This window comes from Rhododendron vialii, chromosome 8a (genome assembly GCF_030253575.1).
Source record: "Rhododendron vialii isolate Sample 1 chromosome 8a, ASM3025357v1".
Classification (NCBI taxonomy): domain Eukaryota; kingdom Viridiplantae; phylum Streptophyta; class Magnoliopsida; order Ericales; family Ericaceae; genus Rhododendron; species Rhododendron vialii.
In genome coordinates this window covers 4,437,142-4,881,359 of record NC_080564.1, presented here as the reverse complement: position 1 = coordinate 4,881,359, position 444,218 = coordinate 4,437,142, and the positions used below count along the sequence as shown (strand labels likewise).

At 38.7% G+C, this 444,218-nt stretch overlaps 52 protein-coding genes, 2 long non-coding RNA genes, 1 other non-coding gene and 3 pseudogenes across 106 annotated transcripts; 25 read left to right on the top strand and 33 right to left on the bottom strand.

Moving 5' to 3' along the window:
- Positions 1-3,413: 3,413 nt before the first annotated feature.
- LOC131298815 (uncharacterized) lies at positions 3,414-6,329 on the bottom strand. The gene is made up of 2 exons (XM_058324282.1): positions 5,889-6,329; positions 3,414-4,950 (listed from the first exon to the last, which is right to left on the bottom strand). The coding sequence occupies exons 1-2, from the start codon at positions 5,952-5,954 to the stop codon at positions 3,853-3,855; spliced, it is 1,164 nt and encodes a 387-aa protein (XP_058180265.1). The 5' UTR covers positions 5,955-6,329; the 3' UTR covers positions 3,414-3,852.
- Positions 6,330-20,723: 14,394 nt separating this feature from the next.
- On the top strand, positions 20,724-27,176 carry LOC131298814 (SAGA-associated factor 29 homolog A-like). Its single transcript, XM_058324281.1, has 9 exons — positions 20,724-21,024; positions 22,816-22,909; positions 23,198-23,274; positions 23,937-24,046; positions 24,234-24,316; positions 25,802-25,855; positions 26,358-26,508; positions 26,687-26,700; positions 26,930-27,176. The coding sequence occupies exons 1-9, from the start codon at positions 20,862-20,864 to the stop codon at positions 27,033-27,035; spliced, it is 852 nt and encodes a 283-aa protein (XP_058180264.1). The 5' UTR covers positions 20,724-20,861; the 3' UTR covers positions 27,036-27,176.
- Positions 27,177-31,398: 4,222 nt separating this feature from the next.
- Positions 31,399-33,377, bottom strand: LOC131298813 (uncharacterized). Of its 2 annotated transcripts, none has more exons than XM_058324279.1 (5): positions 33,229-33,377; positions 32,375-32,430; positions 31,939-32,260; positions 31,762-31,859; positions 31,399-31,664 (listed from the first exon to the last, which is right to left on the bottom strand). In XM_058324279.1, the coding sequence occupies exons 3-5, from the start codon at positions 31,955-31,957 to the stop codon at positions 31,413-31,415; spliced, it is 369 nt and encodes a 122-aa protein (XP_058180262.1). In that variant the 5' UTR covers positions 31,958-32,260; positions 32,375-32,430; positions 33,229-33,377; the 3' UTR covers positions 31,399-31,412. The 2 variants fall into 2 exon arrangements, with proteins under 2 accessions (XP_058180262.1, XP_058180263.1); XM_058324280.1 differs by having other exon boundaries at positions 31,939-32,145.
- A 633-nt stretch (positions 33,378-34,010) lies between these two features.
- Positions 34,011-37,759, top strand: LOC131298812 (uncharacterized). Its single transcript, XM_058324278.1, has 5 exons — positions 34,011-34,370; positions 35,518-35,615; positions 35,832-36,173; positions 37,377-37,425; positions 37,539-37,759. Exons 1-5 carry the CDS (start codon positions 34,114-34,116, stop codon positions 37,618-37,620), a joined length of 828 nt encoding a protein of 275 aa, XP_058180261.1. The 5' UTR covers positions 34,011-34,113; the 3' UTR covers positions 37,621-37,759.
- A 2,052-nt stretch (positions 37,760-39,811) lies between these two features.
- LOC131298810 (E3 ubiquitin-protein ligase RGLG2-like) lies at positions 39,812-46,975 on the top strand. 3 transcript variants are annotated; one of them, XR_009190533.1, is made up of 11 exons: positions 39,812-39,959; positions 43,364-43,537; positions 44,201-44,285; positions 44,363-44,503; positions 44,591-44,704; positions 44,797-44,894; positions 45,353-45,432; positions 45,538-45,643; positions 45,742-45,869; positions 45,956-46,139; positions 46,607-46,975. XR_009190533.1 is itself a non-coding variant. In XM_058324276.1 (11 exons), the coding sequence occupies exons 2-10, from the start codon at positions 43,418-43,420 to the stop codon at positions 46,071-46,073; spliced, it is 990 nt and encodes a 329-aa protein (XP_058180259.1). In that variant the 5' UTR covers positions 39,812-39,959; positions 43,364-43,417; the 3' UTR covers positions 46,074-46,098; positions 46,607-46,975. The 3 variants fall into 3 exon arrangements, 2 of the variants coding, with proteins under 2 accessions (XP_058180259.1, XP_058180260.1); XM_058324276.1 differs by having other exon boundaries at positions 45,956-46,098; XM_058324277.1 differs by having other exon boundaries at positions 39,870-39,959; positions 43,367-43,537; positions 45,956-46,098.
- A 2,256-nt stretch (positions 46,976-49,231) lies between these two features.
- Positions 49,232-50,178, top strand: LOC131336019 (uncharacterized). Its single transcript, XM_058371624.1, has one exon. It carries the CDS (start codon positions 49,357-49,359, stop codon positions 49,741-49,743), a length of 387 nt encoding a protein of 128 aa, XP_058227607.1. The 5' UTR covers positions 49,232-49,356; the 3' UTR covers positions 49,744-50,178.
- Positions 50,179-53,856: 3,678 nt separating this feature from the next.
- On the top strand, positions 53,857-64,803 carry LOC131336016 (protein SIEVE ELEMENT OCCLUSION B-like). Of its 2 annotated transcripts, XR_009202726.1 has the most exons (8): positions 53,857-54,355; positions 54,451-54,558; positions 54,875-55,323; positions 55,642-55,751; positions 55,853-55,995; positions 56,228-56,722; positions 57,034-57,761; positions 64,655-64,803. XR_009202726.1 is itself a non-coding variant. In XM_058371622.1 (7 exons), the coding sequence occupies exons 1-7, from the start codon at positions 54,137-54,139 to the stop codon at positions 57,679-57,681; spliced, it is 2,172 nt and encodes a 723-aa protein (XP_058227605.1). In that variant the 5' UTR covers positions 53,857-54,136; the 3' UTR covers positions 57,682-57,895. The 2 variants fall into 2 exon arrangements, 1 of the variants encoding a protein (XP_058227605.1); XM_058371622.1 differs by lacking the exon at positions 64,655-64,803 and having other exon boundaries at positions 57,034-57,895.
- LOC131336017 (protein SIEVE ELEMENT OCCLUSION B-like) lies at positions 60,794-64,803 on the top strand. The gene is made up of 7 exons (XM_058371623.1): positions 60,794-61,199; positions 61,357-61,464; positions 61,761-62,209; positions 62,500-62,609; positions 62,708-62,850; positions 62,955-63,449; positions 63,922-64,803. Exons 1-7 carry the CDS (start codon positions 60,981-60,983, stop codon positions 64,564-64,566), a joined length of 2,169 nt encoding a protein of 722 aa, XP_058227606.1. The 5' UTR covers positions 60,794-60,980; the 3' UTR covers positions 64,567-64,803.
- A 628-nt stretch (positions 64,804-65,431) lies between these two features.
- TRNAT-UGU (transfer RNA threonine (anticodon UGU)) lies at positions 65,432-65,503 on the top strand. Its single transcript has one exon. It is a non-coding gene; the product is annotated as a tRNA-Thr (tRNA).
- A 444-nt stretch (positions 65,504-65,947) lies between these two features.
- Positions 65,948-66,775, top strand: LOC131298128 (uncharacterized). The gene has a single exon (XM_058323435.1). The coding sequence runs from the start codon at positions 66,103-66,105 to the stop codon at positions 66,472-66,474; it is 372 nt and encodes a 123-aa protein (XP_058179418.1). The 5' UTR covers positions 65,948-66,102; the 3' UTR covers positions 66,475-66,775.
- A 4,981-nt stretch (positions 66,776-71,756) lies between these two features.
- Positions 71,757-75,968, bottom strand: LOC131298101 (mitochondrial inner membrane protease ATP23-like). Its single transcript, XM_058323399.1, has 5 exons — positions 75,774-75,968; positions 75,461-75,582; positions 73,627-73,764; positions 73,440-73,523; positions 71,757-72,198 (listed from the first exon to the last, which is right to left on the bottom strand). Exons 1-5 carry the CDS (start codon positions 75,883-75,885, stop codon positions 72,064-72,066), a joined length of 591 nt encoding a protein of 196 aa, XP_058179382.1. The 5' UTR covers positions 75,886-75,968; the 3' UTR covers positions 71,757-72,063.
- Positions 75,969-80,624: 4,656 nt separating this feature from the next.
- On the bottom strand, positions 80,625-83,293 carry LOC131336246 (pectate lyase-like). The gene is made up of 5 exons (XM_058372029.1): positions 83,095-83,293; positions 82,560-82,839; positions 81,805-82,265; positions 81,491-81,629; positions 80,625-81,151 (listed from the first exon to the last, which is right to left on the bottom strand). Exons 1-5 carry the CDS (start codon positions 83,202-83,204, stop codon positions 80,930-80,932), a joined length of 1,212 nt encoding a protein of 403 aa, XP_058228012.1. The 5' UTR covers positions 83,205-83,293; the 3' UTR covers positions 80,625-80,929.
- Positions 83,294-88,051: 4,758 nt separating this feature from the next.
- On the bottom strand, positions 88,052-89,154 carry LOC131298956 (BAG family molecular chaperone regulator 1-like). Its single transcript, XM_058324463.1, has 2 exons — positions 88,835-89,154; positions 88,052-88,497 (listed from the first exon to the last, which is right to left on the bottom strand). The coding sequence occupies exons 1-2, from the start codon at positions 89,073-89,075 to the stop codon at positions 88,265-88,267; spliced, it is 474 nt and encodes a 157-aa protein (XP_058180446.1). The 5' UTR covers positions 89,076-89,154; the 3' UTR covers positions 88,052-88,264.
- A 3,750-nt stretch (positions 89,155-92,904) lies between these two features.
- Positions 92,905-96,223, bottom strand: LOC131336443 (very-long-chain 3-oxoacyl-CoA reductase 1-like). The gene is made up of 3 exons (XM_058372293.1): positions 95,289-96,223; positions 93,880-93,949; positions 92,905-93,363 (listed from the first exon to the last, which is right to left on the bottom strand). Exons 1-3 carry the CDS (start codon positions 95,924-95,926, stop codon positions 93,109-93,111), a joined length of 963 nt encoding a protein of 320 aa, XP_058228276.1. The 5' UTR covers positions 95,927-96,223; the 3' UTR covers positions 92,905-93,108.
- Positions 96,224-98,429: 2,206 nt separating this feature from the next.
- Positions 98,430-102,197, top strand: LOC131297998 (zinc finger CCCH domain-containing protein 67-like). Of its 2 annotated transcripts, none has more exons than XM_058323248.1 (6): positions 98,430-98,891; positions 98,996-99,043; positions 99,496-99,612; positions 99,969-100,316; positions 101,287-101,523; positions 101,771-102,197. In XM_058323248.1, exons 1-6 carry the CDS (start codon positions 98,589-98,591, stop codon positions 101,888-101,890), a joined length of 1,173 nt encoding a protein of 390 aa, XP_058179231.1. In that variant the 5' UTR covers positions 98,430-98,588; the 3' UTR covers positions 101,891-102,197. The 2 variants fall into 2 exon arrangements, with proteins under 2 accessions (XP_058179231.1, XP_058179230.1); XM_058323247.1 differs by having other exon boundaries at positions 98,431-98,876; positions 98,969-99,043.
- Positions 102,198-102,319: 122 nt separating this feature from the next.
- Positions 102,320-104,336, bottom strand: LOC131298000 (protein NOI4-like). Its single transcript, XM_058323249.1, has 3 exons — positions 104,206-104,336; positions 102,787-102,987; positions 102,320-102,680 (listed from the first exon to the last, which is right to left on the bottom strand). The coding sequence occupies exons 1-3, from the start codon at positions 104,212-104,214 to the stop codon at positions 102,654-102,656; spliced, it is 237 nt and encodes a 78-aa protein (XP_058179232.1). The 5' UTR covers positions 104,215-104,336; the 3' UTR covers positions 102,320-102,653.
- An 8,652-nt stretch (positions 104,337-112,988) lies between these two features.
- On the top strand, positions 112,989-116,416 carry LOC131299014 (succinate dehydrogenase [ubiquinone] iron-sulfur subunit 2, mitochondrial). The gene is made up of 2 exons (XM_058324540.1): positions 112,989-113,738; positions 115,987-116,416. Exons 1-2 carry the CDS (start codon positions 113,092-113,094, stop codon positions 116,162-116,164), a joined length of 825 nt encoding a protein of 274 aa, XP_058180523.1. The 5' UTR covers positions 112,989-113,091; the 3' UTR covers positions 116,165-116,416.
- Positions 116,417-117,178: 762 nt separating this feature from the next.
- On the bottom strand, positions 117,179-121,103 carry LOC131299013 (uncharacterized). Its single transcript, XM_058324539.1, has 4 exons — positions 120,526-121,103; positions 118,738-118,912; positions 117,596-117,873; positions 117,179-117,507 (listed from the first exon to the last, which is right to left on the bottom strand). The coding sequence occupies exons 1-4, from the start codon at positions 120,970-120,972 to the stop codon at positions 117,400-117,402; spliced, it is 1,008 nt and encodes a 335-aa protein (XP_058180522.1). The 5' UTR covers positions 120,973-121,103; the 3' UTR covers positions 117,179-117,399.
- Positions 121,104-122,426: 1,323 nt separating this feature from the next.
- On the top strand, positions 122,427-129,830 carry LOC131299009 (protein FAR1-RELATED SEQUENCE 5-like). 3 transcript variants are annotated; one of them, XR_009190589.1, is made up of 7 exons: positions 122,427-122,567; positions 123,915-126,446; positions 127,264-127,369; positions 127,598-127,698; positions 127,973-128,116; positions 128,646-128,803; positions 129,438-129,830. XR_009190589.1 is itself a non-coding variant. In XM_058324535.1 (2 exons), the coding sequence occupies exon 2, from the start codon at positions 123,919-123,921 to the stop codon at positions 126,382-126,384; it is 2,466 nt and encodes an 821-aa protein (XP_058180518.1). In that variant the 5' UTR covers positions 122,427-122,567; positions 123,915-123,918; the 3' UTR covers positions 126,385-126,761. The 3 variants fall into 3 exon arrangements, 1 of the variants encoding a protein (XP_058180518.1); XR_009190590.1 differs by lacking the exon at positions 127,264-127,369; XM_058324535.1 differs by lacking the exons at positions 127,264-127,369; positions 127,598-127,698; positions 127,973-128,116; positions 128,646-128,803; positions 129,438-129,830 and having other exon boundaries at positions 123,915-126,761.
- Positions 127,101-131,010, bottom strand: LOC131299010 (protein WVD2-like 7). The gene is made up of 8 exons (XM_058324536.1): positions 130,711-131,010; positions 129,316-129,969; positions 129,089-129,147; positions 128,913-128,987; positions 128,564-128,666; positions 128,396-128,458; positions 128,064-128,180; positions 127,101-127,723 (listed from the first exon to the last, which is right to left on the bottom strand). The coding sequence occupies exons 1-8, from the start codon at positions 130,777-130,779 to the stop codon at positions 127,550-127,552; spliced, it is 1,314 nt and encodes a 437-aa protein (XP_058180519.1). The 5' UTR covers positions 130,780-131,010; the 3' UTR covers positions 127,101-127,549.
- An 808-nt stretch (positions 131,011-131,818) lies between these two features.
- LOC131299012 (uncharacterized) lies at positions 131,819-134,955 on the bottom strand. Of its 2 annotated transcripts, none has more exons than XM_058324537.1 (4): positions 134,807-134,955; positions 132,680-132,787; positions 132,405-132,469; positions 131,819-132,280 (listed from the first exon to the last, which is right to left on the bottom strand). In XM_058324537.1, the coding sequence occupies exons 1-4, from the start codon at positions 134,894-134,896 to the stop codon at positions 132,133-132,135; spliced, it is 411 nt and encodes a 136-aa protein (XP_058180520.1). In that variant the 5' UTR covers positions 134,897-134,955; the 3' UTR covers positions 131,819-132,132. The 2 variants fall into 2 exon arrangements, with proteins under 2 accessions (XP_058180520.1, XP_058180521.1); XM_058324538.1 differs by having other exon boundaries at positions 132,410-132,469.
- Positions 134,956-139,870: 4,915 nt separating this feature from the next.
- On the bottom strand, positions 139,871-144,435 carry LOC131336134 (serine/threonine protein phosphatase 2A 57 kDa regulatory subunit B' theta isoform-like). 2 transcript variants are annotated; one of them, XM_058371845.1, is made up of 4 exons: positions 144,280-144,435; positions 144,052-144,168; positions 142,260-143,746; positions 139,871-140,708 (listed from the first exon to the last, which is right to left on the bottom strand). In XM_058371845.1, the coding sequence occupies exons 3-4, from the start codon at positions 143,479-143,481 to the stop codon at positions 140,701-140,703; spliced, it is 1,230 nt and encodes a 409-aa protein (XP_058227828.1). In that variant the 5' UTR covers positions 143,482-143,746; positions 144,052-144,168; positions 144,280-144,435; the 3' UTR covers positions 139,871-140,700. The 2 variants fall into 2 exon arrangements, with proteins under 2 accessions (XP_058227828.1, XP_058227827.1); XM_058371844.1 differs by having other exon boundaries at positions 142,264-143,746.
- A 3,011-nt stretch (positions 144,436-147,446) lies between these two features.
- Positions 147,447-156,520, bottom strand: LOC131336476 (AUGMIN subunit 6-like). 2 transcript variants are annotated; one of them, XM_058372336.1, is made up of 13 exons: positions 156,197-156,518; positions 156,001-156,057; positions 155,762-155,856; positions 154,448-154,598; positions 153,504-153,629; positions 153,244-153,400; positions 152,338-152,398; positions 151,943-152,249; positions 151,276-151,401; positions 149,679-149,834; positions 149,325-149,574; positions 148,564-149,034; positions 147,447-148,026 (listed from the first exon to the last, which is right to left on the bottom strand). In XM_058372336.1, the coding sequence occupies exons 1-13, from the start codon at positions 156,416-156,418 to the stop codon at positions 147,986-147,988; spliced, it is 2,220 nt and encodes a 739-aa protein (XP_058228319.1). In that variant the 5' UTR covers positions 156,419-156,518; the 3' UTR covers positions 147,447-147,985. The 2 variants fall into 2 exon arrangements, with proteins under 2 accessions (XP_058228319.1, XP_058228318.1); XM_058372335.1 differs by lacking the exon at positions 147,447-148,026 and having other exon boundaries at positions 148,130-149,034; positions 156,197-156,520.
- A 1,455-nt stretch (positions 156,521-157,975) lies between these two features.
- On the top strand, positions 157,976-162,906 carry LOC131336463 (plant UBX domain-containing protein 1-like). Of its 3 annotated transcripts, none has more exons than XM_058372322.1 (8): positions 157,976-158,124; positions 160,269-160,365; positions 160,472-160,540; positions 160,708-160,775; positions 160,903-161,032; positions 161,122-161,226; positions 162,320-162,532; positions 162,651-162,906. In XM_058372322.1, the coding sequence occupies exons 1-7, from the start codon at positions 158,044-158,046 to the stop codon at positions 162,514-162,516; spliced, it is 747 nt and encodes a 248-aa protein (XP_058228305.1). In that variant the 5' UTR covers positions 157,976-158,043; the 3' UTR covers positions 162,517-162,532; positions 162,651-162,906. The 3 variants fall into 3 exon arrangements, with proteins under 3 accessions (XP_058228305.1, XP_058228304.1, XP_058228303.1); XM_058372321.1 differs by having other exon boundaries at positions 157,984-158,124; positions 162,616-162,906; XM_058372320.1 differs by having other exon boundaries at positions 157,984-158,124; positions 162,320-162,906.
- Positions 162,907-166,662: 3,756 nt separating this feature from the next.
- On the top strand, positions 166,663-170,402 carry LOC131336132 (F-box protein SKIP14-like). 2 transcript variants are annotated; one of them, XM_058371836.1, is made up of 3 exons: positions 166,663-167,131; positions 167,731-168,630; positions 168,943-170,402. In XM_058371836.1, the coding sequence occupies exons 2-3, from the start codon at positions 167,746-167,748 to the stop codon at positions 169,492-169,494; spliced, it is 1,437 nt and encodes a 478-aa protein (XP_058227819.1). In that variant the 5' UTR covers positions 166,663-167,131; positions 167,731-167,745; the 3' UTR covers positions 169,495-170,402. The 2 variants fall into 2 exon arrangements, with proteins under 2 accessions (XP_058227819.1, XP_058227821.1); XM_058371838.1 differs by having other exon boundaries at positions 166,664-167,131; positions 167,534-168,630.
- Positions 170,403-172,177: 1,775 nt separating this feature from the next.
- On the top strand, positions 172,178-175,755 carry LOC131336130 (trihelix transcription factor GT-4-like). Of its 2 annotated transcripts, XM_058371833.1 has the most exons (5): positions 172,178-172,921; positions 173,900-173,938; positions 174,550-174,681; positions 175,007-175,234; positions 175,329-175,755. In XM_058371833.1, the coding sequence occupies exons 1-5, from the start codon at positions 172,363-172,365 to the stop codon at positions 175,541-175,543; spliced, it is 1,173 nt and encodes a 390-aa protein (XP_058227816.1). In that variant the 5' UTR covers positions 172,178-172,362; the 3' UTR covers positions 175,544-175,755. The 2 variants fall into 2 exon arrangements, with proteins under 2 accessions (XP_058227816.1, XP_058227817.1); XM_058371834.1 differs by lacking the exon at positions 174,550-174,681.
- Positions 175,756-176,566: 811 nt separating this feature from the next.
- On the bottom strand, positions 176,567-180,503 carry LOC131336131 (prohibitin-3, mitochondrial-like). The gene is made up of 2 exons (XM_058371835.1): positions 179,575-180,503; positions 176,567-176,749 (listed from the first exon to the last, which is right to left on the bottom strand). Exon 1 carries the CDS (start codon positions 180,413-180,415, stop codon positions 179,579-179,581), a length of 837 nt encoding a protein of 278 aa, XP_058227818.1. The 5' UTR covers positions 180,416-180,503; the 3' UTR covers positions 176,567-176,749; positions 179,575-179,578.
- Positions 180,504-190,999: 10,496 nt separating this feature from the next.
- Positions 191,000-195,787, top strand: LOC131336129 (lysine histidine transporter 1-like). Its single transcript, XM_058371832.1, has 8 exons — positions 191,000-191,265; positions 193,629-193,786; positions 193,974-194,357; positions 194,581-194,974; positions 195,065-195,170; positions 195,268-195,359; positions 195,487-195,555; positions 195,649-195,787. Exons 1-8 carry the CDS (start codon positions 191,221-191,223, stop codon positions 195,745-195,747), a joined length of 1,347 nt encoding a protein of 448 aa, XP_058227815.1. The 5' UTR covers positions 191,000-191,220; the 3' UTR covers positions 195,748-195,787.
- Positions 195,788-198,127: 2,340 nt separating this feature from the next.
- Positions 198,128-203,925, bottom strand: LOC131336128 (transcription factor GTE8). 2 transcript variants are annotated; one of them, XM_058371830.1, is made up of 11 exons: positions 203,554-203,925; positions 201,648-202,937; positions 201,489-201,537; positions 201,222-201,362; positions 200,881-200,936; positions 200,661-200,700; positions 199,596-199,673; positions 199,403-199,518; positions 199,219-199,285; positions 198,957-199,087; positions 198,128-198,515 (listed from the first exon to the last, which is right to left on the bottom strand). In XM_058371830.1, the coding sequence occupies exons 2-11, from the start codon at positions 202,875-202,877 to the stop codon at positions 198,231-198,233; spliced, it is 2,193 nt and encodes a 730-aa protein (XP_058227813.1). In that variant the 5' UTR covers positions 202,878-202,937; positions 203,554-203,925; the 3' UTR covers positions 198,128-198,230. The 2 variants fall into 2 exon arrangements, with proteins under 2 accessions (XP_058227813.1, XP_058227814.1); XM_058371831.1 differs by having other exon boundaries at positions 203,686-203,925.
- Positions 203,926-207,425: 3,500 nt separating this feature from the next.
- On the top strand, positions 207,426-212,399 carry LOC131336127 (thymidylate kinase-like). Of its 5 annotated transcripts, XM_058371826.1 has the most exons (8): positions 207,521-207,544; positions 207,946-207,984; positions 208,548-208,641; positions 208,946-209,275; positions 210,532-210,643; positions 210,733-210,792; positions 211,471-211,575; positions 212,003-212,399. In XM_058371826.1, exons 3-8 carry the CDS (start codon positions 208,583-208,585, stop codon positions 212,117-212,119), a joined length of 783 nt encoding a protein of 260 aa, XP_058227809.1. In that variant the 5' UTR covers positions 207,521-207,544; positions 207,946-207,984; positions 208,548-208,582; the 3' UTR covers positions 212,120-212,399. The 5 variants fall into 5 exon arrangements, with proteins under 5 accessions (XP_058227808.1, XP_058227812.1, XP_058227809.1 ...); XM_058371825.1 differs by lacking the exon at positions 207,946-207,984 and having other exon boundaries at positions 207,426-207,544; XM_058371827.1 differs by lacking the exon at positions 207,946-207,984 and having other exon boundaries at positions 207,542-207,604.
- An 8,843-nt stretch (positions 212,400-221,242) lies between these two features.
- LOC131336342 (uncharacterized) lies at positions 221,243-222,028 on the bottom strand. The gene has a single exon (XM_058372130.1). The coding sequence runs from the start codon at positions 222,026-222,028 to the stop codon at positions 221,243-221,245; it is 786 nt and encodes a 261-aa protein (XP_058228113.1).
- Positions 222,029-231,122: 9,094 nt separating this feature from the next.
- Positions 231,123-238,348, bottom strand: LOC131336126 (cytochrome c1-2, heme protein, mitochondrial). Of its 2 annotated transcripts, XM_058371822.1 has the most exons (9): positions 238,258-238,338; positions 236,396-236,475; positions 236,186-236,253; positions 233,923-234,131; positions 233,190-233,469; positions 233,033-233,104; positions 232,059-232,175; positions 231,869-231,934; positions 231,123-231,559 (listed from the first exon to the last, which is right to left on the bottom strand). In XM_058371822.1, the coding sequence occupies exons 3-9, from the start codon at positions 236,240-236,242 to the stop codon at positions 231,443-231,445; spliced, it is 918 nt and encodes a 305-aa protein (XP_058227805.1). In that variant the 5' UTR covers positions 236,243-236,253; positions 236,396-236,475; positions 238,258-238,338; the 3' UTR covers positions 231,123-231,442. The 2 variants fall into 2 exon arrangements, with proteins under 2 accessions (XP_058227805.1, XP_058227806.1); XM_058371823.1 differs by lacking the exon at positions 236,396-236,475 and having other exon boundaries at positions 238,258-238,348.
- Positions 238,349-239,335: 987 nt separating this feature from the next.
- On the bottom strand, positions 239,336-246,514 carry LOC131336125 (T-complex protein 1 subunit epsilon-like). 2 transcript variants are annotated; one of them, XM_058371820.1, is made up of 10 exons: positions 246,321-246,514; positions 245,937-246,168; positions 245,016-245,334; positions 244,032-244,380; positions 243,525-243,657; positions 243,371-243,423; positions 241,557-241,659; positions 240,290-240,456; positions 240,099-240,212; positions 239,336-239,813 (listed from the first exon to the last, which is right to left on the bottom strand). In XM_058371820.1, exons 2-10 carry the CDS (start codon positions 246,133-246,135, stop codon positions 239,643-239,645), a joined length of 1,608 nt encoding a protein of 535 aa, XP_058227803.1. In that variant the 5' UTR covers positions 246,136-246,168; positions 246,321-246,514; the 3' UTR covers positions 239,336-239,642. The 2 variants fall into 2 exon arrangements, with proteins under 2 accessions (XP_058227803.1, XP_058227804.1); XM_058371821.1 differs by having other exon boundaries at positions 245,937-246,146; positions 246,321-246,466.
- A 709-nt stretch (positions 246,515-247,223) lies between these two features.
- On the top strand, positions 247,224-256,726 carry LOC131336112 (protein TPLATE). Its single transcript, XM_058371786.1, has 7 exons — positions 247,224-248,651; positions 249,933-250,529; positions 251,482-251,843; positions 252,871-253,174; positions 253,896-254,018; positions 254,674-255,120; positions 255,944-256,726. The coding sequence occupies exons 1-7, from the start codon at positions 247,527-247,529 to the stop codon at positions 256,463-256,465; spliced, it is 3,480 nt and encodes a 1,159-aa protein (XP_058227769.1). The 5' UTR covers positions 247,224-247,526; the 3' UTR covers positions 256,466-256,726.
- A 522-nt stretch (positions 256,727-257,248) lies between these two features.
- On the bottom strand, positions 257,249-261,475 carry LOC131336124 (uncharacterized). Of its 2 annotated transcripts, none has more exons than XM_058371818.1 (5): positions 261,292-261,475; positions 259,386-259,457; positions 258,971-259,137; positions 258,429-258,540; positions 257,249-257,802 (listed from the first exon to the last, which is right to left on the bottom strand). In XM_058371818.1, the coding sequence occupies exons 1-5, from the start codon at positions 261,328-261,330 to the stop codon at positions 257,575-257,577; spliced, it is 618 nt and encodes a 205-aa protein (XP_058227801.1). In that variant the 5' UTR covers positions 261,331-261,475; the 3' UTR covers positions 257,249-257,574. The 2 variants fall into 2 exon arrangements, with proteins under 2 accessions (XP_058227801.1, XP_058227800.1); XM_058371817.1 differs by lacking the exon at positions 261,292-261,475 and adding an exon at positions 260,995-261,066.
- A 1,208-nt stretch (positions 261,476-262,683) lies between these two features.
- LOC131336114 (sister chromatid cohesion 1 protein 2) lies at positions 262,684-268,903 on the bottom strand. 6 transcript variants are annotated; one of them, XM_058371791.1, is made up of 12 exons: positions 268,547-268,903; positions 266,871-267,135; positions 266,735-266,772; positions 266,610-266,653; positions 266,089-266,150; positions 265,576-265,997; positions 265,200-265,311; positions 263,720-264,161; positions 263,552-263,588; positions 263,362-263,383; positions 263,119-263,251; positions 262,684-263,025 (listed from the first exon to the last, which is right to left on the bottom strand). In XM_058371791.1, the coding sequence occupies exons 1-12, from the start codon at positions 268,668-268,670 to the stop codon at positions 262,924-262,926; spliced, it is 1,803 nt and encodes a 600-aa protein (XP_058227774.1). In that variant the 5' UTR covers positions 268,671-268,903; the 3' UTR covers positions 262,684-262,923. The 6 variants fall into 6 exon arrangements, with proteins under 6 accessions (XP_058227774.1, XP_058227777.1, XP_058227772.1 ...); XM_058371794.1 differs by having other exon boundaries at positions 265,576-265,979; positions 268,547-268,893; XM_058371789.1 differs by having other exon boundaries at positions 263,119-263,266; positions 268,547-268,860.
- Positions 268,904-272,153: 3,250 nt separating this feature from the next.
- Positions 272,154-275,956, bottom strand: LOC131336119 (transcription termination factor MTERF5, chloroplastic-like). Of its 4 annotated transcripts, none has more exons than XM_058371808.1 (4): positions 275,655-275,956; positions 274,631-274,680; positions 274,371-274,481; positions 272,154-273,651 (listed from the first exon to the last, which is right to left on the bottom strand). In XM_058371808.1, exons 1-4 carry the CDS (start codon positions 275,729-275,731, stop codon positions 272,537-272,539), a joined length of 1,353 nt encoding a protein of 450 aa, XP_058227791.1. In that variant the 5' UTR covers positions 275,732-275,956; the 3' UTR covers positions 272,154-272,536. The 4 variants fall into 4 exon arrangements, with proteins under 4 accessions (XP_058227791.1, XP_058227790.1, XP_058227792.1 ...); XM_058371807.1 differs by having other exon boundaries at positions 274,266-274,472; XM_058371809.1 differs by having other exon boundaries at positions 274,371-274,472.
- Positions 275,957-277,051: 1,095 nt separating this feature from the next.
- Positions 277,052-282,120, bottom strand: LOC131336118 (transcription termination factor MTERF5, chloroplastic-like). 4 transcript variants are annotated; one of them, XM_058371802.1, is made up of 4 exons: positions 281,851-282,120; positions 279,396-279,445; positions 279,024-279,245; positions 277,052-278,644 (listed from the first exon to the last, which is right to left on the bottom strand). In XM_058371802.1, exons 1-4 carry the CDS (start codon positions 281,925-281,927, stop codon positions 277,527-277,529), a joined length of 1,467 nt encoding a protein of 488 aa, XP_058227785.1. In that variant the 5' UTR covers positions 281,928-282,120; the 3' UTR covers positions 277,052-277,526. The 4 variants fall into 4 exon arrangements, with proteins under 4 accessions (XP_058227785.1, XP_058227786.1, XP_058227787.1 ...); XM_058371803.1 differs by having other exon boundaries at positions 279,030-279,245; positions 281,851-282,063; XM_058371804.1 differs by having other exon boundaries at positions 277,052-278,646; positions 279,035-279,245; positions 281,851-282,063.
- LOC131336117 (transcription termination factor MTERF5, chloroplastic-like) lies at positions 277,052-288,144 on the bottom strand. Of its 5 annotated transcripts, none has more exons than XR_009202748.1 (5): positions 287,797-288,142; positions 285,817-285,866; positions 285,463-285,684; positions 283,716-285,063; positions 277,052-277,285 (listed from the first exon to the last, which is right to left on the bottom strand). XR_009202748.1 is itself a non-coding variant. In XM_058371800.1 (5 exons), the coding sequence occupies exons 1-5, from the start codon at positions 287,889-287,891 to the stop codon at positions 284,083-284,085; spliced, it is 1,236 nt and encodes a 411-aa protein (XP_058227783.1). In that variant the 5' UTR covers positions 287,892-288,142; the 3' UTR covers positions 283,967-284,082. The 5 variants fall into 5 exon arrangements, 4 of the variants coding, with proteins under 4 accessions (XP_058227782.1, XP_058227780.1, XP_058227781.1 ...); XM_058371800.1 differs by lacking the exon at positions 277,052-277,285 and having other exon boundaries at positions 283,967-284,093; positions 284,206-285,063; XM_058371799.1 differs by lacking the exon at positions 277,052-277,285 and having other exon boundaries at positions 283,523-285,063; positions 285,463-285,666; positions 287,797-288,144.
- Positions 288,145-289,210: 1,066 nt separating this feature from the next.
- LOC131336122 (transcription termination factor MTERF5, chloroplastic-like) lies at positions 289,211-293,852 on the bottom strand. Its single transcript, XM_058371815.1, has 4 exons — positions 293,731-293,852; positions 291,491-291,540; positions 291,123-291,344; positions 289,211-290,732 (listed from the first exon to the last, which is right to left on the bottom strand). The coding sequence occupies exons 1-4, from the start codon at positions 293,799-293,801 to the stop codon at positions 289,786-289,788; spliced, it is 1,290 nt and encodes a 429-aa protein (XP_058227798.1). The 5' UTR covers positions 293,802-293,852; the 3' UTR covers positions 289,211-289,785.
- A 1,908-nt stretch (positions 293,853-295,760) lies between these two features.
- LOC131336120 (transcription termination factor MTERF5, chloroplastic-like) lies at positions 295,761-300,971 on the bottom strand. Of its 4 annotated transcripts, none has more exons than XM_058371812.1 (4): positions 300,695-300,971; positions 298,070-298,119; positions 297,707-297,859; positions 295,761-297,324 (listed from the first exon to the last, which is right to left on the bottom strand). In XM_058371812.1, the coding sequence occupies exons 1-4, from the start codon at positions 300,766-300,768 to the stop codon at positions 296,222-296,224; spliced, it is 1,380 nt and encodes a 459-aa protein (XP_058227795.1). In that variant the 5' UTR covers positions 300,769-300,971; the 3' UTR covers positions 295,761-296,221. The 4 variants fall into 4 exon arrangements, with proteins under 4 accessions (XP_058227795.1, XP_058227793.1, XP_058227796.1 ...); XM_058371810.1 differs by having other exon boundaries at positions 297,707-297,922; positions 300,695-300,970; XM_058371813.1 differs by having other exon boundaries at positions 297,707-297,922; positions 298,032-298,119; positions 300,695-300,794.
- A 1,394-nt stretch (positions 300,972-302,365) lies between these two features.
- LOC131336115 (transcription termination factor MTERF5, chloroplastic-like) lies at positions 302,366-306,204 on the bottom strand. Of its 2 annotated transcripts, none has more exons than XM_058371796.1 (4): positions 305,862-306,204; positions 304,449-304,498; positions 304,143-304,358; positions 302,366-303,748 (listed from the first exon to the last, which is right to left on the bottom strand). In XM_058371796.1, the coding sequence occupies exons 1-4, from the start codon at positions 305,921-305,923 to the stop codon at positions 302,640-302,642; spliced, it is 1,437 nt and encodes a 478-aa protein (XP_058227779.1). In that variant the 5' UTR covers positions 305,924-306,204; the 3' UTR covers positions 302,366-302,639. The 2 variants fall into 2 exon arrangements, with proteins under 2 accessions (XP_058227779.1, XP_058227778.1); XM_058371795.1 differs by having other exon boundaries at positions 304,449-304,515; positions 305,862-306,198.
- Positions 306,205-307,607: 1,403 nt separating this feature from the next.
- Positions 307,608-312,990, bottom strand: LOC131336121 (transcription termination factor MTERF5, chloroplastic-like; annotated as a pseudogene).
- A 1,205-nt stretch (positions 312,991-314,195) lies between these two features.
- On the top strand, positions 314,196-317,781 carry LOC131336123 (uncharacterized). The gene is made up of 8 exons (XM_058371816.1): positions 314,196-314,510; positions 315,377-315,517; positions 315,605-315,720; positions 316,078-316,169; positions 316,330-316,351; positions 316,439-316,507; positions 317,196-317,264; positions 317,352-317,781. Exons 1-8 carry the CDS (start codon positions 314,303-314,305, stop codon positions 317,430-317,432), a joined length of 798 nt encoding a protein of 265 aa, XP_058227799.1. The 5' UTR covers positions 314,196-314,302; the 3' UTR covers positions 317,433-317,781.
- A 2,546-nt stretch (positions 317,782-320,327) lies between these two features.
- LOC131336113 (uncharacterized) lies at positions 320,328-327,802 on the top strand. The gene is made up of 9 exons (XM_058371788.1): positions 320,328-320,509; positions 321,477-322,278; positions 323,086-323,900; positions 324,321-324,600; positions 324,832-325,056; positions 325,859-326,032; positions 326,340-326,549; positions 326,653-326,766; positions 327,315-327,802. The coding sequence occupies exons 2-9, from the start codon at positions 321,559-321,561 to the stop codon at positions 327,621-327,623; spliced, it is 2,847 nt and encodes a 948-aa protein (XP_058227771.1). The 5' UTR covers positions 320,328-320,509; positions 321,477-321,558; the 3' UTR covers positions 327,624-327,802.
- A 2,653-nt stretch (positions 327,803-330,455) lies between these two features.
- Positions 330,456-331,413, top strand: LOC131336111 (putative calcium-binding protein CML19). Its single transcript, XM_058371785.1, has one exon. The coding sequence runs from the start codon at positions 330,797-330,799 to the stop codon at positions 331,229-331,231; it is 435 nt and encodes a 144-aa protein (XP_058227768.1). The 5' UTR covers positions 330,456-330,796; the 3' UTR covers positions 331,232-331,413.
- A 3,384-nt stretch (positions 331,414-334,797) lies between these two features.
- On the bottom strand, positions 334,798-338,074 carry LOC131336339 (protein LYK2-like; annotated as a pseudogene).
- LOC131336338 (putative calcium-binding protein CML23) lies at positions 337,882-343,994 on the top strand. Its single transcript, XM_058372127.1, has 2 exons — positions 337,882-337,891; positions 343,606-343,994. The coding sequence occupies exons 1-2, from the start codon at positions 337,882-337,884 to the stop codon at positions 343,992-343,994; spliced, it is 399 nt and encodes a 132-aa protein (XP_058228110.1).
- Positions 343,995-349,535: 5,541 nt separating this feature from the next.
- Positions 349,536-350,744, bottom strand: LOC131336110 (protein LYK2-like). The gene has a single exon (XM_058371784.1). The coding sequence runs from the start codon at positions 350,742-350,744 to the stop codon at positions 349,536-349,538; it is 1,209 nt and encodes a 402-aa protein (XP_058227767.1).
- Positions 350,745-360,170: 9,426 nt separating this feature from the next.
- Positions 360,171-364,612, top strand: LOC131336109 (uncharacterized protein At3g27210-like). Its single transcript, XM_058371783.1, has 3 exons — positions 360,171-360,561; positions 363,488-363,568; positions 363,954-364,612. The coding sequence occupies exons 1-3, from the start codon at positions 360,360-360,362 to the stop codon at positions 364,385-364,387; spliced, it is 717 nt and encodes a 238-aa protein (XP_058227766.1). The 5' UTR covers positions 360,171-360,359; the 3' UTR covers positions 364,388-364,612.
- Positions 364,613-367,224: 2,612 nt separating this feature from the next.
- On the top strand, positions 367,225-372,295 carry LOC131336108 (triacylglycerol lipase 2). 2 transcript variants are annotated; one of them, XM_058371781.1, is made up of 9 exons: positions 367,225-367,544; positions 368,000-368,113; positions 368,972-369,112; positions 369,487-369,597; positions 369,815-369,958; positions 370,331-370,371; positions 370,498-370,577; positions 370,932-371,027; positions 371,730-372,295. In XM_058371781.1, exons 1-9 carry the CDS (start codon positions 367,341-367,343, stop codon positions 372,050-372,052), a joined length of 1,254 nt encoding a protein of 417 aa, XP_058227764.1. In that variant the 5' UTR covers positions 367,225-367,340; the 3' UTR covers positions 372,053-372,295. The 2 variants fall into 2 exon arrangements, with proteins under 2 accessions (XP_058227764.1, XP_058227765.1); XM_058371782.1 differs by lacking the exons at positions 367,225-367,544; positions 368,000-368,113 and adding an exon at positions 368,651-368,885.
- Positions 372,296-374,353: 2,058 nt separating this feature from the next.
- Positions 374,354-381,991, top strand: LOC131336107 (uridine/cytidine kinase UKL1, chloroplastic). 3 transcript variants are annotated; one of them, XM_058371776.1, is made up of 14 exons: positions 374,354-374,655; positions 375,307-375,398; positions 376,791-376,860; positions 377,046-377,164; positions 377,928-378,024; positions 378,642-378,721; positions 378,868-379,062; positions 379,603-379,686; positions 379,794-379,854; positions 380,528-380,588; positions 380,997-381,090; positions 381,239-381,311; positions 381,493-381,575; positions 381,670-381,991. In XM_058371776.1, the coding sequence occupies exons 1-14, from the start codon at positions 374,502-374,504 to the stop codon at positions 381,814-381,816; spliced, it is 1,410 nt and encodes a 469-aa protein (XP_058227759.1). In that variant the 5' UTR covers positions 374,354-374,501; the 3' UTR covers positions 381,817-381,991. The 3 variants fall into 3 exon arrangements, with proteins under 3 accessions (XP_058227759.1, XP_058227760.1, XP_058227763.1); XM_058371777.1 differs by lacking the exon at positions 376,791-376,860 and having other exon boundaries at positions 374,372-374,655; positions 377,111-377,164; XM_058371780.1 differs by lacking the exons at positions 374,354-374,655; positions 375,307-375,398 and adding an exon at positions 376,620-376,652.
- Positions 381,992-383,048: 1,057 nt separating this feature from the next.
- On the bottom strand, positions 383,049-400,605 carry LOC131336105 (uncharacterized). 7 transcript variants are annotated; one of them, XM_058371769.1, is made up of 28 exons: positions 400,472-400,605; positions 399,536-400,373; positions 397,123-397,184; positions 395,975-396,074; positions 394,949-395,064; positions 393,987-394,080; positions 393,805-393,884; positions 393,043-393,185; positions 392,019-392,134; positions 391,833-391,924; positions 391,281-391,404; positions 391,126-391,186; positions 390,390-390,538; positions 390,118-390,188; positions 389,835-390,008; positions 389,408-389,509; positions 389,237-389,326; positions 388,962-389,037; positions 388,591-388,684; positions 388,420-388,489; positions 388,127-388,306; positions 386,674-386,796; positions 386,503-386,586; positions 386,230-386,411; positions 384,306-384,444; positions 384,076-384,135; positions 383,542-383,646; positions 383,049-383,466 (listed from the first exon to the last, which is right to left on the bottom strand). In XM_058371769.1, the coding sequence occupies exons 1-28, from the start codon at positions 400,541-400,543 to the stop codon at positions 383,353-383,355; spliced, it is 3,711 nt and encodes a 1,236-aa protein (XP_058227752.1). In that variant the 5' UTR covers positions 400,544-400,605; the 3' UTR covers positions 383,049-383,352. The 7 variants fall into 7 exon arrangements, with proteins under 7 accessions (XP_058227752.1, XP_058227753.1, XP_058227754.1 ...); XM_058371770.1 differs by having other exon boundaries at positions 393,043-393,182; XM_058371771.1 differs by lacking the exons at positions 397,123-397,184; positions 399,536-400,373; positions 400,472-400,605 and adding an exon at positions 396,222-396,385.
- A 1,584-nt stretch (positions 400,606-402,189) lies between these two features.
- Positions 402,190-405,463, bottom strand: LOC131336104 (small ribosomal subunit protein bS21c-like). Its single transcript, XM_058371768.1, has 2 exons — positions 404,869-405,463; positions 402,190-402,458 (listed from the first exon to the last, which is right to left on the bottom strand). Exons 1-2 carry the CDS (start codon positions 405,255-405,257, stop codon positions 402,362-402,364), a joined length of 486 nt encoding a protein of 161 aa, XP_058227751.1. The 5' UTR covers positions 405,258-405,463; the 3' UTR covers positions 402,190-402,361.
- A 1,069-nt stretch (positions 405,464-406,532) lies between these two features.
- Positions 406,533-417,903, bottom strand: LOC131336524 (sulfite oxidase). 2 transcript variants are annotated; one of them, XM_058372400.1, is made up of 12 exons: positions 417,657-417,903; positions 414,480-414,595; positions 414,292-414,354; positions 414,162-414,198; positions 413,932-414,013; positions 412,779-412,897; positions 412,583-412,678; positions 409,482-409,592; positions 409,298-409,399; positions 408,232-408,279; positions 407,799-408,017; positions 406,533-406,875 (listed from the first exon to the last, which is right to left on the bottom strand). In XM_058372400.1, exons 1-12 carry the CDS (start codon positions 417,729-417,731, stop codon positions 406,759-406,761), a joined length of 1,185 nt encoding a protein of 394 aa, XP_058228383.1. In that variant the 5' UTR covers positions 417,732-417,903; the 3' UTR covers positions 406,533-406,758. The 2 variants fall into 2 exon arrangements, with proteins under 2 accessions (XP_058228383.1, XP_058228384.1); XM_058372401.1 differs by lacking the exon at positions 417,657-417,903 and adding an exon at positions 414,733-414,945.
- Positions 415,327-415,970, top strand: LOC131336525 (uncharacterized). Its single transcript, XR_009202858.1, has 3 exons — positions 415,327-415,636; positions 415,745-415,770; positions 415,820-415,970. It is a non-coding gene; the product is annotated as an uncharacterized LOC131336525 (long non-coding RNA).
- A 12,291-nt stretch (positions 417,904-430,194) lies between the features above and the next one.
- LOC131336335 (protein ADP-ribosyltransferase PARP3-like) lies at positions 430,195-434,815 on the bottom strand (annotated as a pseudogene).
- Positions 434,816-436,077: 1,262 nt separating this feature from the next.
- Positions 436,078-436,836, bottom strand: LOC131298052 (uncharacterized). Its single transcript, XR_009190446.1, has 2 exons — positions 436,384-436,836; positions 436,078-436,217 (listed from the first exon to the last, which is right to left on the bottom strand). It is a non-coding gene; the product is annotated as an uncharacterized LOC131298052 (long non-coding RNA).
- Positions 436,837-444,218: the final 7,382 nt, after the last annotated feature.

The following is a 444,218-nucleotide window of genomic DNA, read 5'->3' as shown; positions in this document are numbered from 1 at the left end:
TAGCGAGAAGGCGGGGAATTTATGGTTAACCAGTAGGGAAATTTCCAGATTTTTTCCATATCAATTCTCAACCGAAGCCGGCCCGTTCCTTTTCAACCTATTTTAATAAATCCGAGCTCTAAAATCTTATGGGCCAACCAAAAAAATCAGTAGAAACAAATCTCATCTGGGACAGGACATAGAAGATGTTGGGTAGGTAGCGAGACCCATAAAATAAGTACTACATTATTATTTCTGCCACTCTTGTAGCATATGGAAAGATAAACCCATTGACTTATTTAGTGGAGAACATGGAAGATAAAGTTTAAATCCCTTTTGGAGGTATCAACTTGTCCATGCCAAAAGAGTGGTAGTTTGGGGAACCGGGAATTCTGCTAGGCACGCTTGTTGTGTACTCTGCAGGGTAGATTTGAACCGTCCGTTTCGGTAATCAATGATTTTGTAATCTTTTATCGGTAATAATTAACTAATCGGTAAAAATAACAAACATATCTGAACTACTGATTATCGAGATGGACGGTCCGAATCTGCCTGCAGGGTGCACTACCGGGGAGTGCACCACAAGACGGGATTGGTCTTTTTTTTTTTGGGTTTGACCGTTCGAGGGACATTTTTAGTATCTTGTGGAGGTGAAATTTGGTGAAGAAGTATATGCATCATTTGGCATGCAGGTCTGGTTCCTAGAAATTTAAGGTACAAGTCCAAGTCAATTTTAGAGGCTAGTCGATCAAGTGACGTTTGGTTTCAACGCCCGCTATCGCTCTACGTACGGTTGTCTTGTATCTTTTGAGATCTTGAGTTCGAATTTATGAAACGTGTTTAAATTCAAATTTATATGAACGCATTTGACTTCGAGTTTATATCTTTTCTGCCTCTTGTCCTGAACGTTTTTGGGGGAACCTCAAGTCGGGCGTGACAAAAACGAGGGTCAATCCTATCAACAATCCCTTCCCCTTCACACCATCAAAAGATTGTGCATACGACATGAGATGGTGTGACGCGTAGTTTTGTGTATTGGCCACATTATCAATTACTATGACCTTTTGTATTAGTTGATATGTTATGAGATCTTACACATCTAATATCAATGCTACTGATGATACATATTCCACCATCGAAATTATACGTGATCATATCTCAACCGAAACTTATTTTTGGCAAAATAAGCCATACGACCTTAGTGTTTTCTATAGTCCTATCATTAGCATCCATAGAGAAAGAAATGTATCCCATTGCGTGGTGGAATCTATTTCGGTATTTTCCTCGCGATATCAGAAGTAGTATTTATTTAATGCATACTCCTAATAGTCAATTTATTTAGGATGATGGTTCCCCAATTGATGACATGGATTGGACCTTATTTTTTAAACCTCGGATTTGACAAAGAGAAAAGGGAAAGAAAAGAAAACAGTAAAACATGAATTCCGAAGAAAAATGCATCTATTTGGACATGACCTTAGTGTTTTTTTTACTTCTTAATGCATACCATTTAGGTTCTTTTTACTTCTAATAAAATATTATTAGCAAACACAAATTTGAAACTTTTTAATCCATGTCGTCATCATGTGAAGTATGCTTATTTAACTCGCGGTCCGGCACACAGATTATTTATTTAATGCATACTGCTTTATTGTTTTGTTCCGGTCTACGCCAAAATCTTATTGAGGAGGACCATGACCAAAACGTATTTGACTCTGTGGTTCGCACGCATATTATTTAATACTTGTCCCTCTATGCCGAAATCTTATCAAGGAGGAGCAAGACTAGAACCTCCTTTCGAGATGTTGTGAGGAAAATACTAGTAATAGACTCTACAACGCAATGTGATAAATAAGTAGTTCGTGGCTTTGAAGGAGGCTCTGTTCTTGCTCCTTCTTGATAGGCTGGCATAGATTGGGACAAGCATTAAATAATATTCATTCAAACCGCAGAGTCAAATACGTTATGATCTTGTTCCTCCGTAAATTTTTGGCGTAAATGGGGACAAAATGAATAGTTAACGATAGAGCGACCCAGAGAGAGAGAGAGAGAAAGAGAGAGGGATCAAAAAGGATGATCCGACGTAACGTGGTGCCAAACTACTACCAGTGGGTAAAAATATAAGTGGAACCACTTTTGGTGGCCACTGGGATTCGTGGTCCATGTGTGGGATACAAACATCACACGAGAATCAAAATAACCTGATGCTCTTCTGTCTTAAGAATAAGAATAATACAGCTATATAATCAGGTGACCAGAAATTGTTGGCTCAATACCTAATTGCAACAATTGAGCTTGAGCATATTCCTTTTAAGAGCTCAAGTTCTTCCGTGGGAATATAAGGCAACCCTCCCCATAGTATAGGAAAATTGATGCCAACTGAAGATTCCACGACAGAGAGAGAGAGAGAGTGTTAAAGGGAAGCGGGGGAGCTGCTGTGTCCCATTTGTGGGTCCACCCTGGTCTCGCTCCGATGATCGGAAGCGTTCACTTTGTAGAGCTCATCGAGTAGAACACCCTGCTGTAGCTCCTTATCTCTGTTTTCGGATGTAATTCTTTGTAACTGCCGGATGGTTTTTAATGAATGCAATTTGTTGCTTCGTTAGAGAGAGTAACTAGCCCCAACATTTAGTCCGGTTGGTTGGTGGATTTGCTCTCCACACAAGTGACCACGGTTCGTTTCTAGGGGTCAGGTTGCAAAAAAATAATTTCTCTTGATTTTTCTAGTTCCAGCGTGGATGGGTTGCCTTTGACCTAGCCGGGGAGAAGATTAGTTGAGGTGTGCGTAAACTGACATATACAAACAAAAAATTGAAAAAGGAGAGACAGTAGCCTTACCTCTCTGGCAACCTCTTAAGAATAATAAGAGCCCATAAATTATTTACCTAAACAGTAGAATGCCCACCAGAAAACAACAAATCAGCAACAAGCAATAGTTCAAAACAGGTTATCAGACCAGCCATTGACCAAAAAGTAAACCGAAACAACTTGTGGCTCTGGGGAATCTCTGTCATAAAAAATGGGATGTGGGGTTACTTTTAGCAAAGCCTCAAACGTGTTGCACAAAAGGCATGGTCTCTCATCATTATTCTAAGACAAAGAAATCAACCAAAAAAATATCCCTCCATCAGAAAGATGACTTGCTTTCTCAGAAAATCAGCAGGAGTGGACTCATATGTGAGGTTGGAATTTGTAAAGACAGATCATGGCTCAGATGTGTGGTTATAAAACAACTACCATCCATTTACAGAAAAGTTCCGAATTCTCTCAGGGGAAGAGAAACTGAGAAAATGGTAAGTTACAAGTAAAACTGAAGGGATTTGTAAATAGGGTTTCAGCACATCACATACAGTACAGTAGCCCTCATTCAGCATTCTGATACACATCGACGGCATATCTTGCAAATCGGCACTATGTGTTATGAAATCACGCGATTTTGAAAAAGAACGAATCAAATTGATAAGAAGTCTCTGCATCAATTAGATGCTACAAATAAGATAGTTAAACGGCAACACAGAGTTGAGTTGTTAGTATATACGAATAAATTAGCAGTGTCAAACAGAAACAAGAAACAAACATAGTTCCTCCAAAACAATGGAAATCATGCCACAGAGATGCTCTCCCAAACAAGTCATTCCTTTCCTCAACCACAACCTCAATCCAGGATCCAACATAAGACTAGAAAGACAAGAAAAAGAAATCTTGATCTCAGATCAACCAAGCCTTTCCAGCACGTAAAGAATGACCTAGATTTTGTAGGGGATGCGGTATGCTTGTATTAGTTCCAACCGTCCAATGGAAAGTCCACGGTGCAACAGAAAATTTGCACCTCAGAGCCTTTACATGAGCGCCCCTCCAGAGTTTCCAAGAAACTCAGCCACTTTCTCTTTTGCAGTTTCCGGGCAAAAGGTACTTGTACTTGTCAGGATTTTCCAACAAAAATGCCGGAAGATGAACGGCTGAAAATGAATGAGGTAAAGTTCCCAAATTCCCTATAATCTCCTGAAACGTGTACTCCTCAGGCAGCATGTCATAGAGATCGCCACCTTTGCAAATTATGTGCTGGATCCTTTTGGGGTTCAAGAAGTGAGAGAACCTCACGCGATCGTAATGGCTATAAGCTTTCATCTTGAATATGAAGTCACTGATTCGGCGGAAGCAAAAGCTACAGTGCCACCCAGAATCTGACAAGAGGTAGTCACTCTGACGATAATGCGCATACCTAGTTTTCCCAATCTGATACCGATGAACTGAGGCTCTCCAGCTCCTATGAGCCCAAACAAACTCAAATGAGTACAAGTAGTTCCTCAAATGAAGGTGGAGTTTTTCAGGGATCTCATCACACCATCTCAACAGATCAATCGTGTGCCCACTGGGAATCTCATCAACATCGGACATAATCAATAGATCATCATCCTCAATACCCGCAATTGTGAGAAGGTTATCCAGGGCAACTCTTTGATAAGCTTCTTCGTAAAATGGGTTTCCGCCTCTTCTATATTTTCCCCCAATAGTCCCATAAGTCAGCCGAGGCTTGATGAACCTGAATTGATCACGGTTGGAAGCAAAAAAGTGAGGCTTGGGCAATCCGGTGAATGTTGAGTTTGATTCAAGGAGAACAAACTGTGTGATGTAAGGATACAGTTCTTTCCATCGGATTGTAAGCATGTCCACTTCGTTATTGAAAAGAACTGCATCGAAGACTCGCCTGGGATATTCACGAATTCCCCAACCATGAAGTTTGCAGAGGTTCTCCATTGAAACATTGGGATGGTAATAATGTGGTACATGAATGAATGGCTTTGGCGGAGATTGCCACAGCGGCCGCAGAAAGCTGGTAATTTTCTGACCATGCATAAAGATGCCAAATATGCCCATTGGCACAACCACAAGAAGAAACAAAAAGGTTTTCAAATCCACCCCTCGCAGCATGCAACGAATCCTCGACATAGTCGTTGCCACACGAGTTGCCTGTTGCAAATCAAAACAATTCTTTCCTAAGATACCCAGATTGAGTAAACAAATCCATAATCAAAATGCATAAAATTTCTTCAGATGCTCCAGATCATCACTTGCAAACAAAGTACTTATACAAATTCAGGAATTAAATCCAGAACTTTACTCAAATCTCCTTAACCAAAATCCATTAGTGTATCTAGTTTGATGATCAAGCCTCTCATACCATACTAAAGTTGTGAAGAATCTGAAGGAAACTTGAAGATTTGAGCAATTTGACAAACAAACAATAAATCTACATGAATCTAATACCAGAAATCCACTACTCATATTCTCATAAGTAATCCAAGTATGAAAATGGAACTCATCAAGGGCATGTCACCAGATTGTAAAAGGAGATAAATGCCCTCAAAAAAAGGAGCCAACGACCGAAAAAGGGCCGCACTACTCACAATAGAAGGAATCCACAAAATCAACAAACGAATCTAGACACAGATACACAACCCCAAAAACCCTCAGGGGAAAACGCCCAAAGAAAAGCGAAATTAACATGGAAGAAAGATTTCGATTTCATAGCTAGAACAATCGATCTAAAATTTTTTTTTTTAAATAACTCAGGTGTCCCGGCCAGCGTACAGAAAGAACAAATAGAGGATTAGAGGAGTTCAGAAAAGGAAAAAACTCGAAACACAACCAAAAAAAAAAAAAACAGCGAGAAAAACTAAGAAACAAAAACCATCAATCTGCAGAAGGTTTAATCCAAAAAAACTGCCTACATTATTAACCGATGATTTCGGGGTAACCCATTTCAGATTGAAAACGAAATCGAACACACTCATCTCCTATATCTCAATCCCAAACTCAAATTTCCATTAAAAAAATTAAACAAATAACAACAAAAATTACAGTAGACCCACGAATCATAACAAAATCAAAAACCAAAACCAAAGTACCTGGCCACAAACATCTTCACAGAAATCATCAGTCTTCTTGGAACTGGAATACCCATCAGGCGTCATGAGGACCCAATAATGCCGAATTAATCCCTCTCTCTCTCTCTCTAACCCTGTTTCTCTCACTCTACAAAACCCGCGTATCCCTCGGGGCCTTTTTCCGTTCGTATCTACGGACTCAGATTTGCTCAATCGACAACGAATAACAGCAAATAGATGCCCAAAAGGCAGCGATCTTTATATGGGGCTATATGTTTGTCTATGTTTTCCGTCGATACAGCTCTGATAACTTCAATTATAGCCGTTTGTGGTCTCTCTCTCCTCTCTCTCCCTGCCCAACAGGAATTCCCAGATATAAAGGAGGAATGGTAAATGCCTAAAAGTTCAAGTCGGACTAAAACCCTTCAGATTTGCAATTTATATACGCAATGATTTAAAACCAGCAAACAAATTAAATACAGTACCAGATATTAAGTTCAAGACCCGTTCAAGCCAAAAAAAAAAGTTCAAGGCGGGTTAATTACACTTTAACCTTTTTTGGTGTGCCTAATTTGTTACTTTGGCCACTAGAAATAAATTTTTTCATTTACACCCCTCACGGTTATATCCCAAGTCCCAACCAGTGCTCCCCCCTCACAAACTTTAAGTTTACTATAAAAAAAAAATTTGTGCAGTTTTTTTTAATCAAATAATAAAGTATGTTCAAACATAATTTGTGACTTTTCTTTATAAAATTAGTTCTTTATAATGGTGCGATAAATGATTTTTTATTTGAAAAATGTTCAATTTCTGCAATGGACTAAAATTTTGAGTTGGATGGACGGTCCCACACCCTTGGACGCAACGAGTAATTGGGTTTTGCATAAAATTTCAATACCACATTTTCAATAAGAATAGTAATAATTTGAGTACCAAAGTTAGAAAGCGACACACTTTAAAAGGGAACAAAATTGTCCTTTCAAGACTTTTAGAATTTAACTATGATTCACGCGTACAACATCGGCTTTCACCATCAACCATGAGTTATTAGATTAGATGTACAAATGAAGGAAGATTGTAGGGTACCGAAATGAGAACTTTTTAAACTATTGGGACACCGCGTAGCTGTACTTTTATTAATGCCAATTGCCAGCATAATTTACAATTAGCTCCTAAAAAGAGGTACCAAAGTGACCGTTTCTTTAGGCACTACCCCACGCGAAACCTCGGCTTGCATTTTATCACAATTTTAACATTGAATTTACCAGCATTAGCCTTGTTTTCTTCCTTGCTAAGAAAATGAATTGAGGGGTATTACAGAGATTTCAACTTAGTTGGTCACGCGCCCTTTGACCTGGACAAGACAGCCGTTATGCCTATGTTTATTCTATTCCTTTGATAATTTTTTTTTAGGGAACCTGAACCCATTGGCGGAGCCAGGATTTTGGTTCTGGTGGACTGACTTAATAGGCATATTTATTTTTTCTCGGAATGTATACTTATTACTATATCATAAATTTCTTATTTTTCACTACATTACATTTGTAGATTGACATGATTCTAGCCTAATATAGTTAAAATATACCAATCACTTTATTTTTGTTTTTTTTTAGACAACTTATACAGTCATGTGTTTATTTTTTATTTATGAAAGAAATTAAAAAATAAGAACGTAAAATAACCAATTTTTTTATCAAATCAAATCAAGATTATTGACATTATAATAAGTAGCTATACACGAATAATTATTTTGGGAGTATCGAACTATAAGATTTATTAGTCTTTCAAAAGTGGAACACCACATTGATCGTTGATTCGAGTAAACCATTTTAAATGCCCGTTGAGAATAACTTTTACTTTGTATAAAGTTGATTGCCTGGATATTAAACTAAACCGTCAATAAATATTTGTCTCTAAAAATATTGATGGTCTATATATTGATTATTCATTTTTTTTCAAAATATATTTCTTTTGATTTGGGTGATTATAAATATCCAATTACTTAAAACTTTTACAAGAATAATCTTTTTAACACCTTTCAACTAATCAATGTTGAACCCGTGATGGACCCACATTTAGTGATCTCTTAGATCATCTCTAACTCATGCTTTATTTGAGACGTCATTATAACATTTTACAATCAAAAAGTAGATTTAGAGGATTTAACTATTCGTACAAAATACCAATGACAATTACTAATTTACTACTACTCCTATATTTCAATTATTTATCTCTCATTCAAACTTTCTTTCTTTTTTCTTTTTTTTACTTCTACTCCAATCATTTCTACTTTCCTTAAATTCAATACGCTTTTTATCTGGAAGATCTTTTGTTTTTGACTTCCACACTCTAAATTCAGAGTGTCAAACAATGTCAAGAGCTCAGTTAAAAAAAAAAAGGATCTCTTCAAGAGTTTCATCCAAGATACTCCGTAAAAGATACAGAAATGAAAACAAAAAAATATAGGGCGCACGGGATTAACTCACGCCCGTACCCTATCTCTCAAAACCGCTCAAGACTCGACTTTGTAGGTCCCAACCCCACTCCAAACCACCTATTGGAACCGTTTGTTAGACGCCGCAGATAAATAACATTCTCGTCACAAATTGATTTGAGTTATTGCTACAATTTGAAGCCGTTATTTTTTACTTTTGTGAGAGAATTTCGTACTGTTTTTCATAATAATAATCTTGGACTGCAAATTTGGGTGATATCTAGTGACGAAGACACTTGGGAAAAAACCTACCATCAAGTCAGATATTTTTTCCCAGATATTATTTTTTTTCCATAAACGAGACAATTGGTCTGCTTTTTTAATACTGTGTTACTACATATAATTAAAGATTAATAAATCTATTTTGTGATTAGCAAATCATTAATATTTGACAAGTTCTTCTTCTTCTTCCTCCAGTCTCCTTTGTTTTTATCATCACACGACCGTCCTCTATTTCTCTTACGCGTATTTTACTTGACACATTGACTTGGAACGAGCACTGGATTTTGATTACGTACCAAATAATGGCCGGAATACACATCATTAATTAATGGGAAGCTTAGGTCAGCCAGATTGATTAGGGCTTTTAGTCCAAATTCATTAAACGTGTAATATGTAAGCTGCGTAAACAAATAAACACTCCATTAGTTACGATGATTTGATGACGACTTGGGTGCTTGTTGTGTCGATCTGGCTTTAAATAGGGATTCATCCCGAGTCAAAAATTAGAACCGAATGATTCGGTTTGAAGAGGTCTATGGATACGTAGAACGTACCTACAAAAGATTAAGTCAATAAGACATGATCAATAACCACGCGATCGAATCAAATTCACTTATTTTATTCAATTAGATTTTGATCTCTAAGTTATCAATGTCTAGTTAATCTATAATTGGGAATAATATCTACTCGTCTCACAAAATGAGCGTTGTAGATTAATTTTTAAGGTGTGGGAAACAACCCATTTTAAAGGGCACAACATTGTTTAGCCTCTGTTTGTAAGATAGGGCGAGCTAGACACCCTTAGTTACACAGCGCATGTGCAAGTGCGAGAACAAGAGCGTGAAAGCGACGTCTTTCGAAAACATCCTAGAGTACTTAAATTCATGAGAGCGAAATTCGAGAGTGCATGCGTATATACGTAGAATTAATTAGAATTGAGAGGACGAATTCAGTGTCGTATTAAAAAGATCATCTGACTACGAACATAACAATAGACATAAGACACTCATCAAATCAAAGAAGTTATTATTATCTGATATGATTCATATCCATTGCATGTCACTCAAACTTTGAGATTCCAAGAACTAGTACTCAAATCATCAAAATCATCTTTAATACTACTATTCAAAGAACTACTATACTAATACACAATCCATCAAAATCATCTTCTTTAACTACTAGGCAAAACTAAGGGTGGCACTGTCAATTAGTTAATTTTGGAGGATATATATGGATATCCTCATCTTCAATGCCTTACATTTTCTATGTATAGTCCAAGTGGCATGCATGGTTTGATGCACTTACCAATCAATTTTATAAACAGTGGCCGTACCTTTGATAGCTAACCACATGTCCACATGTGCTGGCCAGGAATATCCATCCTCTTTGACATTATTTGCCTCAATGAAAGGGTAGTTTTGTTTATTTTTGTGTGGAAGATTTGTTCATTTAATTTCATGAGTGGTGGGGATTCCGAACCAATGAGGTGATTGAACTTGTTTTTGGGTCGTGTTGACTGTTGAGTCCATAAAAGCCACTTGTTTTAGAATAGATAGAGAAAATCTTGTTTACAGAACGGTTGTAAACAAATGTTTACGGAGTTCAATTTTGACCGTCCAAAAATGCTTTGGACGATCCGGATTGAAAATAATCTCTTAACGGTAATAGTTTATACCGTTATGATCGAGCCGTCTAATGTCGAAACGGACGGCTGAGATCACTCAGCTCCGTATAGAGCTACTTTGCATATATATATGTGTGTGTGTTGGAAAAGGGACATTGAAATGTTTTCTAAATAAAACTTTAGAAAATAAGTCTTGAACACTGTCACCTAATTAAGTTTTGTAAATTTTTTTGAAAACTGATTCTGAAAACGTGTCTTAAACCAACTAAGATACCGAGTCCCGAAGCCATTTGTAAGGCATTAGAAAGCATAAAATTTGAGTCCTTTTGTAACCCTCTTTTTCTTTTTCTTTTTTCCAACTCTTGGTTGGTCTTTTCTTCTTCTTTTTGGATTGTTGGCTAGCATATGATCGGATTGATTTTTCCTTTTAATGATGCTTGCCCTATCATTCTTGATGTACCTATTATTGAGTTTTTAATAAATTTTCTTTGCCTAAAAAAAAAAGAGAGATACGAGTCCCGACTTGCTATTCCACGTAATAGGTTTACGTGTGGTGCCTGTTTGGGCACTTCTTTTTCAACTTTTCAGCTTCTCATTTTTACCTTTTGACTGTTTGGCTGCATGGGTTGAGAATGAGTTTTGGCAAAATGATTTCTTCCATTTTGAAGATGCCGTGCAAAAGCCAAAAAGAGGGAGGGAGGTCCTTTTTTGCTTCTCTTTTTTGAACTATTTTTCTTAAAGTCAATTTTGCCCTCCACATATTTTGGTAATATCCAAATTAGCCACAAGTTTACGTTATCCTCTTCTCCTAAATCTGTTCTCTCACCACCCATATCTGTTGAGAGAGAGAGAGAGAGAAGAGAACCAAACAAGAAGGAGAAGCCGATCAAAAAGCTTGTCGGAAATCCAACTGGTACCATCTCTAATTATCAAATTAAAAAAGTGTTCAATTAATCGTTCCTAATTATAAAAAAATATTAAAAAACCGTTCATATTATCTTAATTATCAACTGGTGCCATTGCTAATTATCTTATCGGTATTCCTTCATAATTATCAAAAAAAAGAAGAAGTAAAAAACCGTTCAATTAACCAAGAATAATACAAATTAGAAATATAAATTTAACAAAATTGATTGAACCATCATTTATACACATTATATCCCATAATAAAAATAATCAAGGGCAATATAGTAAAACACCAACTCATAACTCATTTTCATCACACATAAACACTACTCCTGTTGTAAAATGCATTCTGCACATATCATCCAAACACTCTATAAAATTCAAAAACTCATTTTGCACATAATTCAAAAAGCCAAAAAACCAAAAAATGAAAAATGGAATGCAAAAAAATACGCTCCCAAACACCCCTAAAAAGAATTGGTGACCTTTGGTTGAATGCACCAAGCTTACAACAGATCTTCCCATTTTAAATTTAATTTACCTAAAAATTCCCACTTTATTATAAATTACTACTACTTAAACATGATCTATTTTTATGCAGTGAGATCACAAATATTTGATCCATTGGTGCAAATGGCGTCTCATTGTTCGACCACGTGTCGTCTTTGGCTTGCACAAAAACTCTCCACGTGTCACGTTTCGAATGAATAGAAAGCCAGATGGTTAATGCGTGGGCTAGTGGAAGAGATTCTGCATCAAATAGCACCGAAGGAACGAACCTTCACAGGCAGCTTCCTAGAAAGTGAGATGGGAACATGAATTGAAATCTCACTACGAATATTCTCTATCAAATAGTGATAGTACTGCAATGCATGTTAAAAAGGTTAAGAGCAAGAAAGACGTTACATGGACGGTTTTGGCATAAAAAGGTTAAGGGCAAGAAAGGCATTAAATGAACGGTTTTGGTATTCGAATCGCACGGATCTTTTTAGAGCGCAAAGAAGACGTGAGAGTCGTCGATCGCATGAAAAATTTGATATTTGGGGGCGTAACGGGAGATTCAGGTGGAGAAATTTTACGAGAAACATTATATGTAGTTTGGTACCTTGCCAACTACAGTTTGAGTTTTCTTTGGGGTACGTTGTTTCATCTATTTTCTTTCCTCTTGTAATATTCTGTTATTATTAATGAAATATTACTTTCTTTTTTGTTAAAAAGAATGAGAGATAATGTTGCGTAAATAGGATTCGTATGTATATAGGCCCCATTTATTATTCAGTGCTCTTATTGTGTTTCAAGACTTTTTTTTCATCACAGTAATGGTGTGGGAGCTAGAAACATTTTTATGGCGTCCATGCCAATTTGTGAGGGGAATGTTGATGAAAAAGCACCGCGTGAAGTGCTCTAGGAGCACTTAATAATTTTTTTCATTCTCCGATATATCTTGGGAAATTTATCTATCCGTATCATATCATCCAATGACTCGTACAGGCTCATTTGAGCTAATTTTTTATCGATTTTTGTGCATCATCTTTTTGGTTATTTTCTCTTAATTTTTTTTTATAAGATTTGGGTATAATCTTTACCTTACATCGTTTGTTTCGAGAAACGGAAAAATATATAAATATGCCCCAAGTTAAGTTAAAAGAAGTCCTTTAAAGATGATCAAAAATACTAAAAGATTGTCTTTCCTACTCCAGTAAATTAAGATAAAACAACAAAAAGACAGCGTCAAAAAGATATACTCCTTTTTTAAGTGTCTACTAAAAGTATAATTTTGATGAAACTCAATTATTTTTATAAGACAATAATTTTTAAAAACATAAAATATAATATCCCTTTGAGAGATATAAATTATTAAAAATAACACGCACCATGACTGTAATCGATACCGTGCTTAAAAATAAAGGGAAGGAGAGAATAGAAAAAAATTAACCCAAAGGGGCCCATAGTTTCGTCATCCATAGTACTGTACCAGTATAATCTACTGTGTTCAACGTGAATATTCTTCTTACTCTTACCTTTTATGGTAAAAAGTTTTTTTTTTTACTGTAATGAATAATATTGAACAAAACTAAAGCACATAAATTGTATTCAAAAGAGGAATTCTACCCGGGTTGACCACAAAAATTGACCATGTTCATTTTGAAATTTTAGATAATAAATGAAGAGAGTGAGATAAATAAATGAGAATAATAATTGAAAGAAAATATTTTAAGGACCGTGCACAGTTTAAGAATCCCAAAACGAACATAAAAGATATTTGCAGTTTCAAAAAAAAACCAAAAAACTAGTAGTAAGATATTTCGAAACGAGCATTGACAATTTGACATGCTTTCAAGATCTTTTTAGTTTTTTAAAAAAAGTGGATTTTGACAATTCTTTAAAAGGAAAATATCAAAACAATGCCTCTCAAAATCTGCTTTAAGCAATTTTTAAAGCTGCATTTCGTACTCAAAAGTACAGCAAAAATTGTGACAAAGCCACAGTGCACATTCTGGGGCGATAGAATCTATGAAATTAAACTAGTATATGAGATTATTCTACCTCCGCCAGACCAATAAAAGCATGACAACTCAGCCTTCTCTCCACAATCCACACACGTGCTGTTAAGTGCAAAATACTGTATTACCGTATTTGGAATTCAACGAAGCAGAAATTTGATTACGAGAGCTGTATAGACAAAATTTAACTATGACCCATTAGAATAAAATGATCAAAAAACAAAATTTTCGTATTGGTTCAAACGGATTGAAAATTGGATTAATTACTTTTTTTAGACGGTTTATATATTAAAAAATATGATGAAGAAAATAAGTGTTCCAATTTTCAATCCATTTAAACCAGTGCAAAAATTTTATTTTTTTATCATTTTGTCATAAAGAGTCATAGTTAAATTTGTTTCCAGAGCTCTCATAATTATCTTCTCTTTATTTGGGATCCTATAGAGCAGAAACTTGATTATAAGAATTATAACCCTTTAGAATAAAATGATTAAAAAAATAAGATCTTTGCACCGGTTCAAACGGATTAAAAATTGGAGCACTTAATTTTTCAACCATATTTTTTTAATATTTAAACAGTCTAAAAAAATTAAGTGCTCCAATTTTCAATCCGTTTGAACGGATGCGAAGATCTTATTTTTCTGATCATTTTATTCTAAAAAATCATAATTAAATTTTGTCTCTAGAACTCACATAATCAAATTTCTACTTCATAGGATCCCAAATAATCATTTTGCACGGAGCACGCTGAGTTTTCATTGGCTCGGGGGAGATTTCATTCTACATGGAGGGTCCGTGTAGAATTAATACTCAAAGTATATTCCTTAAAGGGTAGATACTTCAAAAATTGATACAGACACTCCAAAATCAGTATAATTTCAAAGTCACTTTTCTTTATTTTTTGGAGTGCTTCCATCAATTTTTGGAGTGCCAATATCATTTTTCAAAATGGATATCACAAATATCAAAAAATCAAGTGCGAGCTCTTAACGAGTTGAGCTGAGTCAATTATTAAACGAATCTCTTAATCAAGCCAAGCCACCCTTAACGAGCCGAACTCCACTTGGCTTGTTTACTAAACAAGCCGAAAACTCGAAGCTTGAGCTCTGAGCCGAGCGTTAAGGAACCGAGTCAAACCGAGCTCGCAAGTTGCTTGGTTCGTTTAGACCCCTACCTAGAATCCCAAAATTTATTCATAAGAATTTTTGGCTAGACCTCACAACAGTTTTAGTATAAAACTCCCATAATCTGCCCCTAAACTTCATTTAGAAAAGGCACTTTAATAGTAGTTAATAGCAATAGAAGATCATGTCAATAAAAACACAAATAGGATAAAATCACATGACGTCATCTTTCTTGATTTTTGATCATCACAAGGAGAAATGGATGTGTCAATGACATGATATTTTCCTCAAACTCTTATCTTCCTTCTATCCATCCAAAAAACAAGGGTAAACGACCCTTGTTTTGTTGCACCTGTTTTGAAAAATGACATTCTGATGAGTCAACATCTATTTCTATGTTAATCCAAAAGATATAGAGATAGTGTTGGAAATTATCCCACGTCGGTTAATTATCTCCTCTAAAACTAGTATATGAGTCTGGGCGACCTCTCTACTCATTGCCAATTGATTTTGAGTTGGATGCTTTAACATGGTATCAGAACTAGATTTTTCAGAGGCTTCTCCCATTTGTTTGTGCTATAATTGCACTTTGTTTCGTTGTGATCCGTGTATTTTGGATCATTTGTTGACCTCTCCACGAGTGAGTCGAGAGTCGCACGTGAGGGGGAGTGTTGGAAATTATCCCACATCGGTTAATTATCTCCTCCAAAATTAGTATATGAGTCTACGCGGCCTCTTTATTCATTGTCAATTGGTTTTGAGATGCTTTAACAGATAGTCACACACAATTGCTGCAAATATTTAATAAGTATGAGTGAGAGAAATTTATCAGCTAAATAACGTAGACCCACATATATCGTACGGCTCCAAACAAAATTATGTCCGAAAGTTCTGTTCCCGAACTTAGTGGAAAAAAAGAAAGCAGTTAAAAAGTTGTTTCTTCTTTTACTTTGCTTTTCGAAAATCAGAAAGCAAAAAGTGTTGCCCCAATTTTTCTGAAAGAAGATAGACGCCCAGAAGACGTTGTCCGGAGGTTTGGAGCTTTTGGACTTTGTGTCCCCAACTCATGTCTTGTACTAGTACCTAAACAAAAAGAGGCTAAAAGCAAATAGTAGCAATGTAAAGATACGTGTACGTATTTGTGAGAAGACGAAATTGACATGGTCGGACATTGAACCACATGAGATGAGGTCATCCAATGATTTCGTGACGATTCTTTGGAGGTATCTGACCTAAACAATTTGTCAATATGTGGAGTAACGGGCATTTACACTATTATGTTATTAAACAAGATTGAGTGACGTAGACAAGCGACGGAGGAATTGAATCACATTATGTAAAACAAAAATGTCGTTTTCGAAACCAAGCGATTAGCATCTGGCAACTACATGTGCACTTTGGACAATTCGAGCTCATAAAATTCCAAGAAAATATATCTGGCAACAGATGCCATCCTAGCTAGAAAACTCAAAATCTCATATAATAATGTACACAAACGAATGAGCTATATATTCACTTCTAAATCTACAATTATAATCCATCTACAAGGCAGTTATCAAGGTCCCACAACAAGCTGAAACCGGCCAGCCATTACCTATTTGTTACTAGAGCAATGATATGGACACAAGTGTTCGGGTCGTGCATGCGGATTGCCCACGATACATGTAACTAGAGACTAATCCGATATTACTTGGATATGGAATGAGAGATCGCTTAATAACATGAGGAATAGCCTACTCGGATTAAGAAAAATCCAGTGCAGTGCTTGATAAACTTTCGATGCCCGCCTGATGTGCTTCTAGCTGGAAGCAGCCATTCCAATCCCATTAAAGGATATTTAACCCTTGGGGCGGATCCTCCTCTCTCTACTGGGATTGACTGGCAACGAAGGAGTCCCATTCCTTTGGCAAAGGCCCTAACTACAGCTCTGAGTAACTCCTTGTCTCATTGATCCAAGTCATCAAGGAAAGACAGTGACGATCGGTACGGAAGGGAGGCATACTAGCAGGGGATTCGTATGTTGAGCAGTTATTCTGCAGTGTACAGGGGTTAAAGAGCCGTTATGTAGCATTTGAGAAGAAGAAAGCAGACATGCACACGAAAAGACTTATAATAGAGGTGTCCATCTCGCGTTTTTCTGTACGAAAAGTGGTCATACAATGGGTTTAGGAAAGATCTGCTCCATGAGTCCAACCCAGGGAAGCTCCTCAAGACTGGTCTAGGTATTCTCTATCAGGACAAAGAAGGTCATCTCCAAGGATGGAACAAACAACTCCAACTACTCCGGAACTCGCTTTTGACCTTCCTGTGATTGAAGACATTGGCCTAAAGTCAAGCCAAGGAGGAAGCCAAATAAGCTCACCTACCGACAAGCGTGAGAGGAAAGACGAAGAAAAAAACAAGAAGAGGGGCGGTGCCCAGGTCTTAGCAAATGTGCCATCTACGAGGTATTAGAAAGAAATAAGAAAGATTTCGAATGCTACCTCTCCGGTCTTCGCTCATTGCCAATTGAATTTAAGTTGGATATAAAGTTTTCACATGGTATCAGAGCGGATCCATTCCACTCATTGCCAATTGAATTTAAGTTGGATATAAAGTTTTTACATGGTATCAGAGCGGACCCATTCCACTCATTGCCAATTGAATTTAAGTTGGATATAAAGTTTTCACATAGTATCAGAGCGGACCCATTCCATCCGAAATTGAAATCTGATAGAGCCAACATTCCAAACATCCGATTAATGCATGTGCTGTCACATATAACGGCCCTATCTGGGACAAAACAAAACTGAGCTTAACTAATCAAAAGCATTTGTTTAATGTCCAATAACGTTATTATTAATCCTTAAAAGCATGACTTAAAACCCATAATATCAGGCGTGAATCGTGATGTTAAATTCTACAATCTATAATAATTTCTAAATAAAGTAGTAATTAGACAAAAGCTAATGTGATGGGGATGTCCAGCCTGTCCCAGTGGAATCTGCAAAAAATCAAAGAGAAGACACAATCCAATTAACATGGTTCTGGACAAACATACTCGAGTCTAAGGACAAGAGTGACACAGTATAAAGTCCATAGACATGCTCCCTTGGGTCAAAGATGCTCTAGTGAGAAGATTGCTTGCCTGATTCCTCGCAAAATAGAACCTATCACGGTCTCGTTTGATGATCTGAAATGTTTTGTTTATCGGACGCAAATATAGGTCACACATTGGGAAAAGGTACGTCGAATCATATTTGACATAAGAGAAATGAAGAGTCATGCTCTAACCCTTTCCATTTCTATTACTGCAAATATGCGTTTTGATAGATATTATTAATGTTCGATCAATTTGATTTTTAATATGGATAATAAACACATAGAACTCACACAATGAATAATTCAGATTGTCAAACAAGACCTTGGTTCGTGTTAAAACACGGTGATTACACTTTGGTGACATGTTACAGAGATGTTAGGACGTTAAATGCAATTTCTAAAATTTGATCCCGCGTCAAATTCCCATGGGCGTTGAATTCATAAATACTTGCGTAGTGTAGTGACCATTGATTTGGGATTTTTATAAAGGATCTTAGCCAAGACATGTCAAGTCGATTGCTCGCCTACTATTCTCATAGTACGTATCAAGAACTTCATATGTTTACGGTTTACCTTTACCAGATAAGAGGATGTTTACGGTTTACCTTTACCAGAAAAGGGGAAAGGGAGTAAGAGTCAAACGCCCCTTCATGAGCAAACCGCTAGTAACCCTAATCATTCGGGCAACTGTACTGCTCGTATTTCTCTCGTGATGAGTACCATATTAGAAATTTAGAATAACTAGTTGCACTTACACTAGCTTCCCATACAACCAGACACTCTGAAAGAAGTTGGATGCTTAAAATTAGATTCTTAGACTTTCATCCAAGATTTTTGTGCCTTTCCAACCATAACAATAATATCAAGGATATATATATATATATATATATATATATATATATATATATATATATAGAGAGAGAGAGAGAGAGAGAGAGAGAGAGAGAGAGAGAGAGAGAGAGAGAGAGAGAGAGAGAGAGAGATTCTTGCGCTTGTAAACGAATCCATCGTCATTTGAAAAAGCTCGGACTCGTCTTCCTCCATATCTGCTTTGCCAGGAGGAAAACCATTTCTAAATGAGATACGAACCACATCCTTCTATCAGGATCAGGGGCGGACCTAAGAAGGAGAGGTGGCACATGCCACACCATTTTAAAAATTCCAAAAAATAATAATAATTAAGTATATGAAAAATATTCCACAAACGCAGCTTTGGTTGAGTTGTAAGGGCATCAACATCAGAGTAGGCATATCCATAAGTTTAGGTAAAGTAGAGAAGTAGAGCCAAAAAAGTGCAGTGCAGCAGATTAGCAAAACGCAGAGGTAAAATGCATTTTTTGAAATGGTTCGGTAGAAATAACTAAGCACTGTTCATTATGTACCGTTTACTTTATTATTGTTTTATACAACTAACACGTTCTCTCTCCTCCCTTCTGTCCTTGTTTGTATTTTATAATACTATAAATGTCATATTTTATCATATTTTAATAGATGGAGAGTATTATATACAGGCATTGGTGTGGTGTTTTAGTCAAAAGAAGGCAGCAAAAATACATTTCTCTACTGTTCACCTGCCATTTTGAAGAACTATTGATGTACTTGCTCTAAAGAGCTTTTGCAAGTGAGACTTTGCCAGGGTTCAAATCCCCAAGGCAACCTATGATTTTTTGTCCCCCGTCTCCCCTCCCAAAGTAAATTTTTTTTTTCTAATTGGAAAGGAATGTGAGCCATTTGGATATTAAATTCTAACGGTGGCCCATCCAAACACATAAGTTTTTTTATAGACTAAAGTGGTTCGACTAAGTATTTACAGATATGCAAAAATAAAAAACTAATACTCCTTTGTAAAAATGCTGTAAAAATTGCAATTTAAAGAAGGAAAAGTCTTCAATACACACCCATTTAAGGTGTGTACCATATGCATCTATTGTGTGGTTTATATTGTGCCACCTCATAAAAAATTACTTGTAGGACCGGTCATTCATAACATTTTATTTTGTATCGTAACTTTTATACTAAAAATTCGTAACTTTTCAACAATATGATTCGTAAATTTTTAGCAATAGATTCGTAATATTTTGGGATTCATAACATTTTGATGTATTTTAATAAGGGTGCATATGATACACACCCAAATAAGGGGTGTGTATTATAGCACTTCCCTTTAAAGAATCGTCGGTTTGGATTATGGAAACTAACATCCTGATGTCTTGTATTTGCTTACCATAAGAGAGTCGAAGCAAGCCTTTATTTCTTTTTTAGAAAAAAGCCCATGACAAAACTTAATTATACACATTACACTTAATTTTTTCTTCATATTTTCTTAATAGCTTGTAACTAAATTTTCATTAAATCGCGATAATAAATGTTACTTATTTGTTTTAAAGAGCTAAAATTCTTTCCACATGTGGCACCATCTGTTTGGGCCCACCATACAAATTTTGCTATAATCTGAATCGTTCATCTTATAGAATTCTCGGAATAGTATATCCACTCAATAAATGAGCTTAATCGGATATCATTGGAATATTAAAAATCAAATTTTGATTTATGAAATGGATAATCATGGACAATTTAACTTCAAAATCTATGATCATCCATTCCGTAAACCAAAATTCAAGTTTTGATATACCGATCGATATTCAATCAAACTGATTTTTTTTCTTAGAAATACTTACGACTCTGCGGTCTTTACAAATTGAGTGGTTCAAATTATAACAAAAAAAAAAAATCTTATGGAGCCCACAGACGGTGGTGGTGGATAGAATTTACTCTCTACTTTAAAAGCTTTTCTTTTTGTGTAAAAAAAATCTTGTGCAAAAAAAATCTCCGAAACCCTCTGTATAACAAAGACTTTTACCTAATTGCACACCCAAAGGTCGCTCAGGTTCTCTCTCTCTCTCTCTCTCTCTCTCTCTCTCTCTCTCTCATTCATTCATTCATTCATTCATTCCTCTGCTCCTCTCCTGCGTCTCCAAAACAACGATCAAGCACTTGCATTACTCTCGCCGGCATAACCCTACCCAGATAAAACTCCGAATGATTTACACAACGCAAGGCGTCGGCGTGACCCCCGGTGAAATGATGCCGTCGCCCGACATTGCCAGAATGCTGGACAACTCGAAGGAGCTCGATCGTTTAAGGAGAGTCCAAGAGGAGGTCCTCCTCGAGATCAATAACATGCACGACAGGATACGGTCCTGTGAGTCTCTACGGTATCATAGATTTAAATTTCAACCGTCTTCAGTTTATGTTAATGTTATACCATGAAGCATGGTACTTCTAAAACCCGGTATCCGCATTGTTCAAGTATTTATACTTTTGCTTGATACTTTTACATGCGTACCGGGTACTTGAAACGCATACCGAAATTTTATTAGTATTGTTTTTTCAGATATATACCTAATACCCAACTTGTATCCAGTGGCGGATGCACGTTCTGTGTTGTTTAGCAAGGCCTGAATCACGTGTATTTTCATATTGATAATAAAAAATTTATTTTATAAGTATATATTACTAATCCTGAAGTCCAAAGAAGGGACGATATTATGTATATGTGTGCAACCACCGTTTAATTTTATACATGCAACCAAAGCATGATTGATAATTTTATACATGCAACCTAAAACATGACTGATAACTTGAATTTCTGGATTCTTACCCCACATATAGAAGTTTTAAGAATTTTTTTTTTCACTCAAAGGACTTGTAGGGGCTAATCTCATAGAATTTTTTCTAATTAACCTAAAAATTAGTATAATACGCGAGAGTATTTGAAGTTGTGCAAGGGCCGGGTCCCCCTTGGGACCGCCCCTGCTCTTACCTCATATAGAAGAGTAGACTAGTAGTAGTATTTTGATTTTGTATAGTGATGAAGCTAATTTGATAAGAAGCTTAACATGACTCTGATTTGTACCATAAGTTTGGCGGTAACGGTTAAACTATGGTTTTTTATGTTGTGTTCTTAACCACCTAACTATGTTACTATATTTTTTTTTGGTAATTTTATGTGGAATTATGCCAAGTAAGAAAGTCCTCTAACCTGTAATAAAATCTCCATACATACCATACCGTACTTTATTTAGGTTTTGTCATCTTGAAGCACCCGTGTCATACTATTACATATACTCATACCCGTACACGTGCTTCAGAAACATAGACGACCTTATCGATGTTTGCTTAAATTGAAATTATGGTGTGGTTTTCATGCTTACAGTGGAATTCGTTCACGAGGATCATATATATAATTGTATATCTTAACCATGTGCTATGAATTTTGACTAGTTTTTAGTTGGAGTTGACTGAGGCGAGGAATATACGTATTTGATGGATGGTCTCAGAAAGTCGGCTTATTTGTTTACTTTTTGGATAAATATTAATTCAGTGAATAAGAAATGCAGTTAGTTTCGTGCTCCTTGGCTGCATGCCATTGAAAAACATGGTGGTTAGACAATCTCCAATCCTTACTACTCAAATAAGACTAAAAGTTTGAGTAAAAGCTTGATTTGATATGAAACACTCCAGTGGATACCCAAATGCAAGCATAAAGTTAGTAGTTCATTAATGGCATAGTTGTTAATGCGAAGGATACAATTGAGTCGCCATTGTTTCTTGTAAAAATTTGAGTAGAACCCACTTTGGTAATTGGTTTGAGTCAACAAATTGAGAGAATTTATGGCATTTTTTACTCAGATGTTGGGGGTTGCGCCAGAGATGCTTAGGCTTTTACATTGTGGGTTTAAGAAGCTTTGTTGTTCTATTAGGATATTACCTCACTAGCTTTAGCCTCTAGAGTTAGTCGTTCAACTCAACTGCTCACAGGAAGTATTTTGTCCTCCCCATAACTTTTGGGTGGCGACATGGATCCATTTGATTTAAGTGACAATACTCTGTCATTTTGTTGGTGAACAGTTGTTATTTTACAATTCTTGTATGTTACTGCTTAAGTTACAGCTGGTTTATTCTCTCTATGATTCTTTGCATGTTTATGCAGCTCCTGAGGTGCTCCAGAGGTACGGTGATATCTTCTTGACACGGCTTAAGATGTTGTATACACAAGCCAAAGAACTTTCAGAAAGCGAAGTGAAGTATGTCTTTAGTAGATCACTTTCTACCTGTTCTTCAATTTTCAACTTTTCTTCTCCTACCTTCTTAATTTGATGTTACAATAAACATGATTTAAAGCTGGGGTCTAACTTCTAAGGCTTATCTTGCAGTTAAAATGGTTTCTAAGTTTCTAATGCATGTCTTCTCATTAATTCTGCTGGGTCAATGGCACCTTTTGTCCAGGTTCCATTCATTGGACGACCCGAGCTATTTATTGTATGTTTGTTTATGCTCACCACGCTGGATTTGTTTTTTGTTTTTTTCTGCAGTATTTCAACCCAGTTATTAGGGCAACTGGATGCTTTCATGCCTCCTGGAGCTCCATGGCATCAAAGAAGAAGAATAGGTCTGTGAAAACTTAGCCACTGAATTCTTTCTTATGAAAATCTGGATCTCAGGTGTCATTTTAAACTTCTATATTTAGTAATTATGGGATGGATGAACATTTCAGTGTCCTTCGCTCGTGGAAAGATGGTTAAAACTTGTAAATTGTTAATATGGTGGGAGGTAGATAACTGTGATGGCTGATCAATCATCAGTTGTTTAGTGAATGGTTAATATGGTGGGAGTTAGATAACTATGATGGTTGATCAATCATCAGTTGTTCAAACCATCACAACACTGCTATTCAATCGCCAATGTATCTCGTAAGCTGCTAGTAGCCGTAGAATATGTTTATTGAGTTGAATGAATGAGATTGATAACTATGCATAAACATGGATTGTTTTGACATATGGTTGTGTTACTAATGGCTTGCTGTGATAGATACTAAGCAGGCCACATTACATGACCAAGTAAAATCTGACACTGAATGAAAGATGACTGATCTTCAACTCCTTGTACTCCTAGGCGGTACCAACGAGTGGATGAATGGACTTGAGTGAACGAATAGACTTTTTATGCCTTAATTCCCTGCTTTTTTCATTTGTGAACATTCCATACGTCATGTTCATGCTGCTCTTTTTACTCTTTTTGAAAGTGCTAAATTGGGTATTTATGCACATGCAGAACCTAATGAACCGAAAAGGAAACAATTGAAGGCTGATTCTGATATCTCAACGCATTCTCCATCAGTGCAAAAGCACCTGGATACTCTTTCTAGTCTGACTGGTGAACAAGTACTAATCTAGCTTTGAAGTTATGCTTCTTTACATTTGTTGTGCTATATCCTTCATCCAGTGTATTTTCTTGCTCGGTTTGAAGATACAACTCTTTATTCACCGCCAAGTCAGTATCGGGCTGTCTCAGTGTAACTGTTTTTCCTGGATGCTGCATTGTGTTTCTAACATCTGCTGTATTTTTCAGGTAGCAGCTAGGGTGACAAATGGTTCTGAGAAAGAAGAGTGGTTCGTTGTTAAAGTTCTTCATTTTGGTAGAGAAACTAGAGAGTAAGTCTAGTTCCACCCAACATTTTTGTGAAAGGCTCCTTGTCTTTTTTCTTCTTAGTTCTTTTGTTGTTGGTTTTTTTTATTTTTTGACCAAGGAATAAGGGCAACTGAAGCTTGATTCGATAACGTGTGGAAGTGAAATCTATTTATAGACATTTCTAATTCCACAGTTTGGTTGAGACAATTGAGCGAAAAATGGCTACTGCTTCTTGCTAAGTATCGGAGTGAAAACCAGTAGATTGATTCTTCTTTTGTGGTGACTGGTTTAATTTGTCTGTATTAGCCCTGGCTTCTCCCGAAAATGCTTCTAATCACATTTGTAACACATTTATGCCATTCCTGGGGACCACTTTAGTATCTCTTTGCTGAAGCAGCATTATTACTATTAGTCGTTCTAGAATAGCTGGAGTGGAAGTAAAGGGATCTCCTTAAGACAGGTTGGGAAGGATACTTTTCGACTTATAGATGAGAGATCCTTTCAGTTTCATGCTGAGCAACATCTCCGAGTAAAGATGCCCACAGCACGTAAACTGTAGACCATCCACATGAGATGTGGACTACTTTACCATATCCTTATAAGATTTTGGGTAAATGATATTTGAAAACAAACATTTGACGCGTACAAACACATTTTGTATGCTAGTTGGCTATAGGAGGTGAGATATCCTGTTGTAAGTATCTGGATATCCACTTCCATGTGGCATCCCCAATGGCACCACCCATCTCCTTGCAAGCTCCACCTTGGTTACTTACCGTCCCTTAGACAATGCCCCAAGTGAGTGAGCCACCTTGGCTTCTCGCTATCCCTTGGAAGACCTTCCCGGTAAACATCATACTAAATGCTTGACATTCATGATACAACTTCTCTGATCTCATACCAAATTCAGCAAGTCCTATGATACAGACCAAGATGCCTGATTGTAGGACATGTGGAGGAGGCAGATACCTCCAATTTGTCGAACTGACAAGGAGAGAGAGGTTTCAGTGCCACTGCTGCCATATATCTCTATGGATGGTTTGAGCTCTCTCTTCCACCCTGGGCATGTGTCAGTGCTCAGGTTGGGGTAGGTCTTGGGTTCTGTTGGAGTTTGTCCGAAATCGGTTAATTATCTCCTCCAAAACTTCCAAAACTAGTACTATATATGAATCTGGGCGGCCTCTCCACTCGTTGCCAATTGGTCTTGAGTTGGATGCTTTAATAGGTTCAAGTCTGTTTGTGTTCATATTTGTTTTTCATTCGCATTATGTTCCCTTTGAGCGTTGATGATTCATCACCATATGCAATTTGGCCAGCAAAGGATGCTTGATATGCATTGTTGGGCCCATTTTCTGACAATTAAGCAATTGGGAGTCTGGGACTACTGGTGCTGTAACAGGAACTATATAATATAATTAATTCCATCTTTATTGTATGTGGATTCTATTCAGTCCAATCGGATCTCTACGTTATCTCAATATGTGTAATGTTTCTCATAACTATTGTAGAGTTGAAGTGCTTGATGAGGAGCCTGGTGATGATGAAGAGGGTGGCAGCCAGAGGTAACCTTTGTGATTTTAATAGGTTCTAATAAAGAAGTGTTTTGAAACCTAGAATTATGTACGTATTGCACTTATATCATGCACTTGAAAGCAAGGATTATTTTATAAGCTTTGCTTTGAGATAAATATAGAAAATATCCTATTCTTGTATTGTTTGGGCATATATTCACTGTTGTTTCTTTTTTTAACGAACCCAATATTGGAAAGAGAGATTTTTACCTGTTGTGTTTTTTCTGCTGGTTGCTCTTTTCCATGTTTACGAGAAGCAGTTCAGTGCGTGTTTGCTCTCTTTTCATTTGAGAAGTTGTATACGTAATCCCATTCTCGAAAAGAATCCTTCAGCATATTCTTACATGATTCTACTGCGATTTCTTTAATTTTGGAAGTGATTTTTGAGAATCAGCAGTTTATCTCGATTATTTCGGTTTCTGTGTTAACCGGATCAAATGTTGGCTACTACTAGGTCTTACCGATGAAATATTTACCATGCTGATAATTTCAGGAAGTACAAGCTGCCTATATCAGAGATAATACCTTTCCCAAAACGGAATGATATCCCTGGTGTTCAAGATTTCCGTCCTGGGGAAAAGGTTTTAGCATTGTATCCAGATACAACTGCATTATATAAAGCAACTGTAGTCCAACCTCGAAAGGTAAAGAGTTCGCCGATCTGTGTTGTTCTTTATTTGACTATACCGCTTCTTAACTTTAACAAGCCGTTTGGATTGGTGGCACATGTACCTGAACCTGGTGGTGAATGACCGAAACTGTATGTCTACTTCTTGCATCGTGTATGCTGTGGTGTTATCAACTATTTTCGTGAATTTTCAGAGGAAGACTGATGAGTAAGCAACTTTTCTCTCTGTTCTATTGGGATTTCTGCACATACGAATATTATGTCATTTTTTAACATTTGGCTTGAAAAAACTTTTGTCAACATATTTTCCATGTGCTTTCCAAATGCCTGTTCAGTTACTGGTACTACGGAGTTCAGTTACTCCCAGTGATTTCATCTTCTTGATAAAATCTTGTGGGGTTTTCATGCCTCTTGAAATGGTTATCGCGATGTGACAGTTATGTCTTGGTATTCGACGACGATGAGGATGAAGATGGATCTTTGCCTCAAAGGGTTGTACCCTTTCACAGGGTGGTTGGTCTTCCCGAAGGACGTGGTCAATAGTTTTTCCATTTCCCCTAGGTATGTGTATAGGTAAATATATGCGCAGTTCATATGTGAAGTGTTGTATCTGTTTGGATTTAGATTATGGAGGGATTTGTGGGAGAACAAGAAAAGAAAGTTTTTTGAAGCTATTTTCTGTTCCCTCAGTTCTTTTAGGAGTAATATTTATCCCTTGTTTTATTCTGTCACTGGAAACAAGTTTTCTAAATTTTTGTTTTCTGGTGTTAAAGTTCATTTGCTAGGATTTTGCATTTTGCAGCATTCGAAAAAATGAGTATTTAGAAGTTTAATGGGAAGGAAAACCGAAATGTGTTTAGATCATGGATTGCACTATTGCAAGATTTAATGTTGTCAAAAAATTTATAAACATGTATCATTTCAAAAGAAATTAGGTTGATCCAATTAAAGTAGAAACATGATTCTATATCTATTTTTTGATTGATCGTCAAAACAATAACTATCTTTAGTTCGTTACTAAAACTCCCTTTGTCCCATTTCAAATGTTCCCTACGGGAATTCGTACATTTTCAAGCTCCCAAAAATATTTCTATATATATTTTTTAATTTTTTACACCAAATTAAATTACTCGATAGTACCAAGTAATAGCTGTTCAAAAAAAGTACTCTAATACCAAGTAATATGCGTTCCATGCAGGGTCCATCTCAAATTCAAAAATATAATCTTGAACTGTTCATTTTGTTTGACTTTACGACTAGGCAAAAACAGAGTAAAATCAATTGAACATTGGTATAGCCAGTAGTTACATGAATTTTTACCTCTTTTTTTTTTGGCAAAAAGGAAAGAAGATTTTATTAATCTGATTGGCAAAGCCTATACAATAGATAGAGAAATACCCCATGAGGGTAAATCAGAGGTTCACACGGTGGAATCCTCCTAGAGGATCCAGATCCGGTGGAAACCACAACAGAAAGGGCTCTTTGCACTTTCTGCTAACGTAATCAAACCTCACACAACTGAAAGAGATTCATGAGATTCAATTCAATGCAATCCTGAACAACTACTTCGACATCCGTAGGGGGAGCATTAGCAGAGTTGACATTCTGAACTATGGCCATGGCGTCCGATTCTATCATTACCGTATATGCCTTAAGCGCCATTGCTAACTTTAGACCCTCGCGAATGGCCATTGCTTCAGGTGAGATAATGCCGTGAGCAAATCCGGTTGCTAGCCCCAAAACGCTTCCCTTGTAATCTCGTGCTGCTACTCCAAGACCTGCAGCCTTCTTGGCTCTTGCCTTTCGATTGGTAGCCAGTAGTTTACATGATTGAGACACATTAATCTTGAAGTTTATTTATAATCCCCTTCAAGACAAACTCCACGAGTTTAACAAACCACTATGATTTTTTTTTGTTTTTTTTTGTTTTGTTTTTGACAGCAAATCATTGTGAAATTTCCAATAACTTTTTTGGGACCTGAAATGGGCTCTATATAAAGCACAACGGGCCTTCCGAGTCCAAAAAAATACAATTATACAACCAGAATCACGCCGCTAGGTAGAGGTGTAACCGAGCCGAGTTTTTTAGTGTTCGAGCTCGGATCGTTTGTTACCATGCCGAACCTTTAACGAGTTGAACGGTCAGAGCCTGGTTTATTTACTAAACTAGTGTAATGCACGTGCTTTGCACGTTTTCGCGTGCTCATTTGTTAATTTGTTGTTTAGAAGTTTTGTTTGGTTGTTGTAGTGTATTAAGATGTGAACTTAGAGGATAGTATTTGTATGCTGTGTCAAAATTGTATTGCAAAGCATAAATGCGAAGTGCTTACCCGGGGACCCTGCCGAGCGGCACCCCTGCCGAGCGGGTGCCGAGCGGCCAATCCGGCCGTTCATCTCGGAATCAACGGCCCGAATCGAAACATCTTTTTCCTTTTCTTTTTCTTTTTTTTTAAATCCGTTCGGTACCTTTACATCCGGGCCATCCAAAACACTTTTGGACGGCCGAGATGCGCTCGGCACCGCTGCCAAGCACCTCTGCTTGGCAGCATCTCCCAATCCTTATAGCTGTGAACTTAGAACATAATATTGGCAGTTTTGTATGTGTCCTAAATTTGCAGTAGTTTGTTGGCATGCTGTGATGATTCCATAGGTGATATTGGTTCGGAAGTGCATATTGAAGTTGTCAACTACCTTTTTTTTAACCTGTGGAAGCAGGAGTAGTTTTGGAAGCACAAGTGGAAAAGTGCACAGGAGTAGTTTTGGTTGCATGCCAGGGGAAAATATTTCATACCTTTCTTAATACAACTACTCCAACTCCAACGAAGACACGGCCAATACTGCCAAGGGTTAATATGCTCTAACCCATTTTACTCCAATACAACCATTCCAATATAGCCCAAATCAGTAACTGCAACATACAAAAAATCTCGAAGCTCCAAAAGAACGAATTCTATCAGTATGGCAAGGCATCTGCTGGGAAACAATCTCCTTTGGTCGCAAATCAAGCGTACCATGTGCACCTGAAATAGAAATAGTGCCCAAAACGTCATCCTCCAGATTACATCTAAAGGTTCTCACAAAGTCCTGCATAATACTTTATACATTAATAGAAACATAGCAAAATAACAATGACAATACCATAATACACTAAACCACATAATCCAAACCTCATTTATCTACTTAACACTGCTATAAACATGGCTAAAACCTACCAAATAGCTTCTTTCCACCCAAAATGTAGTTAAAATAACTATTCTCAACCCCAATATTTAATATACTTCCTCTCCCATAAAAGAACAACAAGCTATTGATCTTTGAAACACCGAACAACCAACTCACTTTAGTCTGAAAAGCATTTCTTCGATCACTTTGTTTCATTCAATTTTTTCCTCCAGGTGGGAAAGGAGAGTGGCCTAGACATATTGATAGAAGCATCAAAACCATAAAAATCCCCATTACAAAATGCAGCTCATTTTCTGACAAACTGAAACTCATCCATGGACTGCTTTTGAATTTGGTTCGACAAATTTCTCTGGTTGGGCTTATTAATTCAATCAAGTTCATACAATTTGGCACTCTGTTATTTCATTTCTCAATTCCATCCAAAGCCATGCCAGGATTTGCAAAAACAAAGAGATTCATAGGCAGTGTCCAAGTGCCAGTATTTCCAGAAACAAACAGATTCATAAGCACTGTCAAAGAATATATGAGGAAATCAACCAATATTTGTGCATACTTTAACGGAAATGTATGCTCGTAAGCAGAAATCTACCAAGATACTCCACACAGCAAGCTATATTAGAATACTTTTTATACCACCAAAGACAGGAGACCATGGCTTTATTACTTACTGTAAAGTACAAACAAAGTTATGGTTAATATACAGCAATCCCCAAACAAAACACACATAGAGAAGTTATGGATGACCGAGTATTGTTTGAGAAAATACATTTCCAGAGTACTGTATGTTTTCGTTTCTCTCTCTCTCTCTCTCTCTCTCTATATATATATATAGAGAGAGAGAGAGAGAGAGAGAGAGAGAGAGAGAGAGAGAGAGAACACAGTCGCACAAAAGATTCAGCCTGCACATGTGATTGGAAACTTACAAGGTTCAATCTTCAATCCCAGGGGGAAAAAGCCCCTCCTTGCATAGCTTTTGCCGACTTGCCTCATCCAGTAATTTTGAAATCCTTTCTGTATTTTCTTGAATTCCTTTAATTCTTCCTAAAGAGGCACTTAAGTTTCAGAATTCAAAATGTAAAGGCTGCACTCAAACGATACTAATGAGAAAAAATCCATCACTTCCGGAAAATGTACAGGCAAATGCAAGAGAATGGAGAACTTCAAATGGTAATAAACCACAATATTCAAAAGGAAAAATGACCTTGCAACTGAAGGTTTAATTATGCTAGATCATAACTGTTGTCTATAAAAAAAAGTAAAGGTCAGCTAGATATCTAGACATTTGGATAAATGCGGCAATCATCAAAAGGTAGATGAACCAAAGCAAGTCAAAACGACAAATACTTTTCTTGGTTTTCCAAATATCAAACAGAATCCCAACTACGTAATGGTCAAAAATGGATTTTTCAGCTTCCAGTAACTGGGAAATATACTTATACCAATACAAAAGCACATCCAACTTAACTAACATAAGGTAAACACAACAGGACACAACTTCATTACTATTTACAAAGTCAGTGTTCTTGGCACACTTTACAATCGCAGATGTCAATACAAAAATGGCTTTTTCAAAAAGATGTGAGCCATTGTCATTGTAAGAAACTCTACAAAATGAAGATAAACCAAAGCACAAGCTCATCTTTCCTACATAATTATTCCTAGAATTCCACTGAACTGGCCTGCTGAAATCTAAATACAAGTCACTGGACACATCAGGGGGGGTGGTCGAAATTAACATTAGTACCACCAATAGATACGCTCGCAATCATTCACACTGAAAACCATGGTATGCAATTGGAGGTTGATATCGGGACTCAGCACCAACATGTCAAAGCTCTCAAGTTTGTGTTCGCCAACAAATAATTTCCAACCATAGACAACAAAGTGCCTAGCCACATACCGCACAAACCAACTTCTTCCTCTCGACACCAATCTAAAATATTCATAGCCATGAGTTTGGCAAAATAGCTGGAATCGCGGAGGCAGTTCCTAGAAGTAAAAGCAAAAGATTCTTTTAATGGAGGCATACATCCAAAAATATATTTTTTTATAGAGTTTCAGAGTTGATCACATAATTAAGCCTAACCAGCATCTCTAGATCAGAAGGCGACAGTAGTAGATTGCACCGCAATGCATGCCTAGAAGCCCTAAAACTGCTTGGTGGACAAGCAGTTAAAGCCGTAGCTGTAGGTAGGCACACAAAGTATTAGCAACTATTTTGAATTACTCACAATAACAAATGTAATAGTAACTGCATACTTACAAGCATTAGCATTAGACATGGCCAACTCTGCATCCCATCCTATCGGAGCGTTTGTTTAATGAATTGGTAGAGTAGTAGACCAATCATAGCTAATCTCACACCCTTCTTCATCAAACACAAATAGGTCGAATTGCAGGTGTCCAACTAACCCAGACATAAGGATATAATTCCTTCCAAGATTGTGGGTAAGAGCAACATGATCCCAACCTACAGTCAATTCATCATTCTTCAGTTTCACATGGAAGTACCGAGCACCACTATGGATTATCAGTACAGCATCTGGTGCTGCAAAGATATACGGAACAAACTCTTCCGGTATAGTCTACATTTAAAGAAACAATTCGGACCAACCTTAAACGTGCATGCAAAAATCATTAATAACTAACTCTTACACGACATTTGAAATCTTGTACTGAAATGGTATTTAAAATCTTACCACTGTCATATTCTCTCTGATTTGGACAACTTCCACAAACCAACAGCAGTGATGATCTACAAAAGAATGAGTTTGAACAAATTTTAGTTGTTTATTATCAATACTTACAGACAGAACTGTAATATGGAAAATGTTTTCAATCTAAGTTTTTAATTAGCAATACCGCGAGGGGGGGCGGGGGGGGGGGGGGGGGGGGGGGGGGGGTAGGAAGAATAGGTAAAGCATTGGACGAACGGTAAAAAGGCTGAATGAACCTTGGCCTTGCATTGACAATCGAACTCAACCAATCTTCAAAGTCCTTAGCTTTTTCCCACTCAAACTGTTCACCAAGCTCAAACAAAACTGAATATTTCTTTATGAAAGGCACATCAGCGATGTATCGTAACTTATGTGTGCTTCGTGACGCTGACTCTCCAACCCGTACAACTGTATCATTTGAACTCCTTAGGTAGTACACTGCTCCAAATTCATTTCCAAACCTAATGCGTCGCACCCGTAAAACTTCGACAAAGTGCGGGCAAGTAGATGCCAAAGCATCTTGGAAGCTTAAAACCATACTAAGCCCACGAAACCTTCATGGGCAATTCCAAGAATTACATCAAATCAAAGATGGCTAATATATTGATAGTATGATAGCAAATCAGAATCGAAACTGGAAATTATTAACCAATAAACTTAGGGTAGAACTGCGTCTGAGCTTTTTTTTTAGTTGAACACATAACTGGGAGTTATAGCATTCCTATTCCATTGGCTTTCATACATAAAATCTGTAAAAAAAGATGGTCTCGAAAACTATTTTCCCTAAATCATGGAATCGAATCGAAATCGAAACTGGATACAAATCAATACTTTACCTCTTCTCACACCTCCTCTCTGATTGTAGCACGAACGGAATGCGTTGAAGCACTAACTGATCTCCCATCTCCTTTAAAGATGTCGACCGCCGAAGCAACAGTGCCGTCATGATGAGTTAGGGAAACTATTTGGACTCAACAGGTACAGAAATTCAATTACGGAACCGAAGTACAACAAAGCCTGCCTCTCGTTCAAAGACGACGTCAAGTGTAACAAGTACAAGAATTCGGCGCCGATCCAAAAAACGGAGAAAGTACAAGAATTCGGCGAAATCAACAAATACAGTACCAATTTCATGCTTGAAAACCGGACGACCGACGACGTCTCTGTCGCTTCTCTCACGATCGAACGGAAAAAGTACAACAATTCGGCGAAATCAGCAAATATAGTACCAATATCATGCGTGAAAACCGGACGACCGACGACGTCTCTGTCGCTTCTCTCACGATCGAGCGTTAACACGTGCACAACCAAACTCTCACGATCAGGCGTTAACACAAACGGAAAGGAAAACCTCAGAGGGCATTAAGGTAAATTCACACAATGCCTTGGCTTACCCACCTAGGATCTTTTATTACAAGTGTATTGATAAGCCAAACTTTAGAGTATTGAGCTGGGCTCGTTTATTACAGCCTAACATTTCAAGTTCAAGTCCGACTCAATTGCTAAACGAGTCTAGTCCAACCGAGCCTTAAGGTTCGTGAGCAGCTCGGTTCCTTTCCAGTCCTTCGAGAACCCCGGGCACAAAGACGGCTAATAAGACAATCCACTCAACCATTCTTATGGGCTATGTCGCTAGCCCACCAGGCCCAATCCACTTCTCCCCAATTCCCCGTGTTTCCTCCAATTCCAGCTCGCGGCAGAGGTTGCCCTACTGAGAAAAAATGGCGAAGGAAGGAGGAGAAGAAGCAGCAGCAGCAGCAGATGACAGTGGAAAGGAAGGGAAAAACCTGCTGGGGAAACCCAAGTTCAAGAAGATGGAGAATGGACGGTTCAGGTGCGTGGAGACGGGGCACGAGGTCCCCGCCCACGCCAAGGACTCGTACGCTCAGAGCAAGCACTGCCGCCTCGGCCTCATCGACGCCGCCTTGGCCCGTAGCAAACCTCCTCTCAACATGTTTCACCAAGACCCTCAATCCCGGTCAGTCCCTTCAAATTATGCACGTATATGTATTTATTAGTGAGAAATTGGCCAAACATATATACATGTGTGTGTGTATCTATGCACTTTCACGCCTTTATGTATCTATGTACTAGTCTACACTTCTACTGTCATGCTCAAGGTGCACGGTGTATTATTCCCGTTAATTTGGGTTTTCAGGGTTTCTTAAGTTCAGTGTGCACTGCAAACTAGGGTGGGCATCGTGTAGTGTTGTGCCATGTTTGAGTCATGTTTTTTCAGGTTACTTGTCATTTCGGATTAGTGTCAAAACATATCAACTTAAATGTGTTATATATCTTGATACTCGACCTGCTTAAATTTTTTCGTGTTTTTTTTTAATTGCATCGTGTTTGGGTTGACACTATTAACTTCTTTAGATGAAAATCTTTGAAAGGTGCACGTACATATATACACGTAGCAATGGGATATACAAATAAAGTGTTTAACTCATCTTTGCCGTGCAACAAACATAGGCACATAGCAATGGGAAATTATCCATATGTATCGTGCCATGTTGTGTTGTATCATTTCAAGTTGATGGGTCAACACAAAAATTAAATAGTTATCCGTTTCCTTCTCGAGTTACTCAAGTCCAATCCGTATCCGTCCCGTTTAGTCGTGCGTGTCATATTCGTGTGTCATATTCATGTTCCTGTCAACAAGTAGTCAATCCAAATCCTCTAACTTCGTGCTGGTTCGAGTCGTTTTAACGGACCATGTCTGAAATTCCCAGTTTCTGAAAACAAACCGTTTGTTATAGAAAAATTGAATTTTCCCTGTAAAATTTTGAAGAAGCCTACTATTTGGGGAGTTCATGCTTGCTTTAAATCATTTAAGACACATGCTAGGTTGATATTTGGAGGTTCTGGGTTGTTTTTGGCCCCAGAAACTCTGATCCAGCATGACATTTTTCAATATTGGGAGGAAATTTATTCTTCAGCGGGGAAACCTCGAAGAGTAAGAAAATCTAGAATGGTATTTAGGTTAAACGGAAGCTTATCTATTGTGGGGTGGAGGACGGTTCTTTAGTTTCTATAAAGGCATTCTAATCTCGTTGTTTGTTCCTGATTTGATCTTTTCGTTTTCGATTAGCTACTGATTTAACCCTTTCTTTGTGGCCTTGTAGCTCAAAGTTGATTTGTAAGCTAACAGGACTCACTGTCAATAAGTCTGAGGAGCATATATGGAAACATATGAACGGAAAGCGTTTCCTCAACATGTTAGGTTAGTGTCCTTTTTTAATTTTTCTCTCTTTGTACTCTTTTTTTTTTTCTTCACATTTTCACCCATTCCAACCTTGGAATGTATGACCTGTGAAAATCTGCAATTTTGTGCATTTGAACCGTGCCCTTTGGCCCCTTTCAAGATTCAAAAAGAGGATAAATTGGGTGCCCCTTATATAGTAATTGGAGTAGCTTTTTTATGTAAACATGTAAGCAGAGAAAATGGAAGCTGAAGAGCAAACACCAAATGAAATCGTTGCAGAGCAGGTTGAGCAGCCACCAGATGAAAAATCAAACAAGAAAGCAGATTTTTTGAAGAAAAAGAACAAGAAAAAGAAAAAGGAAACTAAGCAGGAGGTGGATGTCAATAAAGTTATCTCTGAAGTAAGGAATCCTTCTGACAAGGACAGTGATTCTGAAGAAGCTGACTTCTGGATGCCTGAAGCCGGGGATCGGTGGGACTTTGATGATGGAGGAGATCGATGGGGTTCTGATTCTGAGTCAGAGCCAGAAACTGAAGATGCTAATGGAGCAGAAACTGAAGATGCTAATGGAGCAGGTGAGTTTCCATGTTCAGGACTTCCTATTTTAGTTTTTTCACGATCTCATTTATTTGGTTTATGATCAATTACATGTTTATAGTGTTGAGATATAATTGACTTGAGAAGTTTATTATTGCTGTGAGATATGAATTTTCGCTCCATGTCCTTGTCTTGTACCAAGATATCGGTATGAAAACAAGCAATGTATTGCTTATATGCTTGTTATCATATTATGAACATAAAACCTTCCGAGGATGGCAAGATCATCTATTGGTCACAGAAGTGGTATAGCTCACCTTAATGGAGCGAATTGCCTCTGAAATATTTATGGAGACCACAATAACTTGGCAATTTTCCTCTGTTGCATCATTCATGATCCATTTTATCTGCAAAAAGTAATATCTGCCTAAAATGACTTGGAACTCTCTTCTCTCATCGTGAAATAGTTTAACAAGCTAGTTTATCCGGAACTTTTCAAAATTAGTGCTTGAGTGGCTAAGAAGTTTATCTCTTGATAAGACCACCAATATTATTCCACATGCATCAGTTTGAGGCTATGCGCTGTATTTTATTAGCTTTGGCAGCTTGATCATTGTTGAAGAGCTTTAGTGCCTAGAATTGGTCCAGTTAGAAAGACGGACATGAAAGTTGTCAACATTTTTTTTATTATCATGTTTTCCTATAGCGCCAGTTCAGGATGCTGTCAAGGGAAAGAGTATTGCCATAATGTAGTTCTAAGCTGCCTCAAAGCATCTCTAATGGTTTGCCACTTTTGGCTTTAGATTTGGCTTTGGCATATCCCATTGAGTGGCAAATGCCTAGCTAAAATATGGCTTGGCACATCACTTACAATGGTGGCGATCAAGAGTTGTGAGCAATATTGATCTGACGGCTATAGTGGTAGTTGTGCCCAAAAAAAAATTTGATCGGCATAGTTGTGCCAAAATTGGCTTGACGCCACTGGTATAACATTGCCAGAGATTGCAAAACTGTCATTGTAGTTGGCCCAAAAACTGACTGGGGCTTTGATAATTTGGTGGAAACCATTGGAGATTCTCATGGAAGCAGTAATTGCATTCTCTGAGTCTAACTGTCTCAATTATTTTATCCTGGAACTGGCATTTAGACTCTTCTTGTTTGATCTTTAATTGAAAGTTTCTTAACGTGGTTCTTTGTAAAAATTGGATCTCTAATTCATCAATGATATTCTCTCACACCAGATGATGCAATAGAAGAGGGCGAACACAGTACAAGGGAGCTCTCTAAACGGTACTTTGATTTCCTTCAATATTTCACGTCGTGTCATATTTGTAATCTCTTTCCCCTTGGTAATCATCCCCTTCTGTTGTTGCAACTGTTTAAATGGTTTGTTTACTTTGCAGGACGAAACGAATGTCCATAGAAATTGGACCTAGTGACTATGCCTCGAGGAAGAAGAAAAAGAAGACCCAACCCACATCATAGAGATTGCAAAATTTGTTGTTTCTTTTTCATTTTGCTGTTTTAAGTGTAATAGATTACATGATATGTATGATTACATGCTTGCAATTGGTGCTTAAAACATTTCGGTTATCGAACAATTCAACAATCAGTTTAAGGATCAGCTACAGATTTTGTTTCTCACTTGGTGGAGCATATATGCTTTGCTTTGACATGGGCAAGAAATGGACACTGATAAGAGCTACAAGGCAGCATTGGGGATTTGGCAACAAGACACTGAGAGTAGCCTTTAAACACAGTCTATCTACTTTTGAGATGCACTTGTTCACTCAATTTTGAATTTTGCTTGGATGCAAAGCCCAGTGAATTTTCATTTCCGGCTTTAATCGAGGTGTCAACTGGTTGTAAGACTTCAAACCAATCACTTTAGGTTCTCCGGCTACTATCGTCGTGCAACGACTTTTTTAGTTAGCTTAATCTATTTTTTCGTAACTTTTTTAGTTGTTAAATGGTGTTTTTCACCAACTATTGCAAATATCAAGTTATCATTTCTCTATTTTTTTCACTGATCTTATAATATTATAATTTGTATTAATTTGAAGTTTAATTTAAGATTTAGGAGAGAGATGATTAGAGATAATATCGGGGGAGAAAGGACAGGAGTGAATTTTAAAATGTTAGGAGAGAGAAAGACTAGTAATGAATTTTTTGAAAATATTGGACCAAAAGCTAACCTCCTAAAATAACTAAGATTAATTCCTAAGGCTGTGTTTGGATAAGGATTTGTGGATGAGAAGAAATGTAGGGAATTTCCTTGAAATTGCATGCGTGTTTTCCCCGAACAATTGTGCGTCCTGATCAAAACAGCCCTTCATGAGCCAGAAATGAACTTTTTTCACTTTTTTGGTTTTGTACTTATTTGAATTTTTTTTAGCGTTTGTTTGTTTTGCGTCAAATTTTTTTGACTTTTTGATTCATCGGAAAAGTAAATTTTTTTTTACTTTTACTCAAATATTTTGAACAAAGTCTACTTTTAGGTAAACTTTTTTTCACTTTTTTTTTTTTTACCTTTTTTACTTAAAAGTAGTTATTGTTCAAATATTTGGGTAAAAGTAAATTTTTTTTACTTTTCTGATTCGTCTCAAAAAGTCAAAAAAATTGGAGCAAAACGAACAAACATGAATTTTTTGGGAAAATGACGGTTCAGGACGTGTTTTGATAATTAATACCCACCAAGGACAAACTAAGAACATTTGTTAATACAGAAAATGTCCTTGACGGGTATTAATTATCAAAATACGTCCTTGGCCGTTATTTTTCCAAAATTGAAATAAGGACAAAACTGCAACTTTTAGAAAAAGTTTAGCAGAACAAAAGGCGACAAATTAAACTCAAACCCATTAATTAACCCAAATCCATCCACTAAAATACAAACCCAACCCCGTTCATTTATTAATTGGGTTTAAATAGGTTCAATCCATCTAGCCTATTTTTTAATTGGATTTAAGTGGGTCTTACTCACGCAATTTAAATGACCCAATAAACCATTAAGGGGGTGTTTGGGAGGCATGGTTTTACATTTTTCAATTTCCATTTTTGGATTTTGGGTGTTTGGGAGGAAGAGGGAAAATGGATTTTGGATAAAATGGATTTTGCAATTTTTTGTTTCTACAACAAAACAGAAAATCTGGAAATAGGAGCTTTTTGGATTTCCATTTTCACATTTTTGAATTCAGCCATGCCAAAAAGACAAGGCTACCCTCTCTCTTTTTGGATAATTCCCATTTTTGCCATGGTTTTGGAAAAGTAACAACAAACAATAATTGAAATAATAAAAATATAATTAAAAATAAAAACGGGGGACACCAGTTCATGAATCATGACCGGGGGTAAAATTTTGGAATTAAATTTTAAATAAATTGAGCCCAAACATTATTTATATACATTATACACCATTATTAATAACCGGGGGCAATATAGTAAAAAATCAATTCATAATTCATTTTCATTCCATATCTTCCAAACACTACTCCTACTGCAAAATGCATTCTGCACATATCATCCAAACACTCTACTAAATACAAAATACATTCTGATCATAATTCCAAAAGCCAAAAAGACAAAAAGTGAAAAATGAAAAGCCAAAAAGTTGACTCCCAAACACCCCCTAACTTTAGCCCAAAAAGAAAGACCCTTATCCTCTGTTTGGATTACTTCATCAAGACCCTATAAATGGTATAAGTTCAGCACCGCTCAAGCATCTTTGTTTTTTGTTGGGTCTTAAAGATACCGGGCGACGCTATCAGTCGACCTTATCAGTCGATCTCTCTCGCCGAGTGAATTGGTGTCGTTCGTCTCTTCAGGTCTCCCTCTCTCTCTCTCTCTCATCTGTGTTGCGTGGCTTTGTTTGATTATTGTTTATTAAATAATTCAACGTTGATCAATCGTGGCTTTGTTTAATTATTGTTGATTAAATAATTCAAGGTTCTGATCATATAAAAATCAGTCGTTCATAAATTAATAATAATCTCCTCCGTAGTTTGCTCGCATCCATAATTCTTGTTAATTCTTGATCACGTGCATGATCACCTAAAAGCAATTTCATTGCTTGAACCCAATTAACATGCCAACAAGGGCAGTTAACTGTTTTTTTCATCATAAAGTTTTTTTTAAGTGGTCTTAGACTCTTAATCAACTGAAAGGACAACACTTTAGTATCAAATTAATGGGACTTAACCAAGCAAATTAATTAGTGATAATTTTTTTATGCCAACCGGCAGGAGAATTACATTCCAAGAGTTACAATAACGGAATCGGGTGCCTGTAGCGAGCTGCTATATATCGCTGGAGCTTCCAACGCCCCAAAACCCCATCTTTTTGGGCCAAATTAGGCACAACGCTCAGCCCTAGCTCCTCCCCTCCTACGTTACCAATCGTTGTGTCAGGTTCACTTTTGGTCCCACACAATTGATCCGAGCCGGTTAATAATTTTATAATAATAATTCGAGTGATCTTGTAAAAAATGAGCTATACATTTGTTATGTTGGTATCTTTATTTTTTGTCGGTAAAGTTTTTTGCACATGCAGAAAAAGGCAAAAGAAGGTTCTCTGCCGCCCGTAGGGATAATATGGTAATTTTAGTGTACATGGGTATTTTAGTCATTTAGGTACAAGGGTAATATGGTCATTTCAGTGTACATGGGTAGTTTAATCATTTCAAATTTTAATGTATAATTAATTGGGTTAATGGGCGGGTCGGGTTTAATTTTAAATAAATGGATCGGGTTGGGTATGTGTTTACACCCATTTTTGGCCAAAAATCAGGAAATGGATTTATGGGTTAAAAGGTAGCCTCGAGGGTCGAGGCCCTAGCCTTGAAAGACCTTACGACCAGTTGCCCACGAATTAGGGCCGGTTCTTAAGAAATGATGGGCCTTCCATATAGGCCTAAATCAGTCAAAGGCCTAAGGCTTGAATCAGTCCACCAGGCCTGAGTATTTCATCCAGGCCTAACCCAAATTCCTAGAAGTAACAAAGGCCTAAGAAATGGGCCCAAATCAAAGCCTTCGTTTTCTCACCAGGCTTGGGCTCAGAAGGCTTACATTGGGCAAAGGCCCATGATTTACCAATAAGTTCAGGCCCAATTGATGAAAGGCCCACTGCTTTAAGAGCATCGTTAAAGCCTTTAATGAGCAATGAGGGGGCCTTAAGCTGCTCACAAGTAGCTCAAAGGCCTTAAACTGCTCACAAGTAGCTCAAAGGCCTTAAACTGCTCATAAGCAGCTCACAAGGAGCTCAAAGGCCTTAACCTGCTCACAAGCAGCTCACAAGTAGCTCAAAGGCCTTAAGCTGCTCACAAGCAGCTCACAAGGAGCTCGAAGGCCTTAAGCTGCTCACAAGCAGCTCAAAGGCCTTAAGCTGCTCACAAGCAGCTCAAAGGCCTAGCATATTCCTGATAGGCAGGTCTGGGTAAGCTGCTCACAAGCAGCTCAAGGTCTGAACTGGTGGGACTCCATTCTTCAGCATGAAGTAAGGCCAGAGACAGGTGGCGCACATGCAGCCCTTGGAGCTGTTGGTGAATGATTCATGTAGACCTAAGCAAGCTGCTAGCAGCTCATCCAGGTCTAGTTAATCCTTTGTTTCTGGATCCTTCTTCCGTGAAAGATGAACCTTAGAGGATTTAGAGGGCCCACAAGGGATGCAAGGACCAATAAAATGGTGGGAAAGCCTGAAGAAGCCTTGGTCTTTAGCATTGGTGGGCCCAAAAGACGTCCAATCAATGAACAGCTCAAAGGCCTGGATGCTGAAGTCCCTTTTACTCTTTTACAAAGTTTTATGCAGAAAAGAAGGGCTTTTCAGGCCTTTACCATTTCCTTGGAGTAAAGGGCACGTTTTTATCAAAGAATAGCCTCTCATTGGAGCATTTTGAAGCAGCTCAAAAGGGACACTTGGCAGCCATGCATGAAGGCCTGTGGAAGCAGCTTGAACAGCTCAAGACCTGGAACATCTGCCTATAAATACCAGAGTTGAAGGCCTTGGCAAAGGTCCACGACCATCAAGCCCCCGGCTTATGCAAATTTATGTTTTAATTATCTTTTATCTTTCGGTCCACGACCTCAAAAGCCCACAGCTTATGCACCTATATTCCCATTTCTTTCAAGCATTTCATGTATTCACTTCAAAGTAGTCTAAGTTTTACCACATTTCTTGTACCCAAGCTTCATTGAATCGATTAATGGAGTTCGTTTGATCCTTTTTACTGCATTGTCTTTCTTTCCTTCGTTCTAACAACGAGTGGGAAATACTTTAAGTCCTTAGCCCGACAAGGCAACCAACGAACCTCCTCACGGTCTCTACCCTTAGGCCGTGCACTTTCGTCCAGTTAGAAGTCAGATTAAGGCTTCCAGGCCTTGATACGAATTTGGGCAGCAATCCTGCCCTGGCACGCCCGCATCAGGCCTAGAACTGCACTACTCGCTGTTCCTAGGCCAATTGTTACTTTTTCGGAAGAAACAGTATGGGTCATTGACCTCATAACTAATGGGTTCTAAATGGGTCAATGACCCATTAGAGAGCCAATCCACTTACAATTTACCAAATTTGGCCTAAACCTGCTTATTTGACACCCCTACCTATAGGCAGTTAAGTAACATTTTTTTTTTTTTTTTGTGCTTTCTAATATCATTACATCCCGACAATAATGGTGAAATGAAAACTCACATGTATATCGGCCGGTTCCTATTACCCTTTCGGGCCCGTTTCCGATTCGCAGACCGGTTCATGGATGATAAGGCCGATACTTGACCGTTACAGATGATTTAGGAATATGTGTAATTCTTTTCGTCAAAAAATATGTTTTAGGAATTCGCGACCACTACAACTGTTTCCCGGTCCAATTCCTTGGATACACTCAATACCGTTACACAGCATCTACACCAGTTAGGTGTCCCCATACCGTTATTTAAAACCTTGTTGGGCGTGTAATTTGAATACTCTCCCTTGAATTTGACAACTTCGTTGTATCATGTGCATCTATAGGAATATAGGCCATGATATACCTAGAAAAGGTGGCCAATTGGAGTGTTTTAGAAAGTTTTGTTGGGATTCTTTTTTGAGTGATCTTCACACTTGAATTTAAGATCTTTATTGTGTCATGCTAATTCTTTTGAAAAAATATATACTGATATACCTAGAAAAGTTGGGTCTTTCTAAGAACTAGGTGATTGATTTTGGTTGTGTGGTTGAATTGGTGTGTGCTATTGTAAAGAAGAGAAGTTGGTTTGGTGGAACTTGTGGAATCTGTGATATTGTATTGAGTTGGATGGGAGGCCGAAATTCGAGGGACGGGAGTTTGCCGGAGTCTTCTTCAGCGCGAAATGAACAACGGACTCTTGGTGGGAAGTATTCGTGCATTGCTGATAACTACAATTCCTTAGAGGAGGTAAGAACGCATGCGATAGCTATGGATTGTGATACTTTTACGCTGAATCTTCACGTTTTTGGGTTGCATCTGAATGTGTGCATTCGTTATTGGTCACTTCTTTTATACTGCACTTGGGAAACACCCGTTGGTATGTAGTTATCATATTTTTGGGGCGTATCCAATATGGAAAGTTTCAAATTCATCTACTTCACGAAAAGCCTCTAAAGCATCAAATGCGTTTATATTTTGTCTCATAATGGAAAAAAAAATCGGTCTTCTTAAGTGATTATGGAGTCTAACTGAGGTTTTACATTGTTAAGTTTCATCGGCTGTTCTTGTATTTGTTCACAGAAACGGTGATTTATATTTGTTCATTTTCCTACCACAATTCTTCAATGTTGTCCGGCAATAATTGTTCACCATGATAGTGAGTCAGTGACATGAGAATTTCCTGCAAAATGCCATGTTTTTGTTGTACTGGTTAGGTGTTATTGACAGTCGAAAATGAGCTGCTGAGCTGCATATCATGCCATTCCAAACACGGGCTACCCAAATCAATGGCTTGATGCTATTTGTTTCTTTCTATTGCCTGAATACTGTAAATTTCGTACGCTTAAATTTTGAGGGCGCTGTCTGTTCGTCTGCATTACCTAATTTATGAGATATGCTCTTTCATTGCAGGTGACTGAGGCTCTTGTACATGCAGGCCTTGAATCTTCCAATCTCATTGTTGGTATAGACTTCACCAAAAGTAATGAGTGGACAGGTGGAACCTTAAACCTATTCTGAATATTTAGGTATTTTATCTTCTGTGAAATATGCTGATATTGGATTGGTAAATAGGCGCAAGGTCATGCGACGGGAGAAGCTTACATCACATTGGAAATGGTCTAAATCCATACGAACAAGCCATATCTATTCTCGGGAAAACCTTAGCTGCTTTCGATGAGGATAACTTGATTCCTTGCTTTGGGTTTGGCGATGGTACTTTCTTTGAGCTGAAAACTGTACCTTTTGGAATCAGTTTACTTGTGTACTGGCAAATTCATAATTTAGGTTTCCAACTTTTAGCATCGACGCATGATCAAGACGTATTCAGTTTTCATCCAGACGAGAGACCTTCTAATGGATTTGAAGAAGTGTTGCATGAGTACAGGGAAATAGTTCCTCATCTAACTTTAGCAGGTCTGGATTCTACACAACTGATGCTATCCTTTTCCTTCTCGGAATAATTGAATTCTTTCTCGTAGCTTGAGCTTCTCCGTCAATTGTCACAGGGCCAACATCATTTGCCCCAGTTATTGACATGGCCATGACAATTGTTGAGCGGACTGGCGGCCAGTACCATATTTTACTAATAATTGCAGATGGACAGGTAATTTTGCTTGGTTAATCAATCCTTCAAGTTCGAGTAAGATGTTGGAGGGTGGAAATCTTGTTGAACATGTCCAAGCTGATATCAAAGTTATGGATGTTGACCTAATTCTGCCATTGTGTTTTAATGATGACGAGTCATTCATATGGCCAGGATTACTTTTTTCAAGTTCTCAAACGACGTGATATTATCATGGATCTGTTTTAATATCTCTCAAATTGTATTGTACCATGTCGTGTAGCGTAGGATTTTGTTAATCTCGGTAAACTACACTAAGGGTTCTTACTTCTCTTACAATTCCTGTAACCTTCGCGGGGTTGTGATTCAACTTAACTAGAATAACCTCTTATGCCAAAATGGTTTGGCCGGTCTTGTGATGGCTACATGAATCCTAGATTCCTAATATGTTCATGCATTTTTGTGTGACACGTACATAACCCATTTGTTTGGTGTCGTAGGTAACTAGAAGCGGTTCTAGTCGACATGGTCATTTGAGTCCGCAGGAACATAAAACTGTTGAAGCTATTGTAAAAGCAAGGTGATATGGTGTAACTTCCCACTGTACCATTCTTTTTTTCTATTGCTTTTTTCATAATAGGGTCTTGAACTGTTTTATTCTAAATTTCACCGCATATTTATACAGCAAGATGCCCCTGTCCATTATAGTAGTTGGGGTTGGAGATGGACCCTGGGACATGATGAAGGAATTTGACGATAATATTCCCGCCCGAGCCTTTGATAATTTCCAAGTAAGGGAGATATCTTCTGATTTGCCAGAACTTGCATACTCCGTATTATTATTGGCAGTACTTAACATGGGAGAACTATATGAACTTTTGCTCTGCAGTTTGTCAATTTCACAGACATTATGTCAAAAAATGTGGCTCAGTCCCGAAAAGAGACAGAATTCGCTCTTGCAGCTTTGATGGAAATCCCTTCTCAATATAAAGCAACAATAGAGCTCAATATATTGGGGTAATTGATGGTTCGCTCAAAATATTTAGGTTTCATTGCAGCAGATTCGCTGGTGATCTCATCATATTCTCTTTGCTTTGGCACAGTGGCCGGAAGGGGAATGTTTATGAGAGGGTTCCTCTCCCACCCCCTGTGAATGATGCTGCGTCTTTTACCAGCGCAAAATCTTCAAGCTCAACTAGTTTCCAGAAGAGCTCGGCTTAGTTCTATGACCACAGCAGCCCTGTTGGTAAAGCTCCAGCTGCATCAAGTTCCACTTTTGATAACTAAGTGCTTATGACAATTTTGATCCCATCATGACTGTTTAAAATTGCATTTGACCCCTAACGTGTTCCTAATTGGTTGTCGGAGTGTTTCCAATGTGTCCTACTAAAACAATATAAGAAAAAATTCAGACAGCAGAACCTGTCTGAACGTGAATGTATCCCGTACGTGTCGGATATAGATACACGAGACTCTTGACTGGTCAGGCTGTTTTTGCGTCCTCAAGATCCTATCACTAAAGCATGATGCGTGCTCTGCCTTCAAATGGAATTCATGCTGAATATCCTTTTGCAATCATTCAACCCGGGCCTTGAACCAAGTCCAATGGTACCCAGATTAATCAGGATATGGTGCTTTTCTTCAGCGATTCATTACCATACCGTCTATGTGCATTAACTCCGCTATATCCTTGTTCTCGTTGTTCCAGTAAACAAACGGTGCTTATTAATATCTTTTCCCCGTATTTTTGACAGCTTTGTCCCATTTGCACCAGTAATTCGAAGGCCATGGCCTGCGGTTGTGAGCGTAAGCAAGTAAATTGATATCTTCGACTCTTTCGACAAATAGTGACGATGCAAGAGTTCTTCTCTTCTCTTGGACAGACATGTTTCGATTGCGGACAAGTCCTTCAATTTTGCCCAATTTGCTGTACTCCAATCCAAACAAAAATAAAGCTCTACCAAGCATAGCCTTGCCTTTGGGATTTTTGTTGGCTAATTGCCTGAAAATTATATCAAGGTGGTTGGATTTATGAGATCTGTTTGTATGGTGCCTTTCTTGGATATGAATTCTTGGACCTACAAAATGAATAAAATACATGAGTAATGACCTCCAATAATTTCATGTGTGTGTTCTACAGAATCTACACAATACACTCACTGCTGCTTTACTTACAAATTCAGATCTGTCTGTTTTAGCAGTAGATAATTGTGTTATGCTTTAAGTCATTACGCACGTTACGTATTATGATGTGGAATGGATTCCCAGCCATCGGTAGTAGTTGCCAAATTGAACAGGGTCGGCGGTGGAGCTCACACAAATGTGTGTTGAAAAAGTCTCATGGAATACCATGTGGCGGTGCTCTTGGAGCAAGTAGGAGTTATAAATTTTCACTGAACAGACTTAAGTCATAGGCCGTGTGGGCCCAGAAACAGACCTGCACATAATCAAATCCCAACTAATATAAACGATGCTACCCGCGCATATAAATAGGTACATATTTTATACAGATTTTTTGTGGGGCCCACATCGGGTTCCACACAAATAATCCGAGTCGTTTATTAAATGTTAAATATTTTTTCAAGGGCTTCCGCAAAAAATCAGCTCAATTTGATACCTATAGATGCTCGATCTAATTATCCAATTTTTCATTTTGATTTTCAGATAATGAATAGTTAGATGATTAGATCAAGCATCTATTGATATTGGATTGAGGTGATTTTTTTTGTGGGCGCCCTTGAAAATTTAATGAACGACTCGAATTGTTTATGTGGGATCCGAGGTGAACCACACAAAAAATCTGTGTAGAATATGTACCCTATTTATATGTGTGCTAAGATTTTTCGTTCCATAAAATCATCACTTTGTTGGGTGTGGAATATAGGTTTTTAGGTTCTATCATCCACTGGTATTTGTCACTCACTTATTTCTGCACTAATTATTTTGACACAAAATTAGGTCAACATTGATTTGTGGGGCATAAGATTATAGTAAGAAGGTCCGCCACCCCCCCGTTCCAGTTTCTTGTCTTGTCTTGGTCTTTAAGATTTGGGCCCCCCCTCGGACATCCTTTTTTGTCAACGCAATAATGGGCTTTGTTGCTATCCTCTAGCAATGCACCACTGTTTCAAGGAAGTGACAATTCACTGCTCCGCCGCTGACTCTCTTCCAACACACATTTTCTTACGGGCTCCATTATGAAATGTGCGTCTCTCCATGGTGTGGTGGGAAAGGTTCTGGAGCCTCAAGTGGTGGTATTTCTTCCGCAACAATTACTAATTGTTCGTTTAGACGGTTGAGTGCTGATTTAGGGTTCTCCAGCTTAATCATCGAAGTTAACTAACTATCCTCATAGCTGTGTTTATGGATGATGACAGCACTTATGTCGTCGAGTCGAGTCTCAACCGATGTGTAGCTTGCTGTTAAAAGGGTACAAGTAACTGCATTTTCGGGCATTCCAGCATCTGTTATTCCTGGTCTTTCCTTGTGAACCAAAATCGTCACGGGGGAAAACAAAATCTTGGTATCTTATTTTGTTGCCAAGACCATTCTGATATCTCATCCCCTCGTGCAAGCCTTTCCAATGTGTTTTTTTCACTTTGGGGTGCATATCTCAGTTGCTTTTGCCAGTACTAACCCTCCGTCTACAGTTTAGTATGCAAGGGATAAATATGGCAGAAAATCTTTTACCACGATTCCAACTTATGCAAGGCCAACCCAAAACTGGAAATGGCCAACGACTTGTTTTTGCCTGATATGCACACAATACTCTCCAATCCCTATTCCATGAGATTGAGAGATGGGTGAGTTATGCATAATAACATGTCATTAGGCTAGGCTAACAACAGGTTGTTAAGCTCTCGTAGGCTGAGCCGCTGAGATCTAAAAAAGAAACCCGTCTGAAGACAGACAAGCTTCTGATGAGCTAGTTGGCGAGGGAGAACAACTTACCAAGGCGATGATCAATAACTGATCTGAAAGAATGATCTCAGCCACCACACATAACCTAAATGATTAAGCAAATATGTTTGGTCAACAATTGATAAGTTTGCAATCACTGGTCCCATGTTTGAATTTCACGGAAGCAAAGCATTTCAAACTTTGAGACTGCTTTGCTTGATTGTTAATCTTGCGTGCAAACTGATTCGGACATTCAGTTATCAAAACGTTTACATTGTTTATTTAGACCGTAAGAAAGAAACAAATCCAACCAAGCGGCTGAGTTTGAGAGTCGTGACAATATCCACCACAACAAACACCTTTTACTGCCAGCAATCACCAGCCCCCTTCATCATTGCATTCAATGCACCCAACAGCTTCTGCTGACCTAACGTCCCACCCCCATTTACAGCATATATCCATATCGAAAAAGTTAGATTACTAGTACTAGCAATAATGCTTACATATATACCCTCATGAAAGAGGGCAAGACAACCCCATCTTCTTCCTCCACTCGTTCTTTCTCTTTTCTGGGTCCTCTGAAATCGCCATCTCTTCCCCTCCCATGGCCTCCACATCCAGATTCTCCTACCAGAGGCTTATTCATGAAGGTGGGTTTGTTGTTGATGATGATGATGATCAGATTAGAGAGAGAGTGATTGGGAAGGCAAAAAGTTGGTCCAGAGTCAGAAGCAAGGTGTGCATAAGGAGGAGACTCAGGGTTAGGATTCCTGGCTTGAAGAGATTCTTCAGGAGGAAAGCTAGGGTTATTTCGGTAAATTGGGCTAAGGTTTTGCAGAGATTGAAGGAAAGCCAGGCCCATTTCGGGGATTTATTTGCTGGGAATTATCTGTTTATGCAGGTCACCCCTACCCCATTCAAATATCACGACAAATCTTTGAAGGGTACTCATGATTTCCATAGGTACTCTATTCCAAGGATTTCTCAGTAAAGTCCTGGTTCAAACTTATGAGTTTTTCTTGATTGTGTTCTTGGCTGTGTTAAGATCCTGAATTTCAATAAACTTATGAAAGGAAAAGAACAAAAGATAAGATCATAGAGTGGAGAAGTTCTTCGATTTTCTTGTTGACTTCTTTTCTCTGCATAAATCGATAATTCTATTATCCAAACATGGCCTCAGGTTGAGAATAAGCTGGTATTTATATGTAATTCATGCAATTGTATTTGATGGTTTAAGTGTGTATGTGTAGGGAGCTATGAAACAATCTAGTGGTTTGTTGTAAGCCATCAAAGAAACTTGCTCCTCTGTAATCCTTGTACTATGTGAGATTGTGGCGGTTGTCTTTAATTACCATAGGAAATTTCAAATTTGTAAATGACATCAAGTGCTTTCTAATTGATAAATCCATGGGTGAGTTGGGAGTCATACTTTTTTCTTATATATTTTTTTTATGGATAAATTTTCGTAGTCGTCTCTCTAGTTTTACGATTGTCTCAATTTCGTCCCTCCAGTTTCAATAGCAACCAAATAAATTCTGCAGTTTGTTTTATGTTCCAAATTGGTAAAATTATTAACACCGTTAATGAAACTAATGAAAAAATTGGTTTTAGTTTCAGGGCTCTCTTATAGTGCTCATTGAAAGGCCTTAGAACAAAAAATCTATTATAACTATTGAAGATAAAATTATCAGAAAAATAAGATCTTGATACCGGTTCAAACATATTGAAAATTGAAACACTTAATTTTTTAACTATATTTTTTAATATATAAACAGTGTAAAAATCTATTATGGCAATTTAAGATAAAATAATTAAAAAAATAAGATTTTTGCACCGGTTCAAACGGATTGAAAATTGGAAGGAGGATGATTTTAAGATAAAACGCAAGCGTTTGCCAGTTTTTATGGAAGGATGATGATTTTCGCGCTGCAATTTTCTCTAGAGGCGCTCCTCTCTTTATCTCCATTAGGGCAAAGTTACTAAATTACCCTCCTCTCCAAGCACGGCTAGCCCCAAAACGGCATCATTCCGGACTGTTTATATATTAAAAAATATGATTAAAAAAATAAGTGCTCGAATTATCAATCCGATTGAACTGATGTGAATATCTTATTTTTTTGATCATTTTATCGTAGATGGCCGTAATGAATTTTTGGCTCAAAGGCCTTTCAGGACTCTTTTAGGTGCTTATTGAAAAGCCTTAGAGCTAAAAATTCATTACGATCATTTAAGATAAAATGATCAGAAAAATAAGATCTTAGCACCGGTACAAACGGATTGAAAATTGGAATACTTATTTTTTACACCGTTTATATATTAAAAAATATATTTAAAAAATTAAGTGTTCAAATTTTCAATCTATTTAAACTAGTGCCAAGATCTTATTTTTCTGATCATTTTATATTAAATGGTCATAATGAATTTTTGGCTCTAAGGCCTTTCAATGGGCTCCCTAAGAGAGCCCGAAAATTGAAACTAATTTTTCCGTTAGTTTCATTAACGGTGTTAACGATTTTATCAATTTGGAACATAAAACAAACTACAGGGTTTATTTGGTTGCAATTGAAATTTGAGGGACGAAATTGAGATAATCGTAAAACTAGAGGGACGATTACAAAAATTTGCCCTTTTTTTAATAACCGGATGTCTAGATCAGTTTACGTGCATCTTGACTAATTCCGGGGCTCCAAAAAGTAAGGACCGAACATAACCCCCGTTGGCTCCAAAGTTTAAAATGTTTAGGCTCACCTGTAGCCTCATGGAAGAATGCTAATTATTTTCTCTGAACCACTTGGCGGAACCCCCATAAGTTGGGAGTCATCTACAATGCATTGGCATTGAAAACTAAAGTAGTTGAAGTTAATTTTTCTCAACTGACATGGACTGGGCCGGCAACAAAAGTCTAAAAGGCATCAACATGAGCCGAACAAGTGGAGGATTGTAAATCAACTTCGATTTGAAAATTTAATGCCTTATTTGGATGAGTTTTTGAAAAAAAAAATTATGAGAGTAATAGAGATAATAAATGGAGGGAGATAGAGAGAAAAATGATTGAAAGTAAGGAAAATCTTTTGAAAAAAGCTTTTCAAAAAGTAAAACAAACAAGGCATAACTTATTTTTAAAAAATCCAACGCCAAACAAGCTAGGTTTACGCGAACTATTACAAGTAGCTTGAATTGTTTGAACATGAAACTTGGTTTGAAAATTTAACGGGTTTTAAAAAACGTTTAAACTTGGTCTCCGTTCCGCTTAACTTTTAACATTTTTTGTTCTTATTTAAAAAACGTTTAAACGGGTTTTAAAAAACGTTTTTTAGTTTTGCGCTAAACTTTTGTGGATTATTAATTCGTCTCGACGAGACAAATCAATAATTCATAAAATTTGACGCAAAACTAACAAATACGGAAAAAATTAGAAAAAGTCCTAAAAGTCAAATAAGTTCTTAGTTGAACGAGTACTAGTTTGTTTAGGTCACAAATTGATCACAGACGAGCATTTAACGAGACAAAAACACATGTTTGATTACACGCATGAGGGTGAATAGTCATAGGATGCACGATTCAAGAATGTTATCATGAAGACTGATGTTAAACAAATATGTTCCACACATATATGGGACATAATTTTAGCGAATTCGACCCAAATCTACATGCACATAAAGGGAAATCAAGCAAAGAATGCACGACACAGGCACTTACGGGGTTCCCAAATTAGAATTTGGGTACATATATGGCTCACGATAATTTTCAATATATATCAAATGAAGGGAGCACAGATTACATCGGCTGCTGTGCATACAGTGTATATATGTTCTTGGATTCTACATTTTAGGCTTCACAAAACAACAATAAAATTCACGGCTTTCCCTCAGTTTCGTATTGAGAAATTGCCTAACTAGACTCTTAGCAAACAAAGATTTAAAAGCAAAGGGACCAAATTAAATCTTTCCTTTTAATTTCTTTCTCTAAATATATTTGTTATAGAACCCCATAAAGAGAAGGAAAAAGTTTGGACACTGTTATGTACATTTCAGAGAATGGTGTAAATGTCTTATATATAAGGCATATATTCAGGAAAGCATATATAGAAATGACTAAGGAAGGAAAGCATAGAATCTTCACGTTCCTCAAGTTTTTTGTTGCTCACATTCCACGGTACAGACATGGAATCATTTAATTTGTTTTAGTGAAGTCTGTCTTTTGGGAGAGCATCTTTATGTACCAGCACTTGATGCTTGAGGTGAATGGATCAATGTCTACAGAACCGGACTAGAGCTAAAGCTCGAAGTGTAACCGTTTTATACCTTGAAAATTTATAAATTTTGGGGGCCTCTGCACTTTGATACCCCTTTATAATAGTGGTTCAGTGAAAAAGAGCCTCATTTTTAATCTTCGCTTTATGTCCCGGAAAAATCTGGGGCGCCTCTGGAATGTCTACACCCTAGCTTGCAGTAGTAGTGTAGTTCATGCATATTGATTATCCATTACAAAAACTGTTTTCGACGATAAAAAGAACATTTTCTGTTGAAACATACGGAGAGAAGTGTCAAAGTAGGCGCTAGGTAGGATCAAGATCAAGACCTAATTAACCTCAAGAGGTTTGTGGCTAAATAGGCACGAGAAATCAATAAGTACTTGTACTCCGTAGCATGTTCGAATTACACGGAGGCAAAACATTTCAAACATTAATGGGGCCGGAAACTGGAAGGTTTATCCAGTCATTAAGGTTCCGTTCCGGAAAGGTGGATAAGTACTTATTTTTTAAGAAGGTAATTTCACGCTCAAAATTTATGTGCTTACGCAAATAATTTTCTTATCAATATGGATCTTATTTGATAGATCTCATTGAGATCTTTAATACGGTGCAAAAAAAATTGAAAAATTATTTTTCATTTACATTATTTTTGAGTTTGAAAATATGAAATAAGTACTTATTTTTTAAGAAAGTATTCTGAAACGGGACCTAACTTTAAGACTCCAGAACTAATCAACGTAAGCGCAAGCTAGCCTGCGCATCCAATTATGAGAGAGAGAGAGAGAGAGAGAGAGAGGAGCAAGGACCTATTGCAGGCTTTGTATTCACTCTGCACAAGATTCTTGGACACCCACATTGAAAAGCAAATATGTGGGGACAGACTGTCGATCCTGATCACTAAAAAAAGCCTAGGCTTCAAACAAACGTTGAGGGGAATTTAATTTCATTGGAAGCAAGGAATGTAAATCCATCCCATTCTTGGTTCCATTTCCCATGCTATAAATAGAGCATACCAGATTACAACAAGAAGCACAAAGCCCTCCCACATACTCTCTCTCTCTCTCTCTCTCTCTCTCTCTCTCTCTCTCTCTAAAAACATTATAGCTACAATTCCCTCTCTCTGCTAAAAATGGCTGGCAAACTGATACTACCGGGGAGCAACCCTTCCACGCAGCAACTTATCAAGGGTGACCGGAGCATGTTCATGACGTCCGACGACAACGTGATGCTGAAGCAGATCCAGGCCACCCACAATCCCGATGGCCGCGACATTGACGTAAAACCCATTCTCAACATCGTCGAGGATATCCTCAGTCGTGCCACTATGACCGTCGATAGCATTCTCCCGGTATGTGTAATCCTTCATTAATTAATCCTCCGTGCGAATACTGTCTTCGTAGTTGGTGAATGCTTATTGCTGATTCAATGGTGATCTTATTGCAGGGCGTCATCCACGGACATGCACAGAGCGTGGAGGACAAAGCTCAGCAAACCAGCGCCGTTGCCATGCTTGACGCGCTATCGTATATAATCGATCGAATTTCCTGCGAGGTCAACATCAGATTGACTAATGCAATTATATACACACATTATTTCTGTTAAGCACCAAGAATTAATACACTGCATGCACAAAAATATATATATAAAAAAAACAAAAAAAAACAGAACCCATGGATCCGGTTTATTGAAGGCGTGGTTCAATTCCAACTTGGCACGCCGTATCCAAATCTGGATCACACATCAGTTTTTCTATGCACTTTGCATTACACTTTTCTGTGCACCTAGCTTTTATTTATAAAACACATGCGAGCACCATTTTCGATTATCGAAAGTATGTGATTTTTACCTTGGAAAGATGAAATTTCAGATAGCATACAAGAGTTTCGGTGGTGAAGACGGACACCAAACAACAGTCTCTCTGCTAAACATGCTGTCAAACTACTCATGGGATGCTAAGCTGGTGCTGACCCTAGCAGCCTTTGCACTACACTACGGCGAGTTCTGGCTCCTGGCACAAATCTACTCGTCAAACCAGCTCGCCAAAGCGATGGCGATCCTCAAGCAACTACCGATCATCATGGAGCATTCGGGCCCATTGAAACCCAAGTTTGACGCCCTTAACAATCTCATCAGGGTCATGTTGGATTTGACCAGGTGCATCGTCGCTTTCAAGGAGCTGCCTTCTGCTTATTTTACTCATGATGTGCCGGCATTGGCTGCAGCTGCGAATACCATTCCAACTGCCGTTTATTGGGCCATGAGAGGAGTCGTGGCTTGCGCGGCTCAGATCAGTAGCCTCACTAGCATTGGCCATGAGTATGTTGTCTTTCATACTATCTTATTCAATTATCAGATCTTTCTACAAGTTGGATTAGAATTCTAGAATCAAGAATTCAGAAGACCAATGCTAAGCACCACAAAACAAGCACATTGAAAGCTCGAATGGACTTATATGCTTCAGTCTTAGACTAGTCATTGTAAAATAGAAAATCCATCTAGATGTACATGATTTTAATTGCAGAAATACTACTGTTACATCGATCATTTTGTTGAAACGACACGATGGACAAAAATCTTGAAAATTTCATAGTTCCCTTGTTGGACTTACTATAAACGTACATGTTATCATTTCAGGTATGGGACATCCACCATGGAGGCATGGGAACTATCTACCTTGGCTCACAAAATAAACAACATTTATGAGCATCTCTCGAAGCAATTGAACATTTGCAACCAACTCTTAGGTATTTATGCCCCCTAATTAACCAGTACTTCAAATGAATGAACGTTGTAGCTTAAGATATGGACAATCACAGTGACTAAAAATCTTGCGTTTTTCGTGCAGAGGAGAGGAGGAATAACGAATCTTACGATGCGCTGCGGAATATCTTTGAAATGATCCATATCGATAACATGAAAGTTCTCAAGGCCCTGATTTATGCCAGGGATGATCAGCCACCACTCTTTGATGGCTCTACCAAGAGAAGGGTTTGAACATTGAACATGAGTTCTTTAATTACTGTATACAATGTCAAGAAAGAATACAATGTTGTTAAGTAGACCATTATTCAGGAAAAAAATTCCCCCCAAAATTTTACGGGTTTTAATTGCTTCGAGTAATATTAAGCACTCTTTTTTTATAATGCATGAAGGGTGTCTCGGGCCATATTGAACACACTTTTTTCGCTAACTTCTTTGTCTCTGTGGATTGAAAAAACAGGTTAATCTCGAAGTTCTGAGGAGGAAGAATGTGCTACTCCTAATATCAAGCCTAGACATCTCCCCAGACGAGCTATCGATTCTGGAACAAATCTACAACGAGTCCCGACAACACGCGACAAGGCTGGACAACCTCTACGAGGTGGTTTGGATCCCGATTGTGGACCGCAGGGTGCAGCAGTGGACAGACCCGATGCAGAAACAGTTTGAGAGCCTGCAATCCACCATGCCGTGGTACTCGGTGCACCACCCTTCTCTGATCGATCGGGCGGTGATCAGATTCGTGAAGGAGAGGTGGCATTTCCGCAACAAGCCTATCCTCGTGGTGCTGGACCCGCAGGGGAGGGTGGTGAGCCCCAATGCCATACACATGATGTGGATCTGGGGGAGCAATGCTTTCCCCTTCACTAGCTTGAGAGAGGAGAATTTGTGGAAGGAGGAGACTTGGAAGCTTGAGTTGCTTGTGAATGGGATTGACCAAACAGTTCTGAATTGGGTAAGTAATCTTCCCCACTACATATGGGTTACTATTGTCACATTAAATACATGCATAAACCTTTAAGCAACAACATGATCTCACAAAAGTACACTTTTGTGCGATCTTACGGTGGAATATATATTTTTGTGCAATCCTATGGTTGAAATTATACGAAAACGTACAGAGGTCAAAATCTTCTGTACTTGTAACTATATATTTTACCGTACAATTTCATGAAAATAGGGGTACACACACTTTTGGAGATACTTTTAGGCATAGGTGACCTGAGGTGTCTGACATAACATACATGGAATTTTTCATTTTATCAGATAAGGGATGAGAAATACATTTTCGTGTACGGAGGGGATGACATCGAGTGGATCCGAAGATTCACCACAACAGCACGATCCGTGGCGCAATCTGCTCGTATCCCTCTAGAGATGGTCTACGTGGGAAAGAGCAGCAAGAAAGAACAAGTCCGGAAAATCGTCGCCACCATCACAAACGAGAAGCTCAGCCACACATGGCAAGACCTCATGATATGGTTCTTCTGGACTCGACTGGAGAGCATGCTGTTTTCCAAGATCCAGCTCGGGAGGCTCGACGACCAGGACCCCATGATGCAGGAAATCAAGAAATTGCTCAGCTACGACAAGAGCGGAGGCTGGGCCGTGCTGAGCCGAGGGGCGGAAGTTGTGGTGAACGGACACGGGACCAAGGTGATGCCAACCCTGCTGGAGTACGACTTGTGGAAGGAACACGTGGCCACTAAAGGGTTTGACCGATCGTTCAAGGATCATCATGACATGCTTCATGGGACTGAGCACCCGTGTTGCCGGTTTGAGTTTCTGAGCACGGCCGGTACCGGGAGGATACCGGAGGGCATGAAGTGCCCGGAGTGCCTCCGCGCTATGGAGAAGTACATCACTTTTTGCTGCTGCCACGATGAAAATCCCAGTACTGCAGCATTCTACTGAAGGTTCAAGCTAGGTGCTTGATATATATGGTACTCAATAATGGAGTGTGTTTTATTTTTTGTTTTCCTCTATGGAATAAGGTTTGATGTTTAGGTCACCATTGTGGACTTTGATGAGCAAGGTTGGCCGGCCCTAGTAGCTCTTATTCTTCCTGATAAAAATAAGAGCCATTTTCATGTGGTTTTACGAAATAAATAAATGATATTTCTGCAAATGTTTCAAGTTTATAATTGGTCTGTCGTTTTCGTATCAAAAATATAATTTATAAAATAAAAAATTAACAATTATCTCGAAGAATAGCAGTTAAGCCCGAAATCGTCCGCGGGGAGTAAAAAGCTAAGTTGCGATACTCTCAATTTATTTCTAATTTAATTCTGGAAAATAGATGGAAGTTGAGTTTGATTAAACTAAAAATTAAACTACGAAAGCAGATAAAGGCTTTGAAAACTAATCAGAAAAAATGGACTGGGGTTTCAATTCAACCTCTCCTTGCAATATAAATGTGGCGAAGTCTAGGGTTTCATTTAACTTGTAACCATACCACCAACAGGGTAGCAATTTCTATAGATAATCTCCAAAAATATTATCACTGGATTTAACCAACAACATGACCCATCTCATGTCGTATAGTCTATCTCAAAGCCTATCCCGAAATAATAAAAACGATTGTATGACGGTGCTTGATATCCGAAATACAAATACAATAGATAAATCGGAAAAATATTAACTTTCACAAATACTATGAATCATTCAAAGTCATAAAATTAATTGTTGAATAAAACCCCTTAAAATCTAAACAATCATACTACTTGGAGAAGCGACGTTGCCCTAGCCGAAGTGTTTAGCCGAACATGGAGCTTTTGCCTTCTGCCGCTGCCACGACTGGTGATAGATGGGAGTAATACAATTGAAATGACATGTAGGCCCCGTTTGATAACAGTAGTAGATGGGTGAGATTCGTAAGGAGATGAGATTATGATTGAGATTGATAATGATAAGGGATTGGTAATGAAAAAGGATTAGTAATAAGTATGTTTGTTTGAGATGTGATTGGATGATGCGATTATTAATATTATGTTTGTTTGAGATGGGATTAGATGATGAGATTGAATTAATAGAAGGAATTGGTAATGAGAAGGGATTGATAATGAGAATAGGTTGGGATTTGACTATTAATACCATCTCCCTCGGGTATTCTTAATACCCCATTTTGGGGGATTCGTAATCCCATCGGCTTAGCAATCCCCTCAACTTTGTGAAACCAAACAAAGTATTAGGAAACCCATTACCTTCATAATCCAATCCCATCCTTCCAAACTTTTATCAAACGGGGCCGTGGTGACTTACTGGTTAATTTCCACTTAGTGCATCAAATAAGTAAACAAAAAATAATGAAAATAAGTCAATGATGTTGATAAACAAAAGAGATGTGGAGATTGTCTTATTCACGGAAGAGCGCGATTTGAGTCGTCTGTTCTGGCTTTCGACGGTTTGAATTTAAATAAAAAAATTTTGGACTGTCCAAAGCCAGAACGGACACACACGATTCACTTTCGTAAATCCTTGAGTTCTGTTAAAAAGATTTTTCCAGAGAAAACGAGTTTTCAAAGCAACTAAATTCAGTTTTCACATATTATGAGTATAAATTAAGAGATAAACTTATTTGCGGCTGTGCCGCTAATAAGTCGTTTGCAGCAGTCCAAAAACGCCGTCGTTCTGATCATGGGAAAGTTGGGAAAGGGATGGTTCCGCAATAACATATTAAAAAATATAGTTAAAAAGTTAAGTGCTCTAATTTTTAATTCTTTTGAATCAATGTGAAGATCTTCTTTTTCTAATCATTTTATCCTTACGGGTCATAATTAATTTTTGACTCTACAGCTTTCATATGAGAGCCCTAAGCTCTAGAACTAAATAAATAGCAGATACTTTAGGATTCTCATATAAGAGTCCTAAAGTCAAAAATTAATTATGACCTTTTAGTATAAAATGTTCAAAAAAATGAGATCTTCGCAACGATTCAAATGGATTCAAAATTGGAACGCTTAATTTTTTAGACAGTTTATACATTAAAAAATATGGTTAAAAAATCAAGTGTTCCAATTTTGAATCTGTTTGAACCATTGTGAAGGTCGTATTTTTTTAGCATTTTATCCTAAAGGGTCATAATTAATTTTTAACCTCTCATACGAGAACTCTAAAGTATCTGCTATGCATTAAGTTCTAGAGCTTAGGGCTCTCATATGAAAGTCATAGAGTTAAAAATTAATTATGACTCTTTAGAATAAAATGATAAAAATAGATCTTTGCATTGGTTCAAACGAATTGAAAATTAAATCACTTAATTTTTTAATATATATAAATGTTGCAAAGAATCGACCCTTTACAATTTTTCCATGATCTGAACGACGGCGCTTTTGGACTGCTGCAAACGGTTTATTAACGGCACGGCCGTAAATAACTTTATCTCATAAATTAATAGTAAGCAACGTTCTGATGCAAATGAGGCCCCTATAGCTCAGTGGTAGAGCGCCTTTACATGCATGATGCTTGATTTGAATGGATCAATGTCTACAGAACCGGGTTAGAGTTAAAGTTTGAATTGCGACCGTTTAATACGCCGGAAATTTCCAAAGTTTGAGGGCTCCTCCACTTTGATACCCCTTTATATATAGTTGCAGTTCAGTAAAGAAGAATCTCATTTTTAATCTTTGCTTCATATCCCAGAAAAATCTGGACCGCCCCTGAAATATCTACACCCTTGCAGTAGTGTAGTTCATGCATATTGGTTATCCATCGCAGAAATCAATAAGTGTTTGTACTCTATAGCATGTTTGAATTCCAACATTTCAAACCTTGAAGCTATTGGAAGGTTTGTTCGGTCATTAACTTTAAAACTCTATAATTTGTCGATGTGGAGCATGTAAAATGGCACGTGCATCCGGTTATATATATAAATAAAAAAAAAAAAAAAAAAAAAGGAGAAAAGAGCAAGGACCTATTGCAGGCTTTGAATTCACTCTGCACAAGATTCTTGGACATCCACATTGAAAAGCAAATATGTGGGGACAGACTGCATGTCCTCGATCCTCAAAAAAGCCTAGGCTTCAAACAAACGTTGAGGGGAATTTAATTTCATTGGAAGCAAGGAATGTAAATCCATCCCATTCTTGGTTCCATTTCCCATGCTATAAATAGAGCATACCAGATTACAAGAAGAAGCACAAAGCCCTTCCACATTCTCTCTCTCTCTCTCTCTCTAAAAACATTATAGCTACAATTCCCTCTCTCTGCTGAAAATGGCTGGCAAACTGATACTACCGGGGAGCAACCCTTCCACGCAGCAACTTATCAAGAGTGACCGGAGCATGTTCATGGCGTCCGACGACAACGTGATGCTGAAGCAGATTCAGGCCACCCACAATCCCGATGGCCGCGACATTGACGTCAAACCCATTCTCAACCTCGTCGAGGATATCCTCAGTCGCTCCTCTCTGACCGTCGATAGCGTTCTCCCGGTATGTGTAATCCTTCAATTAATCCTCCTCTTTCATGAACAAATGCATGCAACATCCTTTCCTCGTACTAGTTTCTTTTTTTCTCATCAAAAAGCGCGAATACTGTATTCGTAGTGGATGAATGCTTATTGCTGATTCAATGGTGATCTTATTGCAGGGCGTCATCCACGGACAAACACAGACCGTGGAGGACAAAGCTCAACAAGCCAGCGCCATTAACCTGCTTGACGCGCTATCGTATATAATCGATCGAATTTCCTGCGAGGTCACACAACATATTGACTAATGCAATTATACACACACATTATTTCTGTTAAGCACCAAGAATTAATATACTACATGCACAAAAATACAAAAAATCTGAACCAATGGATCCTGTACATTGAAGGTGTGGCTCAATTCCCACTTGACCATATCCAAATCTGGACCACACATTAGTTTTTCTGTGCACTTTGCATTACACTTTTCTGTGTACCTATCTTTCATTCGTAAAACACATACGAGCACCATGTTTGATTATCCAAAGTATGTGAATTTTACCTTGGAAAGATGAATTTTCAGATAGCATACAAGTGTTTGGGTGGTGAAGACGGACACCATACAACAGTCTCTCTGCTAAACATGTTGTCAAACTACTCATGGGATGCTAAGCTGGTGCTGACCCTGGCAGCCTTTGCACTTCACTACGGCGAGTTCTGGCTCCTAGCACAAATCTACTCGTCAAACCAGCTTGCCAAATCGATGGCGATCCTCAAGCAACTACCGATCATTATAGAGCATTCGGGCCCATTGAAACCCAAGTTTGATGCCCTTAACAATCTCATCAGGGCCATGTTGGATTTGACCAGGTGCATCGTCGCGTTCAAGGAGCTTCCTCCTGCTTATGTTGCTCCTGATGTGCCTGCATTGGCTGCAGCTGCGAATACTATTCCAACTGCTGTTTATTGGACCATGAGAGGAGTCGTGGCTTGCGCGACTCAGATCAGTAGCCTCACTGGCATGGGCCATGAGTATGTCGTCTTTCATGTGTCTTATACTATCTCATTCCATTATCAGATCTTTCTATATATATGTTGGATTAGAATTTTGGAAATCAAGAATCCAGAAGACCAATGCTAAGCACACAAAACAAGTACATTGAAAGCTTGAGTCTTAGACAAGTCGTCGTAAAATAGAAAATCCATCTAGATGTACATGATTTTAATTGAAGAAATACTATTGTTACATCGATCATTTTATTGAAACACGATAGTTCCCTAGCTTGTTGGACTTACTATAACCGTACATGTTACCATTTCAGGTATGGGACATCCACCATGGAGGCATGGGAACTATCTACCTTGGCTCACAAAATCAACAACATACATGAGCATCTCATGAAGCAATTGAACATTTGCAACCAACTCATAGGTATACATGCCCTCTAATTAACCAGTTCAAATGAATGAACGTTGTAGCTAAAGACATGGACAATCAAAGTGACTAATATTCTTGCGTTTTTCGTGCAGAGGAGAAGAAGAATAATGAATCTTACGAGGCACTGTTGCATAACTTCGAAATAATCCATATTGATAACATGAAAGTTCTCAAGGCCCTGATTTATCCCAGGGATGATCTACTACCACTCTTTGATGGTTCTTCCAAGAAAAGGGTTTGAACATTGAACATGAACTCATTTTTGGTAATGCAGGGTGTCTCGGGCTATATTGAACATACTTTTTTCACCAACTTCTTTGTCTCTGTGGCAAAAAACAGGTTAATCTTGACATTCTGAGGAGGAAGAATGTGTTGCTCCTAATATCAAGCCTAAACATCTCCCCAGACGAGCTGTCGATTCTGGAACAAATCTACAACGAGTCCCGACAACACGCGACAAGGCTGGACAACCTGTACGAGGTGGTTTGGATCCCGATTGTGGACCGCTCAGTGCAACCATGGACAGACCAACGCCAAAAGCAGTTTGAGAGCCTGCAATCCACCATGCCATGGTACACGGTGCACCACCCTACTCTGATTGATCGGGCGGTGATCAGGTTCGTGAAGGAAAGGTGGCATTTTCGCAACAAGCCTATCCTTGTGGTGCTGGACCCGCAGGGGAGGGTGGTGAGCCCCAATGCCATACACATGATGTGGATCTGGGGGAGCAATGCTTTCCCTTTTACTAGCTTGAGAGAGGAGATTTTGTGGAAGGAGGAGACTTGGAAGCTTGAGTTGCTTGTGAATGGTATTGACCAAACAGTTCTGAATTGGGTAAGAAAATTTTCCCCACAACTATGGGTTGCTATTGTCACATTAAATATTACATGCTTAAACATAGTCTTGCACCAAAACTATAGGCTATCCATAGGAGTATGTAACTTCTTTAGTTAGATCATGAATGATTTCCTAAAGTAACTTCTTTAGCTCGATCATGCTCCCATTGGACTTGCTCTAACATAGAGGTCAAAATCTTCTTTACATAGATCTCTGTTCACATACAATTTCAGCAGCATGATTTCACAACAGTACACTTTCATGCAATCTTGCTGTGGGAATATACTTTTGTGCAATCTTGTGGCTAAAATTACACGAAATCGCACAGAGGTCAAAATCTTTTGTACATACCCATAACTATGTTACAGTACAATTTCACGAAAACAGAGATATACTCACTTTTGGAGGTACTTTTAGGTACTGGCGACTTGAGGTGTCTAACATAACATGGAATTTTTCATTTTATCAGATAAGGGATGAGAAATACATTTTCGTGTACGGAGGGGATGACATCGAGTGGATCCGAAGATTCACCGCAACAGCACGATCCGTCGCGCAATCTGCTCGTATCTCTCTAGAGATGGTCTACGTGGGAAAGAGCAGCAAGAAAGAACAAGTCCGGAAAATCGTCGCCACCATCACAAACGAGAAGCTCAGCCACACATGGCAAGACCTCATGATATGGTTCTTCTGGACTCGACTGGAGAGCATGCTGTTTTCCAAGATCCAGCTCGGGAGGATCGACGACCAGGACCCCATGATGCAGGAAATCAAGAAACTGCTCAGCTACGACAAGAGCGGAGGCTGGGCCGTGCTGAGCCGAGGGACGGCAGTGGTGGTGAACGGACACGGGACCAAGGTGATGCCAACCTTGCTGGAGTACGACTTGTGGAAGGAACACGTAGCCACTAAAGGGTTTGACCGATCGTTCAAGGATCATCACGACATGCTTCATGGGACTGAGCACCCGTGCTGCCGGTTTGAGTTTCTGAGCACGGCTGGTACCGGGAGGATTCCGGAGAGCATGAAGTGCCCGGAGTGCCTCATTGCTATGGAGAAGTACGTCTCTTTTAGCTGCTGCCACGATGAAAACGACATTGCAGCATTGTACTGAAGGCTTCAAGGTGCATGCTTGATATATATCTAATAATAATGGGGTGTGTGTTTGTTTGTTTGTTGTTTAATTTCCTTTATGGAATAAGGAAGGTTTGATGTCAAATAATGTGACGTTTAGGTCACAATTGTGGACTTTGACGAGGTTGGTCCTCTTATATATATGCTTGTATAAATAAGAGCCATTTTCACGTGGTTTTATATATGAAATAAACTGCAAATGTTTTGAGTGCTTTAATTTGATGGAGTTTATTGTCTGGTTATCTGCCTATCTCTCCTTTTGTTAGCTAGCTCAACTTTCAAGTAGAAGCCGAGAAATTTCTCTTTACTATAATTATTAATTAATGTGGAAAATGCCTTACCTACCACATTTCTTTCACGCACACACGCACTCTCTCTCTCGATCGATCGATCGATAGGTCATAGATACATAGAATTGATTTAGTGTGTATCGTATAACTGGTTAATTTAATTCCACTTCATGTATCAAGTAATTAAGTAACATAAAGTAACCAAAAAAATGTTGGAGGCAATTAAACATCACTCTTGTAATTTTCTTCCCTTTACTTTGGCAACTCAATACGATGCAAACACTCCCACCGGGAAAAACACATCAAATAAAAAAACATTTAAAGGTAGCAACATCCAAACAAGATTAAAGTTACCTTGACAATTGAGTCCAAATTTCTTCCAAGTTCTTAAATTAAAATGATTTTTGTGTCGGATTTTATAATGGTTTTGTCAAATTGGAGGAGGTTAATTGATGAAGAAATGAGATAGGGCTTCCACCAAGTCAAGTTTTTGAATTCAGTTTGATATTAGAGAATAATATAATAATTTTGTAAGCTGCATTAGGATGTACAAGAGCCCCTATAGCTCAGTGGTAGAGCGCCAGTCTTGTAAACTGGAGGTCTGTAGTTCGATCCTGCATGGGGGCAATTGTTTGTTCTCATATTTATATGAATTTTTCATTTTTCACAAACTATTCACACAAATAATTGGAGAATAGATCATTCACAGATTTTTTCAGGGCCTTATTTTGGGTCCCGAAAAAATGATTCAAACCGTTTAATTCTTTTAAATTATCGTTTTTAGGGATTTCTCATCTCAATGGAATATCGATCAGGATCTTTCCAAAATTCATAAGGTGAATTAGTCAATTTCGTCTTACGAATTTTGAAAAAACTCCTACCAATATCCATTGAGATAATTTTTTAAAAGGTTCTCAAAGAAAATATTTAAAAAAAAATGAACGGTTAGAATTATCTTTGCAAGATTCGAAATGAACCTGACAAGAATCTGCAGATGATCAGGGCCAATTTCCCCTGTCTCACAAGACTTTTTCTTTTTTTTCCCCGTCAAGTCCCTCACCAAAATGATCCCTAATTTTTGGTTAATTACAAAAAAGGGTCCAACCAAAATCTCAAACGAAGAACACAAACACACCCAATGCCAGCAATGGACAGGCTCTCCAAAACAAAACCCTAAAATCCTGAATCTCAAATTCCCTTCTCTAACTCCTTAAGATCTCTCCTCAATGGCTTCTCTTCTCCAAAACCTAATCAAAAAGCAATCTTCCAAACTTATCACCGCTACTCTGGTTAAACCACCTCTACCAAATCTCATACCACCCCTCTTAACACATCTTCATCACGATCCCACCATTACCAATTTTACCCCTTTCAAAACAGGGGATTCGATTCCTCCTGATGCGACCCCGATCTTTCCAAGTTTTCCATTTGGGTTATGTTTAAACCCCATTTATTCAACTGGCTTCGTGCCATCCGACGCCGACGGCGTCGTTTCCGACGAGGGTCTGTGGGCAGATAGTGTAAAGAAGAAGAGGAAGAAGAAGATGAACAAGCACAAGTTGAAGAAGCTGAGGAAGCGTCTCAGGAAGCGCACTTAGGGCTTGGTTTGGTAAGAATTTGTCTCTTGGGATTAGGGTTTATGGTTTTCTGTTTAGTGACTAAACAATGTAGTGATTTACAGATATGGTATCAGTGTTTGGCCAAAGAGATTGGGAAGGGCTTTAATGGGTCAATTTTGCCTGTTATTCAAGAATAATTGCAACATTTGTTGTTCATTTTGCTGACGAAAAATGGTGAATTTGTTAAGTTGTTGGCAGGCAGCATTAACTTCTTGTAAGTTTGGGTTCTGATTTACACAACTGTTGGGATCACCTTGATTTACTTGGAACTTATTACCAATTTACCAGTGCCTTTTATAGGTCTTTCAACAATCAACATGTTCTATTTGCGAAATGCATGTTCACTCGTCTGTCTTCCATAAATAAGTGCCTGTTTTGGTAAATATTTTGAGATGCATGTAATTTTAAAAAGAAGCTAGACATAGTACGCGACCCAGCATCCATGTTTGACATTTTAATTGTTGCTGATATTATGTTCGGGCAAAAAGAGATTTTTACCTCCTACTTTGATGCTCGTGGCGCTACCTTTGGGCATTTGGCCAACCTTAGCATCATGTTAAATCACTTTATAGTGGAAATGAAGTACAGAGAGAGAGAGAGAGAGAGAGAGCTAGATTTACGTCTATCGATTTATGGATCAATTTGAATCTGTTCTATATCACCTTTGGCTAAGTGGCTTTTTTTCACAAACAAGGGTGTTGGTTTCCATAGTCAATAGCATGTAGAGAGATGACACAAATGTTGATGTCATGAAGAGGGCCATTGATAGAGTTTCCATGCGCATGAAAACTGGCTTAGAATTTCGAAGGCATGGACTCAGGAGGATTGTACTGTATCTTGATTAAGGCTGCTCCTTTTTATTTGGGTCTCTGGGCCTGCCCTCTCCGATGCCTTTTGGCTTTGATTTGGGGTTATGGTCCCGCAGCAAAATGCCCCTTTAATTCCTCGGTTCTTGGAGGTATAGGGGTTCTCTATTTTAGTGATATTTTCTGAGAGTAGCCACTTTGTGCATATATTGCCAAAGGTTAGGTCTGTCTCCCATCCCTCCGCCCATACCCCCAATGATTGGAAACAGTTGGGTTCTGTCATTGTTTTTGTTGTTGGCCTTGGTCCTCACCTCGCCAATAATTTTCTGGATTTTGGAACCATCATTTGAGTGAAATAATTGATATTTGCTTGTTTATAAACTTCCAGGGGTGAGCTCCTATAATATTCCGACCTTCTGTGTGTGATCTTATATACTTTGTTACTAGATCCCTTGGAATGAAAAGTGCAAAACTAGAGACTCTCCCGTCCTCTTTCCAACCCCAGATCAAAGTGAGACCTACAGTACGCGAATGAATCAATAGCTCACTTGTTTGACATGTTACATGGACTCTTCTAAGCTCAGAAATTATCCATGTCAGACACTCGATACTTGGAAAAGGGTATTGGATCCACCTCTGACATGTTTAGTTGGACATTCACCCTAGCAAATATAGTTTGTATTTCAAATCCATGATCTATGCGTAGAACTCAAATATAATGCGTGCAATAGCCTTAACACACCTCATAAACACCATTCAATCTAGATACAGGAAGAAATTTGCTAAGAAACCTGAATATTCATACATGTTCCCGTGTCTTTGATACGGAATTAAATGAATCTGACTTGGACACCTCATCTAGATGTGTTACATGGACTCATACTGGTTAGTGACCAAGTCAGATTCATCTAATTCCATATCAAAGACACAGGAACAGCCGAACAGCTGCGAATATTCAGGTTTCTTGGCAAATTTCTTCTTGTATCTTGGGTAGGATTTAGGGAATGATATTGTCTAGTTCTGGAATTTCAGTATCATTAATTAGTTGTACATCCCAAGGCAACACAGTTCTGAGTTGATTGACAAATTGGTTGATACGTGCCTGCCAATTTGTTTCGTTAAGTAGGTAAAAGGACGAAAGTATAGAAATCAAATGTTGCTGCTGGGTCAACTTCTTAAGGCAGTTGGTGTCGAACTGTCATCTTTTCTGTTTCGTTCTTCGTTGATTTTTGATGCCTTGGCTGGAATCAGTTTTGTCATGGGAATCATCTGATGATTGCGGAAGATTTGAGAAATGACAACCCCACCCCCCCGAACCCACCACCAAAGGCTTAGCTTGTTTTCTCATATAAACCATTGTTGTTGCGGTCTGCAAATGTGTGCTTTTGTTCTTTCATCTTTCGTAGTTCATCATACTGTCTCAGGAGCCTGCCGGACTCATAGCTAGGCTTGTTTCAAAAAAATCACCTTTGCTAGTAAACAAGATTTTCTAGGTTTCTCTGGTTCGCTGATATTTCTCGTAATAAGGAGTTCATTTGTTTCACTGCCTACATAGATGAATATTACGGTGACTTCTACAGAATCCATTATTCCCGTATGGAACTAATTATTTGGTTGATCAGCAATGACAGTTTACAGATTTGAGAGATTGACTTGTGATCATGGATGCCAACCATAATCCCGACTGTGTTGAGGATATACTGTTTCTGGTCTAGTTTCTTTTACATTTCAATTGGTATTAACGAGCAAGACTTGTCGAGGATAGCATAGCGAGCCGACAGGATGACAGAAGAGATGCAATAGAGAAACGCTACATACACAGCTTTTGGTGCATAGATTCGGAATCTATGTCCGGAACCGTCTGATGCACGTGAGTTCCGGACACATCAAATGGTTGGGTGCTTAACTAATTTTATCTAAATCAGTAGAGTATTCACCATCACTAACCAGCCGCTAACTCACTAACCGTCTAACAAGTACATTGCATAATTTTCTTATTTTTCCACTAAAGAAAACAATTAAAAAAAAAAAAAAACAGCCAGACATCAAGGATAAGTATAAATTTTTCGGTGCCGGGTGGGTATATCTCACGTGGTACTCACTTGGCACATCCGGGTCATTCAAATATTCAATACACTTTTAGATAGCTCGGACTGAAACCCTGCCTCTCCTCTCGCCCCAATACTTTTTCTCTCTAAATTCGAGCCGTCTAAAAAATGCAATGAACGGCTCAGATGCGCCAAGCGGACACCACGTGGTACACACCTGTCACTGAAAATTTTTCCAAGGAGAAGAGTGTATGAACGCAATTATCCAGCGTCCTAAGATACGGGCAAAAGCATAACAAAATCCCAAAGTTAAAGGAAGATTGGAATCTCTCTCTGAGTACTCCTTTTAGAACATGGAAGCAAGCTAATACACTTAACAGTATACTGTTTGTGCATGCGGATCTCACTTTTTTACCAGGGGGAGCGGGTACTGAATATGAGAATCATATTTTGAAAAATGATGCGTACATGATATATACGATCTGAATTTCCGATTGACCGAAAAAAGAAGATATATACTATCATTTATGTCTCTCTCTTGAGGCTCTTAAAGGGGGACAAAATCAAGTTGTCATACTCCTCTTTCGGCTATTACTTCAAGGGATAACATTGATTATGCATCATGAGAGAGAGAGAGAGAGAGAGAGAGAGAGAGAGAGAGAGAGAGAGAGAGAGAGAGAGAGAGAGAGAGCCAACATAACAGATAGCTGTTCGATGATGAATTCTTTTGGGCGGATGTGGTACATGTTATAAGACGAACAGTACGTTACGAGTCCGATTTGGGTTACACACTTAGTAGGTCAGCATTCGAGTTCACTTAAAATAGTGAACCCCTAATAATTGATATAATAACCAATCACGGCGGTGAGTAATGCTCGCCCGCTTTTGAAGCAGACTCAACAAAATCGCTTTCACTTGGCATCCCTGTATGAGCTCTCCCAGTAGCATGATATCAAGGGACAGATCAACACTCATGGTTGTACATCATTGTGGACATGCCTTCGCCTCCGAGGGTGAGAGTAATCCTCCGTCAACCACCAACCAGCAGCCGCCTCTTTCCTGTGCACAGTTCTCCCCCTTACCTGATGTTGGTCCCCTGATTCCATTCTCCCTGCATATTACATAACAATGCATGAATATTGTTTTATTATAGAGTTTGGTTCACTGGAATCCAGCATCAAATGATCATCGATCAGACTGTTCATTCCGACCTTGTATCTGTTGAGAAAAACAACAAGAAGAGAATGTACACTACAAATGGAATCGTCGTTCACCAATACAGACGAATGACCATTCTACTAGGAGGCCAAGAGATGACCATTCGAAGAGTATTCTAGCGAACCACACCATGCATAATGACAGGATCAATATCTAGCAAAAGAACTGAACAAACATGGCTGCTGATTTGTACCTGAGTTGTAATGGTACTGGTGTCCCTCAGCAATAACATTTTTCTTCCCAACAAGCAAAGTGAGACAAATAACAACCTTAATAACCTCAACTATCTTCATATTGTCCCCCATGTATAACTTTAACTCCACCCCCAATCCTGTCTTATATGGGTGTAATCTTGCATTATACTATGTAGTTTCTGTCTTCCTTTTTCTGGTTCATCAATATGGGCCTGATGTAGGTGGGGACATGGCACATATATACAAATATAGATACATGGCATGCTGGAACTTCTTTTTGTTCTTTCTACTAATCCAAATCCTTTGGTTTCGAAAATCAATAAAGCAAATGGCAATAGAACATGCTCCCCATAACATCATCTCTTGTGCACAATTTTCACAAGTACTTAATAAAGAATAGCCCCTATAAAGCAACCTACTAACTTTGTTCCTACCTTTGTTCTTGTTCATATGCATGCAATTCCATAACGAAAAGTCCTTGTACACAGATTTACATGCACCTGTCCAGACACAGATGTGTCCAGAATCATTCAATGCATGTGGGCTTGCAAAATAATAGGCGATTTATTTCACGTGCTTCGAACGGTTCAAAACAAATCTGTGCACATAAATCTGTGTAATGTGTATGTAGCATTGCTCATTCAATAAAGGTTTCACTTGTACTTTTTTCTTTATCCCAATTTCATTCCATTGGCCACAAATATTGCAACAATCATGATACTGAAGCCTGAAGGAGTAAGGTTTTATGTGAGGTCTAATAGTAAAACTCTGTATATGGTGTGATGTAAGGTCTAATCCTTTTTTTTTTGTTTTCTAATCCTTCTACGCTAAACAAACTATGCAAGCTAGTTAATGCAATTTCAACGAGATGAAAAAAATCAACTTCCTATTGTCATGTTAAAACTCGGACTTGAACAAATACGCTGCCCTAACAATTCCAGCATCCCATCATTACAATCATCGATCGTCATACCGTTTGGTCCAACAGAAGCAAATTATTCATCAAAAAATGAGGAATTCATTAAGTGTAAGCTCAATAAATTGATTTGTATACACTTTGTATAGCACTTGAACAGAATTGTTCAGCTATTCACCTTAACTTACTGCAAAAATGAAGGGAAACTCTAAATGAAACAACCCCATTATTTGTTTCCCAAAAAATATTCCTCAAATAATAGAAATGGGCGGAAAATTTACTATCTCGCTAACCGCCAGGATTAGTCATGGATCAGATCATAAGGACCGATTAGAAAGCTAGCTGGTAGGCCAATCGGCATTGACAGATACAGTAAGTCCCCTGTTTCAAGGAGCTCTGTCGAACGGCTTTGTATCGTTGTAGCAAACATCCCAAACAGCTTCCATAGCGTCCTTAGCAGCAGCTTCGGAGCAGTATGGGTTAGCAATCACTGATTTCATGACTCTTCTTCTTACACAGTCCTACAAATGGCAGGTTAAAGCACATCAGTTATTGAAACGAGTTAGACACGAAGGTAACTTCATTTATACAAGTCACCTAGGAAGAATAGGCAAAGTTTTAACATATAAAGTGCTAGGAAACATGCTGTGTGTCCCACATTTACGACCTGGCTGTAATAAAGACATTAGATTGTCTAATAGTATTAGCTCTAATTCTGAAAAGTAGAACAAGAAAGACCAAGTTTAGGGTCCTATGATACAAGTAACTGCTAGCCCTTGTGCACAGAGTACACACATTCACAGGTTTACTAACTACCAGAAAAGAAAAAAGAAAAAACTGTTTCTTGTCAAGTAACTAGTCAGCTAATGATGTCCACTACAGATTATCGGAATCATTCAAATATGCAAGGAGAATTTACTTTTCTCCTTCTCCCTCATCAGAAGATTTACTTTTTCCCGATCATGGTGTTCTTTGGCATTTCACTAAACAGAAAAGGGTAGTAACCCCTTCATGTCCCAAATTTTCATAAAAATCCACCCAATTACAAGTCATTACACATCATGCCAAACATGAGCGAACAAGTTATACCCATGAACTTGCAGGTGCAAAAGGAGCCACATGCAAGAACTAAGTAGGATTCTTCACTGTAACTTGATACGCTATAAACAAAACATTGCTTCTAAATCACCCTTGGGTGAATTATAGAAAAGTGGTTTCCCTCCCTGAAGAATGTAACAGAAGATTAAACTTAAAACACCTTATTGTTTATCTTTCCAGGAAATAAAGTCTCTAGGTCCTCTACACGTACTGCAACCATCTGACAAACATCTAAAGTGCAAAAATAAACTCAGAAGTAGTCTAAGTAGATGAGCACACAATGTTTCTCCAAATACAAATCCCAGGCAGTGAAAAAGAAAACTTAAGCACCAAACTAAAAGCAACATTAACCAGATGCTTTTTAGTTTCACTGGTTTCCATGCTGTATACCACTGTTCGATACTACACAGTCAAGTCTGATTATAAGGACAACGAAGTACCCAGCTAGATACCATGCTGCTTGGCTTCTGGTTATAAGGTCAATGAAATGAAACACTTCTAACTAGTTCTAACGGTAAGTCCATGCTGTATTATTGTCCAACAAAGTCTTCATATCAGAGAGATTAGCATACCTCATAAATTCACGATGGACCAGAATTTTCTTCTGCCAATGAATTAGTGTCATAATTAGCAAATAAGTACTTAAAAAAGAGAGTGAACTCACTTGTTCATGACCTCGTATCTTCATAAAACCACGGAGCAATTCTCGCTTGTAGTGGCAATCACCACTTAAATGACCAGCCCGAATCTGTTTCACGTTGAATTGAGAATTGTGAAAATGATTGTATGACTTGAGAAACTCAACCGACAAAATAAATAATGATACAGTAAGCTGGCATAATGGTGCTAACCTCGCTACAAGCATGATGAGCACAATTAGCCCAGTCCAAGTTTGAGGCACGACAATCATCATACGCATGAATGAGCTCGTGGATAACTACTTGGTTGACCTCATCTTGGACGTTCATGTGATTACTACACACCATTATCTGGACACATAGTGAAAGAATACACATTCAGAAGTTTGCCATCTGGCAAGAAGAAGAAGAAGAAGAAGAAGAAAATTCGAGATCCATGGATGGGTTCCATGAAGGAAGAGACAGATGAAAACAACATAATAAGCAAAAATGAAATACAAATTAAAATCATTACGAATTTACAATCAAGTTTGCATCGATAAAACATAACCTTGTCCGCTATGTTGACTCCAGATTCAGTCTACAAGGCAGAGACACTAAAATTTTCCAACTTTTTAAGCAGAACATAGTATTATCTGGAAAAAAATCTATTCCAGTTTTTTTCCTTGAACCTGTGAGTGTTAGTGGATATGCAAAAATAGTTTCAAAGTTCTACTCCAATATCCTTTTAACTTTTTAAGAAAGTACCACTGGAAGACTCAATTGCAAAAATATCTACACAGATTGAGTCGGATTGCCAACCCCTGGTCAATATGCTCCGACCAAAGTCTGTCTTGAAGAATTGGACCATTCAAGCTATTCTGGATGATATTTTTTCTTTTTCAGCTAATTCAAACTTTGTTTTTAGTTGGTGTAATCGTCAGGCCAATAGTTGTGCTAATTGGATTGCCTATAACAGTAGACTAGGTGTTGGTATTCCCCTTGCCCCTTGTAATCTCCCTGATGAGCTCTGCTCCTTGATTCGTTCAGATCTTTAATTGAAGATTAGCCTTGAAAAAAAAAAAAGTGATAAAACGAGGCAGATTCATTGAACAAATGAATTTTTATGATGCATTAACTTGACATTCAATAAGTGCTGGACGGCAAATCAGAAAACACTGAATAAGAAACCAGTCTCACTCTCACAAACTGAGATTGATTTTCAGCGACAATTTAAACTACAGATTAACACTCTGTTTGGATTTACACGTGGAAGTGAGGGAAGAGAGAAAATAAAGGGAAAAATTTAACAGTGTTTAGTACTCTATTTTGCAGTGTTCTAAATGGCGGCCGCTGAGGCCGCCTAGGCGCTTGGAGGTGCCCTGCCGCCACGCCAATACCCCTTGGCATTTGATTTGGCACCTAGGGAGGTTTGGCGGTGTTTGGCGGCCGCCTAGGCGGCCTTGGAGGCCATTGCGGTCTCGGAGGCCTTGGCGGTCTTAGCGGTCTTGGCGGCCTTGGCATCGGCGTCGGCATCTTTGGAGGCCTTTGGCGGCCTAAATTGTATAGTATTAAACTAATGGAGATCAAGTTTTGGAAGGGCATGGAGGAGAAGAGTTAGAGGAAGGAGATGAACTTTGAACTTGGCATTAGGGATCTCCGATCTCGTTTATTTCTACTTATTGTCTTATTCAACTTATTTGCTAGTTGCTACTATTTAATTTCATTTGGGTTTGTACTTTGAACATTAAACTTTGCATTATGGTTTTGTAGAACTTTGAACTTGCATTATGGATACATAAAATATAGTTTGATTGGATAATGGTTTGTTAAAAAAAAAAAAAAACGCTGAATTGCTTGGCGCTGCCTAGGCGGCTTGGCGCTTGGAGGTGGGTCTCCGCCCTACTAGCGCCAAGCGCCATTTAGAACATTGCTATTTTGCCATTTTCTCTTCTCTTCTCTCTCAAACCAAACATGGGAGGGGGAAAATTTTGAATAAATTAAGCTAATTGGATGAAGATAAATGTCTGTGATAGTCTGTCATCAAAATGGGAAGGTTTAAGGTTACCCCTTCGCCGCGGGTATAACCGCCACTGATCTCCTTGTCGCAATGGACGGCGTTGATGAACTTTTCCCCAAACCCGCATCCAGCTTTCTCCAAATGTTCCTTCAGAAATTTCACCATTGGAGCTGCAATCCATAAAAGCTAACGTAAATATGCATGTATAGATATACAAACAAATTCCAGTTGATGGAAAGTTCAGGCTAATTGGTTAAGAAAAAAAAGAAAAGCTCTGAAACCCTTAAAACCTTTGGACGGGACAAGGAGAGAGATAAAGAGAGGTGAGAGTTACAAATACGAAACAAAATAATAAAAATACTTCTGAGGCTTCTCCTAATCATGTCTTGGCACTCCTCCACCGTTCTGCCGCCTTTCACGGCGGAGGAGTGGACGGCGGAAGCAGGTTTCGGATCGGACTCTGCCGCCGCCATGTGGTTTGTAGTACCTCTTTGCCCCCCTCGACGGAGGTGGTGATGGTATCCCGAATCGGTTTCTCGGGTCAACGGCCAAACCGGGTTCTTTAACAAGTTTCTAGTACGAGTGAAAAGTCGAAGCTACCCTTCACTTTACTCTGTTCTTGGGAAAAATTTACTCTGTTCTTGTGAAAAACTCTAGCCTTTGATCCTAGTAACAGATAAATTAAACCTCGAATTTAAGCCCATCTTTTAGGTTAATATATACTAACCCTTCACCATCTTACTTTTGTTTTTGGACAAAATTGATATCCGGGCCAACTTATCCGTACCTCGATTAAGTTTGGGGCTCTGAATTTAGAGATCGGGTAAATCTTCCAGTGGCTTCAAGGTTAAGAATGTTTGGCTTCCGCGGGATTTGAACATGCAATCTCGTGAAAGACAATTACTTAGGGAGTTGTTTGATAATTTAAATTCAGCACTTAAAACTGAATTAATTAAGTAATAAGTGATTCAGTAGTTTTGGTAACAATATTTTATATTGCTTAACAAATTAAGTGCTACATAAAATGTAGATTAAAAAGTTGAAAAAAAATTAAGTAACTTTAAACTATTTTAATTCTGATTGAATTCTTGTATACTTGCATTCAACTACCATACCACTTCCACCACCACTCTTGTAACCCCTCCACCACCACCACTTCGTCACCATCACCACCACTCCACCACCACCATCACTCTACCACCACTACTCCGCTACCACTACAACGCCACCGTTACACAACCATCATTCTATCGACAGCACTCACTTCTACCATTACACCATCATCACTCCATCGCAATCATCGTCATTACACCATCACCACCACTCACTGCCACCATTACACCATCATCACTCCACCACCATCGCCACCAATCCACCACCACCCTCACTCCATTACCACCACCACAATCGCCACTCCACCATTACTAGAAGTACATTGTAACCATTAATAAATTAAGAAAGAATTGAAACTAAAATTAATTCATCATTTTTTTAATTCAGTGCTTAACATATTTATCAACCAGCTTTTCAGCTTAAAAAATTCAACATTCAGCACTTAATTATTTTCAGCTTTCACTTTCAACTTTTAGTTTTATCAAACAGCTAGTATTTACTTTCTCATGCTCACTTGGCCAAACACTTCACCATATTAGTTGGATGCAGTGGCGGACCCAAAAATATCATACAAATGGGTCAGCTTTCAAGCATAACCTTTATAAAAATACTTAAGACGAAGAATAATGAGGAGCATTGAGAAAATGTGAATGAAATACTACATTTTGTACAGCAATAGGAAAAGGATGGTTGAGTTAGGTCACAAGTCACAACAATAGTAGAATCGAGTTACTATAAATTTGAAAGGACACTGTGTCACATTACACATCGAGTGATTTTATAATGTTATTTTATAGATTATACATGTACATTTTTTCTGTGATATTTAAACTAATTAATCACTAGGTGGGATATTTACCCTCAATTCCGTTACATTATTGAGAGAAATTAAAAGAAGTGACACACTTGAAATTGTTGCTATAAAATCATGCTAACCCAGATCGACTTATTTGTTTGGGGGATTTGGGAGTGGAATTGGATTCGTAATGTCTTTTTGGGTTCTAAATGTTCAGCTTTTGCTACAGCATTATGGACGAGATTATATGAACTTGGACAGCCTATTTGGGGCTCCTCCAGTCTCCTATTTTTGGATATGAAATTCAATGGTTGGATTTCATGTTCTCTCCATCGATCAGGAGCTAATTGATGTGATTGCTTAATCCTTTATTATTATTATTATTATTATTTGATCCGATAATCCTTTATTATTTTGTCCTCACATGGTTTGCACCGGAGTAAATTACAAAATGCATGTCACAATTCGGAGAAGTTTTCAGGTACAAATTGGATGCCACGTGGCAGCACCCAATGTGCATCCAAGCCGTTCAAACGTGTTTTGGACGGTTTAGATCCGAACACTCACTCTCCTGCACAACCGACCACTCTCTCCTCTCTCTCTCTCTTTGCCTCTAAATTCTGATCGTTCCAAACACGTTTGACAACTCGGATGCACACTTAAATACCACGTGAACCATACTCTATTTGCATCCAAAAAAATTTCTCCACAATTCCAACCAAAACGAACACCGATTTCTTTTCCAGAAAAGCTATGAGTACCGACCATGGGGAGGGAAATCGTACCGCCAACCGCCAGCGGACCTTCTCCGGCCACTGGACGGCCGATCCAAACCGTCCAAAAATTCTATAAAAAAAACCGATGGGGCCAACGCGGGAATCAACGGCATCCGAGGTGTGTAGAGTGCTTGATCCAAGCATCATTTTTTCGTGTATATATGTATATATGTGTATATACACGAAAAATGGGTGCTCGGATCAAGCACCCTACACGCCTCGAATGCCATTGATTCTCGCGTAGGCCCCATCGATTTTTTTTTTAGAATTTTTGGACGGCTCGGATCGACCGTCCGGTGGCCGAAGACGGCCCGCTAACGGTCGTCAGTACGATTTTCCTCCCTCATGGTCGGTACATATAGCAACTCTCTTTCTTTTCCCTCCACCATTCCAATAGGGATTACATTCCATCCAATATCCTAAAGGATTCTATATCCCGTCTTTATAGCTCAAAGCAAACAAACGAGAATCATGGCAAACATAGGATAAACACCCTAACCGTTTTGACCCATGCATCATTAACCAATCGCATCCCCTCTCTCTCTCTCTCTCTCTCTCTCTCTCTCCATGCATTCCCGCCATCTCCGCTCCTCCATAGCTCCCATCACAAACCCACCTCCCCAAAAATAGACTTTCCACATAACAAACCTCTCTCTCTCTCTCTCTCTCTCTCTCTCTCTCTCTCTCTCTCTCTCTCTCCATGCATTCCCGCCATCTCCGCTACCTCTCCGCCCCTCCCCAACCAACCACCCCTATATAATCCCCCTCCCCATAACCCCATTTCCCTAATTCTCTGACTCCAGCAGTATTTCTCTAAATTCATTTTAGAGAATTACTGCCGCTCTCTTAAGAATCCCTAACCCGAAACTAAAAAACATTTCTTTTTTTCACCCTTTATAATTAATCTCAACAATGGCACGCCAATTGGTTGCCCTTGCCCTCATCTTCGCCGTTGCGGCCTCCACCGTCACCGCCCGACCCCCCTCCGCCGCCCCGTCCGTATCCCCCAAGGCCTCGCCGTCACCAGTCGCCGCCGCCCCCAAGGCAGCAACACCGGCATCGTCCCCCAAGGCCTCAGCCCCCACGGCAGCAACGCCGGCCGCAACACCTTCCGTTGTGTCCGCTCCCACTCCCTCCGCCGAGGCACCCGAGCAGGAAATCTCCTCTCCCCCGGCCCCCGAAGGCGAGTCCCCCGGGCCCGCTGCTGCAGGTCCCGCCGCCTCCACCACCCCCGCCGCCGATGCAGCTCCGGCTGAGGCACCCAATAGCGGCGCCTCCGGTTTGAAGGTCACGTCCGCCGCCGCGGTTGCCGCCGCAGCTGCCGGTTTCTTTTTCTTCTGAGCTTCGAAGAGATAAAAGAGAGAGAATATGTTTCTTAGGTTGTGGGTCCATTTGATGAACATGTAGTTTTCTGAGGGGATGGAGGTTGTACAAGTTGAGAGAGTAAGCCATTGAGATGGTGAACTCTCAAGGATTCAATGAATGAATGGTTTGTGAAAGCAGATGTAAATTTCTCTTTTGGGTGGGGTTGGTTCAAATTGAGATTTATTTGTTCTTTGAGCTCAAATAAATATAACATTCTTAATTTTGTTGTTTTGGGTTTGTTATTTTGGGTGCAACCGGCCCCATATATATATATATATATATATATATATATATATATATATATATATATATATATATATATATATATATATATATATGCAAAATAATCTGTACTGACAACTACAGAGTAGAGAATAATCAAACTAACAAGCAATAAAAACAAAGACACAAAGATTTACATGATTCCGTACAAGCACAAAACAAGAACGTATCTTACGAGTAAAGAGCGAGAAAGGATTCACCATAAATGAGAAGATTTTAAAGAGCCGACTACACCCATTTTAGGACCGAACAATATTAAGGAACAAATCTCCCCTTGTTGGAACAAAAGAGACAACACAAAGCCTTAATGTCAAACCCCAATAATAAAAGGAACAAACTAATCCACAATACAATCCAAATGAGCCTCTCCGTAATGGACCCAAAAGCGACAAACCATAGAAACGCCACAAGATTCCTATTTATAAGAAAACATTAAAAACAAGTCCAAGTCTAAACTGATTTACAATAAAGGCCTACGTGAAACAAGACTCTGAAAACGGGGCTGACTTTATACCTTTCCATAGAAATTAACTCGCGGCCTGGTGTCTGATAAAGTCTGTTAGTTAGGTCCACTAAAAGGAGGGTTGCCCATGATTGACGGGCCTCAATGGCAGACTGAAGTGCATAATAGAAAACTTTTGTCACATGAGACCACAAACAATTTGTTAGGGAGAAATGAATAGTTGTTTACGGATGTGAATTACGGCCGTCCAAAAGTGTTATGGACGGTTCAGATATTGAAACTTTTTCGGAAAAGAGTTTAACTCTTTTGGGATTTTTCTTCGGAAAAGTTTCATTAACATCCAGACCGTTTAAAGCAGAAACAGACGAGCAAGATAGCGCGACTCCATGAATAAAGGATTTATGAAGCCTCCGTAAATAAGCCAACCTCTTAATATATTCAGAAATACGTAATATTTAATTATATTGCCACACTAGTAGGCAACAAAGGGTCTAACACTTCTGCAGTTAATTAGTTTACAGGAGGTTTGACAATTAAGATCCAAATTAAAGAAGACATACTTGATCTCTCATGATCAGCTTAACATAAGGAAACACCCTAAAAAGACTGGAGGGGAAGCACAAAGCATTTCACACCCTTCTCTTAATTTCTTTTTTTCTAGTACCTAATTACTCTTAATACCGCCGAGTAATTAAGCTAGGGTTTGGATCATATGAAGTTGATTAACACCGAGAGCCCATCCTGCAGTTGAGTGCACCAGCAGTAGTAGTCATTGCACCCACGAACGAAGCAGGTCTAGCGCTTAAGCTTGAAGCCCTAGAGTACGTCGAAGAAGCACCCGCCCCCGACTGCCGGAAATACGCTCCGTTGAGCATCAGATCTCCGTCTGACCTCCAGTTCCAGTTCTTCCATTCGCTCTCCGGTGCATCCTCGTGTTTTGTCACCTGCACATTACAATCAATAATATTAGTTACATGCACATGTACGTGGATATATATGTATCTATAGGGGAGAGAAAGGGATTTAAATCGAAGCCACTATTTGTCGTATCGGGTTTTTTTTAAAAACTTTTCGATACCGCCACACTTCATTATAGTGGTTAGATACGTATCATCCTATTCCACTACATATTGGTACTTTTCTGACTCACGACGCGGTTCCCAAAGTTTATATTCCGTTACACTACCACCAATATTGCTATGTATCCCGATACTGTCATTTAAATTTTTTTTTGGGGGGGAGAGAGGTTGAGGTTTTTGTTGTCTCATGTTGTGGTTAATTACCTCCTTCCTGAATCTGACATCGGGTGCAAGAAATCTGTTGCCTTGGCTGTTGATGGTGGGGGATGCACTCCCACCAATGGCATACATCTCCCAGTGAGTGTAGTCGTTGTTCACCACATGGAAGTATCCGTGTCTACACCTGCAAATATTGTCAACACATTCAAGGGCTTTAGGCCATATTTTTCCAACACAACTGTGTCCGGCCGGAACTGTTCAAAGCACATGAGTCCACACACAATATCGAACAGTACTGTATCCATCCAGAATAGTTTTTTAAAATGCGTGCGTACGTAGACTTTCTGATATTTATTTACCTAGGCATCCTTTGCACGAGCCCTTCGCCAAAATGATTAAACGCAATGGTCACCTGCATATTCTTATCCTCTGTGAACGCATCGTTGTGCCCCAACAACATCACCTTATCGTGATGCGTCATGTAGTTATTCGAGATCGTAATAGCCGTCGATCCGTGGATCGCGTCAATCAGCCCGTCGTTGCAGTTCGAGAGCGAGCAATGGTCGACCCAGATGTCCTTCCCTGCAAAGATCGACACGCCGTCGCCATCCGATACCTGCCAATGCCCGGAGTGCTGTGGGGAGTCGCGTATGATAGCATTCCCTCCTTGTTTGCAGTCGTGGATGTGGATCCCATGTATGATGATGTTGGATACTTTGTGGATGGTTATGCATGGCCCACCTGAGATATGGACGCTTGTGCCCCTCCCATCTATTGTTTTGAATGAGTTCATTACTAGCTCTTGCTTTAGCTGGATTACCTGTTAGGAATCAAAAAAGTAAAAACCCAATAAGTGTATGTCCTCGGCAAGGTCATATGTTCTAATTTTACGGAGGTAAAATTCTAAACTTTGTAGCTAAAAAAAGTTTGTCCAGTCGTTCATTTTAGAATACCGAAATTAGTCGAAATGAACACAAGCTGACTTGAATGTCCGGTTATTAAAAAAACAAAAGTAAAAACCCTGACTATTTGATTTCCCCAAGCACGTTGTCAATGAACTGGACCCTACTTTTGATTTAGAATTGTCTCTCATAAGTAATCCAAAGCACATTACCATGTCTCGTTTGAAAATGATCCACAAAGGCTCATTTTGAATGACGGCATGTCGGAGAGTTCCCGGCTTGGGGTTCACGGCATCATCGTCACCGGAGTCCGTGACGACATAAATCTGGCCGTTCCTCCCGCCGAGTGCATTCTTGCCAAACCCAATGGCACAGTCGGCTAAGCTCTGGCGGTTCTGTTCCCAGTTGGAGTTGCACCTCCAGCAGTCGTCAATAGGGTTGCCCGTCCCACAAGATAAATAAGCTAGGTTCCTCCTGGAGGCATTGATGCTCCTGTACAAAAGTTTACAAGACTTGAGCCAACATTATCAAGAAAACACTCATAGGAGAACAATGCTATAAAAAAAAAACCCATAAAATATCACAAAATGCCATAATGCAATAAAAATATCACCCAATAATGCAGTACTGATAGCATTGCACTCATCCTGTATGGGTGTCACGTAGGCTATCGAGTAAATCGCATTGTCGTCAGTACTGCATTTTACATGCGTAGTTTTTGCGACTTTAGAGATATAATAACATTACCTATGAACATCTTGCACCACCAGATCAGGGTCTTGGACCGGCGAGGAGGAGACTAGGGCCAAGGCTAGTAGAAGAGACGAAAGAAGTAAAGAGAGAGAATGGCTTGCCATTTTGTTGTCTCTCTCTCAAGAGGAAGGAGTTTTCTTTTCTTTAGAGAGGAAAATTAGATGAGTGAAGGGGAGGAGTGGGGGACCAAAGTGAGAGATGAAGGAATGGCGGGTGGGGTTATAAAGGAACGATCCCCGGGATAACTGGCGTGATTAAAATGAACACATGGGGTCCACTCAGCTGTAATTTTTCAGGATTATCTCCCACCAGTTTCCCATTTGGTAGTTTAAAACGGTTACTAATCATGCGATTAGAGCTTAGCAAATCAAAATCTTGATTCGCAATCTTCTTAATTTGTTCACAAACTCTTTTCGTGATTATGAACCCACGTGAAAAGATGAGTAAGTTATTTATGATTAATTATTGACTTGCTGTTTTTATAATGAAAATATTGTATAAATATGAGTAAGTTATTTCTTAAATAATTTACCCCCAAAAGTTATTTCTTAATTAAAACCCACTGAATTTATTTATTTTAGTTTGGGTTGACTCGTTTATACATGGAATGAAGTTTAGTATGGCTATTTGGTGAATATTTCATATTTCGGGTGTTACGGGGATACAACATTATTTGGTAGGAGTAAATTTTTAGGATTTTTACTAATTAGGACTCAATGCCAAAACTAGCCTAAAAAAAAAGATATGGGTGAGTCTATGGATAGAAAGAAAAACAAATGAGCTTATCAAGTCTTTTTTGGAAATGAACCTTTAGGGCCGGATTGATTAATTTAGTAGGAACATGACAAACAAGTAAAGAGTTTACTCCTCTGCGTTCATACAATATAAGTTCGACTCTCACCACCTGTCAAAACCTTTTGAGAGCGAAAAAGTTTTGCCCAATCGTCGATTTCAAGTCCCGAGATTAGTCTAAGAAACGCATAATTTGATACGAATGTCGACCGCGACGATAAAAAGAATATCGTTGGAGAAACTCTAATTCATAAGAAGGGATAGCATGGTACTAGTAGAGACGCCCTCTTATCTTTTAGGAACTTAGTTAATTCTTGGCTAAAAACAGGCATATTCTTTTTTTAAAAGTTTGATCAATCTTACTTCCCTGATTGAGGGATACTAAGGGCAGATTTTCGCTGCAGCATGATGGTTTGGCCGTTCCCTTTTTGACTTTGGACACGAAATCACGTTTAGCCGGTAAAACAAGTGAGAATTTTTCTACCCTCATAAGATGATTTTTGGAGATCATAGAATATGAGTAGAAAGAACCACGAGTTGATGACCCTTGATCTGACCAAGTGGACACGAAAAAGCAAATAGGTGATTATCCTCTATGAAGTTACATGTTCAAATCTTACGCATTCTAAACATTGCAAACCTTGAGGCCACAAGACTAGTTTTGCCGAGTCATTGACTCCAGAGTTTCGGTATTGATCGATGTGCGCGCAATCTAACTAGAACATCTTGTATTAGAAAAACGACCCTTGCCCATCCCATAGTCCGCCTTCTTTTCTTACCCACTGACTGCGGAGGGAAATTTGGACTTCTGCAATTTGGGTTGGTCAATATGGATTGTGTTAGTCATACGGTAATTACTTACTTTAACCATATTGTAATTATCCAGATATTAATATGGATTATTTTGATCTAGTCCAACATGTTAGTATTGTGACTAATTAATTCAAATAAGAGCATCTCCATTGTAATAAGCAAATGAGTGTGGATAAACAAATTTAACAATAACGCTCAAAAAATACCCCACATTGTAATAAGCAAAGTTACAAGTCTTTTAGCAAATAACCAAATTTCACACATTTCATAACCAAACTTAACAACTTTTACCAATAATCAAACTCAAAACTCAATAACTAAAAAACACCACACATTGGAATGGTCTCATCGAGACGAATAATTTGGTGTGGTCGGGTATGTGATTGGAACTCGTTTGCGATTGGACAAATGTGTATTGTGTATTGTGGGAGTTTTTTTTTTGTTAGGAATGCAAAAATAACCAATGTGAAGTAGAGCTTGTTAAGTTTGATTATAGACTAAATGGATAATCAAATGCTGACGTAGCATATTTTGGTTATTGATTTTGATTATTACCATTGCCGATGCTCTAATTAGTCGTGACGACTAATTGTAAAACAAAATTACACTTACTATATAATTAATCTCTTAATTAGTATAGATATTTCTTTGGATTAGCAAAGTAGGAAAAATAACATCCACATGGACCTCACTTTTGACGCACTAGTCAAGAATTATGACTTCCACCCTGCTACTGGAAATTCCCGACTTATTTATTCAACAAAAAACATTCTACGCTCCGTTTGTTTCGGGAAAACGTTTACTGGATTTGTGCTGGGAAAAATTCAAAAAAACTCACAAACATACACATCAATGTTTCATAAACACCTTCTTTTTTTTTAATTTTTTTTTTCAATAAAACACTTGAACTAATCATCCGCTATTAAATTGGGCACCTGGTGTCAATTTCCATCCATTTAGTAACGAAAAATGCACTTGCGGGGTGTTTAGACACTAATAAGATGGCTGACTTTGCACTGACAAAAAAAAAAAGTTACTTTGACTTATTCATCCCAAACCAGGTTTTGTACCCAAAAAGATTGATAAGAAATATACTGACCACTGGCTAGAATACTATTCGGCTCAGAAAGCCTTGCTTGGACCATGCGCTACCGAGCACGGGAAATCACTATGGTGATCAGAAGGACCATCCAAAGGGGTTCTAGATGTGCAGGGACTTCTCCTGCACGGCCTCCGTCCGTTTGGGGATAACTACGAAAAGTCTAAGTTTTATGGTTATTTTTAAGGAAAATGATTTGTGCACTTCAATTTTTTATGATGACAATTCAAAATTTGTCTTTTAGTGTACAATGTATAATTTTGTATTAAAAGACAAATTTTAAAATGCTATCATCAAAAATTGAAGTGCCAAAATCGTCTACCTATTTCTAATCCTGGGGATAAAGGAAAATAAGGTTATTGGGCCCAATGAGTGTCATGCCATCCCTATCAACACATCCCTGGATGCAACGATTCAGTACTGATGGAATTCTACCTCTAATGCGCCTATGCAGCCTATCTAATCACTTCTAAAATCAATATATTGGTGGTAGGAAGGGTTTCAATTAAGTTTTTTACAGCATTCGATATCGCACCCACAAGTCTGTTTTTAGAGCGATTGTAGGGAGCGACATTGTGTAACCAAATCCATTAGAGCACTCCGGGCCCAACAAAATGCTCTACAAGCTACAAGCAAATCTTAAAAAACGTTTCTTGCTCACATTAGTTGTTTTCACTAGGTCAGTCAAGTGGATTCCTTTTTCAAATGTAAAGTTTCGTCAATTCTTGACACATTATTGACTCTTTCTCTCTCTCTCTCTCTCTCTCTCTCTCTCTCTCGGTAAGTTTGTTTTCATTTTCTTATGAGGAAATTATATGCAACTGGAAATTCTTTGGCATCATTTGCTTTTGGCCCACATTGAAGAAGATTAATTCCTGGCTTATTATTCAACAAAATACAACTCGCTATACATTCTAATTTCCACGCTCACGTATGTTTCGGGAAAACATTTTTCTTTTTTTGCCCCGACAAAATCAAACAAGAATATGCTAACCACCGGCTACAATACTACTCGGTTCAGAAAGTCCTGCTCGGACCACTAGCTACAGGGGAAATCACTATGGTGATCAAAAGGACCACCCAAAGGGGTTCTAGGCGTGTTGGGACTCTCCTGCACTGCCTCTATCCCTCAGGGATAACCACGAAAAATCCAAGTCTTATGGGTATTTAAATGATGGGAACACATACACACAACTCTTACACCCTAATTACTTGAGTTTTATTTTATCTCTGTCTACAAATCGGCTGACTTACGAATCAATGGATTGTTGATTGGCACCACACCGCTGTCTATTTTTCTCTTGCAGGCCGTTGATCAAGCGCGCCGGAAACTAGTTGATCAAAGATGCGTTTATGTTAATCAGGCATAACTTGGTTCTTTGCTGCTTAGCTATATAGGCTTTGCAAGGACTTCACCATCTCCAAATCAATGTGGGCTTGCTTTGAATATAGACAGTCAAAGGCTAAGAAGGGGCCCAGCTTCCTCTCGGGCCGAGGCACAACCGATTGGAATGGGCCTGCTGAACCATTTTCCTTGTTTATGGATTTTTATTTTTATTTTTTGAACCGCAAAGAAAGTAGTACCATTTCATTAAAAAAAATAAAAAATTACACAAGGAACAAAATAGATAAAAACAACCCAAAGAAAACAAAAGCGGTAGTTGGCAACGTGCCAAACAAACCAACAATTTCTCCCACGTGAATCTCCCACTATATTCCAAATATCCAATTTTTCATCCGAATACTCCCTCGTCTTGTTTGCGCCCGACCTGTTGATGGGTCTTACGTACTTACACTTGCGCATAATAAGACCGCCGGTCCTATTTATGGGAAGGAGTAGTGGAGAATGAGAATTCTAACTGCCAAATTCTATTCTGCTTAAAAGAATGTTACCCAATACTTCCAACGTATTACGTGACATTTTCATGTAATCCACCCAATCAGTCACTTAATCGTAATGATAAATTTCGCAATAGAGGCATAATTAGATACTTGAATTAATAGCCATTCGAAAAGACACAAGCCATGCATCATCTCATACCTTCTTCTTTTTTGAAACGATTCAATCCATTAACATGGAAAGTCCAAAGGCAATACAAATTTCATCATAAAATACAAGAGTGAACCAAAACTACGAAAACCTAGACACGAGCACCTGCATTACAGACTTTCAGACTCAATGGCACCTACTGCCGAAGCAGGCCACCGAAAACTACGGAACATAAGAGCCAGTCGCAGCAAAAATAGTAGAGCATCCAAGGACACCCAGCTCACATTAACCCTGCCCGAAACAAGAAGAAAATTACAAACAGAACTCCTAATAATCTGTCGAAGTGCTTCAATACTCACCCTTCTTCTCCACAAAACTAACCCTTTCTTTTAAATGGGGTTGTTAATTAGCAGAGAGAAGGTGCATTATGCTGAAATTAATTTGAACACAGTCAATCATTAACTAAATTATTACACACTAATGGTTCTAAAAGGAGACCCCATGGCTCGACCTGATCTTGCCAAACCCATGAGTAGTTTTCTCTCCTTGATGGCTGGATCCTCCAATAAAAGAACCTTGTCCTTGTCTCTAACCCCAACCATGTGCAAGTATTCACCATCTTCTCTCTCCTTTCCCTTGAACAATAGCCTTTGCTCCCTTGGCTCCAAATTAGTCACCATTGTCAATATCATCTTCAGTTCTCCTACAACAACAACAAAATCATTAATTTTGAAGGTTAGAAACTTTTTTCGGGTCTTCGACAATGCTATAGCAAATTAGCGGATTTCTTGTTGCGTAGCGGTGATTTATTCAATAATATTTCCGTCTTAGTGATGATATACGAACGGAAAATTCATACACAATCTTTGTACATAATAATATAGCTAGATCAATCCGAATCTTTCACTTTAAAACAGGACTCCTACGAATAAGGCTAATAGTATAAAGATATATGTCACTGTCACATCTTTCTCCATTAGTATTTTTATTTTTATGTAAGTGATGAGTTTTTCATTCTTTCAAGTTTAAAGAGAGCTTACCAAATGTTGAAGTTGGTTGTAGGGTGATATCATGCCATTGAGAAACAGTTGAGACTCTCACTATGATAAATCCATCTCCACCACTCTCATCTCTCTTCTGAACAAGCATGCCGCCAGGACGCATCTCCCACTTGATTTCACCACCTCCACACCCTTTTCCCGCCGCTCCGACATCGCTGCCGGACCTGCCAAGCTTGGAGCTGTTGCTTCTGGAAAACCTCATTGATCTCAGCTTGATCATCTTTTCTCTCTGTCTCTTTCAAAAGTTTTGCAAGGAGTAGGGGAGAGATGATATTGGTAGGCCAAAGCTTTACTCAAATGGGGTAATTATATAGCTGAGAGAGAGTTGAATAGGACAAAAAGTGATGCCAATAAAATACAAAATAATTAAATTGTCCCAAATTGAGATTAGGACCAATCAGGGTGAAGGGACTAATGAGATTGCGACGCGTGGTAGCGCATGGTTTCTTGGCTGCTGGTTTTAGGGGAGGTTATGGCACATGGGAGGGTGGATGATTGTTAACATGCTTTGCTTGATTGGAGGAGCCAAACAGAATCACATAAAATGAATGGATTTTGGTCTTTTTATTATATGGATGATTTTAGGGGGGGTTCGGATCCTCTCCGGTTCTTATTTTGGATTTTGCAAGACAGTCTAAAACGAGGTAATTAAGGATAGAAAATTGCCGATAGTATGTATTTTACGGATAAGAAACCAATCTTACCAGCGCAATACTATCAAAAAATCCATAGCACTAGTTGTTGAGATGGGCAGCCGAGATTTAGAATGTTTGATTTGGTCCAAAACGAGGACGATAGAGGATCACAAAAGTGGACGTAAAAAGTGAGTGAATTGCCAAAATTTCGGAACAAGTGTCAGGGGGATGAATCCCTCTTCAAAATTCTTGGTCATCATGTTTTCTGTGCTTGTAGAATTACTGATCTGTTGGGGAAGACGAACATAAATTTTCCATAAAACGTCGAAGTTTTTTTTTGTTGTCTGAATGTCATGAGAAGACACTAACCATTTCCATTCAAGTATGCATGGACTCTATGATCTATCACAGTAGGAAATAGTTCGACACGGACGTTTAGAACCTCATGAACGAGCAATGTTTCGAACCCAGATTTTGATTCACGGATTCAGACATACGTGTGTCCCAAAGGACCGTACGTTTGTATGTGGATCCCTTATTATTTTGTAGTCATGTGCACCAAACAATTACAAACATATCTGTATTTAGATTTGTGAACGCAAGTCGATCTGTGCCCGCACACTAGTGTGGGAATCCTGTTTCCATTGGGGACCATTTTTGTCCTTACTAGTTTACTTGCGATTTGGATTGTTTTAATTAGGTTGCATTAGGTGAGTACTCTTAGATAATTCTGAGATTACATGTTTTTATTGGTGGTTGGCTAATCCTTAGGGTATCATCCCATGTGAAATGGAGGCAGGTGGACAAGCTCTCTCTCTCTCTCTCTCTCTCTCTCTCTCTCTCAACCATGCAGCACTAATTCATTTATAAGAAACATTATATACTTGGTGTTATTATTTTCTTATGGTATTTTGTTTGCTCATGCGAGTGTTTGTGTCGCACATGTACCAGAAAATATAATAGAGATACAGAACTAAGTACAAAACAATGATACTATTAATGGAGCTAGCATGTTACTTCTAACTTCGAAGTGACACGTACCAAGCTCAAATTATAGACTTCACATGGGCTGCAATAGTAGTACGTACCATTTTCGATCCAATCGTGTTTAGTATTTTTCTAGAAAGTTCTTCACTGTAGGACTAAAACTATTTCTCAGTTTTCTTTTTGAGATGGGCTTATTCACAGAGGAGCCCATGCACAATCTTTACCGTCCGTTTCGGCATTGGAAGAGTTTAACTCTTTGTGTGAAGAGTTTTGTTGAAATTAAATTCGGACCGTTCAATACATTTTCGACAGGCACGATTCACCTCCGCAAACCACTATTCATGAAAAGCTCTGTAAAATAGTTTTTCTCTTTGTTTTTATGCTAACCAGAGGGATGGGATGCTATGTATTTGCACATTTTTAGGGTGGGCGTGGGGATATTGAGGTAGTGGTCATGGTAGGTGATTTTTAATCTATTTGTACTATTATTTTGCCCGTAATAGTTATTTAACGCCATGTATGTTGAAAGTCGTCGTAAATCCTTAATTTTTGAAGGAGCAAACCGAAATCATTTTTGTGACGAGCTTCAAAAATTGGTCACACCAAAATCACTTCTCCATTTAGATGTTTGAGGAGTATTAGGCCCCGTTCCAGAACGCGTTTTAAGTCCTTATTTTTTAAGAAGGCAATTTCAAGCTCAAAAATTATAGGCTTATTCAAATTTAAAAATATGCAATATGGATCTTATTTGATAGATCTCACTGAGATCTTTAATACGATGCAAAAAAAATTGAAAAATTATTTTTCATTTACATTATTTTTGAGTTTGAAAATGTGAAATAAGTACTTATTTTTTAAGAAGGTGTTCTGGAACGGGGCCTTAGTTTATGAACTCCATTATGGGTACCGACTGTGATGTAACATAGGGTACAGATCGGCGTGTGGGGCCCATTCTGGGGTCTCACGCAAATGATCCGAGTCGTTCGTTTATTTTAAAGTAGGTGTTTGATTCAATCTTTCAATTTCCTGAGTGGCCCCACAAGCCAATCTGTCACTATCAATACCTCGCTGGTGTACCCACCAAGAACAAACAAAAAAACGAAAAATAATGGAGCGTGAGAATCACTACCCAAAAAAGAATAATTACCTCCAAAATTAATATATAAGCCTGCGTGGCCTCTACACTCTCATTGTCAATTAATTTTGAGTTAGATACTATAGACGGTGAAGTATCCGTCTAACCACGCCCGCTACGCGGTGGACAATGCGCGCGTAAAAGTCGAAACAGTTGGCACTTCAATGCACATTTATAAAAGTATTGTAGTGGGCCGAATCAGTTGTTTCCATTTGGGTCTGGCTAACCAGGAGCCTCAATAGGCTAAATGCTTGGGCTGAACCATGTATGTCAGACCGGTGCCAAACTGCCAATAGATCGCCCTTGATCATATTGTCCAAGCGTGGTTCAATACGAATCGTCCAGAGTTGGGTCAGGACTAACACAACCCATGGTTATGGGAAGCGTAAGTTGTTCAGCGACGTTAACATAACCACTTGGGTTAAGTATGTCATCCCTGGTGTCACCCCTAATAGTTAGGGCTTGTGTCCGGCACGAGGTGACTTGGAGGTTAAGTCGAGAGTTCCTATATAAAGTACAGTCCCATACCCTAAAGAGGTAGGCTGTTACTATTCATCTAAGAGCTCTATATACTTCATCTTCTCGATCAATGACTTACTTAACTATCGGAGTGCATTTCCGGTCATCACTGGCCTGTTAGGCACTAATGGTTGTTCCTTGCCTTGTAGGGTTAGGACTAAAGAAAGAGCTTATAAGTCATATCGAACTAGAGGTCCAGCTAAGGGTTTCCGGAGAAACGCCACCCCACAAATATCAATATACTTTTGCGAATATCTGTGTACCTTTGGCAAAAATTAACGCAATTTTTTTATTTTTTATTTTTTGCAATTATTCACCGGCTAATGGGAGGTGATTAGCATTTTTCCTTCTAGCTTTAGTCATTTCGCTACTCAATACTCAACCAACCTTAGCTTACTCATGACCGCACGCCAAGTTTTTTCCGTTAGGTGGCTAAACGATACCGCCAAGATCAACAAGCTGATACGGTAGTTTCACCTAATTTACTTGAATTGTGTGTGGCTACGATTCGGGAGGTTTAGGGAAACTACGTCTAGACGGGTCGAAAGGCCGTCCGGATGGCAAGTACAAGAAACCAAATCCGAACATGGCTGATGGCCATCCGAATGGTCAAGCACGGAAAGTTTTGGCCGGAAAGTGGTCAAGTCCATCCAGACGGGCATAACCAAGAAAAACTGAGGGATACAATTGAGAGGAGATTGGGGAGCTTGTAATCCTTATTAATCATATATATATATACAATAACTTGAAATTGCAAAGAGGAGAGCAACGCATAAGAAAAGCAAGCAGCTAGATTGAATGGAACTTGGTACAAAGTACATGAAGGACAACATAAGTTTGAAGTCCAATAGCTCAAATTCTAGTGGAATCACATAGCAAACTAACCTCCAACGGCATATCCTAATCCGCATTGGCCGTCTGAAGAAAATAGTAAATGAGATACAAGAAGGTAACCAGAAAGAGTAAGAATGGTGTCTCTATTCCTTCTTCCTAGAGTCTTTGAGCTGACCCCTCTTTCGAATTGCAAGGCAGAACCGGAGACGCCAAGCATCAATAATGGACTCCGGCAAGGAGTTTGCCAATCCCCACAGAAGAGAGTGGGGCCAGTAAGGAGTGCAACGCGGTTCGTAGCCTATCCACCGCATGGCAGCTCGAGCATAACCGTCAGTTGATGGAACAAAGAATGAGGATCGTTTGATTGATGCCATCTTTGTCGCCACATACAAGGGCACCTGTAGTGAAAAGGACCTCATTAGATTATCGACATGGATATGAAACCAAATCATTCACATAAGACCTTCACATAATTGTGTTTTCACCAAATTGCAGTTCTTGATGAAAGTAAGATTTTGTATGAGTAAACAAAAGTTAGCTTGATCCCCTTCTCAGTCGTTCAGTAAAGCCCCATACATGATGGAAACAATATGATTTCCGAGCTGTAATGCCTTACATCCAACGTGATCTCATTTATGATGTGAACAATGATGAAATAGAATGCCGAGGATGAGTGCAGTCTATCAGTTGAAATCCACTTGTCGAGCACATATCAGTCTTCATATTCTCATCTGGACGATTTTTTTTTGTAATAAAATGGTGCCTATGCGATCCGGGATCAATGTGAAGAACTCTTTTGGTATAATGTGCATGTTACATTACATGGCAATGCAAATAAATGCAAACGTGACAGGAAGTGAATTAAATTAGGCGCAGGTATGCAGTATGGGCTCCAAAAATAATATCAAGAGTACCTGACACTGCACATCGATCCCGCTTTTCTTGTACTCCACATAAAGGCACCTCGAGAATTGATCAACGTATCTGAAAATAAAAACACCAGACCAAACATTAGGCATCCAGTATTTCAAATCATGAAGCCCAGTTTGTCAATAAAAATACTTTGAAAACAACTTTCTCACGAAAACAAAAAGAAGCGGGAAGTGATCCCCACTAGAATATTATCAGTATAATGGAATGAGCAGACATAAAGGAAACAAACAACTCAAAAGGAAAATTAAGAATAAAGACACAGTTTTGATAGTCAATAAGTAAGCAGTCTAGTGTTTTATGTACCATGTCAAATAAGAATCAAAAACCTCATTCGTGGGACTTCTCAAAACATTTGACAGTTGAGAAACTGAAAGGAAAAAAGAACATGTCATTTCCTTTCTTGAGAAAGGAAATATCAGCAGTTCTATTTCCTTTCTTGAGAGAACCGATTGAATCAGCACAAATTCTATCTCATACAACTACTCTACTAATATACTTTCATGCTTTCTTAGGAATAAACAACTTCATCCATCCATTTTCTCTTTTCCTTATGACATTTTGCATCCAAACATAGGGTTGAACCCCAAGCATGAAACTACAATCAAAACACGCACAACACAACTTCGAAATTTCCAAACAAATGTCTCTTGATTCGTGGATTGGGCCCTAGCTGTCCCTTAGACTATCTCTAATCCTCACTCTTTTTTAAATTCAGAACCAAAATCTGAGTAAAATTCCTTAAATCTCGCTCCATGGCTTGACCCAAACCCCTATCAAATTGACTTTTTACTCAAACTTTTAACCAAATCAAGGGAGACTCAAATCTTTGGCGACCATTTTCTCCCTCTCAAACTTACAAGTATGCCATGAATGAAGCTTTTACCAAAATTTATGCTTAGATTTGAATTTGCCCATTGGAGTTCTCCATATGGTATAAAGCTTTGCTACTCAATACTTTTAACTTTCGTGAAACGACTAAAAAGTACTCCGTAGATTCTACTCATCTTCTCACTCAAATCAAGGACACTCTTTACAAATCAAACTTCTAAAGCTGCTTCATGGCTTCCAAATTTATCATTGCTGAATAGAGAGATCCTTAAAACAGATAAACTTTTCAATCAAATTTACACCTAAATATGAGTTTGTCCATTGGAGGTCTCGACGAACCTTTATTTTTTTCTATCGGCTAAAACCAGTATTGTTAGAATAATTAGATTTAACGCCTTGGAGGAGGAGTTGAGCTCCTACCTCCTACAACTTGAGTGCGCCATATGCCGTTGGGCCAAAGGCCTTCAAATTCTAATCAAAACCACAAGGAAGAATCCTAACAGAGAGCCGGAAAAAAGCATCACTTGAAAACGTAAACAAGGAAATCGAAAAGAATACTCACGCTTTGGTGGCCGCATAAACAGCATTCAACGGATCAGAAGGGATAACAATAGCCGCGCCGGACCCAATATTCACAATCGCGCCTCTCTTCCTCTTGACCATCCCGGGCAGAACCGCCTGAGTCACCTTAGTCGTTCCCTCGACGTTGATCTTAACCAAATCCGCCAGCAACTTCTCGTCCACCTCATGGAAAAACCTCGCGTAAGGATACGCTATCCCCACGTTATTAACCAAAACCCCGACATCCAACCCTTCAATCTCCTTTTCAATCCTATCCACCCCTTCGTTCAAGTCGCCGGAGAAGTCGACCACCACGGTCTTGATCTGGGTCTGCCCGAATTTCGCCCGGATCGAATCCGAAACCTCGGATAGTTTATCCGGGTTCCGGCCGACTAGGATCAGGTTGAGGCCTTTGCGGGCCAGTTGGAAGGCGAAGCCCTTGCCGATGCCGTCCGTGGGTCCGGTTACGAGGGCCCACGAGCCATATTTCTTGAGGTTTTTGGGGGGTCGGAGGAAGTTGACGTAGACCCAGGTGAGGAAAGAGAGGGTGAATTTGAGGAGGGAGATGGAGCCGAGGGTTAGGAGGAGGAGGAGCCAGAGGGGCTGGGATTTGAGGTGGGCTACGGAACAGAGCTCCATGATGCAGAGTGTTCGACTGTTTTTGAGAGTTGGATCCTGAGAAACGGTTTTAGAGTGTGAAGTGATTGAATAAATAAGGCAAACAGGAGAATCCTATGGTTTTTCGTCTCAAAATATTTGTCTCATCAAGTAAAACAATGTTAAGAAATTAATGAATTTAAGAAAAAATTCAAAATTTTATTTTAAATTAAAATATTTATTGATATCTAAGTACTAATGGTAAAAAGATTTGACTTTTCTATTAAAAATAATTTGATTTTTTTGTAAATTTTCGTTTTGTGAATCGGACAAATATTAGTACAAAGTGCATGTATTTTTTGATCTAGAATAGATGGAGAGTGATGTAGTTGGAGGAGGACGGTTTGGCGGAAACGGTTGGGCATTTATGAGGTGGAAAGGCGTGAGGATCGAGGGGTGGAGGTTTTGGCTGGATTGGTTAAGGTTGATAAAGCTAATTTTATTAGGATGCTGATTTTGTCACTTTTTTTTTTATTAATGTCACTCCTCTGCAAGTGTATTTTTATTAACGCCACTCCATGTAAGTGTATTTTTCACAAAAAATATACTTGCAGGAGAATGGCGTTAACAATAAAAGAAGTGACAAAAATATTTCCCTTTTTAGTAAGAAGAAAAAAAAATGAAAAAATTTGTGTGCCTGGATTTGTGGAATCATTTGCATGAGATGGCAGGGACCAACACGACAAGTTTGGAAATAGGCCCGACAGGGCACGATATGCGTTGGCATGGCACGGCATGGCATAACATGACAAGGCAAGAATATTAAAGTGGAGAAAGTCGGGCCATCATTTTTTAACGTCCGGCGCAAACGCTATAAAACACGAGCAAAACTCTGTATTTTCTTTTGTCTCTCCACTTGTGTACTCGTATTCTTTTTCGTTTCTCCGTCAAATTAAGAGGATTTGAACAGAGATAGATAAAGCTACAATTCACAGAGATTAAGCTCAAATTTAGGGTGAGTTCACATTGTTCATTAAAACTGTATTTTTTATATTTAGTCCAATATCTTCACTATTTAAGACCACCCATTTCTTTTAACTAAATCGACATACTGATATTTTTGGTATTTTTCTAATAGAAACAAGTGGTATTTGGCACTAGTCTAAAAACAAAAACAAAAATATAGGGTGAGCTCACCCTTCTTATTGAAAAACTCAAAAATTAGTATACGTTTAATACTATTACGTGCAGTATTTAATACATAGTGGCTACTAGCTAATGGTCCACATTTCCAATTTATGCAGCCGCAATTTTGAAGAGCCTCTGGACATCAACTCCATGTTTTCAAACTCCATCTACGGTTTGCAATCTATAACTAGCTAGGGAATTTGTGGTAGAGTGGAGAAACAAGAAGAGAAATAATTCAGACTAAGCACATGAAACTCTGATTTTTGATCGATGCCATGAAGAATGCAATAATAAAAGAACAGAGAATAATATATGGTGTAAGAGAGAGAAAGCAATTACTACTTATTTTTAACCCTAAAACTGGTCCTCGCCTCTTCTAGCGAGTCACTGAAGCAATTATTGGATATTTTTGGGATGGCTCTCTTATGTAGTTAAAACTTTGAAAATGAAAAGTCTGTTGTGTGTGCTCTAAGCGTCGGCTTTCTACAAATCAAAATAGTTGTGTATTTCTCTCGCTCACAACTTGGACCACACTAGAACAAGAAATGTCCAAAAGTAACCCGATTAATAGCAAGGATCGGGCGTAGCCTTGCTCAAATTTGAAATTGAAATGAGCTCAACTTTAAATAACTATAGGGTTGTTTAAATGAATCAAAACTCGAAGTTTCTTTCATTAAAAATTAATTAGTACTAAATAAGCTTATACTGTTACAAAAATGATTAATTAGTCAACTAGATAAGCTTATGTTGTTACAAAAATAAAGGTACTCAAGCTCAACTTGGTTCCGATCCATTTAAAACTCGTTTAATATCAGCTTGACTAGTAAACTAATTAATTCGAAACTTTTTTCTTTTAACACTTGTTTAGATTCTAAATATAATCAAAAATTTTAAACCACTCATTTATCAACCTTGAATCATTATTTTTCGGTTGTAAAGGGAAAACACAAGATCACGTCGGCTTTGTTCGGTTATTAGTTTAGTTCTGTTTTTCAATCATTACCCTACTTCTTTCTTCAATCATTACCCTATTTTTTCAATTATTAAAAATAAAAAATAAACACAAAACTAAAACTAAAAATAAACACAGGTATTAAATTTCTCTTTCCACCCACTACCAAAACTAAAAATAAACTAAACTCTCAACCAAACAAAGCCGTCATCTTTCGCCGCATCATTCGCGTGAAAATTTTCGCTACTTAATCGAATCAAAATTTATCAAGAAAAAAAAAATTGAATTAAAGAACAATTTTTAGCATCTTCAGAAATTATTTTAGTAAACACCGGTCAACCATGTAATAAATAAGTCAGAAATTGTCAACCATGTGAACTCATAAGTCAAAATTAGGGCCCACTCCAGACACAGTGGAGAGAGAGAGAGAGAGAGAGCTTTTACTGGTTGTCTAGATACGTTTCTTCTCCAACAAGTGCCACTTCCATATCTACACCCATATATACATACGCACGCACTCCCGATCAAATCTCCATTTCTAGGGTTTCGAAATGCGGACGAAAGATGGAGACTTTTGAATCAATCACCACCAGTTCTGATCCCAAACCCCGATCGGACGAGCAATCTCTCGATTTCGATGGTTTAACGGTGGAATCTTTGTCTCAGAAGTTAGACAACGTAGGGCTGGGATCGAACGAGGGCCAGAACATCAACGGCAATGATCGGGGCGGCGTGTTGCACCCACTCCGGCCTCACGCCGAGGATTGCCCGCATTACGTTCGGACGGGGACGTGTAAGTTTGGGCTGAATTGCAGGTTTAATCACCCTGTGACTGTGAGAAGGGCAAATCAGGTATTTTTGAGTCATGTTGGGGATTGGATTGTTGTAAAGTTTTGTTTTTGGTTTGGGAATTAAGATCCTTTTTACATATTGATTTGTTGTAGAAATGGGGGAAAGAGAAGGAGAAAGAGAAGGCCAAGGAGGGGGTTTTGGAGAAACCTGAGAATATAGAATGCAAGGTTAGATTTGTTACTCCTGTTATTATGGTCTTATTATATACTGGAGTCGTATTTATAGGAAATGGCTTTGCTGTCTGTGTTTGGACTGTAGAGAGAAGTCTGTGCAATCCCAACCGTCCAAAATTGTTTTTAATGGTTAAATTTTGTTCAAAGACTCTTCGCAGGAAGGAACTATTCTTTAACCATTGATTGTTGAGATGAACGGACAAGGTGAGACTGTAGAGGCTTCTCCAATGGCAGAGAAATCGGATCCCTATTTATATATGCATAATTATATTCATGTGGGAAGATGAATGAGTTAAGATTTGTTCGCTAAGTGAAATATTAGCAAAGCCGCGAAAGAATGTGTTAGATATGCATTAATTTTTATGTTTGGTACTGATATCTAGGAATTAATTGCTACCCATATACAGGACGTCATTTTTTATGAGCGTTTTAGTTGTTTGTTACAGTATTACCTCACAGCAGAAGGGTGCAAATATGGAAAATCCTGTAGATACAATCACTCCAAAGCTGAAGCGGAAATTGCTCCTCCGGAGCTCAACTTTCTAGGTTTGCCAATTCGATTGGTACATAATCTTTCCCACATATAATTGTCCTTCCATTTTTGTTTTAGGCATTACTAAATGTGATTCCTAGTTTGTACTCCATCCGTCTCATTTTGTTTGTTTATTTTGGACGGTGAGTTGTTAATTGGATCAGCGAATAGGGTAGTTTGTTGATAATTTTTCATTGGTAATTTTTTATTGGTGGGTAAACTTTTGAAAAAGTAGTCACGCATATACATCATTGGTTGATCCGATTAAAGACTGAGGTGAAAATGAAGAAACTAATGAGACGGACGGGAGTAGACAAATGCCATGCAAAGTTTGGTGTTTGTATATAAAGATCATATCCTCAAGTTTATTCAGCCTCTTTTCAACAGGGAGAAAAAGAGTGTCCTTTTTACATGAGAAATGGTTCCTGTGGATATGGACCTCGCTGCAGGTTTCACCATCCTAATCCTACTGGTGATGGAGGACATGACCCTAATAGCTCACCACGGAATGACGAATGTAGTGGTCAATTTAGCCTTCCTGCAATACATTATAATGGGGAATCTATTCCATTGAATGCATCAGGGGCATCACACCCAGCTCAAGCATCGTGGTCAACGCATGTGCTATCTGATAAAGCTGTTCCATATTACCAAGAGAACCACTCGGCCTACATGTCTACGATGCATTTCCTTCCTCAAGAGGCTCTTCCAACTCCTGAATGGAATGGGTACCAGGTATCATCAGTTCAGTGTTAATTTGTGGTGCACAGTTGGAGCTGTTAGATTTTGTACAGCTTTCTATCTGACAATGTGTTGCTGCTTAGTCCTATGATCCAGGACATTTGCACACACTTATGGGCACTTATTTCTCTTATCCCCTCTAGTCCTCTTGGTGATATTTCACGAAGCAGATTTTTTAAAGTGGTTTAACGTTTTCTGCCTTATGGTCTGAAAACCTGAAAAAAAATGGCAATGCCAGTTTCCACCGCACCAAGATGTTCCAGTGGGTTGTCTCCTTATTTTGTATTGTAACATGAAAAACAGTAGGACACAATTCAAAAATTTGTTATTGATTCTTTCTCTTTCTATACACTAAAGACGATTACGGGTTTGATGTCTATTAATGGCATTCCGGATCCTTGTTCTCATTTTGCTTTTTGAGAATTTGAGATACTGAGACGCGCTCTGAAACACTCCCTTTCTTGGTTGCTGGAGATACCACCCAAGCTAAATATGGTGGTAGTTTCTTGTTTAGGTATTGTTCAAGTTAAAAGGAAACTGAACATAATGATCAAGAAAACTATTTAAAATGGATTTAGATATGGACTTTGATGGACACGTGTTCTTGCACAACATTTTGAACAAGTGGTGATCATGTTAAAACGTAAAAAGAAAAAGGGGTTGAATTACCAACCTCTCTTCCCCTTCAGCGTTAATGTTAAACTATGATCACATGTGATATGTTACATTGTGCACGTAGTGATCAATGACCAAAAGAAGTATTGATCATCTACTATATATGCCGAACTATTTCATCATTTATGCTTCTGTTCCTCTTTTTGGAAAAATGATCAACAACCTCATTGCTTTCATTGCTTTCGAATATTTCATTCTTTATACTTCTATTGTTCTGAGATGAATATGGGATTGATGTTTCTCAATAGATATTACTCTGCTTTAATATCACAAACCCTTCATTTGCTAGGCCCCCTATTTTCCAGATGAAAGCACATGGCATATTTTATCACTTCCAGCGGCGAAGGAAACCTATATCTCTAGCCAGGTTGAAGAATACCCAGAACGACCTGGTGTACCCGAGTGTGATTTCTTCAAGAGAACTGGGACTTGTAAATATAAATCTGCATGTAGGTATCACCACCCCAAAAACCAAGCTCCAAAAGCAGATTGTGTTCTGAATGACAAGGGCCTGCCTCTAAGACCGGTACGTTAACAACCTCATTGCTTTCGAAGTTTTTTCTGATCCCTATGTCCAAGTTCCTAAATAATGAGGTGCTCGATAGAGAAGTTTTTTGTATTTCTTTTTCTGATAAATTGGTAAGGTTTAAACATGAGACATTAAATGGGAAAAAGTTACATAAGCCTCTATAAATGTGGAAAAAAGGCAAAATATGTGATTATATAGCGATTCGTTTAGTTTCATTCATGGGTACTCTTTTCACCTTCTCCAGGGCAGGAAAATTTGCCGGTATTATGAACAGTTGGGTATTTGCAAGTTTGGGCCTGCCTGTTTATTCGACCATCCGGTGAATCAAAACTCAACTTTCCTAGTTCGGCCTCCAATAAGGTAGCAAGTTTGCAAATCTTGGAGGGATTATGGTGACAGGCGATTAAGGCAACGCTGTATAATCCAGCTTTTTGCATAGAGTTTTGCTTCCGTATCCCAAGTAAGCCTAATAGTAGGAAACCTTTTTCATAAATGTTCCTTCAGCTTCTAAAGAATAACCAAGCTATTGTGCATTGGATGGATCTTTCTTAACTTTATTAGTAAGCGTTTATAATTATCTCATGAGGCGCAAGGCGCCTGTGACTAGGCCATCTATGTATCTTTTACAACTTAATACAATGAGGCTCACAAAAATCATTTTTGTTATACAATTGTTGGAGCAATGCTTTCTTTGTTTCCTGGGTGTTTTTTTAGGAAGTATGCAATAATCTGTATCCTTAAAAGTGGGCGTGGAACTTAATAGATTGTTTTATTTTCTCAGATGTGTATATTTTGCAAGGTAATCTACGAATTTCACAGCCGAAGATTTGAAAGAAAAATACATAATCCTCACTTTCATAAACACCTCGTCCAATCTCTGTAGACCCTTAATTTTCTGCTGTTCAAAAAAAAAAAAAAAACTAAATTGTCCCTTTCATTCTCTATTGAACAATGTCAACGGAAAAAGAACTTATGTACAAGTCACAATGTGAGAGAACCAGTAAGAGGTTCCAATCACACAAGATCTTGTAGCCAAGTATGGCTGTTTTCCTGTTTCTCACCTCTCACCTCTTTTCTTGTCACATCTTCATTCTCTGTCTCGTGCCCTTCTTAAAAGCAGCTGGGTTTCAGCAACAGCAAAACCACTTCGTCCCCTACAAAATGAGCAAATAGGAATGGATCCGTAGATGATTTTTAGGACAAACCCTAAACAACCATCAGGGCGGCATGATTCAAAAGAATTTGGAGGTAGTGGTGTACCTCGATAGGATACTGATGCTTCTGTTCTTGTCTTTGCGGATGATCGTTCCTCTGAGGTGGTGGTGCCGCCATGGTTGCAGCAGTTCCGTTGCTTTTCTTGTCATCTCTAGCCTTGGCAAATATGACTGTGAAACCATCGGCTGAGGCCGGATAATTTACATCCCACTCACCGAATTTTGGCAAAGGCCTAGATTTCTCCTGCTGCATGAATCACAAAATTCTTAATAAACCTTCTGCTTTCAATTAATTGAAGCATGCGTACCGAACATGAAAGTAACAAAGTAGCCATTTGCAATCCATTCAGACAGTAAAAATTGTCATTGGTATGATACATAAAGCTCGACATTAATTGCATATATTACAGGCCATACGTATACTCGGATCAAAAGTTAAGAAGAAAAAAAACCCAGATACTTTCTTCGATTTCCTATCATAGGAACTTGCCCTACAATAGGAAATCGTGTTGCTAATGCGGCATCACCCGAGAATCACCATGTGACTTGTAACTTGCATTGTATAGTAACACATGAAATCTGTAGATTGTAAGATACTATTTTGTGCAAAAGAGAGAGAGCAATGTGCAAAAGTTAGTTTGGGATTGGAGATTTTGGAGGCGTGGAGATCAAAAGAGATAGCAATGTGCTGCAAATTGAAGAACTGGTTAGCATGTAAATGAGCTCTAATGACAAATTGTAGGTCACATCTACCCAAAAGACTCCTTTCGGGGAGACACTATTGTTCAATTATACGGCGGAAATTGCACGGAAACAGAGGTAAAAACATTTTTTTGGTATAGAAGATTAGACCTTCTCCACATTCTAACGAAAACATTTTGACAATGTCTTTATACGTGCTTCTAAGTATGTAATAATGACGATTTTCAACTGTGAATGCAATGTGATTGGTTTACCCCGCTCAAAGTTGCGTCACATAAGTTGCAGTCACGCAAATGAAGTCTTTTTTTTTGGAGAAAAGAAAAGAAGTTGAGATCGATAAAACTATAGACCTACGTACCCTCTTTCTCATACCCGGATGTAAAAAAATGCGAAAACATGATGCGATTGATTAGGTATATTCACCTTTTCAAGAACCCTCGTAACGGAATTCATAAGTAATACATAGAACAATCGCAGCACAATCTTTGTTCGAAAAATGAACCTGAAACGTCTAATTAATTTGATCTTCTGCAATCAAATATCCTCAAGTTATCGTCATTTGATCATGTTGTGATTTAATATTTCCATGGAGCTACCACAATTTGTCGGGAATTCGCAATACACAAACAAAACAAATCACAATCATTGACAAGATCTACATCGTTTCTGGATTAGATCTCCTAATACAATAGAATAAGCCCAATTAAAGATGTACATATAAATCAACAAGAATTGGCGTTGGGAGAGGAATGAATAAACTTACCGACGCCATGAAAGGATAGATTGCAGGAGTTTTGCACAAAGGAAAAGAATTTCAGAGGAGAGAGAGAGAGAGAGAGAGAGAGAGAGAGAGAAAATAAAAGGTATGCATGTATATGCATGTAAACACCCCCAACGCTTGACATTTTTGATTAGTATGCAAATCAGTTGCACTAAACCCGGACAAGTTGAACCGAGGGAGACACCTGGTTAAGCCGATCCCCCGAAAAAAAAAAAAAAACCATTCACGACTTGCTGGAAACTTAACATGGACTCTTACATTTTCGTTTTTTCGTATCCGCAGCATTCTACACCTAACGCGGGCAACTTGCTGGAAACTTTGAAAAAATATATAACCTTTCGTGTAACAGTGTATGCACGACCCACCCAAGGAGAAATTTTTCAGTGCCAGGTGGGTACCATATCACCCAACTGACGCAGTGCCTGAGCAATACATCCGAGCTGTCAAGAGTATTGGACGGCCCGGATTGAATCACTCTCTCTCTCCTCTCACCTCAACACTCTCTCTCCTTTTTCCCTCTCCAAATCCGAGTTGTCCAAAACCGAAATGGACGGCCCGGATTCGCCGAGCGGGCACCACGTGATACCCGCTCAGCACTGAAAAGCTTCTCGTCCCAAAGAAGACGTCGACCCCAGCTATGGTAAGCTACAACACTTGTACACTATTTTGTGTGGGATCTACTCTGAGGTTCCAAACAAATGTTGTGAGCCATTTAAGTTTTTCAAAAAAAATTTGAAGGGTCCCATACAAAATAAAAAATTAGTTCAGCCGGATATCGGTAATTGCTTGAGCTATTCGTTCTTTTTTCGGTCTCTGATCGGACGGACCAAAAAAAAACATATGGATCAAGAAGTTACCGATATGTAGTTGAATTGATTTTTTACAGGGACCGTTCAAAATTTTATTTGAACAAATTGAATGACGTTTGTTTGGGACCTCAAAAAGAGTCTCACACAAGGTGGTGTACAAGTGTTGTCCAAAAAGTGTTGTACTCATAGCAATTTTGATAAGTCTTCATGTAGCCATATGGGTTTTTGGGCTTTATTTGTTTTATTTGAGCTCTTTAGGCCATCAGGTGTTATAGGATTTGTGCCTGTTATAGGATTGTTATAGGATTTGTTTCTAGGTGTGATTGGGCTTTGTCCCATATGTATTTTCTAACCCTTGGTTGGAATCTCTTTCCTCTTTTTTTTAATAAAATGTGGCTTTTACCGATAAAAAAAAAGTCTTCAGTTTCTCCACATAGATATTATAGTATAATATTCTACTCCTTCCGTCTCATATTCTTGGTCTTGTTTACTATTTGGAACTTCTAAAAAAATTGGCTATATATTTTAATTTATAATATTTTTTTATATCAAATATGGATATTATTTCATAGATCTCAAATAATTTTATTTAAAAAAATTCAAAATCGTAAAAAATATTATATATTGTGAGATATAAAATAATTGATTGAGTAACACAAAAATTAAAACATCACCAAGAATATAGGGCATTGAAATATGGAGATGTTGTAACGCCCCGACTTTTCGGAAGCAATATAAAATAAAATTTTAAGAAAATTTGCTAAATAAATATAATTTTTCAAAATAAAGTTTAGCTATTACAGTCGCAAGATAAATTTACTGATTCAAAATACAATAACTTCAGAGCTGACTCTAGGCTTGATACAAATTCGAAGCATACTAGATCTTCGTTCCTGATATTCTTTCTGTGTTGAACTGCAACATCTTTGAATCATCTCCAGTGAATCCTGCGCCCTCTAGCAAATTGATTGCCGAAGCAAACAATTTGCCAGGATACAGACGTATCCGTGAGTGATAAATCACCCAGTAAAATAATCCAACCCAACCACCCCTCTTACTTTACAGTTAGCAGGTAACAAGATAATATTGAATCGAAGAAGCCAAACAAATATTCTCCACATAAGCCAGTTTATTACTATCCATTAACTTATCGTGTAATCTAAGATTTCCTCCGCGGAATCTTTCCTCCCCAACCGCTAGCTATGCCCTGTCCCATGAGCTCACTTTCTTTTGTTGTCGCGGATTGCACTTCAGTTATGTACCTAGCGTGTATCCCTCTCATTACAACAAAAGAAGGCTTATCATGCCCGAATCATAACTAGGGTTCGCTTATCTTATATACCACTTCACAATCATCACTGGGCTTACTTTGCCAGTATCAATACATCATTCATCATTGGGCTTACTTTGCCAATCATCATTCATCAATCAACACTGGGCTTACTTTGCCAGTTTCAAACCATCACATCCAACTCATCACATCTCAAAATTCCGCCTGCAGGCAATCTAGAAAATAAAACTTTCCAATTCATCCATTACTTAGCACCGTCTAAGTGAATTCTATTCGCATACCACCCCATGTCTCTAGGGTCCAATCTAACACTTAAATCAAGTATCGATGCAATATACAACAAATCAATAATAATTAAAACAATTAATAAACAATGTAATCACGCAGCTTATTATGAACGGGCCGTTGCCCTTAATCTTGTATAGTCACAATGTCAATAATAAAGTAAGAGTTTTTAAAATAAATTAAAAGAAAAATTTTCTGAGCTTTTATTAATTAATTCTAAGATAATAGATTAATTAAAAACCAATAAAATACATTAATTAGATAAAAATATTGGAGTATTTATCATGACCTAAATAAGAGTCCTAAAGATCCTACGCAACCAGTGGAGTGTCAAAAGTTAGATTCGGAGGGTCACATGATTTATTTAAATAAAGACGTTAAATAAAGTGACCAAAAGTGAAGTAAATAGATAATAAATAATTTACAGTTTAAAATATATTGCGGTTAATAAAATTTTATCTTCAGAATGTAGAGAGTCTAAATAAAATTATTTGGGCATTTATAATAAGGTTTATAAGGTCGTAAAGAATTTTTGATTGAAAACGCTATAGAAATAACAATAAATAGTAAATTAAATAAAAAAAATATTAATTTAACAAGATATTATCTTTGGGATGCAAGGAGTCTAGGAAAAATTAGTTTGGGTGTTAAAACGTTGTTTAGAAGGTCGCAAAGATTTTTCGTTTGTAAACTTTGATAGATAACTAATAAATAATTAAATAAATAGATAATTAAATAATAAAAAAAATGATCTTAACAAGTTATGATCCTTGAGTTGTGAAAAGTCTAAGAAAAATAGTTTGGGCATCATAAACGATGTTCGGAAGGTCGCAAAGTTGTTTCGAAACGTTTAAAACCAACTTAATCTACCAGATAAATTAAACTGATATAATTAATACGTTTTATACTAAGTTGATATTATATTGTAAGAAAATAATATCAAGTCAGTAGTTATTTATAATATTAATATCATACAGGTTGTAAAATAAATATCAGAAGGATCATCTTCTTCGTAAATAATTACAAATACAATGTCGGGCTCAAAAATAATATCAGATTGGTGAATACGGCAGAAAACGCGCAATAAACTATATTTTTTTCGTTCGGGACATAGGGTTAAACATATAAACACTTAATAACACTTAATATACTTAGAGAAGAGGTTGGATAGGATTATAATACCTTTAATCGGATCGAATTGATTTAAAAACGAATCTTGAATTTTGGGGAAGAAAAACTTCGGGTTCTTTGATCGGAAGACTTTGGAATCAAATTGGACGATGCTTTGTGATGCTAGAAGTAGAAGGAAGAGATTGGAATGGTCGGATTGAGTTTTGATTGGGTCTTGGTACGAAACCCACTTTTCTCTCTCTTTCTTTCTCTCTCTAAAACTCCATGGATTGAAACTTGATTTTCTCTGGTTTTTCTCTCTCTTTTGGACTGGTAGGGCGTGGGAGATATTGTGGTGTTAAATTTCGTGGGTCAAAGGGGGTGGGATATTTATAGGAAAATTTTGGTGGAAGAGAATAAGAGTGAATTTAATAGGGTTGGGTTCATGGGATTTGGAATGGACGAATTTGGCTTGATTTTAGGGTTAAGGAGGAAGTAGAGACTGAGTAGGAGACGGAGAGACGGAAGGAGTTTGAGGTGAGAGAGGAGAAGAAGTGTGCATGTATGCATGTGTGTGTAGGAAAATTTTTAAAAAAAATGCATGTATATATTGTATGCATAATTGTATTTAAAAAAAAAGAATTGCATTAAGGAAAATAATTCTAATAATATTATATTTAGAAAAAAAAAATTGGGTCAAAAATCCGAGTCGTTACAGATGTAGACAACATTCCTCTATTAGACCATCCACAGTGGTATAATCATAAACAAATTATTTTTAAAGTTAATAATATTGGTGTAAAAAATGGCTCACAATGGTATAATCAAACTTAGCAACATTCTTAAAAATAATTAAATTTTGGGCTTTGGATAACCAAAACTAGCAACCTTTTTCAATAATCAAAATTTGTGGATCTTACACCATATAAGTTAATTGGTTCCAAAATTGTATACACGCATGTTTCAAATGGTCTACCTGCTCTATATCTCATTCTCTTTACCTCACAAACTGTTTCTCTTTATTTCCCAAAAGTGAAACTCATATCTTTCGTTCGTCTACAATTCAACTAATTGTCGCCGGATTAAGGTATTTCACTTTTTTTTTCCGTTTCTATTTTATTCTTTTTCGTTCCTCTCATTGTGATTGAGTACATGAAGAACCTTGCATTCTTTTCCAAATTCAAGAACACATCTGATTTTATTTTTTTGAGTACATGGTTTTTTTTTCCAAATTCATAATATGAGGAATGGAAGCCACCAATTTTCTCCAAAATTAAGGAAGGTACGTAAACGATATATTTTTGCCCGAAAAAAAATTGTAATGGAGGAAAGTGATCAATGGTGGAAAACATAAGAATAGAGTGAAATTGTAGTGGACCTCTTATTTTGGTTATGGACTAGAAGTGACCATTGTGGATCTCAACATTATTAAGCTTAGTAACCTCTTTAATGGATAATCAAAAGCTGATGTGTCAACTTTTGGTTATCCATTTTTTATTATACCACTGTAAATGGCCTTATATCTTCCGTAGTATGGCTTGTTAAGGTAGCTGTAGAATCAGACTATATCAGTTTGCCGACCAAAAAAAAACCAGACTATATCAGTTAGAAATTACAATGTATAACCTTGGTACCGACAAAATGAATACTGAACTACCAATGGGGTACCCGTTGAGTCCAGCACAGATGATCCGAACTGTTTAATAATTTAAAAAAAAATCGAGTGGACCTTAATTTGAAAAATCAACTCAATCAGATATGTATAAGTGTTTGATCCAAATATTTTCATTTTTTATTCAAATTATAGGATCCTTAAATCTGAATGAAAAATGGAAGATTGGATTGAGAGCACCTACGCATATCGGATTGAGTTGATTCTTCACAAACCCACTCGGTTTATTTTTTAAAATTATTGAACGGCTTGAATCATCTATGTTGAACCCGAAATGAACTCCGCATATCCGTCGGTATCCCATCGGTACTCATTTTGTGGGTACTCTTAGCATTTTATGTATGAGTCCTGGTCTTAACACTTCGCTTTATGTTTGCATTACATCTCCCTTTATGCATTTGATATTTGTATTCTCTCACCCTTTATGCATTTCGCTTTATTATGTTGGCATTCCTTCTCCCCTCCCCCTATATGCATTTCGCTTTATTATGTTGGTATGCATTTCGCTTTATTATGTTGGCATTCGTTCTCCCCTCTTCCTTTATGCATTTCGCTTTATTATGTTGGCATTCGTTCTCCCCTCTTCCTTTATCCATTTCGCTTTATTATGTTGGCAGTCCTTCTCCCCTCTCCCTGTTGGCATTCCTCCTCCCCTCTTCCTTTATGCATTTCACTTTATTGTGTGGGCATTCCTTCTCCCCTCTCCCTTTATGCATTTCGATCGCTTTATGTCTGCATTTCGCTTAATGTTTGACTACATTTCGCTTTATGTTTGCCTTGGGGTTTCTGTTTAGCTTATGGCAACTTCCTGGAAACCTCCAAAGCCCCCCCGCCCCTCCCCCCCGATATATAAACCCCCCAAAGGGTGGGGGTTATTTCATTTCTACAGCTTATCCCAGTTCTATAGCATTTCATTGTTTTCTGTAGTTCTCATAAAGCATCTCAGCAAGAATGCAGAACTTCGACCTCAGGCTTCTTGTCCCCGCGCTTTTGAATTTCATCCTCTACTTTGTCAACCAACACAAAGCGAAGCCTTGGCTTCCTTTCGTCCCCATTTTCAGTCTGAATTGGAAAATTGGGTTCTTTTCCATTGTAATCCTAATGCTCTTCCTCATCACCTCAGTCACGCTTTCTCTTACTGTGACGGCGGAGCGTTTCCGAGTTCAAATCGTTGATCGCTTCCCTTTCTTCTTGGCTATTACACTGCTGGGATCGGTTTTCCTGCCGGTACCAGTTTTTTGGTTTGGCTACATAGTCATCCTTTCTATATACCCTTGGCACGATTCTCTTTCAGAATTATTGGCGCGATTTCTTCTCTCGATTTGGGTTGTCTTGCGTGGGATTCCTGTTCTCATTATTTCTTGTATTGTCCGAATCCATCCACAAAATGAAACAGAAACCAATCCTCTTCGTCCTCAAGTTGAAGATGTAGCTGGTGATATTGAAATGGGCGGGAACCCAATTTTGCCCGAGCCAGAGCCTATTACTGCAGTTGCTGCGCAGCCTTGAGATTGGGGCACTGAATAATTCTCCCTCCATTCCATTTTGTTTGTTTACTTTTTTTAATTTTTTATTGTCCCAAAAATAGGTATGTGAGATTGACTTTCGGGTCTCCACATGCAATATGAGTCGTTCATTAATTTAAATTTTTTTTTTTAGTCACTCCAACAAAAACCAACTCAAATAGATATTTGTAAAAACTTAGACCCCGTTTCGCTAACAACTTTTAGAACTTTTTTGTTTTTGTCCTTGTTTAAATTTTTTTCACGTTTGTTAGTTTTGTACCAAATTTTTATGTAATTTGTCTCAACGAGACAAATTAGAAAAGTAAAAAAAAATTACTTTTACCCAAATATTTTGAAAAATAAGCACGTTTTAGCAAGCAAAAAAAAAAAAGTCAACTATTTATCAATAATAATCTACAAAAGTTTGGCGCAAAACTTACAAACGCGAACAAAATTTGAATAAGGACAAAAAGTGCTTAGCACAATGGGGTCTTAATCCAATCTTTCAAATTTTTATTTACAATTTAGAATCTTCGATTCTGAAAAAAATTATACGATTGAATCAAGCATGTACATGTATTTGATTGAGTTTTTTTTTCTACTACATGACTCAAAAAATTATTTTAAAATTAATGAACGCCTTGGATCATTTGCAGAGACCCCGAAGTGGATCTCAAAGATTTGTCTGTTCATATAGATTTTCTGTTCTGATTTCTATATTTGGATTTCTATATTTGGACAGCGACTTCAAAAAATTCAAGAAAAAAAAAAAAGTTGCGGGAACTTTTGATATGGATGTGTTTGTAATGGGTACTGTGTTTTAGGGAGAATTTCAAAACACCCCCAAACTTTGACCTCAATGTTTGTAATAGCCTAATAGGTACTGTGTAAATAAGCATTTTGAAGCATCCATTGATCCTTTTTTTTTTTTTTTTTACAAAAATTAAGGATTTCAAAATTCACGAAATTAAGGAGAGAGAATGGTTTAAAATATATCCAATAAGAATTTCAAAAATTGAAAATTGAAAATTCCCCCCATTTCTATCCATTAATCAACCCTTAATTTTAGGTAATCATAATTACTAGAATTTCACTAATTTAGAAAGGAAACATATACCTGCATATGAATATCTTATTAAAAAGGTAATATAGATAATTCACCATCTAAAAAAATAAAAATATAACTGTTCAAAGAATGCATGTTGAAAATTTACAAAGAGTTGAATCCGAGCTTGTAAGTCTCCCTTAAAAATATTTTATACTACTCCCTCCGTCCCAAATTGGATGATAATTTTTGAAATCTGTGCCAATTTTAATTCCTTATATTTTTCAATATGAATCTCAAAAAATATGCAATATGGATCTTGTTTGATAGTTCTCGATTAGTTCTATTATACAAAATTTTCAAATTCGTGAAAAACATTATAGATTGAAAAATATAAGTAATAAAAAATGGCACAAATTTCAAAAATTGTCATCCTATTTGGGACGGAGGGAGTAGTACGTATGAGTGTGTACCAAAAAAAAACCTATGGGTGTGACTGTCAACGGTCAAGATGTGAATGACTGCTCCACAAGCACACCACGTTTCCAATTTTACCCCAACGGCTCAAACGTCGCCACTTCATCACCACCGGAATCCAGTCTTCAACCCATCCACGGCAACCATTCAGCGCCTACGAAACTTAAGCACAGCCCCTAATAAAATTAAAATTCCACAAACGCCCTTCCAATGCACCGTCCTCCATTTATTTTTTTTCTGAATTAAATGTGATGTATTGCGATAAAATGACACATCTAGTAAAGTATAAAATACGTATTTAAAAAATAAAAATCTTAACAAAATGAAACTTTTTTTTTATTATCCACGGAATGGGACCTCAATCCTTCAAAATGGCTTGCACTTTCATTTTGATTCTTCGCTTTGCTCTGTAAATCCTCACACTTACGAATTTTAATTATTTAAAAAGTTTTCAAAAGATGCGCTCGTTTTTGCACTTCCGCACCCGTCCGCCCATAATGTTTACCGATCCATCCACCAAAGTCGGCTATCCTTCACAATATCTATCACCCCTTTTCCGTCATTTCACCGCACACAGGCACTCTCTCTCTCTCCAATTGCAAAATATTGTTTCGTGGGCTCCTGAAAGACACACGCCCTCTCTCTCTCTCTCCCTCTCTCTAGAATTTCGTCCAATGGCGACAGGTTTAGTCCGGCGAGCCTTCTCCAGGGTTCAAACCTCGCCGGCGGCGAAGCTAATCTGCATCCGATCGCACGCCTCAGACCAGACATCCCCCGAACCCACCCCCAAACTCAAGACCTTCCAAATCTACCGGTGGAGCCCCGACAACCCGACCAAACCCGAGCTCAAGTCCTACCAGATCGACCTCAAGGACTGTGGGCCCATGGTCCTCGACGCCCTCATCAAGATCAAGAACGAGATCGACCCCACCCTCACCTTCCGCCGCTCCTGCCGCGAGGGCATCTGCGGCTCCTGCGCCATGAACATCGACGGCTGCAACGGCCTCGCCTGCCTCACCAAGATCCCGTCCGCCTCTGCAGACTCGACCGTAACGCCGCTGCCGCACATGTTCGTGGTCAAGGACCTGGTGGTGGACATGACGAACTTTTATAACCAGTATAAGAGCATCGAGCCGTGGCTGAAGCGGAAGAGTCCGCCGGAGGAGAAGGGGAAGGAGTTTTTGCAGACCAAGAAGGATAGGGCGAAGCTCGACGGGATGTACGAGTGTATTCTGTGTGCTTGCTGTAGCACGTCGTGCCCTAGTTACTGGTGGAACCCTGAGTCGTATCTGGGCCCCGCCGCCCTCCTCCATGCCAATCGGTAATTTATTACTAATATTCTGCTATGTTTTAATATTTGATGATTGTTTTTATTTTTAATTTTGCTTCTTCGACGTCTGTTTGATTATGGTCGCCGATTTGGATGTGTTTTATGTGAAAACTAGCGGATGCCCGTGCCGTCGGATCGTAATACTCAGCTTAAATAAATTACTCGCTCTACTCGATATTTCTACCCGACAAATGTAATCTACACATAGTGCCAGTTACCATATATTTTTAGACGTTTACCTGTTTGATCATTAAAGACAAAATTTAAATAGGGATACGATGCCTAAAAAATGGGGAGAGAGGGGTATACTCATTTGGAGAAAATTGAAAAGTAATTTCCGTTATGGTTTCGTTTGATACAAGAAATTTAAGAGAAAGATGAGAAGTTGTAGTTTAACTATGTAGTCTAGAAATAAGATTCCGGCCTTTGAGAGGATCCTAGTAACTTTCTTCTCAAAGGCAATTGAATCGAAATAAGACTCCCACTAGGACAAGCTTTGACATAAAATTAATCCGGGTGGGGAAGTTTGAGATGTGGGTCCTACAAGTTTTCTACTAGCTGGGCGCTTTACAAATGCAGGAAAGTTCAACATTTCAGTACTTTCCTTCCATTTCCATGCAACTGAATGGGGCCTTGGGGTTCCTCGGTGTTGTTACGCTTGGAAAGATATTGCTTTGCTGAATTAAACTTAACTATATCACTGCCCCTTAAATCATAAGAAGTTTTAGGCCTGGTGGTATGTGGAGACTCTCTTCGAAGTTTTTGTATGGAAATACGTTTTGCTGGAATGAATTGAAACAGGGGGACAGAAATTTTTGTTTAGAAGGTTTGGCAATTGACTTTGATGTATTTGTCTATTCCAAGCTCGTTAATGTTCGAGAAACTCAAGCTCTGGTTTAGTTCTAGGCTTTAGCTCGAGTCAAAGTAATGTAAAGGAGCTGAGCTTGATATTTGAAGCTCAAGAAAGAAAAAGAAATCAAGCTTAGACTAAATCCTCGTTGTAGCCATGTAGCGTAAGCGTGTAAGCAAAAGGAATGGTGTGAATTTCTAGTGATATTCGTAAAAGTGAAACTTGGTTATCAATGTGATACTGTGACGTAATGTTCATGTTCAAAAGCCTGCTATAGACAGGCTAGAATATACTTGAGCTCTGGTAGCCTAAAAGGTTGGCTCAAGCTTGTTCGTAAAACAAACAAGCCGAACTGGAAGTGTTTAACGATATGATCTCGAGTTGTTCTCAGAGTTCAGTTTTGTTGCAACCTTTTCTCCAGGTACTTTTAGGTAGCCATGCAGAAACTTTCTTTGCTTTTATTACGTTGGAGAAATTTCTGAATCTTCATTGAAATTGTTATTTACTTATGTTTGTTTCTCAATTGCATGTTTCGGGGTATGTGATGTTAGAAGTGAAGTGTTGGGATGGGGAATGCAGGATTTCATGGACATAACTTATAAGGGTGATCTACATTGTTATGGCCTGGCCCAGTTGCCCTACACACATTTTTAGGTTCTAGAGCAATGCATAATGATGATAATCATGCTAAGTTTCAAAAAATTAAAATGATGTTCAAGCTAATCATATGAACTTGTGAAGCCTATCAGATTGTTGCACTAAAATAATATGATGCGTAATCTTGAGTTGGCCTTCATTTTGAATTAGTTGTGCAAGGCGGTAGGTAAAAAGGATTGACTACCCAGAGGAGCTTTGATAGGCTTCACACACAATGCACATTTGGCAATGTACAAGAGTCAGGATACAGGAAATTAAAGTTCTTATTGAACGAAAAGAGAGGGTGCTTTCCTTTGCTATTGGTGAACCAGAAGTATTATGACCCTACTATTGGCAATGTCCCGAGGCAGCGAGGTGCAAATGCATATTGTGCTTAGCAGAACTAAGTTGATCTATCAATTACATTTTACAGAAAATTATGTATGTCGCTGCAGAGACTTTTTTTTTCCCAAATGGTTTCGCTGATTCCTGTCGATCTATGTGAGTCAGGATCCTCGCTGTCCAATACCTTTTTCTTTCTCTTGTGTTTCTGTGCCATTATTGAAAGTGCAATGGCATCTCAAACTTATAAATTTACTTTGATGGCTGAGATTTGTTTAGAAATGCTTCTGTGTCGATGTGGTGTTCATTTTTTCAAGAAAATAACTCCTTTCTTTTCTTTTATTTCCCATTTCGCAGCTCATTAATAACATGGAACTGAATTGGCTTTGTATTTTCTGTTGGCATGCTCAGGTGGATAATGGACAGTCGTGATGAATACACCAAGGAGCGCCTCGATGCAATTTGTGATGAGTTCAAGCTATATCGCTGCCATACAATACTGAACTGTGCACGTGCCTGCCCGAAGGGACTCAACCCTGGGAAACAAATTACAAACATCAAACAGCTTGAGCTTGCAAAGGGTATCTAAGAAGTGATGATGTGCACTAATCCCCTTATTCAGGGCTTATTGTGAAGGACTATTTTCTGTCCAGTTAATAACTTGTGCACCAATTGTTGTTATGCAATTGTAGTATTTGGTAGCAAGGGTGTCTTTGTTTTTGAATAAATTCTGTTGGTACTGCCCTGGTCTGTGTTCTCTTGAGGTGATTGAATTTTTGTTCTTGTTTCACAGTAAATCCAGCATGATCAGCTTATGATTACAATTGCGATCAAACAGATATCTCCACTGCTGTTTTTCTCTTTGTGCGATGCAGTTATTCTTTAAAGCAAGTGATTTGTTTGTTTTTCAATGAGAATGATGGATCGGTCCTTGTTTTGGCTTTGGCCCATACAGGTTCATAGTTAAACCTAGGAGACAAGAAACTCTCTCTCTCTCTCTCTCTCTCTCTCTCTCTCTCTCTCTCTCTCTCTCTCTCTCTCGTGAAGAATAGTTATTTCTACTTTGTACTGTGGGTTTTGAGCCGACCAGCATAAAAACAGTCAAATGGCACAGAATGTGGTTCCTTGAGAATTTAGCCTTCTTGTTGTGCATTTGTCATCGTACCAGGGAGACTCATTTGGCACGATAGAGGCTCTGTGCGACACTTGCATATTGCTAACTCTATCAAAGCTGTCACTTTTGTGAAATGTGGCAGAAAATTGCTGCAGATTAGGACAAGTGAAAGGAAATGCAAGCTCCACAACAGGCATTTTGGTGATGTGCCTTGGGAGGATGCAACAGTTGCAGTTTATGCAGAAGTCCCGTAATGAACTGCCCTCACCATTTATTTGCAAAGAATCATCTCAAGAAGAACAATGACATTACGCAGGTCATAAGCCACAAGAGACTGTTCATAACATTGTGATCACATAACAGTTTCAAGGTAAAAAAACAACACTCCCTTCACTCATTGATCAAGATTCAAGAGTCCTATCTAGTGCATTTTGAATAATAATAGCACCCATTCAAGAAAATAAGTAAAGTAAAGTTGAGGGAAGCAAGTGACCAGGCTCTCTAAATTCCCTTTATTATTAGGTTAAAAAAGGGTACCTAGCACATCCACATCCAAAGCTAACAATACAATTAACCTCATCTGCATAGCCTGGGTTGCCGGCACCACATGCGAAAAAAGCTCTAAAACCACAACAACCAAACAAAACCCAAGGGAGAAAAACTAGCTCTCAGGTTATTACTTGGGACAATATTGAAAAATATACAGATTCCTAAGATCTCCTTGAAAGTCCGAGGAATACAGCAGCTGATGAGATTTGTACTCTGAGATCAGCAACATCAACATCATGACCACCTTCAACAAGACCCCACCGGTCGACCTGCAAAAGTATTCAAAAAATAAAGTGTTTTCAGTATGAAAAACAAAACAAGAGAGTGAAAGGAAAGGGTTAATAATAGTAACACTACCTGAAAATCTTCTTCAAGTCTAATCAACTCAATGGCCTCCTCAATCTGCAACTTGCCCTGGAAGATTCCAATAGAAATAACTAGAGAGTGTGATGCTGCAGCAAGTGCATCGATTGCAGCCAATTCACAGTCATCCGTCTTTTTGAGAAGGTTCTCAATAGCCTTTACAAGACCATCCTCCTGCTTGCCACCAAAGAAGCTGGAGTACACAACAGGCTTAAAGCCAAATTCTGACTCCACCCACTTCAGCAAAGGAGCGAATTTCTCCACTTGCCTTTCTGAAAATTTCAAGAGGTCGAGTACAACATTGTTAGTTCAGTATTTTTGTGAGATTAATTTTAGCATAAAAATGGGGGGAAAGAGCTGCAGCTTATTCAAATACAAATTGTTGTGTCAATGAAATACAAAAGAGGTACAACAAAAGATCCTATCCAATCTAGGAAGTGTCTTCCCTCTGTACTCTCTCTGGATCTCCACTACAGGCTCTGCCAAACTAATGAGAACATAGGAAAGTTGATCTCTTTCGATAAGCTACTAGTTTTGTCAGTTCTCACAAATGTCCTTCTATTAAAACATGTCGACCATGGCAGAGTGGCAGTGCGTGCAATCCTTGGTACAACAAGTGGTAAGCTTCTGAATGGTTTTAGTGACGATCAAAAACTATTCCAGCAATCCCCAGTTTAACTAACGTGTAACTCACAGTTGCATATATACATTAGACGCTGAGAAAACCAACTGTTCGATTCAAAGACATAGAAAGTAAAACAATAGGGGAGAATAGAGTAAAAAGGTTCCCAAATCAGCTTAATAAGGGCAATCACTGGCATAACTCTGACCCAAGTATCCAAGTTCACAGTTTTCATTTATACAGCTTGGTTTTGACAAAGACGAATTACACAAACATCAGAAGAGCATATAATTCCCGTTATCTACAATCAAGAACAGAAAAAGGACAAAAACTTCTTTTTTTAATCCTAAGTCACAAACTTTATACTGCAACAGTTTTCTGAAATGAGACAAGTTATATTTCATGCCAGTTTACCACAGAAAACATCTAAAGAAATACTCCATGATCAAACAAAAAAGTAACGATTGATAACGATTGAGAACGAAGTACTTGACTCGTAGATCCGTGCACATACCAAGGACACACTTTGTCAGGTCACTATCTCCAGGAGCACGACAGAAAACTAAATCTTGATGGAACTTCTTCAGCAGATATTCAATTATCTTTGGCCGAGTGATTGGAACTCTTTCCAATGCCGTGCACGCAAGCTTCATCAAAGGCATGGTAAAGGGTCTGATTCCATCTGTTTGCTACAAACCCATAGACAAAATTATTAGTCCCCCATCACACATAGCAGTTCATCAACAATAAAAGTATAAAACAAAAGCTCAAATAAATAAAAAGTAAAAACATTGCAAGTACTATAATCCAATATTATTACTCACATACCGCCATCCCAACCCTTACTCCCTTTTTCCATTAAATTTTAGAATAACCATGATTGAAAGGTTGATCCAATCATCGCTCTTATATATTTCATATTTCCATCAGATCCCTTCAACACTTCCAAGCATATCCCAGAAGCTTCTTTCACCAAATTTGGTGGAAAACTTTTCTCTTCCTTGATCCGATGAATATTTAAGTTCGTAATTCAATTTTTTTTTCATCAAGTTTCATCAGCATCAAAACAAAATTCATTTTTGAATCCAAATTACGATAAAAACTTGAGCAAGAATAAGTTTGAATCTACCCACAAAAACCCAATTCAAACGGACCAGGCACACGATTGTAACTCATCTTCCTTAATTGAGATAAAACTTAGGTTCTTCCTCAACTTGATATGGAGCTCATCCTTTCACCCTTTTTCCATCACATTTCAGTAACTTTTGAAATGGGAAACAATTAGATTCCTACGAATCCAAATTTAAGTAAAAACTTTAGCTAGAATAAACTTGACTGCACATACAAACACCCAATTCAAAAGGACCAGGCAGACACATTTTCATACATGTACATGTATATCTCTCCAATCTCTATTGCTATATAAAGGGAACAGCCCTGTTGGTGTGATTCGTGTGAACAAAGGTTACAGAGCTGGCCCACACTTTCAATTTTCCAAGCTAACCCTTTAACTACCTTTAAAGAAACTGCCAAGAACCAAACAAACTGCGACTCCCACTTTTTTCTTCCCTCTTCCTACATTCACAACCCAGATTTCATTGCAGATTAATTTTGAGTCAAGATTTTCCTCTTCCATCTTTTGCATAGCACAATTTGCACAGAATCGCGTGCCTGGCCGTCTAGTAATCTATTACTACTGTCTTCTATAGAGGGAATACTTTTTGGTGTGATCAGCAGTTTTGCAGCTAGCTCACACGTTTTGTTCCTAGTCTGAGCTGGCAATGTTGGTTAGCAAGATTTCTAAAGTTAGCAATGTTGGTCCAAAATATAGCTCACAATGATATAACAAAACTTAGCAACCCCTTAACCAATAACCAAATTTTGGCCTTTGGGCAACCAAAACTAGCAAACTTTTTCTCTTTGGATAACCAAATTTAATGGGGACCACACTCCATCCTTCCTTTCTCCTCCCTCTTTCAATGGACCCACCCACTTACAATTATTCCCAAATCTCTCTATCTCTCTACTAAAATGCAAATTTTGGTATGAACTATTGTTTGACTTCACATTGTTAATCCTAGCAACCCTTAAATGGATAACCAAAAGAGAGGTGACAAGTTTTGATTATCCAATTCTGGTTATGCCAATGGGGACATCCTAAACAACCCTTTTAACTGCCAAGAAGAAAAAAAAAACTGACATCCCAAATTTATTCTCTACTTTCACATCCAGTATTTCAGATTTCATTAGCGTTTAGTACATATACGTGGAGAGAGTCACAGAGAGAGCGAGCGAGAGGTACCTGGTATTCCCATTCGGCAGCAATACCCTTAGCTAGAGCAAGACTAGGGCACTTAAGCGGCCTCTTCGACGGCGTCTTCAGTGTTCTATAATCAAGCATTACACTCCACCCATTCCCATCTTCGGCCTCTCTAGTCGTCACCTGCTTGTAAAACCTCTTGCCCACGATCGATCCCGTCATGAACGACATGGGCATGGTCACCGACGACTGAGACGCCGCCTTTCTCGCCGCCTTAAGGTGTATGCTATCATCTTTCTTGGTCTCCTTCTCCTTGTGGGAGTCTTGGTCGTCGGACGAAAATGTGAAGGACGAAGAAGGGGCGTCGGGTTCGGGTTGCTTTTCGGTGGCGGCAACGGCGGTGAATTGTCGGGTTGGGGTGGTTAGGGCTCTGAGTGAGATGGCTGGGTTAATTGATTTTAGGGTTTTTCTCAGTGCAGCAGTTGCCATCGGTGAGAGAGAGAGAGAGTGGAAATGTCTGACAATTTGTCATCAACCTCGACTGGTTTAGCAGAAATTTGGTTTGTTGGGCTTGGGCCAAAATTACAAATAGACTGTCCGACCCACGGAATTCTGGGCTGGATAGATGTAGAACTTGTTTTGGAGTTTAGCCCACAAAATGCTGGGCCGGATCAGCACTCCTCTATTCCCCACCCACCTTCATGTCCGCTTTCTAAAAGCGGGATAATTTGCGACACCATTTTTTCCTTTTGATCCACTCCCAACAAGTCTATCCGCAACTTTATTTCCCTCCTGGACTGTGTGCTTCAAAATACATCAGGTGACAGTCAAGATGGCTTTACATTATTGGATCAACACATTGTGGGAAGAGTGCTCAGGACAATCCAAAGTTTATCATCAAGACCGCAGCTGCCGAGTCAGGATCAACTTCCATAGCCTCCAAGTCCTGGAGTTTCACCATCTCCAAACCTCTATAGTCTCCAAGTCCTGCAGTTTCACCATCTCCAAAACCTCTGAATATGCCCCATAGCTAATCAACCTCCGAGCTCGTACAATCTTCTACAAGTGCGCGCTTACACATACACAACCTTAGGCTTCTAACCGTCACAAATATTTTTCTTCTCCCTTTCTTCCTCCCCTCTAGGGTTTCATGCATTTGTACAACGGTGGAGAGGTAAAGACCATGTTACTAGTTCTAAACATCTTCTTATATAATTGTCTTTTAAATATGTGAATGTGATCCGGCAGCTGCAAATAGAATTGCCAAAATACTGGCCTTAGCACCATTGTAGCACTTTTGTGAAATTTTGATCAAATAATATTGTAGCAAGTCAAAAAATAATTTTTTTGTTTATTAAAAAATGACCAGAACTATTTGGCATGCTCTAAGGAATACAATTGGAATCCATGATTTCACATGCGCAGATTTCTGTTCGTCTAGGATTTTTTTTTTTTCGTCTTGGAATTTGTAGCAGTTTATGCCTTTTTTCCACTTAGGTGCAATAAATAAATTTTGGAAAAAAAAAAAATAGATACTACTTCATTTCAATCCACTGTTAACAAATGGCCACAAAAATACTATATGAAATAGTACAAAAAAAATCACAACAAAAAACTAGTATAGCAAGTGGAACAAAAATAATTACTAGAATTTATTTCGCTGGTTCTGATAGCGTACCAAACAAATAATATACATTAACAGTTAAATCTAGTTTTCAACATCAACTCAATGTTTAAATAGGAGTAGTTTTTAGGCCCGTTCAGCTAAGAATTTTATTTTTTTAAGTATTTATTTTACGCTTTACAAAACAAGTCATTTTTTTTTATTTTATGATACATCACTTTTAATTAGTGGAACGGGACCTTAATTTAATATCTATATATACGATTAATACTCATCACCTATTTGTAAATTTTCTTTTTTTGGCAAAAACTCATCACTCCTATTTCCCCTGTATTCTCTTCCTCTCCGAGCAGCTGAAGACGACGCCCTAGAATTTCGATTACTCTGATACCCAAATACAGGCCTGCGATTTTGACGTCACCCCCAAATACTACTGCGTCTTCTCCCTTTCTTCTCTCAGGTTTTTCTCTCCCTCTCTCTCTACCCATCTCATCTCTCTCCTCATGTATATCTATCACTATGTAATTGTCCACTATGTTTGTTTCAACACTTATTTGTATGAGGAATGCAAATTTGGGCCGATATACCACCTGAAAGACTCAATCACATACTATCTCTGATGATTTCTGGCGTGCTTAAAAATGGAAGCTTTTATATTGAAAAGGAATCATCATTCACCAATTTAGACGAAGGGCTGTGCCACTTTGTAAGGCTTCGTTCAGTTTTCAAGAATTGGGTACTTGGAAAATTGTCCCCGAGAAAAATTTGGTGAAGTGGAGTAGAATCGATTTTTTAGGAAAGTGTAGAATAGATTGGTTGTGTAGGGAACTAGTTAAAGATTACTGGGGAATCTTGTGTTTTTTTCAGGTCCGATTCGGGAAAAAACTAAACTAATCTTGGTGGGAAAGTTCAAGATGTGGGTCCTACAAGTTTCCTGCTGAGTGAACAAACAAAAAATGCTAAATGAATGAGGCCTAAGTAGCCTAACTCGGTCCAAATAGGCTGGAGTATGCACTGTCGCTAAATTGGTCTAGGAAAACTTGGGTCAAGAATTCTAACATGTTACATGTCACCTTTCCATCTCACATGTACCAGATAATTACCGGGTCGTGTAAGCCCTACGGTAGCCCAAGGGGGAGTGATAAACGAAAGATTTTTGATCATTGATCTACCTGTTGAGGTTCGACCCCATTACATACGAGCGTCATAAGCTTTGGCCAAAATGAATTCTTATATACTGATATCTATAATTACGATTACATTTTAATAGGATGAAATCTCTTGTACATGCTTAGCTTTATGATTTGACAGTTTAATACCCAATTATGAAAAACGTGTATATGCTACGTGACCTACGTCTATAAATTTCTGAGCTGTCTTCTGCGTGACATTTATTCAAGAGCGATATGGAGTATTATGACGTTTTGTATCATTGATATGCATCAGGGGGGAGTGATAAGTGAAAGATTTGACCGTTGATCTACTTGTTGAGGTTCAAGCCCAACACATACGAGAGTCATATGCTTGCGCCAAAATAAACTTGTAATTTCTGTCTTTTATACACATGAATGTACAATTGCATATTAGCAGGAGGAAAACTTTTGTATATGCTTAGCTTTAAGATTTGACAGACTTATACTCAAGTACGAAACAGTTTTGTATAGTGTGTCTGTAAATTTCTAAGCTGTCTTATGCGTGACATTCAAGATTCGATGTGGAGTATTATGATAGTTGTGTGTGGTGCGATACGCATCAAGCACTGTATGTTCTTAGTTGCTTTTCACTCATTTTCTCCCTCATAACGAAGGTCCATGGCTGGTAGTGAGACTGATGTACCAATTCATCAAATTGAAGAGGAAGTGGAAGACATATCCCCAACATCAACTGGGCTAGACGTTGATGTGGAGCTGGAGTGTCAAAGCTTGGAAGTTTCAACCTCTATAAAGAGTGGGGTTGACATTGTTGGTGAGAAAATGTGCCAAAGCAAAAAAGCTTCCGTTATTGCCAACAATGGGGAAGATTTTGATGGAGAACAAGTGTATAAGAGCTCAGAAAGTTCTGTTGACAAAAATGGGATGGACAACCAGGGGATGGATATGGATATGGATAGTAAGCTGGAATATCAGAGCCCTAATGATCCATTGGTAGACATAGCAGAGTCTACAAACTTTTGTGAAACAGTTGAAGCTGATGAATATGTCGTACCAGAACTTGGCGTGGAGTTTGAATCAGAAGATCATGCATACAGGTGCTACAATACATATGCTGCACTGGGAGGTTTCAGCATTAGGAAAGATTTCATAAATAAAAGTAGGGCTAACGGTTATGTCTTATCGAGAAGATACACTTGTTATAAAGAAGGTTATCGGCGAACCAAGGGTAATGCAGATGTTAAGAAGCCCCGAAAGGATACAAGAACCGGTTGCTTGGCATATATGACTATTGCCCGTCAACCAAATGGCAAGTATCGAGTTCTACATTTTGAGAACAAACATAATCATGAGTTTGCAACCCCATTTACTGCCCATCTGTTACCGTCAGTGAGGAGAACAACTTTTGCAGAAGCTGTTGAATCTGAATTAGCTGACTCAGAGACAAAAGGGGTACCAAAACTTGGAATGGGATTTGATTCAGAAGATCAAGCATATGAGTTCTACAATGCGTACGCCGGACGTGTGGGTTTTAGTGTTCGGAAGGACTATGTGAATAAAAGTAAGGTGGATGGTGCGGTGGCGTCTAGAAGGTTCACTTGTTTTAGAGAAGGGTTCAGGCAAAAGGACAGAAAGGATTCAAATGTAAAGAGACCTAGAAAGGAAACAAGAATTGGTTGTTTGGCACACTTGGTCATTGCACGTCACCCTGATGGTAAATATCGCATCACGCGGTTTGAAGAAGAACACAATCATGAGCTTGTTCCCTTTTGTAGGGTCCGCATGTTAAGGTCTCAGAAGAGTGCTGCAGAAGCCACTGCGGTAGATGATTCTGGAATTCAGACAAATGCAGCTTCTGACTTAATAATCAAACCAGTTGCTGCAGGGGAGACATTGGTTTATCAGCCTGTTGATTATAAAAGTAATCTACCGGCAAAGCGCATGAGAGAGATGAGGCAGGGAGAGTCAGAAAGTATTCTTCAATATTTTGAAAACAAGCAATTAAAAGACCCTTCTTTCTTTTATGCTGTACAACTCGATGTTGAAGGTGAAATGACAAATGTTTTTTGGGCTGATCCAAAGATGGTGGAGGATTTCGGGGATTTTGGTGACGTGGTTTGCTTTGATATGACTTACAAACTAGGCAAAGATTGCCGACCTTTTGCACCAATTATTGGAGTGAATCATCATAAGCAGATGGTGGCCTTTGGTGCGGCACTTTTATATGATGAAACTGTTCAATCTTTTCAATGGCTATTTCAAAAATTTCTGGAGGCTGTGTCTGGAAAGAAGCCAAAGACAATCCTCACAGACGAAGATGCAACAATGGCTGAAGCAATCTCTTCGGCATATCCAGAAGCACACCATCGATTATGTGCATGGCATGTGTACCAAAATACACTCAAACACCTTAGTGATGTTATTGTAGGCTTGGATTCTTTTGCCAATGATTTAAGCAGTTGCATTTTTAATCATGACGAGGAGCAGGATTTCGTTGATGCATGGAAGGCTATGCTGGACATGTATGGTCTTTGGGAAAATGAGTGGTTGAATGACATATTCAAAGAAAGAGAGAAATGGGCTTTACCATATGGAAGACACATTTTTTGTGCTGACATAAAAAGTGCTCAACTCTCTGAATGTTTCAGTACTACTAGCTTGAGAAAGTACCTAAAGTCTGACTTAGATGTTCGTACATTTTTCAAGCACTTTGGAAGGGTGGTGAGTGATTGGCGCTACAAAGAGATAGAAGCTAATTATGATATGAGTCAGCGAATGCCAAGGCTAATGGGGGATGTGATTCTATTGAAGCATGCAAGGGATCTTTACACACCAACGATTTTCGAATCGTTTCAGCAAGAATATGAAAATTGTCTCAATGCTGTTGTTAACCAATGCACTGAAATCAAGTCATTAGTTGAGTACAAAGTTAGCGTATATGGGCAAGTACTAGAGCACACCATCATATTCAACTCATCTGAAGATTCGGTTGTGTGCAACTGTATGAAGTTCCAGTTTGTTGGGGTGTTGTGTAGCCATGCACTAAAGGTGCTTGATTATAGGAACATAAAAGTTGTTCCTACACGATACATCTTGAAGAGGTGGACAAAAGATGCAAGGGCTTGAATATGTCTAGATGGTATTGGTGTCTGCAAGTCAGCTTGCAAGGAGACATCAGATTGTCTAAGGTTGGTGGATACATCGTAAAACATAATCCAATTATACAATAGCTTTTGAATTTGCGAAGAACTTCACCATGTTATGGGAGACTCTGTTGAGAAAATGGAGCAGTTCATTGAGTGATCTTGTACACTACGGATGTCCCTGGTTACCCTGTTTTCAAATGTATCATGGAGCGTGAAAATGCATGTTTCGATTTTCCCCATCTTTCTGTTCTTTCATCTATTTTTGATTTTCTGGTCATGAACATGGATATGGCTGTACATTAGCAAGATCAACTGACATTAGTCTATGGTTTGAAGGATGCATTTTGGACATTGTTTCTGCCTAATTAGTGTGGTTTTCATGCCATCGCACTATGGAAGTTTAATAAGCAGCTATAATCTAGTTCAGCGGCTCTTCGATGAATGTGGAAATGAATGAATACTATGTATGTGGCTTTCTAGGTAAGTTTCCAGTCTAAAATACTGCACAATCCTGTGAATTGTGATTATATCAAAGTAACCATTCCTTCAATCGGTTGTGATGTAGAGCAATCCCGTACCATTTCCTGTAAAAGCAACCTTTGAACTTTTTGAATGGCATCAGGATGTTTATTAAGTTAATTTCATCATTCCAGTTTTATTGCTGTCACATTTAGCAATACGGAACACAAAGATAAATATTCGAAGAAGAGAGAATATTATAATGTAAGTACAAAAATCATCTTAAATTTTATGCTTACAAGCCCTGTGAATTCTCAGGACAGTGAATTCTCAAGAGATAATTTTATGCTTAAATTTTACTCCTTATTCGGGTATAGTCATGGATGCCATCTTCTTGCAGATAAGTACCCCATCAGCAGATAAAAGCAGTACACAAAAAAGTTAAAGGAAAAGGGTACACACGAACGAAAATTTAGAATATTTCCACAGAATGCAGCTAACTTGAGGTTAGCCATCTCTCTGGTGATCCAAATTTGGAGTTCATCCTTATCAAACTAGCTGTCAGTTTTCTGTACAGAAAAAAATGTTCAGAAGTATTGCAGCTCCCAATAAACATACATGAGTCGTCGTCGTTTTTGCCAATCAATATCGTTTATTTTGGAGATGCTTTCTCATGGGTATTCATTTCAGGGAGCCAAGAGTACGGATTTGTGATCTGACTTTTCTTTTTTCAGGAAATTCTTGGAGCAGCTTTTCTTAGATGAAGCTGTCTCTGGCGGTGGGGAGGTTATACCTCGCGATGGGCTGGAACTTGGCTTTCCTCTTCCTATCTTGGGTGAGTTAGGATGTGGCAATGGAATCTGCAAGATATACAAGGGAAAAAGTGGTCATGCTATAATTAATCTTAGCTTAGGCTGCTTTTGGATCAAGGAAAAGATGAAAATGGAAAAGTTTAGGGATCTATGTGTTGTGAGCCACTAGATCCTTCAATTTTCTATTTCCTTTTCCTTACCCAAATCCGTGATTCACATGCAGCCTTCGTAGAAAGACTGATTTTGGATGAAAATAACATGGTATGGGTTGATGAACTTTCTATGTTTCATTTCTAGGTGAACATGCTGCGATGCAGGTAATATGGTGATTGCTGCTAATATTGAATATGAAGTATTTGCAGCAGTAATGATTGGAAGAAAGAGATACCTTGACGTTCTTTATCTGATCTTTTGCTGCTTCTCTTTCATTATAGAAATCAGGTAGCGGCTGGGCTCTGAAGCAGAGGCTTTGGCGTAATTTTCTTAGTTCTGTTTCTGCTTTCTCCTGCACAATTGAAAAGCTAGTCAACACAGTGTATCTCTGAATCTTGTTATAGTTTCGGTTGACTGAATCAAACAGGATTTTGTTGCTAAATTTTTTAGAAGTGACCCCAAAAGAAAGTCCTTCAGCGGGGGGTGGGGGTTTTAGAACTTCTATAAGTGGCAAACAAGATTGTTCTGTAACTGTGTCTATGGAAAGCTTGAAAAAGAACGCCTGACCTTTAATCTTGTCTGCAGCTGCACTTTTTGTCCCTCATTGGCATTGAATTTTTCTTCGAGCTTCTGACAATTTTAACATGGGAAAAAAGGACAGAAACCTTAGCAATCATTCATTAATAAATGCAGCTCAAGAAAGATTTGAGTGAAAATAACTGAGGCAAGGCTCGCCTGTTTTCTTCTTGCCGCTCTTTCCTCCGTCCGCAAGCTGAAAGGACTGGATAAAATTGGTGACTGTAATTTGTTTCTGCAGGCACTGAAGGACTTTGAACAACTGTAATACAAATGCCATTTTTTCAGGAGAATTAGAGCCTCTTCTAATTGAATGGAACAAATACTGCTCTGAAAGACTCGTGGCACGTTCAAGTTTAACAGTAACACAGTATCTTCTTTTTCATATCTTATCATCAGGTATGGAATTTTTTATCCATTGCATAATATCAAAACCATGAGAATTCTTCTTATCATGCAGATTGGACTACTTTTAGTATACTAGGTCACAAAACTACTTAGTACTTACACGGCAGATAGGATGTGCCATTTTGGGGCTCTTGTTTTGCTTCCAGGAGTTGAGATGTCAAGTTGTGTTCTAGGCCTATAAGTTTCAGATTAGACAAAGTCAAACACTAATCGTAGCTCAATCATGTAATGACATACACCATACAATAAATATAACTATATAAGAAGACCAAGTACCTTTTACTTTCTGAACTAGGGATTGCCGAAGGATTCACTAATACCCCATTTGCAGATGCCTGCAAATCGAGAATGAAACAAATCCTAGCATGCATTATAAGAAATTCGTGGTTGTAAATGTTATATAGCTTCTTAATAGCTTATGCCCTAAGAATAGCTTCTTAATAGCTTGTGCCCTAAGAGTAATAAATGGTGAGTAAGAAAGTGGCAGCAGCACAAAGGAGTACCTTCATTGGAGTACTTAGAGGAGTTTTGCTATTTTTAGATTTGTTATTTGGACTAGAAGCAACTCTTGAACTGTCCATCCTCCGGGCAGCTGGAGTAGTTGACCCATCCTGTTCTTTGGCAGGAGTAGACTTTGGAGTCAATTTCAGTTTATCCGTGGAGTGTGTTGCAGTATTCCGGGTCAGTGGAGTGGCATTATTTTCCCTCCCGGGGTGAATAGGAGCTGCTGGTTTGGCAGGTGAAGCTGGAACTCTTGGTGCTCTTTGGTGAGCAGCTGAATTCGAAGACAAAAATTCTGGTTTCACCTTGCCATTCTCCGCTTTCTGTAGCTCCGCATTTGAATTATCATCATTTCCATGGACAACATTGGAGTGCTTCATCGAATTATCAATAGATTGTTGTTCAAATTCTGGTTGCGCGTGGTTATTGGCTGCATTTGCTTGCTCAAGCAAGGCTGCAGCCTTCTTAGCGGCAATGCTCTTGTAATGAGCTTCAAAGAAAGCTTTCTTTTGTGCCACTGATCCCGGTTGAGCGTACCTCTCGGCCTCCTCCACGTAGCTTTTGTGAGAGAAAGTAGACCACTTTTCCCATGATAAGGACTCTGACATGAACCTCCCAAAAGATACCGAGTCCCCAAGAGCATGCATGGGATTTCCCTGAAAAGAAATTTTCTGTTCTAACACTTGCCAGAGTATAACCTTAAGACATCTCCAATCCTTAATCTCTAATCATCCGATACGTACGTGGAAATGATAAAACTGAGATCCACTGCTTTCGTCATCGTTTTTCCAAATCAAGAGAGAAGCAAACCCTAGTCAAATAGTTCTATTAATTTCTGATGTCCTTGCATTTTCTCGGGTTGGCGAGTTTGAAGATGGTTTTCTTTCATAAAAATGTTGAAAAGAGCTTCTTAGGTCTGGTTGAAATTATTTCTGGAAAAGGTTTGATGGAAAAAAGATTTGATGATTTTGGGTGTTCAAAATTAGTCCAAAACTTCACTGAAATCTGATAAAATAGAGGAAGGGATGGAGATTGCCCTGGAACTTCTAAACCCAATTCTGTTTTAGTTGATTCACTGGTTAAATCTTGTGGAAACATAATTCTTTCAATACTAATATTTAAGAATTATGCCTCTCCCCTTTTTTCTTTTTCAGATGCCTGATTAAACCAAAAGACTTAATTAGTTTGAGAACTTAAACCAGGTGTTACAAAAGCCATTAACCATTTGACTGAATTAGCTGAAGCCAGATGTTTCCGGTTGTGCTCGTTATTTTTTCAGTATCTTGTAATTTTCTTGGCGTTGGATAATTTGGAACTAATTCGGTTATGGTTAACGAAGTTCATGACTAAAACAGAAGACCAGATGGTAAAACATTTAGAAAAGCAGAGAAACTGACCTGTTTAGCGCCACTGGCTATGCCAGAACCATAGGAGAATGGTTGCACGAGACAAGCTGATTCTCCCATGGCTTCTTCACTAGTGAGAAAAACCCAAAACACCCAATTTTATTTCTGTTCTCCTCTGTGGGTTCTGGTTTAGGGGTCTTCTCTTTGATACTTCAAATTTGAAAATCAAGTTGGTTAACTTTTTATGCTTTTGTCTTTGTGCAAAAGGTTGGTCACATGGAGGGAGGAGAGAAAAAGGAGTGTAGTGCAATTTTAAATTTGTTGGTGGGTGGGGTTTTTCAGTCTTTATTATCAGCTTGAATGGTCTACTGGTCCCACCAGTTGAAATTTTAATCCATCTTTGTAACGTTCCATTTTTCGAATTTTGAACTGCTTTATGAAATAGTAATGATTATCCTAATTATGACTGTTGGGTTTTTTTACTTAAAACTTTTGAAGACAAATAAAGAAGCATTGCCGAATTCTATGCTCTTATCGCTCATCAAATTGGATTCGGGTGGCGGAGTCCCTGCTGAGTGTGTGCAATTACCTGGTTTGAAAACATGGAATTGCCCCAGAGGAAAGCTGAGTTAGTTTGAATTTTGTGGAGGTTGGTGATGCAACAGACTGAATGAACCACCTGCTGTTACCACATCAAAATGCTAACACGTTTCTGTATCTTCACAATTATATCATCATCGTATGTCAACATGGGTAAATCAACGGCCCTGACTTTTCGGGAGCGTAAAGCAAAAAGTAAAGATGAAGCCATTTTTTGTTGGACTCTTATAAGGGGAACCAAAGTAGAAAGAGCCCCTAAAATTTGTGCATTTTTGGGGCCTAAAACGGTGTTGTAGCTCAGGGCTGACTCCGTAAGACAAAGCCAATTTTCTGACGAGACTCCGGCAACAATCCGGTTGAGACGAAAAGACAATCCGGCAAGTTTCAACCGTATCTTCTACATTGCAAAAACGGCGAGGATTGCCATGCTATCTAACTATATAGTAGAGTGGCTAATCCTTACATTGGCTGAATATGCAAACTAGGTAAACCTGCAACAAGCTTATAGAGGGTTCTATGAAAATGGGGAAAAAAGGAAAAGAGGCAGCGATAAGAATCATGATAACGAAGGGACGTAAAAATTTCACTCCCCATCGGCTAGCATTTACAGAAAAAATGAGGAATCATTAACACAGTGAATCGTCTAAAACAAACTCATACGAGTACAATTACAATCATGTACATATGAAGCACCTGTGCAATTTGTAGGCAGCAGATTCTCCTGTGCCTGTGCATCTTCGGCTCATACATGAAACTAGGAGAGAACGCCAATCCCACTTAGCTTTCACACCCATAATTCCTTCAGGCAAGTGACAAGTCGAACCACATCACTTCAAGAGATCGAACGACCGATCGCCTAGAACATTCTGCTCATCATTTTCTTCTAGGTGGATCCCGACTGAGTCCATGCTTCTTCAGAGTTCTAATATAATTTCTCATGAGGGTAAACTTGTTGCTCCCAAGATGATACATATAATCCCACGTGTAAATCCCAGTTTTATGCAAGTCATCGAACAGTATCCTGGATCAGTAACCCAACTTAAATACACCACTAAATTAATAACTGAGAAGACATGGTAACATACATTTCTAAGGAGGAAGAAATAACGAGAGTGTGGGAAAGCAATCTCTAAGTGTAGAAATACCTTACCCCATAGTTCCCTATGGGTTCTGCAGACATGATTCCAACATGCCGTCGCCCAAATATCACCTAGTTCAAGCATACTAGGTAAGTGAACAAAAGGACTATTGGTGAATGATGGAATGATCATGAGACTATATATTGAGGTTGCATACAATTAGATTATGGCAAGAAATAGCAACCCCATAAACATATATAGATCAATCACTAAACATAACGAACCAATGAAATTTTAAATAGTCTATCAGTGTAAGTACAAAAATTTGGTCAAAGAGTTACCTTTTCACCTCCAAATGATCTAACTTTGCTGTCTGCAGCTGGGCTGTAGATCCTTAAGAACTCAGCTGACAAATTATACGTGTTGCCGTTGGAAAATTCCACCTCCACCTGATATGAGAAGAACAGATGAGCATGTAATTACTGTTTTTAGAGGACTTGCAGCAAGATCATACAGAAGGCTCGAGTAATTTATCCAAACTTCTCTCCATTTGTGACCTCGACATCACGTTGTCAACCAGCCCTTGCCATCCAGACAAAATACAACATTTTCTGTCTAGTTAGATAATATCTACGTGTTTGACTTCAATGGAGTCACCTTGAGGCCAATGCACAGAACTCTTTTGCGCCATGCTTCCAAGCCTTGTTCATACTTCATGACAACACACATGGGAGTGTCTGTTGCCCAGTTAGTTTTTTTATTTTCTTACTTTTTCATAAATTTAGCTGCTAATTCCTTTTACTCAATTATTTGAGGCTATCACACCAATCTGAAATTTTGAACAAAATAACAGCTAAAGATGGGCGCACTATACTGGCTAGAAATCTACACCTATTGGGAATCTAAGGGGCACCATTTTCCGTTATGAGGCAAAAACTCCCATTTTTTTGCAAATAGATATAGTTACAATCAAAGGAAGTTGTAACTAGCAGAGCAAAATAAAAAGGAGGCAGTAACTAGCCAGCTAGACTGTATCTCCCATGTGAGTTTATTCAATGCACCTGGAGCACCACATGACCTTGCTCCACCACCACTCAGCAATAGCCAAAAGTCCCTTTTTGGTAGTGTTGGGTTACTATTAACATGAATGCCGAGGCTAGCAGCCCCACAAAAAAGGCAGCGTGGCACTTTACATGGTGTGAAGAAAATCCTTGTGATGCCCCAAGACGAAGACCACTAAACGAATTTTCTTCAATGGAGTTGTTGGTCCCAGGTTGAGCATATCCCTGGGAAATAAAAAAACAAGCGCCTCTTCGCAATCGTCTTGTTAGTAGTACTGGCTAAACTAGGAAGACACATAAACATGGATTACATATTGGCCATCAAGGGTTGTGTTTTAAGCATCAGAAAAGACAATCTGCCGTTCCTTCACAAACCCATTCCTAGTCAGAGGCAAATCAAAAGAAGCATAATTATAATTTTTTTTCCCCAACAGAATATCAATGCACTCTATCATTTCAGGGAGGAAAAAAGGAAGAAAAGTTTAAAAAATTTGATATCGCCCGAGTACTGCTAACGCTGGCCACCATGAGTCTTTAGACCACCGTAGCAAGTATAAAACCTCAATCTCTTAAGCAATACAAGAAATATTTTACCTAATACTTTTTTAGATGAGTTTTAAATGCCAATAATGTCATGTGTCTTTATACGCAGATTTTCGAAAAGTAGGCATAAGGCACGAGCTTAATTTCCAAACTCCAAAGTAATGCAGCATTTGATTTTCGAACGGTTCTAGGATAGCTCATCAGAGACAGATCGAGGGTCAGCACAAATTCTCAACCTCCCACATAGTGAAACTTACACAATGGACTTGGGAATCTATAGCTCGTCATCTTTTCTATTAGTTGGTCATCAACGTGTGAGGTATGTGAAGCCACTTTTGGCCCATTAGAGTTTTTACATTAGCTTTCTTTCTTTCTTTTTTAACTATATTCTATTCCAAAACCTAGTCAGATCAAGACTCTAGCAAAAGACTTCTCTCCTACTTCCCTTTGTTGATTACTGTGATTCCCCTAAAATCTGACATAAAAGACAGCAAACCGATCCAATTGCAGTGAGCAGGAAAATGGGTATTATTGTCAACTTTGACACTTAAAACAACAAAACTGATGTCAAAAACCCTAAGCAGAACTTGGGTGTATTCATTAGTGTATACAATCTTTTTTTCTCACACGCAGAAAACTGATACTCTAACTAAGCAAGAAAGGCAATTAGAGGAAAAAAATTATGCATTTTATCCTCAAATACGAAATGGGTGATCAAGAACCCATTTGGGTATGTTCATAAAGTTTGACAAATGAGCTCATAATAAAGAACAAATAAAAAAAGCAATTTGGGGAACAAACAAAGATTCCACAATTGGGAAAAAAATATAGCGAGAAGTAGAGCTAACCATAAGAGAAGCTTACGCTCTTTGGAGGATGAAGAGAAAATCTAGTAAGACTGGGACAATCCACGGCCGTGTTGAGGCTCCGAATCACTCTCCGTATCGCAGACATCTCTCTCTCTCTCTCTCTCTCTCTCTCTCTCTCCGGTGTCACTCTCTTGAGTTTCTTCAATTTTTGGTCTCGGAAATAAGATATTGGGCCTGGACCGAAGTTTGTTGGGCCTTAACGGATTAATTTAAGGGGCTTGGGCTGCTGTTGTACGACTAGATTCAGAATGGGTCATATTCAATCTTCAGGCCCACGATCGCTCTCAGGATCTAAGGTAAGTCCAATTGTAAGCCCACTAAAGGAATAAACAACTGAACAAATACTATGGTAAGTCCAATTGTAAGCCCACTAAAGGAATAAACAAATACTTCTTCTTCTTTTTGACAAAAAGGGAGAAGATTTTATTAATGAGAGGCGGAAAAACGCCTAAACATCAGAGAGAGAGGAACCCCATAGGGGCAAGTTAGTTGTCCACATACTGGACAAACTACAAGAAAAGGCTTTCTTTGCACAAGCATGTACAACCCTATTACAATCACATTTGACAAAGCTAAATTCACACAACCGAACCCCCATTCAAAATGCCTATCTAGGTTCGGCAATTAGTATTATTCAAGGTTGTGATGAAACCGAATCTAAAAACTAGGACCGGCTTCTAATTTTCTAAAAAGAATAATCACCCAACTTGGGTCTTATTTGATAATCTGACTTGCCAATGAGCTCTTGGCTCAGTTGGTACGCCTCCTTCTGTGGAGACATGGTTCGAGCCTCGCGAGAGGTGGTTTGAGGTTTACAGCTATGAATATCCTCTAAATTTTTTTATGAATTAACATACTAACACCCTGCTAATCCTAATGTATGCAATATTGGCAAAAAAACAGAAGAGAAAAGAGAATCTGAGTTATTTATTTTATAAAAATCTTGATAATCAATCATCTATTGATGAAAATTAGGTTGAGGCAATCATCAAATTGAAAGAACCGCATTCGTCTTAAGAACAATGGAGTCGAACTCTATCTGTCTAGACTGTGGTGGGTCTCATTTACCTTAAATGAGAGATCATCCTCCACATGTCAAATCCTTTCTCCATTAGGTAGGGCGTCAAATCTTGTGCAATGCAAAAATTGATTACGTATTATACTCCCCCTGTCTTTAACAGAGACCCTTTATTATTTGTTTGGTTTTTTTTCTTTTTTCTTTTTTTCTATAATGATGAGACCATTGCTTTGATTATTACTCCTAACCAGTTTCCGAATTTGAAATCACGATATGCAGGTTGTTGTGTCTCTTTCAAAAACCAGTGATGATGATTAATGGAAGACAATCCAAAACCTGATCTTGAGCTCATTGTCATTTGTCAGGCCTTATCCGGAATGCTGATCGAGTGCATGTCCAACCAAGTAATTGCAAATCAACAACTTTTAACTTCGGATGGAAGTATGACAGCAAAACAAGAAATTTACTTCTTTAAGTCTGCAGCTTTTAACTCTCGCCTCTAAACAAACAAACAAGAAAAACTCTCGGAGCCACGGGAAGATGGTCCGGTTGTTAACTTCAAACCCACATTGTCAAGGTTCGCTTAAGCTGATTCGGACACCCGAATTATAAAGAATCCAGTAATCAATTAGTTCAACTTTATCAGTTTATAATATGAAGCACTAATTAATGTGTTAAGTTTAAACGACCCGCATGCGTATTGACTGATTGGTTACAGCTTTCAAAGACAAAATAAGAGGTCATCTGGTCTCATCTTTACCTAACCCCGACCACAACATCATTTTTCTAAACATACTTAAGATTTCAAAAATAAAATTATATCTTGCTGTAACGGCACTCCAGGATTTTGAAACATACTAATTTACCAGATTTCTTTGTTCTAAATAATACAGGCAGTATATTAAATTATACCCTCGGTGGGGGTATATATTAATTTATCAGATTCAACGTCAAACGACCGTTAAGACATAGAAAAGTGAGACTACCCATATCTCTATCTCTGTTATTATCATTATTATTATTAGTAGTAGTAGTATAATAACCGGTTGAAGAATACAAGAATTTGAATTACATCAGACAAGACATAAGCTTGCAATCATATTCTAACTCTACTTTTACTCTTATCTTTGTTTCGTTTTATTGTTTTTATGTTGTTTTGTTTTAATCAATACCCAATATGATATGTTTTGCGTCTCAAAAAAAAAAAAAGCAAAAATAAAATCACCTCCTCTCTGAAAGTATAAAAGGGTGTTCAACTCAATTAAACCCTAATCGGTGATTACTCTAACTCTAATCTTATGATCTTCATAGATTAATGTGATGGTGATTTCTATATAGGAGACCTTTTCAAATTTTGTCACGCAAATCCAAATAGGGGAAGGCCCAAGGGCTACATTTTTATTTATTTATTTTTTATCATTCCAAGGGCTACATAAACTATTGCAAATTTTGCAAAACAATAAACATGTCCGGAGCTAACTGCTCTGGCTGGTCGGTTGACTTGATCAACCAATCACCGAGCGCCACGTGCAACATTTCGAAAGTATCATTTAGAATTTTGTTTTGGCAATTGAATCCATGTTACTACACAGGTTATGACCTCTGCTCAGTTCAAAAGTACTATAAAGCTAACAGTTCCAAAGACATAATCCATCACCAGTTGCTATACTTTTTTCATTTTTTTGAAGAAAAATGGCAACTGGAAAACCATTGACTCTATTTTCAGCAGCTTGTGTGATTTATGCAATGCTGGTATTGGCCGGCCTATCGGAAGGGGCCAGCTCGCCTACACCGTCTCCCTCTCCCTCTCCCACTCCCGCCCCCGCCCCTCATCAATCTTCTGCTAACAGTTGTTTCTCCCCTCATGATTTGTTCATTTCAGCACTGTTGGCTACCTTAGCCTTCATCTCACCATTCTTCCTCTCTTCGTCCCACTAGTTTTTTTGTGTGTTTTCGACCTCTGGTTCGGTATTTCCATATTTTCGGTGGCTCCTGTTGTGTTTGTGCGTCGATCATTTTTCTCTGTTTTTCGTTGTATAAAGACAGGGTTGGTAGTTTGTACTGCTAGCTTTCTGTAAGTCATGGTTGTGATTTGGATTTTCTTGATCTGATGGTTATTTTGTTTACTACTAATAAATTGTTTGAATTTATATTTGTCCTGTAATGTAGATTCTTAGCTTATTTGGGTTATCTTCACTTCTTGTATTACCTTCTGAATTTCCTAAAAGCTACAGTATTTGACTGCTAGTTTCTTCTCATCAACCGGGTGCAACAAAAAAAAAAGAAGATGAAGAAGAAGAAAAAAAGAAAGAAATCCATCCATGCTCTTGCAGGTGTATTTGGATGGTAGGAATCCAAGGTAAAAGAATGGGTATATCATTCCTAAGAATTGCATACTTATTCCTACTTCGTACAAACATAGAGACCAGAAATTATGTTCTTATTTCACCTCGAGATTCCTAGCATCCAAACATAGCCCGATATAATAACGAAGGAGAAAACAGGGAAAAAAACACGTTCAGATGAATATCACAAACGATACAATATGCAGGACACATAAATTGCATTAATGAATGGTAGGATGAAATAAGACTTGTAATTGCTCTGACTGTAAATGCAACTAATAGTTGCATGGCATCAAGTTCTGGCAATATCACCCACATTAAGGTGTATTAGACAAGATGAGAAATGTACACAAAACACGCATTGAGGAGGAATTAGCCTCTTTTTGTGTCCCGCAAGGACTCTGAATCCTTTGTCTCAACTGTCTCATTCTCCAAGTGCTATCAGTTGAGAACTTTGACGCGACCCAGTAAGCGACGGCGTGATAGCACAGGAAGATTGTGACACAGAACTAGGACACGGGACAACGAATTAGGATAGAAAACCTAATCCTCTCTGCAAAAGACAACCACTTAATAACTCCCATATCAGAACTCAAAATTGGCTTTCCATGCTGTGTAATTGTCCCTCCCATTGCCCACTTTATATGGGAAGGAACCAGTTGAGAGGAGCTTTGTTTCTAAAAGCATAAAATGAAGCCCTCAGACCCACATGAAAAATGCAATGGAAGATTTATCCTTGACAAGAACAAAGAGAAATAGAAGAGTCCTAAGCAAATGGAGAAATATCACAAGCCATTTTTCATAAGGCCTAAGTTGAGTTCTTCAGAAAAAGTCCTTAAACCTAATTTTGAACTCGTTCGGCCGTGACTAATTATATAGCATTGCCATGAGTTTCAGACAACACAAGCTTTCCCTGGACATTGTTGATTCAGTTTTCGGTCTTTCGCTGCTTGTTTTCATTTCCTCCACTCTCCTTTTGTCTTCATCTCTGTCCTCACCCAAATCATAGATAAACAAAAACGAAAAAATGAACACAAAACATAAGGGATTTGAAAATCCGAAGAGAGGTTTCATTTCCTTGGATTTCATTGTGCTTCTGCTTCCATGAGAATATTTTCTTCCCATTCTCTGTACTACTTGTTTCTATCAAAGAAACTTCTACAAATCCTCTATCAACCCAAATTATTCATGTCTGGTGGAAAACTTTAGGGGTGTGAGTCATCGTGATGAGTGATCAATCCAAAAAAAGAAAGTCGTACATTTTCTGAACAGCACTCATTCATTATACAAGTACAGGCAAATTGTAAGACAACGTAATAGGATTGAAACACATGGAAAAGCAGAACCGGAATCTTCAACCCAGTAATAGCTGATTCAAGAAAAAAGACAATACTATCCACCACGATTAAGCTGCTGATTTCCAGAACCAGAATCTTGAGCATACAAGCATTATATGGATCTTGCACACAACTGAGACAAGAACGTGGTAACTAGAGGGTTTATCAATCATTAATAACCTTCTTTATCAGGTCTGAATTGTAATTTCATTGTTTCGTTTTTCAGGGATGGTTCTCAGCTGTTCATATTACACCAATGAGATCATTTACCGGAGTAGATAGCTTTTGAAACAAAGCATCAAATGCTGGCCAGTTTGAACCAAATCTGATTGAGATATGTATATAATCACAAGAACTTGTGTCATGCTGACTCATGCAAGAGATATCCATTCATAAAAGCAACATAATAGAAAGGTACATTATACATAATTGAACATTAAAAAAAAAATACACTAGTTAAACCGAATTTATGAAAAAAAATGCACATAAATACCTGCAAAATGAAGCTCTTTCAATGTCACCCCTTTAAACACCTAACAAAAAGGCCCAAGTCACTAACCAAGTTTCCTCCATATAACCAAAACTCACCCAAATATCTTTGTTAATCCAAGCCAAGATATGCTGTCGTTGCGCATAGATTCATATGGGGTCAGTTTATACCTTGCACGCAGTGTTTCTCACCCAGTGGGACCCGATAGTCCTATGCAAAATGTAGAAGCAGAAGAAGGTGAGCACGCAATGAATGCAACATCCCACCAAATAACAATACCCTTCTTTCTCTGCATAACAATCAGAACTATGAAGAAAACTGGAAGTACCAACAACACTCTTCTTGTTTCTAATCTCCCAAGTCGGACGACCTCTGAGCAGTTATCCATTTGGGGACAATCACTTTGCCGATTTCATGGCTGCAATCTCCTCTAAGCGTTTCCATGTGGCTTCACGCTTCAGCTTAATCTCTTCCTCTTGGGCTTTATCTTCTTGAAATTTAAGCAGGCACTCCTCAAATAGCTCCGGATCAATATCAGAGAAGATCTTGCGGACATTTAATGTCAAGCTCTGAACCGCCTGGTTCCAGTGTTTTGTCACATTTTTTTCCAAGGCAGGAAATATAATTGGCAAAATAACCTTGCGATTTTGTTTGATTAAGTTGTCAATGTGATCGTTGTTCCATAAAAACAGAGCCCTTTCAGCCACCTACAGAAAACAGACCATCATCATACAGAATCTACTAAAACGTACCACATAGTCAAACACGACTGTAGCCATAACTTTTTGCACGTTAATTATTGTAGGGAAACTTGCAGCCCGTCCTATACCAGAAACTTGCTTCCCACTCTAAGAAAGTTTGTGCTTTTAAGAACCATAAAAATATCCAGGACCAAGTAACCCTTACCCTAGACATGCCTTTCTAACCCTTACTTAGTTACCTAGACATACCTTTCTACAGCACCAAATTGTCTTGGGGAGAAGATGCAGCACTCAGAACTTTAGCACGCATTCAGACAAGGCTGATAAACAAACCGAACGAGCCAAGCAGTTGATTGTTCAAGCTTGATTTGAAAACTTAATGAGCTTTAAACATATGTTTGAGCTTGGCTTGTTTAAGAGACGAACCGATCTCGAACGAGCTTTAATTGAGCTGATCACAAACCGATCTCGAGTATCTTGAACTTTTTAAACATCATAAGTCGAATGAGCCGAGCAGTAGGTTGTTCAAGCTTGATTCGACACGAGCTTCAAAAAGATGTTCAAGCTTGGTTTGTTTATGTAACAAGCGAGCGAACCCAATTTCAAACTTGGAGAAAAAAAAATGAGTGCGATAACAATGCTAAGTAAAAGCTACTAAATCTAGAAACATATACTACCTAAATAGGTACTCTCTCACTTTAAGCAAAGATTGACAGGTTGAGAGAGAGGGTGAGAGTGTGAAGATCTATAGGCCATTACGAAAAAGTGTATGCCTCTTTACAATGCCCAAATACGCCGGAAAGGCGCACCTTGTGCGAATGCCCCATCAACCAACTGTAAGCTTTTGAAGGGTAAGGCACAAACTAGAAGGCCTCAAGGCATTTTCCTGTAGCCTAGCCTTGATGCGAGCCTTGACTTAGCCTTTGAAAAGATTGTAATCTCCAGACTCCCTTGGGTATATATACGTTTTCACTTTTCACTGCTCTCTTGTGATCCCACTGACCCTGTGTGAGCACTTTTCTACAATTTTTGCATTGTTTTTTATATCCTATTTGAAAGAGAAGGAATGAAAAAATTCCTCTCGTAACCAAGTTGGAAGGAATATGGACACTGTGGAATCCAAACAGGATTAGAAAAGGTGGTGAAATCTATTCTTATTTGGGCAAGATGTAATCCTATGCTCGGAAGACGACATTATCTCTCCATATTTACCTTCAGGGTAAGACATGATCATCAATTTTCTAATGTATGATCCATGAAGTTTCTGTTTTAATAATTCCCAGTGAGGTTGTCATGTTACACAACGTCAAAATTCTCTTCCATTATATAGCTACACATCACATCAAGAATAGACCTTATGCCATAGTAAATGCACAAACACACAGTTCCCCATGGGATATAACCATATAAGTATGAATCATAGAGGTTGCTATACGTAAATGGTATTTGAAATTAAAAAGGAGAAGAATTAGGATTACCAATGCCAGTAAAAAGTATTGATAAAATAATTAGGGACAAAGATGAGATCAAAAATTACGGTAATATTAGGAAAACTACCTACTTGGAAGTGTGAACTGCTCAAGCAATGAGCAATTTGCCGGAACAAGGGTACCATACAACGCTGGAACTCCGGAGGCTGAGTCGCTTCTAAAACCTCCTCCAGCTCACCTAAGAACATGACCTCCTTTGAACTATTTGTGATAGGCCAATACCGTAATAAGCCCCTTATAACAGTGTCTGCAAGCTTACAGTCTTTCTCCACAAATTGTGTGATGCAATAGGATAACTGCTGATGGTACATAGGTATGCATTTCGGTTTATGGAGTGGAATCAGTGCACGTACAAGGAAGAGTTTGTGCTCTTCTTTCAGTGGCAAAGCAAATCCGTTAATTATACTGCCCAATATTTCTAACAGCTCTGCAATTCCATTATGCTTCTCGGTTTCAAAAATGAAACGATAAAATATGTTGTTGATCGTTTTCCTAATGAATGGACGGTGCACCATAAACTTCCCATAAATCCGGTGTAAAACAGTTTTCGAGTATTCCCTTTCTCTAGGATCTTCGGAATCGAAAAGATCCAACAACCTTACGACAAAAGAGTGATCAACGTAGCGCTTAGCCAATTTTGCATCCATCCCTGGTGATGCCACAAATCTCAGGAAGAATTCATATACAATTTGCAAATGAGGCCATGCCGGTTCCATCATCGGCTCATCCTCCTCCATATCAACAGCTTCTAAGACTTTGTTCTCACGAGGCTGAGGAGTGAGTGTCCGGAACAAGTTTACAGACACCATCTTCACCATTTCTTGCACAACAGGTTCTGTGAATTTCCCATCAGCAGAAGTGACATAATCAACAAGCTCTACCAAAGTCTGTCGCTTTATTTCCTTTTCTTTCAAATTCTTTGTTGGGTCAGAAAAGTCAAACACGACACAGCATAGGTTCAGCTTTCTGATGAACAAGCTCTGCTTTTCAGAGTTTGGAACATCTCGGAAACTAGGCAATAACTCATAGGAGGTAACTGTTGAATTGCCATTCGGCTTTGAGTTTAAAGCTTGAGGAAACTTACTATTTCCATGACTTATTCCTGAATTTGAAGTAGGATTCTGGCCAGAAAGAGATGCCGCGTTCCAGTTCCCATACGGATTGCTTGCTAGATCACCGCTTCGTAAACTGGAAGAAGCATTTGAAGAGGAGGTAGAGGTTCCCCCATCGCGATTTTCTGCTGACTTAGACGGCTTCCTGGGGAGCCTATTAAGTATTTGTTTGATCATAACTTCAATGACAACCCGCAAAGTTTTCCTCACATAAGAAACTAATATAGAACAAGATAGTTCTCAGAGCTTCATGTCATGAGTGATAAAGGATGGCAATAATATCACATAAACTAGAAGAACCCATTTCAACTAAACCAGTTTTAAGCCTGTACTATCCAATCCATCATATCGGCTTCTCATCCTCCCCGCTGTCAACAAATAGCATGCCTGCTACCTGCTATTGATGATAGTTCCAATCTAAGTGGATGAATCCCCTTCTCATCTGGAAAAACAATCAAACCTAACTCATGTGAAGGAAACCGCAATGCAGAAAGCCTTGTCAAGAAGGGTTCAAAGTAACTTTTGAAATTTCCTAACGATCCTTTAAGAACAAAAATTGCTTAATTACTCACAAATAAAACGTCTTTATTCAAATTAAACAGGAACCCAGATGATAATATAGAGTACAAATCACAATAAAGCCACCAATTCTCCAACAATCTCAAAATTGAACTAAAAAATATTTGGCTTCGATATGTTCACTGGTCTCTACCTTATAAAGGAGACAAACTCAGATGCAAAACTCACCTCCTTTTTTTCCTCTAGAGATTAGCAAAAAATGATCTTTTATTCGGCTAGATCAATAAATAACGAGATCTGGGCATGATCTACAGGACCCAGATAGCATTCTTGATCAGGAGTCTCCTACAACAAAAATCAAGATCAGAAAAAGCCAAACTAAAAGTCGAACGACAATCAAATCATACAACTCCTACGCACTTAACTAAAAATAGATGTAGAGAGAGGAGAGATTACAAATATTGGGTTAGAGAAAGAGCAATCCCTTCCAGTGGTGGTTGATTCTGTTGAGCTTTTGGTTCGATAGAATGTTTATTTTCTTCCTCGTGTTCTTTCTACGACTTTCTTTTATTCTTTCTTTCTTGGTTTTTTCCAGATAGTGGATATTTTTACTAAAATAACCCTTGAAATCTACACAAGTGCCCCATTTTCTTGCTATTCTGTGTAAAAGCTGTAGGGTAGAGATGGAAATAATGGTTTGTGAAATAGAGGAGGCATTAGTCACGCGCCTTTTCTGGGCGCGTGTTGATCATCTGATCAATGGTGAGGAAAATGTCCATTCTGCTAAAGACCAATTCAAACCTCGATAATTTCTGATGAGATAGTTGAGTGAAACCGAGTAGGGATTTGTTCATTTTCATTTTCATCTTGATTTTTGGAAAACGAGTCATGATATGAACCTTAGTCAAATTTTCATCTTGATTTTTGGAAAACGAGCCTTGATATGAACCTTAGTCAAATATATACGTACGGTAAATCGATTAGTCAAACTGAACATATGGGAGAAGTCGATTTTTTTTTATGTGGCAATTTTAACATTTTAAATTTGACGCCCACAATATCATTCATTCAACCAGATTTTAGTTTTGTATTATTGTATAGTAAATGGAGCTATCATGATCTTAAACACATATCTTATAGGCCATAAGCAACAAAGCATTTGGTAGTTGCCGTTAAAATTGGCATGAGTTGCTTACTACATGATTTGGCTTTTATGATCATTGGGAGTCAACAAAAGATTTGAGTCACTCGTTGGAGATGCTATTATTGATCTAGGTCAAAACGTTAATGATTTTAAATTGGATTGAAATTTAATTTACCTCAATGGAACTTCTTAGTAGACATTCGCAAATTGAGAGTTTTTTTTTTTGTTTTTTGTCCTACACTGGAAGAGGAATTTATGCTATCCAAATACCCAGACTCAATCGATCAACAAAGATATCTTCTCTCTCTCTCTCTCTCTCTCTCTCTCTCTCTCTCTCTCACACACACACACAATGGAAATAAACTTACAATCTCACTGCAACCAACTGACCAAGTAAAACTTTGACCAAGTTTTCGGTGAGCAGTAGTTTTCCATGATTCAAGTCATGAATCCCTAATCCCTTGAATACTGGAGTAATTCACTAATCCTCATGGATGACTGATTACAGTAATAGGAGGTAGGTATCATCCTTATCCGGATAGAATAACCAACTGAAGATGGAAGAATAATAGGTTTGGAGATAATTCAACTCCTGCAAAGGCAAATAAAAGTAGGGGTAATAATTAGGGCATGAACCCCAGGCCAGGCTTGGCGTGGTAGTCTTGGCTTGCCCCGGGACTTAGGGGTTCACTCCCCCTTAAGGTCTCAAACTTGATTATTCTTGCCAGCAACTGTTGGGGGCCACTGCACCCCTATGTGCAAAGCGCGTGTGAAACGGCTGTAGAACGGGCTATAGAAATTAGTTTGAGGTTAGCACAAGCTGACCCGAATACCCTGAATTACAAAAAAAAAAAAGGACATGAGAGCTGTAACACGAATAGCACCAAAGATATTTAGTAGTAATTGAAAGTGGGCTCTTGGAGTAATTACAAAGAAAGGAACAAGACCCAATTGCCGACCATGCTTGATTGCAAACTGGGATTGGAATGGATAAGGACTTTTTTTTAGTCTGGACATCCAATTACATGAATAAACTTGGCTCTATAAATTACTCCTAAAAGACAGCCCCTAAAGTCAGTTAGTGGGTGTAAGAAATAGTCTTTACAGATGGGCAATAAAGTTTTTTAGTGGGATATAAATAATAATCTCTCCTAGGAATTGCAAGCAAATGCCCAACAGCCATCTCACCAGGGATTGTTGTTGATTCTATTCAAAGTAGGAGACCAAAAACTTCTCCAACACACGTTTTTTAACTCGTTTAAGTGTTCGTGGTTGTTTATTTCAGGTCTCGGTATTAGTCAAGATGCGTATTACATGTGTTAGGGTGCATATATATCAACTAATCTGGGTTTGGAATGGATAAGAACTTTCTTAATCTGGACATCCAATTACATGAATAAACTTGGCTCTAAATTAATGGTATCCCTTCTTATTTGGATAGGCATGGATAACGAGAAACAAATAATATCGTGATAGGGGCTTGTGGTACAGCCCACCCTTCCTCCTCTATTTTGAATAAATAGATATAATAAATAATATCGTGATATTGAGATTGCGATTTGATTATAATTAGGACGATTTTCTTCCATAGTTAATTAGCATGATTACCTTCCGTGATTAGGCTTCCTCTTAGGTATAAATAGAGGGCTCATTGCATAATTAGGATGATTTTCTTCCATAGTTAATTAGCATGATTACCTTCCGTGATTAGGCTTCCTCTTAGGTATAAATAGAGGGCTCATTGCATAGTGAGATTTAATTCAACAAAATATTTATTCTCTCATATTATTTTACAGAAACTGTGGAAATGGGAGCATGTGGTTATGAGCAAGAACATAAAACAATCCTGCAGCAAAATTGGATTAGGTGGTTTCCACCTATGGAGGGCTTCGGATGGGGCTGTCCGAAGCGACTCTGGGTTAGCTATGGCTGGAGGTTTGATTCGTGATACTCATCGCACTTGGGTAACGGGTTTTCATCCTAACATTCGTTAGGTTAGCCCTTTTGCAGCGGAACTATGTGCTATGAGAGACGGTCTGCAATTGGCAGGTACAAGGAATCAAAGTGGAATTTTAGTAACCTCGTACCTGATTGCAGGTTGCTGATGACGGAGCTCCTAGTGGCAAACAATAGATCATGTCTACCGAGAAGGAAATAGTTGCGCGGATGCCCTAGCAAGCAACACATGCAGCACCAATGGCAAAGCATTTCCTATCTTTTGTTTTTCGTTTTTTTGGTCAAAACAGAATGGAATTTTACTAGTACTATCTTTTGTGAACCTCCAGAATTTGTACTAGGTTTGCTTAACGATGTTTTAGGAGCTGCTACCCTCAGAATGTGTACGAACAACTTTTAATTTATGCTACGCAGTAGCTATTTAATTATATAAAAAAAAAGGTGGTCAGAAGTTAAAAAAGATTAAGACCCAATTGCAAATTCAAAAAAAAGGTGAAAAAAAAGTACATTGAAACAGTCAAGATTGTAGATAGTAAATATTCACATTTTATTGAATTGAAATTGAATCTATTATATAACAACAACAAATACAAATAGATTAGTTCTTCGACAATGCCCCTTGAGAGTCTACCAATACAGGTAGTTTAACAATGAAAACTTTGCCATGGAACACCATGGGGGCAAACTATGGGAATTGTAAGATCTCCCAGATCTTTTACTAACCCTTCGTAGTCAAATAACCAAAAGCCCCCCGTCAGTGATTTTTAGCCTCCAACAACTGAAACAGTTGGCACGATATAGTTTCATGTCCGGAAATGTACAGCATCCTGCAAATGACCATCCCTCTCCAATCCTGAACACTGGATGCAGAAAGTGCCACATCGTGGGAGGGCAGAAATGGTCTGAAAGAAGACACTCAGATTTGTATGACTGCTATTTCGTACACGAAACAAATGGTGTGAAGAACATCTCAAATCTCAACTGAACAATTGATAGATAAGTTAGCAGCGACTGATATGTCTCCTGGAAAATACAACACTGGGCCTGCCCACAATTTGACTTTCAGTGCTCCATCAAGGCCGTTTCAGTTTCTGATAATGGTGCTGCATCAGAATGAAAAGAAGCTCAAACAAAAAATTTAGCGAATAAAAAGTTTTTGACCGATAATGAATTTGATCTTCTGCTTTCTCTTTCTTCCCCTCTCTCATTGCTTATGTATCTATTTCTTAGTATCTAATTTCTGGAAGTATACATGGTTCTTCAAATGGAGTTATTACACATGACAAAAAAGTGATGGAAACATCCCTATTACTTCATTTGTTTACATGTAACAATTTTCACAAAACAAGTCATAACTAATAATTGACAGTTCCCAACTGTAATGTGCATGCAAAGTACGTCGAAGGAATCAGCCATTACTCCCAAGAAATCGGTCACTACGCAATGTCCAGGCATCATGTATGTAGCAAGAGTAGACAAGAGCACCCAATGACAGAAACAAGGCATGCACAGAAAAAATAACTGAAGAAACAATGGATGGCAAGAAAATCAGATACATTTTTTTTTTTTTTTTGATCGGCAAAAGATGAAATTTTATTGAAAAACGGGGAATAGGGGAAGGGAATCCAACAGTGACATACCTAGCAAGTCTTCATAAGAATCTGCCAACAGTGATGTGTCCATTAGCAAAAGAGGCGAGAATACTTGATCCTGAGCTTCCTCCGTGTCAAAATATGACTTCTGTGAATCTGAAACAGCGTAATTTGACCCAGCAGCCGAAAAAAAACCATTTATCCGGTCAAACTCCTGAAATGAATCCAAGTCATCTAAAACATGAGATGATCCATTGTACTTTGTCTGAGCATGACCCTCTGGAGCATGATTATCAACTGAAGGGTCTTGAGACGCAAACAACACTTTACTCCTTGTTGAACCTAGTTTTTTATCTGGGCCAAGACGAGAAAACCCAGTTGCTGAAAGGGGAACAAAGAAGTGCTGAGAGCTATCTTCAGATTGAATTTCCTGTGACAATTCCAAATTGCAAGTTTGCGTTGACAGAGCTGCTTCTCTGACAGACCGCTTTAGGCTCTGGATGTAAGAATCGTCACTGTCTAAAACACGAGAAAATACTGATTATAAATTGTAAATAAAGCTTTTTTGGCTTATTTTTGCCTTTTCTGAATTTTTCTCAAAATTGGTCCCCATTTTTTATTTTCCCAATTACTGTCATTGGAAAAGTAAAATTTTATTACCAAGAGCTGAAAAGTTCACTAAGTAAGACATTTCAAAAAAGACAAGTTAAACAGTGCAAAATCAACGTGAATACTGAATAATGAAGACAGAAACATTAAGCCTTACACAAGGACATGAAAAGTGAGAGAAGAAAAAGAAAACACAAAACCTTGCAGGGCATAATGGACGTGATTGATTGATTGAGCCTGGTCCACAGACTTCCTTTCTGATATATTTTCTGTTTGATAAGTTTGAGCTAAGGTGAGTCGCTTTTGCACGTTCCCAACTTTCCCAGACGAGTTTGGTGTCACGCTAAACAAAGGAGGGAGCTTTAAAGCAGGGGGACTGGCTGACACTTTGTCAAGCTGAACTGTTGACAATCTCGAACCCACATCAGCAGCCTCATTGTTGCTACTTTCCTGTACAATTAAGGATGGAATCACTTAGGTCTACAGATGTAAGTAGAGTAGACTGGTAAAAGAGTAACATTCAACATGCAAAATATCATTCACGGAACAATCACCACCGTTCTTCCGCTGTTCTGTGCTGTTATAGGTGAGGTTGATCTGCCATGATGCTTGGAAGCTGGGGGAAGATTGATACTATTCACTTCCTCTGTGAACTCCGTTATTGAATTTTGTATGGCTGGGGCGACACCCTTTAGTTGATTTATGAGCACCTGTATGTCACAAGTTTGTGAGGAAAATCTTGCAACACAGAAGTAGTTGGTGATTTAGTGAGCATGCCAGATAATCAATGACGAACTTAATATAGAATGTGCTGCGGAGTCATTCAGGTTCCAACTCAGAACTGTAGAGCAGCTATGAGATACATAAACATATAACGTCACCAACCCATAGACAATCAACTTCACACCAAGTGAACCAGTAACCTACCTGTAAAGACACGTGCATCAGTTATCTAATAGTAAAGTCAAGTATTGGGTGGAGCCAGTAGAATTTGATGGAATTTCCTCGACATGTTAATCGCATGAATACATCCTATGACGTACTCAAAGTATTAAAAAGTCAGATTGTGTTCAAAGATAAGTAGGTAGCTTGAATTAAGAGGACAGATTGCATGAGACATTTTTGTTCTTTCATTTCTAAAACACTGGTCTCCACATTCACCTCATTAGCCGACTTCACCTCAACAGAAGCAAACTCTCCATAAAGAATCATATTCACTACGATTATTTGTAGTCATTCCAGACTACCAGTCCTGCATCTCAACTGTGCTCATTGGTTGATAACTTCTTGGTTGCACAGAAGTTTGTTCTATTGAGCACAAGTGGCCAGGTAGCACTCTCATTATTCAAAAATCATTTACTAAACACACCACCAAAATGCATTTGTCCACTGTATTCATCTCACTCAGTTTCATGGGCAACAAGATTTCAACTTCCCGCCCTCAATGATCAATCAGTCCAAGGTCAACATGGTTGCACCCTACCAACCATGTAATGGTGTCACCATACCGTGGCCACTTTTCTATTTGAAATCAACCAAAACTAAAAGTTCTTTGCCTTCATTTTCACCTCCCAAGTTCATAAGGTTTACACTGGGTTCTACCCATAAAAGCCTTCCTTATAGCAAAGCCAAAATGCACTTTGGATAGTAGTATCTGCCAGTTTAACTGCATCGATAATCTTGCAATATTGAATGAGCCATCTAGATATTTCTGAGAAAGCATTATGCACAAACCAGACAACACAATTTGAAAACATTTCTCCATCCTCGAAATCTAGACACCTTAAAACTCCTGATAAGCAGTCACCAATTAACAGATTTGCTACAAATGTAGAACACGTAAAGCAACCGATTTTTTCCTTTGAGTTGTAAAAGGAAGCAGCAACACATATATGTCCACCCCTTACAAGTTACAACGATGGTAGAACATGGCAATCAAGAGAAAAGCGCGTTCACTTATCAATAAGATCATACAATTATGATATTTGTACCCATGATGTTTACAGGCGCATTTCCCAATATCAAGCATTTAATGATATATGAAACTGCACAACGATAAGGCTGTTTGCAGAGCAAAATTACGGTTTAAACTGGAAGGAATATTATGACGTCTAGAAGTTTATGTGAAAATCCGAAATAGAATATCTTTACCTGTATGCTAGCCAAGTGTTGCCGATGTTCAGCAAGAGTTGCTGCCAATGATTCAGCATGGCCACTACTACTGTCGCTATGTGAAGTTCGTAGAAGCTCAGGACCCTCCCCATCTTTTGCTTTTGTCTAAATCACAAATACATGTTAAACACCTCAAAGATGATGGCCAAAGAGTACATTCCACAGTAAGGAAACAACGAAACCAAAAAATTGGAAAGCAAAGTAAGCCTGAAACTGAGCAGAATGAATTCCTTAGTCACAAGCCAGAATATCAAGTTAACGTGAAGTTTTTCATGCAAAAAAAAGAAAAAGAAAAGAAATTTGACCAATGGACAGACACAGTATTAGGATCACACAAATGTGTGAGAAAGCCTCTCTGACAAGAAACCTATCCAGTAAAACAATCAAACTCCAGTAATATGTTTTTATAGCCATTGATGTTTGCATATAGAAATCTATTATTGACAATCATGCTTCTTGAAATAACATGCCTTGGAAAACCACCTAGTGCCCATGAATGAAAATTGATACTCTGGGGAAAAAAATGATCAATGATATTCCCGGTCTCAAAAAAAAAGAAAACCAATAAAACATACCATAACAGACCAAATAAGATGCTTTTTCAGGATTAAGGCACAGTTTAGCTCCATAGATGAAAATAGCATACCAGATGAAGTGACTGTTTATGAATGCGTTGCAATGCATGCGTCCAACGCCTGAGAATTTCTGCTATATCAACCGTGGGGTGGACTCTTCCACTTCTGTCATCCACTCGAGAAAATGTTTCCTCGTTTTGCACACGAGAAGAATCAAAACCATTATTTGAGTTCTCTCTATTGGTGTTGGAACATGATCCATCTGTGTATACTTCGTCATCTAACATATTTCCAGGTTGGACAGACAACGCATCCGTATGAGGTACCTGAGAACTTTGATCCATAGCTGCAAGCAAAGCTGATCCAGATATGCGGTACCTGAATAGGGACACTAGATGTTACACAGAAACAAACATGTACGAGGGTAAATGCCACACAAACATAAATATCAGATAACGCGAATTACCTATGCTCTCGATGAGCTATCAGGTCCTCAATAGGACCTGAGGCAAGAACTTCATGTTGACCTGCAGATACTAGCAGAGTCAAGATCCATGGACAAATAATGTATATATGAAATAATCCAGCCCCATTCATCAATTATCATGAATCTTAAAGGAAAGGAGGGTCTGGTGGTGATTATTCAGACACAAATAAAATGCAGATGGTAAATGAGTACTTTTAGGTGAGATCAGCCATTGATAAGTTACTAGACTAATGTAAGACTTTGAAAGGTAGGAAGGAGGAGACAGCCTGTTCAAAACTGAATGGGTTGATGCACGCAATTTAAGGATGAAGACACAATGCAACCAAAGGCATGTTCTTCATATACAATGATGATTCTTGCACGAGTACTTGTAAGTGTAGGAAACATCAAACTATATCAAATCAAAAAACTAAGAGAAAATTATACATTCACAATTCACATACATGTGCATATTAGCAGCAATTTTACTCGTATAGATATTCAAATCATCATGACCAGTATACAGGGATATTAAGCTTCCTCACAATTCACATACTTGTGCATATTAGCAGCAGAAATTTTACTCTTATAGAGAGAGATTCAAATCATCATGACCAGTATACAAGGATATTAAGCTTCCTCACATCTACGCAGATCTGATACAGCTACAGAGGTGAGCATTTTATGGTTCACACTGTGGTGACCCTGATCCAAAAGCCAACTCTTAGATTCTACTCCTATGGGTGAGCCGTGAGCCAAACATCTCACTAATTATTAAACAGTACAACTCAATTTGAGAAAGACTTAAACCAAGTAAGGCCAGAAATAGTGCTTAATCAATAGTTGGAGGTCAAATATAAGGTGATATAGGAAATACAAAGAGGTGAACAAAATGTCCGCACTTACCCTTTCGAGATAATATAGAATCCCACAAACGAGTGGCTCTTTGAACTAAATGCGAATTCTGACTTGAGCTAGATACGAGTTCATCCCACAGTTCCCCTTCCACCTTTACTTTATTCCTCAGGTCATGTAGTTTTTCCGCTTCTTGCTGCAAATAAGCCTGAGTTCCAAGATTTCAAAACATGCAAGAAAGACCAAAGCCCTCAAAAAATAGAAGACATCTCTGTATCCCAAAAATAACATGCATGAGTGCTCCCCTATACCTCTTCAGCAGAAAGACCACGAAACTCTGCTGTCATTTCATGAGCCAAATTTGACCACATAGCCTGTCTTTGGACTGCTGTCTCGGCATTTTTCAGAAATCTTCTTCTTTCAAGTGCTATTCTAGCCTGTAAAGCCATAGGAGACTCAAGTCAGAGGTACTCACCGCACATAATCTCAGTCAGACAATTAGAAATGGTGAAATGAAATTCATATCCAAAACAGCCCATTTTGTGTTTCTAAATACTCTTCTGCATGTCGACCAAGCACTTGATGTGTTATAAATATCAAAAAGTGTGAGGATGTCAATGCACTAGGCCTTCCTGCTTACATCATAGGTAACTGTCTGGTGCTCTACATGATAGGAGAATAGAGAATGAAACTCAAAAGTGTTTAAATGATCAATAAACTACCATGGAAAAAAATCTAACAGTACTCAAGAACTAAGCTGCAAGGATATAACGTGCTGGTATTGAGGAGCCTTTTTTGTTTAATAAATAACTTGTAGTACTAACACTCCCAAGGGTGGTAGCCTAGTGGTCCATGGCTTAATCCCAAGTGGTTTGAGGGCTCAAGAGGTCCAAGATTCGAGTTGTGCGATTGACGCCCCTTGCCCTTCTGCGAATCCCGGCTGTGTTCCAGTAGCCCTCGGTGGGGCAGTAGAAGCTATGGTTCTTTGCTCCCTTCTGGGCCCACCACCAGTCTAGAGTCCCCATGGTCACTCCCAAGAGGGCTACTATGCCTGGTTGCCCCCTCGTCCACTCTTTGAGCTCAGCAAAAAAAAAAATTCGTAGTACTAGCAAACTTGCCAAAAAAAAAAAAAAGGGATTTATCTTGTACAAATAGCTATGATATAGTTGAAAGTGGCCATAATAAAAGTCCTTGATGAAATTCATGTCCTTCTCCCGTTCATTTGGGAAACTATAGTTTGAGAAAGCAGAATAACCTTTGTTACAGGAAGTAGCGTAGCTGCATGCGAGAAAGCTACATCAGTCAGTGAAGAAGGCAGTGGGTTAGAAGCTACATCAGATGCAAATGTTCGTCTATGAACCTCCCGCAAAGCATGTAAAGAAAGTTGCCACAATAGTTCAACAAATCTGCAGTGAACATAATAAACTTGTTACCTACTCCAAGGGCAATACATATAATATAATGCATGATTTACAACATATTTGCAGCTATGTTTCACCAGCATTTTGAAGAACGCTAGCATATAAAATCGGAGTGAACTAGAGAAGAAGAACTGGAGAAGTGTGTTGAGTATGTGTGGGTGTGTACATGTGAGTTTCAATATGACATTGCACAAAAAATAGAGGGAGTAAATAGAAACAATGTGGCTCCTGGGGGATGAATGTCCCAAAAAACGTTTTCGTGATCAGGGAAAAGCAACAATTCTCAAAATCTAGAGGCCAATATTTTCCTTGACATATCAAACGTATTAACACACTTTTAAGGAAACGAGCGCAAAGCCTTGAAAGAAAATCCACAATATGCATGGTCCTAATAAACCAGCCAGTCCGGTGCGATTTTGAAAACATTACAGAGAACTATAACAAATTTATGCTAAATCACATATTCAAATAAGTTTGCTTCCCAGTCTTAGCATCACTTGATTCATCTTATAGAAATCCACATGCTTTAATGAGCTATTATTAGACCATAACTGTGCCAACATCCCCTAACTGCAACCAAACATAAACCACAGTTCCAGAAAGCATTATGCTACAGTTCCCTCTTAACACACTTTAGAAATACCACAATTTCAAAATTGATCAACTCAACTTCACAGCTCTATGGGACAAGCTTCAATGCTAATATAGCTTCTTTTTTTTGGTGTTTAATACTAACATAGCTGATAAAACAAAAAAGCAACACATCTCGAACATGACAAAAATAAAACAGAAAACATCAAGGGGGCGTTTGACAGGCTGGAACCAGATTAATCATGGATTGATAACAAATCCCTTGAGAGAGCATTTTCAACTTTTACAACATCCAATTCAAAACTAATTGACAATGAGTAGAGATGCCGCCCAAGCCTGTATAGCAGTATGGCAGTTAACAATCGACCAATCTTATATCAACTAGGGTATATACAATCCCTGAGGCAATGTGGAATATGGATTCGCTTAGCTATATTTCCATTGAATTTTCTCATCCTATAGGATTATTTAAACCCACACACACAAATAGTTTGTTGCAATCAAACATGGTTTATAGCAAGGAGTAAAGGTCGAAGAAAAGCTTTTAAGCAGCCAACCTCGGTCCACAACACGTCGCTAGGGACGAAACCCTCGAATTGCTCCTTGGAAGTGCCCCTTGTGATTCCAGCTCACTTATTATGCTTTGCACAACCTAATAAACAAAACCAACTAGATCAATAGCAAAACAAGTAACAGAGACAAACAACCTCCAATTAAAATTAAGTCCCCAGGATTAGTATGTGCACATAAGTTGGCCCGACACCTCCGTTGTCACAAAATAAAAAGCTAAAATTACCTTCCGGAAGTCACGGGACTGCGCTGAATCGAAAATCGGCCAAACCCTGTCAAAGTCCTGAAAACATAACAGATCTTAATGAACATGAAATTCGGTCTTACACAATAAGATATTTAAATTTGTATATATACACACACACACACACACACATAGAGAGAGAGAGAGAGAGAGAGAGAGAGAGAGAGAGAGAGAGTACTTTGGCGGATTGAAGTGGTCCTCTGAGACAAGACAAGATGAAGTAGAGAAGCTGTTCTCCCAATTTGGGGTTGGAGTGGCGGAAGAGGCCGACGCGAGGAGTACTGCTGCCGTTGTTGGCTCCGACGCCGATGATGGACGGATCGAGCCCTAACAGCAAACAGTTGGTGTACATTGCGCTCTCCAGCTCTACCTCTCTCTCCTTCTCTCTGTCCATCGTCATCAGATCACCCTCCCTTCCCCCCTCCCACTCTCTCTCTCTCTAGATTTCCTCTCTCTCCACTTCTATCTACAGTTTCCAATTTTGCTTCCTTCTTCTCTCGTCTTTCTCTGTGTTTGGTTTTTTTGAATTTTGGAGTTTTTTTTGGTTTTTTTTTTTTTTTTTTCCGTGGTGGGCCACTGGGGATTTTGAAATGGTAGGTTGGGGGCTGAATCTAACGGCGTGATCGACCCGGCTATCATGGTGATGATGCCGGTTCCCAGATTTTGAATGGCTATAATTTTTCCGTGCAATCTTTCAGCTCAAATTGCACGAAAACAAAAGTAATACTGTTATCGAGGGAGGGGTGAATGCATTAGACGAGTACTGTTATAGATACAAATACATTGTACATATTATATATATAGATATATATATATATGGATTTTGTATGATCCATCTTGAATCCTACAATAATTATCCGAATCGCCCATTATTTATAAAATATTTTTTTATAGAGACCTGTAAAAAATCAGCTCAATCTGGTATAAGTAAAAAAAAAAATCGGAATGCATAAGGACAAACTCAACAATTACATAGTATGATCCTTACAAACTCAGAAAAAATCTTTATCAATATCTGATTGTGCTAATTTTTTGCAAGACTCCATAAAAAATATTTTAAAAATAAAGGCACGGTTCAAATAATTTTTTTGGGACCCAAGATGGACTTCACAAAACTCATATGTACATAATATATGCATTCTCATATATACCCTTAGCTTTATTGGCATTAGACCTCATCCAATTGAGGTAATGTTCACTTGGTAGCTAAAGAAATTACCATGTCAATCTATTCATTTTCCAAAAACTATTTTGCATGGACAATGATTTTACGGGAAGAGAGGGGCGGCAAACAGAAAAAATGGACAAAAGTTTTGATATAAATGATGTTCAAAACTCGCGCTATGAGATAAATAGTTACCACTACAATTCAAGTTGAAGTAGCTAACCCATACTGCTAAGATTTTTATTCTTCAAGTACTTATTTTTTTATTTACGAGGCATGTCATTCTTTCATAATGCATCGTCTCTAATTTAAAAAATAAGTATTTATTTCTCTTAGCGGAACAGGATCTTTTCGGTATAAACGCTATCTAGGTAAAGTCTTTGATTTTTATGCGTATTTTTTGTCCAAATAGTTAGCAGATTGGAAACGACATCAGTAATTGGACTTCAATAAAACCTATCCGGCTGCATTCTTTTAAAACTTAACTTAATTTTTCTTCCCTTTTGAAACTTAAATGAAAATAAGTTAAGTTCATGCATTCTTCTAAATTTAAATTTAGCTGCCTAACACACTCACAATTACAAATAAGTTAAGTTTAAGGATGGAAAATAAGTTTGTGTGGAAGAATAAATTAAGTTTAAAAGAACGCAGCCAGCATAGTCGAGGGGCTACAGAAGTTTAATTGACAGTTAAGCGACGAATTAACAAATTCTATAATAGTTCAAGGACGAAAGAAGTAATTAACCAGAGAAAACAGTCATAAGCGTGCACGTCACGTGCTACGGCGAATCCGTAAAAATACAAACCAGTCGAGCGGTGGAAAAAGTGATTCGGGAAAATCGCAATTGCTTTATTCGCTCATGAGAGTAGGAGGTTCTCCCTCAACTCTGAAGCGGAGGAGACTCACCCCGATTGATCCGATGGAGGACGAAGCAGCCAAGGTATCAATCTCGATTTCTTCCTCTGGTTACTTGTTCTCGATTCGTTAAAACTGCTTTTATTTGTAGTTTGTTTGATGATTTAGGTTTTCTACAGCAGATCGTTGATGGGTTGATTTGGGTATCCGATAAGAATGGGGGAACTAGTTATAGTTCTACTTCGTGTGGAAGTAAGAGGAATTGGGTTATTAGCTTATAACTTTGTCTCGGTTGTTTCAGCTGATTCTCCTGCTGGGATAAGAAGTCAGCTAGGTTTTCCTGCAGGGACATCTAACCCACTAATACGAATCGGGTAATGCATATGGGGTTGAACCCATAATGCCTGACAAACGGGGTAGATAAAGTATTATGCCCATCCGTTTTAACTTCGAATATGAACTATGTAGTAGCTACAGAATTGACCCCCGTGTGGCGGCGGATTTTTCAAATGGGACAGAAGAAAAGTAAAAAGGGATAATCGCTCACCACCCAAGTTAGAAAACCAACGGGATAAGATATCACCACCCGAGGATTTAACTAGGGATACAGGGCTAGGGAACCGCTCACCACTCGAAGGAATCCACCTAAGAGATACAGAAACGGGGAACTCGCCACTTATCGGAATCCACCGAAGGATAAGAGTTACAAGAAGAATTATCTTCTCACAAGCCAAATGCTATTTTAATTCAACACTCCAAAACTGCCATTTCATTCATAACAATATAATTTATAGACTACTTGGAACAACCCTCCAAGCATAGATAAAGAAAACAAATAACATTTTCAAGATGATCATTAATAAGACTAAGACTTTGACTACTAAAAACTAGGTAGACTCTTGTGAACTTAAAAGACAGTTAGGAAACTGAAAAGAACTAAAAAAAGGACTTCTAGAGGAATGAAAAGACACAAAATAAGTCTAAAAACTCATAAAAGATATTGACGGCACTTATTTTCATATTAATCCTTGTTGTATTCAATTTGCAACTATTTTGAAGCGATGCGTCAGGACACTCCGGTGTCACCGTGGTTCATTTATGTGAAAACTAACTTACAAAATATTGTAGGTAAAGACCATATTACTATTTTGTTACTAGCGTATAGGAAAAGACCATATTAGTTAGGTATTGAAAATCTTGACTCCACCACTGAACTTGGAAACCTCTTCAAGGTCAATCCTTAACCATTGGATTTGATTGAACTTGCAGCGAGAAAGGGTGTTCTTTTTAGTTTGTTTGTCGACGGCATTGCTGTTGTCTATCTTGGTCGTTTCGAACCTAGTTTCTTGTTGGTAGTTGAGCATGACCTAGTTACTTAACTATGATACACATCGCATTAGCCCGTGGGACGAATATGGTTAGCATGCAACTTGCAAGTGTGGTTGAATTTGGATGTAGGGTTGAATGTAGTGTTGAGATAAACATGGTTTTGAAGACCAAGAGGGAAGGGGAGTGGGAATGGGAATGGTGGTGTTGCATGATGATCTGTTGAGCCTGGTGGGTGGAGTTTAGGGAATTTCATGAATGAAGAAGAGGTGACAAGAATTTGAAATTTAACTGAGACACAAAACTCTATTGTGAGCGAAAGGGATGGCTATGATGGATGCACAGTCTCCAAGTGGGGTAAACTTAACTAGTATTGAAATTTACTGCAGAAATATGCATAAAAGCCATAATTGATAAGCACGAGTCTTTGCAGCTTCCCCATGTCTAGTCATTGACATGAGAATAAATGAATACTACACCTAGACATATACCTGAATGGCCGAGTTCATGTAACACAGATGTGCGTGGCTGCATGGTATTGCTGCTGCAGTAAGAATTTTTGGATCCTCTATGAGAGAAATTTTGGATCCTCTTTAATGTTTGAAAGATGGGTATGGTGCCTGGAGCCCTGATTCGATTATGGTTGATGGCAAGGATAAACTATCTCAAAAAAAAAAAGAACCATTTATTCCTTTCTTTATGGTTCTTTGGTAGTGTGGTCGACCCTTCGGGCACTTTTTTAGTTTTGTGGAGATTTATTATTAAAGTGAGAAAAGATAAGAGTTAATTTATAGTTGCTTGGATAAACTGCTATATTTCTGCGTACAAGGTTGGGCTCTTTGTTGGCTTTTTCGATAAATGCTGGTGATGTCAACTAGTGGCAACTTTGCTCGTTGATGTCAGATTAAGCTTGAAGCTGCAAAGCAAAAATATGGACGAGAAATTCGTGTGTTTGAAACCTTAGCTGCTTCTCCAACGTCCATGGACGTGCCCAGTAGTGGTATGGACCACTTCAAGTTTCATCCTTGAGTCGTGAACTGTCAAATTATCTTGGAATAGATAGTTTTTGAGTGCCACATTGAACTTTTTTTTACTTTGATTGGCAGAGGAGCGGGATGACTTCTATGAGTTCACTGCAGAGGATTATTACCGGGTTTTGGCTACCAAAAAGGAAGGTAAAGAAGTATAAAATTGTAAATATATCAGAATTAGGGCATACAGTAGAGCAAATGATTGAGCAGATGTTTTTCTTTCCCCTGAAGTGGGGTGGAGGTGTTCATTGCGTTGGAGCAAATGTCTTTATTAGAGTTTTACTGTTGGATACTCCTGGAATTATGAGCAGATAAATTCTTGAAGACAAGAAAAATTCGAGAAGCAGAAGAGGCTGCTCGCAGATCAAGGATAACTAAGGTACGTGTTAGATGAGGGTTCTATGTCACATGATGTTTTATCTGCTTAATATTTACTTGTTACAGACTCGCACAAAAGTGGGGGAAAGAAATAAATTAAGTTTATCTGCTCATTTTGCATAATGTAGGCTGTGATTAGAGTACGTTTCCCTGATAATTGCACATTGGAGGCCACATTTCATCCATCAGAGACTATCCAGAGCTTAGTTGATCTTCTTAAGAAAGTAATTGCCCAACCAGAACTGCCATTTTATATATGTAAGCACACGCTTATTGGAAAACTTCTTTCTTTTGTTGAAAGTCCTTCGATATCATAAAATGTTGACTCAAGAATTTGTACTTTTTAGATACAACTCCTCCGAAAAAGCACGTAAAGGACATGTCACAGGATTTTTACTCTGCTGGCTTTATCCCTGGAGCAATTGTTTATTTCTCTTATGACCTACCAAACGGTTAGTATGCACATCTAGATTTTGTTTCTTTGTAATTTGTTGCCTTTCAATGATTTGCTTTCAACCTTCAATGATTTTGTCTGTAAACTAGTTCTGAGTTCCAGTTTTCCATCTTTTCTTTTTGACAAAATTGTTCACGATACCATGTCTATCAGATAGGATTTGTTATTTACCTCCACTGCAGTATTTATGCATTTTATGTCAACTAAAATTTCTCTCGTTGGTGGAGTCGTCTGTAAGATCACCAATCTCAAATGCATATTGACCTATCCAGCACTGTCAACTGACCCCCAATTTTTTGGGGGTGGTCACGAGTTTTGTGTGATATATTTCCTTTCGAGTTGTAAATCTCGAATTATCCATTGGAATTTTGACCATGTTTCTTAGTTTATTAAGAAAGATTTTGAGATTGATGATGCCGAGGCATGGCCTGGCTATCCGTACATAGTTTTTGAATCTAATTGGTCTTAGACTGTTTCTCTCTTAAGTATCTAAGGCTTAACCACAATATATTTCTGCACAGTAGAGTAACTGGAGTTTAGTCATCTGCCTCTTTTGGCCATTTTTTCCCGCATTTTTTATACTTTGGTTCGTCAAAGATGGATAATCATTAGCTGTTTGGAATTAGAATTGGGCTTCTTGTGAATATGGTTAGATTCTGATTCTTGAAGCTGGAGGCGGTTATTATATCCATGTGAGCATGCCCACTTGAACAAGGGACAAGGCTAGTGTTCCTCCGTTTATGCTTAAGAAAGGCTCTTGGATTTGTCAAGGGAAGGGAAAGAAGCACAAGTGCTGGACTTCTTTCACACCCTTTTCTTTCTCTCTCTTTTCCATTTCCGCTTCCTTTCCCACTACATTTATGGTGTGTTTGGATCTAGTATGTATTTTGAGGTTCTTTTTAAGGCAATACGCTGTAAAGAAGTGAAGGAAAGAACTTTCTATTTTTTCCCTCCTCAAGCCTCTCAGAAAATCTTTGATCTAATACAACCTTGGAAGATCCAAGTAGAGCATTATTCTCTGCTTATCCTCCATATCATATAACAATTGGCAATTCCCTAACATAATGATGTTGCGGCTTTTCTATTCCCAGGAGGCAATGGTCCCACCGTATCAGGTTCATACCTAAAAGAGGATGTCTCTTCTTTGAAAGGTTTGGAACTCATCCCTGAACAACAGGAGCCAGTTGAAGCTGCCCTGGAACCTGCAGCGGCCAATTCCTCCCCCGCAGTCCCGGAGAGAAAGCCTGCTGACAAGAAACCTGCTAAGCCAAAGTGGCTTAAACTCTGACTTGCTTCTTCCACATGTTAGCTCTTATTTTCCCTTTTGCATCTTTGGATCCATTGTGTGTTGTACCGTTGTTCCATCTCCTACGCTTACGATTCTTAGTTTTTCGTTCTCTCTCCTTTTTTTGGCTGTCCTAGGTAAGAGTTCGACATAGAATCGCGGTAGTCGCACTCATACAAGATAGCTGGTGTGGGAGTCAAAAGCTCAATGCCTATCAAGAGGGGATTGTTCTTATAGCCATAGTTTTGTGGTGTTCAAGATCCCATTCCCTTATTTTTAAGTTAAGGAGTATTACGGGTGTTGTATGCACTGATCTTTCTGATAATTATCCTATCATGTACTTGCTGGATATTTTGCATACTAATGGGTATACACTAGTTTTCAGTCTCTAAATCTCTTTGTGGACCCTTCTGTATTTTTTTATTTTTGGTGAGTAGCCCGTCTGTATTTATCATTTGGTGCAAGTACTACAAGCCGCGCTTTGTTGAGTTCGAGCTGAGTTTGGCTCGTTTAGTAAATGAGCCAAAAACTTGAGCTCGATCTTGGCTCGAGTCTTAACGAGCCTAGCCCTTAATCAGCCGAGCTTAGTCATTTACTAAACGAGTCTCTTTAATCAAGCCAACTTCCATTAACGAGCATTTTTACTTGGCTAGTAAACGAGCCAAAAATTCAAGCTCAAGCTGCTCGGTTCATTTATAGCCTAGGTGCAAGCTAATATTCCATCTTGGTTGGCCTTTGGCATCTATACCGTATATAAAATGGACAATTTTGTGTATCTTCTGCATGACTCGTTATTTTGTGGACGCTATGTTCCATGTTAAAGTTGCCAAAGAATAAAATAAAATAAAATAAAATGTTCTAAGTTAAAGTATTAGCACTCAAAGATGCTTAATTAATTAGCAACTCCAAGGGGTTTAGTTAAACTGGCATGAGAATGGTTAAATTGGAATGAGAAAACAAATAAGTGATTGTCATCCACAAGGTCGCATATTTGAATTCCACGGAGAGCAAACCTTGGAGCCACTAGAGAGTTTGGTAAGATTGTGAACTTCAGGGCCTTGAAAATTAATCGAGATGTGCACAAGCTGACTTGAACATCCGGTTATACAAAAAGTTATGCTTAATTAGCATATCAATATATCGTAAAGCAGGATTTGTAGGATCCACACCGGCCAACGATAGCAATTGAGAAAATGAATGTTCTAATATTCAAATGTGAATGATCATAGTTACAAAAACACCTTTTTATGTTGTTTCTCTTGATTGTCAATAATGTAGGCGACGGTAAAAATGATGGTCGATATTAACAACAATAACTGTGGATGATCATAATATTTTCTTCATAATTTAACAAGAGATGACTGGTACTGAACAGACACAAGTTCAAAACCCAGCACGATAATCATAAAGTTTAACTTCACCCACAAGCACGAGCATATAAACGTAACAAATAGGACATGGGAAGCGTGTTGATTTTTATTTAAGAGCAAACACGCTTTCTATGTATTGAAGAGATCGTGTGCACATAAAATGTCCACACAGCTGTATACAAAGGTGAGTTTAGAACCGTTTGATGCACGAGAGACCCACAAGATACATATCCGTATATAGAGCAATCTCACGCGCATGAGTGTCCACAAACTTAGTGTGCATTCATACACAGATAGGTCTGAAACCGTTTGATGCACAAGAGAGCTACAAGATGCACGTGGAATCCAAACACATCGTGGTTCTAAAAACATCTTTTTCCCAATCAAACAAAACTTTATTTGTCCTGTTTTATGGGAAGAGCACTATTCGAACCAAATATGGAGTTATAAACAAAGGATTGTGAGGTACTATGAGCCTAGGCAAGGAACATCTTTTAAGGGAAGCTAGGTTTTAAATACATACCAATTATGAAGTACTTTTCAAGTATCTCACACACATTCCACACTTCTTCCTCTGTTCCTCACTCTTTTCTTAACTAAAATTATCTAGACTTCCTAATCATTATATGGACAATTTCATCATTTTAGGACTGATATGCAACAAACCAAACAAGACCCAATTTTTAGTTCTTCTAGTCTTTGAAGAACCAATTTTTTAAAGCCGGACAAAGTTATGTATGGACTGGCCCTCTAGAGTTAATAGTCTTTGAAAAATTTTAAACTTGAGTCATCAAAAAAGAGCAAACTTCTAATTCGCAAACTTTGACCATCGATCAACCTTAGAGTTGTATCATGTGGAAAGAATTTTCTATGATGTTGAAATTGTTTAAGACGGTATAGTAGTGGTGGATAAACATGTCCATATCAAAGACTTATTATTGGCTCACTAATTTTCCGATTAAAGAAATGCTCACTTTTGGAGCAACTTTTTCAAATGGTTGCAAAAAATACCTATCCCAACGATATGATAATTGGAACTCACTTATTAAAAAATGAAAGATATGTGGAACTTTCCCATGCTTAAAGATTGAGCTACCAAAGGAAAAATTATTCAATTGCCCATGGGATACCGCCACGTGGTGTCTCAAGCCTATCCTCAACCACACTTTTTTGGAGGGTCCGAGATTAAGTATGAGAACCCCACAACAATGTGTGATTGAAAGAGGCTTCAGGCACCGCCACATGGTGCCCCAATGACACTGAATAATCTCTCGCTACCAAGGGGGCACAAAGAGGGATTTTGCTATATTATTGGTGATAAAGAACATTATATTTGCATACATAGCTTGAAAACAATCACATGCATCATTTGTGAACCGTGATAGATTTTTAATTTATTCCAAATTTTAATTTTTACATGATGATCTTTTAATTACGAGTTAATGAACGATTAGGGGGACATTAAGATGCTATCATTGACGGCAGAAAATAGATGGTAATTTTCTTTTAAATTGTATATATATGTTCAAGAGAGGAGTTGGGGGGAAAAATGTTTGGGACAGGGCGTCAATTGTTATGATCGCGATTTTACGTCATATCAAAGCAATTATGTAGATTATTACATTTGACTCTTGCGTGATTAGATTCCATCTTAATATTTTTGGGGCGATTTGGCATGCTTCCACACCGTGCTAGATGTGCTAATTCGGTTGGAGATTTGATAACTAAGTTTTAATTTTGGAAACAAAATTTTGAAGTGACAAATTTAGTAGTAAAAGAAGAATTGGAAAGAAAATTGCACATCAATGATAGAAGGAAATTTTCGCAATAATTGGGACACAATCCATATCTTTTATGGATATAAAAGATTATTAAAACAAACTCTCCATAATAGGTGACTCCCTCAAACCAAGGCATGAACTAGACAATGAAGGAGGAAAACCAAAACCAAAACCAAAGCATGAATCCATATATGCATGGGTTGGTGACTGGTCGAGTCAGGGCTTGTTAGCATGTTAAAATGGTTTATCCTTTTAAGTTTTCAAGTTTGACTCTTACTGCAGTTAAAAAAATCTTTGAGTTCATTAAAAGTTTATTCGATCTTTGCCCCTCAAGATTAGTTAACATGTGTGCAAGTCGATTCGGACATTTGTTACCCTTGTTTTCTCAAGATTTTTGAGCTCAGAATCTTTACCAAACCAAATTTGGACGCCATTAATTAATTGGTTAGTAACAAGTTCAAAAAAGTAGTTATATGTAAGTACACCACCGTGGCACCAAAATGTGTTCTAAAGTGCCCTTGGTAGTTGGTACTACCAAAATGTATCCTAACCCTTGGTCCTTACCAAAACACGTATTCTAACCCTTCAGGTGTCAAACGGATCATGCCGATCCGTTTAGCTCCGTGTCATGGTAACTCGTTTATTTTATCGTGCCATACCATTTTTTAATCGTGCCGTGCCTATGTCGACACATTTCCATCTGAGTTTCGTCGAAAAGGAAAAAAACTCCGAGAAAGCGTAAAATATTTATCAACACAAAAGGTATAAAATGTTATGTTACGGTATAAAATATGAAATTAATATCTTTTTTAGAATTAAAATTAGTATTTGGTGTGCCATGTCCGTATTATGCCCGTTTAGAACCCTCTCGTGTTGTGCCGTGCTAAGCCCACTTCTGTACTTCCATGCTGTGCTTGTCTAAAATTGTGCACGTACTTGTGCCGTACTACATTTAAACGTGTCGTGTTTGTGTCAGCCTGGCCGGTTTTCCCCACAAGGACACGTCTTCGTTTTCGGTCTCGGCGGGGAAACAAATCGGGCCTCCTCGCGCCATCGGCCCATAGCCTTTCCCTTCCCTTCCCTTCCCTTCCCTTCCTCCCCACACGCGTCTCTCTCTCTCTCTCTCTCTCTCTCTCAATTTGCGATTCTGCTTTTGACATCCCTCTGGTTTTGTCGCCTCCCTCTGGTATAATCACACTTTGTTATCTATCATTCTATCTTTGTATTCTTCTTCTGTATAGATTTCCACCACCGACCAAGTTTTTGTTCGGATTATATTCGTCGTCGTCTCTAGGATTTCTATCCGATTTAAATCTTGTATTGCTTCTGGGTCTCTATAATATGTAGCATTCTCTCTCCTTGATCACCTACTTTTTCTTGGCGTATTTGTACCCCTTCCACCAAGGGTTTCTCTCTCCACGCCCCTTTTAATAATTGATTCAAATCTTGATCTTTGGCAAATCACAGGTATGTTCTCCCTTCAATTCACCTATTTTCTGTTTCTTTTTTGGTACTAAATTCACCTTGTTTCTTGCGTGTTATTCGTTAGCCTTCTTTTTTATTTAATTGATGCGTACGTATGTGTAGAATTTAATGAGTATGTGTATCATCTGATTATATTGGCATATGGAAAGCTTTTTGATTTTCACGATGTCGTCTGAAACCTAGCTTTTTTTGTTTGTTTCTTTCCTGTTTGGCAGTTTTTTCCAATTACATTGAGAAGTTTCAAACCATTTCTGCGAAATTTAGTTTTTGACGAATAAAATTGAAAAAACGTAAGTATTTTGGCTTTAAAAATAGATTTTAATAAGTGATTTGCAAAAGTAATTTGACAATTATGACCAAACTCAAATTTTTTTTTTTGGAAAGGGTTGTGCAGAATTGATGTTGAAATAGACGACCATACAGTTAGTTTTGTTGGTTCTTGGGTTTGGTTTTCTGTCCAGAATCGAGGGTTCTCCTCCTGTATGTTCGGTTAGGACTTTGGATGTTACATAGATGCAATTACCGCTGTGGGATTATTGGTGCACCTATTGATTAGAGTATCTGTTGATGCTTCCTGTTAGGTGGGTGGAGAAACAATGGCATTGAATCTTTGGCACTTTCCAACACATTCAAAGGAAAATAGTTTGTTTTCAGGGATCAATAGTGGTAATGGGTATCGAATGGAGGGATGCCCGGAAAAGAATTCGGCTGGAGTTGCCAATTTCAGGGATTTCTATTTGGAATTGGAAAATTCCCAGAATTGCTCAAGGGAGAAAACTGAGAAGGCCTCTGATAATATTGTTGATTTGTTGCCGCCTGATCCTTTTGGTATGGATTTAAGTTCTACGTTTACTGCAATTAAGGGTTGGATTGAGGATATTGAGAACGATTTGGACTTGGAGTTGAGGTCCCTCGGGTTTTTTACTGATCCGGTTGAAGCGGAGAGAGTGGAGGATCGGTTGCCTGCAGGACTGAATTTGGTTTGTAATGGTGTGGTGAAGTTACGTCAAAAGGTCGATAATTCAAAGATTCAAGACGATTCAGTGGGGCATGATAAATACATAGGGGGTGGACTATTTGATGGTAATATAGAGGAGTTTATGCATTTCAGCTATGATAAATATTGGGTCTCGAGCGATCCTGCTAATGAATTTCAAGGGTGCTCTGAAACCCAGTGGGAGAGTGATGGAGGTGCTCCCCATGATGCTTTGCTTTTCACTCTTGGGTATCTGGGAGTGAGGGACCTTCTTTCTGTTGAAAGGGTTTGTAAATCTTTGCGTGATGCAGTTCAAAATGATTCTCTCATTTGGAGGAACATTCACATAGATCAGCCGCTAAGTCATGGGATCACTGATGATGCTCTATTGCGGTTAACTAGCAGGGCTCAAGGCACTCTTCAATGCTTGAGTCTAGTGCAGTGCCTAAGGATCACGGATAGCGGATTGACACATGTGATTGAAAGAAATCCAGGACTTAAAAAGGTTAGTATTCAACAAATTAACTTTGTTTTTATTAGAGTTGTGAATTTGATTTGTTTTGGTGTGTCTGTGTTTTCCCAACATCAAACATGTCATCAAGGTAATTATGGTGTTATTCCTCATTTCACATTAGCATGGCAGCTTGATCCTAATACAATGGAGACTTGATGCTACTTCTGTAGGAATATTTTAGGTTCTAAATTTATAGTTGCTGTTGACTGGTGACATACTTGAAATCTTATGGCTAGGGTTATTCATTTCCATATAAATTTCCTTCCTAAAGCGTACTTCTAAATGTGCTCTTGTTCCATGCAGCTAAGCGTACCAGGATGTCTGAGACTCAGTATTGAAGGTATCTTGTGTAACTTGAAGTATTTGAAGGCAGCAGGAAAGCTTCGGATAAACAACCTAAGGATCGGAGGGCTCTATGGTATAACAAACAAGCAGTTTGAAGAACTGAAATTTTTACTTGGGGCAGATAACCGTAAGCAGCTCAGTACCCACAAACCACGGTTCTACGGTGGTGGGAAGTTGTATCTCTCATGTGATGATGACCGTGCTATTGACATTGAGGCATGCCCAAGGTGCCGGAAACTGAAGCAAGTCTATGATTGCCCTGCAGAGAAATGCCAAGGGAAAAACCAATCCACTCAGTTGTGTAGGGCTTGCACAATTTGCATCGCTCGCTGTATTCATTGTGGGTGCTGCATTAATGACACTGATTATGAAGAGACGTTTTGCCTAGATTTGCTTTGTTTGGATTGTTGGAAGCAACTTCTGAACAGTCAGGAGGAAATGGACGTTAATTCCTCCACGTGCACTATTTTCCATCAGCAGGCAAGGTACCACTTTTGCTTTTATGGCTAGAAGAAACTGATAGTCATATTGGCTATGGGGTATGAGGGTCGTGGACCTGCAAAAATTAGAAGCCTGGAACTGCTTCATTGAAACAGTGGAGTCCTGCAATATCTTAAATGCTCATGGAAATGGAGAAAAGAGCAAATAGAACAGCTTTACTATCCGCTTGAGCTTCTAGGGTGTCCTACTCTGATGCATTTGGTGGAATTAGCTTCGGGGTCTACAGTGTTTATAATTGTGGGATTGGTAAAGAAACCAAAAATTTCAAATATTCATATTGGAAAATATGCATGATCGCACAAAACTTAGAGAAGATGGGAACAAAGAGAGGCTGGGGACTTGTACAGTTGACACCGTTCTGGACTAAGGGCTATCTTTTGGTACAGTGGCAAATGAAGGCTGGGTTTGCATCCTACTAAAAACCCTGGGGGCTAATGAAGGCAGAACTAATGCTTGTGAAAGTGAAGTAGTTTTTGTGTTGGTGGGTTATTGCTTGGTGGAATATAACCTGCTGCCAGTGACATAGGTTGCAGGTTATTTGTGGCAGATGAAGATGCTGCGCCGCGATATACAGCAGGAAGTGTTTTCAGGAGATTGGAAGGACAATGAATGGCAATTCTTGTTGTAAATTCTGCAATGATGGTAAGGTTTAGGATACTATGTGCGTTGCAAACTCTGGTTAGCGACTAATTTTTTGTTCTCCGCACATCGCTTACATGGTGCGCCGTGATGTCTATCAAAAGTAGTGTCAGGTATTACTCAGCTACCGATCGATTGTATTTGAGCCTGTTTATATTTGCTACTAGCTGCGCGCAATGACTTCAATTTGTGCATGGTGCATGACGATACCCCCTAGGTTGTTTACAATTTTTTCGCAGTCCGAACTTATAATTCTTTCACTGTTCTGTTTATCTTCAGTTTCTCTTGATCTGGCATTTATCTTCATTTAAACCAAAGCTAACAGTAGGATAAAGGATTCGCTAGTTTCTTGCTGATCATCTGTCCATTCGGATCGAATTTTGGCAAGTGGTTTACCATATCAATGGAGTCACACCTTGGGTCATTTCTGCTAAATCAATCAATGGAGTCACACCTTTTCTTATTGGGTAAACTATAGTTAACCCCCTTTAACTAAGCCTCGCGTGCACTTTGCTTCCTCTAACTTTTTTTTTTGGCATTCAATTCCCTCTAACTAACTGGAATTCAAACGGTCATAATTTCAAATGGTTATAACTTCTTCGTCCAAAATCGTAAACATGCAAATTATATATCGATTTCGAGGTCTTGAAGTCAGCTTTCTAATGACACCAAAATCACATCACGATTCAAAGCACACAAAAAGTTATGATCAAAAGAGTACGGGCTGGTAGATAGAAAGACCATATTGATCATAACTTTCTGTGTGCTTTGAATCGTGATGTGATTTTAGTGTCATTATAAAGCTGACTTCAAGACCTCAAAATCGATATATAATTTGCATGTTTTCGATTTCGGACAAAGAAGTTATGACCGTTTGAATTTCAGTTAGTTTGAGGGGGTTGAGTGCTAAAAAAAAAAGTTAGAGGGGGCAAAGTGCACACGAGGCTTAGTTAGAGGGGGTTAACTATAGTTTACCCTTTCTTATTTCTGTCAAATCTTGACAATAGCAAAGGGACTACTTGCCTTAAATATGCGAGATTTGGTTCCCTCTCTTGAATATGGATGAGAACTTGTAAGCTAACATCATGAAGATTTGTTTAATGTTGAGAAATTGCAAAATGGGTCTCCGATTCTTGGAGTAAAATTCAGGATAGCAAATTTTTTTTTTTTGGCATAACTAAATCAAATGAGCCGTTACACGTTTGTGATTCGGATCATAGCAAAATCAGTCACTTATCCACTCAATAAGTTCTAACAAATACTCCTAATCATACCGCACATGGCTAAGGCAGAAAACGAGCCGAGCTGAGGTATTCGTCCTCCATTTGTTCAAAACTAGTCCGGCTTAAGCTCGGCTCGTTTTATTATTGAGATGTCCAAATTACAAACAGTCGAGTTACAAAATCGAGCTGGGTTGTTTACTAAATGTGAAACTCCAGATCAAGCTTGCAGCCCAAAATACAACTGCTCTCCCCAGCTTCTTTCTATATACCCAGTTCATTCAATCAATCTCTCTCTCTAATCTCATAATCTGCACATATTCCTAAAGGAAAATGACACGACATTCTAAAAATTGACGGAAGCACTCTAAAAATAAGGTGACTTTGGTATGACACTAATTTTAAAGTGCCTCCATCAATTTTTAGAGTGCCAATATCAATCTCCATAATAAGTAGGAGTATAACAAATACAAGAAGTTTGAATACAGCAAATAAGAAAAACAATAAGCATACGGGCAGGGGATTGGCCATCAAACAATTTTAATGTGGGTCTCAGCTTTAGCGCTACAAATGAACCGAACTGTTCGGAAGTAGCTCGAGACATGATTTATTAATCAAAGAGTCGAGCTTGAGTTTTAAGCTCGGTTAATAAAACGAGTTGAGCCAGAGTTAGTTATAAGTCGACTCGTCTAATGAATGAACCACGCATGAGCACCTCGATCCAAAAGTGATAGGAGCCCAAAATCAATAATCTGATTCCAGGTCGAGTCGAATTGAGCCGAGCTCAAACCAGCCAAGTTCAAAAGTCCTCTCGACTCGGCTCATTTTGAGTATACCACTACTCTCCCCAGATTCTTCTTCTTCTTCCAGACTCTCTCTCTCTCTCTCTCTCTCTCCGTATCTATAATCTGTACACATTCCTCTCATCCTCTTCTCTAATCCCACTCTCAATTCCCAGCTCAAACTCTCAACAACCAATCCCAATTAACTCCAATTAGGGTTTCTCTTTCATGACACCATGTACCTCTCCGAAAAGCCTCGCCCAATCGATTTCTACAAAGGAGAGAGAGACATGGTCATCGAAGTCTCCTCCAACGGCGACCTCCCACCTCACCACCACCACCACCACCTGCACCCCCACCAACAGATAATCCTCAACGAAAGCAGCGGCGGCGAAGACCAGAGCGAGGTCAAAGCCCCCAAGAAACGGGCCGAGACCTGGGTCCAGGAGGAAACCCGGTTCCTGATCAGCTTCCGGCGAGAAGTGGACGGGCAGTTCAACACCTCGAAGTCGAACCGGCACCTGTGGGAAGGGATCTCGGCCAAGATGAGGGATAAAGGGTTTGACCGGACGGCGAGCATGTGCACGGACAAGTGGAGGAATCTGCTCAAGGAGTTCAAGAAGGCGAGCAAGCATCAGGATAGGAGTTCTTCCAGCGGGGCGGCGTCGGCCAAGATGTCGTATTATAAGGAGCTTGAGGAGTTGCTTAGGGATAGGGCGAAGAATGGTGGTGGTGGGTATAAGAGTCCGACTAGTTCATCCAAGGTGGATATGTATATTCAGTTCTCGGATAAAGGTAGTAATTGTTTTGCATGTTTTTTTCCTTCTTTCTGTTTGTGGTTTTGTTTGGGTTTTTGATTAAGTAGGTATAATGATGTTTGAGAGTGAGGGTGCATTTCTGCTAAACTAAATAGATTACATGGACTAAATCCCATGTTTTCATTAGGCAGGTCATTACTCTCTTCGCATACATCAACTAAAATACCATTTTAGCGGAAACAACTAGACTATTGCCATTAGCATGTTTTCGTTTGTGGGTTGATTTGGGATTTGATGTTTGGGACTGAAAATTGGGAAATGGAATGTTGGGTTAGAGAATAATGTTGAGAAATCGAAAAAACCAAGAATCACACAATGCGAATAATCAAGAACCGAAACAGAGAACACAAGACATAGATTTTTATGTGGTTTCCCAAATCGAATCAGGCTTCACTAACCGTAGTGCCCAACAGATAAAGTGCGGTATACTTGTTGATTAGTTTTTCTGGAGTAACTGAAATGGCTTTTTCCTTAAGTGAAGGGTAAATTTTTGCTTCTAGAAGTGATAAACCAGCTTAAAATATCGTTATGCGTATTTTTAGGTGGATGAAGTTGTTAGATGTCATGTTTCTGATGTAACCGGCTTTGATTAAGTGTGAATTCTGATGTTATGACACTGAAAATTGGGGAGGGTTTGGTAGTCTTTTTTGGACAATTCACTTTCTCTGGGTATATTTGGATCTACCCATTTGTGGTATGAAAAGAAAAGGAAACGAAAATGAAATTGAAAGCTTAGAATTTAGCTTCTCTCCATTTTATTCTCCTTTCCTTTTCCCTCTAGGAGTACTAGAACTAACGAAGCCCTAAAGAACATATAGTCACTTCCTGTAATGATGTCGTCCTAACTAAATGGAGGTTTCCTCGGTACTTACTAGGCATGTAATCTGCTTGTAATCCCTTCTTATCCATCATATGTTGTGTTTGGTTATAACGAGAAGTTATTATTCTGTCTCAGGTTTTGAGGACAGTGATATCCCATTTGGACCAGTGGAAGGTAGTTTGCTTCAATTTGGCATGTCATACATTTCACCGTAATCTTTTGAGTTAAGAATGCAAGTCCCATGGATTATCTGAAAATGGTTCTAGGCAAGAGCATCAGAAACTTACCAAAGGGGGACGGAGAAAGGTTTGTGGGGACTGAAACCCAGACATATGGTCTCTACTTACCGAAACCCCTGGGGTGCCCCTTTGTCTCCAACTCTCATGATTTGATCTTACTATGTATCTTTTACCTCTTTTAGAAGTCATGTTTCTCCATGGCCTTGTGCACCAGGTGCAAGGATAAAATATAACCTAGTTAGGTGCATACATACCCAATAGTTTGAGCGGCACACACACACACACCCTTTTAAAAGTTCACTTACATTCCCCACAGGTGCATTACAAGTTTGATATGATTGTTTCATCGTAGTATTCAATCTTGTAGTTTAGGTAAATAATCTTAGTACCTGTGCGTATAGATTTATGTTTTAACTTGACCCCTTTTTTCGGTATCTAGTATATATGCTACACCATTGCCTTAACAAGTTCGAAGTTCTACGGTGTGCTTGCATTTTTATCTATTACGTTCCGGCTTGAGTTTCTAAACAAGCTTTTGCCCTGCAGCTGGTGGTCGGTCAACAGTCAACCTCGAAAGAGCTTTGGATCATGATGGTGACCCTCTTGCCATTACCGCAGCTGATGCAGTAGCAGCCAGTGGGGTACCACCTTGGAACTGGAGAGAAACCCCTGGAAATGGTGTCTATCTAATTCTGTTTTTCCCTTTTTGACAAGTAGAAATGGTGCCATTCAACTCTATTGTGGTCCTGTTCAATCTTAAACCTGAAATTTTCTGGCCAAGTATGTTTCAGAAACTTATTCTTTCTCACATACAAGGGGAAATAACCTTAACTGATTCTTCATTACCTTAAATAAGTGGAGACGGGAGAAGTATCGTCATACAGCTTGGAAAACGGATTTTGGTGATCATTACATTTTTCTTCCTGACCTGGTTTCTCAATCCTATAGTTTGAAGCATGAGGTTCATTTCTTCATTTGAATTCTTATTTTTTGCTCATGGTAGGTGGTGAGAGCCACTCTGGTTATGGTGGGAGGGTCATAATAGTCAAGTGGGGTGAACACACTAGAAGGATTGGAATAGATGGCACTGCAGATGCAATCAAGGAGGCAATCAAGTCTGCTTTCCGCTTACGAACTAAGCGGGCATTTTGGTTGGAGGACGAGGACAATGTCATCCGCAGTCTTGATAGGAACATGCCCTTGGGAAATTACACTCTTCACCTTGATGAAGGTATAAGACAGCTAGCTTTTAGGCTTAAGTACATATCTCTAACTTCAGTTGTAGGGTTTTTCGTGTTGTGAGATTTTGTCATGGTGTTTGGCAGGAATCTCGATAAAAGTATGCATCTATGATGAACCTGACCGCATGGAAGTTCAAACAGAAGACAAGACTTTGTATACTGAAGACGAATTTCGGGATTTTCTCACTCGTAATGGCTTTACAGGTTTGCGGGAGCTCAATGGCTATAGAACCTATGATAACTTGGATGATCTCCGGCCTGGTGCAATGTACCACGGGGTGAGGCTACTGGGTGACTAGTGCTTTGTTTTCTAGGAACAGAAGGCTCTAGTATGCCCTCTTTTTGTCTGCTATTCAAGTCACAAATCGACCAAGGCGTAAATCGCCGTGAACTTGTAAATCGTTATTAACTTGTTTCTTTGTTTGGTTTATGCTGTAAATCCGATACCATCTCAGTTAGCATCACGGATGCATTCTGGTTCTTAAATGTGTATTTTTGTCATTTCATGTAATTTTGGTTCCTTTACCATGCCTTTTTTGTTCTGTACGGTAAGACGTCATTAAATGAGGAAACTGGGAAATGGAAATCCAATGGCAGACAACGAAAAATTGAAATATTTTTGTAAAATGCCCATTCCTTTGATCAGAAGGCAAAGATCAAGTTTTCGACTGTCCAAAATAAGTTTGTTTTATACGAAGATATCCAGCCAAGCATACGCATGAAAACGCATAACCAGGCTTACAAAAGGAAGAAAATAGATTATGTATTCAAAACATGTTCTTGCCTGTAAGGTATTGCACGAGGCACTGCTATAGCACATGAATTTAGTTTAGTAAAGCACAAAACCCCAACAAGTTTGCTGGGGCTGCCGCACAAGTTTTAACGTTTAAGCCTCTTGCCAAACCTCAAATAAACGAGAGCCGAATAATGCAGTTCTGTTTAGCTCCTCCTCATCAATTAACACACGGATTCAGACCTTGCTAAACCTGTGAAATCTGGGAACATAACCAAAACCAATAACCAACAACTAACCTGATTTGTCTACTGAATTTTTAACTAGGCCAAACAACTACTTGGCTCCCAGGCATAAAAGCCTAGTAGAAAAACCGTGGCCAATGCCAAAAGGTGGATCATTTTGCTTAGCTCACTACACTCAAATGTAGCTTCCATACACAGACATACAATCCAAGTAACTCAGAACCTTCCCATCAAATGTAATCAAAACCCCAAAAAACAACTCAGATAAAAGATGCATAGAGGCAGCTAGAGGCATGCATTCCCAAGATGTCCAAAAGCTAAGGGTTTTTCTTTTTTCTTTACGAATATATCCAAAAGAAAAGTACGCCATATACATCCCAAAAGCAGCATTTTGTTTCCAAAAGAACTTTTAATCCTAATAACTCGTAAATCTCCGAAGATAGGTAAGTCTCAAATGTGCAACAGAGGACATCTAGTAGGTGGCACCATCATCAACGATCTAAAGCTGGATCAACCACCAACTAGCCCTGCCAGCAATGAAAAACATGAGGAAATTTTTGAAGTGTCTTGAATAAGGTCATACATACAAGCAAAGCAATGAGGCCCCAAGCGTAATACAAGAAAGTTTGAATTCAAGCACACACATGAATAAGCTTAAGGCATAAGCAGCGCATTCAAGAGAAATCCAAGGCGAAGATCTAAAAAATAAAGTTATATGATGAAACAACCTCTTTGCGTAATACAAGAAAGTTTGAATTCAAGCACACACATGAATAAGCTTAAGGCATAAGCAGCGCATTCAAGAGAAATCCAAGGCAAAGATCTAAACAATAAAGTTATATGATGAAACAATCTCTTTGGGTGCGAAAACTTGCAGACGTTATTGTTCTGCCTTTCCTTCTAAGACTAGTAGAAAGCTCAGCTTAATAAATAGGAACAAAATGTCAGGCACAAAAATCCAGGGAAAACTAGAAACTGCAAATAAATAAAATGACAGAGGACTGACAATATAATAGCCTAATAGTCGGAAATGGAGCACAAGAATACCAATTATACTCCTTTGTTTATAGAATCACTCATTGTCCAGAGTCAGCTGATAGACCTAGTTAACCTTTACGCCTAATGACTTCATCACGGATTAAATTATAGAGCATAATTCAGAAAACGGTAGTCTCAAAAGATTTATCAACCGATTGTATCAACAGAAAGACTGTATCCGTCCTTAGTAATAAAAGATCGCCATTATAGCAACAAAAAAGAAAAGAAAAAGGAATACTGTAAGAATACACCAAATCACCAAAGTACATTCTCTTTCCCATTAGTTTCTAATCAGAGTCTCTGAGGCTGTGATAAATGCATAGACAAAATGGCAGTCTTAACTACCCTAGACCAGCACATATCCTGATATCCACATAAGTAAAAGAGCCCTATGTACATAACTTTATCATCATAAATTCGCAGACCCCTTCCAAATCTTTCCGGCTACCAGCGTAAATCCATTTCAAGTTTATATTAATGGAACTCAAAGAGAAACAATTCAAAAATAAAAATAAAAACAAGTACATCAAAGATTTTTTTTTTAACATGAAACAAACTAGTATAACGAAACTAAGCTATACTTCAACATAAAGATGCAAACGACTTGTGGTAAATGCTTGGAGCAACCACCTTATTTTCCTCTTGCTAAGAGCTTAGAGCAACAAACATGCACCTTATTTCTATACTACAACGTTAAAAGCCCCAGTTGATTCCACTCATGTGAGATGGAGACTTTGGAGTTGGACCCATTAAAAATGGCATGGTTTGGCACCTTAAAAAATATGGCATAAAGGCACTTTATAAGCTTGTCTTTAAAAACAAAGCAAATTTAGTGACCACTAACTAAGCTTCCATTAGTCATGAGTACGCTCCAGCCTCCTCGACACTGTTTCTGCAGTCTTTTTAATATTAGATGGAGTACTTTTCTTTTACTCCTTGATTTACTTGTTTGTTTTGATAAGCATGATATATACATTTTACAGTGATGAAGTAGCCAACTACACACAGATGGTGAAAATATGGCATCTCAATCACCTTAACCATAATCAAATGATCAAAATCCAAACAAACAAATCCCCATTCAATCATTATTGAAGTCAAATTATTGCTAGCCTGATCCTAACACCAAATCCTAGGAGCATTTTGTCAAAGACAATAATCACGCAGATCCAAAAAAAAAGAGACACAATAATCATCATAACAATGAGCGCTACCCAAAAAAGTTTTGCACTCTTGAAGGACTTGAACAGAATAGTTCTCCTAAAATAAGGCCATCTACACTAAGTCGCTTGGAGCCATAAATAATCAGACATAGCGATTAAAATAATAAAAGGCAACAAGTTACCCAGTACAGTAAGCTTCAATTAGGTCGATGCGTGCTGACTAGAGTCATAACCACATCAACAGTACGATAATTTAACGAGGGCAGGCACCAATAAGTAAAATGTCGAAAGGAAAATGGAACCAACAAACATCCAAAAAATGATGAACCAACTTGGGTACGACTATAATCAGCATCTCCAGCCCTCACTCAAATCCTTACTCAACTTAAATTTGGCAAAGAAACCCATCAAAATCTCACTTCCCTTACTCAAACCATATAAAATTGAGCTTTAGGGGGTGTTTCGACTAAGTTAAATGGACTAAACCCCATGTTTTCATCGATTTCAAGATAGGTCATTCCCCTCACATACATTAACTAAAATATTGTTTAGCATAAACAACTTGACCTGAAGACAATAAAAAATAGTGGAAAAGCACCCTTACTCAAATCAACGGCTACTCATTCGATTTATTCAAATTCTTTTTCCCAAACGAAAATAAAACTTGACTACTTTTACCTAAAGTTTCCACTTCTCTCCTTCATTCAACACCTACCCACGCAACACTCGGCAATCGTACTGAATTTTGCGTTTGCCTGTCAAAGTAGTTTATATAGAATTAACCTATCACTCAAATTTAATGCAAGGTGAAGTTAAACCTTGAACATGACCTAAAAAGACAATAAACCCTAATTCCAAGCGTTCATGAGTCTTATCATAGTAACAGAATTCCAGGCATTCACAAGTGTCAGTAACAATAATACTAAGAGAACATCAAGATTAAATTCAACATGAAAGTGTGCATAAATTTAATGTTTTAGTTGAATCAATCACGAGCCGAGCTGAAGTGACTTGACATATTGTCAAGCATTGATTTCATATGAGCTTATGGAGCTGTTCTATCAAATTATGAAACCTAATGATCCCGGACATTAAACCCTAATTTCAAGCATTCAGGAGTCCAACAAGAACATCAAGATTAACAACATTACCGATTCAGCGTGCATTAAGCCCCATCAAAATCTTCTGCTCCTGAGGCAGGTACGTGACATTCGGCGTCCTGGCCAGTGTCGCCGCGATCTCCCTCGATGCCTCGATCCTCCTCAGCTCAATCAACCCCATCCCCGCCGCTGCGGTTGCCTCTGATATAAGCTTCGCCGACTCGCTCTCCCCCTCCGCCCTTATAATTGCCGCCCTCCTCTCCTGCTCCGCCTTGGCCACCACGAACTTCGACCTCTCCGCCTCCTGCTGGGCCACCTGCTTCTGCTCCACCGCCTTCGAGAACTCCGCCCCGTACGACAAATGCGTTATCGCCACGTCATCCAAGACGATATTAAAATCCTTCGCACGTTTCATCAGGCTCTCCCTCACCAGCGCCGACACGAGCGGCCGATCAGTTAATAACTGATCGGCGTTGAATTGGGCCACGACGGCTTTTAAGACCTCGTTGCCGATCGAAGGGAGGACTTTCTCGTCGTACTCGAGGCCTAGGGTTTGGAAGATTCTCGGGAGGGAGTTAACCTCGGGGCGGGAGAGGAGGCGGAGGGTGAGGTTGACCATCTGGAGGTCTTTGGTGCCGGAGACAGAGGAGAAGGTGTGGGGGCGGGTGCGGATGTCGAAGATGTAGGGCCGCTGGAGCCAGGGGATGAGGAAATGTGTGCCCTCCCCGACGGTTTGGTCGATGACGCCGCGGAAGCGGTCGAACAGGACGGCGCGCTGCCCGCCGTCGACGGTGTAGAGCGAGGAGTTGAGGGCGGTGGCGCCGACGCCGAGGCCGAAGGCGGCGCGGGCGAGGTTGGTTAGGAAGGTGACCGCGGCCTGGTTGCTGCCCATTGGATGAGAGAGAGAGAGAGAGAGAGAGTGAGGGTTTTGGGGATAGAGACGGGGGTTTTGGATCGTGTAGATTGTTTCCCAAGATATTGGGGCAAATTTCACTGACCTCCCTGAGGTTTCTGACACAGGCAGATACCTCCCCTGAGGTTTCTGAAATATCACTAACCTCCCCTGCTTTTGCTGACAATACTAATATTGCCCCCTCCGTTACTTCTCCGTTATAAAAATTGACAGAAACTGCTGATGTGTGATGATATCAACATTTTATACCAAATACGATACCTTTTTTTATGCTTCCTTCCCTTTTTTTTTCTTCTCCCACCTCACAATTAATGTCTTATTAAGGTCCCGTTATCACTAACAAAAATCACAAAAAACTTAACGTATTTTACTAGTATCTCATTTCCATTAACAAAAAATACTAAAAACTTAACACATTTTACCAATTGATTTTCACTAACAAATTTTTTTTTACCAATTCAACAATTTTTTCGCTCACATACCCAGCAAAATAAAATTCACTACTAAAAAATAACTTGACATTTCTCAAACAATTTATTCATTACCGGAAATACCTAACAATTTTTCAACTACAAATAAAAATCTGCAGATTTTTCACTACCGAAACAATCCCTAAGAACAAAATCTATCTTTTTTCTACTCCAGAAAAGCTAAACTGCATCTCCCACCACCATATCTCTAATTCAATCAAATTTTGAGCTGACCATTATGACTCACCTTTAACCCGATCGAAAAAAAGAAAAACACCAACTCGTCCATGAGAAATCCGTTTTTGAAAAAAATTGATGTCCCCATCATTTCTGTTTGGGAATCAAAATAGAATACCATAAAGTTAAAATTGGTGATGTTGAGCTTTGATATCAGTGATGGAGTACCAGGAATTCATCGAAGCATATCTCAATTTTGAAAGCAGTGTTCGAATTTGACGGGCTTTGATCTGAATGATTTCAAAGCAAGATTTGAGACTTAGAGGTTTACTACTCCTTCCCAAGATCACAAGTTCAGAACCTTTCGAGTGGGATTGGACCCCCAAAATTAGTCGAGATATGCGTAAGCTAACTTGGATTCCTAAGTAATAAAAATGGTGGTCATAATAAAAAAAATAGTGATAGATAGTGGCCCGTAGAAGTATTATGATTATCTTTTCTACGCCAGTTTTCTTCATTAAGTTCATCAGTAGGACCATTCTTCCTAAATTTTTTGTTTGGTATTTTTTTGACTTTTTGTTTTTTTTTTTTGAGGGTTTCGTCGTAATTTTTATGATTAATGGTCTGTCTCAACAAGAAGAATAAGAAAAGTGCAAAAAGTGTGAACTGAAATTTGAAAAAGTTCATATAATACAATAAAAAAAATAACAATACCAGTTGTTTGATTTTTTTTCCGTCTCAATAAATTTTTTTTTGCTTTTGGTATGACATTATTTTTTAGACTCCTCTCACCAAGAAGGATGATTAATCGAATCTAATACAAATCCAAAAAGAGGAAAAAAAACATCATTTAAAAAAACCCAAAACTTTAAGGGAAATGGGGTGGCAAATGGGTTAAGCAATGCACTGTATATCTCTAATTCAATCAAATTTTGTGGAGTATGAAGTTTAGCTTTTCAATCATAAGGGTCAGCTCAAAATTTGATTGAATTAGAGATATGGTGGTGAGAGATGCAGTTTAGCTTTTCTGGAGTAGAAAAAAGAGAGATTTTGTTCTTAGGGGTTGTTTCGGTAGTGAAAAATCTGCAGATTTTTATTTGTAGTTGAAAAATTGTTAGGTATTTCTGGTAATAAATAAATTGTTTGAGAAATGTCAAGTTATTTTTTGGTAGTGAATTTTATTTTGCTGGGTATGTGAGTGAAAAAATTGTTGAGTTGGTAAAATGTGTTAAGTTTTTAGTATTTTTTGTTAATGGAAATGAGATTCTAGTAAAATGCGTTAAGTTTTTGTGATTTTTGTTAGTAGTAACGGGGCCTTAATAAGACATTAATTGTGAGGTGGGAGGAAAAAAAAGAAGGGAAGGAAGCGTAAAAAAGGTATCACATTTGGTATAAAACGTTGATATCATCACACATCAGCAGTTTCTGTCAATTTTTATAACGGAGAAGTAACGGAGGGGGCAATATTAGTATTGTCAGCAAAAGCAGGGGAGGTTAGTGATATTTCAGAAACCTCAGGGGAGATCTCTGCCTGTGTCAGAAACCTCAGGGGAGGTCAGTGAAATTTGCCCCAAGATATTGGGTCGGCAAAACCCTAGGTCCCTGTTTGGAACATTTTAATCACAAAATCCTCTAAAATGTCATTCGTTTGCTCTCTTAATCACTACACTCGCAGATTGTAATTGTTTTGTTTGAGCAACAATGCAACGAACATTCTTACCGACCAGTCTTTTCTTACATATGTGTCGGCCCCACAATTAATAGGCTGCATATATGTGAGAGATGAGTGATCGGTAAGAGTGTTTCTAGACTTATTGCTGTTTGAGAAGTTCTCAAAAACAGATAAACTTCTCATGAGACTTTAATTAGTTTGGAACTTGTGGAAAAAGATGGAAGAATTGAAAATAAACTTCTTGCCGTTGTTTCGTTTGAAAAGAAAGTGAGAAGAAAATAGGAAAACGAAACGGCTCAGGACGTATTTTGATAATTGGCCGTCATTTTCCCTACATAATTTCCAAACTGGCTCTAAGAAAGTGAGGTGGAAAGAGGTTCGGGTCGAAGGTCTTGGGCCTTGGAAGTTGGGCCTTTGGGCTTGGGCAAAGGCCAGCTTATTGATTAGATTGGGCCGTGTAAAACAATTGGGTTGTTTTCCTGGACGAGAAACTTCCAAATAGAACCATAAGTCGAGCAAATTTTAATACCTTTGTTTTTAACATTAAAGTGTGCTTAAATTTAATGTTTTAGTTGAATCAATCACGAGCCGACCTCGAATGACTTGAGCTTATAGAGCTGTTACGAAACCTAATGATCTCAGACAGATTTTTAGCGCACAAAACATGAGTAACATGAGTAGCTGTTCTAGCACGAGGAAGACAAGCGGAGGCAATCGAGATTCGTCTCCTCTCTTTCCTCCATCTTTCAAGAACACTCCGAACTTTCACTTCCTCGGTTTATTGCGGCTCGTCATAATGGTTCGAATCGGGCATTCTACAGGACCGACCTACCAAGAAGAACATCTTAAATTTTTAGTAACTCATGGATCCTAATCTCCTAGGCTAGTCGGGCTCATAGAGGTGAGAGAAACACAATACCCAAATTGCAGCCCACAGAGCAAGTTAAAATCGTTTGGATCAGTCTCACGAGTTCACACCTCCAGTTCCTTTGGATTATTAGTTGATGGTTTTTCGTGGTTTTTCTTCTCGATTTTTTTTTGTAGAATATAGTTGCAACCATGATGTTACATTTTTATCTCTCGTTCAATTAGCTTGATTTTTTTTTTCTTTCTAGCAACATAAATTTCTCGAGTCAAATAGCAGTCGCACATTGCATGTGCTTTAAAGATAAGGTTAAAATTTATTTCTCTACATATTGCGTCAAATCTCGGATGATCTCAAGACGCCCTGATCGAATACTAACCTCCAAAATTCTGAGTTCACACTAACGAGGGTCGAAAACTTTGCTTAAAACTAAAGAGCCTCCTCCATAATTCTTACATGTTTTTAGCATCATGATGACACTAGCATGTAAGGTTGGACCAAGTAAAACATGCATTCACACCCACAAGATCTCATTTGCTTGATTACGAAAGAAAGAGCATTAAAAGGAGTTTCCACGAGGCACACAATTTCAAACACAGGTTTGAACAAGATCATTAATCCCCAAACTAATAACAAATGAAATTCCTTGAAGCACCCATCATCAGGGTATTTCCAAGCACAACAGTCCAATTTCCACGACGGTGACAACTGACAACTAAATTCAAAGTCTGTTAGTTTTTTCTACTAGATCTTTTTTGACATAATACTCCAGTACCATTCAGATAAGGCCATTTTGAAGAAAAAAATGTTCCTTCTTGAACCAGTGGAAATAAAATACCAAGGAACATGCATGCTTCTCTCGATAGTCCACTTAAATACACTGCACCGTACAGTTTCGGAATTCATCTTAATGATTAAAATTGTTTTATCTCCTAGACTCGTCAAAAACACGATGAGATACGAAATCAATACTTGATATTCAGAATACATTTATTGATCTTTCCAAAACGATCGAGTTTGATATCCAGTACTGTGTTCTGTTCAGCTCATTTGTTTAGAAGATAAATGTGTTCTGAATAAATATTGGTTCGTATCCGGTTAATAATAGTAGGCCTCAAAACGTAGCAACCGCATTAATGTGCAGTCCACTTAAGTGGACTGTGATCAGAAGCGTCATGTCCCTTTGAATAATCTCTTGAGATCGTTAATTCAATGAGCTTTTCACATGGTATTTTCTTGGATGAGGTGTTGAATAGAAAATTCTCTTAGCGGTTTCGATTATGCAGTTTTCGTACTACGTACGGTAGCTCTAGTACTTGCAGTTGATTAGCAAATCCGTATAAATATCGATGCAGTTTCACCATTCAAAATGTCGATTGCGACTGATTCGTGTTGCAAACAAATAATACTAAATTTTTTGCATTGGTGCGGGTTTGACCACCAAGTGTGTGACTTCCACGTCAATGTATGGTGGAGAAGATCCGTCAAGCAGTGTCCAGGAGCACCGGATAATCACTCCAATAAATAGATGCCATTAAATTTGGGCCTTTTACGTACCCTAAAAAAATCTTATAAAAAAAATGCAAGAAAGTACTCAGGAGAATAAATTAATTGAGTGTTAGGATTTTATTTTAACAAGGTGTGGCAGGGATCGTTTTAGCTATAGATTGGAATGATTTTTTGTACACTGAAACAGTTTCGGATTCGGATTTTACTACTATCAGATTCATGAAGTTCGGATTCCGATCGGATTCAAGCAAGCAATTTCGGATTTGGATTCTATCATAATCAGATTCAATCCAGTCTACTGACAGATCTACTGAAACTTATGAATCAGTCCTAAAAGTTTGAAGCTTAAAAAATGCAAACAATAATCAAAACAGACGGTGTGCCGCAGCGCATAGTCACTGCCTTGTGGGTCTATATTTGTTCACATGAGACTACGTAATTAGTTGGACAAAATGGACAACAGCCTAATTTAAAGTTGTACATAATACCATTGCATTGGTTGAGATGCGCAAAAGTTAGCTTGGACAGGTGAGTTATCAAAAAAAAAAAGAGAAACGCTATATCATTGAAATCAAGATCCTCTTCTTTTTTTAGCATCGACACGTAAATCGTTCATAAAAGAAAAGAAATCAAGTCAAGCGAATATCAATTGGTGCTTATTAGAATCATATTTGTCTTATGAGGAATTGATGATTAGAACTTTGACAATAAATTTCTCTCAAAACAAAAATGATTCGTTCAAAAATCATACTAGCTAATTATCAATTTCCAACCCATTTTGATTTTATTTTTTTTGCATAGATAATGTACATATCGAGGCCGCGAAATGAACGTTTCAAATCGTCAGAATTAAATCCTGGCGAGTTCAATTTACACCATATGAAAAATCACACGAGAAATGATTTTATGCGAGGATGTTAACTTATCATTCGATAACCTAACTCATAAGCAAGGCAGCAAATAATTAAGATCGATTTTATTTGTTAACAACTGGCATTTATTTATGGGTTGATATAAGTAGGTTTTTTTGCTTATTTTATTAAAAAAAAATCTTGGTATCTGATTATTTCATATTTCAATGTAGTTTCAATTAAACCTTTAAGCAATTAATTAATTAAGCTAATCAGGAGGCCATAAGCTGGAGCTGGGCCCTAATAACCAGGGGGACCATATGAACCAAAGTAGGCCGCGGGTCAACTTCGGCTAGCCATGAGGGCTTACGTCTGGCCGACATTATTTCAAAGATAAAACCAATGTGCGTTACGGCATAAAGCATTGACTTGAACCACTTTATATAAGTCCAAGTCTTCAATTTTGTAACTACTCTGAATCTTCCACGAAATGAGTCCCGCGGTACTGTCAATCTCTATTATCAACTTATGAGAGAGAGAGGTGAGTGGGTGGGTGTTAAAGTCCGAGAAGTTTTTTGATACCATGCGGGTACCACAGACATGGTATTCTGTTGGTATTTCTAGTCGTCCAAATATATTTTAGACGGTTTGGATTTTAGAAAAAGAGAAAGAGGAGAGAGTGGTCGGGTGAGGGGAGAGAAAGGAAATAAATCTGGACTGTCCAAAACCCGTTTAGATGGCTGAAATCACTGATACATACTGCCACGTGGTACCTGCTCGACAACCAAAAATTCCTTGTCAAAGTCGGAGCATAAAAGTTAGTATACTAGTAGCACAAGTTGCTGATTACTGCAGCCGCACCAAATAGGGGCAAGTTTCCACATAGTGGCGAGTCCCACACTCAACTTTCAGTAGAACAAACTCGGAAGATTCTCAGCAGTTTGAAGCACCTCTCAAACCACTAAGATTCGTGAGAGCAAGTGCAGTTTGAAGATCGAGAGTGTAAGCGCAAAAATATTTTAAAAGATTATGTGGTTAAAGTTACAAATTCAAAATAAGATGTTTTTGACCAATTTTATCACACGTTTGGTCGAAATTTTATTGTTTCAATGTCGCTGATAAATATTGAAAGCACAGAAGGTTTGTAATTATTCATCATACATGAAAGGAGTATCTGATATTAAGACAAATCTCAGGATCTGTGAAATTTACACTAAACTAAGGCCCCGTTTCACTTAGCTTTAGTGAAAAGCTGGCATTTTGTCCTTATTGAAATTTTTTTCACGTTTGTTAATTTTGCACCTCATTTTTTTGGTTTTCTGATTCATCTCGTCAAGACAAATCAAAAAAATAAAAAATTATAATTTTTACCCAAATGTTTTTTAAAATATCCAAGATAAAGCCTAAAAAGCCCAAAAAGTCGGCTTTATCTTGGACATTTCAAAAAATATTTGGGTAAAAGTCATAATTTTTTATTTTTCCGATTAGTCTCAACCAAAAAAGTGAAAAGCAAAACTAACAAATATGGAAAAAATTCAAATAAGGACAAAACAAAAAAAAAATATTGAAAAGCCGTTAGAGAAACTCAGCCTAACTTGTTCGTTTTTTGGAAGCCAAGAATTTGGGCAGACAACACATCACATGTGGAGATTTTGTACCCAACATATCTATCTACTAGCATCTCAAAACAAATAGGACGACTTTATTGGCCCAATACAGAATTAATCAACGTGATGCTGGATTAAAAAGGTTATCCAAAAAGTATCACGGCAATTAAAATCAGAGCACGAATTTTGAATTTTGGAAAAATTGCGTTGAAATGTCTCTCATCGAACGTGTAACGTTCACACAATCTAAGATACCAGTTGGGCAAAGAAGTTGGGCATGACGTGTTGAGCTGATAAATGTGCATCAGGGCACGTGCAATGATTGTACTATTTTTTTCAAATTTTTGATAACGGGATAACCGGACCAGCTTCGCATGCACCTCGAGTAATATCGAGTCATTGAAATTATGAAGTGGCAAACCCTTCAGTAACTCGAGATTTGAAATGTTCGGCCTTCGTGAGATTCGACCGTTCTACTTTATACTGAACAAATACTTATTTGTTTTCTCGTATTTTCTTAGCCAAACATTTACAGCACGTGCAATGATTCACCCCGGAAAGTTTTGAGAGTGCTTACTTATGGATTCACACCACATACGTTGGCCCAAATTTAACAACCCAATTTTGACTATAGTTTACCAACTAACATGGTAATTATACCTATCATTATTCGCGTTGATATTATTATTATTATTGTTTACAGAAAGTCTACAAACATACTACCTTTCAAGCACAATTCCGGAACTCATGTGTATCGAACGGCTCCAGATATAGTTGTGTTCGGAGTTATGGTCGAAAGGTGTGTATATAGCATTTTTATATTGTTAATGACTCGTTTGAGAATCGGGGATTGACCTGAATTGGAATATTAATGACGTCAATTGTATCAATACTGAAAGTTGGTGATCTGTAGGTGGGGGGAAAAATAGGCGTATTAATAAGCTGTCAGCCCATGTATTAATTGTTTGTTTCAATTGTATCTTTAATAATATGGTGTTTCCTAATTTCTGAATAACAATGGTAACAATACCAACAGAAATCAACGCGACTTTGAAAAAGACCAAACACCTATAACAAAGCTAGTAGTGTCCTTATGTTGCTAGGGCTCGTTTGCCGAACAGATAAGTTTTGGGTGGATAAGAAAGACGTGTAGATAATAAGTGGATGTTAATACAGGCAGATTAGTTAAGGAGGGGATTAACTTATATTTCTTTTAAATAATACTAGTTGATATGAGTGAATAAGAGTGTATGGGTAAGAATGGATAATGTGAGAAAACATAAATTATTTGGTTCACCTCATTAAATCATTGCATTAAGGATAAAAAAAAATTACTCCCTCTGTCCCTAATTAATTGTCCACGTTACTATTCCGGACATTTTAAAAAATCATTTATATCTTCCAAAGTATAATATTTTTTATATGCAATATGAATTTTATTTGATAGATCTCGATTGATTCTATTAGACAAAATTTTGAAAATTATGAAAAATAGCATAAATTAAAAGATATACAGTAACTCATTTTAAAAAATTTGGAAAAAGTGAAAGTGGACAGTTAATTAGGGACGGAGGGAGTATATATATATATATATTTGAGGGATTGTTCGGTCTTTTTTTCACCCGTATTCTCTCATTTGCTTCCTTCTCCCACTTCCTTCTCCCTTAACAAACAGGCCCTTGACGAGTATGAAATGAATCTATTTTAAACCCAAGGAATTCACGAGGTCAGAAGAGGTGGTAAGATCCAGTTTCGTTAAAATTCTTATTTTTGAAGTACTTATTTTCTGTTTTACGAGACAGGTCATTCTCTCATAATACACCATTTTTAATTCAAAAATTAAGTACACACTAAGACATATGACGGTTGTTCCTTTCCAGGTCTTACGTTTTGAGATCTCTTAGAGCATTCACAATGTAATAATCAAAATTAGATAACCAAAAGTTGTCACATCACCTTTTGGTTATCCATTTAAGACATTGCTAAGAGCAATGTAGAGGTCCACAATGTAATAATAAAAATTGGATAACCAAAACTTACCACATCACCTTTTCAAACGACAAAATTCTAAAAAATAAAAACTGTGATAATAATTTGAATAGTTTTTTTGAAAAATAATAATTAAAAAAAACAGTTTAGTGAAAAACATTTTAAAAAAAAAAACTGTTTTTCAAAAAGAAAACAATTTTTTTAAGTTTCTAAAAATAATAGTTTTTAAATTTTATTTTTTGAAAATATTTTTGAGAGAGAGAGAAGGTTTTGTTTATTGATGGGTGTAATTGATTGAGAAAATGTGGGGACCATTAGATTTGATTATTGACAAAAGATTGTTAGTTTTGATTATTCAAATGCCAAAATTTAATGAGTTGTTAATAGGTTACTAAGTTTGGTTATTACAATATAAGCACTTTTTTGAGCAAATATTGTTAATTAACTTTAACAACATTTTGGTTTTAATTATTACATTGCAGATGCTCTTAGATGCTATCATCAACTTCATAAACTTACTCTGTTTCGGTTTCTTAAAAAATAAACTTTTAGAAAATGAAAGTAATTTCAAGCTAAAAAATCACATGTTTTCGCAAAATAATTTCCTACAAATATATAGATATTGTTTGATAAATCTCATTGAGATATTTTAAATGGTGCAAAAAAAAATTTAAAAATTATTTTCATTTTCATTATATTTAAGCTTAAAATTACTTTGTTTTTGAAAAAGAATGTTTAAAAAAAAAGCGAAACGGCACCTAGGCTATAAAAGGTTTTTGCTTCGATTTTAATTGGGCCTTTCGGTATAGAACAACAAATTCTGATCTCCAAAATTAGAGGAGGTGCACGCAATAAGGAAGTATAGTAATAACACGTTATTCTTCTGGAATATCTTATTAAATATTCACAAACAGAGAGAGAGAGAGAGAGAGAGAGAGAGAGAGAGAGAGAGAGAGAGAGAGAGAGAGAGAGAGAGAGAGAGAGAGAGAGAAATTAAGTATTTATGAAAAAAAACCCAATTCATAAAAGGAAAAAAGTTGGAAATTATAGTTTGCTAATTAATTGTTCATAATTATCCATTGCATCCCGGCTTTGTTGACTCCAAAATAAATGACGACGCATTAGACGTAATTATCAAAAATTAACTACTTTAATCTGCAGATTCCCATATACATACATATATATGGTGATTCGATATGCCACGGAAACGGTATTCCCGGATTAAGAGGGAAATATTAGATTAGATTCACAAAAGGAGGTGTTTGACCCTCATAGAGGATCCCCGGCTTAAGGTTAATTAATTGCCCTCAGTAATTAATTAATACTAAAACACTTTCCTAGTCAAATCCAACAACGTCGCCTCCTTTCTCTCTCTCTCTCCCTCTATAAAAGTGTCTCGCTCAACCTCTGGACTCCACACGTACGCGGGGACAGAAAATCTCGTTACATAGTATATATACTCCTAGCCCAGTTCCATACGTTCTCAGTTCCAAGAACTCTGTGGTGTTCTTCTCCCCTAAAAATAAAACTCTCTCTCTCTCTCTCTCTCTCTCTCTCTCTCTGGTGTTTCTTCCTTGGTTTTCTGTTTTCCCCTTTTCGTCTTCCCCTGTTTATATTCATCGGTGTTCTCTTCTTTAATAAGCCATGGGAACTCAGGGTCCTGCTAATTCCAATTATACCCCCAACAATGTAAGTCTCTCTCTCTCTCTCTCTCTCTCTCTCTCTCTCTTTGTGTACATAAAACGTGATGATACATGCAGATATGTGATGTGAAAATTCTCTGTTTCTGCAAATTATGTTAAGCCTAATTCAGGGATCAATAGATCATTACTTAATGTTATCATGAAATCTAGGATTGTTCTGATTGCCAGTTTTCCTGGGTAGTTAAGTTTGTATATAAATTAATCGAAAATAGTGTAGAATCCTTCTCTACTAGGATGAATCTCTATTTTGGCTTCTCAAAACAGATTTTCCCTTAACTGTTTAACAAGATTTAATTTGTTCGGTTATTACGATGTTCATCCAATCCCTCTCTCTATATATTTATGATCCCTCCAAGGGCTCAAGTTTTGAAACTTGTCATGTGCTATTAACTTCTCCAGGCCATTGAAAATTTGTAGGCCACTGAAAATTTGTCGACCCGTTGATTTATGGGTTTCCAAATTAGTCAAGATGTATGCAAAATCCAAATTAGTCAAGATGTACGCAAAGTTACGCCGGACACCCGATTATAAAATATATACGTGTTTATGTGTGTAGTTTTCGGGGAGGGCTAAAGAGTCCAATAGTGACCAAGAACTGTGTTTATCAGGAAATCTTAGGCACAAGCAAGTATATGTATGTGGACACCGCGATTCCCATTATTCCAAGGCATTGACGTCTCTGGTTTAGGAGTCAAAATTTTACCACTCTTTATTTTGCGTTTCAATCAACGTCACTGCATGGTTGGCAACCTTGTTCTATGTTTTTTGACATAAACCATAGCCATAGGAAAAGAGAGATCTTCCGAGCTAAAGTATTTTTAATGTTTCAGATTTTCGAAAGTGTATTACGCTCCCGTAGTGTTTTGATTACGTTAGAAACGAAATTATTTTCAAATACTTTACAGCACGGTGTTGTGCACCGTCAATTCGGCGATCCAATAGTTTAGATTTCATCTCGACAATGAACGGCTCGGATGCTACACAATGCCGAGGTGAAATTTGAACCGTTGGATCACCAAACGGACGGCTCGGATGGTGTGCAGCACCGTCTTGCACAGCACCATCCCCGTTCCCTTTACTAGACTCTGACCAATCACAATTTCTTGGCATAGCAATTGTTATCAAAATTGCCATCTCCAGTCCAGCAACCAATTGGTTGGTCAGTACTTGATAGGGGTCCCAATTGGTAGCATAAAAAATGACAAGTTGTAGAAAGTTTGCCATTCCACAAAAGTCAAAAAGATAAAGTAATTAGGCTTTTGTCATCCCCAAAGTCTGGGGGATGCTAGATACCAAATCTCAATTTGAAAGTATGTACCTCGGATTTTTCTAGGAAAGTCGTTCTGCCTTCCTTTTTCTTTTTTTTCTTTTAAGGCTATGGGCGTTCGGGCCAGCGTACGTGCACCTCGATTAATTTCCTCCCAAATCTAAATACAGACCATCCACGTCGGAACTAGAAAATTCACAAAAAAATACTTTTATTGCACTCTATTCTCAGTAATCGAACCTGATCAATTGTGTGAAAAGTGAACCTATTAACCAACCCGATTAGCCCTTCGGCTTCTGTTCTGCTTTTTTGGTGGGTTATCAAGAGGCTTTCGTCATCCCCAAAGACATGGGGTGCCAGATGGCAAAATTAACTAGAATAAGTATAATTCAGATCCTTCAAGGGGGAGACAAAACTGACAAAGTTTTGCAATAAAAAATTTGCCAAGTATAACCTCAGCCTACCTGAATATTTCGATCCCGTATTAATAAAAAAAGGGATTGGCCTGGTAAATAAGGCGCTTCCTTCCTTGGCAAGATACTCGTACTAATAAAAAAAGGGATTGGCCTAGTGAATAAGGTGGTTCCTTCCTTGGCGAGATACGCACGTTTGAGTCTCATCATTTTAAGATTAATTACCATGGCATATATATATTTCATTACTAGAATACAAATTAACATGTCAAGGAAATCACAGACGTGTAACCTCAAGGGGTTGGCCAAGTGATCTCGGCCTGGCACTTGTAAGGTCAGGTTCAATTCTTTTTACTAACAACTCTTGAAGCCACCTCACCCCCATGTGTAAGCGTGTGAAATGGCTATGAGAGGGACTGTAGAGATTAGTTTGAGGTGTGCGCAAGTTGGCCCGAGACATCCTGTATTAGTCCGATCCCAAAATTCTTAACTTTTCATCTGTGTCTTATGATTTTACCATCAGAAGTTTATACCCTGTTGCCTCTGGATGGACAACCAGAACACTGTTTTAGTATTGTGCAGCTTGATTATCTTTTGCTATCTCTCTAAAAATGTCTATTTTTCCTGGTGATTTCATTTTGAAAAGTTGAGTATTATCTTTCCTAACAGGCTGACTCACGGACAGCGAAAGAGAAGGCAATCGACGAATGGCTTCCAATCACTTCTTCAAGGAACGCAAAATGGTGGTACTCGGCTTTCCACAATGTCACTGCCATGGTTGGAGCTGGAGTTTTGGGTCTACCTTACGCCATGGCAGAGCTAGGATGGTATGCACTACCTGCAAACGATTCCATTTTATACACAATCCCTTAGGCCAGGACTCAAGTCCTTATTATTTGAAAAATTGATGTCTACTATTGCAGGGTAGTCAAGGATGAACCTAGGAAAGTTTAATTTTGATAAATGAATGTAGTCCCCAACCTTGGCTCAAATATCTCGCTTTCGATTTTTCAGGGGTCCTGGAGTAGCTGTGCTGGTTATATCATGGGTTGTCACTTTGTACACATTGTGGCAAATGGTTGAGATGCATGAGATGGTTCCTGGGAAGCGATTCGACAGATACCATGAGCTGGGACAGTACGCGTTTGGCGAGAAGCTCGGTCTGTACATTGTGGTGCCACAGCAACTCGTCGTCGAAGTGGGTGTGAACATAGTCTACATGGTGACTGGAGGGAAATCACTCCATAAATTCCACGCGTTGGTGTGCAATGACTGCAAAGACATCAAGCTTACCTACTTCATCGCGATCTTTGCCTCTGCCCATTTCGTGCTTTCCCATCTTCCCAACTTCAACTCCATCTCTGGTGTCTCTTTGGCTGCTGCAGTCATGTCCTTAAGGTACATTTACCTTTTTTCGGGTAACTGGGAAAAAGGCAAACATAGATTTAGTTGTATTTCCTAATCCAAAAAAAAGAAGAAAAATGGTTATACTTTGTTTTGTCTTGCTTTGTTTGCCCTTACCTTTTTCTGGCCTTGTGACGCTACACATCCAAAATCTGAAGATGAGTCTTCGGTATCGATACCAAGTACTAACATGTTTGATGTTGACTTTGCCTAACAGTTACTCTACTATTGCTTGGGCTGCTTCAGCTAATAAGGGTGTCCAACCGAATGTTGATTATTCCTACAAAGCCACTACCACAATTGGAAAAGTTTTCAACTTCTTTAGTGCCTTGGGGGATGTGGCCTTTGCCTATGCCGGTCACAACGTGGTTTTAGAGATTCAAGCAACAATCCCTTCCACGCCTGAGAAGCCTTCCAAGGGCCCTATGTGGAAGGGAGTGATTGTTGCCTACATAGTTGTGGCCTTGTGCTACTTTCCTGTAGCCCTAATCGGGTACTATATATTTGGGAATGAAGTTGACGACAATATCCTAATCACACTGGAGAAACCCACCTGGCTTATTGCGATGGCCAACTTGTTTGTTGTTATTCACGTCATTGGAAGCTATCAGGTATGATTCAAACACTTCCTTTTGTATCAAATGAATTTTTCATGTTGATCACTCATGGTGACCTAACTTTTGGTTACTTCTGTTGATTAGATTTATGCAATGCCGGTGTTTGATATGATAGAAACTGTTCTCGTGAAGAAAATGAATTTCAGGCCCACCTGGTATCTTCGCTTTATCACACGAAATATATACGTGGGTAAGTGAGTGCGCCATATGCAAGAATTCAGTTTTCTATTCAAGGCAAGGTTAAAATGTCATTGAAGTTTATAAATTTTATCTTTCTTTGGTTGCAGCAATCACAATGTTTATCGGCATGACCTTCCCTTTCTTTAGCGGCCTTCTATCGTTCTTTGGAGGATTTGCGTTTGCCCCGACCACATACTTTGTAAGAAAACTATTCGAGTCTCCTTTGTTATTGGAATGTTTGTGCAGGATGAATGGTTCCCGTGCAAAGATGATACGATGTTTGCTTATTCTGTCTTTATTTTGCTTTCCCCTTTTCTCTTCTGCAGCTGCCTTGCATCATGTGGCTTTCCATCTATAAACCGAAGAAGTTCAGCGCGTCTTGGTGTGCTAACTGGGTACGACTGAGCAACCACAACACTTTTTGTATTGCTTACTCTGCTTTGAAGTTTAAAGCTCAATTAGTTTGATTTGGTTTCATGTGTATTCAGGTCTGCATTATACTCGGAGTTATTTTGATGATTGTGTCTCCCATTGGAGGGCTAAGGACTATAATTATTCAAGCAAAGACATATAAATTCTACTCTTAAGAGAATGTTCTTGAGCCAAGAGGAAGTGGTCTAAAACCCCCGAAAGAAGAAGCGAAGACTATACTCAATTGGCGACGGCGAAATCGATGAGAGTCGGATTCATTAAGTGGCGGATGAGAGACCTCAATAGAGTTCTCTATGAGATTCTATTTTTTTTTATTTCGTAAAAGGGAAAATTCTCCATGGAACCAACTAAGGAGAACTTCAAGGAGGCCTCTATTGTTTGCAGCTTATGTTCATATATACAGTGACACTCTTGGTGTCTCTTTGTATTTTTCGGGGTTTTTTTTTTTTTGATTTGTTTTAGATCTTCAAGTTTGAGTTTGCTTTTACTGGTGAGATTCAAGTGGATTGATTATGATGAATCTTCACGAACTGTTGGGATGAGCTTGAAAGCTTATTTCTCATCATGTTCAATTCTAGTACTTGTGCTTAGTTTACATCCATAGGATGGTGTCAGCTAAGCCTGTTCAGTTCTATTTTAGGCCATTATTATCAATAATAAATTGTTGTACTGGGCAGAAAAGCAAGTATGAAACTAATTGGGCTACAATTAGAGCTAATCTTTAAACGAGTTGAACGAGCCAGGTAATTGGTTGTACACGTTTGGTTTGAAAATTTAAAAAGCTTTAAAATATGTTCCAATTTAGCTTGTTCATAAGGTGAGTCAATCTCAAACGAGCTTTAATCGAGTCAATCTCGAGTAGCTTCAATTTGTTTATATATATCATAAGCTGAACTGAACGAGCAAAGTAGAAGATTGTTGATTTGAAAACTTAAGAAAGCTTTGAAAAAATATTCGAGCTTTGTTTGTAAGTAATGAAACAAACCAATCTCGAACAAGCGAATACGAGATCGCCGAGCTCAAGTAGCTAGTTTGTTTATCAGCCCTAGCTAGCTACAAAACTATCACACACTCAAACCAGGAAAATACAAGTCAGAAAAGCAAATGAGCTTCTGAAAACACAATCCGCCATTCATTTCAGGAATCGACACTTAACCACCAGTTAGAGTGAAGCTCACACTTTAACAAAGTTCATTCCATATCTCACTATTTTTTGATGAAATTCAATGAGAAATTAACGATTTGTTAGCCCTGCTATGGGTACACACCAAGTATACACTGTGTTGCGTGGGACCCATTTCAAGTCTCACACAAATTATCGGAGCCGCCCAACTTTTTAAATTTTTTTTTAAGCATCCCTGTAAAAAAATCAACTCTGTCGAATATCGATAAAGTCTTTATCGATTCTAAGTCCAAATTGGATGTAGAATCGATCAAGTATTTACCGATATCCGCCGGAGCTTATTTTTTCCAAGAATGCTTAAAAAATATTTAAACAAGTAAAGCAGCTATGATCATTTGTGTGAAATCCAGAAATGAGTCACACAAAACACGGTGCACATTTGGTATACACCAAATGGTGTACCCATAGTTTTATTGGATTCCTTTTATGCATACCAAGTTCTTTTTCCATGCAGAAGGAAAAAGGAAAGAAATTTGATGCAAATTTGTAGTAAAGCCAAGTCTGTTGCCAAATTTGTAGAACAGACCTAAATCTTTTGATGCAAATGACAACACAAAGTTGGACGCAGAACAATCTAGCTTCAGATTTTATTAAGGCACATACAAGCCAGAGTGTTGTTGCCCGTGGTGATCCTCGTAGAGATATGACTGTTTTAGGAGGTGGGATTGAGATTATTTCGATCCAAGTGCTCAAGGAGCAACAAACAATTTTAGCAAAGATGACGCATAGGGAAGAGGAGGATTTTGAGTAATTTACAAGGGGGAATTAGGTGATGGGAGTAAAGATTGCTGTCAAAGGATGGACATCAAGGGCAATGAATCCAAACAGAATGAAACAATTTGAACAAGACATCGACGTTTTACAGAAATTTAGGCATGGGAATTTAGTCGCCCTTTTAGGTTTGTTGTATCCATGGTAGCGGAGAGGCTATTGGCTCGCTATAATATTTCTGCTGTTGCTGCATCGTAAATAAAGTTTTATAGCAGGAAAACAAGAGCAGTAATAATTCCACAAAAAATACTATTCCACCAGTCCTTGTAACTCGCAAATTCATTACAACCACAATAAACTTCTTGTCAGCAATTTTGCCGTTCCCCACTTGTACTGAAGCCAGTCTATCATCCAAATTTATCGTCCCCACTCTGAAAAATCCATGGCTTGTTTGCATCTGTTGTAGAAATCCTCAACAGAAACAGCAAAATTCCGGCATTCCATACAATTGTCCGCTAAACGCAGAAATAATCAATCACGTCTCATTCAAACCCAGAACTCAGAGAAATGCTCCACAGATCTATTGATATTGCACCCGATAGTTTATGGCTAGCACAAAAAGGAGACAAGCTCTTTGCCCATTTGTTTTTTTGTTTTTTTCTGTTCTTATAAATAATCACACAACAGTCATATTCGCATCGTTTTCTTGCTCCATGACTCATGGAGAAACAAAACAGCGAAGAATTAATCAATCTCACCTTCCTCTACATCCTCCGCGATTTCTACATCCTCCGCGATAATTGGCACACTAGGTGGCTCACCTTCTTCCTCCTCTTCATCCAATTTCATGTATAATCCAAGTTGTTCCAATGGATTACTGCCCCCAAACTTGAAACTGCCTAATCCATCTTGAGAGTGATCCGGGCTTGTCTCATCCAGGCTTGGCAATTGTTCGGGAGGGACAGCACTTAACAACTCCAAGTCTTTAAGAAACCTGGAATTCTCGTTGATTTCTATTGTCTTTTCCATCTGCACAAGGCCACAGAAGTTTCCATTGAGATACACGGAGAATTATTGGGCCAGTGAGGTAACACGTGGGTTGGGCCACTTGTGGTTCTTTTCTTTTTCTTTAAACCTAGTAGGCTATGTTTGTTTGACTGAAGTAATACAGGTATATGTACTCCCCATTTATCATATCAGACTAATAGTGAGGTGGTCAACAGTAGCCTATACCCCCAAGGCAATTTACATGTTTTGCGGGATATATACAACAGTTTTCTAATCGTAACTGAAAAAGTGCCAACTAAACATGGAATATGTAGTCTCCTTGATTTACAGTCCAATCCGATGCCTTAATCTGAGCGAACTACCAACCAAAGATGGCATATGTGGATCCCCTTTAATATCGAAACTCCAATATTATACTGTAATCCGGACAAACAAATAGAGCTCTAAGATATTATCTTTTACCTTCTGTAGAGCCTGCCGAGCTGCTTCTCTCTCAAGCTCTCGCTTTCGTTTGGCTTCCGCTTCCACTTTGGCTTCTGCTCGCCTTCGAGCATCTTCAGCAGCCTTCGCTTCAGCTTGCAGTCTCGCCTTCTCTGATTGCTCATGAGAACACATAATAAGTAAAATGATGGCCATACCCTCAGAACTCTTCGATAACATACTGAAGTCAAAGTGGAAGAAAAAAAAAGGAATGGTGAGGTTTCACAGCTCTAAAGGGCAATACCTTTCCTTTTCTGCATTTCAAGTTCTTCCCTCTCACGGCGTAGTTTCTCTGGATCCCCTTTTTCGCCCTAACCGCAGGCAGAGCAAAATTTCAACCAATCATAACCAATGCAAAAAAAAAAAGCTAACAAAATGGACTGGGGGACACAGTTAGTTTAAAACAAACCCTAAACTGTATAACCGACCTCGTTAAGTGTCTTTTCTCGAGCTTTTAATATGGTATCAGCAAACCGGCTTCTCAAAACAGCAGCCCTGTAGAGCTTATCTGGTGAAAGTTGCCTCTCGTTTAGAGCACTCTCACCTAGAAATTACAAGAATGGATGAGACACCACCCCTAATATGCACAGGATACCAATTTTCTTCACACGCCATGCTTACCATCATGATGGCCATCTGACTCGACGGAGTTTGGCTTCTGGAAAATCTGTTCTAGTTGATCCAGCCCACTCACAGACTCTGCAAAGAGGACATGGGCAAGAGATTCCAGAAGTGAGACAACTATTTCTGAGATACACCCAGTAGAGAAAGGGAGAGGCTGGGCGGAAAGAAAAGGATTCTGCCTTGTTTGGATGATGTTCTGAAAATTTTTTAGTTTGGTTTTTGGGTAATGAGTGGAGAGATAAATTAGGGTAATGATTGGAGGTAGGGGTAATGAGTGGAGAGAAATAGAGAGAGAAATGAGAATAATGATTGGAAAGAGGAGAGAGAAATTAGAGTAATGATTAGAAGTAAGGGTAATTAGTGTTTTTTGAGTTGGAAAATATTTTTCAAGAAGTGATCCAAACAAGGCAGAAATGAAAGCAGCTGCGCCATAACAACTCGGCTAGACATGCAAGGATTAAAAAACAACTTGATGGCAATATTTATTGCCAAAACATGCAGTAAAACATAACTAGACCTAGAAAATAAGGTTTGTTTTTTATGCCCATGCTACATACAGTTTACCCTCTGATAAATATTATCAAATAGCAAAATCAACTCCGATAATAGTTATCTTTAAGATATCAACTAGGTTCTGTAAACCCTTTGCAAAAAAGAAGAAGAAAAAAACTAGGTTCTGTAAAAGATAATCCTACGGAATATATAACAACACTAAAAACCATTTGCCTGGTCAATTATTTGAAGGTGATAATAGAACTGGCTATTGGAGCTCCCTAAAGTTTAGACTGGAAGCCAAATTGAATAAATAAGTATACACGGTCTACATGATAGTGAACAAGTTTTTGGTTTGTAAAAACTAAGGACCATTATCTAAAACATATAGTAATTAACAATGTTTAATCTTCGGAGATAACTAAAACTTCAACAGTCCACAGAACATCAAGATTATAACTGAATACAATCTAGTTGATCTAACTGAATACAATAACACAGTCAAAGCACCATCATGAAAAGAGAGAAATAAATAATATTCACAATTTCCATCACGCAAGTCAACTACACCTGTCTTTTCATCTAAATGTTCTCCAGGACCTGAGTTTTCCTGTAAAAAAGCAAGCATGGAGTGAGTGAAACTAAGGTTATAAGGGAACATAAAAGAAGAAATTTCAACAGAATCCCATGAGCAGCAAGTGAATTACAATCATTTATCAAATATCATCGCATGGAGTATATGCACATAGATAAGCTTTGCACTCAAAAAACCAAATGTGTCCACTCTTACCTTTGGTTGTTTTCCCGAGGTAGAAGCCTTGGCACCGTCTGATTCACTTTCAGAATCTGCAGATTGAATTGATACAAGAAAACAGAAATAAGAACAAAAATTTAACATATAAAAAACCTAAAAAATTGATAGCAGTGAATAAGTAGATAAAATCTAAGGAAACATAATTGATAATACAAACACTGCAGAAATAATACTAGTAGAAGTGCATAGTTGGCTTCTTATGCGAGCAAGGAAGACTCGAGATGTAAAATACTAACCTACCATTTCCTAGAAAAGCTCTAACTTAAAGTCATACTTCACTATGAAATGACCAAAAAGTGAAACTTAGGAATACCAACCGGAACTGCCCCTGGACCTTCCTGGACTGAGACAATTGTTGCTTCTGTGACCTTCATCTTTTTCAATCTCTACCGGAGGATAGCTTGATACAGGAGGCTCATTCCCACCAATATCAACCTCATCATCGGCAGGGTCATTCCCTATAAATGTGCAAAATATGGCAAAATATATCAGCTAGAAATCGCAGCTCCAAACAGGGTAGGTACCTCTTAGAGTTGGGTTATGTTCCCACCAGTTGGCGAGCAACCAAACAGTATGACCATTACCTTTGCACAATTGCAAGGACGAATTGCTAGGCCCTGAGTCGTTTAGTACCTGCAGCAAAGATAAAACAAATTAATTGTGATATATATATATATATATATATTTCCACGAAAAATTACTTATTTTCATTTACAGGAGGGAACGAATCAAATGCAAAATACCTCTATTTCACAAGGTTCAGCTGTTGTCTTGTTCTCTTGTTTATCTTGTAAATGGTCATCTAGAAGCTTCTGTAACGTGAACAATGCATCACTACTGAGATTGTCAATATCAATTTCAATCTCATCCTCTCCACCATCCATTCCGTTTGAAAACTGTTCTTTCAGAAACTCAACAATCTTGTCCGGCAAATCTCCTAGTGATGCCTCCAAATCTCTACTTAACTTATGTTTCTCCTCCTCTGTCATTGTTCGCTTTACAGGATGTGGCATAACTTCTTGGGGTACGGTAACAATTTTTCTCCTTTTCGATGGAGGCAGGGACTTGATTGCCTCCTTTCCTTCACGTACGCTTGATTTCTCTAGAGATGGCTGGGAAGTCTTCGTAAGTTTCTTCTCAATAACTTTCCATCTAACCTCGAAAAACTTACAAAGAGTATCAGCCATGAAGTGGACATCATTTCCAGGTTGATTGTAGGCCATGGCATTGGAGAAAGTAAGCCTGACGTCAGCCGCAAAGTCCAGTGGACTTGAGTATTCACCTGAAGCAATCTTACTTTTTATTGTCCCCAAATCCATTGGATTCTTTATAACAGTGAAATAATCAGGAATATTAAACTTCACCACATCAACAGGAGTATTAAAGACCCAACCATGCTGATGTTCCATTAACTTTTTCAACAATCCATCGCACTGTTTCATCACGATTGCATTCAAAGCGCTAGGTGCTACCGATGTCTGACTTGCAGATTCAAACTTTCCTGAAGTACTACGATTCCAACCGTGCCTTTTGGGGTCTGTGGGATTTGCTTTTCTCCCTGATCCAGAAGTCAAGCCCGATGATTTCTTTAAATTCTCTACTGAAGGCCCATTTTGTGGATTGCTACAACTGAGAATATCACTTGATGATGAGACTGCAACAACATTTGTTCTTTGCATCTCAACTCTCTTCTGGAGACTCCGAATCCTTTCAAGTTCATCTCTCAATCGTAGTACTAGGTCCTTTCTTTGAGAAGATGACATTTTCGATAAAGGGAGGGCTTGTATAGGGACGGCAAAACCATCATGCATGGGGTAATTTAGACTAATGCACTTCCTCATCGGAGCACTTGAACCCTCAGAAACGAATATCTCCGCATCAACTTGTCCCGAGCTACCAGACCCTTCCGATACATAAGTAGGACCAAAACCAGAAGAGCCCCATCCAGGTAATCTACCCTTCTTTGCCATCATCCACAGTAAAATTGTTTCGAAGATGACTTCTGTGCTATACACTTCAATCCAATAACCGTTCTGCAGATTTTAATTGTGCAAAGATAAGTTCCTTGAACCATGTGCTTCTATACATCATAATGACATCCATAGGTGCACTATTCCTTGTATTTTAGATTCAACTTAATGGACAATTTGCTCCACAATTTAAATGTTTATTATTTTGCATGTATTTAAAAAAACAGTAAACTAAATGCATCACTTTCTTAATATACTAGCCATATGCTTCTACACATCATAATCATACACACAGGTCCACTATTCCATGTATTTTGGGTTCAACTTAGTGAACGATTTGAAAAAAATTTCAGATAGATTGATTAACGGAATTAATTGCAATTACGTTGATAATCACTTCAAAATTCATCACACAAATAACAAGGTTTTCAAGAACACACTCCACGTCCTCTGAATTTTACCAAATTCCATTACACAAAATTCATTTGTCACTAAAGTAACGTACTTTGGTTCTTCCAACTAGTATACCGACGAAACTCAGCATTCACACGAAGTGAAATTCAAAAATCAACAACTAGGTTTCAACAAGTAACATCCTCCAAATCCTCTATTCTTTCCCGAATTCCACTCATACCCAAAAGACCAATAGTAACGAAGACGATGCAAACGAAACCCTAACCTTAAAATCGGGGCTCAAAACTCGTCCTCGAGTCGTAAAGAGAGAAACAACTCAGCAAAACGGACTCCAGAGGGAAGATAAATACCATTAACCGAAAGTAATTTCCGTACGAATTGGCAAAAAATACAATACCCAGCAGCCGAGCAGTTTAACCCTAGATTGGAAACTCGAGTGAAATCGAAGCTCGAAGCCGACTTAGATAGGGTCGAACCGCGCTCGAAGCAGTGAAACGAAAGGAGTGGAGCAGTTGAAGAGGCTGGATCTCGTGACGGATGGAGTGCGAAGTGGAGATCGAAGAAGGAACTCTGCTCTGCTGGCTTCGAAGTTTTTAGAGAGAGAAGGAAGCGCTCGTAGAGAGAGAGAGGGGACGACTTTATAAAGCCAGCCCCGCTTGGTTTTTCTCTCACTGGATCCGGAGCGATATGGGCCGTTGGATGGTTTGCGCCGCGTAATCCAACAGGGGTTAGTAATACCGTGTGCGGGTACCGGTGTGTCCGACTTAATTAATTGCTGTCTGATAATTTACATGGCTAAGAAAGATAAAAGAGTGAATTTTTAAGCATCAGGCCCGTTGCATAACACATTTTTAAAAAATAAATATTTATTTCATATTTTTAAATTAAAATATAATATAAATAAATATTAATTTTTTTACTCCGTATTTTTTTGCATTGTATAAAAGATCTTGATAAGATCTATCAATCAATATTCATATTGCTAGAAAAATTATTTATGTAAACACTTTATTTTTTAGTTTAAAATTACCTTCTTAAAAATTAAGTACTTATTTTCAGTTTTTGGTTCTGGTTTGAACAAAGATTAACTTTGATTTCCAAAGTTCCATTTGCATCAATTGAGGCCTTTACTCCACTAATTTTTTTGGGTTTTTTTTCCTTGTTTTGTCTTTATTCAATTTTTTTTTTTACATTTGTTAGTTTTGCGCCTGACTGTTGTAAATTAGTATTAGTTCATTTCATCAAGTCGAATCAAAAAAGTAAAATATTTATGATTTTTATCCAAATATTTTTTGAAAAATATCTAAGATAAAGCCCAAAAAACCCAAAACCCGACTTTTGGGGTTTTTTCTTGGATATTTTCAAAAATATTTAGGTAAAAAGATAAAAATTTTACTTTTTCGATTCCTCTCGTTTAGACGAATCTAACACAAGCGAGAAAAAATTTAAAAAAAAATAAAATAAGCAAAATACTCCAAAAAGCTTAGTGAAACAAAGCTTGAGTGACACCTCGTGATTTTATCATCGTGGAATGTTCTCTCGCCATACAAATCCTTAATAAAGCTATAAAATAAAATCCTTGCCCTTGTTCGTTTTGATATTTTACTTTGTTTTTTACTACCATTACCCTATATCTTTCTCTAATCGTTACCCTATTTCTTCAATTATAAATTTCATTTCTCTCTTTATCTTTCTCCACTCATTATCCAACTCTCCGAGCATTATCCTATTTCTCTCTCCATCTACTATCAAAACTAAAATATCCAAAGTTACCAAATGAACAAGACCTTTTGGGTGAATTGGAAAGAGAAAAACTACTGCTTAGCGTAAGAAACTCCGGCCAAGTCACCGGTCAGGAGGTCCTTTCACTTCATCAAGTGGGATAACGAAAGACACCAACCTTGTCTTTCTGATTGATTGGCTCCAGCAAAAAAATCCTTGTGCCATCCAGATGACGGTTAGATATAACATGCTCTAAGTGCAAGGGAAGGTTGAGACTGTGAGAGGGAATGAAGATGTGACAAAAATAGATGACAAGGAGGGTTTTCGTTTGTGGACCTATAAATTGTCCTACCATGAGTCAATTTTCATTGGCCGAAAGAAAAAAAAAAATAGTCATTATTCATTGAGTCCTTCCAAATCACTCATTGTGCAACTGTTTCAACTAGTGTATTTGCCAATAACAACAAATGCATATGAAGAACCCTAGCCAAACACTCAAATTAAATACCAGTCCTCCACACACTTGATGCTTTTTGTTTGAGCTTTTAATGGGGATTGGACGGAGGGTGTTTACATCCTAAAATATATCACCCAATAAGAAAATTACACGTGGCACTAAGCAGTGCATGATTCAATCAAAACACGTTGTAATTAGGCCTAAGATACAGATAATCGAAGGGTTTAATTATGATGTTATTTTAGTATTATACGGTATCGTTTAGATTGGAAACGACCACGTTTGGTCATTGAATGATAGGTATTAAGATGATAATTAAGCATAACCGTTGATTAACTCTTAAAACCATCGAAATGATAGGTATTAAGATGATAATTAAGCATAACCGTTAATTAACTCTTAAAACCATTGAATGGTGTCATTAGAGACCTATTTCATAAGGGAAATCAGTTATGCTTACTGTGAATCATCTGGGTAAATTATTTCGAATAACTAATTCATGTTGTACAATAGTAGGAGCCTATTATCCAGAAATTAGCCATGATCTACATCAACAAACATGAAAGGAGAATAGTTTTTTGAGAAAACCAAGTCAAATGGCAGTTTGAAGGCCTTTGCAACCATTTTTGGAGGGAATGGAGGGCATTTTGGAACCAAATTTGAATGAAGACTTGAGCGCTAAAAGAAAACATGGAGAATACAAGTTGAAAACAGACCCATCGTCTATAAATAGAAGAAGCAATCAAAGAGAGAAGCCCCGACAAAAAATCATCATCTGACATTCCATATAAAATGGTTGCTCAAAGATTTAGAGTAGTTTAGGATTTAGAATAATTTAGTAATAGCTTAATATTTTGCAAGTTTGAAGACTTATTTGAATATAAGCCCACTTTTGATTAAATTAAACTAATTTTTATATCTTTTTGTCTTTTTCTTGCCAAAGAGTAGTCGCATATAGGCTTGCTTTCAATTCAATTCAAGTGTACCTATATTTCTGTCTTGTTCTTGTCGAAATCTTAAGAGTAATTGTATATGAACTTGCTTTTGATTGAATTCAAACTTGTTTATATTCAGTTATCTTTTTTTTATTGAAGAGCGTCAATCTATTATTGATTGATACATGTAGGAAAATCCTTTTAGTTGAGGTAATCGAACGGATAATCACAATTGCCTAATTAAATTTGCTATTTTTGAGTTAATTTGAAAATGATAAATTCTATTCTTTTCAGACACGTCACCACACAATTATTTGCCAAAAGTTAAGCTAATCTAGCCCAAACTGAGGGACAACATTGTATAGCACCAGGCGTCGACTAATTAAAATTGAATTGGGGGGCCAACAGCAGTTTGGTCAAACTAGAGGGACAAACTTTGAAGTTTCGCCCAAGAAAATACTCCATAACTAGCCCCGTTATTTGAGCCATACTAGGAACACAATTTCAGAACATAACTTAAGACACATCTGAGTTCAAAGTTGTTCAATACACGTGGTCTCACGTACATCAGAGGGCTCCGAAGAGAGTTGTGTTCCTATATTTTTTTCAATTTTTTGGGTGCAATAACTAGCCCCTTAAAAAAAAAAAGCCAAAATAAATACTCCAACTAAGCCCCGTTTGCGTAGTGGGTTTGAGCTGAATTTTTATTTTTATTTTATTTATAAAAAGTATGTCCACACAAATGAATTATGCATAGATTTTGTTGTGAGGTCATCACGGGTCCACACAAACAATAACTTTTTATTAAATGTAAAACATTATTTATAGGATTCTCACGAAAAATCAGTTCAATTCGATACCTATAGATGCTTGATCCATTCATCTAAATTTTCATTTAGATTTCATTTGAATTGAACAGATTTTTCGCTAGAACTCTTGAAGAATTATTTTACATTTAATATTTAATAAACAGTTCGAATTATTTGTGGAAAATCCGTGATGGGACTCGCAACGAAATGCACAATTAGCTAAAAAATGAAAAATAGGAAAACCAATTTCGTTCTGGGTCGTCCGACAGTGAGAGCATGCGGTTCTCTCTCATGTGATGGCCAAACCGACCCACGTTTCGGATTCTCTCTGAAGTAAGTATTTTGAACTCCTGTAGGGTTTCTAAAGAGCCGTGCTTCGCACTCTCCTTTGAAGTAAGCAATCCGATCGTTTACAGTCAGAAATCACGGAATCGTTCCTTGAAAAGCAAAAAAAAAAAAAAATTGATGGAATACAATAGAAATTGATGTTTTTAATGCCCTCTCATTATTTGTTACAGATAGCAAATCAAACATTAATCACAGTTCTTTTCGTAATTCAATTCGTAAGCCTCCATGTATTGATTTGTACTTTTTAGTTCAGAGTTCTGTTCTCATTTTTCAGCAGTGGGGTCACTCCAATTTGGGAGTGTGTGTTTGCGTGTTCTTGGATATTGATATGGTATTTTGGTTTATGTGCCATTAGCAGAATAGTTTTTTTTTTTGGGATAATGCAGGGTGTCCCCGGCTAGCTTCCGCACACCTCGGACTAATCCGTAATCCCTACAGCCCATCTAACTGCTGCTTCTCGCTATGGGTTTAAATTTGTTAAGTAATATAGGGTTGGAGGCACTCCATTTTACTGTCCATGTTTTGGTTATTTAACTGCTATGGTTTTAAGTGCTTGCACATCATGACATCACCAAATCAAATGCAGTGAGTGCCGGTGTCTGTTGTGGTTCAATCCAGTATCACCTGCTTAGACTGGTGAGTTGGAAGTGGTATCACATAATTATCGAACCGAATAAACTTACTTTTTTAATGAGTTAAATGGTTACGACAAAGCTCTCGAAGGGGTCCTCTTTTGTCTGAAAGTTTTAATATGTTAGTTTTTGTTCTATTTTGTGTGTGCTCGGCACCATAAAGATGGTATTGTGGTTGTCTCAATAGGCTTCTTATAGGTTTTTGTTGAGTCTTAATATGCAGCTGGAGTCTACGGCTTGCAATCTATGGCTTATTACATTGCATCCAACTTAATCCTTCAATCGGCTCTATCGATTCTGTTGTCTCTCATTTCAATAGGCATAATTGTGATTTGGTTTTCTTTCCACAATCCCAGATTGGAGGCTTGGGTGTATTCGAGTGTCATGACACATGTTTCCTATGTCTCAACTTCGAAGGTTTTTTGAGCATCCTTCCACTGGATATCTCTTGTAAGGCCTATCTATTTATCGTCTTGTTTTTTAGCACTTTAAATATCATTTATGCTTTGTTTGATTTTCTGAGTCATGGGGGTGGGGGGAGTGGAAAAATGAAATGTCAGCTTGCCTAATATTGGTACTTGTACCAAATTCGGTAGATAAATGTTGAGTTCATTCATTTTTGTTTTCATTTTTTGTTTTCACTATCAACTTGTCTGGTTTCAAACCTAGCATTTCATTTTGATTTCCTTCTTTGTGTGCACATGCGTGCATGCACATTTGGGGGTGGATATAAGTCAATTTTGTTCCTTTTCAGAAAATTTCAGGCAGTAGCAACTCGTCGGTCATTGAATTTGAATTTTCCATTCAAGAGTTCTGTAAGGAAAATGCACTTGGAAAACAACCACAAAAGTGATTCAAGAGGTGCTTTGATTGTGCTAGAAGGGCTGGATCGTTGTGGGAAGACCTCACAATCAAGTAGACTGCTTTCTTTCTTGGAGAGACTTGGCTATTTAGTTGAATCATGGCGTTTTCCTGATAGAAATACGGGTGTTGGCCAAATGATTTCCTCTTATCTTGCTAACGAGTCACAGTTGGATGATCACGCGATACATCTACTCTTTAGTGCAAATCGTTGGGAGAAGAGGTTGATTTCACTTTATCGTCCACCATGTTATTTTTCTGTTTCCTATGAAGGTTTGTGAGTGTTACACGGTCTTGGGTAGAACTCCACCTCAAAAGCTAACTATTGAAGTGAGGGTACCCTCACGCTTATATACTTCATATTACTTTGGTACTCAGGCGATGTGGGACTTCGTGTCACACCCTGTGCTCACTCGGCAGCACTTGCCACATGCAGGCCAAATACACGCACCCTACCTCTGGTGTCTAACTGTGCTACCATGTTAAGTTACCAGTAGTCCCAAAAGCTTAAGTTGTTAGGAAATGGGCTGAACAATGTTATCAAGATATATTACACCCTCTCTCACGTGCAAACCCGTCTTACATGTGGAAATGTAAATTTTCATAGACAGAGCAAAGCAGAATACGAAAGAGATAAGCAGAATGCAAACAGGAAAAAATTCAAATAGAGAGAATTGAACCAAAGATCTCTTGCAACCTGAGCTCTGATACCATGTTACACCATCTTGAGTAGAACTCAACTCTAAAAGCTAGCTATCGAAGTGAGGGTGCCCTCACGTTTATATACTTCATATTACTTAGGTACCTAGGCGATGTGGGACTTTGCTTCATAGTGAGAACTCAGAATTTTAGATCTTTTATTTATTTTCAGTTTGCTTCATTAGTTTTTCAGCCTTCATAAGAAAACGAATTTGATTTTCGTTTTTTTTTGTTTGCCATGGTCTTCCTACATTTATGAGTGAACATTCTTGTTTTGATGAACTAGGTGGGCTTAAGCTGGAGTATGGTTGGTTTACACACTGGTTTGTTCCCGTGAAAGGAGTTTGCACTTTACACCATAGATGCATCGAATGCTACTAAAACTATTTGTATTTCTGTGCAGAGAAAAAAAGTGAGAACCAGAAAAGTGGATGTGAATGTTGTAATGTCTATTGGTTCACATGAAATGAAGAATTATAAGAATTTTAATGCTTCCTTTATAACTGGAGTTGTATTGGTAACTGGAATCTGAACAAATCTGAACACGGGTTCTACTGATTATTCCTATTTGGTATTTTCAACGGGATGTAACTGTTCCTTTGCTGCATTTGTAGGGAATTAGCAATTCATCTTTATTGTCTGTATGACGAGAGTAATGTTGAAGTTAATAGCTTTTCTCGGGTTAATCGAATTTTTCTTTATGCTTAAGTTCATATCTGCAGAAGGAAATATTTGAGATGTCTGACATTTGCAACTGATCACCTCTCAATTCACCTGCAGATCCTTGATGGAGACGAGGCTGAGAAGTGGAACAAGCCTCATTGTGGATCGCTATTCGTATTCTGGGGTGGCTTTTTCATCTGCCAAAGGACTTGATATTGAATGGTGTAAGGTACAGACATGCTTCAAACCATTATAGGCGCATGTTTTTCTCCCTTTCTTCCTTTAGCTAGTGAAAAGACAAGAGTTCTTGTTTACCAGGCACCGGAGATGGGGTTGCTGGCTCCAGATCTAGTGTTATATCTTGATATACCACCAGAGGTAATTTGTTCTATTTTCATGGTGTTGAAATTACTGTGGGTTGACATTAAATATCTCAGCCATGTATTGAAGCTTGCAGATTGAATACTTTACCGGTTTCATTCTCAGTCCCATTTAGTCTTGTTGTGTGAACCTAGTTCTCCCACCGTCCCTAAATGTCTCCTACGAAATGTACGTGCAATTTTCAAACAAAAAATGAAGTACTTTAGTGCATGCATAATTTTTTCAATTTCTTCGTACTGAATAAAAGAACTCAATAGTTAAGTTTCTGTTATTATATTGGTCTTTTGATTTTACTTTCCAGCGAAAAAGAAAGTTCAGTTGATGAAAATCTGGGTTGCCTTTCTTGTTGGTCAATATGCTCTGCAAGGCACACCAATTTGTACTTCCCAGAGAAAGGATAGAAAAAAAAGTAAGTGGCTTCATGATTCATGGGACTTGCTTGAGAATGTGACGATTCTCAATAAGTTTATCGATCATTCATCTGTTTGGCTTATTTCACGTCTATACCAAGTTCTTGGAGAGGGTGAATGACATGTGGTAGAGCACTTAAGTTGCTAAGTGGGTTGTTTATGTCCATAGAAAGAGAATCACATACCAATGTATCAGCTTCCACTTCCTGTGTGCATTTATCTCCACTAAGTAAATAGAATTCGGGAAACTGACTTTGATTGCCAGAAAGCTGCGGAAAGAGGAGGCTACGGAGGTGAGAGATATGAGCAGCTTGAGTTTCAAAGGAAAGTTGCCCATTCATATCAGTTACTCCATGATGTGTCGTGGAAGGTACCATCTCTCTCTCTCTCTCTCTCTGTTTTCATGGCAGTGATCTGATGGCCTTACTCTAACCAGAAAACTGTGCAGTCTATTCTCTTTGTTGTGTGTGTCACCTCAGAGTTTGTTGAGACCTTGTTGTTTTAACACCAAGCCATGGCCTTTTAGCATACGCACCACATGACAACATAGGTTTCTTGTTCTCATTCTCATTCTCATTCTCCATCTCATGGACAACTTGTTTGTCCATTTTAGTGATAGTTTTCATTTTTCCTCCTTTTCTTTTCTAGCCAAGTATTGCGTCTTTATTTCTGCTTCCTTCGCTTTACTGGCTCAATGCAGCATACATGTGGATTCAATTGTCATTTCGACTTCGATCGCAGATAAGTGAACTTGTCTCATTCTCAGACTAACCTATTTTTTTGTGAATTGCTTGTAGACTGTGGATGCCTGCCTTCCCGTTGAGGATGTTGAGAAACAGCTGGGGGAGATGGCACTGGATTGCGTGACAACATGCCAAAAGGGGAAAGCCCTCTCACAGCTCTGGCCAAGTTGAAATTGTTCTTCTGGATTGCCATGTTACCCATTTGGGGTAATCTTCTTTTCTTGTTACAAGTCCTTGAGTATTTATGACAAGATGAATGGGATAAAGTTGCGGACTTGAGATTACTGACAGTGAGGCTGATTTATAGAATTGTTCTTAGGGCGTGCCATAATTTAAAAGTTCTCAATTGATAGATTTTGATATTTATTTGTCTTTTTGCCTTGTAAAGTTTACCAATTGTAGAATCTCAAAAAGGTGTGAAGTTATTGAGCGTTACCAAGCGATATTGCCACAGGGTGCTAGACACTGACTGATAGATTTATGCAATAGAATCGGTAATCTCCATATTGAGTTTTTACTCAACATGGGAGGTGGAAAATGCACTGGAGATTGATTCCTAGAAAGTTGAAAACAATCTCTTTAGAAGCAAAGCGGTTGCTACGAGATACTTTTATGTAGAGCCTACGGAGTATCTGTATTGCCGCGTGCTCCTGCGACGTTAATGCTCGCTTGTTTCGATGCACATTGAAAGCCCCAGATTCTTTAAGACCCGCATGTTTCGATCCATAAAGCCCAGTTTTGTTGGCTTCGATCTACTGGGTAAGGGAAGACTGATCTACTGGGTAGGGGAAGACTGTACGACCATTGCTCCATCCCTGTCCAGATATCAGTTCAAACTGGTTCATTCTGAAGTTTAATCGCTGTATTATGTTTTTCATTTGAAGGGGAAATGCAGAAAAAGTTGGTAATCTGAAGCGATGGAAAGATGGATGAAATGGTCCAATCAATCTTCATAAATTTCACTACCGATTTTTTTGTCTTTATTCAAAAAAGTTCACCAAAACCCATGGTTTTTTTTTTTTTGATAAGACCAAAACCCATGGTTCACTATTCATTTTTCCCATATCCTCTTCTTCTCTTCTTCTTTTTTGGGTACGTACAGGGGAGAGAATGTCAATGAGCTTGAAACCAGTCAATTGGTTGGCTTACTGAATCTAAATTTTGGAGTTTTGATTCCCATTCTTTTTCTGAAAATACCCTTGTGAGTTATTTACCTTCGAGCACTAGTTTTACCCATTCTGAATCTCAAATGAATAACTAATGTTTTTTTACACCACCAATTGAACATCTCAAGGTCATTCTATGGCCTGACCAATGCCCATTTTTTGCCAAACTTAAATTGGCTGAATATCCTATTTAACTCGTTACTCGTTTTTCACAGACACCGAGTTGGCATTCAGGGTGGCTCCCTGATAAATTTTGGTTAATCTGTGACTGCCGTTTTGATTATTATGAAAATATGGTTTATTGAACTTCATACAATTTCTATCATTTTAACTATCAGATCTCTCACGTTCATCATTATATTGTTGCAACTTGACCTTGTTGATTATCCTTGCTGTCACAATGCAAGGCTGAACCATTGTGAACCCTACAAATTACCAACCTTAGTTATTTCTATGGAAAAAATAATGTAGTTCCGGTATTTTATACGTTATATACTCATACGAGTTTATTGCTTATGAAGTTGTAAATTCACACATTTCACAGGTGACACGAAGTAGGTGCAGATAACTTAATTATCTTTTTTAGAATTTTGCTTAGCTACCTGCGACGTTTCTATAGTAAGGTTCTTTAGGATTGAAGCGTCGAAAGGTTTTATGGACCATGCACCAAACCCTTAGGCTAAGAGTTTTATATACTTGTTTTTTATAATCATGTGTTATATACTTATTTACGATTGAAAATTCGTGTAAAATATATTGCTCTGGAATATTTTGGTTAAAGAATATGTAAATGTAATATCCAACTACATAGTCCCCTAATAACAGTCAATATTAATTCCTTAGATTCAACGGATAAATATTATGATGGTTTTCTAGCTAGGATCGCTACTATATATGAGAGTTTTCAAAAGACATAATATTGGACTTGAAAGATGCTCAGGGATCCGTAACAGGTCATTTCACGAAGAAGTAAATGGGTTCTCTTGCAGGAATTGAAGAGGGTTGTCTATGTAAGAGTAAGACCGGAATGATTTTTGAGTAGAGGTGGCAAACGGACGGATTTGGACGGGTTGAAACGGATCGTGGGTCAAATATGGGTCAAAAAGCAAATGGGTTGAAATGGGTCGGGTCGGATATGGGTCAAGCCAAATCCAAACCCGCCCAACCCGACCCTTTTTTTTTTTTTTAAATAACAAATTCCCTTATATTGAAACTCAGACTTGCTAAACAAAAATACCGCATCTATGAACCATTCAGAATCAATAAGAAAAAAAAAACCCAAGTCATGCCTTAAAAAAAAAACACGAAATCGTCTCTGATTTTACTATTAAAATCAAGTGACTTTTTTTTTTTTTTTGTCTCTATTCAAATTTTTTGTATTTGCTTGTTTTACGACAAACTTTTTACCCCTATTAGTTCGTCTCGACGAGAGAATTGAAAAAGTAATTTTTTTTTTTTACTTTTACCCTAATATTTTTTGTAATATTCAAGATAAATCCCAAAAAACCAATTTTTTGGCTTTATCTTGGATGTTTTTAAAAATATTTGGATAAAAGTCATAATTTTTTACTTTTCCGATTGGAGCGAATAAAAAATCGTAAAATACTTGTAGCAAAACAACAAACACGTAAAAAGTTAAATAAGAACAAAACGAAAAAAAACCCAAAAGAGAGAGAGGAGCTCAAGGGATTGGTCTTGTAATTATCTTATCAGAGTCAGGAGCTCAAGGGACTAGAGAGAGAGAGAGAGAGAGAGAGAGAGAGTTTGACGACCCGAATGTGCCGAACGGTTACAGCGTGGGATATACCGACTCGGCACCAAAAAATTCCTAGTACGAAACAGAAAAGTCATATGGCTATTTTATTTAGTTTGCCACGTGCCATTTGCTGTCATCATGAAAGATGTGAAATTGTCGTCACTCGTCAGTGAGTTTGATCTGCTTTGTTATGAAAAGCCCTGTAGAATGGACGGGTTTTACTAAAAGCAGTGAGTTAATTATGCGTTAGTCTTGGTTTTTTAAGGAGAATGATACACCCACCGAAGGGTGTTCCACCGCACCGACCACCGCAGCTTGCCGGGCCCACTCCGGCCACCGGACGTCCGATCCAAACCGTCCAAAAATTTTATAAAAAAAAACCGAATGGGCCTACGTGAGAATTAACGGCATCCGAAGTGTGTAAGTGCTCGATCTGAACTTTCATTTTTAATGGCTCGGATCATCTGATTTTTTGAAGTTCGGATCGAGCACTTACACACATCGGATGCCGTTAATTCTCGCGTGTGCCCACTCGGTTTTTTTTTTTTAAATTTTTGGACGGTTCGGATCGGACGTCCGGTGGCCGGAGTAGGCCCGGCGAGCTGCGGTGGGCTGTGCGGTGGAACACCCTTCGGTGGGTGTATCATTCTCCGTTTTTTAATTCCAATCCATATTGAACCAATTTTCAACCCACCTAAATCCATATAAATATGGGTTGATATGGGTTCAACCCATATCAACTTGTTATACAATATGAACGGGTTAGGTTAGGTTATAAGTGGACAGATTTAGATGGGTTAAAAAATATGAATTAGGATTGCCACATCTAATTTTGAGCATGCTTCACCAAACCCTTCAATCGCATAATGACATATTGCTAGTTACACATTCTTATCACTAAACAAAGTGGCTTTACTCTTGATCTTGAGTGTGCTTCACCAGACCCTTCAATCACATAATGACATATTGCAGGTTACACATTCTTATTATCACCAAACAAAGTGGCTTTACTCTTGGTAATGGGACTCTTTAGTTACAATACTCCAAGAGGAACAGTCGCACGATTGAAGGCAATAATCGATCGATGCTAATAACTTAGGAATGGTGCTACTGGTACAGACAAAGCCAGAATTCTAAAGTAAAATTTGGATGTTTCGTAAATACTTTTATCGATACCGGATTAAGCTTATTTTTTGTAAGAACCATAAGCAAAGTATTTTAAACAAAATGAGCGATTCCAATAATTTTTTTGAGACCCAAAAAGGGATTTGTACCCATTGGTACAGATTTTTTGTCTGTACCAATAGACTTTCTGATAACTTATCCCGGCAATGATCGATGCTAATAACTTATCCAATACCGTCTTGGCCGAACATCCCATCGGTAGCACTAGAATATTAACTAGTGTTCTGAAATTCACCTGATTAAGAAATTTTGGGTAGAAGAAGGCCATGACGGAATTAAGATTAAAAATTTTTGGTTTTGTTCTTCAAAAATCAAAGCAACAAGATACAACAAGAGGTTATATTGTTTATATTTCATATATGATGATCTCTAACTTTATTATTTCCACTAGCAACGCAAGATAACACGCCATTGAGCGCTGCTACTAATGTTGTCTGATAAAGGAGCCGTTCTGCACTTCATCACGCGGTGGTCGAAGAGATGTTGGCTCCATGCTCGATAGCATCCGATGTTGCTTGCACCAAGGAGACTGGTTGACTTAATTTGTAAATAGCTAGTCTTGCTCCTGCTACGCCGCCTCTACATTTACGTACCTTTCTTTACCAAACCATAACCTATGTTGTCAAAGAAATTACCAGCTATATATATTAGGGAGGCACAATTAATGTCGTGCCTATAATAATTTGTCGTGGTTCTAACCTTGCCAATTTTAAAGTGGTCCTCTCACTTTATAGTAGTCCGTACTACTTAACTCCAATCACTTTACTGCATTAGGTAACATAGACTACGAATTTTAAATTACTGAATTATAAGCTGAATGTGGTAAATAACGACAAAAGACCGTCTAGGGTTAAAAGACTTTCTTACACTTGAAAGTAGGATCATTGTTCGAAGGGAATTTTTCCTTTTTTAATGGGGTAATTTTCATATTGAGAGAGAGATATGTAAAATCACATGTCCATAGAAAAGGCGAATTAAAACTTTGGACAACGTTCACTTTGACCCCTGTAGTTATCGTCATATGCGAATACCCCCTCATGGTTCAATTCTTGTAAAATATATTGCTCTGGTATATTTTGTTATATGGTGAAATAGGTTTGTAAAATCTGGTTTATTGAAGTTCATACAATTCCTATCAATTTTAAGCCCTCTCACTTTATAGTAGTAGTACTTAGGCTCCATTCTGGAACTCAATATAAGTATTTATTTTTTAAGAATGTGATTTCAAGTTCAAAAATAATGTGTTTACGCAAATAATTTTTCTACCAATATGGATCTAGTTTGATAGATCTCATCGAGATCTTTTATACGGTGCAAAAAAAAAATTAAAAATTATTTTTCATTTACTTTATTTTAAATTTAAAAATATGAAATAAATATTTATTTTTTAAAAAGATGTTCTGGAACGAGACCTTAAATCATTTGGTTGTATTTCCATTTGCTCTGTAACTGCTACTTTTATTCCTGAGATCTATGCATTTCTAGCTTTCCTCAAAAAATAAAAAATCACTTTCCTGCAGTAGGTGATTGCGAATGTGGTAAATAACGACAAAAGACCGTCCAGGTTAAAAGACTTTCTTACACTCGAAAGTGGGATCATTGTTCGAAGAAATTTTTTCCTTTTTTAGTGGGGTAATTTTCATATTGGAGAGAGAGAGATGTGAAATCACATGTCCCTAGAAAAGGTGAATTAAAATCTTCTGATGTGAAGATTTCCTTATCTGAATATCCGTCATGTGGGGCTGTCCCTTTTCTCTTTTTTTTCTCTCTAAATTTTTACCTGAAAAATCCTAACCGTCGTTGTTTGCTTAGAGGGAGGCGCCGCCTCTTTCCCGGGCGCCTCTCTCTCTCTCTTCTTTTTTCTTCTCTCCTTTAATTCCTTGCCGATGCTCCTCTCCTTCGTGGACTGTTGTTCCCCCCTCCTTCTTCCCCTTCCCTCCTCCTTCCTCATTTCCACCCCCTCCCCTCTCCTGTAAGATCCCGCCGGATACTCTGTTGGGTGTATCCCATTCCGCCGGCTTTCTGGATCCCATTGTGGATAGTCGTTCTACCTTGTTCGAGGTAGTCGTTCTACCTTGTTCGAGGTAGCCGGTCTCTTGCCCAGCGGCGCTTTGGCCGTTTCGGGTGGTGGATGGTGCGATTTTGCTTGGTTGTTGGTGGCGATGCTATGAGTGGATATAGTGTGTTGGGACTGGGCATGGCGGCAATAGGGACTATCGTGATTCCTATGGTTGGTGCGGTGATTGTGGCACGACGGTACTGCGGTGACTGTTTTGAGTGTTTCGGCAGGTTAGGATTTTGGTTTTGTGTTTCGTTTTTGTTTTGTCTGGACTCTTGTTTGGTTTATGTTCGGATGTTGAGGCCGATTTTTGTCTGGATGTTTGGTCCGGTTTTTGTCCCGGTGGGTCTTCTCGGGTGGTTTTGTTTCGATCTGGCTTTCCCAAATCGGGTAACTGATTTCCACATGTTTAATGTTATCTTTGATTCGGAGCTCCGCCATCCCAAGATGGTGGTATCTGGGTACTAGCTCCACGTTAGCTGGCCATGTTGACGGTGTGAAGAAGTGAGCATTTGGCTCTTGTATAGGCGCTAGACACTAATTTCGTTTTTTAGTCTTTTCTTATATTGTGTCTCTGTTTCTCTATATTCGAGTGGAAATTTTTACTTGCCGTACGCCCTATTCTGTATTCAGAGTTATCTGTAGATGCCATATGGCTTGATTAATGAATTTGCTTCTTCCGTTGAAAAAAAAGAAGAGAATATCCTTCATGTGATACAAAATTAAATTTACAACTGTCTCATTTGAGAATCCAAATCTCGCATTTTATTTTGAATTGTTTTACATTATAACAGAAGATTAGATTACTCGAACAACGCTCAAGACTTGATTGAATCATGTTTAGCAGGAGTGAAATGAATGGTCAACGGAAACAAACCCTCCATTTTTTGAGTGACAAACGTGCTGATTAAATATCCAGTTGGCAAAGGTTTCGAGGCGAAACTCCCTTCCTTTCCACGCGGTCTCGAGTTTGAACCCACTTGCTATGGTCGTTCTGGTGAACCAAATGTTGTGTGAGAATGAACCTTTGTGCAGGCAGTGTAGCTTGAGCCCTAGTGGGGCATGCGGCCACGGGCTGTTCCCTTCAATTTAGCGGCTAGCTCGCAAGACCACTTTATGGTTAAGGATCAAGAGGGGTCGCTATGCTGGTTGTCGCTTCTTACCCTTTTTGCTTAGCAAAAGAAAAGAAAAAACATACCGATCGATGTCTAATTCACTTCGTTTTGCATGGATGACAAAATACACCTCGACCACCCGAATGAACGATCGACTCGAATAATAGTTAAATAAACAGGACTGTGATGAATCTCATTTTGCATCACATGAATTATGTGACGAGAAACATGCGAGAATCCTTCCTCAAAAAAGACAAGTACCAATGAGTGATTATATATATCCTTGCTTCTTCCCAGTTTTCCAGTACCCTCTTTTAAATCCTTTTTGACATGCATGTACGGAGATGATCACCTACACTAGTACTTCAGCACATCATGACAGGTGCATTAAATTGGATTGGCCGGCATTCATCGCCCGGCCGGGGAGCATGCTGTACCTTAGGGGACAGTCTATTCCAATCTGCCTTGCTTGAAGTCATGTTTTGTAATTAACCCTTTAATTCTTCCATTGAGACCGTAAATTTTGAAGAACTAAATAGTAGTTTCCTAGCTGTAAAAAGATCATAGCTGTACAGCTTCTCCTAATAGCTAGAGAACTCATACTTGGGGGTAAATTATGAAAGAGATCTCTTTTAATTCCCTGCAATAAGAGAGTTTAGATGAATCGCTCGATCGATCTTTATAACAATAACCGACGAAAATCAAATGGAACAATTTTCGTGTAAGCAGCATATATATCTTAAAGCAAATTGATGCGTCGTTGGTGTGGGACAATTTATTGGTCGGGAAATAATATCAATATGGGAAGCTCAACCAATTGCAAGTTGTAATTGCATTATAAATGCTAACCAAATGCTCAATCGTCCACAAAAGTAGCGGATGAAGAAGCTAAAGTTCAAATAGCCCAAGCTCAAGTACATTCCAAACCGAACTATGGCCCCTGTCGGCTTGTGGGTCTGGTGGCGGCGCGCACTAGCTTTGAGAGTCAATTTGTCATTCGAATCTTAATTAGTCAGTTTTACTTAGGAGTATACAAATCCACCCGGACGCCACCTCAATAGGTGTTGGGTCCCACTTAATTTTGGCTCAAAGATGTCCAAAAATCTTAAAAGGTAGTGTCCATGTTAAACCAATGGCTGCTCTTGGATTTTCCTAGTGGGTGGTTATTAAAGAACTTAACTAGAAATCCTATTAGACAATTTTCATAATGTCTTGACATTGACATTTTCACCAAAAATACAAACACATAGGATTCAATTGCATTCGACTTTTTTTTTTTTTTTTGTACTTTGAAAATTGTCAGTTGAAACTTCAATAGGTTAGATGGATGAAAACAAAAAATACCTAAGCTAGTTTCTCTTTATTCATTTAATTCACAAAATATGAATAAAAGCTCAAAAAAATTGCATATCTGGTTTAAAAAAAAAAACATGTATAAAATGAGAGAGGGGGCTATCTGTGCAGTGGACCAATTGAATTTTGGTTTCTTCTCTAAAACTTTCTCCCTTTTCCCTTCTATATGTAAAAAAAAGTGAGCGTTCATAATGTTTTTGGATAGAATGTTCAAATGACCACCATATTCAAAGGGTAGAGTAGCCAGTGTGTTGCACGCTGTATTTATTTAGTTTCATGTACTTGGGTTAATTCAGGGGATCATTATATGGTATATTCGACAAAGATCTTCAGTTTTAGACCAATCACACAAGTCGCAACATTTTCTTCAAGTGGGTTTTCCGAAACGAAATTGCGAGTTCAAGCTGATACAACAACATCGACCTCTTACGATAATTTACATTGACCTCGCATCGTTTGAAAAAAAATTCGACAAGGAGCAATAGTACCTGATATTACATCAAGTGCCATCAACGTCTTTGGAGCCATTTCTTATATGGTTTTGCTCCAATTTTAGTTAGAACCCCACTAAAAAACAAAAGATCGGTCTCGAGGTGGCGCGCGAGCTGACGAAACGTTTGAATTATAAAACAAAATAGTAGTACCTCATATTACTATCCATCAAATGCCCAAACTCAACGCAGACTTCACGTCCAGCCGCCATGCAAACCAACCACACTCCATCCTCCACACGTCGCCCGGCACGGTCCGCGACAGCTTCCGATCGCGCCACGTGTAGTCCACCCTCACCCTACACCCGAACGCAGGGTGCAAACACTTGCACGGATACTTCACTTTCATTACTAAACAAACCCTAAATTCCTTCTTCCAGAACCCATGAATGCCATCATTTTCTTCAGCACTCGTCACCATCTTCTTGTAAGCTTCGTTCACCCACCGCACCGCGTGGGAACCATCCGACACGAACCCCGGACACGCGTCCGCCTCCAGATTCCTCAACCTATCCTCGTCCGTCGACCCCAGCCCGTCTCCGTCCGCCGCGCACGTGTCCGTCACGCACTCCACCGTCACCCGTGACTCGATGACATTGCTCCACTGTAGTAATGCCTCGCCGTCGGATCTCTCCGGCAACAGCTGAAGCGTCTCAAAGCTCTTGTGCTGAGCGTTTTCGGTCTCTCCGCCCTCGGGCGACGGCGTTTTCTTCTTTTTCCGTGGCTTGTTGTGCTTTCTAACCCTAACGTACTTTCTTTTCGTTCTTTTATTGGTAAGGATGTTCTTGTTGTTGTCGCACTCCGGCGTCGCTTCGCCGGAAGAAGATCCGTTTCCGGCGGGTTTCGGTGCAATTGGCCGGAATCTGAGCATAATACGGTCGATAGTTGACTTGTCGAGCACACCGCCGCCTGATCTCGCCGTGCTATATTTTCCCTTTCCCTTATTACCGCCCATCTCTCTCTCTCTCTCTCTCTCTCTCTCTGTAAAAATGAATTTACTAGTAGATCAGGAGATAATATTTATAGGGTAATGAACGGTGGATGCGGTGACACTTGATAGGGCACTGCCTGAAGGAAAGACTGGAGTGGGATTGGCTAGGGAAAATTTTGTGCAAAATTGCATAGCGATTGGCTATGGACTATCACTATTAAAATATAATCAATGCCTCTTGACGCACACCGTTACGTGTTGTTGCTTTGGCTACTTTCCCACCGCATTTTGTGACGGGCCCGAGACAAAGTCTATAAACCCCATCACATGAATACGGTGGGAAAAGGCCTTCGGAGCAAGATTTTAAATAATAGTGTATCGGGACACTGACGGTATCGGTTGAGGTATCACTATAAAAGAATGAGTGACAAAAAAATTATTACTGAGTTGTCACTAAAAATGTGTAGCCAAAAGTATTTAGTGACAATTTTTTACCTATAGTGACATAATTTAGTGACAACTATATTGTCACTATAACTCATTTATTATGTAGTGTGTACGGTATTGAGAGTATCAAAAGATGAATAACGAGAATTGATTGCTACGGTTGTGAGTTTTTAAGTGCCGAAATCACGATCAAACTATCGGCTGTGAATCGTTCTGTAAATTACTAACAGACTATTCCTTCCGTCCCGATTTGTTTGCCCATTTTTGAAATTTTAACTTTTTAAGAGAACATAATAATTGCTCTTTAAAAGTTTTGATTTTGCAAGAATGCCCCTCAATTTCCTAGCATTGAATGGGAGTGTAGATCCTCCAAAACTCAACTCTCAACCAATCCATTATTTTTTGAAAGAAAAATGGCATTAAGAAAATTTTGACAAGTCAAACCTATATTGGACAAATATTTTAAAACACTTAAAGATCAAAAAATGAACAAACAAATTAGAACGGAGCGAATAGCACGTGACAAGAACCAATCAATACTCATGCGATTTCCCCTCCCGTCAATATATCAATATGTAACGATATCGAAAGGCTTAATTTTTATTTTTTTTTAAAAATCTGGATTTAATGCACCACGCGGCGGCAACCGATGACATTGAATAATCACTCCATTACTATAATTTCAAGGTGGGTCCACTCATAATTTTGTTTTGTGGTGGTTGAAGTCATGATTTTTTTTGGGTTTTGGTGCCCACTTGGTTAGCCAACGAGAAGGTGAGTTGTGTAGAATGCGGACTGGCGTGAGGGATGGGGACAGTGAAGGGAAGTGTACGGATGGGGACAGTGAAAGGGGAGCCCATGGGAAAAGAGTCTTGACCCACCAAGTTGAAATATGCCACTTTAATATTCCCAAGTACGGAAACAAAGAAAGAAATGGATTGGGAGATGCTGCCAAGCAGAGGTGCTTGGCAGCGGTGCCGAGCGCATCTCGGCCGTCCAAAAGTGTTTTGGATGGCCCGGATGTAAAGGTACCGAACGGATTTAAAAAAAAAGAAAAAGAAAAGGAAAAAGATGTTTCGATTCGGGCCGTTGATTCCGAGATGAACGGCCGGATTGGCCGCTCGGCACCCGCTCGGCAGGGGTGCCGCTCGGCAGGGTCCCCGGGTCCGAAAGAAATATGCCACTACGAGGGACACGTGGTGTTGACAATTCAAAATCGTTAACAGTTTAGCATCACGCGCCGTCCCACCCAAAAAAATCCACGCGCTTAAAAAAGGCGAGTACGTACGTCTGGTTTGTTTCGCTAACGTTTTTATTTTTTAAATATTTATTTTTTATCTTACGGGACGGGACATTCTCTAACAATACATCACATTTAATTTTAAAAAGTAAGTACTTATTTGAAAAATTAGTATTTATTTTTTTAGAGGAACGAGGCAGTCCAGTCAGAAATTAGAGTGAATAATAATTACACAAATTGTGAATAAAGCAATAGCAAAATGATGCGTTCCGGAAAATAGGATCTCAAAATTTTCAAGCCGTTTATGTTTATAAAAAATAAAAGTGAACGTTAAGGACAGAACTTTCGACATGAAGTAAAGTTATAAGTTGCCACATCAAACAACCTAATATAGTACATGATAGAGGTAGTATAAAATTGGGAAAATGACGGCCAACGACGTATTTTGATAATTAATACCTGTCAAAGACATTTTCAGTATAAACAAATGTTATCAGCATGTATTTAGCGGGTATTAATTCTCAAAACACGTCATGGGCCGTCATTTTCCCTATAAAATTCTTTTACGGAAGGAACAAGATACGCATGTGAAGTGTTATAGCACCATGGGGGTTCATAAGCATTAGGTACAATAATATTCCATCCGTTCCATTTTGTTTGTCTTTTTCGTTATTCATGTCGTTCTTTAAACATTTATGTCACAATCTATATGTTTTTCATAGTTTTGAAAACTTTGTATTATAGAATTAATTGAGAACTATCAAACAAAATTCATATTGCATATTTTTTGAGATTCATATTGAAAGATATAAGTGTTTGAAAACTGACACAAATACCAAAAAATGACAAAGAAAATGGGACAGTTGGAGTATGAGTTAGTATCTTTACCAAATCGGAATCTTTAACTCAAATATTAAAGAATGCATTTTCAATTTTAAAAAAAAATTTGAGGCTCACGCCAAACAAGTTCGGATTCCAATTCACATCTAACAGACACCAATACATTTTCACGAATATCAACATACTTTTTCTCGAAAATCAAAACGTTTTTTTTTTTTACAAATTAACCGCACTTTCTACGTATTATCCACCGTTCTAAGGCGCTCTGCTTAGCATTTTCCTCAATCCTACGCTCCAATGCGTGCGCGTGGGGGACTGTTTTGTTGTTGGGACAAGTAGTGCAATGATATAAGGACACGTTGATGGTCCTGTGCCGAAGTGAATCGCAAAGCAAGGATTCGATCGAAAGAGACATTTCCATTCTTGGTATCCACGAAAGGAAAGTAAAATGGTGTCAAAGCCAAACATGGATCATACCATTTTTAAAGGAGAATATATTTTTTACACCGACGGTGTAAATATTTATTTTTTTCAAATCAATTATATTGCGATACGTGTCAAAATAGTGATCTCAATTAATAAAATATGACGACGTGATGCAATACAATTGATTTGGAGAAAACAAATATTTATGCCGACCGTGTAAAAAATTTATTCTATTTCTAAAGTCTAGCACACTGCACACACACAGACTGAGAATGCTGGAGACTTTTTTCTCACCAACCCCAGATATCTGTCCCCTGATCGAGGAGAAATTGTTAGGATAAATGTCGACAAGGGTGGAGATGTGAGTTTAGTTAAAAAGAGATTAGGAGGAGTATTATTAAAGCTCTTTTTTTTTGGCACATGGGAAAGGAAGGGAAAACAAGGAAAAGTTTTTAAAAAAAAAATTCCGTTTCCTGTTTGGTTTGAGAGAGAAGGGAAGAGAACATGACTGGGTTTTAGGCGTAGTAGAATTTTTCCCTCTTTTTTTTTTTTCACATTCTTCTTTTGGAGTAATTGTTTTTTCCTCCTGTTTCCTCACTTTTCGGCTGTTCAAATCTAAGGTGTGACATTTAAAATTTGGGCTATGTGACGGCGGAGCTAACTCCGCTAATTTAGATAAAAAAAACGAAGTACTCTAATTATTTGAAGCAAAATATCAAACCTTCGCCTTTTGCGAGCAAAATTCAGACTCCCTTGTGTAACGAGGTGCGCGTGCATAGTCAACGTTCATGTGTGAAGGTGGATTGTTTGTTGTTCAGTAGGGCTTCAAGCAAGCTGAATCGAACCGAGCTTTACAATGTTGATCAAGTTCGTCTGTCAAAGTTTTTGGCAAACTTGAGCTCAAACTCAAAAAATATCATATATTTAAACTCTGATGCAGGTCTATAGTTACAAATAATATTTTGATGAGGTACAAAAACAAGTTCATACATATAGGAAAGTATCAAAACATAAACATAGATTAGGGGAAATGATATTGGCACTCCAAAAATTGATGCAGGCACTCCAAAATCAGTGTAACTCCAAAGCCAATTTCCTTTATTTTTTGGAGTGCATGTATCAATTTTTGGAGTGCCAATATCATTTCCCAAGATTAGTTTATAGTACTTGTAATAGTTTATACATGTAACTTATTACCTTTGCAAGTTATGCAATATTATATACGCATTCAAGTTTATATATAGTTCAAGTTTACGAGTTTTACTGAGCCGAATACTGTCAGGTTTTAAGTTCGATTTGTTTAGTAAGATGAATCGAACTCGAACAATCATTTACCAAGTCGAGCTCACGAACGGATCAATTCATTTGCAGCCCCTCCTCTCGGGACAACGGGCTGCAATGATACCATGGGGACACGCGGATGGTCTTATGACGAAGTGAATAGCAAGCAAAAATTTGGGGTTTGGAACTGACGGGGGGAAAATTAAAGCAGAAATAATCATTTATATTCTTTGCACCCGCAAAAGGAAAGTAAAGTGGTTTCCAAAGCGATCGTGGATCATACCATTTAAGGCCTGACATAAACTATGAGTGTAAACTCAACCCATGGTGGAGATTAATTTTATCCCCACCTCCAGATATTTATCCCCCTCAGTTTCAATTTATTTGGATATATATATAAACGTCAACCAATTAATGGTGGCCATGACTTTATCCCCTGAATTATTGTATGAATGACAGCAATCTCTAACATGAAATAGTATTGAGAGTAGGTTTAATTCTATCCGCAAGGGGTGGAAACCACAGCCTGTGGGCCTCGCAAGATTTTTTCGTTGTAATATGAACCATTCATTTTGTAGGGTCCGCAGAGTAGTATATCTATGTAAAAAAAAATCAGTTTGATTGGATATAGATAGATATATTAAAACTTGAATTTTGATTTACAGAATGAACGGTCATAGATTTTGAAATTAAACTGTCCGTTTCATAAACCAATATTCGATTCTTAATATACCTATCGACGTCTGATCAAGCTTATTTTTTGTGTGGAGATATACTACTCCGCGGGCCTTACAAGATGAACGGTTCAAATTTATTATAATAAAAATGCAAGGTAGAGCCGTAAAAGGGCGGTGGTGCAGGGCCGGAAAACCCAGGTGGAAAGAATTTTAACTCAGTAGTATTATGGCTCTTTTTATTACTTATGGTATCCGGGTGGATTTACGCACACATCGATCAGATTTTGAAAAATGAATCACACCGTTCGCTAGCCAAGACCGAATTAAAACAGAAAAATCGACTACATAAAATTTGATAGCGCAATTTTCAAACTAAAACTTAAAGAGAAAGTCAACATGGGGCCTAAGTTGATAGCACCATTCCCCTTGGTTTTGTTACAAAATTTCCTTCGCCAGATCGACTAATCACTAATTTTTGCCGACTGGATCGCCCCCACAAAATTTTGAGGTCCTTGGTTAAATCAAATTAATTAACTTTAGAAAACCAGACGAAATTTTAAAACCAAATCTTGTCTTTTTTTGCTTATATTTCCAGAATTTAATTTATAATCAACTAAATTTAAAATAGCAATCGAACAAACTATTTGTTCCACAGGAATATACTAATAATTTTACAGAGTGTAATTGATTTGTTGCAAAATTGGGTGTCAAACAGATCTCATCGGTTTGATGTGATGGGATTAATAATATCACCCCACTTAAAATTCGAGACTAGTGGGATCACCACCGGCTTGTTTAATTTGTTTGTTTGACCTGATATGAACTCAACATTAGACTATATAGCACGTGGTTGTAATTTGTACGACATAGATTGAAAAGATCATCGGAGGACTGTGTTGAGTGTGTTAATATTATTCGATGAGATGATATATTCTATTAGATCTTTGTATCTATTCAAATATTAGTCTTGCCGAATAAACGGATCATTAGGGTATTTATATCCCACCTCTTGTGAGAATAGAGTAATATTGTTAATGGCAAAACCATTTTTTTTAACAGAAAAAAATTGTTTTCGTCAATGTAAAAAAATGATAAGTTTTGTGTGTGAGAATAGACTCTCACGCACCGAATTTTTTGCATTAATAAATGCGCGCAGTTTGGGTATTAATATTTTATCATTTTTTTAGAACAAACACACGCATATTGCAAGGCTAGCCTAGACTTTTCACAGCCGTAAAGCAAAAATTAAAGATGGGGCTTTTTTACGAATTTTTAAGAACAACATAGATATATTTTTTATTGGACTAGTGTAAGGGCTATTAAAGGAGGCATTCCTAAATTTTTTGAGTCCTAAATTTAGCCGCAACTTGAACTTTAGTTTATAACCGGCACCACTAGCGTACAGTATTCTAGTCGTAAAGAAATTTACAATTGATTATCGCATGCTTTTGGAGTACTGTCACGTGCTATTCCATAGACATCTAGTACCATCTCACATTCACGTGAGTCCATACGCTAACTTTCGTACCCTACGTGAGATGATAAAATCTGTGAAGCAGCACGTGACGGTGTTGTATCAGCACTAAGTAATCACTCCACTGAGCCACTGAGGTAGTAAGTATTACCTGATTTACAGAGCATACAGATCGCTTTTTGCTCAGATTTTCTGCCTGGACACAAGTCTTCCAATAGATTCTCTCCTCGTCCGTTATCCGTCTCCATGCAGATGTCCGGCCGTCACGCACTTCAGGCACCGACGACGCTTTTTCCTGGTACTTAAGTGCACTGCTGATGGCCGTTGCCGTCAGGCTCTTGGCCACCGACAGCACTTGTTGGCGGCATTACAGCCGTCGGATAAGCTGATTGATGTGCCGGAGTATTAGCATCTTACGGTTGATTATCAAATTCTTCGTCCGCTACGCCGGCCCCACCACCAAGCGGAGCAACCAATTCCGCCATACCTCTCCATCTCTCTAGAGACTTCTTTCTCACCTCAACAGAGACACCTCTCTCTCTCTCTCTCTCTCTCTCTCTCTCTCTCTCTCTCTCTCTCATAATTGAGAAATTGAAAGGGAGAATACTACCGGGTACGAGGACTCGCGTGGAAGCACTACGTGTCTAGGGCTTCCTTGCTCTCTTTTTTGAAATTTTTTTGGACCTTCAGTCTTTATTTTTTATTTTTTACGTTTGTTAGTTTGTTAATTTTACGCCAAATTTTTGTGAATTATGTGTTGGTCTCAACGAAAGCAATTGGAAAATTTAAAAAAATTACTTTTACTCAAATATATTAGAAAATATTCAAGATAAGGCAAAAAAAAATCGACTTTTGGGACTTTATCTAATTATCTTTAGATATTTTCAAAAATAATTAGGTAAAAGTAAAAAAAATGGGTTTTATGTTTTTTTTGTCAAAACAAATTAATAATTTGTAAAAATTTAGCGCAAAACTAACTAATGCGAAAAAAATTTGAATGAGAAAAAAATGCCCGTAAAATCCAAAAAACGAAGGAAAACGAGAGCTTGAAGATGATTAGTTGTGACGGATGAGCTAGGGCCCAGGTTAAAAGCGAGCAGCAGCTGCATCCGACGAACTGAAGCTTTGTGATTGGTGTTAAGAGGATTGGAGTAAATGGAGAAATTTTTCAGTGCTGGGTGGATATCACGTGGTGTCCGCTCAGCACATTCAGACTGTTCATTGCGTTTTTGGATGGCTCGAATTTGGAGAGAGAAAAAGAAGAAAAAGAGCGATGAAATGAGATGAAAGAAAATGTTTCAATCTCGGCCATCCAAAAGTGCCCGTGGAATATACCCACCTGGCACCGGAAAATTTCCCGAGTAAATGAACACTCCTGGGAGACGGGACACATACGTGCCTCCTCCCTCGACCAATGTGATTTGTGTTTGGTGAAAGGTGGGCATCTGCCTTTTTTGTGGGAGCAATAATTATATTCAGTGTTTTTTAGTGATTATTCAGTAATTTTGGAGCATCGTCACGGTTGTTTAAGACATTCTCTATTGGGTTTGTCGAGTTTATTTTCTACACTCCTCATCCATTTTGTATGGTTGTGTGAGGCATGACTGTTATTATCTAGTTATTTGGATAACGCGTGCAAATCTCTCTGTTCTTTTATTTGCAGTCTTTATACGATTATTCTTTGTGTGCCGTGTGTATTGCAATTTGGCTGATAACACCTATCATCACAATTCCTGTAGAGTTTTAAACTTAGGATTGTAGAGAGAACACAACAAGGGATTATAAGAACACAAGAGACTGAAATATTATTGCAAACACTGACTGGCTTTTTTAACTTCAACTGACTTGGTTATTACAATAAGCGGAGCCCTCCCTTTATAGACGTAAGGAGGGAATACAAACACTGGAGAATACATCACTGATTACATCATAGGAATAGTACCTATGCATAATTGTGAATTACTATTTTTAGTCTACCAACTGAGTATTTTGTACAACTACTTTTATAGACACACTTACTAATTACATCATTGACTAAAGCTTACACCTTTCTAACTAACTCAACATGAATGTGTGAGGTGGTGAAGGATTATGGGACATGACAATGCCTTGAGAGCATCTACTAATGTTAATAAAAAATGAACCACCCGATCTAACCTGATTTATTTATAGTAGTTACGTATATAATTAAGAGCTATCTTTTTGAAAATTAGTATGAATCTTCAACAAGACTTAATCAAAGCCGATTTCGAGCAGGTTAACAGTTTTCACATATCATAAACTGAAGAGGCCAGTAGTAGTTTTTTCAAGTTTGATTTGAAAACTTCAACAAACTTCAAAAAGATTGAAACTTGGTTTGTTTATGTATCAAACTGAGCATAGACAAACTTTTAACGAGCGAACCCGAACCCGAACCCGAACCCGAACTCTTACAATTTGTTTTATTTATCAGTCCTAACGGTATCGTTATCAATGTTGATGAGCAGTGTGTACACTCATGTTGTGCCCGCATTAGGTAGCCCACTCGGGATTCTCTTATTTGATATGAAGCGTTCATTTTGTTCGTCTTGTCAAAGTAGGTACATGAAAGCTCAAGCTGATCGGATATCAGTAACTTAAACCCCACAGAGGAGATTACAGCGAGCCCACTGGACCAATTAATCTCTCTTTTTTTATACAAAGCTTAATCAATCCAAACCTACTCAATGCGAATTAATATTCCCTCATGTGATGTAGCACAAAACAAATATTGTATTACACATTCGTATGTTTCTACAGTCAATCGAAAAAGGAAACGACAATACACAAGACTGGAAGCCAACCACAAAAATTTTGCATTTCAACAATTCTGGCCAGTTCACAATTTCAAAAAAACAGTCTCTTATTTCGTCAACTGAATTTAACTCAAAAATTAACTCTTCCAGTAACCCCCCATTACCAATGGACGGGTTGAACCAATTTTCACAGCAGAAAAACATAGTTCGTCGTATAAATTATTGCCATATGGATTCCTCCCACAAGCATTATCTCAAGAGGAACAAGAGGATACAGATCTAGTTGACGACATCAAGCACGAGCTTACGAGACTTGAGAACGGACCACTTCATTCGTCGGTAATAACCAGCTTGAAGCAATGCCAGTGACAGGACAAATATCCACTTGAATCCCATCTGCATTAAGAAAGTCGCACACATGAGAAAATTACTAACTCCTATAGAACCACCAAGAGGAAAATACTGCCTTGTGGAGAAACACAAAACCAAATGAGGAAAATACTGCCTTGTGGTGAAAAACAAAACCAAATATCGATAAGGATGATGTGGGAGCACTTTGAAATAAAATACAATAACCATGGGTGTTTTCGTTTGGAGGACCTCAAAAGCTCAAATCATTAGGTAGGAAAATTGTGTACAAACTCCGTTTGCATAAACATTTGTTTCGTAATATAATGATGTGTGGTACTGTTAAAGTCAGCATACCAGTTTCCTTTCTTCCATTTCTGGTTCTGCAGCCCATGACAAAAACGACACAACATCCTTCCCCATCTGCACATATTAGAGAGGAGTATGAGCTTTTAACTACAACAATGGGTTTAGGAGAACAAGCGCAACAATTTTAAAGATTATTCAAGCCCCTATAATACCGAGGTAAAGTTAGAGAGGAACCAACCTGAGCTTCCGTTGCAGGGGTACCATCTTCATACTCAACAGCTCCATCATTAAGCATTTTAGGCATAGCAATAGCTCCACCAGGGAAGTAAGGATTGTAATGCAAACCTTCTCGGATCTACAATACCACGACAATCTGGGTGATTAAGCAAAAAAAGAGGGTAGTACCTAAACTTACTCAAAAATAGTACGAGCAAGGTCACACAAATACATCAATTATAGATGGTATTCCACAAGCAAAAGAGCAAACATGTGGTGGTTTTGCATACTACCATGATCTTCACATTTTTTGAAAAAAGTATACATCAGACAATACCCCAACTTATGTTTTCGATTTAAGGGCACAAACAGTACAACCCAGAAAAGCAATTCCCAAGAATGAGATCAATCGATCATCAACAGATGGAGACGCCTTCCATCTTAAGCCATTAAGGACAAAGTTCATGAAGTGAGGGAACCAATAACTAAAGTCGAGCACATTATATATGCGGACCCGAAAAGTATGGAAATAATTATCCTTAATTTCCTATAGACAGCGGAAGCTCTGATGACTTCATGACATAAATCACACACGCACGACAATGACACGCAATCATAAGTTTTTGTTTTTTTTTTCAATTAAGTGACATGCAACCATAAGTGGCATACATTAGTTTCAAATGACAGCATTCCATGTGATGGAGAACAGGCTAAACTACCACCGTCAAACTGTACCCCACACGGAAAACTACAATCGGCACAAGTCATTCCAAATTTATGACCATTTTCCAGCTGCATCTAATACAAAAGCTCTAAAATTTTCCTGCCATAGCAGCCACTGGAGCTGTGGCAAATTGGCAATAACTACATTCTTCTTCTTCTTCTTTTATTGACTGATTGAAGTACTATTTATTTTAAAATACCATTAAACAAAGTAATAAACATCAAGGTTCAAGAAGAAAGTTGCAGAAGATACTGTTATTAATTAGAACTTACTGAAACACCAGCAGGAGGATCATGGTAACCAGTTAGAAGGGCAAATACATAGTTCTGACCATTGTGACGAGCCTGAAAGGTCAAACAGTAAGATTTCTTAGACACAGGCAATACTGAATCACTCGAAAAGAAATTAGAAACAGAAGACAGGAATTACTTTGGTGATAAGACTTAGATCTGGAGGATAGGCTCCTCCATTAGCAAACCTAGCAGCTTGTTCATTGGCATATGGCTGCGGGAAACGATCACTAAGTTTACCAGGGCGAGTAAACATTTCACCCTCATCATTGGGTCCATCAACAACCTCAATCTCAGCTGCCATAGCCTTTGTTTCCTCCTCTGTGTATGCTACACCCACCAAGTCACGATATGAAATTAGGCCCATAGAATGACAGGAAGCACAGACTTGCTGGTAAACCTGATGACCACGACGAATTCTGCCCAGTGAAATCAAACATATTAAGCTTAATGTAGATATATAAAAAAAGCCCAATAACTGTAAGCAAGTAAAAATACAATACAGTGTTCAAAGGAAATGAATGGTCTATTTAAGAGTAAGAAATTTCACGAGAAAATGCTAAAGCTCAATGCTGCGGCAGGAAGAGGTCATAAATTTTCTGTTCAAAAGCTATGATGCAAATGGCTGAAAACATCGCATGATGACATGGCAAGAGAAGAAGTGGTTCTCTATAGGAGAAAAATGGCCAGCGGGACTGAAACAAGAAATGAGCAACTTGGAGTGAGTTGTCAAACTGAGGTTAATTGTTTTTGTTCAAGGGACGACCATAAATCAACCATCCTTTGACAAGTTGTATCGCTCTAAGAGAAAGCACAACTGCAAGCTAAGACAAAGCATCTGGAAAGTATTTCATAAGCTCATCAATACTCACGAGCCATGATCGTATGAACTCAGAATGCCTTCGTGAGGCCAGGGATAGTTTGGACATGGTAGACCATGTTCAGCCTCATCAGCAGATGCTATTGTTGTGAAACTCAAAAGCCCCGATACACCAGCTCCAAGCAGTGCAAAAGTTCTTAGGTATTCCATGCCAGGAGATCCATCTTTGTTAGAAAAACGGGATGACAAAACTGGAGGGACCTGCAGAGTGTCATGGAAGATACAGTATCCTTCAGTGGTGACCACCATAAATGAAATAGTGAAATTTCAGGACCACCATCAATAATTTTTTTTAAAATAACCTAGTCCAAGACTCCCAGGCTTATAATAAACTTACCATCAGACACCAATCTATGCCAATCCAAGATTAACACCAGTAGAACACAAAATCTTTCCATAGGCAAGTGCAAGATGCATAACCACTGACTAAATTCTTGCTAACATGTATCGCACTACCCCAAAACCATACTAAGTTGCTGGAATCCCAAGAGCTTACATTTTTCCCAGTTACTAGATTAGCAAACTAGTTAAGCACCAAAGTTTTGCTCATATGTACTCCCTCCGTCCCATAATGTTTGTCCGGTCCGCAAAACGAGGATGTAAAAATAATACAATTTTTGTAAGAAAAAATCAAATTTTTTTCAACAATTCACTAGATATCGATGAGTTCTTTTAATTTATGAAAAAAGTTTGAATTTTTTCTTGAAATAAGTGCATTATTTTTGAGTCCTCGTTTTGCGGACCGGACAAACAATTTGGGACGGAGGGAGTATATCAAGAGAATTACTTATTAAAAGTATATTGGCCCAAAAACAAGAATCTTCCCTGGCATGAACCTTGATTATTTGTGCCAAGATTTCATTAAAAACAAACAGGGGAAAAGAAGGAGAAGAAGAAGAAGCAGCAGCCTTCCCATGCTGCTCTTAATTTTCTCGTGTGGTCTTATGTGTGTCTGGGGGGTGAATCTTCAAGGATTATCTGAAAGCATAGAAAAATAAACACAACCTTTGAAGTGCCTCATAAAGCTCATATAGTTTGGCAACTCCATGATGATGAAATCCCCAAAGCACAACTCTGATTCACATAAAATAGCAATATCTCCCTAGAGCATAAGACTCAACATTCAACATAAGGTATAAAAGTGCATCAAATTTTTGCTCCTATAACTTTGACTTAGCATTGGTATCACCCTCTCCCTCCCGCACATTTGGGTTCCGTTAAGATAATTTTACGTATTATGTGATTTCAAGTTATTATGCCACAAGGCCTATACCTTGCTTCATGAGAGATAAAAACGCCTCACATTGCGCATTCGCCCTTCACTGGACCCTGATGCATTTGCCAGACTTTGTTCTCAGACCTCATTTTGTTGGAACCTCACCTTATGTTTGTTTGAGAGAAGGGGGAATGAGCAGAAAGAAAAGAAGGTATTGAACAATGCAAACTTTCTATGTGCAGACTGCACATTGCTAAAGTCTAAAAATTGCTAATGTATCTCGATCTTCAGTTCTAAGCAATTCAGAATCATCTATAAAAGGCTTCCTTGTTTCAGCGTCATACATCCCAGAAAACATTATCACAGAGTGTACTTTTTAGATTGCTCAACGTCAACACAACTTCCCTTCCACCCGTCGCCCCAAAAGGTAAAGAGTTCATATTCACAAACTTCTTAAATAATAACCAAGCAATTGGACTCGTGTGTAGCCTTGCACATGCTTCAATCTCTGTCCAAGAGATTTTTCAAACAAAAAGGAAATTTTCTCATTGATGGCCTTTACATTCTTTGCCATCTAGAAACCACTAAAGCAAAATAAGTGTTTCGAATACCAAGATTGAAGGAATTGTCTGTAAGAATAAAAAAAAAAGTGTATGCTGAGAAACAAGCAACTTCATTTACCGGTACATAATCATGGCATTTTTGGCACAAAAAAAAAGCAACTACTGTCCATTTGCCACAGAAAATCTGAAAACTGATCTTAGCAAGGCCTATGTACTTGCACGTATATTTTTCTATATGCAAATACAAGCTAAAGTGTGCTTGTTATCTGGCCTAAAACAACAAGGAAAAACCCAATACAAACACCAACACACTAAGAACGAAAGAGACGGAATACAATGTAAACCATTGTCTTCTTAGCTACAGAATCAAAGCAACTGCTGAGAAGCATTGAACCTCAAATGTCACACACAATGACAAAAATTCAATGAAGTTCACATGCTATATTTACAATGCAAAGGAGGAAAATTAATCTTACAGTGGATTGAGATTGGAGTCTACCCCTCAGTAACTTGTGGATCAATCTACCAGCCATGTTAGAAAAATCTGTTCATTGAATGAAATAAACGAAAAGGTATTTATTGGCAATAGCTCAATGTTTACTATTCACAGTATTGAAGGGGCAATGAAATGAGATTGGAGAAGGCAAAAAGGACAAAGTAGTGACTGGTTACAAAAATGAACACACCTACAGATCAAAGAAAACAAAGCAAAAAAGACTTGCTGCAGCCAAGTGCCATCCTCAAATAATGGTAAGTGGGAAATTTACTGCATTATATACCATCAGCAATCCATTATGGCAAGCAAAGTTCTCTACTTTCAGCAGCATTTATCAACTATACACCATCATACAAAACTAAGCAACAATGCTTTGACATAGCTCTGAATGTCAGAAGCTAAGCAAAATTAGATACTGACAGGCTCGGCGACTTAAGAGCCTGGACATAAAAAACAGATAGTTAAGGAAAAGCTAATGAAACATCAGATATTACTGCATTATATACCATCAGCAATCCATTATGGCAAGCAAAGTTCTCTACTTTCAGCAGCATTTATCAACTATACACCATCATACAAAACTAAGCAACAATGCTTTGACATAGCTCTGAATGTCAGAAGCTAAGCAAAATTAGATACTGACAGGCTCGGCGACTTAAGAGCCTGGACATAAAAAACAGATAGTTAAGGAAAAGCTAATGAAACATCAGATAAAGGCTACGTCATAAACTTTCAGCTGTTACTTGCTAGTAGCATCCAAGTCACTTGGTTAGTGGGTTTATGTCCCAAATTTTCTAGTTTTCCAAACTTGATCCAAAACTGATCATCTAGTTACAAATGTGCACACATGTTTGTGATCATTGAAGTTGAAGAAGATAATCTTAGCCCCTCAGTTCTGCATCCCTTGGGGTGAGATTCTGCTAAAAGATGATCAGTAAAGGAAACTCTTCTTCCATAGCAACATGAAATCCCTCAACCTTATTTTTCTTTCCTTCATCCACTACCAGCCCTTTCAATTGGTTTTATTTGTATAGCTTCTAATCAATCCACACCCGAAATCAATTAGTTCAATTCTTCACCATTCATTAGCAAAATGAACATTCTGAAATCACAAAATGCCGTTATTGAAGACAAACTGGGAATTTCCTTTTGTGGGGTGGGGATTAGAGACCCAAACATCCAGTGTAAACAATGGTTGGCACAACTGTTATCACCTTCAAAAAAACATATACAACAGCCACTTTTCTTTTTTTAAGGAGAGGTAATAAATTTGTTGGAGGCAAAGTACGAAAGGCCAAAAAACCGACAGTACCAAAAGAGACCAATCAATAGCAGAGCATGTACACAGCTCTAAAAGACAAAAATATCTAACAGGTAACACAACCACCTCAAAACTAGACACCACCTGTTCTTTTTTTTCTTTTTCTTTTTCTTTTTTCATTGGCCCTAAAAACCATTCAATGGTTGACTTCAATACCCATAGGATAAATCAGAAAATGTAGTTCGACCTCCATTCCACCCAAAGAAAATGAACTACAAAGTTTTCATAAGAGAACCAAATCCAAAAGCACCTTAGCAGCACAACATCTCACTTATTTTCCAGGATAAATCCAAAAGCACCTTTGTGAACTTGACCCCTTTATTCTAATGAAATTGCCCCAAGTATGAGGCAACCCATCTAAAAGTATAAATTTTCCCTCCTTTTAACCCGACAATTTTGCTAACCATCGGTCAATAAGCGTGTATAATGCTCGCTGAGAGCTAAAGAAGTTAGAATCACAGAACATATTTTTCAATTATGAATACATATTTCCAAACTTTGCACATTTCACGAATATTGAGACATTTTTTCAACATAACAGCTTCCCTAAGGACGGTCATTCGTATTTTTCTAGTTGTAATAGATACTGAGTTTTTGAAAAGCAAATACGAAGAAGATCAGGCATAATTACCCTAATGTGAGATGTGAAGCAAGAAAACAGATCGTGATTCGTGAGAGATTCGAGTGGGATGAGAACGGCAAGGGAGTAATTAATGAGAAAGAAGACTCACGGAGATGTTGGGGCGGCCGGAAGTAGATCGACGGCGACTTTGCAGTGCCAACTCCGAAAGCAAGCAGGAGAGAGAGAGAGAGAGAGAGAGAGAGAGAGAGAGAGAGAGAGAGAGATCCAAAATTGTTGCAAAAGAGACGACACACAAGAACGTTTTGGGCTCTTTCCAAGTTATGGGCCGAGAATGTGGGCCGAAAATCATCTTCCGGCCCAGAAGCAAAATGTTTACTGAAATTTATACTAGTATTTATTTAGATTTGAGCTAGCCCATTAATGTGCTTTAAGAAGTTTAGGGAAATGACGGCCGATGACGTATTTTGATAATTAATACCCGCCAATGACTTGTTTCGATAATTAATACCCGCCAATGACATTTTCAGTATTAACAAATGTTCTTAACTTGTCTTTGGCATGTATTAATTATCAAAACACATCCTGAGCCGTCATTTTCCCTTAAGTTTATTCATGTTTTCAATCAAATTTGAGTAAAAATTTGGTTATGGCCTCAAGATACAATATTTTAGTGTCAAATTGAATTTTCAAATTTTCGGAAGAAGGAAAAGATAAATTCGTATACTATATATAGGGGTAGCAAACACGAAAAATAATTTTTAAATTTGACGTAATCCTATAAGGCTCCTTAAATAAAAAATAGAGCGTGGGAGGCCTAAAATATCCGTCAATATCGTTTTATCTTTTCTTTTCTTTCTATGGGAACATGTACGAAACTTGGTAACTATGACTATGTCAGTCACACATCATGAATTAGTATTACAAAGATTAATTAAGAACCACAACAGTATCTTGAAAGATAGATAATGAGATTTATTTACGGGACACTTGCTTTGAAATGTAGATTAATAAAAAATCCATACAAATGAACAGTACGTACTTTAACTGGAGTTGGACGGATCTCTTTTATCATTTTTCGTGTTCTTGCTTAATTTATTTTTCATGCAATTGTGTGCGTTGGTCAAATCCGCAGCAGTGGGACCGGCCTGGAATGGACTCCGCGTGACAGTCACAGAACATCTGGACAAGCAAAATTGTCACAACTAATTACTAAACAATTAAAACCGTTGGTCATGGAAAATTTGAACCATCTTCAAATATTTTGTTTGCCAGGAGAACACTAACAAAAGCACAAGCATTAACGCAACAAAATCCACAAACGTTCAAAAGCTAAACAACAATATTACTGGCAGTCTGCCAACCAGAAAACAAGAGTCGTAAAATACACCCATTACCAAAACATCGGCAGATCTCACGGCACGGAACATGTAGAATGAGTTACTTTTTGGGTCACCATTTGAGTAGATGATAATACAATCTGGCTACCATTCTAGGCCGATCAAAACTTTTGGAAATTAAGGACACAGATGTGTATCAGTACTCAGAAGGAGAGATAACATCATCAATCTTCAGAATCATCTTGACGACTTGGGTTGCTAGCAATATCTGTTGCTGCTTCCCAATTAGCGTCTCAAAGACATTTTGCTCACGCATGTCATTCGTGCCAACATCATTGCAGTCTATACCACACCAGGGATTGTTATCCTGCATATGAATCCAACATGATGCTTGGTGAAATAGAGTATCAATATGCAGTCAACAGAAAGAGATCCTAAGGCTTCGTTTCGGATGTCTTTAAAAGCTAAAAAGAGTCAAGCCAAAATTGTTTCAGATGACTTTTGGCATTCTTTGTAGGTTGGGCTAATTTTTGGCTTTTATTAGAGATGCCAGTTGACTTTTTCAGCGGAAATCCAACCTATTTAGAGATGCCAGATGAAGCTTAAGTTGCTATTGACCTCGCTAAAGGAAGCAATCATGTCCAATATATACCTTAATTTGCTGAGATTTCACAGCAGATAATGTTTCGATGGGTTGGAGACCACTGTTCTCCGCGAGTGCCATTGGGATAGAGTCTAAAGCATCTGCAAATGCCCTGATTGCATACTGCAGAGAGAAGGAAAAAAAGTATCAGCTCTAACTGCATGATGGGAAAGCAAGATAAAGGAATAACAAACTCGTACCTGTTCAACCCCTGGATGTCTATCAGCAGCTGCTTCCACAGCAAGAGAACAAGAAATTTCAGCCGCACCACCGCCATACACAATAGAGTTGTTGCGAATGAGATTCCGAGCCACACACAGAGCATCATGGATACTTCGCTTGGTTTCTTCTATCATCATTTTGTTACCTAATGCATAAATCAAGCACCAAAATCTAGTAAAAGGAAATCTGGGTATGGCCAACCTCGTTCTTCAGCATTTTAAAAGATAAAGGATAGCTTTTCGTTCTCTTACTCTAATAATTTTCACCATTTTCAATTTGTGTTCAAATATTGCCTGTGCTTCATTAATGGAGTGAGAAGACACACCACAGTCCCCCAGTCATCACTCCGTTATGAAAAAACAATAACAGATGTAAATAGCCCTCTTTTGTTCAATTCAGTGAATAGAATGAAGTAGAAAAACTATCCAAACTCATTCCTGAAAACAATCAAATGGCATGGCCATTACATGAAACAGCAAGTGGCAAATTAAAACACATGATCATTCATCGCCCTTTTAAGTTGTGACTCCTGCTCAACGAATTTTCAGATTGGACGTGTTGCCAAAACCCGCATTGGGATAGAATAGAACCTAGGAATCGGAACACATGGTTACTAGAAGAGTTGAACAACTAACCCGCTAGTCTTCTTATTAATAATTATGTTCTCATATTTTTCCTTCTCCTTTTCACCTAATCTTTTTCCTTCTTGCAGTGTAAAAGACAACAAATGCCAACTACTGCTGGCGCAAGTAGCGGAGTAACAAAATATTGAAATGTGCAAAATAATCTCCATTTTGCTTAAGTACTCCGCACAAGACATGAAATAAAAATTAGCTTTGTGAAAAAAATTGATCAAATTTGGGTTTTCCAAACCTATTCAATAGGCAATGGCAGACCTCACAACAACCAATTACAAATATCAGTTTCCCTTTTCCAGAAAGAACAGCAGAAGGCCAAATAATTTCACATTCCTAGACATCAACGTGTAACACGACAGATGAAGACAGGCCGTCATTTTTGTTTATTAGCAGATGAAGATACTGCACATATAATCATGATACAAAACAAAGTAACAACCAAACTCACAAAGCATGGGTATGATCTTAAGTAGTACTTAGTAGCATCTACTAAGAGCACATATAACCCATTTGTCCAGATAAATAATGGTGACATTCACCTCCTCTGAACATGAAGCGAAAAGCAAATTACTTGAAGAGAAATGGCAAATAGGATTCCCCAACTTACCACCACGAATGAATATGGTTACGGCCCTCGAATTTGCACAATGTTCGATATAAATCATTCGATCTTTTGTGGTTCCAAATGATTTTTCCCGCACCAAACCAGCCTGTACGGATAAGCCAAATAGGATATCAGTGTTTCATGTGCAAAGCACTACTTAAGGAATCGAAATCATCAATCCAAAACACAAAACATCAAGCAACCCAAAAATCAAAAAAATAAATATGTTGCAGGGATTTACTCAGCACAAGCACTTCCAACAAGTGCCAACATGAAGAAATGGCATCTTACTAGCTCTCAAGGGAAAATACAGAAGAATTAATCTACAGTACATATCATGTTACAAGTGCAATTCATCATGAACATGTCATATGAAAGAATTGAAGCACAAGACACAGTTCCAGTTGGTGATCGCATGAATCTGTGCAACTTTGTGCACAAGGAGGAAAAATGTGAAAGTATGAGGAGCCTTGGCGGCTGGACTACAACCCAGGACTCTTGAGCTTCCATTACCCCAACCCCTTGGCTTCAGACAACACTAAATTCCATAAGTTGTACAAAGGTTTTCCTTCCTTGTTCCTTATTTTGTTTGCTCCATAATGACACTCACAGTTACCAAAAAAGGTCAGTTAGTCTTCTAATTCTATGATGGCGAATGATGATGGCAGGTAACTGCATTACTTCTTGTGCATTTTCCAAAATAAATACTAGTAAAAGTAAGTTGAAAGAAATCTATCATAGTTAGTGAATGCAAGGTGAACTTGTTCGTAAGCAAATAATATATCCTACCTCTAGCTAGTCCGCCTATTTGGATTATGCCAAAACCTAAACTATTGCAATGAGGCCTCAGAATTGTGCAAGTGGAGAAAGTTAGGTACCTTCTGTGAGGTACACTAGGTTCCAACGTTCTTGTAGCCAATTAAAAGTAAATTCATCAAGAGTAATATCAAAGTATGACTTTAGGGAAAAATATTCTTGGTTCTTAGTGATTACGATTCACATGGCTAACAACTTATCAAAACAGAAATCATTCACATGGCCAACAAAGGAACACTATTTTTCATCAGCAAACACGAGGATGTTTCTGTTTGAAGGTACAACCGTACAAGCAACATGAAAACTACCAGGGTGTTAAGTATGCAACTAAAGCCAGCAGGGCCCATACCCATATTTTCAGGTGGGGGACTGTTAGATCCCACATCGGCTACTTGAGGAAGTAGTGAATGGCATATAATGTAAGGCCGATCAGCTACTATATAACTTGAAGTTAATCTTTTGAGCCACGTGGTTAGGCTAAGAGTTAAGCAAGTCAGCTGGAGCGAGTCATTACAGGTGCTATCAGAGCTTGCACCAACCGGAAGTGTGAGGCGGGTCCTGCGAGGAGATGTGTTTGGGTGGGCCCGACAAGGAGCTTGAGGTGCTTGTCATGCTTGGGCGTGGTCCCACATAGGATGAGCCCGCGGTGCTTGTCGAGCATAAGACGAGCTTGAGGTGCTTGTTGTGCTGAAGAGGGGACTTGTCTCACAACGCTTGGTGGGTGAAAGTGATGGACCTTGGGGCGCAACGGGGATGTTGCGGTCCAAGTGGGGGAGATTGTTAGATCCCACATCGGCTAATTGAGGAAGTAGTGAATGGTATATAATGTAAAGCCGATCAGCTACTATATACCTTGAGGTTAACCTTTTGAGCCACATGGTTAGGCTAAGAGTTAAGCATGTCAGCTGGCGCGGGTCGTTACAGGGACAAACAAAATATATCACAGAAAACCGCCCCAAAAAAACTAATATTAGAAGAATGAGAAGAAAATGCAAAAGTACCTTGCCTAGCTTTTCAGGGGTCAACTCTTGGAACCTTGGCACAATCCTCCCACCTACAAGTCACCAATAGAACAATTGTTGGTACTAAGGGCAGCATAATAGGAGGAACAGAATAGACAGCAAGCAACGACTGAAAAGCAAATTCACTGCAAACCTGTGGCTATTGCTATCAGCTCCAGCTCTACGCCACCAACCCATCGGACTGCGGGCAAGTTCCTATGCATTAACAAGTGATTTGCTTCATCATCAAAACCCCATTGGCAGATGACTAAGGTAGCACCAACATCCTACATGACAGTATGAAAAGTTGCAATGACACAGCTTCTCGTGTACCAAAACGGGAAAATAATAAGGGGGACTCGCTTTGAGTACTACCTAGATATCATAAACTTGCAGAAACACATACTACTAAGATGAGTTTGTGGAACTACATTGAGGAACAAGATGATAATTATGCGTGATGATTACAATCGAAAAGGAATCTTTGATTCAAGTGTCTTAAACGCAGCTACCATAAGCTGCATATACATGTAATGGGGATTATGAGTACAACTACTTAGAGATGTACACAAACATATGCAGAAGATCAAATGCCACAATCCATAAACAAACAAAATCAGATGATGTATATATACACCACATTTTATGAGTGCAAACCTACCTTGCATTTCTGAACCATGTCATCAAAGTACTTCTGCTCTTGCTCACGTAAATTCTGGAACTTTTCGACTGTATCAATGTCAACCTTATGCTTTGTCTTTGGCTTTGGTGGCTCAAATGGGCAAGTCAAGATAGCAATTTTTGCATCCTCAATATGCTTTGGCATCTGTGGATGGCTCATATCTTTGTCAACAATAATTCCTTTGATTAACTCAGTATCCTCCAATTTCCCACCTACTTTTCCCTCCACTTTAATTAGCTCCAAGTTAACATCCCTCCTCTCTAAATCTGCAACTGCCACAACTGCATTCACAGCAATTTCTGCCAAACTGCGCTTGCATCTATTCACACTGCAACATAAATTATTTCTCATTTAGTTTGATAATTCAAACTGAACGGAATTAAATGAGGTATTGAGATAAACAAAAATATACTCTCTCTCCATTCGATCTTGTGTCATGGTTGACATGACAGTTTAAATGAAAAGCATCTTTGTATATGATGACTCCAGAAAAAAACTCCATGTGATATGAATTTTTGGGGGGATGCATATGCATTCAGAGATAAATATCAAGGAGAAAAAAAGTAACAAGGGCAACTCATGATTAACTTTTATTTGTCTTAACCTACAGACATTGTGGAACTTCAAGACACTAACAGCAAGACATATAATGAGGTAAACGTAGTAATCATTTGGAGGAGTTACACCAACAGTACCATCAGATCATCGTTGTTACTACTTACACATAATGTCCCTCACCTTTCCGGGAGCATGAAGACTAACTAGAATTGCAATAAACTGTTCATGATTCTCACAAGATAAAACAACTAGAATGAACATAAAAACAGCAAGGTCCAAAGATATATCATAAAGCACAGGGCAGCACCAACAAACCACACAACACACCGTTGGAAAATATTTTAACACAAGTATTGCACTCGCTATGGAAGAAAGGCAGTAAGGGAATAGCAGTGCGATTCTTACATCTTAGATGATAAAGTAGTCATGCAAGTTTGAACCAAAGGCTCTATGTTAGTGGCACTAAATTCAAACTTATTTGCAATCCGTTCCAAATGTTCAACAGCTATCCTGGAAGCCATTTCATAGCCCTCTGCAATACGAATAGGATGAATACCACGCTCTAAGAGCCGCTCAGCCTGTTCCAGAAGTGCACCAGCCATCACAACAACTCCTGTTGTTCCATCACCAATTTCATAGTCTTGACTTCGTGACAATTCGACCATCAGTTTTGCAATTTGATTGTCAACATCCATCTGCTCCAATATAGTTGCACCATCATTTGCTGACATCATAGGAGTAAAAGGTGAGTGAAGATCATAATTGAAGGACAAAAGAGGGAGTGTCTGACTGGGTGTCGTGTCGACATTCAAAATGTCGATCCAGTAGGAGCAAAAAAAGGGATATACAGTATAATAGTCACGAACAGTTAGAGGGTGGTTGATGACATTCCAAAGCTTAATGTAACAGGTGGAATCGATTGCAATTGTACGTAACGCACTAATCAGCAGAAGGGCCAGCATTGCCCCTTCATGCGCATCCTCGATCAAACCCAATGTTCACTAGTCAAATTTTTGATATGCCAATGACTCAATGGCCAACCACATATCAGGTGCATGTTAAGAAGCCACATCCATTGCTCATGTATGGCCATCAGGCCTCCTTTGTAACTGTATACCTTCATTAACAGTACCAAAACCCTAGCGAATTGGAACTAACAAAGCATCTGGACTCTCATTTCATCAAACATATCTAGTCTTCATTAACTGTACCAACCCTAAGACTTGGAACTAACAAAGCATCTGGACTGTCATTTCATCAAACGTAAACATACTGAGATCAAACAGTCTACTCATACGAAGAGAAAGAGAGAGAGGGCGGGCGTACTGATGGTGACTTCGCCGTCGGGGCTCTGGAGCATCTTGTCCATGCCCTTGGGACCGAGAGAGGTGCGGAGGATGCGAGCCACGGCTTTGCCGGCGGAAATGTTGGATTTCTGAGCATCGAGTCCCCTCAGCCTGGTTTTCTGCTCCTGCTCCCTTATTATTACGAACGGCCTCCCAAACTCGTCGAAAGCCAACGCCATCTCTGATTCTTCTGTTTACGCCGGACGAGCCGACTGTGAGAGAGAGAGCCGAAAAACAGCCAAATACTCCAAATCACAAAAAAAAAAAAAAAAAACGAAGTAGAAATAAAACAAAACAAAGAGATTGGAAAAAAAATGCTTAAACTTTAAAAAGCCCCAACTTTTGGGAGAGGATGATTTCAAACCTCTGGAGAAATAATGTCAGTTGAGATGTCGATCTTGGCTTCTACATGGAGATAGTGGGTGAAATGTGTATGGATTTGTGCGAAAACAAATTTCGTCCGTCGTGGAGAGAGAGAGAGAGAGAGAGAGAGAAGAAGAAGAAGAAGCGTTGAAGCGGCGGGAACAGATTTATAGGGTTCTTGTATCTGACAAGCAGGTGATGAAATATTGAAATGGACGGCAGGGATTAGTCTTGAATTCGGCTCAGTTCGGTGCAAAGCGGTTTTGCTTACTGGTACTAAAAAACCGAAACCGAACCGAAAGGAAGCAGCAATAAAACCGACAGAATTTTACAAGAATGCTTCGGTTTAGTCGGTCAGTTCGGTTTTTCGATGAAAACTTTTATGCCTAACTAAGAGTAGGGTTGTAAACGAACTGAGCAGCTCGCGGGCTTGACTCGGCTCGTTTAATCGGTCAGTTCGGTTTTTCGATGAAAACTTTTACGCCTAACTAAGAGTAGGGTTGTAAACGAACCGAGCAACTCGCAAGCTTAACTCGGCTCGTTTATTAAACGAGCCGAGCTTGAGCTCGAATTTTCGGCTCGTTTAGTAAACAAGCCGATCAGCCGTTTGACAAAAGTTCGACTCATTTTATAATTTACTCAACTCGATTCGACAAAAACTCGCTCGTTAAGGCTGAAATTGAGCATGAGCTTGGATTTTTGATTCGTTTACAACCTATTGAGAGAGAGGACTAACCCAAACCTTTTCAAGCTAGCCCTAAAACCTCATCATCCCCGGTTTACACACGTTAATAGTATTACCTGACCCGAACCCGTTCGGAAAGTGTGAAAATCACTGCCAATTTCATTGGATGACTCTAATATAGTACAATATATGTGGAGTAGTACTGTATTTATCTGATGAATAAAATGCCTTTAATATTAGAGTACATTTTTCGAATCTATCTAAAATAATCAACTACTGTATCTGTTGAAACCCAGATTTTCAACTAACCAGCAAGTTGGAATGCCGGAATCTGGAGGGAAGAAAGAGGAATACAGTACTCCCCCGGTGGACCTTCCCCCTCTCTCTCACTCCTAGTGAGAGAGAGAGAAACTGTCTCGAACCCAGAAAAACCATTCACAGATTCAAATCATTCCCTCGATTTAGCCCACCAGATTAGCCCACCAGATTCAACTGATTGATTAATTCACACTCCGATCGAAAATGGACATACTCTTCGCCCAGATCCAAGCTGACCTCCGCTCCAACGACGCCCTCCGCCAGTCCTCCGCACTCCTCCAGGCCCTCCAGCAATCCGCCGCGGGCCGTGACATCTCCGTCCTCGCCAAATCCGCCGTCGACGAGATCGTCGCCTCCCCGGCCTCCGCCATCTCCAAGAAGCTCGCCTTCGACCTCATCCGATCCACCCGCCTCACCCCCGACCTCTGGGAGACCGTCTGCGGCGGCATCCGCTCCGACCTCGACTTCCCCGACCCCGACGTCGCCGCCGCCGCCGTCTCCATCCTCGCCGCCATCCCCTCCCACCGACTCGGCAGACTCATCGGCGACACCAACAAGCAAATCTCCGGCTGCTTCGACTCCCCCAGCGAAACCCTACGCTTCTCCGTAACCGAAACCCTAGGCTCCATCCTCGCCAGGGACGATCTCGTCATTCTGTGTGAAAGCAACATGAATTTACTGGATAGGGTTTCCGTTTGGTGGACCAGGATCGGGCAGAACATGCTGGACCGATCCGACACCGTGTCGAGGGTCGCGTTTGAATCGGTCGGGAGATTGTTCCACGAATTCGAGTCGAAAAAAATGAGCCGGTTGGCCGGCGATAAGTTAGTAGACAGCGAGAATTCGGTCGCGATTCGGTCGAATTGGGTTTCCTCGATGGTCGATTTTGTATGGACGCATCGGAATACCTTGATGGCCAGGTCGTTGATTTTGCCCGTGGAGAGCTTTAGGGCCACGGTGTACCCGTTGGTCTACGCGGTGAAGGCAGTGGCATCGGGTTCCGTGGAGGCTATCCGGAAGCTGTCGAAGACTCGGAACAGCAAGGTGTTGGACTATGGGGGTAATAATGCGGAGAGGTTCGTGGGGGCATCGGATGTGGTTTCGCATCTGGCGCCGTTTCTGGCGTCATCGTTGGATCCGGCATTGATTTTTGAGGTGGCGATTAATATGTTGTACTTGGCTGATGTGCCTGGAGGGAAGCCTGAGTGGGCTTCGCAGTCGATAATCGCAATTCTCACGCTTTGGGACAGGCAGGAGTTCTCATCTGCTCGAGAAAGTATCGTGAGATCTGTCGTTACGAATCTGCATTTGCTTGATCTTAGTATGCAGGTACTTATTATCCCTATTTCCAGCTGCATTTTTCTTGTTTAATTATACGCTTGTGAATGCATGCAACTCAAAGACATATCAAGTTATTTATCTATGAGTTGAGAATCCTTTAGTTGGGATGCAGGTCACCCCTATTTTTGTTCAATTGTACACAATGATCATATGCGTAGATACTGATTTGCATTTATGCTACTCAAATTTCCTTGACATCTTCCCTATGATGTTGCATTGACTTGGCTTGAGCTGGTTCCTTGAGTTCTCTCTAATCTCATCCCTTACTCCCCATTTGGATGCAAGGTTTCATGAGAAAATAAAGGAAAGGGTTAGGGTTTCTTATCAAATCACTCATTCGGATTGAACATTTTGGTGAGAAATGGAGAGAAAAAATTTTGATTGGCCCTTCCCCTTTCTCTCCCAAACTCACCATTTTATCTCACCAAAAATGGTGAGATTTGGTGAGAAAGGGCTGCCCCTTTCTTATCTCATCCTTTCTCGCAATCCAAATGGGCTGTAACATCCCATAGGCTTTTCCCAAATCGGTGATATCACTTAGGCTCGCCCTTTCTTATCTCATCCTTTCTCACCATCCAAATGGACTGTAAGATCACATAGGCTTTTCCCAAATCGGTGATATCACACTTCCTAGGGAGCTAAGACTTAGTGTTGCACTATTTCAATTTTTGTCTCACCTATCAAAGTATCACCCACATATGCACAAAGTAAATTAGTGACTCAAAATTAGTGAAATAGCAACTCCAGTGTGAAGAGTGTGGTATTCATGTGGCTATCTAAGCTTCAATTGTGGTTCCTTGTCGTGCATTTCTTTAGCTTTTGTTTTCTGGGCACTGCTCAAAGAACTATTGCATCTGTCCAGTCTCGAACCACCAATCTAGTGTCAATAACTACAAACTCTACTCAAAAAGCTTTATTTGTTGAGACAATACGTTGTTGGATTAAACTTCAGAATGTTACCCTTTCTTCTTTCCAGAGATGGCCTGATTGCCATTGGGGTGTTCATTCAAGCTAAATCAGCATTGGACACTCGTGCAGATATATTCCAACTGGTTTTGCTCTTTATCAGGAAAAGCGTATCCTCTCTATTATGATTGCTTCTTCTGTCTGATGGCTCAGTTATTTAAAACTTACTGATTTTTGTACACTAGCTTTGTATACTGACTTTGGATACTATGGAGAATTCATTATTGATATTTATGGATGGTGCTCATATGTATTAAGTATGTATGAAGATACGGAATGATTAACCAATTTTGCTTCTTGCAGGTATCATTGTTTAAAAGGTTGCTTCTTATGGTGAGAAACTTGAGAGCAGAATCAGACCGCATGCATGCTCTAGCGTGCATCTGTCGAACTGCTCTTTGTGTTGACCTTTTCGCTAAGGAAAGCGTCCGAAGAGGTCAAAAACCTCTTGCAGGAACTGATATTGCTTCACTTTTCGAGGATACAAGGATAAAAGATGACCTCAACAGTGTAACAAGTAAAACTTTATTCAGAGAAGAATTGGTTGCTACATTGGTAGAAAGCTGCTTCCAGTTATCCTTACCATTGCCTGAACAAAAGAGTTCAGGTATGGAGAGCAGAGTTATTGGAGCATTGGCGTATGGAACTGGTTATGGAGCATTAAACTGGACAGAGCCAGCATTGGAAGTTGTAGAAGTTTGTAGGCCATGTGTTAAGTGGGATTGTGAGGGGCGAACGTATGCCATTGATTGTTATTTGAAGTTGTTGGTTAGGCTTTGCCACATTTATGATACCAGGGGAGGTGTCAAAAGAGTCAAAGATGGAGCCTCTCAGGATCAAATTATGAATGAAACCCGATTACAGAGTTTACAGCGTGAACTTGTGAAAGATCTACGTGAGGTTCAAATACATCCTTCTGCAGCTCCTGTTGTGGTTTTTGTTTTTGTTTTGGCTTCCTTATTTAAGTTCTCTCCTAGTTTTTTGCCAAGAGCTATCCAGATCAGAGATACTGGTTGTTTTGATTCAGAATTTGTATCCCTCAATTTTCTAGAATTTGGATGATACCTAGTTTTGATGTTTTGGTTATCCAAAATTTGTTACCACAATCAGCAAACCCTCTGGATGTACCCCGAATAAGCCAACAACCACCTCAACAACTAGCTACTAGAAAGCAAAGAAATACAAAGCACAAATATGCCTAGCAGATCTACAACCTAACTAGAGCTTCTAGAACAACCAGGGAACATTCTCCAGTTATCACACATTTGCTTGTTCCTTGTAGTTACACTCTTCACCTTCCAGCAGTTCACTTTGCTTTAGCAGTTTAGCTCCAGCATTTCTCTGAATGATACCTTCCATCCCTTGGCATCTATGTTGAAAATTCTACTATTTCTTTCCAAAAAAGGAGGTGTATTAGTTGTCATAGTAAGCTTAATATTTGATCGGGGCGGTTCCGGGGACACCTAAAAAAAATCTAAAAAAAAAACCCCAAATTTCAATCTCATAGTTCCCGATCAAATTTTTATGATCCAAACCGTTCAATGTGTGCAGAATGTGATTTTAAGGGTGCCTGCGAGAAATTAGAAAAAAAAATCACAGGGAAGTGCTTGTTTTGAGCAGCTTTTAATTGAACCGTTCACCAAATCTGAGCTAAAAACTCCTCAGATCGAGCCCTTTTCGGTCATTTTTTTTGTTGATTTCTCATGGGTACCCTTAAAATCACATTCTGATCACATTGAGCGGCTCAGATTATCAAAATTTGATTGGGAACTATGAGATGTTTTTATAGATGTCCCCGGAACCGCCCCAATATTTGATACCTTGTTATCTAACATCTTTTCTCATTTTTCAGGTGAATACCCCTAGGATTTGTGCCCGCGTTATTTGGGCTATTGCAGAGCACATTGATTTAGAAGGTTTGGACCCACTTCTTGCTGATGACCCTGAGGACCCTCTGAACATTATTATATCAAATATGCATAAGGTTTTGTTCAACATAGACGCATCTGCATCTTCGACAAATAGACTTCAGGATGTTCAGGGAGTTCTTCTTTGTGCTCAGCGGTTGGGATCCCGTAATGCTAGGGCAGGACATTTGCTGACCAAAGAGCTGGAAGAGTTCAGAAACAATGGCTTAGCTGATTCTGTCAATAAGCATCAGTGCCGTTTAATATTGCAGAGAATTAAATATGTTGCAGGTCACCCAGAAACCAAGTAAGCATCAGTTCTGTAATTATTTATAAATTGCTTTACATGGTTTTATAACTACCCTACTTGGATTAGTAGGGGAGGTGTCGCTAAGGAAATACTTGTCTGTTAGTGGAAGAATATAATGTGGGTTGTACTAATGATCAAGTCACCGGAAGCTCCTCTACATGATCTAGCTGGGTGGTACTCATCATGTCCACTAGCAAGCAGCGTAGCACCTTTTTTCTGTTATTGTGATCGTACATGGACAAAAGAATAGAAGATTTTTTTGTTAGGAAATTTCCTTTAACAGAACATCTCAGTTGTTGGGTTGCTTTCATGCTTACCATGTGCAAAACCTAAAATCCAGTTTTCCTTTTTCCTGAATTGGGGTGAGTCCTGATCAAACAAATGTTTATAAATCAAGATGGGTGTTGGAAGTTCGACCAAAATCCTGTCTCTGCTGGAAACTATTTTCCTGGTGATGTGCTCAAGTCTAATCCCCATCGACTTCTGTAACTGGTCAAATCCATCATGTAGGGCAAGCCAGGGAAATCACGTGGGGCTGCCCCTCATCCCCACCAGGGAGCTGGGGCATGGAGCGTGACTCCAAGATTTCCACTTTGTTTGGTATGGTCCCTGATTTCTTGTTCTACCTCTTGGTCCCAAGTTTATGTGTTGCTCACGACGTAACGAAATAGTACCCCTTGTATGAAGAATGTGCCTGAGACTCGGGTTGAGCGCCAGTGTCTTAGTTGGTTAAAAGGAGGATTACTGCCCACGTTTCTGATGTCTTGATTATCTCTGATGTTTTACCAATTACCAATTGTACCTAAAACAGAACTTATGTTTTTCTGTTTTTGGGAACCATTGACCTTATATCTGTCCAAGTCTATGTTTTGCTTTTGTTAGATTTATTTATGGGCGTAATCTTTCTCCCCTGTTAATGGCGTTTAGGTTCTGTAGGGGATTGAAGTTCATTAGGTCTTAACTTGGCTACTTATGTGCATAACAAGCTATTAGTTACGTCACTTACACCATATTTCTCTTGCAGGTGGGCTGGGGTTAGTGATGCTAGAGGGGATTACCCGTTTAGCCACCACAAGTTAACTGTTCAATTTTTTGAAGCATCCGCGGCTCAGGACCGGAAGTTGGAAGGATTGGTTCACAAGGCTATTTTGGAACTTTGGAGACCAGACCCTAGTGAATTAACTCTTTTGTTGGCTGAAGGAATTGACTCCAAGTTACTTAAAGTTGCACCGAGTGCATGTACATTGACTGGTAGTAGTGATCCTTGCTATGTTGAAGCTTATCATTTGACTGACTCAAGTGATGGGAGGGTTACCCTACATTTGAAGGTAAAAGGCTTTGCTCTCGAGAGAATTTGAATGAATATTTTTTTCCATGGAAACAGATTAAGTAGTTAGAATGATCTTCTAATGTGGCTTTATAAGTCAATTACTCGTCGGGGGGGGTGGGGTTTCTCTCATCTAAGCCACCCAAGCTTGGTTAATATATTCTAGAGGCTACTCCATGTTTTGCCAATTGGTTTTAGGTTGGAACGCTCCAAGAAATCTAACATGATATCAGTTCTCATTTAAGCCACCCAAGCTTGGTTAATATATTCTAGAGGCTACTCCACGTTTTGCTAATTGATTTTAGGTTGGAACCCTCCAAGAAATCTAACATGGTATCAAAGCAGGTCTTGGGTGGCCTTACCTCTCGTGGGAAAGTCTCTGTCATCTTTGTCGCCTGAGTCAATCGCTTAGAGCTCCTGGTCTGTCACCTCCACGTCCACGTGCATCTAGGCTGCACGTGAGGGAGAGTGTTAGACTTGTCTTACATCGCTCATTTAAGCCACTCAAGCTTGGTTAATATATTCTAGAGGCTACTTCACTTATTGCCAATTGGTTTTAGGTTGAAACCCTCCAAGAAATCTAACCCCTTTACATCTAGCAACAACTATGTTGTTTTGCACTTTTGCTTCAATCTTTTCTATCCTTTCGTTCTCTATGTAATGAAGAATGGTCCGACTAATTTTGATAACCTTCTCATGATGCTGGTCATTTGACTCCGCAGGTTTTGAATTTGACTGAAATTGAACTCAAAAGGGTGGATATTCGGGTGGGCCTATCTGGTTCATTATACTTCATGAATGGATCCCCTCAAGCTGTGCGACAGTTGCATGATCTTAATTCACAGGTTACTTTCAAAAAAAAATTGTTTGTTTATTGTTTTCTTGCTTCAGCTATGCATTTTAGATTCCAATATAATCTACTTTGTTTCCAGTTGTTGGTTCATGAGTTTTGTTCTTCTCTTACAGCATGCATCTGATTCCTACCGGTCACTTGTTATAAATTGATTGTGTTGGTAATAGCGGATAATATTTTAATGGTTATCATAGTCTGGGCATGTTTCCCACGAGTGGGAGAGGAAGAGAAACATCAGGAAAGAGAGTGAGAGAGAGAGAGAGAGAGAGAGAGAGAGAGAGAGAGAGATAAGAGAGGGAGAGAGAGACTTCTTAACGGAGTCCAAATAGATCCTTGTGCTTTTTGCTATTGTGGGAAACAATTGTGATCTTTTGGGGATGTAGGAGAGAGAGGGGGGGGGGGGGGGGGGGGGATGTAGGAGAGAGACAGACTTCTTAATGGAGTTGAAATTGATCCTCGTGCTTTGCTATTATAATGGAGTTGAAATTGATCCTCGTGCTTTGCTATTATGGGAAACAACGGTGATCATTTTGGCATGTACAGTTGGGCCTTTTCTGCATTTTTTGAGTTTTTGGACAATCGTTCCTTTCTATCCTCTGTTTCACTAGAATCACTACAGTAATTATCAATGTGTGTCCTTTTTGTAGGATCCAGTATTTTGTAGTGTGACTGTCGGTGTCTCCCAATTTGAGAGGTGTGCCCTTTGGGTTCAAGTCTTGTACTACCCCTTCCATGGAGCTGGTGATTACGAAGGGGACTACACTGAAGAAGATCCACAGATCATGAGACAAAAAAGAAGCATGAGACCAGAAATAGGAGAACCTGTGATTTTGAGATGCCAGCCTTACAAACTTCCACTGACTGAGCTTCTTCTACCACATAAAATCTCACCCGTTGAATATTTCCGCCTATGGCCTAGTTTACCTGCTATAGTGGAGTACACTGGTACATACACATATGAAGGAAGTGGGTTCATGGCTACTGCTGCTCAGCAATATGGGTCTTCTCCTTTTCTAAGTGGACTGAAGTCTTTATCTTCCAAGCCTTTCCATAGGGTTTGCTCGCACATTATCCGAACAGTTGCTGGATTTCAGGTAATTCTTTGATTTCATTCAGGAAACAGGGAAAATCTCCAACTTAAACAAAACCTGTTTTGATTCTTCCGACTTTTTAGAAAAGATGGATTGTTGCAAAACTTGGTTGTGTGCAATATGGTACGAGGTCAAGGAGAAGACTTGGAATTTAGGATCTCTTGAAGTCCAAAGTCTAAAATTTTATGTTAACCACGCTCCCTGTAATCATGGACAGGGAGGCACATTGGATCAAGTGTAATCCCACTGACTTCTGTGAAATTGCACTTTTGCCTTTAATTTAGAAATGTTTTTACAAGTTTGCTTCAACGGGAATTTATGAAATTGCCTCATAATAGTAACTGAATAAGTTTTCTTCTATCCCCTCTCACCTTCTAAAAACCTCGTTGGATTTATTTCCACCGAGTTCTATCTGGCTTCACAAAATTCCTCCCCATATCTCTAACAATAACAACAATAAAGTCTTCTGCAACAACAAAAAATAATTTGAGTTCTCTCTTGCTTGTATTTAGTGGAAAATATTTTTCAGTGGCATTTCAAAGGAGATCACACAATGCATTTTTTTTAAGTATAACCACGTGCTGCTTAAAATGTATGAAAATCGTAGGAGTGTGCAAATCAAATTCATTTGTTAAGAACATATAAGATTCTATTTTTATTATTGCGTATAATATGATTATAACCATGTTATTTGACAAAAACATACTGTGAATCTGAAAACAATTTTCCACAAGAAGTATCATCCACCCATTTCCATATTGCTATCTTGTTGGAGCACTCCATGCTATTCTAGCTTGATTTTATTGGACTTTTGTGTCCTGAACAGCTTTGCTTTGCTGCAAAGACATGGTATGGAGGGTTTGTGGGCATGATGGTTTTCGGTGCTAGTGAGGTGAGCAGAAACGTGGACTTGGGGGATGAGACGACTACAATGATATGCAAATTTGTTGTTCGTGCTTCTGACGCCTCGATCACAAAGGAAATCGGATCCGATCTGCAATCTTGGTTAGATGATCTCACAGACGGGGGTGTGGAGTACATGCCGGAAGATGAAGTTAAAGTTGCTGCTGCTGAGAGGCTACGAACATCAATGGAACGGATAGCCATTCTAAAGGCAGCCCAACCGCCTCCCAAGACTCCAAAATCAGATGATGAAAAAGAAGAAGAGGATGAAGAGGATAAGAAGGAGAGTGAAAAGGAAAATGGTGGGGAAGAAGTTAAGAAGCCCAAGGGGCCTTCAACACTATCGAAATTAACAGCTGAGGAGGTGGAGCATCGCGCTCTTCAGTCGGCTGTACTGCAGGAATGGCATGTGCTTTGTAAAGATAGAAGCTCCAAAGTTGCTTGAGCTTTTTTTTTTCGGCTTTAGGAAAAGGTTTGCATGTATTCTTTGTACTCTCAAATTTTGGTTTTGTGTTGTGATTCGATTAGCTAGATTGGAAAATCTGATTATAGAGTCCTCTTTTGTTTCCCTTTTTTCTGTTTAAATCATTTTTTATCCTCCCTGTAGTGATGTGAAAATTTTCTTCTCTTTGCGACTCTTGGACATCTACCGGTTGGTTGACACGTGTGTACAAGTTCGTGAAATTTGAAAACAAGTTTGTGCTCATTTCCCATTCCAGTACGATTGGATAATTTCTATTCCATGGGCACACTGGTTAAGTTTACTTCTCCTGAATGTTTTTAACAGCATATACCGAGTTTTAAAGTTTAAACCTTTATGTTCTCACTTGCTGCGCTACTACCATAGCGAATACAAGTAGAATTCATGTCGAAGATTGATGGTTTTAAAATGGTGCCATTTGGGTGTGTTCTTATGTTGTGGTTGTGGGTTATGAACTCAGAAGTCTTTCACAGATTAATTTCACATGGTTTCTGTACTACTATGTTTCTTTTGTTGGGTGTTTTTTTCCTTGATCTTTAAAGAGTTTCTCGGCAATCATATTTCTTAACTGATGTCAAACTTTTACTTCAAGGAAAATGATCCATTAAAAGTTGTTCTCTTAAAATGTGTCACTCCAATAAACTTTGAAGAGATAAATCACTAGAGAAAAATAGCTACTCCATATTCTAGTCATAAGAGAGCATTTTGTAATCCACCAAGAAAACAAAGGCTTTAAGGAAAAGGGACTGACGATAATTTGAATCTTTTCTAACCTTGAATGAATGTATAAGATCCTTCAGAATCATAAGAAGTGCAACAAATCTATCACACTTGGTACAAAGAGATCGGCCCCAAGGCTAACTGGGCCCATTTGGCTTGCAACAGAGTCCAGAGATGAAAAGTACATACCAATCCCAAAAAGAAAAAACATAAGAAAAACTAACCAAAATCTTGGCAACCAACAAACTTTCAAGATCGGCCACAAGACTTGACATGGAAATGCCACCTTTTTGAGTTACAGGAGAAATAAGCAAAAGCTTTGGCTACGAATTCGTATGTAACTCCAGCACTCTTCATGCTTCGATCAGTTCTGCTTTCTCCTCTTCCTTCTTTCTCCCTTTTCTTGTATCCATACCACCCTGTTTTTGTTGCTCAGCCTTCTTCTCAGCTCGAATCATGGCTCGTCTCACGCGTGGACGCAGTTCCCGTACTTGTCGAGGAGGCATCACGTATGGTTCAAGAGGCCTGTCGCTAAACGGGTGCTCACCGCCAGCAAATATCCTCAACTTCCTGTCTCTGTCCTGCATATATAAAAAGTTGCTTCAACAAATAAATACTAGCATTCAATAACCAATTATAGGGTACCATAACTAAGTTTCCCTGCACCTCCAGGGGAAGCATTTTTTCCTCAAGTGAGCTGAAAATCCATTAGATCGTAACTCCTCTACTAGAGATGATTAGTTTTGGAATCGGTGAGTGAAAAAAATTAAACAAACAATGTTCTTTGGTGTGAAATCAATTACATCAAAACTGCCACTAGAAGCCAGTAACCCGATAATTCTGTCTAAAATTGTTCTTCGGTGTAAAATCAATTATATGAAAACTGCTGCTAGCATCCAGTAACCTGGTAATTCTGTGTCTAAAAATTAAACGCATTCTAAGATGTAGGTTCGCCATACAAAGTATTGTAAGTAATTTATCAGAGTTTTCTTCCTTTTTATATTTTCTCGGAATAATGTTCATTTCGTTATAACTTATTCACAAGATGCTATTCTACAAAGCAGTCCATTCTACATGATCTGGACTCGAGGTCAAGAAAGTAAAAATAGAAATTGAATTCAGTTGAAAAGTAAAAATGGAATCCAAAAGTTCAAATAGATGTAATTAGGCCTTTTAAAAGGGAAAAGAAGGATGCAGTGGAACTTACATCACGCAATTTGTTTCTCGGAAGCATGCGCATGACAGCTTTGCGAATAACCTCAGTAGGATCCTTTGCCATCTGATCTTTTAAACTTCTTTCCTTGAGATGACCCACATACCTATAAGCCAAAAATAGTTCACTGTCAGGCTAGAAATTCAAAATAAAAATGACAAAAAGCAGGGGCATTCAGCATTTGAATGAATGGTACTGTAGGACACTACAACAGTCATCTACCACTGTTATCTCAGCATTGGAAACTAATTCTTCATTTTTTCACAACTTTCAAATTGGATATGAGTTACATGACTATGGAAGAACTTCCTAGAGAAAAGTTATCAAAATTCTGCAGCATTAAAGAAGAAGAAGAAGAAGAAGAAGATGAAGCAACCATGGCTCTTGTGATTCTCACTACATTTCAATAACAACATTGAATCCGATAAGGCAACCATTCTTTACACACACACACACACATATGATATATGTATGTATACATATATATATATATAGTTATACACATCATAAGAAGAATCAGTAAATATGTTACTTGCCCAGTATGCCAGTGATAAACCTTGTCTGTAAGTTTCCTCCCTGTGACACAGATATCCTTTGCATTGAGCACAATGCACATATCCCCATCATCGCGATTAGGTGCATATGTTGGCTTGTCCTTGCCTTGAATCACAGTTGATATTTGAGATGCTAACCTTCCGAGGACCTACATGACAAGTCACAGTAACAATTGGATAGCGGTAGCAAAAATCCGTGTATCAACACAGAAGGGATAATTTACAACACAGATTGCCATCGCAAAGTTTTGCATAAAAAAAAAATTTATTTAGTATTTACCCTGTCATCCTAATATCGCAAAATCAGTTGAAAGACTGCCATCACCCTACGTAATCTTGAAGATGCACAACGTAAGAAAAGAATAAGGGAAAAAGGAGAAAGGTAGATAATTCAGACCTGGCCTTTGGCATCAAATACTCTCCATCTCAGACCTTCCAAATTGATACGTCTCAGGCCAGCAAGAGCTCTCTACATGAAGAAAGAAATTATGCTCATTCCTCCCTTATATCAATATATATCTCAGCAACAATGATAAGTGAGTCAAGGCAGAGAACATAAGCTTGAAAGTTAAATCTGTTCTAGTGCAGTAAATAATAAGTACACCAGTCATCAACAACCATTATCATAAAGAACTTGTCCCACTCAAGAAGTGATAAAAGGAAACGTTAGGCTGACGTTAGCATCTAAAAGACTAAAACTACTTCCTATGCCGTTGATATGACATGGACAAAGAACAACTATGGTCAGCCAAAGAGCAACATCAGAGCTTGTACGCTAGCAAGAACCAAAAAACCAAACCATGAGAGAGTATCCACAAAAATTTACAACTTCAGTGTTGTTTTGGAAAGGATGATCTCCATGGAATTCCACTTGTTCCAACTTCCAAGTACGAAAATGGACCATAATTGGTAAAATTGGACAATATTCTTGCCTGGCATGGAGGGATTGCCCATGACAAGGGACTCCTCCAGATTTTTGACAAAAACACTCAACAATAACTTCATTTTGAAGTACGAAGAGATGCTATTTTCTATTTTACATGGATCCTTTCAAATGTGTAAAATAACCATTTCGATACTTGAAACTCCGATAACAAAATCGGATATGTGACAGACATTCACGTAGTAAGCAGATTTTGTAAATTGAGTTTACTATCAACTATGCACATAATTCCTACGTTATGCATGAATTGTCCCAAGACACTTCGAAAAATTTGTGAAAGTAACGAATATATACTAAAAGAATAAGAAATTTTGGATGTCCCAGTGTCCTTGACAAAGAAGTTGAACAAATCTGACAAGCGCACATATAGCTGCACCTGTGTCCAGGTAATACAGGTTGTTTTGAGAAAATTCAACAAAAAATAACATGAAACATGGGATATTTATGAACTTCATAGAATTAATCGGACATCTCAATATGTTTGCTCTTGTCGTGACTTCAGAAAATACTGCAATATTAGATGCCCTAAAATAAAGAAAAAGGAGGAAGAGGCTAATGCTTTGCAACCCATCAATGCTTGAAAACCGAAACTTAGGAGCACGAAATGATGACACTGTATCTGAGGTTTGGCCCAGCAGAGACTCCCGTTTAAAAGCTGACAAAACATGCATAAAATAGAATCCTGACGATCCCAACAAAGGACAAAAAGCAAAGGGCAAGAACCTGTTCAGACATGGGGAAAAAATGTAGGGGGTACTTCTATCATCTGAAATAAACTCATTAAACAACCCCAAAAAGCCATTTAAAAAGAAAAACAAAAAGCAAGCGCCTATGAAATACTCCCTCCGTTCCAAAATGATAATCCCCTGCGAAAAGACATGCAGTACATGATTTTTCGAGTTTCTGCGCACCAAATTAACAATCCCAGTTATTTCTTTAATTTGGTGCGAAAAAATTCATAAAGTTATGAACGGATGTACTTTATTTTTTTATCCAAAAATTGCACGTCTTCTCGTATAGGACTATCACAATGGGACGGAGGCAGTACAAAAGGACAGCTTACAGACATTACAAAAGTAGCGTCAAAATCTTTCGTCGATTCCCTACATATGCAACTCATTCAGCATATTCCAGAAACACCTAGCATTCTCTCAAAAACAATCAAATAATCTCAATTGCAGAAGAGTTTTAATTCTATTAGCAGAGAATGACAGAAAATCACACTTTAGGTTGCCGAAAATCTGATCTAACAGTAAAGGTTTTCAGTAGAGTTTTTTTTCACATTTCTTCCCTCTGCTTTCCCAGCAACCAAACAGTAATTACTACCCACACACTCAACGTGAGAGAGAGAGAGTCTTGCCTTCAGGTTGCCACTAAAAGGTTGAGCTGCCGTTGCCATCACTTGAGGCCCCCCCCAAATTTCTCTGATTCTGATACGATCGATTAAGAGAGAGAGAGAGAGAGAGAGAGAGAGAGACGAACAAAGAGAGGGAAGAGAGAGAAGAAGGAAGTTAGGGCTGGCACGAAGTATTCAGATTCGCAGTTTCATAGATTTTTAACCCACAACTTCTGAATATTGGAGATTTACCCGGACAATACTTGCGAATGTTACATCATTGACCCCATTTCACTAAGTTTTCATTCCCTTTCTTAATTTGCCCTATTTGAATTTTTTCGCGTTTTTCTAGTTTTGTGCCTAACTTCTGTAGATTATTGATTCTTTTAGATGAAAGAAATCGGAAAAGTAATACTCTCTCCTCTTACCCAAATATTTTCGAAAATATCCAATTTAAGAAAAAAGCCCTAAAAAATCCCAAAAAACTTAGTGGAACAAAATTGCGCGGTAATTTTCCAAGAGAGTTACCTAACGGATTCAAGAGGAAATGTTGCCTCAATCTATCAATTTTATAGGGAGCTGCTATTCGCAACCCTCTATTTTCTCCCATAGCCCGTTAAAAATTTTCAATTATACTCGACAGTTAGTTACCGAAATTGAGATATATTTTCAGCATCCAATTACCGAAATATAATATTTTTTTCAACAGCTATTTACCGAAAATGTATGTTCGGCAGTTGTTTACCGAAAATTGAACATATTTTTGACATGTAGTTACCGAAATATAATCTTATTTTCAACAGCAATTTACCGAAATGTTATTTATGATTTTCAACAACCATTTACCGAAATGTAATGGGTTATGAGAGAAAATAAAGGGCTACGAATAGCGGCACCCATTTTATAATCACTCACCAATGACGTATATGTCAATGCGGTAATTTTCCAAGAGAGTTACCTAACGGATTCAAGAGGAAATGTTGCCTCAATCTATCAATTTTATAATCACTCACCAACGACGTATATGTCAATGCAGTATATGATAGCAATTGGGGAATGGTGTTGTGCGCAACACCGTGCTGCGCACCTCCGAGCCGTCAGATCGTGCATCCGACGGCTCGAATCTCACCTCACTGCACAGCACCAACCCGAAGTCCCTAGCCTAGAGTCCTCCTCGTTTGTAATTGTTCATGGTTAGCAGTTTGCTATCATGCTTTTCCTAAATTAAAAAAAACACGAGTTTCTTATCTCAGTACCATAAGTAGAGTAGTAGCCCAGTGGTAAACACAAAAACCTTGAAGGCTATGTTTTGATTTCTAGGATCAGTAAGAAAAACCACCTGAAACCTTAACGCCAAAATCCCTTCGCTATTTTCTTCACAAATCGCTTTTAAGCCGAAGATCAAACATGGCCTACGAAAATCCGAGTAATGAGCATAACATAGTATTCAATCAACCCTTGTTTGTAAATGAACCAGCTAAACAAGATGAAGATATATAAAAAGCCAACAAAAAATCGTACATAGCCGAAAATTTAATTTACAAAATCCTACTCGCCTCCTAATGGTTATGTTAACAACTCTCTATATACTTCCTACGAGTTAAATACAGATGGAGCATACAGCTTGGATCCTAAAAGCTACAAAAGTACTTGAGATCAGCTTTCACAAGACTCTTTCAACTTGGGAGTTTCCAGTATTAGTATGTCTTCATAGGGTGCTTGTTGCTTCACATCAACATACCCTCCGGTTTTCAGTGCCTGCAAAATTTTCATTACGTACCCATGTCATGCGTATCATTTTTGGTAGATTCAATTAGAACACAATGGATGACCGGAAAGGAAACAGCATACCAGGATCTCATAAAACACCCTTGCATTTTCACTCTTGGTTTTGCGTTTAAGGACCTGCGATAAGTTCACTACCGCGTCTCCTCCTCGTTTCTTCGTCTTCAGAAAGGTTCTGCACAGGTACCTTGCCAGTGTTCTGTTCACCAAAAGCCTACAAAGTAAGAATAATTTCTCGTACAAATAACAATAGGAGCTTTGACTGCAGAAACAAGAGAAAACGGCATTAGCCACACCACAGCAACCTACCTAGTTTCGATTGACCATTCATCTGCAACCAAGATAAGAGTCAGGTAAAAATGTTATGTGAAGCAAATACATGAATATATAAATTGCCAGGAAAAAAAAATTACAATAAATTGGTATTATCTTTTCAAACAGAAAAAGGAAGTAAAAATAGCAAAAACTAGTTTGGGGGAATGGAATCAAGTGTTCTTACTTGTTTCCTGGTTATCTCCTTGACCTGAATTTGTCACCTGAAATAGATTTAATAATCCAATAGAAAAAATAAGACAAAACAACAATCGTCAATGAAATCTCTGTTCATTCTTTCAGCATAAATTACAGTTAAATTCCCCAAGATAACTAGATATAGTTTTTGTATTACCTCATTTACCAGGCTGGTATCAAATTCTGCATCCGCTTTTCGAGAAAATATTTCCTCTGTGTTTTCAAATGAGCTTGCCAGACCCACTGTGTCTAAGATGGTACTATCCCGTACGTCATGCAACCTCAAAGAAGCCGAGCAAGTAACAGGTGTTGAAGGAGCAATAACCGTATCATCTGGAGTTCTATGAACAGCTGGGGATCCTATTTCCCCTATTTTTTCAGGAGCTTCCACAGGTTCGATGGCCTCTGGGCTCTTCAATTCCTTCTTGGTTGAGAGAGATCTGAGCTCTAATGAAAACTCACAATGAAACAAAGGCTCCAAGAAAGTGTGAGGCAGATTGGCGATTTTATGTGTTTTCCAGACGAGGAGGGGTGTATAAGGAGCTTTCTTCCGTTTAGAAACCAAGTCACTTGAGTCGTCAATGCTTTCTTTAACTAACCTGTAGAAATGAAAACATTGAAAAGATGTAATAACATGTGGATTTTTCAGCACATTCTAAGTGTTATATCGTACTGATAAGAAGGTGCCTCCTGGCCTCCTGGGGATGTCCACTTTCCGTCGTTTACAAACCAAGTCACTTGAGTCATAAAGTGTAATATGTTTCAAATTCCATTGCATTACTGGAATCAGGACCTATTCCATGTAATCTACTCACAGTCTCAGATATTTTAGTCCAAGTGCTAAGATAATCAGAATCAGAACTGAACCCATGGCTAGAATCCAACACAACAACCGAAGTAAATCAGTTTACTCAATGTGCTACAAGTATCTGTTCGGATCAATATAGTAAGAGTATTCCTTTCTAACCAAATTGAAAAAATAACTGTCAACTGTTTCTATATTGTTACTAGGGATCAAATCAGTAAACTTGAAGTCCCATCTTGCTTGACCTAACTGATTTCAGGTAAGTCACCACATTTGAGTCATTGTTCAGTGTTAACCTTAGAACCCAGTGCCTCCTAGGTGGTTGTGATAAGCTGCTTCAAAGTTCTCCAATGTTGCAAATACAGAAAACCTAAACTCCCTTGGTTAAAAACTATACATGATTTAGATGTCATCCACAGTTCTCCAAAAAAGTAATGTGCATTTAAAATCATATCCTTGAGAAAATAAATTTCAAAACTAATTAACTAACTTAGAAAATTTGAATTATAATATAGTGTCTTAGACTTGTGTCAAGAATGAAGACCATCACCTTGACATTGTCACCCCTCATCATTAAAACTAACAGTTAAAGGCCATTACAGGTAAAAATACATTGAAAAAAAAAAACCTAGCCTAGAATACCCAGTTCCGCTAAGGTTCTTATTTTTGAAGTACTTATTTTTCGCAGACAGGTAATTCTCATTCTCTCACAGTGCATCACCTTTAATTCAAAAAATAAGTATTTATTTGAAAAATAAGTACTTCTTTTAGTAAGTAGAACACACCAAGCAATTTGGAATCACCTTTAAACAAAGAGATTATTCTCACATACTTGTTAGGCAACACAATGATGTCATCGAACAAACATTTTCTCTTTCTTGAGACCCGAGCAGCCTCCCTGGCAGCTGGAGTTTTAACCACCATAAACTCTGGTGTAGTAGCACCTGCATTACCAGGAGAATTTTTCATCAATAATAATTTTCTGAAAGACTATATCTCCACAAATAAATATCATAACTTGAATTTGAACTTCACATGAAATAAAACCAAGAAGAGTCGAGGTTTTGCCGAAACAATAAGAAAAAACCAGGGCTGATAGACTCAGCCCTCTACTGACTGAGGATACCAGTTCAAAGAGACTCTATCCAATGTTCATTTCCATCAAATTGTCAAACGCATGCATAATTCTCATTCTAATAATTATATACCTGAAGCGTTGGGGCACTTGGATTGGGGAGTTACATCAATGGTAATAGATATTGGGCGGTCTTTCATAATACTTGGACACTTTCCGGTTTCGGGTAATATCTCTTCCGCGGGCCTTAGATGCTCTGCATCCATATTTTGCTCTTCAGCAAATGATTTCAAAGTATCCGGAGATTTCTCCTCATCAATACTAACATTTTTGGCATTGCACATCTCTGTCTCCTCTATTTCAGTGCCATGCTCCTCACCACGCTGTCTATCCAGGTCTGGTTCTTCATCAAACTCACAAAGTGACATAGGATCCAGACGGTCTGGCAGTGAGAAATTATCGCCTCGAAGCTTCTCTATGCTTGCTTCTGAGTTGGTTAAATAATGTGATTGGCTTCCAACCACATCATTTCCCATGCTGTAAGGTGAAAGAACACTGGAACAGTGATGCACGTTATACTTTCAACCAGCTCAAAGAAATATAATTACAGCAATTCCAGCAATTAGCATGAGGAATTTTGACGTACTCTTCAACAGGAGTGTAAGCTGTCAAGCAAGTTTCAAAATGTTCGGCATCCTCACAAAGAAACTGCAAATTGAAGGGGGGAAAACTAAATAACGCATTTCAAACAAAATTTTGATTACACTAGCAGTAAAATCCAATCAGATCGGCCTATATTCCAGGGTGTTATAGTACATTCAAATCAAATCATTGTGTTAAAATTGAAGCTTCAGGCAGGACTTGAACCTTGCACTACTATTGAACGCTTGCCATCCTGGCTGATCAGTATTGTAGTGCACAACACTCACGAGGACCCACTAAACATATTTCGAAAAGAATTTCATAAACGGCTATAAACAATTTGACCTATGTGTGCCAGAAAACTTAATTATAGTTTCCCCTTATTGGCACCACATATACTCCACTGTGAAATGCTAAACATGTCTTTTTACCAAGTAAACAGAGTGTGAGCATCAAAGGGCTTGCCCCCCTGTTACAAGAAAGACACTGTAAAAGTGTAAATGTTGCTGCATACATGATGCATACCTTGTCCAAAAAACAATCTTCACTGCCCTCATTTCTCCGCACATCTGTTTCATACAAAGGCAAAAAAAATATGTTGAGACATATCAAGTCAAGATGCTATAAAGAACTTAGTGTACTTTGAATACCAGCAAGCACGATATCTTCATCAGGTCTCACGGTATTTCTGTACAAATTGAGAAACAGATAAGAGGTGGTCAAAAATTAGTAGCACAAGATATGTAAAACTCAAAACACTTGAACTGACTCAAGTACATAGCTCACCCGCTTCCATCTTCCAGGATCTGCAGATCAAAAGTATCAAGTTCTAACCTTTCTGGTCGGGTGATAGATAGAGATGGTGCACAAATGGCCTCAATGTGTATGTTTGCTTTTTTCTTACCCGCAAAATCCTTGATTTTTACGAGTACATGACGGCAATCATGGAATAGATACTCGACTTTCATTGAGTATATCCTCACAACACCCAAGAGTAGGTATCCTAGTACTCTATATGAGACAACGGGAACTTCGTCTGCCAATATCTTTTCTGTGTTAAGGAAAAAAGAAGAAAACCGATGAGGGAAGGCTGCCAGAAAGAGTAAGACATTAGCAACTGCATGACACTAATCATTCCTACCCAAAAGCATTCAAGTTTTCTATTAAAAAATGACAAGTGTTCCAATGAAGTTGCCAGGTGTCCACTAAATTCAAAGCCAAACAGGTTTGGTCCATTTTTAGATGCTAGGGTGACGTACGACTGATCAATAAATGCCATGCAAAGGAAGATGCATATCAACGGTCCAGCACACAGTATTTTCTTCTGACCGTACTTCATGTACCATAACTTATAAAGAGTAACTAACAAGAACCAGATAATGAAACGCTGGATGCCCCCATTTTAGTACCTCACAATCAACCCGCATCAGTTAATGCTAGGAAGGATACGTCGTGTATTTGTTTAGGGTCAAATACATCGATTCACTGCTATATTTATTCAATGAAACCCCATGTGCCCAGATAACTGCAAGGACATTAGCTAGAAACAAAACACACGGGGACCCAGCTCTATGTCTAACCCCACATTAAAATTTATGGGAGGAAGACTTCTCCAATGACTCATAATTCAATAACAGTGAATATTCATCATATGTGCTCATGGAACATTTACCTACACCTAGCCATATAGGTTGTTCTTCTTACTTCTCAATGTTCTCCAAAACAAGTTCAATTGTTCATGGTACCGTGCGTTTGCGATACCGAGGCTAACTAGTCAACTCCTCTCAGTGGTCTATGCTCAGTTTCTTTGGACCCATTTCTTAACATCACAACAAATGTACAAAACGTTTGTTTTCCCCTCACTTTTCTCTTGGCTACGATCCCTACCTGACTATCGATCAGCAGCCACTTAACTAGAGTCTCGCAGTAATTTTACACTAGTAAATTAGAGCAATCAAAACTAAAGTGTATGGGAAAGGTTTCACATACTTCATGAATCATTGGAATCTTCAACAAGGAGAGTAACAAACGCAATAAAGCAGCCTCACAACAAATATAAAATTCTCAAACTACATTAGAAGCCAGGAAATAAGAAAGGGAAACCCAAAAAGGGCAGCAAAGTATTTCCCAAACTAGACCAGCAGAGAACTATTTCATCCATTAGGTCGACAAAAAATGCGCAAATCAGACGATTTCAACAAGAGAAACCGATTATCTATAACCTATAGAACTGAATATAAAGTATTCACGGAAAACCCAAATGCTATATTACAAATTTATGTGCTAAAAACAAGTTAAAACAGTCGCAAAACCAATAAAAAAACACAAAACGAGAGAATCATAAGCAAAAATGAACCCCTCTCAAGTCCAGCCATTTCTTCATTTATATGCTCACTTCAACGTTCCAGCACAAGAAAATCAGCATAAAGCTTTAAGAAGAAAAGGGAAAAATGAGGGCTCACCGACAGAAGAAGAGATGTTGGTCTGAGCAACTTGGTCTTTCTTGACCCTTTTGAGACAATGGGCAGCGACCCATATGGTGCCTAAAGTTCCCTTTTTAGATAGCAAGCACTGGGAGTAGAACATGTCTGTCTGTCTGTCTCTCTCTCTAGAGTCAAATTTGGTTTAAGAATAGAGGAGATTGGGCTAGTTTTGGTGGGCATTAGAAGGATTTTGAACTAGTGAAGCTGACATGGAGGGAGGGGTGGAGTTGCGGGCGGTTTTTATGGGAAGGAGAAGAAGAAACGGTCGGCCTGAGCATAGGACTGTAGTGAAGGTAGGGAGAGTCTTGAAGAAGCCTCAGAAAATTACTGATGATTAAAAGAAATTGGGAATAACGAATAGAGTACCAAAGAAGTCGACAAATTCATGGATTTAATTCCATCCTTCATGGGTAACATAGGGGGCAGTGGAAGTCCAAAGGAAAACAAATTTGAAAAAAAAAAAAACATAGATATAAATACGATAATAACCTTTTCACTTTCGATGTTTTTCTTTTCGACAGATATGGGGTTGATGAAAAATTCTGACCAACAGCATTGCAAGTAGCTTTGTTTGGTTCGGGTTTTGAAAAAAAATTTGAAAAATAATAGGGGTAATTAGTAGAGCAAGAAAGAGAAAGAAATGGTAGCAGTAGGGAGAATCTAAGGGGTATTTTTTGAAAAAAAAAATTGAAAATGGAAGAGAACAAGGCATTAAATTATTACCGTAAATTCTCTGAGTAAACGGTATATTCATAACCAAACAGTACGAAGGACCCAAACGGTCCGAATAAAAAAAAAAAAACAAACAACAATAAGAAAAACACAAATAACATAAATAAAAATTCGTCAAAAATTAACAGCCATAGTGTTGGAGACTATTGATCTGCTCGTGAATGTAACCGGAGAAAGTAGGAGAAATAATATCAGCCGTTGAAATAGGTTCCGAAGAGAACTTGAATCCTCATTTAAGTAATTGTTTTTTTTTCCATAGTCAGGAATAAGATATCAGTGACTTAACTTGTTATTATAATACGATGAGTATTTGATATCGTTTTATCAGCTTGAACTAAAGAACTCACAGCACAAAGGGGGTGTTTGGAAGCTCTGGTTTTAATCATTAGCACGTAACTGGAAAGCGTTATTTTATGACATTGACCGAAGATTTAAATTGTATGATTCTCAAAATATATATCATTTTTAAGTACAATATCATATTCAAATGTGCTATACTGCTATTACATATACTATCACTTAAATAAACTGTAACAGTCTGTCTGTATGTATGCATGTGGGAGGATTGTGATTTGTGATTGTATAGATAACATTTCGATATCAAATTAAAGTAAGGAAATTGACTTATACATTCCACTCTTTACCACAAACACTCCATTTTTTGTTCTTATTATTGTGAATTTAACTTTTTACCCTTTCATAAATTCACTTTTTCACATACTAAGGGCCAATATAATAAATTCACACTAAATAAAAACAAAAAAAGGAGTGTGTGTGATAAAAAGGAGAGTGTAGAAGTCAATTTCCAATACATTTTCTATCATTGAGTTTTCCAACACGTAAAATCATGTAAGGACGAACTCATAGCAATCATGTTGTGCCCCAATATCTTTGAATAATTCCTCTCACGTGGAGGGATCCCTCATAATTTCATACCAAAAAAATAATAGGGAAGAAAAGATGAGTGTTTTTTCTTTTTTTAATATTTTTTTAAAGAAAAAACATTTTATAATCTAATTCATATAACACTTAAAAAAGAAATTAACACGAGTGATGCATGGCAAAAATTGTGAATAACCGTTTCTTTTGTTTTCTTAGTCCATCAAAAATAATTCCAATTTTTTGTTTATAACGTGCACCCTCTCACTCGCTCACTCCTTATTTACATCAATCCAAAGTACATATAAATAGGACTTGATTCCAATATTGCATCAATTGAATTATTAAGAGAATTGACTAATAACCAATTTGGGAATATTGGCAGCAAGTTGCCAGAGTTGGAAGAGCAATTGGTTTTGGGGGGAAAATAAAAATAAAATAATTAATGGAGAGGGGGAGTTTTTTTTTTGGTCTTTTGTTGGAGGGTAACAATGGAAATTGAAACAATTTCGGAAAGGGCAAACAAAACAAATTTTACCGACAGTGAATTGCCAGCTTTTCAATACTTATCCTTTCGGTTTCGGGAATCGGGCTGGCCGTACATCAAACGTTAAAACTTTCAAAATATCGGATTCAGAAAATTGATTTGTAGGCCCCATTCCATAAATAAATAAATAAATAATTTCTTATTTTAAAGAAGGCAATTTCAAATTTCAAATTTATAGGTTTATTGAAATTTAAAAATATGCAATATGGATCTTGTTTGAAAGATCTCGATTAGACCTTTAATACGATACAAAAAAAATTGAAAAATTATTTTCATTTTTATTATTTTTGAGTTTGAAAATGTGAAATAAGCCGCTTATTTTTTAATAAATTTTTTGAAACGGGGCATAGTAGCAATAATTACAAATACCTTTAAATTTCGCCACCTGGTTTGATATGATCATGCCACGTGTCTCTCCGCTCTTTACCTAAGTAGGGAAAAATTATTCAATGACCCTGGGACACCGCACTAGATCTCTTCAATCACACATTTTTTTTAAGACAGCCGAGATTAAGTATGAGAATCCTATAACAATGTGTGGTGGGGAGAGACGTGGGACACAACGTGCCTTGAGGGCACTGAATAATCTATCCTAAGTAGGAGTACATTCTTAGATAGATTGAAAGCCATAGGTAGCTGTGGATCAAAATTAGGATCAACAAATTACAAAGAGCAGGACATCAAGGTCATGTTGATAAATGCGTTGGATTAGATACGATTAATGAGGAGGTGAGATTGATAAGGAGAAATATCACGTACCGCTTAAAGGACTACATATTAGTAGTGATTCAATACCAGTAAAATATTATTAAGTATCGTCTTGAATCTACTACCATCATTAGTGTTGTTTTTCCACATCGAAAATATTTGGCATATATATCTCAAAAGAAATTTATAGTAGATACCAACCGATATTTGCGCCAAAATAAAATTTTACTTCTAGGATATCAAATGTACTCAAAACAATATGCTTCACTTAAATTAATTTTTTACATGCGACACTTAGCAAGACAAAAAAAAATTAACGATTCAAATCAAATAAACAACCTCTAACTTGCTTGGGAGTTTTTTTTGGCTTTTTGAGTTGTCTTTATTCAAAATTTTCCCGCATCTATGAGTTTTGCATCAAACTTTTGTAGATTATTAATTTGTCAATTAAATACTATATACTGTAAAAATGTCACGCTAAAATGATACGCCACGTCCTCATACAAGCAACCTCATAAAGAATAACCTGTCAGCAACCTAATCGTAATTGATTTTCTCACCTTGTAAGTTGTAACACAATCCACATTTACGTACCATGGTCTTTACAGTTAAAACATCACTTCCAGGAGTAACGATTTCAATGATAATATTGAGTTCCGGACACCACAAAAAGCACCAAAACTGCAACGATATGAGGAGTTACAATGCAAGGGTCTCGAATGTCCATATGAAAGGGGCATTCATCTAGCATTGCAATGCTATCAAAATGAAGCAAATACTAACAGACCTTTCGAAAACCGAAAAGAAACAAGAAAAGAAATGAGTTTGCTATACACTTTTAAGGAAAAAACGTGAACGATTAAAAGCCCAAAAGGCCTTTACTCGCGGAAAATGTTAAATATCTCCTTCGATGAAATTTCCGTGCGAAATTACACAACCAACATTCATCCACTCTTTGTCATTAAATTCATACTACGACAACAAAGAAATGTCCTGAGTCCGATAGTTTCATAGTTCTAAATAAGGCATCGGGCCAGAGGAAATCACAAACCTCCAGTTGAATCACCTGTGATGAACAGAAACATCTTGTAATAGGAACAGTTTCATCCAGCATTTTTCTCCATTTTTCGTTTCAAAAACCTATCGAAGTCATCATCCGAATGAGAGAGCAACACGTTCAGACTCAATGTTACTCCACTTGCCACCATAGTTGCATACCTAGGTTTAATCCTCACATCCAAACTGTACCCAAAATACTGAGGAAATTTAACCAGATCAGATTTCGGGTAGCACATTGTCAAAAAAAACTCCCACTTGGGTCTCATGTTATCCGACAAGCTTAGAGTATACAGAGCTCCATAAGTGGAAATCATTTGTGCAATATCCGCAGTACAGAATCCCCTCTCCAAGAAAAACGCCGTCACAGGTTTCAAAGTGGCCTCAATGTTTAGACCAAAAGTTTGCGGATATTTGTGGAGAAGACTGCCAACATCAACCCCAAGAGAATGGAAGTACTGAGCTGTAGCCTTTATGTTCACCGTACTATGACCTATGATCTGTGGGCCACGCGTTAGAACCTTACCCAGGTTTTCGGCTGGAAGCCCCAATTCATAAAGAAGATTAATAGTTGATTCCAAGTTCTGCCTGCTATAAGTGAGAAGCGCAGGGAATCGGCTAATTGCCTTTGTCCACTGTTTCTTGTCCATGCCTAAGTTCTCTAAATATGTCATAGTGGGTATTAAGTTTTCTGACAGACTGAGTCCACAGAGTTGGGGCCTTTTGCTGAGAATGGTGGGGATATAGGATTTGGGTACCCCAAGATCAAGTAGGAATTCAACCAAAGGCTTAATTTTCCCATCCAAACTGTAGTAAGCAAAGTTAGGAAACTTCCGTGTCACTTCTTTGATCACCTCCATTTCCATGCCAATTTCAGTGAGGTAGATAATATGTGGAGGAGGCTTCCCAGTGGAACCGTCGTCAGTCAATCTAGCCAAGGCTCTTAACTTCTTAGACTTGAGGGTGGTAATAGGGGCTGGAACCGGCACAACCGATCCTTCTTCTAAAGGCGAAACTGATAAATTTTCTATTGATCTTTCTTCAATGGGTGGATTAGGAAAATTTTCAACTACATCCACCAGAATGTCTCCATACTCCTTGTAGAGGGTTTCAAGGTATGGATTTAAAGCATCCCTGATCTCAAGAGTTGTAAGCTCTTGCCCTGAAAGGTCAAAAGAAATCAGATAAGCTAGGCAATAAACAGGGTCGTCCCTGGGCTAATACCAATGAAGCCATTGATTGGGAGATTTAGTGATAGGTCCACTATAGACATTTTATAAGCCCACAAGTCCCCCTAATAGTTTTGTAAAGCCACAAGTCCACACAATCTAAACCCTAGGGTAACCTATGAAAGTGCCTAAAACCCTAAACCCTATAAAAGTGCCTAAACCACTAAAATCCTATAATAGGAAAGTGCACCCTAAAACCCTATAAAAGTGCCTAAACCCTAGGGTACCCTATACTACAATAAAAAAGTGCATCCTAAAATCTTATGAAAGTGCCTAAACCCTAGGGTACCCTACTCTACTCTACGGTACCCTAAAATGGACTTGAGACCTTACAAAATTAACAGGTGGACTTATGGGCTTATGAAGTTCACATAATGGACCTAAGACTAATTTTCTAATCCTTTTTTCCTTTTATGTAAGGAGGCCCCATACATGAACTTGGGATGGGCCGCCTTAATCTCAGGGACTGCCCTGGTAATAAAGCTTAAAAGAAAATAAACATGAACATGGCGTGCTTCAAGGAAAGCCATGATGCTTGCACTCGAACCTACTAGATACCGATTTTTATGAACTGAATGAAGTCTTGAAACAAGGTGATTAATAAATAGAGCTGATTTGCTGATAGTTCTTGCTGCAACCGCCTTGCTCAAACCTTGTTTCTTCAAAAACAAGGTCAATACAGCCTTGGCTTCTTCTTTTTCTGCTACCACCAAATTTGCTGGGCCGCCTCCTAAGCTGGGCAACTCAGCGTTACCTGAGTGAGCTGCCATTTTAGCAAAAAAAAAATCTAAAGTTGTTAGACAAGAAATGAATGAATGGAATAACAATGGTGAGCTTCTTATTGGAGGTAGGGAATTAGGTGGCTCATCAGATGCCACAAGGAGAAGAATAGAAAAGAAGAGAATTGCTCACAAAACTTAGCACGGCAGAAGAACAGTTTCTTGGGAAAATTGACTTGAGTCCTGTTATGATATTAAAACAAAATTTTAGTATTGTTAACTTGGAAATAGAAATGGGTGAAACACTAAAAGAACTCCAAGATATTTATTTTTGTAGCTACTATTAGGATTTGGCAAAAGTGATAGGAGTATTTCTTTTTGGTACAAGCAAAAGTGACATGCTTCCTTGTTCCGGGCTACCAAATAGGTAAAGTTGCTATCGAATCATGGACACGTTCAATACTCAATAGTAGCCAACATTGTACAAGCTAAGGTCATATGACAAAAATCTAAAGCATGCTCATCCATAAGCGTTGTGGCAAACAACTGAAACACTCTACATAATTGAGTGCTAGCAGTAGCAGAATACTTAACTAAAGAATTGATCACTAGGAAAATAAATCAGTGAAACACACAAGGACTATAACCTATACCTATACCAATTCAAGTTTAAGTGGCTGTCTCAAGATATATTCGAAAAACACTTGCTTTTAGTCCCACTTTTTTTTGAACTGTGCTTATAGTCCCACTGATTGCGGTCCTTTTTCTCAATCCCTCTCTATTTTTTTCCCTGCTAATGCACGAGCCAGCTTGCACACGCATGTACAATCCCTTCCAAAGCTACCGTTTTCACATGCTTATGCATGGGGTGAGGTGGCCTCAAAGTTACTAGCAAGAAAGTTGAACCTGAGACCTTTAGGAGGAGCAAACCCTACGTCCCTAACCTTCACCACCAGCCAACTACTTGTTTGATTCTTCCACCGAGTTTATCATTGCACCAGCAAAATCAGATAGGAAGCATTTACAAATCCCAAAAGTTTATCATCGGAATGCTCAAAAGTGCAAGAAGTATGATTCTTTTTGGTAATAGCAAGGATTAAACCATAAACATACTGAATGTACATATGCACAAAACTCATGTTCAACTACTGTGAATCTACAAAGTAATACAACAGTAGATACATGACCCATGTACGAGAATGACAAGAAATTGAGACCTGGGTATGAAAAAAGCTGCTCCTGCTCCTGGTAGAGATGAAAGGTCGGAGGACCTTACGGCAGGGAAAGCTTGCATTTTTTTTTCCCCAGTAGATTAGTGGTTTACGCGAATCATTGTTTAGGAAGCAGCATAATGAGTGCGGCTAGGGTTTGATTTGGTATGGTTATGGAGGGAACAGGGTAAGAGAGAGAAGAGGAAATTCTGAGGGGTTGGAGTTGATTTGGAGATTGGATATGGTGGCTCTTTTTGCTCAGAAGAGACACCAGCCGCTCACGTGGAAGAGAGACGGTTGTTCTGAAAATGCGAATTGATTTCTACGCTTCTTTTTAATATATTCACACTTTTTTTTTTTTTTTTGTCTTTATCAGCTTAAATTTGCTGTTTTGTCCTTTTTCAATACACTTCGTTCAAGGATAATATCACGAATTCATGTGAAAAAATGGAGCGTAAAAATCATTTTCTTTTTTTCCTAGGTAAAAAGACATACCGAAAATGATATGAAACCGACCATGGAAAATGGTATGGGAACCGACCATAGCAACACCGACCGTTAAGTGGGGCCCAGGATTGGGTTCTGCACAGACGATCCAAGCCGTTCAATAAATTTATAAGAAAACCGAGTGAGCCCATGAAAAATTTACTTAATCTAATACGTGTAGGTGCTGGATCAAATCTTTTAATTTTTCATTCAAATTCTTCTTAAAAAAATTATTGAACGGTTCGAATCATCTGTACAAAACCCAAAGTGGGCCTTGCATGACCTTCAGTGCACTTTAGTCATGCCCGTAATCGGGTTGAAAAAATACGGAGGAGTAACGATTCCGAAAATATTAAACATTGGCCGATGATCCTCCGGCCTGCGGCAATAACGAGCATGTTTACTTGTTTAGTGCATGATGCAGACATGATTTTCCCCACCAAATAATTTTAATATGACCCACCTCGGGTCTCACGAAGATGATTTAAATTGCTCTTTATTTTTAAAATATGTTTTTACAAATTTCTGCAAAATATATATTTTTTTGATGGGCAATTTCTGCAAAATATTAACTCTATTGGATACCGGTAAGATTTTTTTTTCCAGAATTTGTAAAGAGAAATTGAGCTAATTTTTGAAAGAGATCTTACCGGTATCCGATTGAGCTAATTTTATTTTTTTTGCAAGAACCCGTAAAATAACATTTGAATAATATTGAACGATTTTGATCATTTTCATGGGAACCAAGCTGGGTACTACAAAAATCATATGTGCATAATATGTGCACAATGTATGGGCACATAAAAAAACTGATATTGCTCGGAGTCGATGTTTTTTTATGAGACGGTAAAATCATCCCAGTCATACTAAAACAAAAATAAATTACAACTAAAACAAAATAAAACAGAAAAAGAAAGTAAAAGCAACATTAAATTGTTCTTATTAACATTTGAAGAATATCAAAACAATTTATTTATACAACAGATACAATTAAAACTAAGCTGGTCCTTGAAATGATACTGATGAACAACAACGAAATGCCCCGAGCCTGATAATCTCTGGTTCTAAGTAATTCATCAGTGATAAAGCCTAACCAATAACTTTACTGGGATTTTGGACCAGAGGCTATAACAAAACTGGGATTGAATCACCTGTGATGAACAGAAAAAGCTTGGAATCGAACCAGATTCATCCGACATTTTCCTTCCTTTTTTCATTTCAAAACCATATCCAACTTCTTCTTCTTTTTTTGTGTTTGATCTGCAAAACTTATCCAACTCACCATTCGAAAGATAGAGAAACCGTTTCAGAGTAAACGTCACACCGCTTTCCCTCATAAACATCCGGTCGAACCACCTGTGATGAACAGAATAATCTTGTAACGGAAAAGTTTCATCCAACATGTTTCTCCATTTTTTGTTTCAAAACCTCATCCAAGTCAGCATCCGAAAGACGGAGTAACCGATGCAGAGACAACGTTACTCCACTTTCCCTCATTATTGCATACCTACGTTTAATCCTTAGCTCCAAACTGTACCCAAAATACTGAGGAAATTTAACCAGATCAGATTTCGGGTAGCACATTGTCGAAAAAAACTCCCACTTGGGCATAATATTGTTTGACAAGCTAAAAGTATACAGACTTCCAAACCTGGAAATCATTGATGCTATATCCGAAGTACTGAATCCTCTCTCCAAGAAAAACTCCATCAAAGGTTTCAAATGGGTCTCGATGTTTAGAGCAAAAATTGTCGGATGTCTGTAGAGAAGACTGCCAACATCAACCCCAAGCGAATGGAAATACTTTGCTCTAGCCTTTAGAGTCTCCACACTCAAACCTAAGATCTGCGGACCACGCGTTAGAACCTTACCCAGGTTTTCAGCTGGAAGCCCCAATTCATAAAGCAGATCAATACTTGATTCCAACTTCTGCCTGCTACAAGTGAGAAGTGCAGGGAATCGACGAATTGCCTTTATCAACTGTTTCTTGTCCATGCCCAAGTTCTTTAAATACGTCAAAGTGGGTATTAATAATTTTTCTGTCTCACGGACTCCACATAGATGGGGCCTTTTGCTGAGAATGGTGGGGATATCGGATTTAGGTATCCCAAGATCAAGTAGGACTTCAACCACAGGTTTAATTTTCCTATCCAAGCTGTAGTAAGCAAAGGAAGGAAACTTGCTTGTCACTTCTTTGATCACCTCAATTTCCATGCCAAGTGCTGTGAGGTAGATAATATGTGGAGGTGGCTTCCCAGTGAGACCGTCGTCAGTCAATCTCGCCAAGGCTTTTAACTTCTTGGAGTTGAGGGTGGTAATAGGGGCTGAAACTGGCACAACCGGTTCTTCTTCCAAAGACGGGATTGATAAATTTTCTGCCGATCTTTCTTCAGTGGCTGGATTTGGAAAATTTTCAACTACATCTACTAGAATGTCTCCAAACTCCTCGTAGAGGGTTTCAAGGTATGGATTTAAAGCATTCCTGATCTCAAGAGTTGTAAGCTCTTGCCCTGAAGGTCAAAAGAAATAAGATAAGATAGGAAATAAAAGGGTTGTCCCCGGGCTAATGCCAAAGAAGCCATTGCTTAAGTCCCCAACCGTGGTCTAAAAAAATAGGGCCCAAAAAAAGTTCAAATCTGAAAATTAAAAATATTTCTAGAACGATAAATGAAATAGACTGTAGCCCAAGGGCCCAAATCTAATTCAACGGTTTCAATTTACTCTACATCGTAATTTAAGCAGGTAGGGGCATTGAAATCCGTATATGTAAGGAGGGCCCTTATACGAACTTAGGATAGTGCCCCTTAATCTCAGGGACTGCAATAGTAATAAAGATTTAAAAAATGAACATAAAAAGGCGTGCTTAAGGAAAGCAATGATCCGTTATACTTGAACCTCCCAGATACCGATTTTTATGAACAGAATGAAGCCTTGAAACAAGGTGATCGATAAAAAGTCCTGATTTGTCGACAGTTATTGCTGCAACCGCATTGCTCAAACCTCGTTTCTTCAAAAACAAGGTCAATACAGCCTTGGCTTCTTCCTTCTCCGCAACTAATGGATTTGCAGGTGCAACTATTAAGTTGTGCAACCCTGCGTTACCCGATTCAGCTGACATTTAGCAAAACAAATGTTGCAAAATTGTTAGACAATATACTATTAACTAAAGGAAAAAACAATGGTGAGCGTCTTATTGGAGGTACAGAAGTAGGTAATTGTACATGCAACAAGGAGAAGAATTAAAAAGGAAGAATCGCTCACCGTATTTAGCGTGGCAGAAGAACAACTTTTTGGGAAAAGTGAGTTGAGTCCTGATACGATATCAAAACAAAAATTTAATATTTTTGACTTGGAAATAGAAACATTGAAGCACAGAAAGAACTCCCAGCCACTATTTTTGCTGCTACTGTTGTGGTGGGATCTAGCAAGAACAATATTTCTTTTCTTCTTTTTATTTACAAGCAAATGTGGCATGCTTCCTCGTTCCGTCGTATCAAACAGGAAATGTTAATAATGTATCATGGATGCTTCAATAGTAACCAATCTTATAGAAGCCTGAGGCCATATAACAACAATGTGTGCTTACTCACAAGTGTAGTGGCAAACAACTAAAACAGCTGTACGCAATTGATTGCTAGGCTGCTAGCTAAATAAAATAATTTAACAAAGAATTGATTGCTAGGAAAACAAATCGGCAAACCGCACAAGGACGGGATTACTGTACGAATTCAAGTTTAAGAAGCTACCTTTAGATATTCCAAAAACACTTGCTCATAGTCCCACTGATGGCAGTTCTTTTTCTCAATCCCTTGTTATCTTGTATTTCAAAAACATCCACCTCAACTAGTTCCTCGGAACATCCAGTTCCCCCCACACCAAGGGCCCATGCGTACCGAATAATTACTGGAGATAGAGCTGGGCGGCCTGACCAAGTGCTTAATGAATCCAAACCCATGGCACAATTTACCAGCTGGCCAACCCCTTGAGTTTACTTGCCTATCTTTTGGCTCAAACATACAAAACGTACGTGGGTTCGACTTTGTGATCTATGTCACTCACTGCATTTGTTTTTCAGCCCAATCATTATAAAATCCAAACACTAGATTTACCTAGGTATGGAATTTGGCCCGTCGAGCACCAGCCAAATTCACACAATATGGTTTCAAGGCCTCATTATGTTTCACAGTTTGTGATAATCAGCAACCATAATACTGTAGACATTCATGTGACCTCCTCCGGCGAATTTGCTATTGCATCATGACAATCAGATAGGAAATCATTTACAGACCCTAAACATTATCATCATAATACTCACAAGTGCAAGAACTATGATTCTTTTGGTATAGCAACAGATAATCATCTCTCTCACCCTTTTTTCGGTAATGCACGGTTTCCGGAGCATCTTGCGTGCACCTCAGACTAATCCCTACAGCCCTTCACATTGCTGTTTCCCACGCTTACACATGAGGACACATTAGACAAATCCTCCAGTCCCTTCCGTAGTTGTTTCACACTCTTATATATAAGGGGAGGTGACCTAAGAGTTCCTAGCAAGGGCAATCGCACCTTATGAGTGGGGAAACCCCAAGTTCCAAGAATTTCATTACCATGCCAATCGCCAATCAACGGCAGAATGGTAAATTGCTCAAGTGGACTCTTGGGCATTTTCATTCCCATAGTTTTGTTTCTTGCTCTAAAAATGAAGAAAGACTTAACAGGAATCGCCGGTTGGTAGTTGGTACGACCAAGAAAGGCACGAGAGTCTTGGGGCATTGCTTGGCCAAGTTAAGTAAAGACTGGCTACGACCAAACTAAACAATAAACATGAAAACTTGCCTATTAATATCACTAAAAAACAATGTCTACTTTTTATTCATACCCGAGTCGATACTCTAATTCCCTTGGGCTAAATAATAATAACTGGAGATAGCCCTTTGTGGCAGTGAGGGCCTAAGGGGATCAAGTGCTTCACAGATCTGAACCCAAGGCTCAACCTACCATTTGGCTAACCCCTTGCGATACTCATTGCCTTTGTTTTTCTACTCAATCATATTGAAATCCAAATACTAAATTTATCCTGGGTGTGTGAATTTCGTCAGTCGAGCAGCATTCAATTTTGACAAATATGCCTATAAGGCCTCGTTGTTTTTTTGCAATTTATGACGATCGACAACAATAGTACTGTACACATTCACATGCCCTCGTCCAGAATTTTATTTCCTGGTAATGCAGAAGCCAGCTTGCACATGCGTGTAACTAATCCTACAACCCCTCCCAAAGCTACCATGAAACACACTGTTGCATGGGGTGAGGTGGCCTCAAGAGTTACTAGCAAGAAAGTTGAACATTAGACCTTTAGAGGAGCAAACCCTATGTCTATGTCCCTAACCTTCACCACCAGCCAACTCCTAGTTGATTCTTCTACCGAGTTTATCATTGCACCAGCACAATCAGATAGGAAAGCATTTACAAATCCCAAACGTTAATCATCAGAATGCTCACAAGTCCAACAAGTATGATTCTTTTTGGTAATAGCAAGGACACAAGTCCAAGAAGTATGATTCTTTTTGGTAATAGCAAGGATTAATCATCACAATATATTCCATAAACATACTGAATGTATATACACAAAACTCATGTTCAACTACTGCGAATCTATACAGCTATACAACAGTAGATACATGACCCATGTACGAGAATGACAAGAAATTGAGACCTGGGTATGAAAAAAGCTGCTCCTGCTCCTGGTAGAGATGAAAGGTCGGAGGACCTTATGGCAGGGAAAGTTTGCATATTTTTTCCAGTAGATTAGTGCTTTGCGCGAATCGTTGTTGTACGAAGCAGTATAATGAGTGCTGCTAGGGTTTAATTTGGTGTGGTTATGGAGGGAACTGGGGAAGAAAGAGGAGGAAATTCTGAGGGGTTTGAGGTTTTTTTTTTTGATAATAGGGGTTTGAGTTGATTTGGAGATTGGATATGGTGGGTCTCTTTTTGAAGACACCAGCAGCTCTTTTTTATTTATTTTTATTTATTTATTTATTTTTATTTATTTATTTTGTTTTGGGTAAATTTCACTGACCTCCCCTGTGGTTTTTGAAAAATACAGAGACCTCCCCTCAGGTTTCTGAAAATGCACTGCTCTCCCTTGCTTTTTAAACTATTTCCTAGATTCCCCCTCCCCTTACTTTCTGTCACTATAACTCACGGAAAATGGCGATGTCACCATACTTGCAATTGTAAAGTTCCATATCACCTTCACTGAGTTCACTCTCACTCCTCCAACTACAAACCCACCAAAAAGGACCAGATTTGGTCCAGCTTCACTCGAACATTTCGAAGGTAATTTTTTTTTTTTTTTTGAAATGACTTTGAAGGTAATCTAAACTCTATTTCTAATGAAATTTAGAAGATGCATTTTTTTTATTTGAAAAAAGATGCGCGCTAACTTCTTCTCTTTTTTAAAAAAAAATTTGGAAAAGAAGCAATGGAATCAAACTAATTTTATCTGGAAAAGATGCACACCAATGAATGAAAGCACAGCAATGGAATGTAAAAGATGAGGGGAAAATGACGGCCCATGACGTGTTTTGATAATTAATACCCGCCAAAGACATGCTGAAAACATTTATTAATGCTCAAAATGTCCTTGACAGATATTAATTATCAAAACACGTCATTGGTCGTTATTTTCCCAAAGACGAGTCAATAGCAATTGTTACATAATCCAATACATTAGACATAACTCACAAGTCTTTACATAAGCCCATCTCCATAAGCCACAAGTGTTTGCTTAAACCCACTACATAAACCATAAACCAAAAGAGATAATCCAAACCACGTCATATAATCATAAACCTTCTCTACCGCAATATCCACAAAAAGTTGCTCAGTAGAGTATCCTAAGCAAGTAAGCATCCCACATGTGCAACTACATAAAACTCCTTGTAAGGATCTTAAGTGAGGTCCTTAAGTGTGGACCTCTATTTTCCGATCAAATTTCGATAATCCGAACCGTTCAATATGTTCAGAACGTGATTTTAAGTATTTTCGCAAAAAATCAGCAGAAAAATATGATCGAAAAGTGCTTGATTTGAACAATTTTTTATTAAACCGTTCAATAAAAACTGCTCGGATGAAACTCTTACCAGTCATAATTTTTATTGATTTCATGCGGGAACCGTTAAAATCCACTCCACGTTCTGATCACATTGAGCGGTTCAGATTATCAAAATTCGATCGGAATCTATGAGGTCCGCACTTAAACTAAGTAAGGGATCCGTGCAACTATATTCTTAGTTGTAAGAAACCTCAGGGAAGGTAAGTGAAATTTACCCTTTTGTTTTACTCCTATTTTGTTTTGTTGTAGAGGTTGTAATTTGTTACAATTGTTTCAATATAGTAATTGGGATGAATTTTATATACCGTCTAAAAAAACAATACAAAGGTGACCCCCACCCATATTGGCAGCATCCCTCGTATCTTGTCGGGTGATTCAAAAATATAATCAAAAGTCGTTACAACAACGAATAGACAAAGCTTTGTATTGGACCACAGGCTTCAACAAAACCGGGATTGAATCACCTGCAATGAACAGACAAAGCTTGGAATCGAAACAGATTCATCCGACATTTTCCATCATTTTTCGTTTCAAAACCATATCACCCTTCTTCTTTTGTCTTGTCTGCAAACCTTATCCAACTCAACATTCGAAAGACAGAGAAACCGTTTCAGAGTCGACATTACTCCGCTTTCCCTCGTAAACCTCTAGTTGAACCCCCCGTGATGAACAGAAAAATCTTGCAATCTTGTAGTAATCCATTTCATCCAACATGTTTGTTCATTTTTTGTTTCAAAACCTTGTCCAAGTCGCCATCTGAAAGATAGAGTAACCGACCCAGAGACAACGTTACTTCACTTTCCCTCATTGTTGCATACCTGGGTTTAATCCTCAGCTCCAAACTGTACACAAAATACTGAGGGACTTTAACCAGATCAGATTTCGGGTAGCACATGGTCAAAAAAAACTCCCACTTGGGCATAATGTTGTTTGACAAGCTAAAAGTACACAGACTTCCAAACCCGGAAATCATTGATGCTATATCCGCAGTACTGAATCCTTTCTCCAAGAAAAACTCTGTCAAAGGTTTCAAATGGGTCTCAATGTTTAGACCAAAAATTGTCGGATATCTGTAGAGAAGACTGCCAACATCAACCCCAATAGAATGGAAGTACTTCGCTCTAGCCTTTAGAGTCTCCCCACTATAACCTAAGATCTGCGGACCACGCGTTAGAACCTTACCCAGGTGTTCGGCTGGAAGCCCCAATTCATAAAGCAGATCAATAGTTGATTCCAACTTCTGCCTGCTACAAGTGAGAAGCGCAGGGAATCGACAAATTGCCTTTGTCAACTGTTTCTTGTCCATGCCCAAGTTCTTTAAATACGTAATAGTGGGTATTAATAATTTTTCCGTCTGACGGATTCCACATAGATGGGGCCTTTTGCTGAGAATGGTGGGGATATCGGATTTAGGTATCCCAAGATCAAGTAGGACTTCAACCACAGGTTTAATTTTCCTATCCAAGCTATAGTAAGCAAAGGAAGGAAACTTGCTTGTCACTTCTTCGATCACCTCAATTTCCATGCCAAGTGCTGTGAGGTAGATAATATGTGGAGGCGGCTTCCCAGTGAGACCGTCGTCAGTCAATCTTGCCAAGGCTTTTAACTTCTTGGAGTTGAGGGTGGTAATAGGGGCTGAAACCGGTTCTTCTTCCAAAGACGGGATTGATAAATTTTCTGTTGATCTTTCTTCAGTGGCTGGATTTGGAAAGTTTTCAACTACATCTACCAGAATGTCTCCAAACTCCTCGTAGAGGGTTTCAAGGTATGGATTTAAAGCGTCCCTGATCTCAAGAGTTGTAAGCTCTTGCCCTGAAAGATCAAAAGAAATAAGATAAGCTAGGCAATAAAAAGGGTCGTCCCTGGGCTAATGCGAGTAATGCCAAAGAAGCCATTGCTTAAGGCCCCAACTGTGGTCTAAAAAATATGGTGCGGAAAAATTTAGAATCCTGAATGAAAGTTGATATTAAAAATATTTCTCGTTCGATAAATGATATAGACTGCAGCTCAAGGGCCCAAATCTGATTCAACAGTTTCAATTTACTCTAGATTGTCATTTAAGCGGGTACGGGCTTTGAAATCCGTTCATAGAAGGAGGGCCCATCTACAAACTTGGGATAGGGCCCCTTAATCTCGGACTGCAATGCTAATAAAGATAAAAAATAGGAACATAAAAATGGCGTGCTTAAGGAAAGCAATGATCCATTGTACTTGAACCTCCCGGATACCGATTTTTATGAACAGAATGAATCCTTGAAACAAGGTGATCGATAAAAAGTGCAGATTTGTCGACAGTTCTTGCTGCAACCGCATTGCTCAAACCTTGTTTCTTCAAAAACAAGGTCAAAACAGCCTTGGCTTCTTCCTTCTCCGTAACTAATGGATTTGCAGGCGCAAATATTAAGTTGTGCAACCCTGCGTTACCCGATTCAGCTGCCATTTAGCAAAATTATTAGACAAGATATTAACTAAAGGAAAAACAATGGTGAGCTTCTTATTGGAGGTACAGAAGTAGGTAATTGTACATGCAACAAGGAGAAGAATTAAAAAGGAAGAATCGCTCACCATATTTTGCACGGCAGAAGAACAATTTATTGGGAAAAGTGAGTTGAGTCCTGATACGATATCAAAACAAAAATTTAGTATTTTCAACTTGGAAATAGAAACAGTGAAGCACAGAAAGAACTCCAAGCCAATACTTTCGCTGCTACTGTTGTATTGGGATCTCGCAAGAACAATATTTCTTCCTTTTTTTTTTTTTTTAATGACAAGCGAATGTGGCATGCTTCCTCGTTCCGTCATATCAAACAGGTGATGTTAATAATGTATCATGGATGCTTTAATAGTAGCAAATCTTATACAAGCCTGAGGCCATATAACAACAAAGTGTGCTTATTTACAAGTGCAGTGGCAAACAACTGAAACAGCTGTACGTAATTGAACAAAGAATTGATTGCTAGGAAAACAAAACTGCATACCGCACAAGGACTGGATTACAGTACGAAATCAAGTTTAAGAAGCTACCTTCAGATACTCCAAAAACACTTGCTCATAGTCCCACTGACTGCAGTTCTTTTTCTGAATCCCTTGTTATCTTGTATTTCAAAAACATCCACCTCAACTGGTTCCTTGGGAACATCCAATGCCCCCCAAACCCAGGGCCCATGCGTACCGAATAATTACTAGAGATAGAGCTGTGCGGCCCTAAGGGGACCAAGTGCTTCATGGATCCGAACCCATCGCACAATTTACCAGCTGGCCCCAACCCCTTGAGTTTACTCACCTATCTTTTTGCTCAAACATACAAAACATATGTGGATTCGACTTTGTGATCTATGGCTCAACCTACTACTAGGCTAACCCCAGGGGTCACTCACTGCATTTGTTTTTAAGCCATCAAAATGCCTGGACATACTCTATGAGAAACATGCCTGGAGCACAGCTACCATGCTCGCTCCAAATGCCAGAATAAGTGCTGTAATCACAAAATGTATAACAAATTTCTTGGGCGACTTCGTCAATGGTAGACTGCTCTGCTTTCCTTTCACTTGTTCAGTCCTTTTGTTCACACAGAATGCTTCACATGCCCACTATCATATTTATTTACCCTAGGTGCGTGAATTTGGCCAGTCGAGCACCAAACAAATTCACACAATATGGTTTCAAGGCCTTATTATGTTTCACAGTTTGTGATAATCAGCAACCATAATACTGTAGACATTCATGTGACCTCCTCTAGTAAATTTGCCATTGCATCATGACAATCAGATAGGAAAGCATTTACAGACCCTAAACATTATCATCAGAATACTCAGAAGATCCATGATTCTTTTGGCATAGCAACGGATAATCCTCTCTGTCTCTCTCCCACCCTTTTTTTCCGGTAGTGCACAGTTTCCCGAGAATCTTGCGCACACCTCAGACTAATCCCTACAGCCCTTGACATTGTTGTTTCCCACGCTTACGCATGAGGATACATTAGACAAATCCTCTGTCCCTTCCGCAGTCATTTCACACTCTTATAGTCTTATATATGAGGTGAGGTGACCTAAGGGTTCCTAGCAAGGGCAATTGAACCTTATGAGTGGGGAAACCCCAAGTCCAAGGCTTTCATTACCATGCCAATCAACGGGAGAATGGTAAATTGCTCAAGTGGGCTCTTGGGCGTTTTTCATACCCGTAGTTCTGCTTCTTGCTCTAAACATGAAGAAAGACTTGACAGGAATCGCCGGTCGGTAAGACCAAGAAAGGCACGGGAGTCTTGGGGCACTGCTTGGGCCAAGCTAAGTAAAGACTGGCTACGACGAAACTAAACAATAAACATGAAAACTTCCCTACTAATATCACTAAAAAAACAATTTCTACTTTTTATTTCATACCCGATTCGACACTCTAGTTCCCTTGGGCTAAATAATCATCTAGCATGTATATACAAAAAAAACTCATGTGTTTCACGAAGCATGATAGGTACTATGAACCTATATACGAATACTCCTACAACAATAGATACATGACCCAAGTATGATTATCGCAAGAAATCGAGACCTGGGTCTGAAAAAGGCTGCTCCTGGTAGAGAGGAAAGCTCGGAGGACCTTATGGCTGGGAAAGCTTGCATTTTTCCAGTAGATACATGACCCATGTTTTTCGGTAATCTTTGTTTGAGAAGCAGTACAGTGTGCGTGCGTGAATCTGCGTCTAGGGTTGAATCTTGTTTGCTTTTTTTTGGAGGGAAAAAAGAGGGGAAAGTGAGGAGGGATTTTCTGAGGGGTTGGAGTTGATTTGGAGATTGGGTATGTCGGGCTCAGATGTCAGCTACTGAGTGAGAATCGTGGGGCATAGCGAAGCAAGTTGAAGAAAGGTTTTGCTCTTTTGGTTGACGGTCAGTTGTTCGAGTTAGTTTATACATATCTCAACTATTAATAATTTCGTGGGAAAAAAAAAAAAACTATTAATAATTATTTCTCTAATGGTCCAGGACAGTCCGTATGAATAAGACACTTAATCAGTGTAACTTAACAAATTATTTTTCAATTCGGCGAAAGACAGACCATGCGAATAGGTAATTCACAAAAAAATCGCTACCTCCGTCTCATAAATATTTGACATTTTCAAGAATACGTGTTATTTTTAAATTGCACGTCTTTCAATCCATAATGTTTATGCGATTTTTTGAACTTTGTTTAATAAAACAAACTATTATTATTTATCAAACAACATCTATATTACTTATAAAAAACATTATGGATTACAAGATATAGCTAATTTTTTCAGAGGGCTGAAAATAATAAAAGTGCTAAACATACCGAGGGAGTACAGAATCAAGCCTTGATCAATTAGACTGAGAGTAAACCCACCCACCAATTGAATAAACAACTGTTTGGAAAGAAGCGAAAAGGATTTCGTTCCGTTTGTTTGGTTCTCAAAGAAAGATTAGGGCAAATTTTTAAAAAAATGCAACTTTCCCTCTAATTTCTCTTTTAACTTTTCTCCAAATTTCCTTCATAATTATTTCCCCTTATTTTTCCATTTATTTCCTCGAAACATACCCTAAATAATTTGTCCTAAGTCACGCAACCCATTTTACCAAATTAATAATAAGCAAATGCTACGACCACACATACTTTTCACGCACAAATAGCATTTGCATGCAAAGGTGTACGGTTGTAGCATTTCTCGTTACTTAGACAAATGAAGAATATCAAGAGTTTTATCATATTTGATTTTCACCGAGGCAGAATCTCATTAAAACGAAAATATATGAAATAATAAAACAAACATTGATGGTAATACCATAGCGTTATTGTCTCTCTACTCAATCGGTTTGGTTTGTTTCATTAGTTTTCTCGATTATCAACACAGAGATCGCACAGACAAAAATTTAGGGAAAATGAAGACCCAGAACGTGTTTTGATAATTAATACCCGTTAAGGACATGCTAAAAAATTTATGTATACAACAGACATTAAAACCACTCTGGTCCTTGAAATAATAATAAAACAACGATATGCCCCGCGCCTGATATTTTGTGGTTCTAAATGATTCAACAGTGATAAAGCCTAACCCTTAACTTTACTGGGATTTTAAACACAAGGCCATAACAAAACTGGGATTGAATCACCTGTGACGAACAGACAAAGATTGGAATCGAAACAGATTCGTCGACATTTTCCTTGATTTTTCATTTCGAAACCATATCACACTTCTTCTCTTTTGTTTTGTTTTTGATCTGCAAACCTTATCCAACTCACCATTCGAAAGATGGAGAAACCGTTTCAGATTCAACGTTACACCGCTTTCCCTCATAAACCTCTAGTTGAACCACCCGTGATGAACAGAAAAATCTTGCAATCTTGTAGTAATCCATTTCATCCAACATGTTTCTCCATTTTTCGTTTCAAAACCTCATCCAAGTCACTATCCGAAAGAGAGAGTAACCAACCCAGAGAAAACGTTACTCCAATTTGCCTCACTATTGCATACCTAGGTTTAATCCTCAGCTCCAAACTGTACCCAAAATACTGAGGAAATTTAACCTACTCAGATTTCGAGTAGCACATTGTCAAAAAAAACTCCCACTTGGGCATAATGTTGTTTGACAAGCTCAAATTATACAGAACTCCAAACTTGAAAATCATTGATGCAATATCCGCAGTACTGAATCCCCCCTCCAAGAAAAACTCCGTGGAAGGTTTCAAATTGGTCTCAATGTTTAGACAAAAAATTTGCGGATGTCTGTGGAGAAGACTGCCAACATGAACCCCAATAGAATGGAAATACTTTGATCTAGCCTTTAGAGTCTCCACACTCAAACCTATGATCTGCGGGCCACGCGTTAGAACCTTACCCAGGTTTTCGGCTGGAAGCCCCAATTCATAAAGCAGATCAATAGTTGATTCCAACTTCTGCCTGCTATAAGTGACAAGCGCAGGGAATCGACGAATTGCCTTTGTCAACTGTTTCTTGTCCATGCCTAAGTTCTTTAAATACGTCATTGTGCGTATTAAGTTTTCCGTCTGACGGACTCCACATAGTTGGGGCCCTTTGCTGAGAATGGTGGGGATATCGGATTTGGGTATCCCAAGATCAAGTAGGAATTCAACCAAAGGTTTAATATTCCTATCCAAACTGTAGTAAGCAAATTTAGGAAACTTCTGTGTCATTTCTTCGATCACCTCCATGTCCATGCCAAGTTCTGTGAGGTAGACAATATGTGGAGGCGGCTTCCCAATGAGACCGTCGTCACTCAATCTAGCCAAGGCTTTTAATTTCTTGGAGTTGAGGGTGGTAGTAGGGGCTGAAACTGGCACAACTGGTTCTTCTTCCAAAGATGGGATTGATAAATTTTCTGTTGATCTTACTTCAGTGGCTGGATTTGGAAAATTTTCAACTACATCTACCAGACTGTCTCCAAACTCCTCGTAGAGGGTTTCAAGGTATGGATTTAAAGCATCCCTGATCTCAAGAGTTGTAAGCTCTTGCCCTGAAAGTCAAAAGAAATAAGATAAGCTAGGCAATAAAAGGGTCGTCCCTGGGCTAATGCGAGTAATGCCAAAGAAGCCATTGCTTAAGGCCCCAACTGTGGTCTTAAAATAGGGCCCGAAAACATTTAGAACCTTGAATGAAAGTTGAAAATAAAAATATTCATAGTTTGATAAATGATGTAGACTATAGCCCAAGGGCCCAAATCTGATTCAACGGTTTCAATTTACTCTAGATTGTCATTTAAGCGGGTAAGGGCATTGAAATCCATTCATGTAAGGAGGGCCCATCTACGAACTTGGGACAGGGCCCCTCAATCTCAGGGACTGCAATGGTAATAAAGATCAAAAAATAGGAACAAAAAAAAAGAAGGCGTGCTTAAGGAAAGTACTTGAACCTCCCAGATACCGATTTTTATGAACAGAATGAAGCCTTGAAACATGGTGATCGATAAAAAGTGCTGATTTGTCAACAGTTCTTGCTGCAACCACCTTGCTCAAACAACGTTTCTTCAAAAACAAGGTCAATACAGCCTTGGCTTCTTCCTTTTCCGCAAGTAATGGATTTGCAGGCGCAAATATTAAGTTTTGCGACCCTGCGTTACCCAATTCAGCTGCCATTTAGCAAAACAAATTTTGCAAAATTGTTAGACAAGAAATTAACTAAAGGAAAAACAATTGTGAGCTTCTTATTGGAGGTAAGGAAGTAGGTAGTCGTACATGCAACAAGGAGAAGAATTAAAAAGGAGGCATCGCTCACCATATTTAGCGCGGCAGAAGAACAATTTACTGGGAAAAGTGAGTTGAGTCCTGATACAATACCAAACACAAAATTAGTACTTTCAACTTGGAAATAGAAACAGTGAAGCACAGAAAGAACTCCAAGCCACTATTTTTGCTGCTACTGTTGTAGTGGGATCTCGCAAGAACAATATTTCTTTTTTTTACAATCAAATGTGGCATGCTTCCTCTTTCCGTCAAATCAAATAGGTAATGCTAACAATGTATCATGTATGCTTAAATAGAAGCCAATATTATACAAGCCTGAGGCCATATAACAACAAAGTGTGCTTATTCACAAGTGTAGAGGCAAACAATTGAGTGCTAGCTAAATAATTGAACAAAGAATTGATTGCTTGGAAAACAAAAGTGCAAATCGCACAAGGAATTCAAGTTTAAGAAGCTACCTTTAGATATTCCAACAACACTTGCTCATAGTCCCACTGATTGCATTTCTTTTTCTCAATCCCTTGTTACCTTATATTTCAAAAACATCCACCTCAACTAGATCCTCGGGAACATCCAATCCCCCACACACCCAGGGCCCATGCAAACCAAATAATTACTGGAGATAGAGCGGTGCGGCCCTAAGGGGACCAAGTGCTTCGTGGATCCGAACCCATGGCACAATTTACCATCTGGCCAACCCATTGAGTTTACTTTATCTTTTGGCTCAAACATACGAAACGCATGTGGATTCGACTATGTGATCTATGGCTCAACCTACCACTAGGCCATCCCTATGGGCCACTCACTGCATTTGTTTTTGAGCCCAATCAAATTAAAATCTAAACACTAGATTTACCCTCGGTGCGTGAATTTGGCCAGTCAAGCACCAACCAAATTTGCACAATATGGTTTCAAGGCCTCATTGTGTTTAACAGTTTGTGATAATCAGCGACCATAATACTTTAGATATTCATGTGACCTCCTCCAGCGAATTTGCCATTGCATCATGAGTCATGACAATCAGATAGGATCATAGGAAAGCATTTACAGACCCTAAACATTATCATCAGAATACTCAGAAGTGCAAGAACTATGATTCTTTTGGCATACCAATGGATAATCATCTCTCACCCTTTTCTTGGTAGTGCACGGTTTCCTGGACATCTTGTGCGCAACTCATACTAATCCCTACAGCCCTTCACATTGCTGTTTCCCACGCTTATGCATGAGGACACATTGGACAAATCCTCCGGTCCCTTCCGCAGTTGTTTCACATTCTTATATATGAGGTGAGGTGACCTAAGAGTTCCTAGCAAGGGCAATTGAACCTTATGAGTGGGGAAACCCCAAGTCCAAGGCTTTCACTACCATGCCAATCAATGGGAGAATGGTAAATTGCTCAAGTGAGCTTTTCATACCCGTAGTTCTGCTTCTTGCTCTAAAAATGAAGAAAGACTTATCAGGAATCGCCGGTTGGTACGACCAAGAAAGGCACGGGAGTCTTGGGGCATTGCTTGGGCCAAGTTAAGTAAAAACTGGCTACGATGAAACTAAACAATAAACATGAAAACTTCCCTACTAATATCACTAAAAAACAATTTCTACCTTTTATGTCACTCCCGATTCGATACTCTAGTTCCCTTGGGCTAAATAATAATTACTGGAGATAGCCCTGTGTGGCAGTGAGGGCCTAAGGGGATCAAGTGCTTCACAGATCTGAACCCATGGCTCAACTTACCATTTGGCTAACCCCTTGCGACACTCATTGCCTTTCGTTTTTCTGCTCAACCATATTGAAATCCAAATACTAGATTTATCCTGGTTGCGTGAATTTGGTCAAAATTTAGACAAATATCCTTTCAAGGCCTCATTGTTTTTTTGCAATTTATGACGATCAACAACAATAGTACTGTACACATTCACATGCCCTCGTCCAGAATTTTATTTCCTGGTAATGCAAAAGCCAGCCAACTCCTAACCTTCACCACCAGCCAACTCCTTGTCGATTCTTCTACCGAGTTTATCATTGCACCAGCACAATCAGATAGGAAAGCATTTACAAATCCCAAAAGTTTATCATCAGAATACTCAAAAGTGCAAGAAGTATGATTCTTTTTGGTAACAGCAAGGGATAATCATCTCCCTATATTCCATATCGAATTTATAGACACAAAACTCATGTTCATTACAAAGCATGAGGTGCTATGAATCTATACTGTAATACAACAATAGATACATGACCCATGTATGAGAATGACAAGAAATTGAGACCTGGGTATGAAAAAAGCTGCTCCAGGTAGAGATGAAAGGTCGGAGCACCTTATGGCAGGGAAAGTTTGCATTTTTTTCGAGTAGATTAGTGCATTACGCGAATCATTGCTTAGGAAGCAGTAAAATGGTGGGTCTTGTGGCAGACACCAGCAGCTCTTTCTTTCTTTTTCTTGTTTTTTTGTTTTGTTTAAGTTGTATTTTGTTTTGTTCTAGTAATTGCAATTTGTTAATATTGTTTAATACTATAATGGGGATGAAATTTACCGTCTTAAAAAAATAAAAAAAACAAAAAAAAAAACACCCGACCAATATTGTAAACATCCTATCTTGTTTTTTAATCTTGTTGGGCGGCCTAGGATTCGAAAATATAATCAAAAGTAGTTAGTTTCCACAAATTCGATGTAGGACTATTTTTTTGAAAGGCAATTTTTTTTTTATTAATTTCTGAAATTGTTACAAAGATTACTAGGAATAAGAAAAGATGGCATCATATTCCACAAATTTGATGTAGGACTATTTTTTTCTAAATGTAAAAAAAAAATTCATTTCATTAATCTCTGAAATTATTACAAAGATTAATATGCACAAGAAAAGATGTAGGACTATTTTTAGGTGAGTTATCACAATCTCTCCATCTTGGCTGCAATGGGGCAAGCAATGTGTGACAAGTCAAGTCTCGCACAAGCAACTCACTGTCGAGTCCACCTACGACCCGCTCTAGCTGATATACTCAACTCTTAGCCTAACCACGTAAATCAAAAGATTAACGTCAAGTTAATACTCCCTCCGTCCCTAAATAAGTGTCCGGCGCGCAAAACTAAGTTTTACAAAACATGCATATTTTTTATTAAAAAATTTAACTTTTTTTCACAATCTAATAGAACTCATTGCTATCTATTGATTTGTGAAAAAAAATTAATTTTTTTAATGAAACAAATGCATCTTTTTGAAGGCCTAGTTTTGCGCGCCGGACATTTATTTAGGGACGGAGGGAGTAGTAGTTAGTCAGCCTTTACTTATATTTCACATTTTTTTCCCAATTTTTCCAATGTGGGACTATTCCTATAATGATATTCCGAATATAGATATTCAAACTAATTATTTTCACGCATGAAGATTAATTTTCACTAAGGCAGAATCAAAGGCTCAGTTTGGAAGACAAGAATCTTGAAGAGGAATAAAAATATATTGCCATACTTCCATGATTCCAACGTTACGAAGGAACAAGAATAGGAATGTAATGCTACACTCTCATGATTCCTATGTTTGGAAAATAGGAATAGAATTGTGATCACAACACGTCCGACTAGAAATCACATTATCAGATTGAGTGAAAATCTAATCCCTACCTCACCCCATCGGAATCTTAAATTCGTAGCTCAATCAATAAAATAAATAAATATTGACTTTGATAAATTTCTAAAATAATTAATTTTTGTATAAAATTACTGAATTAATCCAAACACTTAAATACAATTACTTCCTTTTTTTTGATAAGTCAGTCAACTTCATTTCATTAAAAGTGCCCATTGGGCAAATATAGGAATCCACCGAAAATACAGAGATACAAGCTAAACATGAACATCAGGTAGGAACCTAAACTCTACCACCGAGAAATAAGCACATACTGCAACGCAGAGCCGACACACGAAGTTCGACCAATGAGCTGTTCACCGTAATAGAGATTAAGCACCTACGGGAACGGAACCTAATCACTGAATAAGCAAGAAAACAGGGGATCCATTTTCATCAAACCAATCTTAACCCCGAAAACAACCACCGGAGCAAGACGACCATAATTACTTCAAGTATTATATTCCTAAGAATTTCATTCTTAGTAATCATACTCCTATTTCCACTCGATAAAATCAATAATTACATTCCTATTCTTACTGAAAATTCTGATAATCCAAACGGAGTCGACGAGTAAAACGAAAAAAGTGTGGTAGAAACCACAAAGCAAAACAAACTTCGAGGCGGATAAAAAAAAAGAAAACAAACGTTGAGAAACGGAAACCGCTCACGGAGAATGTCGAATGTTTCCCTCAACAATCTGTGCAAAATTTATTTATACAACAGACATTTAACTTAACTACTCTGGTCCTTGCAATAATAATACCAAACAACAACGAAATGTTCCGAGCCTGATAATTTCTGGCTCTAAATAATTCATCACCGATAAAGCCTAACCATAAACTTTACTGGGATTATGGACCAGAGGCTATAACAAAACTGGGATTGAATCACCTGTGATGAACAGACAAAGCTGGGAATCGAAACTGATTCATCCGACATTTTCCTTCATTTTCAGTTTCAAAACCATATCCCACTTCTTCTTTTGTTTTGTTTTTGATCTGCAAACCTTACCCAACTCACCATTCGAAAGATGGAGAAACCGTTTCAGAGTCATTGTTACTCTGCTTTCCCTCATAAACCTCTAGATGAACCACCCGGGATGAACAGAAAAATCTTGCAATCTCTGTAATCCATTTCATCCAACATGTTTCTCCTTTTTTCGTTTCAAAATCTCATACAAGTCGCCATCCGAAACAGAGATTAACCGACCCAAAGACATTGTTACTCCAATTTCCCTCATTATTGCATACCTAGGTTTAATCCTCAGCTCCAAACTGCACCCAAAATACTGAGGGTATCTAACGAGATCGGATTTCGGGTAGCCCATTGTCAAAAAGAACTCCCACTTGGGCATAATGTTCTTTGACAAGCTTAAGGTATAAAAATTTCCAAATCTTGAAACCATAATTGCAACCTCCTCTATACTGAATCCCCTCTCCAAGAAAAACTCTGTCACAGGTTTCAAATTGGCCTCAATACTCAGACTGAAAATGTGTGGACATTTGTGGAGAAGAGTTCCTACATCAACGCCAATAGAATGGAAGTACTCAGCTGTAGCCCTTAACCTCTCCACTCCATATCCTAGGATATTTGGGCAGCGCATTAGAACCTTACCCTGCTTTTCAGTAGAAAGACCCAATTCATAAAGACAATCAAGGTTTGATTTCAACTTCAGCCTGGTACAAGAGAGAATCCGAGGAAATCGATAAATTACCTTTGCCCATTGTTTCTTGTCCACACCTAAGTTCTCTAAAAACGTCACACTGTGTATAGCTTTTTCAGAGAGACTGACTCCACAGAGTTGAGGCCATTTCCTGAGAATGGAGGGGATATCGGATTTGGGTACCCCAAGATCAAGTAGGAATTCAACCACAGGCTTAACTTTCTCATCCAAGCTGTAGTCAGCAAAGGGAGGGAACTTGCTTATCACTTCTTTGATCACCTCATGTTCCATGCCAAGTTCCGTGAGGTAGATAATTAGAGGAAGCTTCCCAGTGGGACCATCGTCAGTCAATCTACCCAAGGCTTTTAACTTCTGAGAGTTGAGGGTAGTAATAGGGGCTGAAACCGGTCCTCCTTCCACTGTTGAGACTGATAAATTTTCTATTGATCTTTCCTCTGTAGGTGGATTTGGAAAATTTTCCACTACATCTACCAGAATGTCTCCAAACTCCTCATAGAGGGTTTCAAGGTATGAATATAGAGCATCCCTGATCTCACGAGTTGTAAGTTCTCGCCCTGAAATGTCAAAGGAGATCAGATAAGCTAGGCAATAGCAGGGGTTGTCCCTGGGCTAATGCCAATGAAGCAATTGCTTTAGGCCCCAACTGTTGTCAAAACATCAGGGCCCAAAAAAAATTTAGAACCCTAAAATGTTTTTATCTTGGTAAAAGGTATAGACCGTAGCACAATGGCCCAAATCTGATTCAACGGTCTTAAATTACTCTAGATTTTCACTTAAGAGGGTAAGGAATTGAAATCTGTTTATGCAAAGAGGGCCCAGCCACGAACTTGGGATAGGACTTCTTAATCTCAGGGACTGCCCTGGTAATAAAGCTTAAAAAATAGATAAACATAAAAAACGTGCTTCAAGGAATGTAATGATGCGTTGGACTCAAACCTCCTGGATGCTGAGTTTTATGAACAGAATGAAGCCTTGAAACAAGGTGATCAACAAAAAGTGCTGATTTGTGCATAGTTCTTGCTGCAATGACCTCACTGAAACCTCGTTTCTTCAAAAACATTGTTAATACAGCCTTGGCTTCTTCCTTATCTGCAAGTAATGAATTTGCAGGCGTCACTCCAAAGTTGTGCGACCCTGGTTTACTCGATTCAGCTGCAATTGCAGCCAAAGAAAATTTTCAAAGTTGTTAGACAAGAAATTAATGAATGGAAAAAAGTTGGTGAGCTTCTTGTTGGAGGTAGGGAAGTAGGTAGCCCATTACCTGCACAAGGAGAAGAATTAAAAGGAAGAATGTCTCACCCAACTTAGCGAGGCAGAAGAACAGTTTCTTTGGAAAAGTGAGTTGAGTCCTGATATGAGATCAAAACAAAATTATACTAGCATTTTCGACCTGGAAATAGAAACAGTGGAGCACAGAAAGAACTCCTAACTATTGTTTTGTTGCTACTACTGTATTGGGATTTGGCAAAAGCGATATTTCCTTTTTTGGTACACGGAAATGTGGCATGCTTCCTCCTTCCGGGCTATCTGACGGATAACGTTACTGATGTATCATGTATTATGGATGCATTCACTAGTAGCCAATATTGTACAAGCTGAGGCCATATAACAACAATCTACAGTGTACTAATTCATAAGTGTTGTGGCAAACAACTGAAACAGCTGTAGCTGCTGTACTTAATTGAGAGCAAGCAAAATACTTGAACAAAGAATTGATTGGTAGGAAAATAAAACTGTAACATGCGCAACTTGATTGCTGTACAAATTCAAGTCAAAGTGGCTCTCTTACGCTCTGTTCTAAAAATCGGTCTAGGCAGCCGACTAGTCAATGCCTAGGCGCTAAGCGGGGGTCCAACGTCTAGATAAAAATCGTCCTATGCGCCGATTAGTTGGCCTCTAGGCACCAAGCGCCCTTCTTCTGCCCGACTAGCGCCTAACGACTTTTAGAACACTGCTCTTAAGATATTCTACAGTCCCTTGCTCAGTCTCCCTGTTTGCATTTCTCTCTCAATCCTTTCTATCTTGTCTTCTAGAAATGGCCTTTTGCCTCGACTAGTTTCTCGGGTACATCCAATCCTCCTAGCCCTTGGCCCCCGCATACCGAACAATTACTTAAGATAGCCTTGTGTGCCCTACGGGGATCAAGCGCTTCAAGGAACCAAACCTGTGGCTGCACTTACCAGCTTGCCAATTACTCATCGCCTATTGGGGTTTTTTTTTTTGGCTCAACCATACCAAAGGGTATGTGAATTCAACTTTGTGATTTATGGCTCAACCTACCACTAGGATAACCCCCTGGATCAAGGTTGTCAGATTGCGAGTCCAATTGTTCCTTTTCCGAATCGTAAATCGTAGCGATTCGGTCCAAATTTCAAAAATACATTGGAAAATGTATCTATGCATCTACATAATATACATACATTGTAAGATTGTAAAATTTAAGCTTAAACCAATGTTGGAGTTTGTTTTCTATTTCTAATAGGAAAGACACTAGTACATGCAGTTCTAAAACAAGGAATTAATCAGTGATTAATCAGCGATTAATCACTAGCGAGGCCTATCCGATTAGGTCCGACTAACGATTAATCGCCAATTACTAATTAATATGCACCGATTAATCCAATTAATCGCTTGGCCGACCACCCGACTAGCGCCTAGCGACTTTTAGAACATTGAGTACATGCAATTTTGACAACTAATCATGCGATTTGGACAACTATGCTGTGGATCACTTGCCTTTGGTTTTCAGCACAATCATATCAACATCCAAACACTAGATTTACCCTAGCTGCGTGAATTTGGTCAGTCAAGCAACAGCCAAATTCAAAAAATATGCTTTCAAGGCCTCATAAATGTTCACACTTTATGATAATCAGCAACCATGATACTGTAGACACTCACGTGACGTCCTCTAGCAAATTTACCATTGCATCAGAATACTCACAAGTGCATGAACTACGATTCTTTTGGTAATAGCAAGGGACAACCATCTCTCTCTTTTTCTTTTGTAATGCACCGTGTGCCGGGCTAGCTTGCGTGCACCTCAAATTAATTCCTACAACCCCTCACACAACTGTTTCAGACGCTTACGCGTGGGCGCATTGGACTAATCTTCCAGCCCCTTCTACAATCGTTTCACACACTTCCTCCAGCCCCTCATGCACTTTTATGTTTTGGGGCTTTTAAGAGTCTAGATTTATTTTGGAGGAGACCACGTGAGAGAAAACCTCAATGTTTGTCTGGGGCTGTGGCTCCATGCTTCCCTTCCCCTATCTCCCTCCCTTCTCTTCCTCTCCTTTTGTGGTTCAAGACCCCTTAGTAGTTCAAGGGTTCCCCCTATCTCTCTCTTGTCCTTGGCCCCTAGGTGACACTATACGTTTCTCCCATTTCTTTCCTCTTCTATCTATCCTCTCCTTTCTCTATGTATTCTGAGAGCATTTTTCATGAAATAAAAACTGCAGTTTCTGTTTAAACTTCAAGTTTAGGTGCTAATTTTCAGATATAGTCTGGCTTGGAAATTTCAGGTTACATCACCAAGTCCCAGGATTTCGCCGCTAGGCCTCCCTGTGTTCGGAACTCGGGGAAATAAAGGGAAAATAATGAAGAGGGAAAGTAAAAGAAGAAATTGAATAGAAAATTGAACTTGGATCTTAAAATTTCCCTTCTTTTTCTCTAGAAACCAAACAACGGCAGGAAAATTTTGGAAAAAATAAATCTCTTCATTTCCATTTCTCTCCTCGAGTTCCAAACACATTAGGTTAAGGGACAATCATCTTAAAAACACATATAATGCGCGTACATACAAGAAGACAGTAAAGACTCATGTACTTAACGAAGCATGATATGAAGTAGGAACCACGAATCTCTATACTAACACAACAATAGATGCAGGACCCACGTATGAGAATGGCAAAAAATTGAGACCTGGGTATGAAAAAGGCTGGTCCTGGTAGAGAGGAAAGGTCGGAGGACGTCCTTGTGGAAGGGAGAGCTTGCATTTTTCCAGTAGAAATGAGTGCTTTTCACGAATTTGGTTTGATTTTGGAGGGAACAGGGGGAGCAAAGAAGAGGGGGGTGCAGTTGATTTGGAGATTGGATATGTTCGGTCTTTTGCTCAGATATCAGCCACTTGCGCCATTTTGGACGGTGAAAAATGATGAGATAGCAAATCGGACCTTTTTTGCAGAGAGAGAGGGAAGGGTCCATCAAAAAAAGACTTCTTTGTGTGTATTTTCCAGTATTTTAATTTCTGGCCACAATATTCAGTCCAAATGATAAATTAGGCACCATAACCTTTTTTCTTGTGAAATTTCCTCCATCAAAGGGAAGTGAAACGGAGTAACTATTTATTGGCCGTAGTGCACCTTCAAGTATTGTCCAACATTTTACTATTCCCTCCGTTCCGATTTGTTTGTCAATTTTCACTATTTGGGACCTTTCATAAAATTATCTATATGTTTTTTATATGCAATATGGATCTTATTTGATAGATCTCAATTAGATCTAAAATATGATGTTTTCGAAATCATGTAAAACGTTATAGATTGTGAGATATAGACAATTTTTTAAAAGACACGTACGTCGAAATTGAACAAACAAACTGGGATGGAGGGAGTACTTCACAACACATTTTAAAATCACATTCACACAACATTCCAATACTCTTATTTACCGCACATCAATGTGTGTTGGATAATTGGAGTAGGAGAACAACACTTAACAACACCAAACAAATATACTCGTATCATATTTGCTAAATAATTTGTCACAAGTCACGCCACTTAGTCACCGAATTAATAAAATATGCTACAATCACACCTATTTTTCTCACATAAATGAACACACAGAAGGCGTGGGGCTCCCCACAAATGCTAAGCATTTGTGCATGAAGGTGTGTGGTTGTAACATTTCTCATTATTTAGATAGATGTAGTATCTCAAGAAGTTTATCATATAAGCTTTTGTTTTTTCTAAAGCTTGGGACGAGTTTTTGAGAAATTTTGTAGGGTAATGAGTGGAGAGAGAAATAAGAGTAATGATTGGAAGTAGAGGTAATGAGAAATGAGAATAATGATTGAAGATAAGGGTGAGTAATAATTGGAAATAGGGGTAATGAATGTTTTTTGAGTTGAGAATTTTTTTTTTCAAAAAGCAATCCAGACATTGCGTTTGTTTTTTCACCTGCGCAGTAGTCAAGTCCACCCGGACACTCGTAACTCATTTTTGTTCTTGTTGTGGGTTTCAGTTGTTACGAGGGAGTTTACTTGGTATTGCTAGGAATCTTGAGAGAGGTTGACGACAGAGTTCATCAGCAGCTCTTTTGAGCACTTGTTGTCTTTAAGAAATATGAAATTCTCTGATCATGTAACTGTCAACAGAGTACGTTTACATCACAAGTAAACAAAGTCCCGTAAAATCTGCGTTGTGTGTGTGCAGTGTGCATGCTTCTACTCTATCGGTGTGGGCTGGTTTGTTTGTTTCATTCAGTATCAACACATAGATCTCAAAGTCGCGAGATTTGGTTGTCATTTCGACACCACAAATACAAGCAGTCGTAAAAAAGAGAAGACAATCAATTGACAACGTAGAACAAAGGTTGAGAAAGAGCTCAAGGCGAATGTTGAATGTTTCCTTCAACAATCTGTAAGTACATACAAATGTATACAACGTGCATTTAGCTACTCTGGCCACTGGAATAATACTAAAACGAGAACACAATGACCCGAGTCTGATAATTTCTAGTTCTAAACGATGCATCATTGTATCGACTAACAATTACTAACTTACTGGGCTTTTGGACCGGAGGCTATATCAAATCTGTAATTCTAATCACCTGTGATGAACAGAAACAGCTTGGAATAGGAACCGTTTCATCCTGCATTTTCCTTCATTTTTTGTTTCAAAACCTTATCCAACTGACTGTCTGAAAGAAAGAGTAACCGTTTCAGAGTCAACGTTACTCCACATTTCTTCATAATTGCGTACCTAGGTTTAATTCTCTCCTCCAAACTGTGCCCAAAATACTGAGGGTATTTAACCAGATCAGATTTCGCGTATCCCGTTGTCAAAAAGAACTCCCACTTGGGCATAATGTTGTTCGACAAGCTTAAGGTATAGAAATTTCCAAATCTTGAAACCATAAATGCAACCTCCTCTATACTGAATCCCCTCTCCAAGAAAAACTCCGTCACAGGTTTCAAATTGGCCTCAATACTTAGACCAAATATTTGTGGACATTTGTAGAGAAGAGTTCCTACATCAACGCCAATAGAATGGAAGTACTCAGCTGTATCCCTCAACTTCTCCACTCCAACACTTAGGATAGGCGGGAAGCGCATTAGAACCTTACCCCGGTTTTTGGTAGAAAGACCCAATTCATAAAGACAATCAAGATTTGATTTCAACTTATGCCTGCTATAAACGAGAAGTGCAGGAAATCGACAAATTACCTTTGACCATTGTTTCTTGTCGACGCCTAAGTTTTCCAGAAACGTCACAGTGGGTATCAATTTCTCAGAGAGACTGAGTCCACAGAGTTGAGGCCTTTTTCTGAGAATCGCAGGGATATCGGATTTAGTTACCCCAAGATCAAGTAGGAATTCAACCACAGGCTTAATGTTCTCATCCACAGTGTAGTCAGCGAAGGGAGGGAACTTGCGGGTCACTTCTTCGATCACCCCAACTTCCATGCCAAGTTTTGTGAGGTAGATAATTTGTGGAGGAACCTCCTCAGTGGGACCGTCGTCAGTCGATGTAGCCAAGGCCCTTAACTTCATAGAGTTGAGGCTAGTAATAGGGGCTGAAAACGGCACAACCGGTCCTTCTTCCCCTGGCGGTAAATTTTCTATCAATCTTTCTTCAATAAGTGGATTTGGAAAATTTTCTATTACATCTGCAAGAATTTCCCCAAACTCCTCAAATAGGGTTTCAAGGTATGGATTTAGAGCATCCCTGATCTCAAGAGTTGTAAGCTCTTGCCCTGAAATGTCAAAGGAAGTTAGATAAGCTAGGCAATAAACTGTGAGCCGTAACTGGGCTAAAGCCAATGAAACCATTGATTTAGCCCCAATTATGTAAAAAATTAGGGACCCCAAAAATATACCCTCAATGAAGTTCAAAATAAAAAGAAAAATGCTATTAGTTTGATAAAAGTTCTACTTTAGAAGCCCAAGGACCCAAGTCAGATTCAAAGGTTTCGAATTCAATTAAGAGGTAAGGGCATTAAAATCCATGTCTGTAAGGAGAGCCTATCCCCGAACTTGGGATCGGGCCCCTTAAAAAGTTCAGGGACAGCCCTGGTAATAAAGCTTAAAAAATAGACAAACATAAAAAAGGGGTGCTTCAAGGAAAGCAATGATGTGTTGTACTCGAACCTGATAGATACCGAGTTTTATGAACAGAATGAAGCTTTGAAACAAGGTGATCAATGAAAAGAGCTGATTTGTTGATAGTTCTTGCTGCAACTGCCTTGCTGAAACCTTGTTCCTTCAAAAACAAGGTCAATAAAGCCTTGGCTTCTTCTTTTTCTGACTCTAACCAATATCCAGGCGCCACTCTTAAGTTGTGCGACCCAGCATTACCCGATTCAGCTGCCATTGTAGCAGACCAAATTATCCAAAGTTGTTATGTGGTTCACCAGATGTAACAAGGAGAAGAAGAAGAAAACAAGAATTGCTCACCAAACTTTGCGCGGCAGAAGAAAAGTTTCTTGGGAAAAGTGATTTGAATCCTGATATGATGTAAAAACTACAGTAAATTTTAGCATTGTCAACTTGGAAATAGAAACAGCGAAAGCCAGAGAGAACTCCTAGAAATTATTTTTTGTTGCCACTATTGGATTTGCAAAAGTAATATCTCTGTTTTCTACAAGCAAAAGTGACGTGCTTCCTGGTTCCGGGATTTCAAACAGGTAATGTTGCTAATTTATCATGGATACGTTCATAGATGCCAATATCGTGCCAGGTCCGTACAACAACAATCTTTTTTTATTTGGAAGGCATACAACAACAGTCTAAAGTGTGCATATCCATAAGTTCTGCGGCAAACAACTGAAGTATCTGTACTTAACTGAGTGCTAGCAAAATACTTAATTTGATAGATTGCTAGGACAATAAAACAGTAAAACCTGCAAGGACTCGATTACTGTATGATTTGTACCACTTCAGGTTTAAGCGGCTCTCTTAAGATATTCAAAAAACCACTTGCTCGTAGTCCCGCTTAGTGCAGGTCTTTTTCTCAATCCCTTCCTATCTTACTTTCTAAAACCAGCCTTTTGCCTCAAATATTTCCCCGGGTATATCCAGTCCCCCTGCCCTAGGGCCCACGCATACGGAATAATTACTGGAGATAGCCACGTGTGGCCCTAAGGGGACCGAACCTCTGGCTCCATCAGCCAGCCTGCTAATCCCTTTGTTTTGCACATTGCCTATCCTTTTTTATTCAAACATATCAAGGGCTTCACAGTTTCGACTTTGTGATGTATGGCTCTACCTACCAATTGGCTAACCCTGCACAACACTCATTGCCTTCATTTTTCTACTCAATCATACTAAAATGTTCAGTCGAGCAACATTCAAATGTGCTTTCAAGGCCTCATTTTGTTTCGCAATTTATGGTGATCCAACAACCACGGTAATGTACACGTTCACATGTTGTCCTCAAGCGATTTTTTTGGTAATGCAGGTATCCTGAGCCAGCTTGCATACACCTCAGACAAATCCATGCAGACCCTCCCAAAGCTGTTTCACAAGGTTACACAAGGGGTGAGGTTGCCTTAAGAGTTGCTAGCAAGAAAAGTTGAACTATAGACCTAAGGAAGAGCGTCCCCCCGGCCTTTACCAAATCACCACCAGCGATTCCTCCAGCTGAGTTCTATAATTTTATCATCACAATCAGATAGGAAAGCATTTACAAACCCCAAAAGCTTATCATCAGAACATCCAAAAGTGCAAGAAGTATGATTCTTTAAGTCAATAGCAAGGGATAATGCATGTAAATACACAAAACTGATGTACTTCACGAAGCATGATATCCATATAGTAATACAGATATAGATACAGGACCCATGTATGAGTATGACAAGAAATTGAGACCTGGGTATGGAAAAGGCTGGTCCTGGTAGAGAAGAAAGGTCGGAGGACCTTATAGTTTGCATTTTGGAAGAAAGGGATGAGGGATTTTCTGAGGGCAGATTTGGAGACTGGATATGTCGGGTAGTTTTGGTCGGATACCAGGCGCTGAGAGAATCGGGAGGCAGCTGCGAAGCGAAGCAAGGGGAAGAGAAGGTATCGTATTTGGAAAAATGAGTGGCTATTGAAGTTTGAGATGAAGACAAATTTATCAAGAACCTCGGGAGAATGGAAGGAGTGTGGAAGAATACATTTTGAATGTGATCCACTCCATAATCCGGGACAGCCCTCCAATCTCATATCATACCAACACACTCACTTACCAAAATATATTTTAGGTAAAGTTGATTTAATAAAAAAAAAAAGAGTTGGCAGTAATATGGGGTGTTCGGAATAGTTTGTGGGCACTGAGACTATTCAAGCCCTGCCATTCCTAATTTATACACTCGCTAATTGTCCGTCAAACATGAATAGAGACACCATCATATTACAAATAAGCAAAAATATAAAGAAATATTTTGAAATGGCGACGGAGACGAAAGTCCAGTTCTCGGCGCGGGGAACGACGTCGGTTGGATAAGAGAGAGAGATATGGAGAAATGGCGAAGTGGGTTTTGAAATACATAAATAATGTGCAAACTGATGGCTGCTAGAGCAAAAGTGATTTGATGACAATTTTGTAATATATGTAAAAAACATGGGCACTTTAATTTCTTGGAGAGAATGCTTTGTCAACCCTTACATCAAATGAATCTCAACCCTTGGATTAACTTGTGTTTGTGTAGTCCCCACACCCTTGTGTTTTATTAGGTAGAATACGAGTAGAGTGAGATACTGAGATGACTAAAATAGTAGTTGGCAAAGAAAATCGACTCGAGATCTCAAGAGGAAGTAAACTCCCAAGTCTCAGGCAAAGAGCACCGGGCCAACCCCTAAGGTTGTAAAGTTGATAACCTCTGGTTGGCCTAAAGTCTTACGGATTTACTTTCTCCTAAGGTCTCAGGTTTCAAGCCTTGGTAATTTGCTTCCTCCTAAGATCTCAAGTTCGAAATCTCTTACATACTATTAATTCTTTTGGGATCAGTTCATACAGAGCTTTGTTCTAACTTTAATTGGGGCCTCCGAAATTGGTCTCCCAAAATTAATCCAGGTGCTCGAAATCTGGCCTAACACCTGAGTTATAAAAAAAAAAAGCTGTAAAGTTGATAAATTGTCCAACTATTAATGGTAATGACTATTTTAAAGTCAAAGGAAAATCCAAGTTAGAAAACCCAATAGTCTCCCTTGTTCCTACCACAGGTTTTCAGGTAGGGAAAGTCCAAAAATTACGAACAGGGACACAATAAGAAGAATCAATCCATTTTTCTCTTTTTTTGATCCTCAAGAATCAATCCAATTTGTTCAACAAATTTGAGTTCAAACGTACTAGAGATATACAATGATTAGACTTGAGCCAAAAAAAAAAACATAACAAAATCTCTCTTTAATCGTTTGGCACCATCGAATTAAGGAAACTAGAACAAGAAAGAAAGATAAAGGGGTGCAGGACGGACACAGGTGATTTGGAAGCCCCATCCCTTTCTTGGACAAGTTACCAGGATCCCTTTCATGGAACTTAGAATTGCCAAGGAAAAAACCAAAGAACCATTGTTGGTAATATAAGCAGCAAAAAAATGAAAATCAATGAAGAATAATCAAGACAACACACCAGAAAACAAAGCTTGAGGAGGGGAGCTAAAGGAGAATGTCGATGCTTCGTTCAACAATCCGTGTACAAAATTATACAACAAACATTCAACTACTCCGGTCCTTGAAATAATACTAAAACTGCAACGAAATGCCAAGAGTCCGATAACCTCTAGTTCCACAAAATGCATCGTTTCTAAAAGCTTAACTGTTAACTGACCGGGGTTTTGGGCCAGAGGCTATAACAAACCTGTAATTGAATCATGGAATCACCTGTGATGAACGGGAAAAGCTTGGAAATCGGAACAGTTTCATCCAACATTTTCCTTCATTTTTCTTTTCAAAACCTTGGCCAACTCACCATCTGAAAGATAAGAGTAACCGCTTCATAGTCAACGTTACTCCGCTTTCCCTCACCATTGCATACCTAGGTTTAATCCTGCCCTCCAAACTGAACCCAAAATACTGAGGCGATTTAACCAGAGCAGCTTTCGGGTAACCCGTTGTCAAAAAGAAATCCCACTTGGGCATAATGTTCTTCGACAAGCTTAAGGTATAAATATTTCCATAACTCGAGACCATGAAGGCGACCTCCTCTATACTGAATCCCCTCTCCAAGAAAACTCTGTCACATGTTTCAAATTGGCCTCTATACTTGGACCAAAAATTTGTGGAGAAGAGTTCCTACATCAACCCCAATAGAATGGAAGTACTGAGCTGTAACCCTTAACCTCTCCACTCCATAACTTAAGATATTCGGGAAGCGCGTAAGAACCTTACCCTGCTTTTCGGTTGAGAGTCCCAATTCATAAAGACAATCAAGAATTGATTTCAACTTCTGCCTGCTATAAACGGGAAGCGCGGGAAATCGATAAATTACCTTCGCCCAATGTTTCTTGTCCACGCCTAAGTTCTCTAAAAACGTCAGTGGGTATTAGATGATCAGAGACACTGACTCCACCTAGTCGAGGGCATTTCCTGAGAATGGCGGGGATATTGGATTTGGGAACCCCAAGATCAAACAGGAATTCAACCACAGGCTTAACTTTCCCATCCAAGCAGTAGCGCGCGAAGGCAGTGTACTTGCGTCACTTCTTTGATCACCTCGAGACTCGAGTTCAATGCCTAGTTCTGTGAGGTAGATAATTTCTGGAGGAAGCTTCCCAGTGGGACCGTCTTTAGTCAATCTAGCAAAGGCTCTTAACTTCATAGAGTTGAGAGAGGTAATAGGGGCTGAAACTGGCACAACCTGTCCTTCTTCCACTGGCGGGACTGAAGGACCAGTTGATCTTTCTTCAATAAGTGAATTTGGGAAATTTTCCACTAGATCTACCAGAGTGTCCCCAAATTCCTCAAAGAGGGTTTCAAGGTATGGATTTAGAGCATCTCTGATCTCAAGAGTTGTAAAGGCTCTCTCCCTGAAAACCAAAGGAAGTCAGATAAGTTAGGAAATAAATTAAGCCATTGCCTTTTAGGCTCCGACTGAAAATTAGGGCCCCAAAATATTTAGTACCCTAAATGAAAGTCCAAAATAAAAATGATTTCAGTTTGACAAATGGTTTAATTTAAACGCCCAAGGGCCAAAATCTGATTCAACAGTGTCAAATTAGTCCAGATTTTCAGTTAAGAGCATTGAAATCCGCCCATCACTGAACTTGAGATAGGGTCCCTTAAAACTCAGTGGTGGCCCTGTTCGTAACTCTTAGAAAATAGATACGACATAACAAAGGAGTGCTCCAAGGAATAATAAGTTGTACTCGAACCTACAAGATACCGAGTTTTATGGACAGAATGAAGCCTTGAAACAAGGTGATCAACAAAAAGTGCTGCTTTATTGATAGTTCTTGTAGCAACTGCCTTGCTCAAAACCTGTTTCTTCAAAAACAAGGTTAACACAGCCTTGGCTTCTTTTTCTGCATCTAACAAAATTGCAGGCGCCACTCTTAAGGTGCTTGACCCAGCATTACCCGATTCATCTGCCATTGTAGCAATTTTGAAGACAAGAAATGAATGAATGGGAAAACAACTGTGAGTTTCTTATTAGAGGTAGTTAGGTAGGGAAGTAGATAGCCTATCAGATCCAACAAGGAGAAGAATCAAAAAATGGAATTGCTCACCAAACTTAGCGCAGCATAGGAAGAGTTTATTGTGGAAATTTTGTCGAGTCCTGTTACGATATCAAAACAAATCTTTAGTAATGTCAACTTGAAATAGAAATGGCGAAGCACAGAAAGAACCTAGCTATTATTTTTGTCGCTGCTATTGGGCTCTGGCAAAAGTGATACTCCATATTCCTTTGTTTGGTACAAACAAAAGTTACATGTTTCCTGGTTCCATGTTACCAAACACGTAATGTATCATGGATGCTTTCTATAGTAGCAAACAGTACAAGCATGAAGCCAGATAACAACAATCTAAAATCTAAAAAGTGCTCTTAATCACAAGTGTTGTGGGAAACTACTGGAACAGCTGCACTTAATTGAGTGCTAGCAAAGTACTTAAATCAGTTTGATTGCTAGGAAAATAGAACAGTAAAACGCGCAAGGACTTGATTAATGTGCCAACAGCCAACTCAAGTTTAACAGGCCACTTAAGGTATTCCAAAAACACTTGCTTGTAGTCCTACTGATTGCATTTCTTTCTCTCAATCCCTTTGAATCTTGGTTATTAGAAACGGCCTTTTGCTTCGACTAGTTTCCTGAGAACATCCGATTCTCCCACCCAGGACCCACGCATGTCGGCTAATTACTGTAGATAACCATGTGTGACCTTAGGGGATCAAGCACTTTCACGGATCCGAAGCTTAGTTGCACGAAGCGGGAGCGGGGGCGAGAGCGTGGGAGCGAGGGAATACAGAAGCTCCCAAGATTGGGAGCGTGAGAGGAGGGTGTACATATATCATGAAATTAATGTAGCATAAAGTATTCATTCTAAAAGTACAATCATTTTAGGAATTAAAAATATGGGTCAAGTCCTCCATAAGTTTAAGAAATGGGCTAGTGTTACAATATAGTATGATTTTTTCTTTTCAAGATATCATGACTTGGGCTAGATTCATCAAAGACCAATTAATAAAGCCAAGTGATAAATCCCTATTTTTCTATACAACGATCATACAAAAGCTCCCATCTTTGTAAGGAGCGAGCTCCCATCTCAATGGGAGCGGGCACCCGTCAAGCTCCATAGTTGGGAGCACAAAAGCGGGCTCCCAAGGTGGGAGCGGCACCACTTTAGGAGCTCCCTGCAACTAAGGTCCGAAGTTCCGAACCCATGGGTCAACTAACCAGCTGGCTAATCCCTTGGTTTACTCGTTGCCTACCCATTTTTAGCACAACCATATCAAAGGCTTCATGGATTCGACCTCGTGATCCATGGTACTGTAGTGCTGAATCATAGTAAAAAAAAAACCAGCACCTGGTTTTTCCTCCTTACAGATATTAAAGTAAAAAAAAACTCTGTTTTCTGAAAAGAAAAAAACAGATCCGGCGAGCAGCAGCTTCTTTCACGCTCAACCGTTGAACGGAGCGTGTGACCTCTGTGTTACTCCGTTTCCGATGGGTCTTGGTGCGTTGGAATCGTCTCGCAAGGACGCACAAGACTCAGTGGTCAAACGGATTCTTGGATTAGAAAAAACGTGGCTCTGTGACTCGGACAGAACACGGACTGAGAAGCAGAGTCGGGAACTATGGTGGTTTTTGTGTTCTTGGTTCTACACTACGTGCTCTGATACCAATTGTAGTGCTGAATCATAGTCAAACCAAGCAAACACAAACACACAACACAGAGAAACACAAGGATTTACGTGGTTCCCCAATAATCGGGTACGTCCACGGAGGGGCAGCGGATTCACTATATTTACTGGAGGAGGATTACAACAATCACTCAAACTCACACAGTATTGCCTCACAATCCACTCGTGTATCACTCTCTTCTCTCTGATTTCTGATACAAAACTTTGAGCCAAAAGGTCTCCATTTATAGCCAGATGAGACCCTGTTCATTTGCCACGAAAGTCTGCCTTCATTTACTCCAAAGGAGGCTGAAGGATACTGGAGGATATCAGCAGAGGATTTGGGAGGCTCCTTGTCTGCTGAGTAAATGCAAGCGTGGGTTGGAGCCACAAAAGTCAACAATAGCGGAAGCGTGGGTTGGAGCCACAAAAGTCAACAGGTACCTGGTTATCAAACAGGTAATGTATCATGGATGCGTTGATTAGTAGCAAATAGTACAAGCATGAAGCCAGATACAACAATCTAAAGTGCTCTTGATCATAAGTGTCGTGGCAAACTACTGAAACAGCTGTACTTAATTGAGTGCTAGCAAAATACTGATTGCTAGGAAAACAAAACAGTGAAGTGCGCAAGGAGTCGATTACCATACCAACTCAAGTTGAAGAGGCTCTCTTAAGATAATCCAAAACACACTTGCTCATAGTCCCACTGATTGCATTTCTTTCCCTCAATCCCAATCTATCTTTGTCATTAGAAAAGACCTTTTGGTTCGACTAGTTTCCTGGGCACATCCAATCCCCCCACCCCCGGGCCCACACAACTAAACGCTGGAGATAGCCCTGTGCAAATTGAGGGGATCAAGCGCTTTCATGTGTCCGAACTCATGGCGACTTACCAGCTGGCTAACCTCGTGGGACGCTCATTGCCTACCCATTTTTAGCTGAACCATATCAAAGGCATCATGGATTCGACCTCGTGATCTATGGCTCGACCTACCACTTGGCTAACCTCGTGGGACACTCATTGCCTTTGTATTTCCGCTCAATTGTCTCGAAAATCAAATACTATATTTATCCTAGGAGTGTGAATTTGGTCAGTCAAGAAACATTCGAATTCACAAAGACGGTTTCAAGGCCCCGTTCAGTTTCGCGCTTTACAATAATCAGCAACCATATAGTATGCATTCAAATGCCGCCCTCTAGCAAATTTATCATCACACCATCACAATCAGATAGGAAAACACTTACAATACCCAAAAGTTTATCAACATAATCAATACACAAGTGCAAGAAGTATGATTCTTTTGGTACTACGTAGCTACGAAAAAAATACAGAAATTGAAACAGGACCCATGTATGAGAATGACAAGAAATTGAGACCTGGTTATGAAAAAGGCTGGCCCTGGTAGACAGGAAAGGTCGGAGGACCTTATGGCAGAGAAAGATTGCATTTTTTTCCAGTAGATTAGTGCTTTCAGTGAATCTTTTTCTACGAAGAAGTATGATTAGTGTGTGCGTGTGTGAATGTGCGTCTAGGGTTTAAATTGGCGTGGTTAGGGAGGGAGCAGGGGAAGAGCCAAGAATGAAAGAGTAATGTTGCACCATTTTTTGGGGTGGTTATGGAGAAAAGAGCAAGGGAAGAAAGGGAAGAGGGATTGGTTAGGATCCATCCAGTATACTCCGATACAGTACTGTCCATTGCGTGGACAAGATCAACTTAGGAAAAACCCTTTGTGATTTATGACTAACTTGTTGCCACATAGACCAACCAAACTCACACTTCAAAAATCCACAATTTTACTCATGCCACAACAAATCTTACATTATGGAATTTTTTTAAATATATTTAAGATACCATCTCGTGATGTCCCAACTATTCTTAACATCACACATTTATGTAGGGTTCACAATTAAGTACATGAACTCTACAAAAATATTGATGTTGATGGGTGTCGGGGCTATTGCAGTGCCCTACAACCACCGAATAATTACTTCCTATATTAAAGGGTGTTTCGACTTCATAATTAAAGCCAACTTTTGCTTCAATATTTTGGAAAATAATCATTTTTCAGTAAAAAAAAAAGTGGTTATTTTTCAAAATGTTTGGATAAAAGTAATTTTTTTTTTACTTTTTTGATTTCTCTCGTCAAGAATAATCAATAATCCACAAATATTTGGCGCAAAACTAACAAATGCGTATTTTTTGTTAATAAGGAAAAAATTAGGTAAAAGGACTTTTTGTTTAGTGGAACATGTACAACAACTAATTAAATAAAAAAATTATAGAAAGTGCCTACATTAACATCATCTCTACGAGATCCATTTGTAATTGGCGGGAGTAATATAATGCTTGTGAACGAGAGTCAGTTTCAGAGCATCCGCAATGGTACTAATCAAAATCAATAATTAAAATGTGTCATGTTAGCATTTGATTATCCATTTCGTCCATAATCAAACTTAACTACATCTACCTCCACATTGGTTATTTTTGTATCTCTAACAAAAAAAAACCCCACAATACACCATGCATATTTGTCCAATGACAATCGAGTTTTAATCACGTACCCGACCACACCAAATTATTCGTCTCGAGACGATTTCAATATGAGGTGTTTTTGAGTTATTGAGTTTTGAATTTAATTGTTGAGTTTGGTTATTGAGTTTTGATTATTGGTAAAAGTTGTTAAGTTTGGTTATGGAATGAGTGGAATTTGGTTATTTACTAAAAGACTTGTAACTTTGGTTATTACAATGTGGGGTATTTTTTGAGCATTGTTGTTAAATTTACTTATTCACATCCATTTGCTCATTACAATGCGGATGCTATCAGATGGGAAAAAAGAAGAAAGAAGTGTGATTTTGGTTTATCCATGTGGCAACAAGCTAGCGGATCCTAACCCACAACTCGTGGCCGTCAACTACGCCTTTAATTTACGCGGTGAGAGGGTTTATCAAAAACCCTAGAAGAACACTCGAAGAGTCTTCAGAAATGGCGATCGCACTGAGACGCGCTCTGATCTCTTCTCGCTGTCTCTCTCTCCTCCTTCGAACGTCTTCTCTCCGCTCTCCTCATCATTCGCACTTTCTCTCCTCTCCCGATCTCTTCAACTCTTCTGCTTCTCACACAGCCCCCAATTTCCCGGCCATCAATTTCATCGGAGATAGCCGCAGAGGTTTCGCCAAAGGAAGAAAATCAAGTACCTCTCTCTCTCTCTCTCTCTCTCTCTCTCTCTCTCTCTGTGTATGTTTAAATATCTTTATGTATATGTGGATACTAGAAGCCCGGGCACATGCCTGTGCAAATCTTGAATTTTGATTAATCTGGGATATATGAAAGTAGAAAAGAGGGGAGAATGTGGTTTGGGTAGTTTTTTTTTTTTATATTTGTTTTTAACCTTTTTTTTCCTTTTTTAGCGGTTCCTCTGCATAGTAAAAAGCCTAAAAACTCATCTCCAATGTCATACCCATTTACCCACCCATTTTGACTTCTACCCATTTCTTCACCCAAATTTGGGGAGACTAAAATCCATTTTTTTCAAACCCTATTTTCACTTTCATCAATTACAAGTGTGCCATTCAGTAATAGATTTGGGTAGAGATATAGGTTTAGCATTGGAGATGCCTTGCCCAAATCAAGCTTCTAACCCAAATCTCTACCCAAATTTGGGTGAAAAAATGGGTAAGGATTGGAGATGCTATAGATGTGAGGAAGCAAATGCTAAATACAAATACAAATTCATGCACTATACACTGAGTGAATGCAGCGTGGAAACGCTGTTAGTGCGAGAGTCCTAAACCCAATCATTTCATAGATTAGCCCCCCAGTAACTCGATGAAGACCATCTATTTGTTATATTTAAGTACTTCTGAACCCTTCCCTTGAAATCTTTGAAATACTAGCACAAAAGCGTACAATTTCGAAAGATGTGCTATATTAAGCTGCAAATGAAGTCATTGAATACATACGAAGTGTTTTTTTTTTCAGTGTGGCCGAAGAGGCAAAGATCATGCTTTTGAAATCTTTAAGTGCAGATTTTTATTTATCTGTATATGAAAATTTTAGAGGGTGATGATGACGCAAACACTGTTGAGATTGTGGATATTGGGCCTAGTGTTAAGGCAACTGCAGTCTCGCTTATGGAAGCAGCGGTTGACTCACTCTCTCGAGAACTAAGCAAACTTCGAACTGGGAGGGCATCAGCTGGTATGCATCGTTTGTGATTTACTTTAAGAGTGAAGTTAATTTGATGGTGAATCTCTTTATGGAATTAACTTTTGGATGTATATGTAGGAATGCTTGATCATATCATTGTAGAAACTGGTGGTGTTAAGATGCCTCTGAGTAGACTGGCTGTTGTCTCTGTGATCGATTCCAAAACATTGTCCGTAACTCCTTATGATCCAAATGTAATGAATTGTGTCCTATTTTGTATGATTTTATATATTCTGATTTTTGTTTGTCCCAGCTCTAGCACAAATTCTCTGTGAATTGGACCTATGAACTTGTTTCAAAACTGGTTAACTTTGTCAGTTCTGCCAATTTTGCGTGTATATTATGTTAGCAGTAGTTGTGCACTTGTGCTAAGAGAGCTAAACTTCACTTGAAAGTAATTATGTAAGATTAATGAATTCAGACTATGCTCCTCTATCATCTAAGTGCTCCGCATCTGTTCCGATCTTGGAATTTTTACTGTCAATTACATTCAGTACGACACCCCTTGCTCAGTAGAATATTCTCCTGACAGATTGATTGTCCTCCTGCAGGCCGTAAAAGAATTGGAGAGGGCCATTGTTTCATCCCCATTGGGTTTAAATCCTAATGTAGATGGCCAGAGATTGATTGCACCTATTCCTCCGTAAGCATTGTTTCTATGTTACAGTACATCCCCTTTACCATGTTTTCAATTCCAAATCACACGTCCACAAAAGAGAAATCCAGGTTTAATATATATTTGAATTAGGGGTTAGATCTTGTGTTACTTGGCTAATAAGTTTCTCTGTGCTTGCAATGAGCAGATTGACTAAGGAGCATATGCAGGTGAGTTCATCATTGAGGTTTTTTTCTTTTCCCTCTTCACTTTCAATTTATCCGTCTACGATGTCAAAATTTTGCCACTTTTTCTAGGCTTTGTGTAAGGTGGTCACCAAATCTTCAGAAGATGTCAAGCAGAGTATAAGAAGAGCTCGCCAGAAGGTATTTCCTCAGTTTGTTTAAGTCTTAATTCTTTGATCTATGTTCTTAGAGCGGTATTTTTCCTTCCCTAGAAGGCCATATAAGAGGATAACATCGTAAAACATGAAACCGCTTGGGGCATTTTTGGTCACAATTGGATGTCGTAACTTATGGACTAGGTCTGCGAGCCATCATATGCTGCATGTTCAGTTACTTTCCTTTCCTTTCTGCCAGTGGTGCATATTGTGCAACTGGATCATTTTCTGTTTCTAACAGTCGAAATCAAACGTATATGATTATGATAGTATCTCAACCTTGGGATTAACTTGTGAGTTCCATTTTGTGGTTATTCAGTGGCTTAGAGGATAATTTATCTTTTCTGGTGCATCTACTGTCCAGATTTATTGCATCTTTGGTTATTCTTCAGTACTTGTACTTAATAGTAGATTCTGCTGAAAAATGAGTGCATATCAGTGGTCTTGATGACAATGAGTTGTAAGTTTCCAATATCGTTTTTTGGACTTTTACGACTATTATGAACTTATATCAACAAACCAATTTGCTACAACTACTATACGGTATACCAGTGCATATTCTCGCACCTACACATAGTGGAAGCTGCAAGGATGCGACAAGTATTACATGTTATTTGCTTTGTGAGATTCTGCGTTGTTCAATTGTCTGAGCAAACTTACTGTCCTTTCTACAGGCATTAGATGCAGTAAAGAAAGCGGGTGCAAGTTTCCCAAAAGATGCTGCCAAAAGATTGGAGAAAGAAGTGAGTTTATGCAATGAATAGCTCTCGAACAAGCACGTAGGGTTATGCAAGGATTTTGCTTATATCTCATGCTTGTCCATTTCTTAGGTTGATGAATTGACTAAAAAGTTTATCAAGTCGGCAGAGGATATGTGCAAGGCAAAGGAAAAGGAGATCGCTGCAGGCTGAGTGGTCCAAACTTTCATGAGTACCGATTCCTCTTCATTTTGAAGGATTACACCCAAAGTTCCGCCTTTGAAAATTTTCAGATCTCCTCATTATTTGTAGCTTTGCGGAAGCTAAAAGCGCTATGAGAGAGATGGTTCCATTTTCTCAGGATGAGAAGCTGAACTAATTTTGTTTTTTGCAAAAAGAGTGAATCACCATTGCATACTGTCAATGACTTCGATGTAAAGGTATGCAGGATCGGTGTGACGTTATCGTTTGAGAATATCATCAATTTGGAAACAGGAAGCCTGCTGTGCTTTCAGAATATACCTTCTTGGAATCAATTTTTATAAGTGTGTTTCAAGTCGAATACATGGACTAAAATAATGGAATCAAAACTAAATCAAACCGTTTTATTTGGGGTTAAAATAATCACATTCTGTTTTTTATTTTATTTTATTTATTTATTTTTGGGTAAACTCGACGGGGCTGTGCTGCAATTTAAGAAATAGGGATATTTATCTGTAATATACATGATAATACAATTTCTTTCTGACACTTCAATTTTCTCTAACGACCCTCTCCTTTTCTTGTGTCGTTAGAAAAAAAGGGAGTGTCAAAATCACTTCCCTTTGTGGTTATATTGGAGTTTAGAAAACTTATACCGAAAGATATTGTAGTTGAACTTGTAAGTTAGGCCAATTAGCTTGTTCCAATTTTACCAAGATCTCGAGTTTGAGACTGACGTCTACTAACATTCTAACCTATAGGCCCTGTTTGATTGGGGGGATTAGAGGTATGATTGGACTATCAAATAATTAAAAAAAAAATGTTACTAACCTTCTAACCTATTGTATGAGTTTCTTGCTGACTTAAAAAAAAATGTTTAGTTCACGTCAAATAACTCAACAATTGGAGAAGACCCTAACTTTTCGGGGGCTTAAAGTGACGATTAAAGATGATGCCTATTTTATTGATCTACTATAAGGAGTACCAAAGTTGGAGGGCCTCATAACATCTGTAAATTTTGGGAGTTAAAAAGCGGTTGCATCTTGAGCTTTACTTCAGAGCCGGTTTTGTAGACCGTCCAATAACTCAAGTCACTGAATTGTTTGATAAAAAAAATACAAGAAGAGAGCAAATCCATGTAGGTCAACAAAATACTCAATGTTTGACACTAGGTTCATTTGATCTAGAAGGATTATCAATATCACGTATCTGAAGATATTGTATATTTCATGTTTTGAAGAGTTGACTGTTTAATTGTTGGGAAAATGACGGCCCAGAACGTGTTTTGATAATTAATACCCGCCAAGGACATGCTGAGAACATTTGTTAATGTTGAAATTGTCCTTGAAGGGTATTAATTATCAAACACATCATTGACCGTCATTTTCCCTTAATTGTTCAACAAATGTATATATAATTTCTTTTTATTTATTTTTTATCATCATCTGTATATAATTTCTGCAGAAACTATGACAATCAAATCCTGGATTTGTTTTGACTTGTCTAACATGTCGAATGTTTTCATATTCAACGAATTAAAAACGTAAAATCTGCCTCAGGGACCGCTCCTGGATATTTGTTCACCGATGACAAAAATGTTTTAAAAAAATAAATAAATAACTTTTTATACTAAACTTCTTCAAGTTCACTTGAACACTCTCAATCTGTGTGGTAGAGCACCACTGATCTGCCTAATTAAAGCTAAACTATATTTGATACACACAACTTCCTGACAATAAAAATCTAAAAAAATTGTTCGTAGATTTTAATCACGCATAATAAAGTACCTTCAAAGTAACGGATGAAATAGTAACATTTTTTATTTTGACAGAAGCGCACTTTCTCTCCGGATTCGCAAATGCATGCACCGTAAAATTAAACTCACGAGTATCAGATGTCATTCACGAGTCATTTCATATTCGAATGTGTGTTCGGAATCCGCCCGTGTTCATTTTGGGTCTCTCGGCCCAATCATTTTTCCGAGATGAGATCCTAGCCATCGAATGCACGAACTGACAGCTCAGAGGTGCACCCCATTGCACTCGTTACAAATTTCCTTAAAACCCAAAAGGAACATGGAGGTCCACACTCCAGACACTGAGATGTTTGGTCAATTCCGTCCACGTGGCCTCTAGCTAACCACCATTCAAAACTCTAGGGAAAAAGTAAATGTTCTTACGGTTGCGAGGGAGAAATTTTTGGGTGCCGGTAGGGCACCGTACACATCGTATCCCGGCAGCGATTCGGATCATTCAAACGTGTTTTGGGCGGTTCGAATTTTAGAGAGTGGAAAAGAGCTGAGGAAATGGTGGGATGAAGGGAGAGGGAGGGAATAAATCTGGATTGTTGGATCACTGCTTGGACGGTCCAAATCGCTGACTGATACTGCCACGTGGTATCCGGTCGACACCCAAAAACTTGTCGTTGTGAAGAGTAATTATCCTTGCACATACTCCACAAATTCCACTATACCGATGGGTGGCTCCCGATTTGTGGCTTCCGATTTTGTACCCATTCCCTACGTGGCTATGTGGGGCTCATCTCGAACCTTGTACAAATATCCGGAACGTTCATGTTGTTCAAAAACAACTTTTAATACGTCTCGTAAAAAAATCAGTTCATTCAAATATACACAAGTGTTTGATCCGTTTTTGATTTAGAAACGTCACATGCACAAAAGGCAACATAATGGAGTAGTAGTACTGAGTATTTTTTAAATAGGTTACTTACCACCCATTTAAAGCTTTTTTCCCCACAAAACAAATGGTATTACTAGTTGTCGCCCGTGACTTTTTCCTACTTTTGCTTTAATTATAAAACCTTAATCTTGTACTAAGATGTTAATTATGTTTGTTAGTACTTGATGGTTAGTAACTAATTACGACAGACATTTTGTCGGTGTCCTCCAGTGTGAGTACTGGCTCTCACACACTCTCTCTGTCTCTCTCTCTCTGTCTCTCTCTCTCTCTCACACACACACACACACACACACACACAGATAAGAGCGACAGTCTCTTGACTCTCTTGGAATTAGTATACAAATCGCCTCACATCTGCTCATCGATTTTCCAGCAGCCTTTGTAATCTCTGTAAGTAGCTTCTTCCAGTACTTACGCATTGTAATGAATCATCATTTGCTCGGCGATTGTAGGAGATTGTGATTGTCTGATTCGAGTAGTGATTTTGACCTCGACTGGTTTGACTATTAGTTCTCGGATCTGTTGAATGACTTGCAATTTTGCTCGTCAACGGTTTGCTGCAGAGATTCTTTCATCGTAATTAAGTTTGAAACGTCCATATTTCCGTGTTTTTGGCTGGAGTTGAGTCAGTCAGTTGACTGACATTCCACTTAGTTCTTGACGAAGGAACAACACACTTAGGGACTAGGGCCTGTCGGGACTTACGGAAAAAGGAAAGAAAAAAAAGTGTGAGCAAAATGTAAGGAAGATACATGAGAAAAATGTACTTAAACCCTTTGTTTTCCTATTTTCTTTTCAAACCAGACAAGGGGAGGGAAAGTTTTTGATTTTCCTTATTCCAAACAGAGTCTTAGTAGTGAAACACATCCAGAGAGAGAGAATTAGCATTTTTACCATATTTTCCGTTCTTTTGGCTGGATTTGGCTGACATTTATCTCTGTGTGTGTGGATCCAAATACCTATGTATGTAAATATGAATGTGTCTTATTCTTGTAAGCAATGCTAGGAACATAATTTTAAACACAACTACCGACACAAATGGGTGTCGAGCCGTCCAATATGCATGGAACCACATACATGGAACGGCTCCGATGAGGGTGGTGTTCACTTTTTGTATTCTCATGTCAAGAGCTAAGTGGAGACAAAGATTAGCAAGAGATTTCTGGCTTGCATTTTCCTCTTTACTTCTATTTCCCTCTTCTTCAGAAATTTATGTTGCGTCTATTGCAGCATATTATTCTTCTAAAACCATATTCATGTTAGAGGATACCCATTTGTCATTCTTCTTCGCACAGTGAGTTTCTGATTTTCTTTGTTTTCACTTTACTGAATTCTGAGGTTTTGTTTGGGGGTTTAGGTGTTTCGTGCTTGAATTTCTTCGGTCCGATTGGCGTCACACTGCTCATTTAAGCAGTGCCACTGTTTCTGTTACTGTGGTTATGGGACTGAGCACCAAAAATGGGAAAACACCGTCGTTTCGGCTTGATTATCTGATCGAGGTTCAGGAGGTTAAACCTTGGCCCCCGTCTCAGTCACTGAGGACCCTTCGTTCCGTTCTACTTCAATGGGAATACAGTGATCGGAAATCTGGGTCTACTAACCCAGTTGTGCCTTCACTTGGGTCTGGTACTATTGGTGATGGCAAGATTGAATTTAACACGTCCTTTAGGCTTTCAATGACACAGTTAAGACAAACATCAACTAAAGGTGGAGAGAGGGAGAGTTACAAAAAGAATTGCTTAGAGTTCAATTTGTATGAATGTCGGATGGATAAGACCGTGAAAGGTCAGTCATTGGGAACTGCCATTGTAGACTTAGCAGACTATGGAGTTGTCAAAGAAACTCTGAACGTGTGCATTCCAATGAATTCAAAGAGGAGCTTTAGCAACACGTCCCAGCCGGCTCTGTTTATTAAAATTCAGTCAATTAAAAAAGGTGGCACCAACTCCTCATCAAGAGAAAACCTGTCGAAAGAATCATCCACGGAGAGAAATGGTGGGGAATCTGTTTCTGCGTTGACAAATGAAGAATATGCTGAGGGAACTGAGTCTACATCAATTTCCGATGATGATGATGATGATGTCTCTTCCCACTCATCTCTGGCTGTTTCTTCTTCAGGTTTTGAGACTAATGTGGCTTTCTCCCTTGATAGTGAAGAGGTATATTGATTTCCAATCTCTTATTGCCAGCAATATTTCATTTTGCAACTCTTCCATTGTGATTTTGGCCTAACGTCCTCCCTCCATCCCCTCGAAAGTCATACTCTTTAATCAAATCTACGCATGATTTAGTTTACTGAAAAGATTTTGAACTGATGTAACTATCTTCTATTAGTTCTTGGAGGCAAAGGTTTCAAAATCATTTAAAACAAAATAAATTAGAAAAGCTCATTGAGATCTATCAAACAATATCCGTATTGTATATAAATAGTATTACCAATTAAAAGTTTATAATTAGCTTTTTAACCGGTTAGGATAGGACGAGGGACCAAAAAATGGGGACGGAGGGAGTACTTAAAAAATAAGAATCTTAGCGAAAACGGGGCCTAAATTTCATAGTGAAAGGGAACCAAATAAAAACTAGAAAAAAGGTTAAATTCTTTTCTTTGGACCTTGGGTTGGGGAAACCAAAAAAAAAATGTAAATCAAAGCTAAAAATGTTTCTATAGAATTTTCTGCAATAAAAAGATTTTTTAGATGTCCGATATAGTGAAAACAAACAAACAAGTGAGGACGGAGGTAGTAATAAACAGTAGGCCAACAGAAACTGTCATTGTGATTACACCCGCTAGCCTAATATCGGTCTGTTGGTGATTAAGCTTTTCTCAACAGTCGTAGTTAGAAAGACTGAGATCATGTGATGATCAGTTGGCGTTCCAATTGCAGAATGTGCCAAGCTTTTCTTTAACAGTTCTGTAGTTACAAAGTTCGAGATGATGTGATGATCCGTTGGTGTTGCCATTGCAGACTGTATTGCAGACATTGAAGGATAGCTCAGGAAAGACTTACGACAAACATCGTTCAGCTTCAGAGCCGGAACAAAGTTGTGAAATTTCGGAGGTTCCTCCATCTTGCCCATCATCAACCGACTTGTCTCCCAAGACTAGCTTAACATTGATGCCTGAGAAAATTGCTACCCATAGTGGACAGTCTTCATCCTCATCTATAACTTGCGAAGGTGCTGAGGAAGAGGTAAACACCAACCTGAAAATTGAAGGCTCTGATAGAAAGGAACATCAAGAAAATGGACAGGTGCAAATGTTGCATGAGGGTCAGGATTATGAAGAAGATGAACCATGGAAGAGATTTTCAGATGTTGCCAAAAATGTTAATACTCTACGTAGTGATAGATTGAAGCATGTGAAATCTGTTCGATCACCAATGGACTCGGTTATGAGCAATGGATCTGTTAGGAGTAGCAAGTTGGGAGATACTCAGAATGGTGCTCAAGGGTTTGTTAGCAGTGAAAGAAATGATGCAAAAGTATACCCAGTGGAGGCAAGAAACATCGCTTCCGATGGTAGAATTGAGCAACTGGAACATAGAATAAAGATGCTTGAAGGAGAGTTGAGAGAAGCTGCTGCTATTGAGGTTGGTCTTTACTCAGTTGTTGCAGAGCACGGAAGTTCCATAAATAAGGTCCATGCTCCGGCTCGACGCCTTGCCAGGCTTTATCTTCATGCTTGCAAAGAGAGTTCCCAATCAAGGAGAGCAAGTGCAGCTAGAAGTGTTGTCTCTGGATTAGTTCTGGTTGCAAAAGCATGTGGAAATGATGTTCCGAGGTACTTTCATATCAAATAACAATTTGTTCGAATTATGTAAAAACAGCTTTGACATCCGCACATGATCCTATAATATGAAATGTTGAGTTGGATTTTGGTAAAAGAAGTTTGCTATGGAACCAATATATGAGTTGTTTTGGTTGGTTGTAGATTTCTTGGGTTGGGTTTTCTGCTATTACGGCAAGCATAATGTGTTATACCTCAACTAATACTATTTGTTTCTTGGATGGCAATTAAATTTGTTTGACCATTTGACCCATTAGGTGAAGAGACCCACCTAATTTGGAGTGAACATTGGTGCTCTGAGTGTATTTATGTTGAAGGGCCTGATGCTTTTTAAGCATGATGTTGAGCTAAAATGTTTAAGAATTTTAACTTTCCTTTTAAGAGCTCATTTTCTTTCCACATTCCCAAACACAGGTTGACCTTCTGGTTGTCAAATTCTGTTGTGCTGAGAGCCATCATAAGCCAAGCCATTGCAGAACAGCAATTACCAATTTCTGCTGCACCTTGTGTTGAAATAAATGATGGTGGGAAGGGATACGCCAAGAAATTATCTCCACTCAAATGGAAGGAGTTCTCTCTGAGCAAGGAATGTGGGAGTCTTGATGGCTGGGAGGACCCTCATAAATTAACATCTGCATTGGAAAAGACCGAAGCTTGGATCTTCTCACGAATCATTGAGTCTGTCTGGTGGCAGGTTGTACAACAGTTAGTCTTCTTTCTTTTCACCAATTTCTTTTCAAATTAGTATCCGAAATTCAATCCATGCTAGTCTGCCTTTTCCTGTACCTTGTGTTGGCATAACCTACTGGACCGACATAGTGTAATCCCATTTTTTCCTATTTTCTTGCTTTTCCATGGACTATTGGTCCAAGTCTCGTCTATGAGCTTGGAGGCTATCTTTATTGGGTGTTGTCTTTTTGAACAGACTCTAACGCCCCATATGCAATCTGCTGCTGCTAAAGCAATAAGTGCAAGAGTGGCTTCTGATGTGAGTAGAACATATCGAAGGACATCTAGTTCGGCTGATGAAGAGCAGGTAAACTTCTCGTTAGATCTCTGGAAGAAGGCTTTCAAGGATGCCTGTGAACGCCTTTGTCCTGTTCGAGCTGGGGGACACGAGTGTGGCTGCTTACCTCTTTTGGCTAGAATGGTAAACTTCATTTGCTTTATAGTATAATTTTAGAATGGACAACGGTGAAGGTTGTAGCATTTCAAAATGCCACCTTCTTAAATGAGTGACCTCTATGTGATGCATCTTCGTGGCACTTTTCTTGGGTTATTATATTGAAACTATATGCAACAATACAGCCAAGGAATGAGTTAACTATAATAACGTCACTGGAGATGCTAGTTCACGTAGGAATGAAATGCTACCTCACTGCATGATATACTTCTATCATAAATATCAACACAAGCTCTCATATCAAGATTTTGCCTGTATTTTGATGCGAAATAACCATCTCTCAGTTTAGACATTTAACTCTGCTTGGCATGACAATATTCTTGAGGTTTGAAAAAAGAATGGGTTTGCTCCAACAGAAAATGAAGTCTGTGCGTTTGAAAAGAAAAGATAAGAAAAAAAATGAGGAGTTTTAGTTGCTCCAAGAGAGGAAATCTACGACAATGGTTATCTTCATTTTCTGACCGTGTTGTTTGGCTTGGATAGACTAGATGATTTGCATACACCAGCAAAAACGGGGGCTATGTGTGGCGACAATCCATCATTTTTGTATGCTAAGTTGGAACCCATTTTTCATGTATCTCTTGCTGAGAGCGCATGGAGAAGTGTACAGTGTTTCTATGCCACAGTTATTCCTACAAATATTGTGCATAGCATTTTGTTAAGAGATAATTACAATTGTTGGTAGCTATATTTTTCTATGAATTGTAGCTGACTAGACTCCCATTCCTACTTTAGATTGACTTTGGATGCATCTCTCTTGTTTGGCCAGATAATGGAGCAATGTGTGGCTAGATTGGATGTAGCAATGTTCAATGCTATTCTTCGTGAATCTGATGATGAACTTCCAACTGATCCTGTATCCGACCCAATTAGTGATGCCAAGGTTCTTCCTATTCCAGCAGGGAAAGCGAGCTTTGGGGCTGGTGCACAACTTAAAAATGCGGTGAGAATTATGAATCCACCCACCGACATTGATCTCGAATTACGTTAATTTAGAAAATGTTTCTCATTTTAAAACCGTTGTCTTTACCCCATAAATATGAAAGACTGCCTTACATACATCGTGTCCACTTCTTAAAGAGATGGAAAATAGTTTACATGCATATTTCTCGCCTGTTTTTCAAATTCGTTATTATCTGTTGTATAATATACGTGTTATTCATTGTTAGACACCTCAGATTTGTAAAACAGCGCATCAATTATTCTGATAGCTCTTGAACGAGCTTTTTTTTATGTGATCTGGAATACAGATTGGGAACTGGTCTAGGTGGCTTACTGATCTATTTGGGATTGAGGATGATGACTCAATTGAAAACATGAACAACGAAAATGGTAAGGACATTGAGGTTGAGAGAAAAGAGCTCGATACGTCGTTCAAGGCATTCCATCTGCTCAATGCATTGAGTGACCTCATGATGCTTCCAAAGGATATGCTCTTAAGCAGGTCAATCAGAAAAGAGGTTTTTATTCTGAAACTTTTCTCTCTTCCATTTCAGTCTTTTTCTGTTTTGACGCATGTATCCTGTTCTTGTCCCCAGTTCTAAAAGTTTTTCATATTTCAAGGTATGTCCTACATTTGGTGCACCACTAATCAAGAGGGTTCTGATCAATTTCCTGCCTGATGAATTTTGCCCAGACCCAATTCCTGATGCTTTGCTTGAAGCTTTGGATTCTGAGGTTTGTTCCTTCCAATGGAATCTGCTCAGTTTTCTATGCCTTTAAAAACCTAGTGGCTGTGATGGAGGCCATGATTTTTGAAAACCAAAAAATACCAAAAAGAAAACCATATGTATCCATGTTAATTAAGGATAGGCACGTAAATTGTAATATTTTCTAAAAATTGGATGTGTTCACGGTAGGACACGCATTGAATGTTGTATACATATTAGTTGTTACAGACATTTAGATTATGAATCAATGGACTAGACAAAGACATTTGTTTTACCACATTAGAAATAGGAACACCACTAATTTTAGCATTGAGAAAAAAAACTTCTTCAAGAACCAAGCATCCATGTCAATTTTCACCTTCCCAAACTTTTTGAAATTGCACTTTGGCCTCAATATGTCGGACACATCCAAATAGGTGTCCGTGTCAGCACATGAGGTTGATAGACGCGTCCATGCTTCTTAGGATAGTTTTCTAACTTTTCTTGGCTATAGGATTCTACTTTGAAATAAACCAGAGTATTTGTCTTCCTGCTTTTGGTCTAAATTTGATTCAGGATGAGGCTGAAGAAGGATCCGTCCCACACTTCCCATGCAATGCAGCTCCAATAGTGTATTTGCCACCTCCATTAGCTTCTGTTGCTGGTATTATAGGACAGACTGGAATCAAGTCTCCTGAACTCAGAAGAAATGGGTCCTCTGTGCTCAAGAAATCGCACACGAGTGATGACGAGCTCGATGAATTGGATTCGCCCTTAACTGCCATTATCGAAACGTTAAAGGGTCCACCAACTCCAAAGGAACATGGCAGCCAAAATTCTGTCAGATATCAACTTCTTCGGGAGGTATGGACGAATACCGAGTAGCAATTTTAGGTTTATCCTATTTGTTTAACATCCGATGGTCTCTGGGATTTCTGCTTGATTATCCAAGGAAAATGTAAATTATAATTCTGTCTGGATAAAGATCCCTTTGTGGAGGAATTGACGGATGACGAGAAGCTGTATATAGTTTTTATGTAATACGGCTTGTGGTTATCTGCAAATAATCTCTCTCTCTCTCTCTCTCTCTCTCTCTCGGGGTTCACCAGTAAACATATTTGCCTTATAGTTCAGCCAAATAAGGCTACTGAAGTTTACATGCAAACTGAGGATGAGCAGAATTAAAGTTTTGACGTAGACATCTTTCTTGAATACTATTACCATGTAAGAAAGCATTGACAACATCCAATTGCCTAATGGCCCAACCGAAATGCAGAGCAAGATCGAGTGCAACTCGAATGGTAGGTAAACATTCTTCTTGTGAAATCCTTAAGCCGCTAGTCTAGCTTGACTCGTTCCTAGTCCCAAGTCAAACATGGGGAATGGAAAAAAAAACCCTTCAGTGGTAAAAAGTTTTTACTAAAAACTCAGGACTTGGTTGGATAATGTCAAACATTACGACTCAGTTCAGTTGCACGGAAAGAATGAAAAAATTAACTTTTCTATAATTTTTTATGTGTTCAGTTATCAGGAAAGTTGTAGGACCCACGACCTCAACTTTCCCACTAGGGAAACACTTTCCCAATTCCCGCAAAATAGGTCTTGCCAAAATGAAAAAATTCTTGTTTTTCTGTAAGATTTCTCGTCAACAGAATACATACAAAAAAATAATTTTTTTTTTTATTTGCTTCACCACACTTCACTTTCCTTGGGAATTAATTTTTCACACAACATTTTCCGAGAACTGAACGGAGCCTACCTATCCTCCTATATTTTGTAACCAAAAAAGCAATGGAAAAATTAGCTAGCTAGAGACATGATATCACATGTGGAGTGTGGACACCATGGGTGAAACCGTGGGGCTCCAGAACCCACGACCGTACACGGGTTTTCCGTTTCCGCAAACTTTACAGGATTTATTACGGAGTATTATTTTTTTGACAAAATAGGTGAAAACAAAGTCAACAATTTCTTGAATGATTCTACTAGAATTTGTCAAGGTTTTTTAGTATTTGTTTTTTTTTTTGAACCCTGCTACAGGTACAGAATGGCTGGACAGCAGCCGAGTACAGATGAATTTCGCACCCGTTTCGGGTCCCGCAAAGATGATCGGAGCCGTTCATTTTGTTTAAAACATTTCATTTAGGGTCTTTGTAAAAAATTATCTCAATCCGATATCGGAAATGGTGTTTATGCATCATCCAACTTTACTTCAGAATTTAGCCTAAATTCTGAAGCAAAGTTGAATGATTCATAAATACCTTTTCCGATATCGGATTGAGATGATTTTTCATAGGGACCCTAATCGAAATGTTTTGAACAAAATGAGCGGCTCCGATTATCTTTCCAGGACCCGAAACGGGCGCAAACGAAATATGTACCTGGCTGCTGTATAGCTTTTGCTATACTGCTATCTTTACTGTTTTTTTTTTAAAATCTGTGTTGGTAGTGTGTCCACGTTTTTCACTTAAATGGGAAAAGAAACCATGTTTGATCGATTAAGCTTGAATTTTACATTTCTTCATCCAATACTATTCTGCTAGTACTGTTTAACTGAAAAAATGGATTCCCTTTTCAAAAAAAGAGTAAAAAACTGGAATGTTAGTACCAATATTTAATGTGATCATAAAAATAAGTTACCAAAATTATTTTTCAAGGATAAAATTCATAAAAATGTCCCATTCATTTATTGTCGGCGTCCCATAAATCTCATATTTTTCCTATCAACAAAACTTAACAAATTTAATAAATTTAATGATTCAAATCATACCCATGCAATTGGTATTGCAATTGCTCGATCAAATCCAAGAGATTTAGCTAAGCGGGTAGTATAAGAAAAGTAAATTAATAAGTGCTTGTCCTCGGTGAGTTCGCATGTTCGAATTCTACGAAGACTAAACCTAGACCTTGGGGTCACTGGAAAATTTATCCAGCCGTTAACTTCAGGACCCAAAATTAATCGAGGTGCATACAAGCTGGCTAGGATATGCGGTCACAAAAATCAATTATAAAAAAAAAAAAACACACAATTTGCTCTATCTATCTTATATTCCCTCCGTCCCTAAATGTTTGGCACTTTCATGCTTTTTATCGTCCCATATTATTTGTCCATTTTGAAAAGTCAAAAGCAAAATATGGTAAATTTCCTACGTTACCCTTTTCTTTTGGGCACCAATTTTCAAATTCAAATTTTCAAGTACTATTCAAAGTATACTAGAAGGGTAAGATTAGACACTTGATTTTTGCACAATACAATAATATTTGTTCCTTAAAAGTTAGAACTCCCAAAAGTGCCAAACATTTAGGAACGGATGGAGTAATATATATAAGGGTGACTGTAACAAAAAAAAATCTCTCACCAATAAGATCTTGTTCGTTTTAAATTTTGAAAGAGATTTTTAAGAATAATAAGTGAAGAGCGATAGACGAAAAAAAGTTATTGAAGATCTTATCCAGGGATTATGGTACCCCAAACCGACCAACAAGGCCTAAAATATCCTTCATGATGATGATCAAAATAAAAAAATATCCTTCATTCGTACAAAACCATAAAATATTCTCAATATCTCGTACACGAAACGTACCATTGGCCGTGCAAGGCAATGCATTAGACTTCCTTAATTAACTTTTGACGGTTTGGATTACGCTAAACTCTCCAACTTTTGCTTTCTTCGAACTAACCCACTGCTTACCCAGCACCTTCTCTCTCTTCTCCCTTCTCTTCTCTCTCTCTCCAGAAACAGAGAGTCGGTCCAAAATTTGGTCGACCGAACATTCACCACGCATACGACGCGGAAACTCTCCTATATATATACCCACTTACATACCCAATCCAAACACTTAGAAACCCATTTCCCTCTTCTCTTTCTCTCTCTCTCTGTTTGATTTGTATAGCATATATATATATATATATATATATAATAACTTCGTATATATATAAGCGAGGCAAAGGATAAGCTCGTAAGAGTTAGTATAAGCATATAGCTGAAAGAAGGCGGCAGAATTGGTGACTTGCAGACCAAGTTTTCTCACTCGTGCACATCCGATTCTCGAAAAAGATGGAGAAAACCCAGCAATACGAGCGGGTATTCAACCACTTCGACGACGACGGCAACGGCAAGATCTCCCCCAAGGAGCTGCGCCTCTGCGTGGGGTCGTTGGGCGGAGACCTGTCGGAGGGGGAGGCGGAGGCGGCGGTGGTGCTGATGGACTCCGACGGCGACGGCGAATTGGGATTCGAAGACTTCGTCAGACTGATCGAAGGAGGAGAGGGAGAAGAGGAGGAGAAGGTGAAGGAATTGAGAGAGGCGTTCAGGATGTATGAGATGGGAGATGGGTGTGAGTGCATTACACCCAAGAGCTTGAGGAAAATGCTGAGGAAGCTTGGGAAGAGCAATACCAGTATTGAGGAGTGTAAGGTGATGATTGCTCAGTTTGATTTGGATGGAGATGGAGTGCTCAATTTTGATGAGTTTAGAATAATGATGTCTTAGATTTTCCATTTTAAGGAGAGATTTTAATTACTTGAGGATTCTTTCATTGTATTTTTGGGGCCTTTCTAGGCCATTAATGGTGTTACTATATATATTATTTGTGATTTTACTTGATTAATTCTTTGTATATATATGCTCCTATATTCCAACTTTTCAGTTTATGGGTACAACATCATTCTCTATAATTTGTCCAGTGGATTCATATTTTGGTTTTCAAACATACATATGGCGGAATTCACGGCAGTCTGCGTTTCAAATCCCATTCATCGGTAGTTTTCGATAGGACGGTGGTTTGAGCATCGAGGTTTCAGATTTTGGGTGTTTAGGGCTTTGGTTGGTCTCGGACTAGAGCGATTGGGTCTCGAGTAGTGTGGAGATTAAGTAATTTTAATTTTCTTTATGTCCTTATCCTTCTAATTAATCTTTGTAATTTTGCAAAGATTAATTAAAATTTTTTGCCAATATAAAAAAAAACACAAAGAAAGGATTGGAAGGAATCCAAGGATTTCTTGGGAATCCTACGAGTTGCGTTCGTTCTCTTTCCTCTGAGAAATGGTTAGAACCTCCCATCCATTATTTTTTTGCGCTAAACGATGAAAATTATATGTTCTAGCTAGGAGAATTGCATCAAATGAAACATTTGATCCTATGATGAAGAACTCAAAGAAAACGACTCACAAATTTTATTTGATCCTATGCGTTTGTTCTCTTTCCTCCGAAAAGTGGTTAGAACTTCCCATCCATTATTTTTTGTGCGCTAAACGATGAAAATTATGTGTTCTAGGAGAATTACATCAAATTAAACATTTGATCCTATGATGAAGAACTCAAAGAAAGCAACTCACAAATTTTATTTGAAACGCGCAGCTCTGAAAGAGTTTATCTCTTACCAGAATCGTATTTTTCCTTTCTTAAAGAATAAACAGTATAGAGGATATATACGGTAGCTGGGTTGAATGAGGTGACAATAAGCTTTAACAATGGTAATACCAAAGGTGCTGTTGTATTTATTTTTGGCCAAAAAAATGACTTCACCATTACTATTTGAAATTGACAGCGTAGAATTTTATGTTACATTTTCTAGTACTAAATTTTTGACAATTGACAGTGCCAAGGAATTTGGCACCGCCGGTGGACTTCTTGTGCTAGGTTTTTTTTTTTTTTTTTTTCGAATTTCTTCTCTGTTTCTCCTTTTTCATGGCTTCCAGAAACTACCCTTTTTCTGTTTCTCCTTTTTCATTTGGTCATTCCCCCCCATAAGAATGCTCCTACGTAAAGCATAAGCTTCGGATAGCGTGTTGAAACTCAAAATAGGTTAGTTGGCACAATTTTGCGATAAATTCAAGGAATATTAATTGCTACCTTCTAAATATATACATATATACACACACTCGATATCATTTTGTCAAGTATAGGTCTTCCATGCTTTACATTGGCGGATAAGATTTCTCTCTTACTTGCTCCCGCCGAATGCTAAAAAAGCCTTTCTCTGCGAGAGAGTTTTTTCTTTAAACCTGGATAAGTGCGGTGTGAATTACTACATGCTTTTAAAAGGCCGGATCAAGAATAAAATTAATAAGAGCCTAAATTGATCCGGACACGCTTTATTGCGAAATCAGAGAGAAAAACAGATCAATTAGAGGTACACGTAGTTTTGACTTAACCAAAACACATGGAGGTACGGAATCATGTGTTGCAACATGCTGTGTTTTTTTTTACAAGTCCTTCTATAACCACATCCATACATACAAGTGTGTGGGCTCCACACACACTGGAGTGTGTAGTGTGTGTGGAGTCCACACACTTATGTGTGTGGATGTGTATTTGAGTGTGTAAAATGAGCGTGGTTATAGAATTATTGTTTTTTTACTAATATATATATATATATATATATATATATATATATATATATATATATATATATATATATATATATAAACTACTAGACCACAATTTGGCCCTGAAAGGAATTGAATAATAATTGAGGGAGCAGACGGGTCAAAATGAATGAAATTAAAAAAATAAACTACTACTGTAGTACCTAATGTGGAAATAACAAGGGGAGTATCTTCTTGGTTACTACTAATTAACCCCACAGATCAATTAATTAGGATTGACAAGTTAACCAGGAGAGAATTAAGAATGTATTCTATGCTTTCTAAACGAGAAAATCTTGTTTACGGGGCAGCTATAATCAAATGTTTACGGGGCTCACTCGGCCGTCCAAAAGTGTTTTGGATGGTCCGGATTTTAAAAGAATTATACGCCCGAATAGTTAAACTATTCTTAACTATTCACGTGAATAGTTTTTTAAAAATCCGCACCATTAATTATCGAAACAAAGGGCTGAGATTGCACGGCTCCGTAAATAAGTTGTTTGCAACTGCTCCGAAAATAAGTTTCTCTTGAAATACTACTAATTTTTAATGAGAAAATCTTGTTTACGGCTGTCCCGTAAAAAAAAAGTTACGGAACTCAATCGCGACCATCCAAAGTATTTTTGGAAGATTTAGATTGAAAATCAATTATGACCGGTAATAATTAATTGTGATTAACTTTTTTCTAAAATTTTTTTATTAAAATTTGAACCGTCCAAAATCAGATTGAATAGCTCCGTGAAAAAAAGTAAGTCCCGATGATTGAACTTGCAACGTGCCTATCTGAATGGAAAACGTGGCACCGACTGCACCGACATTAGTGAGGGAACCAATACCTCACAAATACTACAGTATCTCATAGGAAATTTGTTCTTTAATGAGATCTTTTTATTATTCCTCTATATAGAGGAGATTGGCTCAAGAATATTTCAAAAGCACAGAACCTGATGTAGCTAGGGAAGTTCAATAATAAGTCTTGAGTTGACCCCGGTCAAAGCGTTGACCATTCTATCAGAAGAAGATGACACGAAACGCTAATGAAGTGACACGCCGCAGAATTGAAACGTTGTCCGTCCAGTCGGAAGAAGACTTAAGACTGAGAGAGAGAGAGAGAGAGAGAGAGAGAGAGAGAAATTCCTAGTGAGAGACAGTCTCCTCTAGGGCTGTCAAGTGAATCGACTCAGAGTCGGAACATTTTTTTAAAAAATAAATATTTATTTCATATTTTTAAATTTAAAAATAATGAAAATAAAAAATAATTTTTTGATTTTTTTTTTGTACCGTATTAAAGATTTCATTGAGATTTTTCAAATAAGATCCATATTACACATTTTTAAATTTCAATAAGATTATTATTTTTGAGTTTGAAATTACCTTCTTAAAAAATAAATACTTATTTCGCGTTCCAGAAAGGAACCTCACACAAAGCAATTCCAAAGGGATACTGCGGCCTTGGTTTCTTCCGTACCTCTTGTCCTTCTGCTTCACCCGCTTAGACCACTCCTCCATTTCTCTCCTCTTATACCAAACGCTTACCATTCTCACCTCTCCTTTTCACATCTTTTTCCCTTAGATCACTCCTCCTTTCTCTCTTCTTTTACCAAAGGCTAACCATCCTCACCTTTCCTTTTCACATCTTTTTCCTCTTACGTGGAATATTTGGACTTCTCATTTTCATACCTACCGTAGCTAAACCTGAATAATGCACAAAATAGAGTCAATTATCCAACACGTGGAGGACTCAAGGCCCTGGGCGTGCTGGAAGGAAACTCGTTTCTTTGAAGTTGTTTCCTAGCAAAATTTTGGTAGTCCAGGTGGAGTTTGCCCACGGGCCACGTTAGGTTCGAAATCTCATTGGTACTATCAATTATTATGCGATCAGTTCATATGGAGTTTTGCGTCAGCTTTAATCAAACAATCTACAAGTGAACAGTGGGATTTTTGTTTTCGAAGGGAAAGAAGCAGAGACGGAGCTATATACAAGGCGTGCAGGGGTCGTCTATATACAAGGTGTATGGAGCCACGGCCCCCGCGTAGTTTCGGAGTTTTTTTAAAAAATTGTTTTAAGATTAGTTGTTTTTTGTTTGGTAAGAGCAACTATATATTATCTTTTTTGAATTATGTGTTATTTAGACATTTAAATATTTTAGGCTGTGTTCATTTTGCGTCCTAAAATCTAACCCCTCTCTCTCTCCGCACCAACCTCTCTCTCTCCGCACAGTCTCCAATCAATTTTTTCTTCAATTATTATCCTCATTTCTCTTTCTATCTCTCTACTCAGTATCCAAAAAAACCTCTCTCAAAATCCAAACCAAATAAATTCTTAGATTTTCGAATCTTGAAATTTTAAAATTTGTTGTTAACAACTTGGCCCCCGTGTCTAAAAAATTCTGGTTCTGTCCTTGGCAAGAAATGTTAGTTGTAGTTAGTGAGGGTTAAAACCAACGCTAATGGATAAGGGTGTCTGATCTTGGGTTGATTGAAACTCAATTAACAGGGTCTTCATTTTTACGCATGGTAGAACTTCTCAATAAATTCAGCAAAATTTGGATCATCGAAGTGAGTCCGGAATAATAAACCCACAAAATCCTAAACTAGACCGGTACAATCTGTTTTTGCATAACTGGAAAAGAGCTGGTTCCTTCGCAACAATACACAAGAAGGAAAAGGAAAAAGTGAAACAGAGTATAATGCAGAACCAGCAAAATTTTATTTCAAATATGGCTTACTATAATTTACAAACAGGATCCAAAAGTCCAGAGCTTGTGCTGTTCTCTTTGACTTTGGTTCGATCTTCACTATCCCTATGGGCCAAGACTCGTGCTTAATCCGGGATAGGATTGTTAATCTTGCTTCTGATAGCCTAATCCGGGATAGCTAATCTAGAGTGAGTACCCTTTTATCCCTGCATATGTGGGTTGTTGTCACAGGGGAGGGATGGGATAACTAATCCGAGAATAATTAATTTTTAGGTATAAAAGTATAGTGGTTTGCCAGGAATTTTTTTTGGGTGCAAATAGGAAATGGGACATGTGGTGCCCGGCGTGCATCCGAGCCGTTCAAACGTGTTTTGAGTGGCCAGGATTAGAGAGAGAGAAAGAGGAGAGAGACTGTTCGACTGAGGAGGAAAAATGGTGTTTGGATCTTGGCTGTCCAAATATGTATTAGACGGCTCAAACACGCACTAGATACCACGTGTGTCCTACCCTTTTTTTTTACAAGGTGCCATACTCTATTTGCACCCAAAAATTTCTCGGTTTACCACATACAAACTACTGCCACTAGCTTTTAAGTTTTAACCAAGGACTAGAGGCTGGGAAGAGTTTTCACAAACTGAGAATGAGGAATGTTAAGGACAAAGAAAATGGACAAAGAATTGACTCTTAAAGTGTACATGAACGGCTCAAATTTATTGTGCAATGCATCTGAATCGTTCATGTACATTTTAAGGGTCAATTCTTTGCTCATTTTCTTTGCACGTAACATTTCCTCTCCATATGGCAACTGCGTCACCATTCTTGCCACCACCTCCACGATCTCTCCCGAGGCCGGTCTCAACGTCGGCTCCTCCTCGACGCAAGCCCGGGCGATGTAAGCCAACTTGACAGCCCCGTCGAACGAGTAGTCCTCGCCCAACGCCTTGTCCATCCATTCCCTCAGCTCCTCCGCGTCCTCGGAGTCCAAAATGGACTTGATTTTTTCAGACAGCCAAATACCCTCTTCTCCCTTCTTGTTCCCGCAAGTAATGGGTTTCTCCCCTGATAACACCTCGAGCAAAACCACGCCGTAAGCGAAGATGTCCATGCTCGGCGAAATCTAGCCGTGGTGGACGTACTCCGGCGCCAGGTACCCTTTGCTCCAAGTCTTTTGATCCTCGGTATCGTGACCGCACCTCTTCAGGCCGAAATTCCCCACCTTCGCGTTGAATTCGTCGTCCAGAAATATGTTCCGGCTCTTTATGTTTCCATGGATGTAACTCGGGATCATTATCTGGTGCATGTAGTGCAACGCCGTGGCTACGTCGAGGCATATCCGCAGCCGCTGGTTCCAGTTCAGGAAGACGTAGCAGGAGGCGATGTGGTGGCTCTTCATCGCCTTCCCACCGTGGAACCAGTCTTTTAAGGACCCGTTCTTGGCGTACTCGAAGACCAGGAACGAATCGGGGCCGTCTGCCGAACACGTCCCGATCACCTTAACGATGTTGGGGTGGTGGCGATGGGTGGCGTCGCGCAAGAGCCCGAACTCGATCTTCGAGAGGGTCTCGGTCTTCGTGCGCTTGATCGCCAGGTTCTTCCCGTTGAGGCGGCCGTGGAAGACGGACCCCTCGATCAGATTGCACGAGCTGAAGTCGTCCGTCGCCTTCTTCAGCTCGTCTATCGTGTAGTTCTCGAACGGCATCTTGCGCGGCATTGCGGCACTGTTTGTGGCCTGACCTTGGAGGCTGCCGTCGAGGGAACCGTGGTCGAGCGAGACCTTTTTGTCGCTCGTGGTTCGGATGCTTAGGCCGAGCTGCTGCAGTTCCAAATCCGCCATTTTACCTGAAACCTGGTCCTTCTTCTTCCCTTGGATCAACAAGTAGGCCGCTGCAACCGCGATGCAAGCTCCAAACAACAACCCACCACCAACAACATAAACCCAAATTTCCCACATTTTTTGATTTCTAGTACTGTGGAATAGTACTTCCCCGGATTCCGAAATCGGGTTCCGGGCTTTTGCGGCCAGGGTGATCAAAGACAGACTTTTCTCTGAGTAGAAGAATCAAGACTGTAGAACATGTGTATAGGTTTCCAATTTTAAAGAAAAAGAAGAAGACCAACAAAACTCTCAATTGGGGATTCTTAGTGATCATGGTTCCACATGGACGCACTAGTAAAATAGAAGAAGAGATTTCTCAGTCTGGGGGACTAAATATTTCGGATCAATACAAAATGGTTCTGTTTGGAATTGAAAGATAGAATTGGCGGGCAAGATTCTTGGGAGTGTAAAACTAATCTATATAGTTGGAACTATTTACAGTTGTTTGGGCTTTCATTGGGCTTGGTTCCAGTGGCTTAAGGGGGAGGCTATTTATCCCAAGGAATGTTTCATTCTCCGATAATCCTACTCTCTCTCTCTCTCTCTCTCTCTCTCTCTCTCTGTTGTCTGCACACTCAAGATCCTCAGGTGATACAAAATGAGATCCACTACGATTTGTTTGACGGTTTGAGTCAGGCTCTGTTCCAGAAACCTTCTTAAAAAATAAGTACTTATTTTGGAATTTCTCAAAGAAAAATAAGAAGGGTTGTTCTAAAAAACTCAAATAAGCAGCTTATTTCACATTTTCAAACTCAAAAATAACGTAAATGAAAAATAATTTTTCAATTTTTTTTTGCACCGTATTAAAAATCTCAATGAGATCTATCAAATAAGATCCATATTGATAGGAAAATTATTTGCGTAAACACATGATTTTTGAGTTTAAAGTTGCCTTAACCAAAAAATAAGTACGTACTTCTTATTTTGTGGAACAAGCCTTATTATTGAACAAAAAATAAGAACTTATTCAAGTTCTGGAACGGGGCCTCATTCATTTTGTTAGACTCAATGTGTTTGATTTGTATAGCATATATATATATAATAACTTCGTATATATATAAGTGAGGCAAAGGATAAGCTCGTAAGAGTTAGCATAAGCTTATAGCTGAAAGAAGGCGGCAGAATTGGTGACTTGCAGACCAAGTTTTCTCACTCGTGCACATTCGATTCTCGAAAACGATGGAGAAAACCCAGCAATACGAGCGGGTATTTGTTGGGAATGCCTTGTATTCTTTAGTCCCACATTGGTTAATTATGTTGTTCCCGTTTTTGTAGCCTATTATAAATAAGGCTTTTGGGGTACTTCTAAAAATTATCTTTTGGGCTTTCATATTGTGGCCTTTCTAGAGTTACGGATTATAGCCGGCTCTTTGTATCTCTTCTTCACGTTGGTTAGTGAATCCTCTCTCTCCTCGCCCGTGGACGTACCCATCTTGGGGAACCACGTATATCTTGTGCCTTTGTGATTTCTTGTTTAGTTTTCAATTTCTCGTTCTTAGCTTGCATTCATAGCGTTCGTTACAACAAACTGGTATCAGAGCCTTAGGTTGCAAAAACTAGGGTTTCGTTTCCGATTGTGGCTATGGCGGCTAAATTTGAGATTGCGAAGTTTGATGGGCAGAGCAGCAGTTTCAGTCTTTGGAGAGTAAAGATGAAGGCTCTGCTAACCCAACAAGGATTACACAAGGTTTTGTTAGGCAAGACTAGTTCTGGAATCAAAGAGGAAGATTGGGATGATACGGATGCCAAAGCTCTGAGTTCTATTCAGTTGAGTCTGGCAGATGACGTTCTTCGCGAGGTGGAAGAAGAAACTTCAGCAGCAGGAATTTGGCTGAAGTTGGAAGGCATATATATGACGAAGTCGCTCACCAACAGGTTATATCTCAAACAACGTCTTTATACGTTTCGTATGCGAGAAGGTATACCTGTTAAAGATCATTTAGACGAGTTCAACCGTATTATTATGGATCTGAAAAATATTGATAGTAAAATTGAGGATGAGGACCAAGCCCTAATTTTGCTATGTTCTTTACCACTTTCGTATGAGCACTTTGTTACAACCCTATTGTATGGCAAAGACACGATATCCATGGAGGATGTTAAGGCCAGCCTATATTCGAAAGAATTGAGGAAAAAAGTGTCAGGTGAGGGTGATGCACATGCGGAGGGTTTGTTTGTTAGGGGAAGAACAACAGAAATGGTGGAGTCGAGTAATAGGGGAAGATCCAGATCATCAGGTAAGAAGAAGGGAAAGTGCAATTATTGTAAGAAACCCGGGCACTGGAAAAGTGACTGTTTAAAACTCAAGGAGAAGGAAAAAGAAGACCAGAAAGGGGGTAAAGTAATTGCTGGAATTGCTGAAAGTTCAGATGAGTCAGATAATGTGTTATCAGTTACAGAGGGCGATTCTCGCTCTAATACCGAGTGGGTTCTAGATTCTGGATGTTCATACCATATGTGTCCGCATAGAGAGTGGTTTTCTACTTATGAGGCGGTCAATGGTGGTACAGTTTTGATGGGCAACAACATGGCCTGTAAGACTGTTGGTTCAGGAACGATTCAGCTTAGGATGCATGACGGTATTGTTAGGACTTTATCTGAGGTTCGACATGTTCCGGATTTGAAGAAAAATCTTATATCCCTGGGTGCTCTTGATTCTCATGGTTGCAAATTCCTTGGTGAAGGTGGAGTTTTGAAAGTCTCAAGGGGTGCATTAGTACTGATGAAGGGTCAAAAGCGTGGTAACCTTTATACACTCCAGGGCAGTACAGTTTTAGGTGCTGCAGCAACGGTTGCTTCATCCAAGGTTTCAGATTCAGACTTGACTCGTTTGTGGCATATGCGCCTTGGGCATATGAGCGAGAGGGGGATGACAGTTTTGAGCAAACAGGGTTTGCTATGTGGCCAGAAAATTGAGAAACTGGATTTCTGTGAGCATTGTGTCTACGGCAAGCAGTGCAGGGTAAAATTCAGTACAGCTGTTCATCGCACCAAAGGCACGGTGGATTATTTTCACTCGGATCTTTGGGGTCCCGCAGAGGTAACTTCTAAAGGTGGTTTTCGATATTTTATGAGTATTATAGATGATTTCTCTCGTAAAGTTTGGGTGTATATGTTGAAACATAAGAGTGACGCCTTTAATACATTCAAACAGTTTAAAACTTTGATTGAGAATCAGACTGGTAAGAAAATAAAACGTTTGAGAACTGATAATGGTATGGAGTTTTGTCTTGGCGAGTTTGATAGATTTTGCAGTGATGAGGGCATTGTGAGGCATCACACAGTGAGAAAAACCCCTCAGCAAAATGGTGTGGCTGAACGAATGAACAGGACTCTTTTGGAGAAGGCACGTTGTATGTTGTCCAATTCCGGATTGGGCAAAGAATTTTGGGCTGAAGCCGTTTCCACAACATGCTATTTGGTGAACAGGTCTCCGTCGACTGCTATTGAGTGTAAGACTCCGTTTGAGGTATGGTCAGGTCATCCAGCTGATTATTCTGTATTGCGCGTTTTTGGGTGTCCAGCTTACGCTCATGTGAATGAGGGTAAATTGGAGCCACGAGCCAAGAAGTGTATTTTCTTGGGTTATGCAGCAGGTGTCAAAGGGTACAGGTTATGGTGCTCTGATGATTTGAAGTTTTTGATCAGTAGGGATGTGACTTTTGATGAAAATTATCTGATTAAGGAGTCTAAGCAGGTTGATGATACAGTTCAGGAACATAGTGTTCCAAAGCAGGTGGAGTTTTTGGGTGAAGCTTCCGACTCAGGGAAGAAGCACATTGAGAAGCCAATTGAAGAGGAGTTCAAGAGTTCAGACACAGAGGTTGATGCATTAGTTGAGCAACCACGCACTATTGCTAAAGATAGGCCAAGGAGGGAGATTCGGCCTCCTGAAAGGTATTCGGCTTATTCTGAGATGGTGGCCTATGCTTTATCAGTTGCTGAAACAGTTGAGTATGAGGAGCCTTCAAGCTATACGGAAGCTATTTTGAGCGCTGAGTCTGCACAGTGGTTTGTTGCTATGAATGAGGAGATTGAGTCTCTTCAGAAGAATCAGACATGGGAGTTAGTAGAACCGCTGAAAGGGAAGAGGATTGTTGGATGCAAGTGGATCTTCAAGCGCAAACCAGGTATTCCAGGGGTAGAAGACGCTCGGTTTAAAGCTCGGCTAGTGGCGAAAGGATACAGCCAGAAGGAGGGTGTTGACTACAATGAGGTATTTTCACCAGTTGTAAAACATAGTTCCATTCGCACTTTACTTGCTATTGTTGCATGTTATGATCTTGAGTTAGAGCAACTTGATGTCAAAACTGCGTTTTTGCATGGCGAGCTTGAGGAACAGATTTATATGCGTCAGCCTGAGGGATTTGTTGTTTCTGGTAAGGAGGATCACGTTTGTTTACTTCGTAAGTCTTTGTATGGCCTCAAACAATCCCCTAGGCAGTGGTATAAGCGGTTTGATACTTTTATGATAAGCCAGTCATATTCAAGAAGTGAGTATGACAGTTGTGTATATTTTCGAAAACTTCCAGATGGTTCATTTGTTTATCTACTGTTTTATGTTGATGATATGCTTATTGCTGCCAAGAGTGTGTCAGAAATCAACAGGTTGAAACAACAGTTGGGTGGTGAATTTGAGATGAAAGATTTGGGTGCGGCAAAACGTATTTTGGGTATGGAGATTTGCAGAGATCGAGTAGCTGGCAAATTATTTTTGAATCAGAAGTCTTATGTTCTTAAAGTACTTGAGCGCTTTGCCATGCAGAACTCGAAGCCAGTCAGTACCCCTTTGGCAGCACACTTTCGACTTTCAGCTGAGTTGTCACCACAGTCGGAGGATGAGGAGAAGTATATGTCTCAGGTTTCATATTCGTGCGCAGTTGGGAGCCTTATGTACGCCATGGTATGTACTCGTCCTGATATTTCACATGCAGTTAGTGTCGTTAGTCGTTATATGGGGCGTCCAGGAAAGGCACATTGGGAGGCTGTGAAATGGATACTACGGTATTTGTGCGGAACTGCAGGTGTTGGTCTATTGTTTGGGATTGTCAATTCTGGTGATCATGCTGTTGGTTATGTTGATTCGGATTTTGCCGGTGACCACGATAAGAGGAGGTCTCTGACAGGTTATGTCTTTACTCTGTCCGGAAGTGCCATTAGTTGGAAAGCTACTTTACAGGCTACAGTTGCGCTGTCTACAACAGAAGCGGAGTATATGGCCATTGCTGAAGCCGTGAAGGAGGCATTGTGGATGAGAGGTTTGCTTTGTGAGCTTGGTCTTGCACAGGGTGTGAGTTCAGTATTTTGTGATTCGCAGAGTGCTATACATTTGACTAAAAATCTGATGTATCATGAGAGGACTAAGCATATCGATGTCAGGTATCACTTCGTTCGGGATATCATCTCACAGAAGCAAGTTGAGGTGAAGAAAGTGGGTACGGCAGATAACCCAGCAGATATGTTGACTAAACCGGTTCCGGTTGCCAAGTTCAAGCATTGCTTGGGCTTGCTTGGTATTTGCAGTTGATCGCCCCTCGGGGGCATTTGGCGAGTGAGAGGTTAGAAGGGAATAGCTATATTTGGTGATTTAGTTCGGTGGAATTCAAGTCAAGGTGGAGAATTGTTGGGAATGCCTTGTATTCTTTAGTCCCACATTGGTTAATTATGTTGTTCCCGTTTTTGTAGCCTATTATAAATAAGGCTTTTGGGGTACTTCTAAAAATTATCTTTTGGGCTTTCATATTGTGGCCTTTCTAGAGTTACGGATTATAGCCGGCTCTTTGTATCTCTTCTTCACGTTGGTTAGTGAATCCTCTCTCTCCTCGCCCGTGGACGTACCCATCTTGGGGAACCACGTATATCTTGTGTCTTTGTGATTTCTTGTTTAGTTTTCAATTTCTCGTTCTTAGCTTGCATTCATAGCGTTCGTTACAACAGTATTCAACCACTTCGACGACGACGGCAACGGCAACGGCAAGATCTCCCCCAAGGAGCTGCGCCTCTGCGTGGGGTCAATGGGCGGAGACCTGTCGGAGGGGGAGGCGGAGGCGACGGTGGTGCTGATGGACTCCTACGGTGACGGCGAATTGGGGTTCAAAGACTTTGTCAGACTGATCGAAGGAGGAGAGGAGGAGGAGGAGGAGAAGGTGAAGGAATTGAGAGAGGCGTTCAGGATGTATGAGATGGGAGATGGGTGTGAGTGCATTACACCCAAGAGCTTGAGGAAAATGCTGAGGAAGCTTGGGAAGAGCAATACCAGTATTGAGGAGTGTAAGGTGATGATTGCTCAGTTTGATTTGGATGGAGATTAGAATAATGATGTCGTAGATTTTCCATTTTAAGCAGAGATTTTAATTACTTGGGGATTCATTCATTGTATTTTTTGGGGCCTTTCTAGGCCATTAATGGTGTTACTATATATATTATGGACCCGGGGACCCTACTGAGCGGCACCCCTGCCAAGCGGGTGCTGAGCGATCAATCCGGCCTTTCATCTCGGAATCAACAGCCCCGGATTGAAACTTTTTTTTTCTTTTTTTTAAATCCGTTCGGCCCATATATATTATTTTTTATTTTACTTGATTAATTCTTTGTATATGCTCCTATATTCCAACTATTCAGTTTATGGGTTCAACATCATTCTCTATAATTTGTCCAGTGGATTCATGTTTTGGTTTTCAAACATACATATGGCGGAATTCACGGCGGTATGCGTTTCGAATCCTGATCATTGGTTGTTTTCGATAGGGCTGTGGTTTGAGCAGCGGAGTTTCAGATTTTGGGTGTTTAGGGCTTTGAAACATTTGATCCTATGATGAAGAACTCAAAGAAAACAACTCACAAATTTTATTTGAAACGCGCAGCTCTGTGAAAGAGTTTATCTCTTACCAGAATCGTATTTTTCCTTCCTTAAAGAATAAACAGCAGAGAGGATATATACAGTAGCTGGGTTGAATGAGGTGACAATAAGCTTTAACCATGGTAATACCAAAGTTGCTAGCTGTTGTATTTGGCCCAAAAAAATGACTTCACCATTGCTATTTGAAATTGACAGCGTAGAATTTTATGTTACATTTTCTAGTACTAAATTTTTGACAATTGACAGTGCCAAGGAATTTGGCACCGCCGGTGGACTTCTTGTACTAGGTTTTTTTTTTTTCGAAATCTTTTTTTTTTTGAGAGAGGGCAAGAGGGTAATTTCGAAATCCTTCTCTGTTTCTCCTTTTTCATGGCTTCCAGAAACTACCCTTTTTTTTCTGTTTCTCCTTTATCATTTGGTCATTCTCCCCCATAAGAATGCTCCTACGTAAAACATAAGCTAGCTTCGCATAGCGTGTTGAAACTCAAAATAGGTAGTTTGTTGGCACAATTTTGCGTTAAATTCAAGGAATATTGCTACCTTCTGAATATATGCTCCATAAGTCCATGTCATTTTGTCAAGCATAGGTCTTCCTTGCTTTGCATTGGCGGATAAGATTATCGATTTCGCTAACTTGCTCCCGCCGAAGGCAAAAAAAGCCTATTCAGACCAAGCTGCGAGACGGTTTTTCTTTAAACCTAATTGAGGCGTGAATTACACGCTTTTAATTGGACCGAGAATAAAATTAGTAAGACGAGCGTAAATTGATCCGGACACGCTTTATTGCGAAATCAGATCACTTAGATGTAGTGGACTTAACCAGAACACGTGGAGGTACGGAATCACTTGTTACAACGTGCACTGTTTTTTTTTTTTTTACTATAAACTACTAGACCACAATTAGGATGTATATGAAAGAACAATCATTCTATCTCCACATCTACTTACACACCTAATTACATATCCCCACTCACAATAGAGTGGAGCCCACACACACTACACACTCAGTGTGTGTGGGATCCATCCCTATTGTGAGTGTAAGTGTGTAATTGGGTGTGGAGTTAGAATTTTCGCTCAAAGAAATTGAATAATAATTGAGGGAGCAGACGGGTCAAAATGAATGGAATTAAAAATAAACTACTACTGTAGTACCTAATGTGGAAAGAACAAGTGGAGTATCTTCTTGGTACTAATTAACCCCACTGATCAATTAATTAGGATTGACAAGTTAACCAGGACAGAATTAAGAATGCGTATTATGCTTTCTAAATGAGAAAATCTTGTTTACAAGGTAGCTGTAAACAAATGTTTACGGAGCTCACTCGGCCGTTCAAAAGTGTTTTGGACGGTTTGAATTTTAAAAGAATTTTTCGCACGAATAGTTAAACTATTCTTAATTGTCGAAGCAGAGGGCTGAGATTGCACAGCTCTATAAATAGGCTGTTTGCAGCTAAACTGAAAATAAGTTTCTCTCGAAATACTACTAATTTTTAATGAGAAAATCTTCTTTACGGCTGTTCTGTAAAGAAGAAATTACGAAGCTCAATCGCGGCCGTTCAAAGTATCTGTGGATAATTCGGATTGAAAACCAATTACAACCGGTAATACATGATTGTGATTTAACTTTTTTTCGAAAAAATTCACTAAAATTTAGACCGTCCAAAATCGAAATAAATGTGGGAGATTGAACAACTCCTGTTTAGGGAGGCTGGGTCAAAAAGTAATATAAGTCCCGATGAATGAACTTGCAACGTGCCTATCTGAATGGAAAACGTGGCACCAACTGCACCGACAGGGAACCACTACTTCACAAATACTATCATAGGAAATTTGTTCTTTAATGAGATATTTTTGCTATTATTCCTCTAAAAAAGAAAACAAGGAGATCATTTTTTAAAACTTACTACTGTATTATATAGAGGAGATTGGCTCAAGAATATTTTTAAGTCTTGAGTTGACCCCGGTCAGAGCGTTGACCATTTTATCGGAAGAAGATGACACGAAACGCTAATGAAGTGACACGCAGCAGGATTGAACCGTTGTCCGTCCAGTCAGAAGAAGAAGACTAATTTAGAGAGAGAGAGATAGAGAGAGAAATTCCTAGTGAGAGAGACCGTCTCCTCTAGGGTTGTCAAGTGAATTTAATCGACTCACACAAAGCGACCAAAGGGATACTGCAGCCTTGGTTAATTCCGTACCTCTCGTCTTCCTTCTTCACCCCCTTGGATCACTCCTCCATTTCTCTCCTCTTTTACCAAACGCTAACCATCCTCACTTTTCCTTTTCACATCTTTTACCCTTTAGATCACTGCTCCATTTCCCTCTCCTTTTACCAAAGGCTAACCATCCTCACCCTTTCCTTTTTACATCTTTTTGGCCCTCTTGCCTGGAATATTTCACTTCTCACTCATTTTCATACCTACCCTAGCTAAACCTGAATAATGCACAAAATAGAGTCAATTATCCAACACGTGGAGGACTCGAGGCCCTGGGCGTGCTGGAAGGAAACTCGTTTCTTTGGAGTTGTTTCCTAGAAAAATTTTGGTAGTCAAGGTGGAGTTTGCCCACAGGCCACGTTAGGTTCGAAATCTCACAGGTACTATCAACTATTATGCGATCAGTTTATATGGAGCTTTGCATCGGCTTTAATCAAACAATCTACAAGTGAAGTCTGGTGGGATTTTTGTTATTGAAGGACAAGAAGTGTTAGTTGTAATTAGTGAGAATTAAAACTAACTCTAACGGATGAAAATAAATGGTGCCTACCAATGAGGTATCACTCCACTTGCTAAAATGGTGGGATTGGGTCCTAGTGAATTAGTCAAACTCCACTTGCTGAACGATATGATTGGGTTCCTACCAATTAGTCGAGGTACACATAATTACGTAAACTGGCCCATATACCCGAAGTTATCCAAAAAGAATTCTCATAAATTTAAGAAAAAGAGGCTATTGTATCCGAAGTATTTTCAGGAAGTTGTGGCATCCCAAATTCACAGAACGTAGTAAAACTGCTAAAAATATTTGTAAAAGTTTACAAAACCACACTTCTAATAGTGTTCGCACTTTTTAAGCTCTCAAATTATAAACTAGGGGTGAGCATGGACCGGATTAGTTTGGTTTGGACTCATAGTAAACCAAGAACCAAACCACTATCTATGGATTATAAATTTGAAAAATCAAACCAATCCACAAAAAATATAGGACCAAACCTATCCAAACCATTAGACTGCGGTTCGATTTCGGTTTCGAACTACGGTTTACTTGAAACTGAGATATCATCTTCGTAAACTATTTAAAGTACTCAAAATTGTGGAGATAACTAAGAATTGGTTTTTTCATTTATAAAAATATAGGAAAATTTAAGAATTAATTGAACCGTGAAATCACTATTCACTGAATGAAGCATTATATATTTATACTCCATGTGCTTTTGGTGTACCACAATTATAGGAATGAGTTGTGATATATAGAAGTTTATACTAAAATTTGTTGGCAGTAAATGAATACTAAATAGAATGGTGGATTGAATAGATTATTAATTTAGGAAATTAGTTGATTATATATAACTCTCATGTATTCTTGGTGTATCTATATTAAATGAGTTATATAAATATACGGTTCGAATTGGTTTGGAACCAAAATCATTAACATAAATTCATAAACCAAATCATTTAACACGGTTTTCAATTTTTTTAAACCGGAACGGCGGAATCAAACCACACTACTAAAAAACCAAACCAAATTATTCGGTTTGAATTGGTTTGTACTGGATCAGTAGTTTGACGGATTTTCACCGGTTGTCTAATATTGTGTTGATTGATACTCAATTGACATGGTCTTTTCATTTTTTCGCACGGTAGAACTACTCGATTAACTCAGCAAATAAATGATCTGGATCATCGAAATGAGTCCGGACAAAAAATCCTAAACTAGACCGGTACAATCTGTTTTTCCTAACCGGAAAAGAGCTGGTTCCTTCGCAACAATACACAAAGGCCCCGTTTAATAACAATGATAGATGGGTGAGATTCGTTAGGAGATGGGATTAGGATAGTGATTGGTAATGAGAAGGAATTGATAATGAGAAGGGATTCATAATGAGTATGTTTGTTTGAGATGGAATTGGATGATGGGATTATTAATATCATGTTTGTTTGAGATGGGATTAGATGATGAGATTAGATTGATAGAAGGAATTAGTAATGAGAATGGATTGATAATGAGAATGGGTTGAGTTTGGACTATTAATACCATCTCCCCCAGGGTATTCCTAATACCCCCTAATCCCCGGCTTGCTAGTCCTAAGGACTAGTAATCCAACTCATTTTTGGTTACCAAACACAGTATTAATAGTCCCATGAGATTGGTAATCTAATCCCAAAAGCTAATATGGTTATCAAACGGGGCCAAAAGGAAAAGGAAACAGAGTATATATAATGCAGAACCGGCAAAATTTTATTTCAAATATGGCTTACTATAATTTACAAACAGGATCCTACATAGTCAAGAGGTCAAAAAGTCTAGAGCTTATGCTGTTCTCTTTGACTTTGGTTCGATCTTCACTATCAAGACTCGTGCCTAATCCGGGATAGGAATCATAGGATTGTTAATCCTGCTTCTGATAGCCTAATCCGGGATAGCTAATCTAGAGTGAGTACCCTTTTATCCTGCATATGTGGGTTATTGTCACAGGGGAGGGATGGGACAAGTAATCCGAGAATAATTTTTAGGTGAAAAAAGTATCCCTCCAATGTAGTGGTTTGCCAGGAAATTTTTTTGGGTGCAAATAGGATATGCGACATGTGGTGCCCAGCGCATCTGAGTCGTTCAAACGTGTTTTGGACGGTTAAGATTAGAGATAAAGAGAAGAGAGAGTGTTCGACTGAGGAGGAAAAATGGTGTTTGGACCTAGGCCATCCAAACATATTTTGGACAGCTCGGACACGCACCGGGTACCACATGTCCCATACTCTATTCGTACAAACTACTGTTAACCAAGGACCAGAGGCTGGGAAGAGCTTTCACAAACTGAGAATTCCTCTCCATACGGCAACTGCGCCACCAATCTTGCCACCACCTCCACGATCTCTCCGGCGGCCGGTCTTAACGTCGGCTCCTCCTCGACGCATGCCCGGGCGATGTAAGCCAACTTGACAGCCCCATCGAACGAGTAGTCCTCGCCCAACGCCTTGTCCATCCATTCCCTCAGCTCCTCCGCGTCCTCTGACTCCAAAATGAACTTGATTTTTTCGGACAGCCAAATACCCTCTTCTCCCTTCTTGTTCCCGCAAGTAATGGGTTTCTCCCCCGACAACACCTCGAGCAAAACCACGCCGTAAGCGAAGATGTCCATGCTCGGCGATATCTCGCCGTGGTGGACGTACTCCGGCGCCAAGTACCCTTTGCTCCAAGTCTTTTGATCCTCGGTATCGTGACCGCACCTCTTCAGGCCGAAATTCCCCACCTTCGCGTTGAATTCGTCGTCCAGAAATATGTTCCGGCTCTTTATGTTTCCATGGATGTAACTCGGGATCATTATCTGGTGCATGTAGTGCAACGCCGTGGCTACGTCGAGGCATATCCGCAGACGCTGGTTCCAGTTCAGGAAGACGTAGCAGGAGGCGATGTGGTGGCTCTTCATCGCCTTCCCACCGTGGAGCCAGTCTTTCAAGGACCCGTTCTTGGCGTACTCGAAGACCAGGAACGAATCGGGGCCGTCTGCCGAACACGTCCCGATCACCTTAACGATGTTGGGGTGGTGGCGATGGGTGGCGTCGCGTAAGAGCCCGAACTCGATCTTCGAGAGGGTCTCGGTCTTCGTGCGCTTGATCACCAGGTTCTTCCCGTTGAGGCGGCCGTGGAAGACGGACCCCTCGATCAGATTGCACGAGCTGAAGTCGTCCGTCGCCTTCTTCAGCTCGTCCATCGTGTAGTTCTCGAACGGCATCTTGCGCGGCGTTGCGGCACTGTTTGTGGCCTGACCTTGGAGGCTACCGTCGAGGGAACAGTGGTCGAGCGAGACCTTTTTGTCGCTCGTGGTTCGGATGCTGAGGCCGAGCTGCTGCAGCTCCAAATCCGCCATTTTACCTGAAACCTGGTCCTTCTTCTTCCCTTGGATCAACAAGTAGGCCGCTGCAACCGCGATGCAAGCTCCAAACAACAACCCACCACCAACAACATAAACCCAAATTTCCCACATTTTTGGATTTCTAGTACTGTGGAATAGTTCTTCCCCGGATTCCGAAATCGGGTTCCCGGGCTTTTGCGGCCAGGGTGATCAAAGACAGACTTTTCTCTGAGTAGAAGAATCAAGACTGTAGAACATGCATGTGTATAGGTTTTCAATTTTAAAGAAGAAGAAGAAGAAGAAAGCCAACAAAACTCTCAATTGGGGATTCTTAGTGATCATGGTTCCACATGGACGCACTAGTAAAATAAAAGAGATTTCTCAGACGGGGGGACTAAATATTTCGGATCAATACAAAATGGTTCTGTTGGGAATTGAAAGATAGAATTGGCGGGCAAGATTCTTGGGGGTGTAATACTAATCTATATTTATAGTTGGATTTAGTTATATTTATTACAGTTGTTTGGGCTTTCATTGGGCTTGGTTCCAGTGGCTTAAAGGGGAGGCTATTTATCCCAAGGAATGTTTCATTCTCCGATATTCCTATTCTCTCTCTCTCTCTCTCTCTCTCTCTCTCTTGTCTGCACACCACTTCACTCAAGATCCTCAGGTGATACAAAATGATATCCACCACGATTCGTTTGACGGTTTGAGGTCACTTGTTAGATTCAGTGTGTTTTTATCGACCGTGAAAAACTCAAGTTGATCGGACATGGATATCCATCTAAATGAGGCGTATAGTAGTAATCGCAAAATGAATGGTTTGAACTGTCAAACAGGACTATCGAACGAGAAATCACATGATGGAGAGAGGAACTTACTTTTCAAGGGCTCCTGAAGCATCAAGAACTGGTTTTTATATACATTATATAATTATTAATAATAACATGGGAAGAAGTCCATCCGGGCACGTGCTTGAGACACCTTGATTTGCTCCCTGCCTATAGAATTTAGAAGAAATAAGATAAGATATATAATGGCTGTCACTACATAATTTTGGAAGAAACAAAGAAGTGGACACATCATTTCATGAAGCTTGGACGTCTGTGCGCATCCCTTAGACTAGAATAACAGTAATGCTACACACACAGCATTTATGCACAGATTTTGTGCACAGATTTATTGTGGGGCTCACTACGGGTCCCACACAAATAATTCGAGCCGTTCATTAAATGTAAAACATTTTTTCAAGGGCTTCCGTGAAAAATCAGCTCAATCCGATACTTACAGATGCTCGATTCAATCATTTAACTTTTCATTTGAATTTCAGGATAATGAAACGTTAGATGATTAAATCCAGCACTTATAGGTATCGGATTAAGCTGATATTTCGCGGAGGCCCTTGAAAAAATGTTTTACATTTAATGAACGGCTCGGATTATTTGTGTGGGATCCATAGTGGGCCCCACAACAAATCTGTGCACAAAATCTGTGCATAAATGCTGTGTGTGTAGCATTACTGCTAGACTAAATTTCTTTGGTGATCTGCATCCAGTACTTTCAGCACAAATACCAAATTCATTGAATTTGGAAAGAATTAACTCGTCAAATTAATAACTAGTTCCAATAATTCGATATCGGTAAGGGTTGTTGCATAATTTACAGGGCCCTTACGAATGTCGAACAAGTCAGAATTATTCCTGATTGCGAAGTTTTTAAAGCATGATTACTTTGCACGATAGTCTATCGTTTATGTACATAGTTTTTGAACCGTTCAATAAAAAATTGTTCGGATCAAGCCTTTCCCGATCATTTTTTTTGCTGATTTCTCGCGGGTATCCTTAAAATCACGTTCTGATCACTTTGAGCGGCTCGGATCGTCGCAATTCGATAGGGAAAGGGGAGTCCCTATCGAATTATAGGATCCGGACTGTGTGTGTATATATATATATATTTATTTATTTATTGGATTGATCATCCGTCTCGATAAGACTAAAAGTAAAAAATTATAGTAATGAAAAACAAGAAAAAATACCTAACAATTATTATTTTTTTATTAACAGTACCGTCTAATATGTATTTTTTCAATTTCGGTTCATATTTTTTTATTTTTTTCAATTTCTTCTCTCGGACAAATAATTTATCCCCACAATTACAATTCTCCAGGCTGCGAAAAATTACTCATGGATGCAAAAAATTACTTATGCTCGTGAAGAATTACTTATTGCCGTAAAGAATTACTCATGGCCGCAAAGAATTACACCTGGCCATTAAGAATTGCACGTGGCTGGGTAGAATTTTCCTTGGCCGCTCAAAATTGCACTTGGTCGCGAAGATTTCACGTGGCCGCGCAAAATTGCACTTGGCCGCTCCAAATTGCTCTGGCCGCGCAAAATTGCACTTGGCCGCACTAAATTGCTCTTGGCCGCGCCAAATTGCACTTAGCCTCTCAAAATTGCACTTGGCCACGCAAAATTGCACTTGGCCGAGCAAAATTGCTCCCGGCCGCTCAAATTTGCTTCTGGCCGCGTGGAACTGCACCTGGCCGTGAGGAAATGCACTTGGCCGCGAAAAATTACTCCTAGCCACAAATAATTACTTTTGGCCGCAAAGTTTTGAAAACGTGATTAAGTAAGTTTTTTACAAGAATCCATAAAAAAGTTTTTAAGAATAACTTGCGATTTGAATTATCTTTGTGATACTTAAGTTTTTTATGACGCATCTTCAAGATGCATTGTACTTTTTAAAATGCATTTTTCAGAATGCATTATTTGTTTGCGTGAATTTTGTTACCACGCAACCTTTGTAAAACGCATTTCGTATGTGCACGATAGACATCACGCATTTTGATAATGAGAGATGAACTATTTTTACAAAACGTTTCAAAAGATGGGCATTTCTCCGATACGTTTTGAAAACGTGGACAGATCGACAAAAACTCAGATGTGCTTACCTCTAAATTTCTCTTGTTCAAGTTGATAAGGAAAAGGTTTCTTTGTAGGTAAACATTTATGGGTGATCATGGGTTGTGTGTACGCAGATTGTCACAGACTAATGTGTTGAGTAATACTCAATTAATCACCGGTTTAAGTATCTGGCCTGTATATATCAGTTTTGCTAACTGATTTAATGAGCCTCCAAAATCTTTCTCATCGGCATATAACTCGGGCTGGGCCAGAAGCAGCGAAAAAGAGAACTATCCGCGACGAAGCAATTTGCTCCTGCTGAAGCTGCCATAGCGATGGTTGAAGGTCCACAGAGAGGAGGAGGAAGGAAGAGAGCAGAGGAGGAGGAAAAGGAAGGGGGAAAGCCGGGAAGAGCGAGGGCAGGAGATTATTGAAACTCTAACAAAATACCAATTTTTACGCAAAGGGGCCCCTGTTGGTTTTTAGAATGAAAATGTTCTCTCTTCTTATCTATTTTTTATTTTATGTTATTTTGTAATGGGTGTTTTTTTTTTTTTTAAAGATAGATATTGTTCAAGACTTTTTATTTTATTTTATGATAAATAAGTGTTCTCGAAGTATCTGAGTGTATAGCTATATATGCAATTAACCTAGTAGAATTTTAACACATAATATGGTACGTTTGATGAATGTCGATAAGCGTCCAGTATCTCAGAAGTAACATGTCGGTGTTCGATTCGATACGAAACCATATGGCTTTTTAAATTATCAGTTGTAGTATAAAAGTGGGAATTGCAAGCCCCACTGCAGTTTTGCTTCCTTCCTTGTTCACCATAACAAGTGATGGGGCCTAGTGTTTACACAAATGAAGTGGAGGGACCAAACAACATAAAAATACTCATAAAGACACCAAAGGTGAAAAAATTGTGAAAAAGAAATATACCAAACCCTATCCTTGAGGAACTGAATAGTAGCCCCCCTCTTCTCTTGTCATTCAATGAAGTATGACTATGGAAATTATTTATTGTTAGGTAAAAAATTGAATAGAAATTTCACGATATGTAGCATATATGTGTATATATCGATTATTAAATTTAGGAAATTGGGTACATGATCGTTCTTTCTAGCATTGAAAATATAAGATGATCCGCAAAAGGAAAAAAAAAACATTGAAAATAAGTATAAGTTAATAACCTCTCTGACCACATGGGTGGACACCTCGTTGGGATACCACATTTCAGCTATTTTTAGGCAATTTAAGTTCTTCTTTTTTTTTTTTGTTTGTCTTTAATTACCTGCATTTTCTAACTCTTGTAGGTCTCATGGGTTTCGTAAATTTTCCTAATTACACACAAAAGATCATTGAAAAATAATGCAACGTAAAAGAGGGAGGAACTATACTCATAGAATTCGTTTGTTTGACCCGATATGTACATAACATTGAACTATATATTCAATTCTCCCATGGTGAAGTCAAAAGATATTTCGTTTTGTTTCCCTTTTTTGAAAGAGATGAGTTTCATTGTCAATTTGTGATACCGCCTTTAATTTTTCATCCTTTTTTTCTTCTTCTCCCCTTACCTTTGATTTTGAGTTAGTAAACAGCACTAGTGCTTTCTTTGAAAGAACGTGAGTTGTGACTTTGCAAGGCTGAGATTAATAACAAATTCGGTACCGAGGAGTATCGTCTAGAGCATCTATACCGGTGTTTGTCATTTCATCCTCGCCATTCTCGATTTTGGCCAATGAACAGTGTCATTTTGCCCCAAAAATGACAAGGGTGCCACACCCATGTAAGTCGTATTGTCATCCTCATTTTTCTCCCTCTCTCAATAAAAAATGGCAGATTTGTCATATATTTTCTCAAATTTAGCAAATAGAATGGCATTTCTCGTATTTGAGAAATTTTTTAAGTTTGTGGGTGTGAGGTGGTAGTTGCCATTTATTTTTCTCTTTTTGAGAAATGACAACAACATTTCTCAAATAATAGCAACCGGTGACCAATTGTCATTTTCGTAGGCCTTACCCGCGGCGGGCCTGACACTAGTTACTCACATGGATGAATATCGACATTCGCGTAGGTTTTGGCGTTGGTTAGAAGGCGTAATTATTAGTAATAATAAGTTTGGGACCCCAATTATGACAATATTTTCATCTCAACACACATATAGAAAGTAGTTAGAGTAGTTAGTTAACAACTATCTAAAATCTTCATGGCCAAACTTAGAAAGTTAGTAGTAATTAGTTTGGCAATGGTGGTCTGTCCCTTTCCAACCTAACCTTTCTTTCAATTATGAAAATTATTCAGAGCTCCAAGAATATTGCAGGGTCTTCCACACCACATATTAGCGTACGTTCTGATACAAAATATAGATTCCACACAAAGTGTATGCCGATCCCACAGAGATACGATAGAGAAGGCCTTACAACACTTTTGTCACACGTATTATTCAAGGTTATATGAAAAAATTCTTATGGGGACAGACGCATAAACACACTCCAGCTTCGCGAGCCTAATCGAGTACTCAAATACCGTCAGGTTTAGAGTTCCACTCATTTACTATTAAACAAGCTTCAAATTGAGGCTCTTGTTTGGTTCGTTCGATCAGTACCTGAATCGAACCCAAAACGACCCCTAAATCCAATCGAGTCTCGAACAGTCCACCAACGAATAATCTCCCCTTTCTCGTAAATTAACCACACCTCGATCCCCCTGTTTGTCTCTTTTGTGATGCAAATGAGGTTAAAGTGAATGCAAATGAGATTAAAGTGGGGGGCATATATATATATATATATATATACATACATACTTGAAGATCTTGTTTACTTTTTGTAATTAGCTTAATCCCAATGCAAATCTCATGTGTCGGCCACTTTTGATAGTCAAAATACTACTCCAGTAGTCCTACGTAGAGATCGCCTCAATTGCTGTGAATTGACACCACATCTAATGACAACCGTGCATTATCTCGTCAATTACTACTATAATAACTAATATGGTTTCGTTAGCACATGAGAGTCGTGAAAATTATCAAAATAGTTAAGAGTAACTCTACTGGTAGGACTGTAAATTAACCGAGCAGCTCATGAGCTCGGTTCCGTTCGGCTCGTTAAGGCTCGGCTCGACTTGTTTAGTAAACGAGTCGAGCTCAAGCTCGAGTGTTCGGAACGAGCCGGCTCCGACAAAAGTTCGGCTCATTAAGGGAGGCTCGGCTCATTAAGGAAAGCTCAACTCGATTAAAGAGACTCGTTTAGAAAATGGCTAAGCTCGCCTCGTTAAGACTTGAGCCGAGCTCGAGTTTTTGGCTCGTTTAGTAAACGAGCCTAGCTCGAGCTCGCCGAAGCTTGATTCGGCTCGGCTCATTTACACTCTTATCTGCTGGCCCAAACACTTATTACCTTGATGACGTTTTCCGGAAAAAAAAATTGCAAAAATTTCAACAAAAAAATTAGTAGTTTATGGAATTATTAGGAGGGCGAGTGATCCACAAAACATTCTGATTTGGGTCATTTAATTTTGAAGGCTAATTAAATAAAAGTTGTCACTATAAGTGCATGCAAAGCCTGACGAGGGATCATTATTTTATGCCTATATCTCAAATCATAATCGCATGCACTAATTTATTATTGAAGTAGGTGGATCATATTGCATGGGCTTAATTGCATAGGTGGATATCTTGAAGGAGTCAATCACCAATATATATCATTTCATTAAAGCATACTCCATCCGTCCCATTTTGTTTGTCCTTTTTTTTTTGTTCGGAGCAGTTTTCAATCACTTATATCTTCTACTATGTATCTTCAAAAATATGTAATATGAATCTTGTTTGATAGTTCTCGATCAGATCTATAATATAAAGTTTATAAAATTATAAAAAAAATTATAGATTCAGACATAAAGCGTTTAAAGAATGGCATAAACAATGAAAATGGACAAACAAAATGAGATGAAGAGAGTACTAGTTTTGAGCTTGTCAAATAAAAAACGGCATATTGTTAGAAGGCTTTATTTGGGAGTTTGCCGATAACAACCAACGTATGGTTAAGTGGGCATACAACCACAATCAAAAGGGTTGCCTTCCAAAAGGTTGTGAGGTCGAATCCAATGAATGCCAACTATACTAGGGAGTCCAAACCTCGGAACCGCATAAAATTTGACCGGTCTTTAACTTTAAGGACCCCGATAAGTCAAAATGTACACAAGCTAACTTGAACAATCGATCATAAAAAGACAATAGAAAAAAGTGTATCATAGTAACACCAAAAACAGTAAACAGGATAATGCCTCACAGTAATGCTAATGCACACTCTTTATCATTGATCACAAGAAAACCGACCAATTAGTGGATGTCATAAACATTAAACTTGCACAATCTAATATTTGATCACACAATCAACATACTCATTAATCACCCACTAACATTGAGAAACCAAGTTAGATCAGTTGGTTGTCTCATTTCAGCTTCTCAGTGGAGGCCGGAGTTCGACCCCCACGAGAGGCGGGTTTGAGGTTCAGGGTTATGGATAGTTTCTGAACCCTCTGTTGACTAACATACTAACACCCCGCTGATGTAAACAATATTAACAAAAAAAAAAAATGTTGAGAATACAATGTGATGTATCTTACTCAAAACCTTCCTTTAAGTCTTGTGAAGGTTCGAAATTTCTTCCTCTTCTTCCTTCTTGCAACCTTGGGCGCGAGTCGACCATTTAGGCTTATGAAGGAACTTTCACTGTCCTCGCCCAACTTGGAAATCGGTCAAACCTTTGACCCATTTTGCTCAGTTTCGTTTCAAATCTCTTATCAACAATGGAGTGTTTCCCTCAAAGTCAGCAAAAGGTTTCGTGGTCTTTTCACATTCTAAAGTTTTATGTTTGTTAATATTGGGCGTAAATTATGGGCGTTTACTGGAGGGAAAAATAGAAAATCCGAACTAATAAATGATAGGGAAGGTCGGTGTAGTTTTTGAAACTTGGGACAAGTCATGGTTCCATTTTCATAAACTTCAAGAGTATAATTTGACTTTTTGAACTCACTTTGAGATAGATATGTTCTCAATTTTTTGAGTTTAGGGGAAATTATAGTTACCCCCCTCGAACTAACCCTCGCATACACTTACCCCCCTCTAACTTTTATTTTTGGCACTTAACTCCCTCAAACTAACTGAAATTCAAACGGTCATAACTTTAAACGGTCATAACTTCTTTGTCCAAAATCGAAAATATGCAAATTATATATTGATTTGGAGGTCTTGAAGTCATCTTTCTAATGACACTAAAATCACATCACGATTCAAAGCACACAGAAAGTTATGATCAAAACGGTCTTTCTGTTTACCAGCCCTTACTTTTTTGATCATAACTTTTTGTGTGCTTTGAATCGTGATGTGATTTTGGTGTCATTAGAAAGCTGACTTCAAGACCTCGAAATCGATATATAATTTGCATATTTTCGATTTTGGACGAAGAAGTTATGACCGTTTGAATTTCAGTTAGTTTGAGGGGGTTAAGTGCCAAAAATAAAAGTTAGAGGGGGTAAGTGTATGCGAGGGTTAGTTCGAGAGGGGTAACTATAATTTGCCCTTGAGTTTATTGAAAAGATCGACCATGTCAAAAATTATGTATATCAATAAATACATAATTGATCCAATCTTGGCAAGAAAACAAATCGCCACATTGAATGGAGATTGATTTACACAAATATTAATGTATCATGATTATGTATTTGTTACTAATATTATCGGTATAAATTTTAATAAGTACTATTCTTTTTTGAATGTGACTTTCTCAGCTACCAAACAGACCCCAAGAAACCAAACTAACCTGACCATGGGTCCATGACTGCCAATGGGGATACCAGGGCCAAAGGAGATTTTACTTTTAAAAAAGTCGGTTTTTTTTATTATTATTTTTCGTTTCACGATCAGATACTAACAAACCCACCCACCAATCAATAGTGCTAATGCTTTTTCCCAAGGGTCCCAACCCTGATAAACCATATAATAACTTTGTCATCATCATATGTTGAGATCAATTAGCACACACATTGATTAGTAGACTTAATCGCGTCATTCGTTAGCGGGGCTCAATTAAAATCACAACAAAGTTTCGTATGAACTGGCCCTAAAAGAGATATGGATTGATCTTAAGAAAATTGATAGATTGAGAGATTTTGAATCGGAAATCTCAAAAGAAGCAAATCCTTGTCCTAATTTTTTGACACAATCTTTTTAATGTCTTATTAGGGTCAATTTTTAGTGTTTTTTTTTTGAACTTCGGGGGATTGCTATATTTTTCTCATTTTTTTCATCAAGATAAACGTATGATGTAAAAAATTAACTCAAATTTAATAAATATTACCCTAAGATAAAACAACTAAAAAATGGTGAAAAATGATTTTTACCCTTTATATTTAGCTATTGACACTTCACTTTTTATTTGTTTCTTGTTTAAAATTACAACAATATCCTCTTATGTGTGAGAAAGTAGATGAACATTAAAAAGATAAAAAATAATCTAATGATTTCACATAAGATAAAAATAAAAAGTGAAGTGCAGCTAAGAGTGAGGTGCAAAATCAATTACCAAAATCGTGCTAAAAAGTCACTGAAAATCTCTATAAAAACGTACCCAAATAAAGCCTATGCCTCGGCCGCCAGCCGACATCTCCGGCTTTACAACTTCATGACCTTCAAGACCCTTCTCTCTCTCTCTCTCTCTAGAGACTTTTTTCCGTAAGAATTTTCCTCTTTTAGAACTAGAAGTACAGGAAAGGCCTCTCTCTCTCTCAATCAGAGAGATTTTCAAGCTCCGGGTATGGTAAGGATAGGGACTTGAAAAAATGGGGGCTTGTGTTTCAATCCATAAAGACCCAGAATCCAACATGAAGTTCAGACTATCAGTCGGGTCTAAAACTGAAAACCTTGTGATTCCTTCACCGGTCAAAGACAAACCCACAGTCAACGGCAACATCCCGATCCCCGACGGCAGTCTTAAATCTCAGTGGTCGACCTCTCAACCACCCCCTACTGTTCGTGATATTGGTATGATCTCAATCTCCCTATCTATGTAAGCAGAATTTCAACTATTTCAAATTCATACTCTGATTGTAATCTTTAGTCCTCTATAGGCGATCCTTTTTTCTTTTTAATTATCAGTAACAAAATTAAAATTAATAGGAGTACCTTTTTTTTCCCCTTCCTGTTTTGGGTAATTGAACTGGGTTTCTGTTGTGGGTGTTTAATTTTATTCTTTAGAATTTTCATGGCTAGTACTAGTTTTCAGATGGTATTCATAATTTTTGTTTGCTTACCAAGCAAAAAGTGCAAAAAATTAGTTTTGTTCTTCTTATTTTTTTTCACGTTTGTTAATTTTACGCCAAATTTTTGTGGATTATTGATTCGTCTCGACGAGAGGAATCGGAAAACCCAAGAATTTTACTTTTACCTAAATATTTTTGGAAATATCCACTTTTAAGCTAAAAAAGTGCAAAAAGTAGCACTTTTTTTTAAGTTGTATAATTTCATGATGTTTGGTGGAGATCGCTTTGATATCTCTAATATCACGCACAATATAAGCATGCGGGAGTATACCATAGTTTCCATGGAGTATTTGTTACTAGTTCTTTTTCAGTGGGGAAGAATTATGGCTTCTATAAGAAGAGGAAAGGAAACACAAGTGATAATTACTCCTCCTTTGTTGGAATGACTTTTTAGATTCTCAAGAATTTCATATTCCCCCCTTACTTCTTTATCAATGAAGTAATTTTGATGGTAGAAAGTGGTTTTAATTTGTCCCTTCTTTCATTGTTTAGTCCTGAAATATCTTTGCTTTGAACTATATTCTTTGCATAATTATTCTCCTGGAATGGGACAAGCTTGTCTAAAGTGATTTCAAGCTCCCTTTTCCTGAAATAGCTATACTTGAAGCGTTTGCTTTTCTTCACTTGTAAGGTAGTCATAGGGCAATTTGCCGTCCTTTTACCTTCTTCTTTGAGCTAAAGTAAGGTGCTTAAAAGGCAGAGGATTAACCAATGGCTAATGATCCTGATTAAACCTTTGCTTGGGCGTGGCGTAATGCTTACCTATTTACCTTATCTGATGACTTAAAGATAGGGTTGAAGCCTTTGGAAATTACGTTCCTCTTTGGGCATTCATGACTGGCCGTCATGAATTTATGGTAGCAACCATAGCTGATCACATTAATTTGCAAGCCTAAGAGATGAAGGGACCACAAATGTGGGCATTGCTGAATGAACTTTATTAACACAGGCAAAATTCAACTGGAAAGTAAAGAATAATGAGAGATAGAAAAAAGATAGTTCTGTTGATATATTAAATTTGATGGATCAATTTAGAAAAACCTGGGAAGAAGAGCAAAATACCGACAAAGATGATGACAAAATCACGACGTATCACGATTTCACATAACTTCTAGCCTACGATATGTATGGAGACTCCTGGTGGACCTTACCAAAAAAAAAAAAAGAAATAGGAAAAAGGAATGGCATCCAGGTGTGCCCAATTCCCTACTTGGCAGTGTATGTTCCAGAACATAATATTGCAATGGGAGAGTTGATTTACAGAGCCATGACTGGTCAACTCAACTCTTTTTAGCAGATTTTATCGTGATAGCCTGATAGGTCTCTTATACTAGTGGTTCTCTTTATCATTAACCCATTTGAACTTCTTTTTTTGGTTTCTCTGGGCTCCGGTTCCTCACCTTTGCTTAATAACCTCCCTAAACCTCCTCTCACGCTTGCTTGGTTGAATCATGGAAGTTAACTTACGCTGGACAATGAACTTTTGATGCGGAATGTAAAGGCGTATATATTTTTTGTTAATAGTTAGTAGGATCTACAAACATATCCAATGAGGATATTTTGTTATACACATAGCTTTTCTAAGAGGATTATGTTACTTTTTCATTGTTAGGATTGTAGATTCCTTTATTGTCTCATCTATGGGCTTGAAGGTCTACGAATTTGGCTGGAATCATGATGAAGCAGATAATTAGAAACATCATTTAGTGCAAATGTACTAAATTTGTTATTTCTAATATTGTAAATTATGAGATGGAGATTATAACCTTTATATAAGGATCTGCAGCCGATGGAATTTCTCGGTGGAGCAGTGTTTATTGAATTGCCAATTCTGAGTCTCTGAATGCTGGTGGACCTGAGTGTTTGATGGATGACATTATGAGATGGAGATTATAACCTTTATACAAGGATCCGCAGCCGATGGAATTTCTAGGTGGAGCAGTTCCACCAATTCTGAGTCTCTGAATGCTGGTGGACCTGAGTATTTGATGGATGACCAGCTTCAAAAGTTTATAAGGTGTAGAGTTTTCTAACCTCTGTCGGTTAAAATGTTTGCTAACTCAGCCCAAGGATTGTGTTGACGGACATTGGAAATTGCCAAATGTCTAGTGTGCTTTTGCAGTTTTTGTGACTCTGTTGGCGAGATCGAGTATAGGTCTCTTTGTTGATGGGCCTTACTTGCATAGTTAAATGCATTCTTAGCGATACAGGAAATCTTATTACCCTCAGCCCACTACCAAGTAGTGATCCAACACTGTCTGTTATGTTATTTTAGTTATTGGCTTCTGGTTTTTGAAAGATTTCATCGGATGCTATTTTCTTACTTGCTTCTGTAAATTATTGAGTAATCTTTCTGTCTTATGTTGTGTGATAAATCTTCCACTCTTCCTTGCTTTTACATCTAGAATATCTATGTTAATATTTCGTCTTTGAGCCCTAATGTTGTCAGTTACATTTGGGTGGTTATCCGATTCGTAGATCATGCAAGGATATGCTACTTGCAATTGCTTTATTTCTGTTGTTTTTTGTTATCATGAGTGGAAATTCATTCTCGTGAGACCAAAGAACTGTAGTTGAATCCAGTTTCACTTTAATGAATCTTCTTTGGCTACTCTTCATAACCATCTGATGCCTTATTTCATCTGCAGGTAGTAAAGAGGAGACCTTTTTTGATTCCCAACCCTGGTTAGACTCAGATTGTGATGATGACTTCGTCAGTGTTAATGGTGGTAAGAATCAGTTCAAACCCAAAAAAAAGGAAAAGGAATCCATTAGCTTCGAGTATGATTGTGCCCAATTTGCACTTTCTCAAATTGGGTGCCGTGTGATGACAATTTGCAACACCAGTGCACGTTTTACTCAACTCCAACATATGTTGGAGTTCTGAGTTCTTGAAACTGTAACTGAAACCTAAAGCTGCCAATAATGAAATAATATGTGAAGAATCACGGAAACATTTTAATGAATTCCATAGATGTTTGCTTGTCACCGTAAAAGAGTTTTGGCGAGATGTGGAACCAGTGTCATGCAGAAATCTGTTCTATTTTCTTTCCTTCAACCTTCTTTTGGCACCGCTAGTTTTTTTCAGTTTTCACTAAATGCATCTTGATGCAGATTTCACCCCATCTCGCGGTAGCACTCCGGTCCACCACAGCTTCTCTGCAGGACCCCCACAACTTCATAAAGCCCATTTTGATGCTGAAACGCCCGGTTCTAAACCCCCACCGAAAAGACTATCTGAACTTTTTCGAGAGAGCTTCCAAAATAACAAAGAAGTTGGTGAACAGAATATAATCAGTAACCAAAACGGTGTGAATGGAAAGACTGAAGCCAAAAGCCCCAAGTTTGGCCTCCCTCCGAGATCTGCAAACAGTACCCTTTTTGCCTCGGGAGCTAACTCTGTGTGCAGTACCGAACGAACACCAACTATTGGAGACTACGTAATTGAGAAGGAGAAACCAATGGGGTCCATGCGGTGCTGTATTCCAAGAGTGCTTTCAAGCCGAGGCTTTAGCGGGAGGAAGACCCCCCCTCGCAGCGTTGGGTGAGTGTCGAATTTTGATTATGGTGTAAGTAAAATGTACATGAAACTTTTCTAATGCAAGAACTCAGAGATCCTTCAGAGTCAGCCTTAAGTTTGAGATGTCGAGTTTATGTAAAGAAAACACTGTTCGCACTGCAGAGATTTTTGCTTCGAATAACTTGTATGAAACAGCAGAGAAGGTAAATCATGCCTGAAAGAATTCCAGGTGAGTTTTGTCTTCGACTTTTCATTTTCCTCCCTCTGTATACGAAGCTACTAGATTGTCTCTATGTTGGCTATTAGAGCACTTACAGACAGGTACCCTCCCAAGAGGTCTCTCTCCTCTTCTCCTTGTGGATTCATCAGTGCTTTTTCCCTTTTGCGGATTCTAGTTTTAGTAGATTAGCAGAACTTTATAATCATACATTTGAACAGTCTCCATCAGTTCGACCTGGGTCTATCTCAAAGTGGCAGAGAGTGCTAATGACTTGATTCATATACCAAGGAGTGGTTCGTTCAAGGGGGTAAGTAATTGGAGTTTTCGCTCAGTGTTTGGGTTCGAGTCTCCATAGTCGCTTGGCGGGGAAAACATACTCTTTCATGTCCGTAGCAGACGGTTTCTCAAAAAGTCCGTAATACGGGTGATCGATGTGAAAGGCTGAATTTTTGTCTAGAGCAAATTCTTTCTCATTATGATAACGATGATAAGTGATAACCTGGGGCCCATGGGCACGTGAGCTGGTCCTAATTTCGTTTGCATTTCCAAAAACCACTCCATTATTTGTGGTGTTGGCACTCTCCATACACGGGGATGGGGCGGTGACATATTATAGTATGATAAGATATTTTAAAAATCTAATGATGACGTAATGCAGTTCTATTTGAAATTCTATTTTGCGTCACATGATCGTGATTCGTAAGCTTTATTTGTTTGTGAACGCTTTTACTTTTTCGGCTGTGGTACAGTTGCTTGTGCCAATTAAAGTATCGATCTAGCTATTCCTCTTCTTATGTCACCATACTAAATGAGCTGATCTTTGCTTGTATTTATGTATATGAGAAAAAACTTTTTCACGGAGCTTTTCGTGAATAGTTGTTAACGGAGGAGGTGAATCTCTTTGGATGGTCCGGATTTTAATGAAACTTTTTCGGAAAAGAGTTTTAACTCTTTCCCTGAAAAAGTTTCATTGAAATCCTGACCTTCCAAAGCCGAAACAGACGGCCGAGTCTGCGCGGCTCTATGAACAACATGTTTACAATGATTCCGTGAATAAGTCTATCTCATATGTATATATGTATATGAACACACGTGTACGTATAGTCTGCTACACATCATACATGAACTGGTTTTATGAGAAAAAAAGAATAAAGTGGGAAAAAGGAACCATAGCACTACGTCCATGCAGTTTTGCCAATTGAAACTTGCAAGTCACCCCATCTTTTCTTTTTATGTTTCTTGTATATATATATATATGTTTTTTATCCTTCGAATTATGTTGTTCTGAGAAACAAAAATAATCCAAAAGCAGAATTTTTCTACAAGAGAGAAATTATTCAAAAAAACGTATGTGGGAGCGAAAATTTTGTTTGCATAGTATTTTTTTTTTTTATCAGCAAAAGTAATATTTTACTAAAGAGGAAAGGGATTCCAAATTAAATACAACCATATGGGTACAAAAGTCCAAATACACCTCAAAGGACTAAGCCCATAAACACATATGGGCTTAAAATGCTCAGATCGAACAATGCATGCACAAAGAGACTAACCCAAACAAGAGGGCTAATTTCAACCAAAAAAACCCTAAACCTAACCGTCGTGTTAATCCTTGAGAAAGAATTATGATATTTAAAGTGAATATTGATTAACTTCTTTTGTTTCACAATGCGTGTGAATATAAACAAATTCCCTTAGGAGCTACGGAAGTAAAAGAAAGTAACCCAAGATCTTGGCGGATCTTAGGCTGGAGGTCTCGGGTTCAGTTCTTCGTACTAGCGATTCTCGGAGTCACCCTGATCACCTCAATTAATGTAAGTGTGAAAAGGATTGTGAAAGAGGTTGTAGGGATAATTATGAGGTGCAAGCAAGTTGGTTCGAGACACCCTGCATTACCAACGAAAAGGATTAGGATAAGGTTCTCTGTCTTTTGTATCTTCCTCTATTTTCTTCCATTTTTTAAGTGGATAAGTTTCATATCACGCTGCCGTTCAGTGAAAGATGAAGAATGAGATGTCTTTAAAGGGATTATGCCACATGGAACGAATACACAATCTGGGCCATGAACAAGCACATGTCCCAATAGGTCCCCACAATCCTCCCCCACACAACTAAGAGAAATAATCTCTTGGATTTGGTCAGGTGGGCATGAAAAAAACATTTAAGTGTTTTGTTCTTCTTAATTAACGTCGAATCTAAAGGAGACCAAACATTCTAAATTTTGTGGTCATTGAAGGATTTGTCCGATCGTCAATTTCAGAATCCCAAAATTGTCAAGATGCACGAAACTTACCTAAACATCGGGTCGTACTTAAATAAAACTCCCACAATCCAGTGTGTACACATTCCATCCTACCAAACTTCAAATCAGGAAGGGAGGAAAAATAAAAATGAGAGAGAGAGAAAGAGAGAGAGAGAGAGAGAGGGAGGATCATAGAATCTTATGCAAAATATCTATTCATTAATAATTATCGATCTCTACAATTTTTGTACAGTTAGATAAGAAAACGAAAATAAAGAGTGGGACCCATGGCCCATTCCTTCTTCACTGGAAACAACGTGAAAAGCCCCTTCAATTCAGCCCAAAAATCTGTCAAGCCTTAGAAAGAAATAAAAAAGGTACCAAACCGTTTTCCCATTCTCATCAGTACTGCTGCCACTCTCTCCCTATAAATAAATACATTCCTCTTGTTCTTCAAAGAACACCTCAGGAAAATAATACTACTACATATTAGACCCTTCTTCATAAACCCGATCACTAGGAATGGCTCTCCATGGCTCACTGACCTCGGCTGCGTTGATGAGCTTGTTTGCCTTCCTTTTGGTGATCACTGGGCCATATCTAGCATTGGGTTCGAGCCGGGGGGGTCCTTCTGGCTTGACCGGTAATGCCGTCATCCCGCCGTCACCGGCTGGTATTTGCGCTGCTGCGGTTGCTGTACATGGGTACAAATGCCAGGAGTTTGACGTAAGAACTTGAACTCAATATTACTACTACGTACCACAACAATACCGATTTTTCGACCATTTGTTTTTCTCGTCGTTCGGTTAAAGCCATTTTTATTTATTTCTAGTGGGAAACATATGGTATGAGTCCAAGAACAGAGTGTGGGAGTAGCGTATTCAACGTTGTCATTTACTAGAACAAATGTCAAAACACAATCGTCAAACCTTTCCCAAGTCCGTTCATATATCCTTCTATTTCCTTTTAAGGAAGTTAGTAAATTAACACAAGCTAGTGTCCCAACCCAATATGAGAAAATTGAGACCTTCGCAACTGGACGGTGTGAATGGTCCACAGAATGACTTGAGGCGTGCGTAAGTTGGTCCGGACACTTGAGTTATCAGAAGAAGAAAAAAAAGCAGTAGAGGGGGGAAAATGAGATTAATGTGATTTTGATTGTGGTTAATGTGTTTTTTCAGGTTAGAACAGATGATGGGTATATATTAAGCGTGCAGAGGATCCCAGAAGGTAGGGTAGGAGGTGGTGGGAAGACGAAGAAGCAGCCAGTATTATTGCAGCATGGGGTTCTTGTGGTATGTGCTCTTAATTCTATTTTATGTACTGGGAGAAGTTTTTGGGTGCGGTACCACACACGTGGTACCTGGCGACGATCTTAGCCATCTAAATGTATTTTGAAATGGTTCGAATTTTAGAAAGGAAAAAAAAAATAGAGAGTGACAGGATTAGGAGAGAGAAGGGGTAAGTCTGACAATGTGAGTGTGAAACCAAATTGTGCAGTTTGACAATGTGAGAAAAAGTGCAGTCCGCACATTATGGAAAACATAGTTTCGGATCACTTTAATAATTACTATGCCATTTGATTGACTTCAGTCAACTTTAATAATTATGCATTTGACACTACTTTGCAAAAGGTCACGTCACATGTCTTTTGTTTTTTGTCTTTAATAAATATACGATAAAATACCACTTGTTTTTATTAAAAATATCATTTAGAAAGGACTGAAAGAGTCCGCTCACATCGTGACTGGCCATTGGTTCGTCTGTATTGTTGTGATCTTTGACGGTTGGGGAAACGACGACCCAATTTCTAACTTGAACATCTAATCAAGGATTCCATTCAGCCCATTTTTCAATTAGCATTTTTCTTCCTGGATTCCCATAATCCTATCCTATATCCAGAAAAAAAACAAGAACGGCAAAAGCACGCACCTATCCGAGTTCTGACGTCCTCCATTTGTCTGCACCTATTTTCGTGTCTAAAAGGCCACGAGATTGAGTTCAAACCCAAGCTAGCTTGGCCAGTCCTTGTTTACCAGGATCGATGCGCTAATTTCTGCGTACTCGGTATCGACGCCAAATTGCAATTTCTGTCGACAAATGTTTGTATGTAGGTGTTTGAGTTGGGGGATTTTGATTGCATTATTCTGCAGGATGGAATGTCGTGGCTGCTAAATTCTCCGGATGAGTCTCTGGCGTTTATCTTGGCTAATAACGGGTTCGATGTATGGATCTCGAACATCAGAGGGACCAGATTCAGCCGCCGACACGCCACCCTCAATGCTAACGATCCGGTATACATGCTACGTACTCTTCTTGCTTATCCTATCACGCTAATAATAATAATACTAGTGCCAGACGTACACACTTGAATTTGTGTCCGTCGTGTGTGATTGAAGTGTTTCGGATTGCGCTCATAACATTTCATTGGACAGTGACTAGTATTGCACAAACATTACAGAGCCAAATCAAAGAATTCGAACTTTCAATAAATAGTGACGCATTTCAATTATTCGATTTCGTTTCTTCTTATCACTCTCGTGCTGTTCAATTGCCGCCGTACGTCCAACTAGTTTTCCTCTGCATTTTTCATCGTTTGTAAAACATCTCTAGATTAGGCCAAATATTGCCATCGCTAACGTGAGAGGTCTGTGGCCAATATCGACAGGAATTTTGGAATTGGACATGGGATGATTTGGTGATGCACGACCTACCCTCCGTTATTGATTTTGTGTTCAAACAAACAGGGCAGAAGATCAATTATGTTGGCCACTCCATGGTAAGGATAAAAAAATACTCCCATCTTGTTAAATGTTATAGCACTTTAAATTAGCAAAAAAAACGAGTGAAATTAACAAAGATGTGATAACAACGTGCCGACGGTGGGACTGGTCCCCGGAATTAGTCGAGATATGCATAAACTGATCGGTTATATATAGTATAAAAAAAGGAACTCCGACTAAAACGTGCGTGATATTATTTACATGGATATTTAGGGAACTTTGATAGCATTGGCATCATTCTCGGAAGGGAAACAAGTAGACAAGGTGAAATCGGCAGCTTTGCTAAGCCCAATTGCTTACTTGAGCCACATGACCACTGCACTTGGTGTTGTTGCTGCCAGAACCTTTGTTGGGGAGGTATGTGATCATATGCAAATGAGATTGGAAACCATAGGAGTTTTGTTAGATCGGTTACGGTCCATAATTTCAACTTTCATTTTATACCATAGGGAGTTTTTGCGTTCATTTTAGCTGCTCATTTGGTTCGTTGTCTTAACTAAGCAAATAAACAAATAAGATAGTTTGACTTAATTTGTTGTCTTATTTGCTTATACTATGACCGCCACTCGCAAGAATAAGCAAATTAGCTAATAGTAAAAGTCAAACAATTTTTTTTATCCCGTGTTGTGTTTGCTTTAAACGGCGAACCAAACCGGCCCTAAATAACAGAGTTTCACTTCAAGTCTTCGAACCAAATGATTTAAAGTGTGATTTCCTCAATATTAACAGATCACGAAGTTGTTCGGGCTTGCAGAATTCAACCCCAAAGGGTAATTAAACATTCCAAATGATCTCTCTGTAACTCTAAATTCTTCAAAAGAAAAAAAAACTTGATTGTTTATTGTAAAAATAAATAAATATTGCCAACTGAAAACTGTTGTTTTCCTTTGCAACAGAGCACCTGTAGCCAACTTACTCAAGGCTCTATGTGCTCAACCGGGAGTCGACTGTTATGACTTGATGGCCGCACTTACAGGTATTAATTTACGTCTAATTAACTAGCATTTTACACTTAATACAGTAAAGGGGCAAACCCGGTGCACGAGGCTGGATCCCGGCATTGCGGGGTCTGGGTAATGCAGACTTAGTACCCCGACAAGCAGAGAGGCTGCATCCGCCACTCGAACCCGTGGCCTCCAGGTCACGGTGGATCGGAGCAACTTTGCCGTTGTGCCAGGCCCACCCTTTGGACTTTTCTGACTTTCTAATTCTACCTATTTTGAATGCATTTTGACAAGCGTTGCTCAGAAAAAAAATATATATACTGAATTTTCTTAAGTGAGAAAATAATGGGCTATACTGATTTTGGGGATGGATTTATGTGTTCAAGGGAAAAACTGTTGTCTGAATTCCTCCACGGTGGAGCTCTTCCTGAAGAATGAGCCTCAATCTACTGCAACCAAGAACATGATCCATCTTGCTCAAAGTAAGTCCACTTGAAAAACACAGACAACTTTCAAAAAACTGTGTTTTTATCTTGGCCTCCTCGAAACTCAATTCCTGACTTCGTCTCTGGCAGATGAAAATGCTTGTGACATAGATGTTCGCTCGCCAATTCATATACTTCTATTTTGTTGGAAGTCATTCTACCTTTGTGTGGATCCAACGTTTGTCGGATGGCTCGGAATCTGTGTGTCAAAGCAATTGGTCTCTTACAAATTTATTTTGCTCTCCTTCTTTCTTCAAAAATTTCTCAACAACCAAGATCAAAACACATAACTGAGTTTGATTTGACAAATTGATGGAAAGAACATTTACAATATATATACTGTATGACTAGATAGTATGGGTAAAAAAAATTGCCACTTTCTGTTGGCCGTCTTTTCAAAAATTTTATTAAATTTACATTAACTATTTTGAATTAATCATTTGTCTCGACAAGTTCAATATAAATTGGAAAAAGTTATGTCCAAAATTATGTTAATTTTTTTAAATATCATTCTATATTTTTGTATTGCTTTTACTTTTCTCATCAAACTAAACAATTTGATCCCAAATAAATTGCCCAAAAATTAAACAGAACTCAAAATAAATAGTCCCAACACATATGGGTTAGCTTGACAACAAGAGTGGTATCCAACTTTTGCGCACAATGAGGTTTTACTAATGTTCGCGGATCGATTTGCAGCTGTTCGAGACGGAATTTTGTCCAAATACGACTACGGAAACGGGAACTATAACTTGGAGCATTACGGCGAATCAAGGCCGCCGGTCTACAACCTCACCAACATCCCTCACAACCTTCCCCTGTTTCTCAGCTACGGAGGCCAAGACGCGCTTTCTGACGTGAGAGATGTGCAGACTTTGCTCGACAGCTTAAAATTACACGAGCCTGATAAGATAAGCATTCAGTACGTCAAGGACTTTGCTCATGCGGATTTCATCATGGGAGTGACTGCTAAGGATGTTGTGTTTCCTCAAGTTATCGAGTTTTTCAGACACCAACTGTGATCAGTGATCGATTGGCCTCAATTCTACTACTAATGTATTGCCATATATAACAAAATCTTATTGCATTTTTATGTTACTTGTTAACTGTGACACTCGGGAACCGAATCGCGGCACATATTTGAGTCGCTGAAATAGTATTTACGCACAAAAAAGAAGAAGATTAAGATCGGATCTCTTTGGTTCTTAAAAAGAAACTTGACGGTCGTATTGAGGCATTTTGTAAGCATGGGATGGGCTTACATTGATGATCGGGTCGTTAGTCTTTTAGAGGGTCGAGGATTTCGACTATGTCAAAAATCATGCCGGCGGATTTCAATTAACACATGAATGAACACGGCATACTACTTTTTATTTAATTTTTCATTCTATTTTTCAAAATGTAAACGCACGTATTGTGAAGATATTGATTGATCATGATTTTTAGGAGGTGATTGATGTTCTCTAGAAGAGCATCCATACTGGTGTTTGCCATTTCACCCTCGCTCTTCTCATTTTTGGCCAATGAATAGTACTGCATCATTTTGCCAGAAAAAATAGCAAGGGTGCTGCACCCATGTATGCTATTTTGCGATTCTCATTTTTCTCCCTCTCTCAATTAAAAATGGCAGCTTTGCCACATATTTTCTCAAATTTGGCAAATTTAAAATGGCATTTGTGACGTTTGAGAAACTTTTGAATTTGTGGGTGTGGGGTGGTAGACAGGTAGTTGCCATTTCTTTTGCCATTTTTAAGAAATGGCATCAAAGTTTCTCAAAATAAGCAACCGGTGTGGTTGCTCTAAATTCTTGAAAAACAAACAATTTTGATTATTGAGGTGAATCTGAAAAGAATTCCACATATTGTCATAAGTGGACCATGGATGGAGTACTAGCCCACTGGTGGTTGTGGCCGGTAGTGGGAGTAGTCGGTGGTCGTCGGGAAATGGGAGGTGATGAGGTGAGCAGGGTGCAGAGATTTGAGTGTGGGCATTTGGTTGTGGGATTAGGTGGCACATTTTGGTTGGTTTTCTGTTCACCATGTCATAGTCATACTGACTCTCCGTATACTCCGTATAATTTAATCTCAAAACAATTACAGTACATAAGCATTTTAAATTGGGGGAAATGATACACCCACCGAGTTCCCCCACCGCACCGCCAACCGCACGCACGCCGGGCCCACTTCGGCCACCGGACGGCCGATCCGAACCGTCCAAAAATTCTATAAAAAAAAACCGAGTGGGCTCACGTGAGAATCAATGGCATCCGACCTGTGTACGTTCTCGATCCGAACTTCCAAAAATCAGATGATCTAAGACGTTAAAAATGGAAGTTCGGATCGAGCACCTAGACATGTTGGATGCCGTTGATTCCCGCGTGGGCCCACTCGGTTTTTTTTTATAGAATTTTTAAACGGCTTGGATCGGCCGTCCGGTAGCCAGAGTGGGCCCGGCGTATGTGCGGTGCAGTGGGAAACCTCGGTGGATGTATCATTTCCCTTAAATTGGACTTCTTTCATTATTACGGTAGTACTTTTTCTTCCTCAGTCTATCAAAGGCAAGACCATTCATACTGAGATTAAGAAAATATTTATTTTTTAAAAGAATTATTTTTGTAATTTTTTAATGTAAAAATAAAAAATTTATTGAAATATAAAAATATATAACATGGATATTCTTTGAAAAATATTTTAAACGACATAAAAAAATATTTTTGTACACTCATTATTTTAAAGTTTAAAATTTTTAAAAATATACATTTTTTTAAAAAAAAGTTTAGTGAAATGGGGCCTAAGAAATTCACAAAAGAGATTTATCTTTTGCGAATTGACCCAAAAGTTAGATGATTTGGTTGAGTTTTGTTCATCTTCCTTAAAAAAAGAATGGACGTAACCCTTTTTTTTATTTGTTGAAATGGTGTGGATCTCACCATGTAAACATTAACTTCCTTTCTATTGGTTGAAATGGTATGGATCCCATCATGTAAATATTATGCTCATTTCTATTGGTTGAAATAGTGTGGATCCCACTACAAAGTAATACTTACCAAAAAATATATTGCAGAGTAAGCATGACATCACTTGTGATAGGATTCATATTATTTTAACCAATAAACGGGAGGATAATGTTCACCCGCTTCTAAAGAGGATAAACAAAATTGTACCATCACTTATTGGTGTCGATTTGAGCTAACTTCTCGCGGAGGACACTCGAATCTTTTTTTACATTTAATAAACGGCTCGAATTGTTTGAATGAGATTCGTAATGAACCCCATGCCATGATTGTATGTGCACAGTATATGGCTATATGCTGCAGATATACTTTCTGAGCGTTAATAGGCGACAAAGATCCCAGTAGTGTCCCCAAAGACCAGAACTGCTGTGGCTGCTTCCACTGCTACAGAGATAAGGAAATCGACACTAGAGACAGAAAGGAGAGAGAGAGAGAGACAGACAAGAGAGAGAGAGAAGATGCCGGAGGAGATCACGCCGATAGATATCGCGATGGAGGCGGCGTCGGGGCCCCACTTTTCCGGCCTCCGACTCGACGGCGGCCTCCTCTCCACCTCTCCTTCTCCCTCAACCCTGGCCGATTCCAACTCTCCCAAACGCCCCTTCGTCATTGGTAATTCCGTTAATCTCTACTAAAGTGTATTTGGCTTCTGATGTTAGTTTCCCCTCCCTTTGATTGCGCAATTGATTGGTTGTACTAATTATTGATGCACAGTTTGTTGATCCGAATAAAGTCCAGCTATTAACTTGTCCAAAAATTAATCCGTACCATTTTGTATGCTTCCTACGAGAAGTCGTGCCATTTTGAATCCAAAAAATAAAGTGCTCTCAGAGAATAATTTTTCGAGCTTTTTGCACCGTTTACGAAACTATTTCGGAGAGTAGTTTGTTTTTGGAGGTCAAAACGATAGAGAACAAACAAAATGGGACGGAGGGAGTAGTTAGTTGATTTGGACGAACTTTTCAAACTCATTTAAAGAAGAACATAACGAAGTAAATGTAGATTATTTAGGGAGACGTATGGGTCCATGGGATAGTGAAAGTGCATCATTATAATGGGATGGAGGGAATATCAATTTTCTCACAAAAAAATTCTTGGTTTTCTTTGTAAAGTCTTTTTAGGTCTCCGGTTCTGTTACAACTGAAATTCAGTTTGATGAGCTTTATCTTCTTCTTTTTTCCTTCTTTATTGTGACAATTGATAGGAATTTCTCATTTCAGTTGGATGACGTTTGCCATATTTTTGTTTCGTGACAATTGATAGGAGTTTCGGGAGGGACGGCTTCTGGTAAGACAACAGTGTGTGACATGATCATTCAACAGCTTCATGATCATCGGGTTGTTCTTGTCAATCAGGTTTGTTGGAATACGTTATCAATTGGTTAAATGTTATTTGGTGCTTATTTTTGTTTTGTACATTCTGTACACGTTCTGTTATTAACTAATACCATATGTTGAATATGCTGCACTTGAAATAATTTAAAATTATGCTCCATGCAAGCTATTATTTGCTCCGAAAGCAAGAATATTTCCTTCTACTTTTGGGGGAGGCTAAAATGCATATTCTTTCTATGGTGCTAGGCTTTGAAGGTGTTTCATGTTTTGAATAGTTTGCTCAACCATCATCTTGTTTACCCCCTGTAACCAAATTTACAATGTATTGAGCCTCATTGAAATCAACTGCACATTCTTTTCGCAAAATTTGTAACTGATAAATACTGGACTGCAGATTTTGGAATGAATGAACTCGAACTAGCAAGCCGAGAGAGCTCATTTGTGTGTTTGGGTAGTTGACAAATGGTGGCCTGGGCCATTTTACTGGTTTACTGGGAAAAAGCAGGTCCATTTTAGGGTAGATGCAGAGTAGGAAGATACTTGGAATACTGACAAATAAAAAGTGGAAATTTCATGGACTTGTGAGTGTAGTTTTCCTCAGGGAGTGATCCCCTTTACCTTTTGGAATACTTCAACTGAATATATGTGATGCTTTTTGTCAGAATGAAAGTAAAAATACTTAACTGAATGACTAAACGTTTCGTATGCAGTTGCTCTTTTCTTAATCAATGATTATTATATGTCATCACAATACAAGAGATATAGAATAAAGCTCAGTACTCCACTCAAAACAAGCTAGGCCATGAATGGAGGCTCTGAAGTAAAAATTACAACAGTTGAGGGATTGCTACAAAAGGGAAATTGAAATATTGAAATGCTTCATCGAAGGAGTCATACCATTGATAACTAGTCTTCTTGTTTCAACATTAGTGTAGTTTGTGTTCATCAATATTGTAGCTTATTTTTTAGGCATAGGTGGAGTACAAATGAGTGGAGATGTTAAAGCTTGGGTGTAAGCTCAATGATCCATTTCTCTGTAATCCCGCTTTGTAATCCGGTGAAGTTAAGATAGCTAATCATGATTTATGATCAGCATTTTCCCTTGATGTAATATGGGAGTAGGTGAACGGAAACTTGTTGCCGTAGGTAGTACTGAAAATGGTCTGTGTATGTGTGTATGCATGCTCATGTTCATGCCTCGAGGTGCACTCAGCATTTGTTATTAGGTAGGCGGACCTCATATGCAAATGAGATGCTATGCTTCCCAAAATTCTTGTAATTTTTCTCCCACTTGCCTTGTAATGAATGTGATACATGCTCATCTTTAGTTCATTATTTGATATAGCTATTTTCTAAGTGAATGATTGTTTTCCTTTTCATATTTCCTGAATTGTATGTGCTGTGGCTCTCTAGGATTCATTTTATCGTGGCTTGACAGCTGAAGAAGCAGAACGTGTCCACGAATATAATTTTGATCATCCTGGTAATCAAATTTATGATTAGATGTTACTGATTTACTGTAGGCCTTCACTTGGTTTCAGTCGTACAGTAAGATTAGCTGGTATTTTTCCGTCAACTTTGCTGACTATATGCTGCTACTACATTTGAGTACCCTCTATAAGAAAAGCATTTCTGTAAGCCTTTTAATTTTAAGTTTATTTGTATTAGATGCTTTTGACACTGAGCAGCTTCTAGAGTGCGCGGAGAAACTCAGATGTGGCCAATGTGTCCAGGTTCCAATATATGATTTCAAAAAGCACCGCAGAAGTTCGGAGAGTTTCCGGCAGGTACATTCTTTATCAAAGGTAGTGAAGAATTTTTGTTGCCTGGAACTTGTTAAGAATGAATTGATCCACTTTTTGTTTGTCCTTCGTTTTATTGCTAGTTAGCAAATTAAAGGGTGAAGACAAAAAGAAAGAAATTGGTCGTTTTTTCTATGTGAATGGAGCATGTTGCAGTTAGAAGCTATTCTCCTTGTTATGCAAGAGAGTGAATAATTTCATTGAATGTGGAAGAAGGAAATAGGATCAACTCTTTCAATGTCAAAATTTTAGCTAATGCTTTCTCTATATTACCTTACTGGAAGAAAAGCAATATAATCGATTTTTAGAAACCCAAGCGTTGGATCACTTCCAAAGGCCTCAGGAGGTTAGAACTTTTTCCCATGTTGGCCCAGCTCTTGATACAAAGTATGAGGCATCTTGACCTTCTAGAAAATGATTCTTTCATTGTTTGTGGTGTAAAATTTTTTGCTCTTAGTTGTGCGAGAGAGAGAGAGAGAGAGAGAGAGAGAGAGTATGTTGATGAATTAATTAGTTAATTTTGATGCTATAACTACTCGTCTTGTGGTGGTGGTGAAAACTCGTGCTTAATTTTTGAACTTTCCTCCAACTGTGGTTTAAGTTTCCAATCTTGAGAGAGAGAGAGATTATGTTGATGAGTTAATCTTGCTGCTATAACTAATCTTCTTGTGGTGGTGGTGGTGAAAACTCGTGCTTAATTTTTGAACTTTCCTCCAACTTTGTGGTTTAAGCTTACAATCTTCGTCAGGTAAATGCATCTGATGTGATTATCTTGGAGGGAATTCTAGTTTTCCATGACGCACGTGTTCGCAACTTGATGAATATGAAGATTTTCGTTGATACAGGTCTCACTCCTTCACTCTGATGGTTTCTCATTTGTTAACTGTGAAATTTGGCGAATGAGCTGCAATATGTTATCACATCTTTGTTTGTTTTGCTGAGCATTATAGTGACATTGCTGTATTGGCTTTGAAATTGTGCATAATTTCTAAGAGGGTTTTAGCTGATGACTTTGGGACTCAGAATAATGTAGTTCATTCAATGCTTAGAAGGTCACGGGGAATATGTTTTGCAAGCCTCAGTGACAGTGCCTAGCTTGTATATATGTGTATATGTACTCTGGACATGATTACCTGGAATACTACCATTTAATTGCCTTAGGAAAACACCACATGGCAGACACCACCCTCTTCTAAACGGTACTTCAAGAATTTCAGCATAACCTGCTTGTGTATGTAGCTTCTTGTTTCGCTTTCTTTATCTTGAATCAGTTAGCAAAGTGATTCATTAAATATGCTTGTTATGTTGAACAAGAAACTATGATTTTCACACCTTGTTGATGCACTGGTTTTTACTTGCGTGTCCCATTGATGATATGCTTCTTTTGAGGCATTTCTGTGTTATTTCTACTGCAATCTTTCTCTCACTATGGTATTTGTTGACTGATACTGGAATATTATAGATGCTGATGTGAGGCTTGCTCGTAGGATAAGGCGTGATACAGTTGAAAGGGGTAGGGACATAGACTCTGTGCTTGAACAGGCAAGCCTTGTTTACTTCTGTTAGTAGTTCCTTTGTTTGTGATAAATGATAGTGAAGCACTGTTCAATCTTGTGTTTAGGAGACTTGATAACTTTCGTTGTGATAGCATAATAGTAATATAAACTCTAGATTTTGTAATTGTGCAGTATGCAAAGTTTGTGAAACCTGCTTTTGATGATTTTGTCCTGCCCTCAAAGAAGTACGCTGATGTTATAATACCGCGGGGAGGTGATAATCATGTTGCAATTGATTTAATTGTCCAACATATCCGCACAAAACTTGGTCAGCATGACCTCTGCAAAATATATCCTAATGTTTATGTTATTCAATCAACATTCCAGGTAAATCTTTCTTATCTGCTGGATTTAATGTACTTTCCATTTCTTGCACATTCTTAGCTTCCTGATCTGAGCTACATTGGACATTGAGTACATGTGCGTTTAGGGGTGCTGAGGGAAGGATGAATGACTAAATAGTGTTTTTCTCATATTTGACCACCCAAACATGCTAGTTACCAACGATAAGTGAACTAGACCAAAACACGGAACAGTCAACATTTTGATACGTAAAGAGAAATGGCCTAAAGAAAGGTTGTGCTCATTAAACTGTGAGAAATTGTGGTTTCCTTCCATGGTGATGATAGTGACATATTTTGGCTTCCATTGTGATCATGACATTATAATTGCATAGGGGACAATCAGCAATCATGATGACAAAGCCACTGTATTAGCACTAGAGTACTGGTGAAGATGGTCACTCACATGAACATAAAGGGAAAGAGATCTTATCACTGGCCGATAAACTATTATTATACATGTCTTGTCACTGAAATTCGAACTTAACTTTAGTTCATCCATTAATACTTGAGACCTGTTTTGCAGATAAGGGGTATGCATACGCTGATTCGGGATTGTGACATATCAAAGCATGATTTTGTATTTTATTCGGACCGGCTTATTCGTCTGGTACTATCACATATTTGTTAATCCCAGACTGCTGGTTTACTGAGACTAAAGGAATAATATGCTACATCATACCAAGCATCATTGGTAGTATTTATTTTGAGTTTCAGGTTGTGGAGCATGGCCTTGGCCATTTACCCTTTACTGAGAAGCAAGTAGTTACTCCAACAGGTATGTTTATCAGAAGTAAGCAAGGAACTTAGATTCAACTTTTCCCCTTTTCTTTTTCCTTTCCTTTCAACAGTTCTCATAAAGGAGCATGTCAGAGAGATATGGCTGATGAGTGATGACCGTGGTTTGTGTTTTTCGGTGGGTGTTCAATTGTAATGTTTGCTAACCCCAATGGCATGTAGGGATCGGTTTGGTTTGGTTTGGCTTGTTTAATTTTAGTTTTTTAACATTCTTGTTTAATTTTAGTTTCGGTGGTTTTTTAATTTTACTTTTGAAACTTTTTTGTCTCATCTTTTCTTAAAAGCTTACACTTCCTTGTGCTTTAAGAAATTGAAGGGCAAATGTTTGACATATTTTACCTTGCTCACTTAACTCTTCTTACTCATTGTGCTTCCTCTTTATTTCACTAATTATTTAGTTGTGTGTGACATGTGACACTCGATATTTTCTGACATCTTTTGTCTCTATATTAACAGGTAAGATTCCTAGTGGTCTGCAATGTGTGATACTTTCTTGTTCATAAATAGGAGTGGCAATAGTGATTGTCGAAATTAATAAAGCAAAACAAATAGGAGGTCTATGTGTTTTTCTTCTTTTTTGAAGACCATGTGCTACTCTTGCCGTTTTTGTCTCCCCAAGAAAGTTTGTTGATTTGTTGACTTTATGGATGCAGGGTCAGTGTATACTGGGGTTGACTTTTGCAAGAAATTATGTGGAGTTTCCATTATTCGAAGGTGAGATTTCTGGTGATACAGAAAGCACTTCTGGTTACGGATCGACTCAAAATGCCCGTGAAATGAAAATGAATCTTGATGGGAACCAACTTTCTGCCAAAAGTCATACTTGCTCTTAAGCTTCCTGTGTTTGTCATAGACTCATAAGTGCTGCTAAAGCCTGTTTTTCCTACTGTTACTCATCCTCTTCTATTTCTACATTTTTGGTGTTCATTTTGGCTTTCTCTGTAATGTCAGCGTCGGATACGGCGTTCCCTTTTTGCATGCACTGTGATGCCTAGTACCAAGAGACTTTGCTTTCCGTTTTGGCATTCTCTTTCCTATTAAATTGGGATGCTCATACATGATGCTGGATTTTGGTTAATTGACCGTTGGTGACTTGGTTATCTTGCATGAATGTTCTGACAGTGGTGAAAGTATGGAAAATGCATTGCGTGCTTGCTGCAAAGGAATAAAAATTGGAAAAATTCTTATCCACCGTGATGGTGACAATGGGAAGCAGGTAACCACAGAATAAAGCGGGATAAAAAGCGGGATAAAAAATAAAAACAACCACCATCCATGCTTGCACTTATATATTTCATCTGTCCATCACGTTTCGTTTTCATGAGGATCGTAAGAGTTTGTAACAGAAATTCTCTCTTAAGCAGCTTATATATGAAAAACTCCCCAAGGATATTTCAGAACGCCATGTCTTGCTTCTGGATCCAGTTCTTGCTACGGGTAATTTTCTTGCATTTGTTGAATGTTTTCAGTCGTCTATTTATGTCATGCAATTTTCGCTCAAGAAAAGATGGGTTGCATTTTATGATTTTTTTTTTTCCTTTCATCTTTTAAAAAAAAAATACATTAATCATTAAATCTTGTGCTTAGAACCTAACATACTGCAATGGCTTCCTTGAAGGTAACTCTGCTAACCAAGCAATTGAACTACTTATACAAAAAGGAGTTCCAGAATCCCACATAATATTTCTGAATCTCATTTCTGTAAGTTATTTCCTGCTGTTGGTTTCAACTTTCAAGTGCTTGAATGCTCTCACCATATATAGACTGAAAATACTGCTACATATGTTGTGTTTAGGCCCCTGAGGGAATTCAATGTGTTTGCAAACGGTTCCCATCTCTGAAAATCGTCACTTCAGAGATCGATGTTGCACTGAATGAAGAGTTCCGTGTCGTACCGGGTATGGGAGAGTTCGGTGATCGGTATTTTGGCACTGATGATTGATGTTACCTCGTTGCGAATTTACAATTGAGTCCCGGGTGGATCGAGACCGTGATTTGAATTAGATCATATGCAGAGAGATGAAAGAGTATAGATCAATCTTGCATTTTAGCGGGAATCCTACTGTATAACCTCTCAATCTTGTTATTTTTGTGGTGCAAGCACTTTTCTCTCATTAGATCAACTAGCAGCATCATATTTCGATTCAGAATGCGTGGATGGTGTTTAGTGCTTAACGAGCAGCATCATATTTGAAAATGTTAGCTCGAATTATTTGCTGTTAGTAAGAGCGAATCGTGACCGTCCAAAAGTGTTTTGGACAGTCCAGATGTTAATAAAACTTTTCCGGAGAAGATTATTTCATTAAAATCTGGACCGTCTAATGTTGAAACGAATGGATGAGATCGTTTAACTCTACAAATGGCTTATTCACAGAGGAGCCGTTAATCCATGAATAAGTCAATCTCTATTAAATTATTTTTAAGCGGCTGGCCCTCTGGTCCAAAAATTTTATTGGGTTTCTTTGCATGTGGCCCGTGAATTTTACTACTAGTTCTCCCTTGAGTTGCTTTTTGTTACCCTCACAAACAAGAAACCAAACAGAAAACGTTATCGAATTATCCGAATGGAAATGGTGAATTAATATACCCAGAAAATTACTCGTATTAGGGAAGAACAATCCTGCGTTTGGTAAACAAAATGTTTTACTTCAACCAAATTACATGGTAGTTCATTTACGCCCCGTATGTTTCAGGCAGAAAACATTTTTTGGAAAACTTTTCCAGTGTTCGTTTGTAATTTTGAAAATATTTCCCGGGACACGTTTTCTATTAGTTGGTTGATACAGAAAACCATAGCAAATATAACTAAACTAGACATTTTTTTTTTTGTTAGAAGAATCACATCCTACACAAAAGACAAACTAGTACTCCTAAAAATGACCAAAAATACCTTTTACTCCCTCCGTCCCTAAATAAGTGTCTAACACGCAAAACTAAGCCTTCAAAAAAATGCATTTGTTTCATTAAAAAAAATCAACTTTTTTTTACAAATGAATAGATAGCAATGAGTTCTAGGAGTATTAGATTGTGAAAAAAAATTAAAATTTTTAATAAAAAATATGCATGTTTTGTAAAGCCTAATTTTGCAAGCCGAACACTTATTTAGAGACGGAGGGAGTATATGAAATGATCAACATACCGACCTCAATTTGCACGATCGAAAAAAATTCTACATATTGCAAAAGAAAAAAAAATTGCCAACTTTAGACATCCCTAACACGTGAACTCACTATACAGAAGGAAGAGCCTAGCCTCTATATGAGCATTGGCAATTCCACAAAACATGTAAACTCACTATACTTGCTATCATCACAACACACCTAGCCCAGGGAATTCTATTTGGATTCCCACATTTCACTCAAAAAACCCAAAAAAGAAAAGAAGAAGAAGCACCATTTGAATGTACGTTATGGAAAAGACCATATAGGAAAGGAGAAAACTCAACCCTAAAAACAGAACAAAAGACTGAAAAAATACTTCACAGGAAGTAGCTCAGAGTTGTCTTCCTCCGTGAACCTCCTTCACCATACAATTCATTCCACTTTAATAGCTCACTCATGTTCATGGACTCGGTCGAGAAACTAGCACTGATCTGTTACCACCAATCAGTAGAGTTAGAGATTAGAACATCGTAAAGCAATTAAGAATCAGAAAAGAAGATTTGCACCTGTTCTCGAGCATACTTGAAGTCCTCCATACTTATCGGCCGAATTTCAGAAGTGTTGTTCAATGCTGGCATGGACTCCACGTCTGGTACGGTAGCAGCATTTTTCTGTCAAAAGCTCCAGATATTCAAGTAATACATAATCTAATCTTGTCCCAAGAAATAAACAGAATGGGCAGAAATTTTGTTGTAGGTTTAGGAATAACTGTATGGAAACAGACACTCTGCATGTGATCGTGCAAAAACAAAGCAAAGAAAATATTCTATTGTGATTTTTTGGGGGGCGAAATCCTTTGATTGCGTAGTGAATATAGATCCATGTCTCTCTTGTTCCACTAGCTAGGACCAAATTCTCACATGTCCATTTCATAATTACAACCTTATTTTTTGATATCAAAGACCAGAAGCTACGCGCAAATTCTCATTGGATCTCAGTTGTTCTTAACAGCAATGGCTACTCATTTAAGTCTTCCCATCTCTGAATGTCGTCGGGTACTGTAATAGCATTTGCTCATTTCATCATGGAAGAATCCAAACCTGTTTTTCGGACTGTAATATCTCTCTGATGGGGCAGTATGCAGCAGTGACACAGAGGTTCTGCAATGTAATACGAAAAACAAAGACTTTAGAAGAAATGAAAACAAAGAAAGCTTGTACAACATTTTTTTTTATAAAATAAACCTGTACAACATGAAAACCACAAGCATTGTTTTTTTTATTGTAGTACGTAACCACAAAGCACTTCGACGGGCAAGGACAAGAAATACCTTCAAATCACTTCCAGAATATCCATCTGTCATCCTGGAAATTACATCAAAGTCAACATCGGGAGACAACTCTTCTTTCTCCAGTATTACTTGCAGAATTTTAGTTCTGTTTGGAGCATCGGGCAAGTTCACCATAAATCTGCAGGAAAAAAAAAATTTCAATGGCTTTTAATCTTGCAACCAAAGTTGGATGGGTACAAAGGTGTCAATATTTTCAGAATTTCAAAGCAAAACTGCATATTGTGAAATACTAAACCAAACCAAACCAAACCGAGCCTTATGTCCCAATCACTTGGGGCCGGCTACATGAATTTTTTTCCTCCATTGAGCTCTGTCAAGGGTCACTTATTCACACAAACCTACTATACTCATATCTTTGCGCATTACAATATCTAATGTCAATTTAGGTCTACCCCTCCCCGTAGCATTGCTACCCAAAGCTATCTTATCTGCTCACTTAACTACTGCATCTCCTGGTCTACGGTAGACATGCCCAAACCACCTTAGCCTATGTTCCCTCAACTTCTCTTCTATGGGTGCTACACCTATCATCTCACGAACCGTTTCATTTCTAATCATGTCTTGTCTGGTCTTACCATACATCCACCTCAACATTCTCATTTCCGCTACACTCATCTTGTTCACCTGTTGTTTTTTAATAGGCTAACATTCTGTCCCGTAAAGCATCGCTAGTCTGATGGCAGTTCCATAGAATTTTCCCTTCAATTTTATGGGTACCCTCTTGTCACACAGTACACCAGTAGCGCTTCTCCACTTGAGCCACCCCACTTGGATCCTATGGGTCACCTCATCGGCAATCTCTCCATCTCTACTAATAATTGAGCCTAAGTACCTAAAATGATCACTCTTAGGTATCTCCTGGTCTTAGATCATCACTCTTTCTTCGTGCGCACTGCTGGTACCATTAAACTTGCACACCATATACTCAGTTATACTCCTACTTATCCGAAAACCCTTTAACTCTAATGCTTCCCTCCAAATTTCTAATTTCGTATTAAGACCTCAAGCGGTTTCATCTACGAGGACAATGTCATCTGCAAACATCATACACCATGGGATATTCTCCTGAAATTGTCTAGCCAATTCATCCATAACTAAGGCAAAGAGGTACGGGCTCAAGGCTGACCATTGATACAATCCTACAGTGATTGGAAATTCACTCATTTCCCCTACTGGTGATCGAATGGTAGTGACGGCACCTTCATACATGTCTCTAATCACCTCGATATATCCTTTGGTCACTCCCTCTCTCCAGAACCCACCATATGATGTCTCTAGGCACCCTATCATAAGCCTTTTCTAAGTCTATGAAAACCATATGGAGATCCTTCTTCTTTGCTCTGTGTTTTTCTACCATACTTAAACTATTTCTCTGACACCGTAGTCACCATCCTCAAGCGATGCTCAATAACTCTTTCCCACAATTTCATCGTATGACTCATCAATTTAATACCTCTATAGTTGTTGCAACTTTGAATATCCCTTTTATTCTTATAGATAGGTACTAGAATCTCCTTCTCCATTCGTCGGGCATCTTCCTAGTCATAATAATCTTGTTAAACGCATATTGTGAAATACTAAGGATCATAATTTCGTTTGGTGAATTGTTTCGCCCAGCTAGGAATAAAAACATCTTAGAAACATTTTGGAAGCATTCTGACACCGTTTTGGAAACATAAGAGCCATGTCAAATGAATCTGGAAAATTTTGAAATGATCATGTTTGGATCTTCTAATAGGAGTTGAAATAACTCAATGTATCACTCTGTTTTTAGTATTTTGCAATGTTTTGGAGGAAGCAGTTTCAGATTCCACATTTTCAGTTTTAGTTTCCTAGAAAACAGAAACATTTCAGCTGATGATTTTTTTTTTCCTTGGTTGAGACCCGCAGAACAAAGATTTACCTGCGTGGCATCCTCCTAATAACAGCCTCATCAAGGTCAAAGGGTCTGTTTGTGGCAGCAAGAACCAAAACCCGTTCCCCATCTTTTGTACGCAAACCATCCCAATTCAACATAAACTCATTCTTTATCCTACGCGTCAGTTCATGCTCGTGGTTTCCTCTGTGTCCCAACAAGCTGTCAACCTAAAAAAAATACGAAGTATCAGCTCTAAGATTTTTGAAAACTACCGTAATTTGACTATCACACATATCCAGAAGAGATCTAAGAGATCACCTCATCGACGAAAATAATGCTAGGACTAATTTTGATCGCTAGTGAAAAAACAGCCCTCACGTACTTCTCAGCATCGCCATACCACTATAACAAGGAAGGGGGGGTTTAAAAAGTTAGAAGCTATAGCAATCGAGATAGATGAGATTGTTCTACAATATTTCCGAAGCTAACCTTTGAGGCAATCGTGGATGCTGAGATATTGATAAAATTTGCTCCAGCTTCAGTGGCTATAGCCTTTGCAAGCATGGTCTTCCCAGTTCCTGGGGGACCAAATAGAAGTATCCCCTTGCAAGGCTGGTGACAATAAGTTTTTGTAAATGCTATGAATTTATATACACGTAAAGTATGCATGGACCTACAAAAGAACAGTACTACCAAGGGATAGCATCAAGGCTGACGTAAAATACTTGCCAAAGCCAAAATTTAACAAGTCCTCTTAAAAACCAATCTCCAGAATGTTCTATTCCTCTTGCAAATCATATGATTGCTCAAATATCTGGCAATTTTGGGCTATAGCACCAGGTTTGGACAATTGCCAATCTTTGGCAATACTCTCTCTTGCATTTGGCATTTTCAGGAAAAATAGAAGTCATATTTCCACAATAGACCAGGATGCCAAATTATAGCATTTTTGTTCTGCAAGATGCCAAATTTGGCTCTTGCATTGCCATTTTGCATTAACCAGTGGAGATGCCTTTAGGACTCGAGAAATCGCTGAATTGTTGAAACGCCCTAGATGTCTTACACCTCAGGTTTTTACAAGTGTTTTGTAGCACAATGTACAACAGTGTATTTCATTTGTATCAAGGGTTCTTCTGGTTAAATGTGGAATTTAATAGTAACGGATTTGATGTTCAATTTTAACAAAACTACGAGGTGAAGTTACAAGTGGATTGTGAAACTAAAGTGAAAGATTGACTGAAAGTAGAATATTAATAGTTTCCTGTCATAATTGTATGCATCATAACAGAGCTTTCAAGCTCAAACTCAAAATAAAAAATCTCTAACACAAAATTTCAACTATTATCGAATAATAGTCTCAAAACCTTTGATTTGTATTAAAGCATCCAAAATCAAAACCACTTGGCTATTAGCGGAGAGGCCGCCGAGGCTCGTATACTAGTTTTAGAGGTTATAATTAATCATTGTGGGACAAGCTCTAACACTTCCCAACACATGCGACCCCTAACCTGCCCATTGAGAGGTAAACAAAGGATCCATAACATTGGGATCAGAACGAAACAATGTGCACTTATGGCACAAACAACGAGGCAATCAATCAAGAGAGTCTTGTTCAAAAGCCTCGTAAAGCCTAGCTTTGATACCATGTTAAAGCAACCAACTCAAAACCAATTGGTTATGAGTGGAGAGGCCTCCCAAGCTCATATACTAGTTTTGGAGATTATAATTAAGCAATGCAGGACAAGCTCTAACAATTTGACATCCAAGGCTATCCAAACAGACCCTGAGGCATTTCATATGCAATAGAGGAACAGACTGTGACGCTATCCTAGGGAACTTGTACTTGTGCCCAAAGCAGAACTCGTTTGACATCGCTATCTTTTTTACTCCAAACACGTTCGGCAAATATACTTGCTTTCTGAAGTACACAAAATGACCACACCTTCCTTAGTTGCCCCTTACAGAATAATTCAGGCCTTTGCAAAGGAAGCATAACCAACTCTTTCAACGTATCCTTCACATTTTCGAGGGCTCCAACATCATCAAACTTCACTCCAGCTTCATTGGGAGGAATAACTTCACCTAGGAGATTTTTCTCAAATCCATTCTCCGTTACAACATCCTGAGGTGGATCAGAGAAGTCCAAAGTCATTTACAAGTTCTATGTCATTTTGCTACAAAGTTACAGAATAAAATGACAATGTTAGAAATTGTACACAGATTTTCAAGGATTACCTTGAGCAACTTCTCTGAGGTCTTCAGTTCTGGTTGGGTCTCCCGTAAAACATTAACACCATACTCAACGCTGCTAGAGTTGCAAAATGGTACAGAATTGACAACTGCTTTACTGTGATTAATATTTCAACTGGACAACTGACAATACAAACTTGGGAAAATAATTGATACCTTTCTAAGGACAAAACAAGGTTTGGATTTTCAATGCTTTGTGGGTACTCCATTAACTGGTAGCCAAGAGCCCATTTGACTACCTTTTTTGCACCTGTGACCAGCATAACACTACCGATAATTTACTGTACCCATTGTCCCAGTTTGTTTGGCTGGACTAATGGTTAAAGGATATATATAATCTCATAGGATATGTCTCACATTTTTCAGGATTATCATATCTGACAGGTATTTAATTCTAGCTGCAAAAGTTCCAACTTCCAATAAACGTGGGATAATTGGTTCCCTTTTATAGTCCAATTAAATGCCTTAATCTGGATAAACAAACAGTGCCATGGAGTAAGGCAAGCAAACATAAAGAGACAACATACTTTCATATGTAAGTGTTTGATGCACGATGCTTAATTCCTCAAGTTCCTCGGAATCCAAACCACTTCGGATCAAAACCTGTTTATTACGAAAAGAAGTATTTGCCAGGTTCAGTAAACAGACAGTTTTAGTACCATTGTGTAGACATATAAGTAATCCCCGACTACCAGAACCTAATTGACTTCTCTGACCCCGGGAGTTTCTAAATTTTCTTGAGCTGTAATAAACTCTAAGAATAGTAAGCCTGTATCAAAAAGAGAGAGTTGGAACTTCTTACATTCCGAAGGCACGTGATATTTTCTTTTGCTATTATCAGTTCAGAGTCCTCAGAGAATTTATGCTTTAGGACAGCAATATGTTTCTCATCCTGCATCATTTTGATAGATCTATGTTTAGATACAGAGTGAAATTAAATGGTGTCAAAAAAGAAGTAATCGACACTGGGCACCTCTGGCATCTCAATAGGTATTTGATTTGGGAAAAGGTTTGATAGAAGTTTTGCCGTCAGAGTAAGCTTCATGTCTTTCTCATATTTGCCAAAATAGCTTTCCTGAGAAAATTGAAAAAGAAACTGTTTAGCATGGAAAACTTGCTATAAAATGTGATCAAGAATTGTTAGCTGGAGCTCCACAAGGCAATTAAATTTTATAACTCACAAGCACAGTGTAAAAATAACTTATATAAAATAAATCGTATTAACCACTTCACTAAACCATTAACTAGAAAAGCTTCACTGGATGACTCAGACTAGTAAGGTTGACTAAACCACTACGCCCGTTTTGGACGAAAACAAACTAAAGAAACCAATATAGCAATATGAAATATGAAATATAGCAATATGCAAGAGAAATTCCTGAAAATTAATCTTCATTTACCGTTTCTTTGTTGTTCTCTGTATCCGTCTGTGAACCAATCACAAAAACATTTACAGGAAGCTTGTTGATAAGATATTTCACTACGAGGTAAGCTTCCGAACTTTCTTGAACAAACTTGTCAACATCCTTCACGAACAAAATTAAAGGAGAATCTCGGCTCGCACACATTATGGCCTGGGAAATACCAAAATGACAGGAATAACTAGCTAAACAAAACAACCCCGAAGAACCATAGAGACTTCAAAAAAACTGTTAGGTTGGATAGATCAGCAAAACATCACACCTCCAGATAGTTGTTGGTGATCGATTTGTCGAAATCCTTGAGTGTTGTGGGGTCCAGACAAAGTTCATTAGCTAAAGAAAGTGTCATAACTCAATTCTCTTAGCAACGGAAGTTGAACAAGGCTGTGTTTGGATCATGGGTTTGGGTAAGGCAATGCAAAATTTGAATTCTGACTATGGTGAGTTTCCTTTTCCTTATACAAACCCTTGATCCAAATACAGCCTAAGGAAATCATGGTGTTCAACATATATATGATAGGCATAGAAGATTACCATTGCAATTGAAGCCATAACCTGCTTTACATTGACCTCCTAGGTCTAGGCCTCCATGGATAGGGTTATCAAACCTTACACCAAGTTTCGATAAATAGCTGACTTGAGAAGTGGAAACAATTTCTCCCAGGCTTCCAAAAGTAGGGCCCCTAAACATCCAAAAGAATTGATAACACAAAGTTAAAAACATAGTCAAGTTCAAGCAGACCTCAAACCAACTGATGAGTCTTTTATCGGAAAAGTACGTAGATAGGTAGGCACATAGATAGATAGACAGACATAGAGGGTTGAGTACGTGTAATATCATAGATATGCATGTCTAGAGAGAGAGAGAGAGAGAGAGAGAGATTTAAATCTGTAGGAAACCATGTGAATGAAAATTTGTGACAGTTATGTAAATGGTAAGCCCAGCGTTGGAGTCCTGTCGCATCACAAAGAGTAATTAAGCAACTTCTATATTCCAGTAAATGGGAAAGCTCATCCCCTTAGATTATGTAATCATGCCAACACCTCAGTATGGTGATCTTCCAAGAGTCATCAAAATGTATATCTCATTACACATGTATATGTTGATTTGCGAATTGGAAAAAGGTGGAAGGTGGTGAAAAAATAGCTAACTTTTGGGAACATAGGGACTCAAAACACAATGCTTACTGAAAGGTCAGACCTGTAGAATTAGGATGGCTCTAAGCAAAGCCACAACGGCACAATTGATATGAAGTCATGAAAATTATACCTAGGTGAATCCGTCAAGCGTAAGCCACCAGAATTTGAACCCACAAATACCACTCGATCACCTGCAGTAAGAAGTTACACCTAGTGCTCAACGCTCCCAGTTCACTTAAAAAGTGGAGATTAAAATCCTTTTGCAAGCAACAAGGATTTCCATACCTTTTTTGAAAGAATGATTGTTCATTTCAGAATGAGAAGGATTTGCCAGGGATTGAGTAGCGCGGTGGCGGAAGTGGGTCCACAACACATCACGTGATGGCCCTATACCCATTGTAGACATATCCTACAGTAAAGTGTACCCAACAGTTATAACCTGTAAAAACTCTCCATCTTCACTAGTCACAGGAATACCAATTAGAGGTAGCATAGTTCTATGAGGTCTAGGCCCTGTTTGTTGACTGAACTAATACTTAAGGGATGTACAATCCTCAAAGCTAAGTAACCACATCAGCACATCGAACTAATTGGGAGAGGATAAATAATACCACCAAGCCCAAGATATTGTTTTTCTCATGTTTTGTTGAATATAAGATCTGATGGATAATCTAATCCGAGCCACATAAGTTCATACCAAATGTGGGATATGTGGTATTCTTGGATTTATAGTCCAATCCAATGCTTTAGTCTGGACAAACACATGGGGCCTTATAGTAAACAAATCAAAGCAGAAGTTCTCTCAGTCTGTTAGAATTGGAAAGGTTTAGCACTTACAGCTGGGAAAAAAGAGTTACCCAGTACAAGCAATTTAGCCCCAACGTGATGAGCAAGTGCCATTGCCAACTTCTCTTGATAAATCCTAGAACCTGTAACATGGATGTGAGAAAGTTCACAAGCTGTAGTGGTGAAATTTCCATTGAAAATGATCCTGTAAGTATTGGGCCAGATAGTCTTGTGCACCTTTAGGACCCGAGAAAATAATTCTAAATCTTCCAGCATCAGCGTTACATCTCGCGTACTCTTTGTGCTTCCTGTGTAGAAAGAAGGATGCAACCAGCGCATGTTTTGTTCTGTCACTACAAGAAAAATGGACAATTGATACACCTATTATGAGTATGAAATGAAAAACGACAAACCAAAAGAAAATAAGGCACACTCTCTAAGAGAAAACAACATAGCGAAAACAAGGTGAGATTCAACTAGGAGCACTTTTACAGTTCAACACCAGTGTTAATAATACTAGGGGGTTGTGGTATTAGTAACAACCTCACTGTTAATCCAATAGGATTACTTATCACATGGTCCGCACACTTTTAGTTTGGGAAAAACAAAAAAGGGCCTTATAGTAGGATAGAAGCAACATAGAGTCATAAAGATACCTTAATTACTAATAGTGAAGATGTTGATGCCGTTCAAAAAAAAAAAAAAGTATGCCGTTCAAAAAAAAAATAGTGAAGATGATGATATAATTGTGGCCATTTAAATTAGATTAGGACTGCCCCAAACAACATCCACGGATTAAGTTATGTTTCTCAGCATTTACTTATCACTGTTTGCTTAATGTAACATCCCCAACTCGTTGACTCTAATAGTGTTCCATATCGAAGAACATCTCATGTCATTCCTTAGTAGTTAGTACTACATTGTTTCCCTTGTGAGATAACAATATCATCAGGTATCAGCACATATGCACTCATTGGAATCCACTTGTACACTGTGCACATGCAATGTAACTATGTAAAGATGTATAGCCGTCTTAGTAAAGATATACGGGTAACATGAATGGTTATCAACTCAAGTGTCAAGTGTAGACCATGAAACCTACTACTGAACGAGTCAACACTGTTCTATCAAATCAAAAACCACTACAGAATAGGATTAAGATATTCGTACTGAGTAACATCTGCAGTGGATGTTGGAGTATATAGCACGTATACAAAAATGAATATAAAATAAGGCACATTGTTGTGTGGAAGGTCTCTACCATAAATAATATGGGAAATTTCCAAATGTGACCAATATTCCTCTGCCATCAAGAATCCCTGAAACGATATCTTTTATGGGTGCTGCAGTGCTGGGGGAGATGGCGGACGTGGGTGCCTTTCTGTTTGCATCTTCCACAACCTGCTGAAGGATAGTTTGAACCAACATCAAAACACAGGTAATTTTAAATCTCATACGTCATACTCCCTCCGTCCCTATTTAATTGTCCACTACGATTTTGCGTGCATTTTCAACAGCTTATATCTCTTGACGTATATTGCTAAAAATATGCAATATGGATCTCTTATTTGATAGATCTCAATTTTTTCTATAAGACAATGATTTCAAAAACATAAAACATCATATACGTTGAGAGATATAAGCCATTGAAAATGCACGCAACCGTAGTGGACAATTAAATAGGGACGAGGGAGTAGCATTTTAGGCTCAAATAAGAGGTCGGACAGAGTCGGACTGCAATGATGTGCAACAGCTTCCGTCAGCACCTAATTATATTTATTCACCACCCCTAGTTAAAATCCTGGCCCCCTACCTGCCCGCGCCCCGCTCAAAAATAGCCAAGTCAGAGAACAAGAACATCCTCATGTGCACCTAACAAGTAGCTAAAAATATCTCTTCTACACTTCCAGTGTATAAGAAAAATGGAAAAGGAAAACTAAAAACAGGTACGCAATCATGCAATCCACTAATCGTCTGTTCATTAGCAAAAAAACTCATTAATTATCTTTCAAGTGAGAAATACCAAAGGATGCTTTGACAGAAGCTTGGAACAAGGTGTCGGTATGCCTAACAATACTTCCTTCCGCTTGATTGATTCATCTCCTGTATAGGTAAATCAATTTTGATATAATGTGACCAAATCATCTCCTTGGAAAGACCAAAATATGATTTATTGAATGCAAATGACATGCTTGAAAAAGCTACCCTGTCCTGCTTGAGAAGATACAGGATCAGCTGGTATGGGAGCATTATTGTCTTTGGTATCCAAAGCTTTTGACGTCTGTTGCATACTGCATTTCTGTATGAAATTTACCACCAATAAGTTTTTTAAGTTTCTAAAAATTGAGTAAGGGGAAAATGAAGAGGCTAAGAGTAAATATTCTAAAAACTTCAAGAGCTTCAGAACAAATATAACCGGTTAAAATTCTGTGCACATCTTGCAGATATAGACACCTTGCACTGGGTTGATCCCACAGGGAGCGCACATATTATGAGACCAAACGGCTGCGTCTGAATCTATGTCCAAAAGGTATACACGTAGAGTTGCTCAAAAAATAAATCTTTTGTGAAAGGAGGTTAAAAGACAATGCAATGCAAGTGGGAAGGGGACATCACTGGAAAGTGGATCTTGGGCTTTCAAGGGTAGAATAGATATGTATGTGCATTCCTCAACTTCAATTTGTGGGCTTTTTTTTTTATACATTTTTCTTCTCATGATACATTTAAATGCATCTATGTTCTCTAGGAAGATGGTACACGGTCCAACAACAAATAGAATATGGAAAGCTAAGTGTTACAATCGAATTGTTTGTTTACACTGAAATACCAAAACTTGCTTTTGTTCCTACGGGGACATCCGATAAAATTGGAACAAAATTTGCTTTTCCCCCTGCCTTGCATCCTTTTTCCTTGTTTCCCTTTACTTCCAGGAAAGTTTACTAACAAAAGAATGTGTACAATAATTTTTGCAGCATGCCAATGTGGCACTGCAGAATTGGCTAACTATTTTGAAGTGCCAGATACTGCTGTGCCAGTAGACATTAACCTTACTCTTTGAGGGAAGATAGAATGAACCCAAAAAAAGGCATAAACTTTCAGATTTGCTTTGTCAAAAACCTTTGGTATTCTTTTCTTCTACTACTTTCTAATAAAGAACAATCCATTACCGGAACCATTGGCGCTCCGTTAGTCAACCTCTGTTGTTGCCGCAGTGATCGTCGTAGAAGTTGATCCCTAAGAAAATAATTTACTGGAGACACGGGCGTCGCCCCCAAACCTATAGCTGCAAATTCAAGGGAAATTAAGGCTGAACAAAAAAGAAAAATCACGTGTATTCTAGGAGAAGCCATGGTAGTAGGTGCACTATAACCGATGCTTTTATAACTAACTGCAATCATTTGTAAGATTTTTGTGCGCACCATGCAGAACCATTAGTAACTAGCCAGAATAATTCGCAACTAGCACCACAAAAAAATTCGTAACAAATGAGCCAAAAAGTACGTATTAAGTTAAACCTTAGAAGGGGCATCTGGCTCCATCACAAATCCTCCTGTCTCATCCAGTTTTAAGCATTCGTAGTCCCACCCCGGGCCCTCAAGAATGATTGGGACCATTCATCTCATAGACCTCGGAAAGATGAACGTCCATGTCAAAAATCAATTTGATCGGTTATCGATTACTCTATGATCGAATCACACTTGTGCAAAAAAAAAAAAGGATAGTGAAAGGTCTATTTTTTCTTGCACAAGTGTGATTAGTTTGTAGAGCAATCGATAGCAGTTCGAGCTGAATTTTTAGCATGGATATGAATCTTTGCAACGTGTATGAGATGAACTGTCAGAATCAATTGCGTGGGCCCGAACTGAGCCCCACAATTGCTGAAGACTGGACGGGACTGGACTTAAGCCGACTCCAATACTTGCGTATTACATCAATATTAAAGTTGCTAACTAATCATAAATATAAATACGGAATATATAAGATTGGTTACAGGTAGCCCTGACATAGCTTTAATGGAAAACCAGAGTTCATTCATGTAGCCCACCCAAATTGATTGTGTCTGGAACACAAGGATCGGTTTGGTTTGATTATAGATTCAAAATATTTTTCAAAAAATGAATAAACATTAATATGGTACCAGAGCTACTTTTAGATTCTATATTAAATTAACTATTGAACAATCGGATACATACCCGGGAGAAATTGGGAAGGTGGATTGCTCGTGTTCGTTTGATTACCAGTGGTTATCGGAATTTGTTGCCCATTTTGCATGGTTTGCTTTACTTTCTCCATCTTCAGTGGAAAAAAATAAACGAAATTAGAAAAAGAATCAGACTGAAGCTAGATAGAAAATTCGACTGCATAAAATTGACAAGAAAACAAAGTAGTACTAAAGTTGGACTGTTTAATTAGGTGTTTGGAATTCAAAGCTGGGAAAACCTTTCGCCTTTTGGGGGAGGAAGGTCCGCTGGGAAGGTTGCTCTTGTTTGTGTTGGTTTCTTTGGAATTCATAGCTGGTTTCTAGAGAGAGAGAGGAGCAGCAGCAGCAGCAGCAGCAGCAGCAACTTTTAGAGAGAGCGTGTTTGGTGAGGAGAATCGCCCATTTATTTATAGTGTTATTGTTGAGAGAGAGAGAGAGAGAGAGAGAGGAGGCCAACCATATAGTGCGTGATAAGGCAAATTATTGGGTATTTCGGGAGTATCATGTGGCATTGTTACGTGTTATCCGCAAATGAAAATTTGTCACTACGCGATATGGGTTGTCATTTATCTTGCAATCATCCAACATAAATAAATGATAATTTTCCATCAGAAATGATGATAATTTTTCTATCGCATAATTTGTCGCTACTTAAATAATAATGGAGAGGAACACGTGAGCATCGTCCCCACGAGTTAGTTAGTCCTGAAACGCTGAATAATCACTCGTGTGACAGAGAAGGGTCCCCAAAGTGGGTCCATCCACTTTTGCGCGAATCTTGAAAGTGAAATTGTCAACGTGTTCCCAATTATTGACTAAAATTCACCTGGGTTCCCAATTACTCCAGTAATTCAGTAAATAGTGAATTGGTTTGAAGATACGAATACAGATGTGTTTGGAATCGTTCAATTTGTGTGGTCTCTATGTTTAGAGTGGAGAACCATTGTGGATCGAATAATTTCTAACACGTCTAATTTCTGAGAATCGTTTCCCAACACTGTGCTATGTCTATGTAGGAAAAATTATTTTATTTTCTTCTCATTCAATGTACTTGATATACGCAAACAAGAAAACAAAATTGAGAACAAAGCGACCACAGAAAATATTACTACTAATGAAAATAAAGTAGAGATCACAAACCCATAATTGTCGTAGAAGTTTCGCTTGAACGCTTAATGGAAACATGGGCGTCACCTCTAAACCTATAACAGCAAATTCAAGGGAAATTATAAGACTGAAAAGAAAAATCAGTTCGTTTTGGGTTTTGAGGAAGATTTTTTAGAGTAATAAGTGGAGATCGATAGAAAGAGAAAATTTATTGAAAACCGTGCGCAGGGCACACACTACTATAACCTTGGTACACACTGCTATAAGTCTATAACCTACTTTCATAACCAACAAAAAAAATTCATAAAAATTTTGTGCTTACCGTGCATAACCATTTGTAACTGTCCAGAATAATTCGCAACTAATACCGTTTTTATTTAACAAATGAGCCAAAAAGTAAATACCACATTGAACCATAGAAGGGGCACCTGGCTCCCATCCAATCATTAATCTCATGTTTCTGTTCAATTTTAACCATTTTTAATCCCACCCCAGGCCCACGAGAATGATCCAAATCTTTCATCTCATAAACCTCGCAAAGACGGATGTCCATGTCAAAAATCAATTTAATCAGGCATCGATTGCTATACGATCGAATCACACTTGTGCAAAAAAAAAAACTGCATAGTGAAAGGTTTATTTTTCCTTGCACAGGTGTGATTAGTCGGTGGTGCAATCCATGTTCATTCAAGCTAAATTTTTGGCATGAAAATATTAATCTTTGCAAAGTACATGAGATGATCATTCACGTGGGCCCGAACTAGGCCCCCCATTGCTGGAGAATGGATGGACTGGACTTCAGCCGACTCCAATAATTGCCTATTACATTACTTCTTTTGTCCCGATAGTTCGGCTCGCAAAATGGAAACTTAAAAAATCATACAGTTTTTTGATTATTTGACAATTCACTGCATATCATTGAGTTCTTTAAAGTAATGAAAAAAATTTAAATTTTTTCTTTAAAAAAAACCGAATATTTTTAAATCATCGTTTTGCAACCGGACTATCATTTCGGAAGTAACATTTAAGGTAACTATAATCAAGAAATATAGATGCCACAGACTAAAAAAAGACACAAAGAAATATGGTACCAGAGCTACTTTAGAGCATCCCCAATGGGGATGTATTTTAGAAGTGGATGGATAGTTATTTTAGATGTAAAAAGTGGTTAAAAGTTAGTTGGATGTAAAATAGAATCCACTCCTATCCAATGGTGAGATGTAAAAAAAGGTTGGATAATTAACTAACTTTTCCTCTTCCTTAATTTTCTTCAACTTTCTTAACCCTAATTCAAATACTATTTTCGTTGAAAAATAATTTTGGTATCCAATGATAATCAAGGACTTAAAAAAAAAATTCCGAAAAAAAAAATACTAGCCTAGACCATATAAAAGTATTCTGTGCAAGTTTCCCATTTTTTTTTTAGTTCTCATCTACTTCAATTACACCATTTACTTCATCCATTTACTCCCATCAATTCTCAACCACATTATTTACTTGATCCATTTACTCTACACTCTCAACTACACCATTTATTTCAGTCATTTACTCTCATCCACTCTCAACTACACCATTCACTATTTTTTTTGGAGGGTGTTTGTGAAGAAGTGAGAAAATTTTTGTTGTGTAAAATTCTATTCAAAACACACATTTGTAGGTAAAAAAAAAAAATTTACCGTTGGTGTCATTTTGTGATCTGTTGGTCGGATCCTCATAATAAATTTTTTTTTTTAAAAAAAAAAACCCAAACGTTGGGGTCAAAACAGACCCAACTTTACTCTTTTCTTTTCTCTATCTCTCTCTCTCTCTCTCTCTCTCTCTATACGAACAGATGAGAAGAAAAATCCAGCCCTGAACCCAGTTACTTTACTCTCTCCCTCTCCTTCTACAGATCACCAACACCGTCTCTATCTCTTCTTCTACGACCAACCCGTCTCTCTCGCTCTCTCTCTCTCTGGTTCGTAGAACCCAGCCCCTCTCTCTCTCTCTGAACTGAAGGGAAATCACAGCCGGAAGGGCACGCAGCCGAGGGTTTCAGAAGGGCACAGCCGGCGGCATGCATCTGCGCCATCCATGGATCGTCAAGAATCGGGGTCGGAGACGGTGATCTCCAGATTCCGGCAAGTTCTACCAGATTCCGGCGTGTTCTTCCAATTTCCGACGACTTTCCGACGAAATCAGGTAACCTCCGGCTGTCCAAAATTCTGGTAGAATCAGTTGGCTCATGACCTGTCAATTATAGCTGTAGTCAAATGGGGATGGAAATATCCATCCCCTTTTCCATCTAAGCCATTTTACATCTCTGAAATTGCTATTTTACATCCCCATTGGAGCAAGTTTTTTTTACATCTGGGTTGTATTATAACTATAGCACCTGGTTTACATCCCCATTGGGGATGCTCTTACATTCTATATCAAATTAACGTTTGGAAAATCGAGTAAATACCCGGCAGAATTTGATTGGGATTCATGTAGCTGAATTGGGACGGTGCATTGCTTCTGTTCGGTTGATTAACAATGGCTGCCGGACTTTGTTGCCCATTGTGCGTGATTTGATTAGGTGAAGTTATTCCCGACAGAAATTGGGATGGTGCATTGTTCCTGGTCAGTTGATTACCAATGGTTACCGGACTTTGTTGCCCATTGTGCGTGATTTGATTTGGTGAAGTTATGCCTGACACAAATTGGGACGGTGCATTGCTCCTGTTCGGTTGATTGGCAATGGCTACCGGACTTTGTTGCCCATCGTGCATGATTTGATTTGCCAAAATTATGCCCGGCAGAATTTGGGACGGTGCACTGCTCCTATTCGGTTGATTACCAATGGCTACCGGACTTTGTTGCCCATTGTGCGTGATTTGATTTGGTGAAGTTATGCCCGGCACAAATTGGGACAGTGCACTGCTCCTGTTCGGTTGATTAACAATGGCTACCGGACTTTGTTGCCCATTGTGCGTGATTTGATTTGGTGAAGTTGTGCCCGGCAAAGATTGGGACCGTGCATTGCTCCTGTTCGGTTGATTGGCAATGGTTACCGGACTTTGTTGTCCATAGTGCGTGATTTGATTTGGTTTTGTTATGCCCGACAGAAATTGGGATGGTGCACTGCTCCTGTTCGGTTGATTGCCAATGGCTACCGGACTCTGTTGCCCATTGTGCATGATTTGATTCGGTAAAGTTATCCCCAGCAGAATTTGGGACGGTGCACTACTCCCGTTCAGTTGATTACCAACGGTTAACGGACTCTGTTGTCCATCGTGAGTGATTTGATTTGCTTTCTCGATCTTCCGGGAAAAAAAAAACGAAAATAGAAAAAGAATCAGACCACAAAGATAGATATAAAATTCGACTGTATAAATTGACAAGAAAACAAAACAAAAACCTTTTGTCTTTTGGGGGAGGAAGGTCTCCCGGGAAGGTTGCTCTTGTTCGAGTTGGTTTCTCTGGAATCCATCGCTCGTCGAGAGAGAGAGAGAGAGAGAGAGAGAGAGAGAGAGCGCAAGAGCAGCAGCAGCAGCAGCTTCTTTTGAGAGCGCAAACTCCCGGAACAAGTTCTTATATATAACTGGAATCCCGTGTTATGAGAGAGAGAGAGAGAGAGAGAGAGAGCTGAGAAGGCGAGCAGCAGCAGCAGCAGATTTAGAGAGCGTGTTTTGTTAAGGAAAATCGGCCAGCAGTATTTATAGGGTTATGAGTCAGAGAGCGAGGTGGAGAGGGGAGGGGAGGGGAGGGGTGAAACGTCCCCGTGAAGCAGCAGCCCCGGCCCACTCCAATAAGCGATGGCTTTTTGCCTCATTAAAGGGGTCCACTGTCCATGTGCTTTCCTTTTGGAGAAAACGACGGCCAATGACGTGTTTTAATAATTAATATTCGTCAATGGCATTTTCAGTATTAACAAATATTTTTAATTTATCCTTAGCGTGATTAATTATTAAAACACGTCATAAACCGTCGTTTTCCCTTTTGTTAAGGAAAATTGCCCACGTACTTATAGTGTTATTATGAGAGATGAATTTAATTTTGTCAACATTACCCACTTTTCTATTGGTTGAAATGGTGTGAACCAAAAAAGATGAACAAAATTGCACTCGCTGTCGTTTTGCTTCATTAAGAGGTCCCCACATGTGCCCTCCTTTTGTTTGCTAAGGCTTGTTTGCAGCAACAAAGCATTAAACAAAGCAAACAAAAACCTGTTTCACAATTCATAAAACCATATCCAACAGAGCTAATTTTTTTCAAGTAACTCATAAAAGATATTCCAAGATAATGAGCGATTTGAATCATCCTTGTGGGACCCAAAATTAGACCCACAAAGAATTAGTCATTAGTCCAAAATTGCGTGATTTTTTTTACAATTCCTATTGTCGTACAGATATCGGATTGAACTAATGTTTTTTAGGAATTCATAAAAAAAATATTATGAATAATGATCAGTCTTGAATCATTTTTGGGACCAAAAATGGGCCAAAAATAATACTGTAAATTAGTAATCGGATTTAGCAAACAAAAGAAGAGCGCTAAACAAGTACATGAATGATTCAAACCGCTAATTATTTTTAAAATATTTTTATGGTTCCTAAAAGAATTAGCTCAATACGATATAAGTAGAGCGTTACGATTGTGAAAAAACCACTTAGTAGAGTAATGATTTATTGATTTTTATGGGACTCATTTGTCCCACCAAAATGATTCTAGCCGCTCATTATACTTAAAAACATTTTTTATGGGCTCCTAAAATAAATTAGCTCAATCCGATACCAGTAGGGCATTACGATTTGTGAAAACACTACTTAATTGCAGACTAATAATTAATTGATTTGTTGCGGGACTCACTTTGGTCCTACGAAAATGATTCAAACTGCTCAAGGCAGTTGTGATCTTGTGGCGGGAGCAAGATCCGGTGGCAAATCATCCATCCATCCACCCACCTACCTTCTTGAGCGGAATACTGGGTCGACATCTGTGCTAAGCGGCTTTCCTAATTTTTGTTTTGTTTTATTTTGCTTTGGTGTACTTTGTTTTCGTATTAATATAACTGAGAGATTTTTTTGCCAGGAAAAAAAAATAGAAAGAGTTTTACAGCCCTGTATGTACGTACTATGAATAAAAAGGTGGTTCCTGATTATAAGATCAAAGACAAAAAGAACTCAAAAGTTGCAATTCTCCTGAAAGCTTACATGAACCAAAAGCCTCACACAAGCGTGTGGGGGTGAAAGAAAAGAAGAAAAAACAGAGTCCAAAGGAAGAAGAAAGAGAGTGAATTCTCACAACATCAAAAGTCCCAGTTATCATCATCCCTATCTTCTTCTTCTTCCCTGGTCCTGGCGGCTTCTGCCTCATCTAGTGCTGGATCTCTATAAGGGGTGCGTCTGTGAATAACACACAAAGCAGATCAGAAGAAAATAATTTCCCAAGCAGGGTATCATCTCTCATTAAATAAGGAACGAACCCTATCGGGCATGATGTACTTGACGGAATTATGCACCCGTATTGGGCATAATTTCTTGAGGGCCATCATTAAATAAAGAACGAACCCTATCGGGCATGATGTACTTGACGAAATTATGCCCAATACGATTATGCACCCGTATTGGGCATAATTTCTTAAGGGCTCGTTTGTGTGGGGATTCGGGGTTGGGATTGAAGATATAATCCCATGGGCCTGAGAAATTCAGTGTTTGGTGCAGTACAGGAATTCCCAATTACAAGGTGTAGGATTTCACATCCCCTCCATCAAGATAGCGATGACGGAACTGTTTTTCCCTTTGGTCTACATAAATTCGCATGACGGAAAAAAATTGAAAATGCATGCCACAATCCCAGCCAAAACAAACCCCGGATTTTGTTGCCATTCCTATGGAGACCTATATCGCAGGGGATTCTATATCATATACATATTCAATGAATTTCATATCATTTCCGTTTATCTCCAAGCAAACAAACAAGCCTGAAGGGATTACAGAACTACCCAAAGCACCCACAGACCACAGGACTGCAGAAGGTGTAATTTTGCAACCAAGAAAGTAAAGGATACAAACTAAAAATGGTACTTCTGAATTACGCAAAACCTATAAAATGAACCTGTAGGCAGTGTTGGGATTATGGTGTGTGAGGGATTAAGGTAGGAAAAATAATGAAGTTGAAGATCCTATAGCTTCAGTTTTGCTACCATTTTCCTTTTCCGTGGCAAGTGGGTCTACGAATCCACAATCCAAACACAGCCTCTATAGATAACATCTGAACTCCGATAAGGAACAGAGACACCTGAATTACAAAGTTATCCAACAAGGACTTGAGCCTCTGTTCAGATAGATGTGGTTTTCCATGGAGAGAATCAAACGCTCAATTCCAAGAAAACTAGGTAAGGTTTATATATAGGTGGTCTGCAAAACAACAGCAGACAATCTTTAACATGAAGAATTTCAAATCACTACAAGGTCATAGTAATTTCAAATCCATAAAGATAAACTCCAAAGTCAACCTTGAAATCCATATGTAAATCAACAACTCTAAATTTCAGCTACTCTCATTGGATAATATTGTCAAATCCCTTCATTATGAATCCACCTCTCTCCAAACAGAGCCTAAGAGCATGTACCATCATTCCATGAAACTCAATCACCCCATTCATCTCCAACCAAAGGTTATACAGACATTAACTTTCCAGCCAACATCCCAAATGTTTGAAGCATATTAAACCTATCCGGATAATAGAGGGATCAAGCAAATTAAGCTGCCGTGCCAGTAACACTAGTTTCTAGCAAATAACCCCACCCTCCAAACCAAAAGTTTTTTTTAGTCATAATCCAAATCCATTGGAGCTTCTCCAATCCTTCAACAAATCTCGTCAAAATTAAAACTTGTGCAAGAAACACTAAAAATGGGCTCAATAAACCAAACCGAGCCTTGAGTCTCAATCAATTGGGCTGGCTATATGAATTCATTTTCTCCATTGGGCACTATAAAGACATTGTGTAACGTGGTATCATGCCGTCTCCAAATTCCATTTCAGTCTATCCCTCCCCTAGGTGCTACCATCAACCGTAACCATATCTTTTTCCTAACTGCTGCATCTACTGATCTGAGATAGACATGCCTAAACTAACTTAATTTACTTGATCTGTAGATTCGGTACTACCTCACCATTCCTCAAAATTTGTTGTCTCTAATGCTATCCCACAAAATTTTACCACACATGGATCTCAACATAACCCATCCCAACACAGAGTGCTAAAAATGGGCTCCAATCAAAAGTCAAATTGATAATACTCAAATAGAGACCTAAACTTGCTTTTTATCAAATCAGGTCAAAACCTAGTTTCACCAAATTTAGTTTCGAGGTAAACTTGGGATTGTGTCAGGGGTTCCAAGAAATGTTTCAACCAAAATGGTAGGAGCGTTCAATTCTTTCAGGCAACACCCATGACCCTTACTCATACTTTCTTACTCAAATTGGAGTATGGTATGATGAACTCCAACGGTAAAACCCAATCCAGAGACAGATTTGAGTAAAAACTTCATTAACGGCACAATTGTAAATTTGAGTTTTGAGTATTAAATAGAAGGTAAGGGCTGGAGATCGTTAGAGTGTTCAAACTTATTTTTAATATCTCTAAGTGTCCGACCATCTTTTAGGCGCAGCACGACAGGTTGTGGGCCCAATCCCACCACTGCCCACTAGCAGGGTGCCCATTCAGAGCCGGAGCAATTATACTAAAAGTTTTCACTCAGATTTGGTAAGAACAAAGAATTGTGCCAATTCAGCAGAAAAGATCAAACCTTTTACGATTACGCCTGGCGGCCTCACGATTCTTCCGCTTCTTCTTCTCATGCTTGTTCTCATGGAATTTCCTCCGCACGCACTCCTGGATCACGCCCGCCCTCATCACCTCTCTCCGGAACTCCTCTATGAGCCTGTCCTCGTTGTCGTCCTCGTCGATCTCGACCTCGACGTTGAACGACTCACACGACGAGAACGGCTCAGTCGACGAGAACGGCTCAGACGACGACAGCAAGGATTTGCACCCCTGGTTTCTCTTTCTGAGCGGAGGGAACGAGGAGGAGAGAGGGAGGCGGAGGAGTGGGGATTTAGGCGGCGGCGGCGGTTTGGAGAGTGCGGTGGCGGTGGTGGAGAAGGAGAGGAGGTTGAGGAGGGATGAGGAAGCCATTAGATTGGAGTCCGTCCGTTGGGTAAATCCGACAAGGGATAAAGTGGTGTGTCAGGTGTTTAAAGGGTCGGATCTTGGATAACCCGAGATAGTTGTGGCTGTGATTTGTGGAGCAGGCGCCAGAGATTATTCGATGTTTCGGGCACCCCACGTATTTTAATTTCCACATGTCTCTACTGCCAAGGGTACGGGAGTGTGAGTTCGATTCTTGAGGGTAGCGCAATCAGTTAGGAGGCAAAATTGCATGTGGGTAGTCTCATGAGCACATCCAGTGGTTCTCCCCTCCAAACTTGTTTTCACTGCTTTCCATGAGTTTTTGTTCCCTACGGTCAGGCCTAAGTAGATTGATCTTACGGTCAGGCCTAGGTAGATTGATCTCATCCCGTTTAGACGTGAGAATACCTCCTATGATGTAAAAAAATATATATCTGCACCTAACATGTGGTGGATTCAATTTTGCTACAAACACATATACGCAAACAATGTACACACTCGCAAAACATGTGAGACCCGGACACAAATACACACAATCATTTGTTTGCGTAAATGTGTTGGTGGTTTTAAACATTTTGGTGGTGGATAAAAAGTCTGCAGGCACTTAAAAAAATTTCCTTCAACTTTGCCACAATCACAACCACATAAACACTTACTCACAAGACATACAGATGCCCACACACTCTTCGACTTACTCGCAAGATATGTGAGACCCATACACTCACTCACCAAATCTAGAAGGAACATGCTACAAGGTCCACACGCTGGCCTTGTATGTCTTGTGAGTGTGTATATATTTGTGTTTGATTGTGGTTATAAATTGATTTTCCCACTTTCCTATTTTATAAACCACTTCTCTTTTCTTTTTTTTTTGGGTCTTCTAATATGAAAATTTATGTGATTAGCCTTTCATGAATGAATTTCTTACACGTGGAAAATAACTTGAAATGATCATGTCAAATAACTTGATTTTTTGCCAAATAAGTGCCTTAGAAATCGTATCCACCACCAAAAAGTTTATAAATTGATTCAATAATTTGAAATAATTTCAAGTATTAAACTACCCTATAATTGGTTGTGATTAGTGTAAGCAGCGGCCCACAAGTTGGCTAATTACAATATACCGGTTAAAAAAGAATGTAATGGAAGAAAGAAAACAAATTCGCTTCAATCACTATCGGATATAGAGTAGTGTAACTTCTGCCAATATTTGAAAAAAAAAAAAAAAACTATGGGAGATTCGGTGACAGTTCAAACAAGCAGACAAAGAATGCCAAAGCATGAAAGCTTAAAAGTGCTACTGTCTTATTGAGGAGAGATTATTCAGTGATCACTGAATAATTCTTCCTTATTGAGGAGAAACAAAGATACATGTTCAGACTATCAGAATCCTTCAGAAAACAAACTGTTTCGTCAAAAGCCAGAAGTGTACATTTGAAGCATTTGTGGAAAACAGATACCATTTCACATTGCATGAAAATATATTACTCATCGTTCTGTTCACAAACTACATATTGGAGTGACCAACCCGAACATGAACCCGATGCCAGGAAGTGTTCAGAATTCCTCTCAAGTTCCAAATGTTCTCCACATTTTCAGGTTGAACGTTTGAGGCTATATCCACCTGCCCATCAATAGGACAGACAAAATACCACTCATAAGTTCATAACCAGAAGTCATTAGCATAAAAATATAATCCAAATCGTTACGTATGAGATAAACTAGATTGGCTTCAGATTATCAAATGGCTTCAGATTATCAAGATGGAAAACAACTACCTATGGTTACCATTCAAGTCCACTATATGCAAGCAGTTCCTTCCCAATGAACTTCACGCATACAGGGTCCCTCTTTGTTTACTTACAGGCATTAAGGTCAGAACTCTGAGAATCAATGAGGATGTACAATGTGATGCCATGACTTACCAATAAAACATCTCTTATGCTAGCAAGGAAACAGGGTCTTTCTATCCTCCTCTTTGTTTTCTGATTTATTAGTAATCCATTCCATCACATTCCTCAAGGTTTACAACCATTGAACAATACATGCATTAAGGTCAGAACTCTGACTCTCTGAGAATCAATGAGGATGTACAATGTGATGCCATGACTTACCAATAAAACATCTTTTATGCTAGCGGAAACAGGGTCTTTCTATCCTCCTCTTTATTTTCTGGTTTATTAGTAGTAATCCATCACTCCGCAGGGTTTACAACCATTGAACCACGGTCCTTTGGCATAAAGTCACAACCATCCGAAGGAAATGACAAATCTTAAGCAACTTCTGCCCAAGAAATGGCATGGAAAGATTTCGGCTTAAGAATGGCCAAGGGTTGGAGCTTGAAATATGGAAGATTTTGGCAAAAAATGGCTTCAGTAAAACAAATGGCAAAGGGTGGGAGATGCAATTGAAGGCCATACATGGGGTTAAGAATAAGGTGATGCATAGTAATCTCCCTCCCTCCCTCTCTGTCAATGGGATGATGTCATTCCACTAGCCAAAATCTGAGCATGAAGAACACAATGACAAGAAACATATAAGACATACCGCTTTAGCAACTATCTCAGCATTCTTTGGAACATCAGTGACCACCTCAAAAAACACCCATGCCCATTTGTCGCTACTCGAATCATCATCGGCAATGTATGGCATGCCTGCCTTCTGGAATCTGGAAGCTTCCAACCAGGTTTTGCCACCATCAATGGATACATCTACTCTCTCAATTCCACGCCCACCTCCTGATACTGCATATCCCTTGATAGTTATCTGCATAAAAAATAACAAAGGAGCTCATTTATAAAGCTAAGTTATATGGGTGGACCTCAATCCATACTGATAGTCCAATATAGAAAAGTACCATTACTATCGAGATGCTTGGGGTACAATTCATTCATGAGGAACTATAGAAGAAAGTATTAAGTAATATATGCAGTGTAAATAAAAACACGATGCTTATACTGAGAGTGCAGATTTCACTCACCTTACCAGGCTTTACAATGTTTGAGTCCTCTAAAGAACATATTGCACACTGTCCAGAAATAAATCCTTTCGTTGTTAGTCAAAATAATTAAGGCCCCCACAACTTATATATTTCTTAAAGGCGGGCTGCAGTTGATTAGTAACCTTCATTGAATGAAGGCCTTCCAAATGCGGATTTTGATATTTTAATGATTGAAAAATAATCATATTACAATCTGAGTCATTATTAAGCCAGAGAAATCACAGAATACTAATCCATGTATTGTATGAGCAACAGCTAAAATTTCTTGAGGTTAGTTGCATTTTTCCACCTTCAGACTGCCTTCAGACACTTATGTCAGTGTTAAGCTAGATACCAACCAATGCAAATACAATCACGAAACACAAGTCACAATCAAATTAAATCAGCGGAAGTTTAGAACTGAACAGACACTCTAGTCACAGCCCTGTGGTAGTTTGTTTTTTCATGCATCAATGCAGTAAAGAATAACTTGGTAAATTATTTACTAATCATGTGCATATATTGTTCAATGAATTGAAGCTGGGCATGAACATTGGAATTTCCAGATATAATACACTAATATCTGCATCACATTTGAAACCATGACCCACTTTTGCATTAATAACATTACACTAAGGCTTCTACAAATCCACAAAAGATCAGTATCACCATGCACTATTTGCCCTCCCCTCAATGTAACATGTCCATCGGGTATACAAACACCAAGGGTACATTAAAAAAAAAAACAATTGAACACTTGGATACTCTAAATTTCTTACAGAATTTGAAGAACGCACACGCTTAAAAAATAAGCAAAATTATCAAGTCATTAGTAGCAGATGAATAGACATCCTATTTGCCCTTGAATCCAATCTAATTTTGAGTTATTGCCTAAATATACAACACTATACAGTGTAAAAATACATTTTAACTGATCAAGACGTGCTCAGCAGTATTCAACTTTCAGAAACGTGCCCAACTCCATGTAACACAAAGAGATTACTATGAAAGGAAATTGGGAATACAGTAATTTGACACGGCAACATGCAGAGAAAGTGAGAGAGACCTGAACGGGGAAATCCATTTGCGGCTTCCTCGTAGACCAATTGATATTCTCCCAATTTACGGAAGGCGGAAACATTTTATAGTCTTTTTGCATAAAGAAGCCCTATTAAATAACAAAATACCATCAATCATAAACAACAGGGTACAATCAAAATAGCTAAAAGATAATTAAATAATATTCTAACCTGGCATTCTTCAGCAATTATGTTGATGGAATCAAGCCATTTAACAGAACGAGCACCAATAACACCCGGGACAACTACACGTAATGGATATCCATGGTCCCTGTTTATAGTCTTTGGAAGGAAATTTATTGCCCAAACTTATCAGGAGAACATTCAATATATAAATAGGAACAAACAAGACAATCAGTATATTCCTCTTTTATGACTGTCCATGACCAATGCCCTTGGGTTGTCAGTTGTGAGTCTTGTGACTTGTGAGAATATCATAGTAAATCCAAGCATCTGAACAGCAAAATGTAGCATTTGATTAAAGGCTTTAGGCTCCGTTCCGGAACTCAGAAAAAGCCCTTATTTTTTAAGAAGGCAATTTCAAGCTCAAAAATTATGAGCTTATTGAAATCTAAAAATATGCAATATGGATCTTGTTTGGAAGATCTCGATGAGATCTTTTATATGATGCAAAAAAAATTTAAAAAATATTTTTCATTTACTTTATTTTTGAGTTTGAAAATGTGAAATAAGCTGCTTATTTTTTAAGAAGGTTTTTGGAACGGGGCCTTAGTCTTTTAGAATAATAGCAGTACATGTAGAGACCTGTATTTTTCGAAAATGGTTTAAAGGTTTTATAAATACTAGAATGCCCAATAAATGGGAAAATTGTGAGTTTATTTGATTTAGGGCTTAAATGATAGGATTGTTATTTGAGGGAGTGTGAGTGTGATTGAGTTGAGTGCTAGTATAAAAAGGGGGTGTGTGTGTGGTAGGAGATAAAAAGTCCGCCTTATCTCTCTCTCTCAAGCCGACTCTCCCTCTCTCTCTCGGCTTTCTCTTTCTCTCTCTCTTGCTTCATCTCACAAAACTTCACCCCAAAGCATAAAACCCATGACAATCAACCTCCATCCTACTCTCTAGTTGTGATTTCAAGCTTGTGGTTCGTTGAATGGAGCTCGGAGAGGAGTATTCATGGGGGATTTCGAGTTTGAAAGCTAGGGCTCGCTAGTGGATCTTGGGTTTCAGCCTTGGAAGCTTGAGGTAGGGATTTCTTACTTATTCTATGTGTTTATGAGTGATTTTTGTGCTTTGATCATGCTTTGGATCATAGTGTTTCGTCGTTGTGTTTGCCCTTGAAAATTTATAGAATTGCTGCTCAAAACGTTTGTGGTATCGATACAACACATTAAGTGTTGTATCGATATTACAAGGTTATCTTCTTGGACAGCGAGTGTTGTATTGATACAACTTTAAGGTGTATCGATACCAGGACCCTTAAGTCCAGTTTTGCTCCTATTGCTCCCCTGTCGATTATTTTGACCCCCAATCACTTCTAAACCCCTTTGGACACCTCCAAGCCTATTTCAAGCATGCTTAATTGAATTCCTTTGGTTTACTTAAGTTATCCTTGTCCCGTTGGCTTTCCGTCGTTTGAGAAAGAGTAGTATCCTATTAGATAAAAACTTAATTGAAATTCATCTTATGGGATTGATGGTACTTGAGAGTGGCGCTTGGTTGGTCGATAGGGGTTTGCCTAGTGATCCGGAAAAGAATAGGATAACTCGTATCTTTGTGCTTCGTCTTGATTGATCATCGTTCTATAGATTCTCGTTTAGAACCTAGCCGGTGGTGTGTCGTGGAGTTGTTGTGGATTCGGTACATGATGTAAGGCGTTATAATAGACTTAGGGGAATAACATGGACTATATATACACACACACACACACACAATGTACAATGGGGCATGCTTATGAGTTTGTAATATATTGTTGATGATGTATGAACGAATGTGACCTTGGGAAATGTTGTCATCTTGTGTACGGATTGATAATACATGTGTGTTTGCGTGAGTTGTGAATTTTGAATTGAGGGTCCTACAACGCAAGATGTGGTAATGCGGAAACTCAGGTGGAGAGAATTCACTGTAATGTAAGGTGTGGTAATATAATTGAAAGTCTTGCATGATGAAGGAAGTTATGATTGATTATAGAAATTCTTCTTGTTGTTTGGGCTATGTATTGCTAGAGATCGTAAATGTTGAAAAGGGGAATAAACGAATGATTCCATCAAAGTTGTGAAAAGTGAGAAATCTGGTTTTGGAAAAAGGATTTTTATGAAAAATCATCTGGTATTCCTGAGCAAATCAATGGTTCCGATATTTGGGCACAAATCAACAGACTTTGACCCGTAAAGGTTGAAAGTTTTCTCAAAATTATTTTGGCAATCAAAAGGGAATGTTTTCTTTAAGAAAGGAGATTTGACGGTAATTGGTAAGAAATGAGAAAGTTAATGGTGGCATTCAATTGAGAAATCTTTAAATGGTTTGAGAAACCGCCGTGGATTATTTAGATTCATGTGTATTTAACGTTGCCCTTAGTTTGATGTACGGATGGTTAGGAATATTCTTTAATATGTATAGAATTTCGTAGTCGTAGTCCGTCGATTCATTGTGGTGTCCCTTTTGTATCCCTTGTCTGCTTCTCGGAAATCATTCACTCTTATAGCATGTTTCACTACATTTACATATAGCTTGAGTATAAAATTCTCTGCTGGGCTAGTGTAGCTCAACCTATCATTTTCAAATACCAAACAAGGAAGTTGGCATGGTGTGCATTGCGTGCTTGTTGATCAAGGGTTTCGAAGGTATAAAAGAAGCGACAATTGGCATTTATTTTGAAAGTAGCATTTGGATGGACGATTAAAGTAAACTGTAATCGTATTTTGGTATTTTGTAGAATTTGAGGCTTCGAGCCAGGATTGTAACTATTGAATTTAAACTTGCGATCAGGGGAAGAAATGTCATTTGGGTATTATCGGTACTTCTGTAATGATTTTATTTAGCGAAAATGATTATTATTTATGTTGAAAATCGAGGGCGTGACAGTACAGGAGTCATACATAATTTCACAGTGTGCCACCAAAACTAAGAGACCCCTTTTCTAGAGGTCCTTCTCTGTTGAGCAATGAGAAACTTCAACGGAAGTCAAGAGAAAAGTACAATATGTATAAACAAACATGCTAGAAATATGCATATTTCATTGTAACAAGAAAGTTTCTGAGAAAAATATGAGCTCCCCAAAGAGATCAGCGTTCAAGAAAAGGTATGCTTACCTCTCCATTCATCTCATATGCGAGCAAAACATCAGCCAGAGGGTTAGTGGCCTGAGATAATGGAATCGATGCCTTATATGGGCCTCCATTCTCCTCCTGCACATTTTAGTATATTGAATCAAGGGAGATCCAAACACTAAGCAGTCGAGAGCAAGGAAAAACATGCATTCCTAAAAAATACTTACAGATCCTTTACCTTGCACTTGTCAATGCTGACGAATTCAACATGCTTTCCACCTGATGGTGTAGCACTTGTCAACTTAGGTATCCCGACAAGCTCGAGAACATCTGCCAACTTGGCCCCACTCCAGATAGCTGCCATGAATATACAATAAGAAGTTAAACATTGATAATGGAGGTGAAAATAATCAGGTACGTAATCTACAATGAGTTCAAGCACATCATAAACAAAAGAAAACAAATGATGAAAAATCTAGTCCTACTGAATTCAGAAGTTCAGTGAAAAAGGGAAAAACTAAGGGAAAAAATCAAAAAAATGTCTCAAACTCGATATGTTCAAGTTGGTCATAATTGGAGTCAAAATAACTGAACAATGGCTTCTATCTGCTCTACAAGCCATGACCAAAACACCTGTAGGGCTGTAGGCAATGACATTCATTAGTCAGGATATTGAAATCCCAGCAAGCTTTCTTTCCAAATCCCAATTTTATCGTCAAATTCAAGCCCTTAGTATTGCTCAAAATGTGCTCGAGTCTCACACTAAGGATGAGATGCTCAAAATAGTAGCCACCCAGCTAATAGGCCAGTCCTCACTTTAAGGAAAGATGCGAAAAAAGGAAAGAGAGGGATAGAGTTTCTCTCGCTTTTGGCATAGCGGGCCCCCCAGTCCACCAAGGAATTAGGTTTTGTAACTCGACAACTCTAGAATAAGTTGTGTCAAGAGAACAAAACAATCTAAAGAGAAAACTTTAGTAGCAAGATCCTTCTAAAATGGGTGCGCTCCCAAGACGGGAGCTCGAATCGGCGCTCCCAAGATGGGAGCTTGACGGGAGCCCGCTCCCAACCAACATGGGAGCTTATGGGGTGGTTAAGGCAACTATTCTCTTATTCTTAAGGGAGTTATGCCATTGTGGAAATAAAAATATGAAAATCTTATCACTCAAGAAGTTTTGCAAATTGAAAATATCTAACTTCCTATAAGTACCCTTTAAGATCGTGAAAATTCTCATAAGTAATCACTTTTCCTTCAATGGTTAAGTATTTAAAGATACTTTATATACGTATTTATATGAAATCTATATACGCTTCTTAGGCGCTCCCGACCTTAGGAGCTTCTAGGTGCCTCCACTCCCTAGCTCCCGCTTCGTGCTACTTATTAGAAAACTAACCATTTCCAAGGGCAGCAACATCCCATCCAACACCTTTCACAGTTTTGGTTTTGCTCATCGCAGTCCTCCTATTACCAGCACACTGTATCATCAAACAAAACAAGCCAGGTCAACATCTTCAGCGAAATTTGTCGAAACAGAAAAAATGTTAGTTAGTCAATCATGGTAGAAAGAGTGCAATAGCAAACAATTCTAAAATATCGACCATGTGGTTTGTATGATTTAAATACCTGTAAAGTGGCAGTGACAGTATACTTTGGAAGGTTCCTATTATTTATTTGACAATATAAGTTCCTTCTCCAAATAATCACGAATGAAACAACGCATCATGAAATACGAAGGCCGAAACTCATCACTCACCACACATCTTTCATGAACAGCAGTTTGGGATGATCAACAAGACCAGTTATAGAAACACAATATCTGTTCAAGCAAGCACATTATGTCAGTTCTTTGAAGTTGATAGACTTCAAACTTGAAAGAGGTGGAACCAGGATAGCTAGAGAGAGCAAAATAGGATTAAACGCAAGTGTTCAGTAGTGAATGACCTTTCTATGTCATCAATTATTGGGATGGGTCCATGATTTCTCTTGTAGAAGAAATCCACCGGAGTCACATAAGATGAAACCAAAGCTGAACGAGGTGGCTCGGCATTGAAGGGCTCCTGCAGCAGAAATGGAGTAACATTATAAGTGGTCATTCGGTTGTAATAGGACTTGAGAAACTTATTAGGGTTTTATGCTACATAACGCAAAAATACAAAAACAATGCACAGAACTGCTGATGGCAGAAATAACTCACAATGATAAGTGTCATAGGCCGAATATGATGGTTCGGTCACTATCGCTACGCTCGGCAAAAGGCTGAGCCCAATCCCTAAATTCTGACCAGAATGCTTGAACCCATGAGTGGGCTTATAGGCTCGGTATCATGGTTCGGCCATGGTAGTGCTCGGGCCGGCAGCTGAGGGCTGTTGGTCCGTCTGGGATGAAGATTGACTCGTTGTGGGTGAGCCCAGTGTTGGGCCACTGGGCTCGGCAATGATCATCATGCTAGCTCACTATAGGGATGGCAATTTGAACCGAACCGATGGGTACCCGAACCGATAACCGAAATTTTCCCCAAACCATAACCGAAATTTTCCCTGTGGGTACGGGTATGGTTGGCACACAAAATAACCGAACGGGTTTTGGTTCGGTTCTAGTTCAGTTGATACCCGAACCGAACCGAACTAGTAAATTACAAAATTACCCCTGCCTATATATATACACATACGTTTAGGGTTTTCCAGTCTCAACTTCATTTCTCATTTGTCAGTGAGGGTCCTGAGGGAGAGGTGGCGATGTTTAGATCCTTCTGACCTCTCTCTCTCTCTCTCTCTCTCTCTCTCTCTCTCTCTCTCTCTCAGAGGAAACTTCGTTGTTCTGCCGTAAGTCTCTCACTCTCTCATCTTCAGCGAAACAGTTTCCCCTTCACACGCACGCCACAACCCCCGCCTCTTCTCCGTTCGACATCTATCTCTCTCATCTCCGGCGACGACGTGCTCTCTCTCATCTCCGGCTCTCTTCTCAATCCCCAAGTCGTCGATCTTTGCGATGTCGTTTTGAAGTGAAGAACAACCGTTTCGAAGATGAATCGGTTTATTTGACTATTTTTCCCTTGATTACTGATCGTTAGTTGTTTTATTCAATCAGATCTGTTACTGGTTTATTACTCCTGTATATTCGATCAGATCGTTAGTGGTTTTTGGTTTATATTCAGATCTGTTTTTGTTTTTGATCTGTTTTTGTACGTCAATATGCCTGCTATGAAGGTCTGCAATTTACCATTTGATTTTTCGTCTGTGGTTCGATCAAAAATTGAGTGATATTCATCGGTTTTGACTCAGTTTTTTTTTTCTTTGTTTGGATTAGAATACTGATCGAGTATCCGTTCGGTTCGGGGATTACCCGAAAACCGAATGGCTCGGAAATAGTTTCATTCTTCCCTCCCCGTTCGGGGATCGGGGCGGATATGGGCCGAACTTCGGGTTCGGGGATCGGGGACGGAAAACCCAATTTCCGCCCCGAATGCCATCCCTACTCACCCACATGCTTGTAACTGCCTTATCTGGAGTGACGAGTGTGACGTCATCCGAGGCGGTTGCCTAACAAAGTAATCATGAGCGCACATGGGGGTGACAGCTTGCACACAAGGCCGTTAACCACCTTATCTACTTCGTCATGAGTGACGCCTACCGAACCGTCCCTGGCACATGCCCGAACTTGGAGAGCAAGCAAGAACACTATATATAAAGGAAGTGAGGCCAACCCTAAGAGGTACACACTATCTTCTACCTCAAAACCCTAGTACTCTACCTACTTGCTCTGCAATTTCTGATCCTCACGCCAAAGGACCGTTCCGGAATCCCTCCGGTGTGGTCTGTTAGTCATGCTTCCCTGTACAGGCTAGGAGAAGGTGCTAGGCGTGGGAGGTTAGCACCACAATAAGTCTCTTTGACAGATAATAAGTCTGTTTTGTCATGCTAGAGAGGTTACCAAATCTGAGATCTAGAGCCCCACAATAAGTCTCTTTGACACTGAATGCTATACAGTTCTCATAAGGGAAAAATAAAGATGACAAAAAAAATTCCTTTGTGCACTTCCTTGACAGATAATGCTTTCAAAGGAAAATATTATTAGTTTTCCATTCACAGGATCATGACATTTGAATTTCTAACCGTCATTTGTAAGGTGGTACCGTCTTTGTTTAAATATTCATCTGTAAGATATACTCTAAAAATGCACAAACTATACATAGTCATTCACCGTACTAGAACCAGCTAACATGGGTTTGTAGGTGGAATGGTGTCTGCACAGACCTAAACTTAAATGTGTATCTGGAGGAAAATGTATTAGAAGCCCAAGTTCTTATCAACCTATGGACCCAAAAATTCATTGTATATGTTTCGTGGACGAGTGAATGCTGTTTGAAAAACCAAAACACAAAAAGAACACATGTTTCTCCTTCCAGTGGAAATCCAAGAGAGTAACAGCAAACACAGTACGAGTTTTGCATAATTGAGATGTAAAACTAAATCTAAAGGATTCTATCTCCAAGAGAGATACATGCTCAACCACCAAAACTTGAGATAACATCCCCAAAAAATATAAGAGCAAGTAGCTAAAAATCCTTTTTAAAACATCAGATCAGATTATCCATAATCCAAAACTAGTAAAACTGAAGATCCTCGGTCAATTAGAACTAATATAGTAAAATGCATAAGATCCGAATTCCCTTCACCTTTTACATGGAGAATAATAGATACAGAAAATTTGAACTAGAATAACCAGCAGGTACTATTCATTTCTATGGAATGACATAATCTACGATTTCTACCACCCCAAAATATAAAACCAGTAATTACATCAAGCCCAACTAAAGGCAAAGTTCAATTAACACATTGAAAACCTAGAAAACATTCGTTGCAAGAAGCTGATGAAGAAACAGAAGCGGACAGATGCAGCGCGTGATATAATCTTTTAAGCTTCTATATATATATAATTGCATCGAACCTAAACCGTATATCGAATTTCGAGAAAGAACTCATCTCTACGTTCGACGTATTCCAGCATCCATTTTATTCCCCCACCCGCCCCCCCCCCCCCCCCAAAAAAAAAAAAAAAAGAACTCATCTCTACGATCGTAAATACTCCCATGTTTTCAAAAGAGAGAGAGAAGCTAACCTTGGCGTTAATTCTAAGACAAGGGTGACGAGGCGGTTCCTGTGAATATTCCGACGGACCTCTTATTCCCGGCATTTCCTGGCTTCGTTATCCCAAGTGCTGCTTTCTGCAAATCTTCGGGGAGAGAGATAGAGAGAGTTGGTTTGGGCCTTGGGGGTGGCCAGTGGAAAAACCGCTTCACATCAAAACCCACTATATAGGTCGCGAAATGGGTCCCAAGCAGTTGACCATTTGATTTTACTCGAAATCAACGTCTGATGGTAATGAGAGAAAAATGCTAACAATTGATTTTTTTTTTTTGAGGCATTTTCGGAGAAGAATAACATATTTACAGAGGAACAATAGAACTCAATCTCGACCGTTTAAAAATGTTTCGAAATAAATTGTTAGCGTATCGTAGAATTATTGGCTGATGAAAAGAAGGTGAACCTTTGGGGGTGGTACCTGGTCTAAACTCACACCAAATCCTCTATACCGAATCTCCCTATTTTCATGTATTCATCTGTTTTGAACGGTTAGATTGTGTAAAATTTTCAATGTTCTAAAAATTCTCATGTAATCTAACCATTGAAAATGTGCGAGAACAGAAGTACAGAAAAAATCGGTATAGAAAATTTTATTCCCTCTAAACTGCTCTCAGGTACTCATTTTGCATAAACGATCGTGATACCGAATACGAACACAACCTACCAACGACGCGATGAAAACAAATAACACTTGCACACACAATAAGATATGGAGCTCTTACCCATTATACGCAATTATAATCTATGTAATTTGATGACCAGTCCATTCTTATAAGGTCATTGCATGAACCAAATAATTCTAATAAAAAATAATTGGAGGTCGATGACCAGTCCAATTAATTACTTACTTACAAGGTCATCACACTTAATTAATTACTCCGAAATTGCATTTCATATATATATATAGTTTATAGTTTATAAAAATAAGGCATCAACCAAATAATTCTAATAAAAAATAATTGGAGGTGGATGCTTATTAGAAGACATGATTCATCAGTAGAAATACACCAACAGTCCAACACCCCACCTTTGTCGTATGTTGCATAACATCACATCATATAGATATATCATATTATGGAATACGATTCACTTAATATTTTATTTGCTAGTGCGATAATTAAGAAACATTCATAGAATGTCTTGTGCAGGCCGGACCGATATGAGTTTCAAGAGAGATTTTTTTTTTTTTTTGAACGGCTGAGTTTCGAGAGAGATTAAGTCCATTCCATTTATTGGACGGACTCAGTTATGTAACAACCCCGACACCTTTGCAATGCCATTTTGCGGTGGTGCGGTTGGTCGGAGGGGGAGAGAGGGATGCCGTGGTGCGGTGGGTCTATGGTGGTTGGTCGATCGAAGAGAGAGAGAGGGGGGGGGGGGGGGGGGGGGGACCGAGGGTGAGTGAGGGATGGAAATAAACGATAAATGAATAATGGTGCAGCTAGGGTTTCTTTGCCATTTATGATAGCCTTTGGATGGATTAGGTATTTACCGAAATGCCTTTTGTAGGATGAAGGGTAGAGATTTATGTAGGCATGAGGATAAATCTAGAATATTGGTTATCTTTTGAATTCAATCACAGCTCTATTTTATTTTTATTATATTTTATACTCTTATTCTTAATTTTTCTTGGAATTTTTTTTTCTCTATATGTTTTTAGTATGTCTCCTTAAGATCCTTGATATTATGGTAAAATTTTGACCCATAAATTACAAATTTTTAGAAGGGGAAAAAACCCAGTTATACAAAACCTATATCCAATGCCTGTTAATGTTTGCTCAAATGGAAAACATTAATAGATTGGAATTCGAAACAGATGCTCTAGCTGCCTTCCAGCTCTTTTCGGCAAAGAACATTGACAATCATCCGTTGAGTAACGTGATTTTCAAATGCAGGGTTCTAATGCAACGCTTTGACAGCATCACCATCAACCACATGTTCCGCGAAGCAAACAAATGCGCCGACGCTTTGACAAGTGATACCCCGGTCTTAGTGGGGGAAATTTTCTACTATCTTTACATTCCGTATTGTATTGTTAATTAATTTTATTTAGACTCTATCGGGGTGGAATACCCAGAGATGTACTATCTTTAATTTAGTAACCAAAAAAAAAGTCCTGTTATTCACAAAGAAGGTTTAAAGAGAACCACGCAAGAAAAAACGCGTTTGGGCCCATTCCGAGTCCTACAAAAATTTAGAAAAATATCCATAAATTTTTGAATATTATTTTATGGGGCCCTATAAAAAATCAGCTTCAACGAACATGGTAAGTATTACTTTTGGATTCGTAGGGTCGAAGTACTGTTGATTGAAGCATGTTGATTTTGGAGACTCTACGCTTGTACAAGAAAGTCTCCAAAATCACATTTTTAATTCCGAAATTCTAACCCTTATCCATTGAAGCATGTTGATTTTGGAGACTCTACGCTCTAAGGGTGTACAAGAAAGTCCTATTATCCTCTATTCCTCTTTGTTTTGCTCATTGCCATAATGTCACTTTGCTTAGATCAAGTCCAGTGGCCTGAAAAAGGCTTACCTGATGCCGAAAAAATGGCAAAATTTTGCAAAAAATGGTGCCCCGATGGTGTGAATTTTGCTGTCATTTTTTGCTTTGGCCATTTATCATGCCATTTTCTCTCAAAAATGGCACTGAGAATCGCTTTGCCATTTATGTGCCACATCATCAAACCCGACAACCAATTTCAAATGGCATTGCTCTATCGCACCATTGATAGTAGTTAGTTGTAAAAGGGATACTATGCAAATTTTGAAAAAACAATGGCATTGGAAACGACATTACACCCACAACGTCATTTTTTGGCAAATGTCATTATTCATTGCCAAAACGGCAATGGCTCGAGACATTTTGGCTTAACCATTGGACTTGCTCTTAGTAAGGAAATGCCCATGTGAAACATAAATCCTTGAATCTTATTCCACAATTTTCACATCATTTCAATGCCGATCCCAAAAAAAAAGCTCCAATATTGACTACAAGTGAAGAGAAAGTGACAAAGAAACATCACAGAAACACAACTCAACAGACCTTTTCCCTTGGAGGGGAAACCATAGTGTAGTTGAAAGGCGAAAGAACTAAACGATGAGAAACTGAGATGCTAAAAACTAAGAAAAGAGCTTGATCTCTGTATGGAACATGAGTAGCATAGCGCATATTATGGGGGTGCTCGAAGCCTGAACTTAGAAACCGAACGAGAGCGACTGACTGCGTGCACATCCACTGTCACACAGAGTAAAGAAATGGAACTGGACCAGAAGCGACAGCTTGGAAACCCCCCTCAAGAGTGACAGTTTCCCCAGAATGCCTCCATAGCCCAGGTGGTTGCCATTCTAGCAGCAGCTGCTTCACCAATGAAATGAGACCGTTCAAGGGCTCCGGCTCACAATAGATCATGACCTCTGTTCCGAGAGCAACTATCTCAGCCTCGATTTTATTGATGTCGAAAGGAGCATAGAGACTTGATTGAACTGTGCTTGGCAAGGGGGAATAAAAGTAGCACCCTTTTCGAGCTCCATCAACCCATTATTCCTCAGAGAGTTCATGCTCCCGCGAGTGTCCACGACCATTGTTGCGAGTGTCCACGACCATTGTTCAAAAGCTATTTGTTTTACGATACATTCATGTTTTGATTCAGAATTCGCAATTGTAAACCCTGAATCAAAAGTCAAAAGAATGGATCAAGCTCATTTACATGGGACCTAAGGTGAATCCAAAAAATTTATATGTACAAATTCGGTGAAAATGAGTAGAGGCTCACGTGCCCCACATATAGCCCATTTAGTTTAGCGGAAAGCCGGAAACGCACGCTAAATTGTGGATGGATCGAGCCCTTCGGGTTTAGACGGCAACGGTTGGGTAACGTGGCGGGGATGGGCGGTAGCGGCAACGGGATTACCGGAAGAGGAAGGTGATTTACGAGGAGGATGGCCAAGGATTCGATCGGTTACCTGAGATCCCACAATAATACAGGGTGTGATCAGGTGTTGTCATATCTATTTTCTTAAAAATAAATTCACTGAAATGACTTCCGATCATGAAATAACCGGCGTGCAATCGATATGATTTTTGACATGATTTATCTTCTTGACAAGCTTTATAACTTGAACAGCTCCGATCGTACAAATAAACCGGAATGAGTTCACAATTTACCGATTAAACTTTGCAGTCCGGAGCATTAATGGTCCGACGTCGTTTCGAAACACATAGCTTTGCTCCGGTGCGGCCAAGTCTATTCTCCGAAAAAAAAATTCACATCAATCATCTCCGATTATGAACTAATCGGCCTTTGATCGATATGATTTTTGATATGGTTTATCTTCTTGATAGGTTCTACATGTTGAATAGTTTCGATCGTAAAAATAAACTGGAATGAGCTCACAATTTACCAATTACGTCGTTCTAAAGACTTCTCAGGTTGAAGATGAGAAGTCACAATGAAACCAGGCGACGCCGTTTTCGAGTACCTCGCGTCTCTTGAGCGCGAGTTTGTAATGGGTACTTAACCTGAAAACCACCAGTTGTCGTCCCCATTTGTCCCGAGATTTATCGAACAACGCTACTGCTCCGGCGACGATGGGCGGCCGCCGATGGGAATAGGTACGCGTCATTTAACTTAACTCATCTTAGTTGTGGAGGTTTGGTAGTGAAAATGAAGCGCTTTGCGTTAAAGTGATCTGAACAAGAAAATTGCTGGTTCCCTTAGTTACCTCAGAATGGTTGAGCTTCAGTTGCGTAGGAAGATATATGCTCCATAAGTTATCAAAATTAAGAATTTGCACCGTTAGTTTTGAATTGTTTATTGGTAAAGGTTAAGAGCAAGTCTGTGTTCTGCCCCAAGTCACATAATGCACGAGCGCAGACTATTTTGAAGGATTATGTGACTAGGATTCTACCAAATGCCATGCCAAAAGCCGAAACTCGGGATCGAGAATGAAAAACCCTCTTCACCAATGTGAAAATTTGGCGTTTTTCAAACTTGCTCCATCACCTTCAAACTGTTAGAAAGGTGGTTGCGGAGGAGAAGAAGGGTGGGTACACCAAAATGGCATTGCAGAGGTGGAGCAACCCTGACATTTCTTTGACAAGATGACACTTTTAGCTAGTCAAAAAATGGCTTGGGCAATGCCAGTTTGGCACCAACGGGTAGACTTGCTCTAAGTCAATTTTCAAACAAAATTTAGGGAAGATAAATGACTGGGTGAAAGTCCAATTGAATTAGTGTTGCATTACCTTCATCTAATTTCTACAAGGGAAAATTTGGGAAGTGGTGCCGACTGTATGGACTATCTAGCTCAAATATATGCGTTGAGAGCTTTTTTCTAGATTTGTGTGATCCTATAGTAACGGACCATCTTGCTCAAATATCTATGCTTGAGAGCTTTTTTCTGTTTGGTTGCTGTATGTAATCAATAATGGCCAAATGGAACTTCAGAGGCTTAAAGAACTTGCCTGTGTTGTTGGAAAACGGAGGCTCTTGTTGGATCTAAGCTGCAGAAAGAAGATAGGGAGGTTTTTTTATGCTAGAACTAGATACTGTTGAGATTTGGGAAGTGGCGCCGACTATATTACTTTCCTTTACAGTGGGTTCTATTATGTATGGGCATCTCCAACCCTTGAATCAAATTCAACGTTGATGGGCAACCCTTGAATCAAATTCAACGTTGATGAAAAATGGGTACACAGAGCTCCAATCTTGTCATCGAACTTTTATCAAATCCAGGGAGAACCAAACCTCTCAGCGAATCAAGGATGAACAGAATCTTCATCAAATCTGTAAATGCTTTAATATGTAAGTGCTTTAATTTGATATCATATGTGATGAAATCCTTAAAAGATTAATGTTTGGAGATGATTTTACGTGTGTCATTTTACTGTCGATTTTAATGGTGAGACCAATGAAGCCAATTGTAATTTTCGATTGTTTGAGTTTAGAGAAATGATGTGTAGACATCAACTGATAGTGTTCCATGATAGGGGAGTTCAAAGAGTACTTGATAAGTATGTTTTGAGAAGGTGGAGAAAAAATGTCAAAAGGGTCCACACTAAAATTGGAATAACCTATGATAACTCATCAAATACAATTGAAGCATGTCGGCATGAGAACATGCACAATCTCTTTAATGAGGTAGCCGATTTGGCGGAAGATTGTCAAGAGAAGTACGATAAGGTGATGGGATGGCCGCGGGAGCTAAAATAAAGTTGATTGAATCTTCAGTTGTTTGTGGAAGTAATATGGTTTCCAGTGCTACTAATGATTCCTTTTCACTTGAAGATGGAGTTCTACCTTCCAAAGAGAGCAGGATCATCCTTAACCCGAAACCTCTTCGTCGAAAAGGAAGATTGCTAAAAGAAAGCAAGGTGTTGTTGAAAAAATTGGTTAGAAGAAAAGAGAACAAAAAAAAAAAAAAAAGACATTGTCCAACGAAAAAGCTAAGGTATAACTTTTTATTTATTTGTTGCTTACTTGTTAATATGGACATATACATATCTTGGATGAATGGTTACTAGTTATATTGTTTTACTCATTTCAGGAGGTGAGGAGAATGCGGATGGCCTGTGTTTGGGACACAAGAGAGTGTTGTAATGTTAAACTTCTTTTTTGTTTGGCAAAGTTACCAAGCTACATGGGACAATTAATATGGCCAAACATGATGCCCCAAAATCTGCAACCAAATATGGCACAAGGCGGAACCATCCTCCCATTTTCCCCAAGTTTTTGCCCAACAAGAGCAGGCTTTGGCCAATTTTTTAACGACTTCCCAACTTCATGAAGCAGCATCAACATGCCGAGTTTACTCAATAGTAAGTTTGGAGAGGACAATCAAGTATTACGGGTAGTCAAGTTTGGGGAGGAGGACAGTCAAGTTTAATGGAAAGTCAAGGGCAGGGTTGGGGAGGAGGACAAAAAAGTTTTATAGAAATAATGAATGCAAGGAATCAGTGCGAAGAGTAGAAGACTTGCTTATTGATATAGGGAGTTTCTTTGTATTTTGTTAGAAACTAATTTATAGTTATTCTCTCATTCATGTTTTGTGGTGAAGAAAAAATTAGATGATCAAATTTGCATGAATATGTTTGGACAACAAAAATACGAATTTCACACCCTCATGAAGTGTTTGTATCAGTTTGTTTAATGAAAAAGGTGTCAGGTTCAATGTTGGTAAAAGTTGTGTATGCATTTCAGTTTTGAGTTTCTAGAAATTGAGTTTTCTATCATTTTAGTTTTGAGTTTCAACGTTGGTAACACTTGCTTCATGATTAGGTGCTGGAAATTGAGTTTTTGGAGTGCTGAAATTGAGTTTCTTGCCATGCCGTGTGTTTGTGTCTGCGTGTCCTCGTGTCGTGCCCGTGTCCGTTTACATGTCCTTGTCGTGTCCATTTCCTTATGTCGTGTCCGTGTCTGCGTGTTGTCGTGTCGTGTCCGTGTTCTTGAACATGCCCATGTCCGTGTCGTGTTAGTTACCTTAGCTTGAACTTGTCCCCTATCTTAAAAGTAATCTGTAATTAGGGTTGGCTAATGGTGTTGATCAAAAATAGAGAAAGATATAGCCAGATTGTCAGCATGGCCACATCAGGTTGATCAAGATATAGCCAGATATAGCCATGGTGTTGATCAAAATTTACCAAGTATATGTATCTGAATGGAATACCCATTTTCAACTCAACTGTGCAGGAAGAATAAAAACTCCTTCCCTGCTATATGAATTTGAATACCCATTTGGTGATGCATTCCCTGCTATATGAATTCGAATACCCATTTGGTGATGCGTATATAACGCAGCTTGAGTAGTAAAGTTTTCTGCTGTGAATGCAGTATCGCACATTCAGCTGTGAAATTTAGGGTCAAAGATTTGACTCCCAATTTATACACGCAAATTTGAAAGGAACACCACAAGAATTCCAACATCACAAATGCCGCAACCATTTTCATGACAAATCTTCATTCCATTCATTCATAAACCAGTACAAACACATGTCTATTAGCCATGAACATTATTGCAGCAAAACTAAAAGGCGTTCGCTTCCTTATTGCAGCATAACTAATGTCAATTAACCTTGACCATCAGTGCTACCTTCGTGCTTCACTACTACTATTGACTCTAGTTCATACTTTACATTCTACAAGGTAACACTTCACGTTCTGCTTCCTTATTGTTTGTGGTTTCGCTAACTTCTGCAAGATGCGTTCGCTTCTGAAGAAAATGTATTGTTTCAGCTGAGCAACTGTCAACTATCATTTTTCTTAGGCTTCAACAGCATTAGCAAAACGAGACATCCATACATAGTGTGTCGAATTAACTCAAAACAGGTGTTCAGGTTCACTGCCAAACAGTCCTCGAGTCCATCTCGTCACTCACCTGTACAAAAGCGCAACAAAAAAAAAAAAAACTATTTAACACGATTTCAAGCATACAACTCAAAACTAGAAATCTAAGTTTTTTAAATCAAGAGACAAGCCTATGAAAGGCTAGAAATATTATTGATATACTCAAGAATACTTCAACTTCGTATTCCAAGTTCAATCAGTTATTCTTGTTGCATTTTCCATATCAGTTAAGACAAAAGAAAATCTATATGATGATAATTCATTAATCAACTCCCAAACAGAGGCTGAAACAGTTCCTAATGTCCAGTTGCTACACGATCTTTAGATCACAATAAACTGCTAAACATTTCAACCATCACTTGATGTCAAATGATGAGCAATCTCTTCTAGGATATTCAAACCAGTATGGTATAAATGATTGCATGCCATAAATTGAAATAAAAAGATGTTCTATGCCTGGAGCACTATGTTTCTGTACCCAAATGAAAAGAAAAAGGGAAATTGTGAGAGAATGACTGAGGTACCTCGAACAGTAGTATCTGTTTTAAGCTTTCAGCTTCCAATGCTCAACACAATTCTCCAGTAGTTACACAATACAACCAAGACTGACTGGTGGTGGTACTAGACAATTTAACCTCCCTCAAATCTCATGTGACGGAGGGCAGATGTGTAGGGGAGAATCTGCAATAGGTCCATCTCCCTTCTTTCTCTGTTAATGAGTAAGAATCATGAGATTTTGCACGCCATGTCACAGTACTGACTCGTAGTTAAAGGAGATGAGCAAATATTATTGTAGTGAATAACCATAGCCGCCTGATCCTACACGCATAAAGATCAAGAAGTACATATCAGAGATATCAGAAACATACTTGCTCTTGTTGCTAAAGACTTGTCAAAGGAGAATGGCTCTAGTTCGGAAACTTTCCTTCGCGAAAACGGTAAAATTTTGTCCTTTGTGGCTCTATAGCTTCCATGATTGCTTGAGTTGAGTCACAAAGCAGAATATGGTAAAAAATTAATTAGAGGCTCAGTTTCGGGAAAGCCAGACATTAGTGTGAGAACTCAAGCAGTGGTGACTATTTTATCCTGGTTGGTAAGGAATGGTTTTGCTCCCAGAGATGATTTAATTGCATCTTTAGCAACTAAATGGCTTGTTCTCCAAGAGGTCGCAAGTTCAAATCTAATGAATGCCAAAAATTCCAAACGTTGTGGCCACTGAAGGTTTGCTCGGCCGTTAACTTCAAAGCCTCGAAATAAGACGAGATGCACGCAAACTTGTTCGCACATTCGAATATTAAAAAAAAAAATCACTAATGGCCAGTCTAGAACTACTACTGAAGTACGAAGCTGATAAAAATTATTCATTCCAAAGAGAGAAAAATTAATTGGAAGCTAAAAGTACTGACGTAGTTAAATAGAGGAGTCAACTCGGAGAACGGATCGGCAGAGTGGGGAACTCACCTGTGAACTCAAGGTTTGTTTTGAAATGAAAGTGATCTATTGTGAGAGAATGAACTCTCTCATGAAGCGTGAAGTGTGAAATAAGTACTTAAAAAAATAAGAATCTTAACCGAACTGAGCCACTTATCAACATTCAACACACTCGAAGTGAAAAAAAAATGTCTGAAATTCGGCAACACCTTTACTCTCTCACCATCTCCAAACAGTTCTCCTAGGCATAAGCAGCACTCCCATTCATCGACGGCTTTCATTTTCGATGACCTGTGCCGCAACACGATTGAAAAGCTCTTCGCTTTCGCTAAATGAAATAGACTAAATGGACTAAAACATATGTTTTCACAAATTTTTAGACATTTCTAGACATGTCATTCTGGCCACTTACATCAACTAAAATAGTACAAATTAGCGAAAACAACTTGTCTATGGCCACATATATATAGTCTATTTAGTTCAGCGGAGACTCGCACTAAATTGTGGATGAATCGAGCCCTTCAGGTTTTGATGGAGGCGCGTGGGTAATGTGGCGGGATGAAGTGTGGGCGGCATGGCGGCAGCGGTAGCGGGATTACAGGAAGAGGAAGGTGATTACGCGGAGTATGGCAATAGATTCGATCGATTTACCTGACACTCAGATCCCATAATAATACTGGGTGTGATTCGGTGCTGACATATCCATTTTCTTAAAAATAAATTTACCGAAATGACCTCCGATTATGAACTAATCGGCATCCGATCAATATGATTTTTGACAAGATCTATCTTCTCAACAAGCTTTATAACTTGAACAGATCCGATCGTACAAATAAACTGGAATGAGTTCACAATTTACTGATTAAACTTCGCACTCCGGAGCATTAATGGTGCGATGTCATTTCGAAACACATAGCTCCGCTCCGGTGCGGCCAAGTCTATTCTCCGAAAAATAAATTCACACTGATCATCTCCGATTATAAACTAATCGGCATTCGATTGATGTGATATTCGATATGGTTTATCTTCTTGATGGGTTCTACATGTTGAACAATTTCGATGGTAAAAATAAACTGAAATGAGCTCACAATTTACCAATTACGTCGTTCTAAGGACTTCTCAGGTGGAAGATGCGAAGTCCCAATGACACCTGACGACGTCGTTTTTGGGTACCTCGCGTCTCTTAAGCGCGTGTTCGTAATGGGTACAAACCCAAACACCAGTCGTCGTCCCCATTTGCCCCGAGATTTATTGAACAACGTTACTGCTCCGGCGACGATGGGCGTGTAAGCAAGGGTCATTAATTAGTTAGTTTGTTAGTGAGTTGTTAAGCAGAATTAGTTGATAGTTATCGTGTAAAAGATGAGCTGGCATTCGGTTAGTCTTAGTGGTTATCTGTATAAGTGGGAACAGGTACGCTTCATTTAACATAACTCATCTTTAGTTGTGGAAGTTTGCGTTAAAGTGATCTGAACGAAAGAATTGCTGGTTCCCTCAGTTACCTCAGAATGGTTGAGCTTCGGCTACGTAGGAAGATATATGCTCCATAAGTAATCATAATTCAGAATTGGCACCGTTAGTTTTGAACTTTTTATTGGTAAAAGGTTAAGAGCAAGTCTGTGTTCTGCACTAAGTCACATAATGCGCGGGCTGGTTCGGGAGCGCGAACGTGAAAGCGTCTCTCAAAAACCTCCCATAAACAACTAAAATTCGCAAGTGCGAGGAGTGAGAGCGCGAGCATAGAGCAAGGAAAGATGGTTGCGGAGGGGAAGGAAAGGTGGCATCCAAAATGAAAAACTCTCTTCACCTTTGTCAAAATTGGCGATTTTTAAACTGTTAGAATGGTGGTTGTGGAGGGGGAGGAGGGTGGTTAAACCAAAATGGCATTGCAAAGGTGGAGCAACCCTGTCAATTTTTTTGACAAGATGACATAGCCCTATTAAAGCGGGTGGGTTAGCAAGTGCGTGTGTGCCATTGCTTATAACTAGTCGTAAAGCCTATTTTATTTAATTGTAGATCTTAAGGTATGGTAAGACTAATTATTTTCCCTCTATATTTCAAAAAACTGTCAAATTGCTCACAAGCTCCGCCACCGCACCCAATTCATTTGAAGACAGGTTTAAGATGGGAGAGAATGACTATACAGATGAGTCCCTAGTTCTACTGCCAATTTCAAGACTCGTACTCGCAGCAGACATAGCACACTTTCGACACCAATTTCATGCCGAAAATACAAACCCCGGAACCAACGAACTGCAAAAAAATGGCGAAAACAACTTTTCCAGGCTTGAGGGGAATAGCATCTAAGATTTTCATTGCTGCCAATTATGCACCATATATTCAAACACAAGTAGAGGAAGTTGAGAGATATATGAAACTGTACATAGCCTTTCTCACTTATCAGAATCTTCAAAACTCACTACTGACACGTTACGCAACAACTTGGGATCCCAAATGTTAATAAAGAAGAAAAACATTGGATTCTTTATACAAATTGGCCAAAGAAAGTACATGAGGAAGAGACTAACGAATGGAAGAAGCCGCAATAGGTTTCTCGAATTTGGTTTCTATGTTGTCGAAAGCTTGGTAGTAGTGAAGTGTATTCTTTGTAATTCACCAAAGATACAATTAGCCAATAAAAAATATACTAAGGATACATTTCCTGAAGATCGTTCAATACTTGCCACAAAAAAAAGTTGATCCAGTAGTCCTCAACCTATTCAACTCTGGCTTGACTCAACAGCGAGCGAGTATGTTCTCGACTGATACTCCGTAGCTCTGGCACAGTAAAACGCAAAAAGAGAAATAAGTATATGCTTGGATCATTAGTTGATAGCAAAGTGAAAAAAGGCCCATAGATGCACTAGTTATTACTATGTCTCCGAGTTTGACAGGTTCGTAGGTTCTCTCTAGATAATCCACGATCATCTTATAGTCCTCTGATCGCTTATCAACGGGAGAGAGAAATCAAACAGCCCAACTTCTGATATCTGTCGAACAAAGGGTCATCGAGCGTGGGACCACTCATGTCCCCTATGAGACGAGAAGCCACATTCATGTCTCTGACACTCTCAAACACTGCTGCAGCCTGCATAACAATATACAAACTCTCAAGTGACCGTAGGTATGATTATTGTAAAAGCTGTTGTACTTTAATGTATCAACATCCCATCTATCATACATGCTCCGCGAGGTCTTCATAGTCACGAAAGATGAAAGGCCTGGTAGATTGAAGGAGAGTGAACCATTTCATACTGAAATCCGACCATACAGCCGTCGCCTTTCGTCCCATCTCTTTCATTGTTCTAACTGTTTCTATGAATTGCAGCAGAACCACCTCACCTGATCATAGGTAGTGTCATTATCTCAGTCAAACTCTAGCGCAGAGAGAGAGAGAGAGTTACATCTTTTCAAATGGACATCAGTAAGCATCGCCAATGGGAGGTCAGGGGTGTCTAAGGCCATTTCCATCATTGCATACCTGTGACCAATACAAGGGATTAATAAAAAACAGAAAGAACAGCAAGACCGTTAGGTGGCCAAATAACTTGGGAATGTTTGGAGAATAAACCTGTAGGTGTACTGACAGCACAACACCTTCATCAAACTCATTACATATGGATCTAGTTTACAGTGCACCGCAGCAGGCCCCACCTGCCGAAAACTAAGCCCTCCGTGCCTAACATCAACTCCATCGTCCTATACAATCGCGAAGAAATTATTTCCGATGAGCTAACTCATAGAGAGAGTGTGTGCGCGTGCACGCCCAATAGAGAGGAAAAGAATACCATGTCGACTGGGTAAAACTTGAGCGGCTTCTTTTGAAACTTCTTCTCTCTTTCCCAAGGCTCGAATTCGTTTCCAGTTAGCTCCTCAAACAGCTTAACAAACTCCTTGACAGAACCGTCCACGTCATTTTCCTTTTCTTCCAGCCTTTCTTGTGCTCTTGTGACGTCATCACCAGCCCTCTCCCGTTCTTGTAGTACAGATGCAATCCCTCATCCGGCACCAGAATCAGTTGCATTACACAAAAGCTGCACCAAACACATTAAATAGTGTGATTAACTCCTTGGACAACCAATAACACAAGCCAACGATGAAAGGGCTATATAGTTACTCATTCACTTCTCGTCCTAGATCGCAAATGCGCAGTTGTACAATATCCCATCTTTCTCAAAAATTTGCCCTCCTTCCTCTTGTAACTTAGAATCCTTGTGGCCGGACTCCTCTCTTCCCATATACTTTGAGCTGCACATACACCGGCAATTATGCAAGACGAGAAAAGGAATATGGTATCAATTTAACAAACTGTTTAATGCAAATAGGAAAGACAGAATGTAAAAGCTACCTCGGATTTGAGGGTATCTTCCTTGTCCCCTAAAATTGCTCTTGCTTCCACCAAAAGGTCTCTAGAGATATCATGCATAATCCTCCAGAGGCTGAGGCTGTCCCTTCTCTATGCTATCAATTAACCAAGCTTCGCTTACTATGGGTATGCCCCTCTCCCTGTCAAAGATAAAGCCAATAGGTCGAACAAAGCCGCAAATTGTTGCCAATTCTTTAGAAGAAGACTTAATAAGTTATAGACAGACAAGCAAACTTGGGAGGAATATACAAAATTGTGCACAATACTTGTTAGGACTCAGGTCCGCTCCGTTCCGCTCCAGCATCTAGCATTCTTTCTAGAACTCCTTAGTATCTCTTCATACTTAACATATGAGTCATAGTTCTAACACTACTTGTATTTTTTTTCCTCGAGAGAAACGGGATTGAAGCCATTTTTTGAGGGTCATATGCCAATATAATAGAATAATACATTAAACTTATTTCTTTGGCATTCATATCATTTCCCTTTGCTGTGGTGTCTAAATCATTTATACAAACAATTGACGGTTTAGAGTTGAGAGGACTTAACAATGCATCTGCAAATTTGATCGAGCCACCACGTTCAACTTCAGCAGGGGTTGTTACCAGACAAGTTACACCTGCAAAGTCGATCGAGTCCAAAAGTCAGTTTAAAAATGTATGATGCTCATTAATCGAAACAACAAAAACTTCTCGGAGATTCGGGAATTACCACTAACTGAATCGAAACTTTCCCTCCACGTTTTTCAATCTCAGATTTCCAGTATTGCTGCAAAGAAATGTGTAAACCACGATAAACTACGAAAACTTGCATCACATTTCCTGATGGCCAGACAATGGAAACCATATGTCGACATGCGTGTATGAAATAAGAATATATACATGTGTTCGAGAAAGACGACCCGATAAAGCCATCCCCATCCCAGCAAAAAGTTTGTCTGCGGTTCCCGTTCTCCTCTTCTGTTGCCTTCTCTTCCGGTTGTGATCCTCTATGAACTACATTATAGGATAAAGATGGGAGAATGTTTAGAACGCAAAACCACCATCATTATTACAATCAATATTCGCAAAATGGGAACGCAAATAAGTATTGAGGCTTACATTGGAAACAGCCTTATTTTGAATCGATTCAGGAATTTCGATTGGTTCCTCTCTCCTCGGCGGGTCCTTGGTGCTGAAGGTGCAAGTTGACCATTCACTGTAATCTCCTCTACAGGCATATTTGGTACCAGTCCACTCCAAACGGCTGCCACAAATAGGACATTTGTCTAGTGCCCCATGAAATAACATGTTGAGGCTGTTCATAGATAACATTTAGTTTGTTTCAACACATACAGTCATTCATTTATATGGAAAACGTTGTGGCCAATAGGCCCCAAAGTATTTTACATTTATATGTAGTGCCTCTTGGATTATGAGGAAACTCTTTAGACTTAAGAGAGTTGAGTTAGCCCCTGATCGAATACAAAATTGGCAATGGAAACTCCAATTTTCTTTGGGTTGAGAATTGGTCCCCTTTGGGTCCTCCATACAAGAGGTTTGGAATGATATAGTCTATAACCTGGGGAGATCCTCACTGGCCAAGGTATCTTCTATAATTCATTATGGGCAATGGAGGTGGCCTAGGATATCGAATAGAATCGCCCAACAAATCATTGCCCAAAACCCTTCAAGCCTGCAACCTTGAGATTGACAAGGAAGATTCTGTGTGGCGGATGCCTCATGCTAGTGGAAATACACTGTTAAGTATGCACCGGATGCCATTAGGCATAAGTACCCCAAGAAGGAATTAATTATATTCAGTCATATGGACCAGTAAGGAGGTGCCAAGATGGTCTTTTATTCCATGGCTGCGTGTTCAACAGAGACTTGAGTATGATGGATAGACATGCTGGCTCGGGATTGGATGTTCAGGAAACATGTCTTATGCAATGGGGATAACAAGAATCATCACCATCTGTATTTTTTATTGTCCTTACTCTCTTAGTGTTTGGAAGCAGTCGACGAATAAAAATGTGGCTAGGAATGTTCCTAGTGGTTTGGATGACGTAGTGGCTATGGATTTTCCTAGTGGTTTTTATTGTCCCACTCTCTTTGGCTGCTGCTGTATTCTGCTTATGGTGTGAAAGGAATCAAAGGGTGTTCCAAAACAAAGCAAGCTCTGTAGAGATGGTGATAGGCAACATTGTCAATGCCATCAGACAATTTGTGCGTCCATTGTGAAATGTGAAGTCTTCTCTCATGAATAAAGAGCTGTGTGTGGCCTATGGGGGCTGTCTGAGCAGATTATGTAGCCATCATAGGTGCTTAGTTTGCTATGTTCAATGCTCCCAGTTTAGGCTAGTATGTTCTGGCCTTCTGCTGTTGTTCTGCTAGTGACTAGGTTGTTTTTTTTTCCTATGCTAGTTTTTCTTGTTTGGTTGGCTGTTATCTGGGGATGCCACTGTGCCTTTGTATTTCTTGGTTTGGTCTTCCAATGAAATGTACATTTATCAATTAACACACACTAACAAAAAGTATTTTACACCCGCATGTTTAGAAAGCAACAGACACACACACACCCCGCCTCCACAGAGCACGTAAACTGTTGAGCAAAGTTGCATGCATTTTTTTTTTTTGGTCAAACGGAAAATCCAAGTTGCATGCATTTATCTGTTAGAACTTGTGACATTTTTAACCACAACAGAATATTTGGTTCCTTGTAAAACTGTTTCTGTACATCACGTAATATACATAACTTTCCCCAACAATATGTAACAAACTCACCATCTAAGGATGACATCCTCATTGGTTCCGGACGAATTCTGCTCATTGATTTCAAGAATTATGCGTATTTCCTCAACTGAGAGGTTTTCTCTCATGACTTTGCAGAACCTATCAAACTCTGCACCCACATCGCCCGTTTCGTAATCATTCTCAGGCTTCATCTTCTTGGGCAACCCCTCTCCCTCGGGGGACTTGCCACCTACCTTCTGCTTCCTTGTCACCATTCTCTCTTTGTAGTGGCCCGAATAAATGGGGCTCCGTACTGACTCCGAAGACATACCACCGAGTTCCGTACCGACCCCGGAAGCATATTACCGGGGGCTCCGTACCGACCCCGGAGACATACCACCGAGGGCTCCATACCGACCCCGGAAGCATATTACCGAGGGCTTCGTACCGACCCCGGAGACATATTACTGAGGGCACCCGAGGGCTCCGTACCGACCCCGGAGACATACCACCGAGGGCATCCGAGGGCTCCATACCGACCCCCGAAACAAGTACCGAGGGCTCCCGAGCAAGCCTCCTGCGCCTAATGAGACACATCATAGAGAAGAATCCTCGCGAAGGGCTGACCTGGCCATGTGCTCGGTAACCGCCTTATCCGGTGCGTCATCTATGATGTCACCCGAGGCCGTTACCCGAGCGTGACCTCCACGCGCTAGCTTGGAGGCCAAGCAAACCAAGATCTATAAATACAAAGGGACTCTAACCTAAAGAGGTAGGTCGTTCTACCCTAACCCTAATCCTGGACCTAAACCTCTCTCCTTACATCTAACTTGATCGTCGGAGGGTCACTGGGCTTCCACAGCCCTAGTGACTTGTTGCAGGTCCAGCAGCGGAGGCGTGGAGCAAACGGAGGAAGGAACCGGAATCCTCTCACGATCAAGATCCCGACAATTGGTGGAAAACGCCGACTAGTTCGTCTGAAGCATGAAATAACACTGTTTATTGCACTGTTCATGTTCTTCCCGAGGTCTATATTCTTTCCGAGGCCTTCGACGCTCTTCCCGTCACGGCCACCAACCCTAGTGACTTGTTGAAGGTTGAGCAGAGGACGCACGGAGCTGTAAGGAAGGAGCAAGGAGCGGAGCCCGAGCCGACTGATCCAAATCTGAACCCCGACACTCTTCATTGCCGGTTGAGTGAGAATGAGATCTTGTCTCATGAACCTATGCAACGTCACATAACGTCGATACCAAAAGTAAGTATGGCTCTTCTTGCACCTTTCTTTTTGAAGATCACACAAAACATGTCAAAAAATATCAAAATTATATGCTGCATTAAAGTAAGTATGGCTCAATTTGCATAGTTAGTTGTAAAAGGGATACTATGCAAATTTTGAAAAAACAATGGCATTGGAAACGACATTGCACCCACAACGTCATTTTTTGGCAAATGTCATTATTCATTGCCAAAAATGGCAATGGCTCGAGACATTTTGGCTTAACCATTGGACTTGCTCTTAGTGAGGAAATGCCCATGCGAAAACATAAATCCTTGAATCTTATTCCACAAATTTCACATCATTTCAATGCTGATCCATAAAAAGAAGCTCCAATCTTGACTACAAGTGAAGAGAAAGCGAGCCAAACAAAGAAACATCACAGAAACACAACTCAACAGACCTTTTCCCCAATTTTTGGAGGGGAAACCATAGTGTAGTTGAAAGGCGAAAGAACTAAACGATGAGAAACTGAGATGCTAAAAACAAAGAAAACAGCTTGATCTCTGTTTGGAACATGAGTAGCATAGCGCATATTATGGGGGCGCTCGAAGCCTGAGCAGAGAAACCGAACGAGGGTGACTGATTGCGTGCACATCCACTGTCACACAGAGTAAAGAAATGGAACTGGACCAGAAGCGACAGCTTGGAAACCCCCCTCAAGAGTGACAGTTTCCCAGCATGCCTCCATAGCCCAGGTGGTTGCCATTCTAGCAGCAGCTGCTTCACCAATGAAATATGAGACCGTTCAAGGGCTCCGGCTCACAATAGATCATGACCTCTGTTCCGAGCATTAGCAACTATCTCAGCCTCGATTTTATTGATGTCGAAAGAAGCATAGAGACTCGATTGAACTGTGCTTGGCAAGGGGGAAGAAAAGTAGCACCCTTTTCGAGCTCCATCAACCCATTATTCCTCAGAGAGTTCATGCTCCCGCGAGTGTCCACGACCATTGCTCAAAAGCTATTTGTTTTACGATACATTCATGTTTTGATTCAGAATTCGCAATTGTAAATTCTGAATTCAAAAGCCAAAAGAATGGACCGAGCTCATTTACATGGGACCTAAGGTGAATCCAAAAAAATTTATATGTACAAAGTCGGTGAAAATGAGTGGAGGCTCACGTTCCCCGCACTCGGTCTGCCACATGTAGCCCATTTAGTTTAGCGGAAAGCCGGAAACGCACGCTAAATTGTGGATGGATCGAGCCCTTCGGGTTTAGACGGCGACGGTTGGGTAACGTGGCGGGGATGGGCGGTAGCGGTAGCGGCAACGGGATTACAGGAAGAGGAAGGTGATTTACGAGGAGGATGGCCAAGGATTCGATCGGTTACCTGAGATCCCACAACAATACAGGGTGTGATCCGGTGTTGTCATATCTATTTTCTTAAAAATAAATTCACAGAAATGACTTCCGATAATGAAATAACCGGCGTGTGATCGATATGATTTTTGACACGATTTATCTTCTCGACAAGCTTTATAACTTGAACAGTTTCGATCGTACAAATAAACAGGAACGAGTTCACAATTTACCGATTAAACTTTGCAGTCCGGAGCATTAATGGTCCGACGTCGTTTCGAAACACATAGCCCCGCTCCGGTGCGGCCAAGTCTCTTCTCCGAAAAAAAAATTCACATCCATCATGTTCGATTATGAACTAATCAGCATTTGATCGATATGATTTTTGATATGGTATATCTTCTTGATGGGTTCTACATGTTGAACAATTTCGATGGTAAAAACAAACTGGAATGAGCTCACAATTTTCCAATTACGTCGTTCTAAGGACTTCGCAGGTTGAAAATGCGAAGTCCCAATGAGACCTGACGACGTCGTTTTCAGATACCTCGCACCTCTTAAGCGCTTGTTCGTAATGGGTACTAACCCAAACACCAGTTGTCGTCCCCATTTGTCCCGAGATTTTATCGAACAACGCTACTGCTCCGGCGACGATGGGCGGCCGCCGACGGGAACAGGTACGCTTCATTTAACATAACTCATCTTTAGCTGTGGAGGTTTGCGTTAAAGTGATCAGAACGAGAGAATTGCTGGTTCCCTCAGTTACCTCAGAATGGTTGAGGTTCGGCTGCGTAGGAAGATATATGCTCCATAAGTAATCATAATTCAGAATTGGCACCGTTAGTTTTGAACTGTTTATTGGTAAAAGGTTAAGAGCAAGTCTGTGTTCTGCACTAAGTCACATAATGCGCGGGCTGGCTCGGGAGCGCGAGCGTGAAAGTGTCTCTCAAAAACCTCCCAAACAACTTAAAATTCGCGAGTGCGAGGAGTGAGAGCACAAGCATAGAGCAAGGAAAGATGGTTGCGGAGGAGAAGGAACTCTTCCCCTTTGTCAAAATTGGCGATTTTTAAACTGTTTAGAATGGTGGTTGTGGAGGGGAAGGAGGGTGGTTAAACCAAAATGGCATTGCAAAGGTGGAGCAACCCTGTCAATTTTTTGACAAGATGACATAGCCCTATTAAAGCGGGTGGGTAAGCAAGCGCGTGTGTACCATTGCTTATTACTAGTCGTAAATCCAATTTTATTTAATTGTAGATCTTAAGGTATGGTAAGACTAATTATTTTCCCTCTATATTTCAAAAAACTGTCAAATTGCTCACAAGCTCCACCACAGCACCCAATTCATTTGAAGACAGATTTAAGATGGGAGAGAAAGACAACCCGATAAAGCAATCGCCATCCCAGCAAAAAGTTTCTGTGGTTCCCGTTCTCCTCTTCCGTTGCCTTCTCTTCCGGTTGTGATCCTCTAGGAACTACATTAAAGGATAAAGATGGGAGTATGTTTAGAACGCAAAACCACCATCATCATTACAATCAATATTCGCAAAATGTGAACGCAAATAACGATTGAGGCTTACATTGGAAACAGCCTTATTTTGAATCGATTCGGGAATTTCGATTGGTTCCTCTCTCCTCGGCGGGTCCTTGGTGCTAAAGGTGCAAGTTGACCATTCACTGTAATCTCCACTACAGGCATATTTGGTACCAGTCCACTCCAAACGGCGGCCACAAATAGGACATTTGTCTAGTGCCCCATTTATCGAATAGAATCGCCCAACAAATCATTGCCCAAAGCCCTTCAAACCTGCAACCTTGAGAATGAGAAGGAAGATTCTGTGTGGCGGATGCCTCATGCTAGTGGAAATACACTGTTAAGTCTGCACCGGATGCCATTAGGCATAAGTACCCCAAGAAGGAATTAATTATATTCAGTTATATGGACCAGTAAGGAGGTGCCAAGATGGTCTTTTATTCTATGGCTGCGTTTTCAACAGAGGCTTGAGTATGATGGATAGACATGCTGGCTCGGGTTTGGATGTTCTGGAAACATGTCTCATGCAATGGGGATAACGAGAATCATCACCATCTGTATTTTTTATTGTCCCTACTCTCTTAGTGTTTGGAAGCAGTCGACGAATAAAAATGTGGCTAGGAATGTTCCTAGTGGTTTGGATGACGTAGTGGCTAGGGATGTTCCTAGTGGTTTTTATTGTCCCACTCTCTTTGGCTGCTGCTGTATTCTGCTTATGGTGTGAAAGGAATCAAAGGGTGTTCCAAAACAAAGCAAGCTCTGTAGAGATGGTGATAGGCAACATTGTCAATGCCATCAGACAATTTGTGCGTCCATTGTGAAATGTGAAGTCTTCTCTCATGAATAAAGAGCTGTGTGTGGCCTATGGGGGCTGTCTGAGCAGATTATGTAGCCATCATAGGTGCTTAGTTTGCTATGTTCAATGCTTCCAGTTTAGGCTAGTATGTTCTGGCCTTCTGCTGTTGTTCTGCTAGTGACTAGGTTGTTTTTTTTCCTATGCTAGTTTTTCTTGTTTGGTTGGCTGTTATCTGGGGATGCCACTGTGCCTTTGTATTTCTTGGTTTGGTCTTCCAATGAAATGTACATTTATCAACACACACAAACAAAAAAGTATTTTACACCAGCACGCTTAGAAAGCAACAGACACACACACACCCCGCCTCCACAGAGCACGTAAACTGTTGAGCAAAGTTACATGCATTTATCTGTTAGAACTTAGTGACATGTTTAACGACAACAGAATATTTGGTTCCTTGTTAAACTGTTTCGGTACATCACGTTATATACATAACTTTCCCCAACAATATGTAACAAACTCACCATCTAAGGATGACATCCTCATTGGTTCCGGACGAATTCTGCTCATTGATTTCAAGAATTATGCGCATTTCCTCAACTGAGAGGTTCTCTCTCATGACTTTCCAGAACCTATCAAACTCTGCACCCACATCGCCCGTTTCGTAATCATTCTCAGGCTTCATCTTCTTGGGCGACCCCTCTCCCTCGGGGGACTTGCCACCTACCTTCTGCTTCCTTGTCACCATTCTCTCTTCATTGCCGGTTGAGTGAGAATGAGATCTTGTTTCATGAACCTATGCATCATCACATAACGTCGATATCAAAAGTAAGTATGGCTCTTCTTGCACCTTTCTTTTTGAAGATCACACAAAACATGTCAAAAAATATCAAAATTATATGCTGCATTAAATTTTTTAATTATAATAATTTGCTCACTAGGTTGAGCTTTCTAGACCACTTTTTCCTAGTCATTGTGCCTTTTCCAACCAATTTCACAGCATTAAGTACGTATTCATGTCATGTTATTTATCGAGAAAATGGCTTAAGTTTGCAAATGTAGACAAACTCTGTGAGATGAGATCATGCATCTGAAATATTAAGAGTTTTCTGATGCCAGCTTTATGGCGGTTGTCGGACCAAAAACATTTATTGTTGTTAGGCACGGTAAATAGTATAACGATATCCTCCAAATACAATTCACTGAGGCAAATAAAACACCAGAAGGTCTAGGCTGACCTTAACAATCACCAATTGGACAATAAAACAGAAGGCCTACAGTCTCATAGAAACTTGACACAAGCTAATTATGAACTAATGAGAAGCTTTTCTGCTGTCAGTGCTAATTATTGTAGGAATACACCAGGAAAGCAGCTGGCACTGATTACGGGGATGATCCTATGAATGATAATATACTTAATGGCTGCTGCAGATCCTTTTTGTAGTATGACAACCTCAAAAAACAACACGATCATGCTTTTCCTACCCTTGTAAGAAGTTCTTATATCATATCTGCACTGATATGTAGTTCGTGGAAATTGGAATCGTGGTTAACTACTGCTCCTGCTTATAAATTTGGTGACTCCAGACTTTTGCTACTTCTTTCTTCTGTTTTGTTCTCTATGAGAAGAAAAAACTTCCGAAAAGAGTTGTCACAAAAGTAATCTCAGGTAAAGGTATTAGATGGACTCCAGTCCTGGACACACACTATCGCTCAGAGCTAGAACCAAGGACTACAATAAGAGAGGCTGAATTAGGGAGAAGTTCATGCCATTGATGCTCTCTATTCTCTTATATTCCACAGTACTTCGATGTAAAATACTTTAACAAGCTCAGCAATACAAAAAAAAAAGAAGAAGAAGAAGAAGAAGAGGAAGAAGAAAAAGAAACAGGTGGGTACGCTGCCCTGACCTTAAAATGATGGCATCGCCTAACATTGCATTCAGATCGATCTTGTTGCATCAGTTTTCACCAAGTCCGTCGACATGTATGCACAAAAATATTGTCTTGAGAAAGAAGAAGAGAAGAAGTAACATTTTGAGATATTGTTTTATTAACACCATTGTTGGTCCTCACTTTCAGGGAAGAACAGCACTGTGGGATTTTATCTTGCTTCTGTGCCATCAGATAAATGTTGCGTGCAGAGGGGTTGTTCGGGGAATGCATCTTGGTTCTTCAGCCTTGGGCATTCTTCCCGTTCTTGATCCAGAAACTGAGGAGTGAGAAACATGTTGGTGTGTGCTATGGTCAGCCTTACTGTAAGAGTGAGTTGCAACAGAGATTCAATCTCAACCAGGCATATTGGCTTTATACACCTCTTGCTGTGGGAGCGATAGCTTTCATCTGCAAGTCAAGTTTAAATAGGAATATCATCATTCGGGGTGCTTGCGAAATCAGACCACCTTCCCCTTCCATCTCTTTTGAAGTCTGACAATTGACTTGGATCTGCAGTTCTGATAGTTTTGATGGAAACTCGTAAAGTGAAGCTTGTGACTGAAACCAAAAACAGAAATCAATTTTGTTTGTCGAGCGGGAATTCCGTGCTGTTCTTTCATCTGGGCTGGAATCCAACACTATATATTTTTTTTGCCATTCGTTAATCCTAATCTATTCATCCTATCTTAGGGAATTTGGGGAGGTGTATGAGTACTTACGGTAATCGAACCTTATCCATGTGCACGGGACTTGAGAGTACAAGAGAGACGCCAATTGTACTACACTCCAGTTGCAGCTCTATTAAGCAATGGGTTTGCAGCTTTTGCCGTGGCATAGTAAAATCTGAAGGTTGGCGGTATCCAAAGGACCAAAATGGGAGTTCAAGTAAGGTGCTTTGATGGTGAGAAGCTTTAGGATGTCGAGAAACAAAAAGAAAACCGAAACACAGTATCCGTAACAACAAGCGCTGTACACATGCTATACACAAAAACACGGATTTTTTTTGTTATATTTAATGATATTTATGTTCATAAATTTTCAAAATAATATTAAATGTGGAAATTTTTTAAGAGAGAGTTTGAACACAAGAGGAAGTTTGAAAGTTTTTTTTGGCCTTAAATCTATAGATGCAAGAATTTACTAAGAAAAAAAATGTTCAAACTTGGTATGGAAAAAAATTATTTGAGAAAGGGCAAATTTCACTCAGACCCCCTGAGGTATCTGACAATAACAGAAAGTACCCCTCAGTTTTCAAAAATGACAGAAACCTCCCCTATTTCACAGTTTGGGTTTCATTCCGTTAGTTCCGTTAGTAAAGTGGACGGAAAATGTACAGAAAATGAAATCTTCAATTTTATTTAGTTCTACAGCTATCTTAGGGCTCTCATTGAAAGTCCTAGAGCCAAAAATTAATTATGACCATTTAGGATAAAATAATTAAAAAAATAAAATCTTCGTACCGATTCAAACGAATTAAAATTTGGAGCATTTAAAATTTTGCTCTATATTTGATTTTAGGGCTTTCAATGAAGAGCAAATACTTAAAGTGCTCCAATTTTCAATCCATTTGAATCGGTACGAAAATCTTATTTTTCTAATTATTTTATCCTAAAATGCAATAATTAATTTTTAGTTCTAAGATTTTCAATGAGAGCCTTAAGATAGCCGTAGAACTAAACGAAGAGGAGATACTTAAGTGCTCCAATTTTTAATTCGTTTGAATCGGTGCAAAGATTTTTATTTTTTTATCATTTTATCATAAATGGTCATAGTTAATTTTTGGCCCCAAAACTTTCAATGAGAGCCCTGAGAGAGCCATAGAACCAAATGAAGAGAAGATACTTAAGTGCTTCAATTTTTAATCCGTTTGAATCGGTGCGAAGATCTTATTTTTCTGATCATTTTATCCAAAAAGGGTCATAATTAATTTTTTGGTCTAAGACGTTCAATAAGAGCTCTAAGATAGCTGTAGAACTAAATAAAATTGAAAAATTCATTTTCCGTACGTTTTCCGTCCATTTCACTAACAGAACTAACGGAATGAAACCCAAACTGTGAAATAGGAGAGGTTTCTGTCATTTTTGAAAACTGAATGGTACTTTCTGTTATTGTTAGATACCTCAGGGGGTCTGAGTGAAATTTGCCCTTTGAGAAAATATCATGTAGGAAAGAGAACCAATGTAAAAACTTATATTTGTGCAAAAAATGACTTACAATGGTATAATTAAACTTAGCAACATCCTTATAAATAGTCAAATTTTGGGCTTTGGATAATCAAAACTAGCAACCTTTTTCAATAATCAAAATTTGTGAACCCCACACTACATAAGTTAATTGGTTCCAAAATTTATATACGCGCGTATTTCAACTAGTATTTTCTTCTTCTCTTCTTCACTTGCTCTATATCTTCTTCATTTCAACTACAAATTGTTTCTCTTTCTTTTCCTCCAAAAATAAAGCTCATATTTCTTAATCATCTACAATTTAACTCATTGTTGCCGGATTAAGGTATTTTACTTTTTTTCCCCGTTTTTATTTTAAGCTGCATTCTTATGAATTTAACTTTAACTTAAACTTAAATCTGAAAATTGTCTTTATTTGAATTTTTTCCCATTTGTTAGTTTTGCACCAAATTTTTATGAATTATTGATTCGTCTCGACTAGAGGAATCAGAAAAGTAATTTTTTTTTTACTTTTACCCAAGTATTTTGAGAAATAATCATTTTTTAGCAAAAAAAAGAGAGACTTTTTTGACTAAAAAATGGTTATTCCTTTTTTGTTCTTCCCCCTATGGTTGAGCAAATGAAGAACTTCGCAAAAAAAAAAAAAAGAACCTTGC

Coding starts and splice junctions, on each gene's coding strand:
- LOC131299013 (XM_058324539.1), bottom strand. CDS start 120,972: ATGGCAACTGCTGCACTGAGAAAAACCCTAAAATCAATTAACCCAGCC. Junction 117,874..118,737: donor CCTGACAAAGTGTGTCCTTG/GTATGTGCACGG, acceptor TGAAATTTTCAG/AAAGGCAAGTGGAGAAATTC. Junction 117,508..117,595: donor GACTTGAAGAAGATTTTCAG/GTAGTGTTACTA, acceptor ATACTTTTGCAG/GTCGACCGGTGGGGTCTTGT.
- LOC131298814 (XM_058324281.1), top strand. CDS start 20,862: ATGATTTACACAACGCAAGGCGTCGGCGTGACCCCCGGTGAAATGATG. Junction 24,047..24,233: donor CTAGTCTGACTGGTGAACAA/GTACTAATCTAG, acceptor TGTATTTTTCAG/GTAGCAGCTAGGGTGACAAA. Junction 24,317..25,801: donor TTTGGTAGAGAAACTAGAGA/GTAAGTCTAGTT, acceptor TAACTATTGTAG/AGTTGAAGTGCTTGATGAGG.
- LOC131336120 (XM_058371810.1), bottom strand. CDS start 300,768: ATGCAAGCTCTCCCTTCCACAAGGACGTCCTCCGACCTTTCCTCTCTA. Junction 298,120..300,694: donor CCAGCCTTTTTCATACCCAG/GTCTCAATTTTT, acceptor ATCTCATATCAG/GACTCAACTCACTTTTCCAA. Junction 297,325..297,706: donor TAAAACTCAGCATCCAGGAG/GTTTGAGTCCAA, acceptor TTGACATTTCAG/GGCGAGAACTTACAACTCGT.
- LOC131336110 (XM_058371784.1), bottom strand. CDS start 350,744: ATGTGGGAAATTTGGGTTTATGTTGTTGGTGGTGGGTTGTTGTTTGGA.
- LOC131336115 (XM_058371795.1), bottom strand. CDS start 306,197: ATGAGATTGGAGGGCTGTCCCGGATTATGGAGTGGATCACATTCAAAA. Junction 304,359..304,448: donor CTTCTGCCGCGCAAAGTTTG/GTGAGCAATTCT, acceptor CTACAATGGCAG/CTGAATCGGGTAATGCTGGG. Junction 303,749..304,142: donor TAAAACTCGGTATCTATCAG/GTTCGAGTACAA, acceptor TTGACATTTCAG/GGCAAGAGCTTACAACTCTT.
- LOC131336109 (XM_058371783.1), top strand. CDS start 360,360: ATGGGGGCTTGTGTTTCAATCCATAAAGACCCAGAATCCAACATGAAG. Junction 360,562..363,487: donor CCCTACTGTTCGTGATATTG/GTATGATCTCAA, acceptor TTTCATCTGCAG/GTAGTAAAGAGGAGACCTTT. Junction 363,569..363,953: donor CTTCGTCAGTGTTAATGGTG/GTAAGAATCAGT, acceptor ATCTTGATGCAG/ATTTCACCCCATCTCGCGGT.
- LOC131299009 (XM_058324535.1), top strand. CDS start 123,919: ATGGCTGGTAGTGAGACTGATGTACCAATTCATCAAATTGAAGAGGAA.
- LOC131336342 (XM_058372130.1), bottom strand. CDS start 222,028: ATGGGCGGTAATAAGGGAAAGGGAAAATATAGCACGGCGAGATCAGGC.
- LOC131336114 (XM_058371789.1), bottom strand. CDS start 268,670: ATGTTCTACTCCCAGTGCTTGCTATCTAAAAAGGGAACTTTAGGCACC. Junction 265,998..266,088: donor GCTTACACTCCTGTTGAAGA/GTACGTCAAAAT, acceptor TCACTGTTCCAG/TGTTCTTTCACCTTACAGCA. Junction 265,312..265,575: donor CAAGTGCCCCAACGCTTCAG/GTATATAATTAT, acceptor CTGGTAATGCAG/GTGCTACTACACCAGAGTTT.
- LOC131336122 (XM_058371815.1), bottom strand. CDS start 293,801: ATGCAAACTTTCCCTGCCATAAGGTGCTCCGACCTTTCATCTCTACCT. Junction 291,541..293,730: donor GCAGCTTTTTTCATACCCAG/GTCTCAATTTCT, acceptor GTATTGTATCAG/GACTCAACTCACTTTTCCCA. Junction 290,733..291,122: donor TCGGTATCTGGGAGGTTCAA/GTACTTTCCTTA, acceptor TTTGACTTTCAG/GGCAAGAGCTTACAACTCTT.
- LOC131336017 (XM_058371623.1), top strand. CDS start 60,981: ATGGCTGGCAAACTGATACTACCGGGGAGCAACCCTTCCACGCAGCAA. Junction 62,851..62,954: donor ATGGTTCTTCCAAGAAAAGG/GTTTGAACATTG, acceptor GGCAAAAAACAG/GTTAATCTTGACATTCTGAG. Junction 63,450..63,921: donor ACCAAACAGTTCTGAATTGG/GTAAGAAAATTT, acceptor TCATTTTATCAG/ATAAGGGATGAGAAATACAT.
- LOC131298128 (XM_058323435.1), top strand. CDS start 66,103: ATGGCTTCTCTTCTCCAAAACCTAATCAAAAAGCAATCTTCCAAACTT.
- LOC131336125 (XM_058371820.1), bottom strand. CDS start 246,135: ATGGCGTTGGCTTTCGACGAGTTTGGGAGGCCGTTCGTAATAATAAGG. Junction 243,424..243,524: donor GCTGATAGCAATAGCCACAG/GTTTGCAGTGAA, acceptor GGTGACTTGTAG/GTGGGAGGATTGTGCCAAGG. Junction 240,457..241,556: donor AACCATATTCATTCGTGGTG/GTAAGTTGGGGA, acceptor TTTATGCATTAG/GTAACAAAATGATGATAGAA.
- LOC131336126 (XM_058371823.1), bottom strand. CDS start 236,242: ATGGCTGGTAGATTGATCCACAAGTTACTGAGGGGTAGACTCCAATCT. Junction 233,470..233,922: donor AGTTCATACGATCATGGCTC/GTGAGTATTGAT, acceptor TTCACTGGGCAG/AATTCGTCGTGGTCATCAGG. Junction 233,105..233,189: donor ATCTAAGTCTTATCACCAAA/GTAATTCCTGTC, acceptor TTGACCTTTCAG/GCTCGTCACAATGGTCAGAA.
- LOC131336476 (XM_058372335.1), bottom strand. CDS start 156,418: ATGACGATGGACAGAGAGAAGGAGAGAGAGGTAGAGCTGGAGAGCGCA. Junction 153,401..153,503: donor GTGGTCTTTCTGCTGAAGAG/GTATAGGGGAGC, acceptor CTTGGAACTCAG/GCTTATTTGCAGCAAGAAGC. Junction 149,035..149,324: donor CGTCCATTATGCCCTGCAAG/GTTTTGTGTTTT, acceptor CTCGTGTTTTAG/ACAGTGACGATTCTTACATC.
- LOC131336111 (XM_058371785.1), top strand. CDS start 330,797: ATGGAGAAAACCCAGCAATACGAGCGGGTATTCAACCACTTCGACGAC.
- LOC131336019 (XM_058371624.1), top strand. CDS start 49,357: ATGGCCTCCACATCCAGATTCTCCTACCAGAGGCTTATTCATGAAGGT.
- LOC131298813 (XM_058324279.1), bottom strand. Junction 31,665..31,761: donor CTTCTGATCTAGAGATGCTG/GTTAGGCTTAAT, acceptor TTTTACTTCTAG/GAACTGCCTCCGCGATTCCA.
- LOC131336104 (XM_058371768.1), bottom strand. CDS start 405,257: ATGGCTTCCTCATCCCTCCTCAACCTCCTCTCCTTCTCCACCACCGCC. Junction 402,459..404,868: donor GCCAGGCGTAATCGTAAAAG/GTTTGATCTTTT, acceptor TGTTATTCACAG/ACGCACCCCTTATAGAGATC.
- LOC131336108 (XM_058371781.1), top strand. CDS start 367,341: ATGGCTCTCCATGGCTCACTGACCTCGGCTGCGTTGATGAGCTTGTTT. Junction 369,598..369,814: donor ATTATGTTGGCCACTCCATG/GTAAGGATAAAA, acceptor ATGGATATTTAG/GGAACTTTGATAGCATTGGC. Junction 370,578..370,931: donor CTTGATGGCCGCACTTACAG/GTATTAATTTAC, acceptor TATGTGTTCAAG/GGAAAAACTGTTGTCTGAAT.
- LOC131336132 (XM_058371836.1), top strand. CDS start 167,746: ATGGCATTGAATCTTTGGCACTTTCCAACACATTCAAAGGAAAATAGT. Junction 168,631..168,942: donor GAAATCCAGGACTTAAAAAG/GTTAGTATTCAA, acceptor TGTTCCATGCAG/CTAAGCGTACCAGGATGTCT.
- LOC131336131 (XM_058371835.1), bottom strand. CDS start 180,415: ATGGGCAGCAACCAGGCCGCGGTCACCTTCCTAACCAACCTCGCCCGC.
- LOC131298101 (XM_058323399.1), bottom strand. CDS start 75,885: ATGGCGGCGGCAGAGTCCGATCCGAAACCTGCTTCCGCCGTCCACTCC. Junction 75,583..75,773: donor GATTAGGAGAAGCCTCAGAA/GTATTTTTATTA, acceptor TATGGATTGCAG/CTCCAATGGTGAAATTTCTG. Junction 73,765..75,460: donor GTTATACCCGCGGCGAAGGG/GTAACCTTAAAC, acceptor CTATGTGTCCAG/ATAATGGTGTGTAGTAATCA.
- LOC131336443 (XM_058372293.1), bottom strand. CDS start 95,926: ATGGAGCTCTGTTCCGTAGCCCACCTCAAATCCCAGCCCCTCTGGCTC. Junction 93,950..95,288: donor GTTTATGCGGCCACCAAAGC/GTGAGTATTCTT, acceptor TTTTATTTTCAG/ATACGTTGATCAATTCTCGA. Junction 93,364..93,879: donor GGATCGATGTGCAGTGTCAG/GTACTCTTGATA, acceptor TTTTCACTACAG/GTGCCCTTGTATGTGGCGAC.
- LOC131336246 (XM_058372029.1), bottom strand. CDS start 83,204: ATGGCAAGCCATTCTCTCTCTTTACTTCTTTCGTCTCTTCTACTAGCC. Junction 82,840..83,094: donor GTGGTGCAAGATGTTCATAG/GTAATGTTATTA, acceptor ACTTTTGTACAG/GAGCATCAATGCCTCCAGGA. Junction 81,630..81,804: donor CTCGTGCAAAGGATGCCTAG/GTAAATAAATAT, acceptor CAATATTTGCAG/GTGTAGACACGGATACTTCC.
- LOC131336016 (XM_058371622.1), top strand. CDS start 54,137: ATGGCTGGCAAACTGATACTACCGGGGAGCAACCCTTCCACGCAGCAA. Junction 55,752..55,852: donor CATTTGCAACCAACTCTTAG/GTATTTATGCCC, acceptor TTTTTCGTGCAG/AGGAGAGGAGGAATAACGAA. Junction 55,996..56,227: donor ATGGCTCTACCAAGAGAAGG/GTTTGAACATTG, acceptor TTGAAAAAACAG/GTTAATCTCGAAGTTCTGAG.
- LOC131336463 (XM_058372322.1), top strand. CDS start 158,044: ATGAGAGTAGGAGGTTCTCCCTCAACTCTGAAGCGGAGGAGACTCACC. Junction 160,541..160,707: donor TTTGGCTACCAAAAAGGAAG/GTAAAGAAGTAT, acceptor AATTATGAGCAG/ATAAATTCTTGAAGACAAGA. Junction 161,227..162,319: donor CTCTTATGACCTACCAAACG/GTTAGTATGCAC, acceptor TTCTATTCCCAG/GAGGCAATGGTCCCACCGTA.
- LOC131336123 (XM_058371816.1), top strand. CDS start 314,303: ATGGCGATCGCACTGAGACGCGCTCTGATCTCTTCTCGCTGTCTCTCT. Junction 315,721..316,077: donor TAACTCCTTATGATCCAAAT/GTAATGAATTGT, acceptor GTCCTCCTGCAG/GCCGTAAAAGAATTGGAGAG. Junction 316,170..316,329: donor TTGATTGCACCTATTCCTCC/GTAAGCATTGTT, acceptor TGCAATGAGCAG/ATTGACTAAGGAGCATATGC.
- LOC131298956 (XM_058324463.1), bottom strand. CDS start 89,075: ATGATCAAGCTGAGATCAATGAGGTTTTCCAGAAGCAACAGCTCCAAG. Junction 88,498..88,834: donor ACAACCAACTTCAACATTTG/GTAAGCTCTCTT, acceptor TTGTTGTTGTAG/GAGAACTGAAGATGATATTG.
- LOC131336524 (XM_058372400.1), bottom strand. CDS start 417,731: ATGCCGGGAATAAGAGGTCCGTCGGAATATTCACAGGAACCGCCTCGT. Junction 412,898..413,931: donor TGTTGCTGCCCTTGGAAATG/GTTAGTTTTCTA, acceptor TATTCATGGCAG/CTATCTGGAGTGGGGCCAAG. Junction 408,018..408,231: donor ACATTGTAAAGCCTGGTAAG/GTGAGTGAAATC, acceptor TTTTTTATGCAG/ATAACTATCAAGGGATATGC.
- LOC131336112 (XM_058371786.1), top strand. CDS start 247,527: ATGGACATACTCTTCGCCCAGATCCAAGCTGACCTCCGCTCCAACGAC. Junction 248,652..249,932: donor TGCTTGATCTTAGTATGCAG/GTACTTATTATC, acceptor TGCTTCTTGCAG/GTATCATTGTTTAAAAGGTT. Junction 253,175..253,895: donor GGGTTACCCTACATTTGAAG/GTAAAAGGCTTT, acceptor TTGACTCCGCAG/GTTTTGAATTTGACTGAAAT.
- LOC131336119 (XM_058371806.1), bottom strand. CDS start 275,731: ATGCAAGCTTTCCCTGCCGTAAGGTCCTCCGACCTTTCATCTCTACCA. Junction 274,681..275,654: donor GCAGCTTTTTTCATACCCAG/GTCTCAATTTCT, acceptor ATATCATAACAG/GACTCAAGTCAATTTTCCCA. Junction 273,652..274,265: donor TAAAAATCGGTATCTAGTAG/GTTCGAGTGCAA, acceptor TTGACCTTTCAG/GGCAAGAGCTTACAACTCTT.
- LOC131299012 (XM_058324537.1), bottom strand. CDS start 134,896: ATGTCTGCGATACGGAGAGTGATTCGGAGCCTCAACACGGCCGTGGAT. Junction 132,788..134,806: donor CTCTTCATCCTCCAAAGAGC/GTAAGCTTCTCT, acceptor TTCTCATATCAG/GTGGAGGTGGAATTTTCCAA. Junction 132,281..132,404: donor ATAGGGAACTATGGGGTAAG/GTATTTCTACAC, acceptor TTACTGATCCAG/GATACTGTTCGATGACTTGC.
- LOC131299010 (XM_058324536.1), bottom strand. CDS start 130,779: ATGGGAGAATCAGCTTGTCTCGTGCAACCATTCTCCTATGGTTCTGGC. Junction 129,970..130,710: donor TAGCCAGTGGCGCTAAACAG/GTCAGTTTCTCT, acceptor ATTTCTTTTCAG/GGAAATCCCATGCATGCTCT. Junction 128,988..129,088: donor CCTAGTTCAGAAAGTAAAAG/GTACTTGGTCTT, acceptor TGAAACTTATAG/GCCTAGAACACAACTTGACA.
- LOC131336117 (XM_058371797.1), bottom strand. CDS start 287,891: ATGGGTCATGTATCTACTGGAAAAATGCAAGCTTTCCCAGCCATAAGG. Junction 285,867..287,796: donor GCAGCCTTTTTCAGACCCAG/GTCTCGATTTCT, acceptor ATATCGTATCAG/GACTCAACTCACTTTTCCCA. Junction 285,064..285,462: donor TCGGTATCCGGGAGGTTCAA/GTACAATGGATC, acceptor TTGATCTTTCAG/GGCAAGAGCTTACAACTCTT.
- LOC131336124 (XM_058371817.1), bottom strand. CDS start 261,051: ATGAGTTGCATATGTAGGGAATCGACGAAAGATTTTGACGCTACTTTT. Junction 259,458..260,994: donor ACGCTACTTTTGTAATGTCT/GTAAGCTGTCCT, acceptor TTCTTCATGTAG/AGAGCTCTTGCTGGCCTGAG. Junction 259,138..259,385: donor TATTTGATGCCAAAGGCCAG/GTCTGAATTATC, acceptor CTTGTCATGTAG/GTCCTCGGAAGGTTAGCATC.
- LOC131336134 (XM_058371844.1), bottom strand. CDS start 143,481: ATGATCAAACAAATACTTAATAGGCTCCCCAGGAAGCCGTCTAAGTCA. Junction 140,709..142,263: donor TGAGCAGTTCACACTTCCAA/GTAGGTAGTTTT, acceptor TGTTTTCTGTAG/GTGGCTGAAAGGGCTCTGTT.
- LOC131299014 (XM_058324540.1), top strand. CDS start 113,092: ATGGCGACAGGTTTAGTCCGGCGAGCCTTCTCCAGGGTTCAAACCTCG. Junction 113,739..115,986: donor GCCCTCCTCCATGCCAATCG/GTAATTTATTAC, acceptor TGGCATGCTCAG/GTGGATAATGGACAGTCGTG.
- LOC131336129 (XM_058371832.1), top strand. CDS start 191,221: ATGGGAACTCAGGGTCCTGCTAATTCCAATTATACCCCCAACAAT. Junction 191,266..193,628: donor CCAATTATACCCCCAACAAT/GTAAGTCTCTCT, acceptor CTTTCCTAACAG/GCTGACTCACGGACAGCGAA. Junction 193,787..193,973: donor GCCATGGCAGAGCTAGGATG/GTATGCACTACC, acceptor TCGATTTTTCAG/GGGTCCTGGAGTAGCTGTGC.
- LOC131336113 (XM_058371788.1), top strand. CDS start 321,559: ATGGGACTGAGCACCAAAAATGGGAAAACACCGTCGTTTCGGCTTGAT. Junction 323,901..324,320: donor TGTGGAAATGATGTTCCGAG/GTACTTTCATAT, acceptor TCCCAAACACAG/GTTGACCTTCTGGTTGTCAA. Junction 326,767..327,314: donor TTGAAGCTTTGGATTCTGAG/GTTTGTTCCTTC, acceptor AATTTGATTCAG/GATGAGGCTGAAGAAGGATC.
- LOC131336107 (XM_058371776.1), top strand. CDS start 374,502: ATGCCGGAGGAGATCACGCCGATAGATATCGCGATGGAGGCGGCGTCG. Junction 379,063..379,602: donor TTATTCAATCAACATTCCAG/GTAAATCTTTCT, acceptor CCTGTTTTGCAG/ATAAGGGGTATGCATACGCT. Junction 379,687..379,793: donor CGGACCGGCTTATTCGTCTG/GTACTATCACAT, acceptor TTTGAGTTTCAG/GTTGTGGAGCATGGCCTTGG.
- LOC131298812 (XM_058324278.1), top strand. CDS start 34,114: ATGGCGAAGGAAGGAGGAGAAGAAGCAGCAGCAGCAGCAGATGACAGT. Junction 34,371..35,517: donor CACCAAGACCCTCAATCCCG/GTCAGTCCCTTC, acceptor GTGGCCTTGTAG/CTCAAAGTTGATTTGTAAGC. Junction 36,174..37,376: donor TGAAGATGCTAATGGAGCAG/GTGAGTTTCCAT, acceptor CTCTCACACCAG/ATGATGCAATAGAAGAGGGC.
- LOC131336105 (XM_058371769.1), bottom strand. CDS start 400,543: ATGGATTCCAGAGAAACCAACTCGAACAAGAGCAACCTTCCCGGGAGA. Junction 391,925..392,018: donor TATTTTCTCGGGTCCTAAAG/GTGCACAAGACT, acceptor TCCATGTTACAG/GTTCTAGGATTTATCAAGAG. Junction 390,009..390,117: donor TCACCAACAACTATCTGGAG/GTGTGATGTTTT, acceptor GGTATTTCCCAG/GCCATAATGTGTGCGAGCCG.
- LOC131298000 (XM_058323249.1), bottom strand. Junction 102,681..102,786: donor AGCATCAGTATCCTATCGAG/GTACACCACTAC, acceptor CTCATTTTGTAG/GGGACGAAGTGGTTTTGCTG.
- LOC131298815 (XM_058324282.1), bottom strand. CDS start 5,954: ATGACGCCTGATGGGTATTCCAGTTCCAAGAAGACTGATGATTTCTGT. Junction 4,951..5,888: donor GTGAAGATGTTTGTGGCCAG/GTACTTTGGTTT, acceptor GATTTGCAACAG/GCAACTCGTGTGGCAACGAC.
- LOC131336130 (XM_058371833.1), top strand. CDS start 172,363: ATGTACCTCTCCGAAAAGCCTCGCCCAATCGATTTCTACAAAGGAGAG. Junction 172,922..173,899: donor TATTCAGTTCTCGGATAAAG/GTAGTAATTGTT, acceptor ATTCTGTCTCAG/GTTTTGAGGACAGTGATATC. Junction 175,235..175,328: donor CACTCTTCACCTTGATGAAG/GTATAAGACAGC, acceptor GGTGTTTGGCAG/GAATCTCGATAAAAGTATGC.
- LOC131336128 (XM_058371830.1), bottom strand. CDS start 202,877: ATGATGGCAAAGAAGGGTAGATTACCTGGATGGGGCTCTTCTGGTTTT. Junction 201,538..201,647: donor CTGAACCTTGTGAAATAGAG/GTATTTTGCATT, acceptor TCTTTGCTGCAG/GTACTAAACGACTCAGGGCC. Junction 199,088..199,218: donor TGAAATGCAGAAAAGGAAAG/GTATTGCCCTTT, acceptor ATGAGCAATCAG/AGAAGGCGAGACTGCAAGCT.
- LOC131298810 (XM_058324276.1), top strand. CDS start 43,418: ATGGGAGGCCGAAATTCGAGGGACGGGAGTTTGCCGGAGTCTTCTTCA. Junction 43,538..44,200: donor ACTACAATTCCTTAGAGGAG/GTAAGAACGCAT, acceptor CTTTCATTGCAG/GTGACTGAGGCTCTTGTACA. Junction 44,705..44,796: donor TCCTCATCTAACTTTAGCAG/GTCTGGATTCTA, acceptor CAATTGTCACAG/GGCCAACATCATTTGCCCCA.
- LOC131297998 (XM_058323247.1), top strand. CDS start 98,589: ATGGAGACTTTTGAATCAATCACCACCAGTTCTGATCCCAAACCCCGA. Junction 99,613..99,968: donor TAGGTTTGCCAATTCGATTG/GTACATAATCTT, acceptor TCTTTTCAACAG/GGAGAAAAAGAGTGTCCTTT. Junction 100,317..101,286: donor CTGAATGGAATGGGTACCAG/GTATCATCAGTT, acceptor TTCATTTGCTAG/GCCCCCTATTTTCCAGATGA.
- LOC131336118 (XM_058371802.1), bottom strand. CDS start 281,927: ATGCAAACTTTCCCTGCCATAAGGTCCTCCGACCTTTCATCTCTACCA. Junction 279,446..281,850: donor GCAGCTTTTTTCATACCCAG/GTCTCAATTTCT, acceptor ATATCGTATCAG/GACTCAACTCACTTTTCCCA. Junction 279,246..279,395: donor CTTCTGCCACGCTAAATACG/GTGAGCGATTCT, acceptor GCTAAATGTCAG/CTGAATCGGGTAACGCAGGG.
- LOC131336127 (XM_058371825.1), top strand. CDS start 208,583: ATGTTTCCTATGTCTCAACTTCGAAGGTTTTTTGAGCATCCTTCCACT. Junction 210,793..211,470: donor ATCTTGATATACCACCAGAG/GTAATTTGTTCT, acceptor TTTGATTGCCAG/AAAGCTGCGGAAAGAGGAGG. Junction 211,576..212,002: donor TCCATGATGTGTCGTGGAAG/GTACCATCTCTC, acceptor AATTGCTTGTAG/ACTGTGGATGCCTGCCTTCC.